Here is a 411,492-nt window from a genome sequence, read left to right as displayed (position 1 = left end):
TTGTGAAATACATACTGTAATTGTTTTATCAATTAAGTAAATGATTTTTTTTCAAAATTATCGAGACACTGGGATTGGATTCACGTAATCTACAACTCTACATCTCAGAGCCACTAGTTTAAAAAAAACATGAATAGAGTTAGATCAAGAAAAGTCTAGCAGTGAACAATCTGACAGTAAAAGGGAGCGATTCTGATAGCCTAACGCAGTGTACGTGTTATTTTAAACGTCATTAAACTTCTATGAAATTATGACATATACATAACAGCCTGCGTAGCCAAGATGCCAATCGCTAACGCTCCGTAGCGATCGAAACGCAACTGTCACTGTCACACTCATGTGGAAGAGTGATAGAGATACATAATGCTTTTTGTTGTCGAAGCGATAGCGATTGTAACCTTGGCTAGGCGGCCAGTTGCACTGCGTGGGCTATCAAAAATCGCTGCAGACTTTTCTTGGACTAACTATAATTATTTCATAGCTATAGTCATAATCTGCATTCCTAATTCTACATTATTTTCCTGTGTGTAAAAAATAAACAACTCGCACCACAGTATGCCGATATCCGGAAATCCGTTTAAAAGAGGAAAGTTCCGTGACCAAATTGAACCGTTTAGAGTAACCTTAACCCGAGCCCATAAATTGCATAGAGACAGGTAGTGACAATATATTCGCCATATATCATCGACCGAAAGCGGAGGGGGGTCCAAGGTCCCCCTACTTCCCCCCTGATCGTCTGTCTGGCGGGGAGAATATTATATTCAGATTTTTGTATTCTCTTGAAATAGGTAGACATTAGACATAGACATGTGAATGGTCAAAGTCAAAGTTATCTTTATTAGTACTTTTTGGCATCATGTGATTTTTATAATCAAAATTGCATGATGTGGCCATCTCATGTAAAAGTTTCCTTATTTTAACAAAGTGTTTTAACCCTTAAACGCTAATTTAGGTCAAAAATATGAGCCTTTAAGTACAGTATTTGGCTACGGTCTTGTTTCTTAAGGCATTAAGTCCGCCATTTGTACTGTTCAATATGTGCAATAAATCATGTATTGTGCAATAAAGATTAAAATAAATAAATAATACCTACATATTTTGATATACCACATCGCTCCTTGAGAAACATAGTGTCACTATACAAAATTAATTAATTAATTAATTAAGAACCATTCGAATAGTGACGTTGTTCAATTTTCGAAAAGTTGAATTTTCAGGCACAAATTATTTTGTATAGTGACACTATGTTTCACAAGGAGCGATATCATATCTCGCATATTCGCCAGGAACCCAGAAGGACTTTGTTTTGATAAAATCTTTAACATATCTTTGTGAGTTAAAACGTTGGATCGCGCTTATTCTCCTCATCCATTGATTCAGTACATCGACTTGTCTTCACAAAGTCACCTTGTTAATTCAAAAAATACTAAAATTACAAAAAAGTTCGGAAACGGACTAAACACAACAGCATACCTACTGATGAGTGTGTAAAAAAGGATACCTTTGTAATTTCAGTCAATTTGGCTATCCTCCTCTAACGATCTTTTTATTATGTAAATGGATGATGTCTGTGTCATCATTTCATCGACTAGGTAATGAAGTAAAAAGTTATATGCATATACCATTTTAGAATTTGGGAAAAATCTAAGATTACTTAAATGATATTTTATATCTAAGTATTAACATAATGTAACTCTTATTAGTGTTACCAACAACCTATATAGGTAATAATTATTAGAGATGCCACGAATATTCGGCAACTATTCGGTATTCGGCCTATTCGACCACTTTGCCGATTATTCGGTATTCGGCCGAACTGTTGCCTAGTATTCGGCCGAATATATAAGGATAATGTAAGGATCCGAAAGTCCCTATATACGAGGTGTATATTATATAATAATTCTTACTAAGTACGATGATGAGATAAAACAATCATATATCTCTCTGCATCTTTAAATTAAATAAATGATTATTAGTCGCGATATACCCATAGGTAAATGAGTATAGGAATATAAATATAACCCATACCTCGCTGATTTTACTAAACAAAAGTTGTGTAGAATACATCGCTTGATATAGCCATAATACCGCCTATTGTCTACCATTCTTTAAGTATAGTCTATCAATTATATCGCTCTTTCTATTGTAATAAAACCGGACAAGTGCGAGTCGGACTCGCCCACCGACGGTTCCGTACAAACGGTAACTAAGCAAATAGTATTACTTTCAACTCGATATCTCCACGCGTTCCCGAGATAAAGAGACGGACGGACGGACGGACAACAAAGTGATCCTATAAGGGTTCCGTTTTCTCCTTTTCAGGCACGGAACCCTAAACATCATCGGTTTCTTTTAAACGTGTTTGATTTATTCGTGATTTCCGATAGTTCCGATTACGTAAAACCACATTAAAGAAAATACTTGCAAGTGTATCACTAGGTTAATCCACTCGACGAGATTAGCTATCTGTTTACACAGCGGTCTATTCCAGTTAAGTGCACTTAGTGACTTTTACATGGATTATAAGTGTTTGCCTTTCTACTTATTTGATTATAATTGGTCTAATAAAATATTCATTGTGTTGTACGAGTATGTAATTAATTCACTAGGTATTTAATGTTTTGGGACCTAGATACATGAACAATTGACCGTATTGTTCATGTATCTAGTCCCCAAAACACCGTAACTATAGTGACCGTAGTTCTGTAGAAAGCGAACAACTTTTTATTTTGTGTCAAAGTACCAAATTTGGTCGCTTACTGCTTTGATAAAAAATTTAGTTTTCTGTATATCTTCATCATCATCATCATCTCAGTCATAAAGGTGGCCAATGACGAGCCTTCCAACAGTCCAAATAGCGTGGCTGCAATCCAAAATCGCTCCGTGAATGTCAAAAACGTACAATGTTTAATATTAGGATGCCGTCCATTTGGATGAATCCATTGTAACGGCATCCATTTGGAAGGCGACGACTGCTGAACATATGCCTCCCCCTTGTTATGGGGGGTGAATGCCATAATCTCATATAACTACGGTCAATTATCAAACCTAGGTGCAATGAGTTCAGTTCCAATTTACTTACATACATACTCGTATTTAGTACATGTGTTCACTTTACATGTGTAATAATAATATGTATGTACTTACATATATGTTGTAGACGTTGTAGTAAAACTCCAACACTCCGCCGGTAGGCAGTGTTGCCAGGGCTCTGGAGTCCTAAGTTACGTTTCGTTTCCCTAAAAGTCACGTTTTTGCTGCTTAAGTCACATTTTTATATTATTGTATTGTATGGGTAGATTGGGTAGGTATAGCTGGTCAAGCAAATCTTGTCAGTACAAAAAGCCGCGAAATTCAAATTTTCTATGAGACGATATCCCTTTGCGCCTACATTTTTCAAATTTGACGCCTTTTTCTACTGACAAGATCTGCTTGACCAACTTTAAATCGATTTTCAGATTCAGAAAATAATATATTTCACAAAAAATCTACTAACTTTATATGATTTTTCTTTTTGAAACACACATTTTCATACTTAATGCTATTTGTGATCGATTTCATGAATTTTAAGGCGTATCCAGACTAGTCAATTTTTCGCCAATCTGATTAAATTGCCCGATCGAATCAGGACGTGCGGACGCAAACGCCAATTTGGCTCGCCGAATTAAATCGCCGATTATGACCGATATTACCGACAAAACGGAGTACGGGCGCAATAATACCAATTTGTGACGCCAGTATTTTCTTTTTGGGGCATTTTTTCAATTTAGGTGTACTAATATCTAATATCACCATAAATCTATTGATATTTTTGTTCCTGAAAATAATCAATTCTACCAGCAAAATTTGCACTTGATTACTTTGCCTCACATGTGGATAAAATGCAACTTTCTTATCAGTTTTTGAACAATCACGAGAGCCTTTAAGCGATATCCAGACGGGATGAACAAATCAACTGATTTGATCAGAAATAAAATTGGCGTCAATCTCCGATTTAAGGCGTATTCAGATTAGTCAAATTTTCGCCAATCTGATTAAACTGCCCGATCGAATCAGAGGCCGCCAGAGGCGTATAGATAACTACTAGGTATACTATCAAACTAAATAACACCGTCATGTCAAGGTAACAAGTCTCATTTTGCCACGACTATTATAATAAACGTGATGGTGGATGTAACGTCAAAGTGCCAGTGCAAGTGTCAACTTGGGTGCGTTCACTGCGTTCCTAAATAATACGAATTGCAGAATTAAACTTGTCCAAAATTCGACTAGCTTAAAAAGTCACAAAAATTGCCTCATGATCGAAAGTCACGCACATGTCACACGAGAAGGCCAAAATTCACGAAAAATGTGACTTTTGTGACCATCTGGCAACACTGCCGGTAGGTAACTACTCCCCAGGTTTGTCTAATCAAACTTTAGGTACTATACTTCGTTTTTTTTAGCATTAGAAATTAGGTAAACAATCTTGATGTGTCTTTTAATTGAAAAACACGTTTTAAAAATAAGTCACGGCAAATATGTAACAATTATGAATCTAATACGATCATTTATATTCTTCTGATTTCATAAGTAGTACTTATTGATTTTTAAAAAGCGTTTTTCAATTAAAAGACATGTCAAGATCGCTTACCTTCTTTAAAGTTCTTTCTAATGCTAAAAAAAACGAACTATAGCTAGTGTGTACCTAAAGTTCGTTTTTTTTAGCATTAGAAAGAACTTGCAAGAAGGTAAGCGATCTTGACATGTCTTTTAATTGAAAAACGCTTTTTAAAAATCAAAAACTATTCAGAAATCAGAAGAATATAAATGATCGTATTAGATTCATATTTGTTACATATTTGGCGTAACTTATTTTTAAAATGTGTTTTTCAATTAAAAGACACGTCAAGATTGTTTACCTAATTTCTAATGCTAAAAAAAACGAGGTATAGTACTAATTACGGTGAAAATTATGTTGTAACTAATTAGTGCCATAGAGCAATCAAAAGCCCTAATTACAACAAAATGTTCCCCGTAATTACTAATTAGTACGAGCACAGGATAAATAATAGTACTAGGTACAGAAGACTCACTCTCTAACAAAACGCGTCTGTTACGATCAGCACAGATATGGCCGCTATACTTCGTTTTTTTAGCATTAGAAAGAACTCCACAGAAGTAAGCGTACAGTTTTTATCGGGCTCTTTAATTGTTAATAATTATTGCATTATGTAATGTAGCACGGTCAATACTATATAATTTACTTCAAATTATTACCGCTAAAAGTGCCGGATTTGGAACCACAAGCTTACTTCTGCGAAGTTCTTTCTAATGCTAAAAAAAACGAACTATAGGCGGCGACAGCGCCACGCGCGGCTTATGGCTTTCCCCAAAATTGGGGTGGAACGGATGTACTTTTAGCTACCTGTAGCAAAGCGACGAAATCGCGGAGTGAGCCACGCCTGGTACGAGTGTGAACTAGGGTATCACAAGTGAACCAACTGGCGACTGAAGTCACAATGTCGTCTCTTTCACTCTTGGTTGGTCTTTACAAGGGTAAAGGAGATGCCAATCGTTCGTAGAGAAACGAAACGAAGCTATCTGTCTCTATCTCACTAATATAAAAGAGTGATAGTGATTGTCATCGGTGTTTTTTAAGTCCGGCTAGCACCACGGATTGTCTCGTTAGGCATAGCTTTATTGAACTTTTAAATCAAAATATACGTGTTAAGAAGAGTACATAGCATCTAGACCCAAGTCAAATACAGTTTTTACTACTACTTTACACTACTTATCCGAATACGTCAAAATTGGGTAGCGCCGGTAGTACTCTATAAGCTAACTTTCTATTATGGCTCCTCTTCACGTTGGGCCAACGCCAACACCAACGAGGGACGCATTTATGCGTTAGAGGGAGCAAGTGATATTGCTATCTCATTCTACCGCATGGCTGCGTCCCTCGTTGGCGTTGGCGTTGGCCCAACGTGAAGTGGAGCCATTAGACTGATAGGTACTTCAATACTTTGTTGCTTTAATACCATATTTAACACGTTTTCGTCATAAACTTCTTTTGCAACAAGTTTCTTAAGTGTTCAGTAAAATGCACCGAGTAAAACGTGTTTTAGGTAACAGTACCTATATTTACAGTTACGTTAAATTTTTAATATAACGCTTATTTTATGATTTCCACAATGTAACGTGAATATGAAATCGTTATTTTACCGGTTACTTGCGCAAATTTCGCACTAAATGGGCGATTACAATAATACTCCAGTGCCGATGCCGCTCTGGTCCACTGGTCCTCCACAAAGAGCGAAGGTTGAGGGACTATTGCGGGTCGTGACCGGAACGACTGCCGGGCCCAGCTGGTGGAATTAAGTTCTTGTCACCAGGGGGTCAATACTATTGTAAACCGTACCGTAATATTTTACGTACTATCGGCCAAAGCCAGAGTCGACCAGTTTCAAAACAGTGTCGCTTGCAAACGTTGATTTTTGAGTTGACCCGCCCCTAATTTGTTGACCAATGAGAAACAAAGATCCTTTTTTTGTTAAGTAACTGTCATTGTTCACAATCTTTACGTAGCTAGCACGTGTTTTGTCAGGTCAGTTGCATCTTGCACTAAAAAAGGTGGCTAGAAAAAAGGCCAGTCTTCAAAAGATTTAATTTTAGAACCGAAACTGCGAGGTAAGGAATTTGAGTTACCTATACCTACTTATTATTAGTTATTACATGGCGTTTTTTGGGCAACTAGCCATATTGTGCGAGGCGATAGGCCATACTGAATAACTTTTTCTATGGGAACAACCCCTAAATCCCAAAAAAAATCTACGTTTTCTATGGGAAGGCCATCCCGTAGGAAACGTCGACATCCACTCGACCAATATATGTATGAAACGGCCAAAAATTTTTGTGATTTCAGAGTTGGTCCCATAGAAAAAGTTGTTCAGCATCAGTAAATATAATCACCTCGCACAATATAGCCAGTTGTTCAAAAAACGCCATGTATATACAAAAGTACAGAATCATTTCTGTAGCGCTCCCCTCTCCAGATTACCTGTGAAGAAATTTTTGCTTATGAGATTTTATACTCAGTATAGTCAGTATCATTATGTGATGGCTCTGAACCTCTTTCTTTTATTGATATCTAAATTAAAATTAACTACCTATATTCTATTGACTCCGTTATTGTCTGTGGTGGACAAAAAAGTGGCGTGGACAGACAGTTAACTATAAATACCCTATAGGTATTCTGTGAGGTACCTAGGTAAGTACTTGGGTAAAGCGTGTACCGCCTCTCCTCTGTAAAAAGGACCAATTTTGAAATAGAATGGCCTAGTTTTAATTTACGATTATCACTTTTGTACCAATAAGTAGGTACATCTCTTCAAAACACCTCAACCTAAGAGCAGTAAGTATTTTACTTTAACTACGACAATAAACGTGATGTGTTCCACTTGCATGACAATCGTAAGTCGGTTAATGATGATGGCATCCTTGCACAATGGTTAAAGGACTACCTTTAGCTTGGACAATGCTCGGTGTCCTCCGATTACGTATTACGTAAGCAACCTGTGGTTAAGCAACAAGTGGGAGGGGTTATACGGAGAGCAAAAAATCTACAATGTGACTTGGTTAACAATGTACGAAAAATCCCGGTGATTGGATTTTAATGTTCCCTCTTGTATGGTAGTCTTAAATAAAATCAAATTGGTAAATCAGTGCAATTACATGGTAAGAACAGGTAAGTGTAGAGAAAAATAAACTATAAGCTAACAATATCCTATAATATTTTGTAAAAAAACATGTCCATTTTGACAGTTTTTTCTCCCCTGCCCAACTGTGTTCTAAGCGGTGATCGTACATTTTCCAGCATTTTTGGTGCAGCAGAGTGGTGTTAACGGAAATGGTATAGAAAATTTCAACTGAAATGGTAAATTAAGGTTAATATTAACGTAATTAACGCTAATTAATCATTAGGGTTGAAATTATTTAAGTATACCAATTCCGTTAACACCACGTCTCCGCTGCACCAAAAATGCTGGAAAATGTACGATCACTGGTTTTAAGATAATTTATAGGTAGGTACTTAAATTCACTGCTCTATCTTCGTAAGAAAAGAGATAAGGCAAACATAATGATAGGTAAACTCCACTCCACTAGATATTACACTAAATCTATAGGAACTTTAATTCTAATGTAGTTGCGTAATTTTACATTCAAGAATACGTAATACATACGTGGGTTTTAAATTTATTGTATTGTGTGGCCGACAATTATGTAAAAACGACCACCAAGTCTTAATTTCTATACTTGGAGGTAGTTTTGTTACGGAATATGTAATCTATAAACTGATATTCTAACATTTGCGTGAGACTAAGGTAAACATCGCGACAGATAAATGTTACAAGGACGAAAGCGGTCCTTATTGACATGCAACTGTGCGGAAAATTTTGTAGGCAGACCTATCAGTTCATAGCCGTACCAATATAATCGCGTCTTGTAATTATTTTAGGTAAGTAGGTATTAGGTACTTGCGGCGTGCAATTTAAATACAAAGTTCTTAGTTATTGAATTTAAACATCAAAATATTACGAGTTGATTTGTACTTAGTAACCTAATTAATTCACAAAAATATTGCCGAAACTTAGCATGATGTATCTTTATAGTCTGCAATGGGCATGTCGAGAATTGTCAATTAAAAAGTGGAATACTTTACCGCTCGGGGCCCTATTTGAGTCGCCACCTCACCGGTGTGTCGTGACTGCTGTATGGTGAATACTTACTTTAATGTTTAAACCTATAAACATTAGTGTTAGACAAGTGGAATATTACGGTAGCCACGTTCACCCCATTACTTTGATATCTCGAATTGGTTCCCAGTTCGACCGTTTGTCACGAACCATTATTCCACTTACAGTTCCCACGATTTAAAATAATGAGAATGTTTTTCGCGTGTTTAAATGTCCGTGCGAATGGTCATCACTTTTGGACAATTAAGTATTATAAACTGAATTTGTTCTTCCCATAACAATGACAGCTATTAAGTATAGTTAGTTGGACTTTTCTTATTGTTCTCGGCAAAATAAATGTTTTTGACGTTTTGTTTTGGTACGGCACGACCAAAACTATCTTACGCTTTGTAAAATATTATCCAAACGAACCTAAAGCAAAATAAGTTAAACGGCCTTGGAAACCTAAAAAACGATTACCATTACGAATATCCACTAACCAAAAAGGTAATCTAAAGCTTATTCCACCGTCCCCATTCTACCATCGGACTTTTAGACGCACGGCCGGTTTCCATCCTTACTTGGTAGATATTCCACCAATTCGCACGAAGCGCTTTGCTTCTACTTTCCTTATGCGCACTGTCAAGGAATGGAATTCCTTGCCGGCGTCTATATTTCCGTGTTCTTATAACCCCGCAACCTTCAAATCAAGAGTGAACAGGCACCTTCTGGGCGAGCTCGCTCCATCGTAGGCCACGTCTACGCCTCGGCTAGTCTGTGGCCATGAGTAAGCCCATTCATAATTAAAAAAAAAACTACAATCTATGGCTTTGGCATATTATATATTATATGTATAGGTAGACAAATCTTTTGCCGACTGTTACCTACTTACCATAATAATTTTGCAATGTCACTGGAACTAAATGCACATGCCAATTTTCTTAGATTGTTTTGCCGCACGTACAGCCAGGCACAATTACCTATAACGACAGTTTTCCTGTCACTTCACACGTAAAGGGCGTATGCAAAATTGAATCTTATTCTCTTGAAATAAGCTCCATAATGAAAGCTCAATCTATATCAGATATTTCGCATAGTTATTTATTATTAGACCCATCATATGTTAGGGGCTGTCCATTAATTACGTCGTCGCTTTTTGACCCCCCCTCCCCTAAAATCATGCTTCGAATGACCCCGTTTCGTCCTACGTCATGCTCATCCGATGTCCAGATCCCCCCGCCCCCTAATTTGAAATGAAGTAATTTATGAATAGCCCCTTATGATATTACGCTACGTCTTACGTAGGCGAACAACGCGCGAACGCGGCGCGGCGCGGCGCGGCGAAATCAATCCTTTGATGCCCATAGAAGTGTCCTACGTAAGCGATCTCGTTGCGAACGCGGTGCGGCGCGATTTGCACGCGAATGTCAGGCGGCGCGGCGCGGCGCGGCGCGGCGGCGGCCGCTTTCGCCGCGCCGCGCCGCGCCGCGTTCGCGCGTTGTTCGCCTACGTAAGACGTAGCGTTACCAAGCACGTTTGAGTTCAGAGATATTGGCCTATGATTTTTTTTGGTTCCCATCCTATTGCTGTGAGACTGTTGATTTTAACAACATCTTCCTGGCGTTATCCCGGCATTTTGCCACGGCTCATGGGAGCCTGGGGTCCGCTTGACAACTAATCCCATGATTTGACGTAGGCACTAGTTTTTACGAAAGCGACTGCCATCTGATCTTCCAACCCAGAGGGGCAACTAGGTCTTATTGGGATTAGTCCGGTTTCCTCACGTTGTTTTCCTTCACCGAAGAGCAACTGGCAAATATCAAATGATATTTCGTACATAAGTTCCGAAAAACTCATTGGTGCGAGCCGGGGTTTGAACCTGCGACCTCCGGATTGAAAGTCGCATGCTCTTACCGCTAGGCCACCAGCGCTTCCTGCTGCCTACCTGTTGATTTTAACGACATAGGTATTACACGTTTAAATCCTTTTATTGTAATGTAAATTGGGTGGCACGAGGATACATAGGATGTGGATGTACATGCTGGTGGCGCGTGCTACATAATAATGTTTATGTAAAAGTAAAATCTGACTGGTATCTTACTCGAGGAATTAAGTAGGTAAATTAAATTGTCAAGATATTTTAGATATACCTAGTCTTTTCGGAAAGAGAAGAGTCGTGGAATGTATTGGGCTTTGGGCTCCATACATTCCACGACTCGGATCTTCTCTTTCCGCACAGACTCTATTAACAATTCTTATCCTTTCAAGCGCCATACCTACGTCATTTTAGAGTGGTTGGAGTAACGATTTTATTTTAATTAATCAAATTTCTTAATTGTATATATTAATTGAATACGTAATACCAATATTAAAAAATAAAGTAAATTGTCCGGGAGCCGGTGTCTGCCACCGGTAAGGGTTATTTATACACACAAAAATGGATTATCTTTTACACGAGTGGAAAAATCATAACAAAGTACCTCTAGGTACTTCCACTATCCAAGTTAAACAAACAATAATTTATTAACACTGTATGGATATGATGGTCGTATTTGTCTACGTGACAGCGTGATAAAACGGTGTCCGTCTCTTTCTATCCCGCAGAGTTAAAAAGTGACAGTTGTTTTATCACGTGGATAAATGTGGATAAAGCGATCCATAATAGGCTTGCTAACCTCCATAAGGTTTATCCTCAATACACAAGGCAACCAGCATTTGGATTTCAATGAAACATCTAGATAACATTACTTAGGTACCTCAAGTAATAAACAACATTTTTTTTTAAATAAAACATATACTAAGTACACAGGATAAAGGTTTCTACACAAGAGCTTATAGGACACAAAAACTATCATACACTACACAATAATTATCATACCCTGATTATGTGAATATATACTGACCCAAAATGGCATTAAAGTAGCAGAAAATAATATCGTTTCTTAATTTGGCTCTTATTTCTGGTGTCTGTAAGAAAATGGAGGCAATTTTAGTATGCATGAAAAACCTATAATTTGGGTTCTTGTCTAACTACAAGTCCATACAGTTCATCATCATATCATCATCAGATCATCGCTATAACCACTTGAAACACATTCCACTTATATTTTGCTAAAACCATTGCATTGATTAATTTGCACGAGTAATCCACATAATTAAATAAAACACACACAGCTATCTCTTATCTTACTTTATTACCACACATGTTTATATGCAGCATGTTGTATAGCCACACCAGTTTTACAATGCTATTGCCTTTTTCATGAGTCATGCACATTTTACACTTAAATCTAGGTGATAATTAACCTGATGACGTCAATGAAGGGTTTCTTTAGGAAATAAAAATTACATATAATTAAAAAAAAACTACTTGTTTCTTAAGACATAATTAAAATTGAAAATGTCTATGGTCTCAGGTGGAAAGAGGTCACACACTGTAGGCATGCCCTTATGCCCTACACTGAGCCCTATCTAACACAACTAACTTGTGAAAAGAGAGATGCCAAGATATTTTGCTTGAACTGCACAGAAATGAGAAAATACCTAAAAATATTCCAGCAAATCACGGATCTTCAAAGGAATGAATTTGGTTACAATATTCTGGTAAATAGAAATAAATCAAAATTAAAAATTACAATTTTATAACCTACTTTATATTTAACTTATTTCTCTAGTGGTGCATAGTTGAGAAGTTTCTCGATCAGATCCACGTGCCCGAGCAGCATTCGGCGGCAGCAGTACCTCTTCAGGCCGAGGGCATCCAGGGCATCACTGGAATAAATTAAATCTTGGTTCATACTTCTTAAAACACAAGTCCTGTATTCTATGTAGTCAGGTGACAAGCAAAAGTCATGGAATCCCTAAAAAATTAAAACAAAATTCGACCTTCTTTTAGTACTAATATGGTTCACTATGGCTATGAACTTGTGGTGGTACTTAATGACTTTTGCTTGTCACCCGACGATATCAGTTCGTACTTTACATACAATCTTATTATAAATGATAATATTGATAATAAACCCAAATATTATAGATAGGCTAGTTCTATATGAATAAAATTAAAAAGTATATTTTGCATTTTTAATTATTTTTAAGCATCTTCAATATTATGGTTCTCAATTTGTCAGGATCTTTGTTTTTTTCATGTTCCCTGATTTGTCAAAGAAGGCTGGGCAGATTGACAAAAAAAACCGGACAAGTGCGAGTCGGACTCACTCACCGAGGGTTCCGTACTTTTTAACAGAAATACATCATTTGTGAATATTTTAACTCTCTGTCTTGAGATACAGCCTGGTGACAGACAGACGGACAGTTGGGTCTAAGTAATAGGGTCCCATTTTTACCCTTTGGGTATGGAACCCTAAAAATATAATCTTCAGGATCCTTGAGAAATCTAGATAATTAACTATGAAGGCACACTAATAGTGCAACTATTGGTAAAGATGAACTGCAGATGGTAAACATGTAGTCGAGCCATGTTAAGTTTTCATGCCAAGTGCTAAGTCAAACATGGAGCTTATAGAGATATGTATGCATTCTTACTGCGAAGTTTGAGCAAAGTTAGTGTGGTGAGAGTCTAGTATTGAAATCAAATATGGCAGGATTCTGGAGGATGGCTTGACGACATCTTACTATATACACACACTACTCAACTCACCCCTCAGTGTACTCGGCTTGTAGAAGCCCGAGGTAGGCTTCCCATTTGTTGCCAATAACCTTTCCACAAGTGAAACAACGGACTGGGATGATCATTCTGAATTCTGTAATGAATTAAACTAAATTTAAGTATTTATACTGCTCAAACCTGTTAATCGTTTATTCGAGAACAAATTCACAACACTGTTTGGAGGTTATGTATTGTATTGGCCGAGATATAAGTAACGACTATACAATAATGCCACAAGAGATGAATAAGGAAATTACTTACGTATACAATTATTTTACTTTACGTGAATTTTATTCCACAAATTAGCTCTTGTTCACATAAAATACACCGCATGAGCACAAAACAACGCTACACTACGCTACGCAGTCGCTGACACTCTGACACTGACAGTGACAGTGACTCAGTGACATAACTGACAGCATTAAATAGGATTGTTTGAGTTTCTGTTAAGAACGTGCCTACTTATTAAAGAAATGAACCTAACATGCTGGTCATGCCGCGTCCATGGCAGAAGACCTCAAACGCCGCAAATATGCCACCCTTGGCAGTAGTTATATTTTTGAGGCGTTTGGGGTCGAAACGCTGGGGCCGTGGGGGCCAAGCGCGCGCCGTATATACAGGGCCTTAGCGGAGCTCCTTATAGATGCCGCAGGAGACCAGAGGGCTGGCCAGTATTTTGCTCAACGCATAAGTATTGCCAATATTGCCATACAACGTGGCAATGCGGCCAGCCTTCTGGGCACACTGCTCATCGGCAGTGACTTGGGGGACGTTTTTTATTTATAGGCTTTTTATTTTAAGTTTATTTAGTTTAGAGATAGTTTGTATTATTATTTGTAACCTAACATAGAAACATTTAATATCAAACAATTTTAATGTATTTAATTCTGTATAATTTGTTTCAGATAAAATTATAACAACATGACTGTGAGCATGGAACAATATTTAACTACCGATGACAGGCAAATAGTAAGTTTTAGTTTATTTTTTGTGTACTTAATAATAAGAAGTACTACTTTTTGCCAGTTTTTGCTATCCATACTCAACAGAATAGCATACCAGCGTTTTAAGATATGACTGGAACAGTGACAGTGACAATAGAACTGACATTCACTGACAGTTGCAAATCTTTACCATCCATCCATAATCATAGAAATAGAACAGTAGATTAGAGAAATCATTCGATATCACAGCTGTTTAGTTGCAAATAACACAACCGTGTAGTAATATAATTTATTTATTATAAGTGAGAGTAAAAATTTACTGTGAAGTGTTTAATTACATGGTTGTAACCAGAGCTTAACCATTCCTTCAAAGTATCGCAGCAAAAATAACTTTTATTTTTGTTCCAAGGACTGCATAATTTCTTCATTGTTTACGAAACCGTTTACGTACATTACCTAATACCAATCAATATCAGTACAGCATCGTATTATTCGTATTTGATAACTTGCAGTAAATTTCACAGAAGAACTGCATTAAAATGTATCTTTTAACACAAAGTATTGTTCATTACTTAGTAGTCGTTAAATGTGTTCATTGTACTCCCCCTAAGCGCCCATAATGTGTCGCTGGGGCGTCAGAGTCAGTTGCCGCGCAAACAGGATAAGGGCAAGACTGAAATGATAAACACATAAAAATAATTGATCTTATTGATCTCTCTTTGGGCATTTATTATAAAAGTACTTAAATATGGAGTCTGAAGATGACATTCAGCCTCTGATTGAGGAGGAAGTTTTAGAGTATGCTACATCTAGAGATCTTTATTTAGAATTAAATACTCAGAGAATTCATACAGATCCAGAATTTGAGCAGGTAATACTTTTTTGTTATTTTATTTATTTTACCTTTTAATTAACACTTAGAGTCAGCTACTTAAAGAAAATCACTGTTGTCCCCTGAAGACATTTTGGGCTATCTTAGCGTTCTATTAATTTGTTTTTAATTTTATTAGAAAATTATGTTATACCTGTTTATTGTAAAACTTTATTGATATGCTCAACATCCTTAGAAGAGAAGTTCTGATAATTTTTGTATTACTTAGTATTTTTTTTAAACTGAATAGGGACAATTTAGTTGGTTATAATGATTGCAGAAATAATGATTATTATTTATTTCTACATCAACATCTTCCCTATATTTTTTAAATATTTTTTTCATCATATTTTAAGCAAATATTTTCTCACACAAAATATGCAAATTCTTAATCAATAACAAAATATTATATTACAAATTACTTAACCATCAGATTCTGCTAAAATTAACTTGCATTTAACTTTAATTCAGATATTTCAAATGCTAAATATTTTATTTATTAAATAAAGTACAGTCAAAGTCAAAGTCAAAGTCAAAAATACTTTATTCATGTAGGCCTAGTAACAAGCACTTATGAACGTTTTACATAATAATATATTATCTTAAGCTAATTATCAGAGCAATTTATTGAAGTTAATATTATTCCATAGTAATATTGGATTATTATACAGATCAAATTTAATACTAAGAATTTCACAAAAGGATCGTCAAACATAAAAAAAAAATTGTATAAAAAATACTAGTCTAGAATATTTCTAGAATAAAATCTAAATGTCAATAACAAATGTCAATAAAACTTAACAAAGAAGTACATACATTGAGTTATCTATTTCGAGTCACCATTAATCCCACATTGATTTATCACTCATGTAGTCTTGTGTGGTATAATAAGCTTTAGAAATAAGTTTACGCTTTACATAATTTTTAAATTTATTAATTGATAATTCAGTAATATGGTTTGGAAGTTTATTATAAAATCTTACACAATTACCCATGAATGATTTTTTAATTTTATGGAGCCGTGTGAAGGGCACTGTGAGCTTATGTTTATTTCTAGTATTAATATTATGAATGTCACAATTTTTCCTAAAATTAACAATATTTTTATGTACATACAGAATATTCTCATAAATATATTGACAGTGCACTGTCATTATGTCAATTTCCTTGAATTTATCTGTAAGTGAGTCTCTATGGTTCAATTTATATATTGCTCGAATAGCCCGCTTCTGCAGAACAAAAATGGTATTTATCTCTGAAGCACCGCCCCACAGTAAAATACCATATGCCATAATGCTATGGAAGTAACTAAAATATACTAATCGAGCTGTTTTCACATCAGTTAACTGACGGATTTTGCTCACTGCAAAAGCTGCAGAACTCAGTCTACTCGAAAGAGTAGCAATATGGGGACCCCACTGAAGTTTAGAATCTAAAGTTATACCAAGAAAAACTGTACTATCAACTAATTCCAATTCCTCATCCTTCACAATGACACTTGTTTGCACATGCCTTACGTTACTACTAGTGACAAACTGAATACATTTAGTCTTTTTCTCATTTAACAATAAATTATTAACATTGAACCAATTTACTACCTTTGAAATAGCATCGTTTACATCATTGTACGCTTGTTGCTGTCGTTTGACTTTGAAAATAAGTGAGGTGTCGTCTGCAAACAATACTATGTCATGGTGGGTCTTTACAAGGAATGGCAAGTCATTTATGTAGATAAGGAACAGGAAAGGCCCCAATATTGACCCCTGTGGTACACCCATAGAGACCAGTGACCCCGGTGATCGCTGTCCACTCACATCGACCCTTTGTATTCTACCATTTAAGTAGGACTTAAGTAAATTCAGTGCCGATCCTCTAACTCCATAATAGTGTAGTTTCCTGATCAATGTTTCATGACAAACGCAGTCGAACGCCTTAGACAAATCACAGAAGACACCTAAAGCATCTCGTGACTCCTCCCAGGCATCGAAAATATGCTTAATTAGCTCAACACCAGCTTCGGTTGTTGAGCGACCCCGTGTGAAACCAAACTGCTTATTATGCATTAAATTATTGCCGTTAAAATGTCGTACTAATTGTGAAAGAACTAATTTTTCAAAAATCTTGCTGAATGTTGGTAGCACAGATATCGGTCTAAAGTTAGTGGGGTCAGAGCTGCTACCAGATTTAAACAAAGGAGTTATTTTACTATGTTTCATTAAATCAGGAAACTCGCCGCAATCGACACTGTTGTTAAATATAACTACCAAGTCAGGCGCTACAATTTCTACTAAGGATTTGACAGCATGGACAGAGACTCCCCAGAGGTCATTCGTTTTTTTGACATTAATTGATTTAAACGCTTTTATTACATCTGAGGTACAAACATGTTCAAAATGAAGGTCTCTACAACACTCTGGAGCGTTATCTTTTAATAATGTAACAGCAGATGAGGGTGATGAATTTAAATCCTTAGTTGTGGATACTGGTACCTCGGTGAAAAATTTTTCAAATTCAGTAGCTACTTCTAAATTGGAATCTATAATTTTGTTATCAATATTTAGTTTCAGTTCTTTCATTGTGTGTTTCGAGCGACCAGTCTCCACATTAATAACTGTCCAAGTTGCTTTAATAATGTCCGGACTATTTTTAATTTTCTGACTTAGATAATTCCGCTTAGCTATATGACAATCTATTTTAAACTTCTTCGAATATTCCTTGACATGTTCTTTAAATTCATCATAACGGCAACTCCACTGCTCCCTATATTCAATCTGCCAACTGTCTTCCTACCAATAAACAATGAGCCTTTGAAATAACGGGATTCCCCGAGCAACCGTGACATCACTGCGCTCAGATAGCCATTTGTGCAACAATTCGCTATCACTATAAGGCTCATTATGTACTCGTAGCTTATCTCATGTTACAATTTAATAATTTAATTCTGCTGAATGTTGAATGGACCGTTGTATTTCTTATCAAGTGACCTACTGGATATAATTTGGACTTTTATATGATTTCAAGCTAACATGTCTATTCACATTATAACAATTATAAAAGAAATAATATAAATAGATTAAAAACAAATATTTTATAAATTTGTGCTGAAATATTGTATAATCACAAAAACAAATACATTGTAAAAAATAACTCTTTTTGTCTCATATATTATTTAAAGATTTCAGAAGGAAGAAATATTTTTATTGTTTTTTTTGTCTTTTTGTTCCTAAACAGTGAACAATTATGGGTACACATTATCCATTTTTTCGATATTTTGGAAAACAGCAGATATTAACTTAATCTCCAATTATTTTAAATATGAAAGTTTTTAGAGAAAAAAATACTATGAAAAAAAATATACTTGTAGGTATTGCTCTAAAATGGACTGTCATTGATTTTCCCTTATGCTTTCCTTGGAATTATTGTACTTCTTTCTTAAAAATAAACAATCATACATTCATTTATTCCATCATTCAAACAAGTTAACATTTTTTAACACCAAAACCGTGTTGTCACCAGGTAGTATATGGCTACCGGAGGAGCAGATGGCGGACCAACCTGGTGCATTTCTTCTCGGTGCTGTTCTGCGGGATACCAGCATTATTGTTCCATTGGTGTCCCACATGGTATCTTTATGCGACCTGCACGAGGGCTTGCTTCCAGCTTGCGGACCAAGTTTTAGTGGTGGTAAGCATATCATCCTTTATACTGCTCTCCCACCGAATAATTAATAGTACTTATCTACTACCGTACAGAAACGAAACTTCCTACAAAACCGAAGTTTGACAGTAGTTCAGGGTCGAATCATGCTGTCCCTTTCTAGTATATGGCACTATCCCATTCGGCTATTTGTGTCGCTTAACTTCAAACTCGGGTAAATCCATTCGACCCTCTCAGCGAATATCTACCCTATTACCATTTCTTAATACCAAAATCGCTTAATCTGACACATGGATTTACCCGAATTTGAAGTTAAGCGACTCATTTAGGGTTGTCTAAATTCAAGCCATTATCTTATTTTCCGGGGCTAGCTCCTAGTCAAATTTTTTATACTTGTGTTTATATCCTTTTTTTTCTTTTTACCTTTCTAAGTGATATTCTGATATTACTTCAGCTAATTCTTTGGTGACCATTTTATTAGTAAATATTCTATTGGATACCATTTCGGTGTTGAACTACTAGCCTAATTAGCACAAGCATATTATTTGCACAAGAATGTTTAATATTTAATAAACAGACGGGTCGTGCAAAACTAGGCCGCGCAAATTTACTTACCTATACATTAAATGTGACGTTTTTAACCAAAAGGTACCACCAAGGTGGTCCATAAAGTTGATTTCAAACTGAATCTATAGGTAGGTTGACAATCGACAATATTTATAAATATTGTATTATTGATTTGACCATTTCCAGGAAACATACCAGAAGAAATGCAAGACATACTACATACACAAAATTATAGAGAAGACAATAGCGGATACAAGGTAAGATAAACTATTAATACGAGTAAGCATACCCTGGGGTCTTGAGTGCAATTATGATGATGAATACAATAAAAATAAAATTCTTCTGCTTTTATAGCTGGATCTAAAACCGCGGAGCATGCTAATAAGTTTGGCCCAGACCCTCTGTTTTTGTTTTATTCTTGTACAGAAACGATGTAACAAGTTAATCATTAAAATTAATCACATGAAATAGTAGGTAGGTACCTACACTGGCACATTATTTCTTATTTAGCTGCAACTTGCCCGTTTTGTGAGTTATTAATAAGTAACTTTGCACGCATATCGCAACAACCATAACAACTGCAAATTCTAACCAATGTCTGACTCACAGTAGGTAAACAATGTTAAAACTGCTTGCTGCCGTTTATTACCGTGAATCAGATACATATTACGTGTAGCAGGCGAATTTTGCTCGCGTTTATCGACTATTAGGTATTACAGCTAATGCTATTCAATTGAATAATGTGACGTCGTAAATGTTCCAAAATTGCTAATATTCCACATGGTGAAATTTCGGAAACTTCTAATTTTTGTATGGGAATCCAAATATTCCATTTCCAAAATGAAAGTTTCCTTTGTTTCCTGTGAGATATGCCTGAACTTTCAAACTTTTTGAAAACTTTCCGCAACTTACACATCTGTAATTATAGCGATAGATCGTATCCCGTGTTTTCAGAAAATATCGAATGCTTTATCATGTCTTTGTCGCCGTGATAAGTAAATTATTTATTTAAGTATTTAACGACATAAGGCATTCTCTATTGGTCAACCTTAAGATGATTTATTGTTTGATGTTTTTTCATAGCGATAATATTAAAGCAGGTATTCTGTACTTTACCAGCGGATTGCTGAACGAGGGATTCGCCGATGAGGCCGGCGAGAAGATACCGCACAAGGTTGGGGACCTATATACGCCGCTCCACCTGGATGATGGCACCACACTGAGTAAGTAAACTTATAAGCAACCAGCTTTTTTTATAAGCAACATAGCAATTCTAAACGAGCACAAAAGTACTGAATTTGTCATAAATTATGTAACATTCTCCGACCGTCCTTAGTCTGGGACCGGTCTGAAAACCAGCGCCGGGCATCTAGGCCTGGCAGACGCTGAGACTGGAACCCTTTGCCTAATACAAAAATCTTCTCACCTTTTGCTCTGTATAATTTGATAAATTAACGGTTGTATTTTATTATGTAGGTAATTCTAACTCTATGTTATTTTCATGTATGTGGCAATAAACCATTCTTATTCTTTTGCCCGCGACTTTATCTGCGTGGGCATCAGCCCGCAACCAAAGTCAGGTGATGATGACTGATGATGGTGTGATGACAAAAATTCAAAAACTATCCTCGGGCGTCAAACTATCTCCATATCTTCATCTAAATCGGTTAAGCGGTTTAAGGAGTGTATAGATATTTTCCCCGAAATCGTTAATTCCGCGTAGGTAGCAAATTTTCCATTCGCAATTTATCCCACCCGAATTTCTACCTTTTTTTGTCATCCGCTTCTTGAATAGAGAATTCTCACAGGGCTGCCAGTACATAAATCTTGATTATGCGATCCTGTGCCCGCAATTATACGAAATTCGATTGCATTATACGAGTACAAAAAAAAACTATTATTTTAAATCGATTTTTTAATAACTGGTGAATTTCGGTTTTTGCGGTAAGCCCCCAAATTGCGGGGATCTTTCTCTTTTACTCCAATGACAGCGTAATAAGAGTGACAGAGAAAGATGCCCGCAATTTACGCAATTGGATTTTCGCGGTTATAGCTCGTGTTGGCGTGTATTTAAGTAGTTGCCGTTCCATTAAATCGTATAACAGTATTGGCACACTGTTTTTTGAAGCATTAATTGACAGTAGTTTAACATCGGTTTTTTTTTTCGTATCCAATTATATCGATTGACCAACTATACGACATGTATACGAAAATATTTTCATTATACGAATTTCGTAGCCTATTATACGATCTGGCAGCCCTGAATTCTCAAATTATTTCATTTTTATTTGCTATGCTATAATTTGCTCATAATGAATAGTTTCCAAGTTGTTTTTTTCGTATTCTTTTTATTTCTTAGGCGATAATATTACCATGGTCCAACCGCACTGTTTCTTTTCAAAAAATATTTAGTTTACAACTTAGCTAGACGGAGCCCCGCTTGGCGGGGCTTCTTTTTCTGGACGGTTTGCCCTTCGGTCATTTGAAGCTACCTAACGAATCTAACCTACCTACATATTGATTTCTAGTGTGACGTCCGTGAAAACATTACACTTTGGAAAAAAGCGTAGATCGCGATCGTAAGCGTGATCAACGTTAGTTAAAATACGATGTTAACCCTTAAATGCAAGATTTATTCTTTTTGCCCGAAATTTATATATGTATCATATAAGTGTTTGCCGATTGTTGGAAAAATAGTAAAAAAAAATATAACTTCGATTTTCACTGCGAAATTAGTGTTAGAAGTTGAATTGGCTAAATCATATTTATGTAAATATGTAATTTTCAGTAATATATAAATGAGATTTTTTACTACCATTAGAAAGGTACACTACAAATTTGTGATATAGGGTACATCGCCAATTATTAGCCAGTTTTCAATTACTGGCCACCTATACTAAAATGAATTCTGTGTATAGGTGAATAGAACTCATTTTTGTAAGTGGCGGCCAGTTATTGAACGAGTGGGTTGTGGATAAATTTCAGTTACTGGCCATTTTCCTTATACTGAAAATGAGTTTTATTTATCTGTAAATAGAATTCATTTTTGGAATAGGTGGCCAGTAATTGAAAACTGGCTAATAATTGGATTTTCGTACCTTATATACTAAAATGAACTTTGTTCACCTATAAATAGAAATCAAATTAAGTGGCCAGTAATTGGGGGGTGGCTAGTAATTGGCGATGTACCCTACCTATGATAAAGTTTTAAATATAAAATAATTACATACCCCGAAAAAACCGTTCAAAATCACATACTAAAAATTATCAACTTGTGGAGTTTTCCAAGTTTGCCGACTTCTCGTCTTAAAACGAATGTAATTTTTATAAATTAAAAATATTGCGTAAATTTAACCCTTAAATCATCACCCTATTACTTGACGTTTGGTATAAAGGTGCGTTCAAGGACGTAAGCCTTTTTATTTTAAAACTGTGAGCTGTCTAATGGTTTGTAGACATTTGGCAACACTATGCATTTAAGGGTTAATTCCGTGAAAATACGATGGAAAATAATTATGCACTACGATACAACTGTAAGATGTCATTAACTCACTATTTGGTGCAAATTATCCTACGTCAATACAGTTTTACGTTCATTTTCAGACGTGGACAGCTACCGCTACTTCAAGCATAAAAAACAGTTTCTTGTATGGGACGGTTCGCGAGCGCAATGGGCCCTGCTCGCCGGAGTGGAGAGCGGTGCCACATGCGCGCAGCTGCACGCCATGGGGGCTGTGTCGCCGGGAGCCGAGAAGAGATCACGGATGTGAGTATCAGCTATGTACATAAATACATCCTTTTTCAGCTGCGCTGCGCTAAACGAAGTTGCCGCTTTCCGTCTCCGTCGGGCGGAAAAATAGTATACTCACCTCGACCAGTAAATAGGAAAGCCTCAGTTTATAGTTCGTAGTTTTGTAACAGAGCCCGAGCTAATCCTATTGTCTATTGTTAAGCAAAACCGCTCGTGCCACGTGCTACAGCCACCTGCATAAAAACCTGCGTACTTCGGTTACTGAGTGCCGGCGAGTCGAACGCTACAGAACCAGTCTAAAATGTGTCATCGGGATGCATAACAAAGGCGCGTTATCGGAGAGCGCACCTACACTGGTTTTTTGAGCGTTGGACTAGCCCGCGCTCAGGTGCCAAATATAATAGGTATGACCCTTTTTTGCAGGTAAGTAGCACGTGCGGTTTTACTTAACTATAGACAATAGGATTAGCCGCCGGGCTCTGTTACAAAACTACGAACTATACATGCAATTATCGATAAACATTTCTTACTTTGCTGCCCTAGGTATGGATTGTGTGAAAGAGGATACGAGCAAGAAAAGAGTGAGTGCTGAGGTGACGAAAGACAGAGGAGAATTGAAGAAAAAAACATGTTGTGCCGACCCACATAACGTGGGATAAGGGCAGGGAGAAGAAGACTGCCCTAGGTTATGTAATATACTATTTAATATATTACTTATATTAGAATTTTTGCTACAGGTTAAATATCTACGGTCTGAACGAGATCAAAGTCCCAGTCCAAAGCATCATGACGCTCATTCTGCTAGAAGTGGTGAACCCTTTCTACGTGTTCCAACTGTTCACTATAGCCGTGTGGCTGGCCGAGCCGTACTATTACTACTGCGGGGCCGTGGTGCTAATGTCTACGTTCGGTGTGGCCACGTCTGTCATACAGACCAAGAAGGTAATTGAGGGTTAAAGATAGACGCTCTTTCTAGAAGTGGTGAACCCTTTCTACGTGTTCCAACTGTTCACTATAGCCGTGTGGCTGGCCGAGCCGTACTATTACTACTGCGGGGCCGTGGTGCTAATGTCTACGTTCGGTGTGGCCACGTCTGTCATACAGACCAAGAAGGTAATTGAGGGTTAAAGATAGACGCTCTTTCTAGAAGTGGTGAACCCTTTCTACGTGTTCCAACTGTTCACTGTAGCCGTGTGGCTGGCCGAGCCTTATTATTATTACTGCGGGGCCGTGGTGCTAATATCTACGTTCGGTGTAGCCACGTCTGTCATACAGACCAAGAAGGTAATTGAGGATTAAAGATAGACGCTCTTTCAAGAAGTGGTGAACCATTTCTACTTGTTCCAACTGTTCACTATAGCCGTGTGGCTGGCCGAGCCGTACTATTATTACTGCGGGGCCGTGGTGCTAATGTCTACGTTCGGTGTAGCCACGTTTGTCATACAGACCAAGAAGGTAATTGAGGGTTAAAGATAGACGCTCTTTCAAGAAGTGGTGAAACCTTTCTACGTGTTCCAACTGTTCACTGTAGCCGTGTGGCTGGCCGAGCCGTACTATTACTACTGCGGGGCCGTGGTGCTAATGTCTACGTTCGGTCTAGCCACGTCTGTCATACAGACGAAGAAGGTAATTGAGGGTTAAAGATAGACGTTCTTTCAAGAAGTGGTGAACCCTTTCTACGTGTTCCAACTGTTCACTGTAGCCGTGTGGCTGGCCGAGCCTTATTATTATTACTGCGGGGCCGTGGTGCTAATATCTACGTTCGGTGTAGCCACGTCTGTCATACAGACCAACAAGGTAATTGAGGGTTAAAGATAGACGCTCTTTCAAGAAGTGGTGAACCATTTCTACTTGTTCCAACTGTTCACTATAGCCGTGTGGCTGGCCGAGCCGTACTATTATTACTGCGGGGCCGTGGTGCTAATGTCTACGTTCGGTGTAGCCACGTTTGTCATACAGACCAAGAAGGTAATTGAGGGTTAAAGATAGACGCTCTTTCAAGAAGTGGTGAACCCTTTCTACGTGTTCCAACTGTTCACTGTAGCCGTGTGGCTGGCCGAGCCGTACTATTACTACTGCGGGGCCGTGGTGCTAATGTCTACGTTCGGTCTAGCCACGTCTGTCATACAGACCAAGAAGGTAATTGAGGGTTAAAGATAGACGCTCATCTTTCAAGAAGTGGTTCACCACTTCTTGAAAGAGCGTCTATCTTTAAACGCGTTAAAGGGTTCACCCTTTTTACGTGTTCCAACTGTTCACTATAGCCGTGTGGCTGGCCGAGCCGTACTATTATTACTGCGGGGCCGTGGTGCTAATGTCTACGTTCGGTGTGGCCACGTCTGTCATACAGACCAAGAAGGTAATTTTTGAAGATGGGTCGATGAACTATTTCTTGTTGTTATTCTGTCCCATCAGCCAGGAGACAATAGTAGCATAGTGTGTTAGAAGAACTGCTGTGCCATGTTCTACAAACGTGCTTAGTAGGTGTCTCATAATGGAAAGGCCTTATAACTACCAACAAATTCAAGTTTGGTTCATTTAAATACGAAAAAACTAGTATTATAGGAGTGACCCAGGAGACCGTAACCATGGCAACTAGTGACAAGAAAAAGTTGATTCACCCAGATAGATTCTTAATTTTTAAGAAATGGTGAACCCATTCTACGTGTTTTAACTATTCATCATAAGAATTTCAGACCCTATAATGTGCAATCGTGGATATTTAGCAAAAAATAATCCTTATGATGAAGCCTTTCGATCGGTATGAAAAAGCTACAGGATGTTTTTTTTTTTCGTGTAGCGGGTTCGATTCCCGGTTCAACCATGTAATTATTTAAAAATCTATGAATGCAGTTTAAATTGTTTTTTAAATTAAAATAATGTCTTCTTTCAGCAAAATGTTCTATCTACAATATTCAGGGTACTTACCCTCCATGTGGCATAGCTGTGGGACGCCCTGTATATATCAGTGTATAGTGTGCTTCAAGTGTAGAAAGAAAATACATATTTTATGTCCAGAATCTGCATGCGTTAGAAATTACAAGATGTCGAAGTAGGAATCTCAATCAAACATCGAATCTTCATCAGAAGTGTCCAATCTTATAAAAATTCTTCTTTACCAGAAGAAGGCGTCTTAATGGGTTCGTTTTGGTGCCTAGCGAATCCTAAATACCATATAATTGAAGCTATGTGCCCCGTCACCACGGGGACCTCCCCGTGGTGACGGGGCACCTGCCCTAGGCGCAAGAAGATATATAATTAAATTATGGAAATGATTAATAAAAAACGTAATTTTTAACCATTTATGACAGAAAAAAATGTCCATGTATACTTGTCATAGACTCCCACGGACCACGTTATTGATCCCTACACATCAACTTACGCATGCATAATAAAGACTAAATATACTCATACAAACAGAGTATTTACAACGCTCTTTCCAATGATATATAAGTTTTGGTTATACGTGGATGGCCCAAAACCATTATTATCAGGGACACAGTTCTTTAAGTTTTCGGTTTAGTCCACCACGTAGTGAAACCTACGTGTTCGGTCCCTACAGTCAAACGACAGTTTAGTCAGTTTGGTTAGACAGATAGGGCAATCAAACTGTCATCTAATATCTGATGAATCCTCCTTAGGCCCACCATACAAAAATGTCTATCGTTGCATATAGTTAAATTTGAAATAAATTGTGAAGGAAATATAGTTGAATATCATTTGTTTTGAAATCGAACGAAAAAACGTAATACACTCTGTTCAAATTGAAAATGATTTAAGAGCACATCAACGTTGTGCACGTTGATATACAAACTAGTTTGATGTATTCAAAAGGTACATAAATACATAATACAGTTGGTAGCGGGCCCCCTTTTTAAATACCTTTCGTTAAATTTAAATAATCACGATTATTTAGCAGTGGCGCTAGTGTGCAAGTTGATGGGCTCTTAAATTATATTTAAGTTATAGTACTAGTGGGCTTTACGGAATTAAAAACACAGACTTTACCTTTAACTTATTCTTAGGCATAACTTTAACCCACGCCACTCTAGAATCGGTTCAATGTTCACTTTATCACTTCCAGAACCAAGAAAGCCTCCGCGCCACAGTGGAAGCGCACGCATCTGTACAGTTACTCGACGGACTGGATGTGGACTCCCGGGCCGTAGCCCCGGGTGACGTCATCACGCTGCCCCCGCATGGCTGCGTCATGCTGAGCGACTGCGTACTCCTGACCGGCTCCGCTATCGTCAACGAGAGCATGCTCACAGGTCAATACATAAACTATACATCAGATACGGACGGGATGTGGACTCCCGTGCCGTAGCCCCGGGTGACGTCATCACGCTGCCCCCGCACGGCTGCGTCATGCTGAGCGACTGCGTACTCCTGACCGGCTCCGCTATCGTCAACGAGAGCATGCTCACAGGTCAATACATAAACTATACATCAGATACGGACGGGATGTGGACCCTCGTGCCGTAGCCCCGGGTGACGTCATCACGCTGCCCCCGCACGGCTGCGTCATGCTGAGCGACTGCGTACTCCTGGCCGGCTCCGCTATCGTCAACGAGAGCATGCTCACAGGTCAATACATAAACTATACATCAGATACGGACGGGATGTGGACCCTCGTGCCGTAGCCCCGGGTGACGTCATCACGCTGCCCCCGCACGGCTGCGTCATGCTGAGCGACTGCGTACTCCTGGCCGGCTCCGCTATCGTCAACGAGAGCATGCTCACAGGTCAATACATAAACTATACATCAGATACGGACGGGATGTGGACTCCCGTGCCGTAGCCCCGGGTGACGTCATCACGCTGCCCCCGCACGACTGCGTCATGCTGAGCGACTGCGTACTCCTGGCCGGCTCCGCTATCGTCAACGAGAGCATGCTCACAGGTCAATACATAAACTATACATCAGATACGGACGGGATGTGGACTCCCGTGCCGTAGCCCCGGGTGACGTCATCACGCTGCCCCCGCACGGCTGCGTCATGCTGAGCGACTGCGTACTCCTGGCCGGCTCCGCTATCGTCAACGAGAGCATGCTCACAGGTCAATACATAAACTATACATCAGATACGGACGGGATGTGGACTCTCGTGCCGTAGCCCCGGGTGACGTCATCACGCTGCCCCCGCACGGCTGCGTCATGCTGAGCGACTGCGTACTCCTGGCCGGCTCCGCTATCGTCAACGAGAGCATGCTCACAGGTCAATACATAAACTATACATCAGATACGGACGGGATGTGGACTCCCGTGCCGTAGCCCCGGGTGACGTCATCACGCTGCCCCCGCACGACTGCGTCTTGCTGAGCGACTGCGTACTCCTGGCCGGCTCCGCCATCGTCAACGAGAGCATGCTCACAGGTCAATACATAAACTATACATCAGATACGGACGGGATGTGGACTCTCGTACCGTAGCCCCGGGTGACGTCATCACGCTGCCCCCGCACGGCTGCGTCATGTTGAGCAATTGCATACCTACTCGTAGCCGTACATTGACATATATCTCAGGACTGGCCTTACAAACAATAAGAATGGGGCATGAATGGGGCCAGTACAGCGGTTTGACACCGCTACAATGCGATTGGTTGATGAGTTCACATCACGCGCGCGATTGGTCGCAACTAGTTGCGTTAGACTGCACGTTTGACTCGAATTCGCGATAGCTGAACTAGTACCATTTTTAATGCCCGTAAGGCCCATCCTAAGATATACGTCGATGTAGCCGTATATGTATATGCTAAACTTATAAACAAAGTTATGTTGTAGGTGAATCCGTTCCTGTGACCAAGACGGCGTTACTGCGAGTGGACAAGCCATTCCATTTCAAAGAGCACGCGTCCAGTGTCCTTTTCTGTGGCACACGCGTCATTCAGACTAGATATTACAACAACGAGCCCGTTAGGTAAGGATAATCCTCAGTATGTTTTCAGGGTTCCGTACCCAAAGGGTAAAAACGGGACCCTATTACTAAGACTCCACTGTCCGTCTGTCACCAGGCTGTATCTCATGAATCGTGATAGCTAGACAGTTGAAATTTTCACAGATGATGTATTTCTGTTACCGCTATAACAACAAACACTAAAAAGTACGTAACTCTCGGTGGGCGAGTCCGACTCGCACTTGTCCGGTTTTTCATTTATAATTAAATGTGCAGTATATTAAAACGGGTCTCTCGCGTATCTTAAGTCGAAGATTGCAACGTAACTTCCCGCTTAAGCTGCTCGTTATTGAGCGAAATATTTCGAGCAATCTTCGATTTAAAATACATATATAATAAATAAATTCATTTATTTCGAGTGACATGACTCATACAATTTGTTAGTATTCAATATTATAAATTCTTATGTCTAATGTTAGTACAAACTTAATTAATTAAACATAATACGGGCTGCAAGAAACATGCCTTTCACAACAGTGCCTCAAGTATATGAATGACTTATTTAACTTATTTTAATATTTAATGTCTGTGTGTGAACAGAATCGCTTTTGCTTTGTTTCGTTCAATTTTGTAACAACGCAAAATCAACTCTATTTTCTACACTATAGGTTCAAATTTCAGTAGCAAATTTAGAATTTTTCAATTGTATAGCTGGGCCTTAGGAGGCTTTATTATTTAGACTTTATGTTATATAATCATTAACCCTACAGACCTACAGGGACAACAAGAAAGACTTACACATGGTCTTTATAGACCTGGAAAAAGCGTTCGACCGAATCCCGAGACCTCTGATTTGGCAGGCGTTGCGGTACCAGAGGGTCCCCGAATGTTACATACGGATGATAGTTGACATGTACAGGAACGCCACCACAAAAGTAAGATGTTCAGCGGGAATGGGTGATGAGTTTCACGTAAATGTTGGAGTTCACCAAGGGTCAGCTCTCAGCCCGCTTTTATTTAACCTCGTTATGGACTACCTCACGTCTAATATCCAGAAACCAACACCTTGGAACCTTCTATACGCAGACGATATTGTCCTCATAGATGAAGAGCCAAGAACACTCCAAAGAACGCTGGAAAGCTGGAGGTCAGCCCTAGAAAAAGCGGGATTGAGAATAAGCAGAGAGAAAACTGAATATATGCACTGCAATTTTGCCAATGGACAAGCCCAACACACCCTACACCTGCAAAATACTGCGCTTAAAACTGTGCAAAACTTTAAGTACCTAGGCAGTGTAATAACCAAGGACGGCTACATAGACAACGACGTAGCGCATCGTAAAAGTACGGGCTGGCAAAAGTGGAGGGAGCTTACAGGAGTACTCTGTGACCCGAGGATGCCCATCCGCGTAAAGGGAAAAGTGTACAAAACCGCTGTCAGACCAGCAATGTTATATGGCGCCGAATGCTGGCCTCTCAAGAAGCAACAATCCGACCAACTTCACGTCGCTGAAATGCGAATGCTTAGGTGGTCTGCAGGAGTGACACTCATGGACAAAGTGCCGAACCGTTACATAAGAGGCTCGTTCAAAATAAGACCCATACAGGACAAGCTAACGGAAACACGACTCCGATGGTACGGTCATGTCATGAGAAGGCCGGAGGACCACATGACTAGAAAGGTGCTAGAGTGCATGAAAGGACCGAAAAAGAGTGGACGACCCCGACTTACATGGATGTCTGTAGTTAGGAAAGACCTAGAGAATAAGAATATAGATCCAACGACGACCCGGAACAGATATAACTGGAGAAAATTGATTAGGAGAGCCGACCCCAAATAAAAGTGGGATAAGGCCGGAAGAAGAAGAAGAAGAAGTTATATAATCATTAACATTACATTATGTTTCAGAGCGTTGGTCCTTCGAACCGGATACAACACGAGCAAGGGTCAGCTGGTCCGCAGTATCCTCTACCCCACGCCGGCCGACTTCAAGTTCGACCGGGATTCCTACAAGTTTATTATAATATTGGCGGTCATTGCTTTACTGGGACTGGCTTATACTGTTGCTCTCAAGGTGAGGTGATCCGTTTTAAGCTTTTAGGGTATTACCTAAAGGGTAAAAATGGGTCCCTATTACTAAACTGCAAAACGTCATTCAAGACCAAAAAAAGTAAGACAATGTTGCCACTGCAATAATTTGTTTGTAAAATAGTAATTTTCTTTTGATAATTAATAACGCTAAGATCATTTATTTATTAGTAATTTTACTTTTAAGATTTAAAAAAGTACTTTTATTTACTTATTTTTACATAAATACAAGACGCGCTAGTAAAAAGTGGCAACATTTTCTTACTTTTTTTGGTCTTGAATTACGTTTTGCAGTATAATTCTCCACTGTCCGACTGTCTGTCGTCTGGCTGTAACTCATCAACCGCGATAGCTAGACAGTTGAAATTTTTACAGATGAAGTATTTCAGTTGTCGTTATAACAACAAATACTAAAAACAAAATAAAATAAATATTTAAGTGTGGCTCCCATTTAACAAACGTGATTATTTTGGCCGTTTGTTGCGTAATGGTACGGAACGCTTCGTGGGCGAGTCCGACTCGCACTTGCCCGGTTTTATATAGCATAGCTGGTCGCTTCTTCGTCAGGCGCCTTAATATTATTTGCAAGATTTTTATTGTTTCGTCGTTTTATACCGTAGTTTGTATTTTTGGAGTTTAATTTTTCATTAACCTTTTGTTCTTTGATAATGACAAACTAAGTTTAGTCAGGCGTGGCTCACTCCGCGATTTCGTCGCTTTGCAACAGGTAGCTAAAAGTAAAACTGTTCCACACCAATTTTGGTGGCTAGCCATAATCCGCGCGTGGCGCTGTCGCCACCTAGCGGCCATATCTGTCCTGATCGTAACAGACGCGTTTTGTTAGAGAGTGAGTCTTCTCTACTAGTACTATTATTTATTCTGTGACTAAGTTTAGTTACAAATCCTCGAATTGTAAAGTCTAAAAACCGATTAAAACTGAACTAACTGTATTGTTTCCAGGCCTATCGTCACCTAACTCCCGGCGACATAGCCATAAAGGCCCTCGACATAATAACCATAGTGGTGCCGCCGGCTCTACCCGCCGCCATGACAGTGGGCCGGCTGTACGCGGTGTCGCGGCTCAAGCGCGCGCGTGTGGCCTGCCTTAACACGAGAGCGGTCAATGTGAGCGGGTCGCTGGACTGTATATGTTTCGATAAGGTATGTTGTAAGCCAATATTCATCCACTAACCACTGGGTAAGAATATGTATACATATGTAAAATGCTAGGATCTATATCTGAATCCCTAAAGTTTTTTCTCCTATCTTTGCATTCCCTAATATTGTTTGTCATAATGATCAGTTGTCCTAACACTCGTATACCCTAATTTTGGTTTCCCTATTATCTACTGGCCGATTTTTTTTTGTCCTAATTTGTTTTTCCCTAATGGCACTTTCCATATTGGGTATTTATCCTAATGTTATGTAGCATAATTCTTTTTTTGCCTAATTATTGTTAGGCCTAAAAATTATATATCCTAACCATCATGTTACCTAATTTTACTTAGCCTATCGTTTCTTGACCTAATACTCGTATGTCCTAACCTAACCAATGGCAGCACTTCATTTTTGCGAGGATCGCAGTTCTAACCTAACCTAACCCACTTTTGTGACAGCAGTTCGTTTTTTCGAGGGTCACAGTTCTAACCTAACCTAACCAACTTTTGTGGCAGCAGTTCGTTTTTTTGAGCGTCACAGTTCTAACCTAACCTAACCCACTTTTGTGGCAGCAGTTCGTTTTTTCGAGTGTCACAGTTCTAACCTAACCTAACCCACTTTTGTGGCAACAGTTCGTTACCATTCATTATGGAAAGTAATTGTTATGATAATTGATCAATAGGAAAAGTAACTGTTATGATAATAGATCATTAGGGCAATAGCCATTAGGTCAAAACAGTTAGAGCATGTTATTTTATTCCAAACATTGTTAGGGATATCGAAAATATGGTAAAAAACTTTAGGGATCTAGATAGTTATGGTATAAATGCTTAGGTCAAATGATTCTTAGGCTAACCATTACATTATGGAAAATAATAGTTATGACAATTGATCGTTAGGGCATGTGCCCATTAGGACAAACCAGTTAGAGCAAGTGACTTTAGGACAAACGTTGTTAGGGATTCAGAATGACACCCAAAATGCTACACCCTAGTAGGGTCCATGTTTGTACTTATTAGACCTTAAACAGCTTTGTAAAATACCATGGATGCATTGATTAAATTATTATTTCGAACCACCTTTGTACCCTGACTATTACTTATTACTATTTAGAAAAAAAAATAACAATATCTTTCTCGACTTTTTCTACAAATGCCTTAAAAAAAATATAGTTTTTTTATTACACTTTTTGTAATAGGCTTCTCTTTGCAGACTAGAAAAAAAATCTCTTCTTCTTCCTCGCGTTGTCCCGGCATTTCGCCACGGCTCATGAGAGCCTGGGGTCCGCTTGACAACTAATCCCATGATTTGACGTAGGCACTAGTTTTTACGAAAGCGACTGCCATCTGACCTTCCAACCCAGAGGGTAAACTAGGTCTTATTGGGATTAGTCCGGTTTCCTCACGATGTTTTCCTTCACCGAAAAGCGACTGGTAAATATCAAATGATATTTCGTACATAAGTTCCGAAAAACTCATTGGTACGAGCCGGGGTTTGAACCCGCGACCTCCAGATTGCAAGTCGCACGCTCTCACCGCTAGGCCACCAGCGCTTATATAAAAGACTAGAAAAAAAATATGGAAAAGATATACCCAAAGATGAAACAGTCGAAATCCTATAATGGAATTGTGTAGGTATATATTTAATTAACCTTCCAATAGTGTTATTTTAAGGCTCCCGCAGAATTGCAGTTTTTATTTTGAATTAATACACACAATGAAGGGCAAATGCAATGAAAAAAATCATATAGAAACCAGAGTATACTTTCGATCGCAAACTGCAAGCAAAACTTTAAAAGGTTAAAGTTGTCTCTATAGAAAAAAACCACGAAAACTTGTCTAAAAAATGGCTAGAGATATAGCCGAGGGATTTGTAATTTCAGAGTTAATCAGGGAAAATATTAAAACCCGCGCGATCGTCAAATCTTCCGTCGCAAGTATCACACGGCGCGCTGTATTTTTCATTCCTTTCTAATTTGCCGGGTTTTCGTGCCCACTTAACTATTTCGTTCCTCGAAGTATATTTCGACCCGGGTAAAAATAACCCTGTTATTTTATCAAATGAAAAACTTAACTAAATAATGACGTCATTACAGACCGGCACCCTGACCGAGGACGGGCTGGACATGTGGGGCGCCATCCCTGTGAGCTCCGCAGTCTCCCCGCCGCGCCTGTCGCGACCCGTGCGGGACCCGCGGCAACTCAACGACCTGCATGACCTCAAGCTCGGCATGGCGGCCTGCCACAGCTTAACCTTGCTCAACGGGGAACTAGCCGGGGACCCGCTGGACCTTAAGGTGCTATGCGATTTACATCTCTATCCGACCTTCGGCTATCGGCGAGAAATTAATAACTTATAGCGTCCGCCAGATACTCTAAGCCCCGTTTGCACCATACCACTAACCTGGGGTTAACCTGTTAAACCTGGAGTTACCTTGGTTACCAGTACAATTTGACACCGAATTAACGGTTTAACTGCTTAATCTCGGGTTAGTCGGATGGTACAAGTGGCGCTAAGAAGTCTAAGACATAAAAAATACAATCACTTTGAACCCTTTATAAGGCACAAGGGTGTCAGAACTTATGCAAAATTGAACCCTATCACTTTGAGTTTAAAGTTCATAATCACGTGGAAAGTATGTTCCCTCTGACGTATAGAGATTCGAACTCTTATTAACATTAACTCTTTGAACGCGACGCCTATCGTGAACCTTGTCGGAATGCACTAAGGTTGATAGAGTTAGACCAAGAAAATTCTGCAGCGATTTTGATAGCCGACGCAGTGCAAGTGTTATTTACACGTCATATTTTGATAAAAGTTTGACGTTTAAAATAACACTAGCACTGCGTGAACTATCGAAATCGCTGCAGAATTATTTAGGCTGTACAAGCGTGTCAATTGACGTTTTTGGTGGTCAATGGGTTAAATAATTATGATTTAACAATGCCTTTGTTGATTTTGTACAATTAAAATAAACTAACAAGGGAAAATTTGTAATTGTCATTAATCTCTAGCCGCCCAGAGACCTATAAAAAGGTCTCCTGTTCCATTCTAATTTGAACTTTGTGTTGATAAAATAAAATTTCATTTTGCTTGGCAAGGTTTGACGTATGGGCGGCTAGAGGTTGAACTAGTTTTGATCGTGTTCCAGATGTTCGAATCGACTGGTTGGACGTTGGAGGAGCCTGCCGTGCCCGAGACGACCAACTATGAACTCCTCACACCAACTATCGTACGACCGTGTAGAACTGCCAATATCAACGTTGACGATGTGCATGTAAGTTTTTTATTATATATGTTTTGCCATAATGTAGGTATTTTACAGAGATACATTTATGTTAAAACAAAAAAGAACATACCAAAATGATCCCATAAATAAGTGTTCCGTGAATTAAGTTTTGCACGGAACACTAAGAAACAGATATGTTAATAACAACATTAATTTTTTTACGATATATGTTATAGCCAGCTATTGATTTAGCGAGATGGTAGTACCTACTACGAGTGAGTTTTTATCGAGGGGCTAGTATTTTTTTCTTAGATAAAGTGGTCGCCAGCAGACCACTAGCAGAGAGTGAAACCCATAGTATAGGTACAAGCTTTGCTTAGTTTGAGAAGGTGATCTGTAATCTGTATGAGATTGTCCCGAAATATTTATTTATTTGAACATTGTAGACTGATGTTTCTTTACTAAACAGTGATATTTTCTTTCTCAGCTGCCTCTAGAAGTGGGAATAGTGCAGCAACACCAATTCGTGTCGTCCCTCCAACGTGCCTCCGTAGTAGCAAGAATATTGGGCGAAGATGTCCTCAGGGTGTACTGCAAGGGCGCGCCCGAGATGATCCGGACGCTCTCCAGGAAAGAGACAGGTATGTCTATTGTCGCACGGCCGGTTTCCATCCTTACATGGTAGATATTCCACCAATTCGCACGAAGCGCTTTCTACTTTCCTTATGCGCACTGCCAAGGAATGGAATTCCCTGCCGGCGTCTATATTTCCGTGTTCTTATAACCCGGCAACCTTCAAATCAAGAGTGAACAGGCACCTTCTGGGCGAGCTCGTAGGCCACGTCTACGCCTCGGCTAGTCTGTGGCCATGAGTAAGCCCATTCATAATAATAATAAAAAAAAAAAAGAAAAAACCTAGAATCTGAACACGTTAACTTGGCAGTAAGAATGCCGGTATCGTCTTGGGTCGTCCCATTAGTTTTTCGTCAAGTTCTTAAATTAGTCCTATTCTGCTTTCGTCACTCATTTTACATTGAAAGCCACCGACGATTGTGACGAATGTAGCATGAGTGACGAAAGCAGAATAGGACTAATTTAAGAACTTGACGAAAAACGAATGGGACGACCCAAGACGATACCAGAATACCATATATATCCCTATAAGCTCCAATGTAGCACTTGGCATGAAAACTTAGCGTTGTCCGACTCAAGTCTTAGGGTGGTATTCCACCTGACCAATTTATTTGTCCAATGTCATTGCATCTCACTCTCTCATTAAGCAAAATATGAGGCGCAATGCACAAAAAAATGGAAAAATAAATTGGATATGTGGACTACCATATTTAGCTAAGTTAGTTGACCGCCCCTGTAGACTTTCAGGTCAATATCAGGGCGTTTTTGTCATTTATATTTCTATGGACACATTTTCGACGAAGCCTCTCTACTTGATCGTTGATTTGATTGTCAATTTTTTCTCTGCACCTAACTGTACTGATTTAGAAGTCCTTTTAACAGAACAATTAATTATTTAATTTTAACTATTATTTTATTAATAGCTACTATAACTTTGCTTTTTTGGTTTTAGTACCCGAAGACCTGGATGAAATCCTCCACTTCTACGCGGAAAAAGGGTACCGCGTGATCGCAGTAGGCACACGAATGCTCGAGAAGACGCATAGAGAGCTTCAGAAGATGACCAGAGACGAGGTTAGTTATCAGTCTAGAATGAAGCATTGTGGTTAATGAAATGGGGTCCCTTTGTTTGACATAATTATTGAAAGTCATAATGTAATGATTGTCAGATTACCATTAGACATAATTCTGAAACCGTTAGGTTTTCAGGATTTTCGTAGGGTTATCCTATAGATAGGTTAGGTTAGGTTTGTTTTATGGCAATCCTGAAAAGTTACGCGTTTCTGAGAAAAACCAAATTCCGACTTACGAACATGTGGACAAACAATACATTATGACTTAAAACTTTATGGGAAACAATAGAGACCCTAATGATATCAGACCTAAGACCAATCAGCTTACCTTAAAGCAAGAACAATCAGTCAACTGTTGTGGTGTAGTTTTAAGAAGGAACCGTTTACCGGTATAACTAAAAATCTAAATATCTCATAGCATTCACAATATTTCTTTGATATTATAGAACAATATTTAGGTAAGCCTAATGGTTGATCACATTCACTTAATTAAGTGCAAACATATACATAAACAAGCGTGATACCGAGATTGAATACCGGTTAATTATATACCGGTCCCTGGTGCTGTTAATTCTAATTTTATGACGCATTGGTTGCTACTGTAATGTTATGTAAATCAGTCATTATTGTGTTATTTCTTCCATTGTAGCATCGAAACTACTCGTCTTTATGTTTGTCATGATTAAGGCTACATTCTTATTCTCTGAAAGGTTCTTTATGAATATAACTCATTAATCCTTTACTAAAAAAAAATTGCTTCCTTCTAGCTACATAGGTACTAAACGGCACGTTTATTTTATACACAGGTGGAATGCGAGCTGGAATTTCTCGGGCTGGTGATAATGGAGAACCGTCTTAAGCCGGCCACCACCCCCATCATCCATGAGCTCAAAGAGGCCAACATACTGGTCGTCATGATCACTGGTAACTCTGTTTATTTTTATTTTTGTTTTTTATCTTTATTTATTAGGAAAACTTACAGCTTGAGTAACAAGTTAGGTAATAACATAGAAACAGTAAGCCAATTACAAGTTTCCACAGGTAGAAACTGTATAAAGTATATGTATAGCGTGCGAACTTACAAATTTAATAAATAATACTTACTTACAATTATATTTTGCTTATCATGCTTGACAGGGAGAACAGATTTACAATTTTACACAGTGAACGAGAAGAACAAAAGAGAAATAATAATAATCAGCATTTTTTGGTGAAGTTTGTAGGCAAAAGGTATCAAAGTGTTGATTGCCAATAAAGGCCCTAGTTGACTATCGACAATGTGGTACATTTCTCAATAAAAGATTCTTATTTTCTTTCACTAATAAAGGAGAATGGGCACTTTAGTATGGACAGTGTCCCATGGATGTATACTGTTGAGATATATGTCGTTTTAAAGCTCTTAATCGTAGTATCATTTTATTGTATGGCACCAACCTTAGACAACTTGCAGGGACCGAGCTATATACAAAAAAAAGTTGCGCACATAAGCAGTTATTTTTCATAATACGCTTGATATAATAAGTTGTTGCGTATTTTAATAGAAAGAATATGAAGAATGCTTTACGGTTTCTGTATCAACTAGACATGTGTAAGTAATGCTCGTAATATCACAAATGAGATATCTCTCGAACACGTAATATGCCATTACTCGTTACTCCGAGAAATCAACCATTACTTCAAACATTACGCATCACGCGAGCCGAGCGCCGAGCGCGCGACCGCCAACGACCGGCCGAAGCGCGCGAAATGGATTCAATTCCACTTAGGTTGACGCGCCGATATGAATGGTCAGTTAAAGTCTACTCACAGAGCGCGTAATGTGTAATGCCACTTGTGATAGTGTCATGTTTGTTCGTCATGCCATGATTGCTTTGTTATCTCACTCGCACTCGCTCTCAGCGCTCGGTCGCTCTCGCTCTGCGATGCTTTCGGCTATCTTCGGAATAATACGGATCGGTCCGCTCGGCCGATCGCCGCTGTGCGTTTAAGTAGTCGCAAACTTCACATTTAGTTTACGTATATAATATACGTATATTCTACTTTTAATTCATAATTCTAAAATAATTAAATAATCATCGAAGTTTGCCAGTCCTAAGCCTGGAATTCCATTTTGTTTTGGTAAAGTATGAAGGGAAATCAATTTGAATATCTACCTCCGAATCTTACATACATAATTAGTAATTAATTACATTATTTACAATTTTTAAGAATTAACAAAAAATCTTACGCATAGCGGTGACAAAACGCAACGCGTAATAAATAGATCGATCGCCGATACGGATCCGAGACGCCATAGAATCACTAGAGTGCCGTGGATGCGCTGCGTAATTGAGGAGATAACTGTAATGTGGCCATCTCGCGCGCGCCCGCGCGCTGTTTCACGTTCGGGTCATGTTTCGAGTGATGAGTGATGTGATATCTCAGTGTACCATTACGTGTTCGGAAAAGTGATGTGATATAGCATCACTTTTCGAAGCACTGTTTCGCGCATGTCTAGTATCAACACTAACGATAAAGTAGTAGTAGTAGATAAAACCACATTTCCTTTTCGATAAATAGGTTTTTGGATTTCCCTTCTATAGCCCTTGGGCGAGAAAGATAACATATCAGTAATATATGTATATCAAAAATAATAATTTCAATAACATGTGTAGGTACTTGACAACGAGGCAAAATTTAATAAAAAAAATATATTTAAAAAACAAAAAAGTATGCATCGGCCGGGAATCGAACCCGGGCCGCCCGCGTGGCAGGCGAGCATTCTACCACTGAACCACCGATGCTTATAGATGAGTATCCAAAATTAGCTATGAGTTGACGTCAGCGAGGCGAATGGACTATAGAATGATGCTTTTACGCAACCTTCTGTTTAATCTTAACTTTATTCGGCCTTGAACTTTTACAAGATTGCTCGAGGTTTTTTGTGCTAGTTTAGCATGATATAATAATGTATTTAATAAGTAGCACTTTTGAGGTGTATTATCTATTTATTTTTATACCTCGTTGGTTGCAAACAAGCACACGAGCCTCTTGATGGTGAGTGGTTTAAATTTATTCTGCGTGGGGTGGGAAGAATAAAAAAAACATACTGTATGTGTTTAGTCGGACTAAGGTCTACTCTGCTTGGCTTTTGCAATGACAAAGTGTATGAAACTTTCAAATTTTGTATGAAAATATGACGTTTATAATGTCTGTTCTGTCCAAGTCGGTGCAAAGTTAACTTAGATGAACTGTTAGAAACAGCAACATGTTTCAATTGTTAGGGTACCGTACCCAAAGGGTAAAACTCTATTACTAAGACTCCTCTGTCCGTCTGTTCGTTTTTTCTGTCACCAGGCTGTATCTCATGAGCCGTGATAGCTAGACAGTTGCAATTTTCACAGATGATGTATGTTTGTTGCCGCTATAACAAAAGTACGGCACCCTCGGTGGGCGTGTCGGACTCGCACTTGTCCGGTTATTTTTAACACAAGTGCGATTTCCCCAGGTGACAACATCCACACGGCGGTGAGCGTGGCCAAGGAATGCGGCATCCTAGCCCCGGGCGAGCGCGTCGTGCACCTCTGCGTGGAGAGCAGCGGGCTCGTGCCCGTCGTCTGCTGCGAGAGCTCCAGGCATGGGGTACGAAATGAAGCATCGCGAATTACATTAAAATGTCAAAAAAAATGAAATTTTAATAATTATCAAACTTGTTCACAAAATTTCACGAAATTCGGTTGAAAAATGTGACAGAGAAACACCCAGACAAACGCACAAAAGTATTTACCCAAATGGAAATTAAATGCTTCGCTCGCGCTTTGCGCTCGTTATGTATCTAATGATAACGAAAAAAAAAAATGAAAAATGATTTATTCAGTAACACCAAGCATTTAAAAAAAAAAGGTGGGTGCCCCTTTATAGAAATACCTGTGTTAAATAAGGAACAGCGCTCTTCCTTAGTGATTACCTAAAAGCTAAAAGCATTAACTATGATAACTGTAAAATATAATAAACTAAATAATATTGAATCATCTTTTTCTTAGGCCCCTATAGGAAGACGAACTGCGCTAACTAGATCCTGGCGTTCCGTGGACAGCGGCAGAGGCTCCTCCCGGAGTGCCCTGACAGACTCAGAGGCCCCGGCTGAAGACCCTAACTACAAGGTCGTCATGACTGGAGACACGTGGAAGGTGAGATGATGACTTGTGACGTTACAGTTCGATAGACTTTTTAGAACAGGGATTCCCTAATATTTTGATGCGAGGATGTGGTACACGTACCCACGAACCCACGGCACAGAATAAATAATAGTACTAGGTACAGAAGACTCACTCTCTAACAAAACGCGTCTGTTAATCGTAACAGACCGTAACAGACCGTGTGCTGATCGCAGCACAGATATGGCCGCTAGGTGGCGACAGCGCCACGCGCGGCTTATGGCTTTTCCCAAAATTGGGGTGGAACGGATGTACTTTTAGCTACCTGTAGCAAAGCGACGAAATCGCGGAGTGAGTCACGTCTGCCCACGGGTTTAAGGAAATTTTGTATCTGTCGGTCTTACCTGTGGACGCCATTGATATCTTGTAAAATCAAACCAAATCTAATTTGAAGACCTGTCAATGCTAAGCCATGACATTTTGTCTATGGGGATAATTTTATAGTATAATTAGACTTACTACCGTGTGCGATATCGCGTTCGTGGAACTTAGAGATATTTTTTCTGCCGTCTCGATATCGAGTCCGCGGGACTCGAAAGGTTTTTTGGGTTCCGTAGTTAACTAGAAAACCTTATAGTTTCGCCATGTCCGTCTGTCTGTCTGAAGCTTTTCTCCGTGATCGTTGGGGCCTGAAAGTTACAGTTTGGTATTGGCACGCATATATTTCTTTTAAATAACACAACATAGATATAGGTAGATATAGGTAGGTTTTTAACTAACATAGATATAGGTAGCTAAATTATATTTTTTGTACTAACACTATAATTTTATTGGGATTTGTGCCTGAAATACATAATTTCAATTAAATCTGGAATCTTCTTTCTGTGCAGGTATTGCGCGAGCACTACCCGCAGCAAGTGGCGCGGGTGATCGAGCGCGGCGCCGTGTTCGCGCGCATGTCGTCCGACCAGAAGCAACAGCTGGTCACCGAGTACCAAGCGCTGGGGTACTATGTTGGTAAGTATGCCTAGAATGACTTAAGTTTACTCTATGTGTCCTTTGGAACAGCTTTAAATGGTATTTGCTAATAAATAATGATTTATTTCGGTTCAACTTTTTGAGGGTGAGAAAGATTCAAGAAGTTTAAGAATGTTAAATATAGTTGGTCAAGCAGATCTTGTCGGTAGAAAAAGGCGGCAAATTTGAAAAATGTAGGCGCGAAGGGATATCGCCTTATAGAAAATTTGAATTTCGCGCCTTTTTCTACTGACGAGATTTGCTTGACCATCAATAAGAGTTTTGTCGCCTGTCGCGGTTGAGGTTTAATGCCAAAAATAAGATTTCTGAGAGTGAGTAACGGTAACAAGCGTCAATATTTACTTATTGGGCCAGCAATGTACATTGTACAGTCAGCGTCGTATAATAGGTAGCATCGAACGTATTCAAATAGTTCGGTACTCCATATTATTTGTACGGCGTGCCGAACTATTTGAATACTTTGGATGCTACCTATTATACGACGCTGACTGTACTGCAAATGTGGCACAGGGGCTTGAAGTCATAGCTGGGCAGTTAAATGACGGCATGAGGCCCTTACGATTCCGTGTTCGACGACCGGTTTGGCCTAGTGGGTAGTGACCCTGCCTGTGAAGCCGATGGTCCCGGGTTCGAATCCCGGTAAGGGCATTTATTTGTGTGATGAGCACAGATATTTGTTCCTAAGTCATGGATGTTTTCTATGTATTTAAGTATTTGTATATATTTATCGTTGTCTGAGTACCCGCAACACAAGCTTTCTCGAGCTTACCGTGGGATTTAGTCAATTTGTGTAAGAATGCCCATATAACCATTCCAGTCGCAGAATCATCAAAGTGGTAACTAAATGTCAGATGTGTCGTAACAGAGTCCACACAATGTGTCTAGAATTGTTTCGAAACAAAGTGTCGTCGCCGTGTGTACACTTTTCCGTAACAAGGTGTCGACACATTTGTGTGCACTTTGCGTGCGGTTTGCGACTAAATCTGACAGCAAATTTGTGACAGCAAATGTCAATATAAAATACCTCTTGAAAACCAAGGTTTGTCAAACTACTATTAGTGTCTCGTGTGCTCGTAAGTAATTCTAGTAAGTCATCATGGGCGATGCAAATGATAATAATCGACCAAAACCATATAAACACCCAACACCCGTCAACCTTTTACAGAAAAGTTTTTAAAGAAATGCAATAAGCTACTTAGGTCAGCCAACGAATGCTCCAAAAAGTTGTAGAGGGAAATGCTCGGAACACAATTTTTGACTCTGTAACTTGGTTTGGACAAGTTAGGAGGTGAACATATCAAAAGTCCCCGGCCGTAGCCCTTGAGCGGGGGAAGAGAGGGGGCTTTGAAGGTCCCATTTTCCGGTTTTTCGATTATATCTCGGAAACTATGCATCTTAGCGACATGGCCACTTATACAAAATGCAAGTTAATTTAATTTGTTACAAGTTTATTCCGTCAATTTGTTCGATATGTTGAATAGTTTTTGAGATATCCGCTCTTGAAAGTTTATTTAGGGCTCTCAATTTTATCTTGATATAATTATCTACATCAGTGAAGGTGCAAGGCCGTGTATGGTATCGTTTTCGTATAAATCTGGGTTGCTGAATCCATTTAAGGTATCACATTGACACCATTCCACAAAATAAAAAAATATCTTTTTAGGGTTCCGTACCTCAAAAGCAAAAAACGGAATCCTTATAGGATCACTCGTGCGTCTGTATGTCTGTCTGTCTGAATACACAAAATAGTTCTTTACCTATAGATGACAGGAAAACCTATTAGAAATGTGCAGTCAAGCGCGAGTCGGACTTAATGTACGGAACCCTTAATACGCGAGTCCGACTCGCACTTGGCCGGTTTATTTTAAACTCCTCTTGACGCTTAACCGCTGAATCGATTTCGTTGAAATTTGGTATAGAAATAGTTTGCGTCCCGGAACAGGACATAGGATAGATCTTATAACCAAAATCATCTTTTGAAGGTGTGAAAAGTGGCGTGGAAATTTGTACGGGAAATCAATAACCGCTGAACTGATTTATATTAAATTTGGGATGGTCTACATCTTTGATTTAGTTAAAAATGATAAAAAAAACATGACTTCAAACCTAAACTTAAACAGTATTAACTTCAAGAAGTCAATTCTGAATTCCTCTCCCTACACCTCATTTCACACCTTTAAAGGATGATTTTTGAGATAACTTATTATGTCCTGTCTCGGGACTCAATATATATGTGTACTAAATTTAAATTAAAACTGTTCAGCAGTTTAAGCGTGAAGAGGAGTTTAAAAGAAAGTATATGTTTTTACTTTGGAATGGTGTCAATGTGATACCATAACTAAATTTGGTACTGCGAATTTATACGAAAACGATACCAAACATGGCCTCGTAGCTTTAATGTTGTAGAAGTCAAAATAAAATTGAGAGCCCTAAATTCTTATTACTTGACCAAACTTGTGTAGAAGGAAAAGGAAAAATAAAAGTCTTCGGCAGGAATATAAGACACAGATATATTTTTTTTTTTGCGTTACTATTTCAATCATCAAATATAAACATACCTTGATTATATTATTCTAGTGAGATCCTCACAGATAAACAAAAACATTTACTTAAAAAATTACAAGGTCGAAATGTCACGGAACTTGTGAGAGTAATATGTGAAAAATAAAAACTTTTATGACAAAAAATCTGGACACAATTTAAGAAGCATCCCATTGCGTCGAGGAATCATCTGTATCTTTGCTTGTTTCATTACCTCCTCGCTTCTTTTTTTGTCCTGTTTAGTTTGATATTCAAATTTCCTAAGAGATGGCGCTGTTACAAACGCAAACTAGGTTACAGTAGTCCATCATAGAAAATACATATATAATGTCAAATATGTCAATAAATGTTTGGTAATTGGTATTGGTAACTAAGCAACTTATTCAAACAAAGTGGTCCTTCGAGTTGAGAAGTGAAACGACTTAAGTGACATAGACAGTGCATTCAAAAGTGAACTTTAATTACAGTACAATAGAACCTAAAGTTGAACCTAAGTGTCAGTGATTTAGAACATTTAGAAATATTTCGAGAAGCCGTCAGTCAAAATTGTCATCAAAATTACAAAATTATAATTAGAGATTTCGGGAAGATAAGATAAATAAAATATATGTTAAGACCTACGAGTAAACTCAGAAAATTCGCCGCTTCAAACTAGTGCATTTACAAGATTAGATTTTATTAAGTTGGAAAAAATTAGGTTTGAGAAACAGAAGAATATAGAACACGTCAAAATTTTTTCCATGTCAAATAAAACAATCATGATTTCGGTGTGAATTTTCATAGTTTCAAAGAATAGTTATCTCAAAAATCTCAAAATGTCTCAAGAATTACCTGGTTTATTAGCTGAGCAAGAAAATATTTGTGGACTAATACTCAAAGCGCAAGCGAACTTCAAGAAAACACCAAAAGCGAGATTAACAAGAGGATACATCAAGACAAGAAAAGAATCCATAGAACAATATTTCAGTCAGTTCGTAGAAAACAATCGAGCCTTGGTAAAAATATCAACATCGTCAGACAAAGCGAAGTACGAATATTTCAAAGACGATGTATATTCAGCGTGCGAAGAAATGTTCCTAGATTTGAAAGCAGAGATGACAGATATGCTTGAGAGTTCGACGACGGGTGGTACGAGTACAAGCAGCAATAATCCAACACCAAGCACAAGCAGGGATGACGTGAAGCTACCGAAAATAGATATAGCGAAGTTTACCGGTAACTATCAAGATTGGACTTCGTTTTACGACATGTTTACATCACTCATCCACAACAAAGAGAACTTGAGCAGCGTCCAAAAGATGCATTATTTAAAAAGCTACTTGTCTGGAGAACCTGCTCAACTGTTGGATCATCTAGCCGTCACTGAAACAAACTACGAATTGGCATGGCTCACGCTGCAAAACAGGTACAACAACAAGAGAGTTATAGTTAATTCCATCTTAAGCAAGTTAATGAATCAAAAGAAAATTCACACAGGCACTGCTAAAGCGATTCGAGAGATATTAGATACAACTATGGAGTGCCTTAACAAGCTGAAAGTACAAAACATTAATACAAGTTCATGGGATACACTTATTATACACATCATTGTTGAGAAGTTAGACACCGAGACACATAAAGAGTGGGAGGAAGAAGCAAGTAACCTGAACCTCACGGAGTTACCTACAATGGTCATGTTCAACAAGTTTTTAGAAAAGAGATTCCGAGTTTTAGAGATGATGCAACCTAGCCAAACAACGAACATGAACATGAAGAGTACCTATCGAAGCACCCAGAGAGAACCTAACGTCACTGTCGAGTCTAAGTCATTTCACGTGTCACCAGCTATCAAGTGTGGTTTTTGCAAGCTAAACCATCATTTGAACCAATGTAAAGAGTTTCAAGAGCTAACACTAGAAAAGAAAACAGAGTTCATTCAAAACCAACAACTCTGCTTTAACTGCCTAATCCATGGTCATGCTGTCCGCTTCTGTAAGAGCAAGTTTTCATGTCAAAAGTGCGGAAGAAGACATCACACACTGTTGCACAACAATACATACCAATCCAAAGAGAAAGAGCACAAAGAAGAAACAAAACAAGAGAGAGAACCCAAAGATTTCAAGCGAGAGAGAGAAACTAAACTAGAACCCAAGCAAGACATGAAGAATAAGAGAGAGATAGTTGCCCACCTAACAACAGGAAGCATGACAGGATTGTTATCTACAGCACAAATTAACGTGACGAACCATCAAGGAAGAGAATTCGTATTAAGAGCCTTGTTGGACCCATGTTCTCAAGAGTCATTCCTGAACGAGTCTGCAGCCCAAACTATGGGGCTTAAGAGAAAACGCGTAAACGGAAACGTATCAGGTCTTGATCAGATGAGCACACCCATCCGATTTGCTGCAGATATCGAGATTTCATCACGTCATAATCCTGAAAAGAAAATGAGTTTAACAACCTACATAGTAAAGCGAGTAACAAACATCATGCCTTCAGAGAAACTTACCATCGACAACTGGGTACACCTAAGAGACTTACAACTAGCTGATCCGACTTACCACCAACCAAGTTCTATAGATATTCTATTGGGAGTTGAAGTTTACAACGAGATGATACAGCCTGGTCTGATCAAAGGCGTTCCAGGCTCTCCCATAGCTTTACAAACACATTTGGGTTGGATAATATCAGGAAAAGTCACAGTCGGAACAGAACAAGAGCGAGAAGAGAAACCATTCATTAGCATGCATTTAAATGTCGAGTTGAACCATATGCTAAAGAGATTCTGGGAGCTAGAGACAATAGATGAAGAGAAACACAAGCTAACAGCAGAAGAGATCAAAGTAGAAGAAATATACGAAAAAACTACCACTAGAGACGAAGACGGACGTTACATAGTAGATCTGCCAATGAGACATGACCCACCAGTTCTACCATCTAACAGCCGAGAGATTGCACTGAAACGCTGGAAGTCTACAGAGAACAGACTTAAGAGTAAACCACACCTATTAGAAGAATACAACAAAGTTCTAGAAGAGTACATAACGCTAAACCACATGAAGAAAATAGAAAACAAAGATAAAGATAATGGTGTGTGGCTACCTCAATTTGCTGTGATTAAAATGGAGCGAGAAACTAGCAAATTAAGAGTAGTTTATGACGCGTCATGCAAAGGAAGCAACGGGGTATCCTTAAATGACGAGTTACTAATCGGACCCCCTTTGCTAGAAGATTTAAGAGCCATTCTCATTAGATGGAGAACATACAAGATAGCATTTGTCGCCGACGTAGAGAAGATGTATAGACAGATACGGGTAAAAGATGAACACACGAATTACCAGAAAATTGTATGGAGACCGGATCCAAAGGGACCCATTGAAGACTTCAAACTCTTAACTGTTACATTTGGAACATCCTGTGCGCCTTATCTCGCAATAAAAACTTTGAGGCAAACAGCAAAAGATGAAGGAGCTGACTATCCAAAAGCTCAGAAGATGATATTACGAGATTTCTATATGGATGATTTGCTCTCCGGTACAGACGAAGAAAAAGATGCTATAGAAATTCAAAAACAAGTTACACAAATTTTAAGTTCCGGAGGATTCCCACTAAAGAAATGGTGTTCAAATAGCGAAGAGTTTATGACAGCATTAGACAAACAAGAAAAGAGAGAAGAAACACAGACAGTCGAAATAAAACGCAAAGAGAGCGTGAAAACATTAGGTATAACATGGGAAGTTAAGAAAGACAAGTTACTCATACCTAATCATATCAAAGATGTAGAAGACACACCTATGACTAAAAGAAGCGTTTTATCTGAGATAGCATCAATATTCGACCCAATGGGATGGATCGCTCCAAGCGGCATACTAGCAAAAATATTTATGCAAGTTATGTGGAAGAAAGGCATTTCGTGGGATGAAGAACTTCCAGCAGAACTACAAAAAGAGTGGTTGCAGTATAAGAGAGAACTGCCAGCCTTGAAAGATGTCAGCTTAGATCGATGGATGCACACTACGAGTAAATCAAATCTTGAACTGCATGGTTATGCAGACGCTTCAGCATTAGCATATGCAGCAGTTATTTACTCGAGAGTTATAGACGAAGAAGGAGAAATCAGAGTATCCCTCGTGACAGCAAAAACAAAAGTCTCGCCGATTCGGAAAGTTTCCTTGCCGCGATTGGAGCTACTGGCTGCTACATTATTGAGTAAACTTATGAAACAAGTCGCTGATACACTAGAAGTTCATATTGACAACGTATACGCTTATTCAGATAGTCAAGTGACTTTGGCTTGGATACATGGAGATCCATTGAAATGGAAGCCTTTTGTAAAGAATAGAGTCATAGAAATCACAGAGATACTGGATGCTAATCACTGGTTCTACGTAAACACTAAGCAAAATCCTGCTGATCCTGCTTCAAGAGGAGTGATACCTTCAAAACTTATGTCCACAGAGATATGGTGGAACGGACCTGAAATGCTGAAAGAGAAAGAAATAAGATTAGAAAAAGGAACTCCACTAGACACAGCAATAGAAAAGAGAAAGAATATAGTAACGATGGTAGTAACAAATGAGAATGAGGAACAACTTACCTTATTGAAGAGGTTTTCATCACTGGAGAAACTTACCCGTGTTATTGCATACTGCAGACGCTGGCTAAAAATTATAGATAGAGAGAAAAGTAACTTACCTTCTTACCTGACGTACGAAGAAAGAAACGATGCACTTACAATATGTATAAGGATGTCACAAGAAGTGGAATTTTCAGAAGAGATAGAAGACCTGAAAGAAAACAAAAACTTAAAACCTAAGAGTAACCTACTAGCTCTATCCCCTTTCCTTGACGACAAGAATGTTCTAAGAGTCGGTGGTCGATTGAAGCACGCAGATATGGAATTCATACGAAAACACCCGATCATCATTTCGAAGAACAATATACTACTACCGTTAATATTGAGAGATGCTCATGCCAAAACACTACACGGCCCTCCGCAAATGATGATTACATACTTACGAGGCAAATATTGGCTGATTAACGCAGCAAGCCGCGTTAAACGTTTAGTGCGGGAGTGCGTTACATGTATAAGACAGAATGCGAAGAACAGAGAACAAAAAATGGGAGATTTACCTGATTCTAGAGTCAAGCCGTGTAGACCATTCTTGATCACCGGAACGGACTTTGCGGGACCAATAAATGTCAGAATGAGCAAGGGTAGAGGTGCCAAATCCTACAAGGCCTACATATGTTTATTCGTTTGTATGTGCACGAAGGCACTACATATAGAGGTTGTAAGTGACATGACGACACAAGTATTCTGTAGCAATTTGTTAGATCTGAAAATAAAGATAACTTGCGTCGTCACGGATGTCGATTTATAGGTTATAGGGAGTGCAGAATTCGAAAACGATGATCATTTTATAATCCAAGATGGCGGCTACGTATTTTGTCATAAAAGTCGTCATGAATATCGTTTTATAGGTTTTAGGAAGTGCCGATTTCGAAAATGATGACCAGTTTGGAATCCAAGATGTGTGCCGTGCACTTTGTCATAAAAGTCGTCATGGATATCGTTTTATAGGTTTTAGGGAGTGCAGAATTCGAAAATGATGACCATTTTGGATTCCAAGATGTCTGCCGTGCACTTTGTCATATAAGCCGTCATAGATGTTGATTTATAGGTGTTAGGAAGAGCAGATTTCGAAAATGATGACCATGACCAACAAAACGACATCCATGTCGACTTTTAACATAGTGCATGGCCGCCATTTTGGATTCCAAAATGGTCATCATTTTCGAAATCAGGGCCCCCTAAAACCTATAAAACGACACCCATGACAACTTTTATGACATAGTGCATGACCGCCATTTTGGATTCCAAAATGGTCATCATTTTCGAAATCAGGGCCCCCTAAAACCTATAAAACGACACCCATGACAACTTTTATGACATAGTGCATGGCCGCCATTTTGGATTCCAAAATGGCCATCATTTTCGAAATCTGCGTCCCCTAAAACCTATAAAACGACATCCATGACGACTTTTATGACATAGTGCATGGCCGCCATCTTGGAATCCAAAATGGTCATTGTTTTCGAAATCTGCGCCCCCTAACACCTATAAAACGACACCCATGACGACTTTTATGACATAGTGCATGGCCACCATTTTGGAATCCAAAATGGTCATCATTTACTAAATCTGCGCCCCCCAAAGCCTATAAAACGATACCCATGACAACTTTTATGACAGTGCATGGCCGCCATTTCAGATTTCAAAATGGTCATCATTTTCTAAATCGGGGCCCCCTAAAACCTATAAAACGATATCCATGACGACTTTTATGACATAGTGCATGGCCGCCATTTTGGAATCGAAAATGGTTATCGTTTTCGAAATCTGCGCCCCCCAAAACCTATAAAACGACACCCATGATGACTTTCATGACATAGTGCATGGCCGCCATTCTGGATTCCAAAATGGTCATCATTTACTAAATCTGCGCCCCCCAAAACCTATAAAACGATACCCATGACAACTTTTATGACAGTGCATGGCCGCCATTTCAGATTTCAAAATGGTCATCATTTTCTAAATCGGGGCCCCCTAAAACCTATAAAACGACATCCATGACGATTTTTATGACATAGTGCATGGCCGCCATCTTGGAATCCAAAATGGTCATCGTTTTCGAAATCTGCGCCCCCTAAAACCTATAAAACGACACCCATGACGACTTTTATGACATAGTGCATGGCCGCCATCTTGGAATCCAAAATGGTCATCGTTTTCGAAATCTGCGCCCCCTAAAACCTATAAAACGACACCCATGACGACTTTTATGACATAGTGCATGGCCACCATTTTGGAATCCAAAATGGTCATCATTTTGTAAATCTGCGCCCCCCAAAACCTATAAAACGACATCCATGACGACTTTTATGACATAGTGCATGGCCGCCATTTTGGAATCGAAAATGGTTATCGTTTTCGAAATCTGCGCCCCCCAAAACCTATAAAACGACACCCATGACGACTTTTATGACATAGTGCATGGCCGCGATTTTGGATTTCAAAATGGTCATCATTTTCTAAATCGGGGCCCCCTAAAACCCATAAAACGACATCCATGACGACTTTTATGACATAGTGCATGGCCGCCATTTTGGAATCGAAAATGGTTATCATTTTCGAAATCTCCGCCCCCCAAAACCTATAAAACGACACCCATGACGACTTTTATGACATAGTGCATGGCCGCCATTCTGGATTCCAAAATGGTCATCATTTTCGAAAGCGGGGCCCCGTAAAACCTATAAAACGACATCCATGACGACTTTTATGACATAGTGCATGGCCGCCATCTTAGAATCCAAAATGGTCATCGTTTTCGAAATCTGCGCCCCTTAAAACCTATAAAACGACACCCATGACGACTTTTATGACATAGTGCATGGCCGCCATTTTGGATTTAAAAATGGTCATCATTTTCTAAATCGGGGCCCCCTAAAACCTATAAAACGACATCCATGACGACTTTTATGACATAGCGCATGGCCGCCATCTTGGAATCCAAAATGGTCGTCATTTTTGAAATCTGCGCCTCCTAAAACCTATAAAACGACACCCATGACGACTTTTATGGCATAGTGCATGGCCGCCATTTTGGATTCCAAAATGGTCATCATTTTCAAAATTGGGGCCCCCTAAAACGTATAAAACGACATCCATGACGACTTTTATGACACAGTGCATGGCCGCCATTTTGGATTCCAAAATGGTCATCATTTTCGAAATCAGCACTCCCTAAAACCTATAAATCGACACCCATCTCGACTTTTATGACAAAGTGTTTGGCTACCATCTGCATGCAAGACATTTCTATTATTTTTACGTACAAAAATGGCCCCCTGTCAACTTCCAACCGAGATTTAATCGATAATTTATTCGATTAATGTTCAGATTCATTCAAATTCAATCTATGTTAGGTCGACTAACCTAATCGTGATTAAAATTTGAGGATTAACTTTATTTATTCCATTAATTAGCGCCACTTGCACCATTCCACTAACCCGGGGTTAACTGGTTAAACCTGGAGTTACCATGGTTACCAGTACAATTTGATACTGGGTTAACGGTTTAACCGCTTAACCCAGGGTTAGTGGGACGGTGCAAGTGGGCCTTAGTCGAATAAACGAATAAACATTTTTACACTTTGAGAATATCTGAAAACAAATGAACACAAGGAGCCATTTTGCAAATCGAGTAACTTTGTTATTACTTTTGACAGCGCGTGTCATGTGTCTACACAGAGTCGACACAAAGTCGAAACATTTGCGACTACTTTGTGACTGCAATATTTCGCAGCCTTAAACCATATTTATACATCATAATTAACAAGTTTCGTAGTATGTAAAGCGTTATTTCTGTTATCTAAGTATAGTATACGCATCGAAGTACTAAAAATTCATCAAATAATATATTTATGAACACAAGAACTGAGAAGTAAACAATTTCATTTCCGGCTAAACTAAAACAATGTGGTGGCGCGTTGATTATATTACACTTAGTTTATCAAATCACTCGAGCAGTTTAATTCCCCATAATAATTTAAGTCCTATTGTAATATAAATGCAAACAATATATAATTACGTCTTGTAATCCGTTTTAGAGATGGCGTATTAATGTCACTTATTTTTATTTAACTATTTTTCCATCTGACAGTTTCCATTTGACAGGAACAAAATGAACGAATGATTTTGGCATAAAGTAGTCGCAAACTAGTAACAATGTGTGCACACGGCGACCACACTTTATGTCACTTTGTGTCATGTGTCGACCCTTCCCCATTTCTGGTAACTGTGTCGACACGGCGACGACTCTGCGACTGGAATTGTGACCGAAACAGACGGTGTCGACACAAGATGTGTCTACACCGCGTCGTAACGGCGACTGGAAATGGTTGTATGGGTGTCGTTATAATATTTAATATTATTCTCCAGGCATGTGCGGCGACGGCGCCAACGACTGCGGAGCCCTGCGCGCCGCGCACACCGGCATCTCTCTCTCGGAACTGGAGTCCAGCGTCGCAGCCCCCTTCACCTCCTCCGACCCCGACATCGTCTGCGTGGCGAGGGTGCTCCGCGAAGGCCGAGCCGCCCTAACCACAAGCTTCGGAGTCTTCAAATTCATGGTAGCATACTCCTTAACAGAATTCTTCTCTGTCGCGTTTCTGTATTATTTCGACTCGAATTTGACTGACTTCCAATTTTTATATATAGATGTCGCTATGATTGTGAATTTCGCGTTCTTTTTCGGCATGACCGAGGCTTATAGAGGGAAATTATGTAAAATACCACCTCTAACGTCTCTACTTGGATTGGTACCTTTAGTGTCATTAATCGGCCAGATGATTCTAATTGGCGTAGCGCAGTATTTCAGTTATTTCGCTTTAACTTTCTTCCCGTGGTATGAGAGGCATTTATATGAAGGTGAGGAGGCTAACGAGTGTTGGGAGAATTATGCCATTTTCACAGTTTCAATGTTCCAGTATATAGTCATGCCTATAGTGTTTTCACACGGCGCGCCGTATAGAAGATCTGTCGTCACTAATAAATACCTAATGATCAGTGTGATTATAATGACCGCTATATCGATATACATAACGGTTGCCCCGGCAAAATTCTTAGCAGAATTTTTACAACTTAAAATGCCGAAAGATATCTTACTAAGTTATATAGTTTTAGCTATAGCCTCGTTCCATTTTGTGATAGCGTTGTTTTTTGAAAGAGTAATTGTACAGTATCTTATGGAAAGAAAAGAGATGGTACCGAAATGTTTGAAGGAAAGACGAGTTAGGAAGACTCCGCATCTTATGATTAAAAGGGAATTGACAGATTTGGACTATTTGGAATGTGATAGTGAGATAAAGTTTGTGAGAGAAGGGAGCTCGGGCAAATGAGGCTAAACTACTTAAGTTATACAAATATATAAATACACAAACGGGTCTACCGCGGTATAATTTCATTGTTGTTTTTCCGTGACTACAGCTGGTGCAACTCAGCTGAAACGTCGGAATTTAAAGTACAAACAATGAAATTATATCGCGGTAGGCCCGTTTGTGTAACTAAATATGTGTACAAAACGCGAGAGTTTAAAGTGTTAAGTTATACAGGATGTAACCATTCGTACAAAAATATTTCTTTGATGGCTTAGCCATATATTTAAACAAAGAATTGAAACTGATATTATTTAGTTTTCGCCGTGCGCGCAAGAAATACATATAATATGTATGTCGTTTTTATTACTTTTTTTGTGTATTCACAAATCGATGGTTGTAGATCGATATTATAACATTACAATTATCGTATAACGATTGTATTTACCGTTTGGTATTATTGTAAGAATCATCTTCCATTCATTTGACATATTACCTCTTCACCGACGGATTTAGTACTTTTAAGTATAAGTATTGTATTTTTTTCTATAAACAAAAATAAACATAATTTTATTGCATATTGCTTAACATGAATTAACTTAACCCTTTCAATGCCAAGTGTTCCATTATGAACACACCTAGCGTGTTGTGTTGCGTGTAATATGTATATTTCGTTTTATAATTTATTTACATTTATATAATAATAATTTCGTGTATTTTCAATGTATTGTTAATATATTATATTATAAGCCTATACGGTGTCCCACTGCTGGGCAAAGGCTGGGCTTTGGGTATTGTTAATGTCAATTGAAAAAAAAAACTATTCGCAAACTATCCAAAGTTCGCTTATGAGCTTATCTATTATGACATTTTTATTCGACTTTACTGTATTTTCGTGCATTTTTGCATAACCCTTGCATTCTTTATGTTGCAGTATTTTTATCGTTACGATTTTTCTATGAATTTTACTATTAACATTATTTTAATTTAACATAGTTTTAAGTTTAAGCACAATGTGATAGTATACCGGACGTACACAAAGATGAGTGCCTTATGAGTTTATTTAGTAGTAAGAATATTATATTATATGTAAGTGAAAATGTGAAAACATTCCGAATATATCGTTGGTGCTGTGCATACCAAATGTTAGACTAATATTTTTATCTAATCTTTCATTTTATTCTCATCTGCGAGAGACGAAAGTATGTATTAACCTTTTGAACGCCACAGACGGCAATTGACGTCAACGCAAAATCGTGATAACGACGCCAAAGACGGCATTTGACGTCGATCGTGTTTTGATGAAAATCTATTGAAAAACACCCCACTTTTAGGTTGGCATTATTTATTTACAAAACTAAATTTTACTCCCGTGGCGTCAGTGGCATGGCAAATGGATGCGCCGTTTGGCGTTCAAAAGCTTAAAGCCATCATAAGAAGTAGTGTACCTTCAAAATATACGGAACGAATAGAACCATGTAACAAATCTGAGAAAAGCATACCGCGATCCACTTCATTCGCTCGAATATATGAAAGTGGTAGAGAGACAGTACGAACGTAGGTAATTTCACTCATTTCGGCTTTCGAAACGTCACTGTATTGTATTAAATTCTGAATTTAAACTAGTGTAAGTAATCGAATTGTTTAGCAGATCTTATGAATTATAATAATTTCTTATGACTTTGTTATCGGCGGCTGAAAGGACCTTCGCACAAATATGTAATATGAATATTACGCACATTTTGTGTCTTAATTTAGTCCACTTGTCGAATAAGTAATTAACTATTCTTTTGATATGAATTGTATTTATACAGGCTCTATAGTTTTGTGACTTTCGAACGAGTTATGATATTATGAATGTGACTTATGAAATTAATACTTCGAGTATGAACGTTATATATTTTAGATCTATATTTTATTTTTATTTAACAGTTTACAATTTCATTACATCTAGTTTGTGAAACATTATAAATCGTAATCTTAAATCCTCTAGAAGCATCATACCCAACCCAATATAATAAATATATTAATGGGAGCCATATTTTCAAAGTCGACTTTATTCTCTGATAGTAAGTTAAATCAAAGGGATTAAAAGGATCAAATTGAACTTACTAAACTATCTTACAATGACAAACTAAATGTAATAATTGTACGTGATGTACCATTGATACCTTCGGGTATTAATCGTATCTTGTGGATACTGATGTGTAGTGAGCAAAATATTTCAGTAATAAAAGTAATTTAATTTATTACATGTTTTTTATTTCTTAACAAAACATCTCATTTGCTGGTCGGTTAATTACGAGTAGTTAGGTATATTTTTTTAAGCCTTTATAAGGCAGAGGAAATATATTTCCCACCACGTTTTGAACTTTATTTCAAAATGATAGGGTTCAATTTTGCATAATTCCTGACTACCTTTTATGCCTTATGAAAGGGTTACTTCGAATTACATGTCCATCCGGCTGTGTATGAAAAACACTGTAATGACTTTCGAGTGCATGTCTACAATGGTAGCATGCTCTGTAGCTTAGTGATTTTCGTTTTAATTGTGGCTATGAGTAATATGAAATTAAGTTTCTGTGGAAAAACGCCGGAAGTCGCTTTACAGCTCTTTGTAGCTATTGACCTCTTCTGTTACTAATGGTAATTAAAACATCAGGTAAAATAAAAAAACAGAGGAGTTTCGCAATTATATTTATTACTAAAAGCAATAAATAGACTGAAGATAAACTCTATTCATAAATTAACAAAACTCTATTTAACTTTACACATAATCTTCATTATATTTTGGCATCACAGTATTTCCAAAATTTTACTATATTTTAAAATGAACAGGCATCGCGCCCGGTACACGAGACCTCTCGGCCTATAAAAATGTGAAACAAGTTATTCAACGATATCCCACAGCGTAACACGGACGCACACACACGTTTATTTTTTTCTAGGGACTGCCCATACAGTTGAGCTTCTATAGACTGGGTAAAATTTGCGTTCTAACTAGAGATGCCCCGAATAGTGAATTTGGCCGAATACCGAATATTCGGCCCCTCTCTCGGCCGAATATCGAATAGTCGGCGACCGAGATGCGAATATTTTGAGTTACAATTATTATGAAAACTGGGGGCCGATTTTTGAATTTCGATCACTCGATTTCGTCATTCGAAAATCGGTGGAAAACGGCGAAATTGAAATTTTTGAAATACGAGCGATCGAAATTTGGAATCTAGTTGTATTGACCACTCGATTTCAATTCTATTAGTAGAATTTAAACGCCTAGTAGCGGAGATATCATTTAACGAAATACACGAAACCGAGTGGTCGAATTTCAAAAATCGGTCCCCTGTTCGACAACAATAAAGCACAACGTTTGCTAAAATATATATTTTTAAGTTGAACATAATTAACGAATGTAGTTAGAGTCAATCAAATCAGACCCATGATAAAAATAAAATATTTTGTAATGAACAAATGCTCATAAACGTGCCTTCGTATTTAATTACTTTCCAATAATACTTTTTAAATATTAAATATTCCCAGTTTTTGGTTATTATTTTATGTAATTTTTCTTTTTAGGTAGGTGCAACAGATATTTGGTATTCGGCCGAATAGTAGGCAACATTCGGCCGAATACCGAATATTCGGCAAAGTGGCCGAATACCGAATATTTGCCGAATATTCGTGGCATCTCTAGTTCTAATCATTACAGAAGCCTTGAGCCCCCGATTTTTAATAAGACTCGATCGAGGCTTAATTCACAGTCAACCCTATTTACCCACCCATTTTGACTTGCGTGCGTAGCGTGCGCCACATTGAGGTACCGCCTCTCAACCCGTTACATATTATCAGATATTATTATTGTAGTTACAAAAATTGGCTAGAGATGTCGCTGCATTACATTATTTATAAAAATCATGATAATTTCAAAAGTGAGAGAAGTTCAAAATGTGAAACTGGTGCAAAACGATTATTATTACTTATAGATACGAGTTGTCATTCTTTTTTCGCACGAAGCGAAATAAAGAAATTTAGTTAATGAATTTCGTTCGCAATAGTGTTGAAAATACGTTTAAACATTTCAGGTAAAAATAATTAGCACGAAAGGTCTCTTATTACAATAGCCTCGTAAGACCCACTGGCCTATTTTTAGGACAACTATTTTATTATTATAAATCGTATCCAATTTAGCTAAAATGTTAAAATTACCTATATGTTTTAGGTCACTTAGCATTAATGAAACGGCCTGCAATATAGTCTGACAAACCCCACTGTCAGTAAAAAAGATGACAAAATATTTATAAATACCGGGTGTGGCCTGTAATACGAGTAAAAAATTTAACTGTAGGCTGTATTCCTCATACTGATCAACATTTGTTCAGCTACTTTTAAAAATAACTTATAGTTTGATTTTTAATACACTTTAAAAGTTATTCAAAGACGCAATGTATTTCGATATTTGTTATGTTTAAGGCTTGACAAGCAACGTCAATCACAATGATATGGCGTGGCGATGGCGTCCATTGAAGATAATATTTATTTTGTATGAAAAATAGGGAGTCTAAATACTTAATAATTTTTGAGCAATAGGTCACCGTTTGAGGAGTACAATCTATGTTTTAATTATTTGCTCGTGTTACAGGCCACACCCGGTATAGGGTTACGATGACTATAGTTCGTTTTTTTTAGCATTAGAAAGAACTCCACAGAAGCAAGCGTGCAGTTTTTATCAGGCTCGTTATTTGTTAATAATTATTGAATTATCTAATGTAGCATGGTCAATACATATAATTTACTTCAAATTATTACCGCTAAAAGTGCCGGGTTTGCAACCACAAGCTTACTTCTGCGAAGTTCTTTCTAATGCTAAAAAAAACGGACTATAAAGCTGCCATAGAAATTTTAAACTTTGCTTATTTTTCTACGGACAAAATAAGTAGGTTTACTAAACTATATATTGGGTCTTACGAGGATAGATAGACAATGCATTCCAATCATATAAAACGATATAACTTTATACTACGCCTATTTAACGACGTACCGTCTAAAATAATGGCTTTTTCGTAAAATAGTATACGTTTACGATCGGTGCGCTATATGTAGAGTAGTGAGCTGTGATAAGTATGAATTTAACGCTATACTTAGTATTACTTTAAATACAATGGGACAATGCTAGTATAATTTAAAATCTCATTTTGTATGAATGAAAAGGTAAATAGCAGCGAAGCCATACTTAAACTGTTTTTAACCCTTTACCAAGCTAAGGGATATATATTTCCCACATACGGCACTTCAAACATCAAACATTTACATCTTTATTAGGTACTACAGTATACTTGCATTGTCCCACAGTAAGACTATATTTATTATAAGATAACTTTAGTTGTGGCCTCCGTCCAAGCACCCATATGAACAATTAACATTCTTGTGACACACCGCACACTTGTGTGCACTTAACACATATCCACAACACAACAAAACATTAAGACACCAATTTAAAATCTTATAGGCGGGAAATAAATTGCTATTGTCGAGGGAGTAAAGGCAACTGGTAATCTTATTAAAGTATAAAAGTTGCGAGAAAATGAACCAATTTGCTGTGTAGTTTTTGTAGTTTACACGACACCGCAACGATTCATTTAAGGCCCATACACATCTAATACGTAACACGGCTCTTCTCTTTACGTAGATACGTGATTTACTTATGTATGGTATAACTTTACGTTGCATGATCGACACATTATGTTAAAGTCACAAAATGCAAATACATAATGTGATACAGATTACATTATAAAGGGCCCTGCTGGTTTACGTATCTGGTGTGCATTGGTCTTATCATTTCCTGCTATTGAGGATTAAGGCAAGGTATTCGATTCTGCTTAAACCATATCTACCCTATAAAATTCAACGCTATAAAACTTCAAACTTAGGTATTTAAAATCCAATGGCAGGTTACATTTTTGAACACTTCAACGATAAACCGTCCAAAATCATTTGTAACATTTTTGTAGATAACTTTTCAAGTCGCTATTTAATTAAAATGTTACAAAACCATTTGGATAACTATCACCTATCACGATAGCTGTAAAACTCTATTGATACAATATTCTAACAAGTAACCATACCACCGCGAACATTGTTTCCATTTTATTTTCGCTCTTATTGAATTGCTAACAATGGCTGAATATAATATTATTATCACTAATTTTACCGAAATTGTTAGTGAAATACATATTATATTTTACTTCTCCTTAGATCTAAAGAAGCTTACAGGAAGGGCCAACACGTCTAAAGCAGTATACCGCTATCTAATAAAAATGTACTTAAAGCATACATTCTATCCATCCGCCAATCGCCTTTCGTTTCAAAACCGCGGAGTGATGCTATTGGTCGCCTTCACGGACTGCGCCGTAGCTTGGAGAAAAAACTGAAAAATAACACAAAATAAGGTTTTAATTCGACTAAATAAGTGGTTCCCAACAGATTCACAATTAACCACTTTGATTATACCTACTATTGAAATATATCTACTAAAATCTCAGTTAAATTGGTCAGCTATTACCTAACCCTACTTTTGACAAATTGGTCAAATTGGGGCAATCAATTTCAATTTATTTATTTAATCAAGATATCAATCAATCAATCAATTAATGGGACTGTTATTTTAGTATCTTGGATATAATACCAAAGTTATACAAAATTAAAAGCTTTATTATTTTACATTTGTTGTTTTTCGTATTATTTCTTTGAAAACTGTTGAGGTTCTCACGAAAATTGTTGGGAACCACTGCAAGAAAACGCAAATAAAACGAAATAAAACGAAATAAAACTTACCAATAGTGACTGTGCTAATGCAAACGTAGCTGTGCGTGAAAATGTGACATGCTAAAGGGATAAATAACTGCAAAATAAACTATTCTTATTTTATTGAAGTGACAGACAGGGCAAGTGAAAAATGACACTATTTTAACATGTAGGTCATTGTAGGTGGTACCGACAGAACGCCTGATACTTTGTGATGATGTGGTTTCTTAATTTATTTTCTCAATTTTTTGTTTTTTTTTTGTTGATTGTTAATTTTACACGTCTATTATTTCAGTTATCTGTAGTCTTCTATAAAAGTGAACTGTGTCGTTCACAAATTCTTACTCGTTCACGATAATTTATTTTGCAGTTTTCGCAATGACTATGTGCCGTGCGTACATCAGAGCAAATTAATATTAAATAAAAACACAAGGGATTGTTCGAGAATCGTCTCATATAATATCTTAAATTATGTAACAACTTACAGAGAGACATCGCGCTGGCGCTGCCATTTTAAATTAATAATTCTCTCGAAAGTATGTAACACCGGAATAAATACGCTTTGTGACATAAAAGCGCCATATGTAACGTTATTTGCGAACCTTAACGTATATACATGTTAAAAGTGAGACTGAATAAATAGAAATATACTAGCAGATCTATTATTAGGCGAAAATATTCGATCTGTGTAACATGCTTCGAATAACTGTACAAAAAATCTGTGCAAAGAAAATCTAGTAGTCAAAATCGTAAATTATACAAAACAAATACTTATTTAGTGTAAAATGCAAGTTCACTGATTAAAACTTATATAAATTAATAATAAAATCGTATCAAATTATACAAAGCAAATCGATCGTCAATTGTAAAATTCTTGATTTATTTTTAAATAAATTAAATGGTACAAAACAAAATAGGCAAGATGATCTGTACATTTGTAAAAAAAAAATGCAAAAGCATAGTCTACATTAAAATATAGGAATTACAAAATACAAGTCACATCAAGTACGTTGATTTCTTTGAAATCGAAGTGCGTTAATTAATATTAATATATTAAAATTTGACGATAAGTAGATAAAATAGAACTTGACTGAATCTCTTTTACTTTCACTGAAATAATGTCACTTATTGCTCCTACAACTATCAAAATAATTACTGCAATGGTTTTCGAGCCTTAACTCTAAGCGTTTAGGTTCAATTTTGTTCATCGTAGTAACTACAAGCAGTTTGTAGGGCTACTCCTGTCACTACCGGATTGCTGGCAAATAAACCACATCGAAACTTGACGCACCGCATTTGATTTAACAACCCACATCAAATTGTGACATTTGTGACCCTGCAAGAAATCGAACCTGGTGATTTTTAAATTTAACCCCTTTAAGGCATATCGGGGTCAGAAATTATGCAAAATAGAACCCTATCACTTTGAAACAAAGATCAAAATCATGTGGGAAATATATTCCTTCTTGATTATAAAGGCTTAACGATGACGTAAACGTGTAAGCTTCGATGTGGTCAATCGTTATTGTATGTACATAACGTGTACTTTTGAACACAGAGTATTACTTTTATATCACTTCTTACATTTGTTTCTGGCCAGCATTCCAGTGCGACAGGGCACACATAACAACAATAAATACTAAACAACTATAAGTATATCATACATCGTTCGTCGCCGCAGTTACTTCCGCCCCTTTTTCTTTAGCTTCGGTATCCTGTAAGCGTGCGTGGTTATGGTTAAGTGAGTGTATTGGTACATCAAAAACTGTGAAACTTGCAACTTTCAAACACAATATATTCAATTGATTAGTGTTGACATTTTTTAACGTATTTTTTGGCAAGTATACTCGCAGGTAGTTGGAAACAATCAGTACCTAAATATTTGTATAAAATTAAATAAGATACAAGAGATTGTCTTTAGAAAATTTGACATTTTGTATTAGTTTCACAGTTTTTATTAACAAACGTGAATTTATTGTATGCACACTATAGTTATCTGGCTTATTTTGGCTTGAATGCAATGGCGATTCATGGAATTAGTTATGTGCTATAGTGTAATCGTTATATACATTTGTACACTCGTAGCGGGCTAAATGATATCTTGCAAATGACGGTTTGGAAATATACTAAATATCATCAACACCAACTATATAATACTGGCTTATCGTTGTCAAAATTGTAAAAAAATCGAAATTTATCATTTGTTTCAAATATAAAACGGCATTCCACTCATTGTTATAACTGAACAATTAGGAATATTATCAGAATAGTAGGCACCTTTGCAAATATCCTTTTGTTTTCGACTTTGAGTGTCAGAGAGGTCAAAATTCCAATTCAAATTTTTACTTAGGGGTTGTGCACAAATCACGCGAGGTATTTTCGGCTACTTTTTGACCCCCCCTCCCCCTTGGTGATATTTGGTGAGGTTTTTGGCCACCCCCCTCCCCCCACGCAACCTCACGTGTATTTTTTTGAATTTTTTCATTCGACCTAATTTTAAGATAAATAGTGTTGTATTTAGAAAATATTGTTTATTTATCTATTTTCGTTAAATTGTCTCGCTATTTTGAAGTGCAGAGTGAAGATTTATGTTTAACAAAACCGAGAAAAAGTATCTACTCATGTGGTAGGCTTTTTTGTCTTAGTTTCGTTTACTGTAGAAAAATACACGTGAGGTTTCCTTATACCCCCCCTCCCCCAACGTGATCTATCGTGAGTTTTTCGTGACCCCCCCCCCCCCATCGAACCTCGCGTGATTTGTGCACAAGCCCTTATTGCACTTCATTGATTGACTCTTTCGTCGAATTACGAGTAAAAAGATAAGCCAAAGATAAGATAGGTCGAATTGGTGTAAATAATATAAAATGTGTGATAAAGCGTCTTACCCTGAGCCCTTTTTGTGTGGTGAGGGCGAGGACTGCGCTTTCTCCGATTCTAATAGTTTTGTGCTGGAATCCTTCATGAAACCTATGAAAAATAAAATAAAATATATTATATTTTTGTACATTGAAAATTAAACGCTACTAGAAATAAATATTACTCTCGCAGTTATGTTTATAATACAATAAAACACATAGATTTATAAGGCTTAGATTCCTAGTTCGTACACCCCCAGTGAAGCCATTTCAAGTGCGACGTCACGTCACACTCGTATCATCGTATTCGAACGGCCCTCGCAGTACTCAAAGTCAAATCGGTTTGTGTACACCTCCCGTTTAAAAATCAAAAACTACAGGAAAGATGGTTGTTTGTACAGTGAATGGGTGTCACAACACATCATATAATAAAAACAAACCGCCTGATATTACATTTCACGCGTAAGTATCGAGATTAATGTGATATTTTTACATAATCGTAAATACAAAAATCCAAATTTTCGTCAGCCGCCATTTCTACTAAATGTTGCCAGTGTAGTGAATACTTTTTCCTCCAAATGGGACATGACGTCTACATTCTAAAATAAATACGCTCAATTAAATTTCATTGTATAATTATAGAAAATTATAATTAAGTTAATTATTTAGGTAAGTATTTACTTTTTTCTTATTTTTATTTTGTGTCATGTTCGTTTAAGTTTTCTGACTGATCGGAATGACGCATTATGGAAACATTGGAAACGGACTAAACACAGTTGAATATCCTGTCCTATTTAAATTTATTCTTATTATTTTATGCACATTTGTTTAATAAATAAAAATAGTAAAAACTTATCAGCTATTTATTTAATCCTTATTTCAAAAAGTACAGAAATGCAACAAATCCCAAAATAAACAAAAAGCTTTTGCTACAAAATCGAATCTACACACTTCCAAATTATTAATAACCAAGTGTGGATGTTCTTAAAATTCCTCTACTTTGAGAGAAGTAAATGAATACTGGCAACATATTTTGTATATATGTGTGTGTTTGCTGAGCGTAAAACACGAGCGTTCCACGCACACATCGATCGTGTTTCGGCTTCAATTTTGGCAGGTTAGCCGTATGGGGACTATCTGTCTATGCGTTATTAGTTTAAGATAAAACATATATAAAAGAACAGTATTTTTTTTATAAAGAGTAACCAAAAAAAGGAAAGTCTACGCAAAATTCTCTAAAGAACTAACCTTTGCCTGAAGATCCAAACACGGAGTTGCCCAAATCGTTAAGACTGCTCGTGAATTTGTCCGCCTCGTTGGCCACCGCGTCCCCCACCGCCTGTCCTCCCTCCTTCGCCCCCTCCTTCACCCCCTCGAGTCTCTCACTGACATCCTCTAGCCTCTCCGCCGCCGCACCCTTACTGTCCTCAAACCTCTGCTTAGCGGCCCCTTTTACATCCTCCAATTGATTTTCAGCCGAGACTTGGAAGCCCTCAAAAGACTCCTTCATATCACCGAAGAGTTCTTTAGAATTATTCTCGAAATTTTGCGTCGAGCTCTGAACACCACCCAAGAATTCCTTCGTCGAGTCATCCAAGCTATCAAACGTGTTTCCAGCGGAACTTTGGAAGCTGTGTAGCGTGTCTTGCGCGGAACTTTCTAAACCGTGAACGTCATTCCTGAAATCAGCATAAGTATCTCTGGTGGAACTCTGCAAATCTTCCCATTGGTCTCTCGCGTCGTTCACTTTGTCCTTAGCTGAACTTTCGACTCTATCGAAAGTACTTAAGGCCGAGTCTTGAACGTGGTCGAACGCGTTTTTAGACGCCTGCTGTAGATCGCCAACCTTGTCGCTTGCGGCGTTTTTGATGTGGTGTAGTTCATCGTGTCCTTGCTTTTGTAGGTCGTCGAATTTATTCGACAGATTCGATTGTAATTCTGCTTTTTTGTCAGCAGCAGCGTTGATTGTATCTTCGGCTGATTTCTTGATTTGTTCAGTGGTTTGTTCGGCGGTTTGTCTTATTCTATCCATTTCTGATTCTGCAACATTTTGTACTTGTGCTTTCTTGTCGTGCACCGCGTTTCCTAGTTCTGATGCTTTGTTTTGTAGTGCATGTTTGGCTTCATCTGTTTTGTCGTGAATGGCTGAGCCGACTTCGTGTGCTTTATCATGAACAGCATTCGAAACGTCTTGCGTTTTGTCGTGAACAGCCTGGCCGAATTCGTGGGCAGCATTTGAAACCTCTTCCTTCCTATCATGGATAGCTGAGCCAACTTCGTGAGCTTTATCATGAACAGCGTTGGAAACTTCTTGCGTTTTGTCCTGAACAGCATGACCGAATTCGTGAGCAGCGTGTGAAACCTGATCCTTCTTATCATGGATGGCTGAGCCAACTTCGTGAGCTTTATCATGAACAGCGTTGGAAACGTCTTGCGTTTTGTCGTGAACAGCCTGGCCGAATTCGTTAGCAGCATTTGCAACCTGATCCTTCTTATCATGGATGGCTGAGCCAACTTCGTGAGCTTTATTATGAACAGCGTTGGAAACTTCTTGCGTTTTGTCCTGAACAGCTTGACCGAATTCGTGAGCAGCGTGTGAAACCTGATCCTTCTTATCATGAATGGCTGAGCCAACTTCGTGAGCTTTATCATGAACAGCGTTGGAAACTTCTTGCGTTTTGTCCTGAACAGCTTGACCGAATTCGTGAGCAGCGTGTGAAACTTGATCCTTCTTATCATGGATGGCTGAGCCAACTTCGTGAGCTTTATCATGAACAGCGTTGGAAACTTCTTGCGTTTTGTCTTGAACAGCTTGACCGAATTCGTGAGCAGCGTGTGCTGCCGCTTCCTTCTTATCGTGAATAGCCGTGCTTACTTCGTTAGCCTTGTCTTTAACTGCACTAGAAACCTCCTGCGTTTTATCGTTAATAGCTTTACCAACCTCTTGTGCCTTGTCCTGAATAGCTTCCTTTTTGTCATGAATAGCCTGCCCAACTTCTTCCTTTTTATCACTAATCGCTTTGCCGACCTGTTCTGTAGTATCGTGAACAGCCTTACCGACCTCTTCTTTCTTGTTGTGTAGGGTCTGACTGACCTCTTGAGTTTTATTGTGTATGGCATCGCCGACTTCTTGGGCCGCATGTTTAATGCCTTCCTTTTTGTCATGTGCCGCTTTCTGTAACTCATCTTTCTTATCGTGTAACGCCTTTTCAGCTTCCTTAGCTTTGTCGTTTACGTTTTCAGCTAAGCGATTAGCATCATCTTTAAGTTCCTCATGTTTATGCTCAACGGCTTCCTTGATTTCGTCTTTTTTATTCGACGCTTCATTTAACAGGTTGTTAGCTGCATCTTTTCCTTCGGCAACTTTTCCTTTCACTTCCTTTTCGATCTTTTCTTTCTCACCGAAAATGTTGCTTACTAGGCCAGAAATAAAGTTCTTGCCTTCTTTCTTGGCTTTCTTAGCCTCTTTTTTCGCTTTGTCCTTTTCTTTTCCAGCTTTAGACTTAAGATCAGCGGCGGCCTCTTCGGCTTTTTCTTTAGCGCTGTCTATCGATTCACCAAGATCGTGTAATTTTTCGTTCGTTTTATCTTTTATATTGTCGGCGGTTTCTTTGGCACCTGCTTTTAGTTCCTGGGCTTTGTGGTTAACATTATCTTGTACTGTGTGGAAGGTGTCGCTGGCAGCATTAGCGCCTTCTTTCGCCTTTTGTCCGATTTGCGACATCTGCTCATGTCCTCTGTTCTTTAGCTCTTCCGCTTGTTCTTGCGCCAGGAAATCCAATGTATGAGCTTTGTTTATCAAATTATTTTTAGAATCTCCTACAGCAAAAGCGACATTCTCATAAACGTTGTTTGCTGAGGACTTAAAGTTTTCAAATTCGTCGGCAACATTCGATTGAATATCTGCAGCTTTAGCGTTAATGTCATCGTGAGCTTTATGCGCGGATTCCTCGAGCTTGTTAATACTGTCTTCAGTTGCTTGTTTGGCGTCATTTGCGTGATCTTTAGCACTCTTTATAAAGTTTTCTTCCTTGATGATTAGATCGTCTTTTAATTCTGACGCTTGGCGCTTCAACTTATCTTTTTCTTGTCCCAACTTAGCAACACCTTCATCCACATTGCTTTGTACTTTGTCACCAACGTCATGTAACTTTTCATGTGCGGCGAATTTAGCTTGTTCAATTTGATCGAGTAAGGTAGAGGTTTCTTCGTGACTATGTTTGGGTCCCTTGGGGCCATCGCAGCACACTGTAGGGTACGCGAAGGGATCTATCTTGGGAACTCGCATGGGCGTTTCTACCGGCTGCATATTAGCGTATTGCTCATACAATTCTTCAGTAATATTCTGCAAGTTTGCCGGTCTATCTTCATCAACAACTAGGCGAGTTGTGTACACTTCACTGTTGAGATCTTCCTCCTTCTCCTTTTGATGCGGTTTCGTTTTGAGATCCTTGAATATATCATCGACTTTTTCGAGTAAGTCTTCGCTAATGATTCTAGGTGCAGGTTTGGGTGGTGTCTTTTCTTTTTCTTCGGGTTTAGGGGTTTTTTCTTTCTGTTGTTTAGGCGGGCTCTTTTCTTTGTCGTCTCGTTTTGGTGAGTTCTTGTCTTTCTTTTGTTTCGGTGGGCTCTTTTCTTTGGACTCTCTGGGTTTGGGTTTGGGGGAGTCTTTGTCGTCCTCGTCCTGGCTGTGGCTGAAGACGTGTTTGACCTTGTCGGCGAGGCCCCCGAGGAAGCCCTCCTTCTTCTTGCCCTTCTCCTTGTCTCCTTTCTCGAGGGTGTTCATGGGAGTTTTGTCCTCATCGGAGTCGAACGTGGCTTTGACTTTGTTTGAGTCGACGTGATTGGTGTCACCGTTGGCTGTAACAAAGTTCCTTCGTCAGTAACAAGTTATCTTAAAGAAACAGATTTTTACTATGTTTTAAATTGATAAATCTGAAACCAATAATACGTACGTTGTGGTTTGATGACTGCATCTTCGGAGTCCCTAGTAGGATATTTCACGTCGCCGTTCGTAATAATCAAGTCCTGCGCAGAATAAAAATATATGTTTAATTATTTTGGAATTACTTTTTTAACAAGATTAAGAAGTGTAATCTATTGTCTTATATTAGTGATTGTGTCATCGAATTGTAGAGATACTAACGTCGTCCGTGTGTCCGTTGAGAGGCGGCGGTGGCGGCGGCGCGATGGGCCCGTGGTGATGGTGGTGGTCCCAGCTGTGGAAGCTCAGCTCGTCCTTCAGCGCGTCGAAACCTGCACACAAACATTCAAGTAAATTTATAAAAAATATACAGCATGTTTGGTACATCATTTGCCAAATTAAAACGGCAGATAGGTTGAGTCATTTGCTATGTTCTCAGGCCTAGAATTTTTTAATTAGGCGCACATTTTTTTTTTCACTTCAATGCCAGTTTATCGTAAATTTCTAATTTTCACTTGCGTAGTAGGGGGTCATCCATTAATTACATCACACGTTTAGGGGGAGGGAGGGGGTCAAGAAAATGTGACATATTGTGACATGGGGGAGGGGGGAGACACAAACTTTGTGACGTCACTTTAACTTCATCAGTAACCGAAAATTTATTTAAATTACTTTATTTGCTGTACATTTAAATAACAATTTTTTAAAACGATAACGTTTTTATTCGTTTAATTTTCTTTCCTAAGCAGTTTTGGATTATAAAATTACTAATATTTATATCGTTAAAAATATTTTGATAAAATATTAATAATACTTAGGTACCTACTTACTTAATTCAATTTGGTGATTTCGTAGAAAAAATGTGACGTCACACTAGGGGGGAGGGGTTTGCCAAATGTGACCAAGTGTGACAAGGAGGGAGGGAGGGGTCAAAAAACCTAGAAATTCGTGTGACGTAATTAATGGATGACCCCTAGGTAGTAAAAAAAACCAAGGCCAATTTTTTTTTCTAGGCATGAGAAGATAGCAAATGACTCAACCTATCTGCCGTTTTAATTTGGCAAACGATGTACCAAACACGCTGTATATTCACTCCTGCCAGATTTGATGGCAGGCCCGGCTATGCTATACGAATAAACATGTATGTAAGTAATCACGACGAGAAGATCCGAAAGTCCTCGAACACCGATCGCTGTCAGTATTTTGTCCGCTTCAAAGAGACTTCTAGCCTCTGGCCGTCCACACCTCAAAACTTGCCAAGACAAATGCAATTTGGATGGTGTTTAGCAAAAATGTGTCAACCCCCATACATTTTTCAATCAAATGTCAACTGTAAGCGTATTTTTTTTTGAGTTGATATCTTATTGCAAAATGAACGTGGGTTGACACATTATTGCGTATCAGCATCCAATTTTGATTTGTTAAAATAGAATGGAACAGGAGACCTTTTTATACGCCTCTGGGCTGGGTGGCTAGAGGCTAGGGCAAAAAATAAAGTGTTACAACACGCCTACATCGGCTTTGTGCAAAATGAGACTTGACCACTTCCGAACATGTGGGATTAACGAAAGAGTAATCAAAGTATTTAGAGTTTAGGTTTATCGAACATTTTCAAACTCGCCCACGCCCATGTCGGATGGCGACGAACACATAAATGTGGATGGATCGTGAAAATTCTCGACGAACTTTGTAGCCACAGATGGTTTATCGCCGTAAATCTGTAGCGGGTATATTGTGTACACTGACAAGACATCCTCCAGACTGAGCATAATAGCGCTACCCCCTCTGCCACAATATACGTTAGTTTTACTCCATTTTCGACGTTTTTGTGTGACGCCCGTGTCTTTGAACGGACCAATCACGGCACGGGACTCGCTCACTTCGTCCCCCGCACCCCCATATTTTTGGCAGCATCGGTTTCATGAAATAATTGCTCTAAGCTCCGTCTAGACGATTCCTATAGTTCGTTTTTTTAGCATTAGAAATAAGGTAAACAATCTTGATGTGGCTTTTAATTGAAAAACACATTTTAAAAATAATTTACGGTAAATATGTAACAATTATGAATCTAATACGATCATTTATATTCTTCTGCTTTCTTAAGTAATAGTTTTTGATTTTTAAAAAGCGTTTTTCAATTAAAAGACATGTCAAGATCGCTTACCTTCTTGCAAGTTCTTTCTAATGCTAAAAACATCGAACCATCCATCCATCCATCTATCCATCCATCCATCCACCCATCCATCTATCCATCCATCCGTCCATCATTCCATCCATCCAACCACCAATCCATCCAACCATCCATCCATCCATCGTGTACGTACCGGACTGGTCGAGGTTGAGGCAGTCGACCTGGCTCTTGCCGGCGCGCGGCGCGATCCTCTCGGGCAGCTCCACGTCCAGCACGCACGCCGGCGTCTGCGACTGCTCGCCCTTCGGCACCTGGATTGTCAAGTGCATTACAACAACAAATTCAGTCTTCAATTGTTAATGGTAAACGCTAATCGATGAGTAAACAGTTCGCATGATAATTTAAATTTCGAATGGCGTTAATGATAAACGATTGCAACAACAATAGAATTTCGATATTAAACTTTCGTGAGACATATTTTAAATTGTTTATACGACAACGGTTTCACTCACATGAATTTTCAGTCGCTATTGGCGACATGTTTCGGGCCCGTCGGGGGTCCTTCAAATTCAAGTGAGTGAAACCGTTGTCGTATAAACAATTTACAATATAGTTTGTTTTAGAATGAAATGACTCGCTAAAATTATCGCTTTTGCGCTGGAGAATTTGAAATCTTGTGGCCTAACTCGAAAACATGGATTAGATAATGACAATTCGCGATAATAAACATGGAGCTTTTGTGCTGCCCCCTACAGTTTACACGCGCTCTTTTGCAGGGTGTGCCATCTTGGTATGACTCACGCTAGACCGGGCCGTGTCGGGGCCGGAGCCTCCGGCGCTTCATTTTCTATTGAAAGCATCACGTTATCCGTCATCTGTCATTCAAAAGTAAGCGTCAGAAGCAGCTCCGGCCCGGACACGGCCCGGTCTAACGTGAGTCATCCTTTATAGCCACAATCGAAAAACTGAAAACAAAGAAAAATTCTGACCACTAAAAATTGATTTGGCCCCGCAGGTACTTAAAACTATGTTAAACTAAACAACAACACGTCAATAAACAGTTTGGCTCGTGTGCTTTTCCTATACCAGTGTAAGCTAACCTTAGGTTCGTTCATGAAGTAAATGCGTCCGGAGGGGCTCTCCTCGTGATGTTTCACTCGCACCGGGAACTCCACGCGGTTGTCCTTGAATGCCTGTGGAACAAGATAACAATAAATAAACCAGACAGAACACCATGCCAAGCAAAAACGAAATGTAAGATTAGGACGAGAGCTTAAAAAAATGTTTATTCGGTTTAAGAATTACTTATAGAGATGTAAGTGTAGACGCCTCTGTTTAAGTAACAAGAGTTTTTAAGAGTACAAATGAAAATAAGAAGGTAAATGAGGACTTGGAAATACCGTACATTTCACTCTCGCACCTCGCGACACGCAGGAAAACCTTATCGGAAGAGGGAAACTAATAAATTTTATTTTGTTTAAACTGAAAATATGAAACCGGCCAGTTTAGATGATACAAATTAGGGCAAAGTTATAACTTAATACTATACATCTTTGCCGGATGCATGATGACAGATGGGCCAAAATAGCTACTAGCGGGCATCCCCAGGGTAGTCGTGGCAGAGGCAGACCGAGAAAGAACATGGCGGGACAACTTGGATGCGTTCCAGCGGGAGCAGGATCTTGCTCAGCACAGGGAGGATTGGAAAGGGAGAGGGGAGGCCTTTCCCAGCAGTGCGACACACACATAGGCTAATAAAAAAACACATACCTCGAACTTGAACATGGGCTGCGAGCCGGACTTGGTGACCGGCACCAGGTTCCCGCTGAACTCCAGGTACACCTCCTTGCTGTCCAGGAACTTCACCGACGTGGAGTGCGCCACCTCCGTGTAGTGCTCCTACAACAACAACAATAATAATTAGGGGTCATCCATTAATTACGTCACACGAATTTTTAGGTTTTTTGACCCCTCCCCCCTCCTTGTCACATTTGGCAAACCCCTCCCCCCTAGTGTGACGTCACATTTTTTCTACGAAATCGCCAAATCGAATTAAGTAAGTACCTAAGTATTATTAATATTTTATCAAAATATTTTTGACGATATAAATATTAGTAATTTTATAACCCAAAACTGCTTATGAAAGAAAATTAAACGAATAAAAACGATTATCGTTTTAAAAACATGTTATTTAAATGTACAGCGAATAAAATAATTGAAATAAATTTTCGGTTACTGATGAAGTTAAAGTGACGTCACAAAGTTTGTGTCTCCCCCTCCCCCATGTCACAATATGTCACATTTTCTTGACCCCCTCCCTCCCCCTAAACGTGTGATGTAATTAATGGATGACCCCTTACAACAACAACAACACAATTAATAATTATTCATAAAATATTGTACTTTTCGTTTTATGAGAACGAACCCTGCTACATCATATTGAATCCACCGTCTTACGATTTCATGTTGATATACAATAAACATAATTACTGTTTTACCCATTTTTTTTTTTCATTTCTGTAAGCAATTTCATGTCTTCATTTTGTGCGTAATTAAGAAAATAATGTCAACATACTCATACTTAAACCGTGTTTAGAAATAAAGTACCTATTTATTGGGACACATTGTAAAATTACTCACCAATACGAATTACTTTTCCATTAAATGAAAACTTTTTTAATACAAAAAATAGTTTAAAAGATGGTCTTATTGTCTGATGAGTTTTTTAATTACCAACGGTACAGAGAGCAAATGAGCAAAAAGTACTACTGCTATTACAATCACAACAATAATATATAACAGTGTCATATCACTTTGTAATGTTTTAAACAAGACAACCGACATACACGAGAGATCATTAAAATATTCCTTATTGGAATTAAACCTATTAGCGTTTTATAGAGCACGCGTTAATTAATTTGAATATTAACTTAGTTTAGGAAAATTTCTAATCTACGCTACGCTTGTAACATCCACGTAATAAATCTTATATCATTGATTTTATTCGAGACAGTTCTATTGATTGAGATCTTGACCTATTTTTGCACCTTTTTCATAACAATACTTCCGTGAGACTCAGACATATTACTTATATTAAGAACGGGTCACTCACGTATTTTATGTCGAAAAACGCTCGACATGTTTCACTCCATACCGGGGAGTGTCATCAGGAGCTTGCGTTGACGGTGACATATCGAGAGTTTTTCGACTTAAAATACTTGAGTGACCCGTTCTTAATATAATTAGTTACTGTACCTGTTTCGATAATTGCTTATAATCCAGATAATTACCGCAATACTTATACACTCATAAACTTTATTTGTTGATATAACTAGCAAAAATGAACAGGATGAAATGTTAATCAGGCCCAGCCATACAAATGAAAAATCCAGAATTTGAGTTGATTTTTGTTTTGGTTCATGACTATAGCTCTGGCGTCTGCCACGAAATCTGAAGATTTTAGTATAAACCCAACAAATATACTTGTAAACGTACCTGCTGCAGCAGAGTCTCGTACGCGTATCTATCGGTGATGTACAGCACCAGCAGCCTGCCTTCCAGCGCGTCTAGCCGCTTGCCCAGCACCACGATACGGACTTCGAATGGCACCAGCAACATCTCCCTGAGTAAAATAATAAAATTAATTAGCGAAAGTACGAGTTTTTGTATAAATTAAGAGTAATTTGTTTACTTATTTAACACTTTGACCGCTAAAGTCGTCAACTGACGCACGCGAGTTATTTTTAAAAGTTGTTGAACCAATGTTGGTCAGTTTGAGGAGTACAACTCACTGTTTAATTTATTGCTCCTGTTACAGGAAACACCCGGTATATCTTAATGGAGAGAAAGAAGCAAATAGAATATAAAAGATACTTACTTGTAAAGTTCAGTCGCTAATTTGGTGGCATCGCTGACGTTTTGACAATTCATCAACCAGAATCTGAAAGAAATTAAATAAGTAATACATTTCTGCCAGTAGGCAGCACTAATATTTTCAGCTAATAAAAACCTAAAAAATGGTTTTGAAAGCACAACCTTAAAAGCAGAGCACAGCAATGCAAAGGTTGACGTAGATGATGAAATCATCTCATTGATGTAAGACTTACTCTCTGTATCTTTCAATAAAAGCAAACAAACAATGTTTAAATTTTCGGGTAGTTATAACATTTATTGGTTAACCAACCAAATACAAAACCGCCTGGATCTGTCACTGAACGACCTGACTTTAACCTACGTTATTTGATCATGTAATGTTTTCATCTACCCTCAACTGGCTTAAGGAGCCATTTGAGAGTAGATTTTGTTTACTTTTATTTAAATACCTAGAGATACAGACTATAGTATAAGAACTCTGCAGTTATCAGTGACCGTCAGGTGGGTGGGTGGTTCCACGTCCAGCGCACCATAGAGCGCAAGCAGTCGCAGGGTTGGACTGTTCTCCTTGTGTGATTGACATAAAAGTTAGATTCGCCTGGCAAACGCACCTGGCCGAGACGGTGGTAGTGAACGATCCGCAATCATCAGTGACCGTCAACGGCGTGGAACCAGTGACGTCCTCCCATACAGCGCGCGCCTGCCCGCCCATGATCGAACACAGCAGTCGCAGGGTTGACGTGGACTGCTTGTCGTGGGGTCCATTCTGAAAGATCACAATCAAGAGTTAAGATTTAAGGTAATTTAAAAACTACAATCTAGACACGCGGCAGCGTGTCAAGCCAAGTTCAAGCAAAGGAACTGGCTAGCCAGCGCCGAGTGTAATATTACACGAACCACTTGGTGCCACTTTTGACCCTTCTATAACTCAAAACATCTTTGACGTAAACACATAAAACTACGTGTGTTTAATTATATCCATAAGGATATCTAGAAGCCCAAATTTCATGAAGCTAGCTCAAACGGTTATAAAGGTATGAAGGTCAAAAAGTCGTAAATTTTAAGACTGACTTATGACTTATAGTACCTAAACCTAACCTACTTCCAGATGACCTAGAAGGATGAAATTTGGAATCCAGCTTGGTTATTGTGTGTAACCGTAGGAAAAAATCTAAAAATAAAATAAAGTTAAAAAATAGGGGGGGTCCCCATACAAAAAAAACCACTTTTTATTGGGACTGACATATAAGTACCTAAACCTAACCTACTTCCAGATGACCTAGAAGGATGAAATTTGGAATCCAGCTCGGTTATTGTGTGTAACCGTAGGAAAAAATCTAAAAATAAAATAAAGTTTAAAAATAGGGGGGGTCCCCATACAAAAATCCATTTTTTATTGGGACTGATATAAGTACCTAAACCTAACCTACTTCCAGATGACCTAGAAGGATGAAATTTGGAATCCAGCTCGGTTATTGTGTGTAACCGTAGGAAAAAATCTAAAAATAAAATAAAGTTTAAAAATAGGGGGGGTCCCCATACAAAAATCCATTTTTTATTGGGACTGATATAAGTACCTAAAAAGGATGAAATTTGGAATCCAGCTCGGTTATTGTGTGTAAGCGTAGGAAAAAATCTAAAAATAAAAAAAAGTTAAAAAATAGGGGGGGTCCCCATACAAAAATATATTTTTTTATTGTAGCGTTGGAACCGTTACAAGCAGATATTTGAAACTACCCCAATATATGTATTATTATATTTGCTATATTAAAATAAAGTTTAGTCAAAAAATAAGTGGTGCCCCATACAAAAAACTTTTAATACGCTCTAAACAACCGGCCAACGGTGTGTCGTCGGCGGCGCGCGGTACCACATAATTATACAAAGAACAGAAGTAAAAACCATACAGCGGAAACACAAGAAAAAACATTAAATCTCAATACCTGCCTAGTTTTCTTTACAAAAAGTATTGATATCCCACCAAAAACATAAATGTAAAAAAGGAGAGCCAAGTTCAATACAAAAATTATGCTTGGCTGTGGGGCTCGCCGCAAAAAGAATGGAGATCTAAATGACTGCCACTGCCAAGTTCTATGCAAAATCCAAATATGTATTTATAGGAACAAAATAACATTATAAACAAGTATTAAACTCTATTTCTTTGCTTTATTGGATACCTATAACAATTGCTGTTATTTAAAAAAATGTGAGATCTTAAAGTAGGTTAGATTTGGCTTGGCCAGGTTTTATCAGAATTACAATATATATAAAATGATTGATATAATGAAAACTGGCCAAGTCAAATCTAACCTACTTTGTTCTGGGTTCTCTACTTTTTAGTATTTGTTGTTATAGCGGCAACAGAAATACATCATCTGTGAAAATTTCAACTAGCTATCACAGCCTGGTGACAGATAGACCGACAGACGGACAGTGGAGTCTTAGTAATAGAGTCCCGTTTTTACCCTTTGGGTACGGAACCCTAAAAAGGGGGCACTAAATTAAACATTCCAACTTTAGCTACAGTATATTTAAATCGCCGTACGTTTAAATGTACCGTGCTAGAACCAGGGATCAGATACCGGCATTTTTTGTATGGGAACGGAAACGGTATTTTTTCGTTCTTTGTTAATTATTTCATTTCTAATTGACCAATCTTATAACACGAAGTCGTAACTTAAATACACAACTGAGTCCTACATTTCGCGTTTAAAATAATTCGAAAAATATGGTTATTTCGAAGTTTTTACAAAAAAAGAAAAAACGGTTCCGATCCCTAGCTAGAACATATGTATACTCTGGCAGAGTGTACATGTACGTACCTCGTACCTCGGTCTTGGGCAGCGGCGATGTGAGCGTGATGGAGCGATGGAACTTCCTCCGTCTCGGTCCCACAGTAATAACCGGAGCGACTGCGACGTGTCGCGGTAGCGCTCGCTTGCACAGAGCGGCCGGTGCTCCGTGCGCTTGCACGCCGACGCGGATGCGTTTTGCTATGTACATGTACGTACCTCGGTCTTGGGCAGCGGTGAAGTGAGCGTGATGGAGCGATGGAACTTCCTCCGTCTCGGTTCCACAGTAATAACCGGAGCGACTGCGACGTGTCGCGGTAGCGCTCGCTTGCACAGAGCGGCTGGTGCGCCGTGCGCTTGCACGCCGACGCGGATGCTTTTTGCTATATACATGTACGTACCTCGGTCTTGGGCAGCGGTGATGTGAGCGTGATGGAGCGATGGAACTTCCTCCGTCTCGGTTCCACAGTAATAACCGGAGCGACTGCGACGTGTCGCGGGAGCGCTCGCTTGCACAGAGCGGCCGGTGCGCCGTGCGCTTGCACGCCGACGCGGATGCGTTTTGTGAGCGCTTGCGGTGGGAATAACGCTTGGACCTGGGGAATAAAAATTGAATAAATTATTAACGTCCTTATTCATATAATAGTTTATTAAACTTCTGTTAATTTTATCTCTTTCTAACACACAAAAAAGTCCCCAATCCGCATTGGGCTAGCGTGGGGACTATGTATGTGCCCAGCAGTGGGATGCCAAAAGATTATCAACGGTTTGTTAAACTTGAAGACGTTTATGAATAAAGAACCAACACTAAAATAATAACTTTAACGGTCACTGTAACCAAGTGTGTGTAATGCTTACGATGCTGGGTTAGAATCCCGGTGAAGATTCAAATTCCAAGAAGAAAAAAAATATACAAATTTTACCTTCCAATAAAATTGGTATTATGTTTCCTTCCACATCGAAGATCTTCATTGAGAGAGTAACGCGATCGTTGACCGATCGATGCCGCTAGCGTCTATGCAGTCGCTCCGCTCCACGCCGTGACGTAGTTCCGCTTCCCGTCCCTGCCAACCATTGCTCGCTTCCCGCTAATCGCCGCCGCCATGACATTGTTGAGGAGAAGTACCGTCGGCATAAAAGTAGCCTAGTAGCCTGCCAGGAAGGCATTACTCAGATCTTCGATGTGGAAGGAAACATAATACCAATTTTATTGGAAGGTAAAATTTGTATATTATGTGTTCCGTACTCCACATCGAAGATCTTCATTGAGACCTGTTTATTATCTCCTGGTGGCGAGTTAGCGGGCGCGCAAGCGATAGGGCTACACCTACTGTCATAGAACTCAGAGAAAGAATAAATATGTATACACCATATTGCAACCCATGAAATCACAGTGACTCGTTATAATGTGAATTACAGGAAATTGAGAATTGAAATTGTAATCTCAGGTTCGAATCTGACGTTAAACTGGTTTAAGAGAATTCTCATTCGAAATCGCATCCGATCCGCAGAATCTCGGCAAGTCATGTTCCCAATTAACATAAGCGAAAATATCGCTAAGTGAATAGCTTTCCAGCCAATTTAGTTATTAAGTATATCGTGGATCAAAAGCAATCGTAGGCGAGGCCGGCTTGGATGAGACTGTGGCTGAAAGAAATAAGCGAAGTGTCCCCTAACATTTTGTGTAATTCTCGCAAGGTGACGTACCCAGACTACCTACTTATACTGGGTCTATACTTTATTCCGGAGCTTCTAAGAGTCCAGTCGGTAAGACACGTTATCTGGTTTAGAGCCGAATTTCGGACACAAAATAATAGCGTTAAAGTTATCTATGTAATTGCCCGGGCTACAGTGTAGTAGAGTAAGGTCATTGACCCTGCGGCCTGATGCTAACAGCAAAAGTGCGGCAGCTCTTCTGTCGTACTTCTTCTAACGTACCTAACGTTGTAGGGCTATTTAAATTAGGGCAAGTAGATGTCTCGCGTCCCAAGCTGGTGCTTTGGGAGGCGGTGGTCTCGCTATTAATGGCGTTGGAAGAAGGCATAGTGTCCGATAGTGGTTCATACACAGCACTTGTGAGAGGCTTATGAACGAGTATCGTTCTGAAAGCTAACATGGATAATAGAAATAGACGTCTGAGATAGCTCGCTACTTCACTGGATAGAGGTACCTGGCAGTTGATCTTATTTTTGATGCACCATAAAGACCGTTTCTACATTGTGGCCGTACATGCAGCCTAGACAAGGGGACGAGATCGACAGGGGCTCCCGTTACTGGTTTTCTATACAAACACAGTACCGGAATCGGGAATATCCGGTTCTTCCATATTAGTGAGACAGTGACAGTTGCGTTTCGTTCGCTACGTAGCGTTAGACCTTGGCATGTTATATGCATGCGCCAGTCACGCCAGTAGCGGACGTCACTCCTGATCCCGCCAGCTCGGTGTTGGAGCGTCCTATCTGACAGGAGCTACGCCTCATTCTTAAGGTCGTTGACTCGTAAGGGAGGGCGGTTTACTAGGACCGCCAGTAAATTGCAAGCTTACCACAGCTGCTTTAAGACTCTCCTTATCACGCCGTCGCAGTACACAGACTAGGCTGGGAGGTGGAGACATCCATGCCAAGTCTCACAGGCAGCTGTCAAACGTCGTGGTAGCAGTTCAATGAGTCTGTTAAGAAATACCGTGGCACAGTGCGAGGGCTCTCGAAAGCGGAGGCCGGCCAACAAGGCGCCTGTCAGGTGAAGATAGTCTCGGCGGCTGCTGGGCGCAGCTGCCACTCGGGCGCGCAGTGACTCCTTGATAAACCGTCGCCCTCGGGGGTTGTACCGACCTGGCAAGTAGCAAGCAACCAGCGCGACCTGTAGACGATCTGCTGGCATCAGCAGTTTTTGTGACAGCCGTAGTAACGGAAGGGATGTAGTGTCGCCGTCGTTTTATGTATACTGTACCGGTGCGGTTGTATGTTTACACTTCTGTCGTCAGCGCTGCAGATGCGGCCCGTTAACGGTTACTCTTCGCTGAAAGGGCCTTACCTCGTACATTGTCTACCAATATTGGAGATTGTAACGGACTGCTTGCATAAGATGAGGAAGAAAGTGGTGCGAGGCTTTCGGCAGCTCCGTGTTGCTGGGGACTGCGAAGGCTTCACCTTCCTCCATGAACTAAAGTTTGCGAATTTGAGATTGAACAGAAGGCATTGAGTCTCATTTCTGCGAGAAACTCTGCAGCAAGGCAGGCCTGTATGTCGCGAAAAAGAAAACTTTCAATCGGGGTGTTGTGCCGCGTGTCCCACGTGATGTCTAGGAGCGTGATGGTCTAATTCGCTTTATCCGAAGAGACACCCTATATCGAGTTAGTATAGGGCATCGAGTTAGTAGCATGCTTTTAAGGAAATCGAACTGATGAAATCAAGTCTAAAATCGATTTTGGCGCTTTGCGTAACAAAACTGTTTGATAAAGTCGAATACAGACAGATGGAAACTGCTGGAGTCCTCCTGGCCCCTTTCTCTTAGCACCGGAAACTCAAGCTTGTTCAGGCGCAGCGGGTTTATTTGTCCCATTTTGTTTATTATGGCTTTCCGCACGAGTTCGTCTTTGTAAGACGGAACTTAAGCTGGAGAGCGCGAGCAAGCAGAGATAATTATGTGAAGTCTGCAGACCTTTTCGATGCCTTTCACCTCGGTTTCGAGCGGTCGCACAGGGCCTTGTCGCTAGCTGTTCTCCGGTTGGACCACTCCATGGCCTCGAGAAGTCGTAGGAACTTCGAAGCGACACAGCGAAGTCGATCAGCACCTTTATGAAGCCCGGGAACACGACGTATTTTCCTCTGAGTATCGACATATCTTACCGCTTTCAACTCCGGGCAGTCGAGCCGCGCTAGGACGGGGCTCTTTACGACCTTGTCTGCCGTCGCCGGAGGATTCTTTAACCGAAACCAAGAGCTTAGCGGTCTGTTCGTGCTGTACCATACCATACCTATACCTGCACCATAGCTATAGGCGCCTGCATACCTCAATGGAACCATGTGGACAGGACAAAACCGGTGCCTGAGGCCGGGCGGCTCATGGCGGCCGCCACTGGTTCGGGAAGCGCTGGTGCGTGAGGCGAGGACCCATAGTGGCGGCCCGCTCTAGAGGCGTTGTCGCGCGAGGCGGGCGGCTCCATCGTGGCGGCCGCCGCCACCGGCTCGGGAGGCGCCGGTGCGTGAGGCGAGAGGCGCCATCGTGGCGGCCAGCTCGGGAGGCACCGGTGCATGAGGCGGTCGCCGTCTGGCTGGCTGGTCTGGGAGGCACTGGTGTGAGGCGAGAGGCGCCATCGTGGCGGCCAGCTCGAGAGGCGCCAGTGCGCAGGTGGTGGTGCCATCGTGGCGGGCGGCATCATCGTGGCGGGCAGCGCCATTGTGGCAGCCGCCGCCGCCGCGTCGATGCGTAATGCGAGAGGCGCCATCGTGGCGGCCAGCTCGAGAGGCGCCAGTGCGCAGGTGGTGGTGCCATCGTGGCGGGCGGCATCATCGTGGCGGGCAGCGGCATCATCGTGGCGGGCAGCGCCATTGTGGCAGCCGCCCCCGCCGCGTCGATGCGTAATGCGAGAGGCGCCATCGTGGCGGCCAGCTCGGGGGGCAGGCGGCGTCATCGAGCGGGCGGCGCCATCATGGCGGCCACCGTCGCCAGGCTCAGGTGCGAGAGGCGCCGTCGTGGCGGCCAGCTCGACAGGCGCCGGTGCGCGTGACGGACGTTACCGGCACGGGAGGCGCCGATGGCTAGGCTCGTAGCTGCACGCATCATCACGGCGACGCTGTTGCCCTCGGCGGTGCCATCGTGGTGGCCACCACCGGCGCGTAGGTCACCAGCGACGTCATGACGGGCGGCAACCAACGCGGCGATCGTCGCTGTACTCGTAGCATTTCCACTGCTTACACGTAACTTACCTTCCTTCCGCTCGAGCAGTCGGGACGCAGAAGCGGTCCGCCTTCACCTTGGCGCGATCCACCCGCGATGCGCCCGCAGCTGCAGGAGCGGCGTGTGATGTCTCGCAGAGCCACGCGGATCTCTCGGAGTCCCGCTGGACTGGAAGCGTCCGCACCGTAACTGCAGCAATAGGAGCGGGCGTGTAACGTCTCTCGGAGTCCCGCGGACTGGAGGCGTCCGCACCGCGACTGCAGCAACAGGAGCGGGCGTGTGACGTCTCTCGGAGTCCCGCGGATTGGAGGCGTCCGCACCGCGACTGCAGCAACAGGAGCGGGCGTGTGACTTCTCTCGGAGTCCCGCGGACTGGAGGCGTCCGCACCGCGACTGCAGAAACAGGAGCGGGCGTGTGACGTCTCTCCGAGTCCTGCGGACTGGAGGCTTCCACCATGGCCCGCAGTGTCGCGGTGTCTCGGAGTCACCTTGGACGACAGCAGAAGACGGGCCCCCGCGCCGGGGGACGGGGCGCCCCGGTCGCGCCGCAACTAACAACACGAGGTACTCCCAGGCTACTGCCTGAGAACCCTCCGCGAGTGACGAAGTAACTTCTGAACGCCAATAAAATTAGAATATCTTAAACTGGCTCACCGGATGGTTCGAGACAATCCAAACCTCCTTATCAGCGAAGCGCGGCACCCGACAGCGGCGCGCGCAGGCCGTCCGCCGCCGCGCCGCCGCCGCCGCCGCAGGCACGATGACCGCGCGTTCCCTCTCCGATGCGGAGCGACTTGTTACCACTTGTTAACAAAAACCACTGACGCACTTCCTACTTCGATCTCGAAAATGCGAGTTAACGGTAACGATTTTAGCAGCATGGAATGTGAAAATTAATTTAGCAAGAAAAAAGTGGGTAGAATCGAAAAGCACCGTTCGATGACTTCGATCGCGAGACCGCCAAAAGACTAATAGTGGCGATCTCTGCCATATCTCACTATTTAATCGACCGAGCTTTGGATCGGAAATGTTAAAGCACCATGCTGCAAAAATATACGCAAAAAATATTTGCGGACCATCGGTCAAGACGGTCGACGAAACAATGACATGGCGGCGGCGATTAGCGGGAAGCGAGCAATGGTTGGCAGGGACGGGAAGCGGAACTACGTCACGGCGTGGAGCGGAGCGACTGCATAGACGCTAGCGGCATCGATCGGTCAACGATCGCGTTACTCTCTCAATGAAGATCTTCGATGTGGAGTACGGAACACATAATATAATTATAAGGTTCAAATTCCAAGTATTCTCGTCGTTCTTATTTATGGACTTGAATTTCTCACTTGTTAGTTATCGCTTTACCAGTCAGTACACTCTATACTAGTCTTAAGTTCTAAACCCTTTACCTGTGGTATATGCGAGCTGGACACAGTGCCGCCCTCTGGCCCGATGATGTGAACTTCTTGTCGTACGCGGGAAACGACAGCCAAGTAATGAGGGAAGTCGCAGGTGATAATTCTGGTCACTCGTTCGCCATTTTCGCCCAGTGTTTCGCCAGACGTGCCGTGCTCAAGTCGCTCGCGATGTAACGCTTCCTGAAAATCAATGTGATGGTTAAAAACGTCCTTAGTTCTGATTACAATACAAGTATTTTTTATTAGATACTAAAAAAAACAGTCAAAATTAAACTCCATAACGTATCAAAGTAAAATGAACTCTGCTAACCAGTATTATAGTGTTGTCATTCCTTTGCCTATGTTTAAAGTATACGTGTCAGCTTAATTTGAGTTCTGTTACCAAAATAATAAGGTTACCATTAAAGTGCAGGTAGTGGTCTTGTTTAAATGGTGGTGTCTAAACTTAACGTATCGAAGTGACTTGAGCTCTATTGCCCGAATTCTTGGGTTCTTTATTGTGTAGTTAGTGGTATAGTAAACGCAAACCAAACTGACGACCGGGGTCGTAAAACTTCTCATTCACACTCGCGTGGTCGTAGGCAGGGTGAGAGAGATAGAGAAATGACCTCGGTAGTCAGTTTGGTTTGCGTTTACTATAGTGGTCCGGGTCCCTATTATCTGAACCAAAAGTGTTGAATAAATTTAAACTCTATTACCTGTATCATAGGGTTGTCATTATTGTGCAGATAGTGGTCCTGCCACGTGTCGCCGGTGTCTGATCGTAGGATGACGATCTCTCGCTCTTTGCACGACGATGTGAAGATAGGCACCTCGATTATTACTGGCCTGCAAAACAAATACACATATAAGCCCTCGGATCGAAATTCTATTCTAAATGTATAAATTTAAGGCCGATTTTTGGCTGGCAAATTTAGGCCCCTGGGATTTCAACATAATGAACTCGCTATGCGAAGGACGGAGTAGCTATTGATCAATGAAAATGAGTATGGCCTCGGCCTCTGGTTAAAGTCACATGTACAGCGACACCCGGAGACAGAGGCCTTAGTGTACGGTCTGAGTGGCCGAGCGTCAGATCGAACGGCAGATAGGCAGGGTCATAGTAGAGTCGCCATCAGATATACAGGAGCGGTCAAGGCGCTAACAAATATCTGAACTCGCCTCTATTGTCAAGGCGATAGAGCGCGTGTTCTGATATTGTGAACACCTTGGCCGCTCCGATATATTTGATGGCGACTGTACATTCATGTACAAATGAACGCTAAACGCCCTGCCAGGTTGTACACTTCACTCGAACGTCCAAAGCGAGAGAGAGAGAGACTTACGCCAGGAACTTGGCGCCCTGCGGCTGCAGCTCGAGCAGGCGCGACGCCAGCGCCTCGCCCTCCATCAGCGGCGCCGGCGCCGCGTGGACGCTCTGTGACGTATGAACCTCCAATGATGCCGGTATACTTACGCCAGGAACTTGGCGCCCTGCGGCTGCAGCTCGAGCAGGCGCGACGCCAGCGCCTCGCCCTCCATCAGCGGCGCCGGCGCCGCGTGGCCGCTCTGTGACGTATGAACCTCCAATGATGCCGGTATACTTACGCCAGGAACTTGGCGCCCTGCGGCTGCAGCTCGAGCAGGCGCGACGCCAGCGCCTCGCCCTCCATCAGCGGCGCCGGCGCCGCGTGGCCGCTCTGTGACGTATGAACCTCCAATGATGCCGGTATACTTACGCCAGGAACTTGGCGCCCTGCGGCTGCAGCTCGAGCAGGCGCGACGCCAGCGCCTCGCCCTCCATCAGCGGCGCCGGCGCCGCGTGGCCGCTCTGTGACGTATGAACCTCCAATGATGCCGGTATACTTACGCCAGGAACTTGGCGCCCTGCGGCTGCAGCTCGAGCAGGCGCGACGCCAGCGCCTCGCCCTCCATCAGCGGCGCCGGCGCCGCGTGGCCGCTCTGTGACGTATGAACCTCCAATGATGCCGGTATACTTACGCCAGGAACTTGGCGCCCTGCGGCTGCAGCTCGAGCAGGCGCGACGCCAGCGCCTCGCCCTCCATCAGCGGCGCCGGCGCCGCGTGGCCGCTCTGTGACGTATGAACCTCCAATGATGCCGGTATACTTACGCCAGGAACTTGGCGCCCTGCGGCTGCAGCTCGAGCAGGCGCGACGCCAGCGCCTCGCCCTCCATCAGCGGCGCCGGCGCCGCGTGGCCGCTCTGTGACGTATGAACCTCCAATGATGCCGGTATACTTACGCCAGGAACTTGGCGCCCTGCGGCTGCAGCTCGAGCAGGCGCGACGCCAGCGCCTCGCCCTCCATCAGCGGCGCCGGCGCCGCGTGGCCGCTCTGTGACGTATGAACCTCCAATGATGCCGGTATACTTACGCCAGGAACTTGGCGCCCTGCGGCTGCAGCTCGAGCAGGCGCGACGCCAGCGCCTCGCCCTCCATCAGCGGCGCCGGCGCCGCGTGGCCGCTCTGTGACGTATGAACCTCCAATGATGCCGGTATACTTACGCCAGGAACTTGGCGCCCTGCGGCTGCAGCTCGAGCAGGCGCGACGCCAGCGCCTCGCCCTCCATCAGCGGCGCCGGCGCCGCGTGGCCGCTCTGTGACGTATGAACCTCCAATGATGCCGGTATACTTACGCCAGGAACTTGGCGCCCTGCGGCTGCAGCTCGAGCAGGCGCGACGCCAGCGCCTCGCCCTCCATCAGCGGCGCCGGCGCCGCGTGGCCGCTCTGTGACGTATGAACCTCCAATGATGCCGGTATACTTACGCCAGGAACTTGGCGCCCTGCGGCTGCAGCTCGAGCAGGCGCGACGCCAGCGCCTCGCCCTCCATCAGCGGCGCCGGCGCCGCGTGGCCGCTCTGTGACGTATGAACCTCCAATGATGCCGGTATACTTACGCCAGGAACTTGGCGCCCTGCGGCTGCAGCTCGAGCAGGCGCGACGCCAGCGCCTCGCCCTCCATCAGCGGCGCCGGCGCCGCGTGGCCGCTCTGTGACGTATGAACCTCCAATGATGCCGGTATACTTACGCCAGGAACTTGGCGCCCTGCGGCTGCAGCTCGAGCAGGCGCGACGCCAGCGCCTCGCCCTCCATCAGCGGCGCCGGCGCCGCGTGGCCGCTCTGTGACGTATGAACCTCCAATGATGCCGGTATACTTACGCCAGGAACTTGGCGCCCTGCGGCTGCAGCTCGAGCAGGCGCGACGCCAGCGCCTCGCCCTCCATCAGCGGCGCCGGCGCCGCGTGGCCGCTCTGTGACGTATGAACCTCCAATGATGCCGGTATACTTACGCCAGGAACTTGGCGCCCTGCGGCTGCAGCTCGAGCAGGCGCGACGCCAGCGCCTCGCCCTCCATCAGCGGCGCCGGCGCCGCGTGGCCGCTCTGTGACGTATGAACCTCCAATGATGCCGGTATACTTACGCCAGGAACTTGGCGCCCTGCGGCTGCAGCTCGAGCAGGCGCGACGCCAGCGCCTCGCCCTCCATCAGCGGCGCCGGCGCCGCGTGGCCGCTCTGTGACGTATGAACCTCCAATGATGCCGGTATACTTACGCCAGGAACTTGGCGCCCTGCGGCTGCAGCTCGAGCAGGCGCGACGCCAGCGCCTCGCCCTCCATCAGCGGCGCCGGCGCCGCGTGGCCGCTCTGTGACGTATGAACCTCCAATGATGCCGGTATACTTACGCCAGGAACTTGGCGCCCTGCGGCTGCAGCTCGAGCAGGCGCGACGCCAGCGCCTCGCCCTCCATCAGCGGCGCCGGCGCCGCGTGGCCGCTCTGTGACGTATGAACCTCCAATGATGCCGGTATACTTACGCCAGGAACTTGGCGCCCTGCGGCTGCAGCTCGAGCAGGCGCGACGCCAGCGCCTCGCCCTCCATCAGCGGCGCCGGCGCCGCGTGGCCGCTCTGTGACGTATGAACCTCCAATGATGCCGGTATACTTACGCCAGGAACTTGGCGCCCTGCGGCTGCAGCTCGAGCAGGCGCGACGCCAGCGCCTCGCCCTCCATCAGCGGCGCCGGCGCCGCGTGGCCGCTCTGTGACGTATGAACCTCCAATGATGCCGGTATACTTACGCCAGGAACTTGGCGCCCTGCGGCTGCAGCTCGAGCAGGCGCGACGCCAGCGCCTCGCCCTCCATCAGCGGCGGCGGCGCCGCGGCCGGCGCGCGCCGCGTGGCCGCTCTGCAACAACATTATTGTAACTGTTAGCTACCGAAATAGTACATTATTGTCGAGGCTCGGAAGTAGCTACTTGCAGGCTGAGGATTCACTTAAACGGACTCCCAAGGTCGTCCGTTTAATACGATGTATTAATTTATACCGATATCACCAGCTCTCAGTCCAGAAAACAGTCACATATGTTCCTATTAACATATACAACTACGAGTACAATACGCAACACTCAAGATCAATAAACCGATTGATATTTCCGTTCGACCGTTATTTCAATTCAACTTCCACGTAATTTCCCAATCAACATAACCTTCATCCATTAGACATTTCTTGAAACACTAGCTAATAATACTCAAACAATACATTAGCATATGAATCACACGCCGAATCACTGCAGTTTTGGGCGTCTGCCATGTAAAACGTTTGTTGTGTACATTAGTGTTTCTTGATAACTTTAATTAGCTCGGTTGCAAATCAACAACTGCAAATCAACTCTTGTAATAGTTTGTCATCTTCTAATAATGGCTATGTCCAAAGTATTACCTACCCCCTTATTCATAAACGTTTACTAAAGTTGACAAGCCGATATTAATCGTTTGTCCGTTTCCATCATATTAATACGGCGGAAAGGGACACACGATTATTATCGGCTTGTCAACTTTAGTAAACGTTTATGAATAAGGGGTTAGGCGTTTCGAACGCGCTGAGGAAATGAGCGCGTTCGAAATACGTTAGTTTTAATGCCGTTGGAAACATGCAGTTTGATCCCCATATGTGGCTTTCCATTTCCAATTGAATCTGTTCAACACACAAAATGGGTGTCCTATACAGAGATATTTTAAGCACAATCTATTCAATTGGCAGAGTAATTTAACAATCCTGCTGCAGTAGATTTGCAATAGAATTGCACAATACTATATCCATGCACGTGATACGTACTGCGCAGTCAGTCTACGTCTAACAATGATATACTATTGACAACAGGTGAATTGATAACTAAAGTGCCCCCTGGTATATTGACTATAAGTAACTCCAACTTGACTGCCTAATCGTTCATCCGTGCATGACTGTGGCGCCGCCCTAGTGGTTGGCATCTGCCAAATACATAGTATGAAGATGTCGTCTCACGAAAGCTCATATTTTCACCACCTCGTGCGTTGCTGTCGCTTGTATTTCCCTCACCACCAATATAAGATCAGCAGACGGAATAACGACACCAAGTTTATAGTTTTCGGAGGTCCTTGCGGATACACTTCGACCCATAGGAATCTTAGAGACGACAGCTTAAGCTTCCTTGGATCATCACGAACTTGTGTATAAGCTTCATCATCATCATAATCATCTCAGCCATAAGACGCTGATTTTTTTTTTTGGTATGGATGTTCTGAGTTGGGCAGCTGGTACCCTACATAGGCCTCCCCCTTATATATACATATATATATATATATATATATATATATATATATATATATATATATATATATGTAAGCTTACCGGCATGTGACCCGGGTGGGGGCGGCGCAGGCGGCGGGCGGCACGACGATGCGCACGCCGCCGCGCCGCTTGGCCTTCATGGCCCCGCCGCGCGCGTCCACCACGAACGACACCAGAAATCTGGAATTAGGATATTGATATTATTATTTATTTTCAGAACGAACTCGTCAAGCAAAATTGGTCAATTTATAACACCTGCCTGGAGAGAGTACTCTTTATTACGCCTGTAAGATAGTTAAGGTCCAATTAGATTCACACTTGCTATCGGGCGGTCCGAAGGCTGCCCGGACATCAGGCCCTATAGTAAGTGTGGATCTAATTGATCCTTTACACAGACCTTACGGGCATACTTGTGTAACTTTATGTTTTTAATAACGTAGTGATTCTCAAGAGGACGTTCTCCGATGCGTTGGACGGGTCAGATAAAAGCCCTTAACACGTGCCAGAGAAGCATCTGCCAAGGAGAACTGGCGTAGAATCGTTCGTCGTTCAACGGGACCACGACTGCTCCGCCAAGAGTAATTCGACGGAGAAGAAGAAGAAGTGATTCTCGAAATATTTATTTATATTCTCACCCGATGTCGAGCGGCTGGCGGTCGATGGTGGCCACCTTCTTGTCATTGTTGCTGGGGGAGGGGTGGCCGTCCGTGACGGAGTCCTCGAGGGGCCGCGCCCGGTGCAGGGTGCCGGCTTCGCTGTTCATGTAGCGGTATTGCTGCTGCTGAATAACGTGGTGATTCTCAAAATATTTTTATTCTCACCCGATGTCGAGCGGCTGCCGGTCGATGGTGGCCACCTTCTTGTAATTGTTGCTGGGGTAGAGGTGGCCGTCCGTGACGGAGTCCACGAGGGGCCGCGCCCGGTGCAGGGTGCCGGCCTCGCTGTTCATGTAGCGGTATTGCTGCTGCTGAATAACGTGGTGATTGTCAAAATATTTATATTCTCACCCGATGTCGAGCGGCTGCCGTTCGATGGTGGCCACCTTCTTGTAATTGTTGCTGGGGTAGAGGTGGCCGTCCGTGACGGAGTCCACGAGGGGCCGCGCCCGGTGCAGGGTGCCGGCCTCGCTGTTCATGTAGCGGTATTGCTGCTGCTGAATAACGTGGTGATTGTCAAAATATTTATATTCTCACCCGATGTCGAGCGGCTGCCGGTCGATGGTGGCCACCTTCTTGTCATTGTTGCTGGGGTAGAGGTGGCCGTCCGTGACGGAGTCCTCGAGGGGCCGCGCCCGGTGCAGGGTGCCGGCCTCGCTGTTCATGTAGCGGTATTGTTGCTGCTGCTGAATTGGACACTCGACTTCTCCTGGAAAACGAGAATTAACATCAGTTTCGTATTTAGGTAACACGATATTGGTTAAATTTGATTGTTTTTTTTTACTGAATTACCTAGATGTCATACTTATTATATAAGCCTACACGGTGTCCCACTGCTGGGCAAAGGCCTCCACCCTCGATTTCCATTCGTCTCGGTTTTGAGCAATCTCCGGCCCGTGGTTAAGATATCTTAACATATGCATATGCGTCCAGGTCGTCCCGCCATCTCCGTCTGGGCCTACCAGATTCTCGCCCGTCTTGCAGCACCCATACCGTGGTTATTATGGCCCACCTCTTATACTTTATACATACACACATCATGCATACTCTTATTCTTATTCTTCTTTGGTCATACTTATACTAAAGAAAAAGTGACTAAGCCCTCCATAGGCGGTGCCGTCTTTGAGAAAGGACTTGGTCTCTTTTCTTAAGTGGGTATACGTTATACGACATTTAATTCAGTTTATAAATTAGTATTGTGACTACTTAAAAAAACACAAATCAATATATTATGTAAGAAATAATTTGTTCCCTAAGTTGTAACCTACTTGTATACGTATACATTCTTGAACTATTAAGACGGTTGCCCTAACAGCCCTAACGGATTGGGCAATCTAATTGTCGCAACGACTTGATTTGCGATTGCGCATCGCATAAAAATTTGACCCCAGTAATTGAGCGTAATGAGCATAATGTGATTGCTCTAATCAAGATGACCTGATATACTTGCTATCGATTCTCGGAGCCAACGGTATAAGAAGTTGTAATTAGATATAGTTCTAACGGGAGTTTTCATTGATGCATGTGCTATATGCAGTAGTATTGTAGTAAAATTGAAGAAATTCTCTAATAATAGCCTAATCAATCACATATTGAAATTGATAGCCTAACAGTACTCCAGTTATTTTACTGTCAATTTATAATGGTTCAATTAGGTAAATATCTAGTGTATTGAGTACATATCTTCACTGCTTTGATAAAAACCGGGCAAGTGCGAGTCGGACTCGCGCACGAAGGGTTCCGTACCATAATGCAAAAAAAGGCAAAAAAAAACAGTCTCCCATCCAAGTAATGACCCCGCCCGACGTTGCTTAACTTCGGTCAAAAATCACGTTTGTTGTATGGGAGCCCCACTTAAATCTTTATTTTATTCTGTTTTTAGTATTTGTTGTTATAGCGGCAACAGAAATACATCATCTGTGAAAATTTCAACTGTCTAGCTATCACGGTTCGTGAGATACATACAGCCTGTGGCCTATTTTATAAAGCTACAAGTTACAATTTACAAGCGGAAGTCTCGTTCTAACACATAGGGTTAGAAAGAGACTTCCGCTTGTAAATTGTAACTTGTAGCTTTATAAAATAGGCCACTGGTGACAGACGGACGGACGGACGGACGGACAGCAGAGTCTTAGTACATAATAGGGTCCCGTTTTACCCTTTGGGTACAGAACCCTAAAAAAGCTCTTATCTTGTTCTGATAATCAAAAGAAAACTGTGGTATCTAACTAAACTAAGGGGCTGTCCATAAATGACGTCATCGATTTTTGATCCTAAAATCATCAAAAAATCATGCTTCGAATGACCCCGTTTCCTCCTACGCCATGCTACCATCATCTATGTCCAGACCCCCCCCCCCCCCCTCTCTAATTTGAAATGACGTAATTTATGAATAGCCCCTAAGTATGTATGGGATGCGTACCGATTTACTTCGTTTCAACTTCGATTGATTCTAGTCTAATGTACGAAACTAAATCCTATGATATTTTATATGTAGATGTGTTATACACGTTCCAAAATTGAAGCACTCACCTCGTGTCATGTGTACGAGTTTGTCTCAGTCTGCCTGACGCAAGCGCGAAGTGTACACCGGTTAATACTTTTCCACAAATAACGTGTATTAAGCAACAAAATGCCGACCTGCGTTATGTTGAAATGCTCAAATTATCCGCGGAAGCGCAAAAAAATTGACGGCGTCACATATCATTGGTAAGTAAAAGCTGAAATAAACCGTTTTTCTTCGGTTTAATCTTGAATTAAATAAACCCAGCCGCCATTTTCGCCGGCTGACAGAACGAGATAAGTTTATGTTCTCATCAGCGAGAATGACAAGGACGCACCAACTGCGTACATAGATTATCATAGCAGACGCGTCATGGTATGTTGCATTCATTGTTTGGTGCTTGTCGTACAAATAAAAGAAATATACTTAAATTTCAACTTTAATATTGAAGTTTTTTACTTGAACGCATTTTTTCTTGTATTTATGTACAACAATTGGCAAATTAAAGATTATTATTGGCCATATTATTGTCCGGGTCGCGTCAATTAAGTAAATAGGTATATTGCTGTTTATACAAAGATTACTACAAAATTAGTATTTATTGTCAGGCATTTCATTTTCTCACACAGTAACAATTATTAATAACATAAAATTGTTAGTAAAATAAAGGATTTTGTTGTTATTGAGTTTGCTTTTTGTCAAAATGTTTCTATCGTATAAGAAAAATGATGAATAAAGAGTATAATATAATATCTTTTATTTACATAACTAAATATGAAAACTTTTTACTTCGGTAGCGAGTACATTACTACATAAAACTGCATTAAAATGATTTGCATCTTCTGTCAAACATCTTAGTCTTTGATATTTTTTTTCTTAATAAGTTTTATACTTCGCGCCATATTCACTGTTTGCCGTCGTGTTATGGTGGTATCACTGATTTACCAAATTCACGCGCAAGTGACAAACACTAGCCGTCTCTTTTTTACTTAGGTATTCTTTCAATTGTGCCGTCTCTTTTACGCATTTGCATATGAAGTTGTAAACAAATTGTAACTAATGCTGCCGTGTCGTTGGCAGCATTGGTTGGCATCATTTTTTTCGCTTGATATGTTAGTGTATGGCTTATCTACATATAAAATATCATAGACTAAATCTAACAAAATATCGTTACCTATGTGTTTATGGGCATTATGTACACATATACCTACAAACGTGTTCTTCAGTAGAATTTTTAAGAAAATTAGTACTCGAATGAGCAATGTAGAATCTTCAGCACCTGCAATCGCATCAAAGCCTTAGAATCCTTACCTCCTTCGTCCTCGGAATCGCTCATGAAGGTGTCCTGCATGAGCTCAGGCGCAGCCACTCTGTATTTGCCCTCCAAGCCGCCTGGAACAAACAAACAAACAAAATAAGCAAAGTGTTGGCAGGCGTGGCTCACTCCGCGATTTCGTCGCTTTGCAACAGGTACAAGTACATCCGTTCCAAACCAATTTTGGTGACTAGCCGTAACCGCGCGTGGCGCTGTCGCCACCTAGCGCTCATATCTTTCCTAATCGTAACAGACGCGTTGTTAGAGAGTGAATCTTCTGTACCTAGTACTATTATTTATTCTGTGGTGTTGGTCCAAATCAAGCGTAAAACGTAATGCATGACATGAGGCCCTGTGTCATCTTCATGGATTCCATAATAGTCATTATGTAAATTTGACCTTTACTACTTTTCCATTCTAGTCAAAATATATGCTATAAGTATTTATAGTTTATTTATTATTGTCATGGTCTTGCAGTGTTTTTCAAGGTAAGTAGGTACTATCCCATTTGTATCAGGCAATTTAAAAAAGTAGTTAATCTTAAATGTTTTCTTCTTTTCTTCTTCTTTTAGAAAACTTTAAATTAGCACATAATCAGAGCAATGACACTTAATTTATAAATAGTTTAACTAAGCTTAAACCTTATCTTCCAAACAAATTACGAAATAAAGCTTTAATTACCTTTTTTTATATTGGCAATGTCTAGCTGTTATAACCATTTCGCAGATTTCCCATACCCTAACAATACAACAATGATGTTAGTATCGTAAATTGGAGTTTTTTGTAAACAAAATTACATTAGGCGTTTCCTTTTGGCGTAAATTATACCGTGGTTAGACGGTTCTTTTCTTAAAGGTTTGATACATGTACGGAAAATATTTGACTAACTTGTGGTAGTGCTAATGATTGTAAAGAACGTAGCGTAGCGTGGCGTCTAAACAATTTGGGTAGTACATAGATAAGCATACTAGTGCAAACAAAAACCTATCACCAATTACTGTGTGAACTACGACTTCGTATAAAACCCAGACTTATTGGGAATGTCCAGCAATCAATTAAAGTACGGTTTCAAAACGAAACTTTCCTTAGAAAGTGTCAACGTACGTTCCATACATTAGGAAGTACATTTCAATATTGTTTTGGCCACGTTCTCATACTGAATGCTAAATAGCTACCAAGTGCAAACAAACAATATACAAGAAATATACACGTGTGAAAGGGACAGGTAAAGTGATTAGTATGTAAGGTAATATAGGTATCTCTTTTCAAAGTTTGAGGTGCCTGTAAATGGGCAGGTTGCATCGGTTTGCATTTCGAGAACAGTTAAAGGTCGATGGCTTGACGAATCGATTCGTTTGGGACATTTGGATGGTTTACTTTGGCCCGTTAGTCCGGTGGTTTTACGTTTGAGAATTACGATTATTTGATCGCATCCAATTTGTTAAGCCTTATTTTATTTGTAAATTAAGATGTTCGTCTTACTTGAACGAAATCGTAATTTAAATAACAATAACTCATTGGGTCCAAGTCCAACTTAAATGAGGTCTTAATTGAGAACGCTTTATGGTAACATTCCATTTCTAACCGCAGCTGCACTATCGATTCTGAACGCGTCGCTGTCATTGTCAATTTCCATAGTAAAATGAACAGTAGTGCAGCTGTCGTTGGAAATGGACTGTCACCTTTACTGTTATTATGTAGAGTCAGCAATACTATGCACGGTGGCTAAAAACGTAACTGCATTCCCGTGGCCAGGCAGGTTTTGGGATTATACTAAGCAACTTTTACTATGAGACCAACACTGAAATCGCGAAAAAAAAAATTTAACCCTCCCATAGAAAATGGACCAGACAAAATGTGTGAAGCGACCAAATTTTTTTTCGCGAAATTGCTCAGTATTAAAGCAAAACCTCCCTGGCAACGGGAATGCAGTTATTTTTTAGCCAACCTGTATATAAGCGAATACGCTTAGCACGTTTTCATACAAATAACTTATATGCAGAGGAGGGGTACCTTTTCTCTGCAGCTGATTGTATATCCGTGGCATTTGCCGGCACAACGTGAAGAAGATAATGAAATGATGATCACATATACATAATTCTCATAATATGTTAGGCAAAGCGTTTTCAGCATACCAATCATATTTCTGAAAGTTCGCCTTCAGCAAAAAACACCAGCATTAAACACAGATTAAACTGGAGGAACAAATAAAAACACCAGCTTATTGGCTTCCACTACCCACACACCCGAATTAACAGGTTTCCTAAAATAGCAGAAGTTACGATAGACCACGTCACGTTGGATTGGCACGCCGCTTTATTCTTTAGTTTAATGGCTGCCCAATTGGGCTGGTGGAGATGACAGCGTTTTGGGAACGTGTTTTGGTACATACCAGTAGAGATATATATATAATCAAGAAAAAGTCATTCTCGAATAGATAGCGCCATTACCTTTGACCTATTCTCGGCTAGATGGCGTTGACGACACCGTTTGACATTTAACAATTTTAACACATATCAGTGAAAGAAAATGGGTCAGTATGGAACAATAAAAATTAAAAATCATTTATCCGTAAACATATTTTGATTAATTTATACATTTTCAATTTTATTTTAAGTTTTAATCGTGTGTCGATAGATGGCAGTAAATGTACCGTGACTACAAAATTTACTTTGGCAATAGCCCTCTATACTGTCAATTCTCTTTGGTACATAATAACGATATATTCTGCCAGACAGCTTCTCTGACATTTAGGCGACAGAATCTTAAGCAAGGAGCATCATTTACTTAGGTCTTAAAAGATTTATTAAAGTGTGCTATCATGTATATGCCAAGGTGTGCCGTGTTCAAGCAAGCCGATATCTCGCGGACCCATGTAGATGATTTAAGGAAGATAAACACACAGACAAACAAGCGCTAGTCTTTCAAACGTGGGCTAACCGAATTCTAAATCTAAATTCGGCGAATGATCTTTTCGCAAGTCATGCCTATGCGAACGGCACTCTAGTTAGTAGCTTTTTCTTCAAATATGGGTGCTATACTCGTGTATATCCTTCTGTATTTGATGCTGAGCATACCTTTACGCTTCGTGCATACCAGCATAGACCTACAATGTTGCATAGAGCAGACTGCAAGAATTTCTCCCCAATTAGAGCCAGGTCATTCAGGTACCAACGTGTCACAGCTGACGCCTAATAAAGGGCCACAATTGGAGTCAGAAGTCAGAGTCAATTGCTCGCCTACGCGGTGACATCAGTCTGTGGTTCCCGCAGTACGCTTAGTAAAACAAACCAGCATAATTTCAACTATAGTTCCGTTAGAACTTTGCACAATTGAAGATGACTTTATAAATGGTTGATCTGATGCTATGCGCTCAGGAGTCGCTAATGTAAAGTATATTTATGATCTTTTAGTATGGCTACTGTGCCCACGTTAACGCTTAAGTTGTCCTCAATGGAAGTTCAGATCGCTTTCGTGCAATAGGGTGCAACTAGAAAAGGGGCCCGGCGTTTTCGTATTGCGTCGTACAATAAAATTGTATCAACTAAAGACGTGCATACTGACGAGAATGAGGTATAAGGATTTAATTTATAATCAGACTATTCACTGTCATAAGAAAATAAGCAAATATTTTCGTTTGCTAGTGTTGAATTGCGACAAATACTCGTATAACAGTAGCCTTGATTGACGCCATATCTATGCTATTACGATTCTTATATTACGTTGTTTTCATACATCAAGTTAGGTCATCTGAGAACCATCAACGTAGTTAAAGATAGACGCATGTCACAAGTATTTACTACGAGTATAAGATGACGACTTTTTTGTTCGAAGACGAGGTTGTCCATATACGATGGAGCTAAAATTAGAAATGCAATCACTGCAGCACGTATTCAATAATGATTTGTATGCGAGAATATGCACACTTGCACGGGCTCGATTGTGACTTTGCGGACATTGATTTTTAGCCGAATTGGAAAAGTTCCTGATATCATCGGAATATTCATTACGTTATTTTACCGATTTTCGATCATCATTGGCCACATCATCCATTGTAGATGCTTGTTGCGGCGCTTGTGGGGGATTACGGGGTCCCACGCATCGCCTTTGATGGCTATAAAGTTTTTTTTTTCATTTCAAGTCCAACAGCAGCGCGGCATTTCTTGCCACATCGATCGCACACAAAATAGTGTAGTAAACGAAGCAAGTTGTTGTATGGAGACCCATGCATTAATTTCTCAGTCGATGAGATTTTGCTTGGTTATTGTATAGTATGAGCCGAAACTAACATATAAATATCCAAAAAAAAAACCACTCCTAAGTTAGGTATTTATACGTAAAAATACAAATCTGTTTATATATTGAACCGAGTAATTCCTCCGTCCAAAATTATTTTACCAAATAAGTTATTTGTATCAGTATGTGATACTAGAAAAAAATCTAAAACTTTTGTCAAACATGAGAATATTTTTTTTACGATAATTCCTTTTTTGGCGCTCTTTTTCATCGGAAAATTGCTCTGCCATTTTTTCCTTCTTATATGATCTTAGAACATAATTTGGCGTAGTGGGTAAAAAAATCCAAAAAAAATGCATACCCAAGTTTATGTATTTTAGAACTACGAGTATAAAAAACTGAGAGTGGAAAATTACTCAGCCTGATTTCTTTTTAAATATATACTAAGTAGTCACGTATATACTTAAATCCAAAATATCCAAAAGAACTGTCATCCCTTGTACACCCCGCTCCCTATACACTGCTCCCGATATGTTTAGTTTTGAATACGCTCGTTATTTTTTTGGATGTTTTTATAGTTGAATGGAAAGAAAACTGTGAACTTAATTCAATAAATAAAATGGATTGAGAAATTTTCCACAGCGAGTAAAAAGGCAATTTCTGAAAAAAAGTATAGTTACATGGTAAATTTTTTAGATTTTTAATCTGTATGTATAAATCGGCAATAAAATGGCATTCCAGTGAAAAAATTAGACTGAGCAATTTTCCGGTCCAAGCCACGCCAAAAACTTATATTTTGTTAATATTGGTATTTCTGCGGGGTTTTTTTTTTTGATATTTCATATATTGTTGCATTGCAATACGTTACATGAACATGTCCGGAGAAGAAAGTTTAAACGGAGCAATTTTCCGTAAAAAGATATTAAAGATTTAAGACTTTAGGTATTTACTTAAATACTATTATTATTATTTTTTGGAAATTTATACAATACTTTTTATTTATGGATACTTTATCATACTGTAAAGCTTTTTCTGGCTGAGGAATTACTGCGGGGTCCACTACCTTTATTTACTACACTAAAACGCGAGTCCGCTGAACAGAAACAGGACCGATTCAATTATTTTTAAATGGGTATATAATATATACTATATATATATATCTTGAGATATTGCACATGATACGTAAGTCAAGGAATTGTTATCATATGTAGATACATATTCCTACCAAACATGTGCCTGCTTACCATTAGATACCAATAAACAATACACATTACATTCTATCGTAAAGTAATGAAGATAATGTTTATTTGATGTACAGTTGACGGCAATGTAAAGTGTAACGCGGTCAGGGCGTGATAAATATTGTGACGAATTAAGGGCGGGAAGCCGTAGAAATGGTGTCTGAGGGGGCCTATTCAGCAGCTAACGGGGAATATGATGGCAATTCGATATCAATGTCGGTGCGCCCGTCTACTTGGAATCGGCGCGTCTAGCAATCGCAGTGAAGTGATTCTCGTATTGGTAGATCTAAAAGTACGTTTCTGAAGAAGCTCTTGGCTTTTCTACCGTATATTATGGAAATATCAATGCGATTTAATATGTATATGTATACTATAATATGTTTTACCCCTGTCTGCACCAGAACCTTGATCTACATAATTATTTTAGCATTTAAGTTTTTCGTTCGATATATTTATTTTCATTAATATAAATGGTTCATTAACTTTATGGCTGTCTACGTTTACTTTATATGTTTTCATTAATGTAAAAGGCACATTAAATTAGCAGCTACAACCAAGTAAATAAAACGTAAGTTTTTATGATTATTTCATTACAAATCGGGGCTCTTATCCCAAAAAGATTTCCATGATTTTCAGTAACACTTACAGACACATTGTACACAAAATCCAAGTTTTCAAACGTATCTACAGACAGACTGCTGATAAATATACGTAAGCTACATGTATCTAACACTTACAAAACATTTATAACAATAAAAATTTACTACTAAATTCCAGCAACCCTTACTCAACCTTTAAAAGCACGAGGCCCGTTTTTACATTTTGCTATGTTTATAGTACGAACGCTTTCAACATATTTACGGAGCGGTACGCCCAAGTCTGCAATTGTTTTTATGAATCACTGCTAAGAATAGATTAGTAATTACTCTACCTTATACCAGTTTATATGTACCTATTGAGTAAGGTAAGGTAATTGTGTGATACAGTGAAGCTGAAGGTATCATCTTTATCAATAGAAATATTCGTCATAGAATACTTGGAATTAGTAATTAGGGTTTGATATACCTACATAAAGTGTGTCGGGTACATGGCAAGGCGTCAATTGAATCCCTTTTTCATTACTTCGCAAATTTTTTTAAATTGAAATTGATTATATATTGGTAAACTATTTACAAAGAGGTCTTAACTTATTAATTTTGAAACAATAAAGGACTTAAGTTATCCCACATGTGTAGTAGAAAAGGCTACCTTTGCTGGACATGTAGGTCGTAAAATAAGCGCAAGGAGCTTTGTCCTTTACCTATTGAATCTCTATTATAAAAAAAAAACCAATCCTACAGGAACTTATACGGTAAACAGAGATAGGTACAGTCAACGGTAAAAATATGGGTGTAGACAACTTACTCAAAAATATGTCCCATAGTTCTTAATTCACTGACATAAGAGTTATGGGACATATTTTTGAAATGATTTGTACACGCATATTTTTACCGTTGACTGTACAGTACATAGAGCACTCTAATAATGCAAGGCAATCTTGACCAGACCATAAGTACTTGAGCAGTTTTAGGAGTGACATGATGTTTTCGCTACAAATAGAAGTTTTAATGATCGTATGATATCATTGGATTGAAATAATCTCTGATGATGTGTATACATTTGTACTGCGTACCTATTTAATGTTTTTCACGTATTCGCTTAATATGATTAGATGGTAAATTAATCATGTTTGTTTTTTTATACGAGAAAACCAAGAATAATACGACGAAGGGATCGACGTCATTCTAGCCTAATATGATTAATAAGGCTAAAAAAATCTAATAGGCCAAGGGCGAAATTAATAGCCTAAATAAATCTAATGTAAAGACTAATAAACACAAATAAAAAAACCGGGCAAGTGCGAGTCGGACTCGCACACGAAGGGTTCCGTACCGTAGTGCAAAAAAAAAGCCAAAAAAAAACGGTCACCCATCCAAGTACTGACCCCGCCCGATGTTGCTTAACTTCGGTCAAAAATCACGTTTGTTGTATGGGAGCCCCACTTAAATCTTTATTTTATTCTGTTTTCAGTATTTGTTGTTATAGCGGCAACAGAAATACATCATCTGTGAAAATTTCAACTGTCTAGCTATCACGGTTCGTGAGATACAACGGACGGACCGGCCGGACAGCAGAGTCTTAGTAATAGGGTCCCGTTATACCCTTTGGGTACGGAACCCTAAAAAGACATAGCTCTATAGAGAGTTATCTGTTATCGGGCGTATGCCGGGAGTTATCGGGCGTTTGTTTTAGCACCACTTGCACCAACACCAACACACTAACCCGGGGTTAAGCGGTTAAACCGTTAACCCAGTGTCAAATTGTACTGGTAACCTTGGTAACTTCAGATTTAACCAGTTAACCCCAGGTTAGTGAATGGTGTAACTTGCCTTTTTAAATTCGATTGATATAGCTACCTTTTTTCGACAATAAACTCTGGTGGCGGCGTATAGGGTAGAAATTTTAAAGGTTTTGATTAAGATTTAGATTTCTTTATTTCAAGATGAAAATTACACTATAAATTTGCTACATTCGTCAAAATTATGTTTATCTTCTCATCATGATCGTCAAAAATTACATTATATATTTAAAATAAAAAATATTAAGATTAATAAAATTGTGTCTCCCAATAAGGATCGTCATGTACAAAGAAAAACATGTCAAACAATTGAATATAAACCAAGTTAACATTAAAGTCGATGTCAACATAAATAATTTGTAACTGTCATTAAAATGTCGAATAAACATAAAAATATCACAAAAGAACAAAATGTCATGTTTAAAATACAAATCTACAATTTAATAATAAATAAAATTACATATGTTGTTACAAATTCAATTCCATGTACTCATTTACAGAAGTTAAGATTTTTGCCTGATCATCCACAATGGATTTAGAGGTGTAACCGCGAAAAGTGTGTCATTGGCTTGATGGCAACAGAGAAGAAAAACAACATCTTCTCGTTACAAATCACGCATGCAAACTGCAATAAATCGCTTGATTACTTTCGTGGATCATCGATGAGCGTAATCTCTCTTGTAAGCAACAATGATTTACTTTCGATTCAAATTGCACGCATCACTGGAATAGCTGCATAGCTTATTAAAAACGAATACGAATCGGAAACTAATTAATTAGTATAAATGTCGATCATTTTCAATTTTCAATTTCAATTTTATTCATTACAGAATCATTCAATCAGTCATTCAACACGGTAAAAGATACCTACTTCCGATGATTATTAGCGGAATCGGAGGTGTAAGAAGTGAAAAGAAAAGGATTCCCGCCGCTTTTATAATGATATTATGCAATTCCTCGACAGTCACGAATTTTTGATCAAAAGGATTTTATTACCGTCACAGGTCCAGGTTTTAAAAAATGTTGATAACTTCAGAACTTCTCGCTGTTAACTACAACAAGTCAACGAATTTTCTAATTAAATCCCACGGCTGTCCTTGTCCAAATCAATTGGTCCGATAGTGTTGGTATCTGCTACTAATACAGTTAAATGACCAAAGTGACCACATTAGGAGCGGCGACTGATATCATCTCCAGAAGCTCAGTAAGGTTAAGGTTATAGCTATGCCGTATATAAATATTAGATATGTTTTTGGATCATTTACCTAGTTTGATTAATAGAATTTAAAGATCTTTGATACCTAATGACAGTAATGACTCGATATCTGCTACTTTTTATGTAGATCAATTCACAAAATCTGGCGCAAATGTTATACCTATAATAACTATGATAGCTCTCATGAATCAACCTATTATAACAGTAAGTCTAAAGTTACGCTAGGACGGGCAACTGAAATGATCCTCGGAAAGGTAACAAATGCGATATGTGAATAATGTTTATTTTCTTCGGTTCCTTTTCCATCGATTGTCTCGTTGGGAAAGGAACGACGACCTTTTCCATCGAGACATTCGATGGAACGGGAATCGATCTTCTAATAAAGGTAGTGACAAAAGAGAAGACAAAAGCTTTTATACCATTCCAATTAGCTGACCAAGGGCGGGTTTAAATTCAGCAAGCTGTACCCGCACCCTTTTCATTACTTACACAATTTGTTGCATAATGTTTAGATAAATACTTACCTACTTACTCCATATACCTAAGATGGACTAATTACCTACCTAACTATTATATATTATACCTAAGAACTGATGTAAAAAGTAATGAAATAAATGCATTTGTATTTGTATTTATTTGTAAATGGGACTGGGCGGGACACGTCTGCCGTATGCCGGATGATCTGTGGGCCCAAACAGCCACCCGTTGGGTCCCACAGATTGTAAGGCGACCTCGCAGACCTCGTCGGAGATGGCGGGACGAGCTTGACGCCTTTGACAGAGACTGGTGGGTGCCTTCAGGGGATAGGGATACGTGGAGAAATAAGAGGGAGGCCTTTGCCCAGCAGTGGGACAATATAGGCTCATAATAACAATAATAAAAAAGTGAAGAAGGAGCGGCGGCTGACATCATCAGTAAGGTTAATGCGTTGTGGATGGTGTTTGTTTATGTCCGATGCATGTTAATGGCTGTTGGATTTGTTGACTCTTTATACGACTAATTGATTTCTTAGTCATGTTTACGTGATTGTTTTACTTCATTGACCTGTGTTTCATGGGACTGTAGATGTGAAATAAACCAGTAGCTTTTTATTATAATAAAGGGACAAATTTGGGACGTGTCCAGAGAAATCCGCCATTGTGGTGACTGTTTTTATCTGTGCCAAGGATCTGCGCGATTTACAGACTATGTAAGTCCTGCCAAATTCTCAGTCAAGGTCGACTTATAAGCGGTTTGCGGACGTAAAACTGATCTAAAGAGAGTGATCTTTGATGGCTACGACTGTTACGAGTTTATTCATGGGCTAACATTACTGCTTTCAAATGGTAGCTGGGCATATACATATTAATTTATTTTAATGACGGATCGGGAAATGGTGACCATGTGACTAATTTGTAAAAAGTGGCGGACTGTCAAGTTCTGCTATGGGGAATATTACGCAACACACTGCATAGAGACACTAGAGTCAGACCAAGAAAAGTCTGCAGCGATTTTGATAGCCCACTCGGTGCAAGTGTTATTTATACGTCATAATTTCATAGCACTTGCACTGAGTTGGCTATCAAAATCGCTGCAGACTTTTCTGGATCTAACTTTAGCACATCCTGAGGGCCTATAGCAAAACACAAATATCTAAATTTTGCTATCTGTAGAGTTTTGGTAGAGAGCTACCCACTCTTGCATATTCGGGCGATAGAGAAGCAGATAACGAAATTTCGATTTTCGCGTTTCGCGATAGGCTCACGTCACGGTAAATGAACCGCCTTGATGCATCAATGTCATAGTGAAAAGTTCTCAAAAAACTGTTTAAGGCATAGTATGTGTTACTCTATGATTTACAATATGAGCTAGTGCTGCACTCTGGCGGCTGAACATTGGAGTAAGGTCCCCTATTCACAATGCAAGTCATAGAAAGTTGAAATTAAATAGGACATCCTTACACAAATTGGCTAAGCCCCACAGTAAGCTCAAGAAGACATGTGTTATGGGTTGTGTGACAATGATCCATCGTACAATATACCTTATCCTTATATTATACAGAGTGGGTGGAGGAATAATGGCACTAAACCTTTCAACAGATCTAAGAATGGGTACTCTCAAACAAAGTAACGGGTACGAGCGAAAATATTGCCTAGAATTTGATTTTAACCGGCGTATAGGTGGATAGGAATAATATGTTAATTATTATATATAGTCCTCCTCATCGTTTTCGATGACGGCGACCCCAGATAAACATCATGGACGCTGTCTAGCGTGAGCCCTTATGTGGCTGGCCAGGCCGAACTTGGTCTTAAACACTCTATTGCACGTGTGATAATACCGTTGGCCAGCATCGTTGAGCGTGTACACGTAGAAGGGCTTAGGTCTCTCTTTCCGTAATTGGCGTTTTGTATCTAAGCTTTTGAGACGGTTATCCTCAAAACATTTTGACACCGTTATGGATGGTAGAACGCCAAGATGACCTTCTTCCAGCAAGCTCCTCCCAATGCTCAGGGTCGATGGCGCAAGCGCTCAGATGCCGTTTGAGCACGTCCTTGTAGCGCAGGTGCTGACCACCGTGCTTCCGCTTACCCACTGCCAACTCAGAGTAAAGGACAGCTTTAGGCAAGCGGTGGTCGTCCATTCGAAGGACGTGCCCACACCATCTGAGCTGCCGCTGCATTAGTATGGCCTCCATGCCATACATTCCGGAACGACGCAGGACCTCGGAGTTGGGAACATGGTCCTGCCACTTAATCTTAATTATTATATGAATAAGGACCTATCTAGGATCTTTGTTTCTTTTTTTTTCAGAAAAGGGTCCAAAAGGACATACTGCCGGATTCGAACTTTAAGATACGTCAATTAATAGATCTGCAAACGATATGGATTAGATGTGTCAGTGTCAAAAGTGACGTATTTGTTTGAAGAAACGTCACATTTGACACTGACATAGCTAATCCATATCGTTTCCAGATCTATTAATTGACGTATCTTAAAGTTAGAATCGGGCCGATAGAATAGGGACCATTTTCTAATAGAAAGGTCCTTATGCGCACGAGGCATCAGGACCCTTCTGTGATAGAGAGCCACATATTGTCTGCTACATTTCTAAACTATGCTGTGTAATTGAGCATAATATGTTTAGGTAAGGAAGCATTAATTAAGCCTGTTTCAATGGCCGTCCTATTTATACGCCAATGTTTTTGTACGCCATTAAATGCTAGTAAAACTCATTGGTCTGTTTATTCGTACTCGAAATAAAGGATTAATTGATATATTTTGATAATAAACATGGACATTACAGTGTTTATTATATAATAAGTATATATTTTAGCGTCCAATGTTTTTTTTTTATATCTGTGTATCTTCTTTTCTATAAGTATGTAATATGTTGTGGCGTTAAATAAATGTATTTTCTTTCTTTCTATATGTTTTTCACTCTGGATATTAAGTGATATTAACTAGCCATCTAGAATATTAGCAGTTAGTCTGAAGCAATTTCAAAATATTGGAAAAAATAAGAGCAAGCTTATACTTAGGGCATACTAAAAATTCCTGGAACTGGCCACTTAGAAAACATAAGTCATCTTCATATATCAGAACCCAGAAACTTTCCGTATGGCCCACGTAGTTGAGGAAGAAATCGACTAAATGCGATACGAGCATTTAAATCCAAAACTGTTCAAAAAAATGATATTGCTAATCATGCACCATAAACATGGTTTCAAACCCTCTTTATCATGTGATGTTGGTTGTAAAAAGCAAAGTTCCTTGACATTAAATACCCTCATATGGGACACCTCATATGGGAGATGCACCTACGTCGCACCAAAATAATACCAGTTTGACTTGTTTGTCATAAAACGCATCTGGTTCGCATGATGGGCATCAAATGACATCATATGATGTATCATTTATGTTTTTCAAACATACATGTATGCTAACCTTGTGTTCATATCAGCCGTGGTCACTGCGGTCGAAATGTCAATTGTATTAACACAATTACCGACAGGAATTTGGGCTATATTTTTATCAGTCAATGTACCTAATAGCTGCTAGGTATTTGATGCTTGCATAATACCTGTAATATCCTTGTCTGGTTAGTTTACGTAGCTATCGTGAGGTCATGCCCTGAACGTCCTCCAAACTTAGGATACAACTCACCGATCTAAAAAGTTGTCCCGATTTATTTGTTCGAGCGACCTATTGACCTTTAGGTATAATCACAATTTCGGTAGACAAGCAGTCTAAGCGAAACGACCCGTGTCATATATATGTATATGACGATAGAATATGAAGTTTTCGTCAACGCCAGACTTATATATGTTCGGTTCTCTCTTCGAGCAACACCGGCTTATCTACTAGTTACGGCGTTCTGTCAGCCTGTCAAAGATCATTAATTTTATTTTATATCAAACGTGATTTCTAACAAAATAGTCTGACTACAGATGTGCATAATTATTTTCCATCGTATTTTCACAGAAACGTACGAACGTGTCTTGCTATTTCAGTCAGTCTCGGTGCAAAAAGTACTGAGGTTGACTGAAATAGCATGACAAATACGAACGTTTCCGAGAAATGGAGCTGAGGTATGGAGTTGGGTGTAATTTGCATGGATGTCACTCACTCCCTCACTCTCTTATTCCCTCAATTGTGATGCAGTCCGCTGTATGGGCCTTGACTTTTAAAGTTTGAGGCAGCATGTAAGTCCAGAACAAGCGCAAAACTTAAGCGTAGTACTATTATCATGCCGCGATCAGAAAGGGATTAGAAATAACAGATTTCCATACACTTACGTCAAAATCAATATGGATTGACAGCTATCTCAATCCCTTTCTAATCGCGATTCAGTAATACGCAAGTTAGTACTATTATTGATACAGTGTAGAGTAGCAGTGTGAATCGAAACATAGAAATATAACACACGTAATAAGATAATGAAGTCATCTAAGAGGCCGTTCATACATTGTGATCTCACCTCTCGAGTAAATAGCTATGTAAATTGCCACTAACTGAACATCCTGATTTCGCGCCACTAGTTCGGTCTGGTAGTACAAGGCAAGGCCATGGATATGACACATATTAAACTAATGGTTTGGTAAGATATAGTTCTAGATCAATGGAAGTTAGTTATAAATTAAAAACATAATAGAATATCAACACACAAAACTTGTCGAGCGATTCTTTGTTTTCATACGGAAACTAAGAATGCCCGATTCGAACTTGAAGATACGTCAATTAATATATCTAGAAATAATATGGATTAGATGTGTCAGTTTGTGACGTGACGTGTCAAAAGTGACGTTTTTGTTTGAAGAAACGTCACATTTGACACTGACATATTTAATCCATATCGTTTCTAGATCTATTTATCGACGTATCTTAAAAATACCTCTAATAAACCTCTACCTAAATACAGTTATTGTTTAATTTGTGAAATACCTAACTAAGAGACCGATTCACAAATATTATTTCAAGAAACATTTAATGGAAAAACATTTAATAGTTATACTCGTAAGATCTAGGTTAGTGCTTTGGCACGGAAGAAATGGGAGACATAATCAATTGACTAAATTGCCACTCCCTACAAAAATAAGTTTATTTCTGCCCTAAAACGCAAAGGGCGTGTCTGCTAGACAGGTTTATTTGCTTTGATTGACACGCCTTGTCTGACAGCGACATATATCTGAGATGGGCCTATCTGTTTGACGCGCATACTCTAATAGTAAATTATGATACCTAAGTTAAAATGAAAGCAAACCTGCCGGCCTATTATGGATGGCTTTATCCATCTTTATCCACGTCATAAAACAACTGTCACTTTTTAACATCGTGGGATAGAAAGTGACGGACACCGTTTTATCACGCTGTCACGTAGACAAGAACGACCATCATATCCGTGCTGGGTAGCCCTAGTCAAGATGACAATCGGACATCGCCAAACCCCAAACGAAAAGTAATATATTAATAATGTATCGGGATGATAGATGCTACGAAAAGTCATGTGACTATTTCTATACATTTTTTGGCGTTTTTTATCAACGATTGTCATCTTAAATAGGTCCCCTGTATGATTGTCGTATTTGACTACATACGGGACAGCGTGATAATGACAAAATCTCTTCCAATCACGTGGTGTAAAAGAGTGACACTTATTTTATTACGTGGATACATCCAAAATACGCCTGCTGAACATAGATCCAAACAGCGGTCATCACCACAGGCAATAATGACACTTTAAACTCCTACGTTGTCATTATATGTATTTGAACGAGGTAATAAATGATGCCATTATGACCTACTTGCGTTCATTGTTTCAATGTACCTTAACTATGATCTCACCGAAGGACAATAGGAGTTAATTACGATTCATCTTCTTTTAGGGATTACCCATAAAAAACCCTACAACGCTTGACAAGGCCTTAATGAATCCATTACTAAGTTGAGTGAGCTGAAATTTAAACTTTTTGCACCTAGATGCTGCTAATAATGTCAATGACCGCTGGAAAATCAACAGCTATCATTTGTAAATTTCTATTAATTTTTAACGACGTCCTGAAGCTTCCACTAACACGATAGATTTAAATTTTAAACCAGCAACCAAATGGAAATAGCATCTAGAGATTCGCTCTGCGTACCTTGTTTATATTTATACTATTTTTTCTCGTGGGAGTTGTCGACTAACTGGATGAGTTTGTGGGCGATATACTGCCACTGCAATGTAGACAAATGTAAGTGAAGTTGCAGAAACAGAACATATTATTTCAGTCTGCTTTTCGACTGAGGCAGAGATAAGGGGAGACGAGAGAAGAAGTGCATTAGGATTGGTTGTAATCCACATCTCTTTTCCACTCCGCTGGATTACCACCGATGCTATTGGTTAATTCCTGCAAATCTCCTCTCCTCTCTATCTCACAGCCGATCGAACTTCACTCCATTTTATAAAACAAAGTCACCGGCCGCGCCTGTCTGTCTGTTATGTTCGCGATGAACTCAAAAACTACTGAATGGATTTTCATCATCATCATCATCTTGGGTCGTGTAGGTAGTTGATCACGATCCTTTAAATTCTCATTGCGCAGAAAGAACCTCAAATTATAATTTTGAAGTGTGTATATGATAGACAAACTCGACCAACCGGCCCCAAAAATACATTGGAATCATTTTAGCAGTACGCTTATTAATCTGACGTACATTTCAAGGCAGTATGACATCACTGGTACGTTACAGGGCCGAAGCGCAGTAAGTCTTTTTGTAGGGCTTGCCCAAAAAACATATCTACTCAATAAGTACTTTTATCTTATTTTAATGGACGGACTATAACATATTTACTAGGCAAAGGTACATATATACGAGTATATATATATTTTTACGTGGACGTGCGCTAGACTAAGTTACGAGTATATTTACGATGTAAATATTTGTATTCCAATTAATATTGCAGTGATAAATGTGTAGAAAAAAGATGTAAGTAGACTTAGGAGTCATTTAGATGATAATTTTGGGCTGGATGTTAAATGTTAATACAACAACTGGAAATTTCAGCCTACAAATGTAAGATAAAATATCGTATTATTTGCTAACCGAGTTATTAACAAGTGTTTTGTAGACTGGCTCGTGGCGTATTATTATACCTAAATAATTTTCGGCACCAGCTCTGATGAATTTACCAATATTAGCTTTACTAAACTTCCAAAAGGGTTGTGAAATATTATGGACACGTATCTCGTGTCGATAAAATATAGTGTATCTCCTTTGTACGAGTTTTCGGTGATTTCAAAACTAAACACCTACTTATTTTTCTTCGGTAGTTAGTTCAATAAATATTCAAATAAATCGTCACGACAGAGGATTCCGTTTCCACAGTTTTGGTTACAGAATCCCGCAAGCGTGTCTACGCATTCCCATCTGATTATGATCGGCGTAGCAGACGACCTACATACTGTGTTTACATCCCGAATAGCACGGCTCGCTGTCGTAACCGCGAGATATTACCAACTTCCTGAACGACGCTTCGGCGGAACTATTTTAAGTGGGATCTCCGGTTGAGAGTGAGATAAGTATCCTGAAGGGGCGCGTCTTTGGCCGTTCGCTATTTATGACCAAAATCAGTGGCGGATTTGCCCTAAGGCCAAGTAGGCCCGGGCCTAGGGCGGCAAATATAGTCAATATGATGGGTGCTGAGAAAGAGGTGGCTACAAGACCAGGGGCCTAGGGCGGAAATTACTGCAAATCCGCCACGTTGGAATACTATAATCATAATCATAATATCGTTTAGTAGCTTGTTTAATTTCTTTAGGCGCCTTGTAGACTTGAGGCGAACACTGCTTTGGTCTATTTGCCTAGGTTCAGCAAGCATACTTAGGCATACTAAAAATTCCTGGAACCGGCTACTTAGAAAAAATAAGTCTTCTCATTTATCAGTATTAGCTCGCCTTTAAACTACTTTGATTAAATTGTGATTGAATTGGTTGATCGCACCGAAACTATGTCAGAAGTAGCCCTTCCTGTTGTGATATTGAACAGTATCCGAACGCGTCCTTACATAATAATGACTCACTGGCCCTTTTCTGTTATGAAGGACGGTATTACATAAGTACCAGCCCTTCATCAATTATGTATTCAACTTATCCCTTCCGCTTCGCTCTAACTTAATATCAATGTTATTGTAGAAAGTATTAGGATTATAATATCAGTTGTAACAAGTTTTATACACTGTCTAATACTGTGATGTTGATTTTATTCAAAATATCCAGTCAAGAGGCATACTTTTCAGTTTATTTTCTCTGAATGGTATCATTTAATGTGCTGCAACTTTGCTGTTCCGGTGCGGGATTTTGCCAGAAGGTCCAAAGAACGATTGGTGAAGAAAAACTGAAAAATTCAAAGATAAATCAAGAACTATCAGCATGCATAGTGAATGTGGACATACGTCATCCAATCACAGGGATAAAAACGTAATCTAAAATCAAGTAACTCATGCTATTTATATCTACGGAACCTTAAAACGCATGTATTTTAAGCAATATTTTAATGACGTCAAACACGAAAATCGGAAAACAGAATTTGTTTATTTAAAACCGTCAATAAATATTTTGAATTCGAGTTTAACCGCGAACACTGTAAAATCAATGGCAGTCAAGGTTGGTCAAGTGTTTTGGTTTACATCATCACTTTAGTTCCATACAATCGACCGATACATCTGGCCTTTGAATACACCTAGTATATTACGGATGTAAGGGTCAATATATACTGGATGTGCAGAGATGAGTTAAATTTTAAACAGGTACGCAGGACACACATGGCTGGGTACAGAGCTGGCCGCTAATTATATAGACTGTGTATAATTATTAATTGCACAGCCTGCTACGTTTCCGCTAAAAATAGACGATAAGCGTGTTTCGAACTGAAAGGGTAAAAGGACAATTGGTTTATTTCTCTCTGGCTGTGGTTATTTTCGCTGGAGAGTATTGATTTAGACATTTTGATGTTTAGAATTTCTGTTCCACTTGCTTAATGGTGGTGTTGTTTATTACAATTATTACTGACCGAATGAAAGGATTACGTAGCCTAGTGCCGGACCAAGTTAACTCTGCATGGCATTTGACATAGTGTTGCAATGTCATCATTAATATCAAAACTGTATGAAAATATAACGTTGATGAAGTCACTCCCTAACTTTGTTCTGTTCAAGTCGGTGCAAAAGTTACCTTAGGGTCACTTGCAACATCCAGGGTTAGATCCTTAGAGGATATAACCAAACGGAGACGCCTTGTCTGTAACTTTCGGTACAAAACAGGCTGCTGATTTTAGTGGGGGAGGGGCACGTCAAATGTATACGTAACGTAAAAATAGTCATGTCAAATAAACTTCAGTCGATACACTGTGTATGACCATTGGACGCCTAATATCGACAGAAGGGAATTTAAAAGCTACTCCGTTTGGTTATATCCTCTAAGGTTAGAGCAATATTAAACATTATATTGAAACATGGATGAGTAGGTGTATAGGTAGTGTTATGTACTTATGAAGTATTTATCCTGCATAAATTTATCGATGAATCATTTAATTTAATCCATTAGTTCTGTCAATCTAGATAACGTCAAGAGCTTCAAAACATGACATGTTTAGCTTTGTGAGGGGTTCTAAACATGATGCATATTCTATTTTGATCAGACAGTGGATATATGGCATATATATCCTAATCAAAATAATGCACTTATAATCGTCAAGTCTACATAATAATGGTAGCCTGGTAGGGATATGTAGAAAATACGAACCAAGTACCAGAAACTTTGCTATGTATTTATTTACAAGAGCGGTTTTGACTCTGTTTACACTTGTACAATTACTATCACGATACGGCTACCACAGGCTATAAGGCTACCAAAGCCTGCAGGCCTATTATGGATGGCTGTGTCCACGTGACAAAATATCCGTCACTTTTTAACATTGCGCGATTGAAAGTGACGGATACCGTTTTATCACGCTGTCACGTAGTCAAGAACGACCATCATATCCGTACTGGACATGTAGCTAACTAGCTAACCAAGGACTAATGCAAAAAAGTAATATACGAAATTAAAAATACGATTAAGGCGGACGAAGTGTGTGAAAATTTCTGAACCTATGAAAATCTCACGCAACCAATCTCTGGCTCCAGTGAAAAGAGGTACAAGTACGTTATAAGTTATATGGGATTTTTAAAGCAAAGGGTTCAAAATTAAATATTCACTACAGTGACAGAAATATACTCTTCTGGATTCAAGTCAATTAAAGTCAATACCTATACCGGTACCGGCTCGTACCAATGAGTTTTTCGGAACTTATACTGTACGAAATATCATTTGATATTTACCAGTCGCTTTTCGGTGAAGGAAAACATCGTGAGGAAACCGGACCAATCCCAATAAGGCCTAGTTTACCCTCTGAGTTGGAAGGTCAGATGGCAGTCGCTTTCGTAAAAACTAGTGCCTACGTCAAATCATGGGATTAGTTGTCAAGCGGACCCCAGGCTCTCATGAGGCGAAATTCCGGGATAACGCGAGGAAGAAGGACCTATGTATTGTTGAGTGTTGGTAACATGTTTTCAAAACTGGAATTCATAACTAAAGCAACTACTACAGAAACAACAACCATTAGGTTGGGATTTATATAGAAAGTCGTAATTTTTGGCTTTTGCTGTTTTATTGTTAATGGACCACTAATGGCCGGTGTGAAGGCAAGAAGCGACAGCGGTGACGATGCGGTTCTGCTAATCGACATTGAAAGTAGACGTTTTGCCGGATTTGAATTAACTTTTTAAGCGTCCGCGTAACTTGTGAAGGACGCTACATTATTGACTTTTGGTGATAATAGGATAAGTATAATTTATTGTCTATCATCGATTTCCGTAAATCAAAAGAAAGTAAAGATACCATCGTCGAAAACGGATCCTTTTTATGTCAACCTGATGATAGAGTCGAAAAGTGGTAGACCACTTTCTTGGCTGACCGTTCCTACTCTTTATAAATTCTATATCTGCCTTATTCATTGATATAGTAACATATTTATCCAGTATAGAACTATAGTTCGTTTTTTTAGCATTAGAAAGAACTTGCAAGAAGGTAAGCGATTTTCACATGTCTTTTAATTGAAAAACGCTTATTAAAAATTAATAACTATTACTTATGAAAGCAGAAGAATATAAATGATCGTATTAGATTCATAATTATTACATATTTGCCGTAACTTATTTTTAAAATGTGTTTTTTAATTAAAAGACACATCAAGATTGTTTACCTTATTTCTAATGCTAAAAAAACGAACTATAAACTTATAAACCACAAAAAAAGAATTGTAATCAAAGACAATGATAAAAGTTGCAAGTACACTTTTTTACTTTTTTATTACGTACCTATTAATTCTGTTATTGTCTTCTTCGTGAAAGAAAACAGGAAAAGGAAACATTCATTATTGACAATGACTACGAAACAACAACGACCAATGCAAACCGATTACCTTCTTACCGTCCGTGAATAATAAATAAAACATCTTTTTTTCTAGCCTATAAAGTGTCACTTCTGGAGCAATGTCTCCCCCACAATTTTCTAATTTACTACAAATTAAAAAAAAATGTCGATCGAACATACCATCGTCCGAAGGCGACCTGATGCACTGTAAACACGAAACTTTACTTTTCTTTTTCACTTTATCCTTTTTCGGTTTTTCGTTTTCAATATTTTTCTTCAACTCATCCTTCTTCGCCTTGCTCTTTGTATTTTTAACCACACCCATTTTTATTTTATTTTTCACAACACTTTTAGCGCGCGCTTTTCCAACTTTTTTTAATTTCGCGCGCTACGCAGCTGTGCGTTCGGAAACTAGCGCCAGACTAGCAACGCGAACTGCGTCGAGCGAGCGAGGAAGTACTGGCTGAATGAGGCTCGCGTTCGCCACAAATTCTATGGTCTACGAGTACGTCTATGAGTCGCGCGTGAGCTCACTCGCCAGCCAAATCGGGCATCCCGATTGGGAATCAAGGCCAATACATGGATTAATATTCTGTATGTTCCATCAAACTAAAACTTAATGATAATTTCTCCTGTTTATTATTTCAACAACACAAACGTTATGAAACACTCAGTGAAAAGAAACAGTCGGCTAATTGATCCATGATAATAAATTTCTAAGTGATAGGTACTTAAAATGGGTGCTAAAAATAGAATCTGAATCGATTTTCCATGCTCTGAAAGCAATTACGGTAGCTATCATTTCAAGGGCGTTTTGGTCAAATACTCAAATGAAGTCGGGAGTTTCGTGACCAGCGGCTATTCGTCTTGAGCTAAATCGGCGAGGGCGTTAACCATTGACGTTGGCATAAAAGCATTGATGTATTATTTGATTAAGTTTCGTTTGATAAGGAAGCACGATAAGACAGCGCATATTAGTGTAGGTTAATACCTGTGCCTGCCTCAATCTCTGTTGTCTGTGAGGTGTACTTTTATTGTAGCTTTCATTACATGATGTACAATGTACATCAACTCATCAAGGTGTCCTCTGTAGTCATGTTATACTCGTAGTTGCCCGCGAATATTCGTCAAGTAAAGAACCATTATTACGTACACCTTATCTGTCATAGTAAAATATTTATTTATGAGCAAATGCTCATGATGAATTATTTTATAAATATGAAAGATTAAAAATACAACATGGAAAGATCTGAATCTGAAACATAATTATTGTGTTCATAATAGTTTCACGTTTTTATATTATTCAAAGAAAATTAATTATGATTTGAAAAACACACTCGTAAAACGTGATATTTTTAATTTAATAATTTTGTTATGTAATAAATTAGCCCACATTCGTTCTTTTTGTTTCGGAAATCTGAGAACTATGTTCAAGTACCTATATGGATGAAAGTTTGTGAAAAATCGTTATCTTCCCCGAATATTTTCTTCCCATTTTACCTAATCCCGTAATTCCCGTATATTACATGAACGACACATCACTAAAGCTGAAGACATTATAATCTAGCCAAGGACGTCCATTATTTCCGAACAACAAACGCTAGTACAATTTTCTCGCCTATGCGATTCTAATCATGGCGGTCGGTTTATGTTTAACGATTTTCTATTTTTGAAGTGTAGAGGTAGGTATGATACAGCAATATTTGTTGGTTTAAATCGATCGAGAAACGAGGCAAGGTCGAGTTTCAACAGATGATACCTAACTGTTATGGGATCGAACACACAGTTACTACGTCTGAAAATATAAACATTTGAAGTGTTGTAACACAAACAACATACAGCCTATCAAACTTCGTGACCTTCGAAAAGATTTTTTTTTTGCATTAAACTTTCCGCACTTAGGACTTTTAAATTACATGCCTTTTTCTTCAATCTTTGGGCTTAACGACTGCCCACTGCATGCTTTCTCAGAATCCTTTTAGGTGATACCCGGTTCAAGGCTTGTCTTGTTAGATTGAGTTTAGTGACAACGTTGTTGGCCGGACTTTAAATATGCTCTTCGCGACCTCAGCGGTCGGCAACCTTTTAGCAACCAAGGGCCACATAGTTAACGAAGTTGACGCTGGCCGCACTTTGGTAATATTTATGACTTCAGCAGACATTGTCGTTTGTCAATATTACATACAAAATAGCCATGGAGGGCCGCCTGTTGCCGACCGCTGTTCTAAACTAACATTACCTGTTACCAGACAATGGGACTTAGACGTCGCAACTGCATTGCATTACTTACCTGGAACAAAAAATAGTTTATTAACATTTGAGCATTGCATACACACTATGGTCTGTCCGTCAACTGCGATAATTTGGGACTTGAGGGTAAATTTAGACCAGAGAAATAGTGACCAATTTCTAGGAGTGTTCCTAACAATATTGTAAAGATTATTTAAAAAAAACCGGACAAGTGCGAGTCGGACTCGCCCACCGAGGGTTCCGTACTTTTTAGTATTTGTTGTTATAGCGGCAACAGAAATACATCAGCTGTGAAAATTTCAATTGTCTAGCGGTACGGTTCGTGAGATACAGCTTGGTGACAGACGGACGGACGGACGGAGCAGAGACAGCGGAGCGGAGTCTTAGTAATAGGGTCCCGTTTTACAGCTTGGGTAGGTACGGAACCCTAAAAATAGAAAAATTATTACTCAACTGCCAAGTTACGAGTACCTCATTTAACGGTATTTGTGTACCGTAAATATACTTCATCTCAAGTAATTTAAACCATGTATGAAATTACGGATTAGTCTCAAAATAGCACATGATGTGGGATGAGCCTAGGGTTGCCAACTTTTTTTTGGTGGAATATAGTATTTTCCAGAATAAGGCATCAAAAATATAGTACATTTTAAAAACATATACTACTTTTAGATAAAATACTAAACATGGGTGTAATTTACGTTTAATCGCAAATATAGTATTTTAGCGTACTATATATTTTTCCAAAAATATATAGTACAGAGAGCCTAAATATAGTACAATACTATATAATATAGTACGGTTGGCAACCCTAGATGAGCCGGATGAGCTTACACTCGTCCGTAAAATTTACTTCTTTCAGGTAATTTTAACGTGTATTTATATCACTCCCACTCGACACTCATAACATAAAGAAGGTATAAATAAATTCCTAAACAACGTACATCGCTATCAGAAAAAAGTACAGTCAGCCAAGAAAGTGGTCTACCTTTTTTCGACTCTATCAATCAGATGATAAAGTCGAAAAGTGGTAGACCACTTGCTTGGCTGACTGTACCTAAGTAGAAACTAAACTTCCACTAGCCAGACCAGGAAGACCAGGAAGTCTTCTCCGAGACCACGGGGACAACCGCCGTCCTCGAAACGCCGGAGGTAAATCTTAAAACTTAAATACGCGATTAAGTCCCGTTGTGCAATTTAATAATCGTGAAAGTTTAAATCAGTGTTAAATGAACATGTCAACACGGTACTCGCACTAATCGAGTGAGTACCATTGTCCATACTGTTACGAGATATCGCAAGTTGTATGGCCTCCCCAAACGTCACCTATTGTGCACGCGATTTGCAATACATTGCGGCATTTCATCTATCTATTGAATTAGTTCCTCCTACATAGCCAGCAATTATATAAAATCACATGCCATTTTTATTTATTACCATGTCTGTAAGAAGCCATTACTGCGAAGACATATAGTCCATCGATATGGCCAGTTAAGAGTGTTACATTTAGAGTCTGTGCGGAAAGAGAAGAGTCGTGGAATGTATTGGTTCCCATACATTTCACGACTCTTCTCTTTCCGCACAGACTCTAGTACCTGTATATAAGTACTAAACCTACGTGTCCGTATAAATATATCCGAACATTCTCAATGTCAAATTACTTGAGACGACTCCAGTAGTTTACAAGTGGTTTTTTTGCTACGTAATGCAATCAAAATACATTTTTTATTAGGATAGATTACTCGTACTACACCATGAATCACTCAAGCGGTGTGCACACTACCTAATCCTGAAGTAAACGGAAGTGTAGCCAGCGGGCTTTTTGGATACCTACCGTAAAAGAAGATGATTTAAAGTTTTGAACCCATATATTTCATACCGTGGCCGTGGTGGAAACGTGGATCTTCGTCTGACAATAGTTAATGTAATGTAATATTGGTTGATGGTCAGAATGACGCCGAGGAATTCACCCGGGTGCTTATAAAATACGGAACCCTAAAAATTGAGTCTATTGTTGGAAAATCAGTGCAATATCGAAGCAAAATATGTAGATTTCGAAAGATAGAGCCAACGTCATAAGAGTTAGTCATAAATCAGACTGTAATACTTTATTCAGGGAAAAAGAGGAAGCTTTTGGTCGATATTAATTTCCATAATGGTGTGTCCACACAGAGCCGACAAACGCCGAATTACAAAAATCTCTAGTCCAGTTGTACTCCAGAACCAAACACAGGCTTAAATATGAAACTAATTTAAGATTGATGAAACTTTTCATATAATGCATTAATAGAAAATCCCTGATAGCTTGGTGTGGTGTAGACAGACTATAAGACAATGACTTCGTGCGGACCATAAACACTCTAGAGTAAACCTCGCTTTTATCAAAACCAAGACCGAGGACAGATTAGCATCACACTTAACAGTTCACATGTGTACACCATCCTTTTCTCCATTAGCCACGGGCGATTAGCTCGCGTGTATGACTCCATACATACATACATACATACACACACGCTTCCGCGATCTCGCTCAATGTCACGGCTGCCTGATTTATTACGATTCCATACAAATATGTTCGATGTTTACTTTTGTTGGCATTGTTGGTTTTTGTTACGTGCGACCGATTTCCCTGCTGGCCTCGTAAATGGCTATGATAATGGTGGTCAGCTGATCATTCATTGCTATTTTGTATGGTTTTGGATGGTCTAAATTGTGTGAAAATATGCGGCAACTTTTTAAACCATCCATAAACCAACCAACCATTTTAATTATTCGTCATCTAGGTGATTTAATTTAATTTCAATAAACGGATGAACGTATTGCCTGCGTCTAACATGGCGGCTTCAAAAGTCTTAATTAAAACTATCTTATTAAAATATTTTACTTACTTCTAAAGAAATTATGTAGTTTATTAATTTACAGAGAGCAAATTAAGACAAAACAAAATGGCAATAAAAACGTCCAGTAATAAATAAGCGCATTCAACATGCCTGAAAACCCCTGAATGTGGTACTTACTAACAGAAAAAATAAACCAATAAATTACGAACGTGCCCGTCACCACAGAGATATAAATTTAAAAAAAAAAAAGTTTAACAGCTTGTCTTTTGTCTGTGTAACAGGGAAGTTGACGATAGAGTCTGTGCGGAAAGAGAAGAGTCGTGGCAGAAACGGGAACTAACATTTTAAATTTTATATGGCAATCAAACCTTTGACACCTGTCTTGTAAAAAGTAAACAAACTTCTGTCAATGTATATTTTTATTAACAGAAACCGCAAGTTTTATGTATAAAATATTTTCAAAACACGATAAATCCGTACATAAAACCACAAGGAAAATTATATTTAACATTGTTCGGTTTTGTCAGCGGGAAGAAAACTTACAAAAAGTCGCGGAACGTGTTTCCGCTATTCGCGGGTATTGATGTTGTATTTAATATTAAATAATTACCTATTTAATAAGCCCCCTAAGTAACTTGTCTCCGGTACATAATCGGTAAGTGTATTCATTCAAAATATATTAATTTTCATAAATATGCAGGTCATTCATGATCTTTAAAATAACTGACAAATAGTCTTGATACTTGCCATTTTATGCATATTTATATGTAATTTCTTTTTCAGGATTGTGTAAAAGTACCTACGGTATCTCGAATAAAAGACCGCTAAGTAGGTGATATGCAAGAATTCGTAATCTACGTGCCGGATTCAAGCACATCCAGTTCAGATGAAGATAGTTCTATGAGTGTCCCTGGTTGTTTTGAAGCTAGCTCAAACATAAGTGACATTGAATATTTTAATTCAGACTTCGATTACAAAGAATTAAACTTTTTCTAATAAAATATTTCTTTATTTGTAAGTTCGTTTACTAGGTTCTGAATAAAACTTTTTCTAATAAAATATTTCTTTATTTGTAGGTTATGTTAGTTACGAAATTATATTTCATATTTAGCAGTGACTTTTCGTATCGTGATTGACGGCGTAATATCGTGAGATGAGAGAACCGGACATATCCCAATAAGGCCTACCTACTTATGCACTATTTTTATTCATATTCATATTTATTATTAATAATGTACACATACATTACAAGTCAAGTTTACAATGGGTGAAATATATCCCAGATAAAATTACAGTTCTATTGCCCAATTTCTACCTGATCTACCCGGTTTAAATAACTGTTGGAATGCACAGATTAGGCAGTACATAAATGAGACTCTATCTTGTTTGGTACTAAAATTACAGTTGTATTGGGCAGATTCTTAACTAGTTTGAGCAGTTTTGTCAATCGCAGTCACTTTTTAGTATCTGAGTCTGAGGGTGTACTTTCGTTTCGGCCAAATACATTTCGCCAAATTTCACTTCCCAACAAACTTATCGCAATAGTTTCATTTCCCAAAGGAACCTTTAGCAAAGTTACACTTCGCATATAATTTATTTGGTCAAATTATCATTTGGCATAATTTTACTTTGTCAAATGTTATTAGGACAAAAACTTATTTAGCAAACGTTTTTTATTGTCTAATATTATATTCCAAAAAGATGTTTGGTCAAAATTGTCACTTCGCAAATTTGACAAATAGGCATCTCTATTTAAATTTGTACTTTTTGTTATGTTAATATAGGTACGTTAAATTCTACGTAATTTGGGTGGGTTGGGTTAGGTTTGAACTGCGATCCTCACAAAACGGTACCGCTATCAGAAAAGTGGGTTAGGTTAGGTTAGAACTGTGACCCTCACAGAATCGAAATGCTATTAGAAAAGTGGGTTAGGTTAGGTTAGAACTGCGATCCTTACAGAAACGAAATACTCGTACTATGTACTAGAAAAAGGTCATCGAAGTGGAATAATTAATTTAATAGAATAACGAGATGTAAAAAATTTGCTTGACATTTTAAACTAAAATGTGGTTTAAATATTGGTGGTTTTTTACTAATTTTGGGTTATAAAGATTACTTTCGTGTTATTTGCTTTAATAGAATAGCAAGATGTAACAAATTTGGTTGTCTTTTTACATTAAAATGGAGTTTTAATTTTAGTGATCATTTACTACATATTTTTAGCAGTAAGAATGTATTTTTTTTGACGTCACATTTTACTATGTATATGTAATGATCAGTTACATACTAGATAAATAAAATTCTGCAGCCTCCACTTTATTGGTATGTAAATTGTATGCCATGCAATATTTTGGGACATGTAAGTTATGCTTAATGATACATTTGACTAAATAAATAAATAATAAATAAATAAATATTATAGGACATTCTTACACAGATTGACTAAGTCCCACAGTAAGCTCAAGAAGGCTTGTGTTGTGGGTACTCAGACAACGATATATATAATATACAAATACTTAAAATACATAGAAAACACCCATGACTCAGGAACAAATATCTGTATCATCATACAAATAAATGCCCTTACTGGGATTCGAACCCAGGACCATCGGCTTCGCAGGCAGGGTCACTACCCACTAGGCCAGACCGGTCGTCCTAATTAATATTATTTGGTAAAACGAAACTTGTCCAAGTAATTATTTGCTAAACAATAACTTGCCAAAAAAGACTATTGCTAACTGAAAATTTGCGATAAGTTGTTTTGCCAAACATTTTTTTGGGAAATGATCATTTGGGAAACATAGTTTGGGATGTGATACTTTGGGAAACGATTTTGGCCCATTCGTTAGTAAACCGAGTCTGAGACATAAAACAAGTGTGTTTTAAAAAGAAAACTAGTGCCTACGCTAAATCAGAGGATTGAGTTGACGAGCCGACACCACCACCAGGCTCCGTTTAGTAAGCCGTGGTAAAAAACCGGAACAAAAGGGATTCAAGTATCATGACCTTTAGTGTCGTACTATAATCACGTGACCAGTGTTGTCAGCATAGCAAAAACTATAAAATAACACTAGCGCGCCCTCAAATCCCACGACTCTTCTCTTTCCGCACAGACTCTATAAAGATGTGATAGAATCTATAAACACTTGTTTACCGCGCTATTAGAATGCTATTATGAATTAATTTGTAGTAAAGCTCGTGCTTAGAAAAAAGATGTCTAACATCGCAACTAAGTTTATTTGTGTGACGTGTTGTGATGAGTTTTTTAAGCCGGAAGTGACCATACTATATAAACATAGGTAGTTACATTCAAGTCAGACAATAAAAAAAACACACGTAGAGTCGTTAAAATCATATTGCACCGCTTGAGCGAGGATTTGCTAGCTATTTAAAGTATTTAAATCTAAAAATACTATACCCACTTATAAATTAGTGTTGACATCATATATTATGCAGTAATATCACAAAACCTTGAAACATCCAGCCAATAATAATGTTTACCGGCTCTACTCTATTTTCATTCGCGTGGCGCCATCTATAAAACAGCTCGTGCAATGTTTACCGGCACCAGGTAATGCTAGCGGCTGTATCTCGCACAAATTTCAATAGAGGGCAGCACCATATAGTAAATATTACAGTAAACAAACGGAATATTTCAGAAAACAAAGGTTTTCACAGTTTTTGGTCTGATATTTAGAATGTAAAATGAATTATTTCGTTTCGGAAACAAAATGCGCAACGAAAACTTGGGAAAACTGATTGACGTGTTGGGAAGTCGGAAGCACCGAAGGCCAACAAATGCGTGGCGTTTCCAACAACATGACCGGATTTTGTGAAAGATTGTTCATTGTGTGAGACGTCAAAATATCTAAATCAGTCGATGAAATAAATCCCTAACAAGGATAAGTACTGCGGTACTGAAGCTAAACAAACAGGTAAATGACCTGGCTGTAAATAGTGATTGCATGGGGTTTCCGGGTCGATATGCACAAAAATCAATAGATCTCGGAAATACCAGAAAAGCGCACGCAATGCAGTACACGGGCTTGTTAGTAGGCAATAAATAGTGACATAATACACGTGTGAAGATTTGATTAACAATGGATATTCGATGAACGAGGTGTCAAAAGAACAAAAGCTACATTTATAAATTTTTCACATAACGTAAGGTGACAGCAGGTGACATCTCCATACAATTTAAATTTAAATTTTGTGTATCGAAACAGCTGTCAGCGTACCCAAGCTATATGAAAAATACTATAGTACATAATTATATGTACTTAACCATCTTTCAACAGAGCTGATAATTTTAAACTTCGGTATTTAGAACATTTTATTCATGGTATTGTTTTGTAAAAAAAAATACCTTGATTGCGCAGCCAAAAATATAATTAGTACGGGAACATAGATTTGCTGCAAAAACTTTTGCAACTATGTACTTCCAAAAATTTTCTGTCAGTTTCATACAAAAACCAGCCGTGTTTTATCATGTAAAACAAACATTGCAACGCTGACACATTCAATATGTATTTGACGACAAATCAAATGGTGTATCGAATGAAAATTATTCGTCACAACCTAAATCAATACACAATAATGTGTAAATCGGCCACAGCTGCCGCTGAGTCATCTGAACGTCAGTAAACTAAACAAAACAATATTATGTGTCAGTTACATATGTTTACAGAAACGGTTACATTTTCCCGTGAGTGACAATGGTGTTTATCAAGGAAAACATTTATTTAGTTACATATATATAGTCTTTACAATAAATAGCTACAATATGTACAGTCTTGCCGGCCAAGCTTGGCAGTAGCATAAAAATAAAGCATGAATCTTTGTGACTTTGACTACTGGGGGCATTTCACGCCAAGCGGGCAGCGAAAAAAGTGTCAGGTCAAAGAATTTGCTGAAATTTGGAATAATTATACTACTCGATATTCTAAAAATACGCATTTTTATTTTTTTTTATTTGGCACCGTTTCCGGTTTGGAAGCATTTAAAAAATGGACGAAAATTGAGGAGAGCATTTTACAAAAGCTGATGCAGCTATTATTTAATAAACTGAAAAAAAGTTTAATATTGGTTTGTATATAATTTTAGTTGCTCTTTCTCGTAGTTATAACAATTTTGATTTTTTTTAATTTTTTCATACAAAAAACCGGAAATGAAAATTTCAAGTCGAATTTATATAAAGTTCGGTATTTTTCAAAATTTTTATTTTTGCTTGAAAATGCAGCTTATAGTCCATCAAAAATACATGGAAAGTTTGAGAATGGGATCTGCATTCGTTTCGGAGATACATGAACTAAAGTGCAAACGTGCCGGTCTGAGCGTCGTACTGGCGATTCCTTAGTTACCCAGCCAAATAAAGGTTTTGACCCTGGAATGACAAATAATAAGCTGGAAACTCGTATAACTACATCTTCGTTTCGGCGGTCTATAAATTACGTTAAAAGTCACAGAAAACCTCGTGTTCACGCTGGAGTTTATTCAAGGTCAAAGGTCACAAAAATTGCTTTATCACGAATATCAAGGTTTCCATAGCTCCAATGATGTTTACATATAAATGAAGATTGTAGAGCATACAATTTGAGACAAATCATGTTCAGGGCATTTTTCTCGATCCTCAACCCAACCCGTGCGAAGCGGGTCGTTATTAATGTATAAGAATATATTATGACATCAGCCCATCATCATGGCCATAAAATATATTCGCAGAATTGAGCAGATAACTGAAAAAAAGTACAGTCGGCGATAAAAGCTTCATCAAAATCAAATCAAATCACACAAGCTGTTGACTTTTGTCCACAGGAGAGACAACTTTTGTTCTAAAATCAGCGTATGATCCGTAAATAGCATCTTATGAAATAAATATCTTCATAGAAGTTATTATTAACCGGAATTCACGGTGAACTTGCATTACGGAGCGTATGGCTGACCGCTACGCGTTTTGCGCCGTCTATATCCGAATTATCCGACAATTCCTACTAAACGGTTGAGGATCGAGAAAAATGCCCTGAACATGATTTGTCTCAAATTGTATGCTCTACAATCTTCATTTATATGTAAACATCATTGGAGCTATGGAAACCTTGATATTCGTGATAAAGCAATTTTTGTGACCTTTGACCTTGAATAAACTCCGGCGCGAACACGAGGTTTTCTGTGACTTTTAACGTAATTTATAGACCGCCGAAACGAAGGTGTAGTTATACGAGTTTCCAGCTTATTATTTGTCATTCCAGGGTCAAAACCTTTATTTGGCTGGGTAACTAAGGAATCGCCAGTACGACGCTCAGACCGGCACGTTTGCACTTTAGTTCATGTATCTCCGAAACGAATGCAGATCCCATTCTCAAACTTTCCATGTATTTTTGATGGACTATAAGCTGCATTTTCAGGCAAAAATAAAAATTTTGAAAAATACCGAACTTTATATAAATTCGACTTTAAATTTTCATTTCCGGTTTTTTGTACGAAAAAATTAAAAAAAAACAAAATTGTTATAACTACAAGAAAGAGCAACTAAAATTGTATACAAACCAATATTAAACTTATTTTTCAGTTTATTAAATAATAGCTGCATCAGCTTTTGTAAAATGCTCTCCTCAATTTTCGTCCATTTTTTAAATGCTTCCAAACCGAAAACGGTGCCAAATAAAAAAAAAATAAAAAAATGCGTATTTTTAGAATATCGAGTAGTATAATTATTCCAAATTTCAGCTAATTCTATGACCTGACACTTTTTTCGCTGCCCGCTTGGCGTGAAATGCCCCTATGGTCTTTTGGCAGCGTCCGTCCTCTTACCAAACTATAGTCTGGTCAAATTAAGCTTGTATGTAGAAAAAAAAACACCAAAAAAATGTAGGCGAGTCCTTTTTAGGGTTCCGTACCCAAAGGGTAAAACGGCACCCTATTACTAAGACTTCGCTGTCCGTCCGTCCGTCCGTCTGTCTGTCACCAGGCAGTATCTCACGAACCGTTGACAAAACAAGACAAGAATTTTCACAGATGATGTATTTCAGTGGCCGCTATAACAACAAATACTAAAAACAGAATAAAATACAGATTTAAGTGGGGCTCCCATACAGCAAACGTGATTTTTGACCAAAGTTAAGCAACGTCGGGCGTGGTCAGTACTTGGATGGGTGACCGTTTTCTTTTTGCATTTTTTTTTTGCTTTATGGTACGGAACCCTTCGTGCGCGAATCCGACTCGCACTTGTTTCTTTTCTAACAACTAAGTTCGTAAGTCTCGAAACATATGTCATTCGCAAATAGTAAATGTGTTGTCATAAATTCGTTACAACCTGTCGTTGTGTAGAGATTTAATACTAAAACGAATCATACAAAGTCTATGAAATGACAAATACTTAGACGCCAATAGCTGCATAAAATAAGTACCTACAACCACCATCTAATATCCATAAACTAACCAGAGACAATACTTTGTTTATTTATAGGTTGTACAGTCGCCATCAGATATATCGGAGCAGCCAAGGTGTTCACAATATCTGAACACACGCAACGCCCTGACAATAGAGGCGTGTTCAGATATTTGTGAGCGCCTTTAGCCTTAGCCGCTTCGATATAATATATCTGATGATATTATCTGATGGCGACTGTACCATGTATTCGAACGCGCCTCATGCCTGTTAACAAATGACGTTTATTTCCCGCCAATTTTCTTAACAGGGTAATAGAGATAAAACATCAGCCTATTTTTGCCACGAAGACAATTGGTAGGCGTGAAAATTGCTTGACAACAGTACCTATGGTAAACACAGGTGTTAAAGAATTTCGTACAATATACGCAATGAATAAATCTAAGACATTCTGTTCACTGCAAATATTTTGACATGACACTCTATGTACCTACAGATGTAGTGCATAATTGTTTACCATCGTATTTTATCGGAAACGTTGGTATTTGTCATGCTACTTCAGTCAATCTCAGTACTTTTTGTACCGAGACTGACTGAAATAGCAAGACACGTTCGTACGTTTCCGTGAAAATACGACGGAAAATAGTTATGCACTAAATCTGTAGGTACAAACAAAGACGCAATCTGCAGACAAGAGCAAAGGCAATAACTGTAATAAGTAACGTATAAAATCGATGCCAAAGTAAATAAACCCCAGTCTTTGCATTGGAAATTGCTTACAAACTGTTTTACTACTTGACAAAACAATAATATACTAGATACGAGCTGAAGCTATTTGTTATTGTACTAGCAAATGCTTCGTCTACGATGTTAAACAATGTTTACTTCTAGTTTACTAGTTCCAGTAGCTTCTGTGGAACAGATGTGGTATTAGAATTTGTCAACACTGATTTGACTATTTACTTGTCCATTAAGAAGTTGTCAAGCGGACCCCAGGCTCCTATGTGAGCCGTGGCAAAATGCGGGGATAACGCGAGGAAGAAGACTTGTCCATCAAGAAGAATAGGTAACATTATATCTTATACCTTTAAACGAGTAATTCATGTATAGGATTATATATTTCGGAGATCTCGGAAACATTTCTAACGATTTAGATGAAATTTACTATATGGGGGAATTCGGGGGCGAAAAATTGATCTAGCTAGGTCTTATCTCTGGGAAAACGCGCGCATTTTTGAGTTTTTATGTTTAACGAGCAAAGGAGACCGCGTCCAGATCTATACCTATTTTAAATAATCACATTACTATAGTAAGTGTTGTAATTGGAATGAAATGAAATACTATGTAAAATTGAAATATAACGAAGGAATGACCATATAATTCATTTAGTTCTTTGTGTCTGGCTCGCCTTTTAGGGGGATTTATTTTATTATTTCGTACAAACAAAATAATTGGCAAACATATGATATAGTCAAGAGGAATAATATGTACTTATTAATGGAATAATTTAAGTATCATTTACCTACTACACTAAACATGAACTACAAGGCATTAAAGATTGCCAAGACGACCGTCCACCGGAAATGCTAAACTATAAACGTTCTAATAGCCAGTCCCACGGTAAACTATCTTTCTTAGTCCGAGAGACGGACACCGATTACCACGGATATCGAGTATGTAGGTATTATTAGAGTGGCTGAAAATGTGTAAGAATTGACAATACTTAAATCGCTTGAGGTTATATTATTTTAACTAACCTTGGGGTGTGTGACAAGTCATCTTAGTGCAAGTTCAGTATATTAGATAACGGAGTTTCCTAAGCAATTACTGCACCAAGCTAATTTATCTCTACAAATAGTATAAATCTATATAGAGTTAGTTGTTTGTGTAAATATTTTTTATACATTGTAAGTGCTCCAACTTAAGTACCCACGTCGTTATACTAGGAGTTTAGAAAAGTGGATATTTATGTTAGGGAATTGACTGTACAATAAGCAACGAAAACTAGGGAGCAAAATTGTGTCAAATCAGTTATGACACCTCGCTTAGCAACTTCTGTTACTGACTGTACAAGTGTACATCATGATTGACCAGACACGGCGTGATTTCTTTATATGACTAAATATATGCATTTTTATAGTATCACCAAACCAGTGATACCATGAACCATGATATAAAAGTTCGGCTATTAAGCTACTAAATGGTCTATCAAGTAATCTCATTCAAAGTAGGCCCCAGGGCCAGCAAAATTGCATCATTTAGTATATTATTATCAAACAGATGATTACTTCAATAAAAAACTAAAGTGTGTTCGTCTCCTGTATAATAAGGAGCGATTTGAGTTGAGTCGAAGAGACGCATTGTAAAAATGCGAATTGTTAGTTGTAAATTATTGCTCACAATCTGGGCTTGTGTGAATTTAAATGGATAATTCGCACTGCAGCATACGTCCATGTTCACACTGTAGATTCTGGTCAAATTTGTCCGAAACTATGCCTTCATTGCCTATAATGTGAAAAAAAACTACACCCGAACCCGAACAAACTCTCCCTTTTTGCTAGTGGGTTAAAAATAAGCATACTATAGTTTGGCAAGCCTTTTACGTCAGTTGAAAACGGTGACAAACTTAAAAATGTATACTGACAAAGGTTGTGCTCCCATAGATTCTTTTTCTACTGAAAACGTGTGTTAAGAATATCTGAAGTTCTGAAGAAACTATACGGCTTGTTCAAGAAAATGTTATTATGAATACTGATAAGCAGAACAGATCGACCGTGTTAAATTATCTCTTTTTTGGCCAACGGTCTGTGTAAACGCGGTCTAACAACCATTTATATCTGACCTCAAAATGTTTTTATCCTAGCACTTATTTTAGTCTACACAAATTGCAATTTAGTTGAAGGTGCCTTGAGGCTAATTCGCGAGATAATACCATTTAATTTTAAATAATCTTGTGCTGTATAAAATTAAAAGTTGGCGGCCTAGAGTATGTTCGCGTCGCTCTGTCGGCTCGGTCTGCCGCTATAATTTTGTAACCCTACAAACAAAACATCCTCCAGACTGAGCATAGTCGCGCTACCCCCTCTGCCACGCATACGGTAATTTTACTCCATGTTCGAGTCGAAAGTGTCTTTGTGGGACGTCCGTGTCTTTGAACGGACCAATCACGGCACGGGACTTCGCTCACCTCGTCCCGCGCACCCCCGCATTTTTGGCATCATCGGTTGCATGAAATAATTGCTCTAAACGGGATCAGTGGCGAGCAGTCGTGTTGGAGGCCAAGACACATCATCACAAGGAGGGTCGCTGCGCCAGAGGAGTAAGTAAGTAAGTAAGAACACTACATCATGAGAGCTAACATGATAGAATATTGAACCTTTACCCACATTGTGATAATTTCCCTCGCTAGTGACATGCAATCTATTGTTATCCCTAGGCCGCTTATTTTCGGACCACTGAACGTACGTTGATATTACCTATATAAAACATTAGATAAAGGTCAGAGGTTTTATCCAAGGTTAAACCTCTTGAAAAAAAAGATTCCGAATACGAACAGAAAACCTGACAATAAGATTTTGATACCGCCAAACAAGCTTACGGCTCACCTGGTGGTAAGCGGTCTAGCCTATGGACACCCGACACTCCAGTAGAGATGCCGATATTGCCGATCCTTTGACGACAGGTCTTTGAACAGTGTACATCAGGATAATCCCTTTTTGAGAAAATCTTGAATTTGCAATAGAAGAATTTGAACGTTTAATGTTCTGAATTATTTATTTATTTATTTAATCTTTATTGCACAAAAAAGAACTTTATAGTACAAAAGGCGGGCTTAATGCCACAAGGCATTCTCTACCAGTCAACCTCATGTCCTGATGTGCCCGCTTTCGTCCTTCAAAATTCAGTGTACACAAATCTGACGTAGCTTAGTCAATACAGACAAATACATATTATTATATTTCAGAAGCAAACAATTGCTCTTATCGTCATGTCTGCCTTTACATATTTTGATATATATATTAGAGTTAGCTTTACCTACATATATAGTTCGTTTTTTTAGCATTAGAAAGAACTCCACAGAAGCAAGCGTGCAGTTTTTATCAGGCTCTTTAATTGTTAATAATTATTGAATTATCTAATGAAGCACGGTCAATACATATAATTTACTTCAAATTATTACCACTAAAAGTGCCGGATTTGGAACCACAAGCTTACTTCTGCGAAGTTCTTTCTAATGCTAAAAAAAACGAACTATAGGTAGAGCTAACTCTAATATATATGTAAAAATACGATACATAATGAAACAAGGTGCCTACAATGTTTATGTGAAGAACGAGGCCCAATGACACATGATAACGATGATCACATCCTCCAACTAACGGGATTGAATTGTGAAATCAGTCACGGATGTTCCATGCCTATATTATTAATCCCTGCTAATATTATAAATGGGAAAAAATCTGTAAGTATGTCCGCTGAACCGATTTAGATGAAATTTTGTACGTAGATAAGACTTAAGGTCCGGGGAAGGACATAGGGTAGTTTTTATAGGGAAGGACGCAGGTGTTAGAGTCTGCAACGCGTATGTAACACCTCTGCAGTTGCAGGCGTCCATAGGCTACGGTGACCGCTTGCCATCAGGTTGCCACCGACATAGTAATGAAAATACTGATCTAGTATTAAAATAGGAAAGAAAATACAAGGCTTAGGGAAGTTATTTATCAAAAACGTTGAACGGAGGCTGAATAAAATATATATATGTACATGAATTCCTTAACTGTTCCAAGTTCTTTTTACTATAGTACCAATCTACACCTAGATTTTTTCCATTATTAAGCTGTAACAAACTAGTAAGTTTGGGTCACACATTCCTTAAACCCTTGTAATAAAATAGCGGTCGGCCGTGTATAATGCGCTTAAGTGTACTGATAACGCTTTCTTATCCGCCATGCGTGTGCAACCGCTTGAAATAAATGCTCAATAAAAACAAGTCTTAAAGGAAATGTATATTAGAAGGAATATCAACCCTGTGGTTTGAAGCATAAGACTCAATTTAAAAATACAGAGAGATCTGGGTTAGAATCTTTTTCTCATTTACATCATGTTTTGTAAGACATTTATTGAAGAGGCTTTCTATACTTGTAATATAGATTGCTGACGATTGTAAGGTTAATTAATAATTATATGTGTAAACAAGGAAACTAAATATAACATATAACAGTTTATACAATACAGTATGTGTCTGTCCATGGGGCTTTAATTCCAGGGCCTGATTTTAATTGCTAAACTGAGCTACTTTTACTATGGGACCAACCCTCAAATCCTGGAAATTTTTTTGGCTTATCCATAGAAAACGTCGACATCTGATCAGACAAAATGTATGAAAACGTAAAATTTTTTTTCGGGATTTCGGGGTTGGTGCCATAATAAAAGTAGCTCAGTTTAGCGAACAGAATCGAGCCCTGGATTTAAAGCCCGATGGTCAGTAAGACCCTGTATATCAACCTTAACGAGCATACATCATAGACGTAGATTATTTATGTGATACCTATGACGAACTAGTTACAGATAAAATTGAGATATTGTTATTATATTCGTGTGTTTTACCGTAGCGTCGGAATTACTAATCCGATGTTAATTCGCGTATAAGGCCCGTTTGACATGGGTCACTTGGGCTGGATTTTTAACACTTCCAAACAGCAAACAGGACAAGGTTTTATACGAAAAAATCCGCAGTGTTTTCAAAGCTTTACTTATTTGCATCAAATACTAATAATGACGTTATTCATAAACGCGCAACAAGCTTGAATTAGCTATTAATAATTTGTCTCAATTTGTCATTTTGACTTATACATTTGTAAGAAAAGTATAAAACACAAATTAACTAATTGAGGCTTTAAAGTTTTATGAATAAGAGGATTATACGACAAAGCTACGCCCTAGGCCATGACGAACAAGGAAAAAGGGCCAGTTTAACTACCAGCTACATTACCTACTATCGTTTTACTACCTAGTTAGTGTTACAAATATATACAAGTACCTACTTGTACTCAAGTATAAGTGAGGGTGGAGTTACCTTGACCCGTTCACATGAAAATACATCAAATGGGCCAATCAAATTAAGGGTACCATTCCATTTCTGACCGCATCTGCACTTAGTAGTACGAACGCGTCGGTGTTATTGTCAATTTCCATAGTAAAATGAATGGTAGTGCTGCTGTCGTTGGAAATGGACTGTCACCTTTAGGGTTACAGTAAGTTTCGCTGTCCGCTGCGTGTTCTGTGCCCTATATCTTGGAAACGGCTGATCGTATGATAAATGTCTGAAATATAACTTGTCGCAAATTTAGATAGCTTGAACATGGCTTGTCAAAGAAAACGCTCTTACATATTTTTACATGTTTATTTAGCAATTTAAGCGTCACAGTTATATCACTACCATAGTCGCTTATACAGTTGCTTGAAACCAGAGGTCAGTCGCTAAGGTGCTAATGAACGTAATAAAAGCCTATAAACAACTTTCTCAACGTAAAATATCCATCTTCTAACCATCAGGCACTTTCATACATAAACAAAGGCTAACCCTTGAGACTGGAAAATTCTCCAAGATTTAAATATAACTTGACAACTATTTGCACAGCTCAGTACGTGCAAGCGATGTTATCTATCAGACCTGGCATACAACCTACATACTACCATTGTATTATTGAATGAAATATTTTAATATGAAAAACACTGTCGTTTACGCTCTTTTTTCCAAAAGGGCTATAGTAAAAAGCTTGATGGAAAAACGTAATAAGTATTTATGGGTTTGATAGATAGTTAAGGCGTTTTAATGGGAGGCATAGGTTAAACCTGTTTCAGTATGAGCGAACATGAGGTCGAACTGGCCACATTACATCACCAGCCGTAATCAAAATACGAACTTTTCGAAGGCTATATTCGAGTTTCGAACATAAAAGTCCACCGAATTGGGTTGTGTGAGAGCACCAGCCTTTTTTCTTTGATGTCGGAAACTTCAACTGTTTTGATGTTAGTTTGAGTAAGTTAGAGTTAGACCACGAAAAGTCTGCAGCGATAGCCCACGCAAGTGTTATTTTAAACGTCAAACGTCTATGAAATTATGTCTTATAACAATTGCACTGCGTGGGCTATCAAAATCGCTGCATACGCTTCTTGATCTAACTCTATCATTTGTTCTATGTAACAGCGAGTTTACAGAATTAATGATTTACATGATTTATTGAATAAAAACTTTGTGTGTTATTAGAACATACAACACTGCATTTGTTAATGGCTCTATTTACTTAGGTAAAATACCAGTAGTATGATGTCTCATGATTAGAAAAGTTATGTTAAAGCTAAATTTATTCCCTGTTGATCGTACTAATGCAATCATTATAAAGGCACAGAAGCCCAAAAAGGTATATAGATTCTTATTATCTAAACACAACAGTCGATTTTCTTTAACATATTTAACGCCATGCAATTGACGTTTTTTTTTATAAGATTACGTAGTGTTGCCAAAGGTCAGCACGATGCACTTTTGGCTGTTTGCGCCGTCGAAATAGGTGTTTCAATGTTTCAATACGAGTAGGCGGTAATGCAAACAGGTCTTACTCGTTTTGGTGTCTTTTAATGTAGTTGTAATCAACTACTAAGGAATAAGCATAATCAAGGATAATATGGCTAGCGCTGAGTCAAGACTGTCATCAGAGTTCTCATAAGTGGAAATTTGACTCATGGAATAACAAGTAAGGATCACAAAAATAGCGCGCTAAATACAACGGCGAGAAAATTTAAAATTCCTCCGGCTACCGGTCTAATTATAAATTTTGGCGAATCGCCACCGACGTACCAGAGTTTGTGCATATACAGAAAATTTTATAAACAATGAATATGCGATTTCTACGTTAATCTTAAATAAACGTACCTAGTTAGCAGTTACAGGTATTCCTCAATTAGCGTGTCACTAACACACTGTTACCGTTTCTTGTACACTGTTTCACACTGGTTTCGATCAACAAAGGAATCATTCAGTAAGTTACATCATCAATTCGCGGTAAATCGTAACCGAACCCACAACACTAATTAGCATAAACACTCGAAAGCACAACACTAGCGCGCGGGTCCAAAAACGCGCGCGCTTACTTTTTTAATTTTGTTTTTTAAATGACGTTTCGTTTTATTTATTAATATGATTGGTTTGTAATTGTATTGCGTTGCGCGTGGTGATAAACGAAAGGTCGCGGCACGACTGCCCGCTGTATCATCGGAGCCGGCTCACGTGTATAGTATGCAAAAACTTTAAACAGAGCTCGGGAGAACATTAAACCGGCGTTCGAACATTAAATCGGTTAGTCATCCGGTAAAAAAAACTGGATTCAGGGTCTTGGAAGCTTTGACTTAAAAAAAAAAACATTTTTATGCATACCATAAGTAAAAAACTATTTAGGCACAACATAATTATACCTACCTGCATATGCTTACTTTGAATTATTTTACACGCGAAGTGAAAATTCTTATTGATATTTTTTAAGTAAATATTGTAATTAAAATATTGCCGATTTTAGGTGTTAATTATGTAAGTGTAGCCCATCAAAAGTAGAGTTTATTAACGCACACAAATTCGACGTCGCATTGAAAAAACATTGTATTACGCACTAGATTCGTAAAATCTAAATTATTTAGGTACCGATGAGTAAGTATTAGCTAGTATTAGGTACCTATAATATGTAGGAACTAATTTATAAGGAAGCTGGAAATATAAAACGTAATATATGTTATGTATGCACTTATTTCTGTTAGGCACGTACAGAGGAAGTAAGCACAGCTAGCATGTGCTATTTATTTTAATATGACCTTGTATATTATCTAAACTTTAACATGAATTAATATTCATCATTGTAATATAGTTCTTAATCCGTTCAATTAAGACCCAAACCCAATTAAGACGAATGGGATAATTTACTTCGCTTTATCAATGACTCATTCCCAACTATGTAAAGAAAAAAAAAATAGGTTGTTTGTGGTCATCGACTAAATCAATAGCGATGAAGTCATTCATTTCATATTAATCATTAATACACGGCAAATTACGTAAACAAAATAACATGCTGCGAAAAATCCAAAAGTATTATTTTCTCTACAGTTAGAGCCATGTACAGTCAGTTGCAGAGATAGCTGACCCCCCTGAATAGAAATCTGTTTGCAGGGGATATAATTACCATATAATGTAAAAGTGTACTCGGATGCATTAAAGATTTCTATTTCTATTTTTATCATATCTTGAGAATCTTGAGATTCTCTTCGTTCAAACTATTCTTGTTACAAAGAATGTTAACCAACAAACTTACAAATATTTTCATAATTACCATGTAATGTAAAAGTGTACTTGGATGCAAATAAAGATTTATATCTATATTTCTATCATATCTTAAAATAATAACACGTTAAAACTATTTTTGTTACTAAGAATGTTAACCTACAAACTTTCAAATATTTTCATGACACAATTTTTCGTCTATTATAATAATAACTCTGCGTTCCTGTTTACGAAAGAATCTCAACGTCCAGGAACGTTCTAAGTGGCCCTTGATCGAGGGTTCTAATTCCAACACCCTAAAACTAAAAAGAATTCTCATCCGTAATTTTTCACACGATTCTGCACCTAATTTCCAGAAGTGTTAAACTTAAAATTGCTTAAGCTTTTAAAGTGGACTTGCGTCAATTTATGATTAAAGTGTAGTTTTGTTTAGCGCCATGATGTATGGTGTGTGTAAGTTGAGGCCAAATGATTGGCATGCCTGCACGCGACGCTTCTTGAGTATTTATACGTGAGTCAAATATGCGTTCGTGTGGTTATGCTGCTTTGGTGTTTGATTGGTCAATTGGGGTTTAATCTGTTTAAAGATTGTTTGATTATGCGGCCTCAGAAGGGTGTGCCTTCTGAAGCCACTGCGCATACGCTATACCTAAACATACATATAACTTTAATTTAGGCGTTATAAAAAGAGCTTATCAAGGGGCCCACTGATTACCAGTCCGCCGGACGATATCGGCCTGTCAGTCAAAACAAAACTTGACAGTTCCGAACAACTGACAGGCTGAAATCGTCCGGCGAACGTGTAATCTATGGGCCCCTTAATGCCTGTATAACACCTTAAGCTGCTCGAGTGAGTCGTGTTATTGGGAGGGCCAATATTAGTCATATATTTTATTCACTTTACTTGGAGCATAATATCCTTCAAGTCGACTTTAACCACGTCTCAATTCCCGTGACAATAAGTGACTCTGCTCAAATTGTGTATCTGTGGTACTGGCACAATATTTTGTTACATAAAAGCTCATTTAAATTTAAGATTAATAATCAAAAACTTAAAGAATAAAATAAGTGTTTCTAGCTTTCGTATGATCCGAATCTATATGTTATATTAGAATAACTAATATTCCCAATTCGTTCTCGAAACTACTTCTTCTGACGACTGTATTATAATCTCTTTAGCGGTGTCAGTAACAAAATACGCTGAATGGAAAGAGACTGGTGTACAATAACGTTATCCACTGCGTATTGTTTTCGCCGTAACATTTGGAGCATCCACACAATGGTCTCAAAACCAGTGGGGCAAAAATGACGTCAACACATGTAATATACCACACAAGATCAAGGTCGCCACGTATTTTCAACTCGACCCTAAAAAAACAATGGAATCGCGCCAGCGCTGAACTCAGCGCGAGTTTGAGCTGTGACGTCATACGTCAAAGTCTACAATCTACGTCAAACATATGTTTACACTTTTGCACCTTAATCCATTGTATTAATGCGAAATATGTATACATATATTTGACACGTTAAACATAAGAACGTAGAGAGAAAAGGAGAGTAAAGGTTTAAATTGAAATTGAATCTTTATCCACGTTAATAAGGTTCAGTTTTAAACAGCTTTTCTTTCTACTTACGTTTTAATAGAAGGCGTAGGCGTACAGCGTCTAAAGGATACGCGAATAATAAAATACGAAAATTAGATCCACAATCGAATATGAACTTTAAAACATGTAGACACGATTTAGTTTTGTGCTTTTTTATTTCAACTTGAATTTTTTGAAAACAATGAACTGCATAACTTGTATGGTAATATTAGTCTATCGTGTGCGTGAAATTGCTTTTACTGTTACAAAGGAACGTTTATTTAGCATACAGTTATGTGTAAATACAAATTTTAACAATGATGTCATCCTTATCACTATAACACAATTTAATTTGTTGAAAAGAAACGTACGAGTATCTGCATTTAATGCGCCTACTGGCGCCTAGCAAAAAAAAACTAATGATCTGTTTTACTCAGTTAGATTTCGTCTCTGTTTTTCTTTCGTTTTTATGTGGGAACCTAATAGGAACACTAGTGAAAAATATGATTTAAGTAAATTTAAATTATTAAAAATAATAACTCAGTTAAGGAGTCTTGTTATATTTTTTTAAATTTAAATTATTAAAAATAATAACTTAGTTAAGGAGTCTTGTTATATTTTTTTAAATTTAAATTATTAAAAATAATAACTTAGTTAAGGAGTCTTGTTATATTTTTTAAAATTTAAATTATTAAAAATAATAACTTAGTAAGGAGTCTTGTTATATTTTTTTGATTAATTGATTTAGTACCAAAAAAACTAGTTACTGAGCACAAAAAATATCTTCAATCGAATTAAGAATCTCAAGAACTTCCGCACTTTAATAATTTTACGGTTTAGACTCCTTTGTTTTTAGCATGTCTCACAACAGCTTAAATTCGATTGTTTTTTTTTAATATTGTATCGACGAATCGCCTGATGGTAAGCGATTAACGTCGGCCATAGACACTCGCAACACTAGAGGGGTTGTAAGGGGGCTGCCGCCCTTCAAGATGGGATTGCGCTTTTTAGGGTTCCGTACCCAAAGGGTAAAACGGGACCCTATTACTAAGACTTCGCTGTCCGTCTGTCACCAGGCTGTATCTCACGAACCGTGATAGCTAGACAGTTGAAAATTTCACAGATGATGTATTTCTGTTGCCGCTATAACAACAAATACTAAAAACAGAATAAAATAAAGATTTAAATGGGGCTACCATACAACAAACGTGATTTTTGACCAAAGTTAAGCAACGTCGGGAGGGGTCAGTACTTGGATGGGTGACCGTTTTCTTTTTGCTTTTTTTTGTTTTTTTTTTTGCATTATGGTACGGAACCCTTCGTGCGCGAGTCCGACTCGCACTTGCCCGGTTTTTTTGAAGGTCGTATCGGTTTGCTATTCAAATCTGCTATGCTGATTTGATTAACTACTGTCTAATTTAGTTTACGTAGATTTTAACCTCAATTCAACTACATATTTATTTATTTAGATATTTAATTCAGGCAACAAGGCCCATATTACAAATATGGTTCATATACCATATACCTATGTAAGTATAAGTATTATAAGTACTAAAACATATAAGGTGTTATTTCCCGCCCACAGTAAAATAACCACCACGTGATTATCACCAATGTTACCAACATAACAATGTTCATTTTACTTCAACAACATGTAAATCAATGTAGATTGCAAGCAACTCCATAAATAGCCACCATGGCATGGGCCGTCCATATAAACTATTTAGAGTGTCTGTCTGTCTAGCAATCATTCCCATTAAGTTTCGCTATATATAGATTATTCGGGATTTTAATAGCTCGTTAGTTCCCCTTTTTAGGGTTCCGTTAACAAAATGGGTGGAAGAAAGTAGTCTCGTTTCTTAATAATATAAATATAATGTCAAAAAAAAGAAGAGAAGCTTATTTGTATACAGGGTGGCTAAAAAATAAGTCCATTTTCTTTGCCAGGGAGGTTTTGGGATTATACTGAGCAACTTTTACTATGGGACCAACCCCGAAATAGCGTTGCCTCGTTCGTGCTAGAAAAATCTCCATGTCTAGTTATATTTTAGGATATTTACAGAACCCTTCATAGATTCAAGCCCTTTCCAAGCTTTCCTGTAAAATTATAGGGGTGGCATCAAGGTGATTCGAGTGACAGGGCTAAAAATATAGCCAATTTTACGGGAGACAGATTTTATATGAAGCAGTGTGTAGAGACAATTTTTATAACATGAGCTATTTTTATCACTTTGGATAGGTTGTTAGCTATAGATATTTTTATACCTTTGAGACGCCCATCCTAATGAGTATTTCCTAACATCATCAACAATGAGAAGTAAATTTAAAAATAAATGGTTTTTATTTATGTTTCCTCGAAAGGACGGGTGAAGATCGGGCAGACAAAAGGGCCTACTTGGATCGACCAACGGACGCCGTCCTGTTAGCCATCCTAATAGTTGGGCAGATAGCGTGGACGCAGATCTCCGTGAGCTCGGCGTCGGCGAAATTATACTCAACTCTTTGGCTGCCGTGATACCACTTACTTTACTCTTTGGAGTCTTTTGTAATACCTACCGCTTCTGGCCCGAGCAAAGTGGCGTGCTTTTGTGTTGGAGGCCAAGACACATTAAGGTTCATCGCGCCAGCCAAGTAAGTAAGTAAATGTATTTCATGATGATTTTTATGTAGGTAATCGATGGTTTTATAATGCCGACTTGCAAATCTTCTTCAAATTAAAGCTAGCTAAATAGATTTCTCATGTTCATCACATAAACATTCCCCATTGTATAGTAAAATATAGGATATTCTTATATTGCTTCCGCTTACACATATTACAAAATACTATCACAAAAAGCCATCTACATAATTTTATCTCTCATTCATAAAACAAGCCGTTCATTTTACAAAATCATCTAAATCAATCGGCGCATCAAAGAAATTGTCATTAATGAACATTATGAATGGTCATTGAGCAACTAGCTATTAGATACTCTCTCTTTCTAACACTAGTTATTGTATTTTGAATTGTAAACTAATAGACATACGATTCAATTTTCATCTAAAAAGTTTCAGGATTACCGACGTCTCCTAAACGCCGTCTGCAACTTTGTCATGCTAATTTGAATCTTTAATTAATCTCCATAAGGTTAATTTTCAAAGCGAGCAATTTAAGAAGTGTTGACGTCGTCTTGCACCCTTTTAGGTCGTTCAATTTTGGATCTTAACTATGATCATATAAGGTACAATTTACATGGCAGGTAGAGTTTGACGTCGTTGGCCCAATGACTCGCGCCCCGAGATTAGATAACGAGTGCAATTGGACGGAGATGCGCGGGAGTACGGCAATAGAAATAGGCGTAGGGTGACCATCAGGATATTGTTTTATTTTTACAATACAAATACACAAAATATTTATTAACAAGGCAGTGCAGGGAGTTGCCAATCAACAAGTTTCCATAAATTTAACTCACATTATCAGTAGCCCTCACAATAGGCTAGTCCGTGTCTAGACTGTGTCGTGGTCGTGAGGATTGTAGTGAGAATAGCTATATAATATCTAATAGCAGAATAATTTTGAAGAATTTTTTGAATTTTGAGAGAAGTTTGAAGACAGCTTTTATTCTTCGTAAAGGTACTTATTGCTTTGCGTTACTAGGTACAGGTAATAGGTATTTGTCTGTGTGAGATAAAAGTGCCATGTCAAGTGCTTAATATTCTTATAAAATGTGTATCATAAGTTATGTTAGTTATCTTCAGATATAATGTAAACAGCATTTTACTTTCGATGTAAACGCTAGTAGACTCTAAAAGAGCTAATTTAAAATGAACTAATACTGAATTTATATGGTCACCCTACTAAAAAAAGTCAACAAGCCGTCACGTCAGCATCACAATGATGAATCACCAACTCGTACCGATAGCAAATAAAGCTGAATGCATTATGCATGCTTATTGTCCGGGCTAATATCTATCGATTTGCTTACAATGATGCGCCGAGTGCATCGGAGGCGTGTTTGATTGTCGAAACGTTTTACCGCTTTTGGTTTTATATACGAGTATATGTACTATATTTTATATATATTTAAAGTACCACTATACGGTGGGATTAAGGGCCACCCCACACTCCCCACGCTCTCGAGCGTCGGCGTCTAGTCAACTCTATGGCTGCTGCTCGACGCAACGTTAGACGTCGACGCTCGAAACACGCTAGTGTGGGGTGGCTCTACATAATCCGACCCTTGTAAGGCCAGAGGGGCTACCGCGAAAACCGAAATTCGCAAATTGCGGGGATCTTTCTCTTTTACTCCAATGAAGGCGTAATAAGAGTGACAGAAAAAAATGCCCGCCATTTTCAAACTTCGAATTTCGCGGTTATAGCCCAGAGCACACCCGCTGCGCGTGAGTAGAGGTGCACGTGCGCGTGCGCTACAATGTTTGAGCCGTACACGCACGCACATGTCACGCAAGCGGTGTGCCTTCTCTCATAATATAACTATCCGTATAGGTACGTCTACGCAAAGATATGCACAGGCCTCAAAAATCAACTTGTATAGTAACTGTATTCCATCTTCATGTTCATTTTCCTGACTAAAATAACTAGGAACAGATTTGTTTAGGCGATTTATCTATGAGACCCTATAGGTTTTTGATGAATACATACGGTACACCATACTAATTAATTTTTTAACAAGTCGAAACGTCTGTTAAATAGACGCGTTTTGTTAGAGAGTGAACTTTTTGTATCTAGTAAGTAGTACTATTATTTATACTGTGCCGATAGTTAAATTTAAGTGCCAACAGCGTCATTGAAAATACAATAAAACCGACAACTACAGTTACTCCTCAGTTTCACTGAATATAAATCAACTTCGTCAAAGCGCCCGCGGTTTATTGAGTCGACCTGAATAAATATCTCGGGAATCATAAATGCTCTCGAACAAAAACAAAGTATTAGGTATCTATGTATAGTCACAAATAAATAAAATGAAATACCTACATTTCCCAACCTTCCTACATTGAGATAAGGATGATAATCGTTTATATATTTGTGGCCACGACTGCATGTGTCGACGTGTATCCAAATTACCTCAGTGCTAAGTCATAAACCAATTTAACCTTTATTCCGTTCTCACATATTTCAAATTCACCTAGTATTCAGTACCGATGTAAGCGTGTTTATATGCGTCGAGATATATGAGGGCCTTAATGTAAGTCCACGTCCACACTAATATTGCGTTATTAAAATTTTGTTTCTCAAAATGACCTATGGGATATTTTCATAAATGGAATCTTCTATTAATACGGTGTGGAAGGGCGGCACCGTCGTCGAACCCAAGCCACCTGGCGGTGGACTTAAAACGGGTACTCTTCGGTACCCGCGGGGTACTTCTGGATGAAACTAGCCCCGGTCCGGGATAAATGAAGAGAGGCCTATGTTCAGCAGTGGGTAACAGGAGGCTAAAATGATGGTGATGAATGTGGACGCAGCTTTACAAAATGGCGGAAAGTTTACGCGCTCTTGCATTGGCGACAGGCCAGGGGACAATATTATTAGATCATTCAAGGAGCGGATATCATTAAATTTAGTTGCGGTGCAGTGGTTGCACGCGGATCAATCATACTGCCACAACTTATTTATTACAAATAAGAGCTCATTTAGAATTTTAGACGATGCGAGAACTCGCATGCGATATTACATTGCAGATTTTGATCGGTCAGTTGAACAGGTAACCAACAGTCTGCAATGTAACTAAAATCGCATGCGAGTTCGCGCGCCGTCTAGGTACCGCTGGAGAGACGAAGTGCAGAAAGACCTTAGCGAACTCGGCGCCGTCGACTGGACAGAAACGGCTTTGGACAGAGTGGCATGGCGGTCTTTGGTGTCGGAGGCCAAGATCCACTTTGGGTCGTTGCGCCACAGTAGTAAGTACTTAAGTATACCGAACCGGGACAGGCGCAATTTCTTTTGACGGTTTAAAACTGCGAGGACAAGTGGACGTAGTTTTGCAAACTTTGAATATCTAACCATAGTGTTAAAACATGAAGTATAAATTTGAATGGAGATTTCACGTGGGTTACCGTTTGCAGAACTGCGTCCATGTGAAATTTCACTATAAGTCTGTGGTACTAAGTCGCACTCGCACTATTGAGTAGCAAATAACATAACAAATCAAGCAAAGTTAAATATCACTTCTTTCATTAGAGAAACTATAAACGAACTTGGCATTGTTTTACATTTATGTTGGTGCTTGTATTAGGGTGGTATTCCACCTGTCCAATTTCTTGGTCCAAATGTGCATTATGTCTCACTTTAAAGTGAGACATAGATACGCAGTTTTTCCGTGACCACAGCAGGTGCAACTCAGCTGAAACGTTGGAATTTAAGGTAAAAACAATGAAATTATATCGCGGTAGACCCGTTTAGTAAGTTGAGGGCCAGAGGACTCGCGGCAGACCACCCGCTAGATGGAGCGCACAAGTTACTACACCGTTGCATCTACATCTGCAGGAAGCCGTACATATGGCGGGTGACAGAAGCCTATGGAAGAGACTGGTCAGCAACATTAGGACATGATGTCACGATCCTCAGCATTGAGGGAACGACTGATGATGATGATGATGAGACCCGTTTGTGTAATTAAATATGTGTACAAAACGCGAGAGTTTAAATTGTATATATGTAAGTACCTATTAGCTATAGTGACTCAACTGTTTCATAAAAGCGCTGTGAACTCAGTCCTCCCAGCTTCAATAATCCATTCACTGCCCTGATTCTATAAAGCCTCCCCTTCGTTAAACTCTACGTACTTACGCCCTTTTTCTTATGGAATAAAAATATTGTGTAGGTTAAACGAGAAACAATCTCACCAATTGAATCATACTGACTGCGCTGCGTATATCATAGCTATATTCGCTTCATATCATCGCTTTGCAACAGGTAGCTACAAGTACATATCCGTGGCACCCCAATTTCGGTGGCTAGCCATAAACCGCGAGTGGCGCTGTCGCCACCTAGCGGCCATATCTGTACTGATCGTAACAGACGCGTCTTGTTAGAGAGTGAGTCTTCTGTAGTACTATTATTTATTCTGTGGTATAGGTTATTTAAATTAATCTTAAGTGGAGGTCGAGAGCTATAATAACGATAATATAGTTATTGAGACTATTGAGCTGTAATAGGGGGCTAGAGAGATAAGATAACAGAAATAAAGTGGGAGAATAATCAAGTGGCGCCCTAATCGGTTTCAAGTAGCTGTGTATACCTAACTATAAATCGTCGGGTGACAAGCAAAAGTCACTAAATAACACCATTGAAATTATCGGAAAATAAACCGTGTTACAAGTGTAATAAAGTGCATTATTACTTTAATTTTTTGATAGTACTTAGTGACTTTTGCTTGTCACCCGACGAAATATTTTAATAACAAAACTTCCGTGCGACACAGCCATATTAAATATATTAAGGAAGAGTCATTTCATTTGGGTATTTTAAGTCGAAGAACGCTCGACATTTTTCTTACCGACACCCTTCCTCCTCGATGTTAGCCCCCCCCCCCCCCCCACATCTAGCTGATCTAGCGTCTTTCGAGCGTCGGCGTCTACAACTCTATGGCCGCTGCTCGACGCAACGTCGACCGACGTCATTTACCATAGCGCTGACCAGACGCCGACGCTCGAAAGACGCTTGATGTGGGGGGGGGGGGGGGGCTTAGATGTATTTACGCAATGCTATATCAACGGCAACCTGCCAGCGCAATGGAAAGTTCAAGGATTTCAACGGATCGTTTGTAAATTAAAATATGAATCGTGATAGACTAACACGTTTATAGGATTTTAATAAATTGCTCTCTGTGCTGGTAATATGTATTAGCCCGTTATTCGATTTAACTGTTATAGAACAATCATTCTGGCGAACACGTTTTTAAATCACATTCGTTCTCATAACTCATAACCGTACCTTGGTTTCTTATAACTATATAAGCACTATAGATGTGCACTAGCACATTCTAGAACTGTTTCAACGAAAAAACTCATGGTCCCAACAGTTATAAAATGAAACTGATGATTTTTTATTGATTTTGCAGCACCTTGTAGCACTTTTTTTTAACATTTAAATGATTTTATCGTATAGCAAAACTAGACAAGTACCGTGATCCCTGAATAGTAATCCTTTAGCGTATCTCGATGCACTAGTTGTATAAAGGATTTCCAATTTTTGGTTTTATCCTTATTCACGTCTTGTAGTGAACGTGTGTTAACTCTAAAGGGGCCCACTGAATAACAGTCAGCCGGACGGTATCGGCCTGTCAGATTTTCGGAACTGTCAAAATTTTGTTGTAACTGACAGCCCGATACCGTCCGACAGATTGTTAATCAGTAGGCCTCTTAAGAGGAAGCACATGAGGCCCTTACTTTATTAGGGCGCAGTGGTAACAAGTTCATGTTACCGATTTCAGTTATAAGACTTATATTACATCCTGGTTTTTAGCAGACCCCCTAATTTGCAACGCAGCGGGCGTTAACTGTACGAAGCAGTACGCAGCACCTATCTATGATATGAAATGACAATCAACACTGCGGCTTACCGTAGCATTACGCCGAGTGGGGTTCCTTTTTAACGTCCATCTGATCTATTCTATGTATTGCTTGTAATGGTTTGACGTAAATAAATGTAATTTCTTTCTTTCTTAGATATTAGAATATATTCTAACACTTACCAGTGTCACCGACGGCTTGGCTAAGAGTATTCTCCGTGACTGGACGTAAAGCCTCCACAGCGCTGATGTAGCCCAGACGGTCGGCGATGGCGCACGCAGTCTGCCCGTTCTGTTCAAGAGAAGCAAGTTTTACAAATTACGAAATGGGAAATAAATAATCATAAGCAAAAGCTTATACATAGGGCACATAATGGCATTTATTTATTTAAAATTTTGAGGGAATACTCGTACTCGTTGCTTTCCGCGGCTTTGCTTTTTACATAAATGATTACAATACTCGAGCAGAGAGGTTAAACTTTTGACCAGGCGGTCTAGCGCGGCGCGTCAAACATATCCATAGGCAAGCCGCTTAATTTGGCTTAGGTACATATTTCCTTTACTTTAAACGTCCAAAAACAGGCAAGCCGGTGGGAATCGGCTTTCAAGGACGCACCGCCACTGCGGTTTAGCATAAGTTGCGTTCTCGCGCGCGATGCCATACTTGGAAGTCGCGCTATATGTATGAAGTCGCGCGCGAGAACGCAACCCATGCTAGCAGTCCAGAGAGGGTTCAAACGGGGTCCCTTTGTTTCCCATAAAGTTTTACGTCATAATGTATTGTTTGTCATATTATCGTTAGTCATAAAACTCAAACTGTTAACTTTTCAGGATTTCCGTAAGGTTATTCTGTAGATGGGTTAGGTTAGGTTAGGGTTGTTTTATGGCAATCCTGAAAAGTTACGTTTTTCTGAGAAAAACCAATTATGACTAACGAAAATTCGGACAAACAATACATTATGACTTAAAACTATTTGGGAAACAATAGAGACCAGGTTAAAACGCATGATGATTCTAATCTCTGCATGGCTGATGTACGCATGGCGGTTATTTTGTAGATTAAACCAAAATGTTCACCTCTAAAATAGGGGCCTCGAATCGGACAGACGATTTGCGTTGTTTAACTCACGCTTTCTGACCGCTTTGTACAGAACAGGATTGACTGTTATGGTTGTTTTGAAATATGATGGATGGATGATGACAAATCGTCGTGTATCTTTCATTAGAACATACGTACTCGTAATTACCCATATGGGGTCATCCATTAATTACGTCACACGAATTTATAGGTTTTTTAACCCCTCCCCTCCTCCCTGTCACACTTGGTCACATTTGGCAAACCCCTCCCCCCTAGTGTGACGTCACATTTTTTCTACGAAATCGCCAAATCGAATTAAGTAAGTACCTAAGTATTATTAATATTTTATCAAAATATTTTTGACGATATAAATATTAGTAATTTTATAACCCAAAACTGCATAGGAAAGAAAATTAAACGAATAAAAACGATTATCGTTTTAAAAACTTGTTATTTAACTGTACAGCGAATAAAAAAATTTAAATAAATTTTCGGTTACTGATGAAGTTAAAGTGACGTCACAAAGTTTGTGTCTCCCCCCCTCCCCCATGTCACAATATGTCACATTTTCTTGACCCCCTCCCTCCCCCTAAACGTGTGATGTAATTAATGGATGATCCCTATTCAGAGATATGACGTAATGGAAATGCTACGCAAAACGTTAATGTTTAAGGATAAAATATTAACGAGCATGTGTAAAGATTACCTAATGGGTAATAGTTAATAAGTAATAAATGATACGGGAGAAAGACAACGATTCAGTATAATAAACAAAATAAATCGTATAATGTTTATTATTTTCTCTACTAACTATCAACATTCATATTATTAATATCCTCGTGGTTGCGTGGACACATAATATCAAATTATGTCAGAAAAAAAACAGTATACTTTGGAATGGAAGACCTATAAAGTTATAAACCTTTGAACACTGCACCAATCATACCGGGTGTGGCCTGTAACACGAGCAAATAATTAAAACATAGATTGTACTCCTCAAACGGTGACACTTTTGTTCAACAACTTTTAAAAATTATGAAGTATTTAGACTCCCTATTTTTCATACAAAATAAATATTATCTTCAATGGACGCCATCGCCACGCCATTATCATTAAGATTGCCGTTACTTGTCACGCCTTAAACATAACAAAATTCGCAATACATTGCGTCTTAGAATAAAATTTAAAGTGTATTAAAAATCAAACTACAAGTTATTTTTAAAAGTAGCTGAACAAATGTTGGTCAGTATGAGGAGTACAGCCTACGGTTTAATTTTTTGCTCATATTATAGGCCACACCCGGTATATCGATATGCGGCGCGTCATTGTGAACCTTATCGAAATAAAAGAAGGTTGATATTGGGCTGTAGCCGCGCGCGTCACTTGACGTCTTTAGCGGTCAAAGGGATCTTGTTAATAATCCCCTGGAGGAAAAAAAATAAGTTTCAGTTGATTATGTTGTGACCACAACTCGATTTCATAATCTCATTTGTTATGGCTCCTCTACACGATGAGCCAACGCCGGCCACTCCAAGGGACGCATTTATGCGTTAGAGGGAGCAAGTGATATTGCTATCTCATTCTGCCGCATGGCTGCGTCTCTTGGAGGGGCCGGCGTTGGCCCATCGTGTAGAGGAGCCATTACATACTCTTTTTGTTAAGCCCCAAGACACAGGCTCAGCCTAATTTGGGGTTTACCAGACACCTCCTGTGCATGTACTGTGTTCCCAATTATTATCAATAAATTATACTTATTCTCATTTATAAGAAACACCACGCTGCGCTCTAATACCCGCATTGCCGACGTAGGCGAGAAAACCGCTAGGCGCAAATGGGACTGGGCCGGTCATGTCTACGTCATGCATCCGGAGAGGTGGGCTAGCTTACCCCCCAAGTGGATGCCGGTAGAGGGACGTGGCCGCGGTAGGCCCAAACGGGGATGGCGAGATGACCTGGACAGCTTCCTGAACAACTGGCCGGAGGAAGCACCAAATCGGGAGCCGTGGAAATTAAAGGGAGCCTTTACCCGGCAGTGGGACACTCACATAGGCTAGGAAAAAAAATCTCATTTGAACTTACAGCAGAGAGTGCGTTCGGATCAGCATTACTCTTGAGCAGGAGCTGAATGATGAGCGTGTGGCCTTGCTGCGACGCTTGGTGCAGGGGCGTGAACCTAGACGGAATGAAATAAGAATATAATAAGGGACACTTATCAGTTCCAACGCATGTGGGCACATCGTCAAGCAAACGGTAATTTGGTGTTGATTATCAAAATTAATTTTTAGGCTTACTGCGTTGAAGGTGCGACTAAAAATCGCCCTTATTGGATCGCCCGCGGCCCGTGTGGGACCTTTTGATGGATTTGATTATAAATGTCACAAACATAAATAAAGATAGTGGCAAGTAATGATGTATAATTATCGTACATTCGTTGCCCTAACATATCGACTTTTCTATACAGTTAGTATGGCGCCACGGATGCTGCTAGTTGGGGCATTTACTGTACCTACTATTGAAAATGAATAGAGTTGTTATAACGTCTGTGCGAAGTTTAACCCTATGAACGCTTACCTTGTAACGCTGTAGCTGCACGCGTCTTTGGCGATCAAAGGATGCCTTGGGGTTAGTTAGTCCTAGACCTATACGACCTTCGAAGGCGGCAACCAAAGAGAATTTAACACTACATGTTACACCTACCTATGTTGGGCCCTCGCTGTGACATCCGCCCCGGCCTCCACTAGCGCCCTGGCGGCGCGCCGCACTGCCCGCCGGCGGCCAGCAGCGCCTTCAGGACGGCTGTGCGGCCTTCGGAGGCGGCTACCAAAGAGAATATAACACTACATGTGTTACAATGCACTTACCCATGCTGAGCCCTCGCTGTGACGTCCGCCCCGGCCTCCACTAGCGCCCTGACGGCGCGCCGCACTGCCCGCCGGCGGCCAGCAGCGCCTTCAGGACGGCTGCGCGGCCTTCGGAGGCGGCTACCAAAGAGAATATAACACTACATGTGTTACAATACACCTACCCATGTTGAGCCCTGGCTGTGACATCCGCCCCGGCTTCCACTAGCGCCCTGGCGGCCGCGTGGTGGCCGTGGTGCGCGGCGGCGTGTAGCCGTCGCGGGTGCGCGCGCCGCACTGCCCGCCGGCGGCCAGCAGCGCCTTCAGGACGGCTGTGCGGCCTTCGGAGGCGGCTAATATAACACTACATGTGTTACAATACACCTACCCATGTTGGGCCCTCGCTGTGACGTCCGCCCCGGCAGCGCCCTGGCGGCGTGCCGCACTGCCCGCCGGCGGCCAGCAGCGCCTTCAGGACAGCTGTGCGGCCTTCGGAGGCGGCTACAAAAGAGAATATAACACTACATGTGTTACAATACACCTACCCATGTTGAGCCCTGGCTGTGACGTCCGCCCCGGCCTCCACTAGCGCCCTGGCGGCCGCGTGGTGGCCGTGGTGCGCGGCGGCGTGCAGCGGCGTGTAGCCGTCGCGGGTGCGCGCGCCGCACTGCCCGCCGGCCGCCAGCAGCGCCTTCAGGACGGCTGTGCGGCCTTCGGAGGCGGCTAGGTGCACTGGAGTTAGGCCTGCAACAGAAAATAACAGCTCGAAATATGACATCATAAGGGCTAATTTAGACGAAAACGAAGTAACGGGAGAGAAAAACCGAGGAAAAGGTGGATGGACTGTATGAGAGATGATATGAAACGAACGCAAGTGAATGATGAGATGACGGGCGAGAGAGAGGTATGGAAGAAAAAAACATGCTGCGCCGACCCCAAATGAATGGGATCAGGGCAAGAGAATGATGATGAAGGGCTGATTTAGACGGCGCGCACTCGCATGCGATTTTAGTCACATTGCGGACTGTTGGTTACGTCCAATTCAACCGACCGATAATAGTAGTTTATGTGACTGCTACATAATGAAAGGCATTAAAATACGAGTGTGGGTTTAAGAAACGAACGAAGTGAGTTTCTTAAAAGGATCACACGAGTGTTTTAATGCCTAATTATGTACAGTTACATACACTACTTTATCTACACACATATTATTACCTTCTATTATATATTCACCAACCTCATATTTCAACCGACATCCATCGTTGCTGTCTGACTTAACTCGCAGATTTGAGAGGTGGCGGCTCCTAAATATCTTTTTATCACTCATTTTACACGATACTTTTGCTTAAAGTTTGTTTAAAAACAACTATCAAATCAATTTTATAACCTAAAACTAATTAAAAGATGAAACTGTAAGTCAAATGGCGGTAAATGAAAACTTTTTTTCACAAATGTCACGCATCCGTAGTTTTTTTTAATTCATAGACAAAAGAATGAAGTCCCTATTCTCATGCCACTCGAGATCAAATGTCGTACGGTTTATATTAAAAAAATATACCGAATTGACGTTTCGTATCGATAATTGTTTTAATATCTATGGATACTAGAATAGACACCCACTTGAGTTTTGACAGCTGTTCCAAATTTAAAACTCATAACCTTACAAAAATCTGTAAAGTTATAACTTTAAAGTGCAAATTTTACCTACTACCACAGATAAGAAAGTTCTCATAGTAAAATTGGTTGTGATAATGCTGGTCATTTCCTACGGTTTCTGAATGCATTTTAGAGCAGTAATGATATGTGCGTAGATAAAAAGAGATTTGACATCCTGAATTGATTCGCTAAGCCTCACTTGCACCATTCCACTAACCAGGGTTAACCGGTTAAAGCTGGAGTTACCATGGTTACCAGTACAAGTTGACACTGGGATAACGGTTTAACCGCCTAACCCCGGGTTAGTGCGATGATGCAAGTGACCCTAATGGGTTACTTTTTTATAATTTAGTATACTTTTCAACAAAATAATCACACTCACCATTGTTAGCCGGAACGTTGACATCAGCCCCTCTCTCTATGAGCATTTCCACGCAGTCCTCATGCCCTTCTTGGGCCGCCATGTGCAGCGGTGTGAACCCGGCCTTGGATTTCACGCCCGGGTCCGCGTCTGCGCAAACGGAAATACTTCTTAATATCAAAGTAAGAAGGTTGCAAGTTAACAAAACAAAACACTGCCGAGAAATACGAGTAGACTAAAGATGGATTTGAATGTTTAAAAAATATTAACAAATTATCTTAAGAGTTAGCACTAAATGTCTATAAAAATATTGATATATTATTATTTATTACACACCTCGTATCTCTCGTATCTTATTTTTATACTTAAATATACAGATGTGTTTTAATAAAAATTGTCACGAAATCGACGAATATAATAGAAAGACTACCGGAAAGAAAGTCGTATCTAAAATAACTGTTATGGAAACAGTTTAAATTACAAATATGATTAACTTCCAATTAAATAATTTAAAAGGCCATTAGAGATAGTGCCGATTATTCAATAAGCGACTATTATTGAATTCTTTGTGACCTTTAAGGCATGAATCACTACATTTAAGCATGATTTTGAATGAAATAAATACATAACTACAATACCCATAACTACAAGTAAATAACACGTATTAGTGAAACGGGTCAATTGAAATACCTGTTTAATTATATAGGTAACTTCGCTTAGTATATGACTTTAACTATGACTACAACGATAATAATTAATAATATAACAGCTACAGTGATACTGAACGATAAAGCTCATATTACTTAATAAAACATGTGTCCTATAATAGCAACTGTGATTAGTAAATGAGCTGTATTTCAACAACAATATGAACTACAAAACTACATCAATCTCAAACTGACAAAAATATAGTTCTAAAAATCAAAGGTGCAATTTAAAATCGACCCTATCCCACCAACAATACGTACCATGTTCGAGCAGCGCGAACGCGATGTCAGGATGGTTGTGCCGACAGGCGATATGCAGCGCTGAATGACCGTTCTTGGCGAGCGAGTGCGGCGACGCACCTGCAAAGGAATCTAGCTTACACTACCATAGCGGCTAGCTGTGCGTAAAGGCTGGATTGCTTTGGCAAACTTAGGCCAAAGTCGTTAGTCAAAAGAATGTAATATTTGAAATCGAAATAATTGCGTAGCACTTGAAAATTAAGTAACGAAAAAATAAAATTGTCTGTAATTTCCATACAAAGTGGCTAGTTTTAATTACTTTTGAGTGAATTATAATTTTATCGGTTTTGATGAATTAAAAAAATTGTTGATCATTTATTTTTTGGATATTCGAACTTGCAAGAATCTAAACGACAATAGTTTTGGTTTTTTGCGGTCGTTTGTTATTATACGTTTTAGATATTTGGTTAAAGTGTGTCAAAGTGAAATTCAATCTAAACGCACATTGTTACATAATTTGCCTTTACAAGTACAAGTTATAGATACAAAAACATACAAATATTCTGTCTCACAGATATATATGTGGGTGTAGCAACACTGTCAGAGGCCAAGATCCACTTCGGGTCGCTGCGCCACGGCAGTAAGTAAGTAAGTAAGTGTAGCAACACTAAGGTAATGAATGTAGTGTCGGTACATAGCATCATATATTACTAACAATGTGTATATTGTGTATGTGTCAAACTGTAAACGTTTGAATATAAAAGCATTTCTGCATTTTCAAGGCGTCATTTTGCCTTTTTGAGTGTTCAAAATTATTTGTGTGATTTAAAATGTATATCTAATACAAACCTTTATCCAAGAGAAGCAACGCGATATCTGGATGTCCGTAATAAGTAGCCATGTGTAGAGGTGTGATGTGGCTTTTGCCTGGCGCGTCAGGTTGCGCGCCCCTGGCGAGTAGGAGCCGGGCTACTCCGATGTCGCCATATTTGGCCGCGAGGTGCAGGGGTGTGAAACCTTTGCGGGTCTCGGCTTCGATTGGCGCGTTGTTGTCGAGTAAAATGGAGGCTACTTCTTCTTTGCCTGAAAATGATGAGTGAGAGTTAATAAATGCATACTTTGTTACAGAAATTATATGAGTTTTTGGGTATAATACGCTTGTATTCTGTACCTTCTTTAGCTGCGATGTGTAGCGGCGTGTAATGGTCCTTGGTAGCTGCAGCGACATCGGCGCCATGTTGTAACAGCAACGCAGCGATGTCGGCGTGTCCAAGACGTGCTGCTACGTGGAGAGGAGTCTGCTCTTCGCGTGCTCGGGCTTCCACCTGGAAATAATAAATATAATGAATGGGTAGTGTACATAACGAGACAATAAAAAAAAAAACTGTTAGTACAGTAACACTTAATTTGAACGCCACACCTACCCGCCCGCTTCCGCTCCCACTAGTCCTGAGCTGACGTCATGTTGTATACATTACCTTAGCGTTGTTCCGCAGCAGCACCCGCACTAGATCCGTCTGGTGTGCCCTGGCGGCCAGATGCAAGGGCGTCTCTCCGCGCGCCGTGCACGCGTCCGCCTCCGCTCCCGCTCCCACTAGTCCTGAGCTGATGTCATGCTGTATAAATTACCTTAGCGTTGTTTCGCAGCAGCACCCGCACTAGATCCGTCTGATGTGCCCTGGCGGCCAGATGCAAGGGTGTTTCACCGCGCGCCGTGCACGCGTCCGCCTCCGCTCCCGCGCCCACTAGCACAAGGGCGATGTTCATGCAGCCCATGAACGACGCCACGTGGAGGGGCGTCAGGCCGGATTCTGTGGTCGCTGATTTACCTGAAAACACAAAGTAAGTATAATTGGTTAGCACTGATTGACTAGCACGTTATCTTTACGCGGATTAGCAAAGTAATATTTATGTTTTATAACAGCGGAAAAATCAACAATAGCAACTCCACTAGCATGGATTATTACCATCTCGAGAGGATGCTAGCGAATAGGGCGGCTAAAAGGGCCTACCGAGGGACGCGCTAAAGGTCCGTGACCACCACCCTAAGTAGCGATAGAGGTTGAGTAAATGTCACGCTCCTTGCACTCAGAAAACTGAAAAGCAGTCGCACAAGAGAGGACGTTTACCAACTCATTTATGCAAGTAACCACGAGGCCTTCCTTTGGTATCATCCCAATATATTTTTACTTTTCGTTTGGCGTTTGTCAATAAATGGTAGAGAACAGGTAAATATACTCACTGGCACCATATATGAGCAGCAGCTCAACTACCTTGAGCCTATTCTTCTTACAGGCGATGTGTAAAGGATTGAAGCCGTTCAGAGCTCTAACCGCGTCTGTGTCCCTGTCATCTTGGCTACTGTTTTCTAGAGAATAGGTTAGTATACTCACTGGCACCATATTTGAGCAGCAGTTCAACCACCTTGAACCTATTCTTCTTACAGGCGATGTGTAAAGGATTGAAGCCGTTCAGAGCTCTAGCCGCGTCTGTGTTCCTGTCATCTTGGCTACTGTTTTCTAGAGAATAGGTTAGTATACTCACTGGCACCATATTTGAGCAGCAGTTCAACCACCTTGAACCTATTCTTCTTACAGGCGATGTGTAAAGGATTGAAGCCGTTCAGAGCTCTAGCCGCGTCTGTGTTCCTGTCATCTTGGCTACTGTTTTCTAGAGAATAGGTTAGTATACTCACTGGCACCATATTTGAGCAGCAGTTCAACCACCTTGAACCTATTCTTCTTACAGGCGATGTGTAAAGGATTGAAGCCGTTCAGAGCTCTAGCCGCGTCTGTGTTCCTGTCATCTTGGCTACTGTTTTCTAGAGAATAGGTTAGTATACTCACTGGCACCATATTTGAGCAGCAGTTCAACCACCTTGAACCTATTCTTCTTACAGGCGATGTGTAAAGGATTGAAGCCGTTCAGAGCTCTAGCCGCGTCTGTGTTCCTGTCATCTTGGCTACTGTTTTCTAGAGAATAGGTAAGTATACTCACTGGCACCATATTTGAGCAGCAGTTCAACCACCTTGAACCTATTCTTCTTACAGGCGATGTGTAAAGGATTGAAGCCGTTCAGAGCTCTAGCCGCGTCTGTGTTCCTGTCATCTTGGCTACTGTTTTCTAGAGAATAGGTTAGTATACTCACTGGCACCATATTTGAGCAGCAGTTCAACCACCTTGAACCTATTCTTCTTACAGGCGATGTGTAAAGGATTGAAGCCGTTCAGAGCTCTAGCCGCGTCTGTGTTCCTGTCATCTTGGCTACTGTTTTCTAGAGAATAGGTAAGTATACTCACTGGCACCATATTTGAGCAGCAGTTCAACCACCTTGAACCTATTCTTCTTACAGGCGATGTGTAAAGGATTGAAGCCGTTCAGAGCTCTAGCCGCGTCTGTGTTCCTGTCATCTTGGCTACTGTTTACTAGAGAATAGGTAAGTATACTCACTGGCACCATATTTGAGCAGCAGTTCAACGACCTTAAGCCTGTTCTTCTTGCAGGCGATGTGTAAAGGAGTGAAGCCGTTCAGAGCTCTGGCGTTTGCGTCTGCGTTTCTGTCGAGAAGCAGCTTGGCTACCTGCAGGCATAATTAAAGTCTAATTTAGTAAACATTAGGTGCGTTTTGCATTGGAAATAACTGCAAACAACTGTGAGATTAAGATTACTTTAGGCATTAATCCATACCATACCATTCATTCATAATTGGCGTGTGAAAGTTCCCTAATATTGAATTTATAGAGTTTGTTACCCTAAATTTAAATTTTCTTTAAGGCTCATTCAGATAATAAGAAAATTCGGATACGAGTTTCTTATAATACGGTATTTTATAGTCTTGGGTGGTCCCATTCGTTTTTCGTCATGTTCTTAAATTAGTCCTATTCTGCTTTCGTCACTCATGCTACATTCGTCACAATCGTCGGTGGCTTTCAATGTAGAATGAGTAACGAAAGCAGAATAGGACTAATTTAAGAACTTGACGAAAAACGAATAGGACGACCAAAGACGATACCATTTATTGATTGATGGACTCGCATGTCAGTTCTCGCACCGTGTGAGACATTAGACACGGGTTCGTTACGTGTATTGCTCTTTCTCTGTCTCTATTACAATTTGGTAATCGCCAGCTATTTCCGGTCTAAATGATCCTTAATAACTTTTAGGTTACTTACTTTGACATGTCCACAGTGAGCAGCGACGTGTAGGGCCGTCAGGTAGTCTACGGTGACGTCATCGATGGGGGCGCCCTCTGTGAGGAGGACTTTGGCCGTCTCCACGTGTTCGCCTTGGACGGACATGTGGAGAGGCGTTAGTCCGTTCTGGAAATAAACATTACATTATTGTTAATGTAGAAACTATCTAATTGGTCTACCTTTTCATTAATTGTATAGGAGCGCTTATACTGCGAGCCGAGCGGACTCCGATTAACTTAAAAAAGAAAACTATTATACATATACTAGCTGTGCCCGCGGCTCCGCCCGCGTGGAATTCGGTTTGTGTCAGTAAGCTGCTAAATATATAAAAAATAGTAAATTATATTACGCTGTATTTTTTTATTCAAAAAATTATAACATTTATAATTTCCTGCATTGATAATTTCTTAAAATAATTCTATCTTATTGTTTCATACTTTTTAGAGCGCGATTTGTAGTAGTCCGACTACGCCCGACTCTTTTAGTATGAGAAAGTCGAAGTCACCTAGCTTTGGACCGCGTGCAGTGCGCCACATACGTCGGGCAATTCCCGACTCCTTTAGTATGAGGGCGCCGAAGGAGCCCGGCTTTGGAACGCATTCAGCGCGCCACGTGCGTCGGGCTTAGCCCGACGCTTTGAGTATGAGGGTGTCTTCGGCTCCCAACTTTGGCAAGCGTACAGCGTGTCACGTACGTCGGGTTACGCCTGACGGTTTGAGTATGAGGGTGCTTTCGGCGCCCAACTTTGGCAAGCGTACAGCGTGTCACGAACGTCGGTCTACGCCCGACTCTTTTAGTATGAGGGCGCCGTAGACGCCCAGCTTTGAAACGCGTACGTTACGCCCGACGCTTTGAGTATGAGCCTTCGGCGACCAACTTTGGCAAGCGTACAGCGTGTCATGTACGTCGGTCTACGCCCGACACTTTTGATATGAGGGCGCAGAAGACGCCCAGCTTTGAAACGCGTACGTTACGCCCGACGCTCTGAGTATGAGGGCGCCGGAGGCGTCCGGCTTTGGAATGTGTACAGCGTGTCACGTACGTCGGTCTACGCCCGACTCTTTGAGTATGAGGGTGCCGAAGGCGGGTAACCATACAGCGTGTCACGTACGTCTCTTTTAGTATGAGAAAGTCGAAGTCGCCTGGCTTTGAACCGCGTGCAGCGCGCCAAGTTATCGGGCTACGCCAGATTCCTTTAGTATGAAGGCGCCGAAGGCGCCCGGCTTCGGAACGCGTACAGCGCGACACGTACGTCGGGTCAAGTCCGAAGCAGTGCCGGATTAAGATATTTTGATGCCCTAAGCATTTCTAGACTATGGTGCCTCCTCTCCCTAGGATCATTAAGATTACATTATTTTTTTTGGTAAATTGAGTGAAGTTCATTGCCGCATTACAGCTGAGAATGGAAATCAGTCACATCATTTTATCACAAAAATTGACAGTGCCGCAGCAGTAATGTTGCAACAGAGTACCTAATGCTGCTGCAGTCGCCACTCGAATGTCACCTTTATCATAATATGTTAGGTTAGAATGTATTTGAAAACGCGAGCGAAGCGAGCGCGAAAATTTTTCGATATAAAAACGCAATTTGATAGACAGTTGTACATTTTTACTTTTAGTATGGAAATCAGTCACATCATTTTATCCCGAAAATTGACAGTGCTGCAGCAGTAACGTTGTAACAGAGTAATGCAGCTGCAGTCGCCACCCGAATGTCACCTTTATCATATCTTAGAAAGTGAACAAAAACGCGAGCGGAGCGAGCGCGAAAATTTTTCGATATAAAAAATGCAATTTTACTTTTAGTCCCAACCAGGCGCGAATCCAGGATTTCATACAAAGAAGGGATGGGACAGTTTTCTATCAGCCTAGCTTCGCATAGGGCTCGATATTTAAGGGTCTCAGCGAGGTTGTTTTCATGCATAAAAGATGCAAGAAAGCAGAGCTTGGAATTAACCAAGTGAATTGAATTGGCGAAGTGTGAGCAAGCTGCGAAAGAGGAAAGCTTGGTTTGGATCAACGCCCAAGTGTAATTAACCCTTTAACCGCCAGAGTCTGATATATAAGACATTACATATCCAGCTCATTTCGCCACAGTCTGATAAATAAGACAAAGATCTTATTTGGTTTTTACAGCACATTTATAACTCCCGTAACTATGCCAACCTTACTCTGCGTGGTACAATTACTGTCGGTGGCGACACGAGCACGCTCGATCCAAAATTGCTGGCGGTTAAAAGGTTGGTAGAAGATCAACTTTGCCGTAAGGCAGAAGGCCTCGCATAAGATAAGACCTAACGCCGAACCGCAAAAGAGTGGATTGAAATCGAATCTATGCATGTAATCACGATCACGACTCTTCTACTGCTACCGATTGTTTCCCAAAGAATTACGCGCCATTATTTTTGCAAATTAGCTTTTGGACAGCTAAAAAAAATCGTGTAATAAAAACGATGTGTCTGTCCCTAATTTTAAAATTTGTTCTACTTTTTCAACCTGGCATTTTGGTGCCCCCCCCCCCCCTGAACGTGATGCCCTAAGCACGTGCTTGTTTTGCTTATTGGTTAATCCTGGTCCGAAGGTTTTACTATGAGGGCGCCTTCGGCGCCCGGCTTTGGTAAGCGTTCAGCGTGTCACGTACGTCGGGCTGTCGGGCTAAGGTTAAGGCATTCCGAAGTTAAGGTGTAATAAAGAAACTCAGATAAATAAATATATACCTATATACAAACACGAACGCTGAAAACACAATACACTCTCTCTCTCTTTTTTCTGGGTAGTCGTGAAAAAAATGGCACTGTGCAATGAGGGGTAATAAATTTACTGTCGTTTAATTTTGTTGTATATTATTAATTCGACATAATTATTCAATTAAATTCGTTGATGTCCGTACCCCCTCATCTAAACTTAGAGTTAATTTGGCAAAAACCTTCCTCGGTGGCTATTCATGTCACTACGTATTAAATTCAGCGCCATCTGTTAGTTTACCAGGGTACTCAATAGTGATAGCACATATTTGAAAAAAGTTTGCCCCTCCTTCCTAAGTAGCGCCATAAGATTCAGGGGCAAACTTAAATCAAGTGAGGGTTATGGCGACCCCCCCTTTTAAGGGTTGAATTTTTATAGCCTATAACCTGGCCGGAGATTTTCTCGACAGATTAGTAAAGTTTGCATCAAAATCCATTCAGCCGTTTTCACGTGATGCGCGTTCAAATAAACAGACAAACAGATAAACAGACAAAAATTCTAAAAACTGTTGGAACGTGTTCTGTTATCGATTCTAAGTAACCCCAGCCAACTTTTTTTCAAATATCTTCCATGTACAGACTTTCGACCCTCTACAGCTTTATTATATGTATAGATAGATATGTATTAATGATGGAAACGCTTAACTATAATATATGCAGTTTACTATCTAAGACTATTTCAGAGGGTCAATAACGTGTCCGTTCTGTTGAAAACCCAGTCATATTGTATTCTAAATTCTAAATCGGAAACCTTAGTTACAATTCGCGGCAATAAACAAGGGACTCCTGTGTTACCCAGGTTATCCTCTACAGTTGCATGTAGTCGAATCAAAGATCATCATCGGGCCTACCGCGAACCACGTTCGACGTCTTGCCTCTGTGTCGCACTTGTAATCTCGAACTTAAGTGTGAGAGGGAGGCAACACGCCGTACGTGGTTCGCGGTAGCACTCAGCTTCGGAGGCAATACGACTAGATGTAGCTTACCTTCGTTTTGCTCGTGATGGGGGCACCGTGTTGTAACAGCCGCGACACGACGTTGCTGTGTCCGGAGCGCGCAGCGCAATGCAGAGGGGTGAGGCCGTCTCTCGTCACAGCGGCAATGTTTGCACCTGAAAGTACATGACATATTTACATTTAAAAAAACCTTAGCAGTAGAAAATCAGCTTTTATCATAAGATGCAGGGGGAGATGTCTTGTTTGTCCGAACGGCCTGAGAGCATACCACATACCAGCGACGAATAAATTTGCCTACACCAACAATTCCCAGGTGTGCCCACATCAATGTTTTTCAAAGAAGAGTTTTATGCGCTGCGCTGAATAGATCCGTCACATCACCAGTCAGTCAGTCCGTCGCCAATCAATCGTTTACGTGACCGTAAGGCCGAACAAAAGGATAGGAATCGGTAGTAAAATAGTTCATGGAAGACACGTCGACACGACAGCAATAAGAAATACAACAAGGGTGGGAAGTGTTATCTGGAACACTATTCTGATATGATTCTTACCATTTTCTACCAGTAAATCGACCATAGCCAGCTGTCCCCACTTGCTAGCAACATGCAGTGGTGTGATATTATGTTTAGCCACACAACAGCTTAAAGCTTTGGCCACACAACAGATAACAATCTGGAACACTATTCTGATATCATTCTTACCATTTTCTACCAGTAGATCTACCATAGCCAGCTGTCCCCACTTGCTGGCAACATGCAGTGGTGTGATATTATGTTTAGCCGCTCGGCCCGAGTCGGCACCGGCGGCGAGTAAAGCCTTGGCCACACCGACGTTCCCGTAATGCGCGGCTATGTGTAGCGGTGTGAACCCGGACTTGGAACAGGCGTCGGGGTTGTGTTCGTTCTGAAACAAAAAGTGGTATTAATCCAATTCCATCAAATATATGACAATTTGGAGTTTATATGATAATAATGACTGTGGAATATGGAAATATTATTTAAATTTTAGATTGAATAATATACCATTACGAAATACTTCTCATACAAAGGAATCCAAAAGCTTATGGTAAATTATTCCTTGCCAGTGCTTTGCCACCGCTATGCATCACCCTCGAAATGCATTTTCATGAAATCGTACTGGGTGCTTGTAGATTGTAGTCGGACATAGTGAACATGAGCAGTGGCGGATTTCCCATAAGGCACAGTAGGCCCGGGCCTAGGGCGGCGAAATATTAGGGGCGGCAAATTGTGACAATAAATTCGCTGATGATAACAAAAAATAACTCAAAATTAGACCAGGCAACGAATTCTCAAAAAAAGGTACCTATAGAGGGAAATGCTTGAAACACAATTTTTGACTTTGTACCTAACTTTATTTGGACTATCTAGGAGGTGAACATATCAAAAGTCCCCGGCCGTAGCCCTTGAGCAGGGGGAAGAGAGAGGTTTGAAGGTCACATTTTTCAGTTTTTCGCTTATATCTCGGAAACTATGCGTTCTAACGAACCACATGATCATTATACAAAATGAATGTTGGTTGAATTTGCTACAAGCTACAATTTTTATGATATCTGGAGGGCCCTCCACACTTGTGCGTGAATCGCGGCCCGAAGCCGCGAACACGAGTGTGGCGTCGATTTCGCATATTGTTGACGCCTTCGCGCCTTGTTCCCCGTTTATAGGGTTCCGTACCCCAAAAGGAAAAAACGGAATACCCTTATACTCGTGCGTCTGGCTGTCCGACTGTCACAGCCTATTTTCTCCGAAACTGCTGGACCAATTAAGGTCATGGCACACATACGTAAGTTTGTGACCCAAAGATGAATGTGTAACATAAATAAATGAATTTTAAAATGGAGGCCATTTTTGGGGGGTAAATGAGAAAATTTAAAAATAAAGTTTTTGAAACTGTATATTGTTACGTGTTATAACGTGTTACATATCAAATCAAAGAGCTAATTGTAAGAATCTCAAATATTTTTTTTATAATTTTAGGATAAATAGTTTAGCAGTTATTCAAAAAAATAGGCAAAACAAATGTTTTTCTGGGTTTTTTTAGATTTTTTGAATGTTTTGTAGTTACATAAAAAGTCAATGTTATTGGTAAAACTGTCATTTAAAATGAAAAAGTATTTGCTTATTTTTTTCCTATGCTCATGTCACAAGGACGTATAGTTTCTGAGATATAATAAGCGAAAATGTGACCTTTAAACCAAACCCCCGCTCAAGGGGACTTTTCATATGTTCACCCTCTAACGAGTCCAAAAAATTTACTAATTGTAAGTAAAAAATGTGTCCGAAGCATTTCCCTCTATAATATATCTTTTCGTTGCCTGATCTAAATGTAGTCAATATGATGGGCGCTGATGCTGAGAAAGGGGCGGCTGCAAGGCTTGGGGCCTAGGGCGGCAAAGACTGCAAATCCGCCACTGAACATGAGATCATCAATCATGTTGCGTTGTTTGTTTGTTTATATTCAGAGCGCGTTACTTTTTCCTGACCGATTCCTCCTCTAAGAAAATAGTCTACATTCGTCGTTTGAATCAGGTTGCTTTCAACCTAAACAGGTACTTACTTCTAGCAATAATGTGGCAGCCTTGACGTCATTCTTCTTAGCAGCAATATGCAGGGCAGGCAACCGCACTTTGCCTCTCGTGTCAGATTCTAGCAACTCGGCGACCACGCGGTCGTGTCCCTGCTGCATGGCCACAGCTAATGGGGTGAAGCCATCCTGGAAAATACAAAACAAAGCACGTCTTAAATATCCCGGTTGATTAAGAACTTCCCAAGATAAGACTTCTTCTTCTCGTGTCGATGGTTTCGTTTTTATATTAAGCGGGACCAGAAGGTAGCGACGCTTAACGCCCTGTCTGTTGCGCCCCGTAGATCTTGCACAAGATGAGACAATAGTGTAGAACAAGAACAGGGTTATTTAGAGGGGTATTTCATGACTACTACTGAAACTCATCTGCGATCGCAGAAGTCTCATTTGACTCTCATTGCTCTATAATAACGTACCTCCACAGTCAGTGAATATGGACACATGCTTAGCAATATAGGTAGATACAAAACCCATACAGATGTTGATAGCGATTCCGACAGTGTTTATATCCTAATTTCTCTGGTCTCATTCTTAGCTTGACGTATATTTTTGCAGCAAATTTTGCTACACACACATATAGAGATACATATAGAGGTGAAGCCTGTTTGTGTATGATCTGCTTTAGTGCTTTACCAAATATGCTCACCTCAGTGGCTAGTGTTTGACTAGCGCCAGCAGCTAACAGCATCTTCACACAACCAGCATGGTTCTCCTGCGCGGCCATGTATAGTGGAGTGAAGCCAGCAGCAGACTGAGCGTCTGCCTTGGCGCCTGCGCCGAGCAGCGCCCGCGCCACTGGCTCCTGGCCCGCTAGGCATGCTATGTGTAGGGCTGTGTTGCCTGAAATACAATGTCAAATGTAAATTACTGCCAATATCTTCTACACAATCTGTTTTTCTAATCCAGCGTTTTTTTTTAAACGGCATGTCATTGTGACATTATAATATTTCATCATCATCATCATTATTAGGCCTTGTGCATCTTTACTGATGATTTAAGCAGCATCTATGACTTACTTATTATCTAGCGACAGCGTCGCTCGTGGCTATATAACCCGATCCTTGAACGGCACAGTCGCCCACATTTGTGACAAATAAAAGTGCATTGAGGATCCGCATCGAGGCGACCCTCATCGCGCATGTGTTTTATTGCCCGTTTTCGGGCCAAGTCTTGAAACCAGCACCTATCATCACACGACCTATCATGGGTAATATTTAGGTTGTTGGTTATTGACTTGATGATGATTGACAGAACAATCCCCGAAAAGTCTGGGTTCTCTAGGTCACAGTTCGGATAGGAAGGTCAGGTTTGCTTGCGCCAATTGTTTATGGAACTTCCAAATATATTGAAAGACTTGGCTCGTTTAGGGCGTATTAAGTGCCAAGCAGACCCCAGACTCCTTCAGGATGCAGCCGGAAAGGCACTAATAGAATTAGGTTAGGTTTACCTTTCTTAGTAGCTGCGTCCACGATGGCCCCCCGTTTGAGGAGCTCCTCGACCACTGCGATGTGGCCATCTTTAGCTGCCAAGTGTAGCGCGTTCAGGCCATTCTGGAACAATACAAAATTATTCATCAGTTATTAATGCAAAAAATTAAACAGTGAAGAGATTCAGGCGTTACTTTGCGGTTTATTAAAAAATTAAATTACCACCTAGTTCTCAAGTCATAAGGAATATATTTAATTGTAAAGCTTAGCATAAACGTTTTAAAAGTACCATCGGAGACAACTTAGTTCAGATTATTGTGCTAATATTTATGAAATTTTAATCCCGATGAAGTGTGACGTAGAAAACTGATGCTAGCAGGAGCTAGCTAGGTATTGTATTCCTTCAAAAATTTAATGACAAAGTAGTATAAAAGTACATCCGTTCCACACCAATTTTGGTGGCTAGCCATAAGCCGCGCGTAGCGCTGTCGCCACCTAGCGGCCGTATCGGTCCTGATCATAACAGACGCGTTTTGTTAGAAAGTGAGTCTTCTGTACCTAGTACTATTATTTATTAGGGGGAACCTGGTAGGAACATAAAAAATAACCTCTTGAATGCACAAATCTTGTGAGATATTTAAACAGAGGTATGCAAATACCAGTTCCCCTGCACTGATAGGCAAATAGCCGCACAAACAGATGGAAATTATACGGCTTCCATTATCTGATCTCGTTAGAGAAATGGTTTAATAGCACAGAATAGAAGTAGACAGTAAGACGTTATAGTCAAATATCGCTTTGTTATTGTAAAAAAAGTAGTTATCACGTTATCGAAAACGACAAAAACAACAATCTTCATAAGATCATAAACGTATCTTAATAATAACAGAAGCAATACAAAACGTTAACGGTTTCGGGCATCACTTTTGCATGAAAAATGAATATAAGGAGTCACCGAGACTTTTTTTTGTGAATCAGCTCCTAGAGGGATATTAGAAATAATAGTAAACATAGCTCTTGGGGCAAGCACTAACTATTAGCAAGATAAAGAAAACTAACAAAACTAAAGCTAGAATATAATAATTTGATATACTTAATTATTATATGCATGAAGTCACACATATAATCAAAACTATCAGTGCCCTGTTTATCAAAAGCTTGTAACTTATAATACAAGTGGAAGTCCCTTTCTAACAGAAGCTGTCAAAAAGGGACTTCCACTTGTATTACAAGTTACAAGCTTTTGATAAACAGGGCTCAGATGACATGCGTTATTTTTACAAGTGATTCCCCTGTTACCGTATGCTAAGCTGCCATCATAATGTACATTTTTCAAGCTGCTTACCGCGGGAAAAATCGCCAGTGGGATAATGTTTCATTAAAATATTCTACTAATGATCAAATCTCTTCGCAATACCACTAATAAGAATTATTTACCTACCTTTGTTCATGGGAATAGCTAACAGTTATAAATACTTCGAGACGTGAGTAGATATTTTTTTTGTACAATATTTACTGTACTGTGAATAGGTACCGTAAATCGGGGTGAGTAGATTTCGCGGGGAGAGGTGGGTTCTGAATGGGGAGAGGTTTGAGAGGGGGGTGAGAAGGGATTTTAAGGCTACTGCTACAAAAATAATGTATTCCAATTTAAAATGGAGCTATAGTAATACGCATAATAAAAAAAAAACAATCCAACAATTTTCCAAAATCACCTTTGTATGAAAACCCCTCTCACCCCAAATACTAGGCATTACGGGGTGAGGTGGGTTTTCCTCTTTATCGTCAAAGTTATGAAATGGAACTACCCAAAATAAAATAATAACTAAAATACAAACGTCCGGAACACTTATTATATACACCATTCAGTTTTCATATGTAAAAATAAAATGTTATCGAGGTTTGAATTTCAGTTTTGACCCTACTCTCCCCATTTTACGGGACGTACTATAAACGTTGTATGTTTTTTGAACCACGACGGTAGCAAACAAGCGCACCTACGATTGGCCTGAGAGTCTACCGCGAACCACGTTCGACGTGTTGCCTCCCTGTCACACTTATGTACGAATTTACAAGGGCGACAGAGAGGCAACACGTCGAACGTGGTTCGCGGTAGGCCCTCTGGTGCTAAGCGGCTACCTATCCAAACGTATCGACACTTGCATCTCCAGTAAATAATGTATGGAAATGATGGCGTTTCGTTATCTGCAAACGATTGTCATATTACTTATATCACTACACCTTATAAAACTAAGTCCTCCGCCGCGTCTGTCTGTTTGTGTGTTTGTATGTTCAAGATAAACTCAAAAACTACTGAACAGATTTTCACGCGGTTTTCACCTATCAATAGAGTGATTATTGAGGAAGGTTTTGGGCGTATAATTTGTTAACCCGTGCACAGCCGGGGCGGGTCGCTAGTAAGTAAATAATATACGCAATGTAACTAATACGGGCGAGCACAGCACGAGTGTAAAAGGATCCTAATGAATTAGCATCCGAGCGGAACGCGTTCGAGGCCGCCCGCCATTGATATTAGATTGAATATTGTCATTATTCGTAGCCACACACAAAAACTAAATTGATATCGAGAGAGGCAAACAAAATGGTGATTTTAATAAAGTATTATCTATGGCCGAAGATGGTTAAATGAACTGGCTTTTGGATAAAAGTTTTTATAAAATTTCGCAATCAAAAGTCGTCTCTTGAAATTTTTGTGAACGCAACCATCGCGGGGAATCAGGTCGATGACACTCGCTTTCGTATATACGTATACTTTCGTATATTTGTATTTTATATATACAATTATATATTGTATATAGGTATGGTTACTAACTTAAAATATGCAACACCGAATATTTGGGCAACTACATTCAAGTAACTTGGCGTCTTACACACGCGAGCCGGCATAATGTTTCGCTCGTTTGAGGTTATATCCCAAAGTTTACGGGAAAAGTGAAGCGGAAGCTAGTTTTATAACTAGGCCAAGCAAATAGAACCCGGGATCTTTCTAAAGTAAGCACGTGAGTGAATGGGGCCACGGATCGCTATAATTCTCAGTCCATTCATTCTTTTCATTCCCAAGAATCTTGGGCAAAGATGGCGGGAGTCGCAAATTGCTTTCGGATCACAAGGGCGTCCGCTAGCTGCTGCGGTTGACCAGATCCCTTTGTTTGACATAATGATTGAGTCATATCATAATGCAATGGTTGTCAGATTATCATTAGTCATAATTCTGAAACCGTTAACTTTTCGATAGTCGTAAGGTTATCCTATATATAGGTTAGGTTTCTGTTAAAAGTTACGCGTTTCTGAGAAAAATCAAATTATGAGTAACGAAAATGCGGACAAACAATACATTATGGCTTAAAACTCTATGGGAAACAATAGAGACCCACGTGAAGCGCTAATTGGCGCGGACGCGTGCGTGTGTTTACCTAAAATGGCACCCGCGTGCGTGCGCCCGCTGCGTGCACTCGGGCCATCTAGCGGACGCCCTAAGGTATTTTTCTTCTCATTTGACTTGACTGGCTGGGTTATAAATAAAAGACTAACTTACTTTGACTATAAATTACATTACGGTAAAATATAGTGCTCCCCGATTCCCCCTATTTCGTTATACATACATTTGGCACTCGCTTAATAGGGTATATTTATGGGTTTACTTTCTCGCCGCCTGCCGTAGTTATATGACGTAACGTAGGTATTACAAGCGTGGCATGGCAACAAGCATTCTATAGATTTGTAGCTATTATTATGTATCAGGATTTTTTACAAACACTGTAGTTTATTTGTTCAAGATGCGTAGCCGTGGACTAGGTTGTAAAAAAAAAGCCTTCAGAAATCTCTTTTGTTTCCACAGTTTTTGGGGAAAATGGCCTACGAGGTAGTCTACCAGAGTTAACTGGTCACAGAAAAATGCTCCTAGCCACACTATACCGGGTGTGGCATGTAACACGAGCAAATAATTAAAATATAGATTGTACTCCTCAAACGGTGACACTTTTGTTCAACAACTTTTAAAAATTATGAAGTATTCAGACTCCCTATTTTTCATACAAAATAAATATGATCTTCAATGGACGCCATCGCCACGCCATACGAGTATCATTGTGATTGACGTTGCTTGTCACGCCTTAAACAACATAACAAAATTCGCAATACATTGCGTGTTAGAATTAACTTTAAAGTCTAATAAAAAAAACGGCCAAGTGCGAGTCGGACTCGCCCATGAAGGGTTCCGTAGCAGCAGGTAACATAATTGTTAACAAAATTGCGGTTTACGATTTATGACAATTAAAAAAAAACTACTTACTAGATCTCGTTCAAACCAATTTTCGGTGGAAGTTTGCATGGTAAATAGAACATCATATATTTTTTTAGTTTTATCATTCTCTTATTTTAGAAGTTACAGGGGGGGGGGGAGGACACACATTTTAGCACTTTGGATTTGACGAATCTATAAGGGTTCCGTTTTTTGCCATTTGGCTACGGAATCCTAAAAATCAAACCACAAGTTATTTTTAAAAGTCCCTGAATAAATGTTGGTCAGTATGAGGAGTACAGCCTACAGTTAAATTTATTGCTCATGTTACAGGCCACACCCGGTATGTCTCACTTAGGTAGGTCATTCGAAACCTATCAATAACAATTCAGCAGAACGATCCCTCGCAACGAGTTTTAAATGCTTCTAACACTTAGGCTTCCCGTAACGGATACGCCTTCCGACTCCCCTGAGGTAATGAACTTAATGAATCCTTAAGAGGCTTAGTTTGGCTACTATAGCACGGAAATGATTATACGCTTCAGTAAATTTCGTCTACGCAATCTTGTGTGACAGGCCCAAGATATTATGTACGAAATGGAGATGTTTGGCCCATTTACTGGCTACATTTGTTAATTATGTACATTTGTTAGAGGAGTGAAGCAGGAAATTAGAAGAAATAAGCGCGCTCCGCGAAACTCGCGCCAGAAGATATAGACGTCAGGCGGGTTTTTTACTTTTATTTCAATTCCTCTGACAATAAACTTCTATTAAAAAAACCTACTTAAGTAACCTGTTTAAAGTAACAGAAATTGCTTCAAGAAATTTTGCTGTGAAGCTGACTGTACCGCGTAATATCACAAGTAACCCAATTTCAAATCCACCGTTAGGAGTTCTTAATGCGACTCACAGATTGCACTTGCCGCGATAAATGCAGCGTTACTAACATAAAGTACCAGCACGGTGTTTCCAGTGAAAGCAAAATAAACCTTAATTCCATGTCATAAGAGTTAATAAATGGCTCATGTGGTGCTTTACCGACGGGTAGACTAATTCGAGTAACTGACACGTACCTATTTATTTCTTTAACTGCGCGGAAAACAAGTTCAATGTTCTGCGGTTTATATTATACCTACTGGAGATAATTTCACAGCATGATGTCGGAGTAGTAGCGAGAATTGCTGCTTTGCCCGAATCCACTAAAGTTTAACAAAAACAGTTTTTGTTTACAGTTTCCTTAGAGGTAAAGGAAGGAAAGATTCGCACATTTTTGGTAAGCTTCGGTAGCTCAGTTGCCCGTGTTCCTAAAGATCCCAAGTCTTGTCCTTTTATTCTGCTCCAAGGAGACCCAATTGTCAATCCTTGATCAGATTAAGATCAAGATCTATACTTAATGACTAAAAATTCTACTATACACAGACAAGACATTAAATAAAATATGTACATGTTAGGTTAAATGCGTTAGGTTTGTTTTAGTACGTAATTTACATTTGAACCGTTTTGAAAGATGATCATCGCTACCTACATTGTGTACTTATTGCAAAGTAGTGTAGTGGAAATCTCCGAATGATTGAAGGAATCAAAGTGCGAAGTCACTTATATACGAAATTCGCAGTCTTGCGAAACAGTTCTCGTAACGATGACCGGCAAAATGCTGAAGTATTTGTATTGTTTTTGGATTACGCCGGGTCCCTACTTAAGCAGTGTTAGGCGAATAAATAAAATACAGCTTCTAAGTATTTATTTACAACTCTATATCCTATATTTCGTATTGGTCGAAGGCGTGGCGACCTTTGCAATCTCCTCAGTATTGAGCCTCCTCATCAGGGGCTCCTATTGTATTTATTGTAATGTATGGAAGCAAATAGACGCCATAAGGTTCACGAATGGTTAACTTTATCAACGATATAATAGTAACACCGATTGTATTTTCACAGTGACGGGATACACCGGTGGAAGCGGCTTATCAGATGACGTCAGCGCCATCATACCACAATAATACTGACAGATAAATCAGACTATATGCGTGGGATGTTACAAAATGGGGTTGGGTGAATAATAATGGCTGAAATGAGATATGCCAAATAGTCATTGTCTATCCCTTAAAATGGTTAGGTAGTACAATTAGATACATTTTTGATCTTGTCCAAGTTAAAAACCGAAACAAGCCATGTTTTACTCTTATATCTTTGGAGATGGAAAACCAAAAATAGGAAGCATTATATTGAAAGCCCCAGTGCCCTAAATACCGCGGCACAAAGGCAATAATAGGACAATGTCATGTTAACATGCCTACGGTATTCCCACGCTGTATTGTAACTTACGGAGCTTAATATAAATAAAATAAATGAACCAAAAATAGGTAAGGTCAATGTGGCTAGTTCCGTCATAGGGCTCGATTTCCTCAATAGTAATGGATTTAATAGATATAAAAGGATAACCAGATTTCTAACCTGTGATCATATATGTGAAAGTCGTGTTCCGATATAAGTCATCGATAGAAGCGTTTGAGTTTAACGTAATTTCCCAGTTCCGTTCTTAATTCTACCCTTTCTACAAACTAGTTTACAAAGCTGTAAGGTTTATTTACAAACATGTCGAAGCCATCAAACGATGTCACTGTAAATGTTGTACTGCCTTGTAAAACAGTCCTTGCATCCTTCCAGAATAAATTTTTGAATTTTGATATTTCAAGTCACAGTGCTACAAAGTCTTGACGTTTACCTCAAAGCAACTCAAATATTGAAGCCAAAACCAAACCCTTTGCTTTCCTTTACTTCCTTCCGAAGTGCACTCTCAGCTGCATATATTCCAATGATTGATATACCAGTGGGACACTGAAGTCTCCAACTGAGAAGAGTATGTCTCGAGAGACTATTACTTTAACGTTACGGAAACTGCAATGGTGGCTAAAAAATAACTGCTTTCCCGTTGCCAGGGAGGTTTTGGGATTATACTGAGCAACTTTTACTATGGGACCAACCCCGAACTCGCTCTTCTTCCTTGCCTTATCCCTTCATTTGGGGTCGGCTCTCCTCGTCCTTAGGCGCCAGGACCACCTGTCCTGGGTTGTCTCTGTGTTCAGCTGTGCCCGTTCCAGATCTTTGGCTACGGTTGTCCACCACGTAGCTAGCGGGCGCCCTCTTCCTTTTCTCTCTTCCGGGATAGCCAAGGCCTTTTTGACTGGGTACTCTTCGTCCCTTCTCATAACATGGCCATACCAACGCATTCGTCTCTCTACCAGCTTATCCCCTATGGGTGCGACTTTGAAGGAACCTCTGACGTATTCGTTGCGTATCCTATCGAGCCTTGTTACGCCGGCTGACCATCGCAACATTTTCATCTCGTTTACGTGCAGTTTATTTTCGTGGGTCTTTTTCGCTGCCCAACACTCGGACCCATATAGCATGGCTGGTCTAACCGCTGTTTTGTAGACTTTACCCTTAAGTTTGATTGGCATACTGTTGTCGCAGAGTACTCCTGACAGAGTTCTCCATCTTAGCCATGCTGTATTGACTCTATGGTTTACGTCCGAGTCTATTTTGGCGTCTTCCGACAGTATTGATCCCAGATATTTAAATTGATTTACTTTGGGCAAGGGCTGGCCATCTATGAATATGTTAGTATTGGGTGTGGTCTGATTACTGAAACTGCATCTCATGTACTCGGTCTTACTGCGACTGATCCGGAGTCCATTGTTCTCGAGTGCTTGCTTCCATTGTTGGAGCGTGGCCTGTAGTTTGTTTGCACACTTATCTGCCAGAACAACATCATCCGCGTACAGCATGCACCATGGTATTGGGGATTGGATGTCCTTTGTGAGATAGTCCATTGATAGGTTAAACAGGTACGGGCTGAGGGCCGATCCCTGATGCACTCCAACCCCAACTTGGAACGGTTTACTTAGTCCTGCTGCGCTTCTCACCTGTGTGCTGATACCTTCATACATGTCCTGCACTAGTACGATATAGTGTTCCGGTATTCTTTGTGCTCTCATCGCCTCGCAGCCCCGCTCTCACAACCCCGAACTCGCTAAAAAAAATTTACGCTCCCATAGAAAATGGACCAGCCAAAATGTATGAACACATAGAACATCCGCATAGGAGTGATTTTTAAGATCTTTTAGTTCAGTCATTAATCATCGCGTAGAACGCGGCCGCATCGCATCTCCAATTCTACACTTCGTTCAGGTCAGGATATTTATTATTCCGGCCTTCTCATATAAAATGGGCGGATAAATTCCTGTCTCTCTCATACACGCCTATTCTTATACATGTAAGAAAGACATGGATATTTAATAAAGGCGAATTCTATGCCCACGGGACGATTTTACGAGATTTTCGTCATCAAGGACACCTGGGGCTGTCTTCAGGTAACGTGACCTGAAAATCTGCGTAATCCACAGCGTTACGGCCAAGTTAAATTAAATTAAAGGAAAGTGAAATAAGGCAGTAGTGAAGAAACATACGATTAAAAATATATAAAGCGTACCACGGGCTGCCAACGTTTAAACCTATCTTATTTCATGTATTACAACTTTATTTCGGCGTTAATCCGATAATTATTTGTATCGGCATATTTTGACTATTTATAATAGAGAAAGAAACCGCAAATCTTCATAAGATACGTACGGGACAACGGCAGACAACTTCATGGAATTCAATGCTCCGATATACCGCGAAAATAAGGCTACTTCACTCTCCTGATTTTATACGGGAGAACCTATTTTTATTCGCGATTCTAAGGTAATTCTTATAGTTGTAGTAAATGTACTAGATATTATTATATGTACAATGTGTAACAGTAAGTGCTACAAACCCATTAACCATAATGTACGTACTCATATGCAACTGCGCATAACGATTCGCTTACGTATCAAGGTCGACACACAGGGGAGGCGGTAATAGGTGACTAGGTACCGCGGTCACCAAGGGACCAATGTTGTTTATTTTAACTTTACTCCATATTAATATAATTAATTAAAAATCTGATGTGTCAAAAATCCTTGCTTAAATACAGCAAAATTGCGGCTTTGTCACTTCAAAGTAGATGCAGAGTTAGCTTAGACGACTTCTACCGCATTGACGATAAAGAGTCGACAACTTTGACCCATATCGTAGACACGGCCGGCGGCACTCAATAGAGCAAAGATGATGCCCCACTGTACAAAGTACCTATCGTCGGCCTAAGTCGCAAACCTCGTAACTCTTTCGGGGGTGTTACAAGGTTTGCGACTATAAGTATTGTTACCCAAGGTAGCAATTACTAATTTCCTTGAAATGGAGTTACGAGGTTTGCTATTTAGGCCGACGCTATGCAAGAAGTTCCCACGAGTGCGCAAAGATACACCTAGTGGTAGCCACTGCTCAGTGGCTAGAGCCACTCTATCTTTGCCACCTGTTTCTGACCCTGGACCATGTTTGTGGGATGAGAGGGTTGGGCCAGAAATATTTCAAATGTCTTAATCACAAAATACCTATCATACAGTCAAAAATGCTCCCTGAGTCACAGTAGCTACTGGCAATCAATATGAAAGCCTAATCTCATATTTTTTTGTCACTGTGGCACGAAAATCAAATTTCTTGACCATAAAACTATTTCTTTTTTGAGCCAGTAGATATCGTGTTGATGTCACTGCCATGATATATCTCGCTCCTTTGGCCGCTCTCGGTTGCAATGTGTGTAAACTCGCGAAGTGTGAATTTATTGTTCACGTCGCCCCAAATCTGTCCGTACCCTTTTTAGGGGCAATATGTCAGAACACATTTCATTACCGGGTTATATATAACGGTGCCGTAGTGCTGCTGTCATAACGCTCTATTTACTTGTATGGGCGGTTGTTCGCACAACACGAGCCTTTATTGAGCGGTTTAGGATCAACTGTGAGCCTCCAAGAGTTTCATTGTTTTACAATTGCCCCCATACCTACAGAAATAAACGTAGATTTTATACAAAACTCTACAGACATAGATTTTCTTACTTTATAAAATTTTAAACTTTCATAAATGTCCATGTGAAACCGTGATTTTATTTGTGATCGGAACGGTAGTTTTTGTTCGCTGTCTGGTCGGCATCGGCACGTCGGATATTAAATTTGTCCGGGAAAGCACGACGGAATACGCCCCGTCGGGAGGAAATTCCCGATGACAAGAATTGCATTAACTTCGATTTTATTCGTATTTATATTTATCATAGAGCACACAGCGCTGGTGGCCTAGAGCTAAGAGCGTGCGACTTGCAATCCGGAGGTCGCGGGTACAAACCCCGACTCGTACCAATGAGTTTTTCGAAACTTATGTACTAAGTATCATTTGATATTTACCAGTCGCTTTTCGGTGAAGGAAAACATCGTGAGGAAACCGGACTAATCCCAGCCTAGTTTCCCCTATGGGTTGTAAGGTCAGATGACAGTCGCTTTCTTAGAAACTAGTACCGACGCCGATTCCTGAGATTAGTTGCCAAGCGGATCCCAGGCTCCCATGAGTCGTGGCAAAATGCAGGAACAACGCGAGGAAGATGATGATGATGATTTACCATAGAGTCCGACCAACTAGTAGTAGTTGTCAAAGTGAGGGAATTTAATGTCATCATTAATGTCAAAATATGAAACATATGACGTTTATAATGAATCTTCCACAGTTTGTTCTATTCATGTCGGACGTCGGTACAGAGTTAGCTTAGACAGAATCTATTAGAGCCTTCGAGCAACACGGAAGGGAGGCGGCATTCGCACTATTTCCCCTCTGCCGAGGTACAAGATTAGCGCGTCAATATAATCTACCGCAGGTAATAAAACTAGTTGCACTTGGATTTTTCACTAGACCGAGTCCAGACGCGCGCGTGAACACTGCTGCACAAAAATGCCTGTTTGCTCGGTTTTTTGCTATAAAAAGAGGTCGGGGACATCAAATTTACAAAAAGAAAGTGTTACATTCCACATGTATTTTTTTTTTACATATCATACGTTAAATTACATTTAAATACAATTATTATATTTTAGTCTCCAGTATTTGTTGGATTTATCGATTTTGCACGCTCAGTACAAATTGCGGATCGGTCGAGCGACAAATCCGACTTCTCATCTCTCAGAATACAATGACATACTTCAACGAAAATGTGTTAGTGTGCGTGTTGTGACACTAGTCACTCGTCCGTACACAAAAAGAGAACGAGGTTTGCAAGATTTGTCTTTGACGTGTGTCATTTTCTATGTATTTGTGTCGTCATTACAGAGGGCCTACCGCGAACCACGTTTGACGTGTTGCCTCCCTGTCACACTTACGTATGAATTTACAAGTGCCATAGAGAGGCAACACGTCGAACGTGGTTCGCGGTAGGTCCTCTGATTGGATTTTGTATGTAAGTGTGTGAGAAGTGCGACTGTGTGCACCTTCCCCCCGCGAAAAATGGCAGAAAGATTTGTACGGTGAGATATCGCTTGGGCCCCTCCCTTCCGACGTGTCGGAAGCCGGTGTTGCTCGAAGATTAGAGCATTTCAACCATGGTAAAGCGTTTTCGGCAAAAAGTTTGCACCTAGATGGCACTGTATGAGAACCTATAACCCAAACCAACGTATAATTTACTAGCGTACAGGTACATACTCGTACTAATGCTGAAAACCAGCAATTCCCTTTAGTTTTCTGAACTGAACACTGAACAAACAGGTAAACAAGGCTTCAATTTCAATTAACCTTAAATCATTTACTGCTCCCCAGACAGCGGTACACAACCAAGAAAAGGTACCTAAGCTATGTGGAAAAAATTTGTTATTTTGTTTAACTTACCGAATTGCTAGTGTTGATGTCTTTGACCGCCCCGGAGTCGAGGAGGTCAACGACGGTTTCGAGTTGTCCGGCGCGCGCCGCTCGCAGGAACGCTGTGTTCGGGTCTATCTGTGGACAAGCCAATTCACAATTAATCTTTTGTATAATCAATGTGTATTGTGTGTGTTACCATTACCACATTATATTTTTATAAATCAAGATTATGGAAAATTGCAGTAAAAACACCACCTTAAAACAAAAACTCACGATGAGGGGGACAGTGAATAAAGCGCATCAGAACAACGGTGTAAGCAGCACAGTGTAAGTACGTGAAGAAATTGCTTTGACTGTACTTTAAAGCCATAGATATGACTTTCAAGTTTGCCTTTGGCACTTAACAATGCTCCTAACATAATTTAACATTCAAAATGTGACGAATGGACCAAAAAAGAGTATCATGGCCTTATATAAACGAATACTATTACTTTATGTTCTCATAATATATTTTTTATTGAAGTTTTTCCATTATTATCTTTAAACTTTCAAGTACCTTCTGCTCCGGCTTTGCATACCTATATCGATTACGATACGTCGTTACGTGCACCGGGTGCCGATAAGAAAATGATCGGTAAGAACTGCGGCAAAGAGCCGATGTGCGGTGCGATATCCTATCCTACTCGATCTAAAATTGGGGTCGTTATGAAAAAGTTGCTAACAAAGTGGAAACACGTGCGACTAAATCGGAGGTCGTGTGTTCGAATACGTTAAAACTTATGCACTTATCATATGCTATCATTCCATGTTTACGCATTGCTTTTTAGGGTTCCCCCACATATGTTGACGCGGAATCGGCAAACTCCGACAGGAAAAAGCTTTATGTCTGCGCAATAAGAGCGAAAAAGTCGTCCTTCGGCTCGGCTCGCATCGGCCGGCGCCTGCTGAAGTGTCGAGTGTCGACAGCTTATTTGCTCTTATTGCACGGACATAAGGCTTTTTCCTATCGGATTTTGCCGAATGCGCGTCGATATATCTGGGGAGACCCTTAGTTGGAATTGGAAACCTGTTAAAATTTCTACATTAGTTGAAAACTTCCCATACATCTGCGAATAAATTGAAATGTGTATGTGTTTCAGGTCATGTCGCTCCCCTGATAGCCTGGAGATAATTATAATGACGGTAAAAGTAGAAGGTGCGAGACCTCACAGCGCTCCTGCTGAAATAGCGAGCTCAAATTACTACGCCTTCGAGCAACACCGGCTTCCGACAAAGTATTGCGCATGTAACTGCAATGCGCTTGACGAAAAACAGAAGTCTATGGAGGACACGAGAACATGATATCACGAATACTAATACCTATTGAGGGAATGACTGAAGATCTGTTTCAATCGGCTTTGAGCTAGGTTGGGGATTATTTATAGAATAAAATAGGTAAGTTCCAGGCCTGTTAGAGTACTATAGTAGCTTTAGGTACAAATAATTTGCAAAGTCATGGACACCCAACAGAGCAGCAAATCGCAACCAGCACGCTGAGCGTTCGTTACCCGCGGAAATAGTCGTAGGCTGGAAATTGGTGGTGTTCCAATCGCTTTTACCAATCAGGGTCAAACTGATGCCACTCGAATATACAAGAGCGATAGAGGCTAATAGTGACTTCGATTTTCGATGTTCGTGGTAAGCCCTTAGGACAAATGAAGAGTCCGGAGGAAAAATTATGAGAGGTAATTTTTCCACGTTTACCAATTACATTTGAGCTTGAGCTTATCCAAAGCTTGTATTTATTGCGTACCCATAGTGCGTATCATCGACTTCTTTAGAACGCAATTCGCAAAAATTCTTGCATTCTACCTTAGAGAAAAAGTTACGAATCTCGAGGACAACATTAATATAATGTATTGTTAATTAAGAATAATCGATCCCATGAGACTCTAACTCACATCGGTACGTATACAATACAATACTGTACTCTTTATTGCACATCTCATTACAGAAAACTATACAAACAACAACAACACATTACGTATGATCGTTATACAAATAAATCTTTGAATCAAGTTACACTGGTAATACTGAAAGAAAAAAAAGATAACTCGCACGCACTCACGAAACCAATAGGAACGGGGCTTACGGAGGCCGGTAAGTCGTGCCGCGGGATTTCATGCAGCGTGACAATCCGATAAATCGTTTATTTATTTGTTGCTCTATTTCTCGAAGGTTATCAGTACATTTGTTACGCAGGAGGGATTTTCGATGATCTCTTCCTGATCAAATTTTGCGATCATTTGTAGAACTAGCAGTATTTCACATGCACTAATGGTCCTCATTTCGTCGAAGTTATATTTTTCTACAAGGCATCCGCTTAATGTAAAATCTGTCACTAAAAAACCAATGTAATTATGGCATTTGATGTTAGCGACTGCGTGAAACACATTCCCTCTCTATCGCACCAATACATCAGTGCGAGCGAGATGGACTAACGTAAACATCAATTGTCAACTCATGGTATGGCTACTGGTCAGAAGAACACCGGTGCAACTGGTGCAAGTGATCACTTGTACGGAATTATAAATTTCATCTTGCCTCATTTAAGCTTTTTTAATTCATCCTAAGGGGGAAAATCATTTATTTACAAACAATATATATACAGTGGTACAACTAAACGAAATTAATAACTAGCTTAAATCTAAAATAGCTTAAATCTTCATCCTAATACGACTGAAAAACCTATAACAATGTGAATATTTAATGTAAATCTTTCTTTACATGCTATACCTATTATTGCATTCCAGACGCCTTATTCGAGTCTATTAAATTATTTCGCATGGCGACTCGAACAACCGTAGCGATACGAGATGACCGACAAGATTATCTTGGCTTCATGTCGCTTCCGATTTTCATCGTGAGACAACCTAAACAAAATAACCGCTATCTCAAGACCCATATCAACTGGACGAAATCTGGGTTATACTTATACTGTTCCACTCGAGACGATGGCTAGCTAGTTGTTAAGACGAAACAGGAGCTGAGTTTTAAATATTTTAGGTAAATATACCCGTCTCGCTAACGGAAGCGGCACCTAAAAGTAGTGCGATAAGGACAAGGCGAAAAATCCTGCGTAAAAATCTCAAAAATCGAGGTTTCGTACTCCTCTGTTTCCTCCTCCAAAACTTAACCAATCGTAACCAAATTTGGAAATATAAATGATTATGAAATTATCTGTGTCGGACCGTTTTGCTTTTTTGGCTAATTGATATCAGTTTTGAATGCCACGCCTCTCATTGCGGCATAGTCAATTAGGCCATTTTGGCCATTTTTGAAGGGCTCTAGCGCCTTAAAAAACAAAAATATCAAAAAAAGCAAAACGGTCCGACACAGTTATTGACAATATTAATCTGTGTTGAAAAAATCATTGCTCTAGCTTCAAAAACCACGGAGGAAAACGAGAAGTACGTTTGTATGGAGAAATGACCACTCCTGTTGGCTCTTAATGATTAGAATTACATCTCAGATAGAATCGACTCCAGAATCGTGACCGTTCCGCGATTGATCGCAACGTCATCGAGTATATAATCGATTACATTTCTGATTTAGATGTTTCTTTCTTTTGTCACTGTAAGATTACAGACCAGTGATATCTCTTGTTTGGCAGAAATTAAGAACAAGGTTAAGAGATCATCAGATCAGATTGCAAGTTCATGATATCACTTATGGTATCACAAATTTAGAACAGGTTAACAGATCTTGGATGCTACTTACAGTAGGTACGTATCTACTTTTTTTCCTTGTCATGCAAATTTAAGATGTTTGCGAGATACGAGATGAAAGTGATACCATTCGAACGGGAAACAACTAGACTTATTTTAAAGAGAGATACCTTGTGGCAGAATAGTGCCACTTCAGTCAAAATGGCGATATCACCAGCTTATGAAATTAATGCTACAAATAGTTATTTGTTTTACGTTGCCCGTTGTTGTTTAACCGCTCGTGCTAATATTGATACCCGAGCAAGCGAAAGATTCCAAAATTGGAATTGAAATTGAAAAACGAAAAATGGAATCTTGAGCATTGCGAGGGTTTCAAAGCACGAGGGTTTAACAAAATTTGCCCCCAAGTGAAACACAAAATTTTTCACCACACCAACTCGAAGCAAATATTAAATGTAAAATATCAAACAAAATCAAATCCAAATCAATGTTATTAAATATTTATGATCCAAAATTATCATTTAAAAGTCAATTCTACCAGCAAACATAAGAAAACAGCTCAAAATTTGTATTTGATTACTTTGCCTCACATATGAATAACAAGCAACTTTGCTATCAGTTTTTGAAGTGCAAAGTAAGCCTTTCCGAGCTGGTGTGGTGAAAAATAAATTATAAGTGCAATAGTAAATCTACAGAATATATATGAGCGGACATAGGAATCCGCGGGGCAAATTGTGAATTAAGACTTTATGTTTGTGCACTTATGGTACTAATTACAACAAAATAGTTAAAAACAAGTTTTTAATTGCCTAATCGTTTTAAAACAGCCTAAATTTTGTTGTAATTAGTACCATAAGTGCACAAACATAAACAATTTGCCCCGCGGATTCCTATGTATGTATATGAGTAATCCCATCAAAAACATAAATGTAAAAAAGGAGAGTCAAGTTCAATACAAAAATTATGCTTGGCTGTCAACCCCACAGCCAAGCATAATTTTTGTATTGAACTTGGCTCTCCTTTTTTACATTTATGTTTTTGATGGGATATCAATACTTTTTGTAAAGAAAACTAGGCAGGTATTGAGATTTAATGTTTTTTCTTGTGTTTCCGCTGCATGTTTTTTACTTCTTCTTCTTCTTTCTGGCGTTATCCCGGCATTTTGCCACGGCTCATGGGAGCCTGGGGTCCGCTTGACAACTAATCCCATGATTTGACGTAGGCACTAGTTTTTACGAAAGCGACTGCCATCTGACCTTCCAACCCAGAGGGGAAACTAGGCCTTATTAGGATTAGTCCGGTTTCCTCACGATGTTTTCCTTCACCGAAAAGCGACTGGCAAATATCAAATGATATTTCGTACATAAGTTCCGAAAAACTCATTGGTACGAGCCGGGGTTTGAACCCGCGACCTCCGGATTGAAAGTCGCACGCTCTTACCGCTAGGCCACCAGCGCTTCATGTTTTTTACTTCTGTTCTTTGTATTAATTATGTGGTGCAGCGCGCCGCCAACGACACACCGTTGGCCGGTTGTTTGGCGCGTATTACAGGTTTTTTGTATGGGGACCCCCCCTATTTTTTTAACTTTTTTTATTTTTAGATTTTTTCCTACGCTTACACACAATTACCGAGCTGGATTCCAAATTTCATCCTTCTAGGTCACCTGGAAGTAGGTTAGGTTTAGGTACTATATGTTAGTCACAATAAAAAAGAAATTTGTATGGGGACCCCCCTATTTATTAACTTTTTTTGTTTTTAGATTTTTTCCTACGCTTGCACACAATAACCGAGCTGGATTCCAAATTTCATCCTTCTAGGTCATCTGGAAGTAGGTTAGGTTTAGGTACTTATATGTCAGTCACAATAAAAAATGTTTTTTTTTGTATGGGGACCCCCCTATTTTATATATTTTTTTTTTATTTTTAGATTTTTTCCTACGCTTTCACACAATAACTGAGCTGGATTCCAAATTTGATCCTTCTAGGTCATCTGGAAGTAGGTTAGGTTTAGGTACTTATATGTCAGTCACAATAAAAAATGGGTTTTTTGTATGGGGACCCCCCTATTTTATAACTTTTTTTTTTATTTTTAGATTTTTTCCTACGCTTTCACACAATAACTGAGCTGGATTCCAAATTTCATCTTTCTAGGTCATCTGGAAGTAGGTTAGGTTTAGGTACTATAAGTCTGTCAGTCAGTCTTAAAATTTACGACTTTTTGACCTTCATATCTTTATAACCGTTTGAGCTAGCTTCATGAAATTTGGGCTTCTAGATGTCCTTATGGATATAATTAAACACACGTAGTTTTATGTGTTTACGTTAAAGATGTTTTGAGTTATAGAAGGGTCAAAAGTGGCACCAAGTGGTTCGTGTAATATTACACTTGGCGCTGGCTAGCCAGTTCCTTTGCTTGAACTTCTATCTAATTAAATTTCATAAACCTTTGTGATATTTAATAGTTTGATATTTAATTTTAAAAATGCGCAAATTTACTCAAATGAACTAGGTAGGTTATAGGAACGTAAATAAAGTCTTGAGTAAAAGGTAAAACATATAGGTACTTACAATTTGTGTAAGATCATAATAATTTACACGTTAAGACATTATTACAGCCTGCTTTCCACTCCATAAAAAATATTTCTAGTTAAAATAACGAGGAGTTACAACTTTATCGTCGTAAATTGAATATTAATTACGGTTTCCTCGGAACATCTTTCTGATTTATGAACGTACATAATTAGAACGCATGCTGATCGAATAAGAACATCTAGTTTCTCTAGTATCCCATCTTTATAAAATACTTATAAAAATTGTAGAAAACCGAATTTCGGGCCAACTTGATCTGCACCAACCACCCGAACAAGCGGGATTCCGCCCCGGACTGTCTACCACCGACCACCTGCACACGTTAAACCAAATTATCGAAAAATGCCATGAACATAACCTCCCCCTCTACTTAGCCTTCGTAGATTATTCCAAAGCGTTTGACAGCATATCGCACCATGCCATCTTTACAGCTTTACGTCATCAAGAAATAGCCCCTAATTACATCCAACTTCTAAGCACTATATATAAACATAGTACAGCCGCCATAAAATTACAGTCCACTGGCCCGTCCTTCGAAGTACAAAAGGGAGTAAAACAAGGAGATCCGCTATCGCCGAAACTTTTCACCAGCACACTGGAACATGTCTTCCGGAAGCTTGCGCCGCGTTGGGGAGACAGGGGACTGGTTGTCGGCGAAAAAAGGTTAACTAACCTTCGCTTCGCTGATGATATAGTCCTTTTTTCCTCAACGGCATCCGAGCTACATCTTATGCTAGAAGATCTTAGCAACGCAAGCCTCGAGGTTGGACTGAAGATGAATATGTCAAAGACCAAAGTCATGTCCAACAGCACAAAACGTAAGATTGAGGTAAACGGAGAACACATTGCATATGTCCATGAATACCTTTATTTGGGCCAAATAGTCTCTTTCCAGGCGCGACAAGAAAAAGAGGTCGATAGACGGACCGAGAACGCCTGGAAGAGCTATTGGTCCATGAAACATCTCATGAAAGGAGACCTACCTCTGTCACTCAAACGTAGGCTCATGGACATGTGCATACTTCCAATCCTCACTTACGGTGCTCAGACTTGGTCTTTGACGGAAGCTCAGAAGTCCAAACTCGGGGTTTGCCAGAGAGCTATGGAGCGCAGCATATTAGGTGTGAAACTAAGGGATCGCATCCGGAACACCACGCTGCGCTCTAAAACTCAGATAATAGATGTAGCTCGAAAAGCGGCCAAGCTAAAGTGGGATTGGGCTGGTCATGTCTGCCGCATGCCGAACGACTTGTGGGCCAAGTTAACCACAGAGTGGGTGCCCCACGAGTCAAACCGGCGATCCGGCAGACCTCGTCGGCGATGGCGGGATAACTTGGACTCCTTTTTAAAAGACTGGCCAGATATAGCTCAAAACCGGGACGAGTGGAAGAAGAGGGGGGAGGCCTTTGCCCAGCAGTGGGACACAACAGGCTCATAATAATAATAATAGTTTCTCTATGACTATAATGTCTATTCGAGACATAGAGACAAGCAGCATAAATAATTAAGTATCTTCAAAATGAATAAAAGGCAAAGGAAAACAACAACATTGGAAACTTATCGGAAACGCTTAAAACCTTTTTAGATGCAAAATCTAATTTACAAATGCCGACATGGAAAATGTAAGAAAAAGAAGACTCCAAGAAAACTATAACATCTTAAACACCATCTCTTCTTCTTCCTTCAGTCAGCAGCAGAAGTTTCTAAGCTCGCTAGGTGTTCAAAATGATCTTGAAAGACTTAATTGTTAAGGTAATAAGAGTGTGTCAAGGTAATTTTGACTTCTGCTGCTGACTGGACACGAATTATAAAACCACAATGCACGTTGTTCGTATGATTCTCACTAAAAAAATATGATTTTCTTTTCACATGTTAACTATCACATATCACTGTAATCGCTTTTCCACTTTACCACTCAACAAAGATTCACATGAGATAACTTAAACTTAAAACTTAGTTAACTTTGCAGCACATTGGCTAAATTAAAATTAGATACCCAGTTAGTGACACATATTTTTGACAAAACCTCTACAGCTTAAAAATCGGATCATTGCCAATTTGCCATGGCTTAATTTTAACCCACACTTCATCGGTGCCAATCTCAAATATACTTCAGTTTTAAAAATCGTCTGCACCACGATTTTTCAGTTTCGAGTAGGCATAATAATGCGGTTGACATATTTTTTATCCATTCTATTCCATCTATTTGTGGGAATTAATCTTGAACTGGGGGGCGATTTATGAATTTCGATCACTCGATTTCGTCACTCGAAAATCGGTGGAAAACGGCGAAATGCTAATTTTTGAAATACGAGCGATAGAAATTTGGAATCGAGTGGTATTGACCACTCGTTTTCAATTCTACTCGTATTAGTAAGAATTTAAATGCCTAGTAGTGGAGATATTATTTAACGAAATACACGAAATCGAGCGGCCAAGTTCAAACATCGGCCCCCTGTAAGATAACAGGTGTCCATAACTGGATACTATAACTTTAGTACATGTTTACCACGAGCGTGATGGAGTAGACGCGGCGCTCTAGCGGCAATATGCGCGCGCCGCACCACACCGCCATGGCGGCACTCGCGGGACTGCGCGCGCGCCGGTACACTCACCTGCTTGACGGTTTTCAGTCAACTCTGTTGAGTAGGTAATAAGGGTGGCTACAGCTTCCGATTGATGACATAGGCACCACGCTTTTGCCAGTTGTTGAATACGGCGGTAATAGCAAATGCAACCTTTCAGGAGTCAACTAAGCTGATGTGTTTCGGTTTCTGAGATTTAGGACGGCAAAAGAAAAAATAATAAACTTTATAATAGTACATTATTGAAAATTGTTGTTGAAATTATTTCCAAGGATTTTAACGAGATATCATATCAGACCAAGTCGCAGGGCATCACATACCGCCGTTTCGCAAACAACAGCGTGTGAAACTTATTAGACTGCTCACTTTGCCATGCAGTATCATCTACTGCGCAGACGAAAAACAGTAATGAGACCTCCAGATCCATAACAAATATACGCAATAAGAGACCGCGTGTAGACTGGTTTATCAGAATCATCGACTATTTGGTTTGAAAACCAATTGCAATGGCACCCCTCAATCAGTGGCGGGACTTCCATACAAGCCCAAAAGCCGGGCTTGCCCTAAGGCAACTAATTGCCTTACCGAAATTACGTAGTGATAAGATCAATAAAGATTATTTTGAAAATCGCGCGCCAAACGAACCCGTATTATTAAATTCAAGCCACAGCGGCCTCGAACCGCGGCACGAGCGTGTTGCAAAATTATGCCGCGGCGTGGCGCCTCGTCCGCGCGAACTAAATCAGGCGGAGGATGTTCTAGCTATCCTGCTCGAACTCGCACTCGTTGGCTTGCAACCGTGCTTGCTTTTTCGTCCCGCTCTGGGCACTATCAGCCTACAAACCGTCAAAGAACGATGTAACTATTTGTTGGTATGTATAGCAATTTTATAAGACGATTTATGCTTGGATTTTGTGTGAAGTTAGCTGCATAAGTTCGCACAGCGCGCGTTCGCGTTTACTTCAAGTGTATTATTATTTAGTTGAGCCGAGTCAGTGGTCGAGTCGAAAGTAATGAAAGTTTGTTTATGTGAATTTGATTAAATAGTGAATGTGAATTTGTTCATTGTTGTGGCGCTTAGTTTAATAAGTGTTAACAATGGATCAAGAAGTGGTTCCTTGTGACGGTTTGAAATGCGTCCACGTTTTAGTCAACCAAAACAAGGTAAAGTCTTTGACCTTTGTCGAAAAACGGGACCTAATTTCCGCGGCAAAACCAACACCCGACTTGTGTATTTCTCAGTCAAGTCGCGTAAGAGAAATGTCTGTAGGGCCGTCTACAAAACTCATTGGATTGTTGGTTGTTCCCATACAAATAAGATGTATTGCTGGTGTTGCATATTTTTTTCGAACGATATTAACGTTTGGAATACTTCTGGCTATAACGATTTAAATAATTTATCTGGAGCAATATAATAAAGAGGCACATGAATTCCGGTAAACATATGTGTGCAGTGATTTCTTTTAGCAATTTTGGGAAACAAAGGATCGAGGCCTCTTTGTCGCGACAATTATCAGAAGAAATATCAAAACATAACATGCGTGTTGACAACAATTGTAGTGTTTTTCAGAAGTTAGTCGATATTGTGTGCCATTTAGCACAGCAAGAACTTCCTTTTAGAGGACACGGTGAGTCAAACACTTCATTAAATAGGGGCAATTTTTTGGAACTTGTATCGTTGCTATTAAAATATGACGGCGTTCTAGAAAAACATGTTCAAAGCGACAAACCAAGCTCGAGCTATTTGTCTAACAAAATACAAAATGACATTATTCATTCCGTAGCAGACGTGCGCTATGATTAGCTCGCCTCGTCACGCTAGCAGATGCATTTGACCCCGAAGAGTGAAGATTGGACAGTTATTACGAAAACATATCTTTCGGCTTGCCCTACTCCAAAACCCTAGACACGCTACTGCCCTCAATAAGCTATCATGGCTGCAAAAACTTGTCTGCCGGCGGTCGTATAAATGTCGTAGAAACTAAACTTAATTGTGAAGCGGCTTGCTGCCTTTATCTATTCTATAATTAGCAATCATTATCCACTGTCACATTTTTTGTAGACAAGGCTTCGTAGTGGAAAGCAGGGGAGCCACGGGAAAAATCAGTAAGTTAAGTAAGATGACACCACTTTAGTTGAAATTTTTAGTAACAATGATGTGACATTTTCCATTTTTACACGACTTGCAAAAAAAAAGAGTGAGTTGTTTTCAGCGTTCATGTTTGTATGTATGTATGTGAGTTTCGTTATTCCAACGTAACTTCTGATAGCCTTAACCGATTTAGGCGAATGATATGGATGGTGTTTAGCAAATTAACGTGGGTTGACACATTATTGCGTATCAGCATCCATATATCATTAGAATGTGACGTCATTATTTCCGTACCCGGAGCACAGGGTTACAAGAAAGTTTAGGTTCCTAATCGGAAAATACAGATTCAATCACATTTATAATTTGACCAATGTCATAATCATAATCAGCCTGTGCCAGTATGGATATAGATCTCTCCTATGGCAAGCCACTGAGCTCAATCTCAGTTCTCCTTAAATCCCTGCCTGCTGCCTTACCAATATCATCGCCCCACTTAGTTACAGGGCGCCATACCCTTGATCTGTGTAATGTGTATGTTGGCTGAAATTTGTAGGTAATTACCTACTAATGGCGCAATCCTAGTTACTAGCACTAGCGCATTTACCGTCGTGCCTAGAACCACATTTTACCCCACTATCCTCTACATTTACTTTTATTAATTAAGTACCTGGATCCCTTTCACCGTCAAAGTTAATAATACAAATAGAATGAAATTGTAGGAGCAGTATCGAACAGCGTAAGATTACGAGTCGATCTCTACACGATGTCATTATCATTATTGTCAGAGCCGAAAGTTGATCGAACAGGCAATATGAAAACGAAATGGAGGCCTGTGATCGTATTATCTCCGCTCTGAATTTTAAACGCATGACAAAATGCCCACCATAAAAAGTACAGGATAGACCTAATTTAAAAATGGGGTTACATGCTTAACCCATGCACGCATTAACTACGTTCGACATACTCTTATTTTTTATGAGAAACAAAGGGACAAAATGGGCAAACAACATCGTTAAAAAGATGTGTGTTCATATAATTCATAATGTGCCTGTATGGTGGATAACGTTATACACGTGATGAAATAAGCGTCACTGTTTAACACAGCGCGAATGAAAGAGACAGACAGGCTCTCACGGAGACAAGTGCGACCATCATAGCCGTACTGGTTACCTTTACGGTCCTGGTTTGGTCCAAATGTGTATTTTCGAAGGTTGGAGGGCAACCTAATGGCTATAAAGAGATTTGAGTGCCTCATCATCGTTGTCGAAGTGACCATAATCCGCCTTGTGAATAATCAGACGACTACGTCGAAGAAAATGGAAGGTCAATTTTCATGAATCCTTAAGAGAAATTCTAAATATAAGCATAAACTCATCAGTCGACAGTGAAATCAGTTGTATCTTTTTGTACCGACACTTATTGAAATAGCACGAGAAGCACGACACGTTCATACGTTTCCGTGAAAAAACGATGGAAAGTACCTAATTATTGCTTACATCTATCTCAAAGCGTCAGTACCTACATCGTTGTGCTCTAATTATGAACTATCTCTATTGACACGTCTGCACTGTACGAAGACATATTGATATTGACTAAAAGTTGGGTGCCATGTAAACCCATCATATGCTCATCATCGGTTTTATCTCTGGCCAATGATGTCCATTCTGAATTTTCCAGTACTAACTCTTGAAGTTGAATGAGGTATAGTCGGTGGAAGCATTTGCAATTGCACTCTGAAGATTGAGAATGATGCATCCTTCCTTCAGTTTGTGTCGCTATTTTAAGGCAGTTTTGTGTTATATCCTGAAAATACAGGAATATACCTAACTCGAGGATGTGAGACACTGCTATAAATACGACGTCCTATCCTTGAATAAACATCAGTACCTGGACTATTAAATGGATTTAAATGTTTGCACAGAACAAAAACGTCTGCTATTCTGTATGGCTTCTTACCTTTTCAAAGGCCAAAGCTTCGATTGACATTACAGAGAGTGGAAATATTTGCAAAACAGTAACAAAATATTATGTACTCGAGCGCAAATTTGCGAGGTGTGCAAATGATGTCAAAGTGACTCTGTTCAGAGTATTTTGTTAGTGTTTGTATACCTGTCAATTTTGGGTTAACTTCAGTAGAAAAGCATTTTTAACTCTGCGGGTTCAATACAATGACGCTTTCCGCACTCTACTGAGGTTACCCAGGTTTTGTAGCGCATCGAGCATGTTCGCAGAGGCAGGGGTGTCTGACTTCTTCGCCATCATCAGAAGTAGGATAGCAGGTTTCTGAGAGAGATTGAGAAACTCAGACAATAGAATACTTAAGACCGTCTCCGAGAGCCTGTACAGCCCCATTTTTCGATACTGGTCATCCGTTCACCACAGCGAGAACAAAAAGTGACAGTACCTACCTAGAGTACATATATTGTAAAATTAATATAAAATATTTTATAAGACTAGTCATGTGGCGACTAGAGCAACTCTTACTTTAAGTTTTTAGTTTATACTAGCATAATTTTTATATGGACATGTGTCTGAAATAAAGTGATTTTATTTTTTATGTTATTGCTTATATGTACTTACAAAAAATTTAACTTGCGAATGCGAACTATGTGTTTCACCAGCTAAAAGGTAGGTTTGTAACAACAAAATCGGTTTTAGGATATTTATAGAAATTTACTTTTATTTAAGTTCAGTGTTTTGAATCACTCAATGAGTTTGGCGTTTATTTTTCTAGTGTAGGAATTAATACGGGATCTTACAGCAGTCAAAATTATTTTTCTACATGATTATTTGTAGACAAGCGTTATCCTTAACTGTGATTCGTGTCAGGCTCGACAATAAAGCAAAGAAAACTTGATCACCGACCAACCGTTCTTTGCCTCCGATTAAAAAAACTACCAAACATTTTGCTGTCACCCAAACGAGGGTCAGTTCCTATGCACATTATAATAAGGCCTAGTTTGAAGATAAATTAGTGTATTTAGCGGTAAATAGTATTTTCCTGTAAGCATGACCAAGCGGTCTGCTCGGCGGCGGACCAGAACTATCACTTGTTTTGCTTCGCCCTACAAATCTACTGCATCTATTTTGAAAAGGGTTTATGAGTTATAGTACCATCTATACTTAAAACCTTTGTTCATTAAATCGGCATAACGAGCCAATAAGGGCCTGATTGTATTTTTCGAGGAACAATTGGTAGTTCATTTCATTTCAATTACCGATAACGGGACTGTTGTGGGATTAGAATATGAATTTACACTTTCACCGTTGCAACTGTTGCACGGCCTAGTTTAATCTTTGTGTAATATAGCCAGTGCTAACTTGAAAAAAAATATAGCCTCTGCATGTGAGTTTATCCGCTTAGAAGTCGTAAGTGTAATTTTTGACCAAGTACGTTACTAGTGTAGCAACCACTGTAGACCCTATCCGACATTTACGACTGCAAATCGATTGCTTTCCAGTATTTTTTTAAAAACAAACATTTATTTCCCTATATCTTATTGAGAAACACCATAAATAACTTAAATAAGTCACAAGAATATCAGCATCGTCGTCACTCCGCAATGCAGCACAGCACCGAATCGATTTCTCGTTGCATCCAATTACATACCAATTTTCAGACAAAATTTTCAAGATTAGGTATGTGTCATGGGTATGAACTTTTGTTCAAGCCTTTCTGTAACTGTGACAACTGTGTGTTGACAGCAAAATCTAAAATTTTCCTTATTAATTATGTTTTCCCTTTAAGAGCCAATAGTCACCCGCTATTTTGACCTTCGTGAAACAAAGTAAAATTGACGGAAAATCAGCAGTCACGTAAAAACATAACTCACATATCGAACCTTTTAGAGCTGAATTATTAGGTACAGGTGGGCCCGAAAAACCTAGCCCTTGACGGCCCCCGACCCCAAGGCAGACCAAAAAAGCGATGGCTCGATGTCGTGAAAGCAGATATGAGCGTGAACGGGCTCACACGAGACGACGCCCAGGATCGCGCAAAGTGGAGGAAAGCAAGTAGGAAAGCGGACCCTGGCAAAGGCCGGGATAACGCTAGGTAGAAGAAGAAGAGGTGGACCCGAAAACAGACCAAAAGACAGAACTTCTAATCCATTAGGATTACATTTGGCATGATGTTTAACTTCAAATAACATTTTATGTATAAAGGGAAATAAAATGGATTGAACTTCTCCTTACCTGTATCAAGAAAATAAATAATACCCTTAATACGTTCACGTATTATCGTATGTTACAATAGAAAACTTTATGTCTTAAGGAAATGAGTTTGATTTCCATGAGCCAGAGAGAGATGTCAATATCAAGTCACCTCCTAGTCCTAGTCATAGTATCCAGCATGCTTACATTGCAAAATTAAACCGTATGTAATATCAAGGAGAATCTAATTTGATTTGGCTGATTTAAGTTCATAAGCTGCATCATTAAAGCTGGAACAGAGCCTTCAAATCAGGTTAGGGCGGATGTAGGTCGATAAGCGGATTATGATTGCAATATCAAATGAAATTCAGGTTCGCATAGTCGTTAATAGGTTCCATTTGAAAATGACGTAATATATGTGTCGCTTAACTTCAAACCTTCAAACTCGGGTAAATCAATTCGACCCTCTCAGTATCTACCCTACACTGAGAGAAAAGTACAACAAAAACACACTTAGAATTACAAAAAAAAACAAAAAAAAATAAACTTAATCCGGGGACAAGGAGAGTTAACTAATAGGAACAAATTGACTTTTGCAATTTCTATTAGTTCTTGCAATTTCTATTATCTGTTTGTTGAAATTATATTTGTGATTACTGAGCTGTTTGTAGAAATAAATAAACTTTACAGAAATAGTGAGACATCCATAATTATTACTAAAACTTCATTTTTTCCCCCAGTACAGAACTGTTTTTTAATTCCTGGTGATGATTTTTCTCTCAGTCTATTACCTTTTCTTAAGGTGGATGTCTAGGGATGGGATGCCGATTATCAGCCAAAAGATGGCGTCACTGTGCACGAATTGTGGATTTTCACTATTTCTCCCAAAATACAAAGTTTCATAAGATGTGTTGATATGTGCGAAAACTATAAAAAATACTACATCCAAATCGAGACATGTTCAACTCAACATTGTCTCATTTCGTTATTACCGGAATCCAACTGCAAAATATTGCAATTTCTTGCATTCACGCACACTTACGTACTTAAAGTCACCTTAAAGTCAGTGTCAAATGTCAGCAGATTCGTAATGTTACAGTAAAGTAACCTAGAGGGCGCAGCGGATGAAATGTTTATTGTTGAAAAAAGATTGGAAATTAAATAATAAATTCTTGTTTGAGCAACGATTAAGAATTACAAGGCATTCAGAAGCAACTAATGTTTTCGACCATCAACTGTCATGTGCTCGTGGCACCCGTAGCCTCTATTTTGAAAAAAATCAGATTGTAGCTAAGATACATGGTTCAAACCCCGACAATGCCAATTTTTTTTTTTTTATAATTTTAGCATTCTCTTTTGAATTATTTTAAGCGTATGTTATTCTTCGAAACTAAACTTACGTGAGTAAAACATTTTCAGTATTTTAATTATTTTTTAATAATATTATGGGAAGATTTATAATAAAAGTATTTTTATTTTCCGGTTTTCAAAGGATATAAATAATGATTAAAATAATTTAAAAAAAAGTCATGCATGAGGCTAATTAGGATCGCAGAATAGGTACATAAGAAGTCAACTATCGACGAAGTATAGCTGGTCAAGCAGATCTTGTCAGTAGACAAAGGCGGCAAATTTGAAAAATGTAGGCGCGAAGGGATATCGTTCATAGAACATTTGGATTTCGCGCCTTTTTTTACTGACAAGATTTGCTTGACCAGGTATAAAATAAAAGTTTCCAAAATTTTCTTGAAATGATATACCTACATGAAATAATCAAATACAACACATTTACTTAAGGCGCTCTTATAGTTGAGTTTTACGTTTCCGAGGGGGTGAAGCAGACGAGTGGTAGAACAGGCGGGCGGGCGCCCCGCGCACCCCGCCGCACCATTCCCGCGCAGCACGTCTACATCCTTATTCTGGCGCCATCGGTATTCTGAATATTCTGATTTGTCAGTTCCGGGATTTTTTCCGGCAAATAATATCGAATAAGATTTATTAGCAAATTCGTAATTTAATGAGTACTTAATGAAATTATATACAATATGAGAGTATACCCCGACAAACTAAGAACCTAATCAAATTATACCCAATTACTATGAGACAGAAATTAGTACTTAAGTACTTACCTTAAAAATATAATAGAGTTAGACCAAGAAAATTCTGCAACGATTTTGATTGCACACGCAGTGCAAGTGTTATTTTGAACGACAAACCTTCATGAAATTATGATTAACACTTGCACTGCGTGTGTAATCAAAATTGTCGCAGACTTGGTCTAATTCTAGAAGTCAATTTCGGGCAAGTAGGTATTGAAAATAAGGAGGAATAGGAATACTGTAGTTCGTTTTTTTTAGCATTAGAAAGTACTTGAAAGAAGGTAAGCGATCTAGACAGGTCTTTTAATTGAATGGCGCTTTTTAAAAATCAGTAACTATTACTTATGAAAGCTTATTTTATATATTGGGACTTTTATTTTATATAAAATCAATCAACATTTGGCATGATGTGTCACATCCCCGTAGCTGCAGGCGTCCATAGGCTATGGTGAATGCGGGTCGTATGCTGGCTTGCCACCAGTGTGGTATATAAACAGCATTTTTTGGAATAAATTTCCATATAGCACGGTACGGACTTGGCGGAAATAAGGTAGAAGTACTAGTGCACAACGCTGCACCTAATATTAAACACAAAACCATTTTAGGCATTTTTCGACCACTTCCCTTAAAACGCATGTAGGTAACTCGGAAACTAAAAGCGGTGAAATGGTTAGGTACCACTCGGAAGCCGGTGTTGCTCGAAGGGTACCACCATACACTAAACACTCCCACATAGGTATTTGAATCCCGGACACATATGTTTAAAAATGATTCAATTTGAAATAGCCTTTAATAAAATTTGTTTACACAATTTATCAATCGTGACTGAATTCCGGATTGGTTAGACGGGTGTGTGCCTTTGCTTCCCAACTTGTTATAAATTGACAATATGACGGGCGAATGTCTGAAATGTCACAGTAATTAAGAATTATTTTGCTTTTCTTCGTAAGAATGTTGAAAAACATTGTGTGTATAACATATTTGCATATTTATACAGTGGTTACCCATTTTATGAAACGTCCACTAAACTAGCATAGGTCCGACGCTGGCAGTGGCCACGGGCGTACTGGCGCGGGGAATGGGCGCAAGGTATTGCCGCGTAGGGTGTAATTTAGTAGGCAAAAGTTGAATTCATAAAATTATGAATGAAAAGATTAACGTATCGATAAAAGGACCAGCAAAAACGAAGATTTACTTAAAAGCTATCGAATGAGGTAAGTTTCATATCCATTTTCGTCGTAGTACTTCTAAAATATGGATCAAAAGACTGCTTTAAGCATGTTTTCAACTTAAGATTCTATCGAGAAAATAATGAGCCGTTGTGTTTCTGACAAGCAATAACGTAGTTCAAGGACTAAAGTTATACATACTAGAAAATAATGCATGAAATCCTTGTAAAAGTCTGTAAATATGGTTACAAAAAAGCGCATTTTACTACACACCGCGCCTTAAAATAACTTTTAAAATAAGGCATATAAAATTACCAAAAAGATGAAATAAAATAAATAAATAAATACAAAAAGAAATCTTTGTTCGTGGTTTGAACCCTGTCATGCTGTTCAACTTGTTAGACTTATACTCAATAGCTAAAAGCCACTAGACCATTTGACCATAGTAGACCCGGGCGAAAAATGCCTTCTTATTTAAGTAACCCATTACTGTCAAAAATATCAAGTTTGAATTGATTTGAAATATAATTTTTCATTGTCGACTTATTGACATCCAAACGTTGCGAGCATGTTGTACTTTAAACCATTTGGCAACGTCGCACGGCGAAATCTTCTGAAAATGTATGTCCTTTTATATTTTGATATTTATGGATATATGAGGATTCTTCTACTTATGTTGCAAATTGATTAAATTATCGAGAGAAAAATGCTAATGCAAAGAAAACAAGAAATATCCGTTTCATTTCTCATGCATTCGGTTAAATTGTGTTCTAATGTATGGGGAAGATAAACTAATTATAGCCAGCCTTTTATGAATGTAGTATGATACCTTAGGGTATGGTGCTTTACGCACACTAGCGTCCCTTCCCCTCCCCCTGACGCAACCCCCCCTTTTTGCATGAAATATGTCCCGGTTCACAGTTTTTTACATTTTTTGAGGAAAGTATATATTTTAGGAAAAAAGTGTCAATGAAAGAAATAATCCTTAATAAATTCTTAATAAAAAAGGTCATATTCATTTTTTTACATGATGCACCATATTCATGTATTAGCTTGTTAAAATTCGAAATAACATAGTTTTTACTTAGGATTCGAAACTCATTTATTATACACGGTGTAACACGAGGAAACCGAATAATTTTGACAGCGTATTCCTGATCATATTTAGACACAAAAATGTCCTATAAACTTTTTTGAAATGCGGCTAGTTTCAGAGTTAATACCAATTAAAAAAAAAACAAGTTTCTATTGTTACATAGTTCGAAACGCCTTTTTGATGGCGATGTTGTTACTATGGGATTTAGTCTAAATATCCTTATTGATATGTCAAAAAGTGACAATTAAGTAACACGTTGCAAAAACTATGTTTTACGAAAAAAAAGTAAAAATCCATGTTAACTGACAAGTTTACCAATAACATTTACTTTTTATGTACATACATATATATTCAAAAAATTTAAAAAATAGCGGCCAAGTGCGAGTCGGACTCGCGTTCCAAGGGTTCCGTATATTACACAATTTTTAACAATGTATTTTTTACTTTATTTATTTAGATATTTAATTCAGGGAACAAGGCCCATATTACAAATACCTTGCAGACTAACATACATATGTATTTTATAAACTTAAAACTAAACATTATTTATGCGAAACGTGAGTGAAATCTTTAAAAAATCCGTAGGAGTCGGATCAAAAACTGTAATTAAGTCCGACTCACGCTTGACTGTAGATTTCTAATAGGTTTTCCTGTCATCTATAGATATAGACTTATTTTATGTATTTTTTCAAAATTTTAAACCTAGTAGTTTCGGAGATAAAGGGGGGGGGAATAGTCATTTTTTGCCTATTTTCTTGAATAACTTCTAAACTGTTTATTCGAAAATTATAAAAAATATATATTTGAGATCCTTACAATAAGCTCTTTCATTTGATATGTAACATGATATAGTTTGAAATTTTTTATTTTTGAATTTTTTCATTACCCCCCAAAAGTGGCCCCCATGTTTAAAATTGATTTGTTTACAAACTTACATATGTGTATCAGATTTCAACTTGATTGGTCCAGTAGTTCCGGAGAAAATCGGCTGTGACAGACGGACAAACAGACAGACGCACGAGTGATCCTATAAGGGTTCCGTTTTTTCCTTTTGAGGTACGGAACCCTAAAAACAATAAAAAAAATTGTTTTCGGCTAAATTGACCTAAACTCATACATACATTTTTTCCTTCTTTTGACCTCAGAAATAAAATCTTTCGCATTTCTTGAGGACACCTTGTATAATAAGTGTTATAAAATGAATATAACCTTTTTTACTAAGAATTTAATAAGGAACTATTTCTTTCATTGACACTTTTATCCTAAAATGTAATATGTGTTTAGGTCAATTTCGCCAAAAAAAAATATTGTTTGGTTTTTTTTTAATTTTATGAATGAATTTGTACATAAAAATTAAATGCTATTGGTAAACTTGTCACTTAAAATGGTTTTTTTTTTCGTAAAACTTAGTTTTTGCAACGTGTTACTTAATTGTCACTTTTTGACATATCAATATTATCAATAAGGATATTTAGACTAAATCCCATAGTAGCAACATCGCCATCAAAAAGGCGTTTTGAACTATGTAACAATAGAAACTTGTTTTTTTTTTAATTGGTATTAACTCTGAAACTAGGCGAATTTCAAAAAGTTTATAGGACATTTTTTCTCTAAATGTGATCAGGAATACGCTGTTAAAATTATTCGGTTTCCTCATGTTACACCGTGTATAATAAATGAATTTCGAACCCTAAGTAAAAACTATGTTATTTCGAATTTTGACAAGCTAATACATGAATTAGGTGCATCATATAAAAAAAATGAATATGACCTTTTTTATTAAGAATTTATTAAGGATTATTTCTTTCATTGACACTTTTTACCTAAAATGTATACTTTCCTCAAAACATGTAAAAAACTGTGAACCGGGACATATTTCATGCAAAAAGGGGGGGTTGCGTCAGGGGGAGGGGAAGGGACGCTAGTGTGCGTAAAGCACCATACCCTAAGGTATCATACTACATTCATAAAAGGCTGGCTATAATTAGTTTTTCAAAAAGCACAATTTGACCGAATATATGAAAGAGGGTCATTCTTCTGCACTAGAGCAGTTTAGGTTCCAATTCCAAGTACGATTTTATTATTCTTTTTACAATAAGCAATTGAAATTTGGGTATAAATGGATTTGTTATACAATTTCCATTCTGATATTTGACTCCCCATTCCATAAATAACGATACTTTTGGCCAAATTGTTAATTGAAAATACCTACTATAAAAATGTATTTAAAAAAACACATGCATTTTACTTTCCTCGTATGCGAAAAGAAAAGTAGAGTGTTTTAACTCGGGTGAAAGGCAGCATTTTTGAAAAAAACCAGGCAAGTGCGAGTCGGACTCGCGCATGAAGGGTTCCGTACCATAATGCAAAAAAAAACAAAAAAAAAGCAAAAAAAAAAACGGTCACCCATCCAAGTACTGACCACTCCCGACGTTGCTTAACTTTGGTCAAAAATCACGTTTGTTGTATGGGAGCCCCATTTAAATCTTTATTTTATTCTGTTTTTAGTATTTGTTGTTATAGCGGCAACAGAAATACAGCATCTGTGAAAATTTCAACTGTCTAGGATCCCGTTTTACCCTTTGGGTACGGAACCCTAAAAATATCATCTACTAATGTTATTGTTATGCACAAGCAGAAGATATTATAGAATCTTGTTTATTTACAAGATGACATTTTTCTCCACATACCTATATATTTTTGAGAAAAATATAGCTAGGTATTTTAGTTTAAAAATCATTGTTACAATAAATATAGGCTTTTCCAGAGAACATTTATATTTCTACCGAAACGAAAGCAGAATTCGCAAGGGTTTTCGGTGGACGACCGTAACGCGAATTATTGTTTGGACTGACCTTTCTATAAATATATAAATGTATTTTATTGTGTAATAATCATAATAATTATTAATTTATATTAAATCTGGGAATGAAATTATATCAGAAAGGAGATTCTTAAATGAGTAGGTATACTCGTAACATGCTTTGTGCATTAAATATACCTCCCTCTATTGAGTGAAAATAAAACAAAATACACAGGTAATCTGTGTTGCGGTTTTAAAGTGCCATCTGTTACACCTTTGACAAATTAAAAATGATTGCTTGTCAAATGAAGTCGCCATGTTAGAATTACACCGATACTATAAGCATCACTCACACAAACAAGCAATGAGGCAAAATTTTACCAATATTCAAAGGCTTTTTTCTTAATAATTTTAATCAAAATCTAGTATTTTTTTACGTTAAGCGAAGACAGAAATATATATACTACCCAAACATTACATATACAAGTGAAGAAACCCTATATAATAGGAGCTAGGGTGCCAAGAAAGTTGTATGAAAATCGAGCAAGGAGAACCACCTTAATACCAAAATGGCGTAATCTGACAGATGGATTTACCCGAGTTAGAAGTTAAGCGACTCATATGACGGTATAAAAAATATATGACTAGGGTAAGAAGAGATTAGTTAAATAGTTACCTAATTAATTGCACTAATGTTTGACCAATCAGCAGCACCACTTGGCGACGGACCATTGGCTCCATAGCCTCTTCCCAAAGGTTTTTAGCATAGGTACTAAGTATAAAGATTTTGACTATGGAGTAATCCAATCTTCAAGAGAAAATCACGAGCCTTCAGCACTGAGATAACGACTGATGAGCACGCTTAGTGTAGCTTTTTATGTGGATAAAAAACTAAGAAGCATCGCAAAATAGGAAAGAAGAAGATTCTAAGTACATTCTTCGCTATTAGTTGAATATAATCAATCATACGTAATAACGTATACGTAATACAGTTAGTAAATATTTTGTTAGTTTTCAAACGTATGAAACGTTGCTCTGTCGTATACAGTATCTACCTACCTATTTAGTTCTGTTATGAGTTTTAAGTATTTGAATTCCCATTTTATTCCAGAAATTCCCTAAAGTGCGCTGGAACACGAAGCAATTTGTAGAACGTGCATTAACGTCGGGCGTGGCGTCCCAAATTTTCTGTGACAATCACACTACTGAAATAAAGGTGTTGTAGAAAATGAATTAATTTCAATATTATCTCAAATAGAGGGGCATAATGAAAAGTGTGGTCTTGGATCTAAACTTTGCTTATTACGAGTATGTACGTGCACGTGTAAGTAATATCTGGGAAAACATATAAAAACTCAAAAATGCGCGTTTTCCCAGACATAAGACCTAGCTAGATCGATTTATCGCCCCCGAAAACCCCCATATAGCAAAATTCATTAAAATCGAGCGCCGTTTCCGAGATCCTCAAAATATACATATATAATAATAAACAAAAATATACCTCTTACATAATAATATAAATATTAGAACTTGAAATTCCTTAATTTTATTGTTTCCGAATTAATGTTTTGATTTAGAAATGTTTAATATCAATGAGTTAAATTAAACCAGTCACAAAAGTTGAGGCAAACACGAAAATTGGCTCTGTCAGTCAGCCTAGTCGACACGAGACAAGCGGGGCTGTGATTATAAGAGCTATCTAAAGGACGAAAGCGCTCAGTATTCAAGTAGGGTTTGCACCTCCAAAACAAAGGACTGCTGAATAGCTGATCTAGCTCTAGTTAGTTCAGGGAGGCTACTAGATTCCTAATTAGTGTCTTCGAGTTTACTTATAATAATATCTATATTATTGCGAAGAGCGACAGCGCCCAGATTCAATATTTTCTTAATTTAAGACCTAGAGCTTCAAAAGTAGGTACCTATAAATAAGGCAATCATACTTGCAGCAGACTGATTTTATCGTCACGTCGCTTTTTAATGAGATGAGAGTGAGAGAGAGATGAGATAAAAAAATCTTAAAATGGTTTGCCTATTATGTAGCAGGAATTCTATGGACGTCTGCTCCGGAAGCATCTGATGCAGACGGACTAAGGGAATTACATTTATTGACTATAAGTAATACTAAGAGCAGGGACCTAACTAAAACCAACTTAAGATTCTTTTTATCGAGGAATTCCCGGTACCCAAATCCATCACAGATAAAAATAAATCTAAAAGTACATAGTAAAGTTATAACAGACCTTCACCCTTAACTCCACTGATTTAGCCACCGGGAATCCAATGCATCATACTTTAATTTGTCGGGAAACCTAACGTTCTAGTTTATATTAGATGCCTGCACCCACGCGCTCTGACCTGTGCAATCAATTTCACACTCGACCACTAAAGTTCACCGAGGCGATATGCCGAATTGCCAGCAGCTATGTGGCAGAAACGTGCCAGAGTTCAACTGAGATTTAATTGATTATTGATATGTGCGAAGTGTGTTGTATGGCATAGGAACTAATAGCGATGACAACGCTCCATGGCCATACAGTATACAATACAATAATATAGAGCATACAATAGCTGGAGTACCCTAAAAATGTTTGCCGAATTTTGCGAGGAGAGCAACGCACACAAAAGATTACTCACACGAAACTCCAGTTACTGTATGCTCTAAATCCATGGCAAATGTGGATGTCAACTTTCCTGGGTTCAAATATTCATATCATAGCCTAAAATTAACAGGTGTCTTTAAAAAAAAAGATCTTGTGAAACTTATAGTCTTGGTGATTGTTGCAATATGGTTCTTCTATATCCTCAGCTTTCGTACGCAGGGAAGACAAATTAAAGTGTAAATCTAAATGAGACGGACGCTAGAGTTCAATACAATCTAGTTTATCCGACTTCGATTCAGATTGATTATGATTCTTCACTACCTAATGATTTTCTTATTAAAAAGTTTGCTAAGCTTGTTCAACAAGGTACAGAAACATTACACGCTTCATAAAACCAAGTGCTTTAGTTTAGAACTTCAGGGACGATGTAACCAGCAAACTTTTCAAGTTGACTGCCATTTAGATTCACAAGCATTTGTTTGCGTAATTAATTAGCGTCCTGGGTATGATCTACGACTTCTGTATAATAAGCAAGTTGGAGTTTCTTTTAGGAGTGCTGCCAATTTCGCAAAAAAACACGTAAATGAAATTGCAAATGAGAGTCTGTTGAAAGCAAAAACTTTTGCTTTAGAAGCGGTGATAAAAAATTCTATTAAATAAATAATGATCTTAGTACCACTTATTTTTGTTGGCAACGTAAACTAAATTACTAAGTTCCATCATGTTTCATTTTAGGTACCTTCCCTTAAATCAAAATTTGTTTTATGACAACAGAAAAGTTAGAACCTGCCGTCGATCTATTATGATCATAAAATAAATAGATTTAGATTTAAGGGTACATATTTTGAAATGCTGTAGAGTGTAGAACCGCAGATATTTCTGCAACTGACAGTTTTATGACCATTTCTCATTTCTTTCTTCAGTTGATAATATTTTAGGATATATTTAGGTACCTAGTCAATTAGTCATAGTCATAGCTTTTTATTGGTTATATAGTGTTGTACGTTGTACAGGATCTTAATAGTAAATTCAGAGTCATATGGGCCATAAATATACCTATGGCAAACGCCCTATCTGAAGTTTGAGATGGTCTATAATAATACCTATGGCAAACACCTTATCTGAAGTTAAAGGTCAAAGTTCTTGAAAAGCTAGTTTGTCCTCCGTGCTAGCAAAACGGAAAAACTTTGTAGCGTTTTAACTTTGTTTAGTTTCTTCTTTGAACTGCAGTAAAAGAGAGCTTCTCGTCAGCTCGTCACTAATTAAACGATGCCACTGCAAAGGCTTTTAATTAATCTCGTTTATTTGTATACCGGCTCTTAGAGCCGCTATAAACACAGCACTTGAGAGGTGCTAGTTCTGTTCGAGACTTGATAAAATACACCAGCAGTATTTTTATCTTCTGCTAAAATATTAATTATCGGATATTGATAGGGTTAGGCTTAAAACATTATTCAATGCGAATCAAATATGACTATACTATGAGTCACTGTTCACATACTGTTCTTAATTTTTGCAAAAAAAAATTGTTTTCTGTCAACTCCAAAATTCGGTAAGAGGAGATTTTCAAGTTGCCGGCATCGTTGTTTATGTTACCCGATTTCTCCAAGACGATAGAGCTGATTTAGAAAATTCATTTTTTGGTTACTTAATAGTTGGTCCCGTAGTCATCAATAAGGTGCACCTAATGATCCTGCAGACAGCGAGAGAACTTTTCAAAAATATGCCTATTTGGGTAATTTTGGTAATAAAGCAACTTTTAGTGGAGAAAAAAAGTTGACGAAAACCATAAAACGGTGTTTAAAACTCTGTTTTAAAGATGATAATATAAAATCCACAGCCTCGACCAGTACCAAGCTACCAAGTCACGGGCCGCTACCCGCGGTCAGGTTTCGTCCCATGGGTATCGGTGGCAGCGCCGCGCGTGTCCGGTGTCCGATATTACACCTGCATCACTTGCGAGGAAGTGCCCTACATTATTGAAGCTGGTTTGCTCAATTGGAGTAGGAAAACCATAATGATGCAAGCACTGCAAAACAAACGTGCTATGACTGTTAAGGCCATGGAAATAGGTATGGTACATGTATGGCAGGTAAACGAAAAGAGTTCGCGGCAGAATACCTGCTGAACTCAATATTCAAATTAACCGGCAAAAGCGCTGGATCGAATCATCTAATGATTTCTATATAGTTTGTATCTATATACGAGGGAGTGCATAGTGTATCACACGCGGGCGTGTGGTGTCTTCTTCTTCTTCGCCTTATCCCGGCATTTTGCCACGGCTCATGGGAACCTGGGGTCCGCTTGACAACTAATCCCAAGAATTGACGTAGCGAGTAGCGAATGCGACTGCCATCTGACCTTTCCTATTTAGAGGGGAAACTAGGCCTTATTAGGATTAGTTCGGTTTCCTCACGATGTTTTTCTTTCACCGAAAAGCGACTGGTAAAAATCAAATGATGTTTCGTACATAAGTTCCGAAAAACTCATTGGTACGAGCCGGGGTTTGAACTCGCGACCTCCGGATTGAAACGCCGGTGTTTGGTCTCCCCTGCAAATACCTAAGATTTCGTGTTCAGATTTTCGATTATGAATAATTATTATGGAATCGTTATCGGCAGAAGTACACTGTATCACAGAAATAATGGAACAATATCCCGAGTTCCCGACCAGATGGAAAAAGCGAGTTAATTAATAATGCATGCGAACATGTGCGAGTAACCTCACCCTTGTGTTTGAAATATAGGCCGTGTCGGGTTACATCACGCAGATTCACAGATATGTAAGAGATACGCCACTCAAGATGGACGGACGACCTTGTTAAGGCCGCCGGAAGACGCTGGATGCGGGTCGCTTCCAATCGGTACGAATGGAGGTCCAAGGGGGAGGCCTATGTTCAGCAGTGGACGTCTTATGGCTGAGATGATGATGATGACGCCACTCTTGCGAACGATTAACGAATTAAATTAATTTCACGCGGATGTCCATCATTGTTTTTTTTTTCTTTTTTCTTTTTTTTTTTAAATAACAAATAAATTATAATTAAATTATTATTAATTATTATTAAATTATCATTGATTGTTATTTATTTCGCTTCGCTGATAATGTGCGAAGTGCTTAGTGGGAGACAATAACGCGCTATTAGACAAAATATGAACTTTGTCGGATACAATTTTCTAGATAACTGTGAATTGACAAATAATAGACAAGCGCAATAGTGGCCGCACAGGCATTTTGCCGGGCATATGCTTGTAATGTATGCAATGCAATAAACTACAATAAACAACAAATAAATTGTATAATCCCGAGCACGAATAAGCGAGAAATCGGGAACATTTGGCAAACAAATTTAGCCTTTCGAAAAAAGATTTAATAAATTAAAAAAAATAGCTTTTGATGCTTTCAAAAGCAAAATACAAATTAATAATTTCTGACCTCTGATTTCAGATTTTGAATTACCTACAAGCAATGAGCAAATGTTTTCAATGTCGTTATTTAATCTATGGCAGGGTGTCAAACCCACTCGCGACGAGGCCTTGCAAATATGCTCGCGATTTACTCATGTTTATTAATTTAAAAGGAAATTAGGGAATGTTAACGAAGTATTAACCTCATTTATGACACCCTTTTCATTTATAATTTAGGGATGATTCTCGCTTTTTAGGCAATTTTCGGCTTAAATCGCTGGCTTACCTCACGCTCTTCAATTTCGGCTTTTCTCGCTAACTTCGAATCATAGACCTAGTATTACATAGATGAGCTACACGCGTGCCTCCGTGAGGGACAAAACATACGCAAAGCGACAATATTAAAAACACTTTTTAACATTCCTGACAACATACCAAAAACAATCTACGTAATTCGGTCGGGTTATTTGTTGCCCACCATAAACCATACTAAATTTTTGGTGGGGAACAAACAAAAAGTGAGACTGTGACAAGGACAAGCAATACCGCTTTCTCTGCTACTCCTACTGAAATTTCCATAAGTGCATCTCGATTGTACCTCTATGCTTCGAATGGACTCGTTATTTTTCATTCACATGCTCAAATCCTATTTGTCCTTTAGCACGTCAGTCAACCTACAAGTTACCTACACTATGGCACAGTCTATAGTCTTTCCACGAGGGCGGACGGGAGGGTCGCGCGCACCCGAGCTGCATACATCGCTGTCATCGCCATTGTTAGTAAGCTCGGTACACGTCAAAGGCCGTCTGACCATTGTTACTTTTACATTGTGACTACGGGGTAGATGCATCTTCTTGTGATTCTTATGATAAAGGAAACTAGTGCGGGCCAATAGTTATCCCACACCTCCGTAAGACATATGTATGTATTAAGAATTTAAATCACAATTAATTAAGTTGCGCTTAGTATATTTCTTCAGTATTCCAAAGATAGCTTAGGGGTCATCCATTAATTACATCACACGTTTAGGGGGAGGGAGAGGGTCAAGAAAATGTGACATATTGTGACATGGGGGAGGGGGGAGACACAAACTTTGTGACGTTACTTTAACTTCATGAGTAACCGAAAATTTATTTAAATTATTTTATTCGCTATACATTTAAATAACAAGTTTTTAAAACGATAATCGTTTTTATTCGTTTAATTTTCTTTCCTGAGCAGTTTTAGGTTATAAAATTACTAATATTTATATCGTCAAAAATATTTTGATAAAATATTAATAATACTTAGGTACTTACTTAATTCGATTTGGCGATTTCGTAGAAAAAATGTGACGTCACACTAGGGGGGAGGGGGTTTGTCAAATGTGACCAAGTGTGACAAGGAGGGGGGGAGGGGTCAACAAACCTAGAAATTCGTGTGACGTAATTAATGGATGACCCCTTACGAAGTTAGGTAAGTAGGTAAAAAATAAGTGAATCTATGAATGTACCTATATCACATTCACTCATGTCAAGGAATAAATAATAGTACTAGGTACAGAAGACTCACTCTCTAACAAAACGCGTCTGTTCCGATCAGAACAGATATGGCCGCTAGGTGGCGACAGCGCCACGCGCGGCTTATGGCTTTCCCCAAAATTGGGGTCGAACGGATGTACTGTTAGCTACCTGTAGCAAAGCGACGAAATCGCGGAGTGAGCCACGCCTGCCCATATGCAATAAAAAAAAAGCCGTTTTTGCTAAATCCTAATTAAACTAAAGAGAGCTTGCGAAAGTTAAGAACAAATTGTTTCCACGCCTCATTGCAGTGAAAACTGCAGGTGCTTTTATTTCCTTTAAAGCTAAAAAAGGGGCTAAGATTTAAAGATATCCGTATGTGCTTAATACCTTTTATATTTGTAAGATATAATGCAGTATTTAATGTGGAAACGGGAAAGCTAGTCACACGGTAGAGTAAATATTGTAAGTATTTTATAGAAATGGGTTTAGAATGTTAATCTTGTATAGTCAGTACGAGCGTATATTCGAAGATACGTCATTTTAAAACACTCGGCTCGATTCGGGAAATGAATTAGAGACTCAATAGATATGAAATAGTAAAGATATGTGACGTTCCACTGCAAAAGGTACCTTATGGCGGCTGGCACTGCGATTTGGGAAATGAATTAGAAAGATATTAACTAGATATGAAATTGTGAAGATATGTGACGTTGCACGAAAAAGGTACCTTATGGCGGCCGGCGCTTACTTCGCACAGCCCCGCAATAATATTGGGGCGGCGTTAATAATAGCGTATGTTACATACGCTAGTATGTACCAACCGCCATAAGGTACCTTTACCGTGGGACGTCACATATCTTTACTATATCCTATCTAGTTAATCTCTAATTCATTTCCCGAATCGCGCCGACTGTCGAATAACCTTCTCATAAGCTGAACCGCCGGACCGAATCAGCCTCCCACTGCGTCTCACGAGTTAAATTACTTAATTGCCCCTTTCTGACGACGCCGGGCCCACGACCCATGATTTAACACTTAATTCCTGCCTTCTGACATTAGTGTGTACCGCGATTTCATTCATTCTAATTGCTTTCGTTAAACTCGTAAATTTGACCATTAAGATTTTAGAAAAAGTTACGGGTAAAACGCTGCTTGGGAACAGTTTTTCAAACATCACCAAGATTCCATTCGTTACGAAGATGTCATACTAGGAGAAGTTCGTAATGTGGTGTGGCAAACATTAATTCCTCGAACAATAAACAACACCTAACATGTTGATATGAGAACATCGAACTTTATTATTATTGTTCCAAATTGTTTCTTAAGTAATTTATATGATTTCGTGTCAATAAACTTAACAAAGTCACACAAAGCCCTTTAAGTTACTTACACGCCTACTTATTAAAGATACGCTTCGACGCGTCAACGTGTATATTTGCTATTAATATTTTGTAAGGCGTTACGAATAAAATTGTCTTCGAGCTTCAGCACTCGTATTATTTATTAACTGAGTTACTTTGCTTGTTTGTAATTTGAATTGCTAAGTCTCTATACAATGAATTCCTTTTCAGACTGTAAATGTGCGTGAAAGGCGCCAGTCTCCTGAGGGATCGCTCGTGAAATACGGACCATTACCTCACCACAATGTAGCAGTACGGCGACATTTATACTAGAACACATTTTATGAATTTCACCTTAAATTGAAACACTGATGATGATGTGAAAAAGTTGAACTATTAGAATACTTTCCTTCCTTCCTTAATACTTGGGAACCAAATATTTATTATTCAAACACTAGTTAAATATAAAAAGTCTTTCCTAAAACCTCCGATTTAACGTTATAGCAATGACGTCTAACACGTAAATCAGTACGTTTAGTTTAGTAACTTACAAAACTTTTTACAGTGACATACCATGGCCCTAGAAAACTTAGAAGTCAAAACCCTACGAGACGAAGCCTCTTAAATATAACTCGACTCGAGGATTTTTATTGAAAATCGTGTTATCAAGATACTACTGATATGTACCTACTTGCAATCGCCTATTAAAGTATAATTAACTGAAAGTTAGGTACTATTATATGTATGGTACCGAATTTCGTGATTCCATACGACTATGACCTATTATTACTTTGTAGTTCACGATCCCATAGTTTACATTTACACAATAATAACATACTTAATAAAAAAAACAGAACGCTGCAGCTATTCGAGCGGCCTACGTCAGAATTATTGGTTTATGTTCTGTTTGTCAACAAACAAATTTGGCTCTTTTTTAACATCAATAAAGAGGGGTTATTCGTCGACCGCCATATTGGTAACATCGCCTCGTGATTCATTTCTTTGTTTTTGCTCATTAATGTTGTTTAAAGTGTAATATTGATAGCGTATTATGCAGTAAATTAATGTGGAAGTGTGCAGATAATGAAAAATTAATCATGAAACGCGTTTAACCACCATTCTGGCGTCAACGCCGGGTAGCCCACGAGGGTCCTTGTAAAGTCCAGCTATCACCTTACAAGAGCTCATAACCCTAATACCGAACAACGTCATGCTCTACGAGCATTTGGTATTTCTACCTCTAACCGTGGCTGGCTAGAGCCCTAGAGGCCATAATTTGATAGTTTTATACCGTACACTGGCTAAAGTTTATTTATTACAAATAATATTAATTCGATCCCACGTGGGATCCACTTTGACGTTGGCGAAATCATCGACAGTATCGATGGAGCCATATTACCCAAAGATTGATTGATTGAACATCAATAAAACTTAATATTAATTAGAAGTTAAGTGTATTAATTTACAATGCTTGCTAGCTTCATGTTAGTTACAAAGCGATTATGATTATCGAAATCAGCATACGAAAAATAACAATCTCTCGCACAATATGGCAGCAATATACTAGGTTATAAATGGAAAAAAACTCTGTTAAAAAATCGACAGTAAGCGTACAAAAGTGCGTTTGTTTTTTCCGGGGATCGACATTTAATTATGATAGTGTCCGATACAGACCAAGTTACAATTCATTATCACAACAGAACTTACATATTATATTATTGCTGGTCGATATTAACCACCGCGCCAGCAAAGTGCTTCCTCGATCGATTGCATGAAACTTTCATTAGACAACAACGACCGGACAGAGAAGTAAAGACAAATAGGAAACTAGGTTAAGTAGGAGATAAAGGCACCGCGTACTTTGTTTCACAGGCAAATGAGATTTAATGTAAAGGCTCCTCTTTTTTTTTTTTTTTTATTATGCATGGGTTTACTCATGGCCACAGACTAGCCGAGGCTCTTCACGTTGGGCCAACGCCAACGCCAACGAAGGACGAATTTATGCGTTAGAGGGACCAAGTGATATTGCTAACTCATTCTACCGCATGGCTGCGTCCCTCGTTGGCGTTGGCGTTGGCCCAACGTGAAGAGGAGCCTTTAAACCCACGTCACCCACGTAAGGATATAGAGAATGTAAACAAACTTCCAGGGATTCCAATTTATTTTATTTTAAGAATGATTAATTGTGACTGTCACTGTACACATCAAGTATTTATCAAACAGGAATGAGATTGTTCACAAAATGGCGGCCCATATGTTTGTTTTGTATTCCCACTACAGTTATATCTGCAGTTCTATTCTTGTTTTGCGACAGATTGAAGAAAAGTTTGCTTGTGAATCTTGTGATCCTGTCGAATGCCTAATTCAATAGATATTGTTCGATCTATTTTTAGTTTTGTCATTTGTTAGATATTCATTTCAAATATGCATTCACATTTTATTTATGCATTTGCATAATTTAAAAAAAATAAGTAGCGCAAGAACGCGCTAGATGGAAATTGAGGACAAGGTAGGCCGACCCCAAGTAAATGGGAACAGGTCTAACGGGAAGAAGATGCATATACATCTCCCAGTTCCTTAACTATCGAGATCTAGATCCAATCTCTTGATAACCTGATGATTGATTGTAATTTCTGCGGCATGACTGATGAATGTGGCTCCGGTGGATCGCGGAAATGACAGAGCAGTAATTAATTAAATTGACAGTTGACATCCTTTTAAACCTCCATTCACCATTAAATTCCATCAAATCTACCAAGAAATGTCACTGTCACAATGACATCTGTCAACGTCAGTATGACGGATCAGACGTCACCAACCTTTTTGTGATATTATAAAATAATTATCTAACTGAAGGTAAAGAACGTACTTAATAAAATCCCTTTTTGTATGGAATATGGAAGCTACGTCAAAATATAGACTCCATTTTTATACCTTTACTGAAACGCAGCCAACGACATAAATGCAGGGCTTTCGTTAAATGTGTCGCCTATATTTCGACTCTTAGATATTTTTTTATTTACATAGTAAATATTTATAGGGGAAAGAGAAATATTCTCCTTCATGTGAGAGGGACCTGCCACAGGTTCCATTTTGCTTTCGTAAAAGCAAAACTCACGTTCGCGGTACAAACTTAACACAGTATTAGTATCAACAAAAAGAAACAACACAAACTTAACAAGAAACAAAAACTTTACAAAGGAAATCACCACGACGGGATAGGAAAACATTCGAGCGCTCAAGACAGACGTCAGATGCCGAATGAAGTGACAACTTGACTTGACAAGTAAGTGTCATTGCCGCCTTAATTCATCATGGTACCCATAAGGCCATTTTACACTATCCTGTACTTGTCGTTTTCGAATTTACGTTTTAAGGTATAAAAATACACGCACATCGTAAGACGATAATGTTATTGTATTAAAACGGAATACCAAATGTTGTTTAGACCTGAAGTGTTACCAATTCAATACGAACTTTTCTACCTCAAAATAGTTATAATTCAATATCAATTAATGGGACAGCTTTTTTTAGAAGACTGATTATTTAAAATAAGCATTTAAATATTGTATTTAAAATTAATAGTAAATTATTTACTTATATGCATTCTTCCGCCGATAATATATTTACTATTAATAAAACGTTTCATTTTACTGGCAACACAGTCGTAGATTTGATGGAATTTAATGGTGAATGGAGGTTTAGCTGCTGATAACTAGATAGCATTATGATAGCAACTAAAGACGGTGGTAAGCCGCCGAGGAAAAAAAAATGTTGAAACCCGCTTAGAATTATTGATTAAAGTAATTGTCGGCTAAAACCGCGCCCAAACTCTATATTGAGTATTAACAAAAAATACCAATCGAATTAGTAATTGATATTACTTATTTTTGAAGTGAAAACTTCTTTAGCGGCGCTGTGCACTTTTTGTGATGGGAAAAAATGTTAAACTCGCGACAGGCCACGTGTCCGTAAGACGTTAGATTTCGTGATGGGGAAAAAATGTTAAACTCGCGACAGCGTAAGACGTAAGATGGACACGTGATGACCTGATCGAAAAACTGTTACAATGTCATTGAGTTTTCACTTCTGCCGGCACTCCCGGACTGCAACCCGTAGTTTTTTATGAATAGGCAGTTAGGTAGTAGATGTTACTCTAGTGGCCTGATCAATGTATTTTTTTAATCAACGATTTTTTTATTAATCTTACAATAAATATTAATGTGTCGTATAGTTGTTTCGTATATTACCAAATGTCTTAGGGTGGTATTCCACCTATCCAATTTCATTGTCCAATGTGTATTGCGTCTCAAATTTTGCTTTAATGAGAGAGTGCAACGCACTGTCATTGGACAGATAAATTGGACAGGTGGAATACGAACCTTAGAGATAAACAAATTTTGTTACTGCTGCGAAAGAAACGAGTATAAAATAGACAGTTTATTTACATCACAGACGCAATAGTATAGCCCCTCGCATTCGTAATTGGGTCAGAGCATGCACAGACTGTGCTGTTATTGCCATCGCATACTCACCAAAGCCTATCAATACAACCACCATAATGTTTTATATTCACCAAATGGTTCTCTTTGGCACAATATTTGGCATTAACTATCAACTTATGATACTCGAAGCGCATTCAAAATACGGTTCGCTTAGACTTATTCCCCTTAAGGGGCCCACTGATTAACAGTCCGCCGGACGGTAACGGCCTGTCACTTGTTCGGAACTGTCAAAATTTTGTTCTAACTGACAGGCCGATACCGTCCGGCGGACTGTTAATCAGTGGGCCCCTTTACTCGATGCATCGAAGATCTCCGTCAGGGCTAAGGGGCGTCACCCACTGCTGAGCATAGGCCTCTCTTCGTGTACGCCACTTATCCTGGGCTAGTCTCATCCAAACGTGCCCCGCGATTTGCCGAATGTCATCCACCCAACGAGCCAACGGACGCCAGGTGCTTTTTTCATCCGAAAGCGGCCACCAATCCGTCAACATTTTGGTCCACCTGCCATCACTCTGCCTAGCAACATGTCCCGCCCAACTCCATTTAAGCTAGGTGATGAGTGATGACGTCACCCACGTCTCGCACCGATACTATAACGAAGTGTTACATGTCAGTTTCTCTTCTTCCTTCTCGTTCCCTCATTGCTGATGCTGAAGATCGCGACCACATGTAATTTGTCTGCATTTTGTGCGTTCATATATAAGCCATGTGAACTGCGCGGTGCAGACTGCGGCCATGCCGACCTCTTCATAGCGTTCGACCATCTCTTAATACATGTCCCACCCCAAGCACATGTCAGTTTACACTTATCTCGGTTACACTGACACTGGCTGACCTTAGCACTCAACTACCACGCAGTAGCGGTGAGCAGCTTTAGATCAAATGTTTCGATTATTTTACACTTCTGGCTTCGTGCCGCTCTCCTCTCCATTTGGCGCTTAGAGCGACTGTTCACTGGCCTCCCAAAGGCCGGCCTACAACGTAGAAAATTGAAACTTGGCTATTTGCCTCTCTTTCGCTCGAATAAACAAGAGCGATGGAGAGGCAGATATAAAACATTCGATATGCCCCCGCGCTCGCGTCGCAATAATAATACTGGTCCTGATTTACTGCATCAGACGAGGGTTACTTTCATCAGAGGGCCTACCGCGAAACATGTTCGACGTGTTGCCTCCCTGTCACGTTTACGTACGAATTTACAAGTGCGACAGAGAGGCAACACTTCGAACGTGGTTCGCGGTAGGACCCCTGTTTCATCGGCAATTTATCGCGTCATTCTATCTAAAGCTTTCAACTTTGCTATTGCAATCTTCTTCAATCTTAAACCCCGCCTTTCATGGAAATATAGAAATTACTTTATTTATTTGGTGTTTGCAAGAAAAGAATAGACCCTGGGCTGTAATCGCGAAAATCGAAGTTCGCAAATTGCGGGGATTTTTCTCTGTCACTCTAATTACGCCTTCATTGGAGTAAAAGAGAAAGATCCCGCGATTTGCGAATTTCGGTTTTCGCGGCAGCCGCTCTGTTTGAGACAAAGAGTGTAATAACACCATTTGCCATTTGGCATTAAGTCCGCCATTTGTACATTGTTTTATATATTTTATGCAATAAATTTTAAATAAACAAATAATAATAGTTCACGAAATAAAGTCAATTTCAGTTCAAATAATGAGAACATTAGCTTGGAAATAGTTTCTTGGTATTTAGTAGTTGTTATAAATGTAATGCAATTTTTTGTAGGCTTATCTAGAAAACATCCAGGCTACCTTGACTTAAGTCTTTGCACGCCACTTGTTAGCTTGTTACTTTAACAACTGGTTTGTAATAGGTAATGACGTATGAACACTATAATAATTGCTATTAACTTTAGCCCCCGACTTCGTCTGTGTGGGATGATGATGAAGATGATGGATAAAAAGTAGAGATGCCCCGAATAGTGAATTTGGCCTAATACCGAATATTCGGCCCCCCCTCTCGGCTGAATACTGAATATTCGGCATGACATGCGTACATTTTGAGTCACAATTATTACGAAATCTGTTCGCCAACAAAGCACAACGTTTGCTAAGATATATTGCTATGTTGAACAGAATTTAATGAATGTAGTGTAGATGAAATTAGACCCATGATAAAAATAAAATATATAAGAATCAACAAATGCTCTAAAACGTGCCTTCGTATTTAACCACTTTCCAAGAGTACATATTAAATATACCTAGTTTAGTTACTTTTTAGGTGCAACAGATATTCGGTATTCGGCCGAATAGTAGGAAACATTTGACCGAATGCCGAATATTCGGCAAAGTGGCCGAATAGGCAGAATACCGAATAGTTGCCGAATATTCATGGCATCTCTAATAAAAACTATTCTATGTGCTTCCTTGGTCCTCAAACTCTCTCCATCAACCATAGCCCAAAAGCTCCGAACATGGTCCAAAACCAATTCAAATATTTTCGTTCACGTGAAAATAATATTTGAATGTCGCAGTTTTAAGTATAACCACAGAATAAGTAATAGTATTATCATACAGAACGGACACGCACCGCCCCGCCCCGACTCGGATTACCTCGCCCCGCGACTGAGTTCTGACGGACTCCTGACATACGCTCAGTTCGGCTAGCGACGCCGCGACGCGATGACGCAACGTTCAAAATGCCGGTGTATTCTGCGATGTACGGGTACCTACTTATTGTAGAAATGAATAATAATATAGTTTTCCGAAGAGACGAAATGTGTATCAGTAAATAAGGCTATACTTTTGCGTAAAAATAATAATATCATATGAATTAAAACCCGTTCGTTGAATTTGTGAATGTTAAGCCAACATTTAATATTTAAAGTACCTAAGGTAACTAGACCTTCTACACAGATATTCCTCGTAAATGTTTTATTTTTAGTTTAACACTCTTTTCACAAAAAAGAACTTGTTGGTTGCGGGACATTCGCGTTTGATTTTTAATTTAATTTTAAGAATTTAAGAATTAATTATGTATGTTATACATATAACATAATCAATAGGCATCAAAACAATAAGGTACATTTAATAATGGCGTGTTGAAAGTCCAAGTACATGCAGGACTATAAACTGCAATTAAACAATTGGAGCGAAATAAAACATACTTAAACCTATATTTTGTTTTTTTACGTATTTCGGTCGAATTATGCAACGCAGCGGGCCGCTCGTCGTGTCCTTCGGCCGGCCTCGGCAAGCCTCGGCTTCGCCTTCCCCGCGCGCCGCACGAGTCAGCCCTAAGCCACTTACTCACACAATGACGCGTGTACAGACGTGCCGTGCACACATATAAACGCAAATGATTTTCGATGTATGGCGTGTCCGCCCTGTGGTATAACTAACTATACTATAATAATATTTGCATAAAAATAAGAAAGAACTCAGGCAACACCAAAAAGAAGATTGGTATTTATGCTTAACACATTGAGTGACGGTAACCCGCCTGACGGGTTCTCTGTTCATAGTCGCTTTCCTTTACAAAGCGGGAAAACGCTGAGGTCAGCTTCGAGCGTAGCGCTACGAAAACTTTGGCAGTGAATGTGTTAACTGCTTGTAGATCTTGAGGACCATATTAGTTTATTGGACTACAGTTGGGTTTTGCGGTAGGTAATTATCTAATAATAAGAAACATAATGTTTACAAGCTGAAAGCCTTCAAAGACCAAAGAGCATATAATCACTACGTTCTATCAAAGACTAGCTTTCAAAGCAAAATGTATTTAACCTGACGTTTAACCATAGACTAGGAATCCTCTAGACCGAGTTTAGAGCAATTATTTCATGCAACCGATGCCAAAAATGCGGGGGTGCGCGGGAAGAGGTGAGCGAAGTCCCGTGCCGTGATTGGTCCGTTCAAAGACACGGACGTCACACAAAGACACTTTCGACTCGAATATGGAGTAAAATTCTTACCGTATGCGTGGCAGAGGGGGTAGCGCGACTATGCTAAGTCTGGAGGATGTCTTGTCTGTGCGTTTAATCGTTACCCTACAATCTAGATAAACTGACATCCTATTTGCATCTAAATAAGTTCCTAAGTCTAGCCACAACAACAACAAGCCGTATAAGGCACACGTGTACATAATCAACACTGTTTACAAAGGCACTGAAAATAGAAGTGAGTACTTACCATTAATATTGAACCGTTAAAATATGCCCTTAGATTACTTTGTTTAGATTCCGCTTTTATAGAACAGATTTTAAAAATTTTCATTTAGCTAAGCCTAATGTTTTTCACATGATAGGAAATATCTTGCATTTCCTCGCAATTTTTTAAATTCCTCGATAGAGCTTAGATGGCTGAAGAAAAAATTACTTTTAAGTACGTGTCACGGATAAGAAAAATCTATTGGGGATAAAATGTGGCATGAGGTGTCAATTAAATGTACCGCTTTTGCAGTTTTATCGGCAATTTTGTACAACAAATTTTGTCAACTAAATCGATTTCGATCGAAACAGAAATAGGCTCTGTAATTGCTACGTCAACATATATTTTTATTCCTTTAAAGCTGGTTTTATACGGACACCGGTTGTAAACTTACATATAAAACGCATTTAAGTGACTTGTCGCACCTGCTACTTCGTTAAATTAAAATGTTAAGTAACATATCATCCTTTAGCCGCCTACAGATCAAAACTTACCTAAATAAATGCATTTTTAATTTATGAAAATAAAGATTCACATCGAAATACAATTGAATGGAAGGTGGAAGGCATTTTTTTATATTCAGGCCTTTGGGTGTCTAGAGGCTATACACTCTATCTAGTGTAAGCGATCTGAGAAAACGCCTCACGGAAATCGATCGAGCCCGAAAATAAATTCTCAAGCGGTAAAACGGTATTAACTCATTCATACTTGCACCGTAGCGTACGCACTTGATTAGTAATATTACGCTTGAATGTTACGCAATTGAACTCTTGAGTGAAATTAATTAAGGTTATTTTCAACACTGAACGCTAATAATACATTACGATACAAGTCCGAAAGTAGGAAATTTACCTATTTGCACGTGTATTGTACAATATTTTAGGGTACATATAATTTTTGACATAATGTCCTTATTCCCGCCTTAGGGCGGTAAAGTAGCACCATGTTCTGTAAAGGTTAATCTAGTCCTGCCATTTTAAAGGAACTTTAGGATTCTGCCCAATGTTTTTAATTTAGGACACTTTTCTTTTATACCACGTAAATAAGCCTTTAAAATCTTTATAAACGACCTCAGTGACACTCAGTAACGCCCACAAGTAACAGACACAAACAGTATTTTGAAGGATGAAACTGTCGACAAAATGTCATCAAATTCTTTGATCGCTAAGATGTCCTCAGATGTGCATGATCACCGTTTGATATTAACCTTCACGCATTTTAAGAAGGGTCTTCTTCTTAGTCATAACCTCATGGCTAAGCGACGTCTGGGAGCACTCTTCGCCAGTGATCTCCAAGCCGTTCTGTCCTGGGGCCAGGCCAGTGCATGCTAGCCTGCAATGTGGTGTTTGTCACTGATGTCCAGAGTTCGGACAATTTATCGCAAAAATAAATATGGTATGGAACAGATACCATTTTTTTTTACAATTTTGAACTGCAGTTTTTGAGTATAATCTGGAAATTCTATAAAGATACTGTGTACATAATATGAGTTTAATAAATCTTGTCCTATTTTGAAATATAAATGATTTTTAATGGTTTTGCGGTGTTTTGTCCGATCACTGCTGATGTTATTCTGTCCGCCCAACGCGTGGCCGTAGTTCCATCCCTACGTTCAGGTGGTGGTCAGGTTCCCTAGGTTCAGGTGGTGTTATATTAAAAATTAAAATAGTCGTGGCATTCATAGGTAGAAAGGTGATGTAATTCCGGAAACTATTAAAATATCCAAACTAATGTAACACAGACAGTCAAGTAGCGGACGGATGTCGCTCGTTGCTCGTTGTCTCCCGTCCCGTCTGGCTTTGTCAATAACTTCGCACCCATTTTATTGCTCCGGTCAAGGGCGAAGTACAGTCAGCATCAATAATAGTAGATAAAATATTCCGCCAAAAGTATAGTCTACAATTCTCTAACAGTTTCACAAATAATACATATCTCTATAGTTCGCGCTCAGCAAGGGGGAGGCCTATGTTCAGCAGTGGACGTCTTATGGTTGAGATGATGATGATGATGATAGTTCGCGCTATTTACACTTTTATTTGTTTACACATTATAGAGATATCTATTTTTTACTATTTGAAAATGGCAGTTTTTTTATGCATCAGTCACATCCACTACTATCGATGCTTACTGTAAGTCCGGAAAAGCTAAGTTTTTCGCTTTCTTCTCTCTAAGACTTGGCTCTACTGTTTTTTCGGCCTTATTTCAATGCCCGAAAGTTTCAAATTGCATAAAGCTTACATTCCTGTAGGTACATTCGACAATAAAGTATTTTTATAGCCCTTGGGTTTATGTGAAAGACATGTATCCTACATAACTTGTAGTAACGAGATGGGAGCCAAAAGAATAAGCTTATTTTCTAACCTCACCGTAAAGCCACGATGGATAAGTCTTCAAAGAATGTGATTTCATACCTGAAAAAGAAGAGAGGGTTACATTAGTTATATGTTATATTTTGTTCGTTCAAAAGATTTATAAGTAGAGCAGCCTCATTCAATGTTTGCCAATACAACTATAGCAATAGATAAACGATACGATACACAAGAGCTGCATTAACTTTAGTTTATCTCAATTTGATCTTATTTTAGACGTCCCTTGCATACTCTAACACAAACATGGCATGCGTTCCAGTGTTGCTAAAATTCAAAACCCTATGCTATTATGTGCACTTTGACGTGGATATTTATTATGGTAACTAGTTATACTCGTGCACTTAAAAAATACATCTTTGATTTTAAACCTCGTAAGACCCAGGGCAATTTTAGCGCTTTTGAATTTGGAACTTCCTTTTAAGTATTTCTATATGAGTTCTCTCTCTCTCTTTGCCTAGCCACATCCCATTTCATTTGGGGTCGGCTCTCCTCGTCAATCTTCGCCATAATCTTCGGTTCTGGGTCGTTGTGGGTGGTTATTTCTATATATATGAGTTCAAAACTCGAATTTAATTTATGCTTGTACATAAATACATCAAGTACACGGGGACTTACGAGGATAACACAATGTAAGGTTCACATTGATCATGTAATCAATAACTCGGACTAAGTAGGTCAAGCAACCTCGAGGGCAGTGTTGGCAAAATATCAATTCGAATTGACGATTGACGATTGAGGATTGACCGATCAATTCGAATTGACGATTGACGATTGACGAAACTAATTCTAAATCTACTGATTGAAGATTGACGATTACTAATCGTTAATTCGAATTGACCGGTCAATCCTCAGTCCTCAATCGTCAATTCGGATTGACGATTACTTTGTATGTACACCTAATGTCCTTTTTATTTAGGCCATTTTTTGAAACTGACCAAATGCGTTCCGAAGCGGTGTCCGAGTTTACCAAAGGTTCCGAAACATGTTTCTGACGGCATTATGAAGGATGTCCTTTTTGGAACATTTTCGGGATTTTCCTTGAAATTAACCGATAGCGTTCAAAATCGATATCTGAGGTGCCCAAAGGTTTCGAAACTTGTTTCCGAGGGAAATATTGAGAGATGCCCTTTTTTGGGACATTTCTAGAAATTACCCGATTGCGTTTAAAATCGATATCTGAGGTAGCCAGAGGTTTCTAAACATCTTTTCGACTGCAATATTGAAAGGTGTCCTGTTTCGGGACATTTTAGTGACATTTTTTGAAAGTGACTGCTTGCATTCAAAATCGATATCTAAGGTGCAAAACATGGTTTCAACGGCAATATTTAGATTCTACCAGGGACAGGAACCGGTTACCTTAACCGGGGTTTTTCATAGGGTTATTTTAGAAGCGGTTGTAAAAACACCTACCATAACGGTAACCGTCTGATAAGGTAACACTTTGATTCGGTAACCGTATCAGATACGGTTAACCTCTGTTACCGGTAACCGAAATAAAAACCCAGTCTATTCAGTTACCTCATTATAAAGTTTTTGACCAGTTCAAACGATTGTAATCTTTATGCACACTTAAATTCAAGTTGTTATTGAATAACCGAGGTTGGCATGAGCGATCTATGAAGCCTCCAGCATAAACAAGTTTTTTTGCCGTTCCTCTGTTTATCTTTATATCTACCTGTGTGGTGTGTTCTTATTATAAATCTTATTATATTATAAATAAAAGAAATAAAGTAAAATAAATAAATAATGTAAATAAAAGTATTTAAATAAAATAAATAATATAAATAAAATACAAAATAAATAAAATAAATAAAGTAAAAGAAATAAATAATGTAAATAAAAGTAATTAAATAAAATAAATAATATAAATAAAATACAAAATAAATAAAATAAATAAAATAAATAAAATAAATAAAATAAATAAAATAAATAAAATAAATAAAATAAATAAAATAAATAAAATAAATAAAATAAATAAAATAAATAAAATAAATAAAATAAATAAAATAAATAAAATAAATAAAATAAATAAAATAAATAAAATAAATAAAATAAATAAAATAAATAAAATAAATAAAATAAATAAAATAAATAAAATAAATAAAATAAATAAAATAAATAAAATAAATAAAATAAATAAAATAAATAAAATAAATAAAATAAATAAAATAAATAAAATAAATAAAATAAATAAAATAAATAAAATAAATAAAATAAATAAAATAAATAAAATAAATAAAATAAATAAAATAAATAAAATAAATAAAATAAATAAAATAAATAAAATAAATAAAATAAATAAAATAAATAAAATAAATAAAATAAATAAAATAAATAAAATAAATAAAATAAATAAAATAAATAAAATAAATAAAATAAATAAAATAAATAAAATAAATAAAATAAATAAAATAAATAAAATAAATAAAATAAATAAAATAAATAAAATAAATAAAATAAATAAAATAAATAAAATAAATAAAATAAATAAAATAAATAAAATAAATAAAATAAATAAAATAAATAAAATAAATAAAATAAATAAAATAAATAAAATAAATAAAATAAATAAAATAAATAAAATAAATAAAATAAATAAAATAAATAAAATAAATAAAATAAATAAAATAAATAAAATAAATAAAATAAATAAAATAAATAAATTAAATAAAATAAATAAAATAAATAAAATAAATAAAATAAATAAAATAAAATGAATAAAAAAAATCAAGTAAATCAAGTAAATAAAATAAATAAGATACATTAAATAAATAATATATAAAATAAATAAAATAAGTACTCCCGGTCCTGTAATAATAAAATTATAGGTCGTCAGTCAATACTGACATCAGGAACATGTTTTCGAACCTCTGGGAACCTCAGATATCGAATTTAAGTCCAGTAAGTAAGTCCCAAAAACTTTTAGGGACCTATGGTCGACATCGATTACGAATATGAACTTAATCGGCCAATTTCGAAAAATGTCCCAAAAAGGGACATCAGTCAATACTGACATCAGGAACATGTTTTCGAACCTCTGGGAACCTCAGATATCGAATTTAAGTCCAGTAAGTAAGTCCCAAAAACTTACACCTTTGAAAAGTAATCTTAGGGACTATGGTTAATCTAGATTGAGAATTGATTTAATCCGAATTGAGGATTGATGCGTTAATTCAAATTGATTCAATCGGATTGCCGCGTCAATCAGAATTGATTCAATTCGAATTGATCAATCCGGATTGATCAATTCGGATTGACGCGTCAATTCGATTGATCAATCCGGATTGATTTAGTTCAGATTGATGCCAACACTGCTCGAGGGTCATTGCGCCGATCCGCATCAGTGTGGAGTTTGCACATCCACGTCTTGACGAAGTGGAAGGAAATGCATCATTCTTGTGAGCAGCTTGTTAAACATTATTGACAAAGTTAACACAAATCCCTTTGTTCCCCATAAAGTTTTAAGTCATACTGCCGTATTCGAACTTCAAGATATTCACAAGAGACGACACGTACTAGATCCATTCTAGATACGTTATAGTTTAGATATCAACTAGTTCTCTTTTGCAGCGCAATTCGGGCAAATATGTCACTTTTACGTTAGATAGAGTAAGATATATATTAGATGTGAATTGGATCTCTAAGTGATATCCTGTGGAAATCGTTCAAGAGTATCTCCAGAATCGCTCAAATGTCAAATTTGACAGGTTAGATTGTATCTTGGTGATGTCTAAAAGATATCTAAAGCAGGCCACTGACGAGCCTTCCAAATGGATGCCGTTACAATGGATTCATCCAAATGGACGGCATCCTAATACTAAACATTGTACGTTTTTGACATTCACGGACCGATTTTGGAATGTAGCCACGCTATTTGGACTCTTGGAAGGTTCGTCAGTGGCCACCTTAAAGCAGGCCACTGACGAGCCTTCCAAATGGATGCCGTTACAATGGATTCATCCAAATGGACGGCATCCTAATATTAAACATTGTACGTTTTTGACATTCACGGACCGATTTTGGATTGCAGCCACGCTATTTGGACTGTTGGAAGGCTCGTCAGTGGCCACCTTAATAGATGTCTATTTCAAAATCCGAATCGGGCCCATATACTGTATTGTTTGTCATATTATCATTAGCCATAAAACTGAAACCGTTATCTTTTCAGGATTTTCGTAAGGTTATTCTATAGATAGGTTAGGTTTGTTTAATGGCAATCCTGAAAAGTTAGGCGTTGATGAGAAAAACCAATTATGACTAACGAAAATTCTGACAAACAATATATTATGACTTAATTTGGGAAACAATAGAGACCCTGACACAAAGGTTGGAGATGCCTTGTTGACCAAAATGCCGGCTTATTATAAAGGGGCCCACAGATTACCAGTTCGCCAGGCGATATCAGCCTGTCAGTTGGTCGGAGCTGTCAAATTTATCGTAACTGACAGGCTGATATCGTCCGGCAAACTGGTAATCAGGCCCCTTTAAATTTTAAGCATCTTGCTAACATACGGGTCTATCGCGATATAATGTCATTATTTTGACCACAGCTGGTGCAATGTAACCCAGCTGAAACGTCGGATTTTAAGTAAAAATAATGAAATTATATTGCGGTAGGCCCGTTCATATCATTAATATCTGCTGGCTCATTATTTGTCCAGAGCATACCCATCGCAAACAAATAAAACAATTCCATTTTTAAGTTCAGCTAGGTATTGTAATATGTAGAGATGCCATTTCGGTATTCGGCCTATTCGGTCATTTTGCCGAATATTCGGTATTCGGCCGAATAGTAAGCAACATTCGCATCTGTTGAACCTACTTAAAAAGAAAAATTACACAAAAAAATAACCAAAAATTAGGTATATTTCTTATTTTGAATATCTTTTTGGAAAGTAGACACGAAGGTACGTTTTTGAGCATTTGTTGATTACAAAATATTTTATTTTTATCATGGGTCTAATTTGATTGACTCTAACTACATTAATTAATTCTGTTCAACATGAAAATATATCTTAGCAAACGTTGTGCTTTGTTGGCGAACAATTTTCATGATAATTGTGACTTAAAATGTTCGCATGTCATGGCGAATATTCGGTCGCCAAATATTCGGTATTCGGCCGAGAGAGAGGCCGAATATTCGGTATTCGGCCAAATTCACTATTCGGGGCATCTCTAGTAATATGTATTACCTAGTTGAGTTTTCCATCTTAATCTACTTACTTAATGTCATGAAATATGTTTGATTGATGGATTTTCGAAAATAAGTAGATTGTACACTACTAAGTGAAAATGCCCATATATATAGTATACGAGTATTATTTTCCCTTTATTTTATTATTCTTTAATTTTTAAATTCAATTCGTCAATCGCCATGTTGGTTGTATGCGGCACTGTAATAAGTCACGGCACGCGTGAATGAACGGTTCAGGTGTAATTAATTAAACCAGTTTAATTATCTCACCGCATGTAACCCGCAATCCCAGTATTAGTGTAATAAGTACCGAGCATGCCATGGGGATTAATTGTATTAGGTTTGGGCGTTTGATATTACAAGCTTTTTTAAAATACCTAAGTAATATTTTAACTTTCGCTTTATATTTTAATTTTTAAGTAGGTACTAAATATAATTATGTAATAAAGAAATTATACACCGCTTCGCAATTAATTTGCATTATTTCTCGGTAACTTGCATGCATTGCTGTATGTAAGTTACCTGTAGAAGTTACATATTTTATAAATATTAATCTACCTATGACTTATCGATAACAGATTTATCGATGTTTCATTCTCTCAAACACTCGTTTTTGCCACATAAACTTCTATGTCTGGATATAACAGAATCGAAATAGTGTTCAGGCAAGTGGAAATATGAAATAGCGGATGAAACGAATAAAATAAAAAGCTATAGACACTATTATATTAGAACCGTTGGCGTTTCCATTAATATTCGGAGTGGATGCCACGAAACCAATTAGTCCGTGGTTGCATTTTCCAATGCTAACTAATGTACATATATTTTCAGATCCGATTCCGGAAATAGTTGAGTTCAGCTACAAAATCAATACTGTTAGGATAAAACGCAAATAAAACGTAGAAATTGTACTTTTTCATATCTCATGCTCTGAAAGTGGGTCGTTGTTATTCTAAAAGGTGCGCAGAAAGTGATACGTTTATGCTCTAGTACAGAAAAGTGGTGTACTCCTCTGCGTCCCCGTCCCACGAACAACTGGGTGGAAACAAAATGGTAAAATAGTGTCTTTATTTCCTCGCCTGGAACAATTGGTAATTGTTTAATTTTACTAATCCCACGTTGATCCTTTTTTTTATAAAAAATGATGTAAGTGAATTGTTAAAAACAAATCTTTCTTGATTTCTTTCGTTGAATTCTATTTACGCGATTTCATAAAGCGAGAACCAAAAGGAATACACCAAAAAATTTTTTTTAAACCTTACACTTGCGTAAATGAGCAAAGGTATAATCTTATACAGCCACAGTTAAACGTTTGTACGATATTAAATTGTTTTTTAAAGTTATTTAGCATTATATTCATGAAAATAAAATAAAATACAAGATAAACATTACTTATATTATTAATTAAATTGTTATTTAATATTTAAAATACTTTTATTATGTTATTACGTGGCGCGGCGCACCAAGGTCGCGGTGCGGTCCGGCAGTCTGTTGCGGCTTTTAGAACGAAAAAGTATAAAATTAAAAAGTAAGAGGCAATCCCGCTTTTTTCATACTATAGTGAACAAATCATTTTAAAATTAATGCAGTTTGATAAAAAAATTGTGTTTTCATAAATATTGCAATCTAAATGATTTTCGCTAGGGGTTATTAATCTTCACACATGTAAAGTCTCCGATTGCAAGTAAGTCCCAAGGAAAATAAATCATGGCCGTAGATCTATTAGGTACTTCCATTACTGATTTTGTGAAATTGCCTTGTCTTGTTTGGTTTCCTCGCATTCGATATGAAAAGTAGAGTGTTTAACTCGGGTGAAAGGTACCATTTCTGTCTCGGACTATTGGCGCTCTCACTGCGTTCGAGCGCCAAACTACCTCGACAGAAATGGGTGCCTTTCAACCCTTGGTTAACAATCTACTATTTTTCGGAGCAAAGGAATTTTGCATTAGCTATAAGTGTAAACTGTTTTGGCGTATGTTCTAACTATATATTTTATTTTTTATTTGTATAGAGCACCTTATACTGGAATCAGTTATGTAACGCTGCCATACATGACCCAATTTTTTTTTATTAAGCTATGAGCTTCATCACATCTGATATTTGAGTAATTCTAAGCATTTCTAGTTAGCTTGGGAGGCCAAAAGAAGCGTGCGTCTAGTCGGGGAGGGTGGGATCTTTAAAAAAAATCTATTCTGATCCTAGTGGCTACAAGGGCAAGTTTGGTATCATTTTCGTATAAACCAAAGACGTATAATTAATTGCTGATATTTGTTTTTTTTTCAGTTTCATAGTAATTTTACAAGAAAAACGTAAAAATGTGAAAAAATTGGTTGGAGATTTTTGCTACGCGGAGCCGAAACTACAAAAGATAGAAAGTTGAAATTTGCACACTAATAGATTACATTTATAAAGTGTACAAGAGATAAGAAGCGATTTTGAGAAATTCAACCCCTAAGGGGGTTAAAAAGGGGATGAAAGTTTGTATGGGGTTCAAGTTTTATTTTAAGCTAGGAATTTGAAACTTCGTAAAACGATATATTATTAAAATACAAGTAAACTAATTTCAGCGTTTTTGAAAATTCATCCCCTAAGGTGGTGAAAAAGGGGTTGAAAGTTTGTATGAATATCAAAAAAAAATTCGAACGCGGTACTTGAATCTTTGTATTTGGGGATATTATTAAAAGACAGGAAAAGTAATTTCAGCGTTTTGTAAAATTCATCCCCTAACAGGGTTAAAAAGGGGTTGAAAGTTTGAATCCATTACAAATCCGAGTAGACGCACATTTCTTAATGCCTCCCAGGCTTGAAATGCTTAGAATTACTCAAGGAACATATGTGATGAAGCTCATAGCTTTAATAAAAAAAAAATGGGTCAACCTTATAACTGCCTCCGCTATTATGTTTGTTATGTCAATGTCAATAAAAAGGTGTATTGTAAACAGATCATCTGAAAACTTATGTGCACTAACAGGCTGAGTGCATATATTGACCACATGTTTTTCTTAATGATTTCGTTTTTATTTTGCCGTAGATGTGTTCCCCAGTGCATTACAAACATGGTAGTGTATTTAACTTTCACGTAGCATATCTGTATAACTGGGGCCTTACAAAGGGTAAAGTTGAGCATGTGACAATTTCTGACAGTTTTAGATATTGTGACGACTGCTTTGTACTCTTGTGGACCACCAACCACCAGTACGAGTAAAATAAAGTAGTATCAAAGTTATATCCGCTCATTTTCTTAAGACAGCAAAATACCGCACAAACGAGACTTAAATATTAAAAGAAGTCAATTAAAAACACTCAGCTTATTGAAGTACCTGTCCAATTACTCGCGAGATCCGCCCACGTGCATTATGTGCGCTTGCGCGTCTCGACGACCATTGTTTACGACTTACCGCGATTGCGCAATGGCGTGTATTCACCATTTTATGCGCGAGCGCAGTTTTCGGGCACCAGTGTAACGTGGCCGAGATCCGTAAACAATATGGGATTATTCTTCAATACGAGAACTCTAAATAATTATGTATGTATATCCCGACACTTCCGATACATTTGTGCTTAAACTCTGCGTAAGCACAATTAGACTAACGGACGCAATCGATCCTATATTCATGTAAAAACCATTTAAGTATTTAAGAAATTATTAGCTATCGTATTTTAGATAAATTTTACTAATACAGCAGAGCTTATTTTATGCATTTTATAAAACTGTTGAGGTTATCATAGAGTTAATTACTTAGTAGCAGTTTTTCTGTTATTTTTTATCCCTACAATGTAGACTGTAATAGAGCATCTCCTATAGGTACCTCCTTCTAACGTCATTCTATTGGTCGTTTTTTTCTAGATATGCAGTCGTTAATTACCTATGTGGTGACTATGTGTAATCACAATCAGAGATCATATTATATTGGTTCTGTCCCCGATTAGCACGGAGTCGGTAAGTGATACATCAGCGCTTGCGCAGCCTTGGCAGTGACATTCGTTATTTAATTGGATGCATGCTATGATTTATTGTACTATGTTGAAGAACCAAGATTTGATGGTATTTCTTTAGACATGATTCATATTTATATTCATTTAATCCATTGTTCTCATTTCTCATGCTCATCAGTACAATAGGTAAGACCTTTTAGTCTTCGTAGGTGCATGACACTCTGCTAGGGCATACAATACAGGACATGTTACTTATAGTTGGTAAAGCAGATCTTTTGTCAGTAGAATAAGGCGGCAAATTTGAAAAATGTAGGAACGAAGGGATATCTTCTCATAGAAAATTTGAATTTAGCGCCTTTTTCTACTGACAAGATTTGCTTGACCATCTATAATAACTAAACTAATAACTAAATAAAATTTACTGATTGTTAAAAGTTACTGAGAATGCAATAACTTTTCTTACCTACTTAGATATTATTTGATGACATATAGTTACACCAAGAAAAGTCTGCAGCGATTTTGATAGCCCGCACAGTGCAAGTGTTATTTATATGTTATAATTTCATAGAAGATTGACGTTTAAAATGACACTTACACTGCGAGGGCTATCAAAATCGCTGCAGACTTTTTACGGTCTGACTTTACTTATATTTGACGTCAACAGTAGGTATATAGTCTGTGCGAAAAGAAAAGAGTCGTAGAATGTATTGGATCCCATACATTTCACGACTCTTCTCTTTCCGCACAGACTCTTTCTCCCATTAAACCATAGAGCTCACCCAAACATAGAATTAACTTTAAATAGATTTCTAATCGGGTGAAGGTCAAAACAAAACCATTTTTTGTGGTGACGTTCGTTTTATTTATAGGTGTTCGTAATGGACGTTCGTAATAAGGCGTCCATTAAAATAATTAATAGATTGAGCGAAAACTAGTTCATATTATGTCATGCGACCTTTATTTTGCTAATCAATTTTACTTTTAACGAGAATCTCCCTTTTCGTTTAGTACAAAATCAATTGTATTAAGTGCAAGCCATGACTTCATCACTAAATAACCTCTGACGTACACTCTGACTATATCTACTAATCTTAGAGCAGAACTAGGTCATTGCTAAAATGATGCATTACATCCATGACCAGTTCATTCTCAAAGAGTTTCATGTTTCCAAAGCGTTCAATAAGCATGTCAAAACAAATATTTCAAATCGATTCTAATAATAGATACCTATACATTTTGTCTTTTTGATATATTCGAGGACTCCAAAGAAGCTTGGACTCGATGATTCGAAGAACTTGGATTCGAGGACTCCAAACATAGATATTGGTATTTTCAGACTACAAATAACGAACGATATTCATGTAATGTAATGTAATAATAATAATAATGTCCCGATAGTCGTTTCAGTGAACGGTTTAATAGCGAAGAGTCTCGACCAACATCTTGAGAGACTCTCGCTAGGTGGTTGGATCAAGGGACAGATGCAGAAGGCGGTGATCTTGGACACGGCGCGGATAGTCCGCCGGTTCCTCTGTCTGCAGCCCTGACCACCGGTAGCTTGGGCCTTGCCCCGCTGCTGGCGGCACCCTAGGTTAGGTTTTTTATAATGTGTTTATATGTATTTTTTATTGTTTTGTAAGTGTTTTTATATTTTACTTTTATATTCATATTATAACAAACCTAACTTAAGACGAAAGATGAATAAAGAGGATAATAATGTAATTTAATTGGTATGTGTATACCTAATTTCAAATTTGTATGCCCGTCGGCGAAACATAGCGTTCTCAAATACTTTTTGTACCTATCCAACACTGTTACCTATGTTTACAAATAAATAATTTGTCTTGTCTTGTTATTGATACAGGTCAGGTACTGCCCAACTAACATTAGGCGCTAAATTTAAGGGTTAGAAGAGATTTATATAAGCGCCTATTTACTCTTTAGGTGTAGTTAGTGCTCTAAAAATAGGAGTTATAGCCGGCTATAACCCCGTTTTAACCCCGGATTGGGCACAAATTTTATCACCATAAGATTTATAACAGTGCTACAGTAGGGTTAGCGGATAAAAAAAGAGACATAAGAGCGGTATAGTGGAGCTACAATAGTGTTAATTAATTCTTTAGGAGCTATATGGGTTGCATATAGGTGACTACAAACTGTTGTAGTAGAAGAGCGCTAAAGTAGTGCTGTAAAAGCGTTGATTAACAACTTAAGATTTAAAAGGGTGCCAAAGAAGCGACTACTAACTGTTTGACTACTCAAACAGTTAGTAGTCGCTTCTAAAGTATCATCTATATAGCTCTACACTACTACTAGTGTAGAGCTATATAGATGATACTTTCAGCTTTAGATGGTATATTAGCATTTAAAGTCAATATTTGTCACACTCAAGAAGGTAATTGCACATTTTTTCCTTAGCCCTGCCTGCTTTGGTTGCAGATGTTTCCATTTTGTATTATTATTTGTAAGTTTGCACTGTGACAGCTTGAAGTGAAATGTAATGGCGCATAAATAAAAGCTAATAATTATTTTAGTTCACTGATGCCGGTGTTATCTGCGGATTTATGATGGCGAAATTAATTACACTGTCAATAACTATATGTATTACTAACAAAATTTTAAAGGGCCTCTGATCCTTTGCATATTTATCTGAATATAATATTTTTTAAATTTCACAATATACGTGAAGTCCGGTTTTAAATACAACAATACTAACATTATGTCTATATTGAGTAAAAGTATCGATTTTTATTAAGTATTTACGTTCTAATTAACAGTTTTTGTTTTGCTTATTGATTCATCGGTCATATTAACATGGCGCTATAGGCTTAGGTTGTAAGTAAGACTTTAATAACACTATAAGATGTACTAAGGTATTGAATAACGCCCGTCTGCGACTACATGATCTATATAAGTGACTCATAAGTTCTCTTTTCGACTGTAAGTGAGACAAGAGAGTTAAGAAGCGATTGCTAGTAACGGAGCTATAAAAGAGTTTTTATCGCCTGTTTAGAACCTTAATTGAAAATTGCAGCTGCTTATTACTCATATAGATGTTAAGGTGGTAGAATTCACTTTGAGCTATAACACTAGCTGCTTAAGATCCATTATAGCGGCCAAAACGGCTACTGTGGATCTTAAAGCTATACATGGACCTCTTAAAGACCTTGATGTCACCAGAGCCTGTAAGCATAGAGTATATAGCTATTCTACAGCCGTTATATGTCTTTAGGTGATAAAATAAGTGCTAAGTGTCGCCTAATTGTTTGTTGGGTGAGCTTTACGACAGTGTCCCTCAATATTTTCAAAGATAGTATCCGAAGAAATCCGTAAAGATAAACATTTGACCAGAATCTCACCTGTTCAGCTGATGGTAAGTGCCGGCCTAGGATGGAGCATGCTTACTTCAAAGATATTCATTCTCGATTTGAAAAGATCCAAGTTACAGTGGACTGCTAAATTTAAAGCTGGAAGCAAAGCAAACACTTCACATTTAGCATAGTTACTTTTCATGCCACAATGCCACGCCATCTATCGTATATTCTGCAAAACAACTTAGCCATTTGTCAGCAGTATTTATTGAACTTGAAACAAAAGACAGCGCACAATGCCAACGCCTACCTGCAAGCTACGTTGGTCTGCCCACAGAGTTGCCGGGCACAGACAAGACATCCTCCAGACTGAGCATAGTAGCGCTACCCCCTCTGCCACAAATATACGGTAGTTTTACTCCATTTTCGAGTGTCTTTGTGTGACATCCATGTCTTTGAACGGACCAATCACGGCACGGGACTCGCTCACCTCGTCCACCGCACCCCAAGTTTTTTCGCCAGCATCGGTTTCATGAAATAATTGTTCTAAACTCCGTCTAGAGGATTCCTAGTCTATGTTGCCGGGTATCCTAACTTACGGTGACATAATGTTGGAGTTGGAACACAAACGTGTTGTTGTTTATGTTATACTTGTTATATCTCAGACATTTTAGTAGATTTAGTAGACTCCCCGTGTGTCATTATACCGTAATTACAGAGTAGTAAAGAGGGACTAAGGGCTACTTGCATCAACCACATTTGACAGACTGATCAACGTTAGCCGGCGCGCCCCGGCGCCATACTATGAAACTTTCCATACATAAAAATTTCGCGAACTGTGTAACGATACGAACAGTTTGGTGCAACCGACCCTAGGATATTCGCACCTTCGTCATCTGTCACCGTGACTATCACGTTCTAACAAGTACCTAAGTTTTTTTTTCGCGATTTCGGGGTTGGTCCCATAGTAAAAGTTGCTCAGTATAATCCCAAAACCTCCCTGGCAACGGGAATGCACTTATTTTTTGGCCAGCCTGTATAACCCCCCGTCTTTGCTCTAGTAAATGCGAAAGCAAATCACTGGCAAGGAGCGCTGTATTATGTGGTCTGTTTATAAGTATATACCCGTACATAGTACATACATATCGCTGACCCAATATTACAGAGTTCAATGTTTCACTTTTATCGAACTGAAATTTGAACATCGTCATAGTGACATTAAGTCGAATTCCTACTATCTTGAAAATGTAACATACAACCCTGTAATATTGGGCCAGGAATATGTCTGTGGCTCTAAGATGTTCAAGTGGTAGATGAAGTATTGTCTAGTTGCAAACTCGAGATGTACAGACAGACAGAATCTAGGACAAGTTGTGCAGAAGGCTCTGGTTGTCTAGTGTGGATTTATCTGTAAAGTTCGCTAGTTTGGCGCCACAAATTCGTTACGCTCGTTCAGAAACGAGTGTCAATTACAGAGTCTTTTATTTACAAAACTGCGAATTGTTAGATGTCTATAACATTTAAAAAATCATTTGTAAGCGAAAAGCAGACAGCGTCTATCAAATTAAATAGGTAAGGACTAAGGAGCCTTCATACTTTTACAACTTCTCAATTCTCATACCATGTGCCTGAGAACCTATGCTACAGTATTGCTACAGTTGTGGTGATTTCGATTGATTTACGTACGGTGCAGTAGGATAGCTTCGAATAGAGGGTAATTTTGAAAAGGGCAAATATGTATCAATAAAAACATAAGCAATTAATACTTTAGCAATACTTACGTTGCTGCAACACTTACCAAGGCATCTCGCTTATTGTTACTACACTTACTACAATACAGAGCGCTTCTTCTTCGAAAGGGAGCTACGTCAATGAACTTGCCTTAATGTAAAACAGGCGCCATGAAATGATGACATTTCCTGTCCTTCCAATATCTGCGAATTAAGAACTGGGTTTACGTATCAATAGATTAGCGGTCTTTAGTGTGTTTACTATCTTGTCTATGGCTCAGAGCAGGATGCACGAGCAATCTGCTCCAACTAAAAATTACGATGCGGCCCAGTTTCTCGTTTTATGGCCCGGGCCAACAAACAGCTGCGTTTGCTCAACAAAAGTTCTTTTTAGGACAATGGCTCCATGCTTTGTTAGGCTTACATAGGAAGCGGGACTTTGGAAAGGTACAATACAATACGCTAAACTTAAAACATGTCTCAAATCAAACCAGACCTTTCCAGAGTAGAGTACCTATTAGAGATCGCATCAAACAAATAAATAAAAAAAGCCATAAAAGTTTAAAGGAGTAGTAGCTTCTAGTAACTGGAGTATTCCTTAAATTAACCTCTTTGTCGTGAGAAAGTTAACTAATATTATATTATAAGCACCGCGGGTCATCCGTGGAATCGCCAAAAAGGCTCGCTAAATTTTATCCTACTTTTCAACCACTTTGTAAATACGAGTCGAAGAATCAAACCTACAACTGAAAGAATATACTAATTAGATTGGACGGTTAGACCGGACTGAATTTTAGCAAATTTAAACTCAAAAACAAAGTGTCACCGTCGCTTTACGAGTACGTAATCTGTTTGTCATAATCTATGGTTTGCAACCGCGCGACGCTTCATGATTTTGCTCCGGCACGTTAGGCAGGACAATGTGTACATAAATTAGGCACTGCAAGCAGCATTAGCGTGAACATTTAGTACCTACGAGTAGCAACATTTGTGGTTTTACTAGACTGAACAATGTGGGCTGTTGCGGCTTTTATTTGGCTACCGCGGAGAATACGTAGCAAAGATTCATTGATGGTGTAAAAATAGAATTAGAATAGAATAGAATTATTTTATTCGTAGGCACAAACAAACGAGACATTACATAATAAAAAAAAAACAGAGAATTAGATTAAAGTGCCACGAAATCGCCTCATCTCAGCATGTTGCTGGTGGCTTCCAGTGCTGATCTTCCGATGAGACGATCAAGTGGGAAGAATCACGGAAGGTAACAGACAAGAAGAAAAGAGACGTTTGACAATTGATTGACCACAAATAATTTGGCGCAGTAGCAGGCGTGGCTCACTCCGCGATTTCGTCGCTTTGCTACAAGTAGCTAAAAGTACATCCGTTCGAATTTTGGGGTTTGCCATAAGCCGCGCGTGGCGCTGTCGCCACCTAGCGGCCATATCTGTGCTGATCGTGACAGACGCGTTTTGTTAGAGAGTGAATCTTCTGTACCTAACTAGTACTATTATTTATTCTGTGGCAGTAGGTATAGCGCCATGTATTTCAGCAAACTAGGGGCCTTTTTTTATTGAACTTTACCTCTCTACTACTTATATAATCAACAACTTTTTTAAATATAGTAATAGCACTCACCAGCACTATTAATTGACCATTGGTAAACCTTAAACCTTAGCAATAAGGTTTCTGAATTCAGTAAACAGTGTGGACAATAAATTATAGTCTGTCAAACAAGTTTGTCAGTAGAAAAAGGCGCGGAACTCAAATTTTCTATGGTAGGATAACCATTCGCGCCTTCATTTTTTAAATTTGCCTCTTTTTTGTACTGACGGAAATGGCTTGACAGACTATACCTACAATACATAAATTAGGCACAATCAGCAGCATTAGCGTGAAAGTTTAGTAGAAAACATTTGTGGCTTCACTAAACCGAACGGTGTGGGCTACCGCAGCTTTTATCCGGGCTTTGACGAAGTTTTACGCCGCCCGGGATTTCTGTAACTCAACTCTGGCCGTCCATCATGAAACAAACAAAAAGTCTGGCTAGTTTTGCACCAGTGTGTGTAAGCTTTGTACCAGTTTCAAGACACTTCGAAAGTCAAATATCATAAAAATCGGTTTTTCGCGGATAACTAGGTTTCCTAATTTGTAGCTCCAATGTTGTTGTGGTAAGAATTGTAGAGATTCTATATACCATTCTCGGCATTCTCATTATCTCGCACTCTGAGGTTGACCCCTTTTTTGGCTTAATTTGCCTGGGCCACTGCCTTTATCCGAGGTTTGACAAAGTTTATGTCGCTCAGATTTTGTAAAGAAAATAACAAGAAACAGCGTACAAGTACCTATAGGTTGTTAGTTGCTAGGATATCTGGTGTGTAAACTATATATGCTGTTCAGGGGGAAAGCTAACTTAATATACAGTGAGTAAATCTAATACGGGCGAATCTCTTAACGGTGGTTAGTATAGGACAAAGTAAAGGTAATTAGATAACATTTACTTAAAGTTGCAACAATAATTTTGTCCATACAAAATAATTCAGCCCGCAATGTAATGCAAACACACTCACGTTAAAAGCTCGTCGACAGTTACTTTCAAAAACTCCTATTGCGTATGTAATGTCAGTAACTGTCATGAGTGGGTAAATAATAAATAAGTATGATGTTTTTTATCGGACGAAATTACTACCTAGTTTAAAATCAAATTACATCAAAAAATCTTATTAAAGCAATCATTTATTTTAATAACGACCCATTGAAATTACAACTGAAATGTACTGAAGTTGCTGAAATACTTACCAAAGAAAACCAACTAAAAAAGAAAACTCAAAAACACAATTTACAACGATACAAATTCTGAGAAACCTGAATTTAGTTTTGCCCCCTCCACCCTTCCAGTTACGGGCAATCCTTCGCGAGCTTTGTAGTGTTTCACCGTAAATTAAAATCATGTCCATTAATTCAGGAGCAGTAAAAGTTGTTAAAAGAGGCATTTTTATAACATACGATTACTATTGAATCGAACGACTGACATTGTCAAATCAGAGTTGAAATAAAATAAGAAACTTGCAATTCCACCAAAGAGTTTGCCACGTTTTCACACAGTGTACCAACCAAGTTTTGTGGTGTTTAGACGGTTTAGTTAATGCTCGAAATAATTTTGGTAATAACTGTACAACTACTATTAGGCGGGCCGTATGCTTATTTTCCGCCATCCTGGTATAAAAAATCAGGCAAATTAAATACGAAATGAATACACAATAATCACTTATGAAATACTGATATTAGATGAATTTTCAAAAAGGATGTGCTATCAAAGGTGCTTGTCTTTGCTCAGATTAGAAATAATCACGTCAAGTGCTGTCATCGTGACTGATTAAAATGAAGTCAGTTTCTTGTTGATAAACATGATAAATAAATAAGATTTAATATCTTTTAACACGCCTAGTAGTACTTTTATCTACCAAAATAACTACAAAACATTAAACGCAGTGTAATGCTAACATGTATTGTGAATGTTCCTCCAGATAGGTAAGTTTGTAAATGCTATTGTTGTACTGCTAATGAACATTTGACATTTCGGTACCGCAACCATGTTTACAGTACATTGCTGCTGAGAAATTTAAAAAAAATTAATTATGGGGTCGTAATGAACTGCAACTCAAAAAAACCTTTTACTTCATGATTAGACTAATGAATACTATGTCCGATTTAATTTATCGCGCGTATTAGATTTACTCACTGTATAATCTTATTAGCAAAAGTTTGTGGATTCAACTGTCCAAAAGATTAACCCCCTTCATAAAACTTTACGGGCCTTATTTTGTTAAATTATGTTTTATGCCTGTCTTACAAATACATAAGTCAAAAGACAGACAAAGACAAACGATTATTAGCTAATCGAGTAATGAAACAACCGACACATACGAAGAAGAATACAATGTAAACAATTTCTACTCTCACTTTGTAGACATTTGATGTACTGGCAGTAAAAAAGATAATGTCGTAAAACCCAGTACGGATATGATTGTGGCATTTTTATCGTCTGCCATATCACGCATCAATCTTGCATTTCCATACCTACACAAAAGGAAAGCAAAAAAATCTAGGTTTAGTAGATAGAGTTAGACCGAGAACTCTGCAGCGATTTTGATAGCCCACGCAGTGTAAGTGTTATTTGAAACGTCAAGCTTCTATGAAATTATGACGTATTAAATAACACTTGCACTGCAACTTAAAAATACTTATAAAAATCGCTGAAGACTTTTCTTGGTCAAACTCTAGGTAGAAAATACCAGCCTTGAGTCAAAGATAAGTTGGCATCGACTTAGTGACGAGGTAAGAAAATTCCACTACAAACGCCACATTTTCATAAGAATTTGACGTCAGTATACAAAATATGTGCATACATATTTAACTTGATCCGACTCTACTTGTTTGTCAGTGCATTTTGCGATAAAAATTGTAAATACCTATTTTGATCGAAAGGGAACAATACATTAAAATAAATAGATAGCTGGCTGGCTTTATTATACTTACTACACTATTATATGAGCCGTTTTTTGAAAAACTAGCCATATTGTGCGAGGTGATTAGGTAGGCCATACTGAACAACCTTTTCCGAAATCCCAAAAAATTTTTGGCCGTTTCATACATTTTAGTCGAGTAGATTTCGGGGTTGGTCCCATAGAAAAAGTTGTTCTGTATGACCTACCTAATCACCTCGCACAATATGGCTAGTTGTCCAAAAAAGGCCCTGTATGTACTTGTTGTTAATAAAAAAGAAAAGAGTAATTTAACTCTTAAAAAACCGGATTGAAAGAGCCATTGTCTCTGGCAACAGGTCTCGCTAAAGGATTAAAAAGTGCTCCGAGGCATTTCTTTTGTCGCGGTGAAGTTATTCCACCCACGACAACAATGTGGGCTCTGAGCTTCATTAATTGCTCGAAAGTTTACTGCAATTAGGGAATTAATGACCGCTTTTAAGCTCCGTGCGTGGAAGATTTATTTTTTAAAACGATATTGCGTAATACTGGAATATAGAAATAGAGGATGTCATGCCTCAGTGAATTATCTACTAATAAACCATTGGGGTAAAGATACGTATTTGTTATAGGATTTGTGAAGATGATATTTATTTATTATGAGTCCATATTGTCCCACTGTTGGGCAAAGACCTCTCTCTTATCCTTCCACGTATCTCTATCCTCGGAAGTCTCCCACCAGTCTCTGTCAATCAAAGGCGTCAAGCCCATCTCGCCATCTCCGACGAGGTCTACCATGACACCTTACAATTTGGGCTGTTTTGGCCCACAGAGCATGCCGATACGGCAGACGTACTATTAGACGTGACAGAAAGAAGATGATGACATTGATGACATAGAGAACTGAAAAGATTTTTTTTTCTTGTAAGTTTTGCAGAAGTTGAAATAAACAAAACATATTTGGTTCATCTAAATACATATTTGTACTCTTAGCTCCCAGGTACCTAATAATTCATGAGATCAAAAATTGGATTAAGAGACATGTTCTAGGATTGACTTAAGTACGGTATGTTGGAGGTCATAAAATATACACATAATTAAATGTAAATATTTAAGAAGCAGTTTAATTGCATGAAATCGTTAAACCACTGGCATACGCGGTCCTTCGAATCGGATAATTAATTTTGTTACCTCATTAATTTAATCACTCGTAATTCGAGTACGGGTTTTAAAGAGGAAACTTCCTGCGACCAAATTCTTAAGAGAAAATATCCGTTCAGCCCTTTAAGTGTAGAGGAGATGAGATAATCAATATAATTATTCTCGTGTTGTACAAAAAATTATAGATTGACTACAGATCCTATAGTAATTTGTTGTGTTACTGAACCCTAAAAACACTGTTACAATCCTGTTATGAAACTCAACGCTATATGTATCGAATGGTAACGGAAAGGAAGACGCGTCTAGTTTCGCTAAAGGCAGGTTACCTAAACAGAATCTAGATTCTAAGGTTTCTATGTGAAACTGGCGCTTTCTAGATTATATCATCGAGTGTCCCCGCCCGCGCACCTACTTGGACAAGTCGAATTTGGAACTAAAAAGAAAGTTCAAAATTCAAAAGCGCAAGAATTGCCCTAGATCTTACGAGGATAATACTCGTTTGTAAACTTTGTTATCGAAACTACCAGCTGGTAACAAAGTGTTGATCCAAATAACTCAAGCTAATTTAAGGAAAATAGGCGTATATAGCCTAAAATCACAAAATCGGCATGTAAGGTGTGTTCGGGTAATTTTGAATCACTTACGAATGTCAGCTCAGTACGAAAATCACACATTATATTTTATCCTGTCAGAGACCATTATCGGTATTCATATTTAGTCGCAAATGATCCGGAATCATCCGAAAACACCACGCTTACTTTGCCAAGAGATTTTGTAAATAGATTTCATTGTACCCTGTTTAACAACTAACAACGTTCTTCTGTGTGTGATGTGTCTATGTAAGTGTAGACAAATGTTATTGCAGTTACTTCCTAAGTGGCTGTTGCCGAGGCTTTCGGTTTAAACAACACGTCAAGTAGCGACCGTGTGAGTGAGTGCTATTTCAAAACAATACAAGACACAAGTCAACATTAGGGTTGATTTAGCGCGCGTAGTCGCATCCGAATTTAGTTACATTGCGGACTGTTGGTTACGTCCAAGTCAACCGACCAACCAAACCCCGCAATGTAATGAATCTCGCATGCGAGTTCTCGCATCGTCTAAATGAGCGCTTAGAGTTGGCAATCATTTGAGTCTTATGGGTTTCGACTCAGTTTTAATTTTCAAAACTGCGCTAAGACTTTAGAATATTTTGAGTCGACTCACGACAGTCACGACTTAAATGAGTTAAGTTTTTTCTAAAGTTTAGAAACGTTTCGCAAAAGGACTGTAATCCACCCACTCAAGTTTATAAGAATTCTAGTTTCAATAATATTTAGAACAGTGAAGGCCTAGTGACCCCTGAAGCTCCTAAAATGCTCCGCGAGCTTATTTAATACACATAACAAACATTTGTTGATTATATTTCTCAACTATTTACTTCCATTCGACGGTTCTTGGCAAATAAATTTTGTCCACTGGTACCTTACAACTAGTTATAACCAAAAGGTCAACACTGTTAACTGACAGTTCCTAAACCTTATTACAAAAGGCATAAGGTCCACCGATGGACAGTTAAAGAGTGTTGCTGTTTGTATAGTCGACGTCAAAGATATGTTTACATTTTTCGCCTTATTACAAAGAGGTAAGGTGCAAAAGTGTAAACATATCTTTGACGTCGACTGTACTAGATTTAAAAAAGAGAAGAGTCCTTCGTGACTGTCAAACCAAAGTTTCAAGTCTTACCAACACTAGTCAACGTAAACGCACGCGCTGCATTTCGATGCATCCCGATTCCCTTGAAACCGGTTCTGCCTTCCGATGTTCCGAACCGACATTCTTAACCAATTGGAACCACTGTCGAACCTCCGCAAAAGGGTTTAACGGCACATTAAGTTTAACAACCACCTTGTTTAGCTCGTCCTGTTACCTAATAAAAGTAATAAAGTTAGTCTAAAGCGGCCATACTCAACCTTTTTTTATGAATTATGAGACCCACTAGGGTTTATATTGGGTCGCATAATAATTGATTGTCCTGAAGCTACGCATGAATGTTACGCATTAAACTCATTTCGCATAATTGTTATTGTGCTGAAACTACATATTAACATTTCTGAAAAATTATAAAACAAACCTAACCTATTAACCTACCCTATTCTACACAACCTATACAGCTGGAGAAAAATTATGCGAAAAGTTTTGTGCGTAACATTACATTAGGATAGTCAATTATTATGCGACGAGATAGGCACCGGACAAAAAATCGAAGTTCGCAAATTGCGGGCATTTTTCTCTGTCACTCTTATTACGCCTTCATTGGAGTAAAAGAGAAAGATCCCCGCAATTTGCGAATTTCGGTTTTCGCGGTAGCCGCTCAGTTTTGTCTTGTAGCCCCGGGCCGCAAGATTAATTTGCTTAAATGTGAATGCGACGTTCGAATGGCAACTGAAGCAGAGGGCCTACTGCGAACCACGTTCGACGTGTTGCCTCTCTATCGCCCTTGTAAATTCGTATCTAAGTGTGACAGGGAGGCACCACGTCTGCGCCGTTAGCGCACGCGTTGTCACTCTCAAATCTCAATTTCCATAAATAAGTGACATTTGCTGCATTACTGTCGCGATTTTATCAAAGAAATTGACAGTGACATCGTTCTAATCGCGGCAGCAACACGGCCACGAACGACTTTAAACTCTAAAGAGTAAAGTAAAGACCACTTCTATAACATGTTGGAGGTTACTTAGTCGATTAAGATTCGACTCGCTGAGTCACTATACAACTTTAATCGACATAGAGCGTAAGGGCATTAAAATTTCAATGGCGCTTACGTCCTTTTCAATGGATATAGTCTACGGGGTTGGGAGACTTGTATGCCCACGCATAGTCGTATCAAAACTTTGGAACTCAAACGTCGTAAGTTCAAAGAACAGTGTATTGTTTTACAACTTTTCGATGTTGGGTTGGTTAGACCTGTTCGTCAATACACGAGCACTTTGTAACTATTTAACCGTCGATTTATCTAATTTACACCGAATTTGTTAACTAAACTTACACCGAATTTGTGAACTAAACTTACACCGAATCTGTGTTCAACATGGAGCTCAGCTGCCTTCATTACCTGTAATCAAAACATAGGTGTAATTAATTAGAAAATAAGGATCTTACAACTATAGAACATATGGATGCTGATACGCAATAATGTGTCAACCCACATTAATTTTTCAATATTTTATTTCATTTTTGCTAAGCACCATCCATATATACAACTATAGTTAGAGATTACTTTATGATTTTTAGAGTTCCGTAACGATAGGGTAAAAACGGGACCTCATTACTAAGACTCCGCAGTCCGTCTGTCTGGCAGTCTGTCCGTCACCAGGCTGTGACTCATGAACCGTGAATACCGTGATATAGCTTAGCTTCGACAGTTGACATTTTCACACATGATGTATTTTTTTCCGCTATTAACAACAAATACTAAAAAGTACGGAACCCTCGGTGGGTATGTCCGACTCGCACTTGGCCGGCTTTTTAATAATTTTACAAAACCTATAGGTACCAACGGAATTGTATAAGGAAAATCAATTTTATTTTATTACACAGGTACGATTTCACCAATATCAAGTCATCGATAAGTTTATCCTGTAGATTAGTGTAGATCTGTGGTAAAGGTAAACCCCACTGATTTTCCTTTCCGCGAATTCTATTGATATTCTCACTTCACCTTACAATCGTGACTGGACTGGGTTATCTGTTTCGCTCCAACACTGGGTATCATAAATATCATAATACTGTTCAAATAGAGTCCGTCTTAAGGCCCACTTGCACCATCCCACTAACCCAGGGTTAAGCGGTTAAACCGTAAATCTAGTGTCAAATTGTATTGGTTACCATGGTAACTCCAGGTTTAACCGGTTAACCCCGGGTTAGTGGAATGGTGCAACTGGTGCAAGTGAGCCTAAATAAGATAAATTTGCACCGACTTTAATAAAACAAAGTGTGGAAGTGTCATTATTTATTTTATATACGTCATATTTTCATAGAGATTAAAAAACTGATTGACTAAGATTATTTATAATAAGATACAGTACCTACAAATAGCTCCCTTTAACGAACGCTATCTAATAATGATAATGATAATGCTACGCTAGATAATGTTTATAAAATATTTGAATATAAAAACCTCTTTATAATCAACATACACAATAATATATTCTACATAAATAAAACTGCAACAAGAAGCTACTTAATGCGAAAATGTGCAGAAAAACAATCACACCACAAACTTGATTATCGTAACTTCGTAACATAAGTCGAGAAAAAATACACTAGAGACAAATGAATGGGTCACTATTTAAACAATTTCCATACAAACTGACCCGTATTCTTTGCTCTCGGGTGCAGATGAGGCTGTTTATCTAAAATTAACATAAACTGCGGCGACATGATGGCAGAAACTGCATTAATATGCGCTATTTGCATCTCTGAACTGTAGTTAGTCCCCATTTTGCACAACTAGCTAAATTGTTAGGTATTTATAAGCTCAGTTCACTTTTGCGAATGCAACTTTATATTTGTACAAACGAAACCAATAATATTATAACTCCTGGCCAGCTAGCATGAGTGCGTTCTCGCGCGCGAGTACATAGCTCATATGTAAGTATACTAGTATATGGCGCGGGAGAACGCAACTCAAGCTAGCAGGTCAGATGAATTATAGGCGTAATGCTCTGCTTTCCTAGGATAGCGGTGCCGTCATATAGTGGCCGTCTTCATACAAATACTACGACATCCATATTTACCCGTATTATTTAGTATGGAGACGACCGCTATATGACGGCACCGCTATCCTAGGAAAATCGATCTTTACTGCCATGTTTGTGCAAAATTAGCGTGGTCAGCTACCATTAGAGAGAAAACTTACACTTGTCAACATTTGCCATTCTAAAGAAGTATTACAGAAAAAAGACAATATTATAAATAAATGAAATGAACGAACATTGACACAAAAGTAAACTCGAAGATTCGGTTATTAAAAGATCCAATGAAATCACTTAAGGTCGGTAGGCTTAAACAATTTCCGAAAACCAATTAAGACAGAGTGGAAAGTGGACGTGTATTTTTTGCGCAGTATTTTTGGACAGATACCTAATAACTTTTTAGTACCTACTAAGAATTACATCTTTAGACACTTTTTTACATTAATTACTTTTACAGCTGTGTCAGCAGCAAGAAGAAATTCACGACAGTTTTACGTAAGTAGATATAAGTATTTAGTATATAGACGGATAAGAAATTGCAGAAATTAAAAAAATGGCAACATCGTAGTGTCGTCCCTTTCAAATCATTCTATGAAAACGGGACGACACTACGATGTTGCAAATTTTTAATTTCCACAATTTCTTGTCAGTCTATACAAAGTTTGCCTATTTATAAATTGATAAATAAAAATACAGTATCATTACTGCATTAATAATATATAGGCAAATCAGTTTCTAAATTTGGAACCCTCATAAAGGTATTGTCAAAACAAACATTTGCGGTATTTCTGTATTCTTTGAGACCCTTCTGTTTTTATTTACACACACTGTTTGCTTGCGAGGCACAAACCTAACAATGAAAAAAAAAACACGACAAGCAATATGCTTATGCGACACATGCCTAATAAATTAAAAAAAAAAAACAAAAACGCGCGAGTTGTGTGTTACCCGTCTGGCGCTAAATTGACAGGGCGATGGATCGATGTTGGTACATTAACATATTAGTCGGTCCGATCATCAACCTTATTGAGACGAGATAAGGTCTATTAAAACTCAGTTAAATATGTTGCTGTTAGGGAGGCGAAGCGGTGAGTTGATGACAGGATGGTCCTTGACACTGAAAGGGTCACGAGCGTAATGGTTTCATTTGGAGTCAAATTAACAAAACTATGGACCATCAAAGAGGTCGTTCAAAATGGTCGAGGGTAGACGAGTCAAACTCTAAAAACGTACCATAGACTATGATGCGTAACTCTGTCAGGCAATTTCAATAGACAAGAGCGGTAAATTTAAACAACTGTAGGCGCGTATGGGTTATCGTTCCATGAAAAAATTGAATTTCGCGCGTTTTTCTACTAACAAACTTGTTTGACGTTTTATAAAGAGTAGCTGACTTGACACGTAAAGGTTACCTAAGTACACCGGAGCCAAGTTGCATCCCTGTCACTCAAATGTAGGTAGCCAACGCAGGAAAAGGACATACACTATGTTCGATTTTCGCATTCTGAGGGCCTACCGCGTAAATCGAAATTTCGCTGTCTCTCTATTACTCGAATAAGCAAGAGTGATATGGAGGCAGATAACGGAATGTCTATTATCGTGTTAGGCCTTCTGGTTTGCTGGAATGTTCGACTCACTTAATTTGTAAGTAAAGTACGTAATGCGTGCTTGCTTTAACGAGGGCCTCTATAAATCTCCAACTCAGACTGGGGTGGTAATGAGATCCCTTTTATTGCTCTTTTCTATTACTCTTTTATTATAATCAACGCGCTCTGTGATGAGAATTTGATTACTGTTCGGTTCTTAAATGAAACCTAATAGTTTGCTCTACCCTCCCTATAGCTATCTACATATCTTTATAGCTTAAGGGGCTACCCGAGGTTTTCATCGATTTTTGACAAGTTTTGAATCGTATCTTCTTTTTTTGCACTACAGATAGAATTATAAGACCAACGGTTATCGGTTCTTCAATCTTTTATCTCCGGTTATGTCCACCGGATTTTGAAAAAAATGAATAATTTTTTTTAATTATATTTTTAAACATTGTCTAAAAAAACACTTTTTTCGTATCTAGTTTGCAGTGAAGGATCTTACATGTACGAAATCTACATATTTGGGTTCGTCTTTGAAGTCTCGAAAATGGTGTCCAAGGTTTTAATTTTAAACTAATTAACACAAAAGTTATGGCCAGAAAACCAGTTTTTTTGCCTAAATTTGTTCAACTTTGATGCCAAATATCTCGAAGTTGTCTTCAAGTGTCAAGTTTAAAGTAAATATGGGATACTATATTGCTTAAAGCCGTTGCTGTTAATATGATAAGCTTCAAAAAACATTAGAAAACGAAGGGATTCAGATCGAAGGTCATTGGCGTGGGGGAGCCCCTTAAAAATTCTAGAGAGAAAGTTAATACCCGATCGCGGTTTCTTAAAGACATTAGAGTTATAAGACAGTATAGTGCATATATCATGTCAATTATATGTTTAAACGAGCAACAACCCGAATATAACATCACTGTGAGATCTCAAACGCCAAACGAGCACAAGAGCGGTGCCTCCCAACACAGGCAATTCTTTGCTTACCGGGCGGCTCCATCCCCTAAACCATGGCCACGTGTATTTAAAAGAAATAGAGGATTTTGTATTTGTATTTGTATTAAACGAAAAGAAAAACATGTATCAGGATGACGGAGGCTACCTAAGTAAAGTCACGTGAGTCCATAATGGACTTATTTAATTTTCTATGGGCTTTTCTATCAACGATTGTAATCTTCACCTAGGCCCTTTATCTTGACTAGGCCCTTTGGACTTGCAAGTGTTCATAAGCCCAGTTTCGGTGACCTTTTATTAACTGTGTTAGTTTCAATCGTATAAAAAAAGAAGTTTGCCTTCATAATGTATTCATGTACAAAAATGGGCATCACATATGGCAAGCTAACGCATATGACCGCATTAAATGACGTCATTAACCACAGATGAAGTAGATGAACATAATGAAGTATAATCATAATCATGGTAGAGAAAACTAAGCAATCTATCTTAGTCGTCAAACTATTTAGCTTGAATGACGGCTTAATTTAATACCATTGATAATGTTATTTTTAGACAATCGCAAGTCGACTTTCACTCTTAATAGCTTTGATTCAGTAAAAAAAAGTTTCATTAATATGAGCTGTCAAATTAAATACATTATCATTATCAGAAGCTGGTAAATATTTAAGACTCCATACAAAGTTGCGTTCTTTGTCTTATTGTTATTGAGGGCACTATTACTATTTTTGCATTTCAGGTTTGTAAATACATATATAACTACATATCATAAAGATGATAACTGTCAGTACTGTCATCTTATAGTAATTTATAACTTACGTTTAATTGGACTGCTGAAAGCTGTTATACAGTATGTGTCCGACCATGGGGCTTTAATTCCAGGGCCTGATTTTACTCGCTAAACTGAGCTACTTTTACTATGGGACCAACCCTAAAATCGGAGAATTTTTTTTGGCTTTTCCATAGAAAACGTCGACATCTGATCAGACAAAATGTATGAAAACGTAAAAAATATTTTCGGGATTTCGGGGTTGGTGCCATAATAAAAGTAGCTCAGTTTAGCGAGTAGAATCGAGCCCTGGATTTAAAGCCCGATGCTCAGTAACACTCTGTAGACAGAAAGTACAATGGAAGTATATTAAAACCATTTTAGGCATCGAACAAACTGTTGAAATAATATATGTGAAGTAGTACGAAATTAAAAGCATCGAAAGTTCTCATAAATCCGTCACGGCGTTAAGTCACTTTAAATAATTATGGTGATAGTTTGTAATACGAAGAAAATTATAGAATGTTAACCTGTTTTAATAGGAACAAAGTCACGGGTAAAAGCTAGTAAATAAAGGTAACGTGTGAATCAATAGTGTCACGATTTTGGTACTCACGTAAACTGACACACATACTGTCTATGGCTCACAAAGGTAGAGGAAACGTCATTATTCGAGCCCTACGGTTTTGTTAGAACTGTCACTCCAACCAGAGACCAGTATTTTACCACAGTATGGTCACATTGGTCACGTCACAAAAAAAATAAAAATGTAGGTGAGAAGTTAACAGTTAACAAGTAGTTAGTAGTTAGTAGTAGTAACAAGTAGTAGGTAGTAGTTAGTGGTCTTGGTCCCGTTACAAAAAATGAAAAATGTAGACGTGAAGGATTGATCATCTTTAATCCTATAAGGTCAGATGGTGCAAGAGGTATAAATAGTCCATAAAATGTCTTCTTGCTTGACCCAGTGTATCTCTGGCGGTCAAAAGAATACTAGCGGCCAGTCTGGCCCCATCTGACCTATGTAGAAATTTAGAGTGATACGCATTTCTCACAACGGAGAGAATTGGCCTGTCTATAAATAATTAAATACCAACCTAGTATCCACACAGGCTCCTCATCATTTTATACAAAACTTTGGTCTTACTCGTAACTTAACACCGTAAAAATATGAGTCCTAAATTGACGTCGCTAGTGTTATCTACTTCTTCTATTTGGCAGTCTTTATATTTGTCATGTCTTGCTTCACTCGTAACTGTATCTAATGCCTTGCCTTTTCATCAACTCGTCCCGGTTGTGTATTCCTATTGTCAGCCGAGCGCTGGCTAGCCGAAAACCGAAACACACCCGGAATCCAGGCCGGTCACAAAGATCGTGGCTATTTTTTAACCTTTTTGTTTTATCAGCCACAAACAGCTAAATACCGTTGGGCAGATAGAGTGGAGTCAGATCTCCGTGAGCTCGGCGTCGGCGAAAGCTGGCGGAATACCGCTCTGGACCGAGCAAAGTGGCGTGCTCTTGTGTTGAAGGCCAAGACTCATTTTGGGTCATCGCGCCAACCAAGTAAGTAAGCCACAAACAACTGCCGCTTCCCTTAATTTTAATTGTGGCACTGTCCAAAATCGTTGGCCCTTTTTGTATTTTTTTCTTAACCGGAATCATTGAAACTTGAGCGTCGAGGAGGTTTGAATTGAAGTCAAGATCTTCCGTGATTTCTGCCAAATTAAGGGTTAGCATGAAATCAGCGGCGGCAACAACGATGTCGCAACAGTAACGCAGCTGCAGTTGACATCCGAATGTCACCTTAAAGAGCCATCAAAGCCTCTTGTATCCTTAGCTTCGGTCACGTTACGCGCAGGGAAGACGACGCCATGGAGAGGCTTAATTGTTGTTCAGGGCAGAGTGGATGGCACAAGACCCAGATTTCGGCCTTCAATGCGGTGGACCGATCAAGTTAGTTAAAGGTCTCATCGGATTACCTTTAAATCTGTACGTGCGGAATGCAATAAATATAGAGAAGCATGGCGCGAAACAACAAAAAAGGCCGTACAACAACCTCAATGATCACGACTGCTCTGACAAGAGTATCCGACTAAGAAGAAGATAGCCTCTCTGAATACCATTTTACTTATGTTAAGTTATGCGGTAGTGGCCGAGTGGATATGACGTCCGACTTCGATCCGGAGGTCGCGGATGCAAATCCTAGCTCGTACCAATGAGTTTTTCGGAACTTATATACGGAATATCATTTGACATTTACCACCAGCTTTTCGGTGAAGGAAAACATTGTGAGGAAACCTGCAAGTCCCCAATCCGGATTGGGCCAACGTGGGGATTACAGCCCATGCCCTCTTACGAGTGAGAGGAGGCCTATACCCAGCAGTGGGACGTATATAGGCTGAATTATTATTATTATCATACGTCGGACTCCAGCGGGCATTTTCGTGGCATGTCAGAATGATAGGTAAGGTTCGCAAATCAATCAATTCACTTTCGAGTATTTGTACTTAGTATTTGGTACCTAGTATTTATAATGTGAAATTCCAAATATCATAGCAACTAACTGCGTTATTTATAAACGTACTTGGACTACACAAAAGTCATAATGACGCATGTCAGCTATTTATTTGTTTTTTAAGTGGCCACTTCAGTGGACTATAAGTCATCACTTCAAAGAGTATTTACACATTAAAGATGAATAAATGATAACGGGTAACTAATTTAATTAACTATGTTACAAATACTAGGTACATTATAATACTCATAAGTTAAGATTTTTTTGTAAACCTTACCTTGCCCTCAAACTGCCCCCTATAGTCCGACGTTTGATTATTATGAAACTTATGAACCAGTGTTCGCTCTGAGCGTTTGCCTAGGAGAGCGTTTGGAACATCTTCAGTGTGAAGAGAACCATACGGAGTATACATGTAGAGATACGCTGGATGTTGGTATAATTCTGCAATGAGTCGCCTCAAGGTGCCATTGACGGGTCGTGTATTGAATAATTTATAAACTTATTAAATCACAGTAACTGTACAATTTATCTTCGCGACATATTTATTCCTTATAGGAGAGAACAGAAGAAACTACCTATTTAATGTCTGACGAGTAAACTAAATCATAGTAGAAATGTACATTATACTTATCCAAGGTGTTTTCGTCACCGCCAGATTTGTAGGTAGGTACAGTTAGCGACAGAATTACTCGTACTACATAGCTAGGCGAGCGAGGTGTTGAATATTGACACAAGCTCTTACTCTCTTAACAATAACTTTTCTATTCAGATAATTTTGAAGTTTTTGAACACCTCGTTCGTTCAACTCTTGCTTCTGATCTGACTATATATACATCATTAGTCAGCCAAACAGGTTATACTGACAGCCATCGCAATAGGCACTTAATAGCAATTACCTATGCACCGTCAAGTGGATAAACAAGACAGCAACAACTAACAAGACAACTTGAAGAAACAAGGGAACCAGGGCACTGCGAAATTGCGAATTCTATATTAGAAGTTATAATTATAGCTCTCGTGGCTCTCATACATCGGGTACTAAATAACAGCGGTCATTACCGGCTTTCTAGCGCCATTGAAATTGCAACGTCCATTTTGAATCGACCTCTATGAATAATAATTTCCCTTTGGTGGTATTCCATATGTCCAGTAGCTTGGTCCAATGTCATTTATTTTATTTATTTATTTTATTCAAACAAAATTTTATACAGTCTGACAGTACAAACCAAATCACTGTTACAATTTAGAGTTTACTTATACGCTACGGTACACAACACTTTACAAACAGTTTTATAAAATACCACTACCATCCATCGCCTCGCAGTACCTCAGGCAGATACTACATACACTTGCCCATCGACTTGCAAACAAATCACATTCAGGAGCCCATGACAGAAGCGCGTTTAGAAATTTTAGAGCGCGAATGAAAGGAGATTTTAGGTGTGCTGCAGTACGCGTTGCTGGAACTGCAAGAAGGTTATGGTGTCTAGGCCTAAGTTCCTGCTTGGATAGGAGAGGCACAGAGAGCCTCACTATCAGTGCCACTAGGTCAGGGCAGTCGGAATCTCCGCGCAAGGTTCTACAAGCCACTACCAGAAGATTATGGTTCCGCCTCACTTGCAGAGAGTTGAATCCCAGGGATCCTAACAAAAATTTTGTAGGGTATAAAAATGGATAGCGCTTGTAAACATTTTTGTACAAGAATCTTAGAAATGCCTTCTGTACCTTTTCTAGAAGCAAGGCATACGTACTTTCAGCGGGACTCCACACTATGCTAGCGGCTTCAAGCTTACTCCGAACAAGGGCAGTATAAAGTAATTTAATTGCCTTTGGGTTGTTAAAGTCGCGAGCATTCCTAATGATGAATCCCAGCCTTTTAAAACAGTCGGCAGCCAGAGCCTCAATATGATCACGAAAAGTAAGTTTGGTATCAAAGATAACGCCGAGGTCTTTTATAGTACTTACGCGAGTTATTACTTCGGATCCAAGCAAATATTGGGCGTGAAGTGGTTTCAATGAGCGAGTATAGGATAAAACACAGCATTTGGAAACATTAAAAAACAGTTTATTTACTGTGCTCCAATCGACTACAGCCTCTATGTCCGCCTGCATTGCCTCGCAATCTGCCACTCCTTCTATACCGCAGATAAGCTTCAAATCATCGGCATAAAGAAGGCATCTTTCGTGTTTCAGCACAAGTTCAAGATCATTAATCATGATTCCAAATAAAAGCGGGCCAAGAATAGATCCTTGACTAACGCCTGATCTTGTTGGATAGATGGAGGATATGAAACATCCGTGCTTTACAAATTGTTGCCTACTATGCATATAGCTAGCAAACAGTTTGAGAAGCCGAGGAGAAAAACCAATGTGAGCCAGTTTACTGAGCAAGACATCGTTATCGACTTGGTCGAACGCCTTTTTAAAATCAAAGTAAAGAACATCAACCTGTTTTCCTTTATCTAGGTACTCAGAAATAATGCTTGTAGCAGTTAAAAGATTGGTTTCGACTGACCGCTTTGATCTAAATCCATGCTGTGAGTCGCATAAGAAAGGTCTAATCTGGGGAGAAATCAACTTCTGCAGAATAGATTCAAACAGTTTTGCACAAGAAGACAGAATGGCTATGGGTCTGTAGTTTTCCACGCGGGAGGTATCTTTGGTTTTGGGAATAGGAGTAACACGTGTAAGTTTCCACTTGCTTGGATACACTCCGGTAGATAGAGACAAATTTACTATGTGATGAATAGGAAGGGCAAGAAAATCGATGCATCCCTTAATCACAAATGCAGGAATATTGTCTGGCCCCACAGAACTTCGTGGCTTCAAGCGCCTAATGGCAGCTTTCACGTCCTGAGGGGTAATCAAATCAATGTCCACAAAGTTTGCAGACTTTGACTCATTGTTGTTATTGGCTGCGTTGTGATCAAGTAAAGGAGCATTAGGCAGGAATACGTCTCACGTCTCACTCTCTCATTAAGCAAAATGTGAGACGAAATACACATTGGACAGGTGAAATACCACCCTTAGGTAAGAGAGACCCCACACCACACTATAGTAGACGCAAACCAAACTGATGACCGGGCGGGTAAAACTTCTCACTCACGCTCGTGTGGTCGAAGGTAGGGTGAGAGAGATGGAGATATGAACCGTTTGGTTTTGGGTCTACTATAGCGTCTTTTCAGCGTCTGCGTCTAGTCGGTGCTATGGAAAATGGTGTCGCTGCGCAGTTGCGTAGAACTTCTCATACTCTCGCGTGGTCGAAGGTAGGGTGAGAGAGATAGAGATATAGCTGTTTGGTTTTGGGCCTACTATAGCGCCTTTTCAGCGTCGGTGCTATGGAAAATGGTGTCACTGTGCAGTTCCGTACAACTTCTCATTAGCTCGCGTGGTCGAAGGTATAAGAGAGATAGAGATATAACACGTTTGGTTATGGGTCTACATGTACAATAGCGTCGGCGTTTAATCGGTGCTATGGAAAATGGTGTTGCTTCAACGTTGCGTCGAGCAGCAGCCATAGGGTTGACTAGCTGTCGACGCCCAGAAGACCCAAGTATGGGGTTGTTACATCTATCCGGCTGGACAGTTTCTGCTAAGACAGAGAAATAACATGTACCTATTTCTGTTTTTCCTAGAAAATGTCTGGCGATAGGTAGATAATACGCCCTTTAGAGAAGACGCGGAGATGTAAAGGGAGGTCAGGTTAGAATGGTCATGTGTTCAATGAAGTGAGTCACTTCGTTGCTATTATTCCATAGATAATTACAGTGTAGATGGAGCATATATGCACAACGCAAAGGCGATGACATACCTTATAATACACTTCAGTTGTAATGCAATATGTTCGCGCGTTAATAAATTATGACGAAAAAAAACCAGCCAAGTGCGAGTCGGACTCGCGTACGAAAGGTTCCATACCATGACGCAAAAAACGGCAAAAAAAAAATCACGTTATTGTTTTTAGTCACTGCCATCATCAAACTGTTTTGCAGTTTGGCAGTCCTATTGCAATGTAACACATATGTACAGTGCCTTATGAAAAATAAATAAATAATAATATTTGTTGTTATATCGGCAACAGAAATACATTATCTGTGAAAATTTCAACTGCCTAGCTATGACGGTTCATGAGATACAGCCTGGTGACAGACGGACAGACGGACGGACAGACAGACAGACAGACGGACAGCGGAGTCTGAGTAATAGGGTCCCGTTTTTATTCTTTATAACAACCATTGACACCATATCTTAAGATATGGTGTGAGGTACAACTTAATAATGGCACAGAATAAATATAGTACTAGGTACAGAAGACTCACTCTCTAACAAAACGCGTCTATCACGATCAGCACAGATATGGCCGCTAGGTGGCGCCAGCGCCACGCGCGGCTTATGGCAAACCCCAAAATTGGGGTCGAACGGATGTACTTTTAGCTGAGTAAGCTAAGTGAGACACGCCTTATAGTGGTATCTTGTACTTTCGTAATGTGGAATCTATAGGAGGTAATCTACGAATTACCCGCATAGGAAAATGAAAGTGTTTGGTCATCGAAAGTGCTTGTCCATTATTGTCTGAGTAACGTGTTCTTCGACTTTGATTGAGAACGATGCTCTGTTTAAACAAATATGTTTTTGTTGCACTTTTGTTTTTTTTTTACGTTTCTAATCAAAGGAGTTTAATAAGTGTAAATATTTAACTCATACTCATTGAGAAAAGGAATACTTTCATCTGACAGAGCTTTTTGTGTTATAAATGTTATAATAGTGCCTTAGTGAAGTTTGGGTTTTGGTAGGATTCGTCATAAAAAACATGTCGGCCAGAGGTAATTTCCTGACGGCCACTTGCACCATTCCACTAACCCGGGGTTAAGTGGTTAAACCGTTAACCCAGTGTCAAATGTACTGGAAACCATGCGAACTACTGGTTTAACCTGATAACCCCGGTTTAGTGGAATGGTGCAAGTGGCCCTGAATGTTCATTTGTCCATCGTCATTCCTCTTCAATGCAAGGAGTTTGCACGATGGTACAAGCAGCAACACTCCCTAACTGTACATCGGTGGACCTTATCACAAAAGGCATAAGGTCCATCGATGTACAGTCGCCATCAGATATATCGGAGCGGCCAAGCTGCTCACAAATATCTGAACACGCCTCTATTGTCAGGGAGTTAGAGCGCGTGCTCAGATATTGTGAACACCTTAGCCGCTCCGATATATCTGATGGCGACTGTACAGTTAGCAGTGTGCACGATGGTACAATTGCCATTACTCTGCACAATTTAGTTGACCTTTCGAAGTACTATTCTGATTAATTTGTATTCCCATTAAGCTAAATCCGAGGAGAAAGGATACAGATAGCCAAGTGCGAGTTCGCAATAACTATTTATCATCTCTATCTGATGGTAGCTCTTTGGAGTAAATGAAAGATAGGGTTCCGTAGAAAGCTCTGTTGTAATTCGTCTTGCACTGAAACGCAGATAGCATAACATTACAGATATCGCTTTCGCAGATAAATACACTTTCCTCTACACGTTTACAAAAAAACACTTATGTTATTTAACCTATGCTCTAAACTTTCAGAGTCAAGCGTTATCATATTTATCATCATAGTAGGTATAATACGGCCAGACAGTCTATCAGACTGATCATATACCGAGAGGTTGATAAGATAAGATAAATATAATTGATACGGGTTTCATATTTGTCACATTTGTTTATTTCAAACCAGACGGTCTTCGGCCATTTGGTACTCCAGAGTACGCCCTCCAGACTGCGCGATCTTCCCCCATCCGGACTACGACCGAAGACCTTAGCGAACTCGGCGCCGTCGACTGGACAGAAATGGATTTAGACAGAATAGCATGGCGGTCTTTGGTGTCGGAGGCCAAGATCCACTTCGGGGTCTTCGGGTCGTTGCGCCACAGCAGTAAGTAAGTGTTTTTAGGGTTCCGTACCCAAAGGGTAAAACGGGACCCTATTACTAAGACTTCGTCCGTCCGTCCGTCCGTCCGTCTGTCACCAGGCTGTATCTCACGAACCGTGATAGCTAGACAGTTGAAATTTTCACAGATGATGTATTTCTGTTGCCGCTATAACAACAAATACTAAAAACAGAACAAAATAAAGATTTAAATGGGGCTCCCATACAACAAACGTGATTTTTGACCAAAGTTAAGCAACGTCGGGAGTGGTCAGTACTTGGATGGGTGACCGTTTTTTTTTTCTTTTTTTTGTTTTTTTGCATTGTGGTACGGAACCCTTCGTGCGCGAGTCCGACTCGCACTTGCCCGGTTTTTTTAAACCAAAATCGTTTGGTCTAATAAGTCCCACCGTATAGCTTGAACTAGGTTGGCAGTCCTCAACTGCGCGTATCTCCGGAAACTTCCTGCCTTGCAAAGCTAAGCTGTGGACTGTCGCCCGCGATATTTCCGGACCGATACGACCTTCAAACCTTCAAGAAAAGAGACTACTCTCATCTTAAAGGCCAGTAACGCATTGAAACCCCTCTGATGTTGCAGGAGCCATTGGTCAACGGTAATTACATACCATCAGGCGATTCGCCTGTTCCCTTGTCACCTATATGATAAATAAAACTATTGGCTTCGAATTGTGATGAGTATTGATGAAGTGGCATAGGGTCTTGGACGAACGCGCGTTAATAATATTTCTATAAGCCTGTTTGTTTCTAACATAGTGTATCTAACAATTAAGTAGGTAATCTGTGACTATACTTCGTGATCTTCTCTCCATAATACGATTGGACAACTGAAGTTTCACAGCAATTTATTGCATTCGATTAAACTTACATTGGATTTTCACTATTAGTACTGTAGAAAGCTTTGTCAATGTCTGGTTGAGTTCGCAATTTATACGTCTCTTTTCATTCTGAAAGCTAATCGTGGAATAAAAGATATATACCTAGGTACGTATTAAATTTCTTATTTTCAGCCTATAGGTAGTATAGGTACTAACTCAATAAACATATCTTTGACGTCGACTGTACACTGCATAACTTATCCCGATTAAAAAAAATCACAGTTTCTTGTGTTTTTACAAATACGTTAAGGAAAAACGCATTTTCATGCCATATACAGCAGAATTTCTCCCCAGTCTCATCTGTATGCACGAGCGACCGAGGCGTCTGTCTCATGCATTTGCATCAATGCCACCCGCATAGGGCGCATAGCCTTTCGTAATGGCCTAATGCAAACATTTTATTACGACCACCGTTTTTGCACATACAATGTAGATAACTATCGATACAGTGGAGCGAGTCATTATGGGTCTTGACTCTTGTAAGTAGAGTCGCCCTCAGATAGATCGGAGCAGCCAAGGTGTTCACAATATCTGAACACACACTCTGACCAGGCGAAACACGTAGTGGTTATATTCTCTTTGCGCGAAACTAACCTAATTTTATGGAGTTTTTAACAATAAATTGTGCCTTTGCATTCAATTTACATATGCGCACGATAAAACGCGTTTTATCTACCCGTTCCTCGAAGCAAAATATCTTAATGAGATACAAGAACGGAACACATAAACGATATGAACGTTTGCTAATGAGTTTAAAACCGTGGCGATAACACTTCGCAGTGCTATATACTAAACTATCTGTTTTACAAGGCTTTAACAATTTACTAGTCAAGTGGATTTAATGAGATAATCTGTTAGTATAAAACTGTCAAATGCAGTTACAAACAATATGAAAATGAGTAGAGCAAAGTCTATTCAGATCTGGAAGTTGTCTTGAAGTAAGCATTGTTCAAGACACTAAAGGCTTATTCTATTGTACTAGTTTCGTGGAATGATGATGATTGATAAAAACTACCCTCTGCCCTTCTTCGGGCCTGAAATGATGTCCATGTCGGCGGCCGATCGTAAGATCAGGCAGATCGTAATGTTCCTGTGTAATGTTTTGACGATAGTCACATTAAACCAATATATAGGCAAGATAGGTTCGTTAGGTTGCTTCAGATGCCCGAAGGGCAAACTGCCCGAAAAGTTTTTCACGTTTCACGATATGCCTAGGAATTTACCGATATGCCTGATCTTACGATCGGCCGCCGACATCCATACCAAATTTAATTTTAATAGGTTCAGAGGTTTAAGCGTTACTCCGATGACTTCATTTATTTACGGTAAAACAAAAATGTATATTTCTATTTCGCCCATTGCTGCAACGATGTTGCAATGGATAATTGAATAAATAAGAATGCATACATAATTGTTATAATTTCTGGGTCATGGTAAGATAAAGCTTGCGAAAAGAACTATACTTTGAAGCGTCAATACCTGTCAATCAATATCTGTTTTACAACAAGTTCGAGCGATCCCGATTTGCTGTAGATAGAAACATATAATTGGAAAGGACGATTTTATCGTTTAAAGAACATTTCAATCAAAACCTATTTATATTCCAAATTCAAGCAACCTCGGTATTCCACTAGCCAAGCATTCGAAACTAATAAACACTCGTACATCCATCAATCAATTTAAAACGTTACACATTGTTCTAGCATTGTTCAGATTAAAATACGACCATAGACAAAACAAAACGTGCGCGATATTTGAAACAAATCAAGTACCTACCAACATACAAAAAACAAAATATAAAATGAAACAGTAGTACCAACATATTGAGCAAAGCTTTGATCCTTATCCGGTTTAATATTTCAATCCAAATACACATTGATATTTGGTACGGAACAAAACAAAGGATTATTGATAGGCAGTGAGAGAGGTGAAGAGAAAATCTGAGTTTGACAGCCAAATTAGATTGCACTATACGGCGCCATGTTTTGTGGCGGTAATGTGAATTGTCAATTGTCAAATTTGACCATCATAGTTACCGCATACTACGTAGACATTACACATCTCATACAATCAATGAATCTTTGGTCAAAAACCTATCACTCTTTCAGCATAAATGTTTTTATTATGCATATGACGGCAAAGTTACAGTTAGTAGCACAAGTGAACCAATGTCAATGACTCTCATATATTTATCGTGTAAAAATTAAAGGGATAAACAGTCTCGCTTGAATACTTTTATTATAAGAAACTGTACACTATTAACTTACATTTAAGTGTAATCATTAAGTTTGAAATCACTGTAATAAACTTTTATACTCAAATTAACATTGAATCAGTTTTGCTCCTCCTAGTAAGATAAACATTGAATCAGTATTGCACCATATATTTATGAGTAATTTTACACTATTAATATTTTGTCCATAGTCCTTTGGCCTTTTTTACTGCAGCCAAACTATTTTATTTTAACCGTAAGCCAGTCGGCTGTGCAGAGAATAAGACAAAAATGTACAAAACCTTTGAAAAAGAACAGTGGGGGGCGAACAAAAAAGTTAAGCCCGCAAGACACGCGTAGAATTGTACATTATATGGTCACTGGCGAAGCAAAATCCACATCGCATGCCGCCTCACTCTTACGAAAACAAACAGGAAAGGTCGTAAGTAAATGGACAGTGATAAGAAGTCTTCAGGGTGCAAAATTCCGAGCAGTGGAGAAGAAAAAGAATCCGCTTATTAGTAAGAAAAATGTAAAAGCTCGACAAGCATTCGTGAAGAAGTACGAAACGTGGACAGAGGAAGACTGGGCGAAGGTAATTTTCTCAGATGAAACTAAAATTAACAGATACTCAACGGACGGCCGTCAATGGAATTGGAAAAGAGAAGGAGAAGGGATGAATGTGCGAGATTTCATACAAACTGTTAAACATGGAGGTGGTAACATCAAAATGTGGGGCTGTATGACTTGTTTTGGACCTGGTTCTATTCGTAAAATTGATGGGATAATGAACAAAGAGATCTATCTTGACATATTAAAGAGGCAGTTATGGGAAACGCTGGAGAATATGCCGTTCCCAGTCAACGAAATATGGTTTCAACACGATAATGACCCTAAACACACTGCAAAAGTTGTTAAAAAATGGTTGTCTGAACAGGGTTTTCATGTGTTAGAATGGCCAGCTCAAAGTCCCGATTTAAACCCCATCGAAAACCTATGGTCTATGTTAAAAAAAGCGTCAGTGAATAACTACGACTCACCGCCATCGTCATTACACATATTGTGGGCTCGAGTTCAAGAACAATGGGAGTTACTGTCGCCTGCGTACTGTGAAAAAGTAGTAAAGGGCATGGGTAAGCGTTTGGCTGCAGTAAAAAAGGCCAAAGGACTATGGACAAAATATTAATAGTGTAAAATTTCTCATAAATATATGGTGCAATACTGATTCAATGTTTATCTTACTAGGAGGAGCAAAACTGATTCAGTGTTAATTTGAGTATAAAAGTTTATTACAGTGATTTCAAACTTAATGATTACACTTAAATGTAAGTTAATAGTGTACAGTTTCTTATAATAAAAGTATTCAAGCGAGACTGTTTATCCCTTTAATTTTTACACGATAAATATATGAGAGTCATTGACATTGGTTCACTTGTGCTACTAACTGTATGTCACCGTTGTTCACTAAAAGCCAAAATTGAAGTGGCCGTTAAGTGGATTTAGTGGATTGAAAATTTTAAGCCGTTTTCAGAACAATCGAGAGCGCCCGATTGTGTTTGTATCTCGCATCAGTTCATCTGTCACTCGCAGAGCTCGAGATAGGACTCTATCTAGGCCGTTTAATTTTCTCTAGTCTATCTTAATCTGTCTGGATCTGAAGGTTCACCATTTCATATTACAATGAACAAAATATATGCTGGGATAGTCGCGTGCGATTTGCAAATACATAGAACTTTGATTCGAAGTTTGGAATTCGAACGAGAAACTCATAAACGGAATATAATTTATTCGGAACAGGAAAACAAGGTTTCCTCCCGGGGGGTAGTACCTTCCTAAAAACTGGGGCGTCGGCTAAATCTTATTGGTATCAGATTGCCAACTTGCCAAGCGCTTTTGAGCAAGCAAGAAATACAATTAACAAAACAAAAGAGAGTAACTGTAAACTGTATCTGTAGCTTAATTTCAAACACATGTTTCGTTACGTCAGTCTCCTGAGTAAGCTAAGGAAAATAATACAAGGTTCAACACCCCACAACCGTACGTTGCAGGATATTGCACTATTACAAACATACGGGATCTCGGTGTTCTTATTTAAGAAAATGCCAAAGTTCATGCACCCTGAGATGTTATTTTTGCAGTGAGACGTGAATAGAAGAGACTAATTACGTTTGTCTCTCAATGAATAGCAAGGACGATAGAATGACATCACACTTGACTTATTCATAAACGATTGTAGTTTTACTGAAGAACAAAACTTCCCACGACACTACGTAACAAATATAGGTATATACATATTCTTACAACTTGGTTACTTGATTAAAACTGGTATAGGATATACAACAACGACAATATGTCAGTGATATTAGATAGGTATGTACAACTAATATTATACTTGCGAAATTTTGTCTACCCTTGTCAAAATTTCTTTCCTACATATTTATACACTGAGAGAAAAATCATCACCAGGAATTAAAAAACAGTTCTGTACTGGGGGAAAAAATGAAGTTTTAGTACTGTAGTAATCATGGAAGTTTCACTATTTCTAATTTCAGCAAACAGACTTTAGTAAATGGAGCATTAAACAAAGTTCAGTATAAAATTCTCCGATTTTTACTAGTAAAGTTTGCGATTTTTGGAAAAAAGCATCTGTGATTTCAAGTTATGATTTTACTAAATGTCTCAATTACATAGTTTTGTAATATCTAAAAAATAAGTTCGCGGGAATAACATTACCCCATTTAAAATAACAATTCAGTTGTTACTATAGCGACATTACAAAGTTTACTGGTATTTAGTAGATAGACTTGTTGTGTTTATGTTCATTGTTGTACCAATCACTAAACGAGTTTTGTAATACCAACACAGCGAAACGAATGTTAGTGATTTTAAGAAAATTTACTACTTGCTACGTTCATTTGGTTAGAGTTAGTATTGTGTCGGATGTCGGGCGGGCGTGTCTAGTGTCTTCTTTGTTTAAAACATACTTAAGTTAAATAATAAATTTAGGATATATTGTGGGCCATGGACATATTAACCCGCGACCTACTGTGTAGTTGGGGTCTACAGGAATATATTGTTCTGCTACTTCGAGCTAGCTGTTGTTATTCTAGTGATAATGACATCATAGGTAAATCTAAACTGTTTGCAATTCCAACCTCCCTAGCACAGGTGCGCCGTGAGAGCATGTTGCGCGCGTAATAACTACTAGTCTCTTTCTGACTGTATGAATAAGAAAGGAATGGATAGAATATCTCGACAGGCTTTTATAGTGCCTCTTTAGCACAGAGATATACTACCAATTGGTTTTTTATTCATACAGACAGAAATAGAGACGGGTAGCTACCACGCGCGCGACATGCTCTCGCGGCGCACCTGTGCTCGGGGCGGTGGAATTGCAAACAGTTTAGTTTTTGCCTGCGACGTCATTATCTCTAGAATAACAACAGCTAGCTTGGAATCGCAGTACAGTTTAGTAAAACCTGTGACGTCATCGTCTCCGATATTGCTAAAGCATGCTTAGAATTACAAAACGGTTAGTTTTCACCCATGACGTCATCACCTCCGATATTGCTAAAGCACCTCTCGGAATAACAAAACCAAATTTCTGAAATTACTCTAGCTGAAGTATGCTAGATTACAAATATAGAAGTTGTATTTCCTACTAATAGAAATTGCAAAAGTCAATTTGTTCCTATTAGTTGACTCTCCTTGTCCCCGGATTAAGTTTTAGTTTTGTAATTCTAAGTGTGTTTTTGTTAGTTTTTTGTCTCAGTGTATTTACTCGTATGTATTACCTAAATTTGTGTGTGTGTATGCTATTATGTTGTGACGAAGTGAGGAACAAAAAGCAACGATAACGCCCCATCGCCATAACGCCCGTCCCATGCCACGGAACAAAATGAAGTTTCTTAGGTCCATCATATTATGTATGAGATATACCTATGTCAACTGAACTGTCGAATAACCAACGTGTCTTATAGTAATAAGTCTAAGTCTCCACGGAATCAAATAGATAATGTACAGTAATTATATTATTAGTAGTAAAACGTCATTAGTCCACTGCGCAAAACCAAAATTAGTACCGTACCTATAGTTTCTTGAATTAAAACTTTCCGAAATTATTAATATTAATACTTTATGACGGCACGATTTTGCTAAATTGCATTTCATCTGATAAAGGTAAGCAGACAAGTAGGACAGCAAAAGTAAGAGCTATTTTAGTAAACTCTTTCATGGCACGATTGGCGATCATTGTCGCTCTGCTGAGTGCTAACCGTGCGTAAGAATCGCTGGCCTGGCTTCCTTATATAGATTGGTTGTTTTCCCTATTTCTATAAGCGCATATGCAAAAACGAAAAGTTTTTTAAACCATTTTAGAATTTCATGTTACCGAACTACTAACCGATATCTACCATTCTCTTAAAGCTTAAGATACTTTTCATCGCGAACTGATGTAGAGATAAATCTCTATTTGAAAAAAACGTTATCTATTTTTGTATATCTGATACTTTTGGTGCGTTATTTCATCCGCTAATATTGATGTTGACTGTACTCAAACTTCGTGCACGAATTTTTAAACCGATATACTTCAGATTACCGCCCTAGATTTACCTACTATTACGCGATAACGGTTGTATGGTAATAAACCTCGTTAAAACCAACCAATTGCAATATATGCACACTGTGAGTAAACACTGTAATTTTGTACAATTACGTTACCCAATATTGACCAGCAGGCGTCCGTGCCAAACGTTAATGCATATTATAAATTTATGTATTAAGATGATGTGAATTCTCTAAATAACCGGTTCCACGGTCACTGCCAGGCGTTATGACACGACGCCACATTTAGTATTAGGTCAGTAAATGAATGCTCAAAAAACGTTGTAGAGGGAAATGCTTGGAACACAATTTTTGACTCCGTAACTTTGTTTGGACTAGTTAGGAGGTGAACATATCAAAAGTCCCCGGTTGTAGCCCCGGTGCTGGGGTGTAGAGGGGGGTAAGAAGGTCGAATTTTTCGGTTTTTCATTGATATCTTGGAAACTTTGCGTCTTAGCGACATGACTACTAAGACAAACCGAAAGCTGATAAAATTAGTTACAAGTTTTATCCAGTCAAGTTTTTCGATATCTTGAATAGTTTTTGAGATACCCGCTCTTGAAAGTTTATTTAGGGATTTTAATTTTATCTTGATATCTACATCAGTGAAGCTGTTAGGCCATGTTTGGTATCATTTTCGTACAAATCGGGGGTGCTGAATTCATTTATGGTATCACATTAACACTATTTCGAAGTAAAACCAAAATTTAAAAAAACATATTTTTTTAAATCCCTCTTCACGCTTAACTCGCTGAACCAATTTTGTTGAAATTTGGTATAGAAATAGTTTCAGTCTCGACACAGGACATAAGATAGTTTTTATAACGAAAAACATCTTTTGAGGGTGTGAAAAGTGGGGTGGAAGTTTGTATGGGGAGTCAATAACCGCTGAACCGGTTTAGATGAAATTTAGGATGGTATACATCTGTGATTTAGATGAAAATGATACCAAACATGACTATAAACCTTACCTTAAGCAGTATTAACCTCAGGAATGCAGTTTCGTCGACGAAGTTGAATTCCCCCCATACTCTATTTCACAACTTTAAAGGATGATTATTGAGATAAAAAGTATCTTATGTCCTGTCTTGGGACTCGAAATATCTGTATACCAAATTTCAATTAAATCGGTTGAGCGGTTTAAGCGTGAAGAGGAATTTAAAAAAAGGTATTTGTTTAAAGTTTATGTGTTTTTTCTTAGGAATGGTGTCAATGTGATATCAAAAATGAATTCAGCACCCACGACTTATACGAAAATGATACCAAACACGGCCTAAGAGCTTCACTAATGTAGATATCAAGATAAAATAGAAAGCCCTAAATAAACTTTCAAGAGCGGATATCTCAAAAACTATTCAAGATATCGAAAAACTTGACTGAATAAAACTTGTAACAAATTTTATCAGCTTTTGTTTTGTCTTAGTAGTCATGTCGCTAAGACGCAAAGTTTCCAAGATATAAGTGAAAAACCGAAAAATGAGACCTTCTTTCCCCCCTCTACCCCCCAGCACCGGGGCTACGGCCGGGGACTTTTGATATGTTCACCTCGTAACTAGTCCAAACAAAGCTACGGAGTCAAAAATTGTGTTCCTAGCATTTCCCTCTATAACTTCTTATTGCTTGGCCTATATGGTAAAATAAACTATTACGAGAATGAGATAAGCCCGCTTCCATAAATTATGTATTCATACTAACGTAACTTGGCGCAGACTTGGAGGTAAACTTCACCTTTCCGCTTTAAAAGGTGTGGTTTTAATGTGAATTAGTTTATAGCAGAGACTGGTAAGTTTCGCTGATAGAAAACAGTTTATTCAGATTTAGTTGGCAAAAATAATACTACTACCTACCTAAGAAAGGCTTCACTATAACTCTGCATATAAATAGCATAAGTAAAAGCAAAAGTTATTCTCAGATAAAAAGCTTATCATACTCGGTGTGCCTTAAGATAAAAATACCAACACTTCCTCTATAAATATCACGAGTTTCAAAACAAGCTAAATGAAAATAAAATAAAAGTGTTTTGGTTTCGTTTCGTCTGCGTGTCACGATCCAGTTTATCCCGATTAGAGCTGTGACAAATTGGGGGCTTTTCTATTATTCCAATATTCCCTTACCAAACTGACCACTATAAGCATGGTCTTCAATTAGCCATAGTAGTCAAGGATGTGGGGGTCACGCTATATTGGTGCTAGTAACGCTATGCGGTTGGGTTGGTGGAAATAGCAACCAATTTCTTGGCACAAAGCGTCCGCTATAGCTTGGGACTTATTGGGAAGTCAACGGATTTTCATCGACATTATAAAGTGCTTTAATATGATCTTACAATTTGTCGAGATTTTATTACCCTGGCGGTATTAAATAATAGTTTTGCTGAAGTTAAGAATATAATACACACATGACACAGGTATTTTTTTATAGAAATTTTAAACGTAAGGGCCGATACACTTTGCTCTAAGTATATTTAAACGATACCGAACGTTGGAATTTTAGAACACTTATAAAATTTTATACAACATGATTTAGTGCGATGCCGTTAATTTCTAGGAGCGATACTTCTTTCAGTTATCTAGATAATTTAAAAAAGCTAAGCTTTACTTTTTGAAGTATTGCTATAGCAATTCTGACAAATTGATCGGCATCATCATCATATTAGCTGAAAGTCGTCTATTTCTGGTCTAAAGCTTCCTTCAAGAATCTACATTAACGTATATCTCAGGACTGGCCTCACGGGCAATAAGAATAGTGCATGAATGGGGCCAGTACAGCGGTGTGAGACCACTACAACGCGATTGGTTGATGAGTTCGCATCACGCGCGCGATTGGTCGCAACTAGTTGAATTAGACTGCACGATTGGCTCGAATTCGTCAGTGACACCGCTGAACTAACACTATTCTTAGTGCCCGTAAGGCCCATCCTGAGATACGACAATGGTCCCTGCGATTTAATCCCGATTGTCAGCCCATCTTGTTGGTGACTAGCAATTTCAGCATAATCGAATTTAAACGAATTCAATTTTAGCATACAATAAACAATCAATCAGAATTCAACGAAACACGAAATAGAGCAAAGACAATCGCCAATTTCACGTGGCCAGTAAACAACTGGTGCAAGACAGCTGCATCTTTGACAAAAGAATGAAATATCGGTCTGTTTACGTCGTCACGGTCCAATGCACGTGTCACGGCTCAATCGTTTGTTACCAGAATCACGTCTAACAAGATAATTCTATAAAAAGTAATAACAATAACAGAATAACACAACATTCCATTAAAATAATGTGTTTTTTTTTGTGCAAATAAATTGTAATTGTACAGAAAACCTGTAATTGTAGGGAATCTGACTCATAAATGTGAGGTGTCGATACCTATTCCTCTACTAGTTGTGTTTCCTTACTAAAACGTAAGTTCGATTCGCCAACTTACCTAAGCATCCTACACTGGATTTTTCAAATGCTTGGATATGCAACCGAGAGAAAAATATTGCACGCTTATATGAAGAACCGACTTCTTCGTAAGTCAAGTACACAACACAAGTCCTGCATATATTTATAAAACTTATCTACAAGTATGCGTACTCATCTTTATTCATTTATCTCACAATAACAATCTAAATAACAAATAAATTATAATTTTCAATACAATATGAACATAAAACTACTAACTAATCTAGCTTACTGACTAACTTATACTAAAACTAAACTAAACCACGAATTATATATAAAAAACCTCACCAAAGTCTCCTGCCTCTGGAATGGTGCCAAGGATGCTGGCGGCGTTGCCCCTTTGCACCGCCAGACTTAAACGCTGGGCAAAGAAGGAACCTGCTCTGTGGTCGCCCGAGACACCTATTAGCCGGACCGACACTTCTTTTATGATTTTTTTTGTGTCAGTCGACCATGGGCCCAGCGTTTCCATTGCAAGCGCCGCAAACTCGTACTCGTTCATTAGGAAAGCGTATTTGCGGCGCTTGAGAGTCTGGGCCTGGTCCGCGGCGGTCCCGGACTTCCGAGCAGACCCTTCGACGTGGGACGGGGCCAGTGAATCGACGCAGGTAGCGTCCCACGCCAAAGGACGGCCAAGGCTCCAAGGGACCAGAGTGCAGCCATCCGGTCTCTTGCCGTCGGTGGCAGAGAGGCCTGACGGCTCCAAAGTCGCGGGTAAGGAAGCGGTGCTAAGAGCGCGGCGGATCAGGTCATTCAGAGAGAGATGCCGGTAAAGTCGCCCTGCACTCATTTGGCAGTACACTTGTACTAAAATAACCGATTAACGAACTGTTATTTTAACATCTGGGATATAAAAACAAGGACAAATTGAAGCCATAAATCCGTATTGGACTAGAGTTAGACCAAGAAAAGTCTGCAGCGTTTTTGATAGCCCACGCAGTGCAAGTGTTATTTAAACGTCATAATTTCATAGCATAGCATCACTGCAGACTTTTCTCGGTCTGACTCTAACATGCCGTGGGGACAATTCGTGAAGCCTCTTACACTCTTGTACAATGGAGAGGCCTGTGGCCTGCAGTAGTTAAGGCGATGTAGCCACTTCCGATTCTGTCCGACATACGTGTCGGTCGGCTCTGTGAGTTCTGAGTTCCGAGTATTATATATGTGTATTTTTACATTACGCTCTTTTTTTAATTTTATTGGAAACATTTTAGACCGAACTAACCGACTGGATTTTGGAATTTAAAAACATATTTTAATTTGATTAAACCTAATAGGGGTCATCCATTAATTACGTCACACCAATTTCTAGGTTTTTTGACCCCTCCCCCCCCCTTGTCACACTTGGTCACATTTGGCAAACCCCTCCCCCCCTAGTGTGACGTCACATTTATTCTACGAAATCGCCAAATCGAATTAAGTAAGTACCTAAGTATTATTAATATTTTATCAAAATATTTTTGACGATATAAATATTAGTAATTTTATAACCCAAAACTGCTTAGGAAAGAAAATTAAACGATTAAAAACTATTTTCGTTTTAAAAACTTGTTATTTAAATGTACAGCGAACTAAATAATTTAAATAAATTTTCGGTTACTGATGAAGTTAAAGTGACGTCACAAAGTTTGTGTCTCCCCCATGTCACAATATGTCACATTTTCTTGACCCCCTCCCTCCCCCTAAACGTGTGACGTAATTAATGGATGACCCCATATAATCTTTCAACCAAAGTATCCTTAGGTGTAAATACTGCAGATATCTCCGTCCGTCGACACTGAAAGGAACCGGTCCTAGTAATTGAATCAATCCTAACCTAGCTTCGCATCTCATACAGGTTCCAGTCTCAATATAGTTACTTTTATATCTAACTTGACTAACAGTAACATACTTAACTGAAAATAGTCCTTAATTCGACGCATTAAGGTTTACGAATGATCAGTACACTGTGATTACTGGCTAGCAGTAGGATGAAAATTTTAGCTTGTGCTAAAATATCTGGGCTTTTGTGGCTGCGGATTTGGATGACGGTTTCGGTATCTGGTAGTATATAGAGGACATCTACCAAATGCCATCAAAATCTATTAATATGTATAATTAATTATCAAACGTTATCATTCCAATGCTAATAGTTATTTGTTTTACAAGGGGGCAAAGTTATTGTTTAACCGCTCGTGCTAATATTGACACCCGAGCAAGCGAAAGATTCCAAAATTGAACCACGAGCGTAGCGAGTGGTTCGAAAAATGGAATCTTGAGCGTTGCGAGGATTTCAAAGCACGAGGGTTAAACAAAATTTGCCCCCGAGTGAAACACAACAATTTTCACCACACCAACCCGAAGCAAATATTAAATGTAAATATCAAACAAAATCAAACCAAATCAAATCCAAATAAATGTTATTAAATATGTATCATCCAACATCATCATTTAAAAGTCAATTCTACCAGCAAATATAAGAAAACAACTCAAAATTTGCATTTGATTACTTTGCCTCACATGTGAATAAAATGCAACTTTGCTATCCGTATTTGAAGTGCAAAGTAAGCCTTTCCGAGCTGGTGTGGTGAAAATAAATATATTGGCTCCTTAGTTTTATCAGAAGTTAAAAAATTTCAACAATGCCCCCTGCGAGGAAACCTTAGAGCGTCAATGCAGTATACTAACTTATCGCACCTGTTCTGTTTGAGGAATTAATTAGGCTGTTTTAGGCCTTCATCGATTAGGTGACCTCATGCCGAGGGTATTGAAACAATATGTCACTTTACCTAGTGGTTCGTCGATCGACACCCGATACTTTTGCTTCTATTCCCTAAATGGCATTCAACTTAAAGTTAGACTGTTTTTGTGCATATTAAGCAGTTTTTAAGTTCTATACCCAAGCTTGGTGTATTTGGCAAGTATTTAGGTAGGCACTCTGGATAGGAACCATCGCTCACACTGTTAACTGACCATCGGTGGACCAGCGCCCAGCGGTGAGCTATAAATATCGCCGTGTCTCTTTTATTTACACGGGAGTGCTTATCTTTTGTTCGTGTTTATAGCCGATAGCTCGTAGCTTACTAGCTCGCGATGGGACCAGTGCCTTATTACAAAAGGCATAAGGTCCACCGATGGGCAGTTCATAGTGTTGGTGATGCTCGTACTGGATACTTTCAATATTGCAAAGTAACCAGCAAAAGTGAAGCCTAAATACCTGTCGGTTAGACACAGCGTGGGCGGCCTTGCCACTTATCTTAATTTATTCAAATCCACGTCTAGCACCGAGTCAGCGCGCAAACAAATGGAAGATGTTTACTGTCTCGCATCTACTTTACGAATTAAATGATTCTTTTAAAAACCCTAAGAAACTGGCTTGTTATTCGATTTTCAGTTGGGATAGTAGTCTTTAAGTTGAAACTTGTTGTTCTTAACCTTATTCTATTTGAAGTCGGCTCTCCTTGTCTGCCCTTACAACTGATCTTAATATTAGTATAATGGTTATCATCTGTTTCCTTACTTTCCTTTAAGACCTTTCGGACCATCATCAAACAAAGCTACAAGATGGTCAAAAACCTAATGATATCAAGTTAAGTTCTGTTCTGATAGCTTCACATATTGTATGCGGTTTTGTAACATTCTGAAAAATAACACGATGGGGGACGGGTCAGAGAAGATATCACGTATTTTAAAATCACCAAATATCACTCAAAAATAGGCCAAATATGATCACATGATTTCTGGATGACCCCAAAACTATGTAGATAGGTACCTACATCCTACATAGTTTTCCTATGTAGGTAGGCCATGTTATTTTACCATTTTTTTTTTTAGAAGATGCATGTGATCAAGCGGCCTGTAGGTACGCTTGTGTACGATATGGTTGCCTAATTCCGCAATTGTGGTCTGCGTAGTACCTGTAACAAAAAATAAGAATTAATTTAAATATTTATCCACATGTGTATGACCTACATAATACGAGTGAATGACGAACTCCCAAGCAGCGATTACCAATCCGTCATAGTTGCTAGAAGTAAATTTAGCTATGCCTGGTGGCAATAATAACATCCTGCAATCACTTTTCTGACGCACTAGTCTAAAAAATAATTTAATCTACTTTTGCACCGGTTTTTAAAGGTAGCTTTAGTTACATGTCAGGTTAACTCTAAGATGTCTACATAATTATGTCGTCCAAATGTAAGTTATTGTTATGATAATATCAAAGATCTCGATGTGTACCGACGACATGCACGTATTAATTTCGATCGTAATTGCAACACAAGTTTATTTTCAGATCTGACACGGCCGAAATACTCTGGTGACTGAGACGCTGTCTGTACATACATAATAAAGACAAAACCGGCTTAGTAAATAGCAGGTAAATAGTTAATAATAACATTTATGCTACCCTAACATGTGACCTTTTGCGGTACCGATTTTGCCTTCACGATGGATTAACGCGGATTAATCTTATACGCGTCACTGACGTAGTCAAATTAACGTAGTATCTTAAACCTTTTCAGTGCCTAAGGCTATTCACGCGTTAATTACAAACTGGGGTACCGCCGCTGCGCGCGGGACGACAGTTAACTTTGTGCTTGTTAATAAACTTGGCTTTTCTCGAGGGTTGCAGACATGACTATTTCAGTTTTATACCTTCATGAGTTCCTTAGAAAAAGGGTGTTGATGTTGACAGACAGGGGACTGCTCATCTAAGACGTGCTCCGTTTAAGGTAGGCCCGTAACGTGCGGACCTTAAAACGTTTTATCACTCTTGTGTTGTGTTGGTTGCGCTAAACGACGCTATATACAAAAAATAAACAAAGACAAACAAAGATAGACAAAGTCTGTGCGGAAAAAGAACGAGTCATAGAATGTATTGGTTCCCTTACATTCCACGACTCCTCTCGTTCCACACAGACTCTAAGAATACTCTAGAAGTCTAGATGCTGTAATGTTTAATTTATATTTTCCGAAAGGTCGGATCCATTGGATCGGATCGTATCATCGTGATTAGTGAAATCTGATCCTGGCCTAATTGACAGCGATCGGCGAAACTCGTTGTATTTTCACTTCGAGCCTTCGTCTCTAATTAGACCAGACATCACTTTATCATTATCAATAAACTTTCTACTGTAGTGAAGTAAATCATCTAGGCCGACCCCGGTAACAAGGTTGATTCGCTGAGTTTAATCAATACCAGAGCGTTTTCGCCCGCCTAATTTCTTTGGACACACTTCGGATTTAGTGTGTTTGCATTTTGATAGTTATTTTTGATTGTTTGACGACAATGGGGTACAATGGGGTAATTGGACTGCCTAAGATTGGTTATAGGTTCGAATTCAGAACCTCGATAGGCAAGCATAATACATGCTCTTAAAACGGTAGTTACTGGCAGGTTACCCTACATACTTGCTGTTGTATTATCTCTTTAGACTAGATGTACAATTGCCGCAGAATGTTTCCAAATATGTGGAGAAAGCTTTTAGAAAAATTAAAGGTTATTATATTTCGATTGCATGATCTCAATTTTGAATATTTTCCGTGGACACGTCAGTCGTTGACGTAGTTGTCGCACGCCTTTGTTTCGGTCTCCAGACTCTCCAGTTCCATTCAATACACATAATAGCACAAAACACACGTAATAACCTCCCCAGTTTTATGGCTTATATTCACACGAGGCTATTATCCACCCACCGAAATAGTTTTCGTCAATTTCCGGTTGAATTCATATCAAGTGGATTTAACTGGGGCAATTTAAAGTGTATTCCTAGAATATAGAGTCATATCCGGTCTTTTCCCGAGTAGATTATGCAATTGCAACTAAAGTTACAAGATATGATTATATTACAAATAAGGCCGTACCTATTCATATAGCTAATGTAATATTTACTTATCAGGGGTTGGCCAACAAAAAAGCCAACAGCAAAATAGAGATAGGTACATCAAATATGGAATCCTATGGGGTCTATTGTTTTATACGGCGAGTCATAGAAAACTAAGAGACCTCTGTCGCTCGCACAACTAAAGACAGTCTCCTGGCATATTTTGGTGCAGTTTTAGTATTAGCCCAAAAAATTACCCTGTTAATTTTAGCAGCTTCTAGCCTCTCGTTTAGCACCTTTTGTAAAAATTTGAGACGAATGTGCACAAGCTAGAAGCACAGTGGTATCTTCAATCTCGAATGCGCTAGTTTTTAAAATCAAAATGTCGAAAACAAATCAAAAACCCCCCCTTTTTCGTCAGTCGAGTAAAATGGTTTATCATTTCAAAATAACTGCCTCCCCTTTTTCACTCTATTAAAATACTTTTAAATATTTCATGCAGCTCGCTCGCAGCCGGCGAATTTGTAATTCAATCTCACAGCCATCGTTATGAAATTGCATTCAAATTCCATTTGCAGATTTAAAACAAATGTTGCATTTTATGAATACTGATTCAAATACTTCATAAGGCAATTAAATTCTACTGTTATATACTTAGTCTAGCAAGCCAATTTTGTTCGTAGCACTAGTATAAGAAAAAGATAGTATGCCCTATGAATCCTATGATCTTTCTGCCTGTGCTCCAGTGATATGTGATTCTTGCCATAGAAAACAATAATCAGATATTTTTAAGATGTACGAGTTGAAACAACAGCTCTTAAGTAACATTCTGACAACTTAAAACTGTACTTAAGCATATTGATATTCAAAGAAAGCCGAGTAAGGTGGGAAGACCATGTAGTTCAATACCCCATTTAGAATCACCGTATCACGTTATACTAGGTAAGCCGGAGACAATAGGTATTTGTGAATAATCCTGCCCTGCGTGAGAAACGCCATACAATGCTCCACACCCTTGTATATAGTATAAACGGCCCATCTCTCCATCTCATGCAGAGTCACGTTGGGGATCAAAGGTGTCATTCTAATTGCTAGCAAAGCACGAAAACCAGTATAAATACGGGCGCTCTTTGATTTACGTAGTTGTTATAATTCTAGAGGTCATACTTCACTGGATCTTCAAATTACTTAAACACTGCGCTTGCTCCGTGAATGAGAATACGCAACCAAACCGAATACGGCGGCATTCATTTATAGTTTATAGCCTATTTAATTTGGATCAAGTTAGTTAAGCATTATAAGAAAGGGCATCGATCAAAGGTTTCGACCTTCTTGGTTTATTTATTGTCACATCTGGGAGACCCGTTCAATATTGGGAACGATTTTATTTATTGAATTAATTCTAGTTAAATCGATGTTAGCGGAGCGAGAGAGCAAATGGGGCGAAGAAAGCTATAGGTACAAGTAAATTTTCTTATTATTGCTATCCCGGGGACAGCTCGATGAGAAAAGTCTGGAAAACCCTGGTTTAAACTGATGAATAAGGACTCATAAATAATCTGAATAGCTAAACCGCATGACATTCCACTCGGAGTGAAGAAATCTCGTCACTTTAATCAATCCCTCGCTTCCCACCATCGGGTCAGCAAGAAAACTAAATTCAATTCTAAATTTAAAACTTTTAAATCGAAGAGCTGGCGGCTACCTCGCACAACGTATCAGCATTGCGATACAGCGAGGAAATGCCGCCAGCATCCTTGGTACAATACCTCAAGGGCCTATTTTAGATTTAAGCTATATACTTATTAATTTATTTTAGTAATACCACTGTATATATCTAGTTTGTAAAAAAAACTTGTAGTTTCTTTTTTAGCTGGTAAATTTAAATCACCTGGGAAATGAGAGGTGAGTTAACCCAAAAAGTTACTTCGTGGTTCAGAACAAATAGTAAAGATAATCATATGAGAGAGGTATGGAAGAAAAAGACATGCTGCGCCGTCCCCAAATGAATGGGATAAGGGCAAGCTGGGCAAGCGAATGATCTGATGCGTGCCGCGGCCTCTGCAGGACACCATCGCAAGCGCGGACTTCTGGCCGAAGGGTGTGGTGTTTCGGCGGTACCGGGGCAACATGCCGAATCCTACACCAAGTCAGACGACGCAACGGAGCCACGCTGTTACGTCGGCGCCCAAATCGAATGTTTAATTTGTCTTTGGTTTTTATTTGTAGTTTCTTTGTACTGTATTTTTTTTGTAGTTTCACAGTGCCTTGGTTGTACTGTAATGCTGTGTTACTTATTTGACTAATAAATTAATAAATAAATGATAGAAAAGATAAGTGGAATCATACCTAATTCTACAAAATATGTACATAGATGACTCGTCTCAAAACTTAAAGTAGGTACATCCCGCTTAATGCAGTCTCATCTAGCATAATGGCAGGTCTCGAGTCTCGGAGTGCACCACGCTACCGGTCACGTAATGCCTTCCGGCTACTTTACCGTTGTGATGCTGCCCTACCGGGCTTGACGGATGCTACCCTATTCAATTCGTGAAGGGAAAATCTTTAGTCTTGGCATAAAATTCAATGGTGACTTCGTCTTCGATATTTGTCTGGGTAATCATTGTTGAACCATAAACCAATCAAATTAAAGCGGCAAATGTATAAATCAGTGCAAATAAATACGCGAGTCATCCGTTTTAATAGGTATAGGTATGTCTAAATACTCATTAAATTATGCGTTAGGTATGTAATGGTGGAAAAGGCATACCTTTAACTCTGGTTTTCTTGAATTTGTCTAGACAAACAGTCAGACCCCAGTTTTGACAAGTGGTCTAAATTAATCCCCAACACCAAAATCATTCATGTCAAACACATGCAAAATCATCAAATTAGGATTTACCTTTGCGTTGCAAGAAAAATCGTACAATAAATACGTGTTTTTTTAATCTTCAGTCTCCTGGTAAAACTTATACAAAACATAAACCTGTCTCCGTCGTTTTATCCAAAAGAATTTTAGAGCTCTTAACACTTCACATCTAAGCTGCTAAGCCCGCAACGATAACATCGTATAGGATTTTATGGCAATTTTAAAGCCATCCATAAAGTTATTTTCGTACGTATTCGCAGTACTGGTGCTCTAGGGGCCGGTTGACAATGCGTTACATCATTTAATCACGCTAGGTTTGAAGTAAATTAGTCGACACCGGCGAGGACACGCCCTTTGCGTGCGTGCCGAAGATTTGCCGCTGATAGATGTACCTTTTTGTACTTATACTAGGATATTTATGGTGTTGACAGAGTTCTTTGTGTTCGAATTTACACGGAATAGATGTTTCTAGGTTTTTTTTAAAGTACCAGTTAGACTACAAGTGTACAAAAGTGGTTGTTGTGGGTAGAGCTTACCGTACTGCATACAAAACAATATCAACAGAGGCGAACATATTATCCTCACAAGGGATTTCCCAGTCAACGTGAAGTCTTCATTGTGTTCTCGTATTTGTTTTCAATTGTAAAATTCCATACCTTCGTATTGTTTTAAAGAGTTAATAGAAAAATCCTATTTATATATCTCTGCTAATGTCTGGAGAACCCACTCCACGAAAACCATAATCGAAAAGTATAAAGACCAAGTCTGTACAATTTCATTCGGTGAAGATACCTACATACTTGACTGATACTATCAAGTAGAGATTGATAACATTCAATGTCAGAAAAATCATTCTACGAATTAGAAATCTAGATCGTAAAGAATGAAGGCCAAGTTACCACAATTTTATTTGGTGCAGATACTAATATTATACTGGCAATAAATTCCTCCGATTGGACTTCTTCATTGTTATGCCCCCGCATTTTTCCGTAATTTCATTAACGGCCGACTTTCATTTTTAATATTCTCCGAAGGCTCGGGCTGACCTCTTGCGTAATGGCTGGCTTGTACATACCTACTTACATTTTCCTTCTCGCCCGCATTGTTGAGTCGGAGAGAGGCGAGCATATTGTTGAATTACTTGAAAAGAAAGCCTGCTGTATAGTGCAGCAATTTTAAACCGCCACAGCTTGAAACTTTATCATCCTCGTTAATATTCGGTTGATATGACAGCAACATTGATGTGTAATATAATAAAATAAGATTTATCTTATTTATTGTTATTTCTCCAAGGTACAAAAAAACCCAGAATTTGACTTGGTGAACTCCTCTATAAGAGTGTATTGACACACATTTGTGTAACAGAAAATACTGCCAAAGCGAGTTCTGCACACATTCATCAGCATCAGGGTTGGCCAGTGGTTGGCCACCACAAAGCTTGAGTAATATTTATGTTCTAATTTATTAAACATTATCACGCAGGTAGCGTAAGTAATAACCCTCGACAAAGAATCGACGATCATGTGAAGATAGCAAGCACTCAGGAAAGCTAATCCAATATCATAGCAAAATATGGTAACGCATTTTATACGTATGATCTAACGGATCTCCGTACTTTCAGTGATTACACATAGGTGTAAGTTTTATGTAAGAATGTTATTTAATCTTATAACCAGAACATAAAATTAGCCCGTCTGCTAACAAGTATAAACAAAACGGCCGAAGTTGTGGGGCCGGCGAGTTACATGCCATTGTTCTGTTCACACTCGGGTGCCCATCTGATGACGTCACGCCCCGCCACCTCCCGATGGAGGAGCAAGTGAACCAGGGATTCCAATTGCTCATCGGGCACGGCAGAGACGCATAGTCCGGGGAACCAGTAAAATACGCTCTCTGGTTACAGTAAATACGCAGAGTATTAAGAGGGAGTTAATTGAAAGCTGGCGCGGATTTTCTATGAAAATGTTGAGTTAAGTACAAAACTCGCGCTTGCTTTTGTGAATGTACCTATGGGATAAAGCTAAATGCATTCAACTAGGAAAGTACATCCAGGTTACAGAAAACAAACCGTACACTGTCGAATACGCCGCGGCTGCTTGTAACTCTGGAGATAACTTCCCCTTTCTGATGGTGAGTAAGGTTGCCAATGTTGCCATGCCAGCTTCCAATGATGTGTTGCGTGCCCAACCCAACACCAGTTGATGTTGAATGTGTCAATACATTGTATCCCTGTAACTCTTATCAGCGGTCATTGGCGGAGTTGTACGCTAACCATCAGCAGGGAGTACCTATCTGTGCCGCCTTCGTAGTACAAAAAACAGATCTCAAAGTCAAGATACACTGGTTTAACTGAGAACTCGATACGTTGCGCCAGCGCACATCTAACATCGCCGGGGTACTGTTCTTTAAATTGCTTCGAGTGCATATCCATATACAAACCAGAATAGATTTAACTTCATAAGAAGCTTGGCTACTATGATCTTCAGGCCAAATAACACTAGAGAAAAGCTTTTAGTGCAAAGAATAACTTTGTGAATTAGAGAAACCGCATCGCTGCGGCTGCTTAGACACAAAAAACTTGTCCATCTGCGTTATGTACATTAGTAATTACCCATAGGCTTCCAATTGCCTATAACAATTCCGAAGAAATGTTGTAGCAATTATTGTTTTGTACTCCGTAATGTCGCTGGAGCTTGCTTGGGCAGCTTTTATATTGGATTTAAGTCGGCTAAACCTGTTTGCCGAAGCCTAATAAGCTTCGCTTCGCAGAAAAAGTGAAACAAATAACAATCAGATAAACGCTCAGGTCGTTGACAATTTGACACTTTATCGTTCTTTCTTCAAAACAATTAAACACTGTGGAATTTATTTGAAACTAGGAACAAAATATGTCACAGTCAAGTTACCTACGTTTTACAGTTCTATTCGATTTAACAAATAGAAACTGTGTCCAAAAATAACTGCTGTTTATTAACCGATTTCATTTTAATTACAGTCAACAATCCCATAGGAAAGTTTGTGAATTCAAAGTCTCGCCAATTCGCAGACAATGTAATAACAAATAGCAATCGGAAAGAAGTTACTGTCGGGTCGCTGACAATCCATCTATTCCATAACCTCATGAGACACCTAAGGAATACTTCTGATATTTGAAACCGTAGGTATCTACATCCAACGGCAGTTCCAACCAAGCTGTCATAACACATGAAGAGTTCGTCAAGAACACGTCTTCACAGATATGTACATACATACATTCTTTCGCGACTCGGGTAAGGTTACATGTCATGATCTCTTGGGCGTGAGACGTTAAATCACATTGGCGGGAAATACCGAAACGTTATTTGACGTACAGAATCAGTCTGATTACTGTTGTGAGCTAGCGAGATATAATCATTTTAGATATATTAAATAGGTGTTCGAGTATTGGTACTTAAGCTGTAAATTATTACCCTTTTCCCTGCATTTTGAATAGGTACAAGGGTTGAATTAAATTATTGAACTTGTAACTCGTTTATTTTCAACCAACCGATATGCTTTCATCATAGAACATAGGTATAATTCTTAGTAGGTAGATTTTGTAGGTATGTATCTACAGTCAGGTTTTGTGGAATCTCGAATACATGAAATCTCGATCGCAAACTGGCTTTCAAGGCCTCCGTGTTGTAATGCAGGTAGAACTTCTTCTGAGGCTTTGGATGCCCTGTCAAACATATCGTTATTGCAATGTCATCAGGTCAGACATGAAGTTGAACCATGTATCTGCTTAAACCGCTGAACCGATTTTAATGAAATTTGCCATGGAGATAATTTGAGATACTCAATGTGAGAAAGAACTGTCTCGTGACGTTTTTACGGCTTTGTCATCGACTTACAATTCAAATCCGTATTGCTTTTTTTATATCTTCGTAAGTCTTCTTGAAGTCAAAAATATTAACACGCGATTACACTAGAATTGATTGCCAACCGGATCTTACCTTATGCCTAGCCTCCTAGGTCCTGAGTTCGTTTAAAAATAACAAATTAAAATCTAATTTTGAACTATAATATAATGGAATAAAAGAAGGTTCCAAATTCAAAACTGCAAAAATGACTCTGGGTCTTAGGAGGCTAGTTCCATGTTCATAACCTGCCTTAATAAAATACCGTTATAAAAAGCATCTATATGTTTTATGACTTTGGAGACAAAGCTAAGCTAATAATCGTGAAAGTGATTACAAGTTAATCCGAAGACACTAAACCATTCTCTTGATCCCAAATTGTAAACAAAGTGCTCACTCGTAAAAGAAACGAAATTAGCCGAACACCATTAGGCTTCGTCGGCGGCCGGAGTAACAAGAAAAGTAAATTACGAACACATCCATCAGCTGAGGCACAGATAACCTAATATGCGAGCCGTCTTAAACTATGCTGGGGCCCCAAATTCTTATGTGCCCAGGGGGGGCACATAAGAATTTGGGGCCCTTTTGGAAAGTAAAGAAACGATACATTTTTCTACTATGATCTTCTATTTATTATGAGTAAGTAGATATACTGTTACTGTCTGTCCTTCGGGGCCCCCTGAGGATGCGGGCCCTAGGCACGGGCCCCGTGTGCTCTTATGGTAAAGACGGTACTGCTAATATGGGTGAAAAATAAGAAGTGCTCTTAGATTATGTGTGTGTGAAGAAAATGCGCCTTGAACATTTTGAAGAAATTTCATGTCTTTGCTTAGAGTTGACTCAAACAAGTTCAAATTAGATCTGCAGTCTTAGTATGGATGGTTTTGTCCACGTGATAAAATAACCGTAAGGGCAAGGCTGGCAAGAGTCGCCAAAACCAGGAATCAAGAATGTCAGCATCATAGCAAATTAAACAACATGCATAATTTGACATAAAAAGGACTGTTAAGAAATCCGTTTTTGCTTTTGTTGAGAGAGGCGTGTCTAATACAATGTCATCTCACGTAATCTATGGCGGAGGCTTTTTGAGACGTGTATGAATGTGTATGAATACGACCGAGGTTATGTTGTGTTGTGGTCACGCTACGTTCCCTTTATCACGCTATTCCGTAACCGCATTTACCATGTTCTATGTCTGAGTGTTTTGCCAACTTTTTCAATCGAATCTCAATAAATATAAATATACCTTACCTTTCAAATACCGAGAACCCTTTTTAAGGCTTATCGCCATGGCAAAAGCCTGTATGTCATTGTACTAACGTAGCTAAATCACTTTGGAAAATAATTCAAATCTATGTTCATGTGGTGGACTCTTCCGAAAGAGACATATTTATGAGGTAAAAAGGAAGTAATTTTGCAAACGGTAACCAACCCCACAATAATATTATCTGAAATCCAACCTTAGTGTTAAACGAAAATTTAGAATGGAGATTTAGCTGTGGGTTGGTTACTATTTGCAGAACTACAAAGCGCTAAAAATCATTTTAATAACATACATATTGAAACTTCGATTCTGATATGTAAATGAATGTTGAGCGAATTTCTGATAAAGAGTTATCCGGCGTGCAATTCCGTTTCGCGGAAATTAAAGAACGGATCCATATTCACTCACTGGAAATACTGGAATGGGCCCGGTATTTTAATAGGGTAAGCGTGTTGCGTGAGCTTAAACACACTTGCACAATGAAAACGGGTCACTTTGTGTGTAAAATGCCATATAGAGTGACTAGTTTTATTGCTATTGAGTGTAGGCCGTCTGTAAGGAAGCAGGTTTTATTTTCGGCTTTATCATCTTATCATGATTAAATTTTGATTAGACACAAATTTGAAATTACATCACAGCCTGAACAAAGCCCTTTCCAAATTTTAGTCGTATGACCTGATACAGCGGTTACGATTTTGGACAGATAATCGGCGCTTTTTAAAATTATTAGTACTCACTCCGTCTCTACTTGTAACATTCCTGAAACCAAAGAGACAGTCCACCTCCTTGGAGGTTTCCCTACACTCTACACTGCGTTGCCCGGTTCATAGTCACCAGTCACCACACATCGAGAATCTTTCAGATAAAATTCCATGTACTCTGCCCTGCAGCTTAAATCTAGCCTAGCAGATGCACCGCATGCCCACATCGCTGCTCGGAACTGAATCTGATGGATGCAACGGCCAGGGCTGTCAACACCGCTGCTTACTGGGCATCCATCGTATGAAAAAGGAACCTTGACACGAAAAGAAGAAGCTGATGCACTATGTTATCATCCTGGCTTCGAATGTGTACATCTTCTTAAGGGACTTATTGTTTTATAAGCAACGTATTGGGAATCGAATTCTATCGCCTCGCCACTTCGTTTATCTACGCAGCTTGTTTAGATAACTAGAACCAAAATAAACCACCTGTTGTACAGGCGCGGCTTTCATCCATCGATCCAAGGGCAAAGGTTACAGTTATTTATATGTAGCATTAACAATGAACTGGAATAACTATAGAAGTCTGACTAAACTAAAGCTCAAAATTGACCTTACGGGAATTGTGCCGCGAGCTACTTGACTGTACACCGCGCATGTTGAGAACGTCAAATACTGCCGCGCAAAAGGTTCGACTTCGACGTATAAAGTTCGACATTTTATAAGACAATCAAAACTTATTGATCCATAACAACATTTTTACCTAGCATTCACTTAGAATTCGAAGCTAACTTACTTAAGAAAATTTATTTAGATAGAACCTTCAAAATTGATGACGGATCCTTAATCGCATTTTGAGTCTAGATTTAAAATCCATTGAAGTCACTGTTCATTGCTAAGTAAATACAACTCAGATCTACTTACCAAAAATAGAGTAGCTTACCACTTCCACGAACAAAAATGTAAATAAGCCACGGGCAAACCAATTTGTTCCAGTATTATACCCGGTTATCCAATCCGGGTTCGTAACATGAGAAAGCTAACGGCACGGAACAAAACAAAAAGAATTGAATGTTTGTATGCATTGTGCACTGTAGTATGTAGTACAAGCGATTATACCTATGCTCTACACAATTGAAAACAATTTGAATAACTGCGAGTTTAATTATGTTAATATCGAGACAATTAGTTAAATTAAGACATTTGAATATTTTGAATATGTAGGTATTATATGAATTAATTTAATTAAGGTGAAACCTCATTTGTTATTCATTCATTATCTTTGTTGACAAGGCGCGTGTCACATATAAGCACACGAATTGAAATGAAAACATTATGTACATTTCAAAGTTAGTGAAATAACAACGAATCTATTTATTTTCTTTAGCAATTGCACTTATTTATTATTGTCTTAAAATTTGATAACTTTTAAACATTACAATGGTATTCAGAACTAGTTAGAATAATTGATAGCCGATTAAAATCATCAAAACAGGCCGATAGTTGTAAGTACAGGAAGATCTTCCTACACCGAAACCCTAATTACTTATACTTTTTTAAATTAGGGATAGCACGTTTTGCACCAACCACTATCGACGGTGTGATTGGTAGATTAACGGAACTCAGCAAATATTATGAAATCCTATAGAAATATTTAGCGTTATTACGGTCACAGATGGTTCAGTGGAACCGGCCCTATAGTAATAAACTCCAGATAAACATTTTGACGTGTCGGTGATGTCGTCAATTCATTAAGATTTATACCGCAGCGCGTGCGATCTACAAGATAGATACAAATTGTCGGACTATCGATAAGCGTGCGTACGCGCCGACGCCTCAATGAATCAATTGACATGCATAACGGCTCTCTACTAAACGTAAAACGCGTTGTTTGATGCATGCGTTACGTTTCGATTGAAAAGAATGCCGCTAATGTGATCTCACTCGCATATATTTTTCTGATTCTGGCATATTTATTAATATAGTAATATGTGAAATTCGCTTTATGGCTAAGTTTGTTGGTAATTTTTGGAAAAAATATTGCTAATAAGGAGTAAAATTAACACCTTCCCTATATCACTAAGGTACCAGAATGAGTTACTAGTTAGCAATGGAATACACGTATCTAAAAGGATGCATTTTTGCATACCATGCAAGTTACTTAGGTATGTGAAATTAGAATGTATTTAGATACGTTTTGTCGTTAAAGGGCACTGGTATACATTGCTTGAACATGGTTTGAACTATCATTTTGCTGAAGAATTACACATGACATGACAGTACCGCAGCTCGGTCAACTCATCTTCAGTGGGTAATAGTGTATAATAACATTCTTGCAATAACAACTGGTACTTAGCAGTTCACAACAGTCAATTTACCAGTAATTTTTTGTCAAATCTAGGCAGCATCAATTACACTGCCCAAGGTTATGAAGTTAAATCACAAAGCGATTGCGAAACTACACTTTAAACCAGATTAGCAAGAGCTGGAGCACTAATTAGGGTGGAGCACTAATTAAATCAATTTGCCGCTAAATCACTTGATTCCGTTACTAAACTTGAACCTGTGGAATAATCTAATTTGAGCACCCTGTAAGAGCCCTTTTACATTATTCAGTGCGATGCCAAAAGTTGAAAGGCTGAAGGCATCGGGGCAGGGCATTGCGAAACATGTAGGTAAGTACCTGTTCTTCCAATATTTACCGGAGATGTAGGAGCTCCATTTTTATCGGATTTTAATATGGTTTTCTAGTGAGCCATCTCCAATGTCAACTGGCGAATCAATATCGGACCGATATGATCAGACATTTGAAGCACATGGAATTATAGTTGATCATATTTAAACATCTGATCCTCATAACCCAAAAAAGTAGTAGTCATGCGAAAAACGTCACGTAGTATAAAATGAATCTTTGCCAATATCTGCAACTTTCGAATTAATTATCAATTAATGCCACATAACATAATTTAAACAAGTACAATTATATTTAGTTATTGACATTATTTTTATCTACCTATAACCACATAAATCACTCTACATAGCATTAATCTCCCCTCACGACTCTCCATGGAACCATGTAAACAAGACCTCCCCTGCCTTAGTCGCGCGAATAAGAGAACAGGGAAAGTGCTGTTTCCATTCAATTTCCATGGCTCTTCGTAATTTGGCCGCCCCCCGGTCGATCCCTTTGGGATTGACGTCATGTGCCAAGGTCACGGGTTTCTGAGAAAACTACGATGGACGTGTACTACAGTGACTTCATATTTCGTGAGCGTAATAGACTAAATTAATTGGTGACAAAGTGGAACTGCGCCCTATTAATATGGCCACGGTATTACTTTGAGAGTATCTCGGACAAATTGGAAGTAATTGTTAAACCGTAAATAGATTGTCACCTTTGAATTTGAAATTGATTCAAAGATTGCGAATAAGCAAACTTGTATGTTGCACGCTTGTACTTCAGGTTTGGTTTGCTGCTTTTTGCCGCGTTATTTGGTTATGTATTTTTTTATAACATGGCGGCCAATTCATGCATATCTCCTAATTTAATATGGCTCCGTAAGTCGCAAACAATGTTAAGATCTATCAGTAGGTTTGTTGACTAAAATTTCCGATTTTTCCATAATACAAGGTGGGCCGACCACGCCTCACTATAGCGTCAACAGGCCCAGCCTTGACCCTGCCCGCACCAGTAGCCGGAAATTATGACAATTTCGAAGGTAATTCTATCGCAAACGGAATATTCGCTTAAGACTAACCAGTGTAAGCAAGTCTACGAGATTATACACTTCATCTTTTCTTTTCTTTCTCCGTAACTGACCCGTACCCACCGTCATCAACATCTAGACACGCGGCAGCGTGTCAAGCCAAGTTCAAGCAAAGGAACTGGCTAGCCAGCGCCGAGTGTAATATTACACGAACCACTTGGTGCCACTTTTGACCCTTCTATAACTCAAAACATCTTTGACGTAAACACATAAAACTACGTGTGTTTAATTATATCCATAAGGATATCTAGAAGCCCAAATTTCATGAAGCTAGCTCAAACGGTTATAAAGGTATGAAGGTCAAAAAGTCGTAAATTTTAAGACTGACTTATGACTTATAGTACCTAAACCTAACCTACTTCCAGATGACCTAGAAGGATGAAATTTGGAATCCAGCTTGGTTATTGTGTGCAACCGTAGGAAAAAATCTAAAAATAAAATAAAGTTAAAAAATAGGGGGGGTCCCCATACAAAAAACCACTTTTTATTGGGACTGACATATAAGTACCTAAACCTAACCTACTTCCAGATGACCTAGAAGGATGAAATTTGGAATCCAGCTCGGTTATTGCGTGTAACCGTAGGAAAAAATCTAAAACTAAAATAAAGTTTAAAAATAGGGGGGGTCCCCATACAAAAAAAACATTTTTTATTGGGACTGATATAAGTACCTAAACCTAACCTACTTCCAGATGACCTAGAAGGATGAAATTTGGAATCCAGCTCGGTTATTGCGTGTAACCGTAGGAAAAAATCTAAAACTAAAATAAAGTTTAAAAATAGGGGGGGTCCCCATACAAAAAAAACATTTTTTATTGGGACTGATATAAGTACCTAAACCTAACCTACTTCCAGATGACCTAGAAGGATGAAATTTGGAATCCAGCTCGGTTATTGTGTGTAAGCGTAGGAAAAAATCTAAAAATAAAAAAAAGTTAAAAAATAGGGGGGGTCCCCACACAAAAATTTTTTTTTTATTGTAGCGTTGGAACCGTTACAAGCAGATATTTGAAACTACCCCAATATATGTATTATTATATTTGCTATATTAAAATAAAGTTTAGTCAAAAAATAAGTGGTGTCCCCATACAAAAAACTTTTAATACGCTCTAAACAACCGGCCAACGGTGTGTCGTCGGCGGCGCGCGGTACCACATAATTATACAAAGAACAGAAGTAAAAACCATACAGCGGAAACACAAGAAAAAACATTAAATCTCAATACCTGCCTAGTTTTCTTTACAAAAAGTATTGATATCCCACCAAAAACATAAATGTAAAAAAGGAGAGCCAAGTTCAATACAAAAATTATGCTTGGCTGTGGGGCTCGCCGCAAAAAGAATGGAGATCTAAATGAGTGCCACTGCCAAGTTCTATGCAAAATCCAAATATGTATTTATAGGAACAAAATAACATTATAAACAAGTATTAAACTCTATTTCCTTGCTTTATTGCATACCTATAACAATTGCTGTTATTTAAAAAAATGTGAGATCTTAAAGTAGGTTAGATTTGGCTTGGCCAGGTTTTATCAGAATTACAATATATATAAAATGATTGATATAATGAAAACTGGCCAAGTCAAATCTAACCTACTTTAAGATCTCACATTTTTTTAAATAACAGCAATTGTTATAGGTATGCAATAAAGCAAGGAAATAGAGTTTAATACTTGTTTATAATGTTATTTTGTTCCTATAAATACATATTTGGATTTTGCATAGAACTTGGCAGTGGCACTCATTTAGATCTCCATTCTTTTTGCGGCGAGCCCCACAGCCAAGCATAATTTTTGTATTGAACTTGGCTCTCCTTTTTTACATTTATGTTTTTGGTGGGATACACAACACAACAGCAGCTCTAAAGCATCAGAACCTGCACAGTGCACAGGTGTATATGTATATAGGTGCGTTTTATGACCTACAGTCGATAATGCAATGCATATTTTTTCTTAAGAGTTCAACGAACAGTTTCGTTTTTTTTTTCAATGTGTTGATGTGAATTGTGAACACAGAACATAGTTAGCAAAAGTGCGGTAGTGAATTATCATTTTGACAGTCAGTTTCGTCGACCGATCGACACTTATGTTCGTATTGGTTTGTTTAAGTAAGGAGCTCTTTATGCAATCCGAACCGGTCCGTACCAATCGCTATTGAGGATGCAGTCAGTTTGGCTAACCGAGTTGGACCAGCGACCCCTCGTCGCGGCAATTGAGTCCCAAAATGTCTGCAATCACTGTCTCGTGATTCTTGATGCACTTCCTGGGTAAAATCTCCACTGATTCTGTTTTACTGATATTACTTGGTGCATAAGGTGTGTTGAATGCCAGTTTTGTAATGGATTTAATAAAATATAATCCGATTACGATCCTAAGTACGTTACATAAGCAGGTGTGAAAGACACAGCGCGGATTACCTAGTCCTACGATATTTTATAATGTGATACATTCATTGTATTAATATTATACTACCTCTCCCGTGCACCTTTTTTGTAGGAGACTTTTGAGAGTGGAAATGCTGCGTTCAGGCTCATGGGAGATAAAAATCGCATGCAGTTCCCAAAGAGAGACACTGAACTCAAAGCAATGAACCGTTTTGGACTGTAGCCTGTAGCAATTGTATGTGTTGGATAAATATGGATTTCTGACACACAAACACATATCCTGTCCTTAACGGGATATGGAGAAAATGAAGCACCACAATGTCTCTACATGAATTTACATTTATATATTTAAGCAAATTATAGACACAACGCACGTACACGTATGAGGCAAAAAATGCTAAATAGGTAAGTGTGACAGGAAAGAGGTAAAAGGCAAGGCCGTTTTGCATTGTAGTGATCCTAATCTGTCTAGTTAAATGCGATTTGAGGTGATTCCGAGTGACGCGTTCGTAGTAACTGAGGTCACGAACGTAAACATACATTGTAACTAGCTGAAAAAGAGCACAGCATAGATGAAAAGTATATTGAAGTGTTACTACTATGTTGTTCATTTGCGGCAACAATATCAGTTTATATTATCACAACTATCCTTTAAACCAGTGCAGGTTCCTAACTTTTTCAACATACCTATGGTTATTCCGTAACGTAAATAATACTATGTAATTCGTAGTGTAGCTACTTACTTGTGTAATACATACTAAGTCCAACTCGCTATCCCCATAGAAATCATAGAATAGCTGTTTTATCCGTAGGGGGGTAAATCGCCGCTGGGTACAGACACAATGATCTGAACACACTAAAACCTATACCAAAATTCAACAATATAATTGTAATAATTTACGAATACATGACATGGCGAAAGCACAAGGGCCTGATTTAACTGCGAAATCCTAAAAAGAACGAAGACCGAACAAAGACACTTCACAGACCCTTGGAAAGTTCGCACTTAAGGCGCGAAGTGAAGAGCGCGGCAAAGATGGTTTCTTGAGAGAATTTTCCAAACATAGCGGTAAAGGTAAGAATGCACTCAACGTTCTATTGAATACCCTCATTTTTACACGTCTGACGAAGGAATGGTATAGGTACGTATATGTATATTAGAACGGGATAGCATGATTCGACCCTGAATCGCTGTCAAACTTCGGGTTTGTAGGAAGTGTCCTTTCTGTACGGTAGTACTATTATTTCTTCTGTGACCAAGGGATGCCACTGTTCATGATTCCTAGCATACAAAAGCTTTGCTGTTTAGAGCTTCAATCAGCTGAACCAACGCTTGACGAAGTGTGAATTCCAATAGTGATCGGTAACTACAAATAAAATGGCACTACTTTGGCTGCCTACGATTTTAACTCCCGAGTTCCTAACTCGCCACAAGTCCACTGCATTTATTTAATACGAAAACCTTTGTATTCCAAGCAAAAAAGTCCTTTTAAAGTATAGATTTTACTGAACGTACAATAGGATCATAAAACTGGGTAGGTTATAGGTATAGGTGAAGCTATTCGCAGTTCGCAAGGCTGTAGTGATGTCATAGTGTAATAAAGGCTGTCCTCACTCGCAAGTGGGCACGTTTTGATTAACCATTTGACCTTCTGACCTGTCACATCAGGGTGTCTGAGAGTACAGTTTGTGTAAGGGTTATCACTTTGTCGACTAACCCAATTAATTGAACAGGTGAGCAACTGGGAAGTTAGTGCTTCTGGGCATTTTCCGCAAATCGACAACCATTGTGCCTTTTTTGCGTGAAACGAGGTAGCGCTACTCTGCTCCTCCATGAGGCCTAGCAAAGTTTTCAGGTTGCTAACTGCCTCTTTTAGTGTGCACGGAGTCCCTAGCTCCCTAGGTATGCTCTCTGTATACTTCTACCTGTTTGCAGTCTATTAGGAGAATATGTTTTGTTGAGGAACTGGGAAAAACGCGAATGGAAAGTGTTTCAATAAATAATTTTTTAATTTGAATTTTGAATTTGAATTTCAAATCAACCTAAGAACAGTTATGTAAGAACAATTGTAATATAATTTTTGCCTATGTGCCTAATTGTATCGCGATATGGTCACATATCGCGATACAATTTAATAATAAATTGTAAAAGGTAAGGACACTTGCCCAATGGCTATTTCTTTACCACTTTTCCCGTATAAGTAAAATTTTAATACATTTGTTTATTGGTTTTATTTATGTTGAGTACAAAGCAATGATGATTTTTAGTTAAAAACAAAACTTTACTTTCTAATACAGTTGCTCAAAAAGTGCTACTTTACGTAGCTGTTTAGCGTGCGGAAAGTTGGTTATCTCGAACTAGTGCTTTTTACTTTTCCAATTTTTTTAAATTTATACTTGTTCCAATTCACGACTACTTATTGATGAGTGTTAATATTAGTTTCCTTTAAACGTCGTAATCAGCATAAAAACCTATCGTTAATGTAAGAATACGAAAAATATTACATATTTCATATTTAATTACTTACCTCTTCATCATTATAACACGTTTATTTTTTAATATCCAATATTGAAAATTCCGTTCTTAATAAGTTGACTGAATGGAACGGAATAGCTGCCAAACGCCCATAGATATAATATACTTAAAGACGACGTCTAACCGAGCTGTCACTGTTACCACTTTTGTTTAGTGTACGATTAACAATGTTTTTCTTATTTTTTTAATACAGTTGCTCAAAAAGTGCTACTTTACGTAGCTGTTTAGCGTGCGGAAAGTTGGTTATCTCGAACTAGTGCTTTTTACTTTTCCAATTTTTTTAAATTTATATTTGTTCCAATTCACGACTACTTATTGATGAGTGTTAATATTATTTTCCTTTAAACGTCGTAATCAGCATAAAAACCTACCGTTAATGTAAGAATACGAAAAATATTACATATTTCATATTTAATTACTTACCTCTTCGTCATTATAACACGTTTATTTTTTAATATTCAATATTGAAAATTCCGTTCTTAATAAGTTGACTGAATGGAACGGAATAGCTGTCAAACGCCCATAGATATAATATACTTAAAGACGACGTCTAACCGAGCTGTCACTGTTACCACTTTTGTTTAGTGTACGATTAACAATGTTTTTCTTATTTTTTCGCAACTGTATTAAAAAACGTCGTTCGATACACGTGCGGAAATGTCATTCTTCACTCGTCCCGAGTCTTGCCACTCGCCTGCGGCTCGTGGCAAGATATCTCGGTACTCGTGAAGTAATGACATACCTTCCGCACTAGCATCGAAATGTACTATTTCGCAACTGTATTAAAAAACGTCGTTCGATACACGTGCGGAAATTTTATTCTTCACTCGTCCCGAGTCTTGCCACTCGCCTGCGGCTCGTGGCAAGATATCTCGGTACTCGTGTAGTAATGACATACCTTCCGCACTAGCATCGAAATGTACTATTTTATATTTATTGTTATCATAACTAACTCGTTTCTTTTTTTATCCAGAATAATTATTGATTATTTATTACATATTACAAACAAACGATTCTCTAGTACATTTTGTTTCTTTATACTACCTATCAATCACCACAATAACATCTACAATTTAGTTAGTAACAATTGTTTATTTTTATATCATCAAAAGCAATTAAAACGGGTCAAATTAAGCTACACTACAACAAAACATACCCATTTCTTTTTCTCTTGAGTATAGTTTACAGTACATTATTCCAGCAAGTATTAAGGCACAGGTTATTATTCAATAGATCCATTACATAATTAATCCATGACCCTGAATGTCCCTTGCCTGACAAGTGGACATGCCATTAAAAGAGTCCCGAAGTGTAATTGGGTCACTAGACCGGGTCAATTAAACTGGCCTCTTCTACGCCTGCCATCGTGTCACATCAGCCGACACTTAATTTCCTGACACTTGTCAATGTGAGCATATTAATGAGTTTGCTGTGAAAACAGTTATCTAATATTGATTGAGACAAAAGTACAGTCGCCATCAGATATATTGGAGCGGCTAAGGCGTTCACAAATATCTGAACACGCCTCTATTGTCAAGGCGTTAGAGGGTGTGTTCAGATATTGTGAACGCCTTGGCTGCTCCGATATATCTGATGGTGACTGTACCCAAGGACCGGAAAACCCCTCTTTACGCTTAATCCTATCAATTCGGTAACCCAATCGTTTCGGTTACCTTATCATTCGGTAACCCTATCATACGGTTACCTGATTGTAATGGTAAGCTTATTGAAACGGTAACCCTAACATTGTTAAGGGTTTTCAACAGGTTTTCATTCAGTTATGGTAACCTTTATTATCCGTTGCTTATTGGTTTGCTACATTTTTAGTACATTATTGTCGAGGCTCGGAAGCTACTTGCGGGCTGAGGATTCGTTTTAAACGGACGACCTATAATTTTATTATTACAGGACCGGAAGTATTTATTTTATTTATTTTATATATTATATATGTTATTTATTTTATTTATTTTATTTATTTTATTTATTTTATTTATTTTATTTATTTTATTTATTTTATTTATTTTATTTATTTTATTTATTTTATTTATTTTATTTATTTTATTTATTTTATTTATTTTATTTATTTTATTTATTTTATTTATTTTATTTATTTTATTTATTTTATTTATTTTATTTATTTTATTTATTTTATTTATTTTATTTATTTTATTTATTTTATTTATTTTATTTATTTTATTTATTTTATTTATTTTATTTATTTTATTTATTTTATTTATTTTATTTATTTTATTTATTTTATTTATTTTATTTATTTTATTTATTTTATTTATTTTATTTATTTTATTTATTTTATTTATTTTATTTATTTTATTTATTTTATTTATTTTATTTATTTTATTTATTTTATTTATTTTATTTATTTTATTTATTTTATTTATTTTATTTATTTTATTTATTTTATTTATTTTATTTATTTTATTTATTTTATTTATTTTATTTATTTTATTTATTTTATTTATTTTATTTATTTTATTTATTTTATTTATTTTATTTATTTTATTTATTTTATGTATTTTTTTTATATTTTTTTTATATTTTTTTTATTTTTTTATTTTGTTTTTTTTTTAATTACTTTATATATTTTATTTAAATTATTTATTTATTAACATTATTTATTTTAATTATTTTATTTATAATATAATAAGATTTAAAATAAGAACACACCACACGGGTAGGTATAAAGATAAGCAAAGGAACGGCAAAAAAACTTGTTTGTGCTGGAGGCTTCATAGATCGCCCATGCCAACCTCGGTTATTCAATAACAAGTTGAATTTAAGTGGGCGTAAAGATTGCAATCGTTTGAACTAGTCAAAAACCTTATAATGAGGTAACTGAATAGACTGGGTTTTTATTTCGGTTACCGGTAACAGAGGTTAACCGTATCTGATACGGTTACCGAATCAAAGTGTTACCTTATCATACGGTTACCGTTATGGTAGGGGTTTTTACAACCGCTTCTAAAATAACCCTATGAAAAACCCCGGTTAAGGTAACCGGTTCCTGTCCCTGGAGTTATCTAATATAGAGTGGAATGAATTATCTATTTTATATTAACATGATTGGTCTAACAATATCTATTGATTGAAATTATCTTAACAACAACTTAATTGAAATTGTTTGTATATGTTATGTTCAATGTTTTTGTTGTCAATTCGCAAAATATAGTGTATATAGTGTGTGTGTGTGTGTGTGTGTGTGTATAGTATATATTAACTACCTCTGTAATAACCTATATTTACAAATAATACACTAACTTACACCCTCAGTTCTTTTTCTTTAAAGAAGACATTAATAATCTATAAAAACAATTCATTTATTTATGGTCAATTTTCTCATTTGATATTATTGAGAGATCATTTTCAGTTTAAGTACATTAAAACTTGTTAGGTTTCAATTACTTATAATAAGTTATTATCAAAAGCCACATGAATACAGTCAGCAGCAGATGTTGCTAAGCGGGCCAAGTGTTCAAAATGATCTTAACATGCCTTTATTGTTAAGAGAATAAGAGTGTGTCAAGGTAATTTTGAACACCTCGCCCGCTTAGCAACTTCTGCTGCTGACTGTACTTACATCTAAATTCTGCATTAAAATAACTAACAAACAAGTGTTTTTTTGTATATTTTGACAAAACACACGTCTACTTTTCTCAACGGGCTTAGGTAGTTTATAGTTTCTTATCAATTAGCGGAAAAGGTCAGAAATTATCAATTTCCCGTATGAGTAAGTTATTGAAAAAACTTGTGATAACCTGTGACCTAACTTCGATGAGTTATTCCCACTAGTTACCACCAAGTTGTTACCAGTGGTAACTACTGGGATTTTTTTCCCACGTTTTACCACTGGTAACTACTGGGAAATAAAATGCCCACCTTTTACCACTGGTACTATTGGGAAATAAACTTCCCACCTTTTACCAGTAGTGACTACTGGGAAAAATAATTCCATTAAAATAATAAACTTGGTGGTAACTAGTGAGAATAACTATATGAAATTTATGATATTAACAAATATTTTTCACACTAAACTTGAAGTTTTGATACATGGACATTCTTCTTAATATTCCAACGATTTGTTTGTCTAATGGCCTGCTTCCTCCTAACTGGCTCCTATTCTTGTAAAGATTTTGTTTCATGCCTAAAAATAAACATACATTGATTATTGAAGGAAAAAGAATAGATTTTACAAATTGATCCTATCAAAAATTTATGTTTTTCTTTCGGATTAAAAATCTCTCAACTGTTATTGATTATTAGACATTCCATAGCTATAATATCATAGAGGATGGTGTTTAACAAAAATGTGTCAACCCACATTAGTTTTGCAATAAAATGTAAACTTTAAGCATCATTTTTTTTTGACATCTTATTGCAAAAATAATGTGGTTTGACACATTATTGCTTAACAGCATCCAGATATATAATAAATAATCAAGTAGACTAGCTGTATACAAAGTTAATTTCACCTTCACGCCTAGAAGCCTTCACCCTGTATTAAGTTACATTTTGTATCATAATATCTGCATAACCAATTAACCATTATCTGCCAAGGTCAAACAAAAGATAACATAACAATCTTCAATAACAGAGCATGTGATGCCTATTCATGTGATGCAATCTAACAATTTGCCTATCAATGATTTCAATCAATTTGTTTGCCTCGCATTTATGTTCGTAAATATGTTAAGATGACGCACAACAAAAAATTGCTGTAGCATCATAAAATTCTTTATTTATATATTGGTCAGTATGGTTTAGTGGAGCTTCGCCGATAATACCGCATACGCCCAAAATAGGTCACATCCCTGTTTAGACGGACACCTAGTCCGAGCTGCGCGAAAAACCCGCAAGACTGCAGCCCTTCTTTTATTAAATACTTAAAGAAACACACCCAAAAAAATATAATTAAATCACATACAGTTTCCTAAGTCATAAATGACTGTATTTTATATAGAAATAATTGAGGAAAACGTGCGAAAATCGCGGAAAATGCCTCCTATTAGTACCTGTTTACTTTTGTTGTCGACCCCGTTCGCCTTGCCGTCTGGGACGTTCCCGTTGTTTTCCTCACTTTTTTCACTTTTAACACCCTCCAACGCCATGTTCAAACGGTTATTTTATTCACTCTCATGCGAGAAATGTGATAATTTCTCTTATTTCACTACACATGAAATAGTTTCTCACAAATTCAATACGAGCTTGTCGTGCCGCGAGCGACTGTTCCATAGACAAACGTCCGCACGTCGCCGTTCGTCCGTCACAACGCGACGCAGTGAAACGCATTGAGTGCGAGTGCGAGAGAGTACGAGTGTGCGAAAGAAACAAACTAATGCACACATGAGTGAAATGGAGTAATAGTATGAAAGAGAGAACACATTATGAAAAAAGTAAAGCAAAATTATGCACCAACCTCAGCACCAAATTATGTTTGCGAGATGAATGCAAAATAAAATAAATCCTTACTCCTTAGCGTACTCTTAGCGTAACTCAGTACCTAATGCGATGAGAAAGAAATCGATTCGCGTTACAAATGGTAACACACATTTTGACAAAAACCGTATTGTCTGACACGAAATTGTTACAGTCATGTAAGTAAAACTGAGGCAAACCTCAGCCTAAGTATACAGTAATTTCTAAAGGACTAAATCTTATAATTATATAATTAAACATAAGAAATAAAACCAACAAAATTTACACTTAAATTTCCGCGCTTTTATTCATTTGACATTGACAAGTCTATCCATAGATATTATTTGTTTTTAATTTGTTTCGTAAATTATTTATAATAAATAATAAAATTAATCCTAGCATCATTAATTTGTAAGTGCAATAAGATCGAACTTTTCTCGATTTATTAGACTAATAAAAAATATATTTTAGTAAAATAAAATGTGTTAGGAGCAGTATTAATCGAGACCCCATACCATAGAGAAAGTAGAGTTACTCTATGGCCTCTCTGTACGGGTTGCGCGCAAAGCGCAATAGATGGCGTAGTTTGCTAAATTTGTTTTTGTGTTAAAAATAAAGACCAATAAAAAAAAATCCTTTGACCATTTATTTTGACATGTTTTAAATTCAAAACAGTTCACATGAATGAAAATAAATAAAAATAAAAACACAAGAGAGTCAAAAAGGTGTTCTCTCCGGCGGGGAATCGAACCCCGGTCTCCCGCGTGACAGGCGGGGATACTTACCACTATACTACCGAAGACTTGTAACAATGGTCGAAATTACTTTAATATTATTTGTTGGAACTCTTAAAGATCCTATCCTACTCCATTATTAATTGTAAGTTTATGTTTATGGTAAAAAAAAAAGTGTAAAAACATCACAAAAGCTTACAGGCGGTCTACCATAAGTTGCGTCCTCACGCGCGAATCCATATTTGAACTACTTGAAGTCGCGCTTGATGAGAACGCAACTCATGCTAGACCGCAGATAGTAATATGTGCGTCTATTATCTATGGACGGTTCAAAATGCATAGGAAAGAAGTAGGATTGTTTTAAATATGTTCTATTTAAGAGATTACATACCTAGAGCGACCTATGGACTTGGTCCAAACACATTTCCCGTCCAACTGGACAGATAACGCGTTTTATCAGCACATTCATTTAGCGTACAGTCGCTAGCGAAATGCTTTCTGTGACCCTTTACAAAACGAAGGATTTTTATACTGGTGGCTAACGACCATACGGGCCGCCATGGTCATAATAGCTATGTACTTTTGCATGTTTCGCAACTCTACGCGTTCACTTTGTCGACTCTTGTAAAAAGGTTAATTTAAATATACTATAGGCACCGGTAACTACTTAAATCCATCCACAATTTGAGTAGCTAATATTTGGGCAAATATTAAGTACTTCATCATCATCATCATCATCATTTCAGCCTATTTACGTCCCCACGCTAGCCCAATGCGGATTGGGGACTTCACAGACACCTATGAATTTCTTTCTTTATTAAGTACTTAATATTTATAAATTAAAAAATAGTTACGAAGAATAGTAGAATTAGAAATACAGGAATGACAGTAATTTGTAAATTACGATGAAAGAAGCAGGTATTTTCTTATAGCAGTTAGTTTCAGAACTTTTCCCAATCACGTTCTTATTCTTAGTTTCTAGAAGTTTCAAAGTTTTTTATGATATAATAAGTATAATACTATAAGAATCAGGTTACATTGCAGGTCGAAAATACAATTACACATTCTTTACACTGATACTTTACCTTTTCAGGTGTACATATTGATTCCTGGAGTATTTATTTATTATTATTTATTTATTACAAATAATTATAGCGATTAAATATTTACCGCATAACAACTTGTGACTCAACAGTACTTACCACAAAGGTATCAGCTGTATCAGCATGCGTTTAGTTTGCATGGCAATGCGACTCCGTCCACCACGATTAGTATATGTCCAACATTAACTAACAGTGTCATTAGATACATTGTTAATAAGTTGATTTAGTTTAAACCTGGTTTTTGTGTTAATAGTGTTGTGATTGAGTGAAAATAAAAAATCGGAAATGATTAAATGTAAGTATTAGTAAGTTGTCTTTAAACTTTTATAAACTTAAAAGAACGTGATGTGTTTGTTTCTATGTGTGTTTATGTATCCCGTATTTAAAGTACATAACTAGTATAACTACATATGAATGCAACACTATTTTATAAATTTAAACGAAAGCTTTGTAAGACAGGTTTTACAGTAGAGACCCAAGTACCTATTAGGCCTATATCTCTATCTCACAATTAACTTTAACATGTAAATATTGTATATAGATACTTACAATGTTTTTTGTAGGGCAGTGCATTTTTTGACTTCTTTTCTCTTGAATATTGTGCCTTATCAGACTATTTCCACATAATTTCACAATAACACGGAATATTTCGGGTGAAAGTTGCGCATGCCCAAAGCTTGAGCTTTTACGAATTTTGCCAGTAGGTATATAAAATCTAGATATCGGGATAGTTAGTACGATAGGATAGGTAGAACCTTGCGTAGTGTAATGGACAAGCATTTAAAAGTGATTTAGTCTAAAATATTAAATTTCGAGTGTATATAGGTACTAATAATTTATGATGGAACCCAATATTTCGCAAGCTTATCTATCTAACGTTTGTTGATTGAACTGCTGTCAAAACTTACGAATTTTCTGAAAGAATTTTCTACTTTTGAGTTAGGATTTAATTTAAAAAATAAGTGGAACTTAAGCAATAAACATGCATCAAGTTTCTGGTAAGTCCCGTAGATGATAATACTATTACTTACCTATTCTGTGCCCGTAGGTAGATATTTCTTACCTAAAATATCTGCCTTCAGCTGGGGATACATCGGTAGAGTAACGTATTTACCTATTATATTAAGTAATTACCTCTATGTTCTGGAATAAATTAACATTATCTAACGTGAAATGGCATGAAAAACATATAAATGAAAAAATACCAGTTCTATATAGTCTCGTACGTCTTCCTATAGGTTATCTTATCACATAGGTACCTTACCTTAGATAGTATATCGCATTTTGCCCAATAACCTCAAAATATCATTGCTTTTCTGACAGGGGCTTATGTTAAATTTACGGTACTATTTAAATACAGCCAAACATACCTACATGCAATTTCATTGTTTAGTCGCTTAATACTTTTAGGTACAGCCGCCATCAGATATATCGGAGCGGCCACGGTATTCACAATATCTGAACACGCACTCTAACGCTACGTCTTACGACTCTTACGTAGGCGAACAACGCGCGAACGCGGCGCGGCGCGGCGCGGCGAAAGCGGCCGCCGCCGCGCCGCGCCGCGCCGCGCCGCCTGACATTCGCGTGCAAATCGCGCCGCACCGCGTTCGCAACGAGATCGCTTACGTAGGACACTTCTATGGGCATCAAAGGATTGATTTCGCCGCGCCGCGCCGCGCCGCGCCGCGCCGCGCCGCGTTCGCGCGTTGTTCGCCTACGTAAGACGTAGCGTAACGCCCTGACAATAGAGGCGTGTTCAGATACTTGTGAGCGCCTTAGCTGCTCCGATATATCTGATGGCGACTGTACCAAAGTGACATGAATCTCGTGTAGAAGTTAAATATTTGTATTAGTTTAATGAACAGATACGTTCAAACAAAACACAATCTGTTATTTGCATCCCAGGGCTAGAAATTAACCAGTTTAAGGCTGAACTCTGATTACGAACTTATGTGATGTATCTGGAGGTCTATTTTTACTGGGGTTAATTAACATTCGCGACAAACCGTTTTAAAAATTTGAATTAAGTTCGGTAGCTGAAGTTATTCTCCTATAGAAAACATACCTAAACGCTTGTAAAGTGGGTATTTAATGACTAATGAGACTTTAAAATAATATCCAATGACCAATTATGTATTATTATTGACCGAGCGAAGCGAAAGCGTGCTCTAGCTTAGATAAAATTGCATTCGTAGTAGCATTTCTCAACTGATTTTCTTACGCTACGTCTTACGTAGGCGAACAACGCGCGAACGCGGCGCGGCGCGGCGCGGCGAAATCAATCCTTTGATGCCCATAGAAGTGTCCTACGTAAGCGATCTCGTTGCGAACGCGGTGCGGCGCGATTTGCACGCGAATGTCAGGCGGCGCGGCGCGGCGCGGCGCGGCGGCGGCCGCTTTCGCCGCGCCGCGCCGCGCCGCGTTCGCGCGTTGTTCGCCTACGTAAGACGTAGCGTTAAAACCTTTTGAACGAATTCTATAAGTAATACCTAAAATTGTAAAGATTTAGTTTTTGGAATGCTTTAAAAATAGCGGCGATATGAGGGTTTGCGAGATCTCCAGCTCGGAGCCTCTAGGTTTTATTAGTTGTTTTATTACCTAGAATGCACTAGGCAAATGCATAATAACACCTAATTAGAATATAAACAAGTCGCGGTGTCGGTATGTCAACACGATCAAGGTCCAATAGTATACTATACCTACCATACTCGATGAGTAGGTATAGGTACATTTATGTACCTGGATATCTTAGTAGTTTGTGAATATATACGTCTATTTTAGTTAGGAATAAAAATAAGGTTGCGCGGTCTAGCATATTATTAACGAGCTTAGCGCTTCCATCATCATTTGGACCACACCAAAACATATTGTATAAATAATTGTTAAGTGCATTCTGAAAACTTTAAAAAGCGGCTAGTCTGTCTGTGGCCATGAGTAAGCCCATTCATAATGAAAAAAAAAAGCTATTGCTGATCACAGTAGAAATTATTAAGTATGAGCATCGACTTAAGGATGGTCTCAGTATACGAAAGTGAGGTTAATCAGCAATTAACTTATGACTTATCAGTGAATGCCATTAGTGAATAACCGCGTATCTAATTGTATCCTCCTAAGGCCCAAGGTCCTACCTATAGTACTTATTCAGTTCAATGGAATTTTAATCATATTCGATTGGAACTAGGGATTGCAATCCGGACTGGTTTTGAATCCGGCCGGATCCGGCCGGATTTTGGCCTCAATCCGGCGGATCCGGCCGGATCCGGCCGGATTGGTATTGCGGATAAAAAATTCATCAAGTCACGTATTTTATCATGTTTTTAGCGTTATATGCGAAGTTAAGGATATTTTTTAATGGATTAATAAAACGGGTGTCTTAACAGGAGACCTAGGCTCTCCGAAACATGTCGCGCGAGTGACTAAAAGCAAGTGAGTCTAAACTGTAAATTATTCAATGTTAGTATGCCTCACAACAGTTTAATTCGATGACGGCTGTTTTAAGTTTCAAAAATCAACGTTTTCATTACTTAAGCACAAATAAAATCTTCTTTTTCTCTTAAAATATCTATAGCCCAACCCACATTTCCAACAAAAAGGTGCTCTCAATTCAACCATTTTAGTTTTGGCAAACAAAATCAATAAACGTGTATACCTATACAAGTACATTTAGTAGCATAATAATAACAAAATAACATATAAATAATAATAATAAATAAATATTATAGGACATTTTTACATAAATTGACTAAGCCCCACGGTAAGCTCAAGAAAGCTTGTGTTGTTGGTACTCAGACAACGATATATAATATACAAATACTTAAAATGAAATACATAGAAAGCAACCATGACTCAGGAACAAATATCTGTGCTCATCACACAAATAATTGTCCTTACCGGGATTCGAAAACCCAGGATCGCGGCTCCACAGGCAGGATCACTACCCACTGGCTAGGTCAGACCGGTCGTCAAAAGTCAACATATATTTCTCTATTTAATTTTATAAATATTTATTCATTATATTTTAAATGCAGGTAACACTTATTATAAGTGGGCTAAAATGGTTTGTACAAAATAAAACGAAAGAACATGTACATTAAATTACAATGTAACAACACAATAAATTGAATATAAACCAATCCAGTACTTACGGTGCACGGAAATCTCACGACACATATTTCGTCGGCTAGAAGACTGGCGTCAACTAACAAACAAGTTGTTGTGTTGCTGTTTGCGAGCGAGAAAATTCGAATACTGGCGAGAACTTTTAAATTTTAGCAGTGTTTTAAGCTGTTATTTTATATTTTAGCGCTTTATTTTACTTTACCGGATCCGGGACCGGATCCGGTGAATTTTGCCGGATCCGGTGTCATGAAAAATGTGCCGGATCCGGCCGGATTACCGGATCCGCCGGACCGGATTGCAATCCCTACAAATTGGAACAGAGTTGCTTTCGCTTTGTTTCGTCCAGTTTTTGAACAACGCAAACTGAACTCTATTTCATGCATTGTAAGTTCAAATTTCTGTGGAAAATTTTGCATTTTTCATTTGTATGGCTGGGCCTTAGGAGGGTATGGATAAGTATATATTTACCCCTTGATCCCTTGATCTATTTATAGTTAAGATATATGTACTTGATATACAACGTATCCAGGCTTGATTATGGTAATCTGATATCTGTAGCTTTAACGCAATGACGCACTGAGTTGCGATCATGCGGTTGTGTGAGGAAGGTATAGGTATAATTTGTTAAGAGCCCATCAACGTGTACACTAGCGCCACTGCTAAATAATCGTGATTATTTAAATTTATCGAAAAATATTTAAAAAAAAAGGGGGCCGCTACGAACTGTATTTTGTATTTAAGTAGATACCTTTTGAATACATCAAACTAGATTTTATGTTGCTGGATTCGTCAATCAATGCGTCCAAAGTTAAAAGGTTTTGTGTGAGTTGGTTGAACTACCTGCGCGAAGCCGGAGCGGGTCGCTAGTAACATATGTAATATTCATGTCATGTCAATATAGTAAATGCAGCGAACTTGTTTAAATGCATCACAAGTGCATCGTGCAAGTGCAGCGAACGTTAGCACGTTTTATTAGCATTCATTGAGGCCGACAGTCGAGGCTGTGCAAATAAATTGAACCCAATCAAGCCTATACGATATATATACACAACAAAACGAAGTACCTAGGAACAAGCGGCGGGGTGTCTATTATGTAAGAGTTCTGTGTATATTCTGCTATACATGTGTATTAGAGATACTTAGCTCATTAAATTCAGGTACTGTACCCTGAGAGTCCGGAAGAAAAACCAAGACAAGCTTAATGCCCAATAGATGTGTTTGAACCGGGCGCCACTTTTAAGGATGACTCACGCTAGACCGGGCCGGGGCCAGGACGGAGCTTCCGGCGCTTCGTTTTCTACGGAAAGCACCACGTGATCACCGATCAGCCGTCATAGAAAATGACATGTCGGACGCCTCGGTCCGGGCACGGCCCGGTCTAGCGTGAGTCATCCTTTAGGTGTGACCGATATTACCAAAAAGAATAGATAGTATAGAGGGGTCCTGTCATTAAATTTTGTAGTCACAGTAAATTTACTGCCATCTATCGACACACGACTAAAACTCAAAATGAAAACGTATAATTTTATTTAAAAAATGTATGTATATGGAGAAATGATTTTATTATTTTTATATCATTTTGATCCATGTTCATTCACTGATATCTATGTGTTAAAATTGTTATATATGAAACGGTGTCGTGACGCCATCTAGCCGAGCATAGGCTAAAGGTGTGTGCGGCATCTATCCGAGAATGACTTTTTCTTGATTTCCGAGCCACGGTTTTTCGTTAGACTCTATTCATCTTATACGAAGTTACATATGTCTTTGATATTACGTATAGACACAGAATAACTATAATAGATGAAACATATGTTTGCAATGGTAATCGAGTTCTTCATAGCTTATAAGTGACAAAGAAATATTGCTCAGAGTTATGGAGTAGGAGCTTAATATTATAAAAATGTTGTAATGCCAGAAGACCTAGGAATATTCCTAGAGCAATTTAGGTACCTGAGTCCGTCTAAATAACCTAAATATGCACAAACTTGGCAGTGACAAAGTGTTAAGTCCCAGTATGAACGTCATATTTTCTTCCACACTGAGTTCACAGCACAGCCAGGCGTGGCTCACTCCGCGATTTCGTACAACCGCTACAGGTAGCTAAAAGTACATCCGCTCGGCCCCAATTTTGGGGTTTGCCATAAGCTGTCGCCACCTAGCGGCCATATCTGTGTTGATCGTAATAGACGCGTTTTGTTAGGGAGTGAGTCTTCTGTACCTAGTACTATTATTTATTCTGTGGCACAGCTCACCGTAATTAAAATGATGTTTGCCAAGGGTTTACAGAGTTAGCTTCAACTTAAACGGACTCTTACCTAGCGTAGGAATGCTTCATTCTCAGTTGTGTTATTTTGGAAGGATTTGTTTGATTTTTTTTTACTGTAATATAAACAAAAAAAAAACAATTATAAACTAAAATTAAAAACTACAATAAATCTACAACTAAAATAACTACTAAACTAAAATAACCTATAAATAACCTTCCTCATACTTCACCTTATCTTCGGCCCACAGGCCAAAAAGTAAAAAGCATGTAAAAAAGGATCATTATATGTATTATAATATAGGTATATATTTTACTGCTCTTTATTGATTATTTATACATAATACTAAAATATATAGGTAGGCATTTGCTATTATTTTATAGCGCTATCACCTAGGGAAATAAGTTAAAAATGCTTCGATCTCGTTATGAAAACTTGTCTGTTTTTCACGGTTTTTTATCTGACAATCTGTTAAACAATTGAACCGTAGGTCACGGTCCTTAATGACTCCATCTCAAAGTAGTGTATTGTGTTAGAGATAAGAATAGAGCAGATAACAACAGTCGTCCACACACCGGGATTGTGAGCAGTCTTCACTTGCACGCGTTTAATTGTAAGTTTCTGTAACTTTCATTTTGTTTGTCCGTTAGCAATGTTATTTTTGTTTTCATAATGCTTGAAAATACAGTAAATGTAATATAAATAGCAGACTTATATAATACCTAAACGCAAACAGTAATGTCTAACGACGCAGAAATATACAAATTCCTTGTAATTATTGAAAAGAAACGTTGTTTGTGAGATATGTAGGTACATATAATTATCAGAAATCGTAACTTTTACAGCATTTTTGGTGCAGCAATTCCAACTGAAATGGTAAATTAAGGTTAATATTAACGCTAATTAATCATTAGGGTTGAAATTGTTTATACCGATTCCGTTAACACCACTCCGCTGCACCAAAAATGCTGTAAAAGTTAATGAATGTTAAAATGTCCGATTTTTACAATTTTTAAAAACTGCATTCAGAATACAAACATAAACAATAAGTAAGTAACTATCATAACTTAAGTATTTGATAAACTATATGCACCTTTGCGTGAAATTTTTAGGGTTTTGATGGATATTTTTTGAGAATTTTAAATTTCTATATGTTTGTATCTTAGGTACCTATAGCCTCGTGCCGCCCAATGTACATTAGGATGTACAATCAGTTTCGATGCAATGTCAACCTTAATAAAAAACAAATTAGGCAGCATTTCATTTGTCTCGTAAAATTTTCGAACAAATGAAATTTAACCCATTTGAAAATACAAAAAGATTCTAATTTCCTTGGCTATAATTATGTATGGTGGGCGGCACGAGGATAGGATATAGTATCTACATGTCGGTTAATATATGAGTGATAGAAATAACTAAAACACGTAAATAGGTACCTAAACAACACAATGACAGTAGGTGATGTAATGACTTGACGACACACGTGTGTTAGTTACGGTTATTTTAGTCGCAAGCGTTTATGTACCAGGTTATTGTTATTACATCATTAATATTACATGTAATCATAGTTTATTGGTGTTGTTGGAGAAATAAATATTAATTAAATTGCACTTTTGAATTTTTATTATTTTAAAGGGGAAATTAAATAGAAATTTATAGCTTGAACCAACTTTAAACTTTTGGTTTGAGTCTGTTCTAGAAAATAATTATAGTCTCATGAAAATTTTTCATGACATGGTCCTTAATTTAAAGGTGTATATAGGTAAATGTGTCATGTTAGGCCGCCGGGCCAGAGCTTACGGCGCATCGTGGTCACAGCTGTCATGTCATAGAAAATTAAGCGCTGGAAGCTCCGGCACGGACACGGCCCGGTGTAGCGTGAGTCATCCTTAACTTTATGTAAGACCTAATAGTGTCTGTTTGTCCCAGTTTCAGTGTCTGAAGCCATGAAGATCGGATTCATCGGGGGCGGCCGGCTGGCCTTCGCTCTGGCCAACGGGTTCATTTCTGCAGGTAAACTCCAAACACAATAATTAATAAAGAATATAACAAAAAAATCTCCAAAATCTTGTATATTCTTGATTAATTGTCCGAGAAGCAAAAGTTTTCTAGCTTGGGCAAAATTGCGTTCGTATATTTTTTTTTGTCGATTCAGTTTTTGGGTTTTATTACAGTGGAGCCATGTTGTTTTGGGGTTTTACGAGGTCTACGGCTAGGTTCGCACAGCGTAAATTTTTCCCGTAGGTATACCGTAAACTAACGGGATTTTATAGAATACCGTAGTGACAGTAAAATTTGTATGGCAACTTTTAAAAAATCGTTCATAGACTTTCCCGCGTAGACGCCGTGTGAATGATTTTAAACGTTAGATTAGGTGACTGTACACTGTCTATTGTCTATGGTTTACCTACTAGGTATAGTAGAAAGTTAATTGTTTGAACACTGCTATCAACAGCACATTGAAATCTTTCAGGGCTGGCGAAACCTGAAGAAATCACGGCAAGCGTGCACCCTGCTGATACCGCCAGTGCTGAAGCGTTTAAGGTAATCATAATAATTTATAGGTACTCGTACTTATCTGTAATGTTATCAGGTCATAGGAAGTACAGGCATATTTTCTGTCAAAAACTTGTGCTCCAAAGCTGCCATGCGGGCGCCATTTTGCGCAGATAGGCAGTAGTCACAGAATAACAATAGGCAGTAGGACAGATATGGCCGCTATATAGGCAGTGGCGGATTTGCAGTCTTTGCCGCCCTAGGCCCCAGGCCCTGTAGCCGCCCCTTTCTCGACACCCATCATATTGACTAAATTTTTTGTTATTTCTTGTTATCATCAGATCATTTTTTGTCCCAATTTGCCGCCCCTAAATATCTTGCCGCCCTAGGCCCGGGCCTACTGGGCCTTAGGGAGAATCCGCCACTGCCGCTAGGTGGCGACAGCGCCACGCGCGGCTTATGGCTAGCCACCAAAATTGGGGTGGAACGGATGTACTTATAGCTACCTGTAGCAAAGCGACGAAATCGCGGAGTGAGCCACGCCTGGTAGAGTCGTCAGCGCAGCACAGACTACCCGCAAAACAACTAAAAAACAATCAAATACCTACAGCATAACAAACATTAAAAAATAAGATTTACCAAAGTGCATCGTATGCAGTCTATGTTTAAAAAGACACTTTATACCTACGTAGGTAGGTACGTGTTTTATAGCGTTAGTTAAGTAAGCCTTAAGATGATAGCTATATAACTATTTGTGTACCTCACGTGATAAAAACACGTAGGTACACGTACCTCTGTGACGTACAACAAGTGTTTTAAATAAATAAACAACAGAGACAATCAAGTATTAATCCCATAAGTCAGATGTTATTTATACTTGCAACTTTATTTACGTCTTTTTAAGCTTTGTTACACAAGTGTCTGTATCCACATATCTTAAGTGCTACTTGTGTTTGTATATTCTTATATTAGTCGGTCCCTTTGATAGGTACAAGATAGTACAAGTAGGTACAAATATGTCGAAGAAGACTCTTTATAGTACAAGTATTAATTGAAAGAGTAGTACAAAGTGGGTATTAATAAAAGAGTTAAAGGAAGGTTATCAACTTATCACTATCACATTTGATATCGCCCGCTGAATGGCTGTAACACTGTTTACTACAAATATTATCATTACAAGTATTGTATACGTCTATACGTAGGTTTATTGCGTTGTATAATTCATGTCATTTACGAGTATGGAGATATATTGTACCCAAGTCAACTAGGTATCATTCTAGACGTTTAATTTTTAGTTATTTAATTTCCTGATTGCTAGTAAATCAAGAAAAAATACTGCCTGATATTCGCAACAAATTGACATTGTCGTAATGTTTTTAGTTTTATAACACAATAAATAAACAAATAAATAAGATGCAGATATAAGTACTTACATAATCCTTGTATTATCAATGGTGTAACACGTGCACGGCTTATACTTAATTAGAACGAAAATAGAGCTAAATAAGGCAAACAAAGATAAGATATAATATCGTGAATGAAAAATAGCTCCGAAATAACTTTAATTGAAACGAGATTATTGATAATGATTTCGTAATACATGTAGGTACATTGATGTACATATTACAAAATCATTTTCAATAAACAAAACGATACCTATTTAAAAAAATACTCAAGTGCCTAAATATGGTAAAATTTAAGCGTGCCGCGTGGCTATTACCACTGTATTTGCAGTAGGTATCTCAATTATTATAAGTAGGTATTATTTTTTATTTGTCTTGGTCTTCAATATCTTGGTCAGAAATTGGACAGGTGGAATACTACCCTTTCATACATTACTCAATTTTGTTCTCTATAATTCCAGGGCCTGGGAGCCACCGCCATCTTTGAGAACAAGCCAGTGGTGGAGCGTTCAGAGGTGGTGATAGTGTCCGTCAAGCCAGAGGTCGTGGGGCCGGCGCTGCGCGAGGTCCGCGATCTGCCCGCATCCAAGGGAAAGCTGTTCATTTCAGTGGCCATGGGCGTGTCTACGGCTACCATTGAGAAGGTGAATGGGATATTTATATATCTGTCGTGTCGAGGCCAGATCTTAGAATTGATCATTTTATGGCACCAGCACAGCCATATCATGAAGTGATCAATTCTAAAATGGCATTTTATGAAATAATCAAACCTATGATCGCGCCACGACATATCCTCCCTTAACTGATTGATAATATCTTCGAGATTAAACTGTGGGTACCTAATAAGCACCCGCCAGAAGAGGTGACATGACGGACTAGGCTGGCCCTTTGGGATGCTTATACTATCGAGACACTTTGAAGATCAAGTGTTCAATTAGAAAAGTTTATTTCATTATCTGATACATTTTACATATTGTTAGACCTTCATGGTTTACTTAGATATCGATGACTAGAGGAATGTCACATTTGAGTTTAGTTGACTTATTGATTTAGCTATCAAATAAAGCACGTATATATTTCTATATTATTATTTAATGTAATTAGAGATACAACAGAATGGCGACGAGTTATGATCGAATAAAATAAAAATACAATAATTCCACGCGAAGTTATATCCGCGGTACCTCAAACTACAGCTAGTTGACTAATTCCTTTACAATGGAAAAGCTAGCAGAAGTGCTCGCCGAGATGATGGAAACCATGAAAGGTATGCAAAGCCAACAAATAATTTTGCAAAACGCATTGCTTAACCAAAGCGCAAATACAAAACCAGTAAGCGGAATTACACTCCAACCTTACGATGAATTACACGAAACATTCGATAGTTATTTACAACGGCTACAAAATTACATTACTCTTAAAGGCGTTACGGATGCAAATATAAAGTTACAAATTTTCTTAAACTGCATCGGGCCGAAATACTACCAAGTGTTGAAAAATATAACAGCGCCGAATACACCTGAATCAAAGTCTTACGACGATCTAGTAAAGATATTGAAAAATCAAATTGCACCCGAACCCGGTGAAGTAGCACAACAACACAAGTTTTGCCTGAGATTACAGCATGAAGGTGAAAGTATTGCCAATTATGTAGCCGGACTCAAAGAAATAGGAGGTAAATGCAATTTCATCTGCCACAATTGCAACAAAACAACATTTGACACACACCTACGTGTCCAATTCATACGCGGACTACGAAGCTCTGAAATTAAAGAAAAACTGCTACAAGAATCTCCTGATACAAAGTTTGATGACATAATCAAGATTGCCTTGGCTATAGAAACATCCAAATCTGAAACGAAAGAAATGGGACAAGAAATAGAGCCTAACATAAACAAAATATCAATAAAGAATAGATACAGAAACAGTACATACAATGGTAATACAAGTACATACAATGAAAACAGAAATACATATAAAAGAGATGCGAATACACAAAATGAAAATAAAAATACATACAACGGAAATAATAATACGAAGGATAACATCACTTGCTTCCGATGCGGAAAAGAAAACCACAAAGCTAATCAATGTAAACTGAGAAATAAATTATACTGCAAGAAATGTTACACCAAGGGACATGTACAGTCAGTCTGTTTCCAAGAACAAAAACAACTTCATATGGATAGTGACCTATCATACTACGAAAGTGAAGAAGAAATATACGAAATAAAGAAAATACATAATAACTCATCTACAGACAAATTCAACATTACACTTCAGATAAATGGAAAAATGCACACTATTGAAATGGATACGGGAGCTGCAGTTACTACATGCTCTAAAGAATACTTTGAAAAGAATTTTAAAAACGTGAAACTACAAAATACACATATAAAGCTACGTGCATACAACAAACAAATAATGGAACCTATTGGAATATGCAAAGTCAAAATCCTATACAAAAATAAAGAGATTGTTGGAAGAATATTCGTAATCAATGATGACGTAGACACAGTCGTTGGAAGAGAATGGTTGAGAGCGTTAAATATAGACTTTGACATAAAAACAATTACGGAAGAAGATGTTACAGAGAAAGAATTTAAAGATAAACTGAACAAATTATTACAAGATCATGAAGAGCTATTTTCGGAAAAAGTGGGAGAAATTAAAAACTTTAAAGTTGCGTTTAAGTTAAAAGATGGTACTATACCTATATTTCTGAAGCCACGTCCAGTACCATTTGCTCTTAAAGACAAGGTTGAAGCCGAAATAGACCGATTAGAAGAAGAAGGGATAATAGAAAAAGTAACGTATTCTCAGTGGGGCACACCAGTAGTTCCGGTGATAAAACCAACTGGGAAGGTACGCTTATGCGCAGACTTTAGAGCTACATTAAATAAAAACCTGGAAGATGACAACTATCCGATCCCTAGAATAGAAGAGGTATTTTCGAAACTTAGCGGCGGGAAATACTTTTGCACGCTAGACATTAATCAGGCGTATTTACATATGACGACGAATGAAGAAACAGCCGCAATGCAAGCTATTAGTACATGCAAAGGCACCTACAAGGTGAAGAGGTTAATGTTTGGGGTTAAAATAGCGCCGAACATCTGGCAACGATACATGGACCAAACCCTGCAAGGAATGAAAGGTACAGCCTGTTTTTTCGATGACATTGCCATACAAGGACGCACATATACGGAACTACTACAGAGAATCGAGGCGGTATTCCAAAAATTACAGGAATGCGGATTACATGTAAATAAAAAGAAATGTCAATTTTTCCAAAAGTCAATTACATACTTGGGACACACGATAAATGAAAAAGGCCTTCATCCAATGCAAGATAAGGTAAACGACATTAAAAATAGTACACGACCTACAGACGTATCATCGCTCCGTACTTTTTTGGGGATGATTAATTACTACCAACAATTCATTCCCAATCTTGCTTCAAAACTAAATCCACTTTACAAGCTGTTGCAAAAAGATACCAAGTTTGTATGGTCAAAAGAATGTGATAAGATTTTTAATGAATTGAAGGAAGAGATATGCGGGGATAAAGTATTAATACCATTTCATGCAAATTTACAAGTGACACTTGCCACAGATGCATCACCTACAGGATTTGGAGCGGTTTTATCACACATTATGCCAGACAAGACGGAACGACCTATCGCTTTTGCGTCAAGATCTCTATCTAAAGCAGAAAAAGGGTACAGTCAGCTAGATAAAGAGGCGGCAGCACTGATATGGGGACTTAAGAAATTTTTCCAATACTGCTATGGACGAAAAATTACATTGATCATCGACAATCAACCATTAGCACGAATACTACACCCTGAAAAAGCGGCACCTGCTACTACTGCGATCAGACTAGTACACTATGCAAATTTTTTAGCAGGTTTTGATTATAATATAAAGCTGAGAAAGACGACTGAACATGCAAATGCCGATTATTTTTCAAGACTACCTAATCCTACAGATACAGCAAAAGATACACTTACAGATGATGACGCGTTTTACTTAAATCAAATATCAGAGATGCCAATAACCTTACAAGAAATAAAAGACGCTACAATGAAGGACTCAGAGCTACAAAAGCTTTACATGGACATACAGTCGGGTAGAGACGACCCTAATCGACTTCATGAATTCTCACTGCAAAACGGATGCATTTTCTATGGAATAAGAATTGTCATACCTAAGAAGCTACAACCACAAATATTAGAAGAACTTCATACGGCCCATACAGGTATTGTTAAAATGAAAGCTTTAGCCAGAAGCTACATTTGGTGGAAACATATTGATACGGACATTGAAAATACGGTAAAGAAATGCAAAGTATGTTGTTTGATGCAGAAGAATCCAACCAAAGTACCAGTACATACTTGGGAATATCCGAAAGAGCCATGGAGCCGAGTACACATAGACTATGCCGGACCGTTTATGAACCATTACTTTCTTATTGTTGTGGATGCGTATACAAAGTGGTTAGAAGTAACACCAACAAATTCAATTACATCAACAGCAACAATAAATATTCTTAAAAAGCTATATACAACATTTGGACTACCAATTACGCAAGTTTCAGACAACGGCAGACAGTTCCGGTCAGAAGAAATGCAAAGATTTCTCAAATCAAATGGAATCCAGGCTAAATTTACTGCTCCTTTTCATCCTTCGACGAATGGCCAAGCCGAAAGATATGTACAGACAGTAAAGAGAAAGCTGAAAGCAATGGCAAATGAAGAGGGTACATTACAAGACAAGCTATATAGATTTCTAATGATGTACAGGAAAACACCAAACAGTGCTACGGGTTTGAGCCCAGCAGAAATGATGTTTAAAAGATTATATCGGACAAGGATAGACTTAGTCAAGAGAGTACCAGAGATAAGGATGAAAAATGATAATGACGACAAGATTGTGAAAAAGGAATTCAGAAGAGGTGATAGAGTTCAAATAAGAATGTACGACGACAACAAGTGGAAATTTGGAACAATTACGGAAAGAAAAGGGAAACTTCACTACGAAGTCGAAGTAGAAGGAAAATTACATCAGAGACATACAGATCAAATTAAAAAGACGTCATGTAGCGGTGATGTTCCATACGTCTATTTACCCAGGCCAAGTTCACCTATCACAGAGCCTACACCAAGTCAACCGTATGTGGAAACAACTGCACCCCCAGAACGGGTTAATGATGCACAGAATGTACCGAGCCCAAGTACTAGGCAAAGCGGTGTGTCTGACGTAGGAACCTTACCTATACCCATGGATGTAGCACCAGAACCTCCAACCCTAGATGAGACACAGGCAACTACATTGCCAGATACGGTTGAGAACTCTACAGAGCCCGTGCTACGCCGGAGTACAAGAAATAGAAAAGCACCAACACGTCTCAATCTCTAACCTGACTTTGAATCTATTAACGAGGGAGAGTGTTAGACCTTCATGGTTTACTTAGATATCGATGACTAGAGGAATGTCACATTTGAGTTTAGTTGACTTATTGATTTAGCTATCAAATAAAGCACGTATATATTTCTATATTATTATTTAATGTAATTAGAGATACAACACATATTATGTATAATATGTATAAAACTTAAGAAACTAAAACCCGTTCTGAGCCATGCCGGGTCCAAAGGTCTCCATCACACTAGCTTTCAATTATTATACAATATTTAGCATTTCATTCCAGCTGTAGAATTTACTAACCTCAATTTTCATAGAGTTGACTAAAAACTCTTTTTAGAGAGTAAATTATATATATTGCCTGATCATGATGTCTTTGATCCTAGAGGAATTTATCCATCTTCGTGGCATTGCTTGTATTTAACTATGAATCTAACATAACAATAGCCGCCTACGGGCTCGAAGATGTTAATTTATCTACGTTCCTAATACATTATCTTATGAATATCTCACTTCCAGAACCTTCCATCAGAAGCCCGCGTGATCCGCGTCATGCCTAACACCCCCGCCCTTGTCAAAGAGGGCGCGGCCGCGCTCAGCCGCGGAGCCAAGGCCACGGCTGACGACGCCAAGTTAGCTGCCCAGCTGTTCAGGGCCGTGGGGAGCTGCGACGAGGTCCCGGAGTACCAGATGGATGCAGTCACGGCGCTGAGCGGCAGTGGACCTGCTTATGTAAGAACTTCATCAATGGTCACTCCATCCCTGAATAATGATTGTTATAACGCTATGTCAAGAGCGGTTGCAACGGCTGATGCATTTTCGCTTAGTGTAAGGCCTGAGTGGACGCTCGAGTTGAGCGTGCAGCGGGGCGAGGCGTGCGGCGTGCATGTAACAAATGCAAACGTATAGGAGCGGCCTTAGTGCACGCTGCTCAAATCTTTTGTGAGCCCGACGCCACGCTACATGCTCTGCGTTAAACTTACCTAACTTATAACCCACCCTTGCATTAGGCACAATCCGAAGTTGATTTAGAAAACACCCACAATAAATAGCAGCACACGTTAATATCCACCCAAAAAACACCTAGGTAGGTACTTAAGGACATTCTTACAATCAACATTGACTTATAATACACGACTAAGACTTTAAATATTACTGGTACATCCCGTAAATTTGTCTATCTGACCTGACTGGAGTTTTCCTCTCATGTACTCGAAGGTTAGCGGTAGAGATCCCTTATAGGCTTATATATAGGGATAAGTTCGCCTTTGTACTTCCATTACTGTAATTTATTTTTGTAAACCTGTGTTGTGTACAATAAAGTGATTACTACTACTATATACTTATGAATAAAACCTTCGTTTCAGGTTTACATGCTCATAGAATCCCTGGCCGATGGCGGTGTGCGCTGCGGTCTCCCCCGCGACCTGGCGCTCCGCCTGGCCGCACAGACCACCCTGGGTGGAGCCGCGATGGTCCGCAACGGTGGACACCCCGCGCAGTTGAAAGATAACGTGACCAGCCCTGCTGGGTCTACCGCTGATGGGACTTATCACTTGGAAGAGAATGGTAAGTTCCTCTTGATTTAAATTGTTCATAAAGTCCCTATAGATAGAGTCGCTATTAAATTCACCAACGAATTGGTAAAAAAAAGTTTTCACATATGGATAGAGAAGAAGTTCCTATATGGATATTGAAGATGCACCAATGGCCATTTTAATGTATCGTCTATCGTGTGATTTTCTTACGAGTAGTTATTGGTTCCGAATTGGGCATATCGCGCACCAAACAACTACTTAATATTACATAACCTGCAGTATGCTTATCTACCTACTTATCTATGTTACTATAATATTGCTCGTCTGTTTTCAGGTTTCCGATCAGCCGTCATCGGCGCAGTGAAGGCAGCCGCTGATAGATGTAAAGTAGTCAACCAACAACTAAACAATTAGGAACTGCTTTTAATGATGTGCCAAATGAGCCTTTACGTTTGAGAGAATAAATTTCTCATTGTTGAATAAAATAATAAAGCTAATTGTTATTGTATAGAGTCGCGTAGGAGTAAAACGATCTGATTTTTGTGACGAATATACAGAAATATATTTTATTTTGTTGAATACATTTTTTTTTTGTTCTAATACGAAGCATCTTTCCTGTATTTTTGTGTAGGTATAAGTATTAAACTAAATGTATCAGGCGTAGAAAATAAAAGAGAAACTGGCAAAGCTAAAATTAAGGTGGTTACTAGCGTCATCTATAACTTATTAATTTTTATTTTAGCGCCATCTGTTGATAAGTTATGAAGATGTATTCAATTTTGATAAGCGCGCCATCTAGTTCTATCTTTTGAAGAAAAATTCATTTGACCATAGACAATCCTTGGGTCGCGATTAATACTTTCTAAATATCAACCAATCACGGACTAGTTAGAGGGCGCTAGTTGCCAAGACGAATTCGACGAATTTGACATTGACATGTCAAACAAAGCGAGTTTTTCCAACGGCTCCGGTGTAAAAACGTCATGCTGTAATGGCGAAGAAATAAATTGCACTCGCTGCGAACATAGTGAATCCGTGACCTTGCGTTGTTACAATCAATTGTGTTGTTGTTATTCTTCGTTACGACCGGTGCTTCTGTTTACATGTTATCAATTTTATCATTTGTTGTATACTTGTAGCGTTACGCCGCTCGATCTCTCGAGTGTTTTATTGGATTCTGAATAGGATGTGAGCTAGTGTTATTGAAGATTTTAAGTGGATTGAAGGTTCCGCGGGTTTGCGCGTTAAACTGGCCTTTTGTTTGAATAGAGATCGGCCCACGCCTTAATAAACCGACTCCTACGCTGAGTCTCTGATGGCAACTGCACAGTATATCCTTACAGTGAAGAAATGTGGACGAAAAAACTACTCCGACTATTGTTTATAGTTTTCCGTGTATGTTATATTGTAAGTTAAAGTGTTAATCGGTCTTAAATCGCCGCGTCGGCTGTTCGAAATCGTAGTGAAGAATAGTTGTTTAGTGTCAACAATCAAGGTTATTCGCCGGATCCCCGGATTTATCTATTAAGAATATTTTGGTAAGAAAAAATCTATTTATATCGTTCGTATAATTACCTAACAAATTTTGCTTTAAACGCACATTTATAAATTGTCTTATTTACTTGTTTTACTTACTAAAAACAAAAGTTGTATGTTTGCATCGATTGCTCAATATTCAATCGCAAAAAACGAAACTTTCTAACTAGTTATCTTTTAAGGAAACATGACTGTATGTAACAAATCCACTTACATGCAGCCCACATGTGTCCAATCTGTAGGTAAACTGTATATAGCTTTATTTTTCTATTGAAACATTCAATTGATAAATAAAATTGGCAATGAATGCATCATTACTGATAACCTGTTTATTGTAATACATTTGGAGGACAGGTATTCAAAAGATAGGTCATTCAACTGCATAATACAATTCTTTGTTATTATAATCTGATAAGCAGTGATTAGCGATTGAATGCCATTATAATCTGTATCTTTAGGTATTTAAATAAAAGTAAACAAGATCTACCCTCAACTGGCTTACGGAGGCATTTGAGGGTAGATGATGAAAACACTACATGATCAAATTAATATTGTAGGTCAGTGGCCTATTTTATAAAGCTACAAGTTACAATTTACAAGCGGAAGTCTCGTTCTAAAACATAGGGTTAGAAAGAGACTTCCGCTTGTAAATTGTAACTTGTAGCTTTATAAAATGGGCTTCAGGTCGTTCAGTGACAGATCCAGGCGGTTTTGTATTTGGTTGGTTAACCAATAAATGTTATAACTACCCAAAAATGTACTAATTATTTGTTTACTTTTATTTAAATACCTAAAGATATAGAGTATAGGGGTAAAAGATAAATATTTTTTATCTTATTGAATGAATGTTTTTAGGTGTCTAAAAAATACTTTTCTCTCAGACTTTTTCAGGACATTTTATATTTAATAATCACAGATTATTTATTCTTTGATTTTGTTTTAAACAATTTTTGCAGGTACTAGCATATTCATACAAAACTTTCTACTTGATCCTACAATATGGCAACCTAATTGTCGATCACTGCTGATATGGCTGGTACTAGAAGCAGGCAGTGATTATTATTTTGTTGTAAGACCCAGGGCAATTTTGGCATTTTTTTATTTGAAACATTCTTTTATTTCTATATGAGTTCAAAACTCTAATTTAATTTGTACTTGTACAAGCACAGAATAAATAATAGTACTACCGTACAGAAAGGAAGCTTCCTACAAAACCGAAGTTTGACAGCGGTTCAGGGTCGAATCATACTATCCTTTTCTAATATATGGCACTATCCCTTTCGGCTATTTAGGGTTGTCAAAATTTAAGTGATTATCTTATCTGTGGTCGTGCACGCAAAAGGAAGTCAAGTGGTGCCAACCCTAAAAATTGCTCGGAGCAATGCTGAGCCGAGCGGAGCCGAGTTAGGCCGAAGTCAGGAGTTTCGCACCCCTGGTACAAGTACAAGGGGACTTATGAGGTTAAACTTAGTAAATGTTTCATATACAACAACAATATTACTTATTATTAGTTGAATGTAACACATACTTTATGAATGAATGAATCATACTCCATTCACAATAATGTGTCAACCCTTTTCATGTTTGCTATTACTGTTATTAGTAATATGTTACCCACATGTAATGTCAGCATAAGGCAATTAAAGCACCAGTTTCGTTTTAGTTCAAGCATTTATTACCTACAACCTGCATATTTGTGAATATGGTTCAGCTTTTAATTTTAGCATATTAAAGTATATTGTATACTTTAGGAAAATTAGCACATTGCAAGCTGAATTTTATTGCAAGTATCATGGTATTCTGCGGAGTGATATTGATTAATGTGCTAGTTGTGCAACTGTACAAGTACAACTGGCCCTTAAGTCTACAAAATTTGATTTATCATTTATTTATTAAAATGTTATCATTCCAAAAACTTATTAAAGGGATAATTTAAAGTAACATAAGTTTATCAATCTTTCCAGATAAAATCAATCAAGCAATCAAGTTATACATAACATTTTACAACGTCAAAATCAAGAGAATTGAAGCAATGACGGCTGACTGATCGGAAACCATCAAGATAAGGAAAACAGCAGCATTCCTGTGCTACAAAGTGAGAATGGATGAAAGTGATGTCATTATATCATCTACGGAAATCATAAAAGGTAACTTACTAATATTTATTTATTAAAATAAGTCTTAACAAAGCGGAAGGCTGTGTTGGTGGTGGGCGAACAACCATACACATTCAGGTGTAAATAGGATGATAAAATTGCTTTTTAAATGGGTGTAACAGAACTTTAATATAAAATGTTTGCAACTTGAACCTAATTTATAAGATATATAAAGAAAATAAAGTTACATCAGAACCCTCTTAGAAGGTATAGACTTTTTCCAGATTTTCCCACCTGTCTTCCATACCCAGTTGGCCCCCGCCACCTTAACTATGTTGTCGGCCGAGCATGCCAATGGCAGTCTTCTTTTTAGGGTTCCGTACCCAAAGGGTAAAACGGGACCCTATTACTAAGACTTCGCTGTCCGTCCGTCCGTCTGTCACCAGGCTGTATCTCACGAACCGTGATAGCTAGACAGTTGAAATTTTTACAGATGATGTATTTCTGTTGCCGCTATAACAACAAATACTAAAAACAGAATAAAATAAAGATTTAAATGGGGCTCCCATACAGCAAACGTGATTTTTGACCAAAGTTAAGCAACGTCGGGAGTGGTCAGTACTTGGATGGGTGACCGTTTTTTTGTGCTTTTTTTTTGTTTTTTGTTGCGTTATGGTACGGAACCCTTCGTGCGCGAGTCCGACTCGCACTTGCCCGGATTTTTTTTATCAAAGATTATCAAAGCAATATTATCTATTGTTTTAATTACTTCCCAGTAGTTCCTTGCAGAATAATAAGTATTCTGTACGTTTCTAACCAAAACAAAAATATTTATTTATTTATACAAGTATTATGGCAGCTGTTTTGCATTAACAATAAAATGCAATGTTAAACGTTCTTTACTAAATTCTGTTGAATAAGTATGGTGATGCAATTTTCTTGGTTCGGCACTTAGTCATGTCACATAAAATCACGTAGTGCATGTGGGTATATATTGCTGTATGTCATAAGTAATAAATCTTTCAGGTTAAGATGAGATAACCCCTTAACAACGGAATACAAAGGAATTTTTAGAACCGACTTATATACCGCTAGAGCCTTCTTTAGGCAGCATGTAACTAGCGCATTACAAAATAAATAATTTCCATGGATCTCCGGTCGTTGACTAAAATAGAGAACCCCTTTTAGGGTTTAAACAAATTTGGTTTATGTTCCTAGTTCTGATACTTCCTGATTCTGACTCGCATATATTGATGGTGTTTAGCAATAATGTGTCAACCCACATTAATTACGCAATAAGATGTCAACTCAAAAATATTACGCTTATCTTTCCTTTATTGCAACTATTTTATCTTCTTTAAAAATAAGGCTCATTTTTAGGGTTCCGTACCCAAAGAGTAAAGATGGGGCCCTATTACTAAGACTCCGCTGTCCGTCTGACGGTCCTTTTGTCTGTCACCAGGCTGTATTTCATGAACCGTTATAGAGACAATTGACATTTTCACAGATGGTGTAAGTATTTTTGTTGTCGCTATAACAACAAATACTTACTAAAAAGTACGGAACCCTCGGTGGGCGATTCCGACTCGCACTTGTCCAATGTTTATGCATAATCTATCCACCTGACTTTCGCCCTTCTGACCACAATCTCAGTATTCGCGCATAAATGGCACAGCTAGTGTAGGTGTTAAAAACAAGTGCCGACCTAGCACTCGTTCATCAATCCGTAACCTGCCAATCAATTATGAACCCAGTTCCATCGACTTACGGTCCTCATTCATGTATGATCAGCGTCACAAACTTAACTTTTCAGCCAGCCAAGTATACCAGTAACTTTGTCTCATATAATTTTGTGGGAGTGCACGATGGATGTTGCAGTTCCTAGCTGTATGTTTAAGTTGGTCGCGATCCGACCTTCACGTTCACGGTTCACTTGGGCCTGATCCAGTGTGAAATTGCCTTTGCATATCTTGTTTAGATTTGTAACATAATTATGGGATCTATATTATTTAATTAAGGAAGTTACCTACGAACATTGTAAGTTTCCTTATAATCAAGTTGGCACTTATAATTTTTTTAAAGTAAGGTAAGTACTTACATCTTCCACTAATGTACTCAAACCCCTATTTAATAAATAGGCGGTTATCATACCGGCACCACCATCGGTTGCCGTATGATTAAGCTTTAGAATTTCAGGATTTTTTACTTTGAACTTTTCGGTGAAGGAAAACATTGTGAGGAAACCTGCATGCATACATCCGCGAAGAAATTCAAAGGTGTAAGTCCCCAACCCGCATTGGGCCAGCGTGGGGACTATAGTCCAAACCCTCTCATGCTTGAGAGGAGGCCTGTGCCTATAGTTCGTTTTTTTTAGCATTAGAAAGAACTTGCAAGAAGGTAAGCGATCTTGACATGTCTTTGAATTGAAAAACGCTTTTTAAAAATCAAAAACTATTACTTATGAAAGCAGAAGAATATAAATGATCGTATTAGATTCATAATTGTTACATATTTGCCATAACTTATTTTTAAAATGTGTTTTTCAATTAAAAGACACATCAAGATTGTTTACCTTATTTCTAATGCTAAAAAAAACGAACTATAGCAGTGGGACGTATATAGGCTAAATTATTATTATTTATTACCTTGACTTTACGAACTCGATAAAATCATTACATTCATTACCCGAGCACTCGTAAAAGCGAAACCTTCGTTATTTTAGCATAAAACCGAATTACAAGACCACACAGTACCGCGAACGAAACAAGAATAAATATTGCCTTATTTCCTTTGCGAATCTTAGCTAGAAACATAAGGGATGTATGTATGTATTTTTAAGTATTCTGCTGTCGTAAGCCGTATGTCTTTATAAAACCCGTATGGAGATATGACTTTTTAGGTTAGCACGGTAGTCATAGAATACGTCAGAAAGACTCCTCATTGTAATGTGTAGTGTTTACAGCAGTGTTTCTTATGGAAAAAATATTGAAAAAATGTTTTTTATATACATATTTACTTTTTTACCACTGTGACCAATTAGGGTGACTGATTATTTAACCTCAATTTAAAATGTTTTCTAGCAATCAAATCAATATAATATAAGTACTTATAGTTCGTTTTTTTTAGCATTAGAAATAAGGTAAACAATCTTGATGTTTCTTTTAATTGAAAAAACACATTTTAAAAATGAGTTACGGCAAATATGTAACAATTATGAATCTAATATGATCATTTATATTCTTCTGCTTTCATTAGTAATAGTTTTTGATTTTTAAAAAGCGTTTTTAAATTAAAAGACGTGTCAAGATCGCTTACCTTCTTGCAAGTTCTTTCTAATGCTAAAAAAACGAACTATAAATAAATATAACTATGTTTCACCCCAAGGTTTGGTTGGGACCAATATTTAGGAAGACGAGCCCTCCTCCGTAGTTCTTAATTCTTATAATCGAGCACTACGCTAAGCCCCGCACAATCTAGTTATATCCTTCTTCATTATATACCTACATACTTAATCAATTTTTGTTGATAGATTAATTTACATAAGTACAGGACAGGATCATGAACATAGATAAACCTGGCGATCGGCTTTGCTGTCATTGATACTAGATTGGTAAAAAATACACCAATACCTGCTGACCGCCTTTTTTTTGCATTAAAAAAAGGTAAACAATTTTGACGTGTCTTTTTATTGAAAAACACCTTTGATAACTCAAATATGTAACAATTATGAATCATTGAAATTATTTAGTCTTTTGCTTTCATAAGTAATATATACTGATTAAAAAAAAAAGTGTTTTTCAATTAAAAGACACGTCAAGATCATTAGTCTTTTTCTAATGCTAAAAAAAAACGTACTATGGTAGAGTGATCTGTGTCGTTGGTATTGCACTTTAAGTCCTCTTAGAATAAAGTGGCCCAACGGAAAAGCCTAACGTAAATGGCTCTTTAAATAACTCGTTGGCTCTTAGGCTACGGATGTTAGGCACTGGTCCCACCGCGAGCTAGTAAGCTATGAGCTATCGGCTATAAACACGAACAAAAGATAAGCACTCCCGTGTTAATAAAAGAGACACGGCGATATTTATAGCTCACCGCTGGGCGAGTAACTATAGTAACTATGAGCTATCGGCTATAAACACGAACAAAAGATAAGCACTCCCGTGTAAATAAAAGAGACACGGCGATATTTATAGCTCACCGCTGGGCGAGTAACTATAAATATCGCCATGTCTCTTTTATTTACACGGGAGTGCTTATCTTTTGTTCGTGTTTATAGCCGATAGCTCATAGCTTACTAGCTCGCGGTGGGACCAGTGCCTTATGAATGTTATGATTTACGTTATCGTAAAACGGTTATATCGTATTATTTAGTTGGATTACAGGATTATTGTTACTATTGGTGTCCTACCGAAACCGGATTTTTTGCCCTGACCAAAACCGCTGCTCTAGTTACGGCCGAAACCGAACCTTCGGCCGGACATTAGTTACTCGTATTAGGCCCCCCCCCCACATCTGGCGTCTTTCGAGCGTCGGCGTCTGGTCAGCGCTATGGAAAATGACGTCGCTGTGCAGTTGCGTCGACGTTGCGTCGTGCAGCGGCCATAGAGTTGTAGACGCCGACGCTCGAAAGACGCTAGATGTAGGGGGGGGGGCCTTATGGCAGATGTGTGATGGCAACTCTAAAAACCTTGATGAGTTGATGACGCATAGTTTCGGTCGAAACTATAGCAAAACCGAACCCAGTTTCGGTTTCGGTCGGACGCTATCAGAAGTATCAGAGGGTCTACCGCGAATAACGTTCGACGTGTTGCCTCTCGGTCGCACTTGTACATTCGTTCGTAAGTGTGACAGGGGCGCAACACGTCGAACGTGGTTCGCGGTAGGCCCTCAGAGCAGACCAGGTAGAATGGAGCAGGCGGAAGAAATAAAGCACCATAAGATTATTAGAGAAACGTAGACAGCAGTTATATTTAGACACATTTTCTTAAAAAACCCATATAAATCTATAAAGAGTAGATAATTTGATTGTGACGTCACATGCTAGTGTTTTCATTTTTTCAGCAAAATCATTTTGACTGTTCGAAAACAGAAACTGATTTGACTAGTAGTCAAATACCCTATACTTGTACTCTGTAGGTAAGGAAACACGCTCTAGGGATCCTAGGGATCAGAATGTTCCATCCAAAACACGTCCATGCAGTTTTAAATTAAGAGTTAGAATGGGATCCTATCTCGTCGCATAATAATTGATTGTCATAATGTAATGTTACGCATAAAACTTATCTCGCATATTTTTTCTCCAGCTGAAACAGACTACAGTATTTTCGAAAATATTTTGCATAGGTTGTGTAGAATATGGTAGGTTAGGTTGGGTTTGTGTTATAATTTTTCAGAAATATTCATATTTTCAGTACAATAACAATTATGCGAAATGAGTTTTATGCGTAACATTACATTAGGACAATCAATAATTATGCGACCCAATATCCATCCAAATCAAAATTTTAACGGGTCCACCGTTAGAATTTTGATTTTCTTTGTGTAGCACCCACGGCGAAAATCGAAATGAAATTGCGTTATGGCACCCTTGTATATTCGAGTAATAGAGAGGCAGATAACGAAGTTTCGAGTTTCGCGTTAGACCGAACTGATATCGCGTCGTGACTTCGTGAGTGCGAGGGGTAAAAGGGCCCTATTTTCTTTTCATCAGCACACAGTACACAGTAAATTTCTTTGAACGCGACCGCGTTTATTGCGTTGTCATCGAAACTGCACACGTATGAATAAAAATAGATCCATTCCAATCAATAAGTTGGACTATTTAACCCAAATCGTACACCTCAATACCTCAAAGCGTTTTCCGGTAGGTATAACTGCTTTGCAGAAATGATTTGTAAAGTGTAGACTTACTTTTAGTACTTAGTCTCGTATTACCCAATATAATTATACGATACTAGAGTTCAATGTTTATTATTTAACGACCGGTCTGGCCTAGTGGGTAGTGACCCTGCCTATGAAGCCGATGGTCCCGGGTTCGAATCCGTATGGGCATTTATTTGTAGTATGATGATACATATATTTGTTCCTGAGTCATGGTTGTTTTCAATGTATTTATATATTACATATATATATATCGTTGTCTGAGTACCCACAACACAAGCCTTCTTGAGCTTACCGTGGGGCTTAGTCAATTTGTATAAAAAAAAAGTGCTAATAATATATTTATTATTTATATTACTTCGTAAAACCCAGAGTCTGAAGCTGACAGTACATACACCGACTACCACTAAAAGCTTATAAAAGCTCCGGGATATATTTTTATATGTTGAGTGCTTCGATACGTGTACCTACACCGTAATTTTATTTACTTACTCTCAATTCAATTTAATTTAACTTTGTTATGATCTTGGTTCTGTTTTATTTAAATGTAGGCTACTAAACGATTATTTGAGTTTAGGGAATACAGGGAACGTACAATATGGTACCAGTGGTGCAGCCTAAATTTACTGTCGGACCTTATATGACTTGACTTGCTTTTTTACAAGCTTTTATTTAGTTTCACCTGACCGTTGTCTGTCTGTGTGTAATCAAATCTTGCAAGTTAAATTTGATCCAGTTCCCGGTTTCCGATTGAGCTGAAATTTTGTATACATACTTAAGTCGGGTGACAATGCAATATTATGGTGTCATCGAGCTGATCTGATGATGGAGACCGGAGGTGGCCATAGGAACTCTGTGATAAAACAACGAAACCTAATTGTGTTTGGGGTTTTTGGAATTGTCTCGATGAGTATTAGTTGCCTGTGGAAAGAAAAGTACAGTCGGCGATAAAAGCTTGAAATTTTTGCCAAAAACGTATTCTTTAGACAAAATCACATGAATAAAGTATGTTTTCAACAACTTATTGCCAATTTTCATGAAAAATGCGACCAGATGTTGCGAACAACGGAATTGGTAAACTTCCATATTTCATATTGCTTTACTCGAGATAAAACGTAGGCAATTCGATGAAGTTCCCACCGTTTCGTTTGAACAGGCCGATTCGTACAAAAACTTGGAAATTACATGTCTGCAGACGATTGGTTAAGTTTGGATGGGTAGCTTGAAAAACTTACCTCAGCCCCTATCACATAAATATATTTTGTCTCTGTCTGTCTTGAAGAATAAGTAAGTGATAGCGTATCAGTTTCAGGGCTTGAAAATTACAAGAAGGTTCACTTTAATAATAAGCTGTTCAAAATCGTTCTTAGGTTTTAACTCACGGGGATTGAAAAAGTTTGAATCTTTATTGACTTATAGCCTATAAGTCAATAAAGATTCATAATTATAGGATTCAATCTATAAGTTATAGGATAGGTACAGTCTGCATCAATATAAGCGTACTAAACAACGCACCAAAAGTATCTGATCTGCCACAATTGAATATTTTTTCAAACAGAGATATATCTCACAATTCGCGTCCAAAAGTATCTGTTCAACAATTAATTGTTCTACATATAGAGACATCTCTTTATGTTATTAGAGAATGAAAGATGCTTTTGACGCTTTATATGTATATATATGGCTGAGTATAAGTATAAATTATAGAGATTGGGTAATCCTTTGACCGCCATAACATATGTTTTACGTCAGAAAGATGACGTATACCATACATCATCTTTTGTCCATCTCTTTATTCCAAACCTTTGAATACACGTAGGTTGCTCTTAGTGACCCGCAGTCTATATTTGGCTTGCAATCGAGACCAATATACGTAGGCGTTTAAAATGACGACTGCGTCCTCTGTCAAGTTACTCTGCGGTCTCAATAACAGTTTCAGGAGTCGTAAATTTAATGAGGCGACGCTATGTTTTAATGATTGGATTTTTTTATGCGTGCGCGGTGAAACTGTTGCTTAAAAATGCTCAAATCTGAAGAATAAAGTTTTTAACAAAGGAGGTTTTCATTTGTTGGGATCTTAGTTTTTTTAGGCTTGTTCACTGATGGGCTGCAGACTATATGTATGTGGTGAGCGTTCGCCTAAAACCCTTCAAACGTCGGCGTTTAAAATGAAAATTGCCTCCTCTGTGAAGATACTCTGCGGTCTCAAAAACAGTTTCAGGAGTTGTGAATTTAATGGCGTAACCTTATCCGCTTACGATCGGTGTTCATTTAAATGTTCGGTAAGTTTTAATGGGTGGGGTTCTTTAGTGCGTGCGCTGAGGTGATACTGTTGCTTAAACATGTTAAAAACTGAAATATCAAAGTCGCCCCTGCATTTCAAAATCAATCCCCGAGGTTGTCCTACCAAAGGTTGTCTGGAAGAGATCGCTCTTTAGCGATAAGACCGCCTGTTGTCTGCCTCTACATTTAATCAATTGTACTTTTCTTTTGTATCTTTTTACTGAGGTGTGCCAATAAAGAGTATTCTATCTATCTATCTATCTATCCACGGTTTACCAGTACTTTTAATTGAACTTATATATGCCGGCGGCCGATCGTAAGATCAGGCAGATCGTAATGTTCCTGTGTAATGTTATGACGATAGTCACATTAAACCAATATATAGGTAGGATAGGTTCGTTAGGTTGCTTCAGATGCCCGAAGGGCAAACTGCCCAGAAATAGGAGCCCCACGTAGCGGGGCTCCGTCGACTCAGGGAACGAGTCAAAGATTTTCAAGTTTCACGATATGCCTAGGAATTTGAAGATATGCCTGATCTTACGATCGGCCGCCGACATATATATATTTCTTAAACCTGACCTTCCGTAAACCTTACTGAACCACTTATTGTCAGTTCTCTGTTGCTGTTTCTACCCAGAATTACACTGCTCAGTGTTCAAAGCCAATTATCAACCGCCCACTTCAAAACGTTCCGCTAACCTTAAACTGAAGTGCAACGAAGAGCTATTAATTCAGGCATGCGATGAGGCGCGGCTGAGTGTCAGCGTGACCTTGAGTTACGTAACTAAAGTAATTCTTCCTTACCGAGCACGGGCCAGAGGGCCTACCGCGAACCACGTTCGATGTGTTGCCTCTCTGTTGCACTTGAAATTCGTACGTAAGTAGGAAGGTAACACGTTCAACGTGGTTCGCGGTAGGCCCTCTGAGGCCGGGGACTGTACGTACGCGACAGGCGGCGCGGCAAGCGGGGCGACGACCGCCGCCGCGCTCTCGCTAGCCACCAGTTAAGATGGTCGCCTCTTTATCGTTTATTACCATGCCTGTTACATTGTACAGTCGCCATCAGATATATCGGAGCGGCCAAGGTGTTCACAATATCTGAACGCGCACTCTAACGCCTTGACAATAGAGGCGGGTTCAGATATTTGTGAACACCTTGGCTGCTCCGATATATATCTGATGGCGACTGTATTACGTGTAGGTGCGATAGTGACGCATGACACGACAGGCGATAAAAACGCGACCATGCAGGCACTGAGCGGCACGATCAATATGAATAGATTTGAATGAATATGTGTCGGACGTTGATGACGCTTGCCACGCCGCTGGTCGCGTGCGTCCAGTCCGCGACCTGAAGGCTAGAGGCGAACAGAACTTTAAACTGAACTTAACTGAAGTGCAGTAAAGAGTAATTAGTTTATGCATGCAATGAGGCGCGGCCGAGTGTCAGCGTGGCCTTCAGTTACGTAACTATTAGTGTGATTTGATTCCCTACCCTTACCAAGGGCGAGTCAAATGTGTAAGGCTGAAAAAATCAGAATATTTACACTGAAGTGCAGTAAAGAGAGATTAATTTAGACATGCGATGGGGCGCGGCCGAGTGTCAGCGTGGTCTTAGACTACGTAGCTAGAGGCATAATCCCACCACTTTTACGTTATATGAGGCAAATGAGCAGACGAATTCCTCGATGGGAAGCAATTACCGTCGCCATGGACACTGATACACCCTACGGGACGTTGCAAGTGCGATGCCGATATTTAAGATGGAAGTAATTCCATCTTAAATATAGCGTAAGCTCAAAATATTTCTTTCTATGTCTAAATAAAGCGTAAAAATATACAATTAAGAGCATTGTACCATAATCTGCAGGCTTTATTATTACCAGGTTTTATTATTATAGACTAACTTCGATAGATTATCCTACAAATTACAATCTCAAGTTACTCTGGTTTACTCGAAACTTTTGGCCTCGCCCTATGATTAAGAATACATAACAATACCAATATGCAAAGTGAGGCGTGGCCCAAGGGCGAGCGATGGGCGTGCGACTTAATGTCAACCATTATAGCTTTTCTGGCACTAACTTGTATTGTATCTGGACTATTGTCATGAGGTCATGACTCATGACCATGTGTTGGGTCAAGTAAATATATTTTAAACATAAATAGGAGTAACGTGAACGTAGATTGCACTGCTCGCTCGGGTAATGATAGTTATCAGATATACAAAATTATATAAACACAATAAAGGTGCAAATGTTAGGCATATGGGTAAAACTATGGGCGGACTTATTACTAAAAGCGTTGGGTATTTGTTGTACAATCACGGACAAACTGTTCTACACTAATGAAATGGGTTTGAAAGTTATTTCGGGGGCAATTTAACGTCTTGTTGTTGTTGTTTTCTGTAATGAGGTGTGCAATAAAGAGTATTTGTATTGTATTGTATTGTCTTGTGTCGTGGGTGAAGACGAAGACACGGGCTGTAGCAGTGAATAAATCAATATGTTCAATTTTAACGTGTCCATGACATTTAAAGATGTAAATTGTAAACCCACGCGTTTAGCATAGTAGACAAGCAGTCTGGTTCAAGTAAACTACGCCGTCGTGCTACCATTTCGGAGGGCTACCGATAGAGATGGGTCGCGGGTATTTACCCAATTTACCCACCCAGGTAAATACCCGGTAAATACCCATCTACCCGGTATTTACCCGTATCTACCCAAATGGACGGGTAGATTCATTTCTTGTTGCACATGTCGATTTGTGTTAAATTGGAGATTTAAACCGAGTTAATGGTTGTAATTATTGTGTGTCATTTCAAATTAAATGGTTTAGTGAAACCTGCAGTTGTAACTAAGGAATTTTAAGTATAATTTTGATAAATATTTAAAAAAAGGCCGTCATTAGAGTATTTTTTTAGATTTGAGTAAATTATCGTACTTATACGTTGATATTACATATTAGAACTTCGGTCGGCGGGGGGTGTGGTTGGGGGGAGGGGGGGTAAAGGTGATTTTTTTAATATTTCTTGTAATCTGTCATTAATATCGAAAAGTGTTGTATGTACAAACTAAAGTAGACAGAATTTCCTACAAAAAAGGTTATATACATTTTTGTCCTAAAACTAACTGTATTTGACTTATGAGCTTCCCAAGTTGTGACACTGCATAATTTTTTTTTTATTATCATTCATAAGTAGTCTTTATTTTCATCTTTCTAATGTATATCAAAAGCGTTTTTAAACATTTCCGGAAGCCAGGGAATGATTTTACACGATTTTCATAATTGGACTGATATGTTAAAATCGAACTTCACCTCATATCAATCTTTTCGTAATTAGTTTGAACATACATTTTATGTAACATTATAAAAAATTACTTAAATTAATCTTATTTTTACTCACATACCATAAAACACATCAAATTTAGAAGAAAAACGAAAATACCCGCGTATTTACCCGCGGGTAGGTAAATATCGGGTATATACCGGGTAAATACCCGCTCTCGGGTATTTACCCGGGTAGTTACCCATCTCTAGCTACCGACCAATTATGGCCTGAATTACGACTGTGAATTTATCAAAAGCTTGTAACTTGTAATACAAGTGGAAGTCCCTTTTTGACAGCTTTTGTTAGAAAGGGACTTCCAATTGTATTACAAGTTACAAGCTTTTTATATACAGGGCACTGCATATGTAGGTCAGGAAATGAATGCTCAAAAAACGTTGTAGAGGGAAATGCTAGGAACACAATTTTTGACTCCGTAACTTTGTTTGGACTAGTTAGGAGGTGAACATATCAAAAGTCCCCGGCTGTAGCCCCGGTGCTGGGGGGTAGAGGGGGGAAAGAAGGTCTCACTTTTCGGTTTTTCACTTATATCTTGGAAACTTTGCGTCTTAGCGACATGACTACTAAGACAAACCAAAAGCTGATAAAATTTGTTACAAGTTTTATTCAGTCAAGTTTTTCGATATCTTGAATAGTTATAGAACTAGTCCAAACAAAGCTACGGAGTCAAAAATTCTGTTCCTAGCATTTCCCTCTATAACTTCTTATTGCTTGGCCTAATGGTCGCACATTCGCAGTAAAGATTGGCTACGTCAGTCACCTGAGAGCGCACCAGCGACGCTCTCAGCGGTAGAACGCAGTCGCTGTGGCTCACTAATCATCATCATCGCCCTCATCATTCTTGATCCTTGATGATGAGGGTGATGATGATTTGAGAGGAAATTAAGGAAATATGAACTGACGTTGTGTTCAATGCGCGTTCATCATACCTACAACTAGTGGCTCTATTATATTATTATATAAAAAAAATCCAAAACTCGACATCGACACTACTCTAATCGACAAAATAACTAAATGAAACCTCTGCCTTGAAAGTCTGTTTCTGTTAAAACACTAATCAAAGTGTTTATGCTTTATTAGGAAAAAAATGCCGTCGTTTGCTGATTCTAGAAAATAAAAACGTGACGTAAAAGTCATTAAAAGAAGGTGGCTATTTAGATGCCCTACTCAACTATGTATATATTTCTGTCCTTGATAGATTTAGTGCGCAATATCTCTGATGTCATTTTATTACGTTATGCCCACAGAAACTAAATACCTTAATGACCTTACGAGCTAACTAATCCTTGTACAGTCAGCAGCAGAAGTTGCTAAGCGGGCGAGGTGTTCAAAATGATCTTGACGCGACTTTATTGTTAAGAGAATAAGAGCGTGTCAAGGTAATTTTGAACACCTCGCCCGCTTAGCAACTTCTGCCGCTGACTGTACTGTTCATTGACATTTCGTAAACCTTATTCCAAAGACTTAAGGTCCACTGTTGGCCAACTAAGAGTGTTGCTGTTATAGGTCCTGTCCTATCTCTTATGTATGTATGTATGTATGTATAAACTCTTTATTGTATAAAACACAAATCTTATCTTAAGCAGTGGGTAAAGAAGTTGGGACTATACAGGGTGGCTAAAGAATAACTGCATTCCTGTTGCCAGGGAGGTTTTGGGATGATACTGAGCAACTTTTACTGTAGGACCAAACCCGAATAAAAAAAAAAAGTTTGGATGATTCATGCATTTTGGCTGGTCCATTTTCTATGGGAGAATCTTTTTTTTTCGCGATTTCGGGGTTGGTCCCTTAGTAAAATTTGCTCAGTATTATCCTGAAACTTCCCTGGCAACGGGAATGCAGTTATTTTTTTGCCACCGTGTATTATTATTTGGAGCCTGTCGTGTCCCACTGTTGGGCATAGGCCTCCTCCCAATTTCTCCACAACTCTGTCCAGTGCTATGTCTGGCCACTCCTTTATGGAGTCCAGTTCATCCCGCCATCGCCGGCAGGGCCTGCGAGATTTTGGGACTAAAACTATTTTTTATATTACATAAATAAATAAATTAATTAAACAGTGGACGTGAAACTAATCCTGTAGTAGTTTATGGTATTAGTTCGGTGGTGATTCGCATCGGTTTCGATTTGACACGGGGTTCATCAATGAGAGGCCAAAATAATATTTTTACAATGACAAACCGAATCCGTGCGTGACTAAAGGCGATCATGGCCGACATGTGAATCATGTGATGTAATATGGGGATTTGGGGATATCATTTGTAACAGGTGTAGCCCATTCAATAATAATAAGTTTTGGAAAATTGATTTATGTGTAGAATAGTATCAGTAGACTTATATCGACCGGGATATGAACCGTGATTATCTTTTGTATTGTTCGGGAGCGCGAAAATAATACAAAAGGTAATCACGGTTGTGTGTTATTATGACGTATAGAATTGTGATTTTATTAATAAATTATTGAATTATGTACAAGTCTATTAGTGAAACTAACCGTGAATCATTAAAAAGTGGAATAGTATAAGGCCTATCTATATGTGACAACGTTCGTGATGGTACCGTTGTCTAGTGGATTTAGAAAGTTTTAAAGTGAGATAGTTGTGAAAAATTCACTAGCCTGCTGCTACTTGCCCAAGGCAATAAGCTACACCGTAGTAAGTTAAGTGCGGAACGGAGGGCAATTATAGCTTTATACCCCCTTCTACTACATGCAAGCACTGCTTCCTTGCCACGATTTCATACGGTCAACACGATATTTTCTAAATCTTAAATTTATAAACCCACGAATTAAATATACAAGTTTACTAAAGGGGCCCACAGATTACCAGATTGCCGGACGATATTCAGCCTGTCAGTTAGGAACTGTCACCTTTTGCGTTTAAAGGACAGGCTGATATCGTCCGGCGTACTGTTAATCTGTGGGCCCCTTAAGGATCGGCGACGGAATGTACGTAGACGAAGCTCTGAGAACACTTTTGACTTCGAAAAACGGACCATATGACTATGATTTACGTACTAACATTTAGTTAGACAAAAACTTTTTTGATAAGGTCGTACTTTTGAATCACGATTTAGAAAAACTCAATAGCAATAGCTTGAAACTTAAGAAGTACAGATGTAGTGCATGATTGTTTCCATCGTGTTTTCTCGGATACGTGCGTATTGGTCATGCTACTTACTGAAATAGGAAGACACGTTCGTACGTTTCCGTGAAAATACGATGAAAAATAATTATGCACTACAACTGTAATGGGTTTTTAGAAACTGAACTATACAAAGTAGTGTGAACCCCATACATTTAAACCGCTTGTATCTACCTCACATCACATATTACATCACACAACATGCAAGCCTTACGGCCGGACCGCCCTTATCGCGTGGGCGGTTTGTTCTATTTCAGTCGTAACTCGTAAGGCCACGGACGATTTTATAATAAAGACTACTAATATCATTACATCACTTCAGCGGTAGCGAGGACGACACCTCGCTACTCTCAAACCGTTAGTTGTATGGATGACGGAATATTTTCTGGTATTTACTATTAGTTTTTCGGTGGGAGTAATTTCTTAAAGAAAATTGTTCATTTGCAAAAAACCGGACTCGCGGAACCGGAGTCGGACTCGCCCACCGAAGGTTCCGTACTTTTTAGGATTTGTTGTTACAACAACAACATGTTTGCGGCAATAGAAATACATCTTTTCTCCCTCGCGTTCTTCGCGGCTTATTAGGAACCTAGGGTCCGCTTGACAACTAAACAACAGCAACACATCATCTGTGAAAATTTCAACCTTCTAGCTATCACGGTTCATGAGATACAGCCTTGTGACAGACAGACGGACAGTGTATTCTTAGTAATACGGTACCGTTTTTACCCTTTGGGTACGGAACCCTAACAAATGAAGGATGAAGTCCCCAAACCACAGTTTCCGGCCTATGGGCCAATTTTTGGGTCTTGAGAAGCCTAATGTTAGATGCGTATTTTTTTTTCATATTTTATTTATTATTCAAGAGACTAGCAATCTATGTTTTATCTGTCTCTGGTCTGGTGTCGGGTATTTCACGCGGATAAGTTACTATTCTAAGTATTCCAACACAAGTTATACTTGGATAGGTGGCCTTGGCCTTCTGAAAGAAACCTACTATACATATATGTTAGGTAGTCCATGCTCTCTACGCGATATGTAAGTGTATGTTTGATAGTTCATGGCACTTCAATTTACTTGAGGGTTGTATTCAAGTCGTTCAAAGTGTTGAAAAATATATATCTAAGAAAATATAACAAAAACACATGCTAATTTGATACCTAATATTAACATAAATATGCAAATTGATGCAGCAGTTGCTTTGTTAACATGCTAAACATACTCAAGAGCAATTGAAAGTTAAAACTGATCATTCGTATGGAAAATTCCATATATCCGTTTTCTTAGATTTTCACTTAATTTAATAAGATGAAAAGAGTTTAATTGTAATTTGTCTTGTCGTTTATAAGCGATGTCTACCTACCGGAAATCTTGGTTATTATTTGGTAAATCAAAAATCGAAGTATCAGAAATGAATATAGAACTAAATTATACAATTATAAGTCATAAAAACTAGTAAAATATACAATTAAAACTGATAAACATACACAGATACCCCACCTGTGTTTACGTGTTAAATGGGGTACTGGGATGGGCCCTCAGGGACTTAGTTGACGCTGTCCTACAATCATTTATGAATATTTCCATTAGTGGACGCAACAGTCTTAGTCGTTATTAGGCTTTCCACTTTATTATCCTGTTTGCCCTTATGGTCGATGTTCGCTGGACTTAAATATCCCTACCAATATTATAAATGTAACTGTGTCTGTTTGTATTGACCGCTTACTGATTTCTATGAAATTAGGTATGGAGACATTTTGAGGCCCGAGGAAGGACATAGGATACCTAGTTTGTATTAATCATTATCATCATCCCCGACGAAGCCCCTGGTTGAAGCTAGTTTTTGAATATTTTTTATAGATATATTGTGAAGTATATGTTGACGGCCAGTGTTTTGCCTAGATTTTTGTCATCGGTGAAATTTAAGTAATATAAAGTTGTTTACACAAGCTTCACAAGCAGTTGTTTGTTTACGCCTATGATAGTTTAGCTTATGCGTTTTTTTGTTTGCTAAAAAGATCCTGTTTATTTCAAATCATATAAAAACAATATCCCTCTTCAAACTTCGTTAACAATACAGTTCCTTGTTGATGCATCTACAGTTATTGTTTACCGCAACTTGTTACAACTTTACCGAGTGCTAACTTTCAGGCATCTGTCTAACCGGCGGCGATAGAGCAAGTAGCGATCGACTGTTTGACTGAAAGTGTGTGTGTGACGTTTGACGGAACAACATCTGTGACAATACGCTGCGCAATTTTAACTTAAATATGCAGGAAATAAATCGTAATAAGTGTGAAAACTAATCTGGAATAACAATGCCACCACTTTACTACACGCAGAAGAAATTGGAAGCACTCTGGTAAGAAGTAATTCACTAAATAACACCAAAATAGACCACCAGAATAAAAGGTAAATGCACGCACACAAAGATAATTCGAAATAACAACAAAATTTCGGAAATACTCGGAGATCAGTTAAGTGAAAAAGAGCGGTATATCAGCTGTTTTTGGGACTGACAGCAGTGATAGCTGTCAGAAGTGACAACATAAAACTGACGTAAAGCGTTCGTTCAGAAACCGCATAATATTACGATAGTCCGAGCACGCACTTGTGCATTAATATTAATACTAACATGGCGAAATCTACGTTAGTTTCGTTAGAAAAATTGCTAGGAAAATTCTTTGGTCCCATCGAGCAAAAGTTTGAAGTGGTGATGAAGGAATTGAAGAAGCTTGAAGATAAAATCGATAAATTCGAAGCGAAACTCGAACCCAAACCCCAAGATGAAGAAAGTTGCATCGCAGAATCATCGGTTATAGACACAAGTGACAAAACGTCAGAGAAGAACACACCTACTCCCAAAGAAGCCAAACCAGCACACACACCGAAACCACCCGCCCCGGGAGCTCAGACGCCCGCACCGAGCTACGCAGCGCTCGCCTCCGGCTCCGGGCCGCGCACGAATTTGCCGGCCGCCGCACCAGTAGTCACACCTTTGAGCAGGCCTCCGCCAACAAATCCTATGGCCCCAGCCCAGCTGAATGCAAATAGGCCCCGGGACGTCAACGCCACACGCCCACCGTGCGCCAGCGAGGAATGGAAAGTAATAAAAACCAAACGCCCTCCACTTAGCCGGCGCGCTGTCATAACAGGCAATGGTCATATAGACAACGAACTACAGACCGTGGAACGAGTGCGAAAAATACACGCGTGTTTCTTTAAGCCTGAAACTACGCCGGAATCTATAGTACATTTCATGAACAAAAAACAGCCAGGCGTTTATTACGCAAATAAACTAAAACTGACCCATAAGCACTATGCCTCTTTTTCAATTACGGTCCCGTGTAGCCTCTTCGAATATTTCTTGACGGCTGAAAACTGGCCGCTTGGCACGGAGGTCAGTGAGTGGTTTCAGCGAGGCGCCGGACGCGCGGGCGCCGCGTCCACCCACCAGCGCCGGGACGCCACGGTCGGCAACGCCGCCGCCACCGCCGGTGCAACACGACGCGACCTTCGGTACCAACAACAAGGACCACCTGACCGTGTGCCATCAGAATATTAGATGTATAACTAATAAAACTAAAAATATAGAAGTATTACTGACAAAGGAATTGTCCTGCGATGTACTCATAATGACCGAGCACTGGCTCCAGAGCCACGAGCTGGTGTCAGTAACACTCAATAATTTCGATCTAATATCCCACTTTTGTAGATCGTCAGTGGGCCACGGCGGAAGCTGCATCTACGTTCGTAAAGGCATTAAGGTAATTAACAAACAAGACTATTGCGACCTATCTGTCGAACAATTGTTCGATGTGTGTGCCATACAGCTTGTTGCCGAAAAAATATTAGTAGTCGCAATATACCACTCCAATCAAACTGATCATATGGCTTACCTGAAGTTATTCAGCGAATTATTGACAAAAATATGTAATGAAAAACTGGATGCCATAATAATGGGTGATGTCAATATAAATTTGTTTAAAAATTCCATAGCACAAAAAGAGTTACGTGATACTTTGTCTAGTCACAATTTTATACAGCTAATTGATTTCGCAACAAGAGTAGAAGGTGATTCTGCAACATTACTGGATCACGTGTATTGTAACCTCCCCTCGCAGCGCGTAGCGAGCGTCACCGGCGTCGCGGCGCGCCTCAGCGACCACGACGCGCAGTGCGTGCGTCTTGTGCGCGCTGCCGCGCCGCTGCCGCTGTGCACCGAGCGGCGGTCCATCACTAGCGCAAATAAACAACACTTTGCGAATGCTCTTGAGTCGGTCGACTGGACTGCTGTGGTGGAGCGCTCGGGGCGCGACTGTCACACGCTCGCGCAATCATTGTTAAACATAGTAGTCGATAAGTTTAACATATGTTTCCCTATGCGCAAACAACCATACCTGGTAAAGGGTAACTCCTGGATAGATAGTGATATTCTAAACTTTAAAAACCTGTTGTTTGATATTATCCGTCTTAAAGAGTGTTTCCCGGAAAATGTAGATCTGATAAATGTCGCCGAGAAATACTCTGCTAAATACAACGCCATGCTAAAAAATAAGCGAACTAACCACTATTCTAAAACAATCCAAAACCACCCAAACAAAATTAAATGTATGTGGAACATAATATCCACAGAACTCGGCCGACGAAATTGCGACAGGCTCGATTATACTGATATATTACATAACCCCCAGGGGGTAGTTTTTAAATCTAAACAGGAAGCGGTAGATGCCCTTAATACGGAGTTTATTACGGCTGCTAGTAGATGCGGGGCGCCACCGGCCGACCTAGCTCGCGCACAAGCCGCGCTGAGTGCAGCCATGCCGCCCGCAGACGCCTCTCTGCGGCTGACACCGTTCTCGCCAGATGAAGTAATATTAATAATAAACAAACAGATAGCCCCAAAGAATAGCACTGACCTATACGGAATTTCACCAAGTCTACTCCGATCAGTCATCCAACCGATTGCGCCCATTGTAGCTCACATATTCAATGCCTGCATTAGAGAGGGTGTATACCCTTCACCTCTAAAAAAAGTTAAAATATCACCCCTTTACAAAGGCAAGGGTAAAAAAACCGACATTAAATCTTATCGACCAATATCGCTAGTCCCCGCCGTAAGTAAGATATTTGAAGTAGGCTTGAATAAAAGGCTTCTGTCCTTTGCCGGGCGGCTTAACATAATGTCGGAGAGGCAATATGCTTACAGAGCCGGGCGCTCCACCACCGACCTGGTGCGCGAAGTGGTGTGGCGCGTGCTGAGCGCGCGCGAAGACGGCCTGCATGTCGCGCTGTTATGCTGCGACCTTTCGCGCGCGTTTGACACCGCTGACCATCATCTTATAGCCGACAAATTAACTTTTTATGGCATGCGGGGTCCGGTTCTATCGTTGCTGAGATCTTTTGTGTCACACCGGACACAAAAGGTCTTCGGCGACAAGGGAAGGGTCAAATCGACCGAAATGATAAACACTATGGGCGTACCACAGGGCTCGTGTCTATCAAATACCATCTTCAGCCTGCTACTAAATGACCTGCCTAGTGTCATACACGAAGCAGAAATTTATATGTATGCCGACGACGTGGCCGCCGTTGTGACTGCGCCAACGGCACAAGAGCTGGAGAGGAAATTAAATTCAGTAGTTCGGCGGCTCGAGTGGTGGTTCCAATTAAATGGTCTGGCATTAAACAAGGAAAAAACTATGTTTCTCGTATTCCAGCTTAATGGCACATCACCGCCACCCTGCCGGGTCACCACCGAACAGCAAACCGCGCTGCAGATGGTCCAAACGACAAAGCTGCTAGGCTTCCATGTCGATAGCGGCCTAAAGTGGGACCACCACATAGAAGAGCTCTGCTCCAAGTTGGGCCGCTCATGCTTCGCGCTTCGTCGTCTTAGCTCAATAGTGGGACCGGATTTTTGCACTAAAAGTTTTGATAATTCTAAAGTTGAAAAAGTGATACTTATCTGATATGGGACATATTTTTAAGCATATTTGCAATATATGATGAAAAGTTAGAACGAGCGTTAGGTATAAATTAGGTATTTATATATTTTTAGTAATGATTTTTTAATATTGAATTAAAGTGCAATGTTTAAGTTCCATTGTTTATAATATGTATGACGCTATATAATGTAAAATTATTAGAAATTTTTTTAACGTGCTTCTTTGTCAAACTACAATTAGCTTATTATTTTGTCGATATTGAATTAAAGTTTAATAAATCCACAACAACATATCTAAATTTTTAAGTTAATAGGCAAGCTAAAAAGCTAGAAGAATAAGATATATGCTTTAGAATTAATATGCGTTTTTTGTCCTATAAGATCTAATATTGAATTAGAGTCTGTAAAAATAAGTCTATTACTATAAAATAATATACGCAGCCATATTATGGAAAGTAAGAAATTTCTGTGTGTAGCTTGCATTGTAATAGTAAAATCTAGTTAAAAAGGCGCGAAATTCATACATACGCCGCGCTGGTCCGTCAGTCGCCGGCGCGGCGCTCGAGAGCCTATCATAGCCTACCTATACCTCGCCCCTCGCCCCACCTCCCGCTCAGTAACACTGTCTGTCTTTTCTTATCATTCATTTGTTTGTTTACCGTGCACATATACAAATTAGATGCGGACATTACGTGAAATTAAAATATCTTATTACGTAAAAATACCTACAGCTGGTCAATCAGATCTTGTCAGTAGAAAGAGGCGGCAAATTTGAAAAATGTATTCGCGAAGGGATATCGTCCCATAGAAAATTTGAATTTCGCGCCTTTTTTTAGTGACAAGATTTGCTTGACCAGCTATATTTCATTATCTTCACTAATATTGTAATAAAAATGTACAAGATATTCACAACTATTTTTTACTATACATAGTTTGTCAAAGGACTGTCTCATTTCAAACATAGACAGGGAGAATCATCATACTATCTTTGACTTACACTAGTACTAGCACCCAAAAGGATGAATATAGTTTTTTGTTTTTATTTACTGGCAAATTGGTTTGACCAACTATACCTACTTCTGGTTCCTATTGTCATGTCCTGTCCTATTCAACGTCAATATCATAATATGTATATTATAAACCAACTGCTCAATATTACACGGTATACATCCTGAATATACAATAAGGTAAGTGGCCTCACTTACCTTATTGTATATTCCGTGTGGGCCGTATATGCCTATATACAGCCCACCTTAAATTAAAATGTTTTTTTTTTTAATGAACAGGATATGAAGTATGAAAAACTCACTCAAATAGGTTTCTCATTTATTTAAGTTTCTTCATTATACCAAAATAGTTATAAAAATATTACGATACTCTTGGAAAATAAACCTTTTATAAAAGTCATATTATCGGCCTTATTGAACACTAGCAGTGTATTACTTAATCCCGCAAAAAATAATCATTTTGACTGTAGGTAATAACAGATTTTATTGTTTTTAACTTAAGAGTTATACATATACAAATAACAATATTTGATACTTCATATCAGGAGGATTTATTTATAATAAGTGAAAATAATTATTTTGGGCCTTAATAACTAAAGATTTAAAAATTGTCTAGTTTACGCGAAAATAGTAGGTAACTAAACATAAATCTTTATTAGTTAGAGTCTGTGCGGAAAGAGAAGAGTCGTGGCAGAAACGGGAACTAAAATTTTAAATTTTATATGGCAATCAAACCTTTGACACCTGTCTTGTAAAAAGTAAACAAACTTCTGTCAATGTATATTTTTATGAACAAAAACCGCGAGTTTTATGTATAAAATATTTTCAAAACACGATAAAACCGTACATAAAACCAAAAGGAAAATTATATTTAACATTGTTCGGTTTTGTCAGCGGGAAGAAAACGGCTAAAAGCCGACTATCGACTTACAAAAAGTCGCGGAACGTGTTTCCGCTATTCGCGGGTATTGACGTTGTATTTAATATTAAATAATTACCTATTTAATAAGCCCCCTAAGTAATTTGTCTCCGGTACATAATCGGTAAGTATATTCATTCAAAATATATTAATTTTATTAAATATGCAGGTCATTCATGATCTTTAAAATAACTGACAAATAGTCTTGATACTTGCCATTTTATGCATATTTATATGTAATTTCTTTTTCAGGATTGTGTAAAAGTACCTACGGTATCTCGAATAAAAGACCGCTAATAAGTATGTGATATGCAAGAATTCCAGTTCAGATGAAGATAGTTCTATGAGTGTCCCTGGTTGTTCTGAAGCTAGCTCAAACATAAGTGACATTGAATATTTTAATTTAGACTTCGATTACAAAGAATAAAACTTTTTCTAATAAAATATTTCTTATTTTTAAGTTCGTTTACTAGGTTCTGAATAAAACTTTTTCTGATAAAATATTTCTTTATTTGTAGGTTCTGTTAGTTACGAAATTATATTTCATATTTAGCAGTGACTTTTCGGCGAAGTAAAATATCGTGAGATGAGAGAACCGGACATATCCCAATAAGGACTACCTACTTATTCACTATTTTTATTCATATTCATTATTATTAATAATGTACACATACAATACAAGTCAAGTTTACAATGGGTGAAATATATCCCAGATAAAATGACAGTTCTTTTGCCCAATTTCTACCCGATCTACCCGGTTTTAATAACTGTTGGACTGCACAGATTAGGCAGTACATAAATGAGACTTGTTTGGTACTAAAATTACAGTTGTATTGGGCAGATTCTTAACTAGTTTTAGCAGTTTTGTCAATCGCACTGTCACTTTTTAGTATCTGAGACATAAAAACAAGTGTGTTTTAAGAAGAAAACTAGTGCCTGCGCTAAATTAGAGGATTTAGTTGACGAGCCGACACCACCACCAGGCTCCGTTTAGTAAGCCGTGGTAAAAAACCGGAACAGAAGGGATTCAAGTATCATGACCTTTAGTGTCGTACTATAATCACGTGACCAGTGTTGTCAGCATAGCAAAAACCATAAAATAGCACTGGCGCGCCCTCAAATCCCACGACTCTTCTCTTTCCGCACAGACTCTACAGTATTATCATCTTTTAACATCTGGGGGCACGGAAGTGCCCCCGCCAAGACGAGCAAAGCGCACGGGCACTATCTACCTTTTCTCGAAGCGCTTTGTCGTTTTTTGGAACCCTCATAACTTGGGGTTGGATTATACCAGATAAACAAAGTTCTCGGACTTATTAAGCATATCAATTGCATAGCTCTTATACTTTAGATTTTATTCATATCTAAAAACTTTGATTTCGTCACTGACTCACTCACTTGATGATCATCAATACCGGGTACTTCCTGAAGTCCTCTAAGAAGCTGAAATTTGGTATGTAAGATAGTTTTAGTACACAAACAACAAATAAATTCAAAAACTTGAAATTTTTTATCCCTAAGAGGATGAAGAGGGGGTTTAATTTTATATGGGGAATCAATAATCGCTGAACCGATTTAGTTGAAATTTGGTATGTAGATAGGTATTGTTATGGGGAAGGATATAGAATAGATTTCAACCTCAAAGTTTACCCTTACGGGGTGAAGGCAGATTTCAACCCCAAAGTTTACCCTTACGGAGTGAAGGGTTTATATGGGGAATCAGTAAGAAGTACATTGTGTAACAGATGCCCCCAGATACTTATTTCAGGATTTTTAATAGTAAATCACCCCAACCCTTTAAATTAGGGGATGGAAGATTGTCATATGCAACTTACAAAAAGACGTGAAATCCCACCAAAAACATTTTGATGTAAAATGTTGCCCAAACGAAACCATAAGGCTCGCACTGTCAAAAAGTTATCAGATCTCTTGCCAAGCTTCTAACTCTACAAGCCCTCTAACTTTACTAGCTCTACACCAAAAGTATGTGGCTTGGCCGTTTCGTTTCTACAAGAACTATTGTATGTAAGTATAACACAAAAACCGCCCAAATGCGAGTCGGACTCCAAGGGGTCCAAGGGTTCCGTACATTACACAATTTTTAACAATATATTTTTTTTTAGAGAAAAGTGAGTAAAATGTCTTTGAAAAACCCGTAGGGATCGGAAAACTAGGTACTTAAGTCCGACTCGCGCTTGACTGCACATTTCTAATAGGTTTTCCTGTCATCTATAGGAAAAAAGCTAATATGTGTATTTTTTTCATAATTTTAGACCCAGTAGTTTCGGAGATAAGGGGGGGGATGGTCATTTTTTGTATTTTCTTAAATAACTTCTAAACTATTTATTTTATAATTATGAAAAAATATATCTAAGATTCTCACAATGCGCCCCTTCATTTGAAATATAACAAGATATAATTTTTTTTCTTCTATTTATCATTCATCTCAAAAGTTACCCCTTTATTTGAATTTCTGTTATTTACTTTACATGTATGCCCTTGGGTTATAGACTTACATGTGTATACCAAATTTCAACTTATTGGTGCAGTAGTTTCGGAGCAAATAGGCTGTGACAGACGGACAGCCAGACACACGAGTGATCCTATAAGGGTTCAGTATTTTTCCTTTTGAGGTACGGAACCCTAAAAATAATGAATTAGATAAATTTTTCACCTTATGCCCATGTGGCGGTAGCGAAACAGCCAAGCCACATATTTTGACTAAGGTGTAGAGTTAGTGAAGTTAGGGCTTGTAGAGTTTGAAGCTTGGCTCGACAAGACTGTGCCTCCAGTGTAAAAGGGTTAAACTCAAAAAATGAAATTTTTCAGTATGGCCGAAAAACGTTTCACACCGTGTTTTCTCTGCATTGTTTCTAAAAAAAATTGGTTTTTGTTTTTAGTTTAGATAGTTTAAGTCGTGAATTATAATTTGTCATTTAAATTAATCTGACTTATGTGAAAGTAACGGAAATATTGGCTTTTAAAAACAACTTAAATCCCTTTTCACAAAAATTATGAATGTGTGAAAAGGTTAAACTGCACTTTCTCTAGTGTTGCTAAAATCTTTTTGAACTTTTGTATTGTGTAAAGAAACCATTTTGGGAACTAAATATTGCATTTTTTGTAGATTGATGGTAAAAAAGACAAACCAAAAAGAATAATATCAATGTAATTAAAGAGTGACTTAATATATTTAATTACTCTGTTGAAATTGTTAATGGTTACTGAACCATTCACAATTTCAACAAAGTAATGTTGTACTATAGTAGTGTTGTACTGACAACAGGGCAGTTGTACTTGTTTGTCTTACTTTACTAACAAAGATGGGGCTTTGTTTTTTTTTTTATTGTTGCACAATTATTTTATAATCAGCCTTTTAGATGTCTTTACTTCTACAGGACTTTCTTTTTGTTATTTGACTTCCACCGTTTTGCACAACATTGACCAACTAAAAAAAATATATGGAAAGGAATCTAAGTGAACATTAACCATCATCATTAACTCAATTTAGCGAAACTAGATGGTGAAAAACGGTCAAAGTAAATTATTTATACCCCTTTACACATAATGACGTCTTAAAAAATGTTTGTGAATAATAAAAAAACTTAAGTTTTACCGTCATTCACGAACTAGACTCGGTAGTTGAGATAGATCTAAGTGAATTTTGATTTTTTTACACCTAATGTTTCTTGAAATGTATTTTATTCACTAAGATTAAACTTTACTTTAACCATCGTTCGTAACACGATTCTTAAGTTACAAATTTTTTAAACGAGATTATATAAAAATAAATCGTTTTGAACATAATGGTTGTGATTTTTGGAAAAGTTTAATCGCTTTGCACAATCGATATCTCAGCAATTAGAAGTCATAGGGCAGTGGGTGTCAGCACAAAAGATGTAGTTTCATGAAATAAACCTTTTACTGGCAAAATTTGTAATTTGGCCAAACTCGAGTTTAACCCTTTTACACTGGAGGCACAGATTAGAGATCTGACAACTTTTTGATAGTGCGAGTAGTGGTTTCGTCTTGGCAACAATTTACATGAAAATGTGTTTGGTGGGATAATTTTTTACAGTATAAATATTTATTCGTAACAGTAAGTATTATCTTTTAACATAATTTTTACAGTACATCTGGTGCTACATTACGACACCGGTGCTATAATAAGCACATTAAAACACTCCCGTTGGCCGTGTTTTAAAATTCGTCACTCGTTGCAAAATATCTATTTTTCGCACTTCTATCGTAAATACCTACCTATGTATTAACAAAAAAAAGTCACTTGTAAATAGTACAAGGCAGTACCTTTAAAAAGTATAAGTGCCTCAATGTTATTAGACTTTTTGATTCTTTAAAACGTCTTTAGGTCAATAAAGCAAGTGAAACATTATTAGAGTTAGACCAAGAAAAGTCTGCAGCAATTTTGACAGCCCACGCAGTGCAAGTGTTATTTATAAGTCATAATTTCATAGAAGTTTCTTCAAATCGACCTTATTAATAAGAGATTAAAAATATTCAAAATTTACTTAAAATATTTTAATCTAATATTTCATCTCATACGTTCAATAAGGCCCGGGACTGGACCTTTTTACCTGCACTGACAGTGGGCCTTCTAAGCAACAAGTAGAAATTCAGAATAATTGGGAATAATAGGGAGCAACTGCTACTTTTGAATGCTGGGCCTTGTTACCCGCCGGGCCTCATATGCCTGCACCTCACCTACTTTATTTATTTGTTTTACAAGGGGAAAAGTTGTTTATTAACCGCTCGTGCATTTTTTTATTAAATAGGAGGCAAACGAGCAGGTGGATCACCTGGTGGTTAGCGATTACCGCCGGCCATGGACACCCGCAACACCAGAAGGGTTGCAAGCGCGTTGCCGACCTTTAAGATGGGGGTCTTTGAAGGTTTGAAGGTCGTATCGGACAGTTCATTCCACAGTTTGGCTGTGCGAGGCAGGAAATACATTCACAAATTCAAACATTCTAAAATTGAACCACGAGCGTAGCGAGTGGTTCGTAAAGTTGAACCTTGAGGGTAGTGAAGGTTTCAAGGGACGAAGGTTAAATAAAATTTTCACCACATCAGCTCGTAAAGGCCCTCTTGATTGTTCGAAACGGATAAGAAAAGTGGCATTTAATTTGATGCAAATTTTGAGTTGTTTCCGTAGGTAAATAGGATCAGTTGGTTGGTAATATTGACGTTAAAATGATAAATATTGAATAACGTTAGTTTGAAATTGATTTTATAATAAAGTAAATATTATCGGAGATGATCGCTCTTAAAAAATATATGTCGCTAGTCATTTATAACCTAAAAGCGCCAAATTACGCAAAATTATATTGAAATGACCTGTGTATTGAATTTGAAGAATATTTTAACAAGGGTAGTTATCTGTATGACAATGCACCTAAAATAATTTTCAAATGTATCTATTATTTCATTTATTTCTATACTTAACACGATAACGAATTCTACGTATACGAAACCGCGGGCAATCCCTAGTACATATAGAAATAAATAAGGGAAGGTAAGTTTCCATTAGTGTACTGTGTAAAATAACTATTTACCATTGATAATAATTTTATAAACGCTTTGCGTATTATTAAGGGCACCGCGCTAACCGCTAGCCCGCGACCGTCGATCGCTGCCCCCTGCCACGGCGCACAGCGCGGCGCACAGCGCGGCGCGCGAAAACGCCGTGCGTTTGAAATGTAACTTAATATAAGCTCGGAATGCATACTTACGTATCAGTATTTAGTGTCGCCGTGATTTTATATTTCTAATCTTTTGTGTGAGAAGTAAGATCTTTATTATGACCGTGTAATATTAACTCTACAAACTTTAATTCAATATTGGCTATACTGCTTAACCAGAAATCAATATCTAGACAAGCACATTGTCTACATTTCTAACTTTTTACATGTATACTAAGTTGATAGATTATATCGTAATTTTGCAATATCAGCTACTCTAATTCTGTATTTGCATAATAATTCGTGTTTTTACGTTCACCAGAAAGCAGCTGTTCCAGATTTCTAAAAACCGAATATTGTGAATAAATTAAAGTGTTATTGAATATGTTAAAGTTTTTTGTAACTTTAATTTTATATTTACATAGTTATTTAGCAAAAATTGAAATATTTAAATATGGCCGAACGCTCCACCTAAAATTTTCTAACTTTTTACATGAATGTTATTTAACATGCTTCCAATAACATATCAAAAAAGAAAAAACTTTAATGTTATCAAAACCCATTTTTGTTCCACCGCTGGTCTATCTAGCGAGCACGGCTTCTCGCGACGTAGTATTGTCATGCTACTACGCGACTGTCCACAGTCTCATTACCTACGGCGTGGAACTGTGGGCACGCGCAGCAGACGCCGGGCGAGCTTTTAGGATGCAAAAGCGGGCTGTGCGCGCCATTGCCGGGGTGCCCGAAGATGCATCGTGCAGAGAGCTATTTAAGGAATTAAAGATTATGCCCCTTCCCTGCGAGTTCATCTACAGGGTAGCTCTCTTCACGTACAACAACTTGGGTACGTTCCGTCAACGTGGTGTGAACCCATCCCGCGAGTTGCGCAGCAACAAGCTCGCCCACCTCCTCGTCACCCCAGCACACAAACTGCGCAAATCCGAAAGGTCGGTGTACGTCGTCGGCCCGTCAGTGTACAACAGACTGCCGGACGAAATAAAAAATACTGCGGCTTCTGCGGTGGCCTTTAAGTCAAGATTGCGAAAGTGGCTTCTTAGACATACATTTTATTCTATAGACGAGTTCTTTGAGCTCCCTAACATATAAATATAACTTATGATAGCATAAGTATACAGTATGTTATAAATCAAATGTACCAATTATTATTATTATTATTTATCGAATGTGTAAATTACTGTAAATATTAAAATAAATGTACCTACCAATTAAAATGTAAAACCATCATGAGATCATGACATGTAACTTGGCGTTATAAATAAAGTATTTGTATTTGTATTTGTTTCCTAGCGTAGGAAAAGCACGTGTTGATGTAATCTATAGAAAGCTTAATAGTTATTTGTACAACAAGAGATCAAAGTTTGATATTTCTTCGAGTGCTTATTTTGAATCCCGTGCAAGCGAAAGATTCTATAATAGATTCACGAGCGTAGCGAGTGAATCTAATTTAGAATCTTGAGCGTAGTAAGGGATTCAAAAGCGTACGAGATGTAAATAACTTTGATCTCGTGTAGTACACAACATTTTTCACCCTAAGCAGTGAGAACATACCTAGAGGGACAGAGATAATAGAACCCAAGTATATCGAACTTGTATTAGACCCCGCATGTTGAAATGATATTTGACTATAAAAGTCACTTGAATGACATTTTGTCTCACTCAGTGAGCAAAATGCGATTTTGCTCACTCATACTGTCTCACTAAGTGTGCAAAATGCGATTTTGCTCACTGAGTGAGACAAAATGACTCAGTGAGCAAAATCGCAATTTGCTCACTGTTTTTAAGAAGCAAAGTACCCTTGTTCGAGCTGCTGAGGTGAAAATAATATTATAGGTGCATTAATTGTTGGTCCCTGCCTGGTAACAATGGTAACGCTTACCCTGTACGCGATGTACAGTCAGCGTCAATAGTAGCGGTTAAAAAAACACATCTAAAGTATTTGCCTCCATTGAATACTATTACAAATAGATATATCTACAGGGTGGAAAGATAAGTCGGGCCCTGGAGGGAAACTACCTTAAATCCTTAAGCTGGCTCGTTTTACTTAAAGGAGACATTCTTTTATTTTTAAAAAGAAACGAAACTACATTCAAAGATTTTCTAAAACTCGCTTGCCTCGCCCGGGACTCGAACAGACTAAAAATTCCAAAAAATAAAAACTCGCAATTTTATTCTACTAGTCGATACAGTTAATGTTAATGATAACATTTCTCTAAGAAAGATTACCTCTTACACTCGTCTGTCGTACAAAATATGCATAAAATCTAATATTTAGTACTTAAGATTTTTTTAGACAAGCCAAATTGAAGAAAAAAACAAAAATTCTTTGAATGCAGTTTTGTTTCTTTTTAAAAATAAAGGAATGTCTCCTTTAAGTAAAATGAGCCAGCTTAATGATTTAAGGTAGTTTCCCTCCAGGGCCTGACTTATCTTTCCACCCTGTATATCTGTAAAGAGCGGCACGGCGTTCATATTAAACAAATGCGCTACCGCGAACCACGACGACGACTTCGACGTGTTGTGTTGCCTCCTGCCTAAATGTTACACTTACGTACGAATTTACAAGTGCGATAGAGAGGCAACACGTTGAACGTTGTTCGCGGTAGGCCCTCAGCATCTGCTCAAATCTCTCGGACGCTCCGCGCGCAAAGCTGAACGCGCCGCTCGATGGACGCTCGCCTCTTAGGCCGTACACTAATAAAAAACGTTCTCCCACAAAAGCAAAAACTCGCTTATCGTTACTCGCTTCTCGCTTATAGCTGCTGGTCAGACCTTACACAATCCAATGGCCCCAATGCTCCTAACTTTGCGACAATATCCTCAAACTAGCGTCCTATCTAAATATTTATTACTAAAATATCCAGACCCAAGTTAGGTCTTGTCGTAAATATAGGAATCCAATAAAGATAAATCACTTAGGATTGCAAACGTGTATTAAAAAGGATAACAGCCTTGTGGCATGCGAAATATAATCCAATTTCATGTTCATGAAATGAAAAGTCGCGAATAGGATATACAGGTTGACTTGTACTACTATTTGAATATGAAGTTTTAACTTCTACGTTGGCATAATATTCATACACAAAAAATAGTCAGCTTCATTTGAAATTTCGAATTCTTTTCTCCAAACTTTTTTTTTTAATTGTGCATTGGCTTTATTTGTGTAAAAACACTTTTAAAAAACAGTAAGGGGTTGTATGTGGATGTGGATGTATCTATACTTATTTTCACATAGTAAAACTACATTATTTGCAGTATTTGCAGTAAAGAAGATACGAGCGTACGAGATTTTATTTCTTCAATACTATTTCAGGAGAAACTATGTAATAAAACACAGAATGCATCAGAAAGCATCTAAAAATAATTCAATTTTAGTTTCATTTAACGATCTATTATAGGCTTTATGCGTCTACAAAATCTTATGACTTTAGATATAATTTGATTTCAATGACAATAGGTGATGATATTACTGTAGGTAAAAGTAAAAAGCAGGCATATGTGCGTGGAAAACCTAGAATATATAGAAGAGAAAGTTGAGTGTCCAATGTCCAAGCTATTGCAATATTATGCGAGTATTTGCATTTTATGCTCCACAAGGGATTTTTCTTCGGCCGTCTGCTTTCAAAATGATGTTTACGTGGTTATCTTCAGGGGCGGGTCGAAAATTTGTCATTTTTAGGCGTATTTTCTTATAAATTTCAATATTCGGTACGATATATTCATATTACTGATAATCGGGTTTTTGTATGCAAGCACGGCACACTCGACGACAAAAAGTTACCAAAAAAGGTTTCCACCTTGTATTTTCATACAACCTGTTAAAGAGCTCATAATGAAACGCATACGACTAATGTGTAGATATCTTTGAGCTCTTAAACACTTCTACACATAAGTAAAATAGGTGAATTGAGAGTCTGGAGTAGTCTTGAAACTCAACTAAAATATTTTTATGTCTGATGTCAATGAACTGTTTTTAGTCCATATACTCGTAGATAGATTACTTCAAGCAATTGAAGTGTTACAATTATAGCTAGTTAGCTCAAATCCATAACTAAGTGATTAACAGAAAATCGCTATTAACCTTTTCCAGACATCCAACAGCTATTCAATTACGAAATTTTCCTGCCAAGTTAACGCTCCGATTACAAAATTATCCAATTAATTCCAATTTAGGCAAGTAATTATCTTTGAAGGTACATTTTCGCGAATTATACGTTTCCACCTGGTAACTGGTTTGGGTCAAGGCCTGGCTAGCCAGCGTATTCCTATGATTTTGAAATATTTTGAATCGGATTCCTGTATTTCTACTTTTGAACACTCGCCAGGAACATACCAACTCATAACTTTAAGAACAGGAATGTATTAAAATATTTTATTTCAACTTGTCCATCTTAGAGGGGAATCGTAAGAATAAATGTCAGCCCGAGCCCCTGAATTACGATACGTTCGCTAAGGCCCGCTAGAGGACCATCTCAAGTGTTATGGCCCGTTTGAGTGAAAACGTATGGAATTGGGTGGACCTGTTTTCCCTTAGTTTTACGGCTCTCTATTTGTCTGAGGTCTCACGATGCTTTTATTCTTCAAGATTCTGTATTAAACATGATCTGTTATAGTTACATCCATTTGTTAGTGCGTATTTTTATACAATTGAATGTATATTTAGCTGATAATATCCGTCTAAGCTAACCCTGTACAGACTTTGCAGTGATAGACTGTGGAAGTATTACCATAAATGTCAAATTACTATGAACATTTGACTTCATAATGGCATTTTCACAGTTTGACGTACATTACTTTAGACGGACGTCATCAATGCTGTAAACTGAAAATCTACGCGGCATAACGTACCTTACTTCAAGGCTGAAGTAGCCATTTACAAATCAGGAAAACCTTATTATTTCAGCAAACCTTGAGCTAACACAGCCTCGCCCGAGCCATAAATAACAATTTATTATGTAAGTAGGTCTAATAAGCAGTGGTGGTCGAGTGGATATGACGTCTGACTTTCAATCCGGAGGTCGCGGGTTCAAATCCTTGCTCGTACCAATGAGTTTTTCGGAACTTATGTACGAAATATCATTTGATATTTACCACTATAGCTTTTCGGTGAAGGAAAACATCGTGAGGAAACCTGCATACATCTGCGAAGAAATTCCAAGGTGTATGTGAAGTCCCCAATCCGCATTGGGCTAGCGTGGGGACTAAACTTGTGAACTAAAGCTGTTCAGCTTGTAATCCGTATTGTATTATTAACGCTAACGTGAGCAGGCCGTAGTGGGATTGTTTACGCTTGGCTTGGCGGGTTTTTCATTGGCTGTATACCTTACATGCTATAGTAATTTGTCAGAAACTGATTGAACGCCACCGGGCTGTAGTGTTTAGTTGTTTACCGTATTATCGCGCACACATCATAATCACATACGGTTGTGATGCTTCACATTAGGCTTCTCTTAAACGTAGCCTCTGTGCGCTACTGTAACAATGCCTTTATGCTTAGTAGCACAGGACCGAAGGGACACAATCTCGTCCGCGAGATAGACTACCCGTCCCTTCCTAATGAATACAGTACAGAAAAAGCCGGGTACCTACTCTATCTCACCAGCAAGATACTGTCGCGGCGTTCTACTGTGCTAAGTCGGCTGTATACAAAACAGTACTATAATTTTCATATTATTCTTCATGGCATAAACATTCTTGAGTTAGACCAAGACAAGTCTGCAACGATTTCAATAGCACACGTAGTGCAAGTGTTATTTATACGTCATAAGTTTATAGAAGTTTGACGTTGAAATAACACTTGCACTGCGTGTGTTATCATAATCGTGGCAGACTTTTCTTGGTCTAACTCTTAATCATCTTACACTGGCGCCCAACGTGGGGCATCATTTTAATTTGATTGTAAACTAACTCAACTCCTTTCTTTCCAGATAGACTCTACTTCGCAACACTAAAAACGGGCTACAAACCGAAGCCAACCAGAAACAGCAAGTACTTCCACATCGAAGATGACATCCAGTACGAGAATTTCTACTTCGACTTTGGACCTTATCACCTGTGCCATTTGTACCAGTTTTGCAATAAACTCACTGAGGAACTGGAGAAGAACCCGAAGAAAAAGATCGTGTTTTATACGAGCAACAATGAGACGCTTAGGCTCAACGCCGCGTACCTTATTGGGAGCTATCAGGTACTTACATACATACATACATATAATCACGCCTATTTCCCGGAGGGGTAGGCAGAGACCACGGATTTCTCTTGCTACGATCCTGACATACCTCTTTCGCTTCCTTCACTTTCATAACATTTCTCATACACGCTCGCCGGTTTAGGGTGCTCTTGACCTGGTCTTTCTTCAGGATTTTCCCAATCAGGTACTTACAAATGACATACTGTACATACGTAGATTTTATATTCATCTAGGCCTTTTTCTATTTAGACGTAAAATTTCAACTCGTTCTTCTTGATGCCGGTGTGTCGACTTGACTTGAACCTTGTCAAGATTGCAGGCTACTAAACTATGACCAAAACGAAGTTGAAAGTTGAAACAGATTTCTTTTTTTATTACTCATATGGTTGGTCTTAATTGGCTTGCATTTTCCTAAATTCTTTGAGTAAGCAATAAAAACACAGATGGACAATAAACCAGATGCGCAATAAAAAACAAATAAAACCACTATGCATATTTTTATTTGTGAAAGTAGCGTGATTCTTTTGTTAAGTGTAATTTCTCACACTATTGCTTGTGTTCTCCATTTAATGTTGGTATGAAGAATCTATGAATCTTACACCAAATAAGATGATTTGGAAACTTTAACTTTTATGTCACATTTTTACATTATAGGATCATTCATTTGTTCAACTTATTTTATGGCGTTATTCATAACCGTCAGTCAAATCTATCAACCCGATGATAATTGATGTCCCTGTCCCTATCTGTCATTTTCACATTTGTGTTTCTTAGAAAGAAACAAAATTTAACAGAATTTTGCCATTGAATAAGGGGTATTATTAATTAACCGAAATAAAACCCGATCAGGCAGATCTGATCGACAAACAGGCCGTGACGGCAACTTGACAACGGATCTCTCATTGGTTCCAATAAATATTTAAAAACCTATTGCCAAAGTAAATTACGCTTTAAACCAAACGATGCAAGGTATTAATCGGTCTAACTAGCAGCCTAATACCCAAGTCCAATCAAAATTCAACTTTAAAGTAACTAGGTGGTAGGGTGTAGAATCGATTGGTTTTCGTGGATGTCACGTGCGTTACCTATACCGTCTCGTTTCTCTCGTTTCGCTGTTTATTGGATAATGGAGGCGCGTGGGAATGCATTGTTCGTAGACAATTACCTTCACATAAGACAAATGACGAAGAGCATCAGTTTTTCCTATATACATACGTCCTTTTGTGATTGAGACTCTCGTCGAAGGTCGGTTCTATTTTGGCTTTAAACATATAGGCAATTTAATCAATTAAAATGCTATGCGTTTCAGTACGGGGCAGATGTATGGACGCATTTGTAAAATTAGGCCGTTCATTGATTGCCCTAATGTGCACTTTAGGCAGTCATATATACGTGCTAATTGTTTCGTTGTACGTGTTATGTGATTGTAATTGTTATTTTCATGAGCTAGTCTGTGATTTATGATGAAAGGGGATGAGAATAATAGGCACTTTGTAAAGTAAGCATTATTACATTAGTATATTATAATTAATAGGTTGTTAGACGAGAAAATAAATTCTGTTTGATTTGACGAACATTTGTCTTTAGATTGATCGGAGTACACAGATTCATTCACATACAGCCAATACGTAAGAGAATTAACTAGCGAAATAGAAAAAATCCGTATTTGATTATTTAAGCGTAAAAAAATGGCGTGGTTAGCTAGAGTCTTAAGATATTCGGACATAAGTACATGACTGGGAATATTTTAGTCTGAAGCACACTTAACAACATCTTGTTTAATGTTTTATGTCTAAAACGATCTTTATAATTTCCAGATAATATATCAAAACGGGTCCCCCGGCGCAGTCTACAAGCAGCTAACGGACGGATCAGAATGGTCCCTTCTGAACTTCCGTGATGCGTCTGGGGGCCCTCCACTCTTCGACATATCTCTGCTGGACGTCCTTCACGGCATGAAGGTGGCGCATGACGCTGGGTTCTTCCATTTTGATCATTTTGATGCGGACCAATATTTGTTCTATGAGGTGAGTTACAGTTTGGTGCCGTGACCAGGATTACCGGACGGATCTGAATATAATTTAATCGTAGTACGATTTGGGGTCACGATACAGATGACAAAACGTGATGACGATAGTATGTATAACTGAACAACTTTTCCCATGCATTCAAATCATCAATATAATAAACTCGAAAAGATACTCATATTCCCATACGTTCCGGCATTTTTGAAAATACTTTGTTTTTTTGAGACACTTGATAGCTGATACTTAAGATAGAAAGATAGTGCATGTTTTAGAGGCCCCATGAAAAGTGCGTGCTTGTTTTGCACGGACATGCTAGATTGCCTTTCTATTTCGTTTAAGTACTAGATATAGAACAAGAATGTTTCAATTTAAATGTTGTCAACACAACATTGAAACAAAGCTCTCCTTTGTATGAAAATGTTTAGCATACCTGAGATAAGGCGTCGGATGTAGACGCGGAGATTAGATTCTTCGAGTTATTAGAGCGAGTGAGTCATAGTTTAGAATGTTAATTTAGCAAACTCTTGCTAATTCTCCTGGTATGTTAGGAGTTGCATCTCCAGTAATAGAAACTACAAAAATTTTGCTGTTATATACTGCTATAGAGTAGGTACGTAAGTACAGGGCATCTTTTCAAAGAAAATATCATCTTCTCTATATAGCGTTTATCTGGACGGATATAATATATAAATCTATGTTTTAACGCTTTATGATCCTGCCACAATTTTTCTGTTTACTTCCTTTAACTTAAGTGAAGAAACCGCGCTTTTTTTAAGTTTGCCGACTGCTAAAATATGGATCTTACAAGGATAATGTATGCATTCTTACTGCCAAATGTGTGCAAGCGTGGTACAGAGTCTATCATGTTATTCAACTTAAACAAGAGGTTGGGGCAAACTCGGCTCCGTTTGGCTCAGCATTGCTGCAACACAACTTGACGTCCCTTTGCGTGCACGACCACAGATAAGATAATGGCTTGAATTTTGACAACCCTAAATAGCCGAAAGAGATAGTACCATATATTAGAAAAGGACAGCATGATTCGACCCTGAACCGCTGTCAAACTTCGGTTTTGTAGGAAGTTTCTGTTCTGTACGGTGGTACTATTATTTATTCTGTGCTTAAACTCCATTTTCAGAAAGTGGAGAACGGCGACCTAAACTGGATAGTCCCCGGCAAGATGCTCGCTTTCTCCGGCCCCCACCACCGCTCGCGGCTCGACCGCGGCTACCCCCTCCACAGCCCCGAGCACTACCACGACTACTTCCGTCGTCACAACGTCACGACGATCGTGCGACTGAATAAGAAGTCGTACGACGCGCGGCAGTTCACGGCGCATGGTTTCGAGCATAGGGAACTCTTTTTTGTGGATGGATCGGTGCCTTCGGATCTGATTGTGAATCGGTTTATAAGGATATCGGAAGCTGCGAAGGGAGCTGTTGCTGTGCATTGTAAAGGTAAGTTTTAGATTATAAATAAAACTAAATTACTCTGTGAACTCGAGCACTACCACGACTACTTCCGTCGTCACAACGTCACGACGATCGTGCGACTGAACAAGAAGTCGTACGACGTGCGGCAGTTCCCGGCGCATGGTTTTGAGCATAGGGAACTCTTTTTTGTGGATGGATCTGTGCCTTCGGATCTGATTGTGAATCGGTTTATAAGGATATCGGAAGTTGCGAAGGGAGCTGTTGCTGTGCATTGTAAAGGTTAGTTTTATTCTAAAAGTAGATTTCAATCAGTCAATCAAAGCATTCATCTTCAGTCAACTAAGGCCCATAGATGCCCATAGATAGATAGATACATACCTTACAAACTAATATATACAATAATAAAAATCTTAAATACTAAAAAACAAAAAAATCCATACTATAGAAACTATCACTATCGTGTGACTGAACAGAAACTTTTTACCATCGATGACTCGTGAATTAAAAGCTGTCATTTCATATATGTATATAAGTGTAAGTCATAGGACTACTTTATTGTGGCTGTTTGGGCTCTCATTTATGTTGTGTAATCCCATTGAAAGGTTTTGCGTTATTGCCGGTGCTTTAGTTTATTGTAGCCACTACTAATAAATGAACGTAGGGGCTATTCATAAATTACGTCATTTCAAATTAGGGGGGGGGGGGGGGTCTGGACATCGGATGACGGTAGTATGAAGTAGGAGGAAATGAGGTCATTTGAAGCATGATTTTTGGATGATTATAGGGGGGGGTGTCGAAATTCGTCAAAAATCGATGACGTAATTTATGGACAGCCCCGTAACAACAGAATATCCGTTTCATCGAGCGAATTATTAACAACTATACTTCAAAATAATTATTGATCAAATTGGTTCTTTTTTCATCCGATTTTGGTTAAAAGATCTCTCTCAATATTTAAAACATCACCTTAACTCTTTTATTTTATTTTCAGCGGGCTTAGGCCGGACGGGAACCTTGATAGCATGCTACATGATGAAGCACCACGGCTTCACAGCGCGGGAGGCCATCGCGTGGCTGCGAGTGTGTCGCCCGGGCTCTGTCATCGGCCACCAACAGTGGTTCCTTGAGAAGTCAGTATTTGCATAGGCATATGCCTAAAGATATTATATTTACAGTTTACACCCAGCCGTAAAGTAGAATGGGCTACTAATATATTTAGGCTTATTATTAAGCGGGCAACTAAAATATTAAACAGGAACTTTCACTGAGCATATAATAATATAATTTGGCTGTGCATTAATATTTTGGCACCAGTAAATTTATATTAGCCTCAATTTAAGCATCATATTATTCAAAAACTGGCAGCAAAATCAAGCCACCCAAAAAAAATTAATAGGGAACTTGAATTGATAGATTGGCGTCTAAAATAATAAGTTGGCAACTAATATTGTAAAGCGATCATAAAATTTGGTTGTTTATATATTTTGTACATAAACAGAATACCTAAGATACCTATACACATAAGCTTTAAATGCACCATTTTTAAATAATTTGAATTTAAACATAAATGCTACTTTAAATTGACAAATTTCCTAAACCACAAAACGCCACAAATTTATATACGTATAATACCCTACTATACTTAAAAATAAATACTTAAATTTTTTTTATTGTAAGCTTATGAGACCAGATGTTAAAATTATTTGTTTTTAAATTTTGATTGCATGACATATCGCTGGCCCAATATTGCAGGGTTCTATGTTTCACTTTTATCGAACTGAAATTTAAACATTGTACAAACATCTTAAAAATGTAACGTAGAACCCTGTAATATTGGGCCAGCGACGTGTAGTTTCGTTTTACTATCAATGGAGAACAATTTTAATTTTTTCCAGTGTTCAACCCCGAATGCACGCAGAGGGCGAGGCGTATCGCCGCCGGCATCACATAACAGCGTTCCCCGTGTTCACACGAGGCATCTACTGCGATCTGCCGCCCGAAGAGAAACCTGTATCTCTACAGACGATACTGCATAATAAGAACACCAATAACAAGGTAAGGAAAGTCACGTTACAAGGACAAGTTCACATTTGGTGAACAGTCAGCGGTGAACTAATGAACAGTTATTGGTTTCAGAAGCGTTATAATGACTAAGAAAAAAGTGCCCTCATAATGTATGGAATGGAGCCATATCAGATATCAAATGTCCCTGTGTGGACAGTGCTACCGTTTTTTTCAATTCAATCACTTAATAAAAGTCTAAAAACCGCCTTATTTACCGTAAATTATGAATGTCACATAACATTTCTTTATTTCTAGCTGGATAACGCAAACGCCCTCAACGCAAACGAAATAGACTCGGAAAACAACGTAACAGCGGTCATCGGCAAATACAAGACCACCGCCACCGCCATGCTACCCACCAAGACCGTCTTCACCCCCAAAATGAACTACATGCTCCCAACTAATAACATCAGGAACGCGGCCAATACTAATCTGAAGACTGCACAGCCAAGGATACTAAACTCCACCCTAAAGTCCCACTACGCAGCTAAAACGTCAACCTTCCCGCCAACAAGAAGTGCCAATTCCCAAGCGAAAATCTCTGGTGTCAAAGCGCAATTCACTGGCAAAAGCAGCTTCCACGGCCAGCGAGCCAACCTCGCGCGACCTGTCGGCTACTCGCACGGAACTAGCCCTCTAAAAACATTCACAAGAAAAACTGTCACAAAAATCACCAATAACGAAACCACAGTTGTTAACACGCTCAGCAATGTAACTTCAACCTTATCAGCTTTAACAGAGAATTGCCATTTGAACGGCAAAAATCGCTTACCATCAGAGCCGAATTTAAAAACGGTCGCCGCCAAAACGACGCCAACTAACGTGAATTCGAGAAAGAAATTAATCGTGCGCTCGAACTCTAGTTCAAGGAAAAAACTGCCGAAGAATAATGTCGGTAAAAGCAGTTTGGAGTCCACTCAAGACCTGTCTTCCAGTGATACGAATGTCACCAACATATCTGCCGATTCCTTGGAAACTCCTTTCAGGTTTAGGCGAAAACGGGATAAGTCGAGCAGCCCTGAGCCTATGGACTGCATATCGAATTCCATTATAACTGCCGATGTCACTCCTGAAAACTTTGAAGAGACCACAAACTCCCAAGGAAATAAATTATACAAAATCAAGGCGTTAAGAAAAAAATGTCCCGCGTTTGGGGTGAGTCTTCTGAAGAAGGACGGAGTGCAGACTCGCTCGAGTACTTGTACAACCTCTACTGTTAAGAAGAAATGATCTCGATGTGGTTAATGTAGTTGTATTTGCACTTCAGATTCTATATAGGAATGTGCTTAGCACATTTAGCGTCGATTGCATACATTCGTTTACTGACTTATCAATGTAACTGATGAGTTTCAACGGTGAAAGCCTATCACATCAGCTTCTTACGCAATACTTCTCGTAGAGCTGTGTCCAGGGGCCCGTTTCTCAAAAGCTTGTAACTTGTAATTAGAGATGAAAATGGCGAAAGATTCATGTTGTTTCTTTCGAAACTTTGTATCTTTCCTATAAAATACATGTAACTTTCGAAAAAAACAAAACTGACGTTTGTCTGACAAAGACAATCATACACGTATAATACCTGTTTTATACTGTGTATTTTACATGTTTATTTAATAATGACGTGTCATGTCACATAGAGCATAGATTAAAAGTATTTTGTCATAATTGATAATTTCAACCTCTTTAGTTAACTGATATTGAAATATATTCTGAGCGGAATGAAAAGTCACCTGTTTGTATGAGAGCCAATACGTTCCGAGTCACTATTCATAATATAATATAATAATGCGAAAAATACAATGTATTTTACACGTAAAAAACTTAAACTTGCGAAAGATTCAATCGAAGATCCGCAAGGAAAGATACTGTATTTTATTGAAAAATACAGGGGCCTTTGAAAGATACATGTATCTTTCATGTAATTTTCATCGCTACTTGTAATACAAGTGGAAGTCCCTTTCTAACAAAAGCTGTCAAAAAGTGACATCCGCTTGTATTACAAGTTACAAGCTATTGAGAAACGGGCCCCAGATCTGGCTAAAAGCTCTCGGCAAGTATATGCCATTCAATACTGCATGCAATTTTAACTGATCCATTTTCAGGTGTATTTCCGTCCTAATGATAACGTTTCTAAGAAACTGTCCTTACGTTTTCGATAAGCATTTTATCTGGTGATATATATGAGCCTGCTGAGTGGAATTATAGTATATTAATCATACATCAACTAACTGGAATAGTGTCCGTGCCAGGCGTGGCTCACTCCGCGATTTCGTCGCTTTGCTACAGGTAGCTAAAAGTACATCCGTTCCACACCAATTTTAGGGTTTGCCATAAGCCGCGAGTGGCGCTGTCGCCACCTAGCGGCCATATCTGTGCTGATCGTAACAGACGTTTTGTTAGAGAGTGAGTCTTCTGTACCTAGTACTATTATTTATTCTGTGTCCGTGCCTACACATAATGTGTGTAAATTTTATAATTATCCAAAATTGCATAGAATACCAGTTGTACGAGTGGTTAATGTGCAAAGCGAATTTGACACTAAAAGTGTCAAAGATATAGGCAAGCCTATTTTTAGGTTATTCCCACTAGTTACCACCAAGTTGTTACCTGTGGTAACTACTGGGAATTTGTTTACTGTCGCCCGCGGGACCGATATTACCTTCAAAGCCTCCCATCTTAAATGCCAGCGACGCAATTGTAACAAAAAAGATAGCTTAGTTCATACGTAAGTTCCTAAATGAATGTATGTACATGTTATGTGTATAGAGAGTATATAAATCTGTGTTGTAAAACCCCACATCAGAGCCTAAACCTTTACACATAGTTGTCTAGGTCGATTGATTGCCTACACTCGCAGCTACATTAGTTTTAAGCTTTCTCTCTAAAAGATAAGAAAAGTTTTTTTTACTAGGGTTTGCTAAGGAAATCGAACTGTGCATATTTGTGACGTCCCACAGGTAAAGGTACCTTATGGCGGTTGGAGCTTACGCTATTATTAACGTCGCTCCAATATTATTGCGGCGCTATGTGACGTAAGTGCCAGCCGCCACAAGGTACCTTTTACCATGGAACGTCACATTTTTTATCTTTTGTATTCAAGATAAAATGTACTGACGGGTTGAGGTTGCTTTTATAATTTTTATAGTTATATAATTTGTCAGATTATTTTGATCTATTATTTATGTCGTTAGATTTATTAATTGTATAACACGAGGAAAGTCTAAGGCAAATTCGTATTTAGAATTTGACAGCTAATGTAGAGCGCTGAACAGCTACATTATATGGACCGTGCGCGTTGGAGGATCTGCCATCTTGTGGCCTGAATCGGAAACATATGTGCACTTGTGCACTGCCAAAACAAGTGCTACCATCTACCGTTCGTCGGTACGTTTCCTTGTGCATATTAGGTTCTGCCATCTTGTAGGCTACATCGGAAGCATAAACGTCACATTTACGCCACGCGCCAAAAATCTGACCGCTCCTATGCTGCCCCCTATAGTTCATGCACAGGGGCCTATATGTTACGATGGTTGTCAATAGTTGACGTTTGTCATGCAGTTACAAGATGACACCCTACAGCGCCATATATTTCAGCTTTCAAACTCTCTTTTTCTTATATTTTAGTCATCTTATACCTCGGAGTAATTAACAATGGAGCCGCCATTAACAGGCGTTCCCCTCTGTCGAAAATAGGCGGCCAATGGTCAACCACATGTCAACCCCATGTATGGACAGACGTTTATCTGACTTGACGTACCTATACATTTGATGTGCCCTTCCCCCGCAAAAAACGGCAGACTATTTTGTACCGAAAATTTTAGACATGGCGTCTCCGTTGGTTATATCCTCTAAGTCTTATACAGTCAATGAATTTTTGGGTTCGTGAAATGAGATTAAATTAGCGCTAATAAGTGCTCAAGTAATTTTGAACAAATCCATATTTGGTTCTAAAATAGGTTTATTATCTATCGTTTTAACAAAGAGAATTTAGTATAGAGACGAATTGTTAAAGTAATTTTATTTTTGTAGCCACAGTAAATTTACTGGCATCTTTCGCCCGCCTGCCATCGCTAGAAAAGCTGGCACCATACCTTTGGCTATGCTCATGTAGATGGCGACACTTTTTGACATTTAACACATATCAGTGAAAGAACAAGGATCAGAGTCAAATGGCGTTCTAAACGTTTTGGCAGGCGGGCGAAAGATGGCAGTAAATTTACTCTGGCTACAAAAATAACTTTGCCAATCCGCCTCTATATCAAATTCTCTTAGGTTTTAATATTAAATGGTCGCGAGACAATCAATTGACCTTAGTAACCTAATAAATGAATATTTTTGTATTATATAAAATTACTAAGTGATTTTTTCAAATGCCATTTCTTTAGCTTTTATTGAGCGATTTGTTGTATTCATGATATCGATCGATTTCGTTGACATTTTGTTAAAAAATGTAGTTTCTAAGTGAATTGTTTGCAATATAAACATCTTTATAAGGAATTATTGTGCTGAGTGCTTTTTGAAAGCTTTTTAGAATTATTTTAATGGTTTGATGCAGCCTAATATTATTTTAGTTTGCGAAAACTGACTAATAAAATGCACTTAATACTCTACATTTATTATTGATTTGACCAATAAGAAATAATTATCAATTTATTATTTTATATTTTGATGCATTTTTGTGCAAGTGTTATAAACAGTACATTGCGTTAATATTTAGCTCGAAAATGTCGAAATAAATAGAATGTTAACTGTGTTTGTGTCAAGCATTCGAATGTATGTAAATGTTATACTCCATAGTTATAGTTGGGAGAAAAAGGTTCAGCATCTCTGACTTTACGTGTCCATTTCCAACACCTTGTTGAAGCTTACTGTATCTCTCTATTCATTTTCAAAATAAATGTTCTAAATCAGTACTTTTCCATATTTGTGCCAGCATCTAAACTCCCGTCAAACCATACAAATTGTATGAAAGATTTGACCAAATCGAGCTTCATTGCAGACATACAATTTGAGAATAATTAAAAAAAAAACGGATCCTTTTTTTCTAAATAAAATTGAGTCATTTTCCAACTTTAAAAAATCATAGTACATGGTTTTTTAGTTTCACTACCCCAACACAGGCATCAGGTGTCAACAACCTTTTTTTCAACGAACGCTTTAATTTTTTTTGTTTTATATTTTAAACAGGTGTGCTGAACCTTTGCCAGCATTCCTATCGCATATTTTTATATTGTGTCAAGAGCCAATGGGAGTTCCGTAAGTGACGAATTTACAGTGTCATATCAGATTTGTACGCGCACCGTTTACCGGCGACGACTGCCGCCATCTTTGTTGTAGAGTTCTGTTTATATGCGTTTATTGTTCGCGATTTGACAGTCTAGTTTTTACTAGGGGGCTATTCATAAATTAAGTCTTTTCAAATTGGGGGGGGGGGGGGGGTCTGGACATCGGATGACGGTAGCATGAAGTAGGAGGAAATGGGGTCATTTGAAGCATGATTTTTGGTGATCAAAAATCGATGACGTAATTTATGGACAGCGCCTAGGCACCCTGATCTTGGAAAGCATTTCTGGCGTCGACTGAAGTAGCATGACATAACATGAAGGAAAACAATAATTATTATGCACTACATCTGTATGTCTATTACGTCTATACCTTAAGGGTGCCTAGTTTAAAACTAAGCGGTTAAATTGTACATGGACGCGGTGTGTTGTTGTTGTATTGTGACATTTGTGGCTTTAGCTACTGTTAGTGTTCGTGTTAGAAATTAGAATAGCGTCTCAGGAAGGTGCTTGTTGGGACTGCAATATACTAAAGACTTATATTAACTCACATTTATAGACGGGTCTAACGCGAATTTTATTCAATTACCTTGATTTACCGACGTTTCGACACAGGTTTCACTGGTCGTGGTCGCGGCTGACTGATGTCCCAGCAAAATGTCAAAACAGAGATTTGTGCTACTAATCATCATCATGTCATGTCATGTGTTTTGACATTTTGCTGGGACATCAGTCAGCCGCGACCACGACCAGTGAAACCTGTGTCGAAACGTCGGTAAATCAAGGTAGTTGAATAAAATTCGCTTTAGACCCGTCTATAAATGCGAGTTAATATGTGTTCAAAACGCGAAAGTTTAAAATATTATACTAAAGACTTTCGTATCCCTACACCTTATAAAACTAAGTCCACCGCCGCGTCTGTCTGTTTGTATGTTTGGGATTAAACTCAAATACTGCTGAACGGATTTTCATGCGGCTTTCAACTATCAATAGAGTGATTCTTGAGGAAGGTTTAGGTGTATATTTTGTCAACCCGTGCGAAGCCGGGTCGCTAGTTTATGGATAAAACAGGCCAGGCGAAATCGGTCCTTATGTTAATGTGATAAAGGTATCTATCACTGTCTACATATATAACTGTTACCAGAAACTTAACCCCCCGAACGCCCGTGTCAAAAATTTGGTATTGAATTAACAACCTTGAAATTGTAAATTAAAGTTCAAATTGTCTGTGACGTATACGGGACAAGGCAGTCGACGGGTTAATTGTGACGTTCCACGGCAAAAGGTACCTTATGGCGGCTGGCGCTTACGTCGCATAGCGCCGCAATAATATTGGAGCGGCGTTAATAATTAGCGTAAGCGCCAACCGCCATAAGGTACCTTTACCCGTGGGACGTCACAATTATCTTTGTTTTTATATACCTGACTAAGCTTAAGCTTCTAAATATTAATATTATTTTCGACACTTAAGTAATCTTGTCCAGTGATTTAAAGTCACAAGAAGTGGCTAGTCACAAAATTAAATGGTTGTAAATAGTTTCAAACTGTACAATAACTAAACATATTTGCATATGTTTTATGTATTAAATATTGTATAAGATTCATAAAGTCCCAGTATATTGCAGTACCGATGCCGTATTATGATGGTATTATTTCTAGATTTCTACACAACTACATAAGTACATATGTATATCGGTTCACCAAAGGTGTCGATTTTTACGAGTCTCTAAACAACATACATATAACGTTTGTCAATAAGTTGAGTGTTGCGGTTTCCAAACCTGGGGGCCTAGCCAAGATGACAATCGTTTGCGCTGTAACGCACGAAACACTAATGTCTCTCTATCACTCTTCCATATTAGTGCGACAGAGAGACAGATAGCGTTGAGTTCGCTACGCCGCACTAGGCCCCCTGGGTGTACACGCAAAGCTATTAAAATGCATGGATACTTTATGAATAAGATTCATTCATAAAGTGTTCATGCACTTTTACAGCTCGCTGCATTGATGCATTTTGACTTTAACAGATTTTGACGAACATATTATTTGATCAGAATACGCTATTAAGTATTAGGTTTGGTGAATCGACCAGTTCGTTTTTATTATATTTTTAATCTGTAAATATGCATGTATTAATATTGTGAGATTAGATTTATTTGCAGGACAAAATAATAATGCAATATCCATGTATGAAAGAGATGCAGCTATGAGAGAGATAGATCTGTCGATGTCATTATAAATGCCTATATAGTCACTACACTCGCCATTACCATAGAGAAATATAGTAAGAATAGAGTGCTCACTCCATACATCAGTTTTAGTACCAAAAGGACTATTATTTTCGCAGTCGACATCTAGCATCGAGTAGCGGAATTATCAGTACCGCAACTCGATAATAGAATTCTCTAGTGTCGCGACTCACGAAAATTGTATTGAACAACAATTTACAACAAATTTTTAAAGCAGAAGGAGTTGAAAATAGGGTTTCGGTTAATCCAGTTACAATATTAGCTGAAAATGTAAGTTATTTATGTTAAGTATTAGACTTTTCAGTTGTTGCAACATCTATTGTCAAGCAGCAGTACTAATAATTCCGCTACTCGACGCTAGATGGCGACTACGAAAATAATAGTCGTTTTGGTACTAAGACTGATGTTGAGACCCCAATTTCCCCACGGTGACAGGTGCGACAATTGTAAAACATCACTGTAGGGCTACCGTCAATACCGAAAATCGTCAATTGCGGGGATTTTTCTCTGTCACTCTAATTACGCCTTCATTGGAGTAAAAGAGAAAGATCCCCGCAATTTGCGAATTTCGGTTTTCGCGGTAGCCGCCCTGTTGCTGACGTCACAGGCATCCATGGGCTACGGTTACCGCTTACCATCGGGCGGGCCGTATTCCTGTTTGCCACCAACATTGTATTATTTAAAAAAACTTTATTATATCGGAAAAAAACAGATATTTCTCTTGCCACGTTTATGACAATTGTCACAAGAAACACGACAATTGTAACGAAATTCCGACATATAACTCATTTCCTGTCAAGATTCACCGACAATTCTACAAATATGTCGACTGGAAAAAATAATTCTTGTTTCACAACATAATTGTAATACATACGATTGTAGCAAAATGCCGGTCATGTTTGTAAGTATTTCTGTAGAAAATATTTTATAAAATTGTAATATGTCACCTGTCGCTTGACAATTGTCGCTCGACATATGTCACTGACAATTGTAGCCGTGGTGAAATTGTGGCCAGGAATAATTGGGTGAATCAACTTTATCTTACCTCCTTTTGCCATGTTTTAAGTCGCCTAGTTTTATGGAATGTAATGTGATGCTGACTATCCTGTCAAGAATGAGATCAGTATGCTTCTTTTTACATACATTTTTCATCATGACTAATCTCGCAATTTCATAATTTTCACAGTATATGTGGCTTATTTTTATTGATAAGATAAATATTTTTATTGACCTTATTTTTATATTTGTTGGTGCGGTGCGGTGTGATAGGTATGGGACCAGACGTTAGTCATACCAATTGTTTTGCATCTGTTGTTTAGATATAATTTTATTGTAGGCGTTTTCTGAGGTTATTGAGTTTGTATGTGCAATTTTTTTTAAATATGTGGACAAAATTTTAAGAAGTGGGTAAATGACATTTTCACAAAAAGTTGTAAATACGATTAAAGCAAGGTAGAGTTACAGTAGGAAATGGAATCAAACGCTGTAACCCAGTTGTACCCAAATGTGGGTACAATGGGCGCTAATGGGTTAACTTATGCGAGAATATTTTAAGAAAATGTCATTTTTCCCTTTTTATTAATTATCACTCGGAAGCCTATTTCAACAGTCTGAAAATATACTCATTTGGCCATATTCATTTTACATAGATGTCATTTTGATGTTTGTCATCTGCAATAAATAAATGATCAAGTGACCGCGGCTTAATATTTTATGTTCAGTCGATGTCAAATATATGTTTACACTCTTTGCCTTATTACAAAGGAGTAAGATGCGAAAGTGTAAACATATGTATTTATGACGTCGACTGTTCAATATTTCAGACTGTTATTGAAATATTAAAACTATGTTTTTAAATTTTAAAAATGTACCCAAGAAAGGCCTCGAATATCTCTAGTATATGTTACGTTGTGATCTAATCAGTTACTAAAATGTAGCGCACTATATGTAAATATACCTACACTATATCAAAATGGTGTAACAAATGCTTGTGCTTAAAAAAATAAAAAGATATATTCCAATTTATTTTGTGGTTTTATTACATTTGCAAATTAAAGGTTTAACAATTATCGACTCTAGTTCAATGGCATGAAGGTTCCGTTCGCTTTAAGAGCCCAACAACATGCACACTAGCGCCACAGCTAAATAGGCGTGATTATTTAAATTTAACGAAAGATATTGAAAAAAGAGGGCCGCTACGTACTGTATTGTGTATTTAAGTACCTTTTGAATACATCAGACTAGTTTTTATGTTGCTGGATTCGTCAATCTATGCGTCCAAAGTTAAAACGGCCGTTTTTGTTTTGAGTTCCTAGATCGACGAAACCAGCAACTTAAAAACTAGTTTGATGTATTCAAAAGGTACTTAAATACACAATACAGTACGTAGCGGCCCCTTTTTTCAATATCTTACGTTAAATTTAAATAATCACGATTATTTAGCTGTGGCGCTAGTGTGCACGTTGATGGGCTCTTAACACGTTTCCTGTACGGTTGTCAACAATGTGAAGCGAGCTATAGATATAATTACGCCAAGAACGAGAGCCCCTGAAGTGTCTTGTCACTCCCATAGTCTTTTGGATGCCAGTGACCGATATATCCGCACCGCAGGTTCAACGCCAAACACCGATTAATCGGTCACAGACCACAGAACAACATAGACCTACGTGCATATGCATAAAGTTCAATTTCAGTGTTGACATTTCGGTGACGTGGCGTCCGAGTGACAGCTTTTGTGTTTGACACGGCGTCGAAAATGTTAATCGAGTAATACTAAAGTCCTAAGTCGGTGCGTCGCTTCCCCGTAAGCGTAAGGCAATTTATTTATGTCTTTCATATTTATGGAATTAGATAATTATTTTAGATTTTAATGTGGCCTTATTGGGCTCATTGTAGGATTAAATCGATTTGTTTCTGCTTAGTTAGGTACGTCAATGGCAATATGTGGATGTCTTTTTCTAAGTACATACCTACTTACCCTAATGTTACCGAATTGGCAGTGTGGGTGATAACTGATAGTACTTTTAAAACAAGACATTACATTTTTTTATACAAATAGTTGCGTAATTTTATTCGTAACGTCGTTATGTCATAATAAATAAACGATATCGATGAATCATCTCTTACGTCAGTTTTTTGCGAATTAGCGGCCACGGAAGGCAGTAAGTAAATACCTATAAGCTTTTAAGTGCTCAGAGCGAAACCTTGCTGTTGGTAAAACCCTCCAAAACGTTTGCGTTTTTGTTGAGTCATTTTACTCATTTTTTGTTGCCTAATAAAGAGAGCCAGAGTACCAGAGACGTAAAAAATAAAGAACTAGGTACATTATAAATAAAATAAGCACTAACAATTACGTAACTAACAACTAGGGAACAAATCAAATTATTTAATTCAATATTTTTATTTGTGCATTTAGTAGTCACGCTATAAATTCCCTTTACCTATAGATGGGTACCTATATTATAAAAACCACTACCACTAGAAGGCTTGGTTACATTTTCTTTAGTAAGTAAATGACATCTATTTCAGTACCTATAATTATCTCTGCTTAATCATAAGTACATGAATAAACCAATTGTAATGTGCCCAATTATCGCTAACAGGTTGAACTTGACCTAACGGTTCTTCAAATTTTATGATAACTTCTAAACATACATAGATATCTTAACAAATTTAACAATAGGTAGGTAACTAACGGCTCGATTCGGGAGATGAATTAGAGATTCACTAGATATGAAATAGTAAAGATACGTGACGTTCCACGGCAAAAGGTACCTATGGCGCCTGGCGCCACGATTTGGGAAATTAATTAGAGATTCACTAGATATAAAATAGTAAAGATAATATATCTTTACTATATCGTATCTAGTTAATCTGTAATTCATTTCCCGAATCGCGCCGTAAGTATTTTGCAAAGACGTGTATTCTGAAAACACACAGCTGAAAGTGCAGCAGTTAGTGTGATTGGCGTTAACTACCTATTTCAATTTAAATAACTTGTTTATAGTTAAATATATACCGCTTGACCTCGACCCATATTCGAAAGAATTAAGAAATAAACAAGATAAATAAACAGTAAGTATAAGTAGTATACTTCCATCGGTACCTATATCAATTTTTATTTTATGTCCGTATATATCAGTTTGACTTGGCTGCTGGTGGAGACTGTCATTTTTATTTTGCTGTTTTCTGCAGTACCTAAGTAGGTATTACATAAAAAACCGGACAAGTGCGTGTCGGACTCGCCCACCGAGGGTTCCGTACCTTTTAGTATTTGTTGTTATAACGGCAACAGAAATACATCATCTGTGAAAATTTCAACTGTCTAGCTATCACGGTTCATGAGATAGGTATATATATAGCCTGATGACTGACAGACGGACAGTGGAGTCTACTAAGACTCCACTGACCGTCTGTACAAAAAACGACCCTGCGAAACGGCCCTAACCCCCCTAACGACCCTATTTAGTAATAGGGTCGTTTTTACCCTTTGGGTACGGAACCCTAAAAATCATTTCTATTTATCCATCATACGTTATCTGTGCTTGCAAAATATCATGTTTACGCTACATGGCTACAGTTCATACAAAATATTAACTGTCCCCTCACAGAAGGCCATAGGCGCCGTGATTTAGCGAAGAACATAAGTCTTATTAAAATAAGCAGGTCAGTGCTGTTTCCCATATCTTGTCAAGCAATCGCCTCGAACAAGCCAGAATATCATTTAACGTCTGTAATAACTATTGTATTTTTGTCACATGACGAATTTACTTAATTTTTAACGGATATATATATAAGTAAGTAACCTACTAGAGGTACCTACTTACATAGGTACCCTAAAGGCTCATAAGGTCCATAGTCCTACCCGTAATACTAAGTACTTATTTCAAAGTAATTTAAACCTTTTTCAACTGGAACGCATTTGCATTTATTTATTCCGTTCCATTTAAAAATAAAATAAATTTAACTATACTTGTTTCACTATTGATTCCCGAATCAATTTAAAATTAGTATTTTTTAATGGTGCCCAGAATGATAATAAAGGCAATTTATCATACAAAAATTACAGACAGCTCCAATGTAAGACGGTTGAAGCAATCTGAGTTCACACTTATATTGGTTTGTGCTCAGAAAGCATAGCAATAAAAGTCCAGTATGGTTCGCAACGCATGCGCGGATCTTATCAACACCTCAACTATGACCCGAGCCATTCCACGAAAGACTCTGCCGAAGACGCGCGTAAATATTCCTCGTGTGTGCAAAGTAACTTACAAGTTTGGAGAAAATATGTTACAAGTAATAAAGTTTAAACTGTGATATTGTGTTTTAAATATGAAGTTGATTGTGCTATTTGTGTTTTGTGTGAGTTGTCTCGTGTGCGCGCAAGATGGTAAGATTTGGCGGCCTTTTGCCAATTGTTTAAATATTAAATTTTAGTCATACCTATTGTGTGTAAGTATTTACCTAGTAAGTACAAAAGATCTTATAACCAGCACTCATAACATACCGGGTGTGGCCTGTAACATGAGCAAATAATTAAAACATGCATTGTACTCCTCAAACGGTGACACTTTTTTCAACAACTTTTAAAAATTATGAAGTATTTAGACTCCCTATTCTTCATACAAAATAAATATTATATTCAATGGACGCCATCGCCACGCCATATCATTGTGATTGACGTTGCTTGTCAAGCCTTAAACATAACAAACTTCGCAATACATTGCGTCTTTGAATAACATTTAAAGTGTATTAATAATCAAACTACAAGTTATTTTCAAAAGTCGCTGAACAAATGTTGATCAGTATGAGGAGTACAGCCTACAGTTAAATTTTTTGCTCATATTACAGGCCACACCCGGTATAAAAAGTCACCGTTAGATAATATTGTATGGTAAGATTTGTTAACTAGTTAATGTTATGTCCCGTGATGCTCAAAACTATTATAAATATATTTGGCACACTTACATAATTTCGAGCGAAATTCGGCCAAAATTATGTGAGTAACCCATGAGTCAATAAATAATATAGTTTAACTTTCAGTTTTTTTAAAATCGTAAATTCAATAAATTTGAGAAGTAGGTACAGTATAATTGTATAAACACATGGAATTGTCTACCATTCCAAAATTATCCCCGATATGACCAAATTAGAATAATATAAGTAATTAGAACAATTGTTTACCTACGACTCTCGAATTACCCAAGTAAATTAGTCGGTAACACTAATTCTAATTATTCAGGTAACTATGTATTTATTTATTCAGGCATGGAAGAAAAACTAACACCTGTGGCTCTAACCATCGTCCTCTCATCATCTCATCGTTGTCTTGCTGACCGAAACTGTGAAAATTTATTAAATACAATCATAATTTTGTACTTAAGTATAAACATTATCATGATTGGCGGTTTTATCTCTACCAGGTCATCGGGTCGCCGATTCAGATCCGTAAGCTGATCGATTAGGGACGCTAAGTTTGAGACCTAACCTGAACTAGACCACAGAATAAGTAATACTAGACCCAGTGACCTGATTTTTATGGTTGTTAGGTACTGAGAATAATGTATCACTTTGCCAAAAATACGTTTCACGTGTGATATTATCTGTTTCAATTGCTTAGTCCCAAAATAACAGCCTGAATAGCCTGTTATTTTGGCACTAAGCAATTGAAATATTAAGTGATTACATAATTATTTCTTACAACTACTTACCGACAAAAGGTACCTACTTATATGTATTTTGAGTGGCGCGTGAATGACATGACTCAAATTAGAAGTTAATTAACTTTAGAAAAGTAAAGCTCTCAAAACTAAAAGTTATTGAATAAAACAGGCTTTATAGTTTAGGCGCATAAACCAACTACAACATAACGCAACAACGAACCAACCAAAATAGGACCAACCTAATCATGAATAGAGATTCTACTTATATGGCGTTGGCAATTTTTCCTCATGCCAATTTTAACTTAACTACTTGGGCCAAATTCGACATGTACAACTGTCAGATTTCGCATCCACGTCAAATCAACAGTTGATTTTATTGCATACTGAGTGTTGATTCCATCAACGGTGGATAATATCATTTGGTACAACCAAAACTCAACTCTAAACTAAGGGTGGTTCGGTTTGGTTTGCTTGTCACCCTAACTGTGGATTGTTAATGTCAAATTTTGACATTGTACGTATTCGAGAACTTATGATTTTTCCCACATCAACGGGAGATCAACACGATACGTCAAACGTCGCTTGTCGAATAGGGGTCCTTATTATTAGAATATAAATGAACGTACCCAATAGATCAGGAATTAGGTTTGTGCAGTACAGACCTAGTTTAGTCTGATTATAATAGAGGAAAATTACATGAGATAACTCATTCAGTTATTTAAGTTGGTACCTGCTTAATATACAAAACAAAAATACAATGATTCATCCGAAGGACATATTACATATGCGTTTATTTAAAGATTCACTCTGTCAATGCTAGTCACGATCCGGTCAACAAGAAACATGTGTGTCCTTTTTAGGGTTCCGTACCCAAAGGGTAAAACGGGACCCTATTACTAAGACTTCGCTGTCCGTCCGTCCGTCCGTCTGTCACCAGGCTGTATCTCACGAACCGTGATAGCTAGACAGTTGAAATTTTCACAGATGATGTATTTCTGTTGCCGCTATAACAACAAACACTAAAAACAGAATAAAATAAAGATTTAAATGGGGCTCCCATACAACAAACGTGATTTTTGACCAAAGTTAAGCAACGTCGGGAGTGGTCAGTACTTGGATGGGTGACCGTTTTTTTTTGTTTTTTTTTGCATTATGGTACGGAACCCGTCGTGCGCGAGTCCGACTCGCACTTGCCCGGTTTTTTTCATCTGCCGGTCTTGGCAGACTGCTCATTACTGCTATGTGGTTGAATCAACCGCTTAGGGGCTGTGCATAAATCACGCGAGGTGTTTTCGGGTACTTTTTCGCTACCCCCCTCCCCCGCATAACCCCACGTGTATTTTTTTTTAACTTTTTCTATCCGACCTGTCAAGGCCACGTGCTCTAAAAGTTTCGTGAAATAGACTCGCTATTTTGAAGTGCGGAGTGAAGATTTATGTGTTAAACATATGTGTGAAACCGAGAAAAAGTACCTATCTACTCATGTGGTTTCCACCCCCACCCCCCCCTATCGAACCTCGCGTGATTTATGCACAAGCCCTTATGCATTGTCATGTCTACGTTTGGTTATCCAGGGAACAATAAAAATTAATAGCCTGGTAGGGAGCTAAGGGAAATCATCTTCGATCACTTCGGTTTGTCGAATCGGGCCCCAATTAAGACAAGGGAGACGTTTAAGTAGACGAGTGGACATTAACATTGTTTGGTACTGTACTTAAATAATATAGACGTGTTAAAGTGACCGATTGACCCGCACCCATACTAGGTAACTTAAGACGATCGGATCAGCGTCTAAGCTCCTGAGAACGCAAACGTTCAGCTAAGCTGCATCGAGTTAAAAGATCGTAAGTGAAAGAATTAATCTAGTATTATGTGCTCTTTTTAGTAAACAAGGTTAATAGGGGCACGATTACAATTCTTACGATTAATTTGTTCAGGTCTTTAAACACAATATAGCTGCCATCGTTTATTGCTGCAATTAATTTACTTCGTGTTAATACTAAAATCAAGCTTCCGAGTAATAGCCAACACAAAGTTTTTATTATGCTTCAATTGTAAGAACATAAAACTCTTTATTGCTATAGTTGGACCACACGTATCTGTGCCGGGACGCCTGATACCTACAATATGTTAAAGACCCATCACATCGTGGCGTCAAAGGGCCCGATTCGGATTATGAAATAGATATCTATTAGATATCTTTTAGACATCACCAAGATACGATAATGATATGTTTAAGATCTAACCTGTCAAATTTGACATTTGCGCGATTCTGGAGATACTCTTGAACGATTTCCACCGGATATGACTTAGAGATCCAATTCACATCTAATAGATATCTTACTCTATCTAACGTAAAAGTGACATTTGGTTGCCCGAATTGCGCTGCAAAAGAGAACTAGTTGATATCTAAACTATAACGTATCTAGAATGGATCTAGTACGTGTCGTCTCTTGTGAATATCTTGAAGTTCGAATACGGCAGAAAGACGTTGACGCATCCTATACCTACTTACGTTGCAAAATGTGTTGCAAATGCGGCATGTACCTATACGTGTGTAGGTATATTATATTACAAGCTTTTATTATATATTTAGTTTCACCTGACCGTTGTCTGTCTGTCTGTCTGTAATCAAATTTGCAAGTTAAATTTGATCCACTTCCCGGTTTCCGATTGAGCTGAAATTTTGCATGCATGTATAAATCTGATGACTATGCAATATTATTGTACCATCGAGCTGATCTGACGATGGAGACAGGAGGTGGCCATAGGAACTCTGTGATGAAACAACGCAACCTAATTGTGTTAGGGGTTTTTAAAAAAACAATTGTCTCGATGAGTATTCGTTATCTGTCGTAAGAAAAGTACAGTCAGCAATAAAAGCTTGTACCAAAAATGAAATTTATGCTAAAAACTTATTTTATCGTTGTGCTTAGGTATATATCGCGCATGATATGACATGATATGATACATCAGGCACTGTCTCTTTTTAGTAACATACCTACTTTCAATCTTACTCCTTACTCTTGGGACGATCTTCTATAGATAAAACGTAATACCTTTACTTACCGCATTAACGAGAGATTATCAAAGCTAGGTATGAGGTAGTATAAAGGCCAGGCCACACCGGCTGCGTGTGCGTAGACGTGCACGGGCGCGTGCGGTAAAATGTTGGAATGAACCACACGCACACGTCACGCAAGCGGTGTGTCGTCTCTCATAAGGAACTGTATATTACAACGCGCACGTGCACTTCTACGCACACGCACCCGGTGTGCACAGCGGGATTGAGTTGGATCGGTAGGTACGTTACATTAGTTACATATCTCTACAATGTTTCCTTATTCATAATCTACTTAAGTACTTCCAAGAATTAACAACTTTTTGCTCCATTATAAATTACTAAGAAGATACAGACCTACTCTCTTAAGTCATCGCTTAAGTTTTTTGCCCTTGTCCCGATATGAGAGGAAAATGAATACGATGCTTTAACGTATATGTAGGTAGGTACCTATATAAGTATAGGTATACAAATAAGTATAAAGGTAAAGTTACTACTACACTTGTTCTTTGAACGTACTCTGATGAAAACCCAGTTTTGTTCAGTCAACGGTAAAAATATGGGTGTAGACAACTTACTAAAAAAAAAGTCCCATAGTTCTTAATTCACTGACATAAGAGTTATGGGACATATTTTTGAAATAATTTGTACACCCATATTTTTACTGTACATAGTTGACTGTACATATAACAATCGTTTTTGTACAGCGTATGGCTATTAATATACTAACTAGTATGCATGTATTTTATGAATGCACAATGCATATCACATTCATAAAATTTATGTTTTGAATTGCCAAAATTTTACAGTAGCATAGCATAACTATAATTGATTTGACGACCGGTCTGGCCTAGTGGGTAGTGACCCTGCCTGCGAAGCCGATGGTCCTGGGTTCGAATCCCAGTAAGGGCATTTATTTGTATGATGAATTGATGATACAGATATTTGTTCCTGAGTCATGGGTGTTTTCTATGTATTTAAGTATTTGTATATTATATATATCGTTGTCTGAGTAGGTACCCACAACACAAGCCTTCTTGAGCTTACTGTGGGACTTAGTCAATCTCTGTAAGAATGTCCTATAATATTTATTTATTTATTTATTTGTTATTATAATTATATATTATACGAAAGGTGGAGCTACTTAAACTACTTTAATCACACAAATTAACAATAATCTGAGGACGCAACAATATATAAAAAAAAAATTAAGCGTCTTAAAATAAACTTAATAAAAATACCTATACTGCAAAACGTAATTCAAGACCAAAAAAAGTAAGAAAATGTTGCCATTGCAATAATTTGTTTGTAAGATAGTAAATTCATTTTGATAAATAATCACGCTAAGATAATTTATTCATTAGTAATTTTACTCCTACTATTTAAAAAAGTACTTTTATTTACTTATTTGTACATAAATACAAGACGCGCTAGTAAAAAAGTGGCAACATTTCTTACTTTTTTTGGTCTTGAATTACGTTTTGCAGTATACAAGCAATAATCCTTGGAAAAACTGTAGGAGTATGTAGTTACCAACGGATTACGTATACGTTTGACCTACCTACACCAAATGTCAGTCGTTATGCTTTTTGGCAACCCTTCTCGGTACTATACTCTAAATGTCAGTAGCCGCTTATTAGATGGATGAAAAGGTACTAAGGGCCACTTGCACCATTCACTAACCCGGGGTTAACCGGTTAAACCTGGTGTTACCATGGTTAACAGTACAATTTGACACTGGGTTACGGTTTAACCACTTAACCTCGGGTTAGTGGGATGATGCAGTGGCCCTTATATGATTAACATCAACCACAAAACCTCTCTTCTTCCTCGCGTTATCCCGGCATTATGCCACGGGTCATGGGACCCTGGTGTCCGCTTGACAACTAATCCCATGATTTGACGTAGGTACTAGTTTTTACGAAAGCAACAGCAATCTTATCTCCTAATCTAGAGGGGAAACTAGGCCTTATTGGGATCAGTCCGGTTTCCTCACGATGTTTTCCTTCACTGAAAAGCAACTGGTAAATATCGGGTTTGTTTTGTTCTGTGGACTGTACTGGTAGGTACCATACCATTAACTGTAAGATTACCTGTGACCCGGATCGAAATGAAGCATACACACAAATCATTAAAGTAAAATGTTTATAAATGATCTAATACAAGGTCTACAAGTGTCATTAGGTACATGCGGTGCTTACCATTTGCATCGCACCACCACCACCACCACCATTTACATCATAATCACGTCAAACACGTGACAGCAGTGGCGGATTTCCCATAAGGCACAGTAGGCCCGGGCCTAGGGCGGCAAGATATTAGGGGCGGCAAATTGTGACAAAAATTCGCTGATGATAACAAAAAATAACTCAAAATTAGACCAGGCAACAAATTCTCAAAAAAGGACCTATAGAGGGAAATGCTTGCAACACAATTTTTGACTTTGTACCTATTTTTATTTGAACTATCTAGGAGGTGAACATATCAAAAGTCCCCGGCCGTAGCCCTTGAGCCAGGGGAAGAGAGAGGTCTCCGAAACTGCCGGACCAATTAAGTTGAAATTTGGCACACATATGTAAGTTTGTGACCCAAAGATGGACGTGTAACGTAAATAATAGTACATTGTGCAACATGAGGCGTAAGTTGAATATTGCAAACGAGAGTAAGTTAAATCGCGACGGCTTGCCGGAGCGATTTATAGGCTCGAGTTTGCAATATTATTACGCCCCGAGATACACACAATGTTTTTCATCACACTTGCGATACAAAAAATAAGTTTAAAGACAAAAAACTGTTAATTATGGCACTAGAAACTTCATAACTCCCTAGGGAAAACGAATTTTCTATAACTCCCGCTACGCCTACGTGCAATTCCACATTTACTGAGCGAGTGTGATGAAAATGAATTTTAAATATGGCCTCCAAATTTTGGGGGGTAAATGAGAAAATTTAAAAATAAAGTTTTTCAAACTATATCGTGTTACATATCAAATCAAAGATCTCATTGTAAGAATCTCAGATTTTTTTTTATAATTTTAGGATAAATAGTTTAGCAGTTATTAAAGAAAATAGTTTTTAATGTTTTTGTAGGTACATGAAAGTCAATGTTATTGGTAAAACTGTCACTTAAAATGAATAAGTATTTGCTTATTTTTTTCATAAAACCTATGTTCCTATGATCACTTCGAGCAACACGGAAGGGAGGCGGCATTCGCACTATTTCCCCTCTGCCGAGGTACAAGATTAGCGCGTCAAAATAATCTAGCGCGGGTAATAAAACTAGTTGCACTTGGATTTTTCACTAGACCGAGTCCAGACGCGCGCGGGGACACTGCTGCACAAAAATGCCTGTTTGCTCGGTTTTTTGTTATAAAAAGAGGTCGGGGACATCAAATTTACAAAAAGAAAGTGTTACATTTCACATGTAATTTTTTTTTTACATATCATACGTTAAATTACATTTAAATACAATTATTATATTTTAGTCTCAAGTAATTGTTGGATTTATCGATTTTGCTCGCTCAGTACAAATTGCGGATCGGTCGAGCGACAAATCCGACTTCTCATCTCTCAGAATACAATGACATACTTCAACGAAAATGTGTTAGTGTGCGTGTTGTGACACTAGTCACTCGTCCGTACATAAAAAGAGATCGAGGTTTGCAAGATTTGTCTTTGACGTGTGTCATTTTCTATGTATTTGTGTCGTCATTACAGATTGGATTTTGTACGTAAGTGTGTGAGAAATGCGACTGTGTGCACCTTTCCCCCCGCGAAAAATGGCAGAAAGATTTGTACTAATTTGTACGGCGAGATATCGCTTGGGCCCCTCCCTTCCGACGTGTCGGAAGCCGGTGTTGCTCGAAGTATGATCATGTCACAAGGACGTACAGTTTCTAAGATATAATAAGCGAAAAACCGAAAAATGTGACCTTCAAACCAAACCCCCCAACTTTTGATATGTTCACCTCCTAACGAGTCCAAAAAAGTTACTAAGTAAAAAATGTGTCCCAAGCATTTCCCTCTATAATATATCTTTCCGTTGCCTGATCTAAATGTAGTCAATATGATGGGTGCTGATGCTGAGAAAGGGGCGGCTACAAGGCTTGGGGCCTAGGGCGGCAAAGACTGCAAGTCCGCCACTGCGTGACAGTGATAGAAATTAAGAATGACTTGGCTCACTTGGCTCCTATTCTAATAAATAAAACAGTAGTTATAGCCATTTAATTTATTAAGCGCGTTTTAGAGTACCTAATACACTATTTCTCGGGCCCTATTCCTTGGATAATGTGGTGTTTACAGACTTAGGGAGTAGGTACCTACAGAAAGAGGAGAGGCGTAGGTATAAGGTACCCTACCTACTCTATATGAGACCAGAATAGGTAGTGTAAAACGCTTTCTTAGCCTATGTAACGATTATGTTTACCTACTCTATGTGAGTAGGCAGTAAAGGCGAAGAAAAGTGTTGAATGTATACGAGTAATTAATTTTAATCATCATTGAAAACCATTCCAAAGTCGTGGCATCTATCCAATTGGACCTTCGAGTTGTTAACACACACCTTGGGTTTGACTGCTTCTTTACGAACACCGCAGGGGTTGAGCTTATCTACCTTTTTTTGTCTTAAAGATAACGCTTCATATAGCTTCGATGACTCGCTACGCAATCGTGAAGAAGAATTCATTACATCGCTACGTAAACGCAAATAATAATAGTCATAGAGCCTATTAAGAGTCTGTGTACGCCATCCCGAAAATTCTGTATTAATCTTAGTTATCTTGCTACGCATGCGTGAAGAGAGCTCCTTGATGAATTTTTCTGCAGTATTACTTATGCGTAAGGTAGCTGCGGCGTGAAGCTTTGCTGCCTCATTACGCAAGTACGTCTGGTACTTGTCTGGTTCTTTATAAAATCGCAAAGAATCGGCAAAAAGCTCCTTCATTTTTTTACGCAAGCGTAATGAAGAATTTGCTGTATCGTGGCGTATACGCAAAGAGTAGTGTACGTATTGTTTATCTGTTTCTTTTTGTAATTTCATGTGGAGCTTGGTGAAATTGTCTTTGTGCGCGCTTGAGGAAGAGTAGATGTATTCCTTTGCTGTCCCCTTGATATTACATGAGGTGTACCCGTGGGAAGCAGATGTCTTATTGCACATATATGTGGAAGGGTATACGTATCCATTATTTGCCATCACTTTGGCCGTGCAGGCAGATGTGGCATAGGGAGTAGATATATTTTGGTGTACACCTACGGAAGGGTGTGGAGCTTTAACCTGTTTAACCGTACGTGGAACCAAGGATTCCTGGGAATACCATGTATTTTTGCGTATACCTGTGGATGGATCTACAAGAGCTCTATCTGTTTCCTTGAACGTGCTCGACGACGAGTAAGAATTAAATGTGTGTGCGCGCAAATGTGACGAAGATCTTGTATGAGGTTTTGCTGTCACTTTTCCCGTGCGTAGAGCAGGGGATTCGAAGGAAGTAGATGTATGTTTGAGTATACCTGTAGATGGATTCGCGAGAGGCTTAGCTGTCTCCTTGGTTGTGCTCGGGATAGGCCCATAATAAGGATTAAATGCGTCTCCGGCGTCTCCGCGCATGTATGAAGATTTCATATGAGCTTTAGCTGTCTCTTTACCCGCGTGTAGTCCCGAGGATTCACACGAATATGTATTTTTGCATATATTTGTGGAAGGATTTAAATGATTCTTAGCTGTTTCCTGGCACGTGCTTGGAGTAGAGTTCGTATACGTAGATGTGACTTTGTGCACAGTTTTGGAGGAATTCTTTTTAGAAATTTTGGCTTTAGCTGCCTCTTTGAGCCTTCTTTCTTCTTCTTCCTCGTCCATCATAAGAGCCACGAGCGCACACAATTTGACTTTAGTCAGAAAGTCAGAATCCATGTATGCCATGTTGAAAATTATAGAATGACCTATCAAAGTTGGCGTCTTAAATTTGAAAACACTACATATCGTAATTGCTATAATCTCAACTCTTGTCCAGCAGAAATACCATCGAAATAAGGTAAACGGCCCCTGTTTCGGCAGGTTAAGGCTCTTGAGAGTGAGTTGAGAGTTTGTGTATTTTTTTAAATATTACTAAGCATATCAATACCTTGAAAGCTTTTGAATATGTTATATTAGTTCTTTGTTAATAATTTAATGTATAAACTGTAGGGTTTTAGTTGAAACTTTTTTTTATATGAATTTTTTCGTGAACCTCTTATTTGGCTCCCATTTCGTGATACAAATTTAGGTCAGCTCCTAAATTCGTGAATTCGTGTCCCCTGTTTCGGCATAAAGTTTTCTTAGAGTAATTGGTGATAAATTGATAATTTTCTGATAATCATTTTAAATATTTAACGGTCTTACCTACTTACGAATAATTGTAAGGTCAAATTAATAATAATAATTAAAAAAAAGTTAAATTGAGAGCTAGCTTAAAGTTTTTTGTACTCCTCGACTTTAATGGTTGAATTAAGACTTAGGTAAACCATATGGGTACTTTAATACTTGATTAAAAGTCAAACTATTTAATTTAAATAAATAAAAATTAAAAATTAAAAAAAATTAAAATTTATTAAAAATAAAAATTATTTACAAAAAATAATTTAAGTACTATCTTATACATTAAAAATAAACATACAAGAAAATAAATCAAATTTCAATAATAAATAAAATTGTGCTAGTAGTTAATATGAGAATATACGTGGAACATACCTTAAATTTTTTAACTCGGGTCACATTCAAACTGGTTTTATGAGAATTCTAGTGAAAAAAACATATACCGAATTTCGCTCATACGAAACTTCATGAAATACATTAATTGTTTTCTAATTATTTTTTTTAATTATCTTTGTTGTTATATTTAAAAACAAGCACTCAAAATGTATCTAGAAAATCCTTGATTCGTTAGTGGCACGAAATAGGAGACACACGAAAGATAAAATGACCGCTATTTCGTGAGTCGATTTATTGCAATTTTAAGTTATTTCTATGCATATATTCAATCTTTTTTCTTATCAAATCAATTACTAAGGAACCCACAGAAACACTCCCAAAAACTTTTATTCGAATGGGTTTAGCTTTTCCTTCCTATAAGCTTAACAAGTGAGAGCGCGCACCTTACGCCTAAAAAAAGTGCACGCATACAACACAGCTATTCGCGGCCGTCTAACAGTTTCGACCGTCGTATTACTCTTAGTTTAATCACTAAAATACTGGTTATCATTTTATTGAAGAGATTAAATAATACAGATTTTTTTCATATGTATAATTTGAATAAAAGATATTTGAATTCCTTATTATTTGCGCCAGAAAAAAAACTAACGAAATAACGTACTAACACGAACTTGGGGCCGTTTACCTTAGGTAACTTAATTACATATTCTTGAGGTGTAGCCTATGTAGGTTTTCGAGACCTACGATACTGTACGATACAAAAGTTTACTTTCGACTGATGCCAATGTCGCTGACAGTTATATTTATTTAATTTGATGTCTTACCTCATCTTACCTAATGTACTTAAATACTCTTTGTAATGTATAAACCACTATACTCTTTGGTATCTTTATACCAAAGAGTATCTACGTATTAAAACCACTATTAAAACTTATTGTTATGGAAGGTAGAGGCATATTATTTATTACTTCTACACTCCATACTTATTGTCAAATCGTGTTGTGGTTGTCAAGTCAAATTAGTGACAACAACCATAACCGAATTAATTACGTATATACTTTCGTTATTCGAAGGCAGTCTTTTGTGATATGAGGGCATTGATCATCATTGATGACTGGATTGTCTAACGTTAACGCTTAGAAACCTAGTCACCGCGTACCTAATGAAGGGGGGCATAAAACGCCAGCTACTTCAGCTCTTCGATTCGCAGCTGAAATATTTTAGTACTATTATATTACCGTCTATGTGTTCGTAAGTCTATGCTTATCAGTCATCATTACATCATTTGCCGAGAGCACTTGTTGACAGGATTCGCAATAAGTACTGCTAGGAATAGAGTCGTAGGTGTGCAGATTATCCAATCTAAGTGCAATACGGACATTGCCGTATGACGTCATAGGCATAAATCATGGCCCTTGATTTGTTTGCCTTTTTTTTGCTGCTGTGACTGTACTAGGTATCTACCTACATCCACATTATGTTGTTAAACATGTGGTTGACATTTATTTTATGGTTCACAGAATACACCGACGGTGACGACGTGACAGAAGCATGCTGTACACACGGATCGGACTCGGCGCTGTCTCTGTCATCCGCCCGAGAGTGTGGAGGCCTAGGGCTCCCAGACTACATAGAGCCGGAGCAGGAGGCCACGTGCAGGGCTAGCGTGGCGAGCTGCTGCCAGGATCACTTTAAGTAGGACTTTAATATAACAAAACGCGTCGATAGATATGACCGCAAGGTGGCGCAAGCGCGAACAGGCGTCCGTTCCGGTGCGCGGCAACTACTTTGGCTAGGCACCAAAATTTGTATGGGCTGCATGTACTTGTAGCGACGCGACGAAATCGCGTAGTGAGCCAAGACTGCTACGGTAGCCTAAAAGGGCATTCTACGAGAGAATGTCACTTACGTAACGCTTTTGCCTTATTTGTACACGTACCTCTATTAAATCCAACCTCTTGTTTGCCGTGATTATAGCACAGGTACCTACTTATAGCACAGGTTTATACCTAATTTAAGTACCAACGAAAGATCTCAGACCTTCGAGCAACACCGGCATCCGACACGACGGAAGGGAGGGGCCCAAGCGAAATCTCGCCGTACAAATCTTTCTGCCCAGCCCATCGACACCCCATACTTTGATAAATTAAGAAAGCACTTGTTACCAACATTGAGGCATAGAAATAATCTTATCGAATTAAAATGACTGCTGTTGCATTTTGGTGGCACATACCATACTTGCTTTTAACATAGACGTATTATACTTACTTTTCTTTAGGTTGGTATGATTGGTAGTAAAACGTCAAACGTCATTTGAATTGTCGTGAACGTGAAAATACGTGGTTATTTTTTATTGTAATTGGTAAAATAACTTTAGCTGTTATTTAAATGGGGGCCAAATCTTTAAGGAAATGTGAAGTTTGTAGTGGGTGTGTAAGAAGACTAACTACTGACGCATTTTTGGCCAAATTTCCAACTTGATCCGAACAGGTCGGTAAACTGATGTTTGTATGCAATATTTTCATTTTTTACTTTGAGTCGTTAACAGTTACTAATTTAATTAGTTTTAGTCGTGTACAATCAGGGCCGGATTAACCCTAAGTCAAAGTAGGCAACTGCCTAGGGGCCCCGCCTCGGCTAGGGGGCCCCGGCGGCTCAGCGCACACCAAATAAAATTTTGTTCCATAGGGTCAAAATTCATGAGTTAATTTTTTATTCTTATAATAATGAGTATGCTTTATTATTGCTTTTGTAGGATCCATTCTTTAAATAAATGAAATACTGCAATAAAATTGAAGCAGTAGATACGTTACAGTTTACGGGGCGTATTCTAAGTTGTAATAATAGGGGTTTTCAGGAAAAATGGTCCATTTTTTTCGAACAACGAACATCTTTTGGTTATTTCGACACAGAATCTCGAGGACTATTGATTAAAACAAAGAAGACGTGTCCCCAGTTTTTCATAGAAATGCTCGACCTTCAGCCTCACTTTTTACCTCAATTTACCATTGGTTTGTGTTCCACATCTCCTCTACTTCAGCTTAGCCTTTGGCCTCGCTGTGCCAAGCTCGGTCTTGCTTTTTAATACAATGGACATTGGTTCGTCTCTGTGCTCAACTATTTATCCCGAAGCCTGATGAAGCACGGCTTTAATTTCGCATGAAAGCTCGCCTCGCTTCGCACTTCGGACTTTTAGGTCCAGGGGCCGATTTTTTAATTTCGACCGCTCGATTTCGTGTATTTCGTTCAATAATAACTCCAATACTAGGCATTTAAATTCTACCAATAGAATTAAAAACGAGTGGTCAATGCCACTAGATTCCTAATTTCTATCGCTCGTATTTCAAAAATTAGCATTTCGCCGTTTTCGAACGATTTTCGAGTGACGAAATCGAGCAATCCAAATTCAAAAATAGGCCCCCAGGTAAAGATCGGTACCCGGCCTTTTAACATGATTTTACAATTTGCGATATTGTTAACAAAAAATTTCGCGCTCGCTGCGCTCGCGTTTATTTTTGGTTCTTTATTATTACGTTGATTTTAACTTGGTTGATTTAGTCTTATAGTCGAACAATTGCTGTTCAGCCTCGCAAAATATTAACTTTTGAGAAAATCTACTTTGCGGCTCTAGTTGAGCTTAGCCTTTAGCCTCGTTTCAAATTTGCCATTAGAGGTAGATAGAAAAGTGACGCTGAAGCTCACATCTTTGGTATTCCACTGGGAATTGGCCTTAAGCCTAAAGGGTTCTCCCCACACTTGACGCGACGCGGAATCGGCAAAAACCGACAGAATAAAGCTTTATGTCCACGCAATAAATAAGAGTGAAAAAACATCGTTCGATTTCGATCGGCTCGGCCGACGCCTGAAGATTGAAATTAAAAACGCTCACTTATTTCACTGTACTGAATATGCTGTGTGCAGAATTGACTGTAGGGGGCCCCGAGCCTCGCACTGCCTAGGGGCCCCGACATGCTTAATCCGGCCCTGTGTACAATCCATGATTAAAACGAAAATATTTTGTGAATAAAGTATTTTTAAGTAAAAAACTAAGTAACCTATGACATGAATAGTGTACGACCAATTTTATCGATAATCTCTTTATTTCAGATGTCGATTATGGGCAAAGCTGAGGAAAAGGAAATGAGGATTTGGCGTATTTATTTACCTATTCAAAAGCTGAATGGAAACAAGTTCATTTGTGGAAATCATTCTCCATCCAGTGCCTTCAATAAAAAGGGACCAGATTAAAAAAGAATGCGCGCGAATTCAGCATATTGTAATATGCCTACTTGAATAATAAACTATGTTATTTTTATCATGTAAAATAAAATTGTTTATATATATATAATGTTCTTTTATTTTATTAATAGGTAGTACAGTAGGTAAATACAGCAGCACGTATCGCACATTTATCGATATCGATAAACAGTAGGTACTGGAAGTGTCGAGCCCTAGCGTTGTTTTTTTTGTGTTGGTAGTATTGTGTGGTTTTTCTTTTTTTAACAATTATGGCCTGGATGCGAGATCTTTAAGCCTGTATTTGGTGTGTTGGGATATGTACGTTCATAATTCGGTTCGAGGATTGTTCGAGAGTGCCGACTCTTAAAACGTAGTGATTATATGCTCTTTGTTTCTGCCATTTTTCGCGGGGGGAAAGGTGCACACAGTCGCATTTCTCACACACTTACATACAAAATCCAATCTGTAATGACGACATAAATACATAGAAAATGACACACGTCAAAGACAAATCTTGCAAACCTCGATCTCTTTTTGTGTACGGACGACGGACGAGTGACTAGTGTCACAACACGCACACTAACACATTTTCGTTGAAGTATGTCATTGTATTCTGAAAGATGAGAAGTCGGATTTGTCGCTCGACCGATCCGCAATTTGTACTGAGCGAGCAAAATCGATAAATCCAACAATTACTTGAGACTAAAATATAATAATTGTATTTAAATGTAATTTAACGTGTGATATGTAAAAAAAATATAACATGTGAAATGTAACACTTTCTTTTTGTAAATTTGATGTCCCCGACCCCTTTTTATAACAAAAAACCGAGCAAACAGGCATTTTTGTGCAGCAGTGTTCACGCGCGCGTCTGGACTCGGTCTAGTGAAAAATTCAAGTGCAACTAGTTTTATTACCCGCGCTAGATTAGATTGACGCGCTAATCTTGTACCTCGGCAGAGGGGAAATAGTGCGAATGCCGCCTCCCTTCCGTGTTGCTCGAAGTCTCAGACAGATATACCTATGTAACATAACTTATGAAATTATGTATAGAATGTAACCTTTTGAGCTTAATAAACATTATCTTATCTTATTTTTTTTCTAATATTTTCCTCGTACGCGGATCCGCGCTCCGGCATACGAGGGCTTAAAAGCGAACGCGGTTCAAAGTGCATATACGCCGTTCCTTTAGGGTTAGAAAAAAACCGGGCAAGTGCGAGTCGGACTCGCGCACGAAGGGTTCCGTACCATAATGCAAAAAAAAACAAAAAAAAGCAAAAAGAAAACGGTCACCCATCCAAGTACTGACCCCTCCCGACGTTGCTTAACTTTGGTCAAAAATCACGTTTGTTGTATGGGAGCCCCATTTAAATCTTTATTTTATTCTGTTTTTAGTATTTGTTGTTATAGCGGCAACAGAAATACATCATCTGTGAAAATTTCAACTGTCTAGCTATCACGGTTCGTGAGATACAGCCTGGTGACAGACGGACGGACGGACAGCGAAGTCTTAGTAATAGGGTCCCGTTTTACCCTTTGGGTACGGAACCCTAAAAACTACGCATAAGGCATAAGTTGATTAACATGGAGATGATGGAGAGTTTTCACCTCTTTCCCATGCAATATTAATCTTATTTCTAGTAGAGTCGCTCGAGGGTTTCTAGACCAGCCATTCTCAAAGTGTGCTCCGTGGACCCCTAGGGCTCCGCAAAGCCTCAGCAGTGGGGGCTCCGCGAGAAAAAGCGAAAACAAATCTATAACCAGGGCTCCGTTAAATCCGCTGATCTGGACTCTGGACTACCTGCATGATGATGCAACATTACTTTTTTTCTACTTTCAGGCAAAAGGATGATTGTGCTGCAGGCGCAAAGTATGCCGCCAGCAAACGATGTAGTGTACCAAGCACAGACATCGGAAAGGTAAAATTAATCATGTTTCCTTGGTTTTTTGGCGTCATAAATTGGCGAATAGAATCAGGCGTTACTTTGCGGAAATCCATATTAATTAAAACCAAAATATTACTTTGCTAATCCGCGTAAAAAGATAACGTGCTAGTCAATCAGTGCTAACCCTTTATACTTACTTGCACAGTAGGGGGAGTGGTCAAGGTATAAATATGGCCGACCATTCTGGACACGTCATTCCGTTGCCGGACGTTAGACCATCAACAGCTCCTGAGGATGCCTCGTAGAGACGCGAAACACGTGTCGAGTATTATTCTTTTGGTGGTGGTTTGTTATATTTATTTGCGTATTTATTTTTGCGGTGGGAGGGTGGGAAAATTAATTGCATGCAAAAAATACGCAAGTAAGTATAACGGGTTAGCACTGATTGACTAGCACGTTATCTTTTTACGCGGATTAGCAAAGTAATATTTTGGTTTTAATTTTTAAGTCATAAATTGGCGTCTACAAGTAGGTAAGGGAATAAAAATTACTAAGCCATTGCAAGAAATGATTAGGGCGCAAACTCAAAACGCTCTCATAGTTTCTGGAAATTAAAAGAGTCAATAAGGATCAAACTTTACATCTGCAGTCCGTTTTTTAGCTTTAGAAATAAGGTAAACAATCTAGACGTATCTTTTAATTGAAAAACACATTTTAAAAATAAGTTACGGCAAATATGTAACAATTATGAATCTAATACGATCATTTATACTCTTCTGCTTTCATAAGTAATAGTTACTGATTTTTTCAAAGCGTTTTTCAATTAAAAGACATGTGAAGATCGCTTACCTTCTTTCAAGTTCTTTCTAATGCTAAAAAAATGAACTTTATAGTTCATTTTTTAATTAGCATAGGTACTTTAATTTTTAAAAAAGCTTATTTACACATTTCGGCTGATTTATCCCTTAAAACTTGTCCAGCATGATTTAAATATTCACACATACACAACATTTTCCTAACATCCTGTCATATTCGCTTTATTGTAATATTTCAGACATGCTGCGAAGAGTGCAAATTCGGTGCGCTAACAGGAGAGTCCCAGGGGGTGGAGGCCTGCGGGAGCCCTCCCACAGCAGACGTCTCCCCTGCCTCTTACCTGAGGAAGACCTCTTATTATACGTGCTGTGTTGTAAGTTTCATTCCTATTTGTTAAGTGGATAATAGTAAAGTGCATGTGATTCAAGGTGAGGCATCCAAGAACCCTCCAGCAGAGAGACCACTTCCTTTATGTGCTGTACGAGTAGAACCAGAGTTCTGGAACTTCTGGATGATGTAAATTACACCTGCATAAAAATATGTGCTGAGCAAACTGTGGGGTAGGCACAGTCGCCAACGTCGCCATCAGATATATCAGAGCGGCCAAGCTGGACAATAGATAGGCGTGCTCAGATATTTGCGAGCGCACCTACCCCATATCTGATATCTGATGGCGACCGTATCTACCCCAGTATGCTCAGCAACTGCAAAATTTTTTATGCAGGTGTAATTTACATCATCCCTATTAAATTTAATATATTTCAGGAAGCGGCAACAAAGCCGACGACAACCGAAGCTCCCTCAACAACAACCACGGAGGCAGTCAGGCGTTGCGGGCCTGGCTCCTGCCACGCAGACCAGGACTGCGACGACAGTGACGGCGTTATACGATGCCTGTGCCACAGCGGCTTTAGGAAACAAAAGGATGGCTCTTGCAAAGGTTGGCCTTTATCTTAAATGAACTCCTACTGATCAGACAACCGAAGCTCCCTCAACAACTACCACGGAGGCAGTCAGGCGTTGCGGGCCTAGCTCCTGCTATGCAGACCAGGACTGCGACGACAGTGAGGGCGTTATCCGATGCCTGTGCCACAGCGGCTTTAGGAAACAAAAGGATGGCTCTTGCAAAGGTTTGCCTTTGTAGATAACTCCTGCCGATACAACCGAAGCTCCGTAACAACTACCACAGTAACAGTCCGGCGTTGCGTGGCTGGCTCCTGCCACGCAGACCAGGACTGCGACGACAGTGACGGCGTTATCCGATGCCTATGCCACAGCGGCTTTGGTTGTTGTAAGTAGTTATTACATCATCAATCTTACTTGGCATTAGCTTCTCCTATAGGACCTGATCTTCGGCTTTCTTTTTCAAACTGAGTTCTCTTCGCAGGTATGCTTGATGATTCAAGGCTATTAACACCGCGAGTAAAAGCAATTACTTAGGCATCTCTATCCTAACTGTGAAGCTTATACTTGTTTGATATGGAAGTTTGCTGAGTCAAAGAAGCTAGCCGTCGGTCAAAAATTAAGCTCACTGCCTCAATGGTTCAGCCTGTTCATTTCTCAACTTTTAGGAGATGATAGATTGTAATTGCGCTTAAAGCTCTCTATAGCATCTCTAAGCATTAGCAAATCCTATGCTTTGCCCTGCACAGGGTCTGTATTTCATACCTATAATATAATAGCAATAAAGTTACGAGTCGTGAGAAGAGAAAGATATCACAAGACGGAATTAGATCTCTATAACGTGCTCAAATCTGCTAAACCAACAACATATCACATTTCTCTTTGTAGATATCAACGAGTGCGCTGAATCCGCAGATAACCTCTGCACCCAAAAGGACCACGTGTGCCACAACACCCCGGGCTCCTATAAGTGCGTGCCGCTCAAGAAGCGAGAAGTACCCGGCTGCCCGCCGGGGTTCAAGAAGAATGTCATCAACCAGGTGTGCGATGGTAAGTGCATAATACCTACGCAATAATGTTACCGCCATTGCCAAAAGAATTTCGCAACTGAAGTGGGAATGGGCCGGCCATATCTGCCGCAGGGATGACGGCCGATGGTGCCAGCGAGTACTGTTCTGGAGACCTCGACTGGGAAGCCGGAGGAACGGAAAACCGCGAGCCAGATGGTCGGACGACATTAGAAAGACGGCAGTGCCGACCTGGCATAGAACCGCCGCATACAGAACAACATGAAAATCCATGAAAGAGGCATACCTATGTTCAGCAATGAACGCAAATATGCTGAGAAGAAGAAGAGAAGAAGATGCAATAATGTTTTTAAACTGCATTAAACTTTTTTAAGTGAAGTTCAGCATGCTCGTAGGTAAACATACGAATTGAAAATGTGACTGTTTTCAAAGGTACAGTCGGCATCGGATATATTGGAGCTACCAAAGTGCTCAAAAATATCTGAACACGCACTCTAACACCTTGGCAATAGATACGTGGTCAGATATTTTGTGAGCGCCTTGGCCGCTCCGATATATCTAATGGCGACTGTATTATAAATGAAAAGTCATAGGCATAATCCATCCTTAGGGTTTCGCAGTGTTTTCAGTTTTTCACAGCTAGGCTACCTTACCAGATCTTGCCTGAGATTAAAGCACTGTAGCTGAGGCCTAAGGCTAAAACCGGCTGAAACCAATCAATAGGAATGCAGTTCTATTATTCGACTTTTTAAAGTCACAGCGTCATATATTTTGGTGTTGTTTCTATCTTGCCTGCATCTTCCTTTCCAGACATAAACGAATGCCAGCTCCCCCGCCCGCCCTGCCCGAAGTACCTCTGCGAGAATACCATTGGGGGCTTCAAGTGCAACGGGAAGCCTGGGACTCCGGCCGTCGAGGGTGCTACCGAGGCTGCACCCGTAGAGCCTCCTGCAGGCCGGAACGACATATGCCCTAAGGGGTTCAGGGCCGGTGCTAATGATGAGTGTGTTGGTGAGTTGCAATTGTTTTGGTCAACGGTCAACTAGTCAAAACAATAGACATTGGAATAGGTACCTAAGTAGAATAGTACACCCGTAAAGTGAAGGTAACTTCCTTGTTATTGGTCTATTTATGCATCCACTTCAACATAACGCTATCCCGGTTTCATCCTAAAGGAGCAAGGAGTCCGCTTAAGCAATGAACCTAATCTCAATAATTAAATTACTATTTTATTAAAGAATCTACCATCTATCCTGCCAACTCAGAGGAAAAACTAGTCATTATTGGGTATTCTCACAATGATTCCTTCACCAAAAAGGGTCTGGGAAATATCATATGATTTAAATTAAATACACAAGTTCCAAGAAACTCATTAGTACGAGTTGTCGAGTTCAAACTCGCGACCTTCATTTTGAAAGTCGCACACCTAACTGCTAGCGCTACCAACGGTTGGTCGATAGGCTAAAGTCACAAAGCGGAGGAGTTACGAGGTTTGCGACTTTAGGTATTGTTGTCCAAGGTAGCAATTACTAATTTCCTTGAAATGGAGTTACGAGGTTTGCGACTTTAGCCGACGAATATTTTACCAGACATCGACGAATGCGAAGAGCACCTCGACGACTGTCAGCGGCTGTCGCAGCACTGCATCAACACCCACGGTGCTTTCTTCTGCCAGGATCACGTCTCCAAGCGATGCGCCCCTGGCTTTAAAGTCAACAGTGCTACTGGTATCTGTGAAGGTAATTCATAGTATTTAAAGAACCCAAAAACTAACAATTAAAATGCTTAAGGTGTCAATTAGGGCCCACCGGCCCAGGATCAGATCAACTTATAAGAAACCAAGCAGGTTCGTAGTCACGACTTCAAATAAAGTGGTATTTTCTCAATGTGTTTCCAGATATTAACGAGTGCGAAGAAGGTTCAGAGGTGTGCAAGAGGAATCAAGTTTGTGTCAACCTCCCGGGGGCCTACGACTGCAAGTCCAAAATTAGCACCTTACCCAAGTAAGTTCACAATACCTGCAAGTCCATACTGTGCCAGTTACAGAAAATTGCAACAGTTCTCGGATTTTTGTAGAAAAAAATACTGGAAGCATACATTTCCCTGTAGGAATTTCCAAGATCTTTTGATGTTGACTGTTTAAAATTTCGATATATTTCATGTAGTTGAGCACATAGGTGAGTATTATTAATAAAATACGTGCATGTTAACCGAAGACTATTTATTGTGAGACAGAACGACATGACAGCAATTCATATCAAAAATATAATATATTTGGAGTTCCATATTTAAATCAACACTGTTGATGGCGCTGCTGGATATCATAAAACTACACCCCCACTATATCTAAGCATAGCCATCAGCATCATCAGCACTAAAAAAAACAGCTTTAAAAAAAACTACACATACCTACTACTTAGGCACAAGTCCTAACTTCTCAAGAAATCTAACTACCTCTCCGTTAATAAGTCAGCTGGCATCTCAGCTGTTGCTAAGTATTTTGCTTCTACCACACCTTTAGCAATTATATCCCTACTAAAGTGGTAACGAATGTCAACGTGCTTCGACCTATTGTGAAACACAGGGTTGGCCAATAACTTCAGGGCACTTTGATTGTCATTATAAATTGTAATTAATGACATCTTATTTGCAATTTCATGGTACAATGACCTTAAGTACATAGCTTCTTTAATACATTCAGAAATACTAATATATTCTGATTCACAACTGCTCAATGACACGCTATTCTGCTTTTTACTGCACCATGAAACTACACTGCCAGACAAAGTGAAACAAAATCCTGAATAGGACCTCCTATCAAGAACATTACTGCCCCAGTCAGCGTCAACAAACCCGGTAAGCTTTGAATCAGACTCACTACTATACCTGAGGCAATAGTGTTTTGTTTTCTTGAGATAACGCAAAACACGTTTGGCATGAGCCCAGTGTTCTCTACCATGACAGTTATTAAACTGGCTCAGATATTACTATGTGAGTCTGATTCAAAGCTTACCGGGTTTGTTGACGCTGACTGGGGCAGTAATGTTCTTGATAGGAGGTCCTGATCTATTGTGTCAGTCAGGTGAACTGGAAAAGACGGGAAGAGAGTACCAGGCGGAGTATATTACGTATTATACCATGAGTCAGGTATAGTGAGTATATAGTTGATGCGTAACCCGGATTGCTAGTTCTAGCATAAAATAATGACAGCCTTTTAAAATTTCAGGTTGGCCTCTAAAACTTGCCAAGAGGGAACCAGGATGCGCGTTGGTAGCAACAAATGCGATGGTAATGCTATCAACTATTCTATTTATTTAGTTTTAAACGTTGTGGGCCTGTTATTTTGTGGAGATTTTCTAACATATAATAAAAATACGATTATGAACCTTTCAGACATCGATGAATGCCGCGAGGGCACTCATCTCTGCGACCAGTTCCAGAACTGCATCAACACGTTCGGCGGGCATGAGTGCCGCTGCAAGAACGGTTTCGAGCTGGACTCTACGTCAGGATCCTGTGAAGGTAATTTGACTACTTCCCCAGAAACTTTCTGCCTCGCACAGCTAAACTGAGGAGTTTTTTCTCCCCTCCCTGAGGGGACTCCCTTTCCTGAGGAAGAACCTTTAAAGAAACAGCGTACTTCCCTGTTAAAAGCCGGCAATGCGCATTTTCCAAAAAAAAGTGTACCTACATTTGATTCATGTCTTCAAAATATTGACTTCTTGGGCTCATTTTACTCAGAATCATTTGTACATTCACGCCTCATTCATGAAAAATGTGTCCATAGATTTCCTTTCCAGATCGTCACATTCTTTATGATTTTTTTTTTAATTGTAAGAACGTGACGCACTGGAAAAATATTTTATTATACAAAATTTATATTATAAAAAAAAGTTTTGAATACATTATTCTTAGGTACGCGTTGTTTAGAAGTTCTAGAACAGTATAGCAGTATATTTACAGGAATATCTCGTTGTGTGGCGTGGAGTGTGAGCAAGGAAGCTTGCATGGACTTTAATACGTACTTTGTAATACGTTAGATTGAATTGTTAGTTTTATTTTATAAAATTGTTGATGTTAATGTAAATTTTTGCTTGTACGGAAATTCAATGTTGACTGTAAAAGTGCCCTCGTGGCCTATTTGCTGAATAAATGTTGATGTTTGATGTTTGATGTTTAGTGAGCAGCGCCTTTTTTATCACGATATTTATTTAAGGTGAACCAGCAACGCCCACGGTCCTTGAAAATCCTCGGCCTGTTGCATCTCGGAGTGCAATAAAATATGCCATGTCCTTTCCAGACGTTGATGAATGCGCCATGAAGCTGGACAACTGCGGCGCCGGCCTGCACTGCCTGAACGTGCTGGGCTCGTTCACCTGCACGCGCCGCGCCCCCACCTCCTCCACCACCACCCCCGCGCCCACCTCCAATGACTACGAATACTATTACACTGAGTATGTTCTTTTTAATTGGCTCCTGTTTTTTTAGTTGCCTGGGGACTAGGGTCAAGGCGGGAAGATAGGCTTGGTAAAAAGGGCCGGGTACAGTAGCTCACTCGACCAAATTTCAACACGAGAGAGGCGATATTATAATACATTCAGAGATAAATCTTCAAACATCATAATCCGCCGTAGCTTTCCTTTTATTTAGTTTTTTTTTTACAATATTATTTTGTTAGATATAAGAAATCATTGTGCAAAAACTTACATGCAACTCAACATGTTTATAACTGTTTATAACCAGCAGTGATGAAGAACCGACCAACGACACACGAAATCCAGGACCAGGAGGTGCCAACAAACCAGCTCCTAAACCTAATCCTCCTCTACCTCCTCCAAAACCTATTACCACTTCTACCACTACAACAAGTACCACCACCACTACAACTACTACAACTACAACTCCTAAACCTACTACTACCCCTAAACCTGCTACTACACCAAGGCCACCCCCACCCAGACCGTACCGACCACCCCCTACCCAATACGATCCTTTCGGCAGACCGACTAGACCATACACCAACAGACCACCCAGACCCAACCCAACAAACCCTTCTCCACCAGAAACCACACCTAACCCTAGAAGACCTGAAAATAGACTACCTAGCAGTATCCCTCCTCCGACGACACCAGAGGTAGTTGAAAAAGAGAAGAATCCTGGAGGAGTCGAGTTGGACACTTCGGAGCTGCCTAAGGACAAGTGGACGAACGTAATTGGGAAGGATAAGGATAATGAACCGGATGATTTTGATCCGAATGAGCTGCATTGTCTGAACGGATATGAGAAGAATGCAGCGGGTGATTGCGTTGGTGAGTGAATTCGTTTTGGTTTGGTTGGTGGTTGAATGTAAAAAGTCGATTGAGATGAGCAGCTCAAAATGTAAATGCTTAAAATAGGTTGAGGTTTGTCTTTCAGAAATTTTGAATTTAATATTGTGCAAATGCGCACAAAATATTTTCTTACAAATAATATTTGACAGCTTTGCGATAAGGTTAATGGCGCTGCCATAAAATTAGAAAGATAATTTAAGAAACCTTTTGTGTAGGTGTACTAGGCATAACAAAACCAGTCAGATTCTCTATCCAAAAAACTAACTTGTCACCTGTCGGCATACCTACGTATTACCTATCTACATTCACTTTAGTCCTATAAGAATCAGAAGAATACTTGCAAAATATCCTTTTTAGTGTGCCATGTGTTTCCATAATTTAAAAGCAATAGTGCGCAATGAACGATTTCTGATTACTTGAAGACAACAAAAGTTAAGTCTTTGTTTCATGATGGATTGAACTAACGCTTTGTGTTTTGCAGATATCGACGAATGCGCCGGCCGCCACATTTGCAGTGCACTGGAAACCTGCAAGAACGAACCTGGCCGGTACCGCTGCGAGTGTATAACGGGCTTTAGGAGAGACCCATCGGGGTACTGCGCGGTGGCACCCACCATCCCCACCACGTCCTCCACCACTACTTCAACTACTACAACTACCACGACCACCACTGGTAAGCAAGGGTGGATTTAGGGGGCGGAGGCTCAAGCCCCTCTACCTATAAGCGTAAGTCTGTACATTAGGTTCAAGTTCCTCCCAAATCAACCCGTACCACTACTGCGGGTAAGGAAAAGTAAACACAAGCATAAGTCGGCATTGTGAAGTGTATTTACACTCCTACGAACCTGAACGGTACCGCTATGAGTGTATAAAAGGCTTTAGAAGGGATCTGTCGGGCTACGATACTGTGGCACCCGCACCATCCCTAAGAGTGGTATTCCATCTGTCCAATTTCTTTGTCCAGTGTGCACTGCGTCTCATTCTCTCATTAAGCAAAATGTGAGACTCAAATACACATTGGACCAAGATATTGGATAGTTGAGATACCATCCTAATACGTCTTCCACTACTTTTACATCTACTACAACTTCCACAGGTCAAGTGGAAAAGAATGTAAGGTTTGTACAAACAGCAGCACTCCTAACTCCTTATGCCTATGGTATTAAGGTCCACCGATGTACAGTTAACGCTGTGGGCGATGGTACTCTGTAATTTTAGTTTACCGTACAACTCATACGACTTCCGACAGACGAGGCCAGCCCAGTGTCTCTTTAATTTGACCGCCTTCCTTAATTAATTTTTACTCTTTCTTTGATGTTCCAGAGGCCCCTCGGCCTTACATCCCACCACAACCCCGGCCGCAGCCCCGGCCTCAATCACCACAACCCCGGCCGCAACCATCTCCGCAACCACGGCCGCAACCACGACCGCAGCCGCAACCGCAACGGCCGCCGCAGACACCGCAGTTCTGCGAGATGGGATACATCTACGACTCCAGACAGGGACAGTGTGTTGGTACGGATTTTCATGAGGTTTCTAGCCCGCTTAATCAGGCCGTAGATTTATTTTATGATGCGCTGGTGGCCTAGCGGTAAGAGCGTGCGACTTTCAATCCGGAGGTCGCGGGTTCAAACCCCGGCTCGTACCAATGAGTTTTTCGGAACGTATGTACGAAATATCATTTGATATTTGCCAGTCGCTTTACGGTGAAGGAATTAAAAACATCGCGAGGAAACCGGACTAATCCCAATAAGGCCTAGTTTCCCCTCTGGGTTGGAAGGTCAGATGGCAGTCGCTTTCGTAAAAACTAGTGCCTACGTCAAATCATGGGATTAGTTGTCAAGCGGACCCCAGGCTCCCATGAGCCGTGGCAAAATGTCGGGATAACGCGAGGTAGAAGAAGAGAGATTTATTTTATGATGCAGAGTAAAAATTTGGTCAACTCAGCAGATGAATTCAGTGCCGGAAGTTTACGAAAACCGGTTAGATAGATTACATTACATCATTTGTTAGTAGAGTAGGTGACGAAGCCTGTACTGTACCTAGCTAATTTGTTGTTGTGTCTAGTTGACGAAGCCTGAGTTGCTGATCACGAACTATGGATTGGATTGACGACTTGTTTCTTATACGACGACTTATATATTTTCTGATACTATTAATAAATTGTGTGATTTATTATTATCCTTAGGTAGGTATATATTTAAAAATGTCTTTCCAGATATCGACGAGTGCGCTACGAACCGGCACACTTGCGTGGCGAACGAGCGCTGCGTTAATGTTGATGGCGGCTTCCAGTGTGAAAAGGCACCAGTATATGGTACATATTCATCTTTGTATTTTTTGTTCTTTATGAATTTGATTTTAAGCACAGGGGACTATAATAATGCAATAAGTTAATTCCATCCATTTTGTGGCTGATAACTTACGGCGTAGGTACACTGAATTACAAAAATTCTGTCATTCGTCGTTTTCATTTCAGTATAATTTTGACCAGACCATTTTGAATTCCGTAAGTTTATCAAGTATACATCTACGTGTACCTACACCTACTGATTAATACAATCATAATTTTTGTATTTATTTTGTTAGTTCCACCAGCACAAACCCCACCCAGGCCCCGGCCCAACTCGCGGGATCCCCACGTTATCACAGTGGGCGCCCAGTACGGCACCCGCGGGCCCCGCTACAGACGCCCGACATATTCCCGTGTTCGTGAAGTCGACGCAGTGATGACGTCATGCCAGAAGGGCTACCGGCTGACCTCGGACAAGATGTGCTTGGGTGAGTATCTCACGTAGTTTAGGGCAACGCAACCCGCGTTCCAATCTCTGGGAGCCTCTCGTCATTACAGTGGGCGGCATACACACGAAAATAAATGAACAAAATGAATGAATGAAATAAACGAACTGACACCAATATTTCCTAAATGTTAAAAATCATACTGCTGTAATATTTTTAGAGTAGAGACGCTCAAGACAGCTGTTCGGGCAATCCCCAAATCATTTTGATGCCTTCAAAAATGTTATACAAGTAGAATATACTATACCTATGTGATTTCAACTTGAGTACCTAGTTAGATGCTTATGTATTTTTGCTAAGAACGTTCTCAACACATTTCATTTTATTAACATCATTTATTCTGCTACCAGACATCGACGAATGCGCCGTGAACCAGTCAGAGTGCGGTCCTCTCCAGCGCTGTGAGAACTTCTTTGGCGGACACTCTTGCCAGTGCCCAGCTGGCCACCAGCTGGTTGGCTCTAAAGATTGCGAGGACATCGACGAGTGTCAATACGGCAACGTAAGTATCATCATCATCATCAGCCTACTCTCGTCCACTGCTGGACATAGGCTTCTATTGCACGCCATTGAGCACGATTTGCGGCAACTCTGATCCAGCTCTTGGCACAGCCGCCTTGCGAAGATCATTGCTCCATCTAGTCTGAGGGCGTCCTACGCTACGCTTGCCGATGCGCGGTCTCCACTCGAGAACTCGAGAACAACGTAAGTTTTAAGCTGAACATTGAATTTGACAGGCCTGGGTTAGCTAGAGTGCGGTTGTCTGCAGCGCTGCGTTTACACTTTACATATTGTGCCCCTGGAGCCTGGACACTACCTGGTCTGCTCTAAAGATTCCGAGTACACAGATTTCGACGAATACGATTGTCTTGCAAATAACAATAAAGAGCTAATAAATGATGGAATTAATGATGGTATTTTGGATTAGGCTGTGCGGTCATCATACACAAAGTGTTTTAATGTGTAGTTGTGTGTGCTTGATAATAGTATATTACTAACAATATTTCTCACTTTCTTACAGCCGTGTTCATACTCGTCGAAATGCGTCAACACCGTGGGTTCGTTCCGCTGCGAGTGCAATGAAGGCTTCCGAAATGCACGCTCTAATGACAAAGTAAGTCTTGTGAGAAAAAAAAACCGGGCAAGTGCGAGTCGGACTCGCGCACGAAGGGTTCCGTACCATAAAGCAAAAAAAAAACGGAAAAAAATGCAAAAAGAAAACGGTCACCCATCCAAGTACTGACCACGCCCGACGTTGCTTAACTTTGGTCAAAAATCACGTTCGCTGTATGGGAGCCCCGCTTAAATCTTTATTTTATTCTGTTTTTAGTATTTGTTGTTATAGCGGGCAACAGAAATACATCATCTGTGAAAATTTCAACTGTCTAGCTATCACGGTTCGTGAGATACAGCCTGCTGGTGACAGACAGACGGACGGACGGACAGCGAAGTCTTAGTAATAGGGTCCCGTTTTACCCTTTGGGTACGGAACCCTAACAATACTCAAGTGGAATATCGCGATGTTTATTTTCATTTTTTGATGTTCATTTTTCCCAAATAAGCCAATCGGAAAGTAAAACTGATGTCGTACCGATTTCACACCGCCAAGTCCGGAAAGATCTTCGAACATGGTCAAAAATACTAATTTAAAATAGATCGTCCCACTATCCGCGACTAAGTATTTTACTTCGAAAATATTAATTCATCACGCATATAATGTTTGTGAACATTTTACCAGGTTTGCATGGACGTAGACGAGTGCACGGAAACTCCAGGAATCTGCCAGCAGGGCTGCGCTAACGCGTGGGGCTCCTACCGCTGCTACTGTCACCAGGGATACAGAATGCAGGAGGATGGGAAGTAAGTATCATACGATGGAAAAGTAAATACCTATGTTGAAAAAGTGGTTGGAAATGTAAATAGCGAGTGGTTACGTGGCTGGTCGCCTCTCGGACGAACCAAGCTACTGCTCTCATAGCCCTCAGGGGCCTTACAGATTTCATAGGTGGTTTCATAAGTACACGATGGGATGGAATCGTGACAGGATTCACAAGAACACGTGCACGACCTACAACTATAAAAACAACGACATTGCCTAAGGGCACGCTGTCTGCCTTTTGACGTTAGGCAAATGATTACAGTTTAGAGTGTTTATCCTTTTGTTTCCAGGACTTGTGTAGACGTGGACGAGTGTGCAGAATTCGCCGCATCTGCCTCAAGTCGTAACCGCGCGCGTTTGTGCGGCGGAGAGTGCGTCAATGAGCCTGGCAGCTACCGCTGTTCCTGTCCCAACGGCTATCGGCTATCAGAAGACCAGCATAGTTGTATCGGTAAGTACCAGGGCTTGTGTGGCTAGCGGTGAATAGCTCTGCGTGCAGGGGCGTATTTTTAAATTTGGCGCCCGGGCCAATAAGTTTCGGCGCCCTAAAGTCAAGGAAGAAAAACAAAATGCAATCCGCCAGGGGCGGCGTACGCGCCCCGAGCCATGGCCCGGATGGCCTTAGGTTAAATACGCTCCTGTCTGCGTGGAGTTCGCGCCCACCTTGAGTCATCACTGAACCTGGCACATACCAGTGCCCGTGCTCCAAGGGATATAGGAAGGGATTAAAAGTATCGTAAGATTATAGGTACGTCCAAAAGGAAAACTAATATTTGCTAATATCGAAATGCTCTTATACCCTCTGCTCTGCTCTTATATGTGACGTCCCACTGGAAAAGGTACCTTATGGCGGTTGGCGCTCACGCTATTATTAACGCCGCTCCAATATTATTGCGGTGCTATGCGACGTAAGCGCCAGCCGCCATTAGGTGCCTTTTTCCGTGGAACGTCACATATATGCTCTTCTTGTACCTACTTACAATTTATTCAGTGCGGCAGCTGAGGGAATTTTAGGTATACTTTAGGATTGAGTGCTCTATAGATTGTGTAAATTTGATATTTTTTGCAGATATTGACGAGTGCGAGACTGGCGAAGCTTCGTGTGCTCGGTCTTCGGATCCTAGCCAAGTGTGTCAAAACACGCGGGGAAGCTACCACTGTCACACCATCAACTGCCCAGCAGGATACCAGCTGGAGGCTAAGCAGTAAGCGTTTTCTTTCATATTCATTCAGGCTGACTAAGATTATCAGGTAGTTTAGACAAGTGATACGACAAGCTTCGATTTGGAGTTAAGGTTGAGTGCATAAACGACCTCGTAAATATCAATTTACATATAACTCGTACTTACTAAAAGCAAAAGCTAAATTCAAGATGGATCAAAAATAGTGAGGATTCGGGTAAAACGTTCTAATAAGGAAAAAGGAAAAGATAAATTGTTTGGCGAGAAAAAATTTATGGAGATTGTTTGGAAGGTTGGCAGACTTGGACGACCTACTTTTTCCTAATCAGAACACGACACCAAATATCCCTTATTCTTTATTACTTAAACGGATCACCGCTATTTTTATTACACCTTAAGGTAACAGCACCAGTCATGGGACATTTAAGAGGAAATTTGGAGTATTTGTGATATTTCCCTAATACATGTAAATGGTCTATCGCTTAGAGTGTTAAAAGATGAATGTCCTACCCGTCTTTCATGTTTCAGACGTGTTGTATCAAAGATACTGCAATCAGTTTCCACATACTTAACAAATTAAAACTATGTTTTTTCTCCAGTCATGGACACCAAAGCTCCAGTAATGTCCTATAATATTTATTTATTTATCGCCTGTTATAGCCTACAAACCAAAACTCTCAACATTTAACTTATATTTTAGTCGATGCACGCGCATCCAGCGGACTTGCGCGATGTCAGACTGGGACTGCGTGCACCAGCCAAGCAGTTACAGCTACAACTTCATCACCTTCGTAGCGAACATCTACCTTCCGCTCGGTCGAGTAAGTTCCTCACTACCTACTACACTGGCTCAGTTAATATAAAATAAATAAATAAAAAGTCATTTACTGTCGCAAAACATACAGTAACAGAAAAAAACAAGGAAAAAGAAAAAAAAGACACAATAAGCACATAAGTCCAATAGGATTGTTGACTGTATATACATATATATATGGCTACAAATATAATGACCACCAAAAAATACTTTGGTACCCTAAATAAAAAAATCATGCTTACCAAAAAAAATTACTGAACACCAAAAAAATAAGGCCTAAAATTACAAATGTACCACCATTTTAATTACGACTGCACTTCAAATTGTATTCGAATACCAAATATATTGAATGATTACCAAAAATCATTAATGATCACCAAATCTTGAAGACCAAATAAATGCGATATTTTCACCTAAATAAACCACTGTGATACCAAAAAATTTATACATATTACCAAATAAAGTAAAATGATGCCAAAATTACTAGCCCCTCCCGCTCAACCCCCGTACCCCATAACTTAGGTAGGCATACTTAAATGCTACTAGAAAAGTATGTTAGGTTAGGTTTGTACTGCTATCAGTTAAGTGGGCTAGGTTAACACTGCGACCCTTACAGAAACGAATTGCTACTAGAAAAGTGGGTTAGGTTAGGTTTGAACTGCGACCCTTACAGAAAGGAAATGCTACTAGAAAAGTGGGTTAGGTTAGGTTTGAACTGCGACCCTTACAGAAACGAAATGCTACTAGAAAAGTGGGTTAGGTTAGGTTTGAACTGTGACCCTTACAGAAACGAAATGCTACTAGAAAAGTGGGTTAGGTTAGGTTTGAACTCCGACCCACACAGAAACGAAATTCTACTAGAAAAGTGGGTTAGGTTAGGTTTGAACTGCGACCCTTCCAGATAAGAAATGCTACTAGAAAAGTGGGTTAGGTTAGGTTTGAACTGCGAACCTTACAGAAACGAAATGTTACTAGAAAAGTGGGTTAGGTTAGGTTTTGAACTGCAACCCATACAGAAACGAAATGCAACTAGAAAATTTTGCTTTGCTTTAATAGGATAGCAAGATTTAAAAATTTGGTTATAATTTTACATTAAAATGGAGTTCTAATTTTGGTGGTCATTTACTATTTTTGGGTTTACAATGATTATTTTGGTGTCATTTTATTTAATAGGATAGCACGATGTAAAAATTTGGTTATCAATTGACATTAAATTGGGGTTTGAAATTTGGTAATTATTTACAATTTTTGGGTTAATAATGATTAATTTGGTGTCATTTCCTTTAATAGGATAGTAAAATGTAATAAAATTGGTAATCATTTCACATTAAAATGGTGTTATAATTTTGGTGATCATTCATTATTTTAGGGTGGTAAAGTAGATTTTTTTGGTATTAAATTTTATTAAATCTGGTGATCAGTTAAATAGCAGCCTATATATATTTAATTATAACTAAATGTAGAAGGAGACGTTAATTTGAACATGACGTCGTGTGTGCGTTTCATATACACTAGTCGCTAACCGTTCCCGCAGTTTGAATAAAAAAGAGAGAGAACTTGATTTGACCTGACAGTCAACCATCCTATAAGGCAGCAACAGCAAAAATGCACTATTCTGCACTTCACGCCTGTTAGGTAATCTGAGGGCGGTCAATCTTATAAGAACTTCTTCGCTCCAGTGGTACTAGGGCAGTACTGTTAACAGCCACTGTGCCAACTCACGTCTTTATGCATCTTTCGCTTCCACCCCTGGAGCGTATAGCTAAAAACCGGACAAGTGCGAGTCGGACTCGCCCACCGAGGGTTCCGTACTTTTTAGTATTTGTTGTTATAGCGGCAACAGAAATACATCATCTGTGAAAATTTCAACTGCCTAGCTATCACGGTTCATAAGATACAGCCTGGTGTCAGAAGGACGGAGGGACGGGCGGACGGACGCACAACGGAGTCTTAGTAATAGGATCCCGTTTTTGCCCTTTGGGTACGGAACCCTAAAAAGGACTCTTCTCTGGACGGCTAAGAGTCCTGCAGGTCCCCTTGGGGTCCACTCCGAGCGACGAAGACACGCCGGAGACGGGGAACCTGACCGACTCTCGGGAGCACTCGGGTCCGTGGGATCGTTACTCAACAGCTCGCCACATATTATTATCGTTCTTGCTGGAATTTGCAAGAACGAATTCGAAAATTAAAATTAAAAAAGGGGCATAATTCTAGGTCGTGGGTTTGGTTTAAATTGTGCCACGGTTGGCATAAATCTTATGTAAACTACACGGTGAACAAATGATAGCGCCATCTAAATGACAAGCAGCGCCATCTAGCGACAAATGTAGCAACTAAATAAAAAAAATCGGCCTAGAGCATGTCAGGCCATGCTCAGTGTAGGGTTCCATAGTTACCACTCTGTCAAAATAGGCTAAACTACTATTAATAAGTAGGTATGTACATTACAAGTTAAGTGTTACCTATAACATAATTAAGTTTAGTACCTGTGTAATGAAAAAAATTAAATAGGTATATAATAAAAAGTGTTTATTTTCGCCTACAAACTGTCATGCAGTTTGGCGAAGCTACAAAATAAATATTATATGTTAAGATTTATGTAAATAAATTACAAATAAAATACAATAATAAAGTCTATATTGTTTATGGTGTCTTTTTAGGTGGATCTATTCACAATGCACGGGCCAGCGTGGGCAGACTCTTTCATGAGCTTCGAGATGAGGCTGGTGGACGTTCAGGCGGCGCCGGGAGTCACGCCAGCTAGTCTGGCCTGTTTCGAGTGAGTACTGGGCTGCCCTGCTTATTGTATTTACAGTACTTGCATGAAAATCATCGTTTAAATAAAGAACTTATTCAAAGAGAACAAGATTAACAATTGCATGATATTTCAACTGCGATTACTGCATATGTTGTTAGCACGGCAGTGGGGGCCTGGCATGTTGCTAGGCAGAGTGATGGCAGGTGGACTAAAATGTTAACAGAACGGTGGCCGCTTTCAAATGAAAGAAGCGCCTCGCGTCCGTTGGCTCGTTGGGTGGACGACATCCGGAAAATTGCGGGTCACTTCTGGATGAGATTAGCTCGACCGGGACAAGTGGCGTACTAGAAGAGAGGTCTATGCTCAGCAGTGGGCGATAAAGTGCATCAATGAGTTTTTAGATGAGGCTGGTTAACGTGCCGACTGCAGACAGCGCCGGGAGTCACGCCGGCCGGTCTAGCCTGTTTCGAGTGAGTACTAGCTGGGGGCCTAGCTAAAAGTCATCAGCATCTTTCTAGCGTTGTCACGGCTTTTTGTGCCGGTTTATGTGAGCTGTAAGCATGGTGTCCGCTTAGAACGAATCCCAAGAATCGGCGTAAGCACTGGTTTTTTTTACGAAAGCTACTGCCTTCTGACCTTCCGACCCAGGATTAGTCCGACTTCCTCACAATGTTTTCTCTCACTGAAAATCGACTATTAAATGTCCAACGATATTCTGTCCCATCCGTGTCTTTGTCTGTATTATTTTTTGTTTTCTTTATTACAAATAAGAAATTTTACGTGTATTCAGTTTTACTCAACAGAGCTAGTAGCTTATATGGATACAGTTTTCAGTTAGGACTTGGTATTGAGTCTTTTACTTATTCGTTTGCTTGTGTATTCCATCTTCATTTATTTCCAGCAACTATACCTCCTATAAAAGAGAATTTGAAATAGAGAGTTGCTGTTATGGTAAATTATGTAGCTACCTTTAACGGCCGGTTAGCAATCGTTACAAAACTGACGGTCAATGTCAAATCCCATACATTTTGTCAGGAATGTAACGGTTAGACGTTACTGAAAGTGCAAGTTAAAATGAATATGCCCAGCTACATAGTACATTTACTGCCATCTTTCGAAAGACGATGAAAACTGTTAGAACGCCATTTGACTTTGATCATTATTATTTCACTGGTAGGTGTTAAATATTAATATCAACGTTAACGCCATCTACTCGAGAGTAGGCTGAAGGTTATGGCGCCAGCATCGCTCGAAAAAATCGCAACAGACCTTTGGCCTATAGTCGAGAAGATGGCGTTAATATTAAATCAGTGAAAGAATAATCATCAAAGTCAAATGGCGTTCTAACAGTTATATGTTCTGTCGAAAGATGGCAGTAAAACTGTGGCTACATAATTTACTTTGACAATCCGTCTCTACTCTATTCTCTTTGCTCGTATGTTACAGCACGCGGCCTACTGGCAACATGTGCGTGGTGTCCCTCCTGTGCGCGCTGGAAGGTCCGCAGGTGGCCGAGTTGGAGCTGACCATGTCGCTGTACCAGCGCCGGCAGTTCGCGGGCAGCGCCGTGGCCAGGCTCGTCGTCATCGTGTCGCAGTACGAGTACTAGCAGTAGCAGTAGGCAAGCTGCTAAATTTAGCATCTTTTGTAACCTCAAATTTGCTAAGTGGCAATTTTTGTAACTTCTAATTTGCCAAATAGCATTTTTTTCATAAGTGCCTAAATTTTTGTGCCTAAAAAGCATGGATCACAGTGACAGCGATCGTTTAGTATACAATGTAAACTCACAACTGGTATTTTAGAGAACCTACTTAAAGAAAAAGTTGCACATGAAATCTTAATTAAGGTGTCACCATTTGTTCTAAAGGTTTAGATATTAAGAAATGTATGTTTTGTTATATTTATTTTTACAATTGACTGTTACACTTTGTAAATAATAAAAAATAAATATATACAATGTATGTTATTTCACCTAATGACCTAAATTGCGTTGTGTTTCCACAGTGCTTACAGTACGGCAGCGACTCGCGAACTTTGTCGTACAGCGTGTGGTCGAATAACTCAATCTGAGAAGCTACTGAGGTTTTACTAGTTTGAACTTTTAGAGCATTGTAATAGAGTATATTCTTGTGAGTACTGCTTCACTTCCTCACGCTCCGGTTAACCTTCCCGTATATCTCGGGGAAGGCCTCCTTACAGTACGGCAGCGACTCGCGAATCATGTCGTACAGCGTGTGGTCAAACAACTGAATCTAAGAAGCTACTGAGGTTATACTAGTTTGAACTTTTAGAGCATTGTAATAGAGTATATTCTTGGGTGTACTGCTTCACTTCCTCACGCTCCGGTTAACCTTCCCGTATATCTCGGGGAAGGCCTCCTTACAGTACGGCAGGGACTCGCGAACTTTGTCGTACAGCGTGTGGTCGAACAACTGAATCTGAGAAGCTACTGAGGTTTTACTAGTTTGAACTTTAGAACATTGTAATAGAGTATATTCTTGTGAGTACTGCTTCACTTCCTCACGCTCCGGTTAACCTTCCGTAAAGTAATAAACCACCTTAAACAACGCATTGATTATTGTAAACACTTTTAAATCCGTAATTGATAACTGGAAACCCGATGTGCGACACTAATAATTAACTTGAATGTACTCACAGTTTATCTTCTTAGATTGAAACTTAAAAACACTGCACTTCCCTTTATATCCGGTTCAGCAAGGACCATGAATAAAATTGGTGTAATTTCTTCTCTATTTTGTTGTAATTTAAATAAAAATACGAAAATTATATTAAAGGGCGACTATATTTGATGATATGACAGATGTGAGTGAAAATTTGGTGACACAATTCTTTTTAATATGTTAAATTCAAATTTATGTCATTATCGAATACATTACGAACGTAAAAAGGTTGCAGTCTGAACATGCCGCCCGCCAAGAACGACTGTTCTTAACTAACTTTGATTACAATGCAAGGCTGGTATTAAACTAAACAAAACTACTAAATTGTAATCATCATGATAATAACTCTCATGTAAATCTTTCGATAGCTCTGATAAGGTTCACATAACATAAACAGTTCCTCCAACTTGAAAACATAACAATCATAAAAACAGTTAAGCGAAACCATTCATTATATGAAACTAATAAAACATTAAATAACACCAAAGTGTGTCATGAATAGTTGAAAATAATAATAATACAATACATTGAAACAAACAATTAATCTGCTAAAGGTAAGACACAAAGCTTAGACACTGGTCGTTTGATTAAAGAATTTTTATAGCGCAACGTGACAACTCGCGTAACGTTGTCCACTCCAGGGTGTCTTTCAACAATTTGACCTAACAACCACCGAGCTGGAGGCAAATCAAGCTCCTTTACTAGAACCACATCGCCAACCTTTGGTTCAGGTACAACCTGTGTCCACTTATATCTTTGCATGAAACGTGTAAGGTATTCTTGCGACCAACGCCGCCAAAAATCCTGTAACATTCGCTGTAAAAGTTGCCATCTTCTTAATGAACTAACTGGTGAATGTTCGTAGTTATGATCTGGAACAGCTAATAAAGGTTCACCCACCAAAAAATGTCCGGGTGTTAAGGGCATGGGATCACCTTGATCTTGGATACATGTCATTGGTCTTGAATTTAGACAGGCTTCAATCTGCGCAAGCACTGTAGTTATCTCTTCAAACGTCAGTGTTGAATTGCCAATTATTCGCTTCAGATGAAATTTACAGGACCGTACACCAGCTTCCCAAAGACCTCCGAAATTGGGGGCTTGTGGTGGAATAAAGTGCCACTGTGTTCCGTTTGTAGCCAACCAATCTGCGATCTCGGGTAGAAATCTTGATTTTTCTTCATCAAACAATTCTTTTAACTCTCTGGCTGCTCCCACGAAATTTGTCCCATTGTCACTGTATAATTCGCTGCAATGACCTCGACGTGACACGAACCGTTTGAATGCAGCCAAAAACGCCTGCGAAGTCAAATCGCTCACTGCTTCTAAATGTATAGCACGCGTTGCCATACATACGAATAGACATATGTATCCTTTGTAGGATTTATTACCTCTACCCTTTGATACCCGTATGTTTATTGGGCCTGCGTAATCAACACCTGAATGAAGAAACGCTCTACTTATGTTCACTCTCGGTGAAGGTAATTGCCCCATCAGTTGAGGTTTGTTTGTTGCTGCGTATCTAATGCAGGTGACACATTTCCTGCAATATAATTTAACTATTGATTTAAGACCAATGATGTAATATTTCTCTCGAATGACGTTTATCATCAGCTGTGGCGCTCCGTGGAGTGTAACCTTGTGTGCATTTCGTATAACGAGAGTCGTCAACAGCGATTGCTTTGGTAAAATGATGGGATGCTTTTGGTCTTCATCTAATTCAGCGTAATGCAGCCGCCCACCAACTCGGAGTAATTCCGAGTCGTCCAGCTGTGGATTCAGAGTGGTAAGTACACTTTTCTTGCTTACTGGTTTTCCTTGCTTAACATCCTTCCACTCTTCAAAGAATGCTTGAAGTTGACACTTTTTTATCATTATTATCAACGGATCATCAATTTCTTTCTTTAGGA

The 411,492-nt window shown here is 38.6% G+C and overlaps 6 protein-coding genes, 1 long non-coding RNA gene and 2 other non-coding genes across 11 annotated transcripts; 5 read left to right on the top strand and 4 right to left on the bottom strand.

Moving 5' to 3' along the window:
- Positions 1-11,889: 11,889 nt before the first annotated feature.
- Positions 11,890-35,276, bottom strand: LOC134675451 (DNA-directed RNA polymerases I, II, and III subunit RPABC5). 2 transcript variants are annotated; one of them, XM_063533721.1, is made up of 3 exons: positions 35,270-35,276; positions 13,372-13,471; positions 11,890-12,485 (listed from the first exon to the last, which is right to left on the bottom strand). In XM_063533721.1, exons 2-3 carry the CDS (start codon positions 13,464-13,466, stop codon positions 12,377-12,379), a joined length of 204 nt encoding a protein of 67 aa, XP_063389791.1. In that variant the 5' UTR covers positions 13,467-13,471; positions 35,270-35,276; the 3' UTR covers positions 11,890-12,376. The 2 variants fall into 2 exon arrangements, with proteins under 2 accessions (XP_063389791.1, XP_063389790.1); XM_063533720.1 differs by lacking the exon at positions 35,270-35,276 and adding an exon at positions 13,642-13,751 and having other exon boundaries at positions 13,372-13,474.
- Positions 14,639-57,132, top strand: LOC134675459 (polyamine-transporting ATPase 13A3-like). The gene is made up of 19 exons (XM_063533728.1): positions 14,639-15,195; positions 18,712-18,879; positions 19,606-19,676; positions 20,539-20,642; positions 23,023-23,185; positions 23,908-24,112; positions 27,255-27,441; positions 28,955-29,090; positions 30,976-31,141; positions 32,116-32,316; positions 34,409-34,609; positions 35,465-35,590; positions 36,030-36,183; positions 37,128-37,249; positions 38,055-38,172; positions 40,736-40,869; positions 41,271-41,417; positions 42,275-42,401; positions 53,949-57,132. The coding sequence occupies exons 1-19, from the start codon at positions 15,073-15,075 to the stop codon at positions 54,905-54,907; spliced, it is 3,612 nt and encodes a 1,203-aa protein (XP_063389798.1). The 5' UTR covers positions 14,639-15,072; the 3' UTR covers positions 54,908-57,132.
- Trnag-gcc (transfer RNA glycine (anticodon GCC)) lies at positions 39,961-40,031 on the bottom strand. The gene has a single exon. It is a non-coding gene; the product is annotated as a tRNA-Gly (tRNA).
- A 435-nt stretch (positions 57,133-57,567) lies between the features above and the next one.
- On the bottom strand, positions 57,568-296,517 carry LOC134675454 (uncharacterized). The gene is made up of 35 exons (XM_063533723.1): positions 296,255-296,517; positions 178,427-178,534; positions 166,402-166,504; positions 165,601-165,794; positions 164,928-165,083; positions 163,055-163,256; positions 162,384-162,508; positions 158,633-158,779; positions 157,911-158,040; positions 156,090-156,289; positions 155,632-155,785; positions 155,310-155,543; positions 154,482-154,580; positions 153,535-153,663; positions 152,042-152,240; positions 150,736-150,829; positions 147,762-147,870; positions 94,650-94,730; positions 91,373-91,544; positions 90,240-90,359; positions 88,647-88,754; positions 85,269-85,398; positions 84,562-84,750; positions 78,661-78,855; positions 76,079-76,233; positions 75,472-75,534; positions 75,090-75,216; positions 73,365-73,493; positions 72,695-72,787; positions 71,788-71,905; positions 69,686-69,795; positions 69,495-69,567; positions 65,788-69,399; positions 64,570-64,651; positions 57,568-61,307 (listed from the first exon to the last, which is right to left on the bottom strand). Exons 1-35 carry the CDS (start codon positions 296,348-296,350, stop codon positions 61,277-61,279), a joined length of 8,067 nt encoding a protein of 2,688 aa, XP_063389793.1. The 5' UTR covers positions 296,351-296,517; the 3' UTR covers positions 57,568-61,276.
- An 870-nt stretch (positions 296,518-297,387) lies between these two features.
- On the bottom strand, positions 297,388-297,459 carry Trnad-guc (transfer RNA aspartic acid (anticodon GUC)). The gene has a single exon. It is a non-coding gene; the product is annotated as a tRNA-Asp (tRNA).
- Positions 297,460-298,640: 1,181 nt separating this feature from the next.
- LOC134675606 (uncharacterized) lies at positions 298,641-316,328 on the top strand. 2 transcript variants are annotated; one of them, XM_063533930.1, is made up of 7 exons: positions 298,641-298,789; positions 306,813-306,896; positions 307,357-307,427; positions 309,244-309,426; positions 314,729-314,941; positions 315,577-315,778; positions 316,082-316,328. In XM_063533930.1, exons 1-7 carry the CDS (start codon positions 298,780-298,782, stop codon positions 316,159-316,161), a joined length of 843 nt encoding a protein of 280 aa, XP_063390000.1. In that variant the 5' UTR covers positions 298,641-298,779; the 3' UTR covers positions 316,162-316,328. The 2 variants fall into 2 exon arrangements, with proteins under 2 accessions (XP_063390000.1, XP_063390002.1); XM_063533932.1 differs by lacking the exon at positions 298,641-298,789 and adding an exon at positions 305,391-305,500 and having other exon boundaries at positions 306,819-306,896.
- Positions 316,329-319,293: 2,965 nt separating this feature from the next.
- LOC134675414 (dual specificity protein phosphatase CDC14B-like) lies at positions 319,294-360,641 on the top strand. Its single transcript, XM_063533651.1, has 7 exons — positions 319,294-319,430; positions 353,549-353,808; positions 355,629-355,838; positions 356,977-357,295; positions 358,263-358,401; positions 359,167-359,326; positions 359,591-360,641. The coding sequence occupies exons 1-7, from the start codon at positions 319,385-319,387 to the stop codon at positions 360,563-360,565; spliced, it is 2,109 nt and encodes a 702-aa protein (XP_063389721.1). The 5' UTR covers positions 319,294-319,384; the 3' UTR covers positions 360,566-360,641.
- An 11,467-nt stretch (positions 360,642-372,108) lies between these two features.
- LOC134675462 (fibrillin-1-like) lies at positions 372,109-408,526 on the top strand. The gene is made up of 25 exons (XM_063533731.1): positions 372,109-372,252; positions 384,789-384,963; positions 389,348-389,426; positions 390,448-390,582; positions 390,975-391,149; positions 392,001-392,162; positions 392,951-393,151; positions 393,730-393,879; positions 394,038-394,143; positions 395,367-395,428; positions 395,534-395,662; positions 396,441-396,594; positions 396,884-397,449; positions 397,952-398,143; positions 398,794-398,985; positions 399,689-399,787; positions 400,060-400,251; positions 400,620-400,771; positions 401,291-401,383; positions 402,008-402,129; positions 402,439-402,599; positions 403,218-403,353; positions 404,030-404,150; positions 406,804-406,922; positions 408,348-408,526. The coding sequence occupies exons 1-25, from the start codon at positions 372,195-372,197 to the stop codon at positions 408,508-408,510; spliced, it is 3,894 nt and encodes a 1,297-aa protein (XP_063389801.1). The 5' UTR covers positions 372,109-372,194; the 3' UTR covers positions 408,511-408,526.
- On the top strand, positions 378,894-379,332 carry LOC134675602 (uncharacterized). Its single transcript, XR_010099776.1, has 2 exons — positions 378,894-379,193; positions 379,288-379,332. It is a non-coding gene; the product is annotated as an uncharacterized LOC134675602 (long non-coding RNA).
- Positions 408,527-411,492: the final 2,966 nt, after the last annotated feature.

This window comes from Cydia fagiglandana, chromosome 22 (assembly GCF_963556715.1).
Source record: "Cydia fagiglandana chromosome 22, ilCydFagi1.1, whole genome shotgun sequence".
Taxonomy (NCBI): domain Eukaryota; kingdom Metazoa; phylum Arthropoda; class Insecta; order Lepidoptera; family Tortricidae; genus Cydia; species Cydia fagiglandana.
The sequence above is the reverse complement of the archived record's forward strand: the minus strand, read 5'-3'. Positions and strand labels throughout refer to the sequence as shown.

Excerpts from the sequence above, each read along its gene's own strand:
- LOC134675606 (XM_063533930.1), top strand. Across the intron at positions 309,427-314,728 it reads CTACGGCTACCATTGAGAAG|AACCTTCCATCAGAAGCCCG; the intron begins GTGAATGGGATA and ends TCTCACTTCCAG. Across the intron at positions 314,942-315,576 it reads GCGGCAGTGGACCTGCTTAT|GTTTACATGCTCATAGAATC; the intron begins GTAAGAACTTCA and ends CCTTCGTTTCAG.
- LOC134675459 (XM_063533728.1), top strand. The coding sequence starts at position 15,073 with ATGGAGTCTGAAGATGACATTCAGCCTCTGATTGAGGAGGAAGTTTTA. Across the intron at positions 32,317-34,408 it reads ACTGTATATGTTTCGATAAG|ACCGGCACCCTGACCGAGGA; the intron begins GTATGTTGTAAG and ends ACGTCATTACAG. Across the intron at positions 37,250-38,054 it reads AGAAGATGACCAGAGACGAG|GTGGAATGCGAGCTGGAATT; the intron begins GTTAGTTATCAG and ends TTTTATACACAG.
- LOC134675451 (XM_063533721.1), bottom strand. The coding sequence starts at position 13,466 with ATGATCATCCCAGTCCGTTGTTTCACTTGTGGAAAGGTTATTGGCAAC. Across the intron at positions 12,486-13,371 it reads CAAGCCGAGTACACTGAGGG|TGATGCCCTGGATGCCCTCG; the intron begins GTGAGTTGAGTA and ends AATTTATTCCAG.
- LOC134675414 (XM_063533651.1), top strand. The coding sequence starts at position 319,385 with ATGGATGAAAGTGATGTCATTATATCATCTACGGAAATCATAAAAG. Across the intron at positions 353,809-355,628 it reads ACCTTATTGGGAGCTATCAG|ATAATATATCAAAACGGGTC; the intron begins GTACTTACATAC and ends TATAATTTCCAG. Across the intron at positions 358,402-359,166 it reads CAACAGTGGTTCCTTGAGAA|TGTTCAACCCCGAATGCACG; the intron begins GTCAGTATTTGC and ends AATTTTTTCCAG.
- LOC134675454 (XM_063533723.1), bottom strand. The coding sequence starts at position 296,350 with ATGGCGTTGGAGGGTGTTAAAAGTGAAAAAAGTGAGGAAAACAACGGG. Across the intron at positions 84,751-85,268 it reads ATGACAACCCTATGATACAG|GAAGCGTTACATCGCGAGCG; the intron begins GTAATAGAGTTT and ends ATTGATTTTCAG. Across the intron at positions 71,906-72,694 it reads ACTTCATGAACGAACCTAAG|GTGCCGAAGGGCGAGCAGTC; the intron begins GTTAGCTTACAC and ends TTGACAATCCAG.
- LOC134675462 (XM_063533731.1), top strand. The coding sequence starts at position 372,195 with ATGAAGTTGATTGTGCTATTTGTGTTTTGTGTGAGTTGTCTCGTGTGC. Across the intron at positions 402,600-403,217 it reads AGACCAGCATAGTTGTATCG|ATATTGACGAGTGCGAGACT; the intron begins GTAAGTACCAGG and ends TATTTTTTGCAG. Across the intron at positions 404,151-406,803 it reads TCTACCTTCCGCTCGGTCGA|GTGGATCTATTCACAATGCA; the intron begins GTAAGTTCCTCA and ends GTGTCTTTTTAG.